Raw genomic sequence first — 533,849 nt, 5'->3', positions numbered from 1 at the left:
GAGAGAGCCGTTTTTAAACCGGTGAAAAGTTGGGTAAATTTTTAGGCGATCTGAAATGGCATGGAGCCGCCAGGGAAGCGTTGTTCCAAGAAGTTCTGCTTTCCCATCTGCGCTTGAACTCGCAGGTCCTATCCATTTTAATGGGAATTATCTCTAAGTAGGTCTCTTCAGGGTCGTCCAGAGTAATTTGGAAATGGGGAGAGAGAGGGGGCGTGAGGGTTGCCTTTCTTTAGAGCTCCACACCTTTAGTAGAAGAATTCAGTAGGTTAATTTCCCCCCATCTCTTCCTCAACCTGTCTGTGCCTTGCTGTTGAGCTCCTGGTCAGTCTCAGCCAGCACGGATAATGGTCAGGAATGATGCGAGTTGTGGTCCTCAACTCCCAGAGTCCAGGAAAGCAAATGAGCCTCAGCTTCTGTTTGCGTGCAGACAGTTGCATCGTGGTTACAGCTACAGAAGACCGTGCGCGCACGTGTGTCGGAGCTAGTAATTGCCCTTGAAAGTAAGGATACTCACGCAAACACGGATATAGGAGTTTTGCATAGGGGGAAGTCCCTAGACTGAATTTCGCCTAATATTTTCACATTAAAAGCTGTTCGAACGTGAGTGAGACGGGTTGTTTTGTTCTATTTTATAATATCCCCAATCATTTTTAGCCCAGTTTTCAGCAGAGGCTTCCTGAGCAGCTAATAAAACAGCTAATAAAGCAGTCATAAAACAGTTTCCCCCTGTCCGCAGGTATAGAATCTTTAGACACAGCACAAAAGGAAAAAGGGACGGGGAGAGAGGAGGAGGAGGGGAAAGCAAACTTGTTTCTTAATTATAGAGTTTCCGCAACGACCAGCTTTTTAGAGGGAAACAACAAAGGGGATCAGAAAGGGCAGGGATTACAATGCATTGTGTTCGTGCTTGAAATGTTTCTGAGGTTTATTTAATAGAAAACAAACCTATTCCCCCGTTTCTTCTGTTGCTTGCTCCGGTTCCTTCCCATCGCCTTAATCTCTTACATCAAAGGACGCGCGCACTAAATCAAGAAAGCGCGAGCTGAACGAGGCTATCCATTTCAATAATAAAAAATAATATTTTTTATACTCCGCCCATCTGGCTGGGTTTCCCCACCCGCTCTGGGCGGCTTCAGACAAGGGCCACCAAGCCTTGCTACTCCCCACTGAGCCATCCTTCAGGATTTGAACTTTTCTGCCTTCCTCGATTTGGCAAGCCGAGGTTTGAAAAATGTGCAAGGCTTTGTCGTCGTCGTCCCCCCCCCCCCCCCATTGCAACTCACTCAAAGGAAGCCGGACAACCCGGCAGAAACGAGTCCCTGAAGATCTGCCAACGTTTAAGACCTTTGAAGCCTGCGATCCCCCTGCGCACCTGGGAGTCAGCCCCACGGAAGCACGTGCGGCTTTACTTCCGAGTAAGCGTACTTGGAGTGGCGAGCTTAATATTTCCAGCGCCTAGCCAACATACCACATTGGACTCGTTGAAATCAACGAGGCGCCGGAATGCCCCCTTTTGCACTTTACAGGCCGATTAAACCAAATAGCTTAATCCTCATCCTCCTAGTCCTCAGCAGAAAAATCTGCGCCCCATTCTCAGACGGACACACCAGCAGCAGCGCCTTAGAAGCGCCTCCAGGGGACTGGGGGACTTTCCCCGCTAGAAAGTTGTTGGTTCGAGCCCCCTCAGGGATGGCTGCGGGCAGGATTCCTGCATCGCACGGGGCTGGACTAGATGACCCTCGTGGTCCCTTCCCATTCTACAATCCTATGATTCTGATTTCTGGAAAACCCTTCCAACCGCAGACTGCGATCTCCGAAGCCCCACTGTTTTTCATGGCAGGCCCTTGCAAGTAAGGGAGTTTAAGGACGGAGCCGGATTTTAATTTCCAGTTCAGGACTCCCGTTATAATTTGCAAGCCAAAATGCATCCCGGCACGCAACCACACCCGCCTCTGTAGCTCGACAAGACAAGACGCTCCCCGTAGCCACACCATCACCACACCATGGGACCTATGCTCAGAATAATAATAATAATAATAATAATAATAATAATAATAATAATATATTTATACCCCGCCCATCTGGCTGGGCTTCCCCAGCCACTCTGGGCGGCTTCCAAAAAAATATTAAAATACAGTAATGCATCAAGCATTAAAAGCTTCCCTAAACAGGGCTGCCTTCAGATGTCTTCTAAAAGTCTGGTAGTTGTTGTTCTCTTTGACATCTGGTGGGAGGGCGTTCCACAGGGAGGGCGCCACTAACGAGAAGGCTGTAAAACAATAAAATAAAGCAGCAGAATCCCCCCCACACACAAACACCGTCCTCCTATTTCCACACACCTCACATAATTCATATCAAGTCCCGTGCGTGCCCTTTAGTTTGCAAATCAAACTGAGAATTTAGGCAGGGTTGGGGGAGCCTTTGCATTTGGAAACCTTTCTTGCTTCCTCTCGCATTGCTGGGCAAGATCCAGCAAAGGCACGCGCCGTCGATTTCACTGGGAGGTACCCTTATCCCTTGTTCTCAGACTCCGAATCAACTCGGTGGAGTTTTGAAAGTGCTTCACGCCGGATCAGTCGCGCCTGGTGTGTGCCTCCTTCGTTCCTTGGCTAATATCAGCAAACGACCGATTAAATGGCAGGGAAAGACCGAATAATTTGCGACTGATGAGGCTGGAACCGGCGGAAGGCTGATTTGTTGGGCATCGAGACGCTTCTGCTATCCTTTCTTAAAGAAGCAGCGCCCAAACAGGAAAGTTGAACTGTTCTCGAAAGCAGCCCTCTGGCACCTTAATTCTTGGGGCAACTGTGTTCCATGGTGGTTAGTGTGCCATCTCAACTCTCCAGCGCATGGGTGTAGCCAAGGGGGAGCAGGGCAGCTGTCCCCCTCCAGATGAAGTAAATCAATAAAAATACTTAACTGAGGTTCTGTCCTCCCCACAACATAAATCCTGGCTACGTCCAAGCACCAACACCTGGATAAATTAGCAAGAACCAATAAATGCAAGTATTAAATGAATATAATTTTGTTTTATTTACGCAGTAAAAAAAAATTACATTTTTGGTTGCACTGCCAGCAGAGAAATAAAAAGGGAAGGTTGTTAGCTGTTTCAAGGTTATACAAACTCACACAAGCTTCTCAAACTGTACCTATTAAAAAGATGGAGGAAGGAGGAGGGGGAAGTTTGACTTATAAGGAGCATAGAGGGGTGCAACCAAACAGTGGTCGAAATTTGCCAGGCCACTTGCAACCAGGTGAAGATGCTCAGATGTCAGGAGAGCACCATCTGGAGGCACATGCCTGGGGATCCTCGGATCTGGACTGTTTTCACACACTTAGCAACACATCCTGTAGAATTCTATCTGTCATATTTTATCTGCACAATCAGAAGGACTTTCAGGAACCAAAAAGCTCTATTGAAAAAATACGACTTTCGAGCTGGCTGGCCCCAAAGTGGCAACAAGGCATTCCGTTTTGGCAACTCTAAACCTGCTTTAAGGAGCCATTTGCCTGCCCCTGCCCCCAGCTTATATTTCTAATACTGCTACCAAACCAAATATTTGTGGGGAGCTCAAATGTAGTTGATTGAGCGTTTGGATCATAGCCATTGGGTTGAAGGACAGCGAGAATATGGAAACAAGACAGTTAGGGATAATAGGAAGATGTGAGATTCTAATAATTATGTGTCCTGAGGAAAGGTGGGCAAAGAGAGCTGGTTTGTTGAGTTTCACTTTGAACTGCAGTGGCATGGCTGCAACTGAGCCCAGATTTCTGTCAATGGCTCAAAAACTGGGTGGGGAATCTAATGGACGAATAACTGTGTTTACTTGCATTTAAGATGGCAAAGCATCTGGGGACTAAAAAAGTTTGCACGTACGTTGTCGTGAATGCAAATATACAGTACCCTGCCCTGTTATTGCCATGGTGGGGACATTTGGTTTTAAGCTGATTCAGTTTATTTTCTGGTAAATATGCTACACAGTTCTGGCTTTTATTAGCTTTGGGAAGAATACAGCATTGAACTCTTCAGATGGAGGTTCTCCTGACACCCCCCCCCCCCCCAGGTCTGAACATCTTAAGATCCAAGCCCAATTTAAGGTGCCTCCCCCTCCCCCTCCCCCTCCCCCGCAGAAGCCCATATGTCCCATCCCACATTGCTTGGAGGGGTGTGTTCCCCAAACAGCCCTGGGGCCAGGGTCAGACCTCTGTTGATTAAAGTTTCCTCATTTTCCTTCTTGCCACATCCCAGCAGAGCTGCCATATTGGTTGACTACTGATGTGCTGTGGAACATTCCCAAAGATTCCATATTCCATGCTTCTCTTTCTTGTCTTTGAGATAGAGTAAGATGTGGGTCAACTTGTCTGAAATGGGCACTGCAGCTTAGTAGTCCCCAGGGATGGCCCAAGACTTGTTGGCACCTCAAGCAAACCACAAAATGGTGCCCCCTTCTCACCAGGGAAGAAGGGGTGCATGAAGAGCTACATCGGGAACAAGGAAGGATAAATATCTACATCGGGATCTGCTGCCTCTGTGGTGTTGCAGCCCAAGGCGGTTGCCTCACTTTGCCTCATGGTTGAGCTGGCACTTATAGCCCCTCTCTGAAACTCTCTCCCTGTTGAACACAGCTTCCCAAAGGGAGAAAGGAGAAAATGCTCCTCCTGCGATGGAATATCATTTGTTGAGTGGTGATCTTCAGCGAGAAGAACAAGATTGGTAGTAGTGGTACAGAAATAAAACCAATTTTAGCTTTAGAGGTGTGAATGCTATCAAGGGAGCTGGGAACAGTCCTTAATTTCTAGAAAGAGAGATATTGGGACTTGGGCCTAGGCAGAAACTTTGCCATTTATAGGAAGGGACCATCGTGTCTGTGGCTGAGCATCTCTTTTTCAAATAGAAAGTTTCGGGTTCGATCCTCTCCAGTTAAAAGGATAAAGTCGTAGGTGATGGCAAGGATCTTTGCTGGAGAGCATGGGTCAAAGTAGATGGTCAAAGTAGACTGTAGTTACTCAAACTGCAGTAACCCCAGCCTCATTTAAAAAGTCCTCTGCAGACAAGCAATTCAGAGCTCTGGCAAGAGGATCTGCCCCACTACTGGCATCCAGCTGGACAAGGAAGATGTAGAGAGGTACTGTAACTTCATGAGGGGCTGATTACAGTGCCCAGAATTCTTTGGGTGAAAGTCTGTGTATCTGTGGGTTATCCAGAAAGAGCAGTCCAACATTTCCTGTTTGCTAGAATGGCCACTCAGGAGAATGTGACTCCAACAGGGAGGACTTCCTGTCAAACCTGTGGGAGCCACTTCCTCCTGGGTGTGGCAGGTAGATGGGCATGACTCAGAGAAAAGGCTGGTCATGTAGCCATGTCCCTTCCCTTGCTCCTGCCTCTGCGTCTTGCTCTCCTACTCTCCATCATGTACTGCATCTCTACAGAGATGTAGGCCCATGTTCTAAGACTTAGCTCAGACTTCACTTTAATCTATACCTACCTGCATAACTGCAACCTAAGCTTGCCTTCAGATTGCTACTGCACGTGAACTGTGAGTTAACTCTATACAGTGGTACCTCGGGTTACAGATGCTTCAGGTTACAGACTCCGCTAACCCAGAAATAGTACCTTGGGTTTAGAACTTTGCTTCAGGATGAGAACAGAAATCATGCGGTGGCAGCAGGAGGCCCCATTAGCTAAAGTGGTACCTCAGGTTAAAAACAATTTCAGGTTAAGACCGGACCTCCGGAACAAATTAAGTTCTTAACCCAAGGTACCACTGTATTTTTATTCTAAGAAGACTGTTTTTGTGTGGTTATTGTTTTAAGGGAGGATAAAAGGAGAAAATACCAGGAAGAGCTTGCAGGGCAGCAGCTGAAGAAGGAGCAAAAAGGGTTTTCTTGTGTGTGTGTTTCTTTGTGGCTGATTAGCTGCTCTCCCTGTGCAAAGGTCAGAGGGGGCAGGGTTTCTGTTGAGGCAGGTGATTAGCTGTGGGAGGAGCTTATCAGAGCTTGCAGGGCAGCGGTGCGCGCCTAGCGGCGCGTGCAGTTTGATCCATCTTTTAGATTTAGGGGAGCTAGTCTCAAACGTTTGTTGGGGGAGACCTAGGTTTTTTTGGGGGGGGGTTATTTGTCCTGTCTTCACGCTTTTTATGATGGAGGACCGCTGTAGTCACCCCCAACGACACGTTCTCAAGATGGAGGGGGAGGGAACAGCTGCAGTCGCCTGTGGTTCCTGCGCAATGTTTGCCATCTTGCCAAAGGTTGCAGGCAGCTTTACCTGCAGCAATTGCATGTTGATTGCCCTCTTAGAAGACAAAGTCCAGCAACTGGAGGAACGTGTAGCTACGTTCCAAAGAATTAGAGAGCTGGAGCTCTTCTTGGAAGCAACAGAGCACACCGTCTCCACCAAGGAGGAGACAGGGGACTCCCCTGAGAAGGAGGCTAGTTCACCAACACAGGAGCCAGATATATGGAGAAACGTGACTCAAAGAAGTAGGAGGTTAGAACCCAAAACCAAGATTTTGTCAAAGATGTATAACTTGCTGTTGAAATGGAATACTCAGGATGAAACGGTGAAATCTGCTATGATTAAATGGGCACAAGATGTTGGACATAACATAATGATGGCTGACTGGGAACAGTTATGGACCACAGGTATGAAGTTTACGGCATGTAATGCCTTAAGAGAGAATATTATGAAAATGATATACAGGTGGTACATGACACCAGTCAAGCTTGCAAAAATCTATCATTTGCCCGATAATAAATGTTGGAAATGTAAAGAAACTGAAGGTACATTCTTTCACCTTTGGTGGACGTGCCCAAGGATTAAGGCTTTCTGGGAGATGATCTATAATGAAATGAAAAAGGTACTTAAATATACCTTTCTGAAGAAACCAGAGGCCTTTCTCCTGGGCATGGTTGGCCAATTGGTGTTAAAGAAGGATAGAACTTTCTTTATGTATGCCACAACAGCAGCAAGAATACTTATCGTAAAACACTGGAAGACACAAGATTTACCCACTCTGGAAGAATGGCAGACGAAGGTGATGGACTATATGGAACTGGCGGAAATGACTGGCAGAATCCGAGACCAGGGAGAAGAGTCGGTGGAAGAAGATTGGAAGAAATTTAAAAACTATTTACAGAAACACTGCAAAATTAATGAATGTTAGAATGATGTTGGATTGAAGTTAAGTGGTTTTTAGTAGCAATGTTATAAAAGAATATGTAAAAAGGGATTGTTAATAGGTGATAATTTAAAGTTATAATATATTAAGGTGGAAGATTAAGATAAAACCAAAGAGGGAAAGGAATTGCTGAATTAACTAATTGAACTGGAATACAAAAAAGGGAGGTGTGAGGAGGTCAGGGAAACAAGCAAATGAAAGATAAGATATGGAAAGACTGATTTGTTTTTAACTGTTTTTACTTTGTATTTTCATTTTAGTTTCTTTTTTCCTTTTTCCCCCTTTTTTCTCTTATTTTTGTAATATCTCGAAACTTTAATAAATATTATTAAAAAAAACAAAGAAGTAGGAGGCCCAGGGTTCGCTCTGATTGTTTAGAAATACACAATCACTTTGAGGTCCTCTCCCCTAGCATGGACGAAGAGCAGACTCCATTTGAGGATCTCTCCCTCATTACAGTCGATCAGGTATATGAAGACGAGCAAACTGACTAATGTGGGGGAGGGAGACAGTGCTCCTGAAGGTAGGAGTCTATCAATTGATGAAGATGATCATCCAAATGTCATAGACCAAATGGAGCAAACAGCACGCAGACCTAGTGGTGGGAGGAAAAAATCCTTAAATAAGAGACACGGGGGAATGATTAATGGACTTCAATGTCTGTACACTAATGCGCAAAGCATGGGAAATAAACAAGATGAGCTTGAGCTCTTGGTACAGCAAACTAAATATGACATAATAGGCATCACTGAAACCTGGTGGGATAAGTCCCACAATTGGAATGTAATAATGGAGGGATACAATCTATTTCAGAGAAACAGACCAGACAAGAAAGGAGGAGGAGTGGCGTTGTATGTCAGGGATGTGTATACCTGTGAAGAGATCCAAGATTTAGAACCTCAAAGCCAAAGTGAGAGCATTTGGGTCAAAATTAAGGGAGAGAAGAATAACAGTGACCTCATTGTGGGAGTTTACTATAGATCCCCAAGCCAAACGGAGGACATAGATGATGCCTTCCTGGAACAGATGGCCAAGCATGCAAAAGGAAGGGAGATAGTAGTAATGGGGGACTTCAATTACCCGGATATTTGTTGGATGTCAAACTCAGCCAAGAGCATAAGGTCTCACTGGCCTTGCAGACAACTTCATTGTCCAGAAAGTGGGAGAAGCAACAAGAGGAACAGCCATTTTAGATCTGGTCCTAACCAATGTTGATGACCTGGTTAGTGGGGTAGAAGTGGAAGGATCATTAGGCGCGAGTGATCATGCTCTTCTGAAGTTTACTATACAGCGGAAAGGAGCAGCCAAGCATACTAGGACTCAATTTCTTGACTTTAAGAAAGCTGACTTCATAAAACTTAGGGAAGTGCTGGGTGAGATCCCATGGACAGTAATACTAAAAGGAAAGGGAGTTCAGGATGGCTGGGAGTTTGTTAAGAGGGAGATAGTAAAAGCACAACGTCAGGCAATACCAATGAGACGGAAACATGGAAGGTGCCTAAAGAAGCCAGGGTGGCTACCTAAAGAACTTTTAACTGAGTTAAGATTAAAAAAGGATGTGTACAAAAAATGGAAAAGGGGGGAAACCACCAAAGAGGAATTCAAACAAATAGCCAGCACATGTAGACACAAAGTCAGAAAAGCTAAAGCACAGAATGAACTCAGGCTTGCTAGAGAGGTTAAAAGCAACAAAAAAGGCTTTTATGGGTATGTTTGTAGCAAAAGGAAGAACAAAGAAACAGTGGGGTCACTCAGAGGAGAAGATGGTGAAATGCAAACAGGGGACACAGAAAGGGCTGAACTCCTCAATGCCTTCTTTGCCTCAGTCTTCTCCGATAAAGAAAACAATGCCCGACCTGAAGAATTTGGAGCAAATGATTCAGCAGAGGAAACACAGCCCAGAATAACTAAGGAGATAGTACAAGAATACTTGGCTAGTTTAGATGTATTCAAGTCTCCAGGGCCAGATGAACTGCATCCAAGAGTATTAAAAGAACTGGCAGGTGTGATCTCAGAACCACTGGCAGTCATCTTTGAGAATTCCTGGAGAACAGGCGAAGTCCTGGCAGACTGGAGGAGGTCAAATGTTGTCCCTATTTTCAAAAAGGGGAAAAGAGAGGACCCAAATAATTACCGCCCAGTCAGTCTGACATCAATACCAGGGAAGATTCTGGAGCAGATCATTAAGTAAACAGTCTGTTAGCACCTAGAAAGGAATGCTGTGATCACCAATAGTCAGCATGGATTTCTGAAAAATAAGTCATGTCAGACTAACCTGATCTCGTTTTTTGACAGAATTACAAGCTTGGTAGATGAAGGGAACGCAGTGGATGTAGCCTACCTTGATTTCAGCAAGGTATTTGACAAGGTGCCCCATGATATTCTTGTAAAGAAGCTGGTAAAATGCGGTCTTGACTATGCTACCACTCAGTGGATTTGTAACTGGCTGATTGACCGAACCCAAAGGGTGCTCATCAATGGTTCCTCTTCATCCTGGAGAAGAGTGACTAGTGGGGTGCCACAGGGTTCTGTCTTGGGCCCGGTCTTATTCAACATCTTTATCAACGACTTGGATGATGGACTCAAGGGCATCCTGATCAAATTTGCAGATGACACCAAACTGGGAGGGGTGGCTAACACCCCAGAGGACAGGATCACACTTCAAAACGACCTTGACAGATTAGAGAACTGGGCAAAAACAAACAAGATGAATTTTAAGGGAGAAATGTAAAGTATTGCACTTGGGCAAAAAAATTGAGAGGCACAAATACAAAATGGGTGACACCTGGCTTGAGAGCAGTACATGTGAAAAGGATCTAGGAGTCTTGGTTGGCCACAAACTTGACATGAGCCAACAGTGTGACGCGGCAGCTAAAAAAGCCAATGCAATTCTGGGCTGCATCAATAGGAGTATAGCATCTAGATCAAGGGAAGTAATAGTGCCACTGTATTCTGCTCTGGTCAGACCTCACTTGGAGTACTGTGTCCAGTTCTGGGCACCACAGTTCAAGAAGGACACTGACAAACTGGAACGTGTCCAGAGGAGGGCAACCAAAATGGTCAAAGGCCTGGAAACGATGCCTAATGAGGAACGGCTAAGGGAACTGGGCATGTTTAGCCTGGAGAAGAGGAGGTTAAGGGGTGATATGATAGCCATGTTCAAATATATAAAAGGATGTCACATAGAGGAGGGAGAAAGGTTGTTTTCTGCTGCTCCAGAGAAGCGGACACGGAGCAATGGATCCAAACTACAAGAAAGAAGATTCCACCTAAACATTAGGAAGAACTTCCTGACAGTAAGAGCTGTTCGACAGTGGAATTTGCTGCCAAGGAGTGTGGTGGAGTCTCCTTCTTTGGAGGTCTTTAAGCAGAGGCTTGACAACCATATGTCAGGAGTGCTCTGATGGTGTTTCCTGCTTGGCAGGGGGTTGGACTCGATGGCCCTTGTGGTCTCTTCCAACTCTATGATTCTATGATTCTATGAATCCAAGCTGCACCAAGGCTTCTTGGATTGTGTCATCAAAAGGCTGAAACCAGCTAATGAACAGTTTCCTATTTTGCTGCAAAACGATGTGCTCTGCTGTACTCACAAATGTGAGTAAGGAAGGATAATATCTAAGTAATATATCCTTTACTGCCTTCAATTCACATTCCTACCGTATCCAATGCGGCTTTAATTGCATGAAACATCCTTGGGAATAAGGCAGGTTCCTCTCTGCGGGAGGAAGAAACCCTGTTCTCTTTTACGCTGCGTCAGATAGGCTGCAGTTGCTCTGCAGGAAGAGAAAGCCACTTGGGCACATGCTCAGAGGTTCGTTGCATAATACTGCCCCCACTCCATTTTTAGAAAAGGGCATGGCCAGAGGTGTGAAACACTTATAAACACCATCTCCAACTCCTCGAAAGATTCCATCAATGGTGTCTCCGAAATTTTTTACACATCACTTGGGAAGACAGGCGAACTAATACCAGTGTACTGGAAGAAGCAAAGATCACAGTGTTGAAGCAATGATTCTTCAACATCAACTTCGTTGGACTGGTCATGTTGTGCGGATGCCTGATGATCGTCTTTCAAAGCAACTGCTCTATTCCGAACTTAAGAATGGAAAGAGGTTTAAAAACTGCCTCAAGGCCAATTTAAAAAATTGTTTTATAAACACCAACAGTTGGGAAACGTTTGCCTGCAAGTGCTCCAATTGGAGAACAGCCTTTACCAAAGGTGTCATGGGCTTTGAAGATGCTCAAACTCAGGATGCAAGGGAGAAACGTGCTAAGAGGAAGGCACGCTTGGCAAACCCTCACCGTGATCAACTCCCACCCGGAAACCACTGTCCCCACTGCGGAAGGATGTGTGGATCCAGAATTGGCCTCCACAGTCACTTACGGACTCATTGTTAAAACAGTGTTTATGGAAGACAATCTTACTCAGCTACGAGTGATCACCAAAGAAGAAGAAGAAGAAGTAAATGGCCATGACTAGAAGAGGTGGCGAGGCTCCAAGAAGAAAGCACATGCAAGAGATGTCCCCTACCTCAATTACATCAGAGGGTAGAGCGGGGAGTTTGCTAGCTCACACCTAGCCAGGCCACGGCTGTGTTTTCTGGGGATTATTCCAGTGATCAACCAGATACTGATGGATTGCCTCTCTCTTTCTGGCTGATGTGCCAGCAGCCTCTGTGTCTATCTGCGTGTATCTGTCTTGAGTGTAATGGTGGCAGATCAAAGGATCGCCCCGTGTCCCTGCAGAGCCAGAGAACAATCCCGCCGCTTTTGTGTGCTGTTGCTAGGAGCCCGGAAAACTAAAGGAAAGTGTGGGGAGCATGTTAATCAGACTCGTTACAGTACAACAATAATGTCTCTCTCCAGCGACAAGTCTCCTAGAGTGGAGCGCTGGGCACTTGGGCAGGTTAGTAGATAGACAGTCTCCAGCCCAACAGCACCAGGAGCTAAGCAAACACACACACACACACACACACACACACACACACACACGGTATGTGCAACTAGGTAAGATATATATACTCACTCATCAGATTAGCAAAGAACAACAACAAAAAAGATGCACTGTATGCTGTATCGACCACCCACTGCACCGTAACACAAACATGGTAATTTATTTCTGGAACTGGCATCTAGTGGGAAGAGAAGTACCATATTTTTTGCACCATAACACTCACTTTTTTCCTCCTAGAAAGTAAGGGGAAATGTCTGTGCGTGTTATGGAGTGAATGCCTGCGGGTGGCGGGGGGGATCTGCTGCAGTCGTGAGCAGAGGATCCATGGTTCCCCTTCCTTCCCTCCTCCGTGGTTACAAAGCATGGATCCACATGGATCCTCAGGATTTTTGCACTGGGTTACTCGAAACTCACTGTCAGATCACATGTCTGTGGCCACAGCATGAACCACAAGAATCATATATCCACTATTTCGTTTAGAATATTTTTTTCTTTTCCTCCTCTAAAAACTACATGCGTGTTATGGTCTGGTGCGTGTTATAGAGCGAAAAATACGGTAAATGAGCTAAATCCTCTATACAACCATTCCTATTTCTATCTTTATTGGGATACGTCAGTGCCTGCTATCCACATATCTGCTGGTTGGCATCTGCTAGAATCTAAATTATGTAAAGGCTTTCTTCATTTCCTTGTGCAATTCCTCTCAATTGAAAACAAACCACAACCCCGGTCAAATGTGAAATTAAGACACCCAGAAGGGCACCTGTTGATGATCTTAATACTCATATGTTCTAAACCCCCCCCCCCCCCATCTCTAAATTGAGATTTCCTTCATGTTCCATTTGTCAGGCTTGGTCTCTTTTGACTTAATATGATGAACAACCAAGTTGTAATTTTCCTTACTTAAGTTTAGGCAAAATGCTTGTAGCACATGACAAAGTAAAGATAAATCAACCAAGTTACGGTTCTTTACAAGACAGGCCCTGCCCTAATCTAATCTTCTGGAAATCCTCAGTGCAAAATGTGAGCCAGTATGGTGTGGTTGATTGTGTGGGATGTTTGATGCAGTCAAACCAACAATTCATGTTTTGCCAGATGGGCGCATGAAGGGGCTGGGGCTCACAGAGCTTTCCTGTAATCCTACTAGAGAGAACTCTGGGAGATCACTTCTCTTTTTGCCCTGACAGGAAGAGAGTACAGTGGTACCTTGGGTTACATACACTTCAGGTTACATACGCTTCAGGTTACAGACTCCGCTAACCCAGAAATAGTACCTCGGGTTAAGAACTTTGCTTCAGGATGAGAACAGAAATTGTGCTCCAGCAGCGCGGCGGCAGCAGCAGGCCCCATTAGCTAAAGTGGTGCTTCAGGTTAAGAACATTTCTGTACTGTGTAAGTGTTATTTTTACCTTTTCTAAGACTGTAAAGAGCTCCCAGCAGAGTATTAAAATCACAGAATTATGCAGCACAGTGAAGCATGAGGAATATAGCTTTCTAGACCCTTTAAATATCTCATTTAATCTGCTTACAGTGCTTCCCCTCTATACCCCTCTCTCACAATGAACAGACCACACTGTTAGTATTTTTAAATGCTATACTTACAAACTCTGAAGGTAAGATTCATGTGTTATTCCATGCAGCAGCAAGAAGAACACAGGTAGAAAATCATTGGAAACCAATGGTAGAAAACCATTGGATACAGTGGTACCTCTAGTTGTGGACACGATCTGTTCCAGGGTGCCGTTCACACCCAAAAAAGTCCACAACTAGAGCGGCGCTTCTGTGCAAGCGTGGAATGTGACAGAGTGCTTCTGCACATGTGCGAAGCGTGCAGAACGCTTATGTGCAAAGCACGCAGAATGCTTCTAAACTTCCAGGTTTGCCACGTTTGCAAGCTGAAAAGACGCAACATGAACCTAATGCAACACAAGTTATGACTGTACAGAAAAACATTTCTGAGCACGCAGTCTGGGCTTGAATTGGCCAGGCCCAGATTTGTTGTCTGGTTAGCTTCACATGGTGGAAGACAATGAACAAAGGGAACGTCATTTCCTCCTTCCCTGGAGGTGAGGAGGTATGACCTAACTGAGTCTAGCAAGACAGTTCTATGGTCTTAACCCCTTCATGCATTAACTAGCCCTAAGATTGCTAGCTATATTTGACTGCAATTTCTCACTGTTAATTCCATGGTATCTATAGCTTTATCAACTGGTCAGTTTAAAATATTGACAGTCAGGCACCAGTAAAAATAACAGAATATGCTTTTAGCTGCAAATGAAGAGAGGAAAAGGTTAGGGTAGCTGTGTACAAATGCATTTGTCCAGATCTGCTTTTATAAGAGGGAAAATGTTGTTTAGGGATGAGACCACAGATTTCGCTTCCTCATAAGACTCCCTCCAATCCTTTCTGCTGGTCTTGGACAAAGTATACACATTTGTGAAGGAAACTGCAGAAACTTATTGCAACCTTGTCATTTTCCAATTCATCATCTGGGAATTTGTACAGTACAAGACTGCAGACTAGTGGGGATTGACCTTAATTCATTCCGGAGGTCCGTTCTTAACCCGAAACTGTTCTTAACCAGAGGTACCACTTTAGCTAATGGGGCCTCCTGCTGCCGTCGCGCTACCGAAGCACAATTTCTGTTCTCATCCTGAAGCAAAGTTCTTAACCCGAGGTACTATTTCTGGGTTAGCGGAGTCTGTAACCTGAAGCGTCTGTAACCTGGAGAGTTTGTAACCCAAGGTACCACTGTACTGTAATGTTCCAATTGACAAGGCAATACCTCTGATATTACCAAAGAAATCACCCTAGTATGGAATCAGAGTCCTTCTTTTGGTCTGCCTGGATATGAATGACTCATCCTACCAACATCAGCTGCAGTGCCATGAATTTTTAAAGCCTCTCTCAAATACAGCAATTATGTTCACCTAATGGTTTAGATTGCCGTTATTTTCTGTCTACTTCCACTTTGTCAAGCTAGAAAAACTTGATTAACTTGGATATATTCAAGTGTTAACATTCAGCCAGTTTCAGTCTAAACTCAATATAAAACTCACTCATGCGATAAAATCATCAACATATTTATTTATCTTGGTGAAATTGTAATTCTGAGTTTTTATTTTCTATATATATGTCAGGCTTTTATTTTGACCACAGCAAAACTGTGCTGAGTGCTTCCGTAGTAGGTTGGCTTGAGCAGAAAAGTACATGTCAAGTTCATTTTCTTCAGAGCAGAGGCCAGTAGCGAGTGGCACTTTTCACCCCGGACAAACTGTGAATTGTATTTGGAATTGTATTTGTGATCAAAATCTGCATTGCCGAGGTTCCTGCTGGCGGCTACCGTTTTTTGCTGGAAACTGATATTTCTAGCACCGCTCCTAGGAACAGGGGAGATTTGTGGTGGAGGCTCTCAATCAAATTTGCCCCATCCTGCTCTTTAGAAATCAGAACCTCGCTGCAAAACAATCAGGAGTCGGTTCCTGCATTCTTTCAAAACCAGCTGGTGCTAGAAATGCTTTAAATACACACACAGACACGCAAAACTACAAGATAGTGTATCTTTTGAAAAGGATATCTGGGACCAAGGCTGCGGAGACCAAAAGGGGGTATCCAACTAAACAGCACTGCTAGTGAAAGCGCTTTTGACTGTACAATGGATCATCCCATCCCTCTCCTCTCCCTATGTGCCACCCCTACCCTTCAATCTGCTCCAGAGGTTTTGGGGAGAACCCAGAACATATTTAAGGGGCACACGGGGGAGAGTTGTTAGCATAGGATCCAACTCCTAGGAGCTGCCATCCCTTCGGAGACCCCAATAAAACATTTGAGGGGGCCACACACACACACCCAAATAGTTGATGGGCATTGCCATTCAAGGGATGCAGGTGGCGCTGTGGGTTAAACCACAGAGCCTAGGACTTGCCGATCAGAAGTTGGCGGTTCGAATCCCCGCGATGGGGTGAGCTCCCGTTGCTCGGTCCCTGTTCCTGCCAACCTAGCAGTTTGAAAGCACATCAAAGTGCAAGTAGATAAATAGGTACCACTCCGGGGGGAAGGTAAACGGCGTTTCCGTGTGCTGCTCAGGTTCGCCAGAAGCGGCTTAGTCATGCTGGCCACATGACCCAGAAGCTGCACGCCGGCTCACTCAGCCAATAAAGCGAGATGAGCGCCGCAACCCCAGAGTCGGTCACAACTGGACCTAATGGTCAGGGGTCCCTTTACCTTTACCTTTACTGCCATTCAAATGGTGTGTGTACACTGCATATTGTGATCATTTATGAGGGACAGGGCTTACTTGCCCACACCCCAATATTTTATCCAAGTTGGCACCCCTGGTTAATAGAAAGGAAGTTCCATTGGCGAGACAAAAGTGCTTGCACTAGCAGAACTGTTGGCTTTTCTCAAACTTGTGTCCCCAGATGTTGCTGGACTACAACTCCCATCATCCCTGACCACTGGTCCTGGTAGCTGTGGATGATGGAAGCTGTAGTCCAACAATACCTGGAGACCCAAGTTTGAGAAAAGCTCATTTCAGTGCATAATAGAAATCTAGATAATGATAATGGACAGGTGAGGATGTGACCACATGTACATTATATACAGTGGTACCTCAGGTTACAGACGCTTCAGGTTACAGATGCTTCAAGTTCCAGACTCGGCTAACCCAGAAATAGTACCTCGGGTTAAGAACTTTGCTTCAGGATGAGAACAGAAATCACGTGGTGGCAGTGGGGAGTCCCATTAGCTAAAGTGGTACCTCAGATTAAGAACAGTTTCAGGTTAAGAACGGACCTCCAGAACGAATTAAGTTCTTAAACCAAGGTACCACTGTATATGGCAGGGAGAGTGTTGTGTGTCAAGTGTCTGTGACAATGAAAGGAGATAGAGGTACATGCATTTTTCTTCTTCTTGGGTGGGGATGGGGGTGGTTTGCCCCATCCACTTTGGCCCTGCTTACCATTCATACGTGGCCCCTGGAAGATTGGGCAAGTTCCAGTCTGGCCCTCTGGCCGAAATAGGTTTCTCACCGTTGTTATATATGCTGAAAACCTAATTTTAATCTTCTTTTCTGCTGATAATCTGTTGGGTTTTCTTGGATTCATTATTTTAGTATTTTAATATTGCATTTTATGGTTTTGTGCTTGTGATCCACCCAGGGAACAATGTTACTGGGTGGCCATACAAAGGCCACAAACAAATCCGTGAACCTTTCTGCCACATGGAACCCGGTGTTACCATTTCTGATAGGAGAAAGAAGTAATCTGTATTGGGGCAGCTCCCGGTTGTTTAAGGGTTGAGAAACTCACAACCAATTTAAAAAGGATGCTCTGCTTATATGGTGCCTGTGAGGATGCAGACTGAAGCTCGGGTGACCTTAAAACGCTGATCACTGTGTTATATGTGAGCAGGAGAGAAGCGGTAACCCTGCCAAAATCCTAGAGTTCCTGGTGTTTACAGACTCCTGTCACCCCAAGCAAAAACCACAAGCTCATAAAGAAACCTTTTCAGCAGAACCTTTTGCAATTAACTCGCAGCCGACACATTAATGTTCCTTTTCTTTTGAGGAATTCGTTTTGAGTTTAAAGATGCCTTTCCCCCCTCATAATCCAGGTACGCTCTATAAAATGCTGACTCCTGCACTATTTCCTAAGATATATTCCAACTGAGATCTAACATAGTAATGATTAATTATGAACCCTGGTTGTTGTGTGGCTCCTATTTGCGGTTTCAGGGAGGCTTTAAGCAGTTGGCATCATCTGATGGGTGGTTTGGAGCCTGCCTTGCTCCAGCAAAGGAACAATTGGGAAGCCATTTTAAGCACCCAATTGTTCCTCTGGGGCCCTGCCTTAAGTTGCCCCATGCCTGGTAATCAGGTATAGGATGGGTGGTCATAGCATCTCCATAAATGGCCTGGTGGGCCAAGCATGGTCTGCAGGCCACAGGATCCCACCTGTGCTTTAACTAGATATATATTTTGAATAGGAAAAGTGCAGTCATTCAGTCCTCCTTTGATGGACTCCAGAACAGGGGCGTCTTGCCCATAGAGGCTAGTGGCGCGGGGTGCTGGGTCCCCAAGTTCTGGAGGGCGCCAGGGAAGAGGCGGAGGCTGGGCACGGCACCTCCAGGCATCAGCTCGCTGCCCTTGCCCTCCTCGCTGAAGCAGCGCCACACCAGGAGCCTCTGTCTCTTCCCCGCTGGAGGAGCCACCCTCCAGCCGCTGCCCGCCTCCTCCAGCTCCAAACAGCTGCCATCAGTGCCGTAAAAAGGTCAGCAACTCTGGGGAAACGGGGGGGGGGGCACCAGAGGGATCTTTGCACCACAGCGCCAGATATACTTAAGATGGCCGTGCTCCAGAATTAGTGACTTCCTGCATGAAAACATGAACTCTACCACAATCTCTGGCTCCAGTGTCAAATTGCATCTGACATGTGCAAATGGGGAAAGAATCACATTTCTTTGATTTAAATATAATAAAAAAATAAAAAATTGTCCAGTAGCACCTTATAGACCAACCAAGTTTGTTCTGATAAAAGTTTTCGTGTGCATGCACACTTCTTCAGATACACTGATCGTTAGCATTGTTATAGATTTGAGGAGGGAACCCCCCTAAACACTGGAAATTAATAACTGGTAGGGTTTTGATTAATTGAGATAAGTACAAGCTGCATAGCTGTGCCAGACAAGGAATCCCTGAGCTGGCTTATTCAAACCAGCCTGACTGTTCTAGCAAAGAGCAAATCTGTTAACATGGTAAAAGGGATTGATGGGCCATCTGAGAGGAATCCTTTGGCCTGGGGAGACAGATGTTGCCGAGGTGATGGGGTGTGAGTTCAAAGTGACAGGAAAAGAGAGCTTTTAGCAAGGTGTACTGGAAAGAAGTGGGGAGGAAGAAAGACTGGGATCCATCTTGGGCAGGCTGGCTGAAGATTGGCTGGGAGGGACTCCTGCCTTGGACTACAGGGTTGCACTGTTGTGGGGGACAAACCCCTCTTGAAATGACCATGTTGTAAGATCTCGACTCCCTCCATGCAGACTGAAAGTGTAATTAGGTGAATAAACAATGTTTCTTAAAGCGACTACAGTCCCTGCCATTTCTCAATTCTCCAAAGGATCACAGACCCTAGGGGAATGCCTGGGACCTCATGGACTCTTTCTGCCATTCAGCAGAGAGAGGAGGAGGCACCCATCTTTTGTAACAATATTTTGAATGGGAAGGGTGCAGTCATTCAGTCCTCCTTTGATGGACTCTAGAATTAGTGACTTCCTGCATGCAGAATATGTACTCTACCACAATCTCTGGCCCCAATGTCAAGTTGCATCTGACATATGAAAATGGGGAAAGAATTGCATTTCTTTGAGTGTTAGTCTATTGTGGTTTGAGTGCTGCAAAAGAAGGAGGAACGCCTTTACAAATTACACCTGTATCACAACTGCCTTCTCTGTACATCTCAGCTGAGTTGCCTGGAAAGACTCTCACAGGCATTTTACCTTTTGCTTTTAGGTTAGTTAGCCTTATTTTCAATATAATTATGGATAAAATACATTGCATTTATTGCCTTGTCAGGTGAGAAGATCTTTAAAGAGCCATAGACCACCTTTATCCTTAGGAATACAGTCTTAATGTTCTGTACCTGGGGCAGTGTATGTATATGACATTTTACTATTTGTGCCAATGTCTCTTTTGTACAATTTTGTGTTACCCAGATTGGTAGCCAGCACTACTATGAATATAACCGCAGGACCAAAGTGCAAAATAACTTGCTTGTTACCCATTTTTATCTGCCTTTTTAAAAACATGGTTTTTTAAATTTTATTTTAGCAGCCCTTCGGTGAAATTTTAATATGTACTTTGGTTTCCATTTGAGGTATTCATTGATATGTCAATGTACAGGAAATAGATCGGGGGAACATAATGGGTGACTGTGCACTCAGCATGTACCCTGATGGGAGTGTTCCAAAGCCTGCATACAGCAAAAGGATCAAGGGTACTCTTAAAAACCTCAGACAACAGGTTGCAACCTCAAGCTCCAATTTATTCAGCAGGAGCAGAACAGGATTTGCCAATTGCTAAGCGCCGATTTTCTCAGTCAAAGGCAGAAATATCTCAGAATTACATTTCTATTTAAACCTCAAGGAAGTTAACATAGCTGAAGAAAATCCCGGTTACTACCTCAATAAGAGCTAATCTCAACAAGAGAAAAGCAGATGAAAAAAGAAAGAAATCAATGAAATACAGCACTGTAACATAGAAGTTAAAAGATGTGATAATCGAAGGGATCTTGTTATGTATAGTGTAGAGTGGAGGGGGTGTTAGGGGAGGGGTAGTAAAAGGTAAAGGACCCCTGGATGTTTAAGTCCAGTCAAAGGCAACTTTTGGGTTGCGGGGCTCATCTTGCTTCAGGCCAAGGGAGCCGGCGTTTGTCCACAAACAGCTCTTCGGGTCATGTGTCCAGCATGACTAAACTGCTTCTAGTGCAACAGAAAACCATGACAGAAATCAAAGTGCGCAGAAACACTGTTTACCTTCCCGCCGCAGCAGTACCTATTTATCTGCTTACATTGGTGTGCTTTCGAACTGCTAGGTTGGCAGAAGCTGGGACAGAGCAATGGGAGCTCACTCTGTTGCACAAATTTGAACCGTCAACCTTCCGATCAGCAAGCCCAAGAGGCTCAGTGGCTTAGACCACAGCGCCACCCACTTGTCGTGCTCCTTCTTTGTCCATCCTTGGTCCCCACCCTGCACTCAGCTCTCACCTGTGGCTCCTAGAAGCTGTCAGCATGCAACAGCGGCCACCCCCCAGGAAACAGTTTCAACTAGCCAGCTAAACCAGGTGAGGGTAGCTGATGGATCTTAAACCCTCCATGAGTCAGGGACTTCCCCCTGCATACAAAGACAGGCTCCGGCAGATTGAGCAGATGAGACCCAACAGTCAAGAAGAAGGTTTCTGCACAAGCTGTAGAAGGAAGTGAGGTGCAGATTCGGCTTGTCAACCTGGGAACGTAGACCATCTAGGAGAAGGACAACTCTCTGATCCTAAACCTCCGCTGCCTTGCAGGATATATTTGGGAGAAGAGAAGGCTAAGGAGTAAACCCTACACAAATCCAGAGTGGAGTCCCTAAGATGGTTGGATGGCGCCTGGTATACCTCCTTCCAGCAACTCCTGCAGCCAAACTGGTGCCAAAGGTATTTCCTTTGGACCACATCAGGTGAGGCCGAGAGGGAGGTCTTGTTATCTCCATACACACTGCCTAGGTTTGTACCCTGGGAATGTCACTTTGGTGCATCTAATCCAGTGGTTTGACTTCACCCCCAGAGCAGAGGTCACTTTGGAGCAGAGGAACATGGCCCCACTCAACACGAGTGATTAGGAGGGCTCTCAAATGTAGCCGGGCTACTTCCCTACCTTCTGAAGTAATATACATTCCTTCTAAACAGGAGCATTTTCATAAACCCATTAAGTCCATTGCTCCTTCAGGCCCTGTATAACTGAAGGAGCGTCTCCACCCCCATCGTTCAGCCTAAACACTGAAATCCAGCTCCAAGGGCTTTCTGGCAGTTCCCTCATTGCAAGAAGTGAAATTACAGGGAACCAGGCAGAGGGACTTCTTGGTAGTGGCACCCACCCTCTGGAACACCCTCCCGGCAGATGTCAAAGAGTTAAACAACTATACAACTGTTCATAGAAATCTGAAGGCAGTCCTGTTTTGAGAAGCCTTTGATATTTGATAAGGGTCCCCCCCCCCCGACATTTTGTTGGAAGCCACCCAGAGTGCCTAGGGTAACCCAGTCAGATGGGTGGGGTATATGGTTAAGAGCGCAATGGTTACGAGTGTTGGACTAGGACCTGGGAGACTCAGCCGTGAAGCTTGGGCCAGTCACCATTTCTTAGCCTAACCTACCCCACAAGGTTGTTGTGAGAATGAAATGGGGAGGAGAACCATGTACAGCACCTTGAGATCCTTGGAATATAAAGGTGGTAATAAATGTAAATGTAATGTTATAAGAAATGTTGTTGTCGCTGTCTAATACAGTAGTACCTCTGGTTATGAACTTCATTCGTTGCGGAGGTCCATTCTTAACCTGAGGTACCACTTTAGCTAATGGGGCCTCCCACTGCTGCCGCCGCTCAGTTTCTGTTCTCATCCTGAGGTAAAGTTCTTAACCCAAGGTGCTACTTCCGGGTTAGCAGAGTCTGTAACCCAAAGTGTTTGTAACCCGAGGTACCACTGTATTACGTAACAGCACCACTGTACTTCACTTTATCTGGAATCCATGCTGAGAGTGCGCAATGTTGCTGCATCTAAATCTCACTCTTCTGTAGTGACTACAGAAACCTCCCCACATCCCCTTGGCAACCCTTCTCCAACGTCATGTTGGTTGTTTTTTTGCTTGTTTTCTTTTTTTTAGCGGGGAAATTGCTTTCTTCTTTGCTTGCTTTCTCTCCTTAATTTATTATTTCCTCCATCCAATTTGTTTCCCTTTTCTCTTGACACCATAGCAGACAGATGCATCTTAACAGAGGCCAGCCAATCATTTGTGGCTACATCACCCAACTGGGTTGCATTTACAATACAAATGATGCTTAAAGCCCATGCTGCACGTTTCCTGTGCTACTGCTCTTGGCACAACACCATTGTGAAGTTGCCTTTCTAACATCTGGTCCAAAAAAATAAAAATCGTTACCAGATGCAGAATATGTGGTTTCCCACACATATAGCTCGAGCCACAATTTATTTATGTTTAAAGGTATTTCTTTTGAACAACTGCTAATGCTTCAAGGCTGGTTCACAAGTCAGACTGACAAGTCGGAAACTGCAGGGGATCTAAGATCAGACAAGAGGTGATGGTGCATTTTTCTTAATTATTTCTGAAACTTGGGGAGGTGGGGGCAACAGCAAATGCTAGCCGTTCTCCCCACAGTGCATGGGAAATGAAAGAGATTAGCTTGCAAAACCAGGGTGGGGGGGGATGATTCCCAAATGGGCTGCTTTTCTGCCCCGCTTTCATCCCAACTAGGAATACATAGAAGACCCACTGACTAATTTAAGTTTTGAGTGTAGATGTGTGCATGCATGGAGACATGTGATGTGCAAGCTAAGCCGCCCTGATTGCAGAAGCATTGTAAGTGCCCATGTGGCAGCACTTTAAGGGGCGGGGGGCAAAGCAAGCAGTGTGCCATCTGGTAGCTGCTCCGCAAAAACCGCAGAGGAAGCTGGATACAACTTTCCAACAGGCTTCACACAGCAATGTTGTGACCTGAGACTTCCTTTCCCCCCAGTCCCTGTAACATTACAGAAGATCCTATTGGATCTTGCGCAGCAATGTAGCAACCCCCACATCCCACAGATCAGCTGCCCCACCCACAGATCAAGTAAAACAATAGAAATATAACTAACTGACCAATCCCATCTGTTCTGCATCCCCCCCCCAAAAAAAAATTCCTGGCTAGGCTCATGATTGGGGCCCAGGGCTGAGATTCTCCCTCCCTGGTGGGAAGATTTGTCCTTTCTCCCATGCACACAAAAGCACGGCTTGGTTTATTTCTTAGCACTATGAATTCCCAGCCTTTCTCCCATGTATGCAGTTGCATCCTCTCATGTTCTTCTGTGCATGGCCTTCCCTGTAGCCTAGATCCAAATAGCAGAGATATACTTTGTTGGGGGCATAGTGCGTTGGATGCCGCAGTCGCAGGCGAAGCACAATTCAATCCTTGCACACTCTCGCATCTCCATAGGAAGCTGTGTGCATCATGTTGGACACAATCCTTAATAACATCCAGGTCCAATATTGCTATGCCTTGAGTCCTCTCCCAATATCTTTTTTCGTTCATCTTATAGCTAAACTGTAAGGAAAGTGACACACCTGAATTCCCCAGTTTTAATCTGTTCTGGATCCAATGCACATGACAAACACTGTCTCTGACGCTGCTGAATAAGAACAACAACAACGGCTCACGTTGTATCCACTAGGCTTGATATACTCAGCGTGGTTTCATATAGCTGCCCTCAAACCCAGGTTTAGATGGGAGGCTGTGAAATGTATGGCTAAGGCAGCCAGGTTGGAAGCTATGGCCCACTTTCCCTTTCGATTCATCTCCCCTCATTATATTTGAACCAAAAGTTTCAGTGCTTTGTTTTAGATGGGAGGAGGAGGGGCTGGGGAGGAATCAAAGGGTCCTTTTCTCTTGTTAGCTCCCTGACATAGTTCTGAAAGGCTCTTTGAGGAAGAGGAAAATGCACTTTCAAGTGCTGTTTAGGGTCTTCCCACCAGTCTCTCTTCTTCATGCACCAGCCCACTGGGTGCTGAGTGAAAGCACCTGAAATAGCTGCTTTGGGGTTTCTGTTGACGTTTCTGCATTTTGACACCAGGCAGCCTCCTGCCATTAAGAGTCCTTGGGCAGCCACTGCCAGCCCGACAGATGCTTTATAGCAGAGGTCGCAACAAATGTTCACACAGTTGTTCAAAAATAATTCTACACCATTTATCAAATATGTGAGAAAGAGACAATTACTTACAAAGTGCCATGAAAACTTACAAACTACCTAAAATAAAGTGAACTTGCAATATCAGATTTAACTAGGTTCTTACAAATTATTGGCTCGGTTTTCGTTTTTTCTTGTTTTTTGAATAAGTTCAAGGAGATTCAAGAAAAGGGTAAGTTCAGTGTTGTTCCTAGTAGCTGTGAGGTGCTGATGAAGCAGTGTATGAAGTAATAAAGAAGAGAGGGTGTCAGCGTTCTATCCCCGTTTCACCCTAGCAGTCCATTCAGTTGAGAGGCTGTTATTATAGGAGAGGTCTGCAACCTAAGGCCCATGGGCCGAAAGCGGCCCATGAGGGTCGCTTAACCGGCCCATGAACTGCCCCCGAACTGAGCTGCCCACTCACCGTGTCCCCGCACGCTGCGCTAAACCAGCACAGTGCAGCGCAGGGACTCTCTTCCACGGCTCCGGAAATCGCTTCTGTGCATGCCCAGACGCCAAAAATCGCTTCTGCACAGGTGTGATTTCCAGCGGGGCATGCGCAGAAGTGATTTCCGGCACCGTGGACATGTGCAGATGCGTATTTCTGGCATTGCGCTGCGCCAGCCCAGCCCACGGAGGGTCTCCATGGGAGTGATCCGGCCCATGCCTGGTAAGACTTGCCGACCCCTGCTTTATAGTGCGGCATCTTTGTCTGCTCTGGAACGTCCCTGCTGCATTCTCTGCCAGGTTAAATGATACGTAGCGCTGCAGAACCCAAAGCCAGCCAGCCTTCCAGGGAAACAGCAGTGCACTAGCGCAGCCTTGGGCAAGGTTGCTAACCAAGATGTCAGGTGGTTTGAGCCACTTTCCTTTCCAGGATTGCTGTTGTGGTCATCCCCACTGGAAATCATTGCAGAAAACAAAAGATGACTTCCACGTTACTTTTCGGGACCCTCCGCTATTGCTCCATCCCCACCCCAATAATATAATGTTAAAAAGAAAAAAAAGGGGGGGAGCAGCCACCATCTTTGGACAAGAATGTTGACGGTTGGCTGAAAGAGCATCACTGGCAAAAAAAAATTCCAAACTTTTTTTATTCAAAATTAAAACAAAACATATTATCCAGAAACATATCATCCTTATTTTTTCCCCATTTTTCCACCCTCCCTCCCCCCACCCTTCCCCACAAAACCCACCTGCCCCACCCACCCCCCGGCTTCCCTCAGTTCCAGTCTTTGATTTCTCTAAGAATGCTGTTTTCTGCATGTTACACAGTTGTATAGATCCTCAAACTACTTAGCTGATTATCATCAATAGAAAAGTTTGTGAATGTTTATTCAAAGCCAGCCAAGGAGTCCAGTTTGCTTTGTTGCGTCTTCAAATACTTTGTAAAGGGTTCCCATTCATCTTTAAAGTCACAGTTATCCTTGTCCCGTAGCTTATATGTCAATTTTGCCAGTTCTGCATAGTCCATCAATTTTTCTTGCCATGATTCTTTAGTTGGGGTTTCTTCAGTCTTCCATCCTTGTGCTATTAGAACTCTCGTGGCCGTTGTCGCATACATGAATATGTTTTTCAGCTTTTGGGGCAGATCTTTCCCTACAATCGCTAACAAACTGGCAAATTGAATGGCACACTATCATCAGTCACTCTTGAGAGAGCACTGCAAATATCTGCTAGCCTGCACTCCACATTGGGCAAAAGATTCCTGCACTGTATTAGATGATCCTCAGGGTCCCTTCCAACTCTACAGTTCTATGATTCTATGAAGGAACTCTGTTAGGAAAATATTACAAGGCTCGTGTGGATCAAAGTTATGCCTTGATTTTTTTTTACCTCCTCATTTTACACCTGGTGAAAGTTTAGCTCTGACTATTTGGCTCCTGGAATGTTTTGACACAATTCAGTATTAAGAACTTATGGCTCTTGTGCATTTATAGACATCTTGTTTCTATCCCATCCTTTCTCTAAGGGAATTTACGGCATTTGCTAAAAGAATCGTGCATAGCAATGTCTCCTATAAAACTGACTGATAAAACTCAGCCGTAACCACAGTGTGTGCCTGATAGCAGCTTGACAAACTGCCACAGTGAGCCTATGCTTCTGCTGCCCTGGTGCAACAATCAGACATTGCAGAGAGAGCTGTGTAGGAAGCAACTTCTTGGAGTAACCGGCTTCAGGCTGCGTATTCAAATGCTAACGCATCTCAATGCTCTTTGGGTAGGTAAGAGGACTACATCAATGAAAAAGCTAGGCTAAACAATTACACTCCATTTGCTAATTTTGAACCTCATTGAGATTATTCCCACCCCCCTCACCCCGTTTTCTGAGGGAACATGAGCTCCTACCATGTGCCTATCTAGCAAAACATGAATTGTTGGTTTGACTGCATTTTAAATATCTCACAGCCTGAACAGCTTCTTCCTCTTGCTTTGGATTGTCCTGCACCCCCACCTCCATATCTGACCTCTCGGACCCTTCTTCTAAGTAACTCCCAGTGAAGAGAGGGGCCCCACCCCCACTCATTTGTTATCTGGCCCAAAGCCTTTGTTCTCTTAATGACCCATCTCCCAAGCAATTACCTGGACATAGGAAGCTGGGTCCAGGGATTACAAGTCTGGCATCCAGTTTAACTCCCCAAGCCATGATTAAATTTTAACACCTACTGGATCCAGGAATTTAGGGGAGCCTGACACCCACAAACTCATAACATTATATATATTTAATACAGAATCTCTATAATCCATAGAGAGCTGTATGTATGTGTAGCCAGAAGGAAGTCGGTGGGTCTTACTCCCAAGTAAGCATGCATACTACAGGATGATAGCCTAACAGTATGATCCAAATGAAGGTCTACTCAGAACTAAGTCCTATTGAGTTCAATGGGACCTACTCCTGGATAAAAGTATGTGCACATAACATACACATTTGGAAGTCAATCACACTGTAATAAAAAGAATTCAACCTTACTAAAAATGATTGTTTTAAGCAGAGGTTGAATGGCCAGCTGTTATGGATGCTTTCGTTGAGATTTCTGCATTGTAGGGGGTTGGACTAGATGACCCTTATGGTCTCTTCCAACTCTACAATGCTATGATTCTATGATTCTACATGAAAAACAAATTCCTTTCCCTCCCCCTCCCCCGGCCCAGTATGAGGTTTACATTAACTGACAAAAATAAAACATTGAACATAGTCAAAATTCAGCATGTTTTGCCAACTTGGAATTTGAGCAAGAATTTCTTCCTTAAATTTGTTTCACTGCTACTTTGAAAACAGAGAACACAGCAGATGTCACTGAAAAAGCATTGGCATCCCTGCCTTCCTGATCAGGAAGAATAATATTTTAGAAGCTTCTGGGGGATAACTGATGTTCAAGAGCAGAGAGATGTTGATGTTTTGAGACTGAAAATTATTTGTTGTTGTTTTTTAAGGCTATTCTTGAAATCCCAATCACCAAAATGTGAGCACTGAAAGTACACACTCAGCAAAAGCTGGAATCTACTTATGCTGTTGTTTAGTCGTTTAGTCATGTCCGACCCCATGGACCAGAGCACGCCAGGCACTCCTGTCTTCCACTGCCTCCCACATCTTGGTCAAACTCATGTTTGTAGCTTCGAGAACACTGTCCAACCATCTCGTCCTCTGTTGTCCCCTTCTCCTTGTGCCCTCAATCTTTTCCAGCATCAGGGTCTTTTCCAGGGAGTCTTCTCTTCTCATGAGGTGGCCAAAGTATTGGAGCCTCAGCTTCAGGATCTGTCCTTCCAGTGAGCACTTGGGGGTGATTTCCTTAAGAATGGACTCTACTTAAAGATTTAATAACTCACTCAGAAGTTAAAACTCATATGTAAAAATTCAAATCTGGAGATTGAGGGCTTCAGGTTATTCGTTTTTTTTCTACAACCACATGCTGGTCTTCCTAAAAAAAGATTCTCTCCAATTTCTGCAAACTCTTTGCTCCAGGCATGTTTCCACCTCCTTATCCAGCCAGCCTATTCACCTACTGCTAATCATGTTTCTAGCATTTTTCCTATTATAATTGATGGAGTGATTATTAACTTATTATTTATATATCTTCATAACAACCCTGTGAGGCAGGTTAGGCTGAGAGAACACAAATGGACCAAGGCTATCCAGTAAGACTACAGCTCAGTCCAAGTCCAGCATTCAGATGGGCTCCCATCATTCACCTTGCTGTGCTAGCTTTCCAAGGGCAGAAAACCTTGAAGTGGTACCATACCAACAAAACTGTAACATATGATTTCTCTAAATGCAAAGATTAACACTCAAGGCAAACAGATCACCTCTCTTCGGCAAGTACACACAGCACCTGTATCATGATTTAACTGAGAAGGCACAAGGTGAAAATCATGAAGGAATATAGAGATAAGCAGAGGAAGTAAACTACATTTCCTTACCTAAATCCAGAAGATGTAACATTTATTCCAGCACTAGATTCTCCATGCCATGGAATCATTTTGCATGATGTAGAAGCTCTAGTAACTCCTTGTAAAACAATTTGTTGCATTTGCCTGCCAGGGCACTTCCAGGCTATTGGTATTTTGGGGATAGGATTTAGTCACAAACTGGCAAATTTGGGTTGTGCAGTTAAAGCCGATTTAGAGGTCTTATGTAGCAAACCAGCTTCCCTCAAAGATCAGGCTGTTTGCAAGAAGGAAAGTGATGAATAAATTCACTTAAAAGTGTGGGACTGAAGGAACTGCCATCCAACCTCCCCACAGAGTGGACGCTCATCAAGTAGCTAATGTTGGCTACTCTCCCAGCAAAGGTATCGTGAACATTGTTTGATAAACAGGCCATGACATCACATATACACCTTGATCTCTTTCAGAACTTCTAGATTCTCAAGGATGTTCTCCCCTACCCTTCACTCTTGCCATTCCACAGTGTCCTATATATGGCAACAATAAGGAAGGAACTTGTTGACATTTCATTAGAACTCGAGAAGCAGACAGTACAAGAGAATGGTTGACAATCTGAGAGTCTGGTGGGAGCGTGGTGCTAAAGCCCCACAAGACACAATGGAAGGACATGCAGACCTCCCACCTAGATTTCATTCAAAATGGCAGAGCCATGATACAAGTCCGGGGAGGCACTCTGTGTGCCCTCACCGCTCTATGAGGCAAACCCTTGTCACATGACATGGTTGCCTCTCCAACAGTTATGTTCAACTGGAATCAAGAAGCACCAATCAAACTACATTAAGGCCCTAAGGGAGGGCCCTACTTTTTTGGCCACATCCCCTTTGGGGACCATGCTGACAATTGAAATGTGGTTCCGGGAAGACTTGGAATGGGGTGGCCATTAATCACCCCTGCCTTAAGCACAACCAGAATTTGGCAAGAAATAGAATGCACAAATGATGATGAAGATGAAGGTGAAGATTTATATTCCTTCCCCCACCCATTCAGCTACTGCCCCACACAACCAGGTGGTCTCCTCAATCCCTCCTTTAACTGTTAGTGGTAATCTGTCAATGGTGCATACAGTAGAATGTTAAGATAATGAGTTATTATTATTAATGAATTATTAGGCCCTTTCCCATTCTCCAGCCCCATTCTCAGCCTCAGGAAATTACTAGAACTCCGTACTAATGAAGTGGGGGCAGGGAGAGAGAGATTTGGCCACAAAGCCATGCCTCCCAGCCAAGCAAGACTTCAAAGCAATGAGGAACAGACCTTGGGCCTCTGGATCACAAACACTATATTCCTCCCAAAGAGCCTTTGCTAAGAATACCCCAAGGTCTGGAGGCAATAATTTGTCTGTCTGGACATGAGGCTGGAAGCAAGACGCGACTCTCACGTTGCCTTGGTACAACCACATAGACTTGTCCCGATTACAGACAGCGTTTATTTCGGTAAAACCGTACGTAGCCCGGGAGAGCTAAGCAGTGTGTATGTCTGTATGTGTTGCTAGGAAAAGCCAGCTTCTATTATGTCTTCCCTCACTCCTTTCCCTGTGGTAGTTAGTTAGTTAGTTAGCTAGTTAGTTAGTTAGTTAAAAAACTCTGCCTTGCCATCCATTTCTTTGCTTTGAGCTTTACAACTGCTGTTTGAAGTCTCCTTTATTTTTATTTTTTAAGGGGGAGGAGAAACCTCTCTTTTTGTTTCCCCCTCCCTTTTTCTAGCCAGATCAAAGAAGCTTCCATTGTAAAAACATTTACTTCTCTTGCGGCAATTAAGTCATTGTGTGTGAGGAAGAAGGGGGAGGGGGTGTAGGGGAAAGGTGAAGAGAAGATGCCCTGAACTAGGGATTGACTCGCTTTGCTGAACAGCAGAGCAATAAAGCTAACTCTCGAGGCCCAGCCGATTGAGGGACAACAGTTGTGCATCTGCTCTTAAAGCGATGTTTCCCTGCAAGGCTTGCTGGGCCTTTGCTGGACCTTTTCAGTGGCATTCCAGGGAGGAATCATCTCTTGGGCTCAGCCATGGGGATAATATTGATGGATGCTGACAAAATAGCCTCAGTTCATTCTCTTTAATGTATCTTCTTGTTGGAACTGCAGCCACGGTTCCGCATCTCTAATGAATCTGATCCCGAGGATATTTGGATCACATTTGACCCATCTGGTGTTTGAGATGGGGAATGTTTCACGTAAAAGGTTATGAGGCAAAGCTTAGTGGAATCTGGCAATTCTCTTTGGTTGTTGTTTTTTATCGCAGTGTAAGAAGAACAGAAGAAGGCGGGCTTGTTCTTGCCGCTATCACCACTACCACTGTTATGACTGCACTGCAACTATTCCTGCTGACTCCTTTTGCCAGGAGGTCCTATGTTAAGAAAATGCAGTGAAGTATTTTGTTTCCCAACGTTGTCAAGTACACCACCAGGGCATGAGTGCTCAACCAGGAATGTCTCAGAAGCACATACCCTCCAACATTTCTCCAATGAAACGTCCTATTCAATAATAAGAATAAGAATACCCTGCCCATCTGGCTGGGCAGCTTCCAAAATATATAAAAATATAATAAAACATTACACATTAAAAAACTTCCACTATACAGGGCTGCCTTCAGATGGTTGGGGGTTGGATAACTCCATACCCTCCAACATTTCTCCAATGAAAATAGGGACATCCTAAGGAAAAGCGGGACATTTTGGGATCAAATCAGAAACCAGGACAGCTTCTGTAAATCCTGGAAAATGCATGCAGTGACAGATTTAGGGTGTTTCAGGTGGTTCTCCTGCACAGGGCGCAGAGCTGAGGGGGCACAAAACAACAACAATAATAATAATGAAACCTATATTTATACAGTCACCCACAAGAAGAACCATAAAAAAGCAACAGTACCAAAGGGAACTGATGTGAAAATAAGAAATATTTAAGGGGGGTTCCACATTTTGTCCTTACTCAGGGCACGATAATACCAAAGTCTGCCCCTGAATAGATGCTGTGCTGAACGCGCCTCTGAGCTTCTCTTTTGCTATTCATGCACAAGTAAGACTGCAGTTAAAGGTAAAGGTAAAAGGACCCCTGACTGTTAAGTCCAGTCACGGACGATTCTGGGGTTGCGGTGCTCATCTCGCTTTACTGGCCAAGGGAGCCGGCTTTTGTTCGCAGACAACTTTGCGGATCATGTGGCCAGCATGACTAAGCCGCTTCTGGCGAACCAGAGCAGCGCATGGAAACGCCGTTTACCTTCCCACCAGAGCGGTACCTATTTATCTACTTGCACTTTGACGTGCTTTCGAACTGCTAGGTTGGCAGGAGCAGGGACCGAGCAACGGGAGCTCACCCCCACGCGGGGATTTAAACCGCTGACCTTCTGATCGACAAGCCCTAGGCTCTGTGGTTTAGACCACAGCACCACCTGCATCCTGCAGTTAATGGGGGGGGATAAACTTTAAAAGTTAAAGGAGTAAGTTTTAAAATCAAATGTACTCTGTAGGCAATGCTGGTATTGCGTTTATATTAGAGACATGGGAAACGCAGAAAGAAAACAAAGGCAGACATGGATCAATAAGAAAACTTATAAGAAAAAAAACTATAATGGGGCAATACTTTTATTAGTCAACCAAAATGACTCTTAATAGTAAGACAGCTTCTGGGGCTCTCTCAAATTTTAAACAGCATTTATTGCCTGATTTTCTTCCATCGTGGAAGTCAAAGTAGCAGCCAGTGGTCCTCCATCCAGACACTGACCTGATTTAAACCTGCTTAACTTCAGCAAGGTAACAATGCCACGCACCCTCAGACCATGCTCTGAGATTTATGCCCTATCGTCACCATGCTTAGTGCATACCTAACACATCTCAATGTTCCAGTGCCTTCACAGACACTCTTTCAGAGGCTCTCTCAGAAATAATAAAACATAAGAAGAGTCCTGCTGGCCGAAGGACCATCTAATACAGCACTCTGTTCTCATGGTGGACAACCAGGAAGCTCAGGAGCAGGTCATGAGGACAACAGCATTCTCACCACCTGCTATTCCCAGAACCTTCAAAACAGGCCTGGAAAGTCAATGAGTCTTTGGGTTAACCCAGAGATGATTCAAAATATTTTGATGCCTGAAAGAAAGAGTCCAGATGGCTCTACCCCACATTCCACTAGCATTCAGGTGAATGCTGGATCAGCTGTCAATCTTGCTCTCCCCCTATTACTTAATGTGGGCTGTACAACATTGGGAATAGGGTGGGATTAAGGCAATGCTTAGGGACGCAGGTGGCGCTGTGGGTTAAACCACAGAGCCTAGGACTTGCGGATCAGAAGGTTGGCGGTTCGAATCCTGCGACGACGGGGTGAGCTCCTGTTGTTCGGTCCCTGCTCCTGCCAACCTAGCAGTTCGAAAGCACGTCAAAGTACAAGTAGATAAATAGGTACCGCTCCGGCAGGTAGGTAGATGGCGTTTCCGTGCGCCGCTCTGGTTCACCAGAAACAGTTTAGTCATGCTGGCCACATGACCCAGAAGCTGTACGCCGGCTCCCTCGGCCAATAAAGCGAGATGAGCGCTGCAACCCCAGAGTCGGCCACGACTGGACCTAATGGTCAGGGGTCCCTTTACCTTTAAAGGCAATGCTTGCACATTTATGCAATTAAAAATCCATGTGCTGTTATACAGATAGATGATGATAATGATAGGTAGGCAGGTAGATACATCAACCAGCTTTTTACAAACTGGGCTGAATTAAAACTGGGATAGCTCAGTCGGTAGAGCATGAGACTCATAATCTCAGTGTTGTGGATTTAAGCCCCACATTGGGCAAAAGATTCTTGCATTTAAGGGGGTTGAACTTAGATGACCCTCATGGTCCCTTTCAACTCTACAGTTCTACGAAAGGTGAACTATGGTGTGAAATTTTCAACTAACCAGCATTATGTTTGCTATACACAGAGCAGGACCCCAGAGAGAAATTTATTTGCACAGGAAGTGATGGGTGGGCTCTTTGTGAAGGAGCCCCAGCATTCAAATAATTTTTTAAAAAATGTCTATAGCCTAAGTGAACTTGTGCCTGATGCAAACTCTGGACATGTATTCTTATGCAGCATGCTATGCAATCTATCGTGCATGAGAACAGCTTGAGAACGGTGTCTGCATTTGCAAAATGATCCACATGTTTCCATTTTAGAGAGACAGTCTTCCACTATTATATTGTGTTTACATCACTCAGAAGTGATGCATTTTGGTAAAAATGGCATTTCAAATGTCAGGTTTGTAAAGGTCCTTTCTGCCTTCCATTTTTCGGATAAACCACATCTTTTTTCCTGTTTCCTCTAAATACGCCTGTTTCAGAAGGATCATCATAATATAAACCTCTATCAAGGCTTTTTGGCAGGGGTGGGTTTAGGGGGTTGAGGAAAGGAAAGGAGGATGCTTTGGATTTTGGAGGATTCAAAGTGCCAAGTTACCCGATGCCTGGAGTGGCAATTAAGGAAAAGCTGGGATTCACTCTGAAAACGGATCATTTTTTAGATTTATCCACAGACTCTGCAGGACGTAAGAAATAACAAATGTATCTGACACAATAATGGTGCCTGCCTTGTCCAGAGAGATTTGAGCACTGACCAGAGTAAACAGGAATGAAAGAGGTTCCTTGCTTTGAGAGCAGTGGAACTGTATTTAAAAAAATAGGCCACAGTCTTCAGTGATTGGCTGATGAAAAAGAGAGCAAGAGAAAGGAGCAGGAAGGCAGAGGGAGGCCCAAAGCCAGAGATATTGTGCTCCTGGGAAGTCCGAGTACATTGAAAGGAACCCAAAAGCTGCTTGGATAGCTCAGTTGGTTAATCTGCCTGGATAGCACAGTTGGTTAAAGCGTGGTGCTGATAATGCCAAGGTTGCAGGTTTGATCCCCATATGGGGCAGCTGCATATTCCTGCATTGCAGGGGATTAGATGATCCTCAGGACCCCTTCCAACTCTACAATTCTATGCAATTCCAAGGTCACATTCCTGAGGCTGGGCCACCCTTTGGTCTCCAGGCTGGGTCATGCCAAGGCCAGTACTCTCGCTGAATGGCCGCCCAGCCAGCGCTCCCTCACTCAGCACAATGCACTCCCCAGACAGCGGCAGGAGCAGCCCATTAAGGGAGGTGGGCAAGGGGCATCCCCAGTACAGCACAGTGCTCCTCTCTGCGGGTGCCAGGGGGGATCACCCATCAAGGGCCGTGTCCGTCAGCCAAGTTAATATTTGCACACACAGCCCTGCTTGGCTCTGGTGGAGGGGTCGCTCTAGCAGTATTGGCAGCTTGCCCACCCCGGGCACCAGCAACCCACGCTACACCACTGCTGACTGGCAACACGTCTGCAGGATTTCAGGCCAGATTCTCTCCCAGCCATACCTAGAGATGCCAGGGATTGAACCTGAGCCATCACACCTGTTCGCTTGCCATGAGCACAACATTTGTGGCTGTGAATAAATGTTGCCTCTACGCTCCTCTTCAATCTCTTTGGATTCAACTAAGTTTTACTCACAGCAGGCCCACTGAAGTTAATCAACCTAATGTTAGGTTAATCAACCAGCGCTTTTAAACTGCCATAGCTGATGTTGCCTCCTCCTTTGAGGCCAAGAAAAATATGATTGCCATCCCTTCAGCCCCAGACAGCATAAATGGTGGCTTATCTGCCACAGAATCCCACCACCACGACCTTTATGCAATAAAACTACCAAATCAGTATCTCACCTAAGTTCTTACCAATATTGAATTATGCTTTTCCAATTTACTTGCAAGCATTTGAGTTTGGAAGGGCAGAGCAGGCACAATCAATCTCAGCGTATTTTTCCTAATCACGTCCTCATTGGCCACCAGTTTCCGGATGACCTCATCTTTCCTTTTCTTCTCAATATTCCTAATGCAATTCGTTCACTGGGCAGCATCCTGGAAACTAGGAGCAAGCTCTGACTTCTTAAGAGAACAACTGGACCTAGTTCTGCAGCAAGCCTGTTTCTGTTTATTCCTCTGTAATCAAAAGGGCCAGAGCCTGGGATGTCCTTTTGGTCCTCTGCCTCTCCCCCACCTGTAACTATGCCCACAGGGGAGAGGAGAAGAGGCTTTTTATGGCGGAATGAAGAGAGAGAAACAAAATAAAATGGCCTTTCCCCTCCCACTCTCAAAATTATGCTGGCATTTGCAGTACAGCAGAAAACAACGTCTGGGTTTCTAGTCTGGCTCAGCCACCCCCCTCCGCAACACACACATTCACAATACTTGCTTTAGGTTCATGCTCCTTAGTCCCATAAAATAAACAGTAGCCCTCCGGGGATGCGAAAGGCTTTCCAAAAAAAAGAAAGAAAGAAAGAAATTCTCCTTATGTTTTTGTTTTTAAAGACTAGAGACTTTAAAGACCAGCCCTTTTAGGTCTGGCCCTGGCTCGGTTGTTATTGTTTTCGTTCCTGATTTTTAAAAGGGAACTTTTATTTCACCGTGGAGAGTCTGCAATTTTTCTTTTTTCTTTTGTGGGATTCCAATATTCCTTAATTAGACACTGTCCCTTGGTGGAGAGCAAAAGATGGCTTTTAATTCGTTTTCCTCTGCCATTTCCATGCCTTTCGCATTTAATAACAAGGCAAGGAAATGTTAAGCAGCTGCTGAGATGCAGGTTAGATGCTGAACGTTCAGCCAGGAAACCTCATAGCACAAACTTTCTAGGCTTCTGTCTCACCAAACGAAGATTTTAAAAAATGAAAACAAAGGTGGAATGGAACATCCAAAAGAAAATGGGGGTCTCAGCAGCGTATTTGGGGAAAAGGAGGAGGACTAGTGCTTTAATTACAGTGGGACTAAAAGGGAAACAGCCCCCTTCTCTGCTAGCTCCCTTAGCTACTGTTTTTGAAAGCTACCAGCAGGGACATAATATGGCTAAAATTGTGGGGAGAGAGGATGGCGCTTGTTGATTTCATTAAGGCCCCTACCTCCCCCCCCCCCAATTCAAGCACTTAATCTAAACCTTTTCTTAGTATGGGTAGCATGAGCTATAAACCATAAGCTTATATAGTACACACTATAAGCTTGGAGAGACACCACTTCAAATCTGTGCTCAGACTCATTGGGTGGTCTTAGGTATGCCACTGTTAGTTAACCTCCCCCCCCCCCCCATTCAATAATATGAGGCAAAGAATACTGGCCTACCTTACAGAGCCATTGTTAAAGATTACTGGGAGAAGCTCTCTGAACAAGTTCAATGAATGCTAAGGGTTTATTCAGAGCAAGAGAATGAGAAAGAAACTCTCTTAAATGGTTCTAAAATCCTCTGTCAAACAAGACAAGTGCCTTAATAATATACAGTGGTACCTCAGGTTAAGTACTTAATTCGTTCCAGAGGTCCGTTCTTAACCTGAAACTGTTCTTAACCTGAAGCACCACTTTAGCTAATGGGGCCTCCCGCTGCTGCCGTGCCACCGCAGCACGATTTCTGTTCTCATCCTGAAGCAAAGTTCTTAACCTGAAGCACTATTTCTGGGTTTGCGGAGTCTGTAACCTGAAGCGTATGTAACCCGAGGTACCACTGTATCTTAATTAAACAGCATCTGTTTATATACGTACGTTGAGATACAGCTGGCTAGATTATACATTAGAGAACTAGACAGAGAATAGTCAGGGGTGAGCAGTGTGTTAAGAACAAGAAAATACATTGGAAATAGAACCAGACTTTATATAGCTGATCTACAATTAACTTCATAGATCTAATTATTTTACTAGTTAAGAAAATGTGTCTTTAATATACCTAATGCACTGTTGATTTGGGACATGCCAGGATATCTGTGGGTGGGGTGAAGGTGTCTTTCTGTTTGTTTGCTTTTTCAACGTTAAACCAAGTCTCTTGATTTGTAATGAGACTGAATCGTTATGCATCCTCTCTCACTATTGAAACCTATTAGTTAAGGACCGAGTGCATATTAAGGTATTTGGAGAGACGTGATAAGAAGGGGGGGGGAGAGATAGTTGAAAGCACCGCGAGGGGGGGCAGGGAAATCCGTGCATTTTACCCCAATCCCAGTTAAAAACCAATTTGTTAGCAAAGGGTCAATGAGCTGGATCCAGCCCATTAACGCCGCCTTTAGAATTTGAGCCGCAATTTGTTTACACAAGGCACAAAAGCGATATAGAAAGTGGGGGGTCTCGAGTGGCTGCAAGCGCGCGCTTGCGCGTTCGCGCGCGCGTCCTGGGCACAGATCCCCGGTCTTTTTGGCAAAAGCGTTGCACCATTAAAAAAAGGGAATATTGTCTTGTCAGGTAAACAGTCCCTTTTTAATATGCATTTTTAAAAGAGTAAAAGAAATATGCTCCAAGTAGCTTTGAATACCCCGCCTTTAAACCAGTTTCGTTCCATTCCAAAGATAAAAACGAGCGGCTTAAATCCAAGATATCGCGTAGAACAGTGTAAAGCTGGGCAAACCTTGAGCTGCTCAAGAATTAATACCGACGAATCTGCTGGATGCAGAAGCCGAAGAATGCCAAATACAGTAGTGAATGCCAGACGCCTAAACGCCGACGAATCTGCGGGATGCATTTCAGCTTCCCACGTTTTACTTCCCTCACCTCTTAAAAAAAGGACCCAGGCCAAGGAAGCCAATTTAAGCGCCATTGATTCCAGCTAGAGAAGGGACAAGGTGCTTAAATTCTCCCCACGGAAATGAATGGGACTTCCGTGCGTTTAATTTGGACGAGAATGTCCCCCCCCTTCTTGTGCGCTGATGGAATTACAAAACAAATGTATTAATAACAACAGTAACAAGCCTGATGGCATCGGCCTCAAAGACTGACCCGTTTTTTTCATGGTACACTTCTTCAGATGCAAGTCCACGGAAGTGCAGGGCGCAATAAATTTCTTAGGCTTTAAGATGCAACAGGACTGTTGCTTTTGTTGCAGGAGAGTAACACGGGTACCCTTCTGGAAGGTACTGATGCTAACGCTAATCCAAATGCTAATAATAACGATGATAATAATAGGAGGAGAAGGAGAAGACGACGTGTCAAGAAGCCTTTGAAAGCAGGGACTTCGGTCCCACCCACTCCATACGTTGAAAGCGCTCTGACACCACTTTAACCGTCATGGCTTCCCCGCAAAGAATCCTGGGAACTGTAGTTTGCTATGGGAATTGTAGCTCGATGTGGGGATCTCTATAAGAAACCTGATACCCTTAGCGCGGGGTTGGAGCAGATTCGCCACCGTCTTTCGTTTACATTTATTTCGCCCCCTCCTTCCCTCTATCAAAGGGCAAGAACTGGTGGGGGAGGGGGGGCCTAAAAAGTGAAAGTTTGGGGCCGGGGAGGCGATGGAAGAGGAAGAAGATTCTTTAGGGACTAAATTACCCAGAGGATAGAATGGCCGGCTTGTAAATCTGTCCCGGGCTCAAGAGTTTAGGAAGATGAAGGAGATGCAACAGGTTATCCCGGGGCTCCGTCCCAGTTACTGGGGAGGGGGATGAGAGAAAAAGAAGAGACACAGAGAGGGAGGGAGGGAGAGAGGGAGGAACACACCAGCCCAGAGACCCAGAGACCAGCCTCACCAAATTTGCCTCGCGGTTTCTGCTGTGGCAGAATGAGGGGAAGCCCCCCCAAACCACAATCGCATCCCCGCCCTAGTCCATACAGTATGTGGGTCGTTCTGCGCCAGCTCCGCTTTGCGCATCTTTATATTTTTTCAACCACAATTTTGTTCCTCGGGGAGCACTTTTCATAACGATAGTGGGACCCTCTCGCTCCCTGCCCCCACTTTATTATTTTGTTCCAAGGAGTTTATTTGGTCGAAGGGGGGAGTCGCTTCCTCCTAAAGAGATGGAGACGTAAAATGAAGCGACCTCCCTTGTCTCGTTTATCCTCTTTGCGCCCCCGAGAGCGCACGAGGTTTGGCCCGAGAGCGCACGAGGTTCAGGGACTGGTAGGTAAGCAAAGCGAGGTGCTTAGGATCCTATCCTTTTTTCCATATTTCTTGTATTATTATTTTGAAATATCCGTCTCTTCCTTCTTTTTTTCCGTACCGTTTGAATCCTTACCCTTTGGGGAAGGGCCAGAAATTATTTTTTTAATTATCTCTATTTTTATGTTGCCCCTCACTGGGATCCCTTAAGAGCACCGGGAGAGAAATGGCTACCGAGTAAAGGCGCTTAGGATCGAAGAAGCAGCGTTTCCAGATTCATTTTGGCCTGGCGAGGGGGGAATTTCAGAAGAGGTCGTGTCATTCCCACGAAGTTCCCCATACCGCTTTCGACCTCGCCTCTTCTCTCTCCAGCCCCCAGCTCATTTTAACCGGTTTTTGTTTTGAAAGCGCGTTTAAAAAGAAAAAAGGCGAAGAAAAAAAGGGGGGAGGAATGTCGTCTCTCCTCCCTCCTACTTTCCCCAAATTCTTGTTCAGCATGTGCGCGACTTTTGATCTCCCTCTGTTTATTTGGAAGCCCGAGAGACACGTGACTCGGCTTAGGACAGATCCTGCCAAGCTGGTCTCGCTCCGTTTTGATGCCTCTCGCTAGTGGAGAGGGGGAAATAAGTGAACGGGGCAAGCTGCAGCAGAAAATGCCACCGATTTTAAGAGTCTAGATTTGCCTCCTCTGAAATATCCCATGTATTACCCATCAAACGGTACAGACTTGTTAACAAGATCCCGCGTTTCCCCATCAAGCATTTATGAAAACGGTTTCATAAACTCCGTGCTAATTATCCTAACATCACCTATATAGATTTCTTTGTTTTCCCTGCGCTCAAAATTCTGCCTTTTTCTTCTTGGGACCGGTAAACGTGAAGAACTCGCTCCAGTTCGAACATAAATATATATAGGAAACGTTCTCTGAAGAGGGAGAGGGTTTTTTTTAATTTAAATGCGTGTAATTTTAAATAGGTTATTTTATCCCCGTCCACGATCCACCCACCAAAAAACGTGGCCAATCGCATGAGATGACACTCATATATCCTGGCTTTAACTAGAACAGGTGAATGTCATTTTTACACAAGTAGACCAATGGATTTGCTCGGTTGCTTTCCCCGCAGCCAGATTCCAGATTCTGTGGTTGTTACCGGTTTACATTATCCTCCTATTAAAACCGATCGGTAGCCAAACGCTCAATGCGCCGCACTTGGACACGGAGCGTCTTGGTTCGCGCCTTTCAACGGAACGTCGGAGCGCAATGAACCCATTAAATGCTACTCCCGGATAACTCGGTTGTGGGAAAGAACACTTTAGATGCCCCGAGCAGGAAACGAACTGGAAAGCACACTATTTCACAGCTTTTCTTTAAGGAAAAACCGGGAACTTGGTGGGGAGGGGAATTATTTCCTTCCCACCAGTGTTGCGTTATTAAACAGAATTAGCTCCTAAACGCAGACAACGACGCGTGTCTCAGACTTACACAAGGCCGACCCTAAACGAGACCCCAAGGCAGCCCCAAATTAAAACTTTACACCCCACCCACCCATCCACACACCTTGAGCTGGGTGCGAGAGGGAGCTGAGAAGGGTCTCCGCTTTCACAGGGATATGGGTGGTCAATGAAGGGGCACCGTATTGCTCCTGGAAGTGAATCTCGTCGGTTTTCAAGGGGGGGCGGTGATTCCCCAAGGTGTTTTGACTGTGCCACCCTAGTCATCAAACAAATCATGATGGTGATGACAGGAAGACTGACTCCTCTACTCCACGAACTAAGGAGGCAAATAAAACCCTGCACAATAGCCAACTCCTAGGGGCCGAGATCCATTCCAACCCCCCCCCCAAATATATTTGAGCCCCTCCTAAGTTGATGCCTTGCCACTCAAATGCTGCGCGTGCTCATCATCTTGTGATCGATTAGGCGGGGCGGGGCTTACCAATCCACCCTCCCAATTTTTTATTCAAGTCGGCACCCCTGCTGAACCCCATCTGACTTAAGTGGTTGGGAGCAAGTCCCAGTGAAATCAGTAGGATATTTTTATTGAGCAAACATGCGCCCGACCTGGATGATCCATCTTTTTTAGACTTTAAAACGTCACAAGGCACGGAGTCCGAGCCAGTTTGCAACAGAAAGGTGTGTAGAGGATCCTTGCGTTGCGTGTGAAATGGTTCCGAGTTCTGTTGGCGTGCGCGTGCTCGCTCCAGACAGGATGCGCGCACCACGCCAGCTACTTCCCTGATCCAGGGAATATTTATCCCATAAGCAGATGGCATAAAAGAAGAGTTTGTTTGGGTCGTCTCAGATTTGGAAGGGGGGGGACTCTTTCTTTGCGCCTACGCACCTAAACGCTTAATTTCTCCTTCTTAAGCGCCTTCCCTTATGTTTTTCAGGTGTTGCGCAGAAAAAAATGTTCCCAGGGATGGGGCCCGATGAGGTCCAAATTGGTGCATCTAAAAATCCGATGGGAATAAATGAAACTGGAAAGTAAATGAAAACTGGAAACACTGCCTGCGCATGGAGTACAACTTTCTCCGGGTATTTCCCCCGTTCTCAATAGCCCCCCACCCGGACATCCAGTTCAGAGTGACCTGTCTCTCTCATCCCAGAGAGAGAGAGAAGCAAACTCTCGCCTTCCTCCGCTTCTTGGGTTTAAACCAGTGACTCTCCCACGAAGCCAAGGAGGGCTTCCAGAGACAAGTCCCCCCTGGGGGCTCCAGGTTCGTCTCCAGGACCTGCCCCCCAGAAATACTTCCGAGGGCTCCAGTGAAGGGGAAGAAGGACTGGACTGGACTGGACTTAACTTCCAGCTGCGCTCCGCTGGACTGTTTCGCTACGACCAGCGCGGATCTGGCTGCAACGAGGCGCTCGCCCTTCCGGATGGGACCCCCTCTTCGAAGGAGGTGCCCCATTTCAAACCGCGCCCAGCCTTGGGCTGCTTTCAAATGGAGAAAAGCCAAGCGCAGTCTCAACAATTCCTCTGGAGCAATTTCTACCCGCTGAAGCCTTTACAAACTGGAAATCCTGATTACACAATGTCATTGGCAAAAGCCGAACTAATAAAAAGATTACCTGGTGGCCAGGTCTGTTGTATTTTATTTTTTTTTAATCAATTTCTTATTAATGGTACCTGAACTTTCTCTCGGTCAAGAACTTTCTCTTGCATGTCCCTTCTCCCCCTTCCAGCTGTGTGTGTGTATGTGTGACACACACACAAAGAGACACAGAGGGTTTAAACTCAAACAATTTCCCGCCCGTTTCCCTCTCCCCCTACGGCTGGCACACGCCCCTCTTTTTAATATCGATCGCTCCAGAGTCACTCCGGTTGCACGCTCGTGCCAGGGGAGCGCTCTCCGAAGGCGTGTCTGTCGGGTCAGATTTTGGAGGAGGACTGAAGAGCAATATAGCAAACACCGCGCGCATACACCCGAGTGAGATCGGATTCACGCGAGGCAGCAGATGTGACCCGCAGCCACACCGGGGCGTCAAATCAAGGGCGGGGCTCTGCTCCGGCAGGGTAGCGCGCGCGGAAAGTCCGCAGAAACGCGCGCACCGACAGCTTGACCCAGTTGAAACGAGCTGCCGGATTGGTTCGCGTTCTCGTTCGCTTCCTCAGGGCTTCCGCAGGGCTTCCTCAGTGTCCCCTCCTACCCAAAGCACACACTGGAACCGGGCCGAGAAATCACCTTGGCGCAACAGCGCTCCTAGCAATCCCCCCCCCCTTTTCATCTTGATTTAACAGCTTACAATCTCTTTCCATCTTTGTTAAAAACCTAAACACTTTCCATAACCACCACCATAGTGTAGTACAGTAGTAGGAGTAACAGAACTATCATTAGTACTACTAGAAAGCACTTGTAGCACCACTAATTACTTTCCTATTAGTTACCGGAAGTACTACTAGGAGTAGTTTTAGGGGCAATTTGTAACTGGAGATCTTTCCTCTCACCCTGAGCACTTTTACTCAGAAAGAAGGTCTAAGGAGACTTACTTAAGAGTAGTACATGTCTTATCCAGTCCACAAACGGGGTGTGTGTGTCTGTCTGTCTTCGCAACAAAAGGGCAGCTGTCTACTTTCTGTCCAGGCGGGGAGACGAGAGGCCTAAAGAGTTGTTCTGTGTTTTTGAGAGCTAATAAGGGGAAGCGAATCGAGGCACGTGCGATTGACTGCCTGGCTCAAGTTCTCCTCTTCCGGTTAAGGGACCGGTTACGGGTTTTCTCTCTCTCTCCTCCTAAGGCGAACGGAAGGTATGTCTCCGTAGTTTCCATGGAATTTGCCTCCCAGCGAATGTGCGCTCAGGCTGGCTGGCGCGCACAGCCCTTGCCCATCCCTGGTGCTGCCACACAAGAAGGCTGGCTCGGTTCCCTGATGGGTTGGCTGTCGATGGCGCTCTTCAAGCACTGCCAGACTTTGCGCGCTAGAGGACCACTTAATGCAGACACCGCCACCCCTCCTAGCACCCTGGCTTGGAAAGAAAGGCCAGGGCGTTGGCATCCAAATCTGAACGGATGCCTTGGAGTCTGGGTACTATTTCTTCTCTCTGCGCGCCTTACATTCGTTCTCGGTTTCGACCCAGCAATACTCTTTTATTTTTTCCCCTGCTCCACCTTTTCCTCTTTGCCTCCTTCTCCTGCCCTCTTCCAAAAACTACACAGGTGACAGCTGTACCTGGAAGAAAACCTGGCAGATGTAAATGGCTCTTGTTAATCGTGTCCTTTTTTGGAGGAAGGGGTATTTTTATAATTATTATATGTTAAATTTGTTAGTCGCTTTATCTTGTCCAAAGCGACTTGCAATCAATTAAAACTGAGATTACAAAATCCCTATTGCGTTTTATTTATTTCTTTAAAAAATTAACAGTAGTAATGCTCGCCCTCTTTTTTCCTTGAGTCTATCCAATTTATTAGCTTTCAAATAGCGAGGGGGAGGGGGGACGATTTTTAAGACTACTAGTAGTATAGCGCTTTGCATATCCTTAACCGCCTAGGTCAGTAGCTCCTGCTCTTTACGACACCAGTTTGGCTCCCTTTAGAGCAACTGGATGAAGTTAGGCAAAAACATCCAGTCCCTTAGAATGGGCGTGGCTTGTTTGTCACGAGTTTTCCCTAGCTTATTTCTGCAGAAAGTAGACTGAGGGAATGATACCTGTATATACACGAGATGTTACATACGCGCGTGGGTTGAGGGATACTGGAATTTACAGTGCGGGGAACAAATCAGCCTTGTTTCCTTCTCCCAAATTTTTTTTTGGCCAACTTTCCTCTAAATTCAGCTGGAGGCGGGGAGGAAGGACACGTGTCTGTGCTTGTTTGTGTGAATAGAAAAAACGGCGGGGTCGGTGCATAACAGCCCCCAGCCCTAGTTTTTCCTTTGTTTCCATTCCTCCCACCCTTCCCCCCACAGCTTCAAAGGCTCGATTAAGACGTGAATATTCCCCATTGTCCGTCTCAATCAGGGAACGGGCTGCCAGTTCACCGCCTGTCCCGCTGGGTCCCGAGTTCACGCAACCCTCTTCCCCACGCCGCCATTCCTCTGTGATAAGTACCTCCAACTCAGCTTTGGATGGACTCCCCAAGCTCCTTTGGGGATTTGCAGAGTGAGAGTCTCAGCAAGAATGCAGCGCCATAAAACATTGCAAACCTTCCCCCCAACAAGGCCTTGGCTTGAGCTAGATAGAGCTCAGCCCAGGAACCTGTTGCCAATAGCACGAGTCAGCTTGGCAGCCTGTGGCGAAACTAGGCTGGCCTGGGTGCCTCTGATCGTGTGCAAAGCGACTTCCCGTCCCAAACAAGGTCTAGAATTAGAGCTTTCGGGTCAGCTGTTCTAGACCGTACCAGGATTAATCCAAGGCAGACCTTTTCCCAGCCCCAGGAATGGTGTCGGGGGTGGAGGTGGGGTTGAGGAACTTTGCCCAGCTCCCTCCCATCCCTGTGCCGGCGCAACCCCGCTCACTCACTCCGCATCCCCGCCGCATTCCCACGAGCGCTGCTCCCCTGTCTCCTCTGGAGAACCCTCCTGAAAATTGCTACTAAGGTTTGCAACGCGGCGGCCAGCCCTCCTTCCCTCTCTCCCAACCCACCCACCAAACGCCATCCGATCTACTCTCCTCACCATCTCCAGAAGGAAGGGTGATGATGGCCTGAGACTTTGGCAGAGTGCCCGGGGAGGAGAGAGAGGGAGGGAAGACCCCCCCCCCTTTGCTGGGACAGTCTTCAAAGAGGGAGGAGAGAGGCTCACAGCGAATCTAGCTTTGCAGCACACAAAAGTTTTGCAGCCGGATAAAGTCACCGAGAGCCAGTTTCTCCTGCAAACTTCCCCGGAGGGCACTGTCTGGAAATTAGCGCACTCTTTCTTTCTTTCTTTCTTTCGTGCGTGTGCGCGTGCTTGTGGCCAAAGTTACTTGGGGAACGGAAATCTTCTCCTGTCTACTCCTTAAGCAAATTGGGGGAGCCCTTCCTGGGAGAGAGAACCCGTGCTTTCTCTACACAAGCCCAGGCCGGGGCTCTGCCTTCCCGCATCTCCATTCCTACGTCCAGGCACCCTCCTCCTCCTCCTCCTCCTCCTCCTTTCTCTGCCCTGCGAATCCGAGGCCCTGGGAGAGACAGAAAGACCCTGCCGTGCCCTTTCTCTTGACAATCAATATCTCTCTCCTTTGTGGGGGCGAAAAGGAGAGTCAGAGAGGAAGAAAGGAAAGTCCTCGAGATTTACCATCATCTGTTTGTATTTGTTTAGCTCACGGAGAGCGCTGATTGACATGTGCCTTTCATCCTCTAGTACTTACCCCGAGGAGTGATCAAACCCTGCCCTTTGCCCTCTGCTGACCCGCCCCCTCCCTTGCGCTCCTCGGACACTTTTTTTTTACATGGGCCACCGGGATCCCGCGCCTTTTTTCTTTCCCCTCTAGACAAAATCAAGCGGGTTTCTCTTCTCCTCAGCAGCCACATTGCTTTCAATGGGACAATTGCAGAGCAAGCCTAGGCATGTTTACTTGGAAGTAAGGCCCCCTGTGTTCACTGGGAGACTAACTCCCTAGTTAAGGGTCTTTAAAACGTCAGCGTTCCTTCTCTTTTCCCCGCCCCCAAATCAGTGATACTTGATAAACTTGGGCTGCAATCCTAACTATGGCTACTTAGAAGTAAGTCCCATTGAATTCAGTAGGGCTCTCGCATAGGAGCCAAATCATAGGTGCTGCGGGTCTTCAACCCCCCAATAAAATATTTGAGGGGACTCCCCCCCCCCAAGTCGATGGGCATTGCTGTTTAAATGGTGTGTGTGCACCGCATTATGTGATCGATTACGTGGGCGGGACTTACCTGCCCCCCCCCCAATATTTTATTCAGCTCACTCGGGTAAATTGACTTAGGATCATAGCTGTCAACTTTTTCCTTTTTTTTAAGGGAAATTTCCTAATTCCGAATAGGGTTCCTCGCAACAAAAATTGACAGCTATGCTTAGGATCAGAGCCTAAGCCTGATCCAACACCATATTTGCTCAGAGGTAAATCCCAGGGAACCCACTGGCCCTTATTTGCGGTAGTTTATGCATCCATTGAGACATTGTCTCAGGCCCTCTTAAGAGGCAATAAGTGAGTACTTAAGGATCGGTCTGCCTTTCATGAAATACATCCTTTTGAGATTACGCTTAGACATTTGTGTCAATGCCTTGATACCAAACATGGTTGTGAGTTTGGCAAGTTTGACCTGACGCGATCCTAAACTGCAATCCAGAATTCCAACACAAACATACTGGGAAGTAAGTCTCACTGGGTTCAATGAAACTGGCTTGTGTGCTAAGTGCCCATAGTATTTCAGCCTTGGTTTCCTGGCTCTTCTGTGACCTTGCTTCCAAGTAAATCGCTCAGGATAATGGTGTGATAAATATCAGTTTATGCAAAGTAAATTACATTAGATTAAATGCAATTGGCTTTATTTGTTTATTTATTGCATTTTTATCTCGCCATTTTCTCCAAGGAGCTCATGGTGGCATGCAATTCTCCCCCTCCTCATTTAATCCCCACCACAACCCTGTGAGGTAGGTTGGGTTGAGAGGCAGTGACTGGCCCAAGGTCACCCAATGAGCTTCCTGGCTGAGCAGGGATTCGAATCCTGATCTCCCAGCTCATAGCCCAACACACCAACAACTACATTTCACATGGTAACATCATTCATCTAAAAATTGTCTTCCTATACCTGCAGTACTTATGCTTATGAAATAAACAGATTTTTGAAATGGATCTTTTTAAACTTTTCAGTCTTAAATATAAACCAGTCAGCTCCCAGACATAAAGAGCGGTTAATAGTTCACCTCCTCTTTTAACTGTGCAGTGACTCAAGGAAGCTTCTGTGGGTCTTGAAAGTTTGCTTTACCAGCTCCACCAAGTCTCAAAACTCTTTCGGATCTAAATATGTTTGGAACCCACCCTTATACGCACTGTAATTAAACCTGGAGCAGCTAATTCACCTAGTCATTCCTCCTGCATATTCAGAATCCAACTGCATTGGTGGACACTTACCCCTATGTAATGTGTGCATGTCTCTGGCTGAAACCTGTCGGTGCACCATTTGCAAGAGGAGGGCAAGAATACTTATACCTTGATATACTATACTTCTCACCATGATTTATTCCTGTCTTAGAGGGGAGGTGGGCAGCTAACCCTCTACCTTATTTTACAAGAGGGGTGTAGGAACAGGATAGTGTGTTGAACCTCCTTGAATGACACCTCATATGTGTTAAGTGTTATTGCTGCTACTGCTGTTATGATTACTGCAGCTGCTGCTGCTGCTACAGATAGTACTATCACTCAGGGCCGGATTTAGATTTGATGAGGCCCTAAGCTACTGAAGGTAATGGGGCCCTTTATATGTCCAGCTGTCCTTTGTCAACAACAAATTGTCGCTGTTTTTTGTGTTGAATTTACGCTGTATGTAATTGATGAACCTAATAGGTATCTAAAGCCATTTGCACATAACAAAATATGTATTTTATCAAAGTAACTGTTGAACTGAAATACAATTAAGAAGTATATTAATAGTGAAATAATTGTTAAGCTCTAACTTTAAATTTTTTTATTCATAACAAACTTAATAATGCAAACACATTGGCATTTGGCAATAACAAAAGTTCCTTTGGAAACACAATTTACAATGACTCATAATTTTGGGGGGACCCCCAAGAGAGCGGGGCCCTAAGGTATAGCTTGTTTAGCTTATATATAAATCCGGCACTGCTACCACTAGATTTACATCTTCATTTTGTTGGACTTTCTTCCTTTTCTGAAACCCCTTACTTCCGGAAAGCGCTCTGAACAGCCATTATGGCGAAAGCTCCATTCATGGGCTTAGCCAGGATTTATGTAAGGGGGGCAGGCTTTATGTTGTGTGGGGAGGCAGAACCTCCATTACTTAAGTACTTTTATTGTCTCTGAGTGCTACCGACCCGTCCTTCAAGCGCCACCACCTCTCCACCCCACTTTCCGAGCTAGCTACTATTCACACTTAAGACACCATTTTTACTACCTTCGCCGCGTTCACACAATAACAAGTTTATGGAGACCACCTGCCTAGCCTACACCTGGGCAGAACTTCTACGTGTGTGTGTGTGTGTGTGTGTGTGTGTGTTTAGCTAGCGCGCGCGCACACAAACACACAGCACATCTGGGCAGAGAGGCTTCCATCCGAGGCGAGGAAGTGCGCATCCATTGGTGGCTGGCTGCGTAAGGAGTGCGCCTTCTTAATTTCCTGGACTCCAAACGAAGCCCGCGTGCCTGTTGTTTGCACAACACAAGGCTCTCCAGAAAGTGCAAACACTCAGCCGTGTGTGAGTCTGTGTGTGTATTGGGCTTGTGGCTGCGTCCTTGAGGGCCCCTTCCCACAAACTCCCCCCTTCCTTCCCTCCCACCCGTATCCGTCGCTTAAATGGCGTTTGATCGCTATATTTACTTCGCCTGGAAGGTCCCGCTTGAAGATGCTAAGTGACACTTCTGCTGCGCCCGCTTTCTTTCTCCCCTCGCCTGTCCCCCTTTTACGACTGTGGGGAGAGCGCCTGCTTTGCCGAGAGAACCAGGGAGCGAAGACAAAGGACGGCGAGAGCAGCCTTCATTAAGCGCCTCTTGCAAGAGAAAAAAAAGTTGGAGAGACGGAGACGAACTTTCCTGCCGGGTGTCAGTCAGTCTTTATAAGGCTCTGGCGCTGCGCGAAGGCCCAACTGGTGCTCCTTTCTCCGAGAGCCCATTCTTCTTCCACGGTGCCCACGACCAGAGAGAGCGGCCTTTTGAGGCGACGGCAGCCCCCGAGGTGCCTTGTCTGGCGGGGGAGCAGGAGGCAGAGCCTGCTGCGGGGAGAGAGGCTTATAACTCTTGTGGAACAGGGGCGCATGTCAAGACGCGGGCAGCATGCGCAGCCGGCAAAGCAAACAACGAAGGCAGCTTAGGAGAGGCGGGGTGTTCCTAGGGATTTCTCAAAATGGGTGGTTCATGCGGGAGACCCTGGAGGGTGGGGGGCAAGGGGCGCTTCAGGGCCCCTAAAGGCATTTTCCCCTCCTGCATCTTTCCTTGCCCCCTTCCAGAACCGCCATCTCAAGCCATGGGCGTAGTCGAATAGGGATGGGGCGGCAGCTACCCCCCTAAATCAAGTAAATCAATAAAAAATACTTAAGTAACCGAGGTTCTGCCTCCCCTAACATAAAGCCTGCCCCCCAATCATAAATCCTGGCTATGCCCATGTCTCTAGCCATTATTTCAATGTCACATCATCTTCACAAATGTAGCCTCTGGCTAGCAAAACTTGACTGACAAGGAGAATATCCTTGATCAACAATCTACAAGGCTGCAATCTTCTTTTCTGTGACCAGGACAAGTGCAGAAGCCAGACGACTCTGCTTGTGTGGCAGGAGATGTTGTTGCTGCTGTTGTTGTTGTTGTTGTTGTTGTACCCTGCCCAACTGACTGGGTTGCCCTAGCCACTCTGAGTGGCTTCCAGCATAAATAAAAACCATAATATGACATCAAACATTAAAAGTCTTCCCTATGTAGGGTTGCTTTCAGATGTTATAAAGTTTAGTTACTCAACTCCTGGACATCTGATGGGAGGGTGTTTCACAGGGTCAGCACCACTGCTGAGAAAGCCCTCCACCTGAATCCCTGTAACTTCTTGCAGTGAGAGAACCCACAGAAGGCCCTCAGAGCTGGATCTAAGTGTCCAGACTGAAGGATGGGGCTGGAGATGCTCCTTCAGGTATACAGAGCCATGGCCATTTAGGGCTTTAAAGGTCAGCACCAACACTTTGAATTGTGTTTGGAAACATGCTGGGAGCCAATGTAGGTCTTTCGGGTCTCACAATCATACTCCTCTCTGGGCTGTTGAGCATCAGAAACTGCAGTTTCACTGAATTTTATTTGCCCTGATGTGAACCCGCTGCATTTGTGGGTGAGTGGGTGGGTCTTTCCAGTAGACAAGCTGCAGCCAACAAGGGGTGAACCCTGCACATGAGATCACATGGGCTTGGAGCAAGCGGGTGTTTGTGTGAGAAGGCTCCACATGTCCTTGTCTGCTGCTTGGTGGTCTACTCCACATCCAGCGGTTGTGAAGATACACAACTCAGCCTTTACCAACCAGGATCCTCCTCCCAGATGTTTTGGACTGTGGCTCGCATGTGCCGTGCTGGCTAGGGCTGATGCAAAATGTCTGGTGAAGGATGGCAGGATCCATCTGGATGGGACTTTGGGGCAGAAGTGCGCTCAGCTGAATGAGCAGAAGGACCCCAAAGGCAGCAGCATTGGCTTGTCACAGGTTGAAGACAGTGAAGTAATGCACTGCCCTTCCCCCACAATAAGTCCAGCATCCAAAATCACCTAACTGCACCAGTGAGAGTATGTGTTAACAGAGTATGAGCTGGATGTGTGAGGAGAGAGAATATGAATGTTTCTATATGTGTATAATAGAAGTGACGATGCCTGACTATACAAAGAAAGGGAACAGGAATATGTGTCTCTGAATAGGTTTGCCTCTGAGTTTACTAATCCACAAGTTATTTACTTCAGAAATAAATAAGTAAATAAATCAATCTGGTGCCACAAACTCAGTTCACTGTCCCCATTGTTAGCAAATAAATAATATGCCCAGAAGTGTTGATTATGTGTGTGTGCATGCAGATTAGGTTATATATTCTAGAACACTTTTCAGTACTTTAGTATTTACAGAACAGGTAAAATGGTAAAGGTAAAGGACCCGTGGACTGGTTAGATCCAGTCAAAGGTAACTATGGAGTGCGGTGCTCATCTTGCTTTTCAGGCCGAAGGAGCCGGCATTTGTCCATAGACAGCTTTCTGGGTCATGTGGCCAGCTTGACTAAACTGCTTCTGCCGCAATGTGACACTGTGATGAGTGCCAGAGTGCACGGAAATGTCATTTACCTTCCCACTGCAGTGGTACCTATTTATCTACAGAGCACTGGTATGTTTTTGAACTGATAGGTTGGCAATACTAAAAGCTTAGTCTGGCAAAGGTTGCATCTGGATATATATTGAACAGTATAGTGAAAGACTTGCCAAGGCAGGAGGTCATAATAATACAAAAGAAATAATACGGAAGGAAGGAAGGAAGGAAGGAAGGAAGGAAGGGTTTGGAGGATGTGATACAAGAGAGTATCTGTGGAATTTATCTGAGGGCATGGAGAGTGTTTCAGCTTGCATGATAAAACACAAGTAATTGGAAAGTATCCATAGCATAAGAGATGTAGAAGGGTGTACCCAGCTAGTAGGGACTGTAAGTGGAAGAGAGAACAACTTTGCTGGGTTGGGCCACAGGTCCACCTAGCCCAGCCTCTTGTTCTCATAATGGTCAGCCAAATGAGTATGGGAAGTGCCAAGCAGGGTCCCATAGCCCTGTGGCCCTAAGATAAGGACACAGATGAGCATGACCATTATTAATAGCGATTCGTAATTAGTGACAATATACCTCTGAGGGTCAGGTGATGTGGATCAGATGCCGGTGCATTCACGCCTGGCTGTTGAGCTTCCTAGAAGTGGGAAACACACACATTCAGTGACAGAGCCAACCCTTTGCGCGCAGAATGACCCTCCCTCTCTCATCCAGCAAAGCGACATTGGTGTTATGAATTTGTGGCCGCGGGGTGGGGTGGGGGAGACTGCCCTGCGATCTTCTGGGTTTCCGTGGCCTGCTCCACCCCAAAAGAGAGAAGCAGCTTGAGGGGAGGGGTGCTCTCCTGCTCTCCTCCTCCGATTCCCTCCCCCCTTCCCGCCTCCCTTTCTGTCCTCAGGAGAGCGGCGCCTGCAAGTCTGAGTTGGAAGTTGGTGCTTTGCGGGCTGCACCTCGTAGGCAGCCCCCGCGCCCGTCATTTCAGCGGGCAACCCAGCAAAGGAGAACAAATCGCGGACAAAGGCGAGCGCTTTCCTTTCAGCCGCGTCGTTAGGGCAACCCCCAAGTATGCCGGCCATAATAAGGCCCACTTCAAAGGCTTTTTCTCCTTGAGCGCTGCGCCCGGCCGCCTCCTCCTCCTCCTGCTCCGTGTGTGTGTGTTGTGTGTGTTTTATGAAGTCCGGCTTTCCCCCCTTTCCTTCCCCCCTTCCCCTCCTCGCCAAGCGGAATCATCTGTTTGGTTATTTTTCATCATGTTTATTTTGCACCATTCACGCCGCCTTGGCTTTAAATAAACAAAGGACAATCGCTCGCCAATAAAAGTGCCAAGGTTGTGGAGTGGGGTGGGGGGTGGGCGGGAGACAGATCGGGGAAGAGGGGTGTTTTAGAAAGTGGCAGGGGATCCTCTCTTATTTTCGTTATTCTTTTTTATTCGGGGGAGGAAGAGGTGTTTTAGGGGGTATCCAAAAGGGCAAGAGAAAGCGCACTGGAGATCGACGGGTCCCCTTATTTTTCTTGATGATTATCCCCCCCCCCCCCATATATATATCCCAGATATATAAGTTTGGGAAGGAGCCCCCCCCCGTTCCCTCTGGGCGCACCCCCTCGGCGAGCTTGTGACGAAGCGCCAATTGACGTAGCTAACAGGCCATGAAACGCGAGGTCAGCGCAACTGTATCTTAATGGGGTGTCGCGAATCGGCGCTTCGTCGGAGCGCGGCGAGCGCTTTCCACGCCCGACGAGCCTGCCTTTGAACTTCCCCCGGCCGCCAGAGGCTCCGGCACCCGAGGCGGAGGCGGAGGCGACGCGGGCAGAAGAGGAGGAGGAGGGTACTTCACGCGCGGGAAGGATCGCGGTGCGCACAGTCGAGAGTCGCCTGGGGGTCCACAGCGGGGAAGCATCAGCAGGGGAATCGCTGCTCTGGCTGAGGGAGACGCAGAGGCTGCTGGAGTCCTATTGCGGTGTGTGTGTGTGTGTGTGTGTGTGTGTGTGTGTGTGTGTAAGTAAATAAGTAACTGTAAGTGGTGGAAAAGAATCAGGGCCCCTGAACAGGATGGATGATTAAGTTAGTAAGTAAGTATACCGCCCTATACCCGCAGGTGTCAGGGAGGTTGTTACCACATAAAATCACAATATAAAAACACAAAATATATAACAAAAATCAAAAAATAACAACCCAATAACCTACCCACCCCACTCCCCAACACATTTTTAAAGCGCCTTGGATGTTGCAGAAGGATATACACAGGTTTCCAGAAAGACAGGAGCACTCTGCGACAATCTGTGTCACCTCCGTGCGCCTAGAATGGATGGATCGATGGATGGATGGACGACACGCGCAAATTTGCACAGATGCGTCGGTCCAGCAAGCTGGAGATCCGCCGCTCTGTGCTTGCAGCATAGACACACAGAAACCGGAGCAAGCGAGCGCGCAGACACAACGTTAAAGTGCAGGAGCCATCAGGCACACCTCTCATCCCGGGGCAACAGGTCTATATTGCCCCATCTCTGAATCCTTTTCTCCATCCAAGTCCCTTAAGTGTGACTGTAATTCTGAACATACCTACTGGCAGATTTGTTTCGAATTGCAATGGAGTAGATTCAGTGTGGTACCCAGTGGTGTAGCGTGGGTTGTCAGCACCCGGGGCAAGGCAAGTAATTTGCGCCCCCTAACCCGTGGATTTGCGCCCCCTAACCCTAACCCCCAGATGTTGCGCCCGGTGCGGCCGGCCCCCCCGCACCCCCCACGCTACGCCACTGGTGGTACCGTCAAGAGCCGGATTTAGGGACAGATGTTCGGGGCCCCACTCAAGAGAATGGATAGGATGGTCCACCAACGCAACAGTGCTGGCTTACTAAAGTAATAGGCAGCGCCATCTCAAGATCCACCTCCACCACCACCATTAAACCAGAGTCTACAATGATCTAATTCAGGGTTTCCCAAACTTGGGTCTCCAGCTGTTTTTGGACTACATTTCGCATCTTCCCTAGCTAGCAGGACCCGGTGGTCAGGGATGATGGGAGTTGTAGTCCCAAAACAGCCGGAGACCCAAGTTTGTGAAACCCTGATCTAACTAAACCACTGGGTGGAGGTAGGAGCGCAGAGAGAGAAAGTGTTTTCCCTGTCTCCTCTTTAACACACACACACACACACACACACACACGTTATTCCTGCTTGTTTGCAATAGCCTTTGTTCCTTGTAAGGTTGTGTGCACGCTGCACATCTTTTATATTTAATGACCAGGACATCGTGGTCAATGCAGGCCAGTGCCTGGCCAGGAGACACCCAGAAGCGCAGAGAAAACTCACCCTATATTCGATCGCTCAAATGCCATGCCTGGGTAGACACGTGAGAACACCGTACACGTGGCAGAGGGACTCCCTGTTATTTCGTGCATGAGCTAGTGCATTGTGCCCGTAAAACTATATAGCTCCTCGTTTGCTCTTGGGGATTCCCTCGCACGTATACAGTTCAAAATATCAACCCTCGTCCCATTTTTCAGTCAAATGTACACCTCTAGCTGTCTGTACACTCCAAGTCTATTGTTCTTCCCTTCTTCTGTAACATGTGTGTCACCTCTTTTCTTTTGAGTTCATCGTCTGAACAACAGCGAGACACTGTGATGTAAGCCCAGGGATGGGCAGAGTTCAGGTTTGTCAGATCTACTTTGCTCCCCACCCCCGCTTCTTCTAGGAGCCCAAGATCTACCAAGGCAGAGTCACAGACTATAAGGAAAGTGAGCATATTCTGAGCCCAAGGATTTGTTTTCGGTCCCAAGATCTCAGCTCACGGTTCTTTCACACAAAAGCCCCCTCCTGGTTCCTTCATTTCCGCAGCCTACTTTCAGGTAGGAAAAGCCGTTTTGTTCTTGCTGTTGTTGAGCAATCGGGAGTTAAAAGCCTTCGCCCAAATACTGCAAATCACCGAGAGATCGACCAGCCGATGCTGGTGTACCTCCTCCTACCGACCCCTGAGGCAGGCATTCAGAGTAAATAATTCTTAAAAGGAAACAAACCCACAGGTAGAGGTTTCATATTACCTACATCACAATTATTTGCCGTGGAGTCCCTTCAGACATTCAGCGGTAAGTCAACAAGTATTGAGAAATAGCGTTGTGAACCTGTCCTCCCTAATACCTAGGTGCGTAAAGTGTCTCTGATGTGGACGTGGAAAAGGTTACCTAAATTCAGGGCTGCTTCCTGAAGGGTGAGTTTTTCTGCATCCGAAAGAACACACTCGGTTTAAAAACATTGCATGTCGGTAGGTAGGAAATTCATGCGGTGGCAAAACTGCGACAGAGTGTTCACACGTGCAAGGCGGTCGTTGCTGCAGTTAACCTGCGGTAAAAATGAACGTGTGAAGCTGGGCTGAATGGCTGGCAGCTAAATGTCAATCGACTTCACTGACAAACTCTGCCTTGGAAGTGCTGTAAGACGCGACGGCTCTTTCTGTCACGCTGTATCTTTTCATGGCCCCCTTCACACGTGCAAGTAATCAAGCAAGCAACCAGCTCGTGTCAAGAAACCCTTCATCTGAATGGCACAAGTCTACACGTGTGCATCTTTATTCGCCTGCCTTATAGCCATATTGAGAAATCACAAATCCCATAGAAGTCAATGGGATTCATTTCAAGGAAAAGAGCTTAGCCGAGTTGGGGCGTTACTTGGAAGTAAGCGAGATCAATGGAGCTTAAGTAAATAAACGCGCTCAAGTCAGCGTGGGTGAAATGCAAAACCGCCAATTTACTCCAGCTCCAATAACTTTTTTCCTCCTATGGGCGTGGTTTGTCGGTCGTTGCTACTTTAAAAATAAAATTTGGCAAGAAGATGAAGAATGAGCTGGGGGTTAAAAAAAAAAAAAAAGCCCAAAACAAATCAACTCAAAATGAATTCAGACTCCGGAGATCATAACCTTCGAGCGCGATGCTTCCCTCCGTCTTCCACCCCCACCGGTAACTAAGACAAAAGTGGATCACGGCTGATTTAAAGCCTTGTTTGTGTGAGAGCACATTTTCCCCCTGCTTAGAAGAGATGAAGTCTTTGAAGATGGCCAACTTCGTGTCAATAAGTGCCTTTTCTTTGAGCCATATTCAGATGGGAAAAGTCTTGCTTGCCAATTGCCATAGAAATCTTAACGCACCATGAAGATTGCCCAAGCGCCGAGCCTTCCGTTCTGGCGCAAATTACTTTGAAGTGGCGCAAGACGTGCAGTGGTCAATTTCAGCTCTATAGACCGAGGGGAGAGGGAGAGATGGGGCGTTGGAAGGCAGAAAACAAGAAGGGGAAAACTTGTTTTAGGCTCCTCATTGTCAGATATCTTTTATCTCTGATATATTTCCCATGAATGATTCATGCCTTGGAGTAGGGTGCGGGGTGGGCTTTGTGTGCTGCCCTCCTTTTCACCAGAAACTCCGTTAGTCCACCCTTTCCCCAATCCGAAAGGTCCTCATTCTTCATGGCATCTAAGCAACTCTTTGCAACCGGTTGCACCTTCGCCACCTGAGGCCAAAATCAACCACGTTGGCTGTGGGAAATCGTATTGAGGAACTCAACACGCGAACAGTAATGTGGACATGGTTAAGATACAAACTTAAAGGATAGTTGTATTAAGGTTCAGCAGAACTTCATTCCTGTTCACTCCTTGTCTAGCATTTTGCAGCTCCCACATGCTATCTTGTCCCATCTACATTACTTTGATTTCATCAGCACTATTTCCAATTGGTTTTAATAGCACTTTTGTTGAGAGTGGCACACTGTCCACTGTTTGAACGTTTAGATTTAAGGTAAGTACGTAGGCCACATTGACGAAGCGTCCACAGTGCTTAAGAGACACCTCCGTAATACTAACTTCCCTCTTCTATTGTGTGTCAATATTTAAGACAGAAGTCTGTTCTCCATCCACCCAAACTGTTATGATCCCTATTAAAATCCAAAGCTTCCCCCCCCCAACTTCCTGCACCTCTTAGGTGAACGCCATTTTCATTCTAAGAGAACAAGGGTTCATGGCAAGTCCCAGCACCATTTTTTCTAGAACAATAGCACTGTTTAAATCCACATACAAATGTATCAATTCACATGAATGAACTTTGCCACACCCTCATGTATGTGGTTTAACCATGTCCTTTAATTTATCAATGAGATAGGCCTTCAGATTCTGGTGGATTTCTTTAGACTGCTTACAAGCAAGACCAACTTCCACTAAACATGATTTGGATGAGCCAAACCATTTGTACCAAATTTCTCATGGCAATGTATAAGCACACCTATAAAATAAGTGAGAAGGTTGTTTTGTACTTAATGATTTCCCTTACAATTATTTTTCTTTCAAGGATGGGGCAATCACTGAATTCCTAACTTGAGTACTCTGTAAGCCACTCTGTTATCATAATCTGTCCCCCAACAATAAAGCACAAGTAAAAAATAAGATTTTTTTTTTAATTTTACTTTTAACCATTCTTGCTTTCTTATGACCAGGTTTACAGATATGAAGGAGGTATTGCATGTTTTAAAAATATGAGGAAAAGCAGTGGCACAGCAGACAAACAGTATGTTGCTCCTGGTACCCCAAAATGAAAATCCCATTTACATGGAAGTAAGTCTATTGAAACCAAATACTTACTTCCCAGCAAATGTATTTCCGTGAAGGCATTAATTTCACATTAAACAAAACATGAAGGTGTAGTAATGGATAGTGCAATCTATTTGGTAGGAGGGGAACATAGTGTATAAATTAAACATTTTTTTTTAATTCAGGAAATTTTCTAAAAAAGCTCACCAAAACATAAATTATCCTTTAAAAGTCCATGTCTTACTTCATGATAGTTTTTCCTTATTAATCAAATGGGTTTTGAAGGAGAAAAGGAATGCAATTCAAATAAACAATTTTAAGAAGTGGTTTGTATTCAAGTTCTCATTTATATATTTATAGATATAGATATTAAAATGAATGTCCTTTTTCTGTTCATGTAACAATATGATCAGGACATTTAAAGGCTTCCAGATGGACAGCACCATGCACTGTACTAAGAAACAAATATCTCTATAAACTATATTGAATCACCAACACACTGCACAGGAGACATGCAGGAAGGACCTGTTTTCACATTACATTGTTCATTCAAGTAACTTGAAAAATTTAAGGACTTTCCCCCGCCCCCCAGAAAAACAACCACAGAATCATAGACAACCTATCACCAAAATTAATAATATTCTTCTTTGGTGTGCTCTGTACTCTTTAAAAAGAAATAAGAAAGAAGTTGATATCTAAAAATAAAAAAATAAATTAATTCCGCTGTACAAAATAGATCACTTCCACATACAAGTTATAACAATGACAAGACTATGTATCACAGCACACAAGACACAAAAAAATCCCCACACATTTCTACAAGCCCTGGTAATGGGTTGGTGACTGGTTACTTATTCAGTGGTCTCAGAGGATAAATTAGTGCTCTTTAGATTATCTGTCGGGTGTTTATGATGAACCAGCATTTTACACGTGAAATATGTCGTACCAACTGCATCAGAAATTGTCAGCATTCCATGACCTCACTCTATAATAGCTTGGCAGCTAGGCCAAAGGTAATCTACTCAGCATCCCCCTCCCTCCATTTTTACATTTATGTCAGTTTGCTTTCCCCAGTGCACTTTGGTCAATGGCACACGGCATAAGAAACAGGATCGCAGATGCTGAAAAAAATAGAGATAGAAGTAATTTATGAAACCTTTTGTGCATGCAAGGGTGTTAAGCTGGATCAGTAAAATATAGTATCTTCCAGAAAGTCATGTGCCACTCTTAGCATCATAACTCTTTCAACAGGGAGACTTTGACATAGTAACAGCTGTGAAGTTCACAGCACTTTTGACCTAACACTATAGGCTGGGCTTCATTCCCAAATATGCTTACTCATAAATCCAATTTACTCTGATTCAATGTGACTAGCTTGCAAGGAAGCGTGTTTAGACTCATGGCCTCTGCTATATCGCATATAAAGATAGATCTCATTTAGCGACACTCCTATGACAAGGAAAAACCATTAAGCAGTCCTGCTAAGACACGTACTAATGAGTAACACTGAAACCAGTGGGACAAATGTCTTTAGAGCACAATTCATTGAATGTGTTAAACAACAATAATCATAGCAACTGATTTAATTCCCTCCCCTTTCAGGGTTAGAGCTTAGAAAGACATTTAAAAAAAGAAAAGGAAAGGAAAATTAAAATAATTGAGACATTAACAGTGCAATCATATGGAGGTCTACTCAGAAGTAAGTCCTATTGAATTCAATGGGACTTACAGTCACACCAGTGTGTATAAGGTACTGCCTAACAGTACTGTTCTTAAGTATTCTTATTGGAAGTAAGCCCCTTCAGTGCAACTTTCTTCCGAGTAAGCATGTTTAGGATCAGATGGCTAAAGAAATAAAATGAAACAAAACCCAACCCCCCTTGCTCAATAGCGTTTGTGAAATCCTACACAACTAGGATTGTGACTGCTCTCCCTCCCACCCACCCAGCATATTTACTTGGAAGCGAGTTCCATTTAAAACAATGGACTGATCTTCCATATAAGCAAATTTAGCACTGCTCTATAAAGGTGCCACCTTGAATCTTGTGGTGGTGAATTTCAACATTGGTTTTAGTGCGATGCAAACTGCAACCCAAGGTCTACGTTTCAGCATTCCTTTTTGAGATTTTGAGGACTTAAGATTTCAGAGGCAGTGAACTGTACCTATACATTATCGTACACGTACATATACAGTACTTGGATGCAAGAAACTAGTTGGCAGTTTCACAGGTGATGGCTGTGGGATAGAGGCCTAGATGAAAGAACGTGCCTTTTCAAAAATAGGTGGACAAGCTTAAGGAATCCACTCCTGGCACAGAGAAAGCCCATTAGCTTCCCAGTTACATTCATAAGCCACATTCCTCCTGCTTTTATTTTGGGAAAACTATTACACCGAATTGTCAACCTGGCAGTGCACACACTGAAGATCAAGCAACACAAAGGTGAACTCCCTCTGACGTCTTCCATAAACATAGGGTAGGGTAGGGAATATGCACAATGGATTACTGTTACAGTCTGGCTTGGTGGTTTGCTTTTGTAAAAAAGATTATTCTTTTTAATTAAAAAAGAGAGAGACACACAAGTCCAATGTCTTAATTAAATTAGTTACATGTTACAAACACCATAGGGTTTCATAATACTGAATAAATAGCCCAAATTAACCAAGATGGCATGATCGTGCCATCTTCAAAGTTCTGCCTCCCTCCCAGTTCTAATGAATAGTTCTTGTCTCAGAGTTCCTATAAATGTCTTCCTCGTTCTCTTCCTCCTCAGAAGATGTGGCATTACTGGATGGCGTATGGAGGTGGTTCGGGGCCCCAGTGGCCTGGCACACATACCATTCATTGAGATTGGTGACCTGAGGAGAAAGGTTGACAGGGCGGCCCCTGCCAGAGTCCTGGAGAGGGGACAGAGGGGCACCCAGTGGTGTCCCCGTGGGTTGGTAGCCATGAGATCCTGGGGTAGGAGAAGGCGGCGGGGATTTGCAATGGATCTTCATGTGCTTGCGCAAGGAGCTCGGATGTGTGTAAGACTTGTCACAGCCTCTGACTTTGCAGAAATATGGCTTGTCACTGGTGTGGACATGAGAGTGTTTCTTTCTGTCACTGCTATTGGCAAACTTCCTGTCGCAGCCATCAAATTCACATTTAAAAGGCTTCTCTCCTGAAAGAGAAAAACATCCATAATGGACCTCTTTGTGAAAGGAAAGAAAGAAATCCCAAAACTTTGAATTTACATGTCAAACCAAACACAGGAACAGGGGAGACAGAGACTAGAGAGGATTGCAAAACAAAGACTCAGCAGATAAAATTGACTCCAGTCTTTAACATCCCTCCAATAGCTTAACTTTTCAATCATTATTATTATTATTACACAGAGAGAGTGAGCAGGTTTACATTTGCTCCAAAATGTAGTCCACAATGTTAAAGAATATTTTCTAAACTGTGATCATGACATTCAGATAAACATATCCAGGACAATGGGAATGTCTCTCCTTATTCCATGCCCATATTTCTCTTGCAAATGAAAAATTTAAATGATGGATTAAAGTAGGGGCTTACACGTCCATACACGGATATGGCTTTATCTCCAGACAAACCCATATTGTCCTAATCCCTTCCCTTGTGGTTTGCAAGAGGAGATTCTCCTTTTTCTAAAATAAAAGTAGCACCTGTTTAAACACATTGCTCTCCCTCTTTTCCTTTTTTTAAACCATTGTCAACAGATCAGGCTCTCAAAGAGGGGCACCCTCTCTTCCCCTCCCTTCTCTGACATTCTTAGCTTTTTACAGCTTGCTCATTATTGAGAAAGCTACCCACTCCATGAGCAGTGAGCTGGCCAAGATCTCTTTACCTAGGACTAGTTTATGCTTCGAAATAAGATGGTGAATCTGTTTAAATAGGTTTAATGTGTACCTTGAGGGTGATTGTGAAAGCCACCCTCAGGGCCTTTACTTCTGGCATATCACTGGCTCCATGGTATAATGCAATTCTACAATTATTTTCCAAGGTTCTGGAAGCAAAAAGGCAGGAATAATTTCTGCTGCCACAAGTGGACATGGGTTTAGCGTTACTTTATTTCAAAAAGGGATTTTTTAAAAAAATTAATCCCATCCATACATGGAGGCAAAAATATGCTAAAATATGAATTTTATTTATAGACACCCAAATAAGACATCAGGATTGCACCCCAATATTAATACGTGTTTCCTAGTCAACAAGGTAATTCAGTATTTTCATTCAACTCAATCTTGAGCATGTTTACTCAGAAATACTACATAGTTCCACTTGGCTTCCAGGTTAAGCACAAGTAGGATTGCGACCTTTGTTGTTTTACTGGTGAAAACAGCATCTATCTACTCCTTTTTGGGAAAGGCAGAAGGTTTAATTTATGGCATTCCTTTTCCTGTGTAAATACAGGCAGATCCCAACTTACCAATTCTACTTCAATCACAAATGCATTATTTCAACCAGAAAATGTCTCCTGGTGATATGTGGCAATTGAACAGAAATTATACAGCCTTTCAGAAGTCTCAAAAGTATTTCCAACGAAATGTCATTGCTATAAAATGGGATAAAGATTCTACATGAAAAAGGTAAAAGATCCAAACCTCAGTGCCAAGCCTATTCACTTGGCAGCAAGTAAGGCCACTGAGCTCAGTTACTTCCAAGTAACTGTGTTTCGGATCATTCTGGTCAACATAGCCTAGTGTTGTCCTTTCAGCTGAAATATCCTGAGACAGAAGGTTGGTGTTTTGCTATTTATTTAAGGAAAGCATTTTAGGGTTACTATATGTCCTTTTTTTCCAGGACACATTCTCTTTTAAAAAATGATAGTGGCCATAGGTGCCCATAGTTAAATGTAGAAGCCAGAAAATGTGTCTTATTTCTTGCTCTTCAAAATATGGCATAATTGGGTTTGCATGTGCGTTTGTCTGTCTAGAACCTGTTTCAGCAATCGCTAATCAGATTTGTCTGCTTTTAACTTCGGTCGACTCTATTTTTTAATATATATATATATATTTAATTAAGGCCATATATACTTAATTAAGGCCAGCAGCACTAGGTTTTGGGAAGAGAACCGACTTTCAAGGGATGCCTTGGTTGCTATGCTCATACATCCCGAAGCGAGATGCCCATGCCATCCTGATGTTTATTTTGGTCTTGTCTCTGACGAAAGGTTCACGTCAGAGTTTAACCATTTGCAGATTATCTCGGTTTTAAGCCGAGAGATGCGCAGTCGAAAAGCAACGGTTCTCGCTGAGGAAAAGGCTGCTCGCTCCCTTCTGCGCGCCGAGAAAGGAAACTTCACCGCCTACTAATTCGAAGCGAGGTCGGCGGCCCGTTTCCACAAACCGCGCGAGCGGTTCAGGGCTCAGGGAGGCAACAACTTGCGGCATCGATCAAGAGACAAGCCGCCGGCTATCTTTAAAAACAAAACCAACCACACGAAAGCCAAGCGCAGGGCGATTTCCCCCCACCACCATTGGGAGCTCAACTCGTTCTCAACCAAACAGAACAAAAAAAAGGGGGGAAGAGGAAAACTCATTTGCTGCTTAAACCCAAACATACGATCCTTGATCTTGAAACTCAAATTTCTTACGTTAACACGAACCTATTCTGGTCTTAGGGGAGAAACCTGTAGGAGAGCGAGAAGAAACCAAGAAGGGCGCGAGATTGCAAAATTACGCACAGAAATGCCGAGGTTGCTTCGGACAATCTTAAACTCCCGTTTGGCTGCGCCAAATGAAGCGGGAGGCGGAGCATTTTGACTCCCTGGCCTGGGAATCAGGGACCCCTCGGTTGGGCAGGAGGAACCTCCTGGAGAGAAGGGGAAAGGGCGCCTGAAGCCGCTCTCCTCGGCTTCCGGGGAGTCGTTTTGCCCTCGCCCGCAAGAGGAGAAAGTGGAGCTGTTAACGGGCAATAGAGCTGCTTATGCTACAGTCAACTCGAGCTCCCTGGCCAGGGCTTCCGTGCCAGCACGTGGCCGTGGAAAGAGTTCCCTGCCAGCACCGGATCTTGCAAACCGTGCAGAAGCGTTTTGCAACCGTGTGCCCCTGCAACACTGTTGCAGAAAAAACACCGAGCAGCTTTCTGCGGCGCTCCTCGGCCCCTCCGGATCTTCAGTCGTGGGTCTTTTGTCTGCAACAGGCGGTGGGGATCGGGCCGGCTTCAGATCCCCACCCAACCCTACCCGATCGACGAGCACCGGTCAGGAGGAGCGGCGGGGCTCCAGCTATTCCCCCACCTGCAAGAGCCTCGGCCCGAAGGAACCAGACTCGGATCTTCTTCCCAGCGGCAGTAGCAAGGGCACTGTGTGGGCAGCCTCAAGCGGGCGAGGGCGAGATGAGCCGAACATCGGAGTTCTCCAGCTGGAAAAGGAGCTGTGTGAATGGAAGGACGAGCTGGAAAGCCCTTGCGAGGCTTTCTTCCTGCCCCTCCTCCCAGAGCACCAGCAGGGTTTTCCCCGGGCGAGAGCCCTACGATTACTGCACAGAAACCAGCCCTTGCAAGTTGCAAGCATCTTCTTTAGGAGAGTCTGCAAAACTCCCAGTAAGGCCCTTCCGGAGCAGACTCGGCCTCCAAGGCCTAAAAGCACCGCGCTCCTCTTCGCTTGCAGTACAGATCCACCCCCCCCCACTCCCCGCTCCATGGGGCTGCGTGGGAGGGGGGTGCTCAGTGCTCGCACAGATGGGCTCAACCCTGAGGATTCACCATCTAAAAATCGATAGCTTTTGCCGCCAGGGGCTATTTGCATGGGAGTTTGAACAGCGCGTTGCACCTTGTCCGCCTCGCCACCCCCCTTTCCTTTTTTTTTTTTTTTGCAACAACACACAATAAATCATGAAAACAATTAGGTGGAGCCCCCTCCGGCCTTTGCCCCCCCTTCCCTATAAGCAGCCTCCGGTGGATAATATCTGTCTACACGCAACTATAAATCCCAACCGCCTTTTAAGTGAAGCCAAAAGGCCAGGGGCAAATCAAAACCAAGCTGTAAAAGATACAGCGCCATAAACGGAACTTCATTGAAATAGCTAGTCTGGCGGAGACACGCACAAAGGCACACCCGCGTCGCCTTCCCTTCCCATTTGTTCTCAAAAGCACTATTCCGAATCGCTATAGCAGCGCTCCCTCCATCGAAACACACCTTTAAACCAACAACATATCTTTTAAAAGCCCTTGCCTATCACTTCCCCAAAAACAACTAAGGGAGAAAAACTCCCCCCGGGAAAGGTAAAATATTGGTGGTCTCATTTGAAAAGTACCCCCTCTTGAGAGGCAACATGATCAAATCCCCTGACTCTCTCCTTCATATATAAAAAAGAAAACAAAACCCAAACAAATAAAAGCATAGGAGAAACTTTTTGAAAAGTGAATTGACCAGAATAAAGTTTGGGGTTTGCCCTTTCTTTCCACTATCTAAGAGGAGTACTGGACACCATAGGTGCCGGCTCCCTGGGCCCCTGGTGCCCGAGGACCCACAAAATTCACCATGAAGGGACCTGGCCTGGCACCCACAAATTTCGTCGCCAGGACCATGTACGCTGCATAGCACCCACAGCCCCGGGCACCCACGGTCGCGGGGCCAAACTGGCACTCCTGCTGGGCACACCGCAGGCCTTCGTGGGACTCCTCCGTTCTTCCCACTTTCGTGGGAGCTCCTAGCTATCCACAGCGCTCTTAGTTTGCCTGCTGAGGAATTCTGTGGCGCCGGGAAGCCTTCCTCGCTCTCACCAAAACCGCAGCGGGTACAACGCATAAGACCCGCGAGCCATTCCCAAACCACGCATACACAGACAACGCAGACATATCAAGGAAGACTCACTCTCCCGCTGCAGCCCCAAAGAGCTGGTGAAATTACTTATTCATGACAAACGTCACACGTCTGAGGGTACGTAGGAGATAGAGGAAGGAGGGAGGAGGGGGTAGAGAAAAGAAGCCGGAGACGCGGCCAGAGAAAGGCGCGCGCTCCTGTCGTGCCACCCACCTGTGTGCGTCCTTTTGTGGATCTTGAGGTTCTCGGAGCGCGCGAAGACCTTCCCGCAGCCGGGGAAGGGGCACGGGAAGGGCTTCTCGCCAGTGTGCACGCGGATGTGGTTGATGAGCTTGTACTTGGCCTTGAAGGGCTTCCCTTCGCGGGGACACTCCTCCCAGAAGCACACGTGGCTGCTCTGCTCGGGCCCGCCGACGTGCTCCACCGTGACGTGATTGACCAGCTCGTGCATGGTGCTGTAGGTCTGCGAGCAGGGCGGCGCGGCCGCCTCGGCCTCGATCCACTTGCAGATCAGCTCTTGCTTGATGGGCTGCCGCATGTAGCGCAGGAAGGCTGCGGCGGAGGAGGCGCCCGCCGGGTGGTGATGGTGGGGAGGCGCGTGGTGCGCATGTGCGGGAGGCGCTGGCGCCTGTTGCAGGACGGCCGCCGCCAAGTTGACCGGGTAGCCTTGCGGCGCGGCGCCGTAGGACGCTTCGGAGGCGGCGGCGGCGGCCGCCACGGACGAAGGGCGGAAGGGCTCCACGCGCCCGTAGAACTCGGCAGCCGCCGCGGCAGCCGCAGCCACGGCCAGCCCCAGCCGCATCTGCCCGTTGAGCGGGTGGTGGCCTCCGGACGGGCCCGCCGGGTGGTCGTGCAGCCCCGGGAAGGCGGCGGCGTGAGGCTGCTCGCCGCCGGCGCCGTAGGTGCCCGCCGACGAGATGAACATGGGCGAGCTGGCCGGGTGTTGCTGCAGAGGCCGCTCGGCCCGCCGCGGCGCCGCGTATGAGGGGCTGCCGGCCGCGCCGTTGGCGCCCGCCTGCGACGACGAGGCGAAGGCGGCCTCGGCGCCGGCCGGGCTCAACTTGAGCGCCCCGGACGCCACGTGCTCCGGCCCGAAGGGAGCCGCGGCAGCCGGGTCCGAGGAGCCCAGGTCCCCCGGGTGCAAGGGCTGGAAGCCGCCACCGCTGGTGGCGCTGCTGCCTCCTCCGACGCCGACGCCATGCAATGCGGCCAGGTCGGCCAAGCGCAGGCTGGGGCTCCTCTTGCAACTCAGCGCGGGCTCCATGGCGCCGCAGCCCCGGGGCCCATCCAGGCGCGAGGGGGTCGCCTGGGCCGGCCCCGAGGGGGCGGTGGCCTTCCTCCCCCTGCCTGCCGCCGCCGAGGCTGTTGCTGCCGCCGTGGCCAGCGCCGCCGCCTTGCCAAACATGGAGCGATTAAGCGGCTCTTTAACTTCTTTTGTCTGCTCCGTTTCCCAACTCGGCTGCTGCTGCCATCCTCTCCCCGCTCTGGCCTCCAGCGATTGGCAGAGCGCTCGGCACATTTGAGCGGCGCGGTTGGGAACCAGAGTTTGGAAATGTGCGCGGGTGGGATTGGAGGGAGGCCGGTGATTGGCAGAGGCCAGGCCAGCGCGATTGGCTCCCATTCAGGCCGGGCGCTCAGCGGGGAACCGCCCTCGCGCTCTTGTCTGCTTTCGCGCTCTCGCTCGCTCTCCCCACCCCCCCGACGCCCCTTTTCTCGCTCTCGCGCGCGTTTCTCCCTCCCCCCCCCAAAAAAAGTTGCACTTGCTGAAAGGAAGGAAGAAGGAAAAAAAGTTAGCGCCCAGCCGCAGAGGGAGTGCCAAGCGAGCGGCGTGCCAGGGGGAAACACGCGGCGGCACGCTTGCTTGGGAACTGTCAGGGAAGGCAGCCCGGATCTCGCTCCAGGCGCGCAGAGGAAAGTTGCTGCTTCCCAGTTACCTGGGATAGAATTGTAGAATTGGAAGGGACCCCAGGGTCATCTAGTCCAACCCCCCTGAAACGCAGGAATCTTTCGCCCAGCGTGGGACTCGAACTCACCACCCAGAGATTAAAAGTGAGCTGTTCAGTGAGGAGCTGCCGCAACTTTTTGCCCCAGCCTGAAACCGCTTTGCGAAACGAGGTTTCCACTGCCTACTGTGAGTCGGCATAATGTTCTTGCGGGCACATCAGCTACAAGTTTTAAAGAGTGTTTGCGCCCGAACTTAAAAACACATTTGCTCGTGTGAAAAAGGATCCTTGGTACAACAACCCATGATAATTGGTAACGACATACTTTACACCTCGGTGAAAACGACATAAGGCACTTGGGAGGGTTTTAAGCAGAGGTTGGATGGCCATCTGCCATGTATAATCGAGTTGACATTCCTGTATTGCCGAGGGTTGGACTAGATGACCCTGGGGGTCCCTTCCAACGCTATGATTCTATGTGTCTATGTTTAGGACTTGGAGCCTAGGGCTGCGATGGCACCCACCAGACTGTAAGCTTGTTTGTAACTATAGGTAGACTCAGTATGCAAGGCGAGCGTCCTAAACGCCCTAAAATAAATGCGCCCTAAATGAATTGTATGGAAATAAATCGCACAAATAAATACAAACTCAACAAGTGGATGGGGAGCTTTGTAATTCGTATACAAGCGCATATGAAAGTCCCGTTGCTTTCATTGACTCTTCCTCTCCAGCACATGTGCTTAGGACCGAAGCGTCGATTGGAAGGAGATATTTTGGTGCAGTTACAATTATTACTGGCTTCAGAATAGATGTGAAAATAAGCTGTTGCCTTAAACGCCGAGACACGACTGCGGTAGTCAAGATACGCAACAAATGCTTCATGAGAGTTTCTTCGTGACTGTGTAGAAAGAACCACAACGATTCATTTCCCTAAGTAATGGAGATAACTGCTCCCATAAGCTGGTGTAAAAAGAATTAGTTTTGAGGGCGGGGTGGGGGGGTTCATCTCAAACGGCTGAGTCTCGCAGGAGACGTCAGATCCGCTTCTCCATCTCAATGAAGCCTAAAAATAGATCAGTCAGTTCGTGCTCTTTTTAAAAACGTGGCTGATAGAATGAATCCTCAGGATGCGCCATCCTTACATTTGTACGATTCTTCTCTCTCCTTCCAACACTCCCGCCTCCACCGTTTTCCTGAACTTTCCGTCCTGTTTACACAGGAAAACCCTAAATCCCCGTGTACGCTCCTGCACGCCAGCGCTCTGGGAGGAAAGCCTGCCTTTGAGCTGCTGGGACTTATTTGAGGAACAGGTGTACAGTCCTCGGGGGAAATTTCGCGTGGAAGTTTCCTGCGAGGATGCCGGTAGGATGCTGAGAAATGTACGCTTGCGGATCGAACCGGAGCAAGCGTACAGGTTGGCGCCCCGATCCGAATCCGTGCGTTTTCCCCACCCCTCCTCATTTCGTACAAGTCCATTAATTTAAATAGATGTGTGGATTCTGTTGAAAACTTGGGAGACCTATTACAAATTAACTGAATTTACGAATGGAGCGGCAAACAGCTGCACATTTCCTTTAAAAAAAGAATCAAATGCGCCAGAAAAGCGGGGTGTGGGTGGGACTGAGCTTTCAGCTCTGAAAATAAAGGAGGAGGGACGTCGCCTTCCTTCTTTTCGCGACCGGCAAAGCTGAACAAAACTTAGTCGCCGCAGCGGGAGCAAGTCCTGGAACAGAAATAGGCAGTAGTATTTCCATAATGCAAAGTAGCAGCGCCTGAAATAGCACCGAAAAGCTCTTGGGGCGGCGCTAGCACTTGGTTCAACACGCCGCACTGCATGGTAAAGGCTGACTTTTTGGCAACGCGTCTTTCCAGTAGTTCTGCGCCTAATTTGAAACAGGCGGAGACGAGGTGAGCCAATTTCAGCCCTCGGAGTACATGCAGTCAGACGCATTCCCCATTTTTAAGTTAAAAGAGAGAGAGATAGAGAATATGAGAGAGGGAGAAAATCTTTCTGTTAGGGACCACGTGAAAATCGCCAACAGCTCTCCAGCTAGCCCTTAGGTCGCCGAGTTAGCGCATCGCGCAGTCGGCCAGGCGTTTGATACATTCATTTCAGGGGTTTCCATAAAGAGATCTTGCAACCCAACTATTAACATGCGAGCTTCACGTCCTCTTTTCGCCTCGTGCAACCTCGCGCCTGTTTTCTCTGAAGTAAGACCCACTGCCTCCAATGGGTCTTATTCCCTAGTGTGTTTAGGATTGCAGCTTTACAGACACCGTACAAAGTTAAAAGACACACACATAAGCATACCGGTGTGATGCAACTCACTATTATTATTATTTTGCCCCCAAAGCCGGCTCCGCAGGGCATCAACGTGTTTCCAAATTCATTTTGAAGCTTGATTGCTCATCAATTTTGATTTTTTTTGGGGGGGGGGAAGGCTACAGTATGGGGGTCTTTTAAAAAAGAGGGGGCTGGGTTGCCTGATAGATAGTTTTCGAATGAAATGAAAGCTTCTTTCGAAACAGGAATTTCTTGTTTTTTTAAGTATGAAAAATATATTGAGTTATACTTGAATTTCCGATATGTAATGGTTTAAACGGGGCGCGGGGAGGGGGAGTTCCAAACCTGAATAATAGTTTGGAAGTTATGTCCTGGCCTCCGTGTACAACTCTTGTTAAACGCAGCGTGATATGGATCTGTCATCGATTTAGTGCGTCTTAATTCAAATATATGTCGCTGATCAATTCCCTTGTTTGTGGGGACTATAAACAGCGGAGAGATGGCTGGGTGGACAGACAAACATGGATGGCAGGTAGCGAATAAGGCTTTTTAATCGTGAAAGTTGTAGTGGACTTGCAGGCAGATTAATTCAAACCTATGATTTTCCCCAGCTGCTATCAGTGAAAGGGTTATCTTTGCGATAAGGCAACTTCTGAAGAAGCATGCTGTTTCTTGCATTAAATTTGCATACTGTCAGCTGCACTGCGAGGGCACGCACGGGAGAAACCGTGCACGTTACAAACAAGAGGCACGGTCCAGCAAAACTTAAGCACTTCGTTCAGCAATCTTCCCATTGAAGCCAATGGGGCTTATGAGCAATTCGCGCTGGCTGGGTGGTGCCGCAAATGTTCCATACAGATAGAAAGGGCACTGTGGACCATTCTAGCCTCTGAATAAGGGACACGGCCTTATACCGAGCCAGGCCATTGGTCTATCTATCTCAGTATTGCCTACACTGACTGGCAGGCTCTCCAGGATTTCAGACAGGGGTCTCTCCTGGCCCTTCCTGGAGATGCCAGGGATTTTAAGATTGCTGTAAGTCTCTTCCTGGTCAAGGCAGAGATGTGCACCGTAATTCCGAAATGTATGTTATTCCAAGTAAGCGAACAAACACACTATTTGATTCTAAACCGTCAATCTATTAAATCTGGAATCTCTTCTCCTCCTCACGTTTTTTTGCTGTCCGCCCTTCCTCCCCCGCTTCTTTACTTCCCTTCTTTTCTTTTCTTTTCTTTTCTTTTCTTTCTTTATTAATTTCAGTCCACGGCACGTTTAGCAAATCAGCTCTCCAGAGTTCGTGTTTTTGTTTGCTTGCTGCTTACGGCATTTGTTTGACGGCGGCATTATGCAAATATATGCTAATGATCACGAAGCCCATTTGCAAGTAGTTGTCTTTAGTGCACACATGTTATTGATATTTAGCGGGAGGGGGGGGGACGATATTCCAGAAGAGGGAAAATGCCTTCTGGGGAACAATTAAAACGAGAGAGCAATTAACAGCTCTTCTCAAGAAGATCTTTTTTAAAAAAAAGAAAGAAAAGGAAAAAACAGCCGTGCAGGCAGTAGAGGCACGGGATTCTTCAGGCAGACAAAACAAACAGACACACACACTCTTGAAAAATCCTGCGCGCACACTTGCACGGAAGTAAGTCCTGTTGTACGCGGATTCTCCTCGGGACGCGCGGCTTGGATTCCTACCCACGAGACGACGCAGAGGTCAGCTCTGCGTTGTACTTACTTAGACGTAGCGTTCATGGAAGCCAGCACAGCTTTGTTTAGGAAAGGCAGGTCTCGTCGAGGGTAGCTGGAGGGGAGGGCGCCACCCATTTTCCTCCCCAGCCAGCACCCTCGGAGTCTGCTGGCTGCGCTTGGATCCTCTCTCCTCTTAACCGCCACCACCACCCTCGCCCCGTCCTTGATGGCGCTGCGCGTAAAGGAAAAGCTGGACACCCCTCGCCCCAACCAGCTACCCAACATCCCTAAATGAAACCAGTAATACACTCAGGGAGCTGAGTCACGGACTCTTCGTGGCTTGTCTAACCACTCTGGTTGTTCGGTTCTTCTGTTCCCCTGAACGCAGGCTCCCTCTCTCTCTCCCTCTCTCCACCTCTGCCACTTAACATGACCCGACCTGTCAGGTGTGCCTGGTGGCTGCCAAGCTGGCTTTCGGCGACAGGCCCAAGCACTTGCACAAAGCGCTCTGGAGAAGGGCAGCAGAAAGAGGGGGAGGAAAGCGCACCATTGGAGAGGAGGCAGGAACGGGTTAAAAGTGTTCCTTCTCCAGTAGGGCTCTTGCCTCGTCAAGGGACTAGTTCAAGGCTTCCTACAGGGCCCGCGGGCCCTTCTGCCTTGCTCAGAAGTGGGGTCTCGGGGGCGCAGCCTGATATGCGAGTGGGTTTTTCTCAGAAGTGATTTCCACGGGAAAGTGGGTGATAAGCAACTTGCCAAGGGAATGCGTTTTTCCATATGAAAATTTACTGGCGCACGGAAGCAAAACTGCCCAAATATGTTGTTTAATTCCTAGATCGATTAAACTACCTTGGAAACAAATCATTTTTAAAGGGTGGGGGAGAGTGGTTTCCTTTCAATGAACCCTCTCTCTCCCTGTGACATATTAAGGGGTTTGCTTACAACACCCACACACCCCTTCACCCCCTCCACACATACACAATTGCTGTCTGTGCCTCTTACCATTGCATATTTGTGCCTAGCCTGGCAAAACATAGCTGGTTGTTTCAGTGCCAGAGGTGACTTGTTCTGCCTGGCTAAAGAGAAGCTCCACAGATCCAGTGGCACTCCTCTTCCTTCGCCAGTGCATAGATCCACACCAAACAAATGACTCTAACTCATGTCTTTTATCGACAATTTTAATATTCCTTTTTATTTTTTGGAAACCGCTTAGAGGTCCTCTTACAACCAAGCGGTGTGAATTTTGTTAAATAAAAACAAAGCAACATCACCAACAAGAGTGCAAGCCTATACATGTCCACAACTCTGCTCAGAAGGACGTGCTATTCCGTTCAATGGGGCTTACTCCCAGGTAAGTGGGTGTAGGATTGCATACTAAAATGACCCATGTATGTTGTGGGGAATGTCCTGCTTTAGTCTGGCGGGCATACGCAGCCAAGTTTCAAGATCAAGGCTGCAATCCTGCATGCACTTACTTAGAAGTAAGCCCCATTTAAACCCGCGAGACTTCCAAGTAAACATGCATAGGCTTGTGATCTTCCTTACATACTTGGGAAGTGGGATGACATAAAGGAGGGCATATAATAAGTATTTCTGGTGGTTGGTAAATGTATATATAAAATGTCCTATGACAGATATCAACCATCTGGATGATTTACCCGTGGGGAACGTCATCCCGCTCCTTTCCTTTTGTCCCCCAAGATTGCCTCCGAATGCTGACGTGGAACCAAAGATCTGAGGACATTTTATGGAGTATAGAAATGCGAAGGCTTTTAGAGAAATCACAAGCACACCAACTTAAACAGAAGAAGTTGCCTTACACAGGGTCAGATAATCGGTTCATGTAACTCTATATTGCCTAAAACACGAACCAGCAGGTGCTCTCCAGGGTTTCAGATAGGGAGTCTTTCGGAGCCCTGTCATGGGAGATGTTGGAGGCTGGACTATGGACATTTGGCCCTTCCTGCAGGTCCCGAGTACTTTAGTGGTTTTCTGTTTCTATGTTATTTGATTAATAACGATTTTTCCTTTGGCTGGGGAAATTACAACACTGAGACTGCAAACGTTTGTAAACATATCATAACTTCCACTGAACCCGATGGAATTTAATTCTGTGTAAATGTGCTTGGAAGCTTGCTCGGTTTGGAAACTATTTTAGAAGATCCTCGGGCAGCACAACTCCTATGCACGTTTGCCTGGAAGTAAGTTGCACTGGCATGGTGGACTTACCCAGTTAACAGTCCTACACAGCCTCTACTCACGACGGGTGGAATGGAGTTCAACGGGGCTTACTCTCAGGTAAAGGGAGATAAAGTGGGAGACTAAAAGCTGAGATTCCTTAAACTGCATCTTCCAAAATTAGCAGCCAAACTGCAGTGCCATCATTCTCAGCTACTGGAAGGAACTGCGCCATATTGATCAGCTTTTAATCACTTTTTTTTTTTAAGTGCATTATAAAGCTGATGCGATCATAGAGCAACAACTACTTCACGTTCACTGAGAAATAATTCCCCCTCTATTCAGTGGGTCTTGCTCATCATCGGCAAGTGTCTAAAGGACTGCAGCCTTAGAGAACCGAAACAAAGCTGTCACGCTCAAGGGGGTACAGGAGGGCCATTGATGAGTTGATAATGCTATTTCTGATAGTCTCGCTATCCCATAATTCCTCCCTCCCCCCCCCCTTTTAAAATAATGCGTAGTGTGCACATCTACTTTTAGGAGGGAAAACGAGGGAGAAATTCAATACGTGTGTGCGGATACACATGTGTACCTATAAGCCTATATAGGCGCATCCTTCCGGTTCCCTCTATTCCCCCCCCCCCCCCACGATCAACGATTGGAAGAAGCTGTTCCGATAAATCAAACGGTGACACTTTGACGGCTGGCCTTGTATAAGCAATATGGTTCCCATATGGCCCCGTTATTTATGAATGACAGCAGAAAGTGTATTACATATTCGCTCGAGAGCGGGAAAGGAGAGCGCTTTACTTACGGACAACTTGCCCTGCTTCCCCTAACCCGCAGCGGCAGCCTCCCATTGAAAGGGAGAGGAGCCGAAAAAGGATAGGGCAAGGTAAATAGAGCAAAGTCCTCAGTGAAGCGTCCTTTAAAAAAGAAAAAGAAAATAATAAATCCAAAACTAGCGACCAAAAGACAAGCAAACAAAAACAAGCAAACAAAAAACAAAGAACTCCCTAACCTCGATTTTTCAAAAATGGAGCATTCATTCCACATGTCTTCTATTTCAAAGGCGGAGTTCAGCACTGATTCAACTCTCTCCCATTGAAATGAATGGCTACTTTTGCCGGGATCGTGGCCCGCGGTTAAAACACACACGCACCAGGCAGAGAGGTTTGTCTTGCGGATTATGCGGGTCTTAGCAAAACCAACACAAAGCAGGCCTTATCTTCCTTGAGACTCCTCTCTCCCCAAAACCCACCGCTGCTGCATAACACTGAAACCGCCGGCCAAGGCGGAGAATAATAAATTTTAATAGTGGGAGGGCATTTCGCTGTATTTCTCTGTGGACACCCTAGGCGTTGTAGTGAGCCTGGGCTTAAAAAAAAAAAAAAACCAAAACCAAAAAAACTCAGGCATTTAAAAGTTACAACTTTGGCTGAGACTTTCATTGACTTCCCACTTTGCTTGTATATTTGGCTTCTTGTAGACTAAAACCTGACAAAGCGTTTACAAAAAAAGAAAATAAAAAACTTATTCCAACATGTCCTTTTACAGAAGGAGGCTCTCTGCCCCCTGCTCTTCCCGCTCCAGCAGCACATGCCGTCTTCAGAGGTCAGAGGTCGAATGGCCTAGAAGTGGCTGAGCGAGGGGATATCAAAGGTGACCTGCAACTTAATATCCTGTTGATGAGCCTGTTGAATTTACGAGTGTCTGTGATACAGACAACAATCGTGGGCAAGTGAGGAGCCACCGAAGAGAGCTTGTCCACCTCCCAGTCTTTTCGGGTGAAGCGGAGGAGGCTGGGCCTCGACAGGATTTCTCAAATCAGGATTTGGATTTTACAGGAGAAATCAGACACCTCTTCTGCACACATTTCTGTCTTGTACAATTTAACAACAACAGCAACAACACCACCAGAAGCCAGTACCATATTTGCTAGGAAACAAATCTAACTGATTTCAGTAAGAAGTAAAGGAAGCATAGAAACCTAACAACCTATTGGATCAGATCCAGCCAAAGTTTGATTTCAATAGGGGTGAAAAACCATTCATAGCTTGAAATCAAGGGACGGAACAACCTGACCCTATGCATACTTACTCGGGAGTAAGATGCTAAATCACTTGCATATTAACTCCTAAGTCAGGGTGCATGCAGTTTCAGAACTCATTGCGCTTGGTTGGCTTCTGCCTGTTTGCTTGGGAGTAAATCCCATTGACTTCGCATGAAAGTATTTTCGACTCAGGCTGAATCAGAGGTGCATAATTTTGGCAGTAAATTTGATTGAGCACGGTGGGACCTCTGAAGTAAACGTGCATAGGATCGGGCTACAAGGGGAGGCTGGATTCTAGACGCTTTTTGGGTGGGGGAGCTGGGGGAGCTGAAGTCAATGGGATTTGTTTGGAAGCAAGCTTTCCTTTGCAAATATAATTCTTATACAGTCACCTACACAGAGACAGCCCTGTCCTCGGGTCAAAGGAAAGCCAAGCCACAGCTAAATAAGCTCCATCAAGGGGACCCAGCAAAGGCGCAGCCCTAGAGATAAACGGATACCGTGGAGTTCCCCACCCCACACACCCCCAGATGCCAGTTGCAGGGGAACGGTAACTCAGAAGCGGCAGATCATTGCAAAATAACGAAGACAGCGAGAGACACTGAGCGAAGCTGCCTTTCCTTCGTTCTAGGCTTGGAGAAAGCAAAAAGCAAAAAGCAGAAGCGTGGAAGGAAACTTACAGACCGGGGGGGCCATGTTTCCCCAAGAGCTGGTGGCGATGGTGACAGACCGGTCACGTATCTAGCAGGCTGTAGGCCGGGCCCCCCAAGAAAGCTACTCTGGCTGAGGAGGAATCCGATCCCTTCTCTCCTTCCCTTCGCCCTGCTAACCCACTTCCCGAAGGGATTTTGACTGCTGGCCGCTTTCTTCCCTCGCAAAGAATGAGCTTTAAAGGCTGTACTCCGGCCAATGGCCCATGAAAGGGACGGCAGGTTTCTTTCTTGGCTCCTCTTCTCCCCCCACTCCCTTCCTTTCCTTCTCACCCCCGTGACATTGGTTGGGGGGGGGAAGAAAAGGAGGCTTTTTTTTTGCTGTTTGGAGAGAAATAAAGCACTTCTGGGGAGGGGGTGGAAGGACGGCGATCTAGCTTTGAACTTGGATCAGCTCCTCTGTTTCCTACCGGGAGGGGAGAAATGGGAAAGTTTGAAAGAAAAGCGGCGTCCAGCCTGCGGGGGACTCCGGCCAGAATTTACGAATTTACCTCCCAAAAGTGTCCTGAACAAGCCGCCGAGGCCGTTAGACAGCGGGGGAGGGATCTGAGAGAAAGGAAAGGAGAGAGAAAGAAACGTGTGGGTGGGTGGATGTGTGAATGAGACTTGAGGCTACATTCAAAAACTGTTTTAGCCATGGATTTTGTGTGTGTGTGTGTGTGTGTGTGTGTGTGAGAGAGAGAGAGAGAGAGAGAGAGAGAGATTTCCCCCTTCTGTCGAAAAATATTCTAGGAGCCTTGTCACAGTTCCTTGAAAGTGTTCCACTATAAAGCCGATGGGATTTACCTACAGGCGGACGCGCCTTAGACCAGGGCCTAAAGGAACTGCGCGCAAGGCTCCGTGGTGTTTATCTTGCTCCTCCAAGGTCTCTAGATGTCGGAAGGTGCGGGGGGACCTTTTTAGCTCTGCTTCTCTTTGCCAGCGCTCAAACCCTGGAGAGAAATAGGTAGGTGGGTGGGTGTGTTGGGAAGTCAGGCCCAGATAAACGCAGGCTGGTTGGGTCCATAGAAGGGCGGGGGGGGGGAGAGAAGCGCCCCACCACCTCCATCCTGCAAGCTGGCAAGGGGCACTGAGGGAGCTGGCCGAGGGCTGCGGACAAGGAAGGGATGGAGGCAGTTTGCGATTTGGAGGAAGGAAGAGCCACGCAGCCGTGAGGTGTGCAAGGCTCACGCTCGTCCTGAGAACAGCGAAAAACGGCTCTTTCAGCGCCTAGATCCACGCCTAAAGCTATACCAGGAAGCTAGAAAGAACAGAGTCCGTTCATGCAGCGTTTTCAATGGACTAAAATGCATCTTCGTGCCAAAATAAAAATGTAATTTAATCAAGGAAGGAAATCATGGATGACGTACTATTTATATGTGCGCATTATGTATGTGCGTGGTACAGCTCTCTGTACCTGCATCTTCTTCCTTCCTTCCTTCCCCCTACAAGGACGCAAAATCGGTTTGAAAATGGGCCTGTGCAGGTGCAAAAGAATACAGCAGAAAGTGTAAAAAGCTTTTGTCTTATGCTAATATAGCCTAAGGGGGGGGGGGGGAATAGAACACCCCCCCAACCCAGGAGCAACCTCATTTCCTTTTCTAGTTTCCATTCTCATAAGACCACAGAGATCATTTGTATTCCTAAATGGGAAAAAGAAAGGCCGCCGTTATTTTCCCTAAAAAGACGGGCAAATATTTCTGGATACTGCCCTTTTTATTTCCTCAGCAAATTTGCTTTGGATTGCAGGTTTGGTGGTTTTTTAAAAACATTTAATCTAAACAAGCTCATTCAGGAAACAGATCTGTCCTGGCAGGAGTGTGTAATGTGTATTTTCAGTTAGCAATCTTAGAATCTAGTTTGCAAATTTCCGTTCGTGAGGCTTTGCGATGTGATTTGTTACAAACACACACAAACGCAGCGGCAAAAGGTTGCAATCACGGGTTGTTGCTTTTTTCAACACCCCTTCCCCGCTATGCAGCTCGCTCTCATGCCCCCTCCTGACAACCGCCCACTAACCCGCTCTTTTCTTTTACACTACTCCGAGACATCTCTATTTACACCCGTATCAGCAGCCTCCCAGCGAAGTCCATATCCTGTTGGAATCGATGGGAGGGAAACTCCCGTCGGTTTTTAGCGGATCTGAATGGCACCTTCGCTCGGAATCTTTCACAAAACACACACGCAGATATTCTCCATACCAGATATTCTCATCTGCTGTGGTTTCCCTCTCCTTTGACACCCCCTCGCCCAATCTCTCTCTTAAAAAACAAAACAAAAAAACCCACGCCTTGCTCGCTCTCTCTCTCGCGCCACCCCAAAGGGTCCTTTTGGTCCGGTTTCCCCGCGAGAAACGCACCCGAGAGGTAAACTGGATCTCGTCGGGAACCGATCCCGCCCCCCTCCCCACCGCGCCCCCCTCCCCCAACCCACCCTCTGGCTGCCCTATGATCCGAGCGCTGCCCCTCTCTCGCCTCTGCCCGGGGCGGGAGCGGAGGGGAGGGGGAGCGGAGGGGAGGCGGGTCGGACCAGGGGACGCGCGAGTGGCTATTAGCCCGCCTTGGGGGGAAGGCTTGGATTGATGGGGCCGGGCCGACCAATGAGACGGCGCCAGGAGATCGGCCTGGCTGCTGTTAAAGGGGGCGGTGGGAGAGGAGCTGCCAGTCCAGCCTAGGAACTAGCGGGAGAGGCTGGGAGGAGGAGGAGGAGGAGGAGAAGGGGGTGGCGAGGAGGGGGGGATAAAAAGCAGCCACAGCAGCGGCGCCCACCGCAACCAGCAGACGAAGGCGAGAGGCGAGCAGAGGGAGAAGCCGGCCAGCGCCCAGGGAGGAGGACCGACCCGCCCCCCCCCCGCCAAAAAAGAGGAGGAGGAGGAGGAAGGACCGCATCTCACGGCTGGAGCATCTCCATGGCGGGCGCTGGCGGCGGTGCCTGAGTGGGACCCGCGCCCGGGTTGAGGGACGGACCTTGGGCGCTCCACTCCCCCCTCCGCCTGTGTTATTGTTCTGGGCTGCCTCTCTCTCTCTCTTTTTTTTCTTTTACAAACCCGCATCTCTCCCCCTCCCCTCCTCTCCCCCCCTCAATCTCGTCCCCTCCTCCTCCTCCTCCCCAACTTAAAGCGAGCGAGGTTGTGGCGAGGGAAGAGGCGCCCGATTCCTCCCTCTCGTGAGGAGAACAGCGGCGGCGGCGGCGGCAACTTTGGAGCCCGTGAGGCGGAACCGAATGGCGGGCAGAGCGGGAGGCGGAGGAGGTGGCGGCAGCGGAGGAGAAGAAGAAGAAGAACGGGAATAATATATCTATATACACACACACATATGTGTTATATATATATATATTAAAAACAACAACAAGGGGTGGTTAGAAGAACGGGGGAGGGGGGACCCGAACATTTCAGAGGAGGGGCTGGAGAAGGCGGGGAGGGGGGCACCGGGGCGGGGTAGTAGCGCAGCCGAGAACCGTGTGTTTGTTTTCTGAGCGGAGAGTGTGCGTAGCGCGCGAGGGAGAGCCGGCCACTCGCGCGCGCCCCGGCGTGTGCGTGAGCGCGCGCGCGCGAGGGAGTGTGCCTATATATCTCCTCGCCTGTTTGTGAGAGAGAGAGAGAGAGAGGCTGTCGGTGTGGCTGTGGCGGTGTGACATCTCTTCGCCAGCGGGCTTGTGTGTGTGGTACTGTTGTTGTTGTTGTGGGTAGCTCTTTCCCCCCCATTTCTCCCCCCCCCCTTCTCAGGGAAAGGCGAGTCCCCTCTGCGTCCCTCCCTCTCCCCCCCCCACCGCCCCTCTCCTCTTCCCTCCCCCCTCGGCTCCCTCTCTCTCTCCCTCCCCTCCGCCCGCTCCCCTCTCTGTGCCTTCTTCCCTCAGAGCTGCCCGCCCGCCCTCGCCTCAGCTGCTTTAATACCCTTCGGCTGGCCGCCTGCGCCTGAACTCTCGTCGTCGGCGCGCGGCTCTTTCTCCCGCTCGCGCAGCAGCAGCAGCAGAAGAGGAAGAAGAAGAGGAAGAAGAAGACAGAGAGCCCGTCGCTCGGACCCTCGCCGGGGGCTCCTGGGCGGCATGCTTCTGGATGCGGGGCCGCAGTTCCCGGCGCTGGGCGTGGGCTCGTTCGCCCGGCACCCTCCTCCTCCGTCGGCGGCCGAGATGCAGGAGCGCGAGCTGAGCCTGCAGAACAGCTTCGTGGACTCGGCGGCGGCGGCGGCGGCGGCGCACCTGGGCGCCTTCAAGCTCAACGCGGCGGCGGCGGCGGCGGCGCACGAGCTGTCTCCGGGCCAGGGCTCGGCCTTCAGCTCGCAGGCGCCCGCTTACCCGCACGCGGCGCATGTGGGCTCCTACTCCGCGCCGCCCTTCAACTCCCCCAGGGACTTCTTGTTTCGGAGCCGGGGCTTCGGCGACGCGGCGGCGGCGGCCGGGGGCGGCCAGCACGGGCTCTTCGGGGCCGCGGCGGCGGCGGCGGCGGCCACGGGCAGCCTGCACCACCCGCACGCCGAGGCGCAGAGCCACCTGCTGTTCCCGGGCATCGGCGAGCAGCACGGCGCGCCGGGCTCGCCCAACGTGCTCAACGGGCAGATGCGCCTGGGCTTGCCCGGAGAAGTCTTCGGCCGCTCGGACCAGTACCGCCAAGTGTCCAGCCCGCGCGCGGACCCTTACTCGGCGGCGCAGCTGCACGGCCAGTACGGGCCCATGAACATGAACATGGGCATGAACATGGCGGCGCACCACGCGCACCACCCGCACCATGCCCACCCGCACCATGCCCACCCGCACCACCACCATCACCACCACCACCCGGGGGCCTTCTTCCGCTACATGCGCCAGCAGTGCATCAAGCAGGAGCTCATCTGCAAGTGGATCGACCCCGAGCAGCTGAGCAGCCCCAAGAAGAGCTGCAACAAAACTTTCAGCACCATGCACGAGCTGGTCACTCACGTCTCCGTGGAGCACGTCGGCGGGCCCGAGCAGAGCAATCACATCTGCTTCTGGGAGGAGTGTCCCCGCGAAGGGAAGCCCTTCAAGGCCAAGTACAAGCTGGTCAACCACATCCGCGTGCACACAGGCGAGAAGCCCTTCCCGTGCCCCTTCCCCGGCTGCGGGAAGGTCTTCGCGCGCTCCGAGAACCTCAAGATCCACAAAAGGACGCACACAGGTCAGTCCACGAGGGATTTCACGCTCTTTGCCGGCTCAGAAAGGGTGGTTGGTGGGTGTGAGATTGTGGGGAAGGGAAGGGGGCATTGCGACATAAATGCAAAGCAGGAGAATCCTTTCCCCCTAAACCTCCCCGTGCATGCTCCCGCACACGAATCTGCTTACTCGGAATGGTGTTTAATTTTGTCCAAACCCTTTAAAGGAAGTGATGCTTTATTTGATCGTAAAAAATAAACACGTAAAAAGTAAAATAAAATTGCTTCCAAATGTCTGTCTTCTCTTAAGGCTCCCTGAACTGGGCCGGGCTCCTCGGAATACTTAGGGGAGATGCAGTGGGATCAGATACTTAGGGGAAAGTAAGATACACTGGCATCAGTCAGTTGCCAAGGGAGTCTCTCCTTCAGAGTGGGACGGCTCCCTTCAAAGAAGCAAAAACCGCCCGAGCAGATAACTGGAAATATACGAAAGGGATCTTACAGGTTAATCCTGAAGAGAAGCGAGCGTTGTTCCTGTCGGTATGGTCTACTTTTAAGGAAATCTGTAAAGCTGAGCAGCTGACTAGGAAGTCTCTTCCTTTGAAATCCACCGGCTTCATTTCCAAATATATTCAGGTCTGAGGTGCTCCTGCAATGAACGCTGCGTTTCCAGAAAATGGGTAGTTTAAAAAGGCATAGTTGTGCCGTTTTATAAATGTGATGGTAGGAATCTAAAACAGAGCTGAATTTTACATTTTGTATTTTAGACCTATATTCTAGAAAAACTACCCTTAAGAGGGGGGGGGGAGCTCTTTTCCTTTCTCCGCCCCCCTGGTCATTTCACCGCGCTTTTCAGGGACTGCTTTCCATTAAATTGAAATGGAGTGAGGCGGGACCATAAAATTTTCTCATTTGCAAAAGTGTTTTGAAAGTCTGACTTGGGGCGCTGGAAGGCGGTTTTCCACTAGTTTATTATTTTTGTTAAAGCAACATGTAATAAACAACAGAGGATTTAAGGTTGATAAACTTCCGGGGGTAGGATTCCGCCCCCTCCTAACGCTGCCACCCCAAAATGAGGACTAATGGGTGAGAAAGGAGGCCGCGTTTCTGGGTGATAGAAATCGTGTGAGTCCAGGTAGTGGAATCAAACAACTGCATTTCCCAGGCTCCTAGATAATTCTACTTCAGCCGGCCAGATTTCTACTGGAGCATTTTTATTTTTATTTTTGGGGTCCGCACCCTACCCCGCCCCGGGGGAAAAAGAAGACCAGCAAATATTTGAGCGATTTCCGGGCATCAGTATTGACTGAGAGAAAGGAGCAAAACTCTGTGAGCCTTTCTGGTTGTGTTGCTGAAGTGCTAAGAACGGGTTTAGGTGCGAGACGGGCTTTAACAAGGTTTAGCAAATCCGAGACGTTGATTTGCATGGAGATGGCCGCGTTTTGCGGGGGGGGGGGCTCTGAGCGGATGTCTTTAAGGAACAATTTAGGTGCTAATGGAATTTCGCGTTAAATTGCGCGTCTCTCCCACCTCCGATTTCAAGGGCGGGGGAAGGATCCGGCGGTGGCTGTGTTTGAGTTCTCACACCTACAAATTGCTCGGAAATCTGGCGAAGGGGCGAAGAAGCTCTAGGAAAATTCCAAGGGAGGGTTGTGCATGTGTTTTTTGCTTCGGTTTCTCTCGCCCTCTTCGCCCCCCATCATCCCCAGCGGATATTTTGAGAACTGACTTCCAATGTCCTTGCATGAAAGGGGAGAAAAATACTACAGAAGCCTGCTCAGATGTGGAGTCGTTTGCGGCTTGACGCGGTTTAAACAGGGGGGTGGGGGGTTGGTTCTGGTCCGGTGGCTGTTTTTAAATGCACGAACTGGAAAAGGCTCCTTGGCCTGGCTTTTAAATGCAACACCAGTGGGAATGAAAACAAAATAAATACGTATCCCGAAAGAGACACACAAATATCTTTATTGGGTTCCTTGGGGAATCGCGCTTTTAAAAACAATGACCACAGACCCGAGGACTTTCTTGATTTCCCCCGTTTTCCCGTTTAGCTGGGACCCTGGCCCGGTATTTCTTTCCGAAGCTGCGTAATCCCCTGCACAACTCACTCAACTCATTTCCCCCACATCCTAAATTCGACTGAGCCCCTGCGGAATTCTCAGACGAACATTTAAAGATCAGATGCCAATGAAAAGAGGCACATACGAAAAGGAGGTCGCTTTCCTTTAGCTGACCAAAAAAACCCCGAGGATGTTCAAGTTTCTTCCAAGATCTCACAGCCACTAAATGTTTGTTTTATAGTTCTTGGTAAAAGGTCGCTTTTTAGCTGCTAAGTGGGTTGGAACAGAAGCCAGCCGAGCGACTCGTTCGCACGCGCTTACGCCGAATTGGCCTTTCCCCCTTCTCCTCCTTTGCAGGCGAGAAGCCGTTCCAGTGCGAATTCGAGGGCTGCGACCGACGCTTCGCCAACAGCAGCGACCGAAAGAAGCACATGCACGTCCACACTTCGGACAAGCCCTATCTCTGCAAGATGTGCGACAAATCCTACACCCACCCCAGCTCCCTGCGGAAACACATGAAGGTAAGCCGGAGAAGCGCGACAGGGCCTGGGAAGGGGGTGCCGAGGACGGGGCCACACACAGGACGGCGGGGGAGGGTTTCACTGCTCCTGTAGCCCCAGGCTGCGGAGTTATTGGGAAGCAAGTCCCGCTCAAACCGGAGTGGTTTCCCAATAAACCTGCTTCAAACCAAATTCCAAAGAAAATGTTGTGTATAGCCGGAAGAGAGGGACCTTTTGGGCTCCAACCCAGCTTCCTGATCTGTTACTAACTCAGGGGGATTTATGCGACCTTACTAAATGTAGGATTTCAGCACTGGGGAAGGGTCGGCGGCGGTGCTGAGCCTATTGAGCGTCTTGAAGGAAAGGAAACGGGTGGGAGAGATCTGGGAACCTTTTCTGTGTCCTTTCAAGCAAGTTGCTTAGTTTGCTTTCTCGCTGTTGGCCTGGCAGGTCCACGAATCCTCCCCGCAAGGCTCCGAGTCGTCGCCCGCGGCCAGCTCCGGCTACGAGTCGTCCACTCCGCCGGGCTTGGTGTCCCCCAGCGCAGAGACCCAAAGCACAGCCGCCAGCAACCTGTCCTCTGCAGCGGCCGCCGCGGCTGCTGCTGCCGCCGCCGCCGCTGCGGCCGCAGTCTCGGCGGTGCACCGGAGCAGCAACGGCGGAGCGGGAGGAGGAGGCGGCGGCGGGGGGAGCTCGGGCGGCGGCGGAGGGGGCAGCGGCGGCGGCGGAGGAGCGGGCAGCGGCGGAGCCAGCGCCAGCCACGGCGGCCTCACGTCCAACTTCAACGAGTGGTACGTCTGAAGAGGCCTCCTGGCCCCGCCGCCGCCGCTCCAGCCAGATGCCTCGAAAATGAAGGAAGGAAAGCAGGAAGGAAGGAAGGAAGCCGCCGTCGAAGTCGCTCTCCGCCTTCGCTCTCTCTCTTTCTCCACCCCGCCGCCCCCTTTTGTTTGGACTGGGACATCTTGAAGTAGCAGAAGGGAGAGAAAGAGAGAGAGAAAATAAAATCTTTTGAAAGAAAGAAAGAAAGAAAGAAAGAAAGAAAGAAAAGGAAGGATTAAAAGCAGCCCAAGCGGTTCTACCCGCCACGGGACACCCGCTGCCTCCTGAGCCTTGCGGACATTCAGTTCTGCCGGCGAGGGGGGACCCCTGCCGCCCCTCCTGCCTCCAGCGCCTTGGGAACAAAAGATCAGACACAAGGAGGGAGGACCCGTCGGTCCTGGGACCAGCCGGCCCCCAACCACCGCCTCCATCCCCCTCGGACTCTCTGTGTACATAGAGGAGTCTTCGCTCCTTCCGCCAAGGAGGTGGTAATCATAAAGTTTTCTCGGTGTATAGAAATTGGTCCACTTTGTGAACTATGGATTTGGTTCTTCCCCCCGCCCCGCGCTTTCTCTCTCTCTCTCTCTCTCTCTCTCTCTCTCCCTCCCAGAAGTGATGCTCTCTCGCTCGCTCTCTGCCTCCTGTCCTCTCTCTCTTGTTAGCTCCCCCCACCTTCTCTTTCTCTTTCCTTCTCTCTTTTTTAAATTCACCCATTTTTAAAGGGAAAGGGGGGGGAAGTAAAGTGGAAGCAAAATGGTTTCTTTTGTAATTGTGGTATTGAATATTGTGTTCCTTTTTTTAAAAAAAGAGGCAACTTTGATTGTAAACTTCATTCAGCTATAGACTGGAAAGATTTTAAAACAAACAAACAAACAAAAACACACGTGCCAAAGTCTCCATGCCGTTCTTCGAAACAAACCCAGATTGATTCCTCCTCCTCTTCCAATGCTTGTGAATGTATTTTCTGTTAGCTGGATTTACATGTGATGTTTTAGTGCATTTTGCAAGTTCTATTTGTTAGTTCCTGTTTGGAAGTTTGTGGGGAGGGGGAAATAAACGTAGTGCCGTTAGGGATTTTTTTCCGTAATAACACCCTTCCTTGTGTAAATAGCTGTTGCCATATTTATCCATTTGTAATTAAATTATGGTATTAACTTGCTACAGAGGAAACAGTATTTATAAAGAATGTTTCTTAACTATAAATATGTACAATTGTGAGCATAAACTGTTTCAGAATTTTTTTATTTGAAGGTCCATGTGGTTTCATCATTTCTTGTGATATGTTTTTTTTTTTTTTTTGAGAGTAATGCATACAGAAATATAATAAAATGTGTTGAAACTGCAGTGACTGACATTCCCCTCCCTCTTTCTTTCCTTTCCTTTCTTTCTTGGTATGTCAAAGGTTTTCTTATGTTGATTAGAGTGTGCCTTAAGAAAGGCCAAATTCGCTATACGCTGCAAAATGTTTTAGATATGTGATTAAAATCACATGAGGGCACAACTTATACAAAAACTAAGTTTTATTAGTTTAACTAAGTATTTAAAACAAATCTACATCCTATCTTAATATACTGGGTTTGCAAAGGCAATATCATACCAAGAATGATGCTCCTAGGCTGCACTCCTGTGCATTTTTACCTTGGAGTAAATTTAATTGAAGACATTACTGGGTAAATATGTGTGGAATTTAACTACACAGGGCTTTGCAACTCTAGGGCTGGATCTTGTCAAAGATTAGTAGTTTTAAGGGCCATTTCAGTGGAAGAATTAAGCATGTGTTTCACCTTTTTCCCTGTGAAAATCAAAAGTCTTCCAAGTTCTGCCAGTCTCCTATATTTCAAGTCAATTTTATACCCTTATAGACTGTCAAAACCTTTATTGCTTGTAGTTTGCCCTTATCTTCTTTTTTACTTTTATGAAAGGTCCCATTTTTAATCTGGATTTTTTTGGTACTTATGTTAAGTTTATTTTTTAAGCACTGTTCACATGCTTTACAATTTATTTGTTTTTAAATCTAGGAGTAGATCCCAAATCCTTCTCCATAAAATCTGAATTCCTTAAAAGTTGGAAACACTTCTTCCCTTGTTTAGAATAGTTCTTATGCTTTTTTATTTTGCACATTTATCTGTACTAATATATATTTTTCCCCCTCCACCAAAGATGAGGAAAAAAGAGATGAATCAGATAGGCTTTAAAAAAGCAGTATTCCCCCCCCCCCTTTTCTTTGAAGTGCTGGGGAACAGTACAACCATGACTTTGGTGTGACAGTATGTGTTAAAGATGCAATGCTTAAGAAAACAAAAATTTTAGGGGCTGTGTAATTTGCTGGATATGGCTTTAACAAAATTATTCTCCCCACCCCAAATTTACCAGTGTGTGTGTGTGTTTGTTTGTGTATGTGTGTATAATTTAAAATAATATTCTACGTGAGTAAATAGGTATATAATTAAGAATGATGACCTAAATTAACTTTTGCTTGTCTGCAAGATTGTAGATTCTCCTCCATCCTCTTGACTTCAACCCAGAATCAGTGCTTTGGACATGCTTTGATTTTATGAGCCACTTTCTAGTAACCAGGACGTGGAATTGAACTGTGAAGCCTTCAAAAAAACCTTCGAAAGCCTGGCATTTGCCCAAAATCCAGTGCCAGCCACCTGGGCACCCAAAAGAGGCACGCATCCTTCCCCCCTTTTTCCAAGCCCCGTGCAAGTGTGCTCCTGGCACTCCTCTCACAAAACTCCGCAGCGCCAGCCAAAAACCGCTCAAACGATACATTTGCCTCTCCAGCCCAGTCGCTTGTTTTCATTGCATTCCATCCAAACCCCCCACCCTGTTTGGAATTTATGTTAGCAACACTATCCCTCTTTGGCAGGGATAGTCCTAGGCCCACCTCCTCGAGAGCAAGTCCCGCTAAGCACAGTAGGACCTATTTCCGAGTAAATTTCATTTTTGGGGCAAGCTTTTCGCCTGATGTTTGGTGCGGGGGGAACAGGGACGATAGATTCGCGCTTGGTCCTGGAAGAGGATGCCCTTGAGGGAGCAATTTAAATTTTTTTTTTTTTTTTTTTTGCTGCTGTCCAAAAAACACAACCTGGCACGCTTTCTTTTCTCCCCAACTTGGAGCGGTCTCTTCCTTCGTAGTCATTCATTCATTCAGTCATTCTCTGCTGCATAATGTAAAAGCCCCGAAGTAATCAAATGGCTGTTAAAATCTCATTTTCCTCCCTTAATAATATTAGGCCAGAGAGAGAGAGAGAGAGAGAAACCCAGCCCAATTTTATTAAAGGAATTAGCATATGGCGCTGATCCCTGGGAGAGAGAGATCTCGCTGGCTGGGAAACTACAGCAGGGCACGGTCGGAAGAATGGCAAGAGAGGCCCCAAAGAGCGCTGGATTGAAATTGGCTGCGTGTGTGTGTGTGTGTGTGTGTGTGAGAGAGAGAGAGAGAGAGAGAGAGAGAGAGAGAGAGAGAGAGAGAGGAATCCGTTGTTCAGCGCCCGCTCCCTCCCGCCATTCAATGGCCTCCACCAGATTAAGTCTGATTTAAAGTTGAACGCAGGGGAAAGACTGGGAACGTCTCTGCTCCCTCCTTTTCTGTTTCTGACCACGGCTTTGTTCCTGGTTTTTTGTGTCTCCCAGAACCTGGAGAAAGGGGGACTCCTGGATCCCCGGCTGAAGGGTCAGCAAGAAAGATCCCTTCGATCCCTCCGGAAGAGGCTCGGGCCAGAGACGGCGGTGCTGCTGGCCTTAGGCTTGTGGGTTCCTCGGCTCTCCTTTCCCCAGAGGAAGCAAGCGCCGTCCGTCCGAGTCGCCCTCCATCACGGCCAACCCACATCAACAAATGACACGCCGCAGTTCTGTGGTCCTCGCCCGTTCCCCAGCCTCCCCAATGTCCCTCGGGTCCCACCGCGGCACCCACCCACACCTGCAGGCAATGCTGGGTTGAGAAAACAGAAGCCTCGGGCGCGCCCGGGCACTGCGCTCTCCACCAAGTGGTCCGGGTCCCTGCCTGTCATCAGCAGCCTTCTCTTCCTTTCAGGCCCCTGGGCAGGGCAGGGAGAGGGACTGTTCTCTCCCCACCCTCACCCCCTTCCCCCTAGGCTAGCCTTGAACTTGAACTTGAGCTGGCCTTGGCTGCCACCATCGCCCGTCCTGCCAGCCAACACCCACGAAGACTCGGCATCTTGGACGGGGAGGGAACCCAGGCAGCTTTAGAAACGGATGGCGAGGCGAAATAGAGACCTGCCCAGGAGATGGAGGTTTACAGATACAGATACATGGCGGACGCCCGTATGAATCACGCAAAAGTGAGCTACAATACTCATCTCTCCTGTATAATGCATGAGAGAACATACGTCTAAGATGTATGTAACAGAACGCACTATAAATAATACAAGGCAGCTGCGTAAAAACGCCGGTGGAGGGAGAGAGGCAACCCGCCCTCCACCGTGTCCGGCTGGAAGCCCCGAAAGTTGCCCATCCCTTCAGACTCCTGCGAAATGGTCTCCTTGGATTCAACGAGACTTACTTTCGAGTATACATCGGTAGAAATCAGGGCTAAGTCCTTACAAAAATTGCAGACCCGGAGTCGTCAAACGGATATGCATATCCAGAAATGACTAGAAAACTAGAATACACTACTATTATGTATTATTATTATTATTATTATTATTACATTTCCTCCTTTTCCCCTTCTGTTCCAGCTCTCCCCAATCGCCCAGGTTTGAGTCTGCCTTTCAGCTTTGATTCTGCCAAGATTTCCCCCGCCTTTGGTTTCGTTTATGTTTCCTAATTATGATTTGTGATGATTGCAACAACATTTAACTAGACTAGCAGCCGCCGTGTTCTGTTACCGAGCAGTGCTACAACTAGTACGATGTGCTCTTGCGTGCTAGGAGTAAATATGCGGCAGTATCAAAATATGTAAGTTGTAAGTATGCAATACCAACTTAAGTAGTTGAATGAGGACTAGTAGAGGCATTTTGCGCTCTCATCTTTAAAAGGGAACCTGAAGAACCGGCGCGCGCGTAACCGATGCAGTGGCAACCGGTTGCTAAACCACAGCAGCCCCAAAGAACTGTGTGTGGAAAGGCAGCTCGATTAAAAACAGTGAGGGGTGTGTGGTTTGTGTGAGTGTTTGTGTATGTGAACTTCTCAGGAAGGTACGAAGGATAGAGGACTTTACCCGCCTTGCCAGACCTGAACTGGCGAGGAGGCACAGTGATAACTTAAACCGATTTGCGGAATCCCAGTTTTAAATGGCCTGATTTGAAACAATCTAGTTTAACATTTTCTCTTCCAGCGCAATCCCGCGTGCGTTTCCTCGGGAGGGAGTGCCTTTGTGTCCATCGGGGACCGTTCCCTCACCAGCAAGTGTGTAGAGGGTGGCAGGCTTCGAAAATCTTAAAGACAAACTCGTCGAAGGGGGTCCAAGCCAGCCTCCTTTTCAATAAGGCGGAAGGAGAATTTATCAGTTGCGGGAAATCCATTTCTGCTACTGAGTACACTGACTTGGGAAGGTGGATTTCGGTGGGACCGAGTTCCACCAAAGAAGCACCCTCGACCTCTCTCCTTTCAAACCAGTCGAAGGAAACCTCCTCTTGCTTTTTGGAGGGGAAATGCTGTTTGGGACTGCTCGCTTGGGCGTTCCTGGGCTGTCCTGCTCAGCTGCGCTGCCAACACAGAAGCTTTCCCTCTGGAAGTTGGGCACGATCCAGCCGAATATCGGGACACTTTGCAACACGCGCCTCACTGTTACCAATGGGACTTGAAAGTGCTTAGCTTTGTATGGACGGGGCCCCGCCGGGGACACCTTACTTAATGGTCGGTTCCCCGCTGGTGCTCGGGACGGAGGTTGCCCCCTGCCCAGCCACGGAGAGGCGAAGGATAAATGGAGGTCAAGGTCAGCCAGAGTAGACACAGCAACCCTATCCTCAGCATTGAAAGGGGTTGATTCCCAAGTAAGTGGACGTCGGCGAACAGCTTAAACGCAGCTTCTCTCTTAAGGCTTCCTTCGCTCGGTTAAAGGCTGCAATCCTCGGCACGCCTACCTACGAGCAAATCCCACTGATATTAAACACTGAAGGGGATAGGATGCATAGGATCGGGCTGTTACTCAGTGGTTCTTTGGAGGAAAGTGCTTTCCTTCCTACTACAACGTCAAGGAACGAAAACCCGCTCCAGCCACTTTTCCCAGCGGGACTTGCTTCCGAGGAGACGCGCCTCGAATCGCGCTGCCCAGGCATTGCTCCAGAGAGCGAACCCTCCAGGACGTTCTCCTCCGCAAGCCCCTCTGGAAAGACTCGCAAGGGCTTGCGCACAAGACGTTCGGAGAGGAGGCTGAACTGGAAGATACTTGCCAAGGGATTTCCAAAAACTCCGCTTCATTAAAAGTATACTTCAGCCTGCAACCTGAGACTTAACTGGAAAGAAAACTCCCCTGGAAACCAGAGGGGCTTTTTAGCAAGTGGGTTGCAAAGGAACACCCCCCCCCCCAGGTATGGAGGGAGGGAGCTTAGCCAAGGTGCTGCACAAACGGAAGATGCAACGTATCTGGTGGGAAGGGGAGAGGGGCGTTTGGCTTTACAGGGCTGGGCCAGTGGGATATGGAGGGCCAGTGGGATGGGGGAGAGGGAAGACAGTGGAGCAACTTGCTCCGTTTCGATTCTAGGGCGCCAGTTCTACCCGCACTTGGGAGTCGGTTTTCTTTAAAATAATAGCATTTGCTTCTCAGTAAATATGCTTTTAACGCTTCATACGCAAGCCGAAGGCTATATCCCAAAAGACAGGGTCGGTTTCCCCCGCCCACAGCAGGAAAGGGCTGGAGAAGGAAGACAGGGGTGGGTGGGTGGGTGTGTGTGTGTGTGTGAGAGAGAGAGAGAGAGAGAGAGAGAGAGAGAGAGAGAGAGTCACTTCAAAGGCCTCACAAGTCTAGAGAGGAAAAGCCAAAACAAAACGCCTTGGCCCCGGTTATTTCCTTTGGAGGTGCTCCTGCCTGGGAACCGGGCCGACTCCGATTCTCCCTGCCACCCCTACTCCAAGCAGAAAACCTGTGACTGGCGAGACCTTTCTCCATCACCGACTGAGTGCATTGGTAGCATTGGTAGATACGACAATTTATGGCTCTCAGAAGCGACAAGGAATCGGTCTCATGCACACACATGAGCACACAGGAGATAAGTAAATAAAAATTTTATATACTATATAGGGTGATCTGTTCATCCGTCTACAGTGAGATAAGAAATATCTCCCTATAAATTTATCAATAAAATATATAGATTGTTTCCTGGGTTGAAGATTAGGGGAGGTGTCTTTCGGTTACCAAGGTGCGGTGGGCATATTTAAAATGTGCAGTGTTTGATCAGGGAGTCGAATTTCAATCCGCCACCCATGGTAAGACACCGGGGTCCACTACCAACCCGATCCTAAACACGCGACCTCCTAGAAGCCAAGACATTGAGGTTGGCGCTGTCCCCGCTTCGACGACGTCTTGCAAAATGGTCTATAATTATAAACTCCATAATTAAATGGAGCTGGTGTTCCAAGGCAGCAAAACGCCGATAGATGTGAGGGAACAGGAGTCGAGGCAGCTCAAAGTCGTGTTCAGAGTAAGCTGTTTCGGTACGTATACAAGATCCTACCCTCCCTCAAGTAAGTCAGGACAGCGTACAGTAGGAGTGCCCCCCCCCCCAACAACCCTGTGAGGAACGACTGGCTTATGAGGTCATCCCAAGAACAGCCGCCAACTCGGCGAGGATGGCTCCCTGCATTTTTCAGAGCGCTACAACTATAATTCAGCAACATAATTCTCTCTCTCTCCACGGCTCCTCTTCCCACAAGGAATCTCCTCCGCTTTCTCCTGCCGGCTCTTGGGGGAAGGCCGCCTCCCTCCAACCCAGACATCTTGTCCTGGGGTGCAAAACTCCAGGGTCCCCTCCACTTGCCCCGTGGAAAATGAGGATTTCCAGCAGCACCCAGGGCACCCTGGCAAGAGAAGCAAGGGCCTTGGGGAGGTGGCTTGCCTTGTGGGCCCAGGCGGTTCCCTTTCAGATCCCAAGGGAATTCGCCCCTTCGGAGCGCACGTGCTCGGGATCTGGGCGTGCCAGATGGCTGTTGCGTGCGGGGTGGTTTGCGGGGCGCTCTGGCAAGGATGACACCTGCTCAGAGCTGTTCTTCCTCTTGCACCTCCTTCCTCTCTCGCTTGATTTTGTTGCCCATTCCCTTCTCCACCCGAGAAGTCGTGGGGCTGAAGCGGGATTGTGGCGGTGGTGGGGAGATGAGGACCCCAGAGGGGGTGGCACTGGGGCCAGCTGGGCGACAGGAGGGCGAGAGGGAAAGGTCACCCCCAGGCGACACCCCCCCATTTATGCTGCGGGGGTATTGATCCGCCCAGAAAGATCAACGTGAAAGCCGGTGTGTCAGGCATACTAATGAGAGCCGTTTGCAGAATTTAATTAGCCTTGACTTTCCCCCACTTCGTTCTCCTTCTCCTCCTCTCGGCGATATTTTACGCGCGTCTTGCCCAGGCGAGACTGCCTGCTGGCCGCGTGGCGACGCCTCCTGCCAAAGAGGATCGGCCTGACTTGCTACTACTCCGGGCCAGGAGCGGACGATCACCTAGGAAACAGGCGTCCTTCCAGGCCCCGCCCTCTTCTGAAAACAAACAAATAGGATCGTGGGTTCGAGTCCCACGTTGGGCAAAAGAGTCAGGAGGTTGGACTGGATGACCCTCGGGATCCCTTCCAACTCTACCGTTCTATGATTCTACGAAACAACAAACCTTTCCTTGGACAATAGACGCCTTCCACATTTCAACTTTTAGGCCCAAATTACAGTCAGAGAGGAAAGGAGTACCAATGAGAGGCTTCAGGGCTTACTTCCGTTGTTTACTTCGGAGTAAGCCCGCTTCGGGTTCAGGTATACAAGCCCACAGTGGTGATACGCAGCTTGCCTGCCCCGATCCAAAGGTTCCTTAAGAAAAGCGACGCCCGCTTACTCATAAACTGCACTGCAAGCAATAGGCTTCTAAGTGTGGACTTCCGCATCTATTATTTACGGCAGGAGATCTCACTTGCTCAAGGCTGCTTATTCCCCAGATAAAGGAAGCACCGGATCGCAGCTTTCCCTAGAAGTTTGTCTACTTCTGATCTTAAATGGGTCTACTCGAAATTAAGGCCCGTGAACAGAACTTTCTTTCAGGTAAGTGCGACTGGACTCGCAGCCTCTGGAGAACCCAATCCTCCAGACGCGGTATTAAGGCTGTAATCCTGTGCATTGTCCCATGGGGGAAAAGCCCCATCGACTAGAGTGGCACTTCCTCCTCAGTAAACATGCTCTTGTAAAGCTACCATCTTCAATCCCATTCAACTAATCCAGATTTACTCCTAAATAAACATTTAGTAGACTGCCAGCTTAATTGATTTAGCCGCTACACTCACTTCCATATACACGTGTTTAGGCTCGCTCTGGATCCTCAAAGTATTCACAGCGCCCATCGCAGCGACGGAGAAAACCACTTTACTCAAGGGAGAAGCCCCCACTGGCACGTGATTAACTTCTGGGGTTGCAGCAGCTAAACTGTCCCAAGACACCTTCCTTCCAAGTACGCGTTGCCGCTTTCCCAGCCGCCAGCTGTTCCGTTTCCTTGCCTCTGGTCAACAGAGCTCTTTACGCGTTTAGGTTGCAGGGTTGCTCTGTGGAGGGTGGAGAGGAAGGGTGGTACCATGGGGCAGAATTTGATGGACGGATGTTCAGGGGCCCCACTTAGGGCTCCTCGATGCAGCAGGGCGCGCTTACCACGTATTAGACTAAGTGTGGCAATTCACACGGCCATCATTCTAAACGGCGGGGGGTGGGGAGTAATAAAACCATTGTCCCAGGTCTAAAATTACCAGAGTGCACCACTGGGAGTCGGGGGGGGGGGGTAGAAGAAAACGAAAGTAAGTCCTCGCCTGCCTTTTTCTCCCTCTGCCCATTTCTGCCTGGCATAGATGGCAGCGAGCGGGGAGGCGAGCCAGGACTTTCCCATTCTCCCAGCTGCTCTCGCCTAGCCTCGTGCAGCGACGCACCATTCTCGCTCCAAACCCATTTCCAACAACTTCTTTGTTAATCCGGAATCCTCGAGGAAGGCGATGGCTGGGAGAGGGAGGGGGGAGCCGTCTGGGAGTAGAAAACACACACACACACACACACACACAGAGAGAGAGAGAGAGAGAGAGAGAGAGAGAGAGAGAGAGAAACTCCACACCCACGTGGTTCTCAGCAGGTCTCCAGCCCCAAGTCTTTGCGCTCGCTCGCCATTTGCCCACTGATTTATGATGGAAGTAATTTAAACGGGGAGAGTTTACGGCTGGAGTTATTAGACGGAACACCTCCGCCTGACACCGCCGCTCTTCCTTCTCTCTCTTTCTCTCTCTCTCTCTCTCTCTCTCTCTCCCCACCGCGCAACCCGTTTCCCAAGCCTGCAGCTGCGAGGCGCGGCTAGCGCCAAGTTCAGGCCGAGCCGCCGCCGCCGCACATTCCTCCACCGCGCGCGCTTCCTTCTCCTCCGGGATCAAAGGCGCAGCGAGGAAGCGCGACGGATTTGAGAAGGCGGGGACGTGTCCACTCATACTAGACCTTGAGGGGTGGGGGTAGTGGGGGGGAGGGAGGGAGGGAGCACAACACCCCAAACAATCACGGAACCTATACCAACGAAGCTGGCACTTCGTGCCCCCCTCATCTCCAGCAATTAAACAAAAATTAACCCGGCACTTTTGGGGCGTCTCCAGTAAACAAAATTGAAATAACCAGCTATGATGGCGGCAAAATGACCGACTATGATGGCGGCGGCAAAATCAGAGACTGTTTAGTCTGGCATCTCTTCTCCCAAGCCGACTCCCTGGAAACTGAAGTCAGGCATGGGGGAGGGCGAGGGAGATCTTTTAAAAGAAAGGGGGGGGGGAGAGAGAAAAGAAATGTTCAGGGAAGTGTGTGAGAGAGACAGAGAGAGAAATAATCCTGTACAATTAAATAGAATACAACGTGTGAACTGTGAAAGGAGACACACACGCAGAGAGAGAGTATATACATTAGGCTAGAAAATGCACAAAGTGTTTGATGGAATGAAACAGCTTAGGATATATACCATAAAACAACTGGCACAACAGGTTCGATCCAGGGCAAGTGAAGCACGTTTGTAGAGTTTATGTCCTTGCGAGAGAGGGCAAAAGGGTTGCTCACTCGCTCAACAGCAGATTTCAGCGGGAAGCTGTGCCCGGACGGTGCCCAATGTAATAAAAAAACAGGGAAACTGGGAGGCAGGCCGCAAAAAAATAAAGAACGAAAGGAAGAAAGTATGTTATTTAAGTCGGGCTCATAAGGAACAAGAATGCATCTCCAGAAGGCCCCTACAGGACTCTTTTCAATAGAGAGGTCTCAGCAGGTGAGATGTTTTGTTCCTTGCTGGTGCCAGAGCCTATTCCATAGGTGAAACCCCTTCAGGTCATCAGTGGATCAAACCTTTTGGAATATCAAGGGCTGTCGAGGAATATCCAAGGTGTTGGCCACACTTTCAGCTCTCAATCCTGCAAAGTTTTGCGGCATCAAAACACCAACACATCACTTTTACCAGGGAGGCAAAGTAACTGTCCCACAATTTCAGGAGAAACCAGGAGTTCTGGTTTCAATAAAAGTATGAATCCACGTGGGTCCCTCCGTCGCAACCCCACCCTGATTTCATATGCCCTGAAGTGCTTCATTCCTCTTTCCACCCATTCTTATTCGATCATAGCTTTATAGAAGCATGATACTTAAGTAATCCGGAACAGAACAGTTCTTTAACTTATTAACCTTTTCTGCCCCTTCAAGTTGAAGAGGAAGGCGAGAATGGGGGGACGGGAGGAGGAGATAAATTCCCTTAGAAAGAGGCTTCAAATATTTGAGTTCTGGGGAGCAGAGCAGTCACCGAACTGGGATCTGGAGCGAGCTGAATACAACTTAATTTTAAAACACCATTCCAGGGTTTTTATTTCTCTAGATAAATGCTGGGGAGGGTTTATGGTCTTGTAAACTGGATACCCGGTGTTGCTATAAATGGCTGACTGTAGACTCCTGTGATCCGTATTTGGAAAAATTGAACTAATTTTTTCATTCCAAAGACCAGCTTCTAAGGACTCTTTCCCTGTCTTATTCGTTGTTGAGAATTCTACTATCAAGTGCGTATATTTGGGGGATATGTCCGCCAGACCAGTCCGCCTTTTGGAACGGTTTCGAATTCTCCCTAAACCTCCCCCAAAAAACCATAGCGAGGCGTGGATTTCGATTTATGACAGGTGGGTCCGCCTTAAGAATTCGTGGTTATTCTGGCAGGTTTGACGTCCTTAAATACAAACAGTTCGATTTCCAGGCAATCCATTTCCAAGCAACTAAATCTGTTTACCTGCTAGTAAGTCCCTCTTTTTAAAGGGACTGTGTCTCAATCAACCAGGGGCCTCGTCTGGCTTCTAGCATTTTGTGTTGGCAAGGAGGCCTGAGGACATGAACCAGAGCGGAATTGCCAGAACGGAAATACAGGAAGTCGAAGATGCTTACTTAAATGTGCCAAGAATTAACAACACACAGTGAAACTATATAAAATTGCAAGCACGTGTCTAGTCCTTATCAGTTATTCCTTTTCACTCATTGTCTAAAATACTGGAAGGCTAGAAATGTACCTCTGACCAACGAGGTACAATACTGTCTACAGACTTCCCTTACATCCCCGCAAGAAAAAGGGATAGTGAACTAAAAAAAACAAAAGAAAAGAGTGGGGAGGAAATCTTAAAGAAAGGAGAAATAAAGCACAGCTCTGAACTCAGGGAAGCGGGAGATCGGCCTTGCTGATTCCAGACAACACGTGATTATTCCTGAGACGCACCTAAGTCTCTCCAGCCAACTAACTGACCGAACTACATATTATAAAAACTTGAAATGAATGTATGCCTCGAAGACACATTTGCTTGATAAAGGATGACAATTTAGCCTGTGGGTTCGTTTTTAAATCCATGTTATGGTTACAGTATTATGAGGCATAAAAAACGATCACAGCAAAAGACCGAGGAGCTATTTGCGAGTATCGGAACAATTTAACAGAATCGTACAATTACATGCAAATATATGCAGTACACGCGTGTTCTCAGTTAGTGCTCATGTCGCTAGTATGTCTATAGCTGTCTGTCCATCTCTCAATTCATTTCACTGACCTTTTCATTTCCTTTATTTTAATTCTGAAAAGTTTTGCCCTAAACCTTGCTGGCCGCTGCTGACCTGCCCTTTGCCCATTCCCATCTTTGCTGACATCTCAAAGGGTGCTTTCTGGTCATTCCCTCCAAATAATATACACATTGAAACACTCTCTCTCTCCTTCCCCGCCCACAAATCATTTCCAAAGCCCTCCATTTCCTACTTGCTAAAGAAGATTTGGAATAGAAAACTGGGGTTTAACCAAAGTGACGCCTCAGATTCCTGGTGAAATGCGCCTAGGCAGTTTTCCTTAGATGTAGAGAAATATTCAGTGTTTCCTTCGCTTAGTGTCACTACACTGAACGTGACCTACGCACCAAGTAAGGTTGCAGTCCTATTCCCACTTATCTGGGAGGTCAAGGCCCATTTTATTCAATGGGACTTACTTCTGAGTAGACTTGTATAGGATTGCGCTGTAAGTGTACTTAGGACTACAACCGTAGAGACAAGTCGAGAGATGTCCCTTTCTAGACAACATAGAATTTATTTGACCCGAGCGCCGCTTTCCCACGTTTTAAAAGCAGGTCAGTGCAGGGTTAGGGCTTATTATAGTTCGCCCTGCTGTGTCTCTTTCCTCCCTCCCCGCTTTGACTCAGGATCGAGGCTCTGTGCGGCTGAAATCGACGTTACACTCCACTTGCTCCAAACGCTTATCCTTGGAAGTGGGTAGCCGAATTGACTCAGGATCAAAAAGTGGGCACGTGGTAAAAATTACGACCTCGACGTCTGGCACACGTTAAAGAGGCGTCAAGAAACTTTAGACAAAGTGCATTCATCATACTTCGGGAGGAAAAGCGATACCCTGAACTCAACGAGAAAGTAAATACTCTTCCAAGTCAAGGGAGCTGGTTTACTCACGCCTAAACGCCTCGTTTGGAAGCGATCGTCGCTGAAACCAATAGCACTGGCTTGCAAGTACATAGATTTCAGACCCCTGTGGCAATGTGCTTATTTTCTGCCTATGGTATGGCCCTCCATACTTCACATGGGAGTATAGATAGACCCCATATTCTAGGGATTTTTATCTGGAGGTATGTCCCCATTTCTTTCAGTGGCGTTTACTTCCAGGTAAGCGTGCCACTTCGAAATAGTACGAACGCCGCAGATCGTCGGCTTTTGCCCTGCGAAACATCAACTCCTGCCGATTGTTATATTTTATTTTTAAGCCCGCCTTCTCAGGCCAGATCATGCTACCTGGATCATCAAGGCGGAGGTGAACTGAAGCTCATCTGAGATCAAGCTGCAAATGATCCCGTTTAGGACTGGAGCGGAGAGGCGAGACTTTAAAGCACGCCTGCTTGGAAGTCGAGTCCAGTCAAAGTAATGGTGAAACAGACCACTTCCGAGCAAGAAGAAAGATCTTAGACAGAGAGAGACCCACTGCCTTCAGCAGGCCCAACAAGCATTCACAAGAGGACTTGGCATCCGTTTAGCCCACAAGCTGCAATGCTATCTGGGTTGTGTAAAACCCGGTGATGCACTCCGAAGTAAGCATCTAGGGGGTCGCAGTCTCACACCAGCAGAGAAAGGCTCACCTGGAGCAGGGCTTGGTCAAGTGAAGCACTTTTAGGTGAAATAACCCTGTGCAAACTTTCCCACGAGCAAGCCTTCTTGTAGACAGAGGGCCTTGCTTCCCAGTGCCTGTAATGGGATCGCGCCAAGACTCTTTTAGTTGAATTCAGGGATCATACGCTGTAAAGTCTAGATCCGGAGCGACGGTGGAGAAATTTACTTAAGTAATTTACAGCCCCATTCCACACGCAAAGAGCCTTCTTATGGATTATAGAAACGCCTTCCGGTCAGATGTCAAGGAGATAAGTAACTATACAACCTTTAGAAGACATCTGAAGGCAGAAGTATTTAATGTTTTGTTACGTTTTTATATATGTTGAAAGTGGCTGGGGCAGCCCAGGCTGATGGGCGGCACACTATCATCATCATCATCATCATCATCATCCACTAAGTTCCACTCAGAGTTGACCCACTGAATTGGGTTTATTAACTGCAATGGGTCTACTCTGAGCAGGACTAGCATTGGCTATGTCTGCTAAACATACGTCTCGACTCAAAAAACAAAAGGAAGAAAGTCTATTGGCATCAGTGAGACATCTTGCCATGTGGATTGTGTTGAGGGCAAACGCGAAAAGCCGGGGCTGGTACTAATAATGCTTCGATGAGAGGCAGAAACGGTTTCCACGGGCTGCGGTTTGGACGGCTCAGAGTCTGGTTAAGTTGGCCAGTATTCTTCCATCATTTTTCTTTTTCTTTTTTTTTAATTATTGGCGGAGGTTTCCTAACAGAAATATTCTTCTAGCGTTCCGCCCCACCTACAGAGAGACGTTTCTTTTCCTTTTAAAATTTTGTGCAACTGACCTGACTCCAGCCAAAAGGGGATGTGGCCACCGGGAGTGAGGCAACGCCGGCAATAAATTAGCCTTCTCTCGGTAGCTCTGAGGTCTCTCCAAGGGTCCCTGCACTGTTGATGTAATTCATTCAAGCGGCGGCCTCTTGGCCGCGCTTTCCATTCCGATCCTAAACCATTGTCATCTTAGTGACTCCAAGGGCGCGGCGGCTTCTAGCTAAACGCGGTTAGGATCGCGTGTTGCTCGAGAGAAAATCCCGTGGAAATCTAGGTATAGTACCCTCCCCGTCAAAAAAACCACCCGGCAGAGACCTTTGTGGCGAGTTCGAATCCATCTGTTAGTATTGGATACCCACGTATGTACGTGTGTGTGTGTGTGTGTAGGGGTGGAATGGGTGGAAAAGGCAAAGCGATATTCGAGGCGTGGAATTTGGGCACCCTCTTTTCCAAGGGAAAGTACAGAGAACGGAACTCAAGCAAGACCAAACCCGGGAAAGATTTAACTGCGTAAAATGAGCGGCGCCTTCAGAAACCGGATTCCAGCGCTGCATCGGAGGCTTTTCGATTTAACTGGGGAAACAAGCAGCGCACGCAAATATTTGCACTTCTGGTGCCGCACTCCCGGCCCGCTTTCCTCTCCTGCCTTTAATTTCTTTCTAAACTTATATTCTCCAAAAGTTAAGATTCAGGTTAAAAAACAACAGGAACCACGGTCACCTCCCGCTTTCGTTTGTCCCCATTAACAACATTCACAAGTGAAGGCGGGCATCTCATAGTCACTTGTGAAAACCGCCCCTATATTGGTTTATCAAATGAGACCCGCGCCTTGATCCTACATGGCCTGGGTCAGGAAAGGTTACTTTTTCCCGGATCTTGTACGATTTTCTTCTCTAGTTAGAAATAAAGTTTATGATATTGTATGGTGTTTTTCGCGGTTAATATTATCAATAACATGAATTATTAGGACGATAGTGCCATTTATGCTTTTTGTACCTCATTTGGGAAACATCCTCCCTGAAATTAAGACCCGGCGTTTAAATTTATTACCTAGGAAGTTACACGGCTTGGAACTTATTTTCAGAGAAGCTGTCCCCCTTTTCACCCCGCAGCCCTATACGTTTTTACTAGGACGCAAGTCCTATAGCGTTCAGTAAGGCTTACTCCCAATAACACGCCCCCAGGTTGCACCCAAACAGATCTCTGTGTCTATATGTCTATTCACAAGTCAGTCCCATTAAGTTTATCGGATCTGTGGAAGTGAAAAGCTTATTTCGTAATAAATGCAGCACGCCACGGAGAGTGGGAAAGGCTCATTGAGTTTTGGCACTTTCTGCTTGGGATAGAGGTGCGTCCAAGGCGTGGGGCCAGGATCCAAAGCTTCACGTTACTTGGCAGGGCTTTTTCCAGGGGACTCCTTTGCGGAGGAAGCGCGCTGGAGAGCTGCCGCCTTCCTTGGAAGTCAGTTCCCTCTGGAAAACAAAGAAACTTCCTTCCCAAGTTTCTGGGCTTGGGAGGCTGCGCGCGGGTCGCTCCATCTCGGAGGATGGCGAAGGACGTCCCCTCTCCCCTCCCAGCCCGCCTCTTCTCTTTCCCCTGCAGCGCCTTTGGCCACGGCTCCCTCGGCCGCCCTGCACTCGGCTTGTTTCCTTTCCAAGGTGCCTTCATTGTCCCGACAGGTCTATTAAGGCTGCGTGGAGCTATTTCTCGGGCCGCTCTTGAACAGTCCGTTGCTCAAACACAACAGCCAACAAGCGCCAGCTGCCAGGACAACTAAAAAAAAAGAACAAGAAGAAGAGAGAGGGAGAGGGAACCAAACCTATTATGGGGATATTTTCTGAGCAGAAAAGGGGGAGAGCTGTGTTTAATTAAAAACATTCAGGATCCCCCGAAACAATGGAGTCTCAAGTTCAAGTGGTGTCCCGTTGAAGGAAGACTTTGGCGAGGGGAGGGGAGAGAGGCGACTCCATGTAGCCCCCCACCCTATCTGGAGGGAGGAGGGGGCTTAATTAGCTAAAGGAAAAGCTGTTTTGATTAGGAAATGCACCCACTCCCTCTCTCCGTTTTAGCCGCTGGGTTTTTCTTCGCCTGCAGAAGCCTCTTGCGGCAAGTTGCAAAGGGAACTTGCATGGCTGCTTTTTAAAAGGCTTTGTTGCCTTGTCAAGGCAAGTTAGTGGGGGCGCATGCCCGGAATACTAAAGGGCCTTTTCACACGTGACGCCCCGAAGCGTCTTTGACCCACTGTCTCGCGTTCTTTTTTTGTACACGCGTGTGAATCCCGTCCGCGAGGCCGGGGTGGGGGAGAGAAATATTTGAAAATGGAATGCGCATCCGGGACAATGGGCATTTTATTCGCGCCCTCATTAGGACCCCCTGAAGCAAGAAACTGCATTCAGCTGCACGTGTGAAAGCGCGCCGCTGATTTTCCAAAGAAGGTGACTCCGGAGTCGTTTCCAAGCTGCACGTCGATCTAAAAACCATTTTGTTCGAAAGAATCTTGAACGACGATTGGAATGGGAAGTGGTTACACTTACAAATAAACCCATTCTTCCAGTCCTAGGAGCTAACGGGGAAAAGTGAATGGTGTGCGCGTGAGAACGCTCTCGCCACAACTTGAACTGGTTTAATACCTTGGTTTGGAGGGATTGTCAGTTTACAACCCGATTCCAAGCACCTTTAAGCGGAAGGTTCGCCACATTAATTTAAAAAGAATCTTATTTCGAAGGAATACATGTTAGCTTGCCAAAAATAAATATCATATTAACGGACAGTTGGACACGGGCAATTTAAGTTCGCAAGTCTTGCCTCAAGCCTGAACATGTTTAGGAGACGGGGTGACAGTGGGCTCTAATTTAAAGATTCAGGTTTAACTGGCTTGTGGACCGAGCAGTTGAAAAGGCTTGGGGTAGTTCTGTACTAATATATTTTTTAAGCCCGGCACTCCGATCCTAAGCAGTTTGGGAGCAATCCAGACCCAATCCAGACCACCCTTCGAACTTAAAGGGGTCTAAATGCCCCTCCCCGCCGTATTTAAAACTGCCCCGCTGAAATTCAAACCTTCTATCGACCCGGGGACGTGAAATAAGCGCGTTGCGTTCAGAACACATTTTTTGTTCGTTTATTCTCTTGTAAGCAGCAAATTATTATTATTATTTTTAATCAGCACAGGCAGTTTAGAAGCATAGCTGGAGCAGCGCGCGAGTACGCGCGGGCGCGGAGTTAAGGGCAGTTTGCAGACAGCTCGCTGCCTCCCCAGGTTTGGGATTTGCCGTTGGCCTTCTTAGGGCAAAGCGTGTTCTTTGCGCCTTACCCTGGAAAGACGCCAATAAGCCAGGAAAGACTTTACTCACAAGCATCGGAAAGGGTATAGAACGAGCAGCCATTCACCCTGTGAGCACTTTCTGGGCTCTGGGCTCTACAGGTGTTAGAGTCCTAGGTCCCCCCCATGGTCATGGGATGTGTGGGGTGGCATGGAAGTACAGCCAAAATAATTATTTTTTACCTTGTCCCCACCCCATGGTAGTTTGGCACACATAGTGCCCTTTTGTGCCCTTAGGAAAGGATATCCCTAGTTCCTCCCAGGTTGCATCGTTCCTGCCACCAACCAGCATGTATGCACCTTGACTGTGCGAGGCACAGTTCCATTTGTCTTCAGAAATGCACACTCTCATCATGTGCTCCGTTTAAAAAAGCCATTTCAGATTATATTTTCAAATAATTTGCTCATTTAGTGGAGAGAGACAATTGACTTCACCGACGGAGAAGGTTCAATTAGTGGGACTGGGGATTAAGGGTGCAGGTTTATTTTTCCTAATTATGGGGTGTTATTGTAATAGAGGCACATTTCCACAAAAGCAGTGATTGGCAGCTTTTGTTGAATTACATTGTGAGTTGCCTTACACAACTGTCTCAGAAAGGCATATATGTGTTGAGGTTTTGGTATTGTGCAAATCAGCATTTATGTATTCATGAACTGATAATCTATAACAGGAACAATTTTATGCGCAAGAAGCAAGCCAGTGTTGTTAAGCTGGTGTAAAGTCACACCAGATCCAAACTCTGTTCAGGAGTGGGGCTTCTGAGCCAGGCTAAGCCTGGCAGAGGGAAAACAAGCCACTGAAATAGTGTTTGAGTTACACCATCCTTTTTGCTGGCTTAATTTATACCAGGATAGGATCCAGTCTGTCTCCCCTCTCTGATCCTGCCCCAACCACAAACAGGAATGTCCCCTTGATCATCTCTTTTTCAGGGTTTACACCATTTTACACCAACTGGGCTTGGTGGAGATATGCTAGTGTAGCTCTGGTTGAGCTGAGGAGGAGGAAGTTAACCTACTGGATCAGCTGGAGATCCACTAGATCCTAACTTACTCATCCCAGCAGATTTTGCTGGAGGGTTGTTCCCTCAGGATGCCATCCTGTATCTACTTTCCTAGGAGTACACAATGTGCACGTAATTCTGAGTAGACACTTGCATAAAATTGCAGCACACGAAGGAAACAATCAATATAACATCCATTGACAACCCTAGTTATTTTGTTTTCCTGTCCATTTCCTTTTCTTTGGATTATATTGTTTAAGCTGTAGGTAAACATTAATGAATTAACCAATAAATAGCAGGGATATATATACAGCTTCTCATATATTCTTGTAACTTCACATCCATGTTCCTTAAAAACACATTGAACTACTACTACTAACATTAATAGGGCATGTCCGTGAGGAGGGGAGAGTTCACTCATCTGACATCCCCTTCAAGAAGTAGGAATCACCTTATGGCTGTGTACACACTATAAATTGGGTTCCCCAAAAGAATTCTGGGAACTGTAGTTTGTTAAGGGTATTGGGGATTGTAGCTCTGTAAGAGTAAATGATAGGGGACACGGGTGGCACTGTGGGTTAAACCACAGAGCCTAGTGCTTGCCGATCAGAAGGTCGGCGGTTCGAATTCCCGCAAGGGGGTGGGCTCCCGTTGCTCGGTCCCTGCTCCTGCCAACCTAGCACATCAAAGTGCAAGTAGATAAATAGGTACCGCTCTGGTGGGAAGGTAAACGGCGTTTCTGTGCGCTGCTCTGGTTCGCCAGAAGTGGCTTAGCTCCCTCGGCCAATAAAGCGAGATGAGCGCCACAACCTGCGAGTTGTCCGCAACTGAACCTAATGGTCAGGGGTCCCTTTACCTTTACCTTTAAGAGTAAACGATAGCTCCCAGGACTCTTGGTGGGTGAATGTGCTTTAGAGGTATGGTGTGTGTGCAGCCTAAGTCAGTCCATAATCATTTGGTGAAAGGTGTGTTATAAATACCATAGAGATAGATAGATAAGAACTTAATAACAGGCTGCTATATCAGACCAAATGTGAGCAGATAATTCTGTTTTCAGATTAATGCTTGTGGGAAACCCTTAAACAGAGCCACAACCCTCCCCGAGTACCTCCTGCATTTTAAGTCAACTCTCACTGCCTTAAGATCAGAGCAGCCTGAGGAATCAACCCCAGAAAGACGAGTGCTATTTACAAATCATAGTTGATGCAGAACTCAAGCTATGTAATTCAGCATGGTTCCAGTGAAATCACTGGCATTGTTTTGGAGCATGCGGCTTTGCAGCTACATTCTACACCACCAGACCTAAACCCAATAGCTATGCTCAAGTCCACATAACTAACTGGTCATACCAGCTTCAATGTTCTTTGCTGCTAGGACTGACAAGGTTTTTAGGAAAAAGGGGAAATATCACTTGTGAAACCAATGGATCCAAAGTTTAAACTTGAGAGTGCCCATATGCACCGTGGAGATTCTTAACCTCCAAGAGGGACATGTGAGAAAATATGGCAGCATAGAGTGATTTTGTTCAGGGTTCCAGTCAGCTCTCCCTATTCCAGACAGCTCTGCCAAAACCAAGCTACTCAGTTTCATTCCCCTTCCTCAATAGGCACTCATCATTATGTGGCTACACAGCATGCTGAGTCCTCCTCATGGGGGTATTTTGGGTTCCCTTCCCTTTAGGCTTCCCCCCTCCAAATATCTGTTGTACTTCTGCAAACCTTGTCCCCAATCCTGCTGATGAGTACCTTTTCTGTAGGGTGGCCACATGTCCTGATTTACAGAGGACATTCTTCATTTTTCTATTTGAAGGGCTATTTCATGTCTGGTTTATACATAAAGAGCCACCACCAGAAGCAAGAATGGGGACCTTGAAGTTGCCCATCTAAACAGTAAGTACCTGGACAGGAGAATAAGCAGGCACACCGATTACTTTGAACTCAAGTCTTCCCCAGTATGGTGTAAAGTACTGTATTTCTAATTAAATTTATAGACTAGTCTTCAATTTGCATCATATGTATAAATTAGCACATGCAAATATCACACAAATCTGTGTGTGTCCCCCTGCTTTTGGATGTGATGCTTCCATTTTGGCTACAGAAGGATCCCCACTCAGAGAATGAGTTCACTAGGAACTGTCACTTGAATTCTTCACATGCTTTTTCTCTTTGAGCATCACAATGATTTCTGTGCTTCCTTTTCAGGAAAGCTGTCTCACTAAACTATGCTGCGGTACTGTAGGGATAAGAAGATCGCCAAATGCTGAGGTGATGGCCAAGCACAGGGGAGGGACACCACTTTCACACCCTGCTTCTAAGCTGCCAGTGACACCTGGGTGGCTGCTGCTGGATACCAAATGCTGGACCAGATGGGCCTTAAGAGTGATCTAGCAAGGCTGTTATTGGGTTTGGACCTCCTGCATGCTAAATAATGGGGGAGGGCGGGGAAGAAGTCTTAACATCTCCTGGTGTACTCAAACCAATGCAGAACAATGACTTAATGTCAGGACTGGCTCAAGACATTTTCCTGTGCGAGTAATGGATAAGTTGGTGGCCTCCACTCCATTACACATAAAGAATCTGATTGGACTGGCACCATCAAAAAGATAGAAATGGCTTACGGAAAGTAGCTGTGGGGAATGGCTGCATCTCCAGTAGCTGTCTCATTCTGCCTAATGGTAGGGCCAGACCTGCTTGATTGGTGGTCAGATAAAAAATAATACAGGGCTTCTGCACCTTGAATAGTTGTGCAGAAAAGGTCACCCAGGCTTTAATATGCATACTTCTTGTTTTGCTTATTCACTTGTTTTTATCCTGTATTTTATTCTGTGAACCGCCCTTAGGTCTTATGATGAAGGGCGGTACAGAAATCTGATAACAAACAAACAAATAAAATAAAGATTCTTATATGGCTATCAGGGACAGGAACAGCCACTGGTTTTTGTTGCATTGTGCCTAAGGCACAACAAAGGAAGCTGCCTTAAACTAGTATTTGTCCATCTAAGGCTGCATACAGACTATACTTTAAAGCACATTCTATGCTCATTTCCCTCCTCGGTACTGTAATTTGTAAAGGGTTGCTAGGAATGGTAACTTTTAAGAAGCAGAGAAATAATGTGTTTCCAATGTGCTTTAAAGGTGTAGTGTGCATGCCAACTAGGCTACTGTTTGCTCTGGCAAAGGATCTCCAGGGCTTCAGACAGAGGTCTATCCTACCACCTAGTCTGGGAGGGGGGAATTCTAACCCTTACCCTTGGTCCTCCAGATGTTGCTGAACTACAGCTCCCATTATCCCTGGCCACTGGCCATGCTTGCCGGGGCTGATGGGAATTGTAGTTCAGCAACATCTGGAGGACCAAAGTTTCCCCATGCCTGGTTTATGGCTTCAGCTTCCACCCCATATGCCTTATTCTATGCACTACCGGGCCTGCACAGCAGATCCTGGAATCAGATCATTAGTCCCATTGACTTAAGCAATATTACACAGGTTTGTACTCTATTACATAGTATGACTGGTTTGTAGATCAGGCTGGTTGTTAGTTCCCATGGGAACTTCCCATTTTCTACTTGCAAGTTGATTTTGTTTCAATGACTGGGAAAGTTGGCCTTGATTTGACAAAAAAAGAAAAGGGGGAAAACAAGAAAAGGTAAACAAGCAAATAATAGTAGTATCCTTGTTCCAATGTTTATGTTCAACCTCCAGGGCTTAGTAATATTAAGGAGTCCTCATACTTCAATTTTCTTTAATTTTTGTTTACCCGGATTATGTTTTCTAAGGCACTGGGAAAACTCCCACACAGGAAACAGCCCTTAGAAGAGTAAATATCTCTGCTGAGTGTTCCACAAAGACGCTGTTGTATAGTCTCTCTGCGAAGCCAATGATACTAACAACAGTAATAAAAACATTCTTTTTCAGAGAATTGGCGTCCAGTACACCCAGCTATGCATGTACTAAAATATTGTATTTGAACCAATACCTGTGGAAGGATTAAGCTTGCTGGCTAAATACCTGTGTAGAGTGAAGTATAATATCACCAAAGGGGTAGCGATGTGAGTCTGCTGCTGCAAAAACAGCACTTCTTGTGGCGAAGAGACTAACAGACTGATTTACAGTATTATAGCAAGAACATTTGTGCAACTTCATCAGATCCATGACACATTATTCTCACTTGGTGATGAAGCCTATCACCCCAGGCCAAGTTGTAGATCAGCAACATCTGAGGTGGCAGTTGGGGTGGGGTAGGATATGAAGAATGGTTCTCGACTCTTGATATATATGTATATGTACTTATTCACATAGGCATTTGATTCCCTGACAATAAGAAATATGTGAAGAGGCTGGGAAGAATACATGGGCCAACCCCATTCTCAGCTGCCAATGCATATATCAAGCATGTTCCCCAATCACTGTATGTTCAGTATCAGTTTGTAGAGAGATGCATGCACATGTATAAGCTTTCCTCCATGAGGATGGAAACCCTGATTGACCAGGATTCCCATTCTCACGGAAGAAGCCCTATGCGTGTTAACACATGGCCACCTTTAGACGGACGCTGAACACAGGTTTTCATTAACCCCTTCATGTGTTTGGTGCCCACAGATATTGGACACCTGAACAGAGCTACATACACCTGGTACAGAGACAGTTCTACCTGTGGAGCAACTGCTCAATTCTGCTTGGAAAGAATCCAAAACTCTGATTAAATCTGAATTAATCAACCAGGAATGCCAACAGGATTTCCTGGGCCCAGTATACTGATAATGGATTGAGCCCCCCACATAGACCCACCCACAATCTATTGGCAAGATCTAGCTTTACCTCAGGAAAGGCTGAACCTAGGGACCTGGCGCAATTTTCATACTTGTTTCTGGTGGTTAAATAAAGTTAACCTAGCCTACCTCACAGGGCTGTTGCAAATATAAAAAGAGGAGGGGGATTTAAGATGCACAATTTTGAGCTCCTGGATGGAAAGGCAGGATACAAATCTACTATATCACAAATCACGTGAAATAAAATAGACATGCACAAAGCCAGAAAAGCAGCTCCACCTTGCTTTTACTGCAATGTTTCATAGTCAAATTTACTACAAAATACCCCCCCAAGTCTGTCAACTTTGATGAACAAGCAAGCAAGCAAGCAAACAAACAAACAAACAAACTAAACCAACTCTAAGTATGTGCACATTTACAACTTTGGCATCAGAAATACCAACTATGAGCCTAGTCTACATCACTGGGCTGTTGTGAAGATGAAAAAAGCGGGAAGGGGAAGGCAACATACACAGCTTTGAGATTTTGTGGAGCGGGGGCAGCAAAATATAATTATACAACAACAGGTGATAAATACTCTAAGAGTGTGCAGTTTCACAACCCTTAGCAAAATACAAACGCACAACATTTTGCTCTCTTTGTTGAATAAAAAAGCATCACTGCTTTAAAGTTGGCTTATGGGGCACTTATGGTAACTTGTTGCAGTAGTAAGGTGCTTTTTAATTTTTTTGGCTGTATTTGCTTATTCATTTTGCATTTTATATTTTTGCTTTACTGTATATTAATAAATAACAGCCTGGTGATGGCAAGCAAATAAGTAGTGAGGGGGGTGGGACATGGAAAATCGGAGCGGGGCGGCGGCGGCGCGGAACAGGTCATTGAAATGTCACCATTTTTTCTCAGTAGGAAGGAAGCACCATTCATTTCAAGGAAGTTACTTCCAAGTAAAGCATACCAAGCAGCACATTTGGGGAGTGAATGAAATAATGTGGACAAGGTGGAAAGTGCTTAAGCAAACATACCGCAAGGCAGACTCTCCTCCATCCAGCATCATGCTAGCAGCAACAAGATTCTATGGTTTCTTCCTGCTTCTCTAAGAGGCCTCCCTTCTGAGAGGTGGTCAGCATTCCTTCCTCTGATTGCTTAGCAACACTGATTAAGCATCCTTAGCAACAGCAGCTTCTCCGTATCTGCCATCTTGGAACTGTGCTTCCATGTTTTGTTTTCTAATTTTCTTTAGAAATGCTCGATTTACCTTCATTTTTTTTTTTTAAATGAAAGCTCAGAGTCTGGGGGCCCTGCTTGCTTGGGGCCTAGTACATGTGTACCCCATTGGAAACTCTGAATAATTCAAAAATGAATTCTGCTTCAGCCGTTTCACTCTGGAGCTCCTCTCTGAAGCCTTTTTTTTATTGAAGGACAATGTCTCTGAGATCATCAGCGGAATATCCTGGGAGACTGAAATGTTCTCCCACTGGCTTCTGAATGTGGTCATTATTGTTAGATTTCTGTCCATTTACTGTCTTGCTTGGAGACTGACCGGTTTCTTGCTTGCAGATGGCAGAAGGTCATTACTGGCCTTCGATGGCAAACAGAATATTTCATGATGAGGTAGTTAATGAGTCCCCAGTGTTATCAAGGTCACAGTCTTTAACCTGGAAATAAGCTCTGTGGAACTCAAGAGACCACTTTCTGAGCAGACATGCAGAAGACGGTGCTGCCGAGTCCTGTAACAGAGATGGAGATCTAGGAAAATAATGGTTTCATTTTAGGGCCTAGCCCTTGAGTTCGGCCCTCTCCTAGATAAGCCTTTGTAGCTTTGTGAGAGCCATTTTATAAAAAGAAACTGACTGTGAGGATGGGCCTACTGTCCAAGGTGTTTTCAAAGGCCCTGACTTGCCATTTCTGTCTCTCCTCCTGTTCTCTTTCCTCTTGGTTATTAAAATTTTGTAACAATATCGGGCGGTAGATCAGGAACCTTGGAAAAATCTTCAGTTATTGAAAGCAGACTTAAAACAAACATCCAGGCCTCCTCCAAACTCCTGTGAAAAAGGCCCTCTTCCAGACTGACTTCTGGAATTTTCCTAGAGGCACAGGCTACTAAGCATGTGGCATTAGTGAGGAAGAGAGGCTCAGTCAATATGCCCTTTGTTTGTTTTGCAATGTATTCTCCTGCTCCTAATACAGTGGTACCTCGGGTTAAGTACTTAATTCGTTCCAGAGGTCTGTTTTTAACCTGAAACTGTTCTTAACCTGAAGCACCACTTTAGCTAATGGGGCCTCCTGCTGCTGCCGCGCCGCCGGAGCCCAATTTGTGTTCTCATCCTGAAGCAAAGTTCTTAACCTGAAGCACTATTTCTGGGTTAGCGGAGTCTGTAACCTGAAGCGTATGTAACCTGAAGCGTATGTAACCCGAGGTACCACTGTAACACTGACAGCATGGGTTACATATGTGTGCAAGCTTAGAATAAACCCTAGGTCTCGCCCATCCATTTTGTAGTTTTAAGAAACACACTATGGAATTCCTTCAGGTAGCGATCCCTATTCAAGGGAACGGAGCAAATGTATTTGCATTGAAAAGTTTTTGGCTGTAAAATATAGATCTCGGGATGTGTTCTGAGAGGAACCTTGAAGCATGTAGACCAGTGGTTCCCAACTTTTTTGGCTATGCCCCACCTAAGCATCTCTAAAATAGTGACATATAATTATTATTCAAAAAGTGAACTCCTATTCACATGGAGGAAGCCTAAAAGGTCTTTGACTTGGTCTAAACAAGCTTCCAAATTGCCCCCCTTAAAAATCAAAATGTCTCCTGTGAGGCATGTGCCCCAAGTTGGGAACAATGGGTGTAGATATATGTGACAGTCAGCAGTGCCGAATTCAACTTTGTGGAAGCCCCATGGCAGTTTAAATCTTGGGGAGTGGGGGGAGGCTCGCAAATTATCTCCTAATAAGTTTTTGTAATTTTCTTTCAAAATCAAATCAATATTATTTTGATCTGTTGTTGTGGGGCCCCTAAAAGGCCCATAGGCCGGTGCCTAGACTATTTGATAAATCCAGTTTCTGGAGTGAAGCGGTGTGAAGTCTGTTGCCCAGCTGTGCCACAGAGATGGCGAGTGAATCTGTTTTGGGGACTGGCCTCGCCTCTGATTGTTGCTGTTGGTGGGGAAGTTGTTAAAAACGTTTTAATGGGGTTTTCCACAGGCCTCCTTTCCTGTGGGTCCTGATGATGACAGTGCAATCTGTGTCTCTCAGATAAAGGGAGGGGGAAGGCTTTAGAAACCAGAACTGCGGAAGCGTTATCTTATCAGTCATGTTCACTGTGGATTTCCTACACACTGTGAGGCCCTGAAATATATCCCTGGCAAGGCAACTGAGCTGAAGAGTCAATGGGTCTCCAAAACTGCAATAACTGTGGGTGATAAAGGATCGCCGTCCTGACAAAGAAGCCAAAGGTCGGGGGAAAGCCACAAGACCAGCCACTGCTGAGCCTCTTCGGCTTCTACAGCCCAGCAAACCCCAAAGTTGTTCTGGCAATGGTAAGAGCATCTCAGCCAGAAGCAGCTGGGCAGGGATGCAGGGAGGAAAGGCGAAGGGGATACTACAGGCCTTGCTGCCTCATGGAAGTTATGAGGTGGATGAGGCCTTTGCTGTTTCTGTGAAGAGGCAATTAAACACAGAGCAGGGGAAAGGCTATGAGAGTTGTGTGCTATTTTTCTAGTGCCCACAGAGAATGAGAACTAGTGTGGTATTGCAGAGAACTATAGGTAAAGAACCCCCTTTGTCTGAGGTGGAGTGAATACTGGCCAGAGGGGGTGAAGGCCTTGACCTGCTACCATGTCTATCACCCACAGGGTGAAATCTTCCTCAGTATCTAGTTAGGTTATTTGGTTTATACTTTACTTTGCCCTGGAAAAGGTGACGAAGCATCCATTTGATTAGAGCAGGGGTAGGCAACCTAAGGTCTGTGGGCCGGATGCAGACCAATCGCCTTCTCAATCCAGCCCACTGACGGTCTGGGAATCAGCATGTTTTTACATGAATAGAATGTGCTATTTTATTTAAAATGCATCTCTGGGTTATTTGTGGGGCCTGCCTGGTGTTTTTACATGAGTAGAATATGTGCTTTTATTTAAAATGCATCTCTGGGTTATTTGTGGGGCATAAGAATTCGTTCATTCCCCCCCCAAAAAAAATATTCCGGCCCACCACATGGTCTGAGGGACAGTGGACCGGCCCATGACTGAAAAAGGTTGCTGACCCCTGGATTAGAGTATGGTGACTGTATATTATAATGAGATATTCTGACAGGGTCTACCCTGCAGTTATTAAAGTAGTGAATGTATAGACCAAGAAAATTTGATCTGAACCACAACATTCAAGCTCTCAGACAGCTACCATTCAACACAATTCATGTCCTTGTTTAATACTGTAGCTGTCCATGGAGTATGTAGAAATGACAAAACTTACTGGAAAAACAAAAAATCAAGACAACAAACTTTTTAGAAAGGAATGGAAATGGTTTATGGAGCATTTAGAAACAAACTGTAAACAGATCAAGACATTGGCAGGATTATTGTAAAAGCCTGCAATATATATATATATATATATATATATATATGTGTGTGTGGAAAGGACGAAAATAAATGTACGGAACCGCAGAAAGAGGGGGAAGGGAGTCAAAGTTGAAAATGTTAAAATTATGGTTAAATAATTGTTGTAATGTAGATAAATGAAATAATAATAATAATGATGATGATGATGATGATGATGATGTAACTGCCATCTCCAGTGTATAACTATAAAAATATGTAATGGTTTTAACAAAAGCAATGGACTTTGTGTGGACTGAAAATAATACGTAGGAAACTGGTATAGCTTGCAGGCTAAGAGTGATTTAAGAAGTTCCAGGTTTCTGTACAAACTTATTCAGAAGAAGGAAACCCTTGAGTTCAGTGGGGCTTTGTCCCATGTGGGTAATTATGGGATTGCAACCTTTTTAGTCAAACCATTACCTCTCGGATTCTCCCTCTATCTATAATATAGCTGATCTTACAAGGCATTCGTTTGTTAATGTTTGTGAAGTGGTTGGAACATCTGAAGCACATTACTGTATCTAAAATCTGGAAATAAATTCAGTCCATTCTGAAACAGCAAAGTTGTCACCATTTATTGAATTCTGTATCTTCAGTGCTGTCAGAGAAATGTAATGCTTTCCAGTTGCATCTATAGTAACAATTGAGACAGCAAAAATTCTCATGCTGGTCATATATAATTGAGGGTGCTTGGTGACACATAAAGTTCAATCCTGATGTGGCACTCCCAGCCACCCTTAAAAAAAATCTGTCTGCTTTGGAGCAGGGCAAACAAAATGGACACCCATAATACAAAATGGACACCCATAATACAAAATGGACACCCATAATACAAAATGGACACCCATAGTCTAGTCAAGCAGCAGCAAAAATCCAATAGCTCTGTTTTTACTTTTAAAATATAATGTAATCATTTATATTAATTTAAGTAACTATGTAAGTATAGTTCTATAGAACGTATGCTCACTTGTGGATCAGTGGTTATGGAAGTGATAGCAGTGCTAGCAGTGATCCACTTCACCCTTTCAGTACTCAACCCTTTCGCACAGCTTCACACATTGCATTTGGGTTACACATAGGCATCTGGTTGGCTACCATGAGAACAGGATGCTGGACTAGGTAGGCCAACAGGATCTTGTTACATCCTTATTGAGATGAAGCCTTTGCATTGGCCAACATACTGAAATCTTTGCCTTCTGTCCAGGGCCAACCCATGACATTTTGCTGCCTGAGACAAAGTACAAGATGGTGTTCTCCCCTCCCACAGCTCTACCAATGTACAGAAACTGACTGGACTGGCAGCTGAATTTGGTGATGGGATAGTGCCCATCCATGCACCTGAGAGCAGCAGTCTGGTGTAGGAGGTGAACAACAAGCACTGAAATAATCTTTCTTTCAATGTAGTGGAACAGCCAGGCACCTATACAGCTCTTGCTGTACAGCAAAGTTAGCCATGGTGGTATCCTCCAGATGCTCCTGGACTCCAACTCCCATCAGTCCCAGCCAGCATGTCCAATGATCATTGATAATGGTTGTAGTCCAGCAAAATATGGAGGGCATCATGTTGGCTTTTCCTGCCCTAGAGCTTCTGCTGTATGTCTAATGGTAAGGCTGCTCCTGCTTTTCTCTTTGCTTTGTTAATTAAATAGTACACCCCTACTTCAGCCATTTGACTTGGGAGATCCTGTGCTAAAGAACATCCCCTCTGTTAAAGTCATATGTTTAATATGCATAAAATATTATGCTTGTACGCATTGAAGTTAACATGCTATGCAGAGAGGTTTGCATTAGGCAAGTGAGGTTTGTCTTTAGTAAATGTGGCAATAAAAGGCTTGATGTTTCTGTTTCAGTCTTTAGGCTAATCAATGATTGCAGGGGAAACCCAAGGGATCTCTCACAGCAGGAAGGTGAAACTTGAGAACTTAGCGTTTTAGTTAGTCCTTACAGCCAGCAGCAGTAGAAGCTCAGCTCAGTGATCCTGAGCAATCAAGATGCTTGAATAGGATCTCTCTCTCTGAGACCAGAGAGAGGAGAGTTTTTGGACTGTAATAAGGACTAAAAAGAAGACTGGGCCACATTGCTAGTTTGTTAAATTGCAATGTATTACTTTGTATTTTTGCAATGTTTTATTTTGTAACTAGCCTAAGACAGTTTTGCAGTAAAACTTTTGAAACTCGTTCATTTCTACACTGCATAAGGTACAGAGCAGTCATTCCACTTGTAACAACTTTTAACGCCCTTTAAAATAGATTCAGTTATGGTTGCCCTCAATCCCGGCATTACCTGGAGTGCAAGATTGCAGTTTTGAGGTGGATGGATGGGGAAAACACACTCTGGGTTTTTATGGAGCAAACGTCACTCCCCCCATTTTCATTATACGGCACAAATATTTAATAAGGTATTTGCTCTGATTAAACTTATAAGGCAGAGCACAGCACATTGGTTTCTGATTCCCTTTCCTAATTGTTATTCAAGAGTGTATGGACATATGTCTTGGCTGACCCTTCTTGATTCTGCCTGTAGGCATCCCAGATCGCTGTGTTTCTACATTCTCCAGGGTCATTTCTTTCACTTCTTTGGAACATCATTTCTGGAGCAGATTGGGGAATAGAGATCTATTAAGTTTCTAGCAGTTCTTTCACCTGGTTGGAACAGCCTGCTTGGCTACACACTAAAGGATAAAAAGCCTGATGGCCATAAGGTCAAACTTTCAGAGAGAATAAAGCAGGCTTGTGGTATAAGCTGAATATTAATGTCTAGACTGCTGCCTATATTGCAAGCAGAATGCTACAGATACTTAACTAACAGGGGCTGCTTGAAGTCCCACTGCTGAAATTACCCTTGAAAAATGGCAAGGAATATCAGAGTTAAAGGATTCATTTGCATTCCTTGCCCTACTGTTTTGTTCTTAACATCATTGCTTTTTTGTTTTATACTTAATATTGAATTATTATTGCTGTTTATTTTTATATCGTCTTTTTTGCTCCAAGGAGCCCCAAGTATACCTCCAAACAGGTTTTTAAAAAACCTTGCTGAGAATTTCCCTTCCACAACCATACCATCATCTGAAATGGTACTTCTGAGCACAAGCTCTGCGCAGAAGGACCTCCCTTTTCTCTAATTGTGTGACTTTTAAATGGACCAAAACACAGTTTTCTAGGAAACACCTTTATGCTACAGATAATCACCATAACACAACATTTTTCAGAGAGGTAGCTGTGTTAATCTGATGCACCAAAAACAAAGAAGAATCTTGTGGTACCAATGTAGACTAACCAATTTTATTACAACATAAGGTTTTGTGGACTAGAGCTCACTTCACTGTATGCCTTTTATTTCAGAACCACCACAGTTCCACAGATGTTGGTGAAAGATGTCATCAGTCCCCAGAGCCCTTGTTTTCCTAAAAAAAATGATAATAGTAATCTCTCATCCTTTGTAACACAAGAGGTTTAAGGGAAGTGTGAGGACCATAGCAGGAGGCTGCTGTCTCATATTTCTTACCTGTTGCAATACATTTGTTTTTTTCACCAGATTGTGTACCAGCAGACATGAAAATCGATAAGGCTACCATCTGGTGTGCAAGGCAATGTAAAACATGCTTACCTGACGAACTTTGACCACCTGCACCCACTAGAAAATATTTCTATTCATTAGTGTTTAATATTTTTCGGTTCTTCACAAATATAGATCAGCGACACTGATGTTTGCAAATCTACAGCAGTCTTTTTAAAGTTTCAGTTCACTTATAGAGCATTTTGTTCTGGTGCTTGCAGAAGTGGGGAACATATTAATGGGTTGTTGTGTGTGAATGAAGAAAACATGGTACAAAATTGACCTGAAATTCGAGAAAGAACAAACAGGATATTTTTGGTTTGGTCTTTTTATTTATACACATAGTATAATCTGAGTGAGATTTGAAAACGTGTATGCTAGAGTAAGTATATATTTTTTTCTTTGGCAGATTCATAATGCTGCTTTAGTATCCCGCAGAGGGATTTGACTAGCTTGATTAGTTTTTAATTTTTTAAAGCTGAGTAAGAGATTGGAATACTTCAGAGATGCCATGTGGCTTTGTAAAAATCCTACTAAAATTTGAAATGCATGAACCGAGACAGCAGAACATCACACCGTTAGTGTAATATTTCTGTTGTAAAGAATATAATTTTGATTTAATTGTAACTCGTGGAACTCCTGGAGCATTGTGAAGGGGGCAGTCATTTGTGAGTTGAATTGCAAGTCTGCATTGCAGACAATAGTGCAAAAAAAAAACAACAACCCAAAATCAGGTCTAGGAGTATATAGCAGACATTCTCTGTGGTGCTATTAAGAGTATATGTGCAATTAGCAATGCACCTATGAAAAGAGATGCATAGCTAGGGGCTAGGGAGGCCAATCAATGCCAGTTGATTGGTGCCTCACCTACTCCTCTGTAATGTCACTTTCGAACCTACTCTTCCTTGATAGGGAAGGGGTGGAGGCAGTCCAGTGTATGCCTTAACATCTTTGACTCAGGACAAGTGAACTACATTGGAGGTCTGTTTTCCCCTGTAGTACAATGGAGGTCAGGAAGGAGTCAGGTCATGACCCAGTTTAAAGAGCATCTGTGGCTGAGTGGACAGAGACAAGAGTGCTCCAATGTGAACTTGAGACTGTTTAGACAAGAGTCAGCTATGGTTGGAATAGGAAAATGAAAGAAGGACGCCTTAGTTCCATCCCTATATTTCAGAGCCGTAACCTTTTGCTAGAGTGCCAGTTCTCTAAAACGGCGAGAATACTAATTTAGACAAGTAGCTATATACGCCTGTAAGAACATAAAACTCAAGTGGCACCACAGAGGGAAGCAGGTTTATTTGGTTTGAACTGGAAATGTCAACATCCTGCAATACAAGATGCCTGGCGTTGACTGTGATTTGAAAGGGTATGTTCCCAGAGGTGCACTAGACAGGGGATAAGCACAAGTTCAGATACATTTGCTGGAGCGTTATTATTAACAAGAGCTTATAATTAATTAAATAATATTACACAATTAATGTGATTTTTACTAATTAATCAAGCTATAAATTGAGCCATGGGCCTACGCAGCTAAGAAGAGGGGGATCTAACAATGTAACTGATTAATTATAATTGATTAATCAACTACAGTTGTACAGTGGTACCTCAGGTTACAGACGCTTCAGGTTGCAGACTCTGCTAACCCAGAAATAGTACCTTGGGTTAAGAACTTTGCTTCAGGATGAGAACAGAAATCGGGTGGTGGCAGCGTGCCAGCAGTGGGAGGCCCCATTAGCTAAAGTGGTACCTCAGGTTAAGAACAGTTTCAGCTTAAGAACGGACCTCCAGAACGAATTGAGTTCTTAACCTGAGGTACCACTGTGGTTGATTAATCTGCCAGTCAAAAGCTGTAACCCTTATGTTTGCAATTACTGAAGCACTAGGTAAAATACAAAAAATGGCAAGCACTTACAAGCAATGACAGGAAGGGCAGACAGACATCTTTTATGCCAACAGTTGAATGAAGAAGACTCCTTTTGTGCATTTATGATTCTAGGATGGTTTGTGCTTGTAGGTTTCACAGAAGTGGGGAAATGGTTCCTATGGTTATGCAAGTCTTAGGACAATAAGAAGAGCAGTGGCATTTAAGACTCAGAGAAGACAGGGCACTGTAGCTATATGAGATCAGAAAGTTATACCAAATCAGACCATTGGTCCATCCAGCCCAATGCTCTTATCATTAACTGGCAGTGGCTGCCCAGGGTTCTGATAGAAGTCTTTCCCAACCTTACTTGGATAAATTGGGGATTGGTTTGTGGCCCATATAACATTTCCTTAATGCTCCACCTGACAGAATACAGATGGAGCATCTTTGAGGAAACTGCAGATGTTAATTGCTATTCATGGGTGTAGTCAGGATTCATTTTAGGGGGGGCAAGCTTTATGTTGGGGGGGCAGAACCAATATATCTGTGATACAATTGGTCAGTTAGTTAAGTATTTATATTTATTTACTTGATTTAGGGAGGGCATGTGCCCCTCAGCTACGCCCATGTTGCTATTGGCTTAAAAGTCCCATATTATTTAGAGTAGGTAAATGTCAGAAGGAATCATAGGAAAATGTGTTTCATACGGGTTGAAATTAAAGGGATTGGGGGAGAATATGTATGTATGGTGTTTCTGTCCTGCCATGTTGTATTTTTATTCTTACTTTTGTCATTGGGTATTACTGTTGTGTCCAACTTTCAAAGTGGATTGAACAGGCTAACCTTTTCAGTTGCTTGTCCCCAGGCAAAACTTTGAGGCCTATGAGATGTGGATGCTCAACAAATAACTTCATTTTGCAGGGCTAGATGTAGCTATCTGTGTGGTAGTTGTTTACATTTAACCACCAGGAGGAATACGCACAGAGACATGGTTAAGCTTGGCATTATAATAGCGACCATGGTCACTACTAATCAGTAAAACCCTTATAGCCAGAATTTCAAGCCAATGTATGAAGTGCGTATATAAACCCTGGGAAGATGGGAATTTGAATAGTATTAACTATGCTTAGCACCAATGCACTTGTGATGGGGGGGGGGACAGTCTTACAAGAGAATTTTCATTGAGGGGAAGAGGGAAGGGGAGGTAGCGAATGATTCTGAGTTTGACTTGGAACCAGCATTAAAGTCTACACCGGACTAATGTGCCTGCAAATTTGGTGTTAAAAGTATAGGCACCTATGGAGAATTTAGCTTTTATTGGTATGCTTTCATCATCAGGCTTCTTAGTATGCCTGCATCATAATTCTGCCACCTATAACAGGTACCTTTCCTTTCATTCATCTCACACAGTGTTTCAGTCTGGTCCCTAAGGTACTGGGTTTGAGACATGTTTTATTAACATTCTAGAGTTGTTCTCTCCTGACTAACCGACCATTAGCTGGCTCACTGATCCTTAACTGCAGATCACTCTCTTATTTAGGCTACATTTCCCTTAGGTTCCAAAATAATTAGTCTCACGGCTATGGATGGGATTTCCTGTCAAGTGATGTGAATATAGATGGAGTACCTCATTCAATGGCAGTAAGCAACTTTATTCATGTTGTATATTCCTTTTATTTTTAGAATTGCAGACTCCCATAATTCCGATTCAACTTTCATACTTAAAAAACACAAAACAAACCAACGCCCAAAGCAGAGAAGTGGGTTTATATTTGCCTCCCAGCACAATTTCTGGTAAAGTAAAGCAATAATTACATATAGCTAAATGCTTTGAGGAATACTTTCAAAATTAACTGGAATTTGTCTATTGAATATTGCAAAGACAGTTTAAGCTGTTAAAATATTAAATGTTTTTATTGTTTTGAATTTGAAAATGTGTCATTCTATAAGGCTTTATTATGAAAACCAGGCTATGAAAATATGTTTTAGAAGCATAAAAACAGTAATAATGATATCAGATGCTATATCATCCATAATTGTTCACATATTTACTCTCTCTCCCTCCTTCGCACACCCTTTTCCCAGCAAGCAAATACAGTGCTGGCCACTGAATCAGAAACTGGTCAACTTTACATTTCCTTGCTTTTTTTGGTTTTTAGTTATTCCTAACCTACAGCCTTGATACAGTAGTCATAAGAATCAATATAATTTATTTGTGGTTTTGATACAATTGGCACATAAGTATACTATGGTTACACTTTGAGGTGTACTCTTTGCACTCTCCAGTACCCTTTCCATAATTCTTATTTCCTTCCTACTTTTTTGCCCTTACCACTTTCATTACTTCTCACTACCAGGAAACCTTCTTTCATGCTGTCCTCTGCAAACGTCTGCTGACCAGCTATACAATCCCTGTTCACTGCAGAGGATTCTGGGGCAGCTTGGCCTGTTGACTCTAGTTACAACTCTCTGCAATCTATTTTCTACTTCATACTTACATGGCAAAAGCAATTGCTGTGGGTCGGTCACTCCTTGATGCATCTTCCCAAGATACAGGTATGTCATCTAAAACACGTCTTCCATAGGAAGTGATGTTGATGTCTATTCGCTGCTTAGAGTGTGGAGCCAACCCTGGGAATGTCTCTGCCTCTACCCAGTGCTTCCCATGAGGGCTCCATGTTATCTATCTATCTATCTATCTATCTATCTATCTATCTATCATCTATCATTACATTTATGTCACCCTTTCCTCCCAGGTGGTTCTCCTTGATCCATAACATCCCTGTGAGGTAGGTTACTGAGAGACAATGACTGGCTCAGGGTCACACTGTGAATGTCATGTCTGAATGGGGACCTGAACCCTGCTCTTTCAGGCCCTTGTTTGGCACTCTAATGCTGCGCTGGTTCTTATGCTGTAAGAGAAGAGCAAGAATACTTGCTTTATCACAGCTCTTACTTCACTTCTATCTTAATGGTTCCTCTACCTCCGTGCAAATCTGTAGGAAGTGGGTTTGTACTAGGTTTCCTGGCCAGCTTTACGGATCCCAGTTGGAGCCCCTAACAGTGTATTGGAAGGCAACTCCACCATTTCCATCTACAGTGGGCCACTTACTAGTTCTTCTTTCTTCCTTTACACATCCCTACTTGGAAAAGCTTTCTCTGCCATTTTTCTCCTTTTTGGTGAGTTTCCACTTGGCTGCATAGAATGTCTGTTCAGCAATTGCAAATGTATTTTTCTGACAAAAAGATTGGTTTCAAATTAACCCTTTCATTATACATGGCAGTTAAGTTCTACTGGCAGTAACACTGCCCACAACATTTCTACTTCTCTGTCACTCTGATAGTCTAGATCAGGGTTTCCCAAACTTGGCTCTCCATCTGTTTTTGGACTCCACATGCAGCTGCAGGATGACCTTGGGCTAGTCATACTTCTCTCTGAGCCTCACTTACCTCACAGAGTGTTTGTTGTGGAGGAGGAAGGGAATGGAGATTGTTAGCCGCTTTGAGACTGTTTAGGGTAGTGATAAAGCAGGATATCAAATCCAAACTCCTCCTCCTCTTCTTCTTCTTCTTCGTCTTCTTCTTCTTCTTCTTCTTCTACAACTCCCAACACCCCTAGCTAGCAGGACCAGTGGTCAGGGGTGATGTGCGGGGGAGCTGTAGTCAAAAAACAGATGGCGACCCAAGTTTGGCAAACCCTGGTCTGGATGCTGCAACTGGCATGGGCAACAGAAGCTTTTGGTACTGACTCTGATTAAGGTGGGATGCAGGTGGCCCTATGGGTTAAACCACAGAGCCTAGGATTTGCCGATCAGAAGGTCGGTGGTTCGAATCCCCGCGATGGGGTGAGCTCCCGTTGTTCGGTCCCAGCTCCTGCCAACCTAGCAGTTCAAAAGCACGTCAAAGTGCAAGTAGTTAAATAGGTACCACTCCGGCAGGAAGGTAAACGGCGTTTCCGTGCGCTGCTCTGGTTCGCCAGAAGCAGCTTAGTCATGCTGGCCACATGACCCGGAAGCTGTACGCCAGCTCCCTCGGCCAATAAAGCAAGATGAGCGCTGCAACCCCAGAGTTGGCCACAACTGGACCTAATGGTCAGGGGTTCCTTTACCTTTACCTGATTAAGGTGAATAGCCAATAAGCTGGGTCTACACTCTTGCCTGCTTCTCCAGTTCTGCACTTTGGACCACTCTGTCTCAGTTAACTAGACTTCAAACCATTCCCCCAAGGCATGGTTGCCTGCCTATGTATGGTCATGTGCACTGGAGCAAGCAGCTCTTTGCCACCCTTTGAATTTAAATAGTGGCACACTTCCCAAAAAGGCTGGCCACCACTGATCTAAAAAGTGTTCAAACATGGCATTTGCAGGATCCAAAACAAATGCGCCACCTCACTTCTACCACTTAGTAGCATTGTTACTGAACGACACACGCCTTTTCAGCTTCCACCCCTCCCAGATTTTCTTCGGTATGATTGCTTATTTCCTAACATTTGATTTTCAGTTCTTCTTTGATATATAGTACTACAGTCTCTTTAGTTCATCCTACTCCATCTTTTTTGAAGGTTTTTGTATGCAGACCTGACAGTATCCTATTGATTTCCATTGTTCCAGCAGGTGTCTGATATGTTTATATCTACATTCTCTTTTAATACTAGGCATTCTAATCCACCCTTCTTGGCTCTAGGCTGCTAGCATTTGCATATAAACACTGTATATCCTGTCACCCTTTGAATGTCCTTTTTGTGTGTGTCTTTCATCTGACACTTTAATTGCTTATATTGCTTTTCACTGGTTTTATGTGTATGTTGTCAGATTCTAGCAAATTCTTGTTTTGAGTGCCTGAGATTTTAAAAAAATGGGATTGAAGCAGCCCATCTATGCTCAGGATTGCAGCCTTTGTGTTTATGTCATCTTCTGTAATGAACGAATCATCCCAAAGTGGAAGCTCCGTTGCACCAATCAACTTTCCCCCAAATATTTGTTTAAAACACATTTTGCAAGCTTTGGAATATGATGCACATGTAGCTGGGAGCAACTCCCATTGAACTCAGTCAGGCGTGCACAGGATCAACCTGTTAGTGAGTCTATGCGGTGAAGTGGTTATACTAGGACCTGTGAGACTAGGGTTTAAATCCCCACTCAGCCACACATTTGGGTCCATATATTTACAGTGGTACCTCTGGTTACGTACTTAATTCATTCCGGAGGTCTATTCTTAACCTGAAACTGTTCTTAACCTGAAGCACCACTTTATCTAATGGGGCCTCCCGCTGCCGCCACGCCGCCACTGCACGATTTCTGTTCTCATCCTGAAGCAAAGTTCTTAACCCGAGGTACTATTTCTGGGTTAGCGGAGTCTGTAACCTGAAGCGTATGTAACCTGAGGTACCACTGTAATTCCCCACATACTGTTGACACCTGAAATAAGTTAGAAAAAGAGAGCACAGACACAATGCATAGAGTGCTGCTAAGTTTATCATGCAGTTTGAGCCTCGTGCAGTTGCAAGCAAACAAGTATAGAATAACCGAGCTAAATACATGCATGTGTGAACTTGCTCTGGGTTAAAAAAAAAAGAAGAGACTCTTGAAATCCCAACACTTGGCTGTTTTTTGGTGGGACTGGGAATGTTTTCAAGTGCATTTTGATGAAGTTATTGATATTTTTATGTCCACGATTGTTATTTGGTGGGTGTGTTTGGAGCCTGTTGAAAACGTGTTTCAGTAGTGCTTTTGGGTAGTTTTAGGCTGCAATCGAAGGATTTGGCTGGATGTTTTGTGGAGCAGCGTAGTCACCACATGTCTAGAAGCATATTAGATGAAAGAAAACTGCTCTCTTGTCTCTGTCCCTTTCAGGGTACATTTGCCCAGCCTAACCACCCTGTTTCTTTTTCTTGGTGTAGAGGGGGAATATGTAGCAAAAAGAGTCTTTTCATCTCTCTAGGTGGGTAGGTGAGGGGAAGCCAAAACCATTTTCATATTTACTTTTTATTAAACTACATCCACCTTGATAATTTGTTATAAATATGCCAGTTTCAAATATGTGCTTTGATCTGGTTCCTTGGCAATTAAATTGCTTTCCTTTTAAATTTCCCTCATTTAAAATAATGCTTATTAAAAACAATTTTGCCCTTAAACTTCAAATATTGATTTAAAAATTATCTAGCGAGAGGAAAATAATTTACAATTCTGAACATATTTGCTTAAATACAGCCTGGTTATTCCAGGAAATTGATTTTCTTGCCTTTCAAATTAACTGACAGTTTAATGCAGCACTTATTTATTTATTTAGTTTAGAATCCAACATGAATAGGTTTAACTTAACATATAGACTCATTAAATTAATCTGGCCATGCCCAGACATTTATAATTGTGGGACTTGGCTATACTGGTTCACTTCATCTTATTCTTACAGTTAAGGCAGGCATCCCCAAACTCAGCCCTCCAGCTGTTTTGGGACTACAGTTCCCATCATCCCTGACCACTGGTCCTGTTAGCTAGGGATGATGGGAGTTGTAGTCCCAAAACAGCTGGAGGGCTGAGTTTGGGGATGCCTGAGTTAAGGCATACTTGGCAGTTTAGGCTGTACTGGCCTTTGATGGACCATTAGGCTGAGAAGGAATTCTATCATCTATCTATCTAACATTTTAACCCCAAGGAGCTCAGAGAGTAGAAGATTATTCTTCTGTCTATTTTACCCTAATAACTTGTGGAGTTTGGAGTTAACATGCAACTTGGAAGTTTAACTGAACACTGAATCACTGTTGGAGGAGCACATTTTACCTTGCATACAATCACACTGAGTCTCTGAGTTTGGATAATAAGAAAGCTTAGTTTATTAAAGGAATTATATGCTTGATGGGGGAAAAATCCTAGTTCTATATAAGGGAGAGAGATTAAGAGCCATGCATGGTCTTTGTCTTCAACGGGAGGGGCACAAAAATATGTCTCCTCTCTCCCAAGGTACAGATGAAGGAACAAAGTAGGGAAATAAGATCAGGTCCTTCTTATAATTAAAAAAAAAGGGGGGGAGAGATCAAGAACCCTAAAGAATCAGCCTAACATTGAAAGAAGATCAATAGGACAACACAAGGAGGACAGTCTAGGAAAGTTGGAGATTCCTGTCTATCCTTCCTGTACAGTTATGTGAGCCTACAGTGCAACCTGAGTTGCACCTGAACAACCACCCTGACAGATAGGTTAGGCTGAGAGATTAGACCAAGGTCACTCACTGAAGAATTTGATATTGGTCTTAGTCTACCCTCTAATCACCTGATCATTATTGGCTTTATTCAGCGGGCCACTTTGGATGTCATACCAAGCCAAATTGTGGTTTAGTGTGAATTAGCTAGTTTCCAAACAAATATCATGGCTGCAGTGCTATTCCCACAGTCCTGCCGTTTTACCAAGGGCTAGGTTATGGTTTGGCTTAGGATAATGTCTAAACTAAGGTTACCAGACATCCCCGTTTCCTGGGCACAGTCCCCGGATTTACAAATCAGTCCCCTGACAAAATCCATTCCAGCTGAAGTTGAAAAGGGTCCCCAGATTCATTGAAAAAAATATGGTAACCTTAGTCTAAACCCAGTCTAATGGTTTGTCTTGCTCCAGACAAAGCAAAATCTGTAGCCAAGGTTGTTCTTGGTTTACAGCTAGTGGTTTGTTTGTAGTGAGACAAACCATGATTCTGAGTTCAGACATTATGCTAAGCCAACCCATAGCTTAGCCCCAGGTATCAGAGCAGCAGCAGAGCTGGGAAAGGAGCACTGCAGCTGCAATCTTTGCTTCAGGAACCCACATGGTTCCTCATTCATGTCTGAACAGAATCAGTGAGTGCAGGGTATCTTATTGGGGCAAGCACCTGCTCTTTCCCAGGACCCTTCACACACTTCCAGTGTCGCATTGCTTTTTTCAGATGGTAGCCCAGGAACCTACAGCCCAGGTATAAAAGGTAAAGGTAAAGGGACCCCTGACCATTAGGTCCAGTTGTGACCTACTCTGGGGTTGCGGTGCTCATCTTGCTTTATTCGCCGAGGGAGCCAGCGTACAGCTTCCAGGTCATGTGGCCGGCATGGCTAAGCCGCTTCTGGCGAACCAGAGCAGCACACGGAAACACCGTTTACCTTCCCGTTGGAGCGGTACCTATTTATCTACTTGCACTTTGTGTTTTTTTTTTTAAATAATATTTATTGATTTTCCAACCATTTAAACACAATAAAACAGAAGAAACAAAAAAGGAAAAGAAAAAGCAAAGAAAAGAAGAGAAAAAACATAAGATTAACAAAGCAAGATGCAAACCATTTAAAACACAAAACAATTTCAATATCTTAACTTTCCTTCCCTTATTTCCACGACCTCCTCACACCTCCCTTTTTGTATTCCACTTCTATTAATTGTTTCAGCAATTCCTTTCCATCTTCCTCTGTTTTCTATCCTATAATTATCTTAACATATTCTAATCTTATTTTTCCCTTTAATACTCTATTAGTCTATTTATACTTAATTCCTTATAGCATTTCTACTAAAGCCATATAACTTCATTCCAACATTTTTCTAACATGCATTATTTTTACAATATTTCTATAAATAGTCTTAAACTTTTTCCAGTCTTCTTCCACTGACTCTTCTCCCTGGTCTCGGATTTCTGCCAGTCGTTTCCGCCAATTCCATATAGTCCATCAACTTCATCTGCCATTCTTCCCGGATAGATAAGTCTTGTGTCTTCCAGTACTTCACAATGAGTATTCTTGCTGCTATTGTTGCATACGTGAAAAGAGTTCTATCCTTCTTTAACACCAATTGGCCGACCATGCCCAGGAGAAAGGCCTCTGGTTTCTTCAGAAAGGTATATTTAAATACCTTTTTAATTTCATTATGAATCATCTCCCAAAGTGTCTTAATCCTTGGGCATGTCCACCAAAGGTGAACTCTAATCCTCAAATTCGTCTGTTTTTCTTTCGGTTCAGTCATAGCAAGCGTCAACTTATATTCATCAAGTTGCTTCTGTAGGGCTGGGGCTCTCTTTCTCTTTCTCTCCAGTTGTGTTTCTTTACATTCAGCAACAACAGCTTTTTCCCTGGCCTCCTCCACAGTTTGCCGTATTGAAATAGGTTCTTGTGTCAATTTCTGGGTAGTTTCTATATTAGTATTATTTATACTTTCTATATTTAAGTTAGTTTTAATGATTGAAACATCCACTTTCGCATTTATCGTGTCCATTTTCCTGTGAAGCTGATCCAATGAGTCATTTATCTTAAATAATGCAGCCACTAGAGCCTCTTCTGTCAACATTTCTCTTGGTTTTACATATACTGGTACAAAGGCTGCAACAGAAAAAGCAGGGGGCCTGATGATGGACCTCTCCTGGATTGTTGCCAAGTCCTCCCAGACCTTAATGTTTTGTCAGCAGTTGACTGGTCTGTTTTTCCTCTTCCATTAACCATAACACTTGAAAGATTCAAGGTCAGTCCCAGAGTCTCACGGTTTTTAACTTGCAGCTGGAAATTTCCCTAACCCAACTCTTGTAAAGCAACCGGTTTCAAAGGTTTCCACTAGGGGGAAACAGTTTCTATTTGTAATAGTCAATAGTATCCTCTTTTAAACAATCCAAAAATTAGTTTCAAGTTAGTTTCAATTTTCAGTTACTTTTACTCCTTTTTAAAGCAGCCGGAAACAGTAGAAACAATGTATTTCTCTTGTTTAACTAGCTGTCAATGAACGTTCTAAACGCTGTCAATGAAAATTCCAAAATACGTCAGTCCTACTAGCAGCCCGTTTCCCGGGTCAGAGTGGTGGTGTTTTAGATCTCTTCGCTCTCTCCTGCAGGCATACTCAGTCCACAACTTCCCCCCCTCTTCTCCTGCCTCCAAAGGGGGGTTTTGTTCTTTACCAATGGAACTTTAATCTTTTACAAAAGACTTTCCAGGACTCCAGCTTACAACTTCATTGCCTAAGTCTATTTACAAAAGGGGAAGGCGGACTTCCTGTTTTGAACCTCCCCGCTTCGATACCAAATTATACTTTTAGAAATCCAATTCTCCCGTTTCAGCTCTACTCACGGGTAATTACTTTGAAGTCAAATTGTCCAAAGGAAAAAGTCAGCGCTCTCCAGCAACAGCTGTGCGGCTTCGCTCCGTGGAAGAAGCAGACGATTCTAAGCACCGCGCCACTCACCCCACATCGCTCCGGAGCCCCGAAAACGGGTTTTCCCGTGAGTAGGGGAGGCGCAGAAGGTGCCCGCTGAAGGCTTCTCCCACCTGTGATTTTTTGCGGGTCTCCACCTTCGCCGTGGCGGCCAGACCCAATTTCCCACGGGGCAAATTCCTCCCGGTCAGAGGAATTCCGCCATTGCCGGTGGCGCCAACCCGGAAGTCTATCTACTTGCACTTTGATGTGCTTTCGAACTGCTAGGTTGGCAGGAGCAGGGACCGAGCAGCGGGAGCTCACCCCGTCACAGGGATTCGAACCAGCGACCTCCTGATCGACAAGCCCTAAGCTCTGTGGTTTAACCCACAGCGCCACCCGTGTCCCTTACAGCCCAGGTATATTCAGAAGCAATTAAGCTTGCCATTTGTGGCTCAGGAATTTCAAATCCAGATCACCCCACAGTACACAACTGACCTTCAGAAGAGAGTCCAAGCTCAACATTAATGTTGGCTGGAAGCTGCCGTCATAATTTCAGGGGGCTCTCAGTGCAAAATTGCAATTATAGCAGTTCAGATTCAAACAAAAAATAGCTACCACAATGTTATGGAACATGCTGATGTTCCATAGAGGTCTTTGGAACTGTTCCATGAGTGCAGGAGCGCTTTCCATGTTATTTGTTTCCAAACAGAAAACATCCAATTTAGGAAGCTGTGGGATTCCTTTGTGTTTGTCACTATGCTTACGCATACGAAGGACATAGGAACATGCTGGGAAGGGCCTTAGCTGTGTGGTAGAGCATCTGCTTTGCATGAAGAAGTTCCCACTTTCAATCTCTGGCATCTTCAGGTGGGACTGGGAATGTTGTTGCCAGTCAGTGTAGACAATACCAAGCTAGATGGATCAGTGGTCTGACTCTGTGCAAGACAGCTTCATATGCCCATTCCTGCACATCAGAGCTGATACGATGTTGTTGAGACCTGCCTTAGTGCAGCAGCTTATTTCAATGTTCAAATCTCAGCTGAGCCAGAAGCTTCGTGGGTGGCCTCAGTCAAGCCAGTCCCTCTCAGCTCCACCCATTAGGGTAGGTCATAACACCGACCACCTTACAGGACTGTTGTAAGAAATAGATGTGTGTAGAATGCATTCTTGCAGGTTAACGCTTTCTACATGGGGATGATTCCAAAAGTACAGAATTTCTAAGTGGCTAATGAATTGCGGTAATACACACCATCTATCACAAGAAATGGGGCACTCCAATTTCAGTGTGGGTCTCACTTAAGCCCCTGAGTGAGCCCCACTGAAAATGGGTGCCTATTTCTATGGCAGCTTTGCACAGAGGCTTTTAGGTATACAGTGGTACCTCAGGTTAAGTACTTAATTCGTTCCAGAGGTCCGTACTTAACCTGAAACTGTTCTTAACCTGAAGCACCACTTTAGCTAATGGGGCCTCCTGCTGCTGCCGCACCACCGGAGCACGATTTCTGTTCTCATCCTGAAGCAAAGTTCTTAACCTGAAGCACTATTTCTGGGTTAGCAGAGTCTGTAACCTGAAGCGTATGTAACCTAAAGCGTATGTAACCTGAGGTACCACTGTAAACTACACTAAGGGAAATAACTGGATGGGGTTTGCAGCTGCAAACCTGAAGGCAAAAGCACATAGAGTAGTAGTCATTTCCTACTGCAAAAGCTTTGGCATGCAGAAAGCCAAGTAATATCTAAATAATATTTTTCTTAAGTAGAAGTCTTTTATTTGCAGCAAAGCGTGCATATAGCTTGTGCATCTGCATGTCCAACTCCAGTAGTGACGCTCTTCCACTCAACCCCCCCGGCTGCCTCATGCCTTTGGCTTGCAGCCCTCTAGATTGTGGTCCAAAGCTCTTTGATGTAATGCAATATAAAGAGCTTTCTGCATTTTATTACACATTACACAACTGACACTTTAAAATGTCAATTCCTGCCTATACTCGTGTACACATTTGCATCTGTGTTAATTGTTTAAATGATGAAGGGTCTTTTTAAGGAAGAAAACCCCCTTACTTTACCATACAATTAAAAAACGACAGATTAACAGGCTTTTTGATGAGATGGAAATATGGAAAATACCATGTTGTTTAAGTGGGATTTTATATTCGTCTACTGAAGTGATGAAGGAGCTTTTGTAAAGAAAGCCTTTCATCTTAAACATGCAGTGCTCCATCACAACATAATTACCCTAATTTGTATTCCGCTGTAGAAATAGGCTTTTTCTGCTTAAACAAATTAAGTAACGATCACTAAGCCTACATGCCCAGCATTTTTTCCAGGTATACTATTATCTGTCTAGTGACAGTCTACTTATTCTTTAAAAACTTGTTTTCCATATTTTTATCTGGTTAGGCTGACTTTGGGAAACAAGATATGCAAATAGATATAATTTAATTGATTGCTTTGGATTCTTTGCTCTAAATATTTTTGTCCTGTTTGGGTAGCAAGTATGATGTACATTTTGTTAGCTTCCATAAAAGCATTTACATTCTGCCTTCCATTAAAATGAATGCTCAAAGCAACTTCCAATCTAAACAGTGTTAAAATTGACAATAAAATATTTTCTTTTACTTCTAGAGTTAGTTTCATCAATGTTTTGATGGATCTAATGCGGTAAGAACAGACCACGTAGAACAGGGGTAGCCAACATTGTGTCCTCCAGATGATGAACTACAAGTCCCATCATCCCTATCAGCCATGCTGGGTGGAGCTGATGGGAGCTGGAGCCCAATGACATCTGGAGGGTGCCATGTTGCTAGAACAATGCACATTGATTTTCCATGCTCAAACAACATGGGCTTCCATCAGGTTCAGTAGTTCAGCATAGGCCCTTGCAAAGCAGTGCATGATAAATTTTGCAACTTTTTTGCTAAGTTATCCCACAGGGAAGACTGCTTATTTACTTGTTCTCTTGGCTCCAGAGTATAAACATTCCTATTAGAGCATGACCTTAGAATTTGTTGAGCAAGCAAATAAATGTTTAGAACTGAGCACATTGACTGGGAAAGCAGTGCAACCCATGACCTGTGGCATTGTGAGCTGACGCAAGATTTACCATGTTCAGAGACATGGAACGCGATACAACTCTGCTCATAGTTTCTAAAGCCCATAGAAGTCACCATGTCTTTCCGGGTACACAAGCTTTAGAATATGCAATACAACTCTGCTCATAGTTTCTAAAGCCCATAGAAGTCACCATGTCTTTGCAGGTACACAAGCTTTAGAATATGCAATCTGTTGCTGCAGGTGTTCTTGATGTCTTCTCTCAGAACAATGGTTCTGTTTCAGAATGGCTGCCTTTCCAAAGCAATAAAGCAAAATACTTTGGCCCATGGCTAGAGCTGCATTTCATTCATAAAAACTGTGTGGACTGTGGCTCTTCAAGTGATGCGGAGACCTATTGGATAGTGTCTGTGTCTTCACTGATAGCATGTAACAAACTTTTCCCTCACTATGCTACCACCATTTTGTGTTCATTTCAGATTTATTGTATTAACTGACAAATATTTAGAAGCTAGATTATTCAAGTCCTTTAGATGAAAGAAAAAGTAGTTAGAGTAAGCAAATATGTACCTTATATCTGTAGACATGTCTCATCATTTCAGGTACAATTTTTCTTTCTTTTTTAAACATTTTAAAGGCTGTGTACTACATTCCCCCAGTAAAACAGTATACACCTTCCCTAAATGTAAAAGCAAACAAACATGTTAAAATCCTGGTGGATGTTGATGCTTTTCTCCATTATTATACAAACAAAACCCTTGCTGCTTTTGAGATGGCAAATGCTCCCTTGACACTGCCCTAATCATGCCATATAACACAACATTATTTCCTTTGGCTGCAAGCTTCCTTAAATCCTATTGATTTCAATGGCATTTAGGGGCCCGTAACTGGGAACCGGATTGTGCCCTACAAGACTGTACAGTCTATAGTTGTATGGGAAGGCTGGGGTGTAATATCTTTTCCTCCTCATCCCTCCAGCCTTAATGAACTCCTTCCATGCGTAAAGTGTCTCTGTTCCTTTGCAAGGAAGGAAACATGACTTGGGTCAGGCAGTTTCCGTCTGCATCAAGCTCTTTACTCTCCCATCCAGCTGGTTGCAGACATTCTGCTTGCAGCCTTCTCTCTCTGTCTCTGTAATCCTAGTCAGTTTCCCGTGGCTGCAGTGGGGTGCTTCCTTTGATGTCTCCCTGCAGGTGGTTGCCTATGTATGAAATGGGGCCTGCAAACAGAAACCCTTCTGCGGAGCAAATGAAAACACAGCAATAATGCCATTGTGCCTCTGTGTCTTATATACATGGGAAGGACTGACGTCAACGCCTAAGGATTTTGTTGTGTAATGTAATAACCCTGTACAAAGGGGGCAAAGATATATCATTCGGATGCTATTCTTTCTTCTCTGCCAACAGTTAGGCTATATCAATGTTTAGCAGGAAGTGGAAAGGTTGGAGGCAGAATACGTGTGGGATTCTTTATCAGCTGATTGGTTTTGACGTGAATGAATTACAGTACGAGTTGCCTTTGGAGGATAAATATTTCTTTTGGCTTGAGTTACCCTTACAGGCACAGGCTCCTGCAGTTGGGACATTATTGGGGTTTTTTTAAAAAAAAAAAAAACTCATGAAATTGAGAAAAAACGTAATTTTCAGCCACGTGAAATAAAAATGGACCACAAAAATATCTGTAGCTGGCCCTTGAAATTCAGGGAGCGAATTAGACTTTGAGGTTTTTCAGACCTCTAAACCATAATGTCAAGCACTCCCATCTGACTGCATTTACCCACAAACGTAGCATAAATATGCATACACATAGGCAGAGATGAAGGTGCATTGCATGTGTTAGTCAAATTCCTATTACATTTTACCATAACCTCAGTGTTGAATATGGATGATCGCCAACCCTTTGAACTCCTTAGTACGTTAAGCTGTCCACTTCACAGAAATACCTAGAACGTAGACCATATTGTGGCCTTTGCCCCTCTTAAGATCCATTTTAGACTTACCCTGGAATTTATAGGTATATTGGAGAATAGTAGAGGTAGCTTGTCCCTGGTACACACTAATGGTGACAAAGCTCTAAGCAGGATGTGTTCCACATAGCAGGGGGGAAATGTTCATTTTGCTGCCCAGTCTTCTTCCAGCAAGCCATAACCTGGCCCTTAAACAACTCTCAGCGCATGATAATATTTCCCATTATGCCAAGAGCCCTGTAAACTATTTAACATCCAGGGCTAGCCATATGGCCTTTTTCAAATGCGTCTGCTCAAGCCAAGTGGAACTGCAGTTTAGAGAGAGCATTTGTGACTTTGTGGGAAATGATTGCCTACAGTTGAAACTCATTTATAGTAGGGATTTTGGTCTCTCTGTGTGTGAGATAAATCTGTATTTATTTTAAACCAACTATACCAATGAAAACCATTTGACATTTTCAAATGCCCTAAATTTTCATTTTTATTTATTTTCATTTTCATTTTAGCAATAATCGTGCCTCGGATTAACCTCATTGGCTATGATACTGCCACTGCGCAAAGCTTTTTTCTTTCTCTAAATTTCCATTTTAAGGAATTCCGAGTGTGTCCACAAATTACAAAGAGATCTTAAGGTTGTTGTGGTATGCAGAATGCAAAATTAGGGCAAATTAGGGCAAATTGCATTTTTATATTTTGTTGGAAGCCGCCCAGAGTGGCTTGGGAAACCCAACCAGATGGGCGGAGTATAAAATATATTATTATTATTATTATTATTATTATTATTATTATTATTAATGTATAATACAGTATAGTACATTTATATCCCCCCTTTCCTCCATGATAGAATTTAAGGTAGTACATATAGGTTTCCCAGGCTGTAGCCATACCCTCACTTCATGTGCCTTCAGATCATATCTGGGGACCAAATCATCCCCCACCCCCAGCAAAATGAAGTGAATTGCTAGCAATTGCTTTAAAGGATCACAGGGCAGTTTACAATATAAAAACACAACCACACCATAGTAACCAACTTACCCTCCCACACACACACAGTTTAATAGGCCATAGATTGTTTAATTAGCCAAAGGTGTAGGAGTATTTGCATGGCGCCTAAAGATATGCAACGAAGGTGTTAGACAAGGCTTCCTGGGGAGAGCATTCCACAAGTGGGGAGCCACCGCAGAAAAGGCCCGTTATCGTACTGCTGCCCTCTGGACCTTCTGAGCAGAAGGCACGCGAATAAACACCTCAGATGATGTTCGCAGGGTTCATACAGGAGAGGCCGTCTTTAAGGAGTATAGTATAGAATAGTGTAGAATGCTGCTGCAAGATAGCATTCTTGGAGCACCTGCATGAAGTCATATATAACATATTTTGCAGAAATTGTGCTGGCTGCCCATGTGTTATTGGGTCTAGTAGCTACTATGAACTTTTAAAGCTGCCTACAGTCTGGGACCCAGTTCCTTGTCAAAGCACCTTCTTCCACATTAATCACCCTGTGGTCAATAGAGGGGGCCTTCTTTGTCCTCCTACTGGTGGGCTTGGCATAATGTGCAGTGAGGCAACCGAGATAAAAGTTTCCTTTATTGTTGTGGGCCCCTAACTGCCTTCCCATGAAGGTATGGATGGTAGAAACTGATGAGATCAGTTTCACCACCAAGTGAGAACATTTAAAATATTATCTCTGACATTCAGGATAAATGGGTGATTAATGTTGATTTTTATATTTTCTTGTGCTGCTGTGTTAAATTTTTTTAAAAATGTATATTTTATTTGATTGTAAATTTTGTAATTTATTAGAAAATGCCCTGGAATCACTATATGAAGGGCGGTCTACAACTTAGATAAATAAAATAAAAATACATCAGTGTTTCTATATTTCAGTCACTCTATTCTATTCCCCTCGGTCAGGTTGTCTGGTTTCCCCCTACTCCAGTATTTCAATATTCTGTGCCATTAAGCTATTATGAAACTGTTTGGGGGGCCGTTTCTTTTCCTAAGTCCCCACCCACTTTTGTACATATACATACCTTGGGGTTACCGCAAGTCTGCTGGTACTTCTGCCTTGTGCATGGGTGGTGTGGTTTGGCTAAGAACAAGCATAGGAAGACACAAATCGGCATTAATATAGAATTTCTGTTGGCTGAATGATAGCTCAGAGCGTGCCACTTTGACCCAATTGTCCTCATTAGTCACATCTGAAAGGTGAATGAAATCAAGAACGTTCTTCTTTTAGATTCCCCCCCCCCCTTTGAGTCTTTCATCCACCTTCCTATTGGTTTGTCCTTGATTTCCCTGATAGCAGGCGAGCTGGCCTATAGTTACACAGGGACAGTCTGTTTGCCCTTTTAAAAATATTGACACAACATCAGCTCAGGATACCACGTGCTGAGAAAGTGGCTTACTGCTTGAATGCTGTTTGCATGGCAGGCATTAACCTTTAAGGAGTGAGTGAGTCTGAAACCTATTTACTATGGAAAAAGCACTTTGCTTTCACTGTAAATTAAAGATCAGAGCTTGTGCAGACATAAATTATTTCCTTTGTTATTTCTCCTTAGTAGTTGACCCACTGCTTTCCCATTTAGTACACAGATATTCAGATGAAGGCATGACGGTTAAAAAACTAGTCTGGCAGGTGGTGAAATTCCATCAACAGCAACCATGTGAAATATTCAGAGTTTTTTTATCCGCAAGTTCTCTAATAGAAGCTCTAGCTTTTCCTTGTGGTTTATTATTATTATCATCATCATTGGTTTTTAATAGGGTAGCCACTGAATGCATTGCCAGATAAAGAGGCCAAAAGGTATGTGAATCACAATCAAAATAATTTCATTTTGCATTGCAGGTTTTGTAATTTTAAGGATGCATAAACAGTTTGACATTCTTTTCCACACAAGTTTTACTTTGAGACTAAAGATGGTTTGGTCTCCTTCCCCCACCCTACCCTACTGAAATGCATGTTGTCCTTTCTTTCCCCCCCAAAATTTATCTGGTCCCATCACTGATATAATGGAAGCCAAGAAAGAGGAAGCAAAGCTGGAAAATACAGGAAGAAAATCAAGTATCTGTAAAATAAGGATTGGTGAGGTATCTATCAACAAGTCATGTCACTATTAAATCAGCCAGATATGTTGGTCAGAATGAACACTCTCCAGTAGAATTTATTTGTAATAATGTCAGAGTTGCAGCTGAACCATAGTTTAGTTCTTAGACACCTACCATGCAGGGTTGCTCTGAGGATGGATGAGATATGTGTTGCTAGAAACCTAAATAAATAATATATTGACAGGCTTAGGGTACCCATGGACTGGCTGCCTCTAGGTTATGCAACGGCTGGTTTTACCAACCAGCAACTGATTCAGATAATAATATGCTTCTCTATTTATAGATTGGGGTCACAAATGTCAGAGCCAGAGGGCCATCCTCTGCTGAGAACTTCCATTATACGCACTGGGTGGTGGTCAACTAGGTTTTACTTAGAGTAGACACACTAAAATGAATGAACATGACTAAGTTAGGTCCATTAATTTCAATGGGTCTGCAATGAATAAAATATAGTTGAATACCATCCATTACCTATATAGGCAAGGTGCCTTGTGAGACCAGCCAGCAGTATTGACAAGGACTAGGTAGTCCAGTCTAGATGTTCTGTTGTGTGGTGGAAAAGAAGGGTGGGGAGAGGAACATATAGGCCTTCTCCTTTCTGTCTTCCATGTATGAATGCTGGACACTGTCACTGACTGTATAGCCACTGTTCCAGTGAACTTTTGAAGCAAACAGAAAGCTGATAAGGAAAACCTACACTGCCACCTTTTAGTATTCTGGCTGAGAACTGCCCTATGACTTTCCCCCTCTGTTCACATTGCAAGTGAGGTGATTGTCCTGCAGGGTTAATCTTTAATTTCTGGGGGATTTCAGAGCAATCTTGGCTGCCAATGCATGTTGGCTGGGAAGGAAAAACCTTATCTGAACTGGAATCATACCGGACAAGAGGTGTTCTCTTTCATTGTTAGATGTTTGGAGGATGCAGGGAACGTCTATGGCTGTAAGCTCCCCAAAAGGGCATATTTGTAATGTACTTACTTTTTAATAAGCTTTAGTAGGTCATCTGTGGAAACACTCTGGAGCAGGTGTGAGTAATCTAGACTTCAGATATTCAACCTAAATGTACAGTGGTACCTCGGGTTACATACGCTTCAGGTTACAGACTCCGCTAACCCAGAAATAGTACCTCGGGTTCAGAACTTTGCTTCAGGATGATAACATAAATCGTGCTTTGGCAGTGCGGCGGCAGCAGGAGGTCCCATTAGCTAAAGTGGTGCTTCAGGTTAAGAACAGTTTCAGGTTAAGAATGGACCTACGGAACGAATTAAGTTCTTAACCCGAGGTACCACTGTATTGGGCCTAGGGTCATTAGAATAATAAGGTCATCTAGTCCAAACTCCTGCAATGCTTCCTGCTATTTGAACCTCTCTGCATTATAGGAATTATGGGGTAGCACTCCTGATGCCATGATACCATAAAAAAACAAGAAGTGAGCTACTCTGGTTGAGAACGGCAGGCAAGTTTCTCTGTAATTCGACGTAAGGCTCTGTGATCATTGACTATGATATAGCCGGGATAGCAAATAAGGACTGGAATCATGGGCATAGCCAGGATTTAGGGGGGGGGGAGAGGGCAGGCAGGACAGACACCCACCTGTCATCATCCTTTGTCTGGTTATGCCTAGCAGATTTGGAATGAAATGTGTCAACAACAGCTGCTTTAAATTAACTTTCGTTTGACCCCAGGTGCTCAGAAAAATCTGTCAAAACGATCTCCACTTTTAGTTAAGCATTTTTATTTATTTACTTGATTTAGGGGGAGGCAGCTGCGCCCCCATGGGTGCAGCAAATCAATAAAAATCAATAAAAATACATAGCTAACAGAGGTTCTGCTCCCCCCCCCAACAAAAGGCCTGTCCCCTCAACAAAAATCCAGGCTACGCCCATGGCTTGAGGTGGTGGGAGTGCGTTGGTGAAGCGCGAGAAAGCAGATTGCGCGGTGCTGACCACGCTCCCCCGCCCAAGTATACAGGTGCTGCTGCTGCTGCGTCCAAACGAGTCCTCCTCTCTTAGCTACTGCGCTTATTCACAAATCGCCCGCGAGCCCCTCCGCCGCGTTCTGTCTGCGGCCCGGGCCCCGCCCCCCGCCGCCGCGCACCCCTCCCCTCCCTCTCCGCTGGGAAGCGGTCGCCCCGCCTCATTGGAGGAGAGGCGCGCGAGCCGAGGCAGGACCGGAGGAGGCGTGTGCCTTTTCGCTCGCCGGAGCGGCTCCTGATTGGTCGGGACGCGGCGAGGTGAAAGGGCGGCCCGTAGGCCGCTTGAGGTAGAGCTCCGGTTGCTGAGCCAACGATGATGGCGGCGGCCTCTCTGCGCCGGGTGGGCGCTTGGCAGCAGCGGCAGCAGCAGCAGCGCGGAGCTCTGGAGCGGCTGTTCGGGGCGCGAGCGGTGAGGCGCCCGAGCGGGACCCCCTCAGGCGGGCGGTGGGAGGGACGGGCGAGTCCGCAGCTGCAGCCAACCTGAGGGGGCGAGGCGTTCGTCCCCACGAACCGGCTCCAGCGTCCCTGCCCGAGGAGGGCTCCCTCTGCCCCGGCGTCCCGGCATGCGCTGGCTGAAGCGCCCACGAACTGGGCCTGGGACGTTTGCGCGCCCGCGGAGGGTTAAGTGCAACGGCGCAGCTCCCCCTCCGGGTTTGCAAGCGTGTCTCTCTCGTCAGCATGGAGGTTGCGGGCGCCGCGCAAATGCCCGTGTCACGCCTGCCTTGTCATGTTGCAGCTGCGCACCTATGGGCTTGAAATGCGCGGCGGGGGTCTCAGGTGTCTGCGGGTAAAGGGGTTTGCAAGCGAAGGCGCTGGACGTCGTCTCCTCTCCACCTACCCGCGTTTGGGAAGCGCCTTCGCTAAGAGCACGGCGAAAGAGGGTCCTTTGTGATGCTCCTGTGTGGTGATGCGTGTCAAACGCGGAGACAATCCTGTGCAAGAGGCCGCGCGTGGAGTAGCATAGGCGTCCTTGTGAATGGTGTCACCTTCCTCCGAGAGGATGTTTGCCTTACCTTATGGCTTGACTGCACGTGTCTGTTTAAGAGCATATGAACTAATGCTTAGGCTGAGGAATGTTATAATATGGTTCCAAAAGTTATTGTGGGTTCCAGTGTCAGGCATCACACCCTTGAAGGTTAATATACTAATTTCTCTTTTGCTCTGGCTAACTGTGTTGTGCAGAGGTAGTGAAGGGCACAGCACATATTGCAGTCAGGTAGGCAGGCACTGCAATTTGTGACCCGGATTTTGAATTTGTCATAATCACTTGCACCTTTGGCTACTCTGAAGTCCATATAATCAACAAAGACCTGTGTTGTATTGAAGCCCTGTCCTAATGAATTTTTGACTAACATAGGTGGAAAGTGATATTGAAATGAACTAAGTACTATAGCATCATGCTTGCCCTAAATGACTTTTTCTTTGCTCAGAGAAAATTCAAGAGTGAAGGATCCAGAGGCACTTGTTGCACCATCCTATGTAAGGTGGACTTAAAAAAAAAAAGACAGGATATTCATAATTTAGTATAATTGATTTTTATAGAGAAACCCCATATTGTTCATCCATACACTCAAAGTTTGCTTTGGCATGGCACTTCTTCAGTTCAGGTGTTACATCATACTTTGAGTTTTCATGCTTTCTACAAGTGTTTTTATGTCCCATTCTAACAGTACTATCCAAATACATTTTAATGAGAATTATAAAGCAGGTGCAGGAATAATACTGAGGGCCAGTTATTGAAAAATTATTCACTTGTATGCACAGTATGTATGTATGTACTTGTATGCACAGAATTTCTCTTAACAATAATTTGTCTATATTCATGTATATTATAATATGTATGGTATATACAGTTATTGGCTGTTCTTTAAAGAGTAAGAACAACCCTCAATCTTTAATGCAGTGTCTGATCTGGAGGAGGAGAATGAGATGGCCATTACTTCTTTTGCTAGTAAGCTTATGCCGTGATGTGATGATGTCACATGGATGTGTGGACAATACTGCAACTACTTTGCCACCATTGCCATTCAGTATGGCTGAGATATATATGTTTTTATTGACTGAGTACTTCATTACTTGGCATGGTTATTCGATTTTAAAAATATCCGAGTTGCTAAGGAGAGTTAAAAAACAATGACTATCTGACTGTTCTAATAGAAAGGGCAGTCCTCTTTGTCTCTCCCCTCCAAATACAGGTGTGACATCCCTTGTAATTGAGTCTAAGTTAACTTGTTTGCCTTAAATAGTCTCAAGAAGTTCTGCCACAATAGCTAACATGCTTATGAAGTGTTTTGGAAGCCTGTCTTCTGTTAAAATTAAACCTTAAATTACAGGTTAGGTAGGTAAATGTTTAATTTCTGTTAGAGTTAAAAATTAAAGTTCACAGTGAAGCAGTTGAAAGGGTACATTTATCCCCATAAATCTCAAATTGCCTGCTTTGCATAAATCTGAATTAAGCTACCACTGTCACCTAACATAACTAGCTGTAAATGTTTTAACATATGTAAATGTTTTGTAGTTGAATGTAAATGTTTTGTAGTTGAAGTTCAGTTAGAGGCTTATCAGAGGCCAATACAACACTGACTGTACAATATAAAACACAGTTAGCATTAACCACCCATTTAACCTGTAGCAGTTTGGTAGTTGCAAGCAAGTTAAGGCTAGTAACTATGAAAAGGTAATGTATAAAACTACAGGGATGTGATAGGCCTGCTTAGCCCAGTCCTGTTCTTACAGGTTTGTGCTGCCACACCATACCTGTAGAGGCCAAACTGGACAAGAAGCTGCAAGATCTGTGACTGAATTTTGTTTTAGTCCAAAAAAATCATGGGGGTATAAGCCCATACTGAGTCCCCTACCTTGCACCTTTCTCATGGTCTAATGCAGGGTTTACCAAACTTGGGTCTCCAGCTGTTTTTGGACTACAGCTCCCATTATTCCTAGCTAGCAGAACCAGTGGTCAGGGATGATGGGAATTGTAGTCTAAAAAAACCCCAAGTTTCGTAAACTCTGGTCTAATGGGTTCTACTGTTGCAGTTATTTTTGCTGTGTGGAAAACATACCTTTGCATGTGTATTTTCCGCTGCAGCATCTTGGGAGATTCTCAGTTCTCCGTTCTCAATCTGATTTGCTGACCTGCCCCTACTTTGGACACTTCATTAATGAGTTCTGATAATGCTCACTCATGTTGGTCTCATGTACTGTACTTGCCATGTTAGGAACTGCTGAGAGGCAGTATTATGTTCCTATCACTAGCTCAGTGAGGGATCTGGGAGCACCCAGTGATTTAGTATTGTTGAAGATGTGATTGGGAGACTATCGAGAGCCTCTGTAAGCTAGTCTAATCTTTACAAGAAAGACTATTACTGTGCAGTGTTTATGGCAAAATGACAGTTACTGTCACCCAATTCCTAACTACATTGTGTAGCGTAATGGTGCCATTGCATGTGACTGTGGATTGACAAGAAAACAGGTTCAGTATGCTCTGATCATCTAGTTAAGGAACAAGTCATGTACCAAGTCTCCCTGGTAGTTAGCCACTTTTACTTGTGAAAAGCAACAGGGGCGGACTTGGGTAATATGGCTCCCTGAGCAAGGACAAAATTTGGTGCTGCCCCAGATACCCCCTTCACCTTCTGTTATGCACATGCCTCAAGTACACTCTGTCATAGTTGCAACAACTCAGTTGCACATGTGACCAGGACCTAACTTTGAGTAGCTACCCATATAAATATAGGTTTTATATTACTACTACTACTACTATTATCACTACTACTATTATTATTTTGTATGCCCTCAGCTCACTTCCCTGTGCAGGGGAACCACCCACACCACACTAAATTTGGTGCTGGTTGCAAACTGTGTTTTCTGCAGTTGATGAATTCATAGACATGTTAAGTTTGGAAAAATACAGCTGTTTGTCAAAATTATAATGTGTGATGCAGATTGGATTCCTGGGCAAGAAATAAGTGATCTCAATTTTTGATGTTTGTGTGAGTGAGCCACACTTAGCTAGCTAATATGGCACCATCCATTCACAGTAGAGAGGTTTTGGCAGGTTTGCAGAAGTACAGATATTCTGCAGAGAAATACAAAACCCCTCCTCAATTTGTCCCCCTTTCTAAGAGCCCAGTGAATACAGAGTGTGCTTAGCAGGTATGTAATGTTGGTTGACTGTTTCAGTGTAAGGGTAGTGGAATGCAAAACTAGGGGAGAGGAAGAATGGAGTATAATGGTCACTGTTTGAAATTCCCCAGGTACCAGGTCAGTTTTGTGACTGCAAATGGTCCACTTGCAACCAAATGCAGATGTCCTGTCACTGGCTTGGCGCCCGACATCTCCACCATCTGACTGGTGTGCAGCAAAGTTTGCTGCTGCTATGCCACCAGTGTGGCAGCAAAATTCGTGAGAGGATTACTTTTCAGGGTGGTGCATCCTTCCTGGTGTTAGCGCTAACAATAACTGGCTTTGATAAGACTTTGGGCCTAGGTAGGGCTCGGCTGCAATGGCCAATTTTTCTTCTTTTCTGCCAAGGGCAGGGAGTTCAGGTTGAATGCTTAAGTCTCAGTGGAATGAGGCCAACGAACCAACTCCAGTTATGAAGTAGCAGCATGAGAAATTAGCCAGGCGCCAGGCACAATTTGCAACTGGGGATTGTCAGAATGCAAGCACTTTGAGAAGTCTTGTCACCATGTATGGGGACTGAGACTCAAGAATAAAATTTCTGCCACTGGCGTTGAGGGCACGGGAGGAGAAATACTTCCTCCACTGTAGCGCAAGTTCATCAGGCTGGAGCTGAGGGCGCAGGAGGAGAAATGCCTCCCTGCCCATCTCCAAAGTAGGATCGCTGCTGTGGAGTGAACTGCCGCTTCCCCTACCACATCATGGGTCATCTTTGTAAAAAGGACAAAATGGCAACCCAACCGTCTGTTTTTGCGCCCATAATCAAGGTTCCATGAGCCAAGTGGCAGATAGTTTTTCTTTCCTAGTTTCCGGCACTGGGCAGTAGGTTGCAAAATTGCTCACATTTCAAGGGTTCAGACCAGAGTTTTCCAAACTGTGTGTCATGACACATTAGTGTGTTGGCTGCAATGTGTAGGTATGTCGCACAAATGCTCCCTGTGCTCCTCCCAGGACTGGAAAGGGGTTAGTTTAACCTCTGATTTGCTAGTAAAACTGAATTACTGTCATGAAATGATGCATGCCTAAAAAGGGTGTCCCCAACATGAGAAGTTTGGAAAGCTTTGATCCAGACCCTCATCCACCTTACATTCAGTGTTACATTCGCTGTTTCATTGGATGTTTAAATGTGTTGTAAGCTGCTTTGAGATTTTTCCATTAAAATATAAAGTGGTATAGAAAAGAAATTAATAACAGCAATAGCAATAGTAGTAGTAGTAGTAGTAATCCACTGGAAAAAAATATGACCAGACATTCTGTTGAGGCGACAGCAACCTAGGTTTAAGGTGCCATTTGGCGATTAGCTTATATATCCGAGTTTCTAACACTGAAATTCATGGAGGAAGGCAAGGTTGACTGACTAGAACAGTGAATAGGAACACTCCACATTGCAACATTTTGTTGCAAGCACCACTGCTTTAGAAGATTTTAGAAAAGTATTTTTGTTTAATTTCCCCTATGTAAACCAAATAACAAACTGGAATTCCTGACACACATAAAAACTAAATCTAACCAAGGCTGGCATGGGATGTCACATTCACAAGAAGAAGTTGTAAAGCATGTTATCTGGATATTTGCAATAAGATACAGGCAGGCAAGTCTGTTGTAAGAAATGAGAGAACATTTATTGAGATGGCTCATCAACTGTTGGGCTTATCTGTATTATCCATTTAGGTAACAATTACAACTTGACTGATGGTAGGTTTGCTAGTGTCTTGAACATATTAAGCTTAAAAATGCATTATCCCCATGAGAATACAGTCATATGTGCCAGGACATTTCTGATAACATGCTGTAAGGTTGCTTTCTGTGTTGGAAATGAACGGTTCATATGTGTACTTGTATTTTTTGGAAACTTGAAGACTGTAGTGAAAATTAATGTATAAATCTATCATTATTCTTTAGTTTCTTACATTGATAGAATAGATACTGCCTTGGTATTTCTTCTTGAAAATTAGACCTGGTATATAAATTATTTTAATAATATATACATTAAAAAATCAAGGGGAAGACAAGAGAACCAACATGGGAAACTGGCTGAGAAGATTTTGAGAATTGCTTTGGTAATTTGAGCTGTTTATACTACAGTCCAGAGAAGTCTGTGCAGGGTTATTAGAATGTTAGCAAGATTCTTGCACAGACATCCATACTTTCTGGAAGAAAAAGCTGCTCAAATTACCAAATATTAAGCTTTTAAATTTGACCCAGATTCTGCACAGATGTATGTGCCTGCTAATATAAACAACTGCCGTAATTTGAGAATGAAATATTTTTAAATTTTATAAACTAGGGATTGCTAATCTGTGGCTGCCTAAATGTTTTTGTACTGCAAGTCTCTTCATCCTTGACCGTTGGCAGTCCTGGCTGGGGATAATGGGAGCTGGAGTGCAACAACATCTGGAGAGCCACAGGTTAGACACACCTATTATAAGCCAAGCAGCTTGCATCAAGTCCCACATGTATTAAGGTTGCACTTCTCTTCTGATTCTTGAATATATATATTTTTATATTTAGAAAGGGAAGTTGCCATGGGTGAAAAACATCTCTGGAGTCAATTATATATATTTTTTCCTGGAGAAAAGAAAAAAAAAGCAAGCAAGCAAAGTAAAACTACTTATAAATGAAACATGTGACTTCTGATATCAATGTAAACTTAACTGTAGATTTGGTACTTTTCCTTTCCTGGTTGTAAGGCCGGAAGGTCATTGTTATACCAATATTATCTTCATAAATCTCTGCATTTGGTTGCCAATATCCATTCGTTACGATTCCCCAGGACTGCAGATGTTACAGGAGTAGAAATATTTGTTCAACACTGAGGCTGCTATGACATACACCTTTAAAATTTTTCTCTACAGCAGCTGGTTGGGTTTGAGACAATCTGTGTACCACTTTGGCTCTGCTATTTAATTTCCTCTTTTCCAGTTCCATTCAGTCTGAATGTAAGAATGGAGTCAGATCTGGATCAGAGTTTCCTGGGAAGAAGGTAGTTTCCTGTTAAACAACTCTGGGAATTGTAGCTCTCTGCAGGGAATAGGAGATTCCTATCAACTCTCAGCAGCCTTAAACTAAAGTTCCCAGGATTCTTTGGGGGAAGCAGTGACTGTTTAAAGTGGCATGATGCAGCTTTTAATGTATAGTGTAGATGGGGGCATGAGGCTGGCTTCATACCCCTACCTGGCCATGAAGCTCACTGGGTTACCTTTGGCCAGTCACTATCTCTCAGCCTAAACTACCTTACAGGTTTGTTAGGATAAAATCGAAGGAGCAGACAGAACAAGACAAATAGTAGGTCCCAGTGGCCCAGTGTCCTGAACCCTGGTATACCGGATGGCAAGTCTTGCTGGTTTAAACAGTCACTCTAAGTGACATCTTGCTTTCTCCATATTATTTACCTACTTAATTGATATAGTTGCCCCAAATAGAAGTACTCTAGGAAGTCAGTGTGGTGCAGTGTTAGAGTGTTAGACTAGGACCTGAAGATCAGAGTTCAAATCCCTTCTCAGTCACGAAGCTCCCTGAATTACCTTGGGCCAATCCCAGCCTCTTAACCTACCTCACAGGGTTGTTGTAAGGATTATCTGAAGAGGGGTGTGAACCATGTCTTTCTTGGAGAAAAAGTTGGGATATAAATGCAACAAAAAGCTTACCTTTCGCTTACCTGCCTAAGAAAGCTGGAGGGACCAGCCAGATGGAGATGTCAGTCGCCAACCTGGCAACCAAAGATCTCTATGTGTTCGCAATTGGATCTTGTACCAGTAGCAAAATATGCCTGGCGCCTAGCTAATTTCTAACACTGGCAAGAATGCAGCAAGAGTCTGCATAATGCAAATTTGAATAGCGGTACTTACAGCCAGGACTATAATGGTTTTTAAATAAAACATTTTCTGTTTTGTTGTTTAGTTGGTTAGCATGTTATTGTAGCTATAGACTACAATCTGCATAATTCCTGATCGTGGGCTATACTGCTTGGAACTGATGGGAGCAGAGTCCAACAACTGAAGGGCTATAGGTTCCTCACCCCTGCTTAAAAAATAGTTTATCCTGAGGCATGTTGTTCATTTACATTAGTTGCACCATTTTTTCAGTGTTGGCCTGAATAATTGCTTTTGTGTTAAAGTCACACGCTCTCTGTCTGAATGTTGCCTGGCTGATACTCTATTATATGAATGTATAAAATGATCTTAACAAATTAGAGAACTGGTATAAACCCAAATATATAAAGTATTATTAATCACAATAAAAATATGATCAGATTAAGATGATATAAATGGAAAAACTGGCTAATCTTTAGACATGGTCTTGGAATGGTGATAATAATTGGTGGTTTATCGTAGTAGTTTTCAACCTGAATAATAAACTTTTTGCCTGCCTTTTTCTTTAACCAAATTAAAATAGGAATTTATACAGCCTCTGTGTCTTGTGCTGCTAGCCCTCATATCTAGTGGAAGAAAGACTTCCCTACAGTGGCTTGTGCTTTAACTTCTGCCATCAAAGAAGCTTATTTCCTTTCATTCTTTCTGCTGTCCTGTGTCTTTCAAAGGATAACACTTTTTTTACCTGTTTGTGTAAACCATCCTTTGGTCTTATTATTTAATCATGTGGTAAATGCATTGTAACCTTTTCTCTGGGAAGGGTATGCAAGCTTCCTCACAGGCCTGGTGAGAAATGGTTTTATATTTTCTCTGAAGAATTTTAGAGTAGGTGAAACATTGGAGTTCGGAAAGAGTGCAAGGGGAATGCCTAATAGGGTTCTCTCTGTGTGTGCCATTTTATCTTTACCCATTGTTCTTCGTGGCTAAGTGACAGGCCTTTAATTTGTCCTGTTTCTTGGTCTTAAAGTGGCACAACTGTTAGAAGTGACGTTCGGTAGTTATCTAGGGAAACCATCCCACTAGATGTGTTGCCCTCCAGATGTTATGGACTAGGGCTGCCATCAGCCCCAGCCAGCATGTCACTGGTCAGGAATTACAGATGTTGTCCACTACATCTGAAAGGCATCGCATTGGCTACCCCTGATCTAGAAAGATGGTTTCCCTGACTGCTTGCACAGCAAGAAATTTAGAACCTTGATTGATAAATGCAGCACAGAACATACGTTAAAGAGTACAGTGGTACCTCGGTTTAAGAACCGTCGGGTGTAAGAACGATTTGGTTTACAAACTCCACAAAACCGGAAATAGTGTCTTGGTTTGAGAACTTTACCTTGGTCTAAGAATGGAATCCGAATGGTGGAAGGGCACCGGCGGCGGGAGGCCTCATTAGGGAAAGCATGCCTCGGTTTAAGAACAGTTTTGGTTTAAGAACGGACTTCTGGAACGGATTAAGTTCCTAAACCGAGGTACCACTGTATTTGACAAGGAACACCATAATAAAGATGCTTGCTGCATTGCTAATACAGTTTCGAAAGCCTTATTGGAACCGCAACTGTTGGCATCTGTCTGTCTGTCTGTCTGTCTGTGGCACTGAAGTGACCTCCCTGGGCAGTGTGTATAGAGCTCCTGGGCCACCCTGATGATAAAGACCCCTCCTCCTTCTCGACCTCTCTGATGTGGTCCAAAGGAAAGCAGAGTATATATCATTTGTATTTCAAGCTTCTTTCTCATTTCTTTTCTCTTTTGCCAGACCTAGTTTGCTACTGCTATAAATGTGCCTAGTAGCGGTTAGGATGCTTACATGTCAGTGGCCACTATGGCTTAGATCTGGATTTCCATGAGTGGAATGGAGCTATCCCACTCCTGCAGCCCCTGTGTCCCCCTGGAAAACTACTACTGATGGCTTGAGAAACTGCTGGAATGGCATGGGATTTGGTATGGGAAGCTGCAGTGGGAATTGCTGAAAACCCAAATGGATGCCATATTGTTATTTCATTGTTGCATAATGCTGGTAATTTGCTTTAAATGCCTTAATAATCTGTACTTGTTGTCTTTCTTATTTCATAGTGTATTGCACAACTTTCAAAATGGAGATGGTACCTTATCACTTCTCGTGGGCTGCACTCAACAGCGTATGATCCAAATGAAAAGGTAAGTCTTGAAAGTCCTGAGTATCAACTGTAGCAAAGCTTGAGCATTCTTGATTCGACAATATAGTTGTGGATGATACTATTTTTTTTACTTTTTCTCCACTGTCATCTTGGGACTAAGCTGTGTTTGCTACTGGCAAGCTGTCCACTTCCATTCCCCACCCCAAAAACCGATACCTTGTAGTGGGATTATCTAGTATTTTACTGAGTCAGTATCTCCACCTATTTAAAGAGCCTAAAATTCAAAACCTTTTTATGGCTGCAGACTGTGAACTGATGCCTTCCAGCAAACATTATCAACACGGTGGCTTATTTTGAACGTGCGTCTGAAACTCACCAGGTTCTCTCTAGACATAATTTGTTTGGTGGCAATGAGTCAGGATCATAAATAATAGTTCAGAGTTGATTTGTGGCCTGTGCTTGCCTTCATTGTGATTTGCCATTGCACAGGGGTGCCATCTCTGTGGGGCTTTGGGTGCTGAGGCCCCCCCCCCAATTTTCAATGAGGGGGCTGGGCCCCCTCAGTATTCTGTAGGCCACATGGCAGGAGGAGGCCTGATAGGGCCCGTCATGCCCTCCAAAAGGTTGCCAGTTTTACACACAGCTTAATTAAATAATTAAATTAATAATTATTAATTAAATTAAATTAAATCATTAAATTAAATTAATTAAATTAAATTAAATCATTAAATTAAATTAATTAAATTAAATCAAATCATTAAATTAAATTAATTAAATTAAATTAAATCAAAATTATTTGCATATACTGAATTACTTGGAGTGAACTTCTTGAGGAATCTATAGCATATTTCTGCAGGAAAAGAAAAAGCTTAAAAGTGAACACAATTCAGAAGTCAGGTGCTTCTGTTGCTTGTGTTAAGTAATGTAACTTCAGCCGCCTTTTCTTACAGCTTGATTGTGTATACACAAAGAAAGAGGCAGCAAAGTGCACCAATAAAACTTTCAGCAAAGAAAAATGTAGCCAAACTGGCTGGACTGTAGTGCCACTGTTTTACTGCTAGCTGGGAACCAGTGCATGCATAATGAGGCTGAAACCTTGATAATATTTAAGAGCTCAAAAGAAGATAATGGGATCATGTGCATGCTCTTCCTACCAGCGGTGAATTCCCTATGACAGTTTTACCGTGCAATCCTAGACATGTCTACTCAGAGGTAAACCCCCTTGAGTGCAACAAGCCTTACTCCAGGTAAATGTGTATAGGATTGTAACTTTGATTGTTGCTAAATGATGCATCTGCAACAACATTAACCATGGACATTGCTAATTGGGGTTTTAAGATGAATAAGATAAATGTTGGTGCCAGTGTATTTCTTAACCAAGGTCTTGCTGGAAGGGGACACATGAGCACATGGCCTATTCCTAAGTAACAGCCAAGAGATTAGTCCTGTTACATATGCCTTGGCAATTTGAATGTATGTGAAGAAGCAGCAAATCAAATAAAAGCCATTTTAATTTGATTAGCAACTCCATTGTTAAGTTCTTCATTTCCTCAAGTGAAGCTAAATAATAATAATAATAATAATAATAATAATAATTTATTATTTGTACCCCGCCCATCTGGCTGGGTTTCCCCAGCCACTCTGGGCGGCTTCCATAGAAACAAAAAATACAGTAAAATATCACAGATTAAAAACTTCCCTGAACAGGGCTGCCTTAAGATGTCTTCTAAATGTCAGGTAGTTATTTATCGCTTTGACATCTGATGGGAGGGCGTTCCACAGGGCGGGCGCCACTACCGAGAAGGCCCTCTGCCTAGTTCCCTGTAGCTTTGCTTCTCGCAATGAGGGAACCGCCAGAAGGCCCTCGGCGCTGGACCTCAGCATCCAGGCAGAACGATGGGGGTGGAGACGCTCCTTCAGTTATACTGGGCCGAGGCCGTTTAGGGCTTTAAAGGTCAACACCAGCACTTTGAATTGTGCTCGGAAACATACTGGGAGCCAATGTAGGTCTTTCAAGACCGGTGTTATGTGGTCTCGGCGGCCGCCCCCAGTCACCAGTCTAGCTGCCGCATTCTGGATTAATTGTAGTTTCCGGGTCACCTTCAAAGGTAGCCCCACGTAGAGCGCATTGCAGTAGTCCAAGCGGACTTTGTACATTGTACAGAATGTGCAAATGCTGATATAGTCATAGGACTTAGCTGTATCTTTTCTCCCTCCTTCAGACATTTGAGAAGCTTCTTATTGCCAACAGAGGAGAAATTGCCTGTAGAGTAAGTATAACTTCCAAAATTGCAATTATTCTATTTTATGACTTTAGTTATCCGTTTATTTTAAAACAGCTTTGTCTCTTTCCTCCTCCCATGTCTAGGTAATTAAAACATGCAAGAAGATGGGTATTAAAACGGTTGCTATACACAGTGATGTTGATTCCAGTGCGGTAAGTACTTGTCATGCAAATTATTTTGCTGGATTTCCATTGCTGGCTCCTCAAATGCAAACACCAAAGTAATAAGCTTTCCATCATTATATTAGGGTACAGTTTAATACAGTGGTGCCTCGCAAGACAAAATTAATCCGTTCCGCGAGTGTCTTCGTCTAGCGGTTTTTTCGTCTTGCGAAGCAACCCTATTAGCGGATTAGCGCTATTAGCGGTTTAGCGGCTATTAAAGGCTTATCGGCTTAGCGGCTTAGCCGCTAAAAGGCTGTTAGCAGCTTAGCGGCTTAGAAAAAGGGGGGGGAAAGCGAAAAAAAATCTCAAGACTCGCAAGACATTTTCGTCTTGCGAAGCAAGCCCATAGGGAAATTCGTCCTGCGAAGCAACTCAAAAACGGAAAACCCTTTCGTCTAGCGGGTTTTCCGTCTTGCGAGGCATTCGTCTTGCGGGGCACCACTGTAACGTGTTACTAAGTGACACCCAAAATGTAACTTGGTGACACTTTTTAATAAAATCAAATAGCAGTCCCAGGCATTGTGGCCAGTAGTCAGGGGTAGTGGGAACTGCAGTTCATCAGTGGGCAACCTCCAACCCCTGGTCCCATCCACCTGTCATAATTGGCCTGGCAGATGCTTGGGAGGTGAGTAAGAATCCAGCCTACTGCCTGTATTCAATTCCTCACTCCTCCTGCAGTCCAGTGACATCTGGAAGGCACCACATTGGCTGTTCCTATCATCGTGTCCCTGGTCACAATGCATCCTAAGCACATGCACAATATGCTGTGTTCCTTTTATAAACTAATAACTTGACAACAGGGGTGGTGTATTGGCTGTAAGCTGGAAGTTGTCGTTGGAAGTCTTGTTTCCATCATAAATTTATTTAGGTGCCTGAGGAGAAAGCTCTCTCAGCTTCATTCTCCATCTGCAAAAATATTACCTTGACCTACCTTATAGCGTTGTTATAAGAATTGCTGAAATAATATATGTGAAAGATGGATTAAAATGTTAAGTGTGAGAAGAAGTTGTTAAGGAATGTTAATGTCTTTCATTAGCAATGGTTCAAATTCCTTTTTTTTGCTATGCTGCAACTGAAGGTTAATTTGACTATAAAAATAAAAGTATTTAAAGCTTCGTAAAGTATTTGTATAGTGCTCTTCATCAGAAAAGATTGCAAGTTGTCATGCTTGAATCATTTAGGTGCAATTTGGGTGTAATCCTTGACGCCTCCCTTTCCATGGAGGCGCAAGTTACAGCAACAGCCAAGGCGACATTTTTCCACCTTTGCCGCATCAAGCAGTTGGTCCCTTACCTTTCCCGCCCCGACCTGGCCACAGTGATCCATGCGACGGTCATCTCCAGGCTTGACTACTGTAATTCGCTCTACGCGGGGCTGCCCTCGAAGCTGACCCAGAAACTCCAGAGGGTGCAGAATGCTGCAGTGAGGCTCCTCACGGGGTCTCTGCCACGGGAGCATATTCACCCAGTGCTTTTTAAACTGCACTGGCTCCCGGTAGAGTACAGGGTCAGATTTAAGGTTCTGCTTTTGACCTTTAAAGCCCTTCACGGCCTAGGAGCCTCGTACCTACGGGACCGCCTCTCCCGGTATGCCCCACGAAGAGCCTCAAGGTCCATAAATAGCAACACCTTAGTGGTCCCGGGCCCTAAGGAAGTTAGATTGGCTTCAACCAGAGCCAGGGCCTTTTCAACCCTGGCTCCGGCCTGGTGGAACGCTCTGCCTCATGAGACCCTGCAGGATCTGATTTCTTTCCACAGGGCCTGTAAGACAGAGTTGTTCCGCCTGCCCTTTGGCTTGGAGCCAATTTGATTCCCTCCCTCCCTTTCTTTCTTGTTTCCTTTCCTTCTCCTCCTGCGATGAGGCTACGTTTTAATGTTTTAATGTTTCCATATTTTAATGTTGTATTTTAATTTTGTTTTTAAGTTGTAATCATTCAATTTGTTTTTATTATTGCTTGTAAGCCGCTCTGAGCCCGGCCTTGGCTGGGGAGGGCGGGGTATAAATAAAAATTATTATTATTATTATTATTATTATTATTATTATTATTTAATGTAGGCAATGCATTTTCTGCTTTTTTTGTAGACTGCGGAAGGGTAGGCACTTCAGTCTGAAGTTTTGCCTTCCATTAAAAACAGTGTTTTTGGGATGCAAGTTCTTCCTCTGCCATGAGTATGGTGTTGGTGGTATTACTATGTACAATAGACCTCTAGCATTTCTTTTATGTTTTACATACGTGTAGTTAAAATTTTTATGATACATAAAGAACAGGGTAACACTAATTGGATGGGAAGAAAAGAAGTTATAGCATAAAGCAGTGAATGAGGGATAATTTTATTTGGCATTTTTAACACAGCAGGGACTCCATATCCTTAAAATGTAATAAACTATAAATGACTTGAAAATCCCATGGGAAAGTAATTACAGGAATTTTGGTTGAGTAAAAGATTATTAGTGTTTACTTCAGTGAAGGTTGACTTTAGCCTCGTAGGTCTTCTTAGTGAGGACTTCAGGTACTACAGAATTTTTAAAAATCCAAATACGTTTAGGATTGCAGATTATGTCATCTTGACGAAACAATTATCCCCATCACACAGTAAGATTGTTTAGCCTTTTCTCATTGAAATCTGTGGGACTTAAGGTTTTTAACTTTGGCTGGAAAATAAACATGAGTATGGAGTATTGTGTAAATGGTGAGCAGCAGAATAGATAGAATAGGTCTTCTCCATATCTGGGAGTAGTTGTGTAACTCAATAGAAATCGAGTGCAGAATTGAAAATATGTGTTTTAAATACACATGAAACCAGTTGTCCTCAAATGCAGATAGAAGCATAATCAGATGTGATTATTCCTTCCCCGCTCTCCTTTTATTTTGGGAGTGGGGGTGGGAGAGTAATTGTGTTATTTGATATGAGTGTTTGCTTAGGAAAAGTCAGGAGTGATCACCCAGAATTAATGGTGTATAGAAACTTGTGTTTATTAAGTGGAAATGACAGTTGTTTCGTTCAGACGTCATCCCAGTGAGTTTGATTTTAAGTAGGGTAGTACCTTCTATATTGTTCCTACGTCTTCATAGGTTCTTTGTTGTTTAAAATAAAAACAGTCCCCTGTAGACCCCCAATAGGTCCTGTGATAATAGGAGCACGCCATCCATCTTCCTCACCCATGCATAGTAGCATAGCAGCATTCCTTGGATGTTATGGTTGATTTGGAGAAACCCTATTTGACTCCTGTTCAGTCCATTCAATTCATTACCTTTGTTTATTTCCAAGCCCAGGATCCAGGAGAGCAGCTCACAGCTCTTTGCTCCTCCCTGATCATTCTTATTGCCACATTGCATTGAGCTAAGCCAAGTTTTGACTAAGTGTGGTTCAGCTCTTTCCTCTCTAAACACATGGCCAAGGTTTGTTAAGTTTCTTTGAGGATTGGCAAATATGATACCTCATCACTTGCTGTATAGTCCCCAATGAGATGTTTATTGTATTTGCTTCCCTGATAGAGAAAAAACTTTTTGAGTCTCTGATCTCTGTTATACGAAATCATTCTTCTAGTGCTCTTCATTTCAGCTCATTGTGTCAATGAATTAATGGTTCATATGGACCAGCCTGATTTACAGTTCTTGAAGGATCAGGTTGTTCTGTTACCATGTTCTCATTGGAAATATAAAGCTGTTTCATTAATTTCAGGCTTCTCGAAGCAGGTGGTCTTGACCATGTAGTTTTCCTTTACTTCCTGAACTGGCATATAACTTTTTGGACCTTTTATTGTGTACTGGCCATCAGTGTGAACAGAATTCAATCTTTTTTGAAAATAACTTCTCTTTTATTGCTTATGATTGCCTTATGAAGGGAAATTCAATATTACTTTTATTGGCTTATGAAGATGATTTCTCAGTGTTGAGATGTGAGGTGCTGTCTATGTACATGCATATTCCACCACCTCTATGACCACTTCTGCTGTATTTGTCAGATGAGCTACCTAGTTGATGCCTTTCATGTTTCTTGAGCACATCTTGGACATATAAAATAAGATGTGAAGTCAGCACCAACAGAGTGGTCTTAATATGCTTTTCCATCTATTTCCTCCATATGTGTGTCCCCAGACTTTGAATGTCTGCTTTGCCATAAAGCTCACTAGAGGACAGTGGGTCACTCACCATCTCTCGGCCGAATTCTACCACAGAGGATTGTTGTGAAGATAAAACGGGACAAGCTCCATGTACGCCATTATCCTTCTTGAAGGAAAAATATATAAATAAAATCAACTTGGGTTTTATTCAGTTTAGCAGTGTTTTGGATTATTCATGCTTATCAACTTGTCCTTCATAGCAGCTGCTGGTGGAAACTCTTTTAGTTCCTTCCAAGTCCTATTTGTTGGCTTCTGGTGCAGTTTTAAAAAGGGAAGCTTAAATAGCTAATGTTTTGACAACGAGCTCTGGCAAGAGCTAGAATGTTGAAGTGGAAGCAGAATGTACTGTCTGGACTAGACTGAGGCATGCAATCTTATTTACAAATTTCCCTGAAACGGAGGCCTTTTTTCATCTTCATGTGTCCAGTTTTTATTTATGTTAGGGGAAAGAGAAAATAAATATTATTTATATATCTGAAATTATCATATCAATATGATGGCAAGCCCCACTTTACCTCTTCATGATATTTTAATATAAAATATTATTTAATATAAAATATTTTTCTATAAAAATACTCTTCTTCTTCACAATATTTTTATATAAAGCAGCCATAGTAATTCCTTTTGTAGTACAAATATATACCGTATTCCTTGATAAGCTCTTCCTCTAGCTGTAACTCTATCATTAATTTGCCCTAAATAGTGTGACTAGCTGTCATAGACTAGAAGTTTATAGCTCTTAAAATGATCACTAGATAATACAACACTTTGGGCTTGTTCAGGTGCTGTTTCTTTTTGCTCACTGGTGTCCTTGGGGAAAGTTAAGGAACTAGCTTGCATTGACTTCTGCATAAGACAATATTATCGGACAGGGTATTTTGCTCTCTAAGGCTACCTAAGTTATTCTGATTTTAATCTCTGCCATCTGAAACACCTTGATATATAATTTTTAATTTCTAAGTTTTGTTAGATACTTGATTTACAATTTGCCATGGAGTGCAACTTTGAACCCACACAGCTAACATGGAGAAGCCTTTAGTGGTGGTGCCCCAGTTATGGAATACTCTTCCCAGAGAGGTCCACATAGTGCCTACTTTGTTGTTCTTGTGGCTCCAGGCAAAGGAGGATATATTTTATCAGTCTTTTAGATAAAATTGTTGCCAAGTTGTTTGATTTTTATATGGCTTTAAAGACCTTGCTGCTTTTATTTATGATTAACTTTCCTTACGTTTTAAAAAATTCTGTTACCGTGGGATTTTTTGCTGAAGTGGTAGAAAAATCTCTTAAAGATTTAATATTTGTCTATGTCAGGAGCTAGAAATGAAATTCCAACTACTTCTCTTTTTAAAAGGGACAGACTGTATTGAGGTGGGCTCACAAAATGAGTGTGTCTATTTTGCCTGTTATTAGTGTTGCGACCCCTGTTGTGTAATGTCAATGTTGAAAATGATTACCATACTTTTCATTTTTGATGGGTAACGCGTTTCACTATTGTAGAAGGATATCAGAGCAAACAGGTCAGGAAGCAGTGAAGGTTGCTACTAACTTCTTACCTATTATATTAGGATATGTTGAAGAGAGTGTAGTGTTGGGATACTGCCGGGGAGACGGGGGCATCAGGCAGGCCCCCAGCTGGCTCCAGCCACCGGCCGGCAGCTGGGTGATCACCGGTCTCCCTTGGAACAGCATCAAATATCGACATGAGCCTCAGATACGTTTAGAGACTCGGCACGCTCTATCAGCAGAGTGAATAAATCTTCTCACAACGGAAGAGGCGGAAAGAGCCATGTGTAAGCAGTGTTTACAGCATTTTATTCGGCATAATTCAGGAACAAAGGAAAACATGTCTGCTTCCCTTCGACTCCAGCAAAAACAGCAGCAAAGCAAAAGCAATATATAAACGGAGGTTCCCAGCAGACTGTGCTAGGAGTAAACAGGCATGTGACACACAACAGTACCCTTTTAAGGTGGAACGGAAGGAACTATATCCTAATATCCTCCCCCTTTCTGTGTAACCTGTAGTACCTGTAGTTCAACCCAATTGCAACCTCTGTACATAAACCTTAAGTTGTTCTCTGTTAACAACCCTAGACAACAGATCTGCAGGAATTTCGTTTCCTGGCATGTAGGACACCTGAATGAGTCCTTTCTGAATACACTCTCTTGCACGATGTAACTTAATCTGCAAGTATTTGGTTCTTTGCTTGCAACTCTCTGAGTTCAGCAAACCCAAACAGGATCTATTGTCTTGATACACCTGTATAGGACATTTCACAGAAACCTTGATGTCCTGAAACAGTTGCATCAACTATTCAAAATCCATGAGTGAAAATGACAGGGCATTGAGTTCTGCCTCACAGGAACTTAGGCTTACTGTTGTCTGCTTTTTGCACAGCCAGTCAAACAGACAATGGTTGTACATGTAGCACACTCCAGAAGTGATGGTACCATGCGTGGTGTCACTTCTGAAACTAGCATCTGCAAAGATTTCAAGACCTCCAGTCTTCTGACTTGTGAACCTCAGTCTGTAGTTCAAAGTCCCCTTCAAAAAGCGGGCTATGCGCTTCAGAGCTTTCCAATCCTGAACAGTAGGATTGTTGGCATGTCTGCTAAGCAGGTTAGTGCTTACTGCTATGTCAGGTCTTGAACATCTAGCAATGAAATTCAGCTTGCCTAGAATGCATCTCTAAAGTGTGGTGTCAGAAAATGCTTCAGCAGTACTATCTACCTGGTAACCTGTCACCATCGGTGTGTCTGCTGGGTTTGCAGAAGTGTACCAGAAATGGCAACGGAAGAAACAATTTTTTCTTAATTCCCACCAATTTTTTGGGGTGTGTGCGTTTGTGAGAAAAAGGTACATATGACACATCACTAGCCCAATGACCTGATGCGATTTACCCCTTTCTTGATCATCAGATCTGTCAATTGTTGATGGTTGGCCCACTGTGAAAATGCCTATCAGACAAAAAAGATTAGCCATCCCTGCTTAGACTGTGGGTTCAGTGAGAATATTTTATGCAACGGCTTGGTTACGGGTCATTTTAATGACGCATTAAAAGATGGGTGTGTTGCATTAAGGCATAACACATTCTTGGCTCAAAGAAGCTGAGGGATACACTCTGTATGGGTTCTACTTTTTAAATCGTAACTTGGGGAATAAATAAGGAGTGTAATTATGCAACAACATGGCCTCTGGCTGTTCTCCTCCTTTTAAAAATAGATACCTAACGATCTAGGTCAAGGTCAGTGGCTTTCCAACTGTTCTCCAAGGAACCTTGTCAGGGGTTTTTTAATGGAAAGATGACTAATAATGGGTAGGCATTCATGAAAGACAGCTTGCCCACCCCTATTAATCATCCCCTATAATGTACAGGCACTATAAAGTATCCAGTATGTTCTAAGTCACATTCTTAGTCCATGTGGGCAAGCCAAAAGCTCTGGTGAAGCCCAATGGGCCTCACCAGTGTCGCAAACAAACTGTCCATGCCCCATAACCTGTGTGGAGTTCCTTGGTAGATGAGTTAAGTGAAAATGGTTCTTCAAAGGCAGAAAGTATGGAAACTGTTCAGTTTATGTCTGTTCTGAGTTTTTATTTTCTGGATGTTCAGGAAGGAGATTTCTAGTTATGACAGCACTAAGTCTTGATGCTTGCCTTTCAAAATTGTATATATATTTTTTTAAATGTAAGCTTTGTTGTAATTTGAAGTGATGCTTTTGTACTTCTTTTCTTTTCTTTTTAAAAGAAGAATATTACGTGCATATTTTCCCAAGGAATAATCAGTAGCTTTAACCATGCACTTTCGCCTTTTGTGTCTGCATAGTACTTAGCATCAGAAGTATTTGACAGTTATGTTAAAACAAAAAGCCAATGGGAATTTATCAACCATCTACTGAGTTGCATCTTATCATGGTGGCCTGCTGTTTGAAATATGACTCCTGGTGTGTATTGTCTTCCTAGCCCTAGGATACAGTAATGAGATTGAGTGGTATCATGTGTGAGCCCTCATGGATGATTGACAAAAGAGGTGATGTGACTCATCATTTATCAAGATATTATCATGGCTACCCTTTATAATTTATCCCTGCTGTCTGGGGAGATGGTGAGGACAGCTCTGACTTTGTGATGTCAAAGTAATTAGTGTTTGTTTTTGGTTTCCAGCTGAACAAACTGGAAGCTAATGATCAGGTAAATTAAGATGGGAATGCATCAGTGTAGACAAAGGTGAGAGGACCTCTGGGAAGAGCTTATCAAAATTTCATCTTTTTAAAAAACCATTGTGTTTTCTAATTGTTCTCTTCTACTCATTTGCCATTAATAGATAGACTCTAAGGTTAGCTTTGCTATCCACGTTTACTCAGTAAATAGTGAGACCTTGCATCATTAGCTACTTTTTGCCTGTGACCCTTGTATTTAGCTAAACTGTTAGAACTATCAAATTACAAACACATTCTAAGACTCAAAAATTGTATACTGGTTGCGTATGTGGCATATTTATGATTTTAGATAAATGTGTGTGTTACAAGTTGGGTCTCCATATTTGGTTCATGCTGGTTTCAGGAGAAGGGGATAGAATACCTTCCCCTGAAGCATTATGGTGGAAAAATTGTGTTCACCAGGCAACCCAGCTTACATAGCTAATTTTAATTGGGTTATTTAACTTTGTTCTTACTTCAAGGTGTGCTTTAACGCCACACTATCGTATAATTCCATGCAAGTGGGAATGGCAAATAAAACCTTGTGGTGTACCCTTGCCTCCTTATATTAGTGCTCTTGTTTAGGCTTCCTCAAGCAGGTAAGATCCTTCGTTTCCCCCCCTCACTGGCAGTCCTCACTGTTGTGGTTTTTTTGGTTTGTAATTGGGTTTTGCTCCCTTAGGTTTAAATAACTTTTCTTTTCTGTACTTCTGGAGACCTCACAGTTTTTGTGAATAATACTGATACCCACTTCTTATTTCTTAGAGGCTTCATTTTTGCGCTGATCCCATGGACACTTGTGATCTGAGTTTGCTAATAGAGTAGACAGAATGATATAGATGCCCTTATTTTAGAAAACTATTGTTTATCTTGCCTAGACAGCAAGGGATGTGCAAGGAGCCCCCCCCCCATTTTTCAATATAAAATGACTAAATCCTACTTTGTCTATAGCTCTGGTTAGTGGTTATAGAAGTTTCAGTGTGATAAGTTCTTGAATGTAGAGAATTGAGCATTGGTTAGTGAGTGATTACCTAGACTGGATGGATGGATTGGAGGTTGCCCCCATCTGATGGAGTGGGTACACATCTTGGGGGTCCTTTTGGATCCATTGCTGACTCCTGATGCTCATGCAGTTTCAGTGGTTTGGAGTGTCTTCCATCAGCTTCAGCCGTGCCCCTATCCGGTTAGGAATAGCCTGACTTCTGTTGTCCAGGCTCTGGTAACCACTTGGGTAGATGACTGCAACGCATTATATATGACACCGTCTCTGAAGATGTTTGGAAACTTCAGCTGGTGCAGAATTCAGTCGCCAGGTTGCTAACAGGGGCAAGATAGTTTGAGCATATAGTGCTAGTCCTGGCTTGACTGCACTGGCTGCCATTTAGCTTCCAGGCCCAATTCAGAGTGCTGGTTTTGACCTATATAAAGCCTTAAAAGGCTCAGTACCGCAATAACTCAAGGACCATCCCTCTCCATATGAGCCAACCTGGACCTTGCTCTCATCATCTGAGATGAGATGTGCATACTCTGCAAGAGGTCCGGAGGGTGGCAACACGAGAATGGGCATTTTCTGTGGTGGCTCCCTTCTTGAGAAATGCTCTCCCTAGGGAGGCTTGCCTGGTACTTTCACTACATATATGTTTAGGTGCCAGGAAAAAACATTTCCTCTATAACCAGGCCTTTTGGTCTTTTAACAATCTGTAGCTTTTTAGAAGTTGGTGGGATGTTTTTAATGTGTCCCCACCCCCATGGTTTTAATGTATATCTGTAGGATTTGTTTGTTTGGTTTTAAGTTGCTTTGGGTTGCCCTGGGCAAGGTAAAGTGATGGACAAATTTAATAAAATAATAAAATAAATTGGTAATTATAATGTAACTAATTAGAACAATGCTTAGTGGTTGGACTTTGTCTCATGTCAAAAAACCTTGCTACTTAATGTTTTCTATAAAGAAGGTTAAGAAGTCTGTATGGTCAATGTAGTAAACAGAGAGAACACGTTAAGTGGTTGCTGAATCAGCATTGCCCTAAAATGGTTTACAGTGTAATTCTTTATATGTCTGCTTGGAAATAAGGACCAGATAGTTCAGTGGGACTTACCGTATTTTTCGCCCCATAGGACGCACCTAGTTGTTTTGGGGGGAAATAAAGGGAAAAAAAATTATTTCCCCCCCCAGGTGCGGGGCTGGGGCGGGGGAAGCCCGAGCTTCCCCCGACCCCAGCCCCCAGAACAGGCTGCTATCTGCAAGCCGTGGGAGAGCTGTGAGCAGCTCTCCCACGGCTAGCGGAGGACTGCGCGAAGCCCTAAGCTTGGGGCGTGCTGAGCTCAGCGCGCCCCAAGCTTCTGGGTGCCGGCAAGCTCTCCGCTAGCCGTGGGAGAGCCGCGTCTCCCATGGCTAGCGGATAGCTTCCTGAAGCCTGGAGAGCGAGAGGGGTCGGTGTACACCGACCCCCCTCGCTCTCCAGGCTTCAGCAAGAGCCTGCATTTGCCCCATAGGACGCACACACATTTCCCTTTCATTTTTGGAGGGAAAAAAGTGTGTCCTATAGGGCGAAAAATACGGTACTTCCAAGTAAGTTTGAATAGGATTGCAGCCCTACTCCCGTAGAAGGTTTTGATAATGATGAGGAAAAGAACAAAAAGAAGAGGTGTTCTCTGGCTAGGAGTATAGTTAATGTTTTTGCTTGGCCATTGATTTCTTCACTCGGGTTTCTTTTAAAATAAGTACTTAAGCATATATATATACACCCACACACCCACACACACACACACCAAGGAAGCACAATAATCAGATTATTTGACTTGGAGGAGTTTTTTTTTTTGCATGAGATGAATCACTGGAAAAGTGAGTACATGTGTTACAGGTCCAATCGTTTTATATCTGCGCTGGTTTAGTGTGCTAAACCAACTAATAGTAATTAAACTTGGTGTTTTTAGTTGATGAGGCTTTATCAACAGCAAATTTATAAATAAACGTGACGATTTAAACAGAAATTGAAAATTGTTTTTAAGAAGAAGAGAGCTTTATTTCTTCCAATGTCATGTTATCATTATTTTGTATCAATGTCAAATCCTTATACTGACTTTGATTTTAAATAAACCACCTTATTGTGGTTTTTTCTTTTCTTACTGTTACCTTCCATGGTCTCCCCCCCTTTTTTGGGGGTGGTGGTGGGAGTGAAGGCTTTGCTGAAAATAAGTAGAGTAGAATCCTTGGCAGAAATTTGTCTGGACTAATATGGCTAATCAGCGACATTATGTTTAATTGGGAGCCTGAGGTATAGTAGCTGGAGACTGAAGGGAGTTATTTAGCATTAGCAGTAGCTCGTCTGGGAGTTGTGTACTAATCAAGGAGCTTGTGTGCTAGCTGTGGGGATGATGGGAATTATGACGATTATGACATGTTAGTACATGTCTGTGGGAGAAGTGGACAGGCAACGAGTTAATCAAGAAGTATATTAAATAGCTCCCATGCTGGTTTCTTACTACCCTCTGTACTGCCTATCAAGGTTTAAGATTGTAAGGAAAAAATACCTTCCCTATTTCTGAGTGTATCCTTGCAGGTAAAGTACTCAGCCAAAAGGAATGTAATTTTTTTAGTACGTACATTCTCTGAAAGTACACTGTCCAAGGAAAAATGTGACAATATGAGGCTTGCTTTAAAATCAAGTCAGCCAACTAAATGTAACAAATGGCTGCCTTTCAAATACATGAATTAGTTATTTAAAATAGAAAGTAGTAGTTTGGGTTCTGTTCTTGCATTTCTGCAAAGCTGTTTAATATTAAACACTTGGCATCTGAAGTCAAGCTGAAGCATTAATCTCATGCACCTTGCAGGAAATTTTTTTTCTTCCCCTCTGCGGTGGAAGGTGGTCTATTTTGTGCACCAGGTAAACCCATTCTGCACCCAGCATGGCAGAATCATACATTTCATATCTGTCACGAAACTTTCTGTTAGAAATGTGCATATTTCTAGGAAGCAGAAGTAATAGTTTACTTTTTAAAAGGAATTGAAGCATTCCATAAGTCCACAAGCAGATCGGATTATATCTGTAGGTAAACTTATCTTGGAGTTACTGTACAGATGAGCCACACATTTTTTTTTATTATTGTAAGCGCTGCCAAATTTATTAAAAACTTCCTACCAAACTGCGACCTTCATGTATTAACTTAATTAAAGCAGTATCATGGATGCTACTCAAAAGTGTTAACCTGTAGGAGGTTGTTATTGAAATCCATTATCTATGGAGTCAGTATTAGTGGTCAGCAGCATCAGAAAGTAAAACTGCAAGTAAGGCCCTCCCATGGGTGCTGTGAGCCCAGCAGGTTAAACTGTCAAAGCTTCTTAAAGGGACTGATAGCTAAACCCCCTGGAGTTGTAGGTAAACCAATCATTTGCCATCAGCAGGGAATATGAGTTTATTTAGCAGGCAGGGAAAAAAATTAATTGCTAACAGGAAAGAGGATTTAGCTAGAACCATCATGTGTGCGGTACTAAAAATATGTTCATATCTATAACACACACACATACCTTTCTGTGTTCATACCTTTGCAAGTCTTCCCCTCAGATTTTATGCTTTTTGGAGGGCTTGTTTTCTGGGAAATGAGGTTTCCACAAGGAAGACATGCGCAGTCCCATAAGCATGCTTATGCTTGCATGGGTAACAGCTTGTGAATGGGGCAGCCTGATTTGGATGGTAGCAATTTCTGCCAGTGCCGTGGCCGAAAAAGTGTTTCTGTGATTGCAGTAAATGCTTCTTGGATGTACAGTATTCATGATTTTTTGGGGGTCACATTTTTACCCACATGAGCACCGTCCAAGAACTATGGGACTACTCACCCTTGAAGGAAACTACTTGTATGAACATGCCCTGAACAAAAAGAGAATGAGCTAGAGTAAATTGTTTGCTTTGTAGATGGTATGCCTCTGCACGCTTGCTAAGGGGGCATAATAATGTACCTTTCATATAAATGAACTCTGCACATCATATACAAAACTGCAGTGAAAATGCCATTTTTATTAACCAGCACACAAGTTTCATCAGTCCAAATAAATAATGTCAAAGATGACCTTGTGGCTCTCACTTCTAAATATATGGGAACCTGGCAACTGCAGAAAAGACAACCAAAGGTGACCCATAATATAAAGGTTTCTAAAGGCTCAGAAGACCCAGAACATGTTTATACTGTATGTTGGGACTTTATCATTTATACCAATACAACTATTTCCAGGACTCCTTGGGAGAGCCAGTTCAGGAAATATGGATATCTTCATGCTTCTACTAACAGGTATTTCCTGACATCTTCTGATGTTGTTAACAAATTAATACACAGTGGATACATTTGTTGTTTTAATTTGTGTTTATATTTAATAAAAAAGGACAAACTTAAAAAGATGACTAAAATATTATATATGTGTACTTACTGGTTTCTATTGGCTACAGTTAAGTTTAAAAGGGGCACACATCTGACATTGAAATTGAAGAGAACATGACTAATAGGATAGAAACACTTGGCAGGGGAAGATGCAGAAGTACTGAACTTGGATGGATTCAGTAATAGACTGGATGAGAGCAATAAAGTTAAACTTAATCCTGGTAACATGGAGCTCCTGCATGGAGATGGTTCTGTGGTTCAGGGAAATGGTGTTTAGCCAGTTCTTGGTCAAGTCCTACTTCCTCTGAAGGAACAAGTTTGCAACTTTTGGGATACTTCTTGATCCAGTCGTTTTTTGTCTGTCTCCTGCTGAGGTTCATAATGTCAGACATGAGTATAAGTAGCACCCTATAGGATCAAGCCAAAGCCCTATCTAGTTCAGCATCCTGTACTCACAGTGGCGTATGGGAAGCCTATATGTCCTGTACGCATTAACACTCTTAACACTCTGAGAATCCCATCAACTGGTATTCTGTGGCACACTGTTTCTGATAGTAGAGGGCAGAACATAGCTGTTAGGATTGGGCAACAGGCTACATGCCACTTCAGCTATGGGCACACCTTAAACCCAATGCTGCCACTCTCTCAGCTGACATATTTGTTTAGGTCACAGTGGCCCAGCTTTTCATGCCAAGTGGGCCGCAAGAGTACTCTGACATGGAAGCCAAGGGCCACAAACTGTCTTGTCACACGTTAAAGTGGGGAGGGGGAAAGCAAGGCCAAAATCTGAGCACTGCCCACCTCCCCAGACTTTGTGCTGCCTTCCCAAAATTGGTAAGGTAAGGTAATGGGTTTTGGAAAGGAGCACAAGGCTCTGGCAGGTGTCCTAGAGTCCTCCCACCTCATTCCCAAAGCTGGAAGGACTCTAGGACCCTATCAAAGCCCTCACGCCTCCTTCCCAAAGCCCAGGGTCTCTCTTATCAGGCTTTGGGAGGGCTGGGGTGTTTATCAGATGCTGCCAGCGCCCTGCCTTGGACCACCCTGGTCTAGTTATTTTGATTTCAAACTTCTACAGTGCTGTGCGCTTTACGCCTAAATATATTTTGATTTCGATCTGTCTGCCTCTGCAAAGCTTGGCAATCATACCTCCTTCCTTGGTTAACAGCTGAAACAGTGGATTCAAAGATAATTTGCATTCAATTGATTTTTAATTCAGGACTTTGTTATGCCTTTGTATGTGAGAGAGTGAGAAGCAACATTACAAAGGATTTACTCATTACCCTCATTTTATGGGACAAGCTAATTGTGGTTTGTCTTGCTGAGACGTATTATGCTGTTTGGGTCAATTGAGTGAATCCACTTTACACTGCAACATCATTCCTTGCTCTGTAATATTGATTTGAGCTGGGGGGAAAACCCAGAGGATTACTAGTTTGATGAGGTTTCTTTGTGTAAATTCTTAAAATCCCAGCTAATGTTCAAAACAGGCTGACTGTATAATTCATAAAGCACCGATGCACTTGATTTTTGGAGGGTGAGGGGTTTTTATTGGAGGGATCAGTTCCTTAAGACCTCAAGATATAAAAGGTTGACGTACTCTGCATAACTGGGACAGTGGGTGATCTTAGGCACTCTTGAGGGATTTGTGAGCTGTGTTGTGTGTTTACTTTTAATTAGGCATTTGCATTTAAGTTAGTGGTAACTGCAGAATGGAAAGCGTCTTCAGCTGTTTACAGTTATAGAGAGGGCTATATGAAAACAGTGCAGGTGGGTGGCTCCGCGAGGGCGAAGAATGCAGCTGATCAGATTTTATTTCTTCTGCAGCAAGAAGGTAAGTAGAAGTATGCATGTGAATGCAGGGGTAATAAAAAGGCATACCCAGTTCTGTAAACATGTTGATGCTGACCTGAATTGACAGTCCTGAGTGGCAGTGGTTGTCCTGGTTTCCTTATGCTATGATCAACATATGATTTGCATGGTTTTGTGGCCTTTCTGGGCACTAGAATACTCATGGACTTGCTTATGAGTATCATGTTTTCCAACACATTAAAGGTAAAGGGACCCCTGACCATTAGGTCCAGTCGTGGCCGACTCTGGGGTTGCGGCGCTCATCTCGCTTTATTGGCCAAGGGAGCCGGCGTACAGCTTCCGGGTCATGTGGCCATCATGAGTAAACCGCTTCTGGCAAACCAGAGCAGCACACGGAAACACTGTTTACCTTCCCGCTGGAGTGGTACCTAGTTATCTACTTGCACTTTGACATGCTTTCGAACTGCTAGGTGGGCAGGAGCAGGGACGGAGCAACAGGAGCTCACCCCGTTGCGGGGATTCGAACCACTGACCTTCTGATCGGCAAGTCCTAGGCTCTGTGGTTTAACCCACAGCGCCACCCACATCCCTTCCCACACATTAGGGCAGCCTTAATGGCCTGACTTTCTGGGTTTATTTGCTGTTGCTCTTTGCTGTGTTGGATGAGGGTGGATATTTTTGTGATTAAGAGACAGATGCCAACCACCACCAAGTGACTCTTAATGTACACTCTTTAGTATTTTGATATTGTCTCAGTGGATCTGTGGTACTGAATTGTATTTTAGTGTTCTATCTTTTCTACAAGCTACTTTGGGATTTCCTTTGCTTTAGGAAGCAATGCATAAATCTAATTAACTAAAGTTCACTGGCTACCTTGCAGCACCAAAATGCTGCCTGCTCAGTAGACTAGAGGGGAGACCATTTCAAGGGAGCTGCATGTGAACTGTAGCAAACACCACTAGATTGGCCTTGGCTTCTGTTTTGATTTGGCAAGTGTGCCAAAAGGAAAAAAAGTGCCTTATTCTTTTCACTTTCCTTTTCCAAGCGTAGGTTTTTAAAATTAAACTCATTACTTGGTTCCATTCCAGTTTGGTTTCTGATCTGACTATGAGACTGAGCCTGCCTTGGTCACTTTGTACTAGGGGAGGGAGTGTAGAGTACATCTTAGTAGATTCCAATTGAAACAATCAGCCATGGTGTACTTCTGGCCAACTTGTTGGAGATGGATGGTTGAGTGACTGCTTACAGTGGTTCTGATCAGTGGAGAGCAGCTCCTAGAAGGTGGCGCTGGAGTTTCCTGATCTGTGACCTTTGACTGATGGGATTCTGAAGAGTCTGCTCTGTCCCCTATATGCTCTTTAACAGCTACATAAAACTGCTGAGTGAGGTTATCTGGATATTTTGGCATATGTTACCAAACTCTGTCTCTCGTTCCCTTCATCGAAACCCAGAAAGGCAGCAGGTAGCTGTTTTGGAATCAATGTTGGTGAATGAAGTAAAACATAATAATCTTGGAAGTGAAGATCACCCTTGGGTGGAGAGGTGGTACTCCTTTTGAAGCAACAGGTTCACAGTTTGGGAGACTTAGAATCATAGAATTATAAAGTTGGAAGGGACTCTGAGGATCATTTTGTCCAGTCCCCTGCAGTACAGGAATATGCAGCTGTCCCATACAGGGATTAAGTCTGCAACCTTGGCGTTATCAGCACCACTCTCTAACCAACTGAGCTATCAAGGCTGATTCTTGATATACATGTGACCATGTATATCAACCAACTTCATTTAGTACACTAATTGTATTTTTCTTGGGAGTAGTAGAACCAGTCATTTCTAGATTGGCTTCCTGTAATGAGCTCAATGTGGGGCTTCCTTGGAAGATGTTCTGGAAACTTCAGTTGATTCAGAATGCTGTGGCCTCAGCTGTTGTCTGAGTTTACTAAGACAGGTCATATTGTGCCAGTTTCGTACCAGCTCTGCTGGCTGCCAATTTGTTCCTGGGTTCTATTCAAGGTGATGGTTTTGGACTTTCAGTCCCTAAATGATTTAAAGCTGGAATATTCCAGGAATTGCTTCTTACCACATGAACTTGCTTGCATGTCACTCAGCTTCTTGCTGTACCTCCACCTATAGAAATTCAGTTAGTGGAGATGAGACACAGTTTCTCTTTAAATTACGGCGCTCAGATTATAGAATGACTTACAGTCTAGTGTGTCTTGCCCCTTCATTGCCCACTTTTAAGTGTGCCCTGGAAGTCAGTTTTATTCAGCAGGCTTTTAAAAAAATGAAATCAATTTGAGTGGTTTGTGCTTTTGCTGTTTGTGTTTTACTGCTGTTTTTATTGTTCTTATTATTGGTATCTGATTTTGTCCATATTTTAGTGTTAAGTTTTCCTTCATTGTATAGAATGATGGAATGTTAACATAAATAAAATAATACATGAAACTATTTGGTATAAATGCTATTCTGCTTTTTGTCTGATGTATGGAAGGAACAACCTGGCCAAAGATGTTCATACAAATGGAGTATGTGGGAAGAATGGTCCTCTGAAAACTGTTGATGAGAGAGAGTTTGGTGAGGAGTCCAAGACTTATGACACTCCTGCTTACTGTGCACTCACTGTGTTTTCAGTGCTGTATTTTTTATCTCTGTTTTCACAATCTTATCCAAGATGCATAAGTATCTTGTACTTTGTTAATAAAATCCTGCTGTTTGATGCATTCTTTCTCAAACCAGAAGCTTCAGTTGGTTCCTTTCTAGCCAAGGTGTGAACACCTTTGTACAGGGCAAAAACATTACCACCCGTCATCGCCCCCTGGTGTGTATAGAAATAGAATTGAATCTGATGCTAATGAAGCCGTGCTGATGTGAACAGTTGGGTTAGTGGAGGTGGGGAAGAGCTGTGAAACATACCAGGAAAAAAAAATTCACTGCACTTTCAAGTTGATAAGTGAACATCTCTTAAGTATTCAGGAAAATCGCCTCAAAACAGTCATGGAAGCAAACAGACATCTGCGGTGTCTGTTAAAAGTGTGACTGATATAGCAGAGTTATAGCAAAGTTGACTTAATGTTGATAGTGCTTGCAGGAATCCATCACTGCTTAGTTTGCTTTTACATTTGTACATTGGCTTTTTTGATGACAACATCTTCAGTAGGACTAGTTTATAGAGCTAGTTCATAAGTTATCTTTGTATAATTGAGGAAGTGAAAATAGTATACCTTTTTGGGCAGCTTATGTTTTGCTTAAAACCGTGTACGTATTACCCAAATTCCCCAAATACTACTTCTACAATTAGCTAACTAGTGGTGGTGTGTGTGTGTGTGTGTGTGAGAGAGAGAGAGAAAGAGAGAGAGAGAGAGAGAGAGAGAGAGATTGAATTGGTTTAGAAACTATGAATGCAACTTCAGGAGCGTCTTAGTTAAAATGACATTGCAGCACCTTTTGAATTCCAGATGAGAGGGAAATTATAGAAACATCATTTGAATTTAGGTATGCCTCTGGGTGTAAAATAATCATAATATTTACAGTAAGCCTGCAACTTACATGGGGGTTATGTTCCAGGGATTGCACCTAAAGCCCAATTGTGTAAAGTCAGAACACTGGGTACAGTGGTGAGTGGGATTGCCAAAGTCCTTTTCCTCCAGACACCCACCTGAATTCTGCCCTCTTTTAAAATTTATTTACTTATTTATTTATTTTAACAAGCACGTAAAGCTGAATGCGTTTAACTTAAATGTGTGTAAGCTGCAGGCTTACTGTAGATACCCTCAAAGCACATACCTGCTTAGCTGGCACTCATTTTCAGGGGAGTCAAGAAATATCACCTTGTGGCATGTTCCATGTTCCATGTATCTCCAATTAAAACTGCAACATTGTAATTAATCTTGGTATGCATGTTCAAGACAACGTTCTGCACCTGAGGTTTGGAAATCAGATTGACTTGTACATCCATTTTTTCCTAAACTCCGGAAGCCCAATAGATTCTATTGTGGCATCTGAAATGAGGCCTCTTGAACACAGTTCTTTAGTGTATTTGGATTTAATGAGAGTAGCTGATAATTTTCCAACTAAGCCATGGTGTCAGTTCATTGAAATCAGTGGGCATGGGAAATGCGTCTATTCTGACTAAAATTGATGTACTTTAATGTGTTAGGGTTTTAGAATTGTTTCACATGCACAGTATTTTGAGTGTGCTTAATATATGTCTAAAATCAGAATGGATAGATGTATTGCATTCTACCATCTAAATTCTCTGGCTATATTTCTTCCTAATTTTAAAGGTTTGAGCATATTACTTTAGAAGTATTTAAGTCTTCTGCCCCTCCTTAAATACCTTCTTGATCTTTGAGAATTGATCCTATTTCTACCTGAGACTCGCAATTATTTTTAGTCTCACCTAAAGAACATGCTGTTAAATGTCATCTTAACTTCTTCATTAGTAGTTTGTTCCTCTAGTCTGTCTCAGACAACTGCTATGAGGGGAAAACATCTATGATGCAGATGCCTGATTGTATATAACCGTATAAATATTATTAAATATTATGCATTTAATAAAATAAATAGAATACCAGCCCCCTTTTCATTGCTAATTATTAAAAATGGCAGATGCTTCCTGAGCAATTTTTTTTGTCCTTTTAAAAGATTAGCTAAGTATCCTTAAACTATGCCAAAGTCTAACTCTTTGAGATACTTCCTCTAGAACATGTACTCCAAAAATAATTCTAAATTGTAGGCAAACTTTCTTTGGCCATTAGCTGTAGCCCCCACCTTTGACAGAAAATCTGTTTGACAATTGTTCCTGTGAATACGATAAGAATGAATTAGGGAATCTAAGCCTGCTTAAATAATTCTCAAGATTTTCTGGTTCACGTGTAGTGATATTGAACTCTTTAGTCATAGGCTTTAATTTGTTCATGGTGCTGACCTGATGCTGTGCAGGGACACTCACTGCATCCCTTCATTCAATTCAGTCTAATTATCACCAACTTCCTGGGGAGCCTGCTTAGATGGAACTGGCCGTGAATGTTTGTTGTTAAGTAGTACGATATTAAGCTACCCTGGTTACATTTAACAAAGTAGTTTTAGGCTTTGAATTTACATATAGATTATCAGCGTAGCCACATTCAGGTTTGCATTTCTTTGTATTATTTGTCAAAAGCCAAACCACACTTGGCATAAAATGAAATTTAACTTCACGAGCCCTTGAATGTACCAACGAGCCCTTGTGTTCATTATACAGTATATATCCTCCTTCCCCTCCCTTTTCTCTTTTGTTTTGTGTGTGTCTGTGTTTATACTGTGTGCGATATATTTGAACATACCTGTCTGCACGATGTGAATTATCTTTTTCATTTCCTAAAACAATAGTTAAAGGAGGTGGTGGTAAATGTATTTGCTGGCGCGTATGTGTTAAAATGTGGACATTTTGTCTTTCCAGGTCCATGTGAAAATGGCGGATGAAGCAGTCTGTGTTGGCCCAGCTCCCACTAGTAAAAGCTACCTCAACATGGATGCTATCATGGAAGCCATTAAAAAAACCCGGGCCCAAGCTGTGAGTCTGAATGAGTCTCTCCTCTGCAGCTGTTTCATATATAGAAAGCAGAGAAGCTAGAGTTTGTATTTAAAGATAAAAAAAAAGAAGCGAGGGGGAGAATGATTGAATATGCTATTCCAGTTTAGTTCATGTCACATGAGTTAAATGTGGCCGAAATCGCTACTGGAAATCAAAGGCTTTTGTAGCATCTGGCAGTGCCGGTTGCTGATCCTGCAGGTGGCTGCTGGATTCAGCTTTCACACCAGGGAGCAGCTTCAGTTCATTTCCAAATTTGCTGGGGGTGGGGGTGGGAATCCCAATTAGTTTAGAGCACTAACCCTTTCTGTGCCATAGCCTCTCTTTCTGGATGTCTTTTTTTTTATAAGACAGCAGTAATCTTGCTTAGTTTTATTTTATTATTTGGCCTGTGTGAGAATTTGTATCCACATGGTAAATATGATAAATGGTACACTGAGTAATTATTTTCCAGTGTTTCATGTTGCTGACAAAACATGATCGACTAGGTGTGCAGCCTGTTTTCTTCTCTTTCCTCTGCCCCTCTATCCTTCAATAAGGTCAAAGAGTCAAAGTTTAACAAGAATGGTTGGCATTTAAAAAAAATGATGACAATAATACTTTTTCCCTTGTTGCATCGGTGAATGCAAATGTGGTCTTCAGAACCGCTGAATGCGAAAGCATCTTTAAATAAAATTCGCTGGATGGGAGTCGGACAACACCAGCAATTACCCTGGAGTGTCTCAATTAGCATTATCATTTCTTTTGAAATGAATGTTTCAGTATGGTGCATTTGGAAAGGGGGAGGGAGGAGAAAAATGGCAAACAACATTAATTAGCTAACAGACACTGCAGATGTTTACATTGTTAGTTAAGAAGATTTAATAGAGACAGAAATAGTTCAGGCTTTCATCTTTAGCCTGCCACCTAGATTTCCTTAGCTACGAATTTACGTAAGATTACAAATTATGAAACTGAAGGTTTTCCCACTTTAATGTGTTCTGTAATTACTCTATGTACCATGTGGTTGCATTATTTTGATACTGAGGCATTTTGTAAAAAATTGTTTTTACAACTCATTTGTGGTCTACTGGTTGTTATTTTTTTTTTTTTAAATACTATATTCTGTGTTTGAAGTGGGATTTGTAGCAGAGCTGCTAACATTGAATACTGGCACTGTGGTTTAACTTGAAGGCCAGAAAAATGTTTTTGAGAGAAGAGCTTGGAAGGTTAGAGAAATGTGAAAGGGTATGGAGAGAGGCGCTTACACAGAGAGAAATGTATTAAGGAAGAGCTTCTAGAATCATCTGGTGGGAATAGAAATGAAAATAAGTCAAAATGACCATATCTGTGTTTCTCACCCAGGTTGACGACTGTTAGATACTTTGGAAGGTGGTGCATAGATACCATGTTTTTAGCACTTGCATGTGAAATGTTAGCATGCCAGAAAATTGTGGCCTGGGAGCATATGATACTCGCCCGGTAACATTGCAGCCACCAGTGATCTAGTTTATATGTGATTGTGAACATAGGGAACCCTGAATTGATAAACCATTATTTTTTCTTTGTCTTGTTTAAAGACAAATATGCTGTACATTTAAATTAGGACTGAGAGTTGAGGAGTGCATGAATTCCACAGGGGACGCGGGTGGCGCTGTGGGTAAAAGCCTCAGCGCCTAGGACTTGCCGATCGAAAGGTCAGCGGTTCAAATCCCCGCGGCGGGGTGCGCTCCCGTCGCTCGGTCCCAGCGCCTGCCAACCTAGCAGTTCGAAAGCACTCCCAGGTGCAAGTAGATAAATAGGGACCGCTTACTAGCGGGAAGGTAAACGGCGTTCCGTGTGCTGCGCTGGCTCGCCAGATGCAGCTTTGTCACACTGGCCACGTGACCCGGAAGTATCTGCAGACAGCGCTGGCTCCCGGCCTCTAGAGTGAGATGAGCGCACAACCCTAGAGTCTGTCAAGACTGGCCTGTACGGGCAGGGGTACCTTTACCTTTACTGTTGATTTCCACAGAGTTTGTCATATGATGGAGAATGGACGGAAAGCTTATTCTAGCTCAAAAACTTTATTTCCTCACTAGCAAAACTGGTTCCAACAAAATGACTGCCATAAGGGGTGTTTTCTGCTGTATCTACTCATCTAGTATAAAGTACAAGTAAACTTGCTGCTTTAAATTGTAATTACTGATGAGATGCTGTCATCATCAAGCTTTTGGTTGTCTAGAGCAATGAAACCTACTCTTGGCTTTTATTTTTAAAAGGTCCATCCAGGATATGGATTCCTATCTGAAAACAAAGAATTTTCTGGCCGTCTGGTAAGTTTTTAAATGATGCTTCTCTCTGAGCATGATGTGGTGTATTGCTGTATATTGCTGCAGCCTTTGAAATTATTAATCAGTGTGGTTAATGTATTAAAGTTTTAATCACAGATTAAAATTAAAGCCATCAATGAAAACTCCCTTTCCCCATCTTGAAGACCCTGATCCTTTGTAGGCTACCATCTCTGCCTTCCATTTTCCTTATTTGATAGAAAGAAGCTTAGATTTTTTTCCTTGCGGTGTATCTGAAACTGTGCTTGGATAACTTGACATTTGGGATGAAACATTTGTAGCATACTCTCTAACAATGAAAACCAATGGAAACATGCATCAGTTAATCCTTTTAACCTTTTCATTCAGTACTCATGGGCTGGTCTTGTTTGTTTATTTGAAGCCACTTTGCCCCTTGTGGGAACTCCATATTTCTGTAAGGCAACTGTTCTGAAATGTAAGCTACGAAATATGGACATCAGTGAATGACATTTATTTATTCACTTCGTTTCCTATTTGAAAAAGTGAAGAGAGAGTTTCCCTTAAAGAGCCCCATGGTAATACCCTCTATGGGCTTCTGGCTTCTGTTGTGTCTTAAATTTTATCACTTGCCTGTGTATTAATTGTGGTTTTCAGTTATTCCTATCTGCCTTGAAGAATTTTGTTCAGAAGCAACCCACAAATATTAAATGAATCTTGTACTTTGTACACATTGAATATTGTACACATTGATAGATTACTTAAGAGCCATAAATTACTTAATTTTTCAGCAGGCAATCCTTTTAGGGAGCCGTTTCTTTAAAAAATAATCATTGTTGTAGCATGTATTGTATTAAATCACACTGTAATATCTGCAGATTACCAAAGATGTGTAATGTCTGCAAGTAGATCAAATTATCAAAATTCCACTGGTCTCGCTAATTATGCTGAGATCCAATAGGCCTTTTTTTGGTTTCCCTTCTCACTGTAGCGCCTTCTCACCTATCACCTCTTACCTCAACTGCACTTGAAGGAAGGTCTTGTAGTGGGATTTGATGATCTACTAAGGACTACAGTTGACAAGTTGAGTCCTGTCAGGGGAAAAAAGTGGGATATAAATATATAATAAGAGTAAGTGAAAATTACTACCCCTCACTCCATATGCAGAAGAGTTTTGTGCTTGCATGGAGGAACTATTTGAATTCCAGCTGGTAACTGATGTGTGGAGATGTTGTAACGTGGAAAGGGCTAGAAGATACTTGTACCGTGGTACCTCAGGTTACATATGCTTCAGGTTACAGACTCCGCTAACCCAGAAATAGTGCTTCAGGTTAAGAACTTTGCTTCAGGATGAGAACAGAAATCGTGCTCCGGCAGCGCAGTGGCAGCAGGAGGTCCCATTAGCTAAAGTGGTGCTTCAGGTTAAGAACAGTTTCAGGTTAAGAACTCACCTCCGGAACGAATTAAGTACTTAACCCGAGGTACCACTGTATAGAAATGAAAAGTCACATAGCCCATTTTGGAAGCATTGATTTTAAATCAGGTTTCCAGTTTCGCAATTCATGCTTTTCTTGTACAAGTGTGCCTACTAGTCAGTTGTTCTAACAAGGAAAGCATATTTGTTTGTAACTAAATAAAGCATTTGCAGCACTATTATTTGGGAGTGTAATTCAGAACCTCTTGTCGTGAAGCCCACATGCCTTCTGTAGTTTACAGTCGCTTACCCTTGTCTCTAAGAGATAACGGAATAGCAACAACAACAAAATAAGCTAAGCACTCGTAAGTTCATGCACACACCCTCCATGCCCCCGTGACTCATAATTTTTTACTCTAATTCAGTTCATTCAAATGCGCATAAAATACACATCGTGTCTGTTGTTAAACCAGCACAGCCAGATGCTCCACTGGTTGCGGTCCATGGTGGAGACGGTGGGGCTCTCAGGCCTATCGGCAGTGATATGTTGACTGCTGACTCTGGGTAGGCTGCCCAAGTGCCCTTGATGAGGAACTTGCCCATGTCACTCTTGATGATCAAGAGGTCCATTTCCACTTGAGGAAGCCTGAGATTAGCCTGGCCCTCTGGAGTGGCGAGTCGTGACTGCACTTGGTGTAGAGGCCGAGCAGGCGTTCCAGCAGCACCGCCACACTCAGGCCTCTTTCACTGCGGCGGTTCGGCTAAAAGCAGCTGCTCCAGGTTCTTCAGCTGCACTTTGGCTGGCATGGTGGCAGAGGAGGAGCAAGTGGGGTGGCTAGTTGAGTCCACCAGGGAGAAGGGAGAGGCCGTGATAAAGATGGTGAGGGAGCAGAATCCCTGCGGGCCTGGATGACTTGGAGCTGCACCTCTCGGCATGCAGGCCATTGCCAATGTGTGAAGCATGAGTAGAAAATCAAGTAGAATTTCATTAGGTTCTGTAAAGGTAAAGGGACCCCTGACCATTAGGTCCAGTCGTGGCCGACTCTGGGGTTGCGGCGCTCATCTCGCTTTATTGGCCCGAGGGAGCCGGCGTACAGCTCCCAGTCATGTGGCCAGCATGACTAAGCCGCTTCTGGTGAACCAGAGCAGCGCACGGAAACGCCGTTTACCTTCCCGCTGGAGCGGTACCTATTTATCTACTTGCACTTTGACGTGCTTTTGAACTGCTAGGTTGGCAGGAGCAGGGACCGAGCAATGGGAGCTCACCCCGTTGCGGGGATTCGAACCGCTGACCTTCTGATCGGCAAGTCCTAGGCTCTGTGGTTTAACCCACAGTGCCACCCATGCCCCTATTAGGTTCTATAGGGGTGTATATATTATAAATGATAAATTTTAAAAAGATCAGTGTCATTTTAACATGCCTGTCATGTTGAAATGGGAGGTGCCGTGTACTGAGTATGGTTATTTCTTTCTGTGTTGTGGCACTCTCTTAGGCATGTGTTTTTCACACACACACAGAGAGAGAGAGAGAGAGAGAGAGAGAGAGAGAGACTCTTGTGCTGTGTCATGTGACATTCAGTGCAGAGGCATTTTGCAGTAGCTCTGCTTGTACCTCCTGGGAGAATAATTGTTCATTTCCTAGTGACAAAATGCTGTGTTTCTGGTAACTGGGAAAATGCAGTATCTTTACAACAGCGGCACCAGCCTATCTGAATCCTGTGCAAGAGAGAAAGAGAGAACTGCACATCTATTGTGTGGAAAGGCTGTAAAATAGACTTTTTAAAAATGTTGTGCAAAGGTAGCTTAAAAAAATGTATGGTTAGACCCAGCGTATGTGTTAGCATGTATGATTAGCTATACTGAGCTGTTACCTGTTGACTTCAGGTTTTTCAGGGCACAGCTGGTGAAGGGTATGACACTAGATGTAGATTTTCCAGCCTAAAAAATCCCCCAAACATTTGTGTGTCTTTATTATCTTTTGTCCTGTCCTGTAGTATTGTACTGTTTTTGCTTTCTTTTCAAAACCTTTCTGTTCCCTTGATCTTACAGTTTTCTTGCCACTTCCCTCTCCTGTCCTAGGTTCCAGTATTTCCCTCCTGTTTTCCTGTTCCACTAATCTCAACATTTATCTCCCATGCTCCACTTCTATTTCTTTCCTCTGAGCCTGCCTTGATGTGACTTCATCTTGGGGGTGTTCTTTCCATCTCTTTACAAAGGTTACCTCCAACTCCAGTTTGTGGTTTTGCTCTAATTTCCTGGTTATCCTGCCCATTTCTTTCAACAAGATGGCTGTGAAAGTTGAGGGGGGAATTCCAGATGGCAGACAAGCTGCTTACCCCTCCTATCCCTCACTGAAGAGGACCACAACACTCTGTTGTGGCCTCACTTCATAGTCTTTTGAAAGTCCACGCAATAGTACTTTGCAAATTATGAATAATAAAAAGGTAAAGGTAAAGGACTCCTGGATGATTAAGTCCAGTCAAAGATGACTGGGGTTGAAAAATTTATTGTTGTAGGTATGTTTATATCGCTATTGAATTATATTCCCAGTGTGTCTTGCAAAAAAGGAATTAAAAAAATTAAACTGTAAATACACACAGTAATCTAAAAGCCTCTAAATAATAAAAGCAGTCAGCAGAAGTGAAATTTATTTTGAAAACTGGAGAAAATAAAGTATTTGCCTGATATATAAAGGCATGTTTGTCTTTTGAGACAGACGGATGCTAACAACTGAGTAAATTTGGACCCAAGTACCAAGTACCTGTTTATGGAGATCCATCCTGAGTGAAATCTCTCCTAGGTGAACCCCAGCTGTCCCCCACACTACTATAGTGTTGAGGTCCAATCTGATTATTTGCTCAGGATTCTGGCATATAGGGTGTATAATCACTATTATGCTGTCCTGTGTTCACAATGTGGATAACATGTTAAAAAATGTTTTATGGTTGAATTCATGTTTTACGATGTTAGCTCACCTTCTGGTGGAAAGGCAGGCTATACAGCTATTGAAATAAATGTGCCAATACAACAATAAAGTAGGCATCCAATGAACCTCTTTGAGGAGACCATTCCATAACTGGCTAGCCATCCACCTCACCTCAGATGGTAAGTATGACTTCCAATGAATATGTTAATTTATGGGTGGGTACGGATGGAGCTGGTTGTTCTTTTAACTTTCCGGATTGTAAGATGTGAAGGGCTTTAATAATGAAAACCAGCACTTTGTGTTGGGCCCAGAAATGGATTGGAAGCCAGTGCAGTATGCATACTATCATTGCATACTAACTACTGATTTTACTGACTGCAATTTCCAGTCTTCAAAAACATTCCCATGTGTAGTGCATTAGAGTAGCCTAACCTGGAGGTTACTAGAACATGATGACCTAAGCCAGACTATCTGGAAACATAAATTCACTGTCTCTACCACCCTTTGCTTACACTTCTGGTGTGCATGTGCCCCCAAAATACAGGAGGGTGCATTGTGTCAGAGGCAGAATATTAAGGAATAAAAACCCCTGGTTACCTTGGATATTAGCTGTAAAGTGCTGTTTAAATTGGCACAACTTGGGGCCTGATATGTAAAGGCTTTCATATTTGTACCTGTGATTAGTTTTGGAGGACATTATAGAGAACTTGCAAATCATTAAGAGAGCTTGAATTGCCTTGCAGATGCCTAATATTGGACCATCCAGGTGGCTTAAAGATAATTTTGCTGCACATGAGCAGCTGCTTTAGTCTGAAGGCTTCACCTGCCACAGTAATATTTGAGGTTGGGAGAGCAGAGAGTAGACAGTATTCTAGTCCAGCAAATGACCATGCTGTGCTGCTTACGTGAGTAGAGGTCCAGTGTACCTCTTAGCAAGGCTAATTTTGTCATGTGATCAGTCCAGCATAGGGCCTTTGGATCTATGTTTCATAACGTGAAATGGCTTAGAGACTGAAATTGCTATTTAAAAGTAGCAGTGAAAATGCTGCAGAAAAATGAGGAATTAACACGTCAGCACATATTCTTGTATTTAATGTGTTGGTAAATCATGCTCCAGATCACATTTATTGTTTGAAAATGTGCTCCAGGCAAGCGAAAGTTACTTGATAATAGGCTGTGTTTTTACTTCTCTGCTGGTTTGCTACATTTGAAAATGGACCGTATTTTGGATTCTTAAGTTCGTTGTTGATATTGTTACTTACTGAATTTTGTATCACTTGCACCAAAGTTTCTATGTGTCTTACAGCATACAAAATAGGAAACCCAATTAAAAATCCCTAAGTGCAATTGCATGAGAATGCCAATAGCCTACTCTTCCATTATGCATATGAAAAAAGGAACTTCCCCATCCAAATTAACAAAAATGAAAACCCCAATAAACAGTATTAAAAGCTGTTGTCAAGAGGAAGAAGTTAACTCTAAACCTCTAAAAACTGTGCCACTGCTAAAATGTACAAAACAATGCCTGGGAAGAAAGAATTTTTTTTTTCCTGTTGCTGAAAAGATTGCACAAAAGACACCAGGCAAGCTTCCCTGGGGTGGACCGTTTCATAGGCTGGAGGCCAGATATAGTCAGGTTTTGCTGCTTCAAAACATAATTTCAAAATAGATTTCTTTCTTGGGACTTATGTTGGCAAAACAGATATAATGAACATATTTGAAGAAAGAGTGACAATTTCTCAGGGTGCACTTGGTTGGATTCACCTATCTGTTCAGGATTCTGGAAGGTAATATGCAGAAGTTGTGTACTGGTTTGCTTACCTGTCTTTGTTAGTTCAGCCCTTATTAACTTATCGCTAATGTCAGTTTTTCATTTAAAAAGAAAATTCTGCTTGCTAATGAAATAAGAAAAGTTATTTATGTAGGGTGCAACTTGACCAAATGATAACCTAATTCTAATGGGTCTGTCGTTGCATGATGCTGAGCTTTGTTTCTTTCTAAAGTTAGTGGGAAATTGGAAAGGATACACCCAGTTGCCTTTTAGCAGAGTTTGCAATTTGCAAGAATTTTCTGACAACAACAACAACAACAACAACTTGTTTGACTTACTAATCACTTACTACAAAAAAAATATCTTCAGCGACATACAAAAAGCTTCCAAGCCCAAATAAGTAAATTAGAATAAAAAAGTGAATCTTAATGGAAAAAAGGAGGTGTGAAGTTGAATGCTTTGATCTTTAACAGAAGATAGATTTTACTCCCAAGCAAATGGTTTTCCCACTAGGCTGTCCCAGAGCTGGCATTAGCTGGCAATTTCCCTAAATATAAAACAATGAAACAAAAGCATTTGTTCATGTTGTCGTGAAGCTATTATGTTGCGGTTTGGCTGCCAAACTTGGCAATTTTGCAATCATTATTCCACTCTGGGCTCACTTCCTAGCAATCTGGTGGGTTTTCGGGGTTTGGATTACAAGATTGGTGACAATATCCATGGCCAAATTTATTGTAATGCAGACGGGATTAGTTTTATTCTTGGATATTCATTTGTATGTCGTAAGGTGAATATTGTGTCAAGTAACATTATATGTTAGTAAGATTTTTTATTTCTGTAGGAAAAAATGACAGCTTTCATGTGTTTACTTTTTAGCTTTCAGTATTAGGACTATGTAAGATGAATTTCTTGCATGCAAATCACTTTTCTGTGCGGGCCAAATGTGTAAATTGTATGTCAAGAACGCACAAACATGTTTGTTTCCCTGTTTTGTGTATCTAATTGAAACCTAATTTGGAACAGATGCAGAGGGCGCAAATGGGAACTCATGCGCCTTTTAAACTGTACATTGGCAAAGTAGATAAGGTCTTATATTTTTAAATGGTGAAGTTCATGCATGTTGCTTCTTCACTTCCGATTGAAATAACTGTAAAGAATGGTTATATATCACATAGCTGGATTTTCCTTGCTCTTTTTCATTATAATCCTGAACCTCATGTGGATTTTATGATTCACAACTTTGTCTTACGCATGTGGTTTAGAAGGTGTATTGCTAGATCCAAGAGGAGGGAGCAGAAATAAATAATTTGGAATGTTCTTTACTAATTGATCTCAATAGATGAGCATTGTAGAGTTGAAAGCAAAGCTTAGTTTAACACAGAGAGGTTAAGTTCATGTGAATGATACACACATAAACATGTCACTTTTTCATTATTAAATGATTCATAGAACAACACATGCTGGAAACAGTTGCCAGTTAAGCATACTAATTTTAGTAACTACTAATGTTCTGATCAATTTTTAAATATTGAACTATTGCAGGGTGGAAAATGTCAGTACAGCTGAGCTGGCTGCCCCTCCCCCAAAAACACTTTTCACTCCATTGAAGCTTTGTAAATTAAAGTGTATACCTAAAAAAGTGACTGAAGAATATGTTGATATATCCAGTGAGGTTCATCCAGTTGTCTCGGTTTATCCAGTTATCTCAGAGGACGAAATTGAAATCCTTTCCTTTCCTTTGTTTGTTTTCTAACTGGAAATGTGCTTTGGTTCCTTGGTACACAGGATCACCGAAAAAGGCCTGTGTGTCCTTGGGCTGAACAAGAGATGGGGAGGTGATATGTATTTTCCCTTTCTCTTCAGGAATATTGCCTCTTTTGTACATCATAACCCGTGGGCCATATATCCCCACCCGACATTTTCAGTGGGCTGTAGAGAGCCCTTGACAGTTGACACTTTTTAAAACTGACTTTTAAAAATCCCATATTTTTACCTCATGTGGGCTTGTAGTCTTGCCCCTATGTCTCTGGGCTACTTTTGAGTTATTTTTTGCCCTCAAATCTGCTCAGCTTCCAATCAGTAGCCTTCAATGCTCACACGGCTTCAATCAGTAGCCTTCAATGCTCACACGACAAATGGCGGGACTAGAAAATTTAATGTGGCTGTTTCTGGGAGCTACAGTGCTTTGGCTACCAATAGGAGCCATCATGACTAGTCATTCACAAACTACTGAAAGTATCACTGTGTTAGCTCTCCTTCTCTGCTTATCTGATACAGAGTCCCCCCCCCCCCAAAGTACCAAAATATCAAAATGATGCTGTTTTCAGGGGACATCTCTGTTTTTAATTGTATTTTAAAAATGAATATGAATATTTAATGTGGACATACTGCAGGCCACCTAAATGTAGCTCACATAGACCACTGGGCTGTCTGAATTCTTAGTACTCATTCCTTCTCTTTCTTTCCAGCACTGTAGTTTATGTCACTTTCAAGAAAATATGTGGCTCAATCCAAAGTATAAAATTTTTTAAGCCAGTGATCCTTGAGCTGAGAAAGCATAGCTGCCCATGAAGTAAATGCTGTGTCATCACTTGTTTTGAAACTTCTGTATATTTTCTGAAGTATTTTTCTTTGTAGCATGGAGGAGGGCTCTTAAATTGTTAGCTTTGTTCATTGTGACCTTTGAATAGAAATTTTAAACTAAAAAAAAAAAGGTATATGGAAATAAGCACAGAACATACTATAAACTGGACAATGCCGTAAACATTGGGCAAATGTTATTTCAGGTTCTGAGAAGCATTCCTAGGTGTAATAGTCATAGTTTATACAGCCAGGTGATAATCTGGTGCTGCTATTAAATGCTGTTGAGTTGCTCAGCCTAATTAATAACTGCTCTGTTATATTTTACCTATTTTGGCTTTTTAAAATGTGGACATTTCTATAGAAAAAAAAAAGGTAGTTAAACGTAAGATATGGAATTATTAGTTAATGGAGATTAGTGACAGAAACATGAGTACAATGTATTCATTAATGTAAATGTCATAAAATCAAGAAGATGTGGCCATATGGCCATAAAACAGATTAGAGGAACGGCTGGATATTTCTATTATTCCTTACTAGTAAAATTCCTTGCTTGCATGTAAAAAAGGGTGTTGCCTGTTCTTTATTGAAAGATAGTGTGCTGAGTTAGATGGACAGTTGACATGACCTAGCATGGCTGGTCTTAAATAGAAGCTCTCTTAAAACTTAATTATGTGGTTTACATGAGAAGTGTCATTGGATCTGAACCTCCACTTTAATCAGTACCCAACAGTTCTCTTATGCTTTTTAGGTTAACCTTGAGCTTGACGAAAAGCTGCTGTGTAGCACTTCTATTATGCAGGCTCTTTGATATGGTGCTGAATTGTGGCTTTCAGTACACACAGGGTTAAGTGAAAAGGTTATAGTAAACTAGTGTGCATTTTCCCTTTTTTTTTTTAATGTGCTCATTAGCAGTGACAAGTCCAAGTTTTAGCCCATGTCAGTAATTTACATTTCATTGCTAAGTGACTGCTCTTGTTCAAGGGCTCTTTCTAAGGCTGTTGAACATACTTGTATTGGGAATAAACAGAGTAGAAGAATCGAAAGCCAAATATCCTGCCAGGCTTTTCAGTAGGTTCTGAAGTTTCCAGTAGATCACTGATTAGCAGTGCGTGGAGCCATACGAAAATAAAAAGATAATGCCTATAAAAATTATCGCAGGTAGGCTGTCGTATTTTAAAACTCCTTTTGTTGCTACCTTTACTGTCATCCTCCCTAAATTCCTCTCTCCTGCCAGGCCTTCTCTCAATGTGAAACTACAGCATATTTGAGACAAAGCAAGAGAACAATGCCCTGTGCACCAGGCTCCTTGGTTTCTCTCTCTCTCTTTCTCTTACTCTCTCTCTCTCATACACCTCCCCAACTATTAAGCAAAGTCTGATTGTTATGAGGACTAAGGAAACAAAGGACTTGATGGGTTTTGCAGTGCTCTGGGATCAAATTATAAAGCTTTGAGATCCTGTGAATTCCTGCCTTGGGACTCACATTTCCCATTCTTTGCAATGTGCACCAGCTTGTTGCAGCATTCTTAATTTGAAGGGATGCACGCGATGTAGAAGACAAATGGCGGGACTAGAGGGGCAACATGGTGTAGTAATGGTGCTCTGAGCATGTCAGTTGCCAATCTCTATATAGACATTGCCATCTGTGGCAAACATTCACACAGTTTTGTCTGATAAGGGCTGCTGTGAAGCTGAACAACAGAGAAAGTGTGTGTGTGTGTGTGTGTGTGTGTGTGTCTGTGTGTAAAACTATCATCATTCTAATATAGACATGCCTTTCACCTTAGTTCAGATATTTTACATTAAGTTAAGTTTCCTTTCTTGCAAAACCAGGATCCAGGCTATGGCTACTATAGTATATTGTCTGAACATGGAAAATATTCAAAGAGGAAAACCAGATTTAAGTTTAAAGAGAGCCAAGCAGGGATACTTTCACATCTTGAAATTAGGCACCAAAAACGTATGGCAACATTGTATGGCAAATGTATGGCAAGGAGATTGAAGTTAGGTACCAAAAATGTATGGCAACTTTGTATGGCAAGTGTATGGCAAGGAGATTGAGCCTCCTCTTTGGGCAAAACATATACATCAAAAGGTCAGTAAGGTGACAGCAATGAATTGTTTCATTCCAGGTGGTTGTTAAAAGAACCATCACTTTAAGAACTGGTGCATGAACTTACTTTTTTCCTCATCCCTCCCCACTCCTTTTTCCTTCTGTCATGTTTTTAAGAATGTAAGTTATCAGGGGCTATCTTACTACTGATCTTTGTAAGCTGGGACCTTTTCAGCTAAAAAACAAGGTGACATACTTTGAACAAACTGATTTGTGTGTGTGTTAATCTAATTAAAAATTATGGTCATGATCGTTTTCATTGCATAAATTACAGCATTTGACATAGGTACTAATTTGGTGGCTTATTCCCAATAATAGATAATATACAAAGTAAGGCAGGCTAATATTTTTTGGACCATTTTTTTTGGGGGGGGGAAGAAATATTTTAGCTTTCAAGTTGTACAGAGTGTTGCTTCTGCCTATGGCTGAGTTCAGTTTAGTTTGAATACAAGTGGTTACTTTACCTGCTTTACTGAAAGTCACAAATCCTCTTAAATGAATGGGAACAGGAATGAGAACACTTATTATTAACTTTGTTACTGGCAGCTACACATTCCTCATATGACATTGGGAACTAAACTTCCTGGCAAGACAGGAATTTGAACTTGGATCTACCAGTTGCAAAACCAATGTTTTAACCATTTCAAGCACATAAATTAGCAGTTAGAAAGTCTGGTATAAAGTGTTGTTTCAGAAGTTGATATTTATCCTCCTGGCAACACATCACCAAGGTCTGAAGACAGAGGTCTTTGCCAGCTGATCTGTTTTAACTGGAGATGCCTGAGACTGAGCCAGGGACCTTCTCCATTCATCTTCCTTCTATTCATGTGGTTAATCTTGCCACTCTCAGACTTCGATTTGCTCTGTCTTCAGAACCATGATCTACAGCAGGGTTACCTACCATCTTCTTCTAGGAACAAGTAGATGCCTTGTTGAATTCCGAGTGCCATAATTAGAAGTGTATCCTGAGCACAAGGTAATTCATGCATATCAAACGGCATGTGAGAATCATGTGGGTCCTTTCACATGTGAGTTGATGCCAAAATAAATTGGTTAGTTTTTAAAATAGGAACATAGGAAGCTCAGTATTGTCTTTAGTGACTAGAAGTGGTTCACCAGGATTTCAGACAGGGATCTTTCCCAGCCCTACGAAGAGTGGCGGGATTGAATCTGGGGCTTTTTGAATATAAAGTACACGCTCTACTACTCAGTTACGGCCTCTTTTCCCATTGTGTTAGCTTTGAAATTGTTAAACTTGAAGCACAAAAAACGTCAAGACTTTCTCTTAGAAAGCATATTGAGTTTTAAGACATAATAATGTTAACTTTTTACATGCATGAGGATATTTAGTTCATTATAATCTTTCACCATTGCTTGTGCCTGCAGCTGCAGGTGTGCAACATTTTTTAAATTTGCAAACAAAATGTTGTTGTTCAGAACAGGTTCCTTTACTGTGGTAGTACTCTGCTTTCGGCCACTGGCCAGTCAGAAGCCTTCAGAAGTTCACAAGCTTGGGCTTGAAGATGGTGGCTTCAGAAGGGCCTTCCTCACTCAAAGGACCAAGCCGTAAAACGTGAACCATAGCTAACAGCTGTTAATAGATATGTTGTCTGCTGTTTTTGCCTAGCTGTCATGCACTTTGTAAATGTATGTCTGGCCAATACCATTTCAGACTGCAGCTCATATGACTGAATGATTCTCCAAACAAAAATCTCCTACATAAAGTAGTACCTCGGGTTAAGTACTTAATTCGTTCCAGAGGTCCGTTCTTAACCTGAAACTGTTCTTAACCTGAAGCACCACTTTAGCTAATGGGGCCTCCTCCTGCTGCTGCTGCCGTGCTGCCGGAGCACAATTTATGTTCTCATCCTGAAGCAAAGTTCTTAACCCGAGGTACTATTTCTGGGTTAGCGGAGTCTGTAACCTGAAGCGTATGTAACCCGAGGTACCGCTGTATTTGAAAAAACAAGCTGTTACATGGAGACATCGAATCCTTAGTTAGCCTTCTCCTTTGCATTCTTGTTTGTTATGTCAAGGGCCCCCCCTTTCCCTGTATGGAACAGCATCATGATGTGAGCCCCCCTCACTGGTGGTCTGGAGTGATGCAGCCCAGACACTGCTATACTTCTTCAGTGATAACTATATCTTGGTTCAATCCTCCCTTCTTTTAAAAAACAAGTCACCGACCCTGACTTGTTTTTGAAAAGAACAAGTAATATACAAGTCACGCATGTATATTAGGATCCATCTGTATATTGAGGCAAAATCCACCAAGCAATAGATTTACAAATGTTGCGTTGCTCAGATTTGAAGAGCAGAACATAATTTCTTTGAAACTTAATATGGTACAAAGCATGAAGTTGGTTTGGATTTTCCGACCTTCCTCTCTCTTTCCTTCTCCTGCCATCGGCCTTGCCTGACATAAAAAGTTAAATGTTTACCTGGAGTTATTTACCACCACGCTGGTGTCTTTATTTTATATTCCTTTATTTTTAGTATTCTTAAGCTGTGGTGCTGTACTTTTTGGTGAGGTGGGAATGTACTGGTATATAAGCAGCAGTGAAGCAGAAAACTGTTACAGAGGTAGTTACCTACAATGTTGGCAGACAAGGGTGTAATCCTGTTGAATAAAGCAGGACCTGCTGCCAAGTAAACATTCATAGGACCAAGGTTGAAAACTCTAAACATAAACTGAGGTAAAATTATGAATTAACTTGTGATATGCAGTCAACTTTTGCTATTAATTTAGTGGCATCTCACAGAAGATGTTTAGTTATTGTGCTTTGTAAAGAGCTGAGCTTTGATAATAGCGCACTCAATACCTGCATTAGTAAATGATAATTCCTGATATGAATTGAAGCAAACAAATGTTCTTGGCAACTAATGAATTGTAGGTTTTACTGAGGCTTACATGCTAAATTTCAAATTCTAGTGTTGAAATTTAGGCTGTTGGTTATGACTGTTCATCTTCAGACTGGCATCATTTTGGCTTTATTTTGTTACTTAGAGCTAGACAAAACACTTCTTAATAGTCATTTCAGTGCTTGATAAACTTCAAGGTTCATTGCTTCTGTACATTTTTCAAATTATTAGCTTCTTAATGCATATGGCTTTAATTTACCCCCTACTGATATTCTTAAATGGGTTTTCAAGAATTTTGAAAGTGGACTACTATAGTTATGCGTCCACTCTTGGCCCTGATTGCTGACACAGAATTTCTTAAGTAGTCTCCACAATTAACAGGATGGAAGTTCAAACAGTTCTACTGCAAAAGCTCAAGATTCCCTTGAAAACAGATTTGTATTTGGTTTCCTGTAGTGTGTTTGCTCCATTTATTTCTAATGAGTTGCCAGAAGCTTCTGAGAGTGCTTCCTCTTCTGCAAAAAGACATTTAAGTGTGATTATCTACTAATGTCACAACATTTTTTCCCTGTTCTTAAAAGATGAATTCTGTATAAAATGTGGGAAGTGTGTGTTATTTGAAAGGGGATTTATAGTTTAAAAATCTATTTCTATGATACAAGCAACACAAGACTTTCTCCCCACCCCCTCCATTGAAAACAAACAAACCACAGTTCATTTTTAACAATCTTTTGCCAGTGTTTGTCAGAGATATTCCTGGTTTTACGTGCGCTGGAAATTTAAAAGGAACCCTTTTCAATTATGAGCAGTTTTGCATATGTAATATGTAGATCCACAGCTGATTGAGCAACTTTATCCAATGAGTGCCCATTAACCTTGAGGGAGGTCCCCAATGAAGTGCCACAAGACGGTCTTGCGCCCTCTACTGTTTAGCATCTTTATAAATGTCTTGGATGGAGGAGAGGGGGTGCTTATCAGATGTGCAGATGAAGCTGCAAGGAGTAGCTTGCACTATGAAAGACAGAATGAGGATTGAAAATGAACTTGACTTGTTGGAAATACTGACTTGGCAGTATTGAAACTACAAGACAAAATTCAGTTGAGATAAATGTGCAAAATCCTGCTTTTAGCTATTTGTAAACGGCGTTTCCGTGTGCTGCTCTGGTTTTGCCAGAAGTGGCTTAGACATGCTGGCCACATGACCCGAAAGAACTGTCTGTGGACAAACACCGGCTCCCTCAGCCAGTAAAGCGAGATGAGCGCCGCAACCCCAGAGTCGTTTGTGATTGGACTGTCAGGGGTCCTTTACCTTTTTTTAACCAAAGGACACAAATGTGGAAGACCAGGTTTGGCAGAAACACATGAGAATAGGATATATTTGTCTTAGCTGATTGTGAGCTGAACATGAGCTAGCAGTCTAATGTCACTAACCCCCCCCCCCCCCCCGCAATCCACATTTTAAGGAAAGCAACAGGGGATATGTATTCAGGGAGTGGCAACCAGGATGGTGAAAGGTCTGAAAAATCATGTCCCATGAATAACAGGGGTGTGTTTAGCTTGGAAAAGAGAGTATTAAAGGAGAGACAAACAAGTGATACTCAAATTGCAGAAGGGGTGTCATATGGAATAGGCTTGTACTTTATTGTTCCAGAAGGCAAAGCCAGTGCGTAGAAATCTCAAGGAAGAAGATTTCAGCTAAACATTAGGACAGATGTGCCAATGGTAAGAATTGTTTGATGATGGAGCAAACAGGTCATAGGAGGTATTTAAGTAGAAATGCTGTAGCTTCATCATGCATTGCAGATCATGCCCTGAGCATGGGTTGAACCGAATGATCTTAAAGGTGCCTCCCAGCCCTATAATTTGGTGGTTCTATATTGTGGAAATAACCATTTTTGTGAAAACATCCATTCTAAGAGCCCTGCTGGAACAGGCCAATGGCCCATCTAGTCTAGCATCCTGTTCTCACAGTGGCCAACCGGAGGCCTGTGGCAAACCAGCAAGCAGGATTTGAGCACAAGAGCACTCTCTCCCCTCCTGTGGTTTCTAGCAACTGGTATTCAGAAGCCAATTCCTGAGCCACAAGAGGACCTCTGCTCAGGCTCCAGTCACCTGTCTGTGAACTTTGCGAGAGAATCTCAAGTGTTCAAGTGGTGTTGCTGCTCTAGGGATGCCTTTTCTGGACAGTGACCAATGTGAGAAAGCGCCTGTGATTCCCTCCTGCAGAAAGATGCAAGTGATGCACCAGGGAATGCCAGTTGATTGAACATGGCATCCATCAAGAGTGCCTGTGTACATGTTTTTTCTCCTAGGTTTCCTTGACCTGTTAGTTGAACTACTGACCAGCTGTTCACCCGCGTCTTTTTCACTTGCCAGAGGTTCATTGTCTTTAAAACCTTGTCATCTTTCTCTTTTTCTTCTTCTGACATTTTATTAATGATGACCCTTAATAGTAGCTTCTTGTACTGTTTATGCCCCAAAGTATTTATTATTATTATTATTACTGAATTAATCAATTGCATTTATTTTCTGCCAAGGAGCTCATTGGAAGTAATCACTTCCAAAATATCACTGAGCAAAATACTAAATCATATTTCAAATGAAAGTTCTACTTCATAGAGCTAGGGGAACACGTCCCAGAATCACCAGAAAAGTTTTCTTCCTGTACCTCCCATTACACTTTTGATAAAAGCTTAACCACAAGTTGACAAAGATTTATTTGCAATTTTTTATCTGAAGCATATGGGCGAAGCTTCTGAAGAGGAGATTGCAGGGCAGTCTCCATATATCTTTGCCAGGGCTTTTCTCAAGGTTGACATGTCATCTTCTGATGCTTGAGCTAATGAAGTATTCACTGGGCTGTGTTCTTACAAGCTCATTTTTCTTTCTTTCTAATTATTTTCTCTTGGTTGTCCTTGAGTTGGGCGCCTTCTACTTCACATAATTTAGCTCCCAGACCAGCAGATTAGGTGCTGTCTGCCTCACTGCCACTCAACCTACTGCTTTTACTTTTCATATGAGATGGCTGAGACTCCAATACTTTGGCCACCTCATGAGAAGAGAAGACTCCCTGGAAAAGACCCTGATGCTGGGAAAGATGGAGGACACAAAGAGAAGGGGACGACAGAGGACGGGATGGCTGGACAGTGTTCTTGAAGCTACAAACATGAGTCTGACCAAACTGCGGGAGGCAGTGGAAGACAGGAGTGCATGGCGTGCTTTGGTCCATGGGGTCACGAAGAGTCGGACACGACTAAACGACTAAACAACAACAACAACAATGAGATGGCTAAGGGTTGCCCTCTGTTACTCCTTGTCCTCTCCTCTCCTCACCCACCTACTTAATTCAACATTGATTTTGCTACTAATCTCTGCCCCTCTCTCTGAGGAAAGGGGTCCTTCCTTAGAGTAAGGTTGCCTAGGTACTGCCACTGGTTTGCCACCTCGGTGTGTCATGCATTTTACATCCATATGAGTATTTGTGTATTCCTAGGCTAAGTGTGATAGAAGCCATTTTTGCCTGTGACTCACAGTACAGCTTTTTCCTGAAGGTCAGCTTGACTGGGATGCTTTCATTGGACTGTTGGAGTTGTTCTCTCTCTCCTTCCCCAATTAAAAACTGGGGGTTGCTACATTTTTAAGATAATGTACTTGTTCAGTGGAAGAATTGTTGGCCTCTGTCTATCTCAAGAGACTATGGAGCGCACCTCTGGGGGTGAAGTCAAACTGCTGCATTAGTAGCACCAAAGTGACCTGCCCGGGGTGCAAGCCTAGGCAGTGTGTATGGAGGTATTGGGCTGCCCAGATGACAAGACCTCTTTCTTGGCCTTGCGGATGTGGTCCAAAAGAAGGCAGAGCAATACATTTGGCACTAGCTTGGCTGCAGGAGTTGCCAAAAGGAGGTGTACAAGACGCCATCCAACCTTCTTACAGACTCTACTCCAGATTTGTGTAGGGTTTACTCCTTAGCCCTTTCTCCTCCTGAATGTAGCCTGCAAGGCAACAGAGGTTTCAGATCCAAGTTTTTCACCTCCTAGGTGGGCTACCTTCCTTGGGGGACGAGCCCCATCTGTCCCTCACTTCCCTCTACAACATGTGCAGAAACCACCTTTTTGACAATTGGACCCACTTTTGGTCTTGTTTGCTCAATCCGCCAGAGCCTGTCTTCACATGCAGGGCAAGGCTTTGAGACCCATCAGCTGCTGCCTTCTGGTTTAGCCAGCCAGTCAAAGCCATTCCCAGGGTGCGGCTGCTGTTGCATGCTGACGGGTTTATGGAGTATTATGGGATGGGTAGTACCTCTGGGGGGGGGGCATGTGGTGCTCCTTCTGGGGTAGTTTGTCAACCTTTGGTCCCCCCCTTGCACTTAGCTCTCAGTGGAAAAATAGCTTCTTATGAAATGGGAAAAGCCAGTTGCTCTGCAGAAAAGAATTGTATTTGGCTTAATTATAGCCTTTGTCTTGAGATGTACCAACAAAAATGTTCAGGAAGGGCTATGTCATGGGCACCACCATTGCAGCAGAAAGTAATGATCTGAGCCAGACCTCAGAACTGAATCACTTGAGGTCGCTATATTGCCACAAAATGAAAACTGAATGTAGAATATCTGGCTTTAGCCATTCATAATGGAATTCCAATGACAAACAGCATAGCAGGACAAAGTCATTAACCAAATGTTACCCCAGCAGTTACTGATGTAGAAGCTGCTTTGTGTGCATTTGTACCTGCTGCTATCTTTGCAGACAGGATCCAAGTTCCCTGAAGTTTTATGGAACGTACAATTTTTTGTACAAGTATTGTAATATCAAACAATATTATCTACCACCGTGAATATTGTAAAAGAAGTCTGATCTAACCTTGCCTTAGTTCTTCATCCACAGAAATGAAAGTTGACTGCTCAAGACTAGAAGGAGAAAAAACTGGAAGATGGCATTGGTTAATATTTCCCATTTCCTTGGTGCATACCTGATTTCTTCTTTTTGTTCCTGTAATCAGGAGCTGTATCCATTTATTGAATACAATGGGACATTATGAAGAAGGAGATCAGAGCGGTTAAGCCTCTGCATTCTTGTCTCTTTCTAGTGATCAGTGGCCCTAAAAAGAGATGAGTTAACATAAACCTGAGTGGACTGTTTAACCTTTCTCTCTCTCAACCCCCCTCTTTCTGGAAATGTAGATGCAATAACATTTACAGCTGAAAAGGTTCATTCTCAGTTTCTAATGTTTAAGGATGCAAATGAAGCATTTTGTCTCCTCTGTCGCCTGGAGGTGTTATGCACAGAAAACAGAAAGAGGTTTCTAGGATTAGTTCCACAGATTTCTTTTATCATGTAAAAGCTTTGACTGATTTCAGTGCCAGGAACTGTAAGAAATGGTATATGGAAAACATCTATAGAAAATTCTTTACATGTTTCACTTTGTTTCTACCTAAACCACTAAGAAACCTATTACTTAACGAGTTCTTCTGAGGTCTGTAGTTTTTCCATACTAATTTAGAAGGACTCATGTCTTGCATTTTTAAATCTGTCCTGGGAAAGAACAGTGCTCAGAATGCCGCATGCAACGTACTGTATTTTTTAATCTCTCTTTTTGTTTCATGTTTTCATATCCTTTGTGGCTGCTTGTATATTCCACAGTCTGGAAAACTGCACAGCGGTATTTTTTTACACTGCAAAATATTTACCTGCTGACTCTGGTAACCCAGGAACCTCTCCAGAGTTTCAGACAGTAGTCCTCCCCGGCCCTATCTGCAGCCACCAAGGCTTGAAGCTGGGATCTTTTGTTGTTTGCTTGTTTATTTTATATATTTGCTGTACTCTACCTTTTAGGTTAACTTCTTAAAACAAATAGGCAGTACCACTGCTCCTGCTTCAGTTTTGTGGTATTCATCAGTGAAGTTGCCATTGTTGTTGTTTAGTCGTTTAGTCGTGTCCGACTCTTCGTGACCCCATGGACCAGAGCACGCCAGGCACTCCTGTCATTCACTGCCTCCCGCAGTTTGGTCAAACTCATGTTTGTAGTTTCGAGAACACTGTCCAACCATCTCGTCCTCTGTCGTCCCCTTCTCCTGGTGCCCTCCATCTTTCCCAACATCAGGGTCTTTTCCAGGGAGTCTTCTCTTCTCATGAGGTGGCCAAAGTATTGGAGCCTCAGCTTCACGATCTGTCCTTCTGGTGAGCACTCAGGGCTAATTTCCTTAAGAATGGATGTGTTTGATCTTCCTGCAGTCCATGGGACTCTCAAGAGTCTCCTCCAGCACCATAATTCAAAAGCATCAATTGTTCGGCGATCAACCTTCTTTATGGTCCAGCTCTCACTTCCATACATCACTACCATTGCCATAGATGTATATTTAAGCATATTCTTTTCTACTAGTGAGGCAAACCTGGTTCCCACCCCTCTTTGGGTATGGAAGCTTTATTATCTGTCTGTACACAGTGTTGATTGGCTGGCAATTGTGGTAATGCCTCCCTCCTTTTTTGCCTAAACAGTTCTACAAATAGATACAGTCATAACTCGTGTTGCGTTTGCTTCAGGTTGAATGTTTTCAGGTTGTGTCCCGCTGCGACCCGGAAGTACCGGAAAGGGTTACTTCCGGATTTTGCTGCTCGCGCATGCGCAGAAGCAGCAAATCGCGACCCGCGCACGCGCAGATGCGGGTTGCGTTCTGCTCATGTTGCGAACAGGGCTCCAGAACGGATCCCGTTTGCAACCAGAGGTACCACTGTAGTTTTCTCTGTGTGTGTTTATTTTCTGTGTTTATCCAGTCACTTGGCATCTTATTTTTATAAAATCACTATTTGCAAAATGTTTTAACAGCAGTTTTAGAGTGCAGGGGAGGAAAGACTACAGGTTGGCAAAATGTCTGCGTATGTATGTTTGCTGAGATTTATGAAGTTGCACATATTTGTTGCTGTTGTAGATTTGTATCCAGGAGCTCAAAGCTATGTATATTGTATTCCCCTTTCCTTTATATCTACACAACAGGCCTTGGAGGTAGCACCTTCCCCTCTTTTGGTTCCAAGCAAGTAGTACAGTGGAACCTTGGTTCTCAGATGCCTTGGTACTCAAACATTTCGGCTCCCAAACACTGAAAACCTGGAAGTAAGTGTTCCGGTTTTCAAACCTTTTTTGGAACTCAAATGTCCGATGTGGTTGTCGGCTATTGTTTCCAGGGCGCTTGGTTTTTGAACGTTTCGGAAGTCAAACGGACTTCCGGAACGGATTACATTCGAGAACCAAGGTTCCGCTGTATTCAGATGCATATTGCCTCCACCTTTGGAGACACAATAGTGGTTAGCAGCTGCTGAGCCTTATCCTCCATGATTTCCCCCCCCCAATTCTCTTTTATAACCATCCAAGTTGGTGGTCGTCATTGTCTCCTGTGGGAGTGTATTTCATAGTTCAACTATCTGCTGTGTGGCATATATTTGTATCTTGCTTTTCCACAAAGGAGCTCAAAGTTGTGTATGTTTTCCTTTCCCCACCTGCGTTTATATTTGCAGCAGCCCTGTTAGGTAGGCTAGGTTAAGTTGCTATATGTAGCAGGTCTTGTTAACAGATTGGGTGGCGAGGGCTTCAGAGGGCCCAGTCAACACCCAATGTACCAGGCCCAGGAAATCGCATTTGCATCCCTGTCCTAAAACATTTCCCAGAAACTTGCCTTGGCGTACATGCTGGTGCAGAAAGCTAGAAGGATTGGAAACATATGTTTTCACTGCATGTAGGACTATGGTTTTGATAGATCTCTACCAAAAGGGGTTTACAATATAAAGACACACAAAGAGACAAATGAGGGTGGTGGAGGAATTGACACCATGTTAAACGGGGGAAGAATATGTAATTTTTAAAGTCACACCAAATTTGGTATTATTACAGTATAAGGTGGATTCCAAACCAGGGGTAGCATACTTTTTAACCATGTGGGTTATATCTTTATCACCCCCCCTACCCTTCAGGCCAACTTTGACTGGTGGGAAGGAGGGGCCACATAGGAAAACCTGCTGGCAAAGCCGCAGACGACAGGATTGAACTCTCCGCTTACCAGCAGATGAGCAGAGAGTTCAATCCTTCTCTTGGCAGGATTCTCTCTTGTCCCCATCGCTGCCATTTGAAAAGATCCCCATTTCTGGATTGGGGTTTTTGTGTGCACCTTACACATTTTCATCATTCTTCTACAAGTTCCTTAGTTGTTGTTTAGTCGATTACTCATGTCTGACTCTTCGTGACCCCATGGACCAGAGCACGCCAGGCACTCCTGTCTTCCAATGCCTCCTGGAGTTTCGTCAAATTCATGTTGGTCGCTTCTATAACACTGTCTAACCATCTCATCTTCTGTTGTCCCCTTCTCCTTGTGCCATCAATCTTTCCCAACATCAGAGTTTTTTCACAAGTTCCTTACCTGTGGTTAGTTCAGCATCCCATATAAGAAACCTGTTTCATGTATGTTTTGCCTGCCCTACCGCCATCACCATGGAACATTGTATGAACATTCACATTCATTGCTGGATGGAAGGCTTCAGTATCAAGCATATCCCACCTTTCTTTCATCATGGAATCTGGGAGGCTTCCAGGTAGTGACCAGTTCAGAAACTGACCCATACCCAGGCCTGCTTAGCTTCAATGAGTTTGTGGTCTCATGCACTTTTAGACCATACTCTAGAACCTTGTTTTAGATGTGTGAGAATGAGCTATCATTTGAGTGGACCTTATATAACTTCAGATGCAATGCTTCTCAGCATTTCATTTCACAAATTCAGTACTGAGTAATCAAGTTAAGAGATACGATGAGTTAAGACCAAGGAATATGCATGAATTTGTGAAATGCCCAAAAGGCATGAATGTTGTGACTCCTGGCAGCTTTCATATGCTTGCCTGTGGATGTTCTGTCTGGGACAGAGCAGATCAATAAACAGGATGTTGTTAATGTGGTCAGTGATTTTACTGTCTAACTAGTCAGCTGATTTTTGTTTTTTAAAAAGCTGCACAATTTATAAAAGAGCCTGACTGACATTATCTCACACAAACTATCCAACTCATAAGGTCTTGAATATATATATAATAGCAGTGCTTTTCAAGCACAAAACAAAAACTCAAGATCTCTGGAAAAAGAGAAAAGTGTGTGTTTGAGAGAGACTAAAAACAAATACAACGAAAGAGTGTTATGAGAAATGATAGTTTATAGTACTGGGGTAATCTGGACATAAAGAATACCTCACTTTAAGACATTAGGCTGTTCTGAAGTGCAGTCTGTATGAGTATGTTACTGTGATTCCCTAGCCTACAAAGATAATATCCATTTATGGCTTTTATTATATATGCAGTACCTAAATATTTTAAATGTCCATCCTGTGCGTCGTGAACACTTACAAAGAGTAAATTCATTTCCGTTTTGTGTGAGGCTTATGTTTTAAAGAATGCAGAATGAAATCCTGAAGTTAGTATACATTATTGAACATATCTTTGTAAGCCACTTGTGGCTCCTTGACTCATGAGTTAACTGTTTTTTCTTACTCAGGGGATCTTGCAAATGTTCAGGCTGGAATACTTTATGGCTCTCCGCTATTTTTCTTTGGTCTGGCTTTGATTTATGCAAACAGTAATTATAGGAGCTTTGTGCCTGTGTTCCATATAGGCTCAACAAGCTCATACACATTTTAATGTACTGACTCAAGCTAGGTTGCTTACATAAATTTAGGGTTTTCCCTAAAAAATCTCAGCATAGTAAATATATATATATGCGAGTAAAAAACCCTTTGCTTTCCTTCTCTCTTCAGGCATCAGAAGGTGTTGCTTTCATTGGACCAGACATGCATGCTATTCAAGCAATGGGGGACAAGATAGAAAGCAAACTCTTAGCCAAGAATGCAAAGGTCAACACTATACCTGGTTTTGATGGGGTGGTCAAGGTAAGAAACATTTCAAAGATGTTTTTCATTTTAAAAGAATGCTTTCTGAGGCTTATTGTAAAATAGCAAAATCGCCATCAAGATCACCCTTGGGGTTGGTGCAGTGATTGCTGGGTGTGCAGTGCCATTTTGGTTCATTCTTATCGCACCCTGATGGAATCAGTGTTGTTAAGTCACTCAGTCAATGACGGGCAGTTTTTGCCTTTGCCTCAACTCTGTGTCCCCAAGTGCAGTGGTTTGTTTCTCCTTCATGTAAATGGCCGCCATTCCCTAATATAAGAGAAAGTAACAGAGGCAGTGGGATGCCTTGGGGGTTGGGGGTTAAACCACAGAGCCTAGGACTTGCCGATCAGAAGGTCGGCGGTTCAAATCCCCGCGACGGGGTGAGCTCCCATTGCTCGGTCCCAGCTCCTGCCAACCTAGCAGTTCGAAAGCACATCCAAGTGCAAGTAGATAAATAGGTACCGCTCCGGCGGGAAGGTAAACGGTGTTTCCATGCGCTGCTCTGGTTTGCCAGAAGCGGCTTAGTCATGCTGGCCACATTGACCTGGAAGCTGTACGCCGGCTCCCTCGGCCAATAAAACGAGATGAGCACCACAACCCCAGAGTCGGTCACGACTGAACCTAATGGTCAGGGGTCCCTTTACCTTTACCTTTAACAGAGGCAGTCAGAACACCACTAGGCCAGACTAGAGGAGTTAAACCTTCTCCTTGCCCTTAAGAATTTAGCCTTCCCCTATCTGAGTCTCACTGCCTTTGGTTCTGTTTCTTGCTTGGCTAAAATGTGGTGGGTTGTTGGAAGACTCATATGCCAGCCTGGCACAGGAGTATTGTTAGAATAAAGTTATAAACTCAAACGAAAAAGCAGCTGGTCCCTGGCGCCACACCCTTCCCTCAGCCAGCTTAGTCCTCTGAGGCCTTGGGCAAGTGTACACGGCTGCCCACCACTCTGCATGGGCCTGCTCAGATGGGCTGCCTGTGAGTTGATCCAGGAATCAAAATGTATTGCCCAGGCTTGTGTAATAATATCCTCTTCACCATAAAGTTGCTCCAAACTGAAAGCCTGCTACCGTTTCCTTCTCAGGAGCTGGATTTTGGCAAAGGAAAAAAAATGTTTTCAAGGCTATCTCTACTATTTCCCAGTATATCGTTGCAGTAATAATGTGAATAGACCACTGCTGCTGAAGAGGCTTTTTATATTTCTTGGGAGACAATCAAATAGATCATGAGCACCTTTCCTTTTATTTGGTGCAATATTGGTTTGCCACGTTCTGATGGCAATATGTGTCTCGTTCCCCAATGTCTTTGGTCTGTCACCATCTCTCAGCTTAACCCACCTTTATAGAATTGCGCGAATAAAAAGAGGTCAGTTGTTGGATATGGTCCAGAGCTGCTTTGAAGAATGCTGTAAATATGTGGTTTAAACTCTTGCAAGCAAAGCCTTAATGGTTTTTTGGATCATAGACACATGCTGAAATATAATATAATTTTTTAATTTTACAAAATGAGAACAATGTTTGGTTTTAAGAGTAATATGCTAGTTATTTGTAGTTTTCACGCATGAGTACCAGATTTGGTTTACCAAATTATTGAAATGTCAGTGAATACATACTTGGGCTAGGATCCAAAGAGCCACACAACTTTGGGCTTCTTTTTCCTGGAACCACAGTTATCTATGCTGCATATCAAACCAGTCTTTGAATGTGAAGTTTCTTAAACAGCATATACTTAACTACATAGGGGCAGTATTTGAGGAGTGGGGGGCATGGGAAGTCGATCATTCCACTAATGGAATGCAAGTCTTTGAGTCTGCATCTTGAATCCCAAAGAAGTTGAATATTTTATGGAAGGTTTATGCTTAATTGTTTTAGCATTCTGAGTAGGTGCTTGAAAACTTTTAAGGGTCAGAAATATACTGGAAAAAATGCAAAAAAATTTTTTTTATTGCTACCCCCCCCCAATATACACATATAATAATAATAATAATAATAATTTATTATTTATACCCCGCCCATCTGGCTGGGTTTCCCCAGCCACTCTGGGCGGCTTCCAAAAGAATATTAAAATACTATGATACATCAAACATTAAAAGCTTCCCTAAACAGGGCTGCCTTCAGATGTCTTCTAAAAGTCTGGTAGTTGTTGTTCTCTTTGACATCTGGTGGGAGGGCGTTCCACAGGGAGGGCGCCACTACCGAGAAGGCCCTCTGCCTGGTTCCCTGTAACTTGGCTTCTCGCAGTGAGGGAACCGCCAGAAGGCCCTCGGTGCTGGACCTCAGTGTCCGGGTAGAACGATGGAGGTGGAGACGCTCCTTCAGGTATACTGGACCGAGGCCGTTTAGGGCTTTAAAGGTCAGCACCAACACTTTGAATTGTGCTCGGAAACGTACTGGGAGCCAATGTAGGTCTTTCAAGACCGGTGTTATATGGTCTCGGCGGCTGTTCCCAGTCACCAGTCTGGCTGCTGCATTCTGGATTAGTTGTAGTTTCCGGGTCACCTTCAAAGGTAGCCCCACGTAGAGCGCATTGCAGTAGTCCAAGCGGGAGATAACCAGAGCATGCACCACTCTGGCGAGGCAGTCCGCGGGCAGATAGGGTCTCAACCTACGTACCAGATGGAGCTGGTACACAGCTGCCCTGGACACGGATTTAACCTGTGCCTCCATGGACAGCTGTGAGTCCAAAATGACTCCCAGGCTGCGCACCTGGTCCTTCAGGGGCACGGTTACCCCATTCAGGACCAGGGAATCCCCCACACCTGCCCGCCTCCTGTCCCCCAGAAACAGTACTTCTGTCTTGTCAGGATTCAACCTCAATCTGTTTGCCGCCATCCATCCTCCAACCGCCTCCAGACACTCACACAGGACCTTCACCACCTTCACTGGTTCTGATTTAAAGGAGAGGTAGAGCTGGGTGTCATCTGCATACTGATGAACACCCAGTCCAAACCCCCTGATGATCTCTCCCAGCGGCTTCATATAGATATTAAAAAGCATGGGGGAGAGGACAGAACCCTGAGGCACCCCACAAGTGAGAGCCCAAGGGTCTGAACACTCATCCCCCACCACCACTTTCTGAACACGGCCCAGGAGGAAGGAGCGGAACCACTGTATGACAGTGCCCCCAGCTCCCAGCCCCCCAAGACGGTCCAGAAGGATGTTATGGTCGATGGTATCAAACGCCGCTGAGAGATCCAGCAGAACTAGGAAACAGCTCTCACCTTTGTCCCTAGCCCGCTGGAGATCATCAACCAGTGCGACCAAGGCAGTTTCAGTCCCGTGATGAGGCCTGAATCCCGATTGGAAGGGATCCAAATGGTCCGCTTCTTCCAGGCGTGCCTGGAGTTGTTCAGCAACCACTCGCTCAATCACCTTGCCCAAGAATGGAAGATTTGAGACTGGGCGATAGTTGGCCATCGTGGCCGCATCTAAAGATGGTTTTTTAAGAAGCGGTTTAATAACCGCCTCTTTCAGCGGGTCTGGGAAGGCTCCCTCACGGAGGGAAGCATTCACCACCCCACGAAGCCCATCGCCCAGCCCTTCCCGGCTAGCTTTTATAAGCCAGGATGGGCAAGGATCAAGGAGACAGGTGGTTGGTTTCACTCGTCCAAGCAGCCTGTCCACATCCTCGGAGGTAACAGATTGGAATTGATCCCACACAATTTGACTAGACAGGACTCTAGCACTCCCCCGCCCCGGCCCTGCTCCCACGGTGGCGTCTACCTCTTCCTGAATCTGAGCGACTTTATCTGCAAAAAACTTTGCAAAATCATTGCAGGAGATCATGTGGCCCGTATTGGGCCCCGATGTAGCAGGTGGTTCCGCTAAATTGCGGACCACCTGAAAAAGTCTCCTGCTGCTGTTTTCTGCAGATGCAATAGAGGCGGCGAAGAAAGCCTTCTTCGCCGTCGCTACCGCCACTTGGTAGGCTCGACACTGAGCTCTAACCTGTGTCCGGTCAGCTTCAGAATGGGTCATCCACCACCGGCGCTCTGTTTTAATGAATATACGAATAACTTGGAATTAAAATAAACAAAATTTGTGACTTACAGCACAGTCCTGCACATGCTTACTGAGAAGTAAGCCCCACTGACTTCAGTGGGACTTACTCACAAGTAAGTGTGCAAAAGAAAGTGTTATGCTCTTTCTATCTGTGCTGCTTTCTCACCCTGGTGGAGTGTGGCTAGTTATTGAAACAGCATCCTAAAAAGACTTCTTATGGTCAGAGTAGGCAGTGGTACTGCTTGGTGACATGTGCTTTTGGACAAGGAGAGTTATAGTATTTGTTACTATTCTACAAAAGTGTGTATGGCCTAAATACAGTGGTACCTCGGGTTACATACGCTTCAGGTTACATACGCTTCAGGTTACAGACTCCGCTAACCCAGAAATAGTACCTCGGGTTAAGAACTTTGCTTCAGGATGAGAACAGAAATCGTGCAGCAGCAGCGGGAGGCCCCATTAGCTAAAGTGGTGCTTCAGGTTAAGAACAGTTTCAGGTTAAGAACGGACCTCCGGAATGAATTAAGTTCTTAACTCGAGGTACCACTGTACAGTAAAAGGGTTTGCTTAGTAGTTCCCCCTTTGCTTTGATGTTTTTGAAGGCAGCAAAATTGTAGGTCCTATGTTCTTTAAAAGTATTGTGACTTGGGAGGTGGGGAAGGAGGGGTTGCATCTAACATAGTTGTGTCAGTTGTCCTGGGATAATTTGCAGATTGCCTTCTTATGGGCCTGTAGCATGTACCAGTTACCCACTTGTTTGCAGGTAACTAAATGGGGTGGGGGTGGGGAAATGACCTGCTTTTGTTACTTTTATTTTAAAATTCTGTTTAGCAAATATGTGCCTGAATTTGCAAGAGAAAAGAAATGTAAAGTTTCCTCCTTGGCTCTAATCGAGGCACTTCATCAGTCATCACTCTTCTTGCATTTTATTCAAGAGGCTCTAATTGTCTGCATTTGGCAGGTTTAACACTTCCTGACAGAGAGACTATTAAGGGGAAGTATTCTCACATAACTGTCACAGACAGGAACAAAGAACCTTCTGACTCAATGTGTGGAAACCACTAACATTCTTAAATGACCCTTTTCATACATTTTTTTATCCCTCTAAGCTAAAACTTGGAGCGTGTGGAGGTTGCAGGGTTGTGGAAAACAACAAGGTGTAATAAAACACTAAACGTTAATTTTATTCCCTTTTTTTGGTATGTGGACTTATCTTTGGCTTAAAAACAATTGTTTGGAAAATCTCATTAACAGATGTGCCTGCTTGAAGGAAAAAAAAAAAGACTTAAAACTGATGTTGCTTTCAGGGCCGCTTTGAACTTAACAAGCACCGATTTGTGGAGCAGACTAGCTAATGAAAGGAAATTAAATTTTCTGACAACTTCCTGTACCAGCTTCCTTATTCTTCATTGGGCTCTTAGTAGGTACTATGAAGATTTTTGTTTTATTGTTTGGCAAAAAATGAGCCAGGTACGAACCCTCCAAAGCAATTTCTTTTCCCTTTTTGGGGAGAGGGAGCTCTTGTCTAGTATTTTTCTTTAGAAAAAGAAAAAAGGGGGGGAAGGCTTTGAATGCTTTAAAATATCAGTTTTCATTTTAATGTTCAGAGGTTAGCCCCCATGGATTCAGCCTCACACAGCAGCTGGGGGTTTCCAGACATACAATCTACTTAAACCTTTTAAATGTATGTTACAGAGGAGTGCAAATATTAGCAAATTTGAATGGACTTTGAATTCCTGTAACAACTTCCAATGCTTAACATCTCATATAGTAATGCATAATGGAAAGACATTATTTGGGTGATGGGAAAGTTTACCAAATATATGGCATTCATTTTCTGAATGTCTTTTCTTTACTTGCTGCTGAGAAACTGAACTGTAACTGAGGATGTTTTTCACTTATCCCTTACCTGGCTGCTTAAAAGAAGATAACATTGCATATCCCAAAGAGTGTGTGTTTGTGTGTATATGCATACACACGCACACACGCTACTGTGGTAGGTAGCATATCTCTGAGGTCTGAATCAGCGGCTTTTTCTAGCCTTGCTATGTGATTCTTATTTTTTAAACTGGAAATGTCAGGGATTAGGAAGTTCCACATGAAAAATATGTTGTGTGTCTATTCAACGAATTAACCAGTGAGTGATTTCAAAGAAATGTGCCATCCCAACGGCATAAGATGCTTTTGCTTATTCCATTTATGTGTACACATTTATATACCACTATATCATAGATATCGCTGTTTATCCTTCATCATTATTTAGGCCATGCACACTGTTTGTATTGATACATAATACTCGCCATCCACATGTCAAAATCCAGTGTTTGAATAATTGTAAAGTATAATGTTAAAGTTACCAGAAAAAACTTTTGAGTTTCTATCACTTAAAAATGCAAAATTTATTGGCCTCTGTAATGAGGTGATTGTGTGTTTGAAGTACTCTTCTGGAGTCTTAATATATGTTAAAAATTTCCGCTTCTGAAATTTTAAAAAAGGGTGGGAACTCAGCAAACACCTGTGTATACTGTGCTTTATTTGAATATTTCAGTGAATTTTTAGAAGACTTGTGTTTGACTGTGAAGCTTAGCCAAACAATAGAGAATCAACTCCCCCTGCTGACTGTATCCAGGAAAACATGACACACGTGTACCTGAAAAGACAGGAATAAGCTGACAGATGATATGTTACAATGCTATGATATTGACTTCTCTGTGGAACCATCTAAATTCTATAATTTAAATTCTGGCAACTTGAGAAATCCTTCTGTAGTCCTGCTGACTTTTCCTGTCAGCTGATTCTTCGCTACTTAGAGCCTGAGTATTATGCAGCGATGAGGTAAAATTTACATTCCACTTATGGTATTAATTTTGCATTCCTCTGAATGAAGCGGGTCAGAAGGTTGTAAAATCAAACATTAAATGAATCGGAGGAGACAGTAGTGCAATATACGACTGCCCTAGAGACACAGTGCAGTAGCTGATGGGATTAATGTTGGGTCTAATTTCCTGCTTTTACAGGATGCAGATGAAGCTGTCAGAATTGCAAGGGAAATTGGTAAGTTCTTAAATTGGCTATGGTGAGATTTGTATGCCTTTCAGAAGATGCTGTTGACTAAATTAACTGTGTAATAAGTAGTCCCTGTGGGGAAAAAAATGATTTAAGTTTTAAAATTCTCAGTTGCCTTCAGGACTGGAAGAATCTGAGCATTAATGGTCTCTTTAATTCTTAATATTTTTGTGATATAGGCAGCATTTTAGAGGCTTAAATTGCAGACAGGATGCAAGCTTTCGTAATCATAAATCTGATTAAATGAAGGGTAGCATTTTGTGAGTTTATATGAAGGGGAAAGAGTAACTTTGTGCATAAGGTGCTAAGACATGGCTAATCTTTTATCAGGAGACTGATAGAATTGTGTTTATGCTGTTTGTTTTTGTAAATTAGGCTTTGACCAGCAACCAATGAACCATACAATGTTTCACTCCCCAAACAGTAGAAGACCCCTCTGCCTCATATTATGCCCCTTCCAATCTTATTTGAGAAACCACTTTTGAGACCAGGACATTTTAAAAATGGTGCAGTTATAGGTGCAGCTGTTCAAGAGGTGTGAAATATTTCACTTTGGAGTTCCTGAAATAGTTCTTTGGATTATAGCCTATAATTTGGGAAATTTCATAATTTATGCACATTTTATTTTGTGAAATTGTAAGGTGGCCTGCGGAGTATGAACCTAATCAAACTTTGTCTTACTCTTGGCCAGTGTTTTGTGTGGTGGACAGTGTGCTGGAAAGTAGACCAGGGAGGCTGGGTGAAACTGATCTTTCAGTTTAGAAGCTTGTTTGAGCCTTGTGTGGTTAAGGATGAATGGTCAGTATTTAAAAGAATGTATTTTCGGACTGGAGTGTAATATAGGTCCGATTCAAACAAGTGACTGTCATGTGAAGGCTTGTTTCAAATAGCAAATAATCCAAACCATTCTAGCAAAGAACTACAACACCCTATGCCATTGCACCCCGTCGCCTTAGTCTGCTACTATAAGACCCAATATAATGGCCTGAAATTGCTGCAGCCCTTATATGGTTGCATTTCATATAGCCAACCATGTAAGAGGTGCAAATCAAGCCAGTGCTTTTTGGAGAAGGAAATAATGTGACAGTGAATTGAATATAGTGGACTGCTTCCCTTTTTCATATGCAGCAAGTTGTACCTTTCTCCCTTTTGTGTCTAGAAAAAGCCATTTCTGAGGGTTGCATTCTGATAAAGGGCAAGAGCTTGAAAGTCACCCAAGTTACCTTTTGTTAATTTCATTTATATTCCACTTTTCCTGAAGCAGCTCACAAGGAACTTTAGCATCATCAAAATACATAAGTTTTTAAAAATGTTAAAAAGTAACTCCCTCTTCCATTGAATTCCAGTTCATTTTGGGGCTCCAGTTCTAAGTTCTGGACTCAGTCTCTAAGGCCCTAAAATGTCACTGGAACCACAGTATTTTTAAAGCCTCCTTTACAGTACGAAGCTTCCTTCTCCTCTTCCTCCTTTTTAAAAACAATAATCGTAAATAATTATTAGTAGTATTGTTATGCTGTCTTCCTACCACCTTTTTAGGATTACATAGCATTCCAAGGTGGTTTACAAGTAAAAAAATAATTAAAAAAATGAAACCACACTAAAACATTATCAAAACCTAAGCCTACAAGATCTTTCCCACACTGCTGCTGCTGGTCAGCTCTGTGGTTGAAGCAGAGGGAACAGTCCTGCCAAAGCCGGTTCTGAGGTCTTCTGTGGGATCTACTGAGCAACTAAAGTCTCTTTGATCTGTCTTTTCACCATCTGGGCTTTGGATCTTGGGGATCTGGGACAAGACTTTCCTAGGTATAGCTATGGAACATCGTTCCCAAGGAGGCCTGCCTGACTAGTTTACCAATTGCTTTTTGATGAGGAGCAAAGGTGTGGCTTTTGGATTAAGTTAGTTGAAACAGTGCTACTGATTCTTTTCTTGGCTAGTTGCCCCTGTCATGTTCAGCTGTTCATTATATTTTTTATTTTTTTGAGATTGTGGAAAAAAAATTATTCCCCCCAAAATACAGCTTTCTTTAGGACTTTTTGACTGGAAGGCGACATATCCATACTTTAAAGAATGTGCAGTATTACCATTGTAGCTTTGATTTGCTGTTTATATCCACTTTTATTAATTTAATTTGATATACTCAAATTCAGAAGCTAGTTACCGTTAATGATAGTGTACTGGCAGTACCCTTCCCAATTAAGAGCTTTTTAATAAACCTATTGTTTTCTTCCCTGTTATTGGACATGTGGTCAGTTGTCATGTCTGTATGACTTACTGATCAAAGTCTGAACTCCTTTCTAATTGTTCCCCGCTGCTAGGCTACCCCGTCATGATCAAGGCTTCAGCAGGCGGTGGTGGGAAAGGCATGAGAATTGCGTGGGATGATGAAGAGACCAGGTGAGATGCTGTCCAAAATCTAGTTTTGATGAATGCTGCTGTTTCCAAAACCCCATTAAACCACTGTGAGCTGACAGTCAAACAGATATCAAACAGCAGATTGAAATGCAACAGTTTCTGCTCTTGTCCCCTGGCATGTCTTAGCGGTTTTTTTAAACATTGGGGTTATACACGTATTTGTTTTGAATGTAAGTTGAATTAAAATAATGTCTTATAAGGGAAAAAAAAGAGCCCAGTGATTTGTCTGATTTTTGATTGCTAATATTTGAAGCATGTTCTCTCTCCTCTCTCCCACTGTCCCATTCATACCCTGAAAATCTGCTCCAGAGGCTTGGGGGCCCCTCTGTAGCAGATTTGGGGAGGGTATGCGGGGGAAGGAATGGGAAGTTTGGTTGTGTGAGCAGGATAATAATAATAATAATAATAATAATAATAATAATAATATTTATTTATACCCCGCTCTCCCCAGCCAAGGCTGGACTCAGGGCGGCTAACAAGCAATAATAAAAACAAGTTGAATGAATACAACTTAAAAACAAGATTAAAATACAACTATTAAAATATTGAAACATTAAAATATTAAAATGCAGTCTCATCACAGGAGGAAAAAGGAAAAAGAAAAAAGAAAGAGGGGTTAGGGAATCAAATTGGCTCCAAGCCAAAGGCCAGGCGGAACAACTCTGTCTTACAGGCCCTGCGGAAAGAAATCAGATCCTGCAGGGCCCTGGTCTCATGAGGCAGAGCATTGCACCAGGCCGGAGCCAGTGTTGAAAAGGCCCTGGCTCTGGTTGAAGCTAATCTAACTTCCTTAGGGCCCGGGACCACTAGGGTGTTGCTGTTTATGGACCTTGAGGCTCTCCGTGGGGCATACCGGGAGAGGCGGTCCCGTAGGTACGAGGCTCCTAGGCCGTGAAGGGCTTTAAAGGTCAAAAGCAGCACCTTAAATCTGACCCTGTACTCCACCGGGAGCCAGTGCAGCTGGAAAAGCACTGGGTGAATATGCTCCCATGGCAGAGACCCTGTGAGGAGCCTCGCTGCAGCATTCTGTACCCGCTGGAGTTTCTGGGACAGCTTCAAGGGCAGCCCCGCGTAGAGCAAATTACAGTAGTCAAGCCTGGAGGTGACCGTTGCATGGATCACTGTGGCCAGGTCGGGGTGGGAAAAGGTAAGGGTGCTTCTTGTTCAGTGTTGGATATACAACCCTTAGCCTTTAGCAGCTTCAATGTAAAAAAGTGTATTTAACATTTTTTTTAAGAGAGAGGGAGAGACATATAAATAGTGATAATCACATCTTGTGGTTGTGAATGCTGTAAATCAGTTATTCATAGGTATGATGTGATCCAGGTGCTCAGTGGTGCTTCTGAGTCCTGTCCTTCCCAAAGCTTCACGACCCCCAAAACAAGATTAGTCTGCAAAGTTTCTTATATAGCACATCAGGGTAAACAATACTTTAAAAAGTTCCGTGCACATGTTTGCAAGGCCATGCTTGTGGTTGGAGTTGCTGTCTGGTGTGCAAGCATAGCTTTAACATTCATGGGGTAAAGAACTCTTAAGTCAGCAGGGCAATATTTAAATACTTTAGTTACCCAATGTTGATCATGATCCCCAAGAACTTCAAAAGGCTAATCCTTCATCCTATGGCCTTGTTTGCATGCCACAGTAAACCTTAAACCATGTTTTATTGTGAATTTACCTTAAATTTGCTGTGGCTTCTTCCCCTGTGCCGTGTCAGTGCAGCTGAAACAAACCATAGTGTAGCTTGTTGTGTTGTCCAAACCTGAACTGTGGTTTGTTTGTTTGTTTCACCAACCCATGAGACTGAGATTAACCACTTCACCACATTGGCACTTTGTTCTTGGTTTAAGTGCTGTACTGTGACCTGGGAGATGAGAGTTCAAATTCCCAATCAGCCATGAAGCTTGTTAGCTGTTGATATGAATGTAACATACCGGTAATACTTTTACATGACCAAAGTTATTAAGTGGCTTTAAAATGCTGGAGGAAGGGGGCAGTGGATTGGGAATTCTCCAAATAAAGAGTACTGTAAACCAGGGTCAACAAATTTTAATTACACATGCTAATTTTCATTGACTGAAAGGCTCAGACACGCCCAAGATCAACAGCTAGGGATGTTTGCCTTGTTTGTAGAAAGCCCCAGAGTTCCTATTCACTGTTTATCTCTGTTTTGTGCCAGATGTTCATCTCACTGGTGCTTTAGTGGCTTTGCATTTGCATCATTTCCTCACTCGGCAGACCACACAGCACAGTAGGACAGAGCAATTTGGCATCTCAAGAAGGAAAAAGGGAGCCACTTTTAAATTGGTTCCTAAATAATTTAGTGGGATCTCCTCATTTTACGTATTCACAGGTTTTTTTAAAAAAATTTAATTTTATTTTGACAAAGTACTGATCATAAATAAATAAGAATAAAAATGTGTACCCCACCACCGAGACCATTCCATTGTAACTAATCCAACCTTCCAAAATTTCAACACCTACCTCTTGCAATGGTTTGACCCCTTTCCGTTTTAACAGTACAAATTCTACAAACACCCTCCATATCTCCTCAAAATCATTTCTCCTGCATATTCCCCGTCTTACCTTAATGACGCATGTTAATTTAGCATTACTAGCTATATCTCACACCTCTTTATACCATTCTTCCATTTTATATTCTGTTGCCCCTTCCACTTCCTAGTTTATAATAATCTAAGCAGCTGTCAATAAATTTGTGAGCAAGTCCTTCATAGCCTGTGAACCTTCCACCCCAATGCTACCTCAGGACTACATATTCATAGTTTTCGATGGTGTGCAGAAGCTTAAGTGTGTGTGTGTGTGTTGTGCTTTATCTGCTTGGCTTGTTACCTTTTTAATTACAGTGGTATTCGGGTTACAAACACTTTGGATTACAGACTCTGCTAACCTGGAAGTAGTACCTCGGGTTAAGAACTTTACCTCAGGATGAGAACAGAAATCGCGTGCCAGCGGCATGGCGGCAGTGGGAGGCCCCATTAGCTAAAGTGGTACCTCAGGTCAAGAATGGTTTCAGGTTAAGAACGGACCTCCGGAACGAATTAAGTTCGTAACCAGAGGTACCACTGTATGTTGTAATGTAAGCCATGTTGGACGTCAAAAAAGATGAAGTAAAAATATTTTCAATAAAGGTGTGGGATTTGTGATGGCGAGCTGTGTTCTGACAGAGACCCCGGCTTTGCCCAAGTAAGTGGAAAAACTTATCAGTGTCAGTAGCAAGTAGCAGAAAGCCCCCAAACAGGGATTTTGAGGTGGGGCTAAACAAAATCTGTTTTGGATTAACACTGCCCCTTAACACAGTTTATGCTTGAAGAGTTGCCATATTGGGTGGTTTATGCAGAGGGGCAGTCCCTGTCCCCAATGTCTTCATGCCTGTGTGTTGGTCTCAGACATTGGTGCTGGAGTTCTTAAGAAAAGGGTGTTTCTTCATCCTAGTTTTTTTTAATTACCATTTTTATTTTTGCCTGGCTTTAGATAAGATGCCTATCAGTTTCCATCATACAAATGTGGCAGTGTAACGTAGGCAAGAACACGAGCATTTAGTTGCACATATTTCTATTTTTCAGATGGTTAATCACATTCATTTAAACCTTTTGAGGAAAACTGCTGTAGGGTGTCAGAGTAGGCATAAGGCAAGCTACTTTCTCAATGCTACTATTCTTACTTGTTGTAATGCTGTGCCAAAATGAAAATAATATTTGTAGATCATTTTTCAGCCATCCATTCTTTTTTGCTTCCCAAGGGCATGGTGCAGTGGTCTCTTAACCTTTTCAAATTATAGACCTAACTTTAGCACTGACAGGCAACAATAGGATCCAATTATTATTTTTTCTTAACATAAATGCACATCTCTGTCTTTCTTCCTCTCTTCTTCTTCTCCCCCCCCCCAAAAAAAACTTTTTGGCTTCTGTTCTCTCGTATTTTCATCTTAAAATGTAAACAATGAGGAAGGTGGTGATGCAGCTGTTGCAACCCCTATATAGTACAAGACATGACCCCGATTTGGGTCATGCCACACTACTTGTAGACCAGTGCCTTAATGGAAATGTTAAACATCTTGATCCCATTGAGCAGCCATAACTGCCCTTGCCTTAGCTTACAGAAGCACCCTGTGCTCAGCAAGGCAGATGGAGTCATCTGGTTATTCTATTTGTGCTTGCACCCCTCCCTCCATCCCAAAAGCAGAGCTGGGCCAGTTTAAGACTTTGTGAGGACATAGAATGATGGAAGAATCACTGTGGGGCTGTTGCAAGCTGTATTCCCTCCCTTCCCTTGACAAGTGCAGGCCAAGTTTAAAGAGGCAAATGGAGACAAACAGAACTGAAAATAAGTATTAAGACTTAGTTTTGGTTAAGCGCATACATCTAGGCTTCAAAGATTTATGGATTATATAATTAAGCATATTGATTTTAACAAAACAACAAAGAAAGCACTGTAATCAATAGTTTTAATTAACTCATGCATCAATTAACTAAAGTCACTTATACATGTTATCTAACAAAATGCTTATATAGAAGAAAGCCAAAGAATTAAACCACTTTCATTCTCACAGTTTGGATCTAATGATGCCAAATGTTTGTAAATAGGTATGATAAAGAGTTTTAACAATTAAGTAACAGATAATTGGGTGATTGCCTCAGATGTTCCTAAATTGAAAATAAACTAAAGTACAAGAATTGCCTCTAACATGCTGATAAATTTTAAAATAAAAAAGTCATCTGAAATGTTGCTTTGTTACATACTTTCTTTTTTAAAAAACCCTTGTTATAGATTGGTAGGTTTCCAAAAAACTTTCTGTCCCAGGATGTTGCCTGCATCACTAAACTATGAGTTACTGCTATGTATATGAACTAGAATGAGCCCAAATGATGCTTTGGGCTTGTATCTTGTTCCCCTTTTCCTACACAGCTGGGAAAAGGACTTTAGCAAAGAGTTTAGTTTCACTTTCCTCTAATGCTGAATTGTCTTTACATACAAATGAGAGATCATGATTTAAAACAATCATGGTTTCTTGTTGTCAAATGAGCCTCCAGAACTCTGGGAATGACCAGTGACAATCAAACTGAGATATAATGGTTCAGGTGATCTCTGAGGTAGCCTGGAGTGGTAGTATAAGGTTAGTATAAACATGTTGGAGCAAAATCAGATCAGATCTCTACTCCAGCAAATTCAGATAGGTCTCGTAATCTGGGGAACCGGGTTCGCGTCTCCGCTCCTCCACATGCAGCTGCTGGGTGACTTTGGGCTAGTCACACTTCTTTCAAGTCTCTCAGCCCCACTCACCTCACAGAGTGTTTGTTGTGGGGGAGGAAGGGAAAGGAGAATGTTAGCCGCTTTGAGACTCCTGAAGGGGAGTGAAAGGCGGGATATCAAATCCAAACTCTTCTTCTTCTTCTTCTTCTTCTTCTTCTTCTTCTTCTTCTTCTTCTTCTATGACTAAAAAGAGATTTGGGGATTGTAGACAAGCTATGCAACACCAACTTGGTGCGATGGCAGTGAAGAAGGTCAGTTCTGTCCTAGGGTTGATTTGAAAACAGATTGAAAAGACAACGGGCTTAGGCAAATTTATGTTACGGGCACATTTGGAAAACAGTTCTAGTTTCCTGGCCTCAAAAAAAGAAAAGAAAAAGAAAAAAGGCGCAGAGCTGAAAAAGGTGCAAAAGAGAGCCATCAGTTTGATCAAGGGGTTGGTGCGCCTTCCCTCTGAGGAAAGGTTATGAAATTTGTCAGGTTTTGGAAGAAAATGGATGTGCAGAAGATTCAGAATGGACAAAGTACATCTTCACACAATGCAATTAATTTTATGGAATTGATTGTCACAGGATGTGGTGATAACCACTAGTTTAAATTACTTCAAAAGCGAATTCTGTAAGGAAGAGTGAACAATGGCTATTGGGTATGATAACTAAATGGGCTCTCCATAGATACTTCTGAATACCACCTTCAAAGGCAGAGGGAAAGAGACCCTTATACCCTTCATTTTTGCTTCAGGGAAGCATGTGGCTGCATGTGCCTAGAACAGGACTCTAGAGCAGATGGACCTTTGGTCTTATCTAATAGAACACTAGGTATGCCTACCAGGTATGCCTTTTGAACTTCTAAGACCTCCAGATATACACATATAGGTACAAAATTTGAATAAGATGGTGCAAACATAAGACCAAATTGTACTGTTAGTCATTATGTGGGATATTGATCATGACATGTCATTTTACAAGCATTTAATTGAATATGTGTACATTCCAACACTATACTCACATTATGTCTGTCTGGAGATCTTACAGGTTGGGTAAGCATGGCTGAATGAAAGAACGAAAGCCATTTAGATAATATTTTTGAGAGTGTCTCCAACTGTATGCCATCTCAGAGTTTTATCTTTGTCAGAGGCCAGACTAACACAAGGAGCACAGCCTTCTCTGTAGTGGCACCTCCACTGTGGTACTTACTATTGGTTTAAATTTTAGTAGCAAGTTAAAAAACACACTTCTTTTAACTGCCCTTTGAGGGAAGGTCAGGGCATGTTGATTTCGTGAGCTGGCATAGATTCCTTTCCCCCATCCTCCAGTCTGGTGGACATGTTTTCTTTTCCTGCACCTGTTTTTGTTTTTAAACTGGTATTTATTATGTTATGTTGTTAGTTGCTATGCATGCTCAGTGGCGCCATATTTGATAGGATACAGATCCTAAAACAAACTGTACAATAACCATTGGTAACCTTGGTACAATATGTCAGAAACTTTCTTTACAACATAAGGGCAAGAAGAAAAGCTAATTACCCACTTCCCTTCAGACACACAAACTGATTTTTGTAATTGGTATTGCACAGGGACAGATACAGAAGATAGTGCTGATTATTTTTCCTGTTTTACTTCCTGTAAATATTTCATGTGCAGCTTCAAATTCTGTGTCAGAGGCTACTGCTATGTTTTCCCTGATTTTGGGTGGGGTGGGTACTTGTTGGACAATACAGGAGGCTACCTTTGAAAACCTGCTGGACATGCAGTGCTCCTCATGCAGACTAAGCATTTGGCTAACAATAAAACAAATAAATTTGTTTTTGTATTTATAAGTGTTCCATTTGTTTGCCTTAAAGGGAAGGTTTTAGATTTTCATCCCAAGAAGCTGCTTCAAGTTTTGGTGATGATCGATTGTTAATAGAAAAGTTTATTGATAATCCACGTCACATAGAAATTCAGGTTTGTACCGCCTTTGAATTAAGGTGATTTGAAATTTCTGTTTCCTCTTGTATTTTTCTCTCTCACTAATTCAGTTGACATGATTTTGTATGATAAGAGACAAAGATTTAGCTGAAGAACCATCATTTGGTTTTGTCTCTATAAGCCTCAATATGTGAAACTTAATCTGTGGACAGTAATGAATTAATCTTCTCTGACGAGAAATCTATAATATGTGCCAATCTCCTAAAAGTTCTGTTTTTTCCCCAGTCTAAAATACAGAGTCTGTGCAATTTCTGTCATATGAATTTTGTTTTGATGCTTGGAATATAATTTGACAGTAGTTCAATAATTTCAAATAACAAAAAACCCACCCTGTAGTATGTATTGGCAGCTTAAAATAGATTAGAAAAAAATAGGTGAACCCACTAAGTGCTGACAAATACTACCATCGTAAGACATAACCTAAATGTTATTAGAACTGGGATATTACCGTGTTCTGCTGCAATGCCCAGAATCCAAAGAACTGGGCATCACACAGCTAGTGGGTCTTTCCTTCAATAGCAGGTGTCCATGGAACAATTTGTCCAGTTATAAAACAATGTGCTATAAAACATGAGAAAAGCTAAATACATTCATTGGAATGGGAAAAATAGAATTTTCGTTTTTCTGACCCTTTTCTGAACTAAAATTGTTTTCATTGATTGGTTAATTTTATTTGGAGGGGTTACAGATGTGTGTTTTAGCAGCCCCTCTCCCCTGATAACTTGACTATATAGGGTTGAAGGACCTCTCAGAGCATGGCATCTGTGTGTCTTTATGTCTGAGAAAAAATAAATAGGTGATTTCTTTCCTCACAAGTGGAAGTGCAATCTGCTTGTGCAGTGGGATATTCTGTTGAAAGGAAAGTGGGTTGCTTGGCTAATTTTGGCTTTTTAAATATATATGTTCAACAACCTTTTTAGGGTGAAAATGCTGGATGTAGCTATAATTTTACTAGAGATGTGAATCTTGCATAACTTTTTCTTGTTAGTAGTCATAGGATGCCCCAAGTGGAACAAGGTTGTAATGTTAGCACACCTTCTTTTAAATATGTTTTTATTTCTTTGGTCAGAATTGCTCAATAGTAAATCAGGATACTAGAATAATTGGATTCATGTGGTATTTATTGCTTTATCTTCAATGTGGATTTAAAAATATTTCCAAACCAGATTCACCCCCCCCCAATCCTTAGAAACTCCTAATATTTTGTTTTGTTTAGTGTTCTGTGTGCTGTGAACATGATCCAGCAACAACAGGGATCCTTTTCAGTCTTTATATTTGGGAAATAACTCTTAAATCCAGTATGAGCCCTAGAATGTTGTTTTCATCCTCTCCAATTTTCCTCCTCATTTAGAGAAGATGAGTGAACTGGGCTATGCCACATTTCCTTTGACTACCTGGTTGAAATCTCTAGTCTAGTCTTTCTCAAACTTGGGTCTCCAGCCAATGTTGAACCACAATTCCCATCATCCCTTACCACTGGCCCTGCTAGCTAGGGATGCTAGCTAGGGATGATGGGAGTTGTAGTCCAAAAAGATCTGGGGACCCAAGTTTGAGAAACACTGCAGTCTTTCAGTAGACAGATCAAGGATGAGCAACGCAATGACAGCATTTTCATATAATACTAAATAATAGTTTAGTGCAATGTGCATGAGCTGAAAGGAGCCTTGCATGTCCCCCTGCCCCACCCCTGTCTTTTCCTGTGTTGCTGGGAGGAAGAATAAAGCAGGATTCATTTGGGCTTTTAGTCTATTTTTGGCTTGTACAACCAGTAATTGTGGTATAACATATAAACTCTAGTGAGTTGTATCTGCTAAAGTGAAATTGAATTCTGACTTATTCCTTTTCCTGGTCATGAGGAGGGTGTGCCTAACACTATACTCTGGCTCACAGAAGCTTGTGCAAACACACTCAGTGTGTTCTGACAAATGCAGTGTGCCCCAATTAATTTGCTATGTGGTTTCTGAGGAGCCCAAGGCTTGTACAGATTTCTTCCTGGAACGCAACAATGGAACAGAGTGTGAGAAGCTCTGAATAATGTGTGTTTATTACTGATCTTTTGTTTAAAACATCTTTTCTATAATTTTATGAATGCAATGAATTATTTCCATTGATTATTTCCATTGAATTATTTCTATTGGTGGCATTGGGATGGAGAGAGAAAAGCAATGCATTTATTTATTAACAGTGACCTTCTACTAGGTATTGGCTGATAAACATGGCAACGCATTGTGGCTGAATGAAAGAGAGTGTTCTATTCAGAGGAGAAATCAGAAAGTTATTGAAGAAGCACCAAGGTAAGTGTGCACGTGCCTTAGGAGCATAAATTATTTTATTTACCGTATTTGTTGCTCTATAAGACGCACCAGACCACAAGACGCATCTAGCTTTTGGAGGAGGAAAACAAGAAAAAAATTATTCTGAATCTCAGAAGCCAGAACAGCAAGAGGGATCGCTGCGCAGTGAAAGCAGCTCCATAAGATGCGCACACATTTCCCCTTACTTTTTCGGAGGGAAAAAGTGAGTCTTATAGAGCAACAAATATGGTAATTCACAGAAGTTTTTATACACCACCCTGTAGCAAAACATCAGGGTGGTATAGAACAACAACAATAAATTTACAGGAGTACAAAGCAATTATTAAAATGACTAGCTACTCAGATAACTGTATAAAATGTCAGCATAAAAAAGTCTTCAAGGGATGCCTGGATGTAAAAAGTGAGAATGCCTGTGAATCTCTGCTGGAAGAGTCTTGTACAACATGGACCAGTGACACTAATTGTCTGACCTCTTGTGTAGGCCAATCAGGCCTCTGTAGATGCAAGACACCTAGCAATGCTCCTTCAGGTGATCTTGGTGATCGGGCTATGATAAAAGGACAGCTTAAAGTATCTTAGACCTAAGTTGTCCAGGCTTTGTATACTGACACAAAAACTTGGATATGGGCAGCCAGTACAAATGTTTCAACAGAGGTGTCAAATGTTGTTGGCTTTCTGCCCCACTCAGCAGTCTAGCAGCAACATTCTGCATCAGCTGGAGCTTCTATACCAGCCCAAAGGGCCATCTCACATAGTGTGTTGCAGTAATCCAATCTTGAAGTTGCCAGTGCATGGACTACAGTGGCAAAGTATTCCTATGCCTGGCATACCAGTCAAAGCTGATCAAAGGCTGTCTTCTAATCACAAAGATGTATCTAGGAGTAGCCTCAAGCTACATACCTGCTCCTTTAGAGGGAGTGTATCCCCATCCAGAACAGGCAACCAGTCTATCTTCTGAAGACAGGAACCACCTGCCTACAGAGCCTCTGTCTTCCTAAGATTCAAACTCACTTTACTGGCTCTCATCCAGTCTACCACTGCATTTCGACATTGGTACAGAGCTTGCACAGTCTCTCCTGGCTCAGATAAAGTAGAGCTGTGTGTCATCAGTCTACTGATGGCACTTTGTTCTAAAACACAGTGGGCACACATAGTGGCTTCATATAGATGTTAAAAAGCGTTGGGAGGCAAAATAGTGGCCTGTGGAACCCCATAGCACAGTTGCCAGCGATTTGAAGGGGACTCTTCCCAAAGCTTCTCTGTGAACTTGACTACTGTATTGGAGACTATTGGGAGTATCCAGTACACATCCCACACAGGCAATCCAAGAGGATACAATGGTCACTGGCATCAAAAGTCACTGTGAGATTGAGTAATACTAGCACGGTTGCACTTACCTGTTCCTTCCGATATGGGTCATCCATCAGGGCTACCAAGACCAGTTCAACTGCAAAACCAGGCCTCGACCTAGACTGAAATGGATCAAAATAATCAGTGTTGTCCAAGAACACGTACACTTGCTTTGCCAACTTTATGCAGCATTAGCTTTTCATTGTTTAAAATATTGCTTACTGCAGAAGTAGAAGGGAAAAGAATATCAGTGTATTAACTACTAGCTTGGGATTCTTTCCTATTTCTCACCACAGAGACTATTAAACAGTAATTTCTAATTTGTTGCAATATTAATTTGGAATGACTCTTTGTTCCATGCAAAGTTCTTTGCTGTGAGGGTCATGGATTTCTGAAATCTGTTTCATTCAGATTAAAAGGATTATGGTGTGGCATTTCAAATTTTGAAATGCTGGACCGCCTTCAGAAAATTAGAAGAAAGTTAATAGTATGTACAGAATGACTCCTAGCCGATAACAGTACATAATATCTGTGCCATAGCTTTACACACATTCTGTATTTTGTAAATAAATAAAATTGCCGGTTCAGATTTGCTAATTCCCTAGAAATATATGAGAATTCAGATTTCAAGCAGACAGTGAACTGGACGTTCAAGGAGACCCCCCCCTTTCTTAGTGAGCACTTTGTGTCCTAGTTCAAGCATAATTTTGTACTGCTTGGATCCAGAGAAGCAAAAAGTTTATTATGCTCAGCCCTAAACTTTACTTTCCAGCAACCTCAAACATCAAAGGAGGAGCTGATGAATGGCAAAATTGGCTGACCCTTATTGCATGTGCCTCTGTGTAGTGATAGAGAAGGAGGTTTGTGGATTAGAGGTCCATTCCATATGTCACCACAAGCCACAGTCATGAGAGCCTAACAAGTTTACTATAAAAGTTTTTTTGTTTTTGATTAGTGAGGGCTTCAGTGGGACAAAGGTATTGTGAAAACTGCAGATCCTCTTAAAATGTGTTCCGCTTCCTTATCCCACTGCTGTCTTCCTCCACTCATTCTCCCTCCACCTTCCCTAGTGTGTCTTATTTTCTTAGATGGTGAATTGGCACGCTGGTTTTATTTATCATTATTCCTGTACAGCACCCAGCTCCTTGTAGGAGCTTAATAATCACAGATTTTCATTACATTTTAAGCACAGGAAATGCCTTCTGTTGCACAGCTCTCTTCTTATTCTCTGGCTCCCTTGCCATTGAGATTATTACATTTCTTTGATTTACCACTCTAATATAAGAAGTATAATAAAATACTTGTGGTGTTTGCTTCAAAGTGGACTGGATGAGAATAGATGAAGGGGGGAAAAGTGAGAGATGTTGGCTTGATAGGAAAACCTTCATTTTGTGCCCAAAAAATGACACCAACAGAAATACACTGGGTGATTTATTTATTTTTGAAGCATTCTTAATATTTGATAAAATACTTGTTTTCAGTACTATGTTGAGACTTCTTTTGCTTCGTGGAGATGAGAATGGAGACAGGTTTCAGTTTTTCAAATTACAATTTTCACCACATTTGCAGTTTTTCAAATTACAATTTTCACCGTATTTTACTTTTTCAAAATTCTGCATGCTCTTGTGTGCTTGGATTACTTCACAGAGTGAAGGTGGGAGCAACCTATGCCATGCTTTGATAGGTAAAAGTAGTAAAAGGTAATATAAACTTTTACAGTTGAAATACCAAAACAGTACGAAGAAGCACTGCTAGAATATATATATTTTTCTGAATTGGCAAGCTTCTGGAAGATGATATATTTAGTACCCTGTAGTGAGGAAACTTGCTGGTTGGGGGAACAGTCTTAAGAGGGAATCCCAAGAGGGTTCGACAACTGCACTCGAGGGCAGAAGAAACAGCTGTGTCCACGAAGTGGAGGGAAGAGAGCCCTGCTGTGTGGAACAGATGAATCAAAGTAAGAAAAACAGAAAATTAAAACTTTCAGCTTTAGGGTAAAGTTGAGAGAATAATTTAAGATGCAAGCTGTTACTGTCATTGTATGTCATATTCAGAGTAACAGGCTAAAGTTGAAACGTTAACACAGTTCAGTTTGGAACGGCAAGGTTCTCATTTCAAGGTTTTCAGTCATCTATCCATCCAGCCCTCTGTCTATTGCCTCAGTTCTCTGAGAAAACACATATGTTGTGAACAAATGGATAACACCACTGCAATTTGGAGATGGTGTAGAATTGCATTAAAAAGTTGAATTCTTGTAATGGTATTGCTTCTCCACACACACACAAAACTTGAGGACCCTAGCAACTGTCCTTGCTGGCAAATCAGGGACTGGAGCTCTTTGTCTGAAATAGAACTGGAAGCAAGCCCCTCTTCTATCCAAAAAGTTGGCATTTAGAGTGTGAAAGAATAATTGCTGCCTGGCCTCAAGGGAATGCTCTGCGCGTATCTCCTCTGAGCACCTGAAATTCTCAGCAGTTCAAATCACACCAAATGCAGAGAAATAGCAGAATTAACTGTCCCCAGTGGACATTGACAGGAAGGAGACAAGGCCAGAGCAGTGAATTGTAGAGATGCAGCGGACAGCCCCCCTCTGGGCAGCATGTGGAATGTGGGAATGGCAATCTGAGAGAGGGCTTTCTCTGTAGCAGCCCCTAAATGGTGGAATTCCCCTGTAGACATGTCTCAACACCACCATTGTGTAATTATTTTAATACTGTACTTTTATATTGTTGTAACCTGCCTTTATAATAAAGGATGAGGAAGAAATAATAATAATAATAATAATAATAATAGGAATGAAGTACTCATGTAAAAGTTCATATTTCTCCTATACAGCATCACATTCTTTGATCTTAAGTTTGGGAACTTTTTGGGCCTCTCTGTATCAGGCCCAGTGAATTATATCTGTGAAGTTAAGCAAGTAGGAATCTGATGAGTTCTTGAATGGGAGACCCCTGTGAACCAAAATTTACCATTGTTTTATATATGTAAATTAAAGTAGATATAGTCAGTGTCAGGGCTGCAGCCATGCATATTGGTTAAGTAGACCAAAAAACCTAATATTTTCGTGATTGGTAGAAGTGTTCCATATTTTCTAAATGACCTTGAGAAATGTGGCTTATGTAAGGGGTATTCTTTCAGTATTTCAAAATAAGGGACAGCTGTGATCAGCTAGTGTTTAAATTACATTACCCACTTGGACACCGATTTTGAAATATGTGAACTTAGAATGTTTAATTTTAGCATTAATTTTGTTGGTTGATTATTAAAAGTCAGGGTTTTTTAAAACGTAATTCCCAAGCATGTAGTTACCAGTGTTTAATGGTTTGCTTTGGGCGGCAGTTACTTCACATTACATTTCCTCTTGATATTTGGGTGTCTTAAAGTATCAAAAATTCCTTTTGCTGAATTTAACCCCTCCAACACATTTTCTCTCTACTCGTGTAGCACTTTCCTGGATCCTGAGACACGCAGAGCTATGGGAGAACAAGCAGTGGCTCTTGCAAAAGCTGTAAAATACTCATCTGCTGGAACAGTGGAATTCCTTATAGACTCAAAAAAGAATTTCTTCTTCTTGGAAATGAACACTAGACTTCAGGTACTGGGGGAGTGAGAAGGAGGGGAGGTACACTATTTTTAGAATATGGGTGGATGAAAAATTGTATTTTTATGCTAAAAACCTTTCAAGTTTCTTCAAAACCATAGCAGAGCAACATGCTATGTATCTTAAACATTTAAAATGTTTAATGTATCTTAAACATTTTATTCCCAGTGCAGATTTCCTCCCTTGAGTTTGTGGTTGTGATATGTTGTGCTGGACAGGAGTAATTTTGCGTTAGACCTTGAACAGAGAAGTTTACTTGATCTGGTGAATGTGCACTCGTGCTTGCCAATCATCATACTGTTTATAGGGAAACAAGGCATGTAGTTTGACCTTGGCACCCCAGAAAACAAGGGATATATTTCAGCTAAAATCTTAAAACTCTTTGAACACGTAAAATGTGGACCGGAGTGGTGTTGCAGCAGAAATGTATGTAAGAAGTTACAGTGACCGAAGTGATGATTGGGGATATCATACATTAGCAAATTTACCCATGAAAATAATTTCCGTTGCCTCCAAATATCTGCAGCCTGCATAATGTAGAAACAACATGGCAGCACAGAACTCTACATTGCTTGTGGAAAACATTCAAAATACAGTGGTACCTCGGGTTACAGATGCTTCACGTTACGCGATTTCAGGTTGCGCACCGCGCTGAACCCAGAAGTACCAGAACAGGTTGCTTCCGGGTTTTGGTGCTCGCGCATGTGCAGAAGCGCTGAATTGCGACCCGCAACCCACGTCTGCACAGATGCGGCGCTGCGGGTTGCGAACGTGCCTCCCGCACGGATCACGTTTGAAACCCGAGGTTCCGCTGTAATTCTTACAACAAGATAGTATCAGCTCTTGTGATAAGAGAGCAGAATGCAAGACTGGGCACATGGATGCAGATGCTGGCTCATAGTTGCTCATTCATTCCTTTGTTCCAGGCAGAGTATGGCTCCTGTCGAAGACCTTTTTGTGTTGTGCCTTTGGAATTTCTCATCTTTCCCCCCGCCCCACCCACTGCAGCTAAATGGTCTTAACATTTTGTGATCATGAAAGCAGTGTAATCAAGGTAGCAAATGAGCAATGGAGAGACGCATAGAATAAAATATTGTCCTCTGAAGAGTGCCATGAGCTGAGCTGCCATTAAATAAAAAACTTTAAGATAGTCTAAAGTAGGTTTTAGAAAGGAGCCTCTAAATGCGGTCAAATACAGCCTTTCAAAACTCAGTTTGGTGGATGCAGATATTTCCAGGTATAGTGCAAAAGCAGCAAATGAACGAGCTGTCTAGCAATCTTGAGCTCCCCAGAGCTGCTGCTCCCCAACAGCAGCGTGTCATTTAAAAATTGACTGTAAACACAAACACATCTGCAGATTCTCCTGGCTCTAGAGTTAAATTTGGGGGGGAAAAAGCTTTATGAGAATTACTAAGTTTGGCTCTTAATTAAAAAGGGAGAAAAGCTTAGATGGCTAGTTACAAGTCTGCTAATAGGCATCAAAGTTTGAGGGTTGGGGAAAAGTGACAGATCAATTGGGAAAACTGTAGATGAGGCCAATAAAATTACTACTCACCAGCTTCAAACTGAAACACTAATTAGAGACAATACACAGCCAAGATAGAGGAATTAGAGAAATGCACCTAACAAACATTTTAATTAAAGCTTAGTGCATTTCCGATAAAGTTGGAAAGAACAGATCTGACTGAATAGTGTTTAAACAGGCTTTCTAAAGTTTCCAACGACAGGGTTTCTCCATCTGGAAAGTTTTTGCAGCACCCTCGGTGATTGCACATGGGAAAAAAAACAAATTGTAAGCAAGACACTGAGCTGAATATATCAGAGGACTCTGGTTGCATTTGCACAATGTGCTAAGCCAAACATTGGCTTATCAAGACCTGAAGAGGAGCTCTCGGACACTTTGCTCTTCCCTGATCTGTTTTGCTGCTGCTCTGCACTGAGCTCTGTATGTAAGACAGGGACACTGCAGTACAGTGGTACCTTGGGTTACATACGCTTCAGGTTACATACGCTTCAGGTTACATACGCTTCAGGTTACAGACTCCGCTAACCCAGAAATATTACCTCGGGTTAAGAACTTTTCTTCAGGATGAGAACAGAAATGGTGCTCCGGCGGCGCGGCAGCAGCAGGAGGCCCCATTATATAAAGTGGTGCTTCAGCTTAAGAACAGTTTCAGGTTAAGAACGGACTTCTGGAACGAATTAAGTACTTAACCTGAGGTACCACTGTACAGGACTTTGAGCAGTGGGATTGGTGGGGGCAGAAGGATCACAGTTGAACGTGAACACTATCATCATGAAGTAAATGAAGTAATTTATAGCTTTACATGCTCTGAAGAAATGGTTGAAGAGAGTGGTCTTGAATCTCTTGCTTGCATTTCTCTGCCTACCAGGGAGACTTGTTCCACACTTTTGCATTCAATCATACAGTAAATAAAATGTAGAATAGGTCAGCTGTAGAAATAATCATGCTGAATGCAGGAAGAACTTGTTGAACTTCAACTCCAGCATAAATATCACAATAGAGCCAAGCACAATTTCATACTTTGCGTTGCAAGTTTGTGTGTCCTATGTACACCATTGTATTCAACCTGATTCCCCACTATTATAAATTTTCAAATACTGTATTTCAGATCTTTTTCTCTAAAGTGCTCCCACATATGCACAGAGCCAACATCATTTAACCAATCTTTCTAAAACTTTCTCTGTTCCTATAAGGATTGAAGGTACAGAGTGAGATGCTGTCTCTGGCTTCTTGGGGCTTAAATGGCTAGCCAAAGGGATTGAGATACAGTGGTACCTCGGGTTAAGTACCTAATTTGTTCCGGAGGTCCATTCTTAACCTGAAACTGTTCTTAACCTGAAGCACCATTTTAGCTAATGGGGCCTCCTGCTGCCGCCGCGCCGCCGGAGCACAATTTCTGTTCTCATCCTGAAGCAAAGTTCTTAACCTGAGGTAATATTTCTGGATTATCGGAGTCTGTAACCTGAAGCGTATGTAACCTGAAGCATATGTAACCTGAGGTACCACTGTAGAGCCTAACTAGCTGATTAGAATGCTGTGGTATTTTCCTACCAAAAAATCACAGTAACGTGCTCTTATGGCATTAGCTTCCACATTCTGACTGTTTTAGGGGACAGAAAATAAAATAACCCAGTTGGGAAACACAAGAGAGTGCTATGGTGGCTGTGTTATACCAGGCTGTGTGTTTGTGTTTCTGGCTCCACCTTCAAATCACAAATAGCCAAGGAAGGAAGGAAAGAGGAGGAGAATGGAGAATGGAAAGAAGGATGTCGAAGTTATACACACAGCCTAAAGTCCAAACATTGTTACTCAGCCAGACAGCCACTTAGTGGGGGGATATGGAAAAAAGTGATGAAATTGAAATAAAGGAAAATGTGCCAGAAATAAATGGCAGAAAAGGCAACGTAGAATTGTTAATGCTGCCTGCTGCTGGTTAAATTAAAGGGAAATCTCAAACTCTGGACCATCTTCAACATTATTATTATTTATTAGTTGCTTTGCTCATGGAAATGACTTAAAGCAACTTACAGACACAATAGAAATACTAAAACCAGTTAAAATAAATATAGTCAGCAAAAACCTAACACCTCCCCCCCATCAATACAAATAAAAGATAGGTCCTGCAGATTCTGCTCCACTAAGAGTCAACAAGTACTTGAAAACCCTTCAAATTAATGGTCAGAAGCCCAGATAAAAAGGAAAGTATTTGCCTGATGCATGAAAAAAGGCTGCACCCTCCTAGTAAATGGGAAACCACCACTAAAAAAGCCTGTTCTCATGTACCCACCCTCTGAATCTTCCATGAAGGAGGCGCTTGGAGAAGGGCCTCAGATGATGATTACAGGGTCTGGGCTGGTTCATGTGGGGAGAGGTGGTCCTTGAGCTCTTGCTCAAGGTCTTGAACTGCATTAGGCTTTATAGGTCAAAACCTGCACTTTGAACTGAGCTCAGACACTGACTGGTGGCCAGTGCAGTCATGCCAGAAGTGTTGTTATATGTTTGGGCTGTCCTGTCCTGGTCATCAGTCTGGCTGCTAAATTCCGTAACAGCTGCAATTTCTGTACCAACTTCAAAGGTTGTCCTATGTATTGCACATTGCAGTAATCCAACCCAGAGGTTATCAGAACATAGACAACAGAAGCTAGACACAGATGGAGTGCACCTGAGCCATCAGTTGAAGCTGATAGAAAGCATTTGAAGCAAACCGAGGTCACTTGAGCTTCAAGCAACAGTATTAGATCTAGCAGTACCACCAAGCTACATACCTTCTCTTTCAGAGGGCGTGTAACCTGATCCAGTGCCAGCCACATCCCATCAATCTGGTCTAGAGAACCACCCACTAACTGTTCTTTAGTCTTGTCTGCATAAAGGTTCAGATTACTGGTTCTCATCAAGCACCCATTACCAAGACAAAACATTGCTCTAGCCCAGGCATCCCCAAACTCGGCCCTCCAGATGTTTTGGGACTACAACTCTCATCATCCCTAGCTAACAGGTCCAGTTGGTCAGGGATGGTGGGAGTTGTAGTCCCAAAACATCTGGAGGGCCAAGTTTGGGGATGCCTGCTCTAGCCCATCCGGTTTAGATGTAAATGAGAAGTGGAGCATGTGTTTCATCAGAATACTGTTGACAACCCCATTCAATGGTTTCATGTAGATGTTGAACAGCATGGGGGATGAAATCGTATCCTGTGGAATCCCACATTGAAGGCTCTACATGGCCAAACCACATTTCTCAAGTACCACTCTCTGAAAAAACCACCCAAGTATGACTGGAACCACCACAGCACTATGCCATCCAACCCCAACTTAGACAGTTGCTCTAGAACAATACCATGGTCAATATTATCAGAAGCTGCTGAGAAAAAATAGCAGTGATGCACTCCCTCTGTGTCTTGCCCAACAGAGGTAATCATAAACCTCAACCAAAGCCGTTTTTGTGCCCAAACTATGCCTAACTCCAGATTGAAAAGGGTCTTGAAAATTGCCCACTCCTCTTATATGATATATATTTAGATTGCATGCAATTTTTTGTCATTTACTAAAGAAGGAGGGTCATACTGGTATTGCATGGAGAACACGTTTTGAGAACACTTGATATGTGCAAAGTCAGGAGTTCCATTTTTCATTTTCTGTTAAAAGTCTATGTGTCTTTACTATGTAAATGCGAAACCTAGCTGAAGTAGATTGGAGTTCAGTACTTTTCTCCAGTAAAGGTGTTCTGTCAGTATTACAATAAAAACCGAACACATCAATAGGAACTAGTTGGCAAAGAACCTGAAGTTTGAAAGGCTTGTCTGGATAATAGTTTTTTTAGATTATGCCGACAAAATAGCAAGGGTGGTTCTTCCTAAACATCTGTTAGCATGGAGTTCCACAGAACAGTACCTGCAACGTTAAAGACTCAGTCTCTAGTAACGACCAGCTTAACCACAGGGGCATGTGGGACCATAGCTGTCAACTTACAGATTTGAAAATAAGGGACCAGCAGCCTTGAAAATAAGGGACCAGCAGCCAAAATAAGGGACCTGCAGCCTCACCTGTTCCAGGCACTCCAGTCTTCCTGTCCTCCTGCAGTCTGGTCAAACTCATGCTTGTAGCTTCGAGAACACTGTCCAACCAACTTTGTAACCAGAGGTTCAACTGAATAGAATCTGAATCACATGCACCACAAGGCCTATGCAGCCTCAACTTACGATGGCTCCCCAGCCTGGCTTTGCACTGCAAAGTTTGCAGCAGCACGTGCAACAAAATGGCGTCCAGCATTCAAAAACCCCCTCAGCTTGCATTAACTAGCCACACACAAGGCATGCAAGGTCCACCCCCCAGTCGTTCTTAGACTTCTTATTGGGTGAGCAACACAGCCAAGCAACACAGTTGGAGCCTCCCTCCTCCCTGGCCGGCAGGGAGGGAGGGAGAGGAGCTGCTTCCTTTGAAATTTAAGGGACATCATTTAAGGGACATTTAAGGGACATCTATCAATAAGGGACAGCAGCGGGGCATGGCGCTGGAATAAGGGACTGTCCCTTCATATAAGGGACACTTGACAGCTATGTGTGGGACCACCAGAGGTGCCCAACAGAAGACCCAGTACGTGTGTGTGGGGGGTACTAAATGGTATGCAGTACCAGCACCTCTAGTTTTTTGTTGTTTAAAAGTGTGGCAATTACTGTAACAACTTCATGGTGAGTAACAGCACCTTTTTTTCTAGAAATTAGGTACTGAGATGACCTCAGCAATCGAGGTAGAGCATCTAACTGCAATTTGCCCCTTTCCACTTGAGTTTCTCGTTGGATTAATGCTATCTATGTTTTAGGTATGCTTTATCTCCATAATGGACAGAGTTTCCTTGAGCAGGCCTCACATCAGTCACACTTTCAGATATTTTTGAGTGTCTTCTAAGTAGCTGTGGTTTTCTGACAGTTAGTCTGTCTTAAAGGACTCCAAACCACTTCCAACATCCCATTGAATATAGCAGTACCTTCTCAAACTAACTGCTTCTCTTCTGATGTTGCTGCTGTTGCCCAATGACTGCTAATCTGCCAAGGCTACTAACTTTTTCTAAGCCAGCATCCTTCTGACGGGGCCTATCATTTCTGCGTAGACTTGTTTTTCAAGTAGAGATGTAAAAGAAAAACACATAAAATAAATATATAAATTTGATTACATTATTGTAGAACAACAAGAGTGCTTAAATAGTTTCAGCAAAATGAATATGCCCAACTTTTTCCCATTCCCTGTCCCCTTCTCTCTCGTGCCTCCCCCAGCTTTGTACAAAGGAAGTATATTGACGCAATAGACAATAATGTTTATAGAGACAAAGATGCCTTTTGAAGAATTGATTAAATAAATATTTGTAAGTGTTTTGAGAATTAACTACACACATACTTTGCTTTCCGGAGAAGTTCCATCCTAGTTTGATCATTAACAATGAAACTTTACAATGGGTCTGTTTCATTTCACATTGGGATGATGATTCAAGGGAAAAGGAAGATAAAATTAAACAGTTAAAATGCCTTTACAAAGAATTCAGTTATTTTCCAAAACATGGTTTTGAGGATGTAGTTATCTCAAAGACACTTTTTAAAAAAACCTGAGAAAATAAACTATATCCGACCTAAAATGTTGATAATTTGTGAAGTTTTAATAGAACATGAATGGCGTCAGTTGAACACTATCGGCAGGGAAGGTACAGAATTATTTTGGGAGTCTCTTCAAGTACCATTACGTTTGACATACCTGAGGAGTGTCATGTGTTTGCCAAAAGTTTTAAGAATCCCAGTGGTAGCTTCCTAAGCTGCACATTCAAATTCCCGTTTCAGTCCAACATCTCTTCTTTTTTAAAAAAAATATAAGGTACTTATTTCAGTGATGTCATTAAAGTTGTCAGGCTGTCTTAAAATATGGTGCTGTAAACAAACTCAAAATGCACAGAGGACTAATTATGGGTGCCATCTGTTTATTTTACTATCTTTTTTTTTTTTTTCAAGACCCACTGCAAGGATATTACAATAGACAAAATGTTCTCCTTCAATTAATGTACTTGAAGGGGAAATACCTAGTTTGTTCAGTGACCTTTTCCTGTGTCACAAAATACATGTGGTATGACATCTCTGGATAGAGAAACACTTGTAAAATAGGGTTTCTTAAAGATACATGACTTGAGCTACAAAAAAGCATTTTACACTAAAAATGGCAGATCAGTTCATCCATCTCTCTCTCTCTCTGTCTCTCTCTCTCTCACCAGTGTTGCAAGTGCACTTATTAATTTTATAGAATTTGGCTACCAAGTTACTTAACTTGCTCCCTTTGCATGTGGCTATTTTATAATTCTTCCATGCCGATTAAGTTACATTTGGTAAGTTAAATACACATGTACGTAAATCCGTCTTAACAACAAGAGAGACTTGTGTACTCGCTCTCCTGCTTGGTTTCACTGTGAATGAGGGGTATTCCCATGACAGCATCATCCTGAGCCGTTAGCAGCTATTTGCTGAGAGCACACAGTGATTCTACTGGTCCAGCTCAGCTATTGTGTATGCTAAGCACTACACAGATAAGTCTGGAGGGGGAAAAAAAAACCTGAAGGATCCATCTGCTCATTTCTGCTACACTGCACTGATGTAAGATTACGCTAATCTGGTTGCTTGTCAGGACAGGTTAGTGAAAGCAGGCGTGTGGGTGAGACTTAGGCTAGTCTGGTTCTATGGAAGATTGTAGGCTGCTCCTGTACATGCCATGTTAAGTGTAGCAGAATGGGTTGATTATCAGCCAGCTACTTTGAGCTTTCAGTCAAAATACTTTGTGTGTTTCTAGATTATTATTTTTAAAAAAGAGACCAACTTCGAAAGTCCCATCTCTAAATGCTTCAAAAACAACTTCAGTCTTCATCATTAAATATCAAGGTGTTGTTTTTTTTAAAAAATCTATATATGAAAATTTCCCCCGTTGCCTGCAATTTTGTTTTGCTTTGCTTAGCTGTATTGCTCCTGTCTGATTTCTGCAATACATCTTGAATGCAGGACTTGCTGTCCTGAGTAGCTATATGACAAGAAGAATGGCCGTTATTGTAAATTACCCCCTTTTGAGTTTTCAGTATTTTTTGTTTTATTGGGTGGTGGGGAGAATTTAGTTGTTTTGTTATGTACTGACTGACAGTTCTTGACCTTGCAGGTTGAACATCCCATCACAGAATGCATTACCGGTCTGGACCTAGTCCAAGAAATGATCCGTGTTGCCAAGGGTTACCCTCTGAGGCACAAACAGGCTGATATTCCTATCAACGGCTGGGCGGTTGAATGTCGAGTATATGCTGAGGTAAAATAACTGTTAACGTCTGGGAGGGTGAACGGCTGTGTAAGAAGCTGTTAGTGCCAGGTGTAGCAAACCACCCAAGACTGTGTCTTTCAGCTTGATCCGTTTCATGTGACGTAATTGATTTAAGGTTTTTGGGTAGTGTTTCTTTTTTCTTTTTTTGCTTTCTTTATGCAAAGATTGGGGGCGGGAATTATATACCACATTTGGAAGAAGAGTATTTTGCAGTCATGCCATGTTTTAGCAGTTTCATACAATATTTCAACACGAGATATTTCAACATGAGCTTTCTTATGAACTCGTGCTAGCTTTGCTATTTTTCAAGTGGATCCTCTGGAAAGGTCAAGTGGCTGCCCCACATGTTCAGTATGACTAGATAGTATAGTGGCTGCCAATTACTTTTAAGAAAAACAAAAACCACACACAAAAACAATCCTCTTTATTTAGAACTAACCAACCAAACTTTTGCACACCGATCCGCTGAGATTTGAAACCAAGACTTTGCCTGAAATATTCTCAACTTTTGCTTCCTAATATGAATGTGAATGCTTTGGGCAGTTATCTTCAGTTTCTATAATGTGTGTGTGTTTTCATTCATTTCTTTACAGCCTTTCCCATGTTTGAACAGTGTTGTATGTCTCTCCCTGGCATTTAGGGGTGGGGGTGGTTGATTTTTTCCCCCTTAACGTTCACTACACATTACCTTGTGTGAATCCCAAAGTACAACTTGTTTACAAAGCGGTTAAAAATATTAACATTAAAATAACACAAGGTGATATTAATATTACTAGTGGTTTTGGTACTGCCATTAATTGATTCTGTGTCCAGTCTCTGTGTGTTCATCAAATAAAGACGAGCTGGGAGTTTGAACAGAGAATTTAACACTGTAATGGTGGACAGAAACTTTCCAACTCTCATACTGACCACCGCAGAATCATGCATTTATGCACTATGTTGTTCCTTAAATATATTAAGTGTTAGTGAATTATTTGGGTTGTGATCCTGAAAACATTGAAGCTTGAATGCTCGTCTGTGTTTTTTTTCGGATTTTCTTTTTGTGTTATGTGTTTTTGTTCTCTGTCTGTGCCCCTACTATTGTGCCTTCTCTTAGAAAGATTGCCCTTGGCTTAATAAAGGCACAGCAGGAAGGTTTTTAGCTTTAACAAACCTTCCATGACTTGAATGGAAGAAGCAAATTCATATCCCCCCAAAATAAGTCATTTTGAAAACAAAATATAGTTGGTTGAAAATTAAAGTGGAGGAAACCGTTGGCTTCCCAGTGACTTAACCTTGTTTCCTGTGCTTTGTCTTACAAAGTTAATACCTCCCTGTGTTTGAATTTCATTTTAGGATCCCTACAAATCTTTTGGTCTGCCATCTATTGGTAGATTGTCTCAGTACAAAGAGCCGCTGCATGTGCCCAATGTAAGTAATTCTTATGTTTCCTTGTTTCTCATTTTCACAGGCACTAAGAAACCACAGATCTCATTGAATTCACTAGAAGTCGTTCATGTTCAGTGCTGCTTAAAACAAGCCACCTTAAACTCGTTTATTAACTAAGGGAGACGGAGTTAGATTCTGTTAGCTTGTAGTAATTAGAAATACGATCCAGTCAAAAAGAAATAGGAATTGGCTTTTAAAAAGGGAGCTATTCTATCAACCCATTATTTATACTTTTGCGATATCTCTCCTATAATCCTGGTTTTTAGAGCAGCAGTAACTATAACTAGAAGATCAAGCTGCAAAATAAAATGTTCAATTGCCTGTCCCTGCAAAGTGCTAAATGCCCCAAAGAGGAGTGGTCCTATTTGTTTAGCTTTCAAGCTTTAGAGACCAAACGCAATTTACTACAGTTGATGAAAAGTGATTATTACACATTTCAGTGTTGTAGACTGTCTGTTTAGAGTGGTTGTTTAACAACCAGCACAAAAAAGACAAGGGCATCTCTTCTGTTCTGTATAATCAAGGTAGTCAAAGTAATAAGTGTGTATATATGGCATGGTGTCGGCTTTGTGAAATGACAAGCCGATACCATCTGTGAATATGATGATTTACCATGATTACTTGCATGGAAAAAATGGCATAAGATTACAGGCCGGATCCTAAATTTGGTGATGTTATTGGATATAGGATTTATTTCACTTCTTAAATTGTTTTTGCCCATATGCTTCCTAGAGAGGAGCTGACCCTTTCTTGGGCTTTAAGGCTCCATGCTGTGTTCAAAGCTTAAAAGGAGAAATACAAATTGTCAAGGTTTAGCAGGCACTATGTGATGTTGAATGGAAGATAAAAAAACCCCAGCTATTACAGAGGGAATGTATCTTAAGCATATTTAATGAAACCCAAATGAACTAAGAAATAATTTTCAGTAATTACTCTGGGGGCAGGTTGAGGTTTTTCACCATGTTGTAATAGCTAACAGGATGTCAAATATTTTGCCCTTGCAAGTTTTTGCAATTTGCAATTTTCTAAACATGAGACCTGTTGAAAGTACAAGTGATAATGGACAAACTGTACCCCCTACAGTCTTTGTCCCACCAAATCTTTCTTCAATTAATGCTGCAGCAGGAGTTTTATGTAATAACATTTGCACTTGTGAGCCATCCAGAGAAAGAAAAAAAAACAATTAAAATGCCTTAAATGTTCTGCTTACTGCTGTTATTTGCTTGTGCGAATGTTGCATGTCAGCTAAATGGACCACGGAATAGACAAAGTGATTGGGTGCAAGAGAGTGCATACTAAGCTTTGTCTATCATTATTGCTGGGAGCAATCAAATTGATGCCAGCAGGACAGTAGATGCGTTGACAGCTGTAATTATGTATCTCCATGGTGATCACTTTTGGCCTGTCATGGAGGCCCATGAGTCCTCTCCTTTGCAAGCATTTAATCAGATTGGGCTGTCACTTGTCAGGTAGACATGGCGGGTTGGGATTTGTGCTTGGGGGAGAGGTGAATTGAAAATGAAGGGTGGGAGATGCCTGATAGATTCACGTGGCCCATCGTGGTACTGAGGGAAGAAATTTTAATTATCCTGGAAGCCTAAGAGTAATGGTTTTGAGGATCTCATACAGTGTGGCTGGGCCTTTCCCTTTCTCTTTCTGTGTAGTGCCACCATTTTGTTAAAAACAGAGCAGTGATTCTCTCCCCCCCCCCCGTTTGCAAACTGTTTGCTTGTCTTTTTTTATGCTCAAAGAGAACTTTCGAAATGAAGACATTAATCTGACAACTGTGGGAAGCTATTTGATTCAGAAAGTTGAATTATATGGCAAAAGCCATAGCATTTTCTTTCTAATACACGATAATTCACTCTTATTTTTAATGTTCAGAAGTAAATGTGGATCTTTATGTGACCAAAACGACACCATCCACACACAAGAGGAGGTATCAGCTGGTCTGCGGGAACCTCAAGTGTTGCAGAAGAATAATAATTGAAATAAAATAAAATACAAGCCCTGAGTTGTGGATGGAGTCCCCAAAACTCCCCAACTTGAACTGAGTATGCCCTACAGCTATGGAGTGCTGATTGTTTATTGTGGGCAGGGATGGCAAGGCTGGTGGGAGGGAATAAGAAAGGAGTAGTGAGGAGGACTGAATGACTGTAACACTGAGCACGTGCTCCATGCGGCAACATTTTATTGTAAGCCCAGCTTCTCAGAGGAAGGTTTTGGGTGCGTGTATTGCTCTGTGAGTTTACCTTTGGCATAGGAGCATTGACATGGGATGTTTGTTTATGCTTTAAATTGAAGGTGTAGACTAGTGTTTCCCAAACTTGGGTCTCTAGCTGTTTTTGGACTACAACTCCCATCATCCCTAGCTAGCAGGACCAGTGGTCAGGGATGATGGGAATTGTAGTCCAAAAACACCTGGACACCCAAGTTTGAGAAACACTGATGTAGACAGTGCATGATGAAAGGAAGGCATGGAATAAGACACTACATTATGCCTTAACGTTGAATTCCATTATTGGCCATTCCTATAAATGATAGCTGTCATACCTTGTGCTTCTAGATATTTTTACTTAAGGAGGGTCTAAAGTAGCTTGTTTACTGCTGGATCTCAGCCCTGGCACACATGAAGTAATAAGAATGGGGAAGCGGAAGAGGGACGGCATGTACAAATTAGTTGAAATAGTTTTGGCTTACAATTTGACTACCAGCATTTCATTCCTACACATCTGGTATGAAACAGAGAACTTGAGTCCTGATGTGGTGTCATTGCTTGTGTGTGCATGATGCAAAACTCATCTATCTATCCATTTCTGTGGTGGTGTTGTAACCATCTCCATTATGTATGGACCTTGCCTCACACCTCATACTGTAGCTGTGGAGAGGCCAGCCCATCTGCTTTTATTTTAGCCGTAGTGTTGATCTTGATGCATTTGTGTTTTAAGTTCCTTGCCCCAAAGCATACAGAAACACACATTCTTTTTATCATTCTAACTGAATAACCGCATAGGCAGTGGCTGCTTTTATAACTCAAAATAGCCAGATTTACAAGTGCAACAAAAGGAGCTATTTTTTGTGAATAGAGCATACTACAGTGAACATGTTTGCCTGCAATTTGGACATAATTAATTGCTTTCTGGTGGTGTGCTGATATAACTGTCACCTTGCTCCATCATAAACGTGCATTTGTTTCCCCAATATGATTTTAAGCAGAATGCTCTAGATTTCTATCATCCTCCTAATTGTGGACAGTTCCTGTATTGAACAGACACCTAGGCATCCATATGGGACAGAATGAATTCAGTATTGGCTTGAGCTACATAAGAGGAATATTCTACACTGAGAATTAGGTAACACAGTGAAACACTGTTGTCAGATTGTGCATGGAGGCTGTGCGCAGTCAGATTGTTAACTGGCTTATTATTTCTTTTTAGTTATTGTCAGTTTTGACCCTCTCTAACCATTTATTTCCACATCTTGTGGCTAAAGAAAAGAAGCTACTGCTGTTGTGAGTCAGAAGAATTGAGAGGTTTAAAAAAAAAAATTCAAGGCCGGAGAGAGATGTCGCCAGGAATTTCACCCTGTTCTCTGTATATAAAGAACAGCTAAATGTCTAAAAGTACGTTGTACTAGTTTGCAACTTGTGTTAGAATAGTAGACAGCATAGATAGCATGGGAACCTAAAAAGACTGTGAATGTACAAACATGGTATGCAATATTTGGTGTTTCTGAAGAACTTAACTGACAATCTTGTTTATGAATAATGTATTCATGTTTATGAATAAGTTCTGATATGTTAAGCCTGAACAATAATTTTGCATTTTTGGAGCCCCAAACTCATGTAGATACCAAACTGTGGCCACTATTTTGCTGCAAGGCTTTTGAGTCTTAAATATAATGAGACGTTAATTCTGTATTTCTTGTGGAATTATGCCTTCTTCTCTCTGCAGTTTCTTGACCTGTTTCTGATAGTTCCTATTGTGGATATTTGGGGGAGGAAAGGTTGATGATTGCAAACATTACATTGCTGGTGATGGAAGGCTGAACTTTTCCCAACCTTAGCTTGTTTTGGTTAGGTTTCTATTTAGGTGATAATTTTTTTAAATTGACAATGATACAAAACACCTCACATAATCAGTTTCCTTCTCTACAACGATGCTCATGACCTTTCAATACTTCCTGTTTTTCTTTTCCTCCATGGCATGGGGATAGCTAAAACCATCATGCTGATTACTGAGTATCTTTGAGATATTTTGAGATTTTTCTGATGAAAGTGCTTGACAACTGCCATTACAGTTATGCAGCCTGCATTAATGAAGACGTACTCTTACTATGATAAAGGCACTGTTTATCTTTTTTTTTCTACCAGGAAAAAAATGTGATGCAGTTTTCATTGCAGAGAATAAAGCCTATTAGGACATGTCATTTGGATAATAAAGTCATCAGTGTGACCTCATGTGGATACTGTAGACAAGAGGTTCTACATCTGGCCCCTTGATAATTGCCTAAATTAAAATCTAAAAGCCTAACAGCCGTTGGGTTGACCTCTTTCTGCCTTGCTGCAGACAGATGAGCTGCTGTTTTATTACAAGGGTTTCTTCCCCCAGGTGAAGATTGAAGGGAGTTTCTAAGCCCCATTTCCCCCTCCCTGCCAAACCCAAGCAGAGTATTTCATATTAAACCTCTTCCACTGCAGCAAGTCTCATTTGGTGTTTCTTTTTAAGATTACCAGAATGGTCTTGAATTATCCTGTTGCTGTTGTGAGTAGTGTGCTATCCAGATTTCAAAAGCAACAATCTTAACAAATATTTATTCAGGAATTAGTCATTTTGAAACTTTTATATGGATAACCTCAGTGCCACTCTTGCAGAAATCAAACCAAGAGAAGAAAACAAAGATCAACAGTAATACTGAATTTTGTTGGCTGACTAACAGCTATCAGGTTCTTCAAAGACATATCTTGTCTCCCTGTGTGTGTTTTTCCCCTCCTCCCTCCACAAGAGTTGCAGAATCAGAACTTTAATTGCAGCTGTATCCTTATAAAGCAAAGCCATGGAAAAAGCTGTGTAAACATTAAATCCTCAGGGGAATGCTATCATCAGAAGAAAAATATGCTACAGATGAGAGTGAGGAAGAAAAAGAAAGTGTTGCAGACATGAAAGCTAGAGTATTGGTATTTCTATAGAGCTGATAAGCAGAACTTTAAAGTTTCTGCAGCAGCCCTTCTGGGGTGAGGCCCAGATGATGCATTTACGTAAAGTTTTGATGCAATATATCAGTTACATGGGCATTTTGGTGGGGCACTAGTTAAATTGGACAACGAAAATTCTAGATCTGAGAATTGCAAAACCCGGTCCTCTGTAAATGTCTTATTTTTAAAGTTGGACTTTGAAGAGAAAGAAGAGTGTCAGCATATAAATACTTCTAGGAAGGTTTGTAAACTGAAATAATGTTGGCCGATGGACTGCTAACAAAGATAACTTGCCCATGACTGTGTTTTTTTTGTGGAACATTCCCCCCTCACTTCTTCTTTACTTGTTGAATCTGCCTTATACAGCTCTCTCTCCTCATCAGAGCTCTGTCTCCTTGACCCCTACACCACTCTGTTCTTGTCTTTGCTCACTTTTACACTCTTACATTCTATACTCTTCCTCCAATCACTTTATTTATAAACACACACACTTATTACATCCGCATTAAGTCTCCATTTTACCCACTCATTGGGAAGGACACAACAGAAACTGTTTTGTACTCCTTTTAGCCCCATTGAGGATTAAAAATCCGCAGGAGAGTTATAGCATTGCTTTTTCCAGAAGTTCCTCCCAGCAGAAATGTGACCTTGCTGTCTCTCAGAGTTCTCTGAAACACACTTCATTTTCCTCTTGGAAGAGATATTTTGGGGCCATCATGATGTTGGGAGGCCAAGCCCCCCCTTTGGCTTCTTGGAGCATGAAGGATTCTTCCAAACTAGGAGATGTATGATTACATGGACCTCTGGAGGCAGGCATCCATTTCCCAGTTTACGAGATGCCAAGAAGGAGCTTTGCAGTAATTAACTTGTATTCCAAGGAGTACATTATTGTGCCCCTTTCTCCCAAGTCCCAACAAGAAACAAGATGTTTGCCCTAGAGGTTCAGCAATTGCTACAGGGGCTTTTGAGGCAATCTCTCATATCTTAGTGGGAGTGTGCTTAGAGGAGGCAGCAGAGTGTGAATTTGTGTGCATACTTTTTGCTGCAACTGGACACCTCTCCCATTGTGAAACAGGAAACTGGACCATCGTCTGAAGTCAGCCCTCTGCCAGTCTGTGGGCCCTGAGCTGTTGCCATACTATGCCGACTCTTGACACTGGCTCTTCTTTTGCCTGTGGTAATATTCTTTTGTCTCACTCTTTTGTAGGTACGTGTTGATAGTGGCATACAGCAAGGAAGTGAAATCAGCATTTATTATGATCCTATGATTTCAAAAGTGAGTTAACTACTTTTCCCTAGTTAAAAAAAATTATATATAATGTTTGGTGACATTATACTGTTTCAGGCAAAAATATGTGGCAGGTGTTTGGGTTAAAATAGCTTCAGGGATTTCAGTAGTAAAAGTGGTTTTAATAACAAAAAAACCTTTTTTTCTTATCAAGGTAAACATTCAAAAATGAAAGTGTATCTACCCCCTTAAACAGTTAAAAGATGGAAATTCTTAAATTCTTTGTCATACTGTGAAATCCAGGGAAAACACTGGCTGTGTCCAGGGGATCATTTCTCAGTTTAATAAGGCAAGATATAAACAAAGCAAGATATAAACAAAACTTTTGCCAGTGCATTGAGCCATTGCTCTGAGCCGCAATTAAACCAGAATCAAATTAACCATAGTTTCCTGATCCCCATGCTTCCTGGTTTTTGTAGTGTAGTAAGAGAGCTGAATAAAATTTCACATCCGACAAACAATTCATCCCTTGGTTTCACATGGGTGGATGAGTAAAAAAGCCTGGGACACAGGTTTACAGCCCTCTAGCAGCTATGGTGGCTCATTTACCAGAAGTAATGTATTTAGTGTTAACTCTGGAAGTGTGTACTCAGTCTGACCAAACTAAGCCTATTTGAGCACAATATACAACTAGGAGGCTTAGTTTGGGTAGGGGTTAAGAATACTTGTGGCAGGCTGAATCCCTTAAAGCCCATATCCATAGGCCACATCAGCTGAAACCAGTTGAAGGAACTAAGACTAGAGGAGGAACTGTACCAATATTGGCATCAAGGTCTGAACCAATAATAATTACTTGGGTTCTAATATCCAAGGGTTGTAGGGTCTTGTTGAAATCTTGTTACCACCTAGAAGGGCTTTGCTGGACAGCTTTTTTTTTTTTTTTTAATGCTAGAGAACGATTTCACTGCCATCACACAAATGGGTTCCTACTTTTGTTTTGTTGTATATACTTCACCACCTGTGTTCAAGTCAACTCCCTACTGGTTTCATTGGCTGAACTCCCTGATAAAGCAAGGAGTCCCATCTGAGGTTTGCTGTGCAGGAGAAACACTGGAGTTTGTAGACCGCCACTTTCAGTCTCAGTTTTTCACCAAGAAACGATCTCATTGTCGCTCACATCAAAAGTGCGAAATACACACAACTCAAAGGCATGTGCCATAGTGACCATTTGGCATGAAGGTAACTAAACATGTGGTGGATATGGTGATTTTGCGGCATCTTGCTTACCTTTAAAGAAAGCATTGGATAGTCTCAAAATGTTTATTTGCTAAATTTATATCTTGGCATTCCTCCCAAAGGTGCCTAGGATGGCCAACAAGAGATAAAACAATAAAAGTGTTAAAAACATTTTTAAATCGCATTAAAAACTGAAAATTATAAACCTCTACCACCAAATAATATTTTGATGGTCCTAAATTTTTATATATCATTTTTATATATCATTTTGTGTATGTGTGTTTTAGCTGATCACCTATGGATCCAATAGAGCTGAAGCTTTGCGAAGAATGGAAGAGGCCTTGGATAGTTACGTTATTAGAGGTAAATTCAATAATACGGGATTCTAATGCAATTGTCTATGAAAAAGCTTTGGAAATGTTAGTTTGACAAATTCAAGGAAAATTGTGTTAAATTAAGAAAAAAATATTTGGTTTGTTTGTTTTGTGGCACATCAGGCTGCTTTAATTTACACATTTTACTATTTTGCATTCTTAAAATTTTAATACTACACAAAGTGACACAGTTTTCTTACCAGATAAATAACTGTATATGTAAAATAGCTACACTAGATTATACCAGTGCCAGAAAATTGACTCTTTTCAATGCCTGCTCCAAACATTTTATCCAGGTAAGCTTATTCAGGCATGTGGGTGTGGATGTGTTTGAATCTTTCTACTGTCAATTTTACTTATTTTTTAAAGTTTTGAATAATTTAAATGTTTATGTTAAGCTGTATAGAGATTTTAGCACAATTAAATGATATATACGTTTTGCAAAATAAAAATAAAAGTAATTAGACCTCCTATTTCCCTATATCTGGCAGTTCTGATTATTTGGCCCACAGTTTCTTAGCTCCCAGAGTTCTGTTCCTCATTCTGTCCTGTTTGAGCCGTGGCATGTAGCCTTTGCTATATTGTAAGTAATATGAAAATTTCCCCCTCGCCTACTGTTTTTATTAGCTTGTCTTTTCCTTCAGCTTTGATTTATTTTTGATGTTGATGTTATCAAACTGCCACTAGGAAACGGTCACATGTGGAAAGAGCTATTGCTTCAAAGTTGGCATTTTAGCAGTAACCTGTAAGTTTGGAAGGTGTACTTTCTGATAAAAAATGTTTATGGAATGCAGGCCAGGGTATAACATGACATTTGCAGTCACATGCAAATAATGTATATTCCTTCCTTCTCCCAATTCTTTTTATGTGTATTTATTAGTGTTTGCCTACCAGTTGGTAAAGACGGTGATGGGATAATATTTAGAAACAGGATTTCGGTGGAGTAGTGTCATTTTCCTCATCTCTCAAAGCAAGTTGTCTCCTTCTGAGGTTTACTTTTCTCCATTAGAGATAACCGTGTAAATCCAACACTGCAGGATTTCCAGTTGCTTGATGTCTTTCCACATAACCCCCATTGCTAAACTCCAATAAATCAGTGCATTAAAAGAAAGAAATATAGAAAGCCCGCTCCCCTTTCCCACTTCTCCACTGCTTATGTGACCTTTTCACAGAAAGAAGAGACCAGTAACCTGAGAGCTTCAACAAGTCTCTTTCTGACTTTAATGAAATCCATCCAAATGCTGAAAAATCCTGGCGAAATTGTACTTCTTACCTTTTCTTGTTTTTCTAACGTGGTTCTTAGGTGTACAGCATTTTTTTTTGTCTGCTGTAAAAATGCGGCTCAATTGGACAGTTGTCATCTGAATCACAAAGATTCTCAGTTCCATACACAATCGGAACGCAGCATTTGGCCAAAGGCGCAAGAATAGCCAAAATAATATCTGGCTTTATTTTTAGTGCTAATATAAAACATACTTGCCCTGACCCTCATGCACATGGGAGCTAAGGTTTTTTGGCACATGTTGAGTTCCTAAATCACTACAATGTTGGTGTCAACTGCAGGTTTGTGTCTGATGTTGGAGTGAAAGGGAAGCCCATTGTTGCTTGGAACTCAGTGCACATATTAGAGCACGTTTGGAGCCTGGGATCAAACTTGTGTTCCCAAAAGTGCCTTAAGGATTTTCCTAACTGAAGAATATTCCATTGGGAGTATAAACTCTAAAATAGGATTGTATGTTTATATTGCGTGGAAATTTTAAAAAGAGTGGTTCAGTAACTGAACCAAAGTAAAGCTACATGTTCTGTTGACTGTTCCAGTTTGCAAAACATATTTCCGATTTTTCTAACTCTGATTGGCACTGGTTGGAATCCTGAATTCTGCAACAGCCCAAAGGCTCTGTTAAAGATCACTAATTTTTTAAAATGCAGATAGATTTGTGTTACAGACACAGCAGCATACCGTGCCAGTGATATTATTTTAAATATAAGAGGTTAGTGGCTATAATATTGGATGAAGGGGAGAATGCTGTACATTGTATTTTGCTAAATTTGACTAAAAAAGAAGCAAATTGCCTAGAGCAAAAAGTAAAGCAAAAATATTCAGGATAAGAATAGGATCTGCTTTTTTCCAAAATATATTTTACTATGGGTAGTATCCAACTATGTCACATTCACAACAGATCCATTGGGTTTTATTCAGCAAAGTCCCATTCAGAGTAGACCCATTAAAGTTAATGAATCTAAGTTATGTCCAGTAACTTCAGTGGGTCTGCTCTGAGTTGGACTAATGTTGAATGCCATTCATTGAAATAAATGGTGTTTGGCATGACTAGCCTGTCCATTTATTTCAGTGGGCCTACTTTTGCACATGACTTGGATGCAATACCTGTGATTTTTTTTAGTTAAATCTTTGAATTTGATTATATTTTATAGCACATGTCCATTCTGGATCAAATAACCAAAATATTTTAATAGTCAAGGAGAACCAAGTGCATGGGGGAAAGGGTTTGCATTCTTGAATCGATGTAGCCTGTAGCCTGTGTGGAAGGAATGCATCATGAATTAACATGAAAAGAGCCAGCTGGACCAGGCCAGTGGCCCATCTGGTACAGCATTCTGGCCACCCAGATGCCTGTGGGGGAAACCAGCAAGCAGGATCCGAGCACAGGAGCACTCTCCCCGCCTGTGACTTCCAGCAACTGGTACATTGGTGCCCCGCAAGACGAATGCCTCGCAAGACGAAAAACTCGCTAGACGAAAGGGTTTTTCGGTTTTGCGTTGCTTCGCTAGACGAATTTCCCTATGGGCTTGCTTCGCAAGACGGAAACGTCTTGCGCTTTTTTCTTAAAGCCGCTTGAAGAGGCGCAGTTGCGACGGACCGTGCTTCGCAAGACGAAAAGACTCGCGGAACGAATTATTTTCGTCTTGCGAGGCACCACTGCATTCAGATGCATTATTGCCTTCAAATTCAGAGGACAAGTTTCTTTTACATTGCCTTACATTGTTTTATTTAGGGTAATTAAAAATCTTCAAAGTGTTCAAGCCTGTGTAGTTTTTTTAATTGGCAATAGAAAAGCATACCCTTTACTGAAGATAAGTTATTCAGATGAACAAAATAGCACAATTGTGCTTAGTCAGCATGAATGTTACCGTTTTGCCTGCTTTATTCTGAACACGACACTTTACTGAATTTGTAGGAGATTTCACACACAGCGACAGGAGTGATGAGTAGGGCTTAATGTGTCCTGTAATCTTTACTTCATCCACAAATGAGTTGTGAATTTTTTCTTTAGAATCCTCAACGATATGGGAAAAAATGTGGATGGAACGAACATAGTCTGAGATCATGGTATCATTATGCATCAAAGACAGAATCTCCACCCTTCCTTTCTTTGGCATATAACATAAAAGTGTCAAATGTTGAAAACCAAAAATGCTCCTGTGGAAAATTCTGGATTTCTGGGCAAGGAATTCTGGGAGGTGTGCCAACTAGAGTCAGGTTTTCCTTAGCTAATCCCTTGGCTAGTGACACAGTAGAACCCTGCTAATATGGTGATAATTTTGCAAAAAGTGTCTGGCCTAGGTTTTGTGCTGCTGGGGGACTTGTGTTTGCTGCTGTTACTGTAAAGACTCAAAAGTCTATAGTAGCTCATACCTGCTCTCGATGAATGACATCAATGTAATGAAATCCTCCCAAATATATTCGTAGCCCTTGTAGAAAAGATCACTGATCTCCTGCCCCCCCCCCCTATCATGGCTGAGTATTGAGTCATGTTTCTCCTGCCAGTTATTCAAATTCCCCAGGAGAATGTCTGACAGGAACATGGGGGGGAACCAGGCTTAATTTACTGTAATTTATCTTGTATTTAATTTATCTTGTAATTTTAAGTTGTGAACCGCCGTGAGATCTGCTTATGCAGGGCAGTATACAAATGTAATAAATAATAATTATTATAATTTACCCCCGAAATGGCCCATCTTGGCTTTATCTGAGTCTGGTTTAATTTCATAACAAATGCCATTATTCCAGAAAATGAAGAGCATTTTATATTGTTAAGTACAAATACTATTATTTGTACTTAATCTATGCCAGGATACAAGTCTAGCTTTTAAGTTTTTCGTAAGATGGCTAACTTTGCCATCTTCATGTTTGGTTTCTAAAGTGTGCGGCTTTCCCTTAAACTTTCAAAAGCAAGTAGCTGTTTTATGTACACTTGTTAGAGATCTGGATGGCCAGTTGACTTAGATCTAATTGATGTCTACATTGCAATTAAGACTTTTCATGTATGGGACTCTTTGACTGATAAGTTAAGTATCCATTATTCAGGATTTTCTAGAATGTATCCATACATCAAGTCAGATCTTCAAAAAGCTATTTTGATGAAATTGCCGTAGCTCCTTAGTGGAACACCTTTACAGAATTAAGATTCAATGTAATGCCCTCTGGCCATAATAAAACAATAGCCTTGGAACAATATTACCCCACTTAGAGGTTTCATGTAGGTGTTAAAGAGCATATGGAATAAAATTGGTAAGGGTTCAGAGCGCAAGTGACTGATCCAAGCACCTTGTCCATATCCTCAGGCCTTACTGACTGAAATTCATCCAGTACAACAGGACTAGAGAGTGCTCTGGACACCCCTTGAGATTCACCTGCTATAATGGCGGAATCAAGATCCAAGTGGATGCAAGTGATTTTGTCCTCAAAATTATTTGCAACCAAGCCACAGCGAGATACATTACTTTAGCATTCCTGCTCTAGAAAGCCCCCTGATTCTGTATTTGGGGGACACCTCTAGAATATAGTGTTAGAGGAAAAGAAAAACCTTTCTCCGTAGATTGGAGGTAAATATACAACAAGACAATTTTTTTTTTGTTTGATCAGCCATAGAAAGTACAGACTGCATTACATTTTGTACTCTTTCTTTGTTTTTTATGCAAAATTTTGAGGTATCTTAAGAACAAATGTAGGGGGACACGAGTGGCGCTGCGTTCTAAACCACAGAGCCTAGGGCTTGCCGATCAGAAAGTCGGTGGTTCGAATCCCCGCAACAGGGTGAGCTCCCGTTGTTCGGTCCCAGCTCCTTCCAACCTAGCAGTTCGAAAGTACGTCAAAGTGCAAGTAGATAAATAGGTACCACTTTGGCGGGAAGGTAAATGGCATTTCAGTGCACTGCTCTGGTTCGCCAGAAGTGGCTTAGTCATGCTGGCCGCATAACCCGGAAGCTGTCTGTGGACAAACGCCAGCTCCCTTGGCCTATAGAGCGAGATGAGCGTGCAACCCCAGAGTTCGTCCGCGACTAGACCTAATGGTCAGGGGTAACTTTAACTTTACCTTAAGAACAAATGTGCGTTATTGATATAGGCCAGGTGTAGGGAACCATTTCCCTGCTGTGTTGGGAGCTGCAAACTAATGGTGGGCAGAGTTGCAACTGGTGGAAAGTGGGGCCGGACCAAAGGCAGGCAGGGCCACAATGATTGTTTACTTCTCCCATCCTCCTCCCTCTTCTTCCACCTTCTGCAGCCTACTGGAGAAGAGATAGATTGCTTTTGCCGGAGATACTGCCTGTTCAAAGTGCTCCGCCCCCTTCTCCAAGCTTCCCTCCCCTGCATAGAATTAGGCCAAGGGTTGAGGACCATTGTGCAAGTTAATCTATTAATTTCAAATAATAATAATAATAATAAAATGAATGGAAGCTATATCAAGAACTCAGACCCTGGCGGTGGTTCTTGTTCAATGCTCCACACACCTCTCCTTTCAGCAAACTCTCATCAAATATACTGTGGCACACATGCACATAGTTACTGTGGCACATAGGTAAACGGTAAAGGTGATCCCTGACCATTAGGTCCAGTCGTGGCCGACTCTGGGGTTGCGGCGCTCATCTCACTTTATTGGCTGAGGGAGCCGGTGTACAGCTTCCGGGTCATGTGGCCAGCATGACAAAATCGCTTCTGGCGAACCAGAGCAGCGCACAGAAACGCCGTTTACCTTCCCGCCGGAGCGGTACCTATTTATCTACTTGCACTTTGACGTGCTTTCGAACTGCTAGGTGGGCAGGAGCTGGGACTGAGCAACGGGAGCTCACCCCGTTGCGGGGATTCGAACCGCCGACCTTCTGATCGGCAAGTCCTAGGCTCTGTGGTTTAACCCACAGCACCCCCCCCCATCATAGGCACATAGGTACATGGATGCAATTGTGCACATACAGCATTTGAGATAAAATAATTGAAAACAGAAGCCTGCCCTTCTGAGATGATGAAGTGCACATGTAAGGAAACCTCGTGAATATTTGTACCAGGATAGTTAATAGACAGGGGTGGGGGGAGGAAAGGAAATTCTGTGACAGATACCATTGTAGACACAATTTGGTATCAGCCTGTAGTAAGAACATGACAAGTTACAATTGACCTTGAGTGCCTTTCCAAAGCATATAGTCCCATGGTATTGCACTTGTTGCTGGGAATGTAGCCTCAATTTCAGGCCATTTATACTTGGGTGTTTTAGAAGGGGTAGGACATGTTCATAGTTTCCACACCCATGACCCCTGCTCTGCACAGACATATATCTTCATTAAATCTGTTGGAATACAGACCCGGGGTAAATCAAAGCAAGCTTTCTTTCGTTGGTTGCAGATCATAGAATGGAAGCTGCGCTGAAAACAATTGGGGTGCAGATCAGGAATTATTACTACAGGGCACAGTGAAGAAAAGAAGAAGAGAAGACAAAAACAGAAATTTCAAAGAACAGAAGCTTTGGGGGCAGGAGAGGTTAACAGTAGGGAGAAAGAAAAGGAGATATGAAATAAGGCTGTACCTGACCCAGAGTAGATTAAATAGAAATAAAGTGTAGCTGTGGTAGTGGGAACAGTGTGGAAAGTATAAGAAAATAGTCTGGGGGGAAATGCCAGGAAAAGGAATTGAAGAAGAATTTATTTTGAGTACTTGCTTCTTGCCTCTGCACAAATTTCATGCTTCTTGTTTATGAAATAGTCTGAACTCTTCCTGGCAGTGGGTCGTAGCCAGTGAAACTAAATGAGGATGGGTGGGAACCCTCCCAGCCAAAGCCCTCTTAGCTCCACAAGGCAGAAATCACAAATACACTTACTGGAGCATAAGCTCCTGTATTGAAAACTGGGGTTACTTGTAATAAACATTCTTAGGATTGCACTGCACGTCCAGCTTCTGTACCTGAAAAAGCAATTTTGTTAGGCATATTGATACATATGTATATTGATGTATATGCAGAGGTACCATCAATTTATTTGTACTAGCTCAGTTAGCTTTTGATCTAGGGGCCTCAGTGGTGAACCCTCCTTGTGCAGCAAGGCTTCCGACTTTTTCAGGAAACAAATCCTCCAGTAACCTTAAAAAGAAAAAAGTTTCTAGAGAGCACAATGGGAACATTAAGAGCTGCAGCAAAGAAAGGGAGAATGATGGCGGGGGAGTTCCACAAGCTCTTGCATGTACCTAATAAACTTTTCCATTGTGGTACACCTCTTTATAATTGTCAAGGGCCACTGTAGATGCTGAATGCGTTAATCCATGGGTAGGCAAACTAAGGCCTGGGGGCCGAATCCGGCCCAATCACCTTCTAAATCCGGCCCGCAGATGGTCTGGGAATCAGCATGTTTTTACATGAGTAGAATGTGTTCTTTTATTTAAAATGCATCTCTGGGTTATTTGTGGGGCATAGGAATTCGTTCTTTTCCTCCCCCAAAATATAGTCCGGGCCCCCACAAGGTCTGAGGGACGGTGGACCGGCCCCCTGCTGAAAAAGTTTGCTGACCCCTGGTTAATCCGTTTCTGACTACTTGTGCATGTGCTAGCAGTAAAAGCAACTATTATTAAGAGCAGCACCTTGGCTTCTGGAGGGGGAAGGGGAGCACCGTGTGTTGGAAGAGGTTAATCCTTCTCCTATTGCTGATGCCCCAATGCAAATCCACCCCCCCGGCTGATCCCTCTCCTGCCTGTTCAAGCACTCCCTTAACACTGCATGCTAAGGAGCTGTTGCTAAAAGCCATAGAATTTTGTGGGACTGAGGTAATCTTTAACACATAATGCTGTAAAGAAAAATATTGCATAGGAACCTGGAATGTAAGAACCATGAACCTGGGTAAGTTGGATGTGGTCAAAAATGAGATGGCAAGAATAAATATTGACATCCTGGGCATCAGTGAACTAAAATGGACGGGAATGGGCGAATTCAGTTCGGATGACCATCATATCTACTACTGTGGACAAGAAACCCGCAAAAGAAATGGAGTGGCCCTCATAGTCAACAAAAGAGTGGCGAAAGCTGTAATGGGATGCAATCTCAAAAATGATAGAATGATCTCGATACGAATCCAAGGCAGACCTTTTAACATCACAGTAATCCAAGTTTATGCACCAACTACTGGTGCTGAAGCAACTGAAATTGATCAATTCTATGAAGACTTACAAGACCTTATAGAAATGACACCAAAGAAGGATGTTCTTCTCATTATAGGGGATTGGAATGCTAAAGTGGGGAATCAAGAGATAAAAGGAACAACTGGCAAGTTTGGCCTTGGAGATCAAAACGAAGCAGGGCAAAGGCTAATAGAGTTCTGTCAAGAGAACAAGCTGGTCATCACAAACACTCTTTTCCAGCAACACAAGAGACGACTCTACACATGGACATCACCAGATGGGCAGCATCGAAATCAGATTGATTATATTCTCTGCAGCCAAAGATGGAGAAGCTCTATACAGTCAGCAAAAACAAGACCTGGAGCTGACTGTGGCTCAGATCATCAGCTTCTTATAGCAAAATTCAAGCTTAAACTGAAGAAAGTATGAAAAACCACTGGGCTGGTAAGATACAATCTAAATCAAATCCCTTATGAAAATACAGTGGAAGTGAGGAACAGGTTTAAGGATTTAGATTTGTTGGACAGAGTGCCTGAAGAACTATGGGTGGAGGCTCGCAACATTATACAGGAGGCAGCAACGAAAACCATCCCAATGAAAAGGAAATGCAAGAAAGCAAAGTGGCTGTCTAACGAGGCCTTACAAATAGCGGGGGAGAGAAGGCAAGCAAAATGCGAGGGAGATAGTGAAAGATACAGGAAATTGAATGCAGATTTCCAAAAATAGCAAGGAGAGACAAGAAGGCCTTCTTAAACGAGCAATGCAAAGAAATAGAGGAAAACAACAGAATGGGAAGAACCAGAGATCTGTTCAAGAAAATTGGAGATATGAAAGGAACATTTCGTACAAAGATTACCATAATAAAGGACAAAAGTGGTAAGGACCTAACAGAAGCAGAAGAGATCAAGAAGAGGTGGCAAGAATACACAGATGAATTATACCAGAAAGATATGGATGGCTCGTACACCCCAGGTAGTGTGGTTGCTGACCTTGAGCCAGACATCCTGGAGAGTGAAGTCAAATGGGCCTTAGAAAGCACTGCAAATAACAAGGCCAGTGGAAGTGATGGTATTCCAGCTGAACTATTTAAAATTTTAAAAGATAATGCTGTTAAGGTGCTACACTCAATATGCCAGCAAGTTTGGAAAACTCAGCAGTGGCCAGAGGATTGGAGAAGATCAGTCTACATCCCAGTCCCAAAGAAGGGCCGTGCCAAAGAATGCTCCAACTACCGCACAATTGCACTCATTTCACACGCTAGCAAGGTTATGCTTAAAATTGTACAAGGAAGGCTCAAGCAGTATGTGGACCGAGAACTCCCAGAAGTGCAAGCTGGATTTAGAAGAGGCAGAGGAACCAGAGACCAAATTGCAAACATGCGCTGGATTATGGAGAAAGCTAGAGAGTTCCAGAAAGACATCTACTTCTGCTTCATTGACTATGCAAAAGCCTTTGACTGTGTTGACCACAGCAAACTATGGCAAGTTCTTAAAGAAATGGGAGTGCCTGATCACCTCATCTGTCTCCTGAGAAATCTCTATGTGGGACAAGAAGCTACAGTTAGAACTGGATATGGAACAACTGATTGGTTCAAAATTGGGAAAGGAGTACGGCAAGGCTGTATATTGTCTCCCTGCTTATTTAACTTATATGCAGAATTCATCATGCGAAAGGCTGGGCTGGATGAATCCCAAGCCGGAATTAAGATTGCCGGAAGAAATATCAACAACCTCAGATATGCAGATGACACAACCTTGATGGCAGAAAGCGAGGAGGAATTAAAGAACCTTTTAATGAGGGTGAAAGAGGAGAGCACAAAATATGATCTGAAGCTCGACATCAAAAAAACGAAGATCATGGCCACTGGTCCCATCACCTCCTGGCAAATAGAAGGGGAAGAAATGGAGGCAGTGAGAGATTTTACTTTTTTGGGCTCCATGATCACTGCAGATGGTGACAGCAGTCAAGAAATTAAAAGACGCCTGCTCCTTGGGAGAAAGGCGATGGCAAACCTAGACAGCATCTTAAAAAGCAGAGACATCACCTTGCCAACAAAGGTCCGTATAGTTAAAGCCATGGTTTTCCCAGTAGTGATGTATGGAAGTGAGAGCTGGACCATCAAGAAGGCTGATCGCCGAAGAATTGATGCTTTTGAATTATGGTGCTGGAGGAGACTCTTGAGAGTCCCATGGACTGCAAGAAGATCAAACCTATCCATTCTTAAGGAAATCAGTCCTGAGTGCTCACTGGAAGGACAGATTGTGAAGCTGAGGCTCCAGTACTTTGGCCACCTCATGAGAAGAGAAGACTCCCTGGAAAAGACCCTCATGTTGGGAAAGATGGAGGGCACAAGGAGAAGGGGATGACAGAGGACGAGATGGTTGGATAGTGTTCTCGAAGCTACCAGCATGAATTTGACCAAACTGCGGGAGGCAGTGGAAGACAGAAGTGCCTGGCGTGCTCTGGTCCAGGGGGACACGACTAAACGACTAAACAACAACAACTGTTGCAGCCACAGAGCCTAGGTCAGCGGTTCGAATCCCTGCTACGGGGTGAGCTCCCATTGCTCCATCCCAGCTCATGACCCGGGAAGCTGTACGGCGGCTCCCTCAGCCAATAAAGCGAGATGAGCACCGCAGCCCCAGAGTCGGCCATGACTGGACCTAATGGTCAGGGGTCCCTTTACCTTTACTGTTGCAGTCTTGAGAGTTAAGTGTAAGTTGTATTGAAATTTTAAAAGGATGTCAACCTGAATATAATTACAAAATCAAATGCATCTTCCATAAGCTTATTTCATAGAGGTCCAAGCGATATGGGCTGTATGTTTATATTTGACAAATGGCACATTGATTCAAGCACGACATTTTTGCAGTGAACATGGATTTACATTGTTGGCACTGAACGTTGTTTTTCCTTCACTTATTTTTCGTAATGATTTTCAAGAGGCTGAATGCAACAGATCTTAATTCTCTTGTCTTTTTCCCTTTAGTACTATTTGAATAAAATGGAATGCCTATTAAATGCTAACATGTACAGTTCATTTCTAAGATAGTCTTTCAAAGCAGCAAAGCTCAATTATCATTATGCAATTTAAATCTCTCATAAAAATGAATTTAATGCTTTTGCAACTAATAACTATGCAAATAAAGTTCTTTCCATTCCACTTAACACAATTAAAATTCTCAGCAAGTTAAATATATTGAATTGTTTATCTATGGAGAGACATGTAGGACACCAATTAAGTTTACATGGATAAATGCAGATTTGTGTTTTGTGAATGTCAAGTTGACAGAAGCTTAATATTGTAAAAAGGGCTAATCAACACAGAATATGTTTAGTGTCAGTAAATATTTACACTGAAGAATGTTTCCCATGAATGATGAGGTACAACAGTCAGGCTTATTCTGAATTTTACTAATTAAATTCTATGACTTGTAGATCACCACATTCATACCATTTATGTATAATTTTTTACAATGTGTATGATTCCATGATAAATATAAAGACTCCGGTGATAAAGGACATATGGGCAAATCTCTTCATTCCTCCCCCTCTTTCCCCCATTATTTAAAGTTGTTGATAAATTGTTGCTTCAGTTCTGTTTTGGAGATAAAATGTTTTGGTAGTTCGTACTGGCTGTTCATTCCAACAGCCTTCATTGTTTCACGGTCTGGTGCAGGATCAGCCAGAGGCCTTTTTTGGCAGCCCTCTGCAGCATTTATGTGATGCCGGTGGCGCTGTGGGTTAAACCACAGAGCCTAGGGCTTGCCAATCAGAAGGTCGGTGGTTCAAATCCTCGCGACGGGGTGAGCTCCTGTCGCTGTGTCCCAGCTCCTGCCAACCTAGCAGTTCGAAAGCACGTCAAAGTGCAAGTAGATAAATAGGTACCTCTCCGGCGGGAAGGTAAACGGCGTTTCTGTGCGCTGCTCTGGTTCATCAGAAGCGGCTTAGTCATGCTGGCCACATGACCCGGAAGCTGTACGCCGGCTCCCTCGGCCAATAAAGCGAGATGAGCGCCGCAACCCCAGAGTCATCCGCGACTGGACCTAATGGTCAGGGGTCCCTTTACCTTTACTGCAACATTTGATGCCCCCCATTGCCCTTGTGCTGCCTTCCCCAAGCTGGGTGAGGTGCTGGGCTTTGGGAAGAAGGTGTGAGGGCTCTGACAGGGTCCTTGAATCCTCCCACCTCCGTCCCAAAGCCTAGTTAGTGTTTTTCCAGCTTTGAGAAGGAGACGCCAGAGCCTCATGCATCCTTCCCCAAGCCCAGCGCCTTGCTTAGCTGGTTTTGGGAAGGCAGCATGACAAAACAGTGTGCTGCCCGCGGGTTCAGTGTTGAAGTATTCTTGCAGCCCACTTGATATGAAAAGTTGAGGCGCTCTGGTCTAGTGCATCAGAAGTGATTGGGGCTAGGGAAGTAGGGATGCCCTGCTTAAATCTTGTATTAGTGGTTACCAGCTGTGGCCACAGAACAGCTAGCGGGAAAATGCGTATTAAATTTTTGAAAGTTGGTGTCTACCTGGTCCCCTCACCAGCACTCCTTCTCCAACGAATCTATTTTCTTGGGAATTTGTTGGATTATGATTATTCTCCTGTCTATTGAGTGTGGGTTTTTTCTGTTTTGTTAGGGTTGTTTTATAGGTTATTGTGTGTCTCTTGTTGTGATGTATTGTTCTTTTGTACTGAATTTATGCCATGCTTCATGATTTTAAAACTTTTAAGTGCTTGGAAACTGTCAAATGACTAATAAATTGAATAAATGAGAGAGAGACTGACCTTATTATACTGTGTGGAATAAAAAAAGGAAGGGAATGTTTACCATGCAAATCCAAGCTTTTGTGTCCATCGTCCCCGTTACCCAGGCAAATCTTACCATTTGTGTGTGTCCCATCCGCTTCTTGGGACATAGAACAAATCTGCAACATCATTCTTATTTTCTGTGTGTCGTCCCCCCCCCCCCCCCGGTTTTTGGGCATTGTGAATGAACAGTACAGAAGTTACAGATTTCATTATGTTTCCAGTTTTTGTGGCTTTGGTCTCAGCTGCTTGGATTACCAAATGTGGTACAGAAGGAAATATCATTGCACGATGGATATAATATATAGTTCAATGCGCATGGAGACTGGCCTCTGTTTGATCCTGTGAGAATGTGGGGTTAATGTCTGGCTGGTGTTTTGGAAGCAGCAGGTAGCCAAGAGTAAACTCCTATAGGGGTCCAGATTTCTGTAGCCTCATAGTTATTCACACAGATGGGGGATACCTTGTGAACTTTCACTGAGGTCAAGCTAAACTGCAAATCATACTTTGAAATTTCTGAAGTCTTAGGAACGTTGTGATTGAGGCTAGAGCACCACGGCTTTCAAGTCGTTTGGTGAAGTAGGTTTGCTTAAGCCTCCCAAATTGGGTGTTAGAAATAGCTGAAGATAGACTTGTGAGCTCTTACGGAAAGGGAAAATTTCATGTTAAAGTGCTTATTTACATTTTCATGATACTAGGTCCTATGGATTGCAGGAGCTTCTGATTTCTCTCCACATAGTTTGGCATGAATAAAAGTAATATTTGATTTTAGTTCTTGGGGCAATCAATAGAAAAAGAGATCCCTGTCATTAGTCATCAGCTATCATATCACCAGGGATCTTACAGCAGTTTGGTCAAGAAATAAAAAAGTGGATTGTGTTTTTTAGCATTTACTCAGTCTCGGAACGTGTGGCATTATGTGCATAACTGCTGAATTTGCACTCAGGAAACAAATATGTATTGCAGTATTTTCATCGGTGGCTTTTCGTATTTACAAGTTGAATATCTATATATTACTTCCTTAATCTTACATGTTTGTCTGGGAATTTTTGTTACCCTGAATGTGGATTATGTTTGATTCAATGGTATTAAAAGTTATTTTGACTGCAGAGTCCAGTTACAAATATTTTACTGCAGTTGACATGGGAATGTGAGTTTCAAAGTTAACAGGTGGTTCATAGACTGACTTAGCTTAATCATATCCCCAGCATTTTACAAAATAACAAGTTTTGAAGTGTTCATTGTTTAAGAATTGGTTCTTAAGCTGTATCAGTAAAATGTATAGGCTGTGTCTCAGTGTTTAAGGGGGAAGAACAACATAAAATAACAATAACAATAATATCACAATATAGGAGAAAATGGCTTAGAAATGTTTCAGCCCAAAGTGAACACAGAAAGACTGTTCATAGTCCTCAAGTAGAGGAACAGAAAGCCTAAATATCCTTTTCTGTTCTGACCTGTAGAATTCTGTCCAGTGATATTGTTTCCTGTTGCAGAAAAAGCATAGGCAGATTTAACTTGGCTATGTGCACCACTTGAATATTTGTTGTGTGCAACTGTAAGTTGCAAGCTGAATGACAGTGCAATACTGTGAAATAACATTTATCCATACATTTTGCATCTGGAACTTTCATTATTGTTAGGGTGTTCTGAGTTGCCATTCTACTACAAACACCAGCACTCCAAATATCTCTGCAGAGCATGTCCATTCTATTCCAGGTACCCTTTGTTATTTCAGCATTCATTAATAATCTAAGATGTCTAAATATTATTGTGCTTCCAGGTGTGGCCCACAATATTGCATTACTACGGGAAGTGATCATCCATCCACGCTTTGTCCAGGGAGACATCAACACAAAATTTCTTCCAGACGTGTATCCTGATGGCTTTAAAGGTTGGTCCTTAATGGAAATGTTAAGCATTTGGTTGGGAGCAGGGATGGCTGGAGGTGGGGTCATGTGTGAAAATTTCCTCTGAAATGGTTTTCTAATTATTCTTTGAACTTGGTTTTTTGGTCTCCCTAATTTTACTTTTAAAAATAATAGTGTATTTGAAAATTAAGGCAATTGTTTCCTTCAACTTCCAAGGAGACGAAAATTCAAGTTGGGTTTTTGGAACCCAGTCGATGTTGCTTTGAAGCGAAACATTTTTTTTCCATAGCAAGATCTGTTGATTTAAGAGAGTGGCCTGGTTCCGAACCCATCCTCAGCTAGTAAAGTCTGGCATGCTGTTAATAAATGCTGGCATTTTGTGAAAGCATTGACTACATTGTGTTCCAGGAATCTATTTCTCATTGGAAGTCTGCATGATGGCAAGTTGGGTACTTATTCAGTCCCAAAGATTTACCAAGAGCTGGAAGAGCACTCTTAATTTATTTCATTTACACTAATAAACCATTTAATTAGTATAATATTGATCAAAAGTGGACTCAGGATATGGCTTTTGGAGAGACTTTGACTATGAGTTAGAAGAATATAGACAAGTAAGAAAAGGTCTTCTGAAAGAGAGAATTTACCCTGGCTGGGTTCCAAAAGATGTTAAATCTTCTAAGCAAGGAGAGATTTTATAAGATTCCCGTATATGCTTCACTTCTGTTACTGTGGTGATAATTAAATAGTAATAGTGAATATTTGTTTCACTGTTCAGCTGTTGAGACAGAGAATATATTTTTCTCTTCTTAAATTAGTGATTGACTGTTAGGGTGGCCATGTATCCTACTTTATAGTCCTCTATTTGAAGGGATGTCAGAAAGAGAGCAATCTTCTATTGAAGTCTTCCTCTGTTTGAGGGGCTGTCTAGTCTGGTTTAACAATAATGAACCATAAGAAGGCAGAGTAGAGGTCTTGAAGTTGCCCATAAACAGCGCCTGTACAGCAGACAGGTCACAGTCTTCCCCAATATGGTGGGATGTATTGTAATTCTATTTAAATGATAGCAATTATTCCTACATTTTCCTCTAAACGCGTTTGCAGGTCCCCCCTCCCATTTATATACTGTGTTTTGGTGATGCATTTTCTATATTTTGGCAATGTGTGAGTGCTGCACAGCTTGGGCTGTGTAACCGAAGCTTTTTACCAAGTCATGTGTTGTGAAGGAATGCATCTGTTCAACCATTTTGTTCTTAGCTTTTAAATGGCTGCTTTATGTTTAAAGGCTGTTTTTGCCATGGTGTTTAAGAGGTCACAGGAAGTTCAGAAGGGCAGCTCAGGGAAATGAAACTTAAAAGGGGGTGGGGGAGAAAATTATGGGAACTAGAAAGTTAAAACAAACTACCAGTATTCTGATTGACTAACAACTGTGGACAAGGGAGCAGTCGTGTATCTAAGTAAAGTGGGCAAGAGCAATGTTAGTGTTACCAAGTTGGGAAACTCGAGTGAGGGAAAAGCTAGAAATCCGAAGAAGTCAGGACTGAGAAGACTCGGATATGAAGGACGAAAGCCAAAAACAAGAAGACTGGATTCTGCACTGCTAACGCGTTGAGGTTTTATTACAATCAAGCGGTATATAAATCTTGTTAAATAAATAAAATTAAAAATTAAAAACGAGTTATAATGAGCTGAAATTGGGATCATAGCTAATGTATGGAAAGCCTAGATCAGGGCTATGTACATACCATACATTTAAAGCAAAGAATCCTGGGGGTTGTAATTTAGCCCTTCCAGACCTGCAGTTCCCAATTTCTACTGGAAATATCACAACAGGGTTAAAATGCTGCTTTTCAAAACCCTTAGTAAAATCTCAATTTGTTACTGGTTTAACCTATATCTGAGGCCTTCTTCTTTTCTCCCATTCCCAGCTTCTTTACCATACTACCCACAATACAGTGAGTTAACTGGTTCAGTAAGTAATGGGGCTGTGCATGGATTGCCCGATCCACCCTGTGGTCCCAAATTGTTACCCCCAGATCAGGCTGATCTGGGCCTCCATTGTCCCCATGACACGGATGCACCCCCAAAGTAATTTAGGGGGTGTGTGTTAAGGATTTTTAAAACTCTCTTTTAAAATAGGGTTGGGAGGGGGGTGGGTGCAGCATCAGAACTTCCTGCTTATCAGGAGGGTCTGATCCTGTGTGGTGCCTTTTCTTTACAAGTGGCTTCTTCTTTGCAGTTTCTCTGCCTTCTTCCCTCTCATGCCTAACAGTCCATCCCCTGACAACCCTGGATGACTCTGGGCTGCTCAACCTGACCTGTTACAACCTGGATCTGTCTTGTAGAAACATAGAATTGTAGAGTAGGAAGGGATCCTCATGGCCATCTAGCCCCAACCCCCAACAATACAGGAATCTCAACTAAAGCATCCATGACAGATGGCCACCTCAACCCGAATAAGGCCCAGATCCAGTGAAAGCACACTGGATGAAGAGGAAATGGGAGCATGTGCACAGCCAAAGTTTCAGAGGTTATAGGGCTATTTAGTTGAGACAGCCAGAAAATAAATACTTCCACTTGTTAGGCAAAAGTGAGTACTACAGATCGGGCTATGTTAGCTGGTTTCCTCAACCACCCCTCTCATGGTGAAGGCTACAGCCTATGGCATCATAAATAGCAGATCATAACATTTTGTAGAACAACAAATTATGATGATCTTCTCTTAACTTCCCAAATATATCGTTTCTATTTTCTCCCATGAGATAGGGTCCTATTCTTAACCCAATAATGTTCCCCTCATGAATTTGTAGAGTACTAATTACCAGTTTACTCATTCTGCTCTTTGTATCAACAGATTTGGTAGCAATTAATTTAGTAAATTGAAGGTACTGGGTGACCCAAATTCATAGTACTGTTAATGAAATGGAAGAAGCGTCCAAAATTATGTCTTAGAAGCCACTAATTTTGAATCATGGGTGTTGTTTTTTTAGGTTATTGGGTTTACAGTTTTGAGTTTATATTTTGTATGGCTGCATAACATCTTTATGAAAATCTTCCATTGCACTATAGCATAAGCCAAAAAGGTGTATAAACTTTAAAGAGAGTTCCTCTCTCAAAACTGATTTATATAATGTTTACTAAGTACTGAATAACAGCTAGGTGCTGTTGAAGATGATCATCCAAATGTCATAGACCAAATGGAGCAAACAGCACGCAGACCTAGTGGTGGGAGGAAAAAATCCTTAAATAAGAGACACGGGGGAATGATTAATGGACTTCAATGTCTGTACACTAATGCGCAAAGCATGGGAAATAAACAAGATGAGCTTGAGCTCTTGGTACAGCAAACTAAATATGACATAATAGGCATCACTGAAACCTGGTGGGATAAGTCCCACAATTGGAATGTAATAATGGAGGGATACAATCTATTTCAGAGAAACAGACCAGACAAGAAAGGAGGAGGAGTGGCGTTATATGTCAGGGATGTGTATACCTGTGAAGAGACCCAAGATTTAGAACCTCAAAGCCAAAGTGAGAGCATTTGGGTCAAAATTAAGGGAGAGAAGAATAACAGTGACCTCATTGTGGGAGTCTTCTATAGTTCCCAAGCCAAACGGAGGACATAGATGATGCCTTCCTGGAACAGATGGCCAAGCATGCAAAAGGAAGGGAGATAGTAGTAATGGGGAACTTCAATTACCCGGATATTTGTTGGATGTCAAACTCAGCCAAGAGCATAAGGTCAAACAGATTCCTCACTGGCCTTGCAGACAACTTCATTGTCCAGAAAGTGGGAGAAGCAACAAGAGGAATAGCCATTTTAGATCTGGTCCTAACCAATGTTGATAACCTGGTTAGTGGGGTAGAAGTGGAAGGATCATTAGGCGCGAGTGATCATGCTCTTCTGAAGTTTACTATACAGCGGAAAGGAGCAGCCAAGCATACTAGGACTCAATTTCTTGACTTTAAGAAAGCCGACTTCATAAAACTTAGGGAAGTGCTGGGTGAGATCCCATGGACAGTAATACTAAAAGGAAAGGGAGTTCATGATGGCTGGGAGTTTGTTAAGAGGGAGATAGTAAAAGCACAACTTCAGGCAATACCAATGAGACGGAAACATGGAAGGTGCCTAAAGAAGCCAGGGTGGCTATCTAGAGAACTTTTAACTGAGTTAAGATTAAAAAAGGATGTGTACAAAAAAATGGAAAAGGGGGGAAACCACCAAAGAGGAATTCAAACAAATAGCCAGCACGTGTAGACACAAAGTCAGAAAAGCTAAAGCACAGAATGAACTCAGGCTTGCTAGAGAGGTTAAAAGCAACAAAAAAGGCTTTTATAGGTATGTTTGTAGCAAAAGGAAGAACAAAGAAACAGTGGGGTCACTCAGAGGAGAAGATGGTGAAATGCAAACAGGGGACACAGAAAGGGCTGAACTCCTCAATGCCTTCTTTGCCTCAGTCTTCTCCGATAAAGAAAACAATGCCCGACCTGAAGAATTTGGAGCAAATGATTCAGCAGAGGAAACACAGCCCAGAATAACTAAGGAGATAGTACAAGAATACTTGGCTAGTTTAGATGTATTCAAGTCTCCAGGGCCAGATGAACTGCATCCAAGAGTATTAAAAGAACTGGCAGATGTGATCTCAGAACCACTGGCAGTCATCTTTGAGAATTCCTGGAGAACAGGCGAAGTCCCGGCAGACTGGAGGAGGGCAAATGTTGTCCCTATTTTCAAAAAGGGGAAAAGAGAGGACCCAAATAATTACCGCCCAGTCAGTCTGACATCAATACCAGGGAAGATTCTGGAGCAGATCATTAAGCAAACAGTCTGTGAGCACCTAGAAAGGAATGCTGTGATCACCAATAGTCAGCATGGATTTCTGAAAAATAAGTCATGTCAGACTAACCTGATCTCGTTTTTTGACAGAATTACAAGCCTGGTAGATGAAGGGAACGCAGTGGATGTAGCCTACCTTGATTTCAGCAAGGCATTTGACAAGGTTCCCCATGATATTCTTGTTAAAGAAGCTGGTAAAATGCGGTCTTGACTATGCTACCACTCAGTGGATTTGTAACTGGCTGACTGACCAAACCCAAAGGGTGCTCATCAATGGTTCCTCTTCATCCTGGAGAAGAGTGACTAGTGGGGTGCCACAGGGTTCTGTCTTGGGCCCGGTCTTATTCAACATCTTTATCAACGACTTGGATGATGGACTCAAGGGCATCCTGATCAAATTTGCAGATGACACCAAACTGGGAGGGGTGGCTAACACCCCAGAGGACAGGATCACACTTCAAAACGACCTGACAGATTAGAGAACTGGGCAAAAAAAACCAAGATGAATTTTAACAGGGAGAAATGTAAAGTATTGCACGGGCAAAAAAATGAGAGGCACAAATACAAGATGGGTGACACCTGGCTTGAGAGCAGTACATGTGAAAAGGATCTAGGAGTCTTGGTTGACCACAAACTTGACATGAGCCAACAGTGTGACACGGCAGCTAAAAAAGCCAATGCAATTCTGGGCTGCATCAATAGGAGTATAGCATCTAGATCAAGGGAAGTAATAGTGCCACTGTATTCTGGTCTGGTCAGACCTCACCTGGAGTACTGTGTCCAGTTCTGGGCACCACAGTTCAAGAAGGACACTGACAAACTGGAACGTGTCCAGAGGAGGGCAACCAAAATGGTCAAAGGCCTGGAAACGATGCCTTATGAGGAACGGCTAAGGGAGCTGGGCATGTTTAGCCTGGAGAAGAGGAGGTTAAGGGGTGATATGATAGCCATGTTCAACTATATAAAAGGATGTCACATAGAGGAGGGAGAAAGGTTGTTTTCTGCTGCTCCAGAGAAGCGGACACGGAGCAATGGATCCAAACTACAAGAAAGGAGATTCCACCTAAACATTAGGAAGAACTTCCTGACAGTAAGAGCTGTTCGACAGTGGAATTTGCTGCCAAGGAGTGTGGTGGGAGTCTCCTTTGGAGGTCTTTAAGCAGAGGCTTGACAACCATATGTCAGGAGTGCTCTGATGGTGTTTCCTGCTTGGCAGGGGGTTGGACTCGATGACCCTTGTGGTCTCTTCCAACTCTATGATTCTGTGATTCTATGAATACATTGTATTAATTAAAGATAAAGGTCCTACCTGTATATGTACATTTTATCACCGTGATTGTCTTCAGGCAAAAATATACATATAACTGGTGTAAACTGGTGGTGAAAGAATGTCGTGATTTCTGTGATTACTACAGTAATATTCAGTGCCATTAGACTTGGGGAAATAATAATAATAATAATAATAATAATAATAATAATAATAGTAATAATATCTTTATTGTCATTGCCCCCTTCGGGGCAATCACTATAAAAGTATGTGAACTTCTACTCATGGTATTTTCTGCATGTGATTCAGTATAAAATGAGGTCAACTAGAGAAAAGCCACCTGGTAATGGACCCATGAAATTGGAGTGGAAATCCTTCAAATATTAGCAATACTACCCAATGAAATAGGAAAATTGGGTGGGCGGAGGTTGGGGGGGGAGTAGCAGGGTACTGCACCCTCCCAGTTCTGGGTGTGTGAAATCCTGTACCCATTTGTATAAATGGAGCTGTCAGTTTCAGGAATACATTTCTACTGTGCCTTGCTTCTCACTGAGATCAACCATTCCTTTTATGTTCAAAAATATGGTGTCTGATTATGATGCTTTTACTAATAGGCTTGTATAACGCAAAGTACCCATGTGTTAGAAAACCCCCCAAGATTTTTTAAAATTCAAGGATCAATAAAATAAACATTTTTTTTTTTACAACTTCTTTTAATTCTATGAAATATCTTGACAGCTTTCCTATTAACCTCAGCTGGCAACTTTTAATTAAATTTTTACTTGGAGTGGAGTACTTGACACATGTTCAGGCTAATTTTCAAGTGTATATGTTCCTCATGTGTCAGCTTTCATCAACACAAAGCAGCTTTTTAAAAAAGGCATTATTTCTTTTACTTTGCATGCTGCAGTGACGGATTTTCGATAGGCTTCTATATAATAAAGTATTGCAAATCCTGTAACCAGTAAGATCCCAAGCTTTAAATAGGTGAAGGTTAAAATGTTTCTACTTCTCTCCATTCAAAGAAAATACTATTGCAACCTTTTGGTTTGGAAGAAGATCTAAAAAGATAATAGTATATTGTGAAACAAGTGTTCTATTAGCTATTAATGAACCCCCCTCCTCAGTTTACACAGAGGATATTTCATGCAGGATCTTCCATGTACACATCTGTATCTTCAAAGCCCAGGACATTTTGTGGCGAGCAGCTGCCATAGCTCTAAAGGGGAGCTCTAGGTGTGCCTTATTCTCAAGCAGGGATGGTCAGGTGGCAGAATCATGCTCACCAGATTCCTTTCCTCCCTCCTATAGTCCTCTTTCATGTATCTTCTAGGCTGGAGAAGAGGCCAAAATCTCTGAGGCAGCAAACAGATTTTTCTTACCAGTGGGTTTCACACTTTCTTCTCCATGGACCATCTGAAAATAGCCGAGAGTCTTGTTGGGCCACTTTATGAATTTTCTGCCTGTTGTAGGAATTGTAATGGGCTAAGCTAGATGTTGGGACGCGGGTGGCGCTGTGGGTTAAACCACAGAGCCTAGGACTTGCCGATCAGAAGGTCGGCGTTTTGAATCCCCGCGACGGGGCGAGCTCCCGTTGCTCGGTCCCTGCTCCTGCCAACCTAGCAGTTCGGAAGCACGTCGAAGTGCAAGTAGATAAATAGGTACCGCTCCAGCGGGAAAGTAAACGGCGTTTCTGTGTCCTGCTCTGGTTCGCCAGAAGCGGCTTTGTCATGCTGGCCACATGACGTGGAAGCTGTATGCCGGCTCCCTCGGCCAATAAAGTGAGATGAGCACCGCAACCCCAGAGTCGGTCACGACTGGACCTAATGGTCAGGGGTCCCTTTACCTTTACCTTTAAGCTAGATGTTGTATGGATTTTAATGCAATTTTCATTGCTTCTTTTATTTCTTGTACCATGCTTTAGTATGTTATAGCACCCAGAGTAAGTTTGCTCAAGGGCTGATGCCCTGGGTAACCATGGCAAAAGCAACACAAGAGCAATTTGGATGCTGCTTATGACCTGGCTCATACTTCTCTCCGAATAACACCCAGAAGCTCCGTAACAGCACAGATGCCTCTTTACATTACCCACAATCCTGTGATTAGGCCCTGAGACATGTGGCTTCCTACTAGGAACTGTCTTTGCTTTATCAAGTCTTTGCTTTATCAAGTAAAGAACTGAAACCTATGCTGTTTCAAGTGGTTTAGATACCCACCCAAATTTATTACCAGCTGCAGAATTGAGTCACAGTATGCTTTTCAATGCTGTAGTGGCAATCCAGTTCTTCCATTGTAGGAATGTGCTTGACATTTATTGTTGGTATTGGTTCATTAGTAAAGTGCTGGAATTTGGTGCTGAAGATGCTTTGTTGCAGAGTCCTTCTGAATTTGGATCATATGTAGATGGTGTTTTTTCTGGGAATGTCCACTGGGCTAATGGGGGAAATTTCTAAGTGGGGTGTGAGAGTAAGGTAAACGGGAGACTGCCTACTCCTAATCAAACCTGCTTGACAGATGAAGACCTACTTAGAGGCACATTTTAAGTTCTCTTGCCTTCTGAGGTGAGGTGGTAATCACTGTGGACACAGACCTCTTAGTGGTAGCGCCCAACATTTGGAGTTCTGTCCTCAGGGAGGAATGTCAAGTGTCAGGCAAATACCTATTTATTTTTTTAGGCTTCTAAAACATTTAAATATGATTGCTACTGGTTTTTACACCTTTTTTTCTTTGCTGTAATTTACGTTTTATCCATTTTTTAAGCTGCCCTGAGAATTATTGCTGAACTGAAGGGCAGGGTATGAAATCTTGTAAAAATGGTTCTGATGCATATTACAGTTTTGAAAATTGATTTTGAAATCTTAGGACACACGTTGAAGGACTCTGAAAAAAGGGAGCTACTGGTAACAGCGGCGTCTTTGTATGTGCTTGAACGACTTAGATCACAGAGATTTCTGGGAACTCCAAGGTAAGTTTGTTTGTAGAAAGTCATGTATACTGACTCACTTTATTAATGGTTCAGGTAGGTAGCTGTGTTGGTCTGACGCAGTCAAAATAAATTTAAAAAATAAAAATTTGTCCAGTAGCACCTTAGAGACCAACTAAGTTTGTTCTGGGTATAAGCTTTTGTGTGCATGCACACTTCTTCAGATTTACATTTATTAATGGTGTTTTTGCATAGACAGAGGAACTGATCAGAATTTGCAAGATTTCATGACCCCCCCCCCCTGAATTCTACTGATGCAATAACTTTTTCTTTTTTTTTAAATAAAAAGTGTACCTAACCCTGTACTACCAGTTACCAAATTATTTTAAATAGGCGACCATTTCCTGCTTGAAATGATTTTGGCGTTAAAGGTAGCATAGACGTAGACCAGGATACAGAAGATCATGCAACAAGTTCCACTTGTCCAACTAGCTTGTGCTTCCCAGACAGCAGTCATCTCTGACAATCTGCTGCCGAAATTCAAAATTTCAGGGACAGTTTGTGATGATGTCATGTGAGCCTGCTTTTCAAAGAAAAAAGTTTTGAGATTTTACTAGATGTGTGCAAAACCTTGAACGTGTGTAAATTAACTGTTTCAACCCTAATCATAGTGACATGGTGAGTTGTGCTCATGAAAAGATCCCTTTGGTTAGTGGGAAATGAAAAAGTCACCTGAAACTTCCCTTTATTCATGGAAAGAAAGGTTATTGACCATGCCATAGGCTATACTGACATATAATGCTAAGCCGTAGTTTATGGAGAAGTCTGAATGAATGTGAGTAAAGTGTTGGGCTCATGTGCCTCCCCTCCTGTCTCCTTATCTAGCACGGCAGAGCTTAGTTTCGTTTTTGTAGAAACCTGGCCTGGTTTTTCATTCGAACCAAAGACCCTGGTTTAAAACCAAATCTGATTCCATTAACCATCGGTCATGAAGCTGGCTCGTTAAACAAAGCAGCTTTGTTTTTGTTTTTAAAATAACAGCATCCCTAACTCAAACACAGCACTTGTGATTTAACAGAATACCCTATAAAGGGGGGGGAGCCCCCCCCCCAAATTCCAAAGTACAAGTATTGCTATATAATAAATATACAGTATTTTGTAATGCAAACTCTCTAGGCATATAGGAAAATATAGCCTCTCTTATTATCTTATTTCAGTTATTATTTCCTGTGGGAAGAAAGCATGACCTCTCTAGCTATAGGAGCATTAGCCACCTCGGTTGGACATCATGAAAGGGTTTACTTAAGTCGATATTGTGTCAGATACGCTTACCTTCTTCACCTTGCTCTCTTAGTTGTGCTTTGCAACTTTTGTCTTGAGTCAAGTGCGATAAGTATTGGAGAACTGGCAGTTCTTGTTTGTGTTCCAGGCCAAATATCAAGCTTTTCCGATATAGTGAATTTTGAACGATTTGTTTACTTTTTTTTTGAGCAAGCTATGCTCTCAGTTTGCTTTGTTGATAATAGCTATAACATTTCCTAATGAATGCAGACTAGCAGACAAAACCTTAGGATTGCCAGGCCTATCATTTGGACTCATCTGTCAGGAAGAAAATCCACTTACATTCAAGTTGTTTGTGTTGCATGCACAACAGGGAAAAAAAAATCCGGTGATGGAGATCTCTGACCCCCTTTTTTGTGATTATATTCCATTGTCTGCCTCCTCTTATGTCAGAAAATCTTGTTGATAATGAACCTAAACCTATCTCGGTGCAATTTAAACCCATTTACCTTTCGGTCTGTCCTCAGTGATTATGACAACTAATAACGTTTTCCTGTTTTTTTACTAAAAGGGTTCTTAATAAATACTGACTGCAGTAAAAAGTAAATTGCAGATAAATGGCTGCAACTTTTTGCAGAAAAAGAAAAGAAAAACCTGCTAAGGTATACTTCATCAACCCTTAACATGTGCTTGTACCATCTTACATATCTGATTCTGCATTGGAGAAGGTGTCTGTTTGTCTAACCAATGGAGGACTAAAGGGCATAGTTAGCAATAGTTACTGTAAGTCTGCTTTGCACAGAAATCTCTACATGTCAGAGGGGTTGTGCTTCAGAATACCAGTTGCTGGAAACTGCACTCGGGTCCTGCTAGTGGGCATCTCGTAAGCATCTAGTTAGCCATTGTGAGAACAGGATGCTGTACTTGATGGACCACTTTCTGATCAGGCAGGATCTTCTTCTGTCCTTATTAATGATTTGTAATGTATATTGCTTTTATAACCATTTTTGTGTATGTAAACCTTGGGGAACTGTAACAATAACCCAATTGCAGAATTTATCTTGGCCAGTGAAGCTGATTTATCAACAAAAACAATACACAATTGATTATCTCAGAAAAATAAGTGGAGTTAAAAACAACATCAGGCTTTATAACTGCTGCTGACTTTTGCTCTACCTGATCGTTATTGGCTTGTGGGGCATTGTGCACTGTGATTTGGGTGACTTATTGGAATGGGTGGTAGCCATAGGGGCGATTGTCCCTTTCTTGTTTTTAACTACTTCTCTGCTACCTCACATTCTTTTACTACCTCCACCCCTTGGCCCAACTGTACAGTAACATCAGTGGTGGAGCTGGGAAGGGTCAGCGGAGGACCATGCTGGATGTGCAGTTGATTGGGGTGAGGGCAGTATGTAAAAGTGGCTCTGTTGCAATTATAGCAAGAGAAGTGTGTATTTTTGCTTCCTATTAATTCAGTTCAGAACTTTTTTTTTTTTTAAAAAAATGTTTTTATTTGATCAGTTTTAAAGGTAGCTTTTCAAGCATTCTTTTTCTTAGGAAAAATCGCAGCAGATTTCTCTTTTCTAAGTAATTATCTAAATGCTTGATATCACGTGGGTCAATGTGATAATAGGCTTCTTGGATAACAGGGACACAGATTTCTTACAGGAAGTAGCTGTGAATATATATTGCACTGTTTTGAACCATTATATGTAGCATTTATCTTATTTTTTAAATAGGTTGGTTTATTGTCAAGTGGGTGCCACCCATTGCTTCAAGTCATTTTTACATTAGGCGATAAAACAACAATCCTGCAGTTATCATGATGTCAGATTATGATACAGTTTCCAGTGGACATAGTTTGGCTTGAGAGAATCTAGCTTGTTTGGCGTAGCCAAGATCTCTCAAACGAAAAGTGATGTTCAACTAATGGGAGTCTTTATTTTCATTAGCAGTTTGGATGGGGGAATAGGAGAGCAAGTGCTCCAGGTGTGGTCCTCTCTTGGGTCTGCTAATGTAATGTTTACACTTCTAAAGCCGATTGCCTACAGCACTTCCTATGTGTTGCTTGTGTTGGCTGCAAAGCTTATTTTCCTAATTTCTCTATTGGTTTTGGCCTCCCATCATTCATAGCTTGGAAAAATCCACGGTTTGCTGCATGCCTGTATTACCCGATGTAGCATGCTTGAGGAAAAATTGGCTCTGTGTTTAAAACGAGGACATTTTAAACCTTTGTCCTTTTAAAGACAAAGGAACTTGCCATTGAGAGGTCTTGCCTGCGTTGTCTGCTCCCACACCCCTCTGGCATGCTTTGTAATGTTGGATTTATTTATTTTTGAATTGTAAAATGGAGCTAATAGATGCCTCTCTTAAAGTATCTTCAGAATATATTTTTTAAAGATTGTAAATTGTATTCAGCACTTCAAACAGAGATCACTGAAATGAAAAATATTAAATGTAAATACATAATGTATTTGAAATAGCCACAGTTATATTGTTATCCCCATGAGCATTTGCATTTCTGCGCCCATAACACTTTCACAATAGTTTATCTGAATATTTTTAGGTTCATCATTACCGTTATGTGAACAGTTGTGATACGGTTTCAAATTAGCTTTAAGTGAATGGTGATTATAATATATATTTCTTGGGGCAAAGAGAATGGGAAGGAACACAAATTTTTGGAATGTAATTTTAATAGAATAAAAACAGGCTAACAGAACAAATGATGCAAAATTCAGGAAGTGTCATTTAATAATAATAATATATTAGGATTTATGTACAAAGGCTTCACGCCATCACAGTAATTCTTTCGTAACATTCCTGTGTGGTTGGGTCAGTGTGGTGGAGACATAAGAGTATAGCCTGTTACGTTTATTGAAATATCATGTAAGCCTGTGCTTAGTCTCTATCTCTATTGGCCAACCTGCCTGCATCTCTAAGCAGCGGCTGAGCAAGCTGATCGGGCACCTGGGGTGGTGCATGTGCCCTGCGCCCAGGGGTGGGACCAGCTGGGGCAGGACGCTCCGTGGGACATCTGAGGAGTCTGCCTACCTCCTCCCACTCAGCCGCCCTATAGGTGAGGGGAGAGCGGTGGGTGGACCATTTGGGGCAGCGCGGAGCATGCGGGCACTCAAGCCACCGTGTCACTCCCAGGAGAGACGTGTGGCTTGGGCGCACTGCAGGCCCGTGGTGAGTGCCGCCCGGCATTTTGTCACCCCCCTCAGTGGTGATACCCAGGGCGGCCCACACCCACCGCACCCCCTTTCCTCTGCCCCTGTCTCTAATGATATGGTTGCAAGCAGCTATCATTTCTGGTCTGCTCATTCCATCCAAGACACCAAATGTGCATTGGCCAGTACAAACCTAGAGTTGTTCTGACCTTAATCCTTTGAACTGTTCCTAAACAAGGATATGCCATTTTATTTCTCAACCAGATCAAATATTAGAAGCTAGAAGGGGTAAGGACTGTCCAAAGGAACTAGATATTTCTCAGGAAGGTCAAATGTGTGACTCACCTATGGTATTCTATTTGGTTTATGGATGAAGTGAGATGTTAATCAAGGATTTCCCACTTATACTTTTACACTACTTTAGTGTGTTGCATTTGATAATTAGTGTATTCAAAGCAGAGGTCTGTAAATTTTTATTCAAGTTAGGGAAAATGCACAGGACACTAGGCTCTCAAGCTGTACCTGGTAGTTCCCCTTCTTTACATGTTACAAAGGTACGGTTTAATCCAGGGGTGGGCAACCAGTGACTATTACGACGTTGGATTTCTGCTTCTATCATTTGGAGCCATCATGAGAAATAGTCAGGGAAGACAGGAGTTGCAGTCTAGCAACATCTGAAGGAACACAATTTCCCAGTCTCTAATTTAAGGGGTCCTAAGTTTTGGGCCTTGTACCTCTACAGGGCCCAAACCCTTGTCTCTATGGCCCAAGATTTATCTTTCATGAATTTTTTTGCTACTGTTAAACTGAAAACTCTATAAACACATTGCTAATGCAATGGCTGTCTTGCATGCAGTAGTTTTCTATGGTGCTATCACTAACTGCAATGTTTACATTATGGTTCTCTTGGGATGAGAGAAAGGTGAGTATTGAGCTCTAGTCTTTGCTACAAGTACAGCTAAATGTCCCATTCTTCATCAGATCCACTGATGGCTTACATCTTATCACTCTATAAAACCATACAATAAAATGTTAATTAACTAAAACATCAACCAAACTACAGCAAAAAAATATAACAATGAGAATACAGCAGACCGCCACTAGCTGAGCATTTACTCAGCTGTTCACATGTTCAGTGGTTGAGCATTTTTTTACTGCAGAGCCTCTTGGACCTTTGAAACACATCAGAGATAAGGACCAGTTATCTCATCACATGCTGTCGCCTAAGCAGGCCATTTTGTGTTGGGTTGGGAGAAATAGTTGGCTCCTCATAATCTCTAGGTGCACATACTGTTTTCAGATCTCTAGTATGTTTGCTTCATTTGGCCAGGATACTTTCCTTGCCCAAGGACTGGAGCATGGGTAAAGGATTTTTTTTTTAAAAAAAACCTTTTGTTTGGTCTGGACAGTTGACCCCATGTGATGTCATACTGTAAAGTGTTTTTGAAGCTTTCAGTTATTATTTTTTGAAGCTTTCAAAAATGTGGCATCTGGTTTGAAAGAAAGGGAAGCCTTAAGAGTCCTTTGGCTCATGGAACTAGCTCTGTGGCATTTTGGATCCTGGTTGCTAAGGAAGTGAGTTTTGTATACGAGTTTTCATATGCATATTTGTAGGTGGGGGGTTGCAATTCTGAAGATGAATCTTTCCTTTGATTCTGCTGCAGGAGCTGGATGGGACATTATTGTTAGAGTACTCCTCTGCTCCCTGCAACGATTCCTAAAGCTCTTGCACACTTCATCAGTATTATTGTAGTTCTTTGGCTGCAGGATATTTGGCAGCTGTTGCACCCCACTGGCAAATCCTATTCATACTTCTTTTCTATTCACCATTGCCATTGGAGAATTGATTTCTCCCTCCTCTGCTCTAACCTTTCCCAATTCATTTTGGATTGTTCAATGTGAAACATTTTAATTTCATATCATACAGCCATTCAGCTTGCAGTCTTTTTCCTTTCCTTTTTTTTTTTAACTTGTCACTAGGGTAACAGCATAGCATGCTTCCTAAGCAATCAAGTTTTTATTTCACATGCTTAATGTTGCATTAAGCGTTTGCATTTTTGTTTAACCCCCTTAAATACTTTAAACGGTGGGTATGTTTTGCAAACTAATGTAATTTCAGTACCACGACTTTTAAAAAATGTTACCTTTTAAAATGTCAGAAGGTCAAGAGATTCATCAGCAAAATCAGAAATCGTCAACATGAATAATATTCTTCCTGTAAAATAAACAACAATTTCTAGATAGTGTATTTTACATTTCGTGTTTAAAATTAACAGTGCAATCCTATACATGTCTGCTCATACGCAAGCACCACTAGTGGACTAACTCACAAGTAAATGTGTATAGAAATGTAGCCTAAATTTGTTTAGATGGGCCACATAGCCATCAGTGCAGACTAATGTTGAGTATGTAGCTTGGAAATCTGAAACAAAAAATATTATACATCAGCTCATTAGTGGATACCTTATATGTAAAAATGTCATCCGTTCACATTTATTATATTTGTAAAAATAAGTTTTATAATTCACAGATGTTCAACTTCTTCCTTCCACTTTACCACAATCACTCCTAGTTTCCTTTAAAAATACATATTTCAAAATGGTCTTTTTGTGTAAAAATGTTAAAGTTAGCTGCTTTATGTCTTGCAGGCAAGATTATAATATTTCTTTTTTGCTAATCTGGGTAAAATAATGTTGCTACAATGCAAGAAAACTATAGTGTCATTCACAAAGTTTGAACTTGTAACATTGTTACACTAATTCTTTTGAAAAAACCTTCTGCCATGAAAAATGATATATCTGATATTGCAGTGCTAGTTTGCTTTAAATACTTGCTCTTTTTCTGTATTAATTTAAGAGAAGAATTGTCTTTCGATGATCCAGTTGCTTTATTGATACAGCCGAATGCATTTACTGGCTTTGTTTAAATAATTTTCTACGCACTATTCTGTCAATAATAGGCTTTAAAAGCCGTTTCTTCTGTTAATTTCCAAGCTCTCTTTCATTTGCTCCTAGTTTAAGTTAGAGTGAAAGCTACTTTAGGCGATTGTCTGCCAAAATGTGGTTTGGCAAGGGTTTATGACTGAATTTGGCCCAAAAGAGTCAAACATATGGTAACAGTTAATTTACTGGTACTCCTATCCTCCCGAGAACTCCTCCCGAGAGCTTACTACATTTTTATCTAACCTGTTCTAACTGAACAAGCTATTGGTCTGAAAGGTGATACGCCAGTATAGAAAGAGACCCTTAGGTAAAACTTATGTTCAGGACAGTCGTCCATATTAATTAAAGAGGCACATGACTAAATTCATGCACACCCCTTTAAAACAAACAAACCAAGGCAGGTCATCCCGGTGTTATTACCTATTGCCTGGAGACTTTGCAAACTTAATTTTAGCTTTAAGCGTAAAACTAAATACAGAGCTAAGCAAGCACCCCTCTTTATGTGTGTTTGTCTGTAAATGCTTACACACACAGATTCTTTCTGTCAAGGATGATCTCAAGTCACCTGTTGTTCTGCCAGTTACTTTCTGCAGGTGCTTGTGGTCACATATACTGCTTTTCACACGGAAACTGTCTCCTGAAGCAGTTCATCTCAGTTACAGTTTTGTACGTGGCAGGTACTTTCCGTGTATGAAAGTAAGACCCAAGCTTTCCAATGAAAAGAAAGACAAGTCACATAAGGGAAGGGAAAGGAAGGGAAGGGAAGGGGAGTGGAGGGGGGAGATAAATTTGAGAATGCCAGAATGGAGTGCTGAGTTTTTAGCAAGAACTTGCCTCCACTAGGGGATGTGCTGATCTTGTTGGTGCTCCTTGGTTTTCCTTGTTGAGAATGCATCTCAAAATCATTTCAGAAGCTCTCTTTCTAGAACTGATACTACTGAGCATGCATCTGACGGTATGGCAAGGCTAAGTGTGGTAAGATGGGGTGTAATTAGTGTTCCAGTCCCTCCTCATTAAGGTAACGGTAGGGGTAACCCTTGTTTCTTTTCGTCGTCTTTTGTTGTGTATCAGTCCAAGCTAAGCTTGTGTGTGTTTGAAGGGGATGCACTCCTAACTTTTTGATCCATAGTCTTTAAATCACATTTTAGCCTGTTCCAGATGCATTGAAAATATCCTCTGCACCACAGTGCCTCTTATTAATCAATCTCCGGCATCCTGCTTTTCCTCCTGCTCGTTGGTTTCTTTCTTTCTTTCTTTTTTTTTAAAATGATATTTATTAAAGTTTCACAGAAAAGGAATCTTGTCTATTTTATAAAAAGTAATGTTTATTTCTGTCAGCCATTTTTTTGAAAAAAATTATATATATATATATATATAGTCCCAGCACAAAGCCAAAATGGACCCTCAGGGTTGTTCATGAAATTAAATAATAACGAAACAATTAAAATCAATTTTAAAGCAGTTTCATAATATTAATAAATCCTTAGCAATTAATTTAAAATACTAACTTGATCCTGGACTACCATTGAGGAAGTCATTCATCAGTGCAAGCCTGGGCTCTTTTGGAGGGACTTAAATGGGTCTAATTACACATGCTGAGTATAGCTAATGTTGTATTGGGGTGTTCTTTTTTTAAAAAAACAACAACAACCGAAAAACTACCAATTTCCCCCTCTGAGAATATAATCTACTGTGAGAGAAGACAGGGCTCCAGCAGCCTCCCCAATTACTCAGAGTGACTTGATGGGATGTAGATTTGTTACAAACAATTAACCCCAGTGCAAAGCTTTTCTTTATCTGAAAAAAGGATGAATGCCCCCCTTCTTTATTTCAACATGAATGTTCACTTATGCAGTTCATTAATATTTGCTCTATTAGAAGATTTTGAAAATTGCTCTTTTGTCTAAAGCAGTAATTTCCAAACTTCTACCTTGGAGTAACATACACTCTCCATCAACATGCCTGTGGAGGGAACACCCATAGAACTCTCCCATCATCACTCTCCATTAGCTGAGGGTTGGCCCTAGAATACACTCAGCTCCTCCTCCTGACTGCATAATGCAGGGCAACATGCCATCTCGTGAAAAAAGATTGTCCCTGCTGCTGCTCTTCTCCTGAAGGAAATTCAGGTTCCCTCAGAAAGCAGTTTGAGGAAAAAGATCTTCTTTTTTTTTTAATTAATATTTATTAAAGTTTCAGAAAGAATAAAATCACATTATTAAACACAAAAATTTTAACAAAAACAAAGAAAAATACAAAATACAAAGTACAGAATAGAAAAAAGTAAAAAGGAAAGAAAAAAAAGAGAGAAAACAGTTTAAAATAGTTCCGTCCTTTCATAACCTCTTTTGAATTTACTTGTTTCCCGGACTTCCTCATACCTCCCTCTTTTGTATTCCAATTCAGTTTGTAAACCCAGCAATTTCTTACCCTCCTTTTTAATTCCAATTCTAAATCTTGATATATTATGCCATTAGATTTTTACCTATTTGAACCTATTTTTCCATTTCACTTAGTCTTTTTGGTCCTAGTCCTTAATCTTGATACATTTATAACTTTAAAATCTGCTCAGCTAGAAGCCACTTAACTTCAATCCAACATCACTCTAAAAGATCTTCCCCTTCTCTGTCCAGTCCTGAGCATTGGGGGCCAAGGAAATTTTAGGTAAAAGAGGCAGAGTACAGGGAAGTAGATAGAGCTTGAACAATGCCAGAGACCTTGGAGCGAAATAGCAGGCAATGCTACAGAACTGGAACTTCCTACTTGAGAATTGCATGTGCTTCCTTCATCTCACCTATATGGCTTAGGGCAGTGGTGTTCAAACTTTTCTCAAAGAGGGCCAGATTTGATGAAGTGAAGGGCCGTGGGGGCCGACCAAAGTTGTTGAGCTTCTTTCAGGATTGAAGTTGTTGAGGTTTTTTTTAGGATTTTATCCCAGGAAATAAACCGCCACAGGGGCCGGATAAAACCAACCAGCAGGCCGGATTAGGCCCCCGAAATGGATTTTGCCTGGCTTAGGGAGTAGGGAATGCTTGACTTAAGCCCTGTGGCACTCTATATCAGTTAAACGTGCTTGTGTGCGACCAGTGTTACTTATGGGTACTATATATGTTTTAAATATGATACAGTGGTACCTCAGGTTACATACGCTTCAGGTTACAGACTCCACTAACCCAGAAACAGTACCTCGGGTTAAGAACTTTGCTTCAAGATGAGAACAGAAATTGTGCTCCGGCGGCACGGGAGCAGTGGGAGGCCCCATTAGCTAAAGTGGTGCTTCAGGTTAAGAACGGACCTCCGGAACGAATTACGTTCTTAACCCGAGGTACCACTGTAATACAATTGATGCTGAGATTTCATTATACAAAATGCCTACATTTACGATAGTCCTGATTTAATAATGTATAATTCGTATAAATTTATAATACAGTGGTACCTTGGGTTAAGAACTTAATTCGTTCTGGAGGTCTGTTCTTAACCTGAAACTGTTCTTAACCTGAAGCACAACTTTAGCTAATGGGGCCTCCCGCTGCTGCCACGCCACTGCTGCACGATTTCTGTCCTCATCCTGAAACAAAGTTCTTAACCCAAGATACTATTTCTGGGTTAGCGGAGTCTGTAACCTGAAGCGTCTGGAACCCGAGGTACCACTTTGATTGTATCTAATGATACACCAGTGGGCTTCTGCTGGTGAAATGGGGCTTTTGTTTCCTCTTCTCTGTACCAAGAAATCTTGGTACAGATATCTGTTCCAGAGGGTCCCTCAACCCTCCAAAACTTGATTGTGCAGGAAGCTGGAAGGGACTGGGCAGGAAGTTCTGTTGGACGTATGGAAAACCCCTTGTGCCGCCAGAGCTTTATCACTGGGTGCAGCCAGTTAAGTTTAATGATGCAGTTGTGTGCAGGCTAAGGATTTGATCCAAAGCACTTTGAAATTCAGCATATAATATGAAAGATTTCAGTATATCTTTGGTATGAACTACTGAAACTTATTCCAGTAGAACAAAGCCTCCAAGCCTTACAGTGCTTACTTTATCCTGAAAAAAAAAAATATTTTGCCTAACTTTGTGCAAATGGAAAAAAAGGAAAATAGTTTCAAACATGCTTATTTTTAAGATTGTATAGGCTTTCACTTATGACCCAAGGCATAGGTTTTTTACATCTTTGTAAATTCAGATAGACTTGGCTGAAGTAAGCAAGTCATTGTTCGTATTCCCCATTAATATCAATAATTTCCTGTACTTCACCCCATCCTATCTTCCTTTTGTCCTTCTATTTCTTTTTAAAATCTAGCTTGAAAGCTTCTTGAAACAAGGACTATCTTTTCCAAAACTTAATTCCTTTGTGAAGCACACAGGTTGGACCCTGACTCCCACTTCTGTGAATGGAATAGTTCTTTCCGTTTATGTAAGCGACTGAGATCCAGTAGAGACCTCCTTCTGGAGCAGACCCCTGTACCACTTCTCATGGCTCTGCACCCCTCCAAAGGGGGTTTCCCGGGAGCTACAGGGAAAAGGAGGAATTGGCAAAATCCACCCCCTTTGTTTTTTCCTGCTCTTCTGAGCATAAGTCTGAATACAACCATTTATGTACAGTGGTACCTTGAACGGCTTGACTCCCAAACGCTGCAAACCTGGAAGTGAGTGTTCCTGTTTGTGAATGTTTTTCAGAAGCCAAACATCCGACACGGCTTCTGATTGAGTGCAGGAAGCTCCTGCAGCCAATTGGAATCTGCGCCTTGGTTTTCGAATGATTCCAGGAGTCGAATGGACTCCTGGAATGGATTAAGTTCGACAACCAAGGTACCACTGTATTGACATGGTCATTATGTAAATAATGGCATATTTCTCCATAGAGCAATTGCCATAACTGTTTATTAGTTGTTGTAAACCATAGTTAGCAGAAATTGTTGCTTGCAAACCAACCTCAAATGGGCACTGACACAGATTTGGACATTAAAAATATATATATTTTGACCTGAAGTCTGAATGGAACCAAAGGTGCACACTTCTTGTGGTAAATGCAGATTCATTTATGTCACATGAATGTTCGGCGTGAAGGAATTTGCATTTCCTACAAAAGTGTGCACCATTCCGTATTATTAAGTCAATTTCTGGACAGTTGTTATTTGGCCATGTTCTTCCAGTTTTAGTGTCCCTTACTATCCTGAGGAGGGTTTGGCTTTCTTGCATTTAGGTTTAAAGAGAGAGAAAAAACAGTGAGAAATCAGCCCCCTGTCCTCCATGAATAGCTGTTGGTGTGGGATAGCTACTGTTCCCATTGACTTCTGCATCAAAAAATCAAAGACTATCTTTTATATGGGCAGAAATTTAGCTAGTTTTATATAAAAGCATCTTTAAAAACTCATTCTGCAAATACTGTTGAGTAGTGGCTTTGTAAAGGTAATCTGAGGTAGCAAACCGTGGATGGTGTGCCCCATGGTTTAGTCAATTAAATATGTTGCAATCTAATTTTCTTTTTTAATGTACAGATACACTTAGTGTATTTTCTATAAGAGTGAGGAGCATATTGGGTGTGCCTGCATGTATTTATATATGATAAATAAGTGAGTAGAATATTTTCCATATTTTAGTTCTCAAAAATATGAAAGCCCTGCTTTTATCTTTTTTGTGTGTGCTGTTGAGAATCTTTATGCTGGAAAATCTTGAAAGCACTGGAGTAGTAAAAGCTACGATTTTTGTTTTGTTTGGCAGTCGGCTTCTGTTTAAAATTCCTTTAATCTATCTATTGCATGCTTTTATATTCCTCTTGATAACCGAAGGCACGATGAAGGATCCTTCTTTATATGAACTCATTCAACAAACAATGCTGAAAAATGCTTTGTCTTTTTATGCCATAAAATGGACTGTTGTGTGAACTGTTAAATTTCTATTTGCCTTTCTTGATTTCCTCCCCCTCCCCACCCCACCCCTCCTTCCTTTTGGAAGAAAACCACAATTTCTATTCTAGATCTAAAGTTTCATTAAAATTGCTTATGCCCTGTCCCAGGCATTTTAAGTGGGCCATCTGTCTAAACATCTCTCTATTTTTTTCTGATCATTTCCTCGACTTATTCATGAGCCATGGGAGGGCTTCTTTGTAGTCTCCATGTAGCTGGTTCAGCCTACCCCCACTGAATACATCTATGTGCTTGCATAACATATCTTTTCACAGTGCTGGAAATTCTCTGAACTTGGTTCAGATGAATGGCCCACTTTCTGAAGGGTTTTTCTTCCCCCCACTTCTGCTGTAAAGATTTGTATGCAGGAATTGACCTCAGTGCCTAAAGAATACAGCACATTATTCTTGATCGTTTATAGGCCTCCCGCTGAGAAAGTTATGATGAAGGATTTCTTAATTATTCTTTGACCATTAATATTGTTTTAAGTCAATATATCACTTTTATTTAGCCGCTGAAATACGTAATTGTGCAACAGGAAAAAATAGCCGCATGTATTTGCGGTGTGTCATGTAACATAGTTTTGCAATGTTGGGGTTGCTCAGATTCTTACCTGAGAGTCTGAAGACAAATTGCACTTTAATGTAGATTCCCCCACCTTAAGCTCCATACACCTGATAGTTTGAATTTTATTAAATAAATCTATACTTTTATTTTCATAACCCTTTGTGACATTAATTCATATCCCATTACGTCATCTGCAGCAGTTGCAAATGGGGGGGGGACCTCTTTGTAGCAAACTGGATATTGAGCCCCTACATGCTGATTGGCCGGTGACAATCTAAGCCTGAGTAGAGCAGCTATTTATTCTAGATTATGTGAATGAAACTTTACATTGCTGCTTTTGGTTTTTATATTGTTTAGTTTAACTACGGGTGATGTCCATCTCTTTTTTAGGCATCCTGTTTTTTCTGATGTTCTGCAGGTTCTCTAGCTGAGAATCCATTGCAGCAAGGCAAATACAAGCTGTGAACGCTGATGCTTCATACAGAAACAACCAAACCATTTGGCAGGGAGGCAAGAATGGAAGTAGCAGCATATTGTAGTTCTTTGTGCATATAAGTTCCAAGCTATGCCTATTCCAGCTAATATTTTGTATGGTTTCTCCCCACCTTTGATAAATCCCAGTGGTGTCTTGCTCAGTTAGCACCTAAAGCTGTGTCTACACCTGACTTTTGCTCCACTTCTGGATTTTAAGTGATGAACTTAGTGTTTCAGAAAATGGGCGTTATCTCACTGTCAGGATGGCCTTTTCTTCTAATAGCAGTAGTATTAGAAAATGTTTTACAACTCCTTTAATCATCGCCAACACCTTTCTGCCATTTTCCATTTCATGCTATAACTGCAGCTGTCCCTTTTTGTCTCACAAGGGGAATGAGTGCACCATCAGACCAACTTTTCCACTTTAAGCCCAGATTCTGTCAAACTATTAGTCCTAAAATTGAAGACTCTCAATTCTTCCTCCCACCACTATTAGAATATTCTGACTTTTACTGTCACCTGTTACACAGGGCAATGGGTTCTGTTTTAAAACCCTGTAAGTAGTTGACAGGGATTTTTTTTTTTACGTTGTTGTGTGTGATACTTATGATATTTTAGTTTTAATTGTAGTTACTCTTCTGATTTTGGAATCCACTTTGAAAGAAAATATTTTTTAAAAGAGGATGCAAATAAGTTAAGAAAAAAACAATACCCAACAATTTGACTCTGCATACTTTTTTTCTTTAGCAGTGTTGTGCTAGCTATGAAAAATTTTAGGGGGTTCTGTTAGTGATAGGCATAAATGGTAAGCAGGTGAGAAGACCGGCCTGTATCTACCCAAAAATCATTTAGGAATCATTTGTGAAAGTTCTGTTGACAATGAAAATGAATCAGTAATCAGAAAATTAGTGATGATTTTAAATGAGATTGTATGTATATGGCATCTCCAAAGTAAACCAACTCCAGAATCTATCAGGGAAACGTGGATTCTGATGCTACCATGGTAGCTCTATCTAAGTGAGCAAGAGTTGCAAATGCTTTGAATGGGCAGCTGACTCATTTGCTTGGCATGTCCATGTTGTTGCTCAGCTCTATTGCCTGATTAACAGTTCACAATGATTTGGCAAGTTGTTATTTGAATCATTCAACATCTGTCATGTGACATAGTAGCTATGGCTGGGGTTGTGTCTTTTTCCAACAGTGGAAAGGTTGTTCTGCTAATACTGCACATATTGTGGTAAACGTAGTGAACCAGAACTCTGGTAATAAGAAAACGAAAAATGCAACTCTCATAAACTAATGCTAGAATTGTAAAAACACACAAAGCACTGGAAATACAAAAGGCTGGTGGCAGACCCAATACAAAATGTATACCTAGTGAACTGTGCTTCATAAAAAAATAAGGATGCAGATTAATCTGTTGATGTCAGCACTAAGTTGCACAAAACACTCTTTGAGCAGATGCTGTTTCAGTGTGCTAGTAAACAAGAGTGGAAGCGAAAAAAGTTGCATAAACTTTGGTCTGAGTAGACATTCCTTCAAGCTTTCGCTGTTTAAACAAAAGGTGATTAAGGGTGATGAAAAGCATTCTTTTGTTGTCTCATAATCTAATAGTGCTAAAGAACCCAGTCTTTGAGAAATAATAAAAAAATATTTGATCGATGGATTGTAGAAACTCAAAATTGCTGGTCCTTCCCTCCATCTCAGTATTATTAATTTGCATCAGAATTCATGCAACGGAAGAGAACACAGTCAAAAAGTAAATAAATATGTTATTGACTAGGCAACACTCTCTCTGTTGGTCAAATACACACACTTTTTTCATAAGCTTGCTGTGATAAACATTGGGGAATCTTCAAAAGGACACAGGAGTCTTCACAAATGACCCCTTCTCACCCAATATTACCTGCTCTGACGAGTAGTGGCCCTCCAAAGACTCATTCAGTGGCCCTCCAAAGACTCATTCCTGCCACCTGACATAAACTGGAGATCATGTGAATTGAACCTGGAACTGCCTACACACAGAGCTTGAAATGTACCACTGAGCTATAGGCTCTATCTTCACTGCTGCATTCCCCAAAAGGTAGATTCTACATGCTTTAATTTTAGAATGGCCTTTTGTACATATGATTTGGTATTTCAGAGGAGATCACAAACGGATCGTTCTGCTCCATTCTGGTCTTGGTAAGATATAAGGTGCTCAACCTGCCATTTAACTCGTGTGAGATAGTTGTGGGCAGGTTTATCCTGATACCATTTTTTGCTTTTTACCTAAGAATCCTGAGAATAACTTTCTTTCTTTTTTCTACAAAAGTAATTAAGAATAGTAGTGTACTCTCTGGGATTATTTGAAGTATATGTCGAGAGCAGGAAACCAATAGGCTTCTGTCATAATCAAATCACCAAGCATATGTTGAGTGATAACAGGGGCATACAATCACAGGGGAAGAACTCAAGGAGAAAAGTGGCCCAATTATGGTAATGAACAGGTAGCCAAATGAAAAGGATAGGAGAGAGCACAGGGTAACAATGTGAAATTATGATTAGCGCAGTAAGCAGCTGGCACAGCCTAAGTATTGTTGTCAAATGTCTGGAACATCACGGCAGAACGCAGCTTAAGGACAGTGTGAAAGGACAAACTGCTTAGTCTGTGCATTTCTACAGGGAGTTCTTGAAATGTGTAAAGGTTGCATTGGGAGACCAGCAACTGTCTAAAACTTTCTCTTTGACAGCTTGTGATATTCCTGATTTGTATTGTGGGCTGCACCTCACTTCTTGGCTTCATCTTACTTGGTGTTGTGTGCTCTAAGAATTTATTCAGAGTTCGATTCTGTCCCCTGAAGCCTGCAGTTTCATTTACTCTCAAAGCCATTTCCCCCATCAGATATAGTTAGTGGGGCTGGATATGTTACAAACCTGCAACAAATAAATACACAAGAAACAAAGGCATTTGAAAGTGGCTTTCTACCTCCTTACCTGGTAAAATTGGAATTCCACTTTATCTGAAAACTAGTGTTTTCATACAAATCCTCAGTCAGTTTAAGATTGGTTTTTTTTTAAAAAAAATTAAACCCATCTTAATGCTAAAATATCAGCATTGCTGGATGAGGCCAAAGGCCCATTTAGTCCAGCATTCTGTTCTCACAGTGGCCAAAGGTCTATGGGAAGTCCACAAGCAGGAACTAATACTCAATATTTTTGTAATTACTTAGCGTGTTTATTTATTAGATCCCTTTCCATGGGTATGCTCAACAGCTAACAAGATTAAAACATACCTAAAGTATCTACAACAGGTCAGTACAAAATCATCTTTCATATGATGATTCTTAAACTTTCACTGAGAGCTTCATTTGTCTTTTTATGCTGTCAGTTAAGTCTTCTAGTGATGGCATCAGTGATGAATAAAGAAGGGCTGGTTTTTTAAATAATGTCCTTCCTTGACTGTTAAAACATCTTCAAGATCTGAGCAGAGATCTTGCTACCTGCAATACTTTAAACTGGTGATCTGGTATTATTGTGGATGCAAAGCATGTGCTCTATCACTTATGCCTTTCCTTATGATGTTCTTGCAGCTAAGGTTACATGTGGCTATAAATCAAATTTTCATCATACTTCAGCTACATGACTCCCTCCAAAGTTGTAATCTGAAATGTCGGGGTTCTAACATTTGTAAAAGGCTGTTACTAAATGCAAGCTATATTGCCAGGAAGCCATGTGTAGAGCGCAGAGACCTGTCTGCCTCAGGAAAATAACATGTTTGGAAGTCGGCTGCAAAAATTTTGGGGGTTGTTTTGTGTCTATGGGATATTTTTACAATATTGTTTTGCTAGGTGTTGTAAGCTGCCTTATGGGAGAGGCGGAATAAATAAACCAAGTCATCTGAAAAACTTATATGCATATAGTATATGATCCAAATCATAGTTATTATTATTTTTAAATCTTGTGATAAAAACCATGGAGAGAGCCAGTGATGAAACATGGGTTGAGGATGTTTAAAGTACTCTTATTCATCTTTCTGTTGCTTTAGGGTTTCTATTGTTCCACCTGATGCTAACAACTGGGAGCTATCAATCCAGCTGGGGGAAACAACTCACTCAGTAATAGCTTCATGTCAAGGGTCTACATTCTTGGTAAGCCGTTGTTCTCTTTTCACAAGCAGTCAAGATTTTATTATTGTTGTTTTATTGTTATTTGCCCCAAAACTAGAAGCTGAAATCCTTATTTATTTGCACACACTTCATAATGATGATAAGATGATTCTTAGCAATATGATGGTAATAAAAATGGGAAATTACTATCAGAACTGTCTAAAAATTATTACTGAATTATTGCCACATAATAAAAGCAGTCCATACACCAAGTTATTCTGTTTCAAACACTGGAATCCTTGTTTGGTGAAGACCAGTGCCTGATGTTAGATTTGGTAACACTGCAGTAGCATTTTTTTAAAGAAGATTTTGAAACTGACGTCATGAAAACAAGGTAAGTATGCACTCCAAGAAAGATGCACAAGCGGTCAGTCTCTGAGCTGTGTGCTAACACTGCATATTATTCAACAGGCTTAAGGCTACAATATGGCACAATGGAGAAAGTGTGTGTTTGTGTGTCTTTTTGCCTGGAAATGTCTGAGAACTGAAATTTCCTACTGATGAATTTTCACAGCCCGTTTGGGTGACCTTTCTATTCTAACTAGCTATTTTATGTAAGGGCAGGTCAGATTTTATGCTGTTCTTTCACACTGTATGTTATGATAAAAGCCCATTTTGAATGCAACACTAAGCCAAACTAGCATAAACAAGCAAATTTGTGGGTTCCCAGAGACAAGATTTTGATCACTTTGCTTTTACGCCCGTCTTCCTGCTGCCACGTTGCTGTAATCTAAGCCATGGTTTGGCTCATCGTTACATCTGAACCCAGGCTCATAGCTTATCTCCCCCAGAAAGACCATGAGCAGCAAGACGTAGAACAAACCTTGGCTACCAGTTTTGTGTGGAGAAAGATAAATCATGAGCGCAGTTTGAACATAATGCTGAACCAAACCATGGCTTTGCTTTGCTTGCTTTGCAGTAGGATGGGCGGCTGAGGAAAGTGAACGCAATCTCTCTGGGAAGCTGCACATTTGCACCTTCATGCTAAGCCATGGCTTGGTTTCGCATTATGTGTGAACCAGATCATAGTTTCAGGAGGGCCTTCCTCTGGTCCAAGAGGCAGGGCCTAATCTTTGCTGATTTTTTTTTAAGACACTAGACTCTTCATGTCTTCAGATCAGTCCTTCCCAGCATGCGATCAATTAGGTTTAAGCAAGAAGCTTGGGGCAAGGCAAGGCAAGCTGGCTTCTTCCTTCTCTCCTTTTCCTTGTAGTGTCTGCAGCAGTCCCATTTGGTCTGCCCTCCCCATTTCTTTTCTTCTCTTGGCCACGTACAGTATTGTACTGGTTTCAATATACAAAAGAAGAAGAGAGAAATTACAAAAGGACTTGGCTGTAAATCCCCTAGTGTTGGTGCTGACCTTTAAAGCCCTAAACGGCCTCAGTCCAGTATACCTGAAGGAGCGTCTCCACCTCCATCGTTCTGCCCGGACACTGAGGTCCAGCGCCAAGGGCCTTCTGGCGGTTCCCTTGCTACGAGAAGACAAGTTACAGGGAACCAGGCAGAGGGCCTTCTTGGTGGTGGCACCCGCCCTGTGGAACGCCCTCCCACCAGATGTCAAAGAGAACAACAATTACCAGACTTTTAGAAGACATCTGAAGGCAGCCCTGTTTAGGGAAGCTTTTAATGTTTAATAGGTTATTGTATTTTAGTGTTTTGATGGAAGCTGCCCAGAGTGGCTGGGGAAACCCAGCCAGATGGGCAGGGTATAAATAATAAATTATTATTATTATTATTATTATTATTATTATTATTATTATTATTCCTCTTGACGTGGAAGGGCACTTAACTGTTCCATATGGGGAGGTGCTCCACCTTGTTGCTTCTAAGCTACAAGTGGTGTTTTTTTTACCCACACTAATGTTTCTGGAGAAAACCTTGCAGAGAACAATGGAACTCATGTTGTCTAGACACCTTAAAAGAATAACAGTACCATAAAGATCTTAGCAGTGACCATATTTCTCCATAGTGGAATGCTTTTGTGGAGCTAAATAGTGTTAAATTTATTGTAAAGCTAATAGAGGCTAGAAGAATTTAGAAGTATAAAGAATGGCGAATCTACATACAATAGCCCAGTATTGTAAAATGTTGAATCTATCTAATTCACAGCTCTGTAATTTTCCTGCCACCAAGAGGTGGAATGTTCAGCGAGGAATAAAGGAGTAAAAGATAATTGTGCTATATTTCCATAGATGCATCCTTTTCTCTTTCTCAGTATTGATTTGGTTTACTTCTCTCTCTGCTGTGAATGTCTGAATTGGGAAACTGGAAAGCATGCTCATTTTGGTATCCTCCTGATATTTAACGTCTTGGTGATAAAGGGTTAGAGATGGCTAGCTCCAGACATCCTGTTTCCAGCCACTTGAATGTCAAGTATTCTTAACTCAGGCTACTTCTTTTAAACTGGGGCCGTTGTCTTTCTCAGAGCTGGCAAACACACCAGATGTGTTCTGAAATGGAATTAAGAACGAGTTCTCCAATGAGTTCACTTCCACAAAAGCTCACTTTTACAAAATAAACTTGAAAAATAAACACTAATAAACATTAGAAAATAATTCCATGGGCTTTCTTGACATGCATGTTAACAATTCTCTGTATATTTTAATGAACACTTAAAAGTTGTTAATGATGTCTTGAAATAGTTTTGTAATTAAGCTGAACACCTCTTCCTTACTTGGCACCTGTATTTTCCCTATTTACATAAGTCTGTTCATGGCTCCAGCAATACTCAGTGCTTTGCAGAATTTGCTTTGCATAAATATTTATAGTGTTGTGGAATATTTTCTATTTAATCAACTTCCTGTCCCTTCTCATCTTTCATGCTTACCATTTTGTTTTGGAATCTTATGTCCTCTTGTGTTGGGGTGATGACCTTTTTTGACCAGTATACATTCCAGCCATATTCTTGGTTCCCCTCCCCCTACTCTCCTGCTGTCCTTTTAAAAATGAATGGAAACCTAACCTCTTTGATCTAGGTCTCCCTGTTCACATTAAGGAGACACATGGATGCAAGAAGCAGATTCTACTGAGCTGTGTAGAAAGCTAAGGCTATAGGTGGAGCCAACCCTGTCTGTATGCAAAGCTTTGTATTTTCAGCAGCCGCTATCCTTGAGAATCCTTGCCAGTATTGCCACCGCCTCAATCTTTCCTGCGTACCTGAATGGAGGCACACAAAAATGTGGTGGAGGAGAGGCATTTGGTGTAGGAAGCTGCTATATATTATACAACAGATGATTGGCATTGCACAGGAATGCTATATTTGGAATACTGCATACAGTTCTGGTTGCCCCATCTCGTAAAAGAATACTGTAGAGCTAGAAAAGATGCAGGAAATGGAAATTAGAACCATGAAAGGACCGGGGCACAATGTCTACAGTAAAAGGATAAAGCATTGGGGGGTTTTAAGGTTTGGTGGAGGGAAGGTAAATTAGTGGGGCATGACAGAGGTTTCCATAGTTAGAATGTTTTGGATAAAGCAATTAGAGACTTGCTTCCCTCTCTTAGACCTTTTAAGCCTGGGATAGTATGGGATCATTGCCTTAAAGAAGTAGTGGCTAACCTGTGGCCCTTGAGTTTTTGCTGATAGGAGTTGTAGTCCAGCAACATCTGGAGAGTGGCAGTGATTGCCCACCCCAAAGAGTCTAGCTTCAGCATACCCAAAAGACTGCCCACTTACGTAAGGAACCCACCTGGTAGCTGAGATGAAAGCCCTTCTCCAGGTGTATTGCCAGCACAAAGCAGGCAGATAGTGATGGCAGAACATTCTTCTATGTTTCATTCCCAACTATGGAGCTTCCCAAGGGAGATTACCCTGACACCTTTGCTGTTATCTTTTATGTGTCAAGCAAAATCTTCCCTGTTCATTCAGACCTAGAATAAATTAACCACCCCACTTTATTTTCTTTGGATCCCCATACCTCAAATATATATTTTTAAATGTTTCCTCATGAGGTCTTTTCCTGCTCCTTCTGGCTGTAAAATTGTTTACCTGCCCTATAAGAGATCCCGCGTATTTCAATTGCTCAGTGTTTCTCAGAGATACGCTAACATAGCTTGAAATTTGGATGTGTACACTTTTATATTAATGACATATAAAATAACATTCAAAATACATTTCCACAAATTAAAGTCACCTTTCAAATGAAACATGCATTTTCTTCATGCATGATGACATCAGCACAGACAGATAATGGCCATTGCGCAGCTTATACATCAAACATTGCATGTAGAGCTGAAGTTATCCCTAACTCAGTGCTTTTCAGTTGAGGCTTTAGACATTCAGCAACAAATGAGTGATAAATCATGATGGGACAAGACTGCATGAGGAACATGTTTGGGTCAGGTTTTAGAAATATAGAAATTTTCAGCTGTACCAATGTTTCAGCTAACTTGGGAATTTGGTCAAATGACCAATTATACAAATGAACCCATTTCTTTCTTGCTGGATTCACTCATGCTGGCCTTCTGTTCATAGCTTTGAAACTACATGTGTGTGCAAGTGAGTGAGTATGTGTGGCCACATTGTGGGTTTTTTTGTGGTACAGGGATCTGCTTTCAAGTTACTGAACAGCAACAGCGTCAGTGTGTGTGTGTGTGTGTGTGTGTGTGTGAGAGAGAGAGAGAGAGAGAGAGAGAGAGAAATCAATATTGTGTGATCTCCATAATCGGGATCAGCAAGACAAATGTAGTTGACTTCCCTTGATTGTCTGGAAGTGAGATGGCAGAGGGCAGCAATGGCTACCATGCTTTCTCTAATTTTGTGTTATTCCACACTCCTATAGCAGCCACTTTGTGACTGGTATCCACAGTACTTTCTCAAAACGTGTCTGCTGGTCAAAAAAGGAATGCTTTGTGCTAGCTTCTGACTACAATGTGATTTATAATAACCCCATAGCATGCTGCTGCAGAGGTTTCTTCTTTCCTCTTCTGCGTGCAGTCCTGGAACACCATCTGACGATGGGGAACAGGGAATAATGCAGGTACCTATTAGGCAAAGCGACATTAAGGTCCTGTTTGCACATCACGTAAAGGAGAAACGTTTGTGTTTGAACCAAGGATTGTGATTTGATTTGTTCCACTCCAAACAAGCTATGATCTGTAACCTAGGTTCGTTTTTGGTTTAGTGATTGTGGTTGGTTTGAAGAAAAGAAGCCAGAGTCCCCACTTTGGATGTAATGTCAGACTAGGCGCATAGTTTGTTTCTTTGGCACACTAGCAGGGAGGAGCAAAGCGGCCAAGATCAACAGGTTTACCGAAAATCCATTAACTATTGTTTACCATAGTGAACTGGACCACTGTCTGGTGAATAGAAAGAATCGCAGTTGCCAGGGTGTGGCTGGGAGCGGCGGTGAGTGGAGGCTGGGATACAAAATGAACGCTCTAGGCACAATCCATTTAGAAAACATTCTGCACAAGCTTTGCTGAAATTAATGGGAGCAGCACATAGGCGTATGAGGTGGATTGAGACCATTTATTTTTAAGACCGACAAGATAACTGTGAGCTCCTTTTGCTGGCATAGCAGCAGTAGTTATCTTTATCAGCATGTTGAGTGCTGTATGGAGAGGCTAGACATGAATCAACAGAAATAGTAGTTAGCTCTGTGTGTCCTGTTTGCTGCCACTTCATTTTTAGCTGATTTATTTGATTTGAGCACATGCGATGTGCTGGATTACTTCCTTTTGCATCAGCACCTCTGAAATTCAGGCTTAGTGGGAAGATTTCTAGGAGCAACGCTGCCCAGGCTTGCTTTCTTCGCTCCAAATTTCATTGCCTTTCTCAGGGCAAGACAGGCTTATTAACATGACTTTAATATGGCTCTTAATGCTCTATAAGGAAAAAGAAAAGAAAATAACGCCGCTGTAGTGGCTAGATGTGACTAACTGTTTTGATGTAGTCTTTTCAAAAGACTAGACCAGAGCTTCCCTTTTTGAAATGTGTAAAGCAGTATAGACGCAGCTTCTCAGATGGATCTAATTAGTCCTTCATAGGGGCTGGATGTCCGTTTGTTGCAGCTGAATTCTCATTTCACTCACCCATAACTAGAAACACCTCGCTTCAAACACATTTCTTCAAAGAAAGAAGGGTTTAGGGTTCCATGTTTTACTGCTTTTTGATGTCTGTTTCCCTTTAACAGAGAAGACCTTATGTTTATACAACTGTTGTTATTAAGGAAACATAGCTTTGTTCAGAAGAATTCATTTTGTATCCGTATTTGACTGTTTCTAAGAGTGGAAGATCTTGCTACTCTAGACTGTGCGGGTAAGCTTACATGTCCCTCATACAATAAGCTCATTTACTAGAAAGACAAGTCTTCGTACAGTATCTGGATGAGAAGAAAGATTAAACAGTGCAGATTTTAGGGCTTATAAAACTTGAAGAAACAGTATTTTTAAATGTGATTTTAGTATCGCTATTCATTAAAGGTGAGATCTCTACCCAGTAGGCAATATGAACATTTGAAACTAACTTGTGCCTAGTCCGATCTAATCTAATACTATAGCTGCAGATCTCTAGAGCTTCTAACAGAAGTCTTTCCCACCCTGTCTCGTAGAAGTCACTGAGGATTGTACCTGGGACCTTCTGAATACTAAGCATGTGCTCTCACACGATGATCTATAGCCCCCTTTCTCATAGTTTTAAGTTTTGTGTTGGTGGAGCTTTTAAGATCCAAAGTGTATGTGATGGAGGCAAACTGGTGTTGTTGAACATCGATCTACCTTGTTCATGGGCAAAGGAAGGTGACGTGGGGTGGAATGTAAATGAAAGGAGAAAAGAGGATCCATGGCCTGGAGGTACTGAAACTTCCCACCTCTCAACTTCCGTGGACTATCTCCCAATGTCTTCTAACCTCAGCTGGGCAGGTGCAAACATGGGGGAAGGGTCAGATTCCCTGTCCCTTGTGGTTCCTCAGTTGCTCCTTGCTCATCAACACTTTCCGTGCAAGTGTGGAAAATCTGCATTTAAAGTTTTTCTGGTCTAGTACCATAGCATAGTTTGGCTTGAATGTCAGGATGTGTATCAAGATTTGTGCCCATTTTTATCCCAGGATTCCTTGGTTTCCCAGCAGAAGCTCGCCCGTTTTCCACTACAGTGGTACCTCGGGTTAAGTACTTAATTCGTTCCGAAGGTCTGTTCTTAACCTGAAACTGTTCTTAACCTGAAGCACCACTTTAGCTAATGGGGCCTCCTGCTGCCGCCGCGCCGCCGGAGCACGATTTGTGTTCTCATCCTGAAGCAAAGTTCTTTACCTGAGGTACTATTTCTGGGTTAGCGGAGTCTGTAACCTGAAGTGTATGTAACCTGAAGCGTACCACAAGGTACCACTGTAATTGAAGTGTAATGCTTCTGGGTACTAAATGTAAGAAGAAGAAAAATCCTGAAAATTACAGAAAATCTGGTATTCCATAATCTAATATTTGGTATGACATTGTCCCTCCTTGTTTTTCATTAGGCACAATGTAAAATAAAATGAAATGATTTTACAAGAGTATTTCTGAAATTCTCTTTTTAGTCTTTTTCAGTACTAGAAACATCACTTTTCTTTGGGACATCAAAGCTCATTCTCTTAAAATAATATTCACTTCATGAGTAGAACACCTTATGGTTCAAGAACTGCAAAGCTAAAATACAGTCAAGTGTCCACACTTTGTTTTAAAAGAAGCCTTCCTTTAGCAGAAGCATTCTTCAACCTTGCTAACTCATATAGCTAATGTGAGAGAACAGGAAATGGTGCAGCAACCGCATTCACTTGATAAATATAAAGGAGCATAAGGAGAGGCCTTGGAAGAGCTCTACTGGATCCGATTAATGGTGCATCTAATCTTCAACATGACCTCGTCAGCCAGATGTTTCCAGGAACACAATGAAGACACCCCCATTGTTTCCCCCGAGCAACCAGTAATTTTCAAGCATCTCTCTAATAATTTTATTCATGTTTTTGTACACAGCCCTGGACTCTTCTGAGAAACATTTTAAATAAAATAAGAACGATGCATCAATTTGAAAGGTTAAGTAGTTCTTTAGGACTGAAGCCTTGGTCTTGCCTTCTTTCTGCCTCATCCAAGGAGAAAGAATGGCGCTTTGTGGATGTTAAAAGAGTGGTCAGTTCTCTATTTTGGAGAAGAAAACAAACTTGAATCTTGTTAAGAGCAGAAGAAGAGCACTGCTAGATTATGCCGACGGCCCAACTAGAGCAGCATCCTGTCCTCACAATAGCCAACAGGTTGCCCATGTGAAGCCTGTAAGCAGGAGCTGAGTTCAACATCACACTTTTTGCTTCTGATTCCTAGCAACCGGCGTTTAGAGGCATAGTGCTTCTGACAGTGGAGAGAGAACATAACCATCATGCCTAATAGCCACTGATTGCATATCTGATGGCCAGCTTTCTTGGAGTTCCAGGGTTTCTACTTCCACAGTGATTAATTGGATGAGTGATTGGATTAGTTTGGCTTATTAGTACCAGGGTCATTTCCCACCAAAAGACATTACAATTCATTCCTCAAGGAGTTCTGCTGCTTCCACAGCTTTAGGACAAGCAGTTCTCTGAAGATCTGCACATACATTCATTAGCACCATTGTCTTCTCTAATGCAGCCTTTGGTTAATGTGTTTTCCAAAAAGTAAAGACCACACCGGGCTGGAATCATTGGGGAAAGGAAATTGAACTTAGCATAGTATTTTAATTCTGAAGGACTGTGGATGGGGAAAGTCTTTCCATCTCACTCATACACACAAAACAGACAGCAGCTACACACCCGAAGACACACATACATAAACCCACATGCCTGCCCCCTGCGCGCGCATGCGCGCGCGCACACACACAGGTTGCAGATAATGAACAAGGGACGGGACAGCTATCCTGGTACTAGGATACAGGTTCTCACTCTTCCCACGCACAAATCATCACCTGGTGAGCCACGCAAGGCTCTGTACCCTGATCTTGGTGCCGGGATGGGCAGAGAGGCTTCAACATTGCGGCCCCACCCCAATGATAAAGATGATCTGATGAGTGGGCGCAAGCAGCGGTCTCTGTCCCAATCCTGTATGTGTCCGTCCCTCCCTCCCGAAAGTTATTGCCAAGCACTGTGAAAGTGCTCCCACAGTGAGGAAGCAGCATTGAATAGTATTGGTAAAAATTTAAACTTGCCACTGCCAAATTGCCAAGGGGGTGGGGTCTTGAATAGGTCACAAAAATGTCTTGAAGGGCTAAATATGTCCCACAGGTCAGATACCCCAGACATATACCATTGGGTGTTTTTTTTAATTATTTATACTTCTATTAAAGCTAGGGAGCTTTCTTCCAGGCTGTAATTGGGATGCCTTTTTGCCTTGTTACAAACTAATCTATTTACTCTGATTAATCATGTAAAAGATGTATCCTTATTTGATTTTTGATTATGTTCTGCCCAGCTGCATGTCACATACAGAGTGGCCAAGTTTCTTAGCTGCACAGAAGCTTAAGAAGGCACATTGATGAAAACGGGGCAAACCGTAAAGTGATTTATGTGAACTAATTATTGCAGTATTACAGCTTCCCTGTATATAGTTATTCAGCAAATAGCAGTTGTGAGTTATTTCATGATAGCTTTGTATGTTCGCTGCTGATTGCACAGTAAAACTTGATTTTCTGTGAAAGAAGTGAATGTATGCAGCCTAGCTATACTATGCATGTTAAAGTCAGTCTGTGATAACTGTGGAGTTTAAGAAGGGGGTCTGAACCCTGAAACCTGCTATAGCTGTTTCTTTATGTACGCAACAACAGCAGCAAGAATACTCATCGCAAAGTATTGGGAAGACACAAGAGCTTCCCACACTGGAGGAATGGCAGATGAAACTGATGGACTATATGGAACTGGCGGAAATGACTGGTAGAATCCGTGACCAGGGAGAAGAGTCGGTGGAAGAAGATTGGAAGAAATTTAAAGATTATCTACAGAAACATTGCAAAATTAAAGAATGTTAGAGTGATGATGGATTGAAATTAAGTGGTTTCTAGCTGCACAGGCGTTAAAGTTATATATAGACTAAGATTAAGGATTAGGCATAAAAAGGTTAAAAGAACGGAAAACTGGCTATTAATAGATAAGAATTTAATGTTATATCATATTAAGATTAAGGATTGGGATTAAAAAAGAGGGAAAGAAATTGCTGGACAAACAAATTGAACTGGAATACAAAAGAGGGAGGTATGAGGAGGTCCAGAAAATAAGTAAATTCAAAAGTGGTGATGAAAAGGTGGTATTGTTTTTAACTGTTTTTTTTTTCTTTTTCTTTTTTTTGTATTTTGTATTGTGTATTTTTGTATTGTGTTTTTTTTTATTTTTACTTTTAATTCTTTTTTACTGATGTGTCCTTTTTTTATCGGAAACTTTAATAAATATTATTAAAAAAAAAGAAAAGAAACCTGCTATTGCTGATATAAGCACATACTCTCACCTGAGAAAAAGTTTTATGTTTTCACTTTTTAAGAGCAGCATATACTGCGCCAAATTTGTGCTGCACCCATGGTCTTCTGCATCTTAGGCAATCTTTTTTAGGATTGTCAACCTTAGTGAAAATTGCAAGTGAGCATTGCCGATCAGATCTAGCACTCAAAGCAATTTCATCTGGCCCCAGCATATGTAGCAGAATTTTCTTTAAGGTATGGTCAAATAAATTGCTTTTAATGTTATTTCTCTCTGGATTTTGTATGTAATGGCCCAGCTGTTTCATAAATGTAAAGTCCTTAAATGTGATGGGCGACATGTCTATTACAGAGTCTAACAATCCATGAGCAATTTGGTTGTGTGGCAGAAATGTTCTTTTAGCTCTCAGACTATTGTTGGAACAATAGAATAACTTCTAGAACTACAAGAGTTGTCCCTTTATCTATATTGGTCTCAAATGTCATTTGGCAATGAGAAACTTGATCAGTTCTTCGTGAGCAAAATAAATGTTTCACTTTTTTCTACAAATCACCAGCGGTTCAATGCAGTTTTCCATTTAAAAAGAAGAAATAAGTAGTGAAAATAGCATACCCTTGACTTACCAGAGAGCATTACTATTACAAAGAAAATAATAATGAGTTGTCAGCAGCCAGTGTGATTGCATTTGCTGTTTTGGAGAAATATTAAATGAGAAGTATTACCTACAAACGAAGCATTTTAAGACAGCTTCAGCTACATCAATGTAGAAACAAAACAAAAACAGGATATACCGTAGTTTGTAGATGGTTTCACCCTGTGATATACCCTGAATATTCATCATTATCCAGAAGCAGGTAGGAAGAGAGTAGTGAGTCAATAAAATATTGCTCTGAAACATTAAATATAACATTATAGCTGGCAATTCTTTATCGGGATGAATTGATAGCAAAAAAGTAACTAATAGGCTAGATCAAAAGAAGTGTCAGGAATTAATGTAGAGAAGAAGAAAGCAAAAGAGACAAATAATAGAGTAGGTAGTAAGTGGAGGATTAGCATAAGTATAAGGAGTAATTTTTTCTGGGTCAGATGAAAAGAAATAGAGAATAAGTGTTATACGAGGTGTAGGGAGTAGCTTCAGGATTAAAATGACACCTATTTAAGGGTCATACAAAATCCAGGAGATGGGCATGATTTGTGTTATCTGTCATTATCCGTAGACCTTCATAATAGTTCTACTGAAATAGTAGCACTAAAATTTGCCTAATGGGCTCTTAAAACATATTTCAGCACTGTTTGTTAGGAATGATTCAACTTCTTTTTTCTTGTGGTAACCCTGTAAAGTTTGCTATAATTTCTATTTAACCAATGGAGGCTTAAGAATCACATTGACCATTGTCACCAAGAGTCTGTTTTTTGATGGCAGACATTTGAACTGGAGTGTCCTGTGTTCGTATTCTTCATTTTGTTTGCATAATGCTTTCTGTGTACTTGTTGTTTAGTTGTTTAGTCATTTAGTCGTGTCCGACTCTTCGTGACCCCATGGACCAGAGCACGCCAGGCACTCCTGTCTTCCACCGCCTCCCGCAGTTTGGTCAAACTCATGCGGGTAGCCTTGAGAACACTATCCAACCATCTCGTCCTCTGTCGTCCCCTTCTCCTTGTGCCCTCCATCTTTCCCAGCATCAGGGTCTTTTCCAGGGAGTCTTCTCTTCTCATGAGCTGGCCAAAGTATTGGAGCCTCAGCTTCACAATCTGTCCTTCCAGTGAGCACTCAGGGCTGGTTTCCTTCAGAATGGAGAGGTTTGATCTTCTTGCAGTCTCAAGAGTCTCCTCCAGCACCATAATTCAAAAGCATCAATTCTTCGGCAGTCAGCCTTCTTTATGGTCCAGCTCTCACTTCCATACATCACTACTGGGAAAACCATAGTTTTAACTATACGGACCTTTGTTAGCAATGTGATGTCTCTGCTTTTTAAGATGTTAGCAATGTGATGTCTCTGCTTTTTAAGATGCTGTCTAGGTTTATTATTGCTTCTGTGTACTTACTAGAATTAAATGCATTGTGCCTATTGACTCTGTTTGGTTGCAAGTCTCCTTGGTGAGATAGAGTGGTGGAGGGGGGGAAATTCAAACTGAAAGTACATTAAAAGCAGAGGAATACTTCTCATTTAGTAACTAGCTTCATCTGGAAACATTAATCTCTAAGCAAAAAGCAGCATTCAGTTTAGAGCTGTGACATATGGTTTAGAAAATGTAAAGTAGCAAAACCAAAGAAATGCAAGTGAGCAATTCCTGGGATCTGTTGCCAGAACAGTAGTCTTATTTTTGTGCTTACGCATGATGCACTGAAAGGAACTGAGATTTTTGCAAAAGTGAGAGGGCACCATAAGCGTGAGAGGCCAAAAGTGAGAGGGCACCAGCCTAGAAACATGGAAATAAAGCAGATGTGCTTATTTTGAAGTTCTGGAAATGGGATCCTACAAAATTATTGCTACACTTTATATCAGAGAATTGTTCTGTGATAGGGATTGTCTGGAAGTGCTACATTTGCCACCGTCAGTTACTTGGGTAAATGAGTGGTATATAAGTATGAATATGACGGAGATCCGAAGAGCTTCTCGGGATATATAAAGGCTTCTAAAGTCTAGTGAAGTTTTTGACTTCTGGCAGTCAGTGTGGGAGGGATAGTGGGTAGGTGCCGTTGGTTGAGAAAAATCAGAATAAAACCTCCTTGGGCTCATGGGCTGTCCCCTTCTTCTCTTCAGCTACTCATCAACTTTAATCATTAATTAGACCTCTTAACGAGTCACTGCCAATGCCCGTGTTGGGAGCAGAAATTACTTTTGTTACTTGGCTACTTTTTCCATTTAATTTGCAGGATTTGTAGAATTTTAAATACATGGAACAGACTGTATCATTTCTTTCTGCATTATCCAAACAGTCTTTCCTACAATTGTTTCAGGGATTATGTTCCAAAAACTCTGGGTAGAGGCATGAAAAATTGACCCATCACCTCCCTACTTCCTATATCAAAGCTTTTGGAAGTGAATATGAACAAGACATGAATACAATAGTATTAACTTATTTCTTTGTCACTTAATTTTAATAGTGTATTTTGTGAACATTCTCATTATCACTTTTAATAGTTGACCCGTATAATAGTCTCAAACCACAAGTTCCAATTTGCAATCGAGCGTCTGCAATTTATTACCTGAAATTCCTAGTTGATGCCATGATGATTTTCTGAATTTCAGAGTTCTGTCAGTTCCAAGTTAAGGACTGATCTGTCAGTTGTTTCTTGCATAAACTATATTGAGGCTATAATCCTATGCATACTTTTATTTTTAAGTAAAAATCTTCACCTTTATATACAGCTATGGGCAGAAACAGGAATTACTTAGCACGGGATGATTCAGCGTCTTGCCTAAACCTTCTTGCAAACACTCCAGAAACTCAGATCCTTTTTCTTTCTCTAGGAGACGGTACAGACTGTGATACCTGTTTCTGGATGCCAGAGTGGCTATCCCTTAAACATACGCCATGGGAACAAGTAGCTACTGCTGAGTTTCCAAGCTGTCAGCTGAATCCTTATTTATTCTGTCTTCTGCCTATGAAATGGTAACCAAGAATAGTTTACGGGAAGGAACAACAGGATATACAGGAAGAAAGTTCAGAAGTCACAATACAATCGACTTGTCAATCAGAACACCTACATTGCAGGAAACAGATCAAACCTGAAATTCCTCTTCTATATGTCACATGACTATTTTTTAACCTATCTGTACACATGCATGCTTTATTTATTCTAAAGGTCTGATCTGGGCTCTTTATAGCCATAGTTGGAGTGAACATTTCACAGCCAGGGACTACTACTGGGAAAGATTTGCTGTTTGCAGTGGAAAATTCTAACTTAAGCAGAGAGCAAGCAACACACTTCTCCTTAGATCTTAATGGGTGAGAGCAGGAATATGAAATCTGTTGCTCTCCAGATGTTGCTAAATACAACTCCCACCATCCCGGCTGGGACTAATAGGAGTTGGAGTTCAGCAGCATCCTGGAAAGCCACAGGTTCCCCACCTGTGGGTTCAGTACTTTTCACAGCACTAGACTGTGTTGTCAGACCCACGACAGACTGCTATGCATCAGGTTTGTAGCTAGCCTTGTGCCATGTTTGAAGCATTTTGCCTGAGTCTTCTTAATAACCGTTTTGCCCTGGCATCTAGTACATACTAAAGACTGAGCCACATGAGATACCCTTATGCCAGTTCAGCTTGATGCTTACTTTGGCAGTAAAAAGACCATTTCACAGTTCATAAAAGTAGCATTGACTTTGTTTTAGCACCTTGATGCAGAACCTTCTTCCCCTGTGTAAAGCATATCTCTTTCTCTGTCTCCCTCTCTCCCTCTTGCCTCCCCTCCCCTCTTCTCTCTCTTTTTTTAGTAATACATTGTGTGTGGAATGTTTTGTAATGAATAGATGACCCTTAGTCAGCTTCTTTCATGTCTTCAACAATGAAAGATTAACTAGATTTTAGTCATTTGCCATTGATGTTTTGCCCTTTCATATCAGATAAAACCAGTCAGCAATGAATAGTTTTTATAAAATATTTCCCCCCACATTGATTCATGCTAGGTACTTTGATGTGTTTAACCTTCAATAGATTTAATTATATTAGTAGCAGATAAAGCGCTAATGTGGAAATATTTTCATAAGCTCTTTGGAACATTGAGTTTTCCTACTTACGTAAATGCAGAGGAAAAGGTGTGCACACCCTGGAAGTGTTTGGCACCAGAGTAGGATTACCTACTTCCTTTCCCATTAAGCAAATACAGTTTCCTAATTGGGACCACATTGATAATATGCCCATGATGACATTGCTTACTATGAAATTGCTGTTGGCACCTGTTTAAAGACCTTAAAAAATAGTCAGCCAAAAATATTCAAAATTCTTTCACTAACAAGACAATAGTCATCATGAACTTTGACACCCTTAATAAACCCTGCAGAATAGCATGCATCAGTTTGGATCCAGACTTCCCTCGTGTTGGTGGGAGAATTCCTGGAGCAGAGTTCCATGGAGATGATGGGACACTCCTGCCAGCAGAAGGGGGAGAGGTAACATTTGCCAATTTCCACTCCCCCCTGCAGTCCCCCTCACCACCTCCCACAGTGTTTCAGAAGGCTCCCAAACATTCAGAAAGGAGGACATTGGGCCTGCAGGGAGAGAGGGTAATTGTCATGGCTCAGCCAGAGGATTCCTTATGAGTAGATGGCTAAGCCCCCACTACTTAGCAGAGTCCAGGACCCAACTAGATCTGGGAATTCTTGGGACTCTCAGACAAGATGGCCAGGGGATCATCTGTGCAGCAGGAGAGCTCATCCTCAGAAGCTGAGGTGCAACAGGCCCTGGATCCATGTGAGCAATGGTGCCTTAAATGGCAGATAGAAACACCACCCCATAACATGATCATTTTAAACAGTCAGCGAGAAGAGCACGGGAAGAATTGTATCACTTGTCTTAAAATCAAGATGGCCAACTTAATTGTCAGGCAAAGTAGTCTTGTCAGCATTGATGTGCTGTTCTAAATCTCTAATACATTTGCAGCTGATTGGAGTCCAAAGAACAGCTACAGTTTTGATTCAGCTAAATAAGAGACTATCCAGCTGAATCCAAAAGTAACAATAGGTATTACCCTTATTTGGACCAACAAAAACATCACAGAGTAAGCAAGCTGACTACTTCAGGGGTTTTCTTCGAACGGATGAACAAGACCATCTACATTTTTTGACTTTCAGGTGCACTTTGAATGTTTGTAGGTGAAATATTCATGTTTCGATTTCAATTCTGCTGAACAGACAATATTATTTCCCCTTTCTAACGTTAGGAAATATTTGAGTTGTGCAGAACCACTGCAGATATTTGCATGCATCTCTGTCACGTAAAGAAACTGCAATGATGACAATGTGAACGTCTGCTTTATGTATACTATCATAGTTATTGGCTGCCTATTCTTTACTTGCAAAAAGCTTTCAAAAAATTGAAAGCGATGCTGGTACGGCGTATAGTGTTATGTATATGAAAAAAGCGCATTTGAAGCAGAAGTCTAGCAATTCAAAACATCTTCTGGTTTCATTCATGGCAGGTAAAAGGCTGCCTTGATGACACTTGGAGCAAATGACTTTCTCTCTTGCAGTCATGTACTGAATAAAGCACTTGATCTAGTTTGGTAGAAAAGGACAAGATCTATAAATAGGAAACCGAGCTTTCCTCAGGATATGTAATTCATGGACTGGGTCTCACTCTTGGGGTCTTTTTTTAGAAGTAAGTGCAAATATGAACAAAAGGAAAGTTTTCCCAAAAAAAGAGAGAAAAAGAATGATCTTTTAATGAGACTGAAACCCCAGGTACTTGAACTTCCTTTTGAGGTTGTACCAATAATCGCTTTCAAGCTATTTAAAACTGACCTTACATTTATCTGCAAGAGAGAAATGCGTGACCTTTTTTCGTGAAAGTGGTACCATTTTTCTGTCAACAAATGAAAGCAAATAATGCATTTTGCCATTGTAGCTAGGTTTTATATCAATATTCCCTTCATATAAACTTTTATCATTTCCTGCTTGGCAGGCTCAACTTGCAGTCCTTTCTTCCTTTTTATTGCCTTTGCCATTCTATTCTAGTGTAACCCAGCATGCTACTGCTTCAGACTTTTTCTCTTTCCCAACTTCTAATGCACCATTTATACTTCTCCAGTAATGCAAATTGATGTCAGGCATACTGTAGTCAGCGTTACATTGAGAAGGACACTCCAAATGCATGCATGCATACATACATACATACATACATACATACATAGAACTGGAACTGGATTGGGTCACCTGGCTGGACTGTGGGCCATTTTAGAATCATAGAATTGTAGAGTTGGAAGAGACCTTGAGGGTCATCTAGTCCAATCCCCTGCAACGAAGGAATCTTAGCTAAAGCATGTATGACAGATGGCCATAAAACTTCTGCTTAGAAACCTCCAAGAAAGGAGAGTCCACTACTTCCTGAGGGAGTCTGTTCCACTGTCGAACAGCTGTCAGAATGTTTTCCTGATGTTTAGTTGGAACCTTCTTTTTCTTACTTGAAGTCATTGGTTTGTGTCCTACCCTCCAGAGCAGGAGAAAACAGGCTGGTCCCGTCTTCCATGCGACACCCCTTGAGATATTTGAAGGTGGCTATCATATCTCCTCTCAGTCTCCTCTTTTCCAGCCTAAACATACCCAGCTCCTTCAACTGCTTCTCATAAGGCTTGGTTTCCAGACTCTTTTTCTTTCTTTCTTTTTTAAAAAATGATATTTATTAAAATTTCAAAAAAAAAGAAAAAGATTACATTGATAAGAAAAATAACAATAGAAAAAAGAAAAATACAAAGTACAAAAAAAACCAATTAAAAACAATTCCATCTTTTCATCACTTCTCTTACATTTACTTGTTTCCCGGACCTCCTCATACCTCCCTTTTTTGTATTCCAATTCAATTTGTTAGTCCAGCAATTCCTTTCCCTCCTTTTTAATCCTGATCTTTAATCTTAATATATTATAGCATTAGGTTTTTACGTATTGAAAACCAATTTTTCCATATTCTTTTATACCATTACAGCTAGAAACCACTTAACTTCAATCCAACATCATTCTAACATTCATTAATTTTACAATATTTCTGTAAGTAGTCTTTAAATTTCTTCCAATCTTCTTCCACCGACTCTTCTCCCTGGTCTCGGATTCTGCCAGTCATTTCTGCCAATTCCATGTAGTCCATCATTTTCATCTGCCATTCCTCCAGTGTGGGTAGATCTTGTGTCTTCCAATGCTTTGCAATAAGTATTCTTGCTGCTGTTGTAGCATACATAAAGAAAGTTCTGTCCTTCTTTAACACCGATTGGCCGACTATGCCCAGGAGGAAGGCCTCTGGTTTCTTCAAGAAGGTATATTTAAATACCTTTTTAAATTCATTATAAATCATCTCCCAGAAAACCTTAATCCTTGGGCACGTCCACCAAAGGTGAAAGAATGTACCTTCAGTTTCTTTACATTTCCAACATTTATTATCGGGCAAATGGTAGATTTTTGCAAGCTTGATTGGGGTTATATACCACCTGTATATCATTTTCATAATATTCTCTCTTAAGGCATTACATGCCGTAAACTTCATACCTGTGGTCCACAACTGTTCCCAGTCAGCCATCATTATGTTATGTCCAACGTCTTGTGCCCATTTAATCATAGCAGATTTCACCGTTTCATCCTGAGTATTCCATTTCAGCAGCAAGTTATACATCTTTGACAAAATCTTAGTTTTGGGTTCTAACAATTCTGTTTCTAATTTTTATTTTTCCACCTGGAAGCCGATTTTCTTATCTGAATTGTCAGACTCTTTTTCTTAAAAGGAAGATTTTGGTTTTATGGTATTACCCTGAGATTCGCTGCTTCACAGCTGGAATGCCTAATTCAATTACTGCATCAAATAAGTTTCATAAGAGCCTGCAGAAGCAGGTCAATGGCTTAGTAGTCCAGCATCCTATGGCCCGCCAGATGCCTGTGGGAAGGCAGGAAATCAGGACAACCACATACAACTGGTATTCAGAGGCATAATGCCTCTGACCGTGGAGGTAGAACATAGCCATTGTGGCTAGTGGCCGTTGATAGCCTATTCCTCCAAGAATTTGTCTGATACTCTTTTAAAGCCACCCAGGTGTCTTAGTATTTATATTTAGTATTTAAGATCACACTCTCAAGTAGCAAACTCAGTGCATCTATGCCAACAGAATCAGGAACACTGAGAAAGAAGCTGGTCCATGCAGATCTTGTATGAGAATAAAGATCTTGTCTTGTTAGAATAAAGTTATAAACTGAAAAATAAAATTAAAAAACTTAGCCCTCCGGGACCTAGGGCAAGTGTATCTGGATGCCCCTTTGTCCCACATAGGCCTGCAAGGAAGGGAGGTATTGGCGTATTCAGGTGAGCTCTTAAGTTTTATGAATCATATCTGTCTATCTGATTATGATGCAGCCTATACAGAAAACAACCACCAGGTTGTTCATTGGATGAAAAATAAAAAAAGAGGAAACACTGTGGATGCGCAGGTTACATTCTAGTAGGCTATTGACGGTCCACTAATAAGTATTTGATAAGATCTAAAGCTTTGGACCCAGTTATTGAGGCTTCATTGGTAACATTAAGTAAATGGTCCAAAGTGCTTAATCCGGGTTTATCATTGTTGACACCCCCCCCCCATTTTTAATGATTATTTCACATTTGGAGGAGATTGTAGAAAGCAGATCAGGCCTAGCGTAGCTTTTTTCAAATATGTGATAAGAGATGGGAGGTGCTTAACTTTTAGGGAGAATCCCCCTATCATTAGGAGGAGATGAACTTCTCTGATTTCATTTTTATCATTCTGAATTTAAGGATAGGTGCTATGCCTACTAAATTTCCATAGCTGGAAAAGTTGGTATACAAGGGAAAAGTATTGAAAGTATTTCTGCCTTAAGTAATACCCCATACTGTATCTTACAATGAATTTAATGATAAATTGAGATGCTATCTTTCTTCATGAATGATAGTTCCCAGTTGGCACCCATGTGCCTGCCCTGAACTGCTTATGGACGTGCAGCATTGAAGTTTGCAAATTTTTATTTTGTTAGTTTTGTCCAGTATGTGCTTTTCTTAATCTGAATTTTTTAAAATAAGTATTTCCAGATCATACAGGCTGGGGGAGGAAGTGGATGGATCCTGGTTTAAAAAAAAAAAAAAAGAAAAGAAAAAAGAAAAGAAAAGAGTTTTTGAGTTGAATCTTAGAAAACTAAATGGATTTTCCATTTTCTTTGAATTTATAGTGAAAGGAAATATTGCTGAAGTTTAACACTTGTACCCTGTGCTGTATAAAATAACAGCTTGTTCAAACACAAATCGTAATTTCAATTGCTGTGATATTTTAATTCTGTGATCCTATATTTTTTGTATTTCCAGTTGTTTAAAATATGAGTTTCTTGGGTGGGTGAGGAGAGAATGGGGTACTGACAGTCTTCCAGTTTTTTTGCAGGGAGCTTGCTTTCTGTATAAAAGTTATTTCTTTACATGTTATTAAAGAAATAGCTTTGTGAGTCTTTTCATAGGAACGTATGTGGTTCTGCAGGTAAGTAGTTACTAAAGGAGGAACACAACAGAAATAAAAAAGTTTGAATGGACGTTGAGATAAGTACTGGCTTATTTTAAGAAAAGCATGTGAACGGCCTTCATTAAATTGTAGAAAAAAAGTTCTTGTTTGGTCCTTGGAGAGCATATTATATGCAAGGCCTCTCATGTGGGTTGCCAAGTGTCAGTAGAATTCATACGTGTTGCTTGTCTAATTACTGTAAATGTAGCATGTCCAGATATGGTTTAAAAGTTGGATGGGCGTTTGCTACTTCGTGAAAATTACTTACAGCCCTCCACAGGCAGCTGTTCACAGGTCCTTCACCTCTTCCCCAGAGATGCCAAGAAGACTCTGTTGTTAGACCTTGTCTTTTGTGGCAGGAGCAGTAAACATGACAGGTTGCTTGGGAGCCATCTGTTTTAATATGGTTGCTCCTTTGTATGCAGTAATGAACTTGAGATCTGTTTCTTGTCTGGCTTTATCGTAACAGTTTTCTTTGGTGTCACAACAGGTGGACGTCGACGGGATAAAACTTAGTGTGACTGGGGAGTGGAACTTGGCTTCAGCCCTGCTGTCTGTCAATGTAAATGGTGTTCAGAGGACTATACAGGTAAACATTCTTCTGCTACTGCTTTTTAAATACCTTTTATAGATCTGGAAATTTGGCTGCATTCCAGAATATATTTGCACATTCTTAACTTGCATTGAAGGCAGTGTGGGGAATCTTGCACTGTTGCTATTTAGTTTGTATTTGCTGAGATCCATATGCACGTAGGAGGAGTATTTCCATGCACCATGTCACATTTTGTCTGATGGTTAAATCTTTTTGGATAATTTTTGAAGTTCTAGTAATTTATAAATTGAAATCCTGAGATTCTTATGATGGTAGACTTATGATTCACCTTTTAGGAAGCAGCTATCTTTCCCCAGAGGACTGACTCACACCCACGCTCTCTTGAGACTCAGTACATGTTCTGCCCACCTAATTAATGCTCCATTAAGCAATAATTAAGAAAGATCTCCCATGATGGATTGCTTTTGTTAGGCCTTTCCTACCCACCATAGTGATGGGTGAGATCTCCTCAGCTTGTTTTCAGATAGGGTCTACAATTACCGGTGTCATCGGAGAATCCTTGTCCTGGAGGCGGGAGGACTTATTTGGGAATAAAATGTTAAACTGACTCACTGTTATATCCTAATGTTAAATAGTGGCGATTGGGGTAATCCAAGTTACAGGGCACAAGTTTACACTATTAGCAGCAGTATGGCTTAAGATCGTCCATATTTATATGAATTCATGTAATTGATATGTATGTCTGTCATCACTAAATATGCAAAGGAGCGTTATTGCCATAAGAACCAATCTACCATATTCACTTTATTAAAATACAGTAACTTGGTCTAATAGGTAAAGTGTGTAAGCAGCTTAAGATGCTTCTCATTGCTCTGTCGGCCTGAAGATGCTTCCCTGTTAGTGAATATTCTGGTTCTAATAGTGGGAGAGCAAGGACTGATTTATATGTTGGAAATAACCAATAGTCTGATGAGAACAAATGCTATGGAACCCTACTAAAGCATCCTCCTCTAAAGCACGTAAAGGTAAAGGAACCCCTGACCATTAGGTCCAGTTGTGGCCGATTCTGGGGTTGCGGCGCTCATCTCGCTTTATTGGCCAAGGGAGCTGGCATACAGCTTCCGGGTCATGTGGCCAGCATGACTAAGCCGCTTCTGGCGAACCAGAGCATTGCACGGAAACGCCGTTTACCTTCCCGCCGGAGTGGTACCTATTTATCTACTTGCACTTTGACGTGCTTTTGAACTGCTAGGTTGGCAGGAGCAGGGACCGAGCAACGGGAGCTCACCCCGTCGCGGGGATTTGAACCGCCGACCTTCTGATCGGCAAGCTCTAGGCTCTGTGGTTTAACCAACAGCACCACCCGCGCCCAAAGCACCTCTTAGCTGTCCCTTATTTATTTTATTGTGTTAGTTATTGCATATTATTATGATCTTTCCTGCTCATGGAGATATCCCTATAGAACTTGACAAAACTGTGCTCCCCTCTTCAGTGTGGTGGTGTGTGCACCCAGCAGTACAGCTGGATGCGAGAGAATGAGAGGACTGTGTGCATATCTCCATATTCCCCATCCGTCGCTTCTACTCTACCCAGGCAAGCTATATGAGCTCCACGGTTTGCCTGATTTGCCTAAGTAGAGAGGAAGAGCTGTCTGAGAATATAGGAGGAGTGCCAGGGTGGGCATCTTTTGTGCCCACCGGGGAATATGACAGAGCTCTCTTCAAGCTTAAGGGACGTTCTTGCACGTTGGCACTGTGCCTGCTGGGGGAAGGGCCAGGCCAAAGTTTGGGAGAGTCCTGGACAAAGTGATCTCTGGTGAGACCCCTCTTCTGTTTTTGGACTCTCTCCTTGTTTGTAACCACCAAGTAAGCCAAACACTCTAAGTGCCATGTATAAGAACCAGCAAGTGACTGAGTCTAGCAGCAATTTAATGTCCCATAATATTGTGGAGTGATGCTGCATCAAGGGCATTGTGGGAATATGGTAGCTAGACCCAGCTGTCCAATTCTGCTCAGGCTTTTTTTAATGGGGGCCCAGGGCAGACCTCAGCTGTGGGCCCTGCTGGGACACGTGGTCCCTGACAGCTGCCCAAGGATGCCAGGTGCTGGTTCTTGCCCTGTCGGGCCTAATCAGTTTTAGTAATATACATGTTTTTTTTAGGCACTGGAAAAAATGTTGGGCATAACCCTGCCAAAGTTAATCACTTCTGCAAAGTTAATACTTAAAAAATCCTTGGCTGAATTGTGCTCATTGTTTGAAGCGAAAACATTTGCAACATTGTTAGTCACTGTCACTCTCATCTGACTGCCCCGAAATAATGTTTTCATTGTTCTCTTCAGTTGTAAAAATATGATCATATCGTTGTCATCTGGGTATTCCCATTCCTCATTCTAGATAATTACCAGGCTGATTATTACTGCCTACTTTCCAGCTCCGATGAGATGTAGAAAAGCCCATTGACTGAGTCTTTGGGTCATTTCCCCACATCACTGTAATGTAGTTATTCCTCTTTTAAATGACGCTTCTGTAATTTGCTGCTGCACTCTTCAGAGGAGTGGGATTTGAAAATAGTTTTTTTCAGAAGAGAATGATAGGATAATTCATTCTTGCATAGGTCAAGAATCATGTACAAGTGTTTCTTGTTGAGGCTCTCTAAATCTAGAAGAAATTGGTTCGAATTTCAGATGAAAACCTATGAGAACAAGCACTGCAAGAAGGGTTTACATCTAACCATTTAACCTCACTTGTATATCAATTAAAGAAAAACCTGCACTGGGGTATAGGTTTACTAAATAAAATTTTATGTTCATTGTATTCTTTAGCATAATTGTTGCATGGAATTATGAATGAACATATTTCTGCTTTCAGTTTCCTTAGGCTGTCAGTGTCAGTTCTGTGCCTTTTGAAATTGGGGCAGCATCTTCTTATCTACTTGCCCATCCAGACATATCCTGGCAGAATCATCTGAAATCACTGTGTGCAGCTGGGCCACAATATAATAAATTAAGGCCCAGTAGAAGAGGTGCAGGGATGCGGGTGGCGCTGTGGGTTAAATCACAGAGCCTAGGGCTTGCCAATCAGAAGGTCAGCAGTTTGAATCCCTGAGACGGGCTGAGCTCCCGTTGCTTGGTCCCTGCTCCTGCCAACCTAGCAGTTTGAAAGCATGTCAAAGTGCAAGTAGATAAATAGGTACCGCTCCGGCGGAAAGGTAAACGGCGTTTCCGTGTGCTGCTCTGGTTCGCCAGAAGCGGCTTAGTCAGGCTGGCCACATGACCCGGAAGCTGTAGGCCAGCTCCCTCGGCCAATAAAGCGAGATGAGCGCCGCAACCCCAGAGTTGGTCACGACTGGACCTAATGGTCAGGGGTCCCTTAACCTAAAAGAGGTACATCCCATGCTGTTCTGTGGAAGACAGTAATACTGCTACAACACTCCTCCTTCTATTACCACCAAAGCAAACTTTCCCTCTCTCAGGTTCTCACCCTGAGTGTCATAGGTCTTCCTTCCTTCCTTCCTTCCTTCCTTCCTTCCTTCCTTCCTTCCTTTCTGCCCTACTGTACAAATTCGGATGCTGTGTCGCAAATTATACTAAACAAAATTTACCAAGAGCAAAGATGGAAAGGTCAACATTGCTTGTATAGCAAGAGCTGCCAAATAATTGGCACTTTGCAGCTGCTCCATAATCAGCATTTCTTGTATGCTCATTAAGTGCATCATACTTTTCCATTCACACCTTGAAGTGTTCTGATTTTTGTATTTCAGATAATGTGTGTTGATTAGGGCACTCAACAAGTTTAGAGGAGTCATAAATCCTGTTGAAATAGGCCTATGCTAGCTGTTACAAATATCTGGATTCTTTTCAACAACTGCAGTGTTTTCCAGACAAGAATCTATTAGCGGAATCTGATGCCAAGGTTTCTAAGCCACACAATGTAGCCTCAGCTCCAAAAGAGCCTTAAAAAACATTGAATGAATTAAAGTATGCATCTGAATGTGAAACTGCCCCTGAAATCAAAAGCATTGTTCCTGGGTAGGCTTATTTGGGCGCTTGCCAAAGGCCACAACCTGCAGGGGCCCTGCTGTCAATCTCCAGAGCCTTCTGGTCCTGCTGCAACACCTCCTTGTTGTCCCTGCCTATTCATAGAATCATAGAGTTGGAAGGGATCTTGGAAGGGAATTCATAGAGTTGGAAGGGATCTTGAGGGTCTTCTGATCCAGCCTCCTGCAATGCAGGAATATGCAGGTGGCCCATATGGGAATCAAATATGCAACCTTGGCATTATTAGCATCATGCTCTAACCAACTGAACTAACCAGTAGTGCACTTTCTCTCTCGCTCTATTTTTAATAATAATATTTTTAATTGCCCAAACAAAACTAACAGCAGCAGCAACAAAATAACATCTAATAAAAGCAGGGGGTGGGTGGTAGGCAGTTTAAAAAACAAACAAAAAAACTTGTGTACCACAATACATTGAATTTTACCTTCAGTTACAGGTAGTGAGCGCTAAAGTCCTGACACGGTCTTCCAGGTGATTTGGAGGATGTTTCTGCTTCCTGTTCAGTATTAGAAACTCCCATTGTTCTAGGCACATTTTGCAACAGGGAATCTCATTAGTGCGAGCTCTGGGCGCAGTACTGCGCCTAAGATTTCAGATTAAAACTGCAGAGTGGAAGGAAAGGAGGATCTTTTTCTGCCTCCCCCACTTCCAGCCACTCTTGGAAGACTGGAGAAGAGACCCTCTTAAGAATATTAGGGGGGTGGGCAGGGGAAGGACTAGACCATGTGAAAAATGAACATAATATTTTAGCTGCAGTCCATTCTTTTCAGCTTTGTATTCTTGTTATATAAAAAAAAATGTGCCTAGACATTCTGTTGTTGTGCCCATAACCTAGGTTTAAGGTGCCATGTAGGTCCTAGATTTCATATCTCTGTTTCTAACACTGTTCCTGTTCACTCACCCTCTCTGAGTATGCAAGCAGTAACAAGTACAAGGAGATGGAGCAGCAGTGTCTGCTTCCCTTGAGCTTTCCCTCTGGAGCCAGCATTGTATGAACTGGTTCATCAGGGGACCATATTTGCAATGCAGTGTCTCGGGTTTGCATGGGAGACATCGGCTTATTGGGTTCTATCCCTTTCGAGCACCCAGGACAGGGATATGTGGCTGGTTGACTTGCATGTCTCTTCTCTCTCCTTCATCCTTCAGTTTAGTCCCTGCCTCCACTAAAGCACATATTGTTTCCCTCTTTGTTTTTCTTTCTCTCCTTCCTTAGCTTCTTATATTTCTCTTTTCCCCATCTCTCATTTATTCATTTTTTAAATAGCAAGGACCTGTTGCCTTATCTCCCCCCCCCTTCTTTCTCCTACTCCCAACCCACCCTGACTGGAAAATGGCTCCTACTAGTAAGTAGTTCGCAAAACCAGAAGAAAAAACCCCAGTCAGTGCTGCTGACTAGTTTGCAAAACCTGGGATGGTGGTGGTGGTGAAATCAATGACAAGATGTTTAATGTGGGAGAAGGTCATTCCATTAAAAAAATTAGATTCAATTTTGACAGCTTATCAAGTATTCTGTACCTGTTTGTTTTGGCATACGGTTGCTTCATTGTAAGCAGCTGGTACTTTGTTCTCCTTTGCTGTTTCCAAAACTTGATTGTGTTTCTCCCAGTCTGTGGGGAAAAGTGTATATTCCTGTTTCCCTTATAAACATAAATGTCAGGATTTTTGTATGAAATTTTGTTTCCCATATTTTCCACTCCATTAATCATTTTAGTTGAAATATGTCAAGACTTGGCACATTCTCCTATGTTTCCTGTGGTTGTAAAGATTGGAGTGCCACTAAATGACCCATCAGCTGAGAAAAAGAGATTTCGAAGAAGGTGTTGCTTCATAAAGTGTTGCTATAGATCATGGATAGGCAAACTAAGGCCCGGGGGCCAGATCCGGCCCAATTGCCTTCTAAATCCGGCCCGCAGACGGTCCGGGAATCAGCATATTTTTACATGAGTAGAATGTGCCCTTTTATTTAAAATGCATCTCTGGGTTATTTGTGGGGCCTGCCTGGTGTTTTTACATGACTAGAATGTGTGTTTTTATTTAAAATGCATCTCTGGGTTATTTGTGGGGCATAGGAATTGGTTCTTTTTTCAAAATATAGTCCGGCCCCACACAAGGTTTGAGGGACAGTGGACCGGCCCCTGCTGAAAAGGTTTGCTGATCCCTGCTATAGAGGATGTCTAGAAGGAAGACTTGCTGCCAGTAAACATTGCTTTGTACAGAGCAGATTGTCTGTGCTGCAGATCTTTAAAATATTTTAGATAACATACATAGCTTTGCAATTATTCTATTTTCCTGTGTGTTTAGAACTTCATAGATGTAACGGATACCTGTTCCTCCACCTTACTTTATCTAAATAGCTTTAAGCACCTGTGCTTTTCAAATTTTTCACTGCTACCAATTCACAGATTATTTTTGAGACCTCCTAATAGCTCGTGATGTAGGCTTAGGCATGAGATGGACACCAAGTAGAGTCAAGATTCGCTATTATGTATATAAGGGAATATACATTTACCCTGGGAGCTTGAAGGTGCTCGTTGACAGTTTGTGGAGACTCAAGATACACTGGCACTGACAGCAGCTTCTAAGTGGCTTTTATTTACCTGAGGCCAAATTCCTTAAACCTCCACCCCAGCCAAATTTTCCCACATCCCAGTCCAGCGGCTAGGGACAAACTGCCTCCGGATTGTACTTCTGGCTGCTTGGTTGATTTGGCTGACTTAAAAACCCTACATGTCTAACCTTCCTCTGCTAAGACTTTTCAGAGGCAGCCTCTCAGACTAACACCAGCTTCCATCTTATGATCTTTACCAGACAAGTATTAATATGACACTAGGTATTAATATTCTCTGGGGAGTTCTCTACACACCCTTCATCAACTCCTTTTATTACCGCTCCTCAGCTGACCAATGTCAACTGTGTTCCTCACTGTCAGTTAACTCCCAACTGAGTAGGGCCTCCAGCCAGTCTGCTGTCACCCAGACCTATTAGACTGAATCTGCCTGTTCCAGGTAATAAATTGCCAAAGTGACGGTCTCTTTCTCCACTCTGAACTTTTCACCAAGCAGTTATGGCCAGTGGTATAGTAGGCCTCAGACATGGACAAACACACAGGTCACATACTATTTTTTGCTTCAAACGTGAACATAAACAGACATTTATATAACATTTCCCTACAAGGCTTTATGCTTTTTCGGGTTAATTACATAAAGTGATGTTCCTGTAATTTTAAATATTAAATTTGGCATGGGTGAATTCAGATTCAAATCCTTGGAAAGTTGTGAAACTCGTTGCTATCTCTCTGCATAATCTACCTTGCAGGGTTATGGTGAGACTAAAATACCATGTGGAAAATAAGGAACTAACAATTAAAATACCATATGTCAAAACTTCTCAAAGAACATTTGCCGTTCATGACTTTTGTAGTCCAATTTACTGTTAATATATTCTACGCTAGTCTCTGCCCTCTTAATGGTTTATTGTGTGAAAACAGAAGGATCAGGCTTCTTGCTTTGAATATGAGCGATTTTTCATCTTTGTTTCAAAGTGGAGGTGAACCTACTTTTTAATAAGAATGTTAATATTGTAGGGGAAGTGTAAATGAGGATCTTCAGAATTACTACTGCTACTGCATCACCCTGCCCAGGCATGCTGGCTTGCCCCCTCAATTGAGCGGGCTGGTGCGTGCATCCTTGAAAATTGGGGGGCCCCTCTGCCCCTCTTAGATCACACCCCCTGCCCCTCCCCCAAGTAGTTCAGGGTGGCATGCATAGTTGCCCCCTGCCCCTATCCTTGCATCAGTCCTGAGTCTTATGCCTGATTGGAGATTTGGACTTGCATCTCTTCAGTTTTAATACTCTAACCGCTAATCTGTATTGGCTCAAGTAGAATCCTGGGTCAGTTTGCACAAAAGGCAAAACCAAACCTAGAGCCACTTCCCTCTTTGCTGCTGTCCTGCAACCCATTATAGTCAAACCTGAGCTTATGGTTTGCCTTGCTCCAGAGATAATCATGAGCTGTAGCCAAGGTTTGTTCTATGACTTACTTCTCCTAGTTTGTCTGCAAAATGCGAACCACACGCCTGGGTGCGGACACAGCACTAAGCCAAATTGTGGCTTAACTGGTTAGCACGACAGTAGCAGGACCAGGTGAGGAGCAAAGTGGCTGCAGTGTTTAGCATGAATACGGTCACACTTACCTGTTCATGTTAAGCCATGGTTAGGCTTAGCATTGCACGCAAACTCAGCCTATTCCTGAAGTAAATAACTTTTTGTATATGTATCCTTGTCTCACAAAATGTAACTTTGCTAGCACTCTGGAATGGGGGCAACTATCGCTTCTGTTTATAGAACATAATGTAATTGCTGTTCATTGGTTTCTTCTAGTGCCTTTCCCGTGATGCAGGTGGAAATCTTAGCATTCAGTTCCTTGGCACAGTGGTGAGTACTAATATCTGCTCTGTGTGTGTGTGTGTGTGTGTGTGTGTGTGTGTTTGTATGTGGACTTTTTGTAATCAGTTTTATGCTTGTGAAGTGCTTAGAACCCAACTTGGCAATTCAGCAGCGTATAAATTAAGAAATAACAGCAACACTAGGTTATTCTGAACCACCATGAGACCTGTGGGTATAGGGCAGTATAATAATAATAATAAAATAATAATAATATGCATTTCTGAACCAATTAATGTTTTAAATATCTCCAAGCAGTATACACTATGTACAGTATAAAAACAATATCCATTATAACGAAAATCCAACCTAAATTCAACCTTGTCATTCTGTGAATAAAATAGAAATTTACATTTAATGCTACACACACACACACAAACTCATTGCGTGTTGGGCTTCCCTAACACAGCTCAACTGTTTATGCAGCTTGTTTGTTTTGAAACTGGAACCAACATGCTCAAAACATTATATCTGCAGAGTTGCATATTACATGCAAATGTATGTAACAAAATCCTGAAGGATGCTTCTGTGGAAAAGCAACTTTGGAAAGAGGAAGTTCAGAGCCAGAGTTGAGGAGGATCAGCTTTAGTGGGGTTTGAAGTTCAAGGAAAGAAAATATTAGATTATATTAAGAAACCTGTTAAAGAGGATGAAACTTGATATGTGGGAACTTTAAAATGCAGTTTGTTTGTAATTACATTTATAAACATTGAAGATGGGTGAGTGGGAAGTCATTAGTATTTTAAACAGGATTATAATTATTTAGTATTAAGATGTCATTTTGAATCTTGAAACCAAATAAAATATTAATATCAAAGCTTTAGGCTTTACTCACCTGCTACTTTCCCCTTGCTGCCCTCCTCAAGGAAATCTTGAAGGTTGTTTGACGGGGAACATCTGGAATTATGCTGGAAGAAAATCAACTTTAGGGCAGATTCAGAGGGAAAGCAGCATGCAGGGAAAATATTAACCTCCCCTTTCCTTTTTCTCTGCACCCACATGATTGATTGTTGCTAAACTAACCATACACTTGTAAGTGTATATGTGCAACACAACTTTGTTGTATATACATTACAAAAACATACAAGTGCAGCTGCATATAATAAATGAGTTTGCACTATAATACTGTCAAAGTGCAGAAGCAAATATTCATATAGAGTCGAGAATACTTGGAAATGCTCTGTTCACAGCAAAAATTTGCAAGTTGTTCAGAATTGTGTGTGCATTGATCATGAACTATTTATCTTGTTAAGGATTACATAAAACACATACAGTGGTACCTCGCAAGACGAATGCCTCGCAAGACAAAAAACTCGCTAGATGGAAGGGTTTTTTGTTTTTTGAGCTGCTTCGCAAGACGATTTTCCCTATGGGCTTGCTTCGCAAGACGGAAACGTCTTGCAAGTTTGTTTCCTTTTTCTTAACACCGTTAATACAGTTGCGACTTGACTTCGAGGAGCAACTCATAGAACGCGGTGTGGTAGCCTTTTTTGAGGTTTTTAAAGACTTTGGTGATTTTTGAAGCTTTTCCAAAACTTTTCCGACACCGTGCTTCGCAAGACGAAAAAAATCGCAAGACGACAAAACTCGCAGAACGAATTAATTTCGTCTTGCGAGGCACCACTGTAGTAGTCAGGTCCTCTTCTGGACTGCTGGGCATGCATAGTCGCCCTCTACCCCTATCCTTGCATCAGCCCTGAGCCTTATGCCTGATTGGAGATTTGGACTTGCATCTATTCAGTTTTAGTCCTCTTCTGGACGGCTGGGCCCTGGTAATTTGTACTAGCTTCCCCCCACCCTCGTTGGCCCTGCAGCTATTCTCTAGTCGTAGCCATCAGATGATTGCTCACATATTCACACATTCATATATAGTTCTGCCCAAAGACAGATTGGTTGGGAAGGAATTAAAAACATATCGTATGGTTTTAAAACTGTTGCGTTCTGCCATACTTAGGCATGTGGTATAATTTGAACCTCTCCAGACAGTGGAGGAGAAATGAATACCCCTGCCTCTTTTAAACAGGATTGTCACCACTGCAGCTTGACTTGTAGAAGAATATTCCTTTATATGGTTATGAAGCTTAACCAGGGAGCTTAATGAAACAAAATAAAAATGAAATAGATAAACCTAATTTAAATCTCACAAAGTACATTTTAAATTAAGTTTTTATTGATAATAAATATACTTCATTTCTCATTATTCTTTTAAGCTTCAGTGATATCAGTAAAATAAACATGTTTTTACAAAGCTTTAGCATGAAGAATGCTATTAATATGACCCTTGGCACACCACCACAATTAGATTTCAAAGCAAGCATTTAAGATGTAACAGCGATTAATGACAACCATCGAAAACAATTTTGAACTCCATCAGTTTAACTCAGGAGGGTAAACTTAATATGATAATTTATCTAGTTGAATTGTATCAGCTTAGCAGGAAAGTATGCAAATGTGTGACCCTTACCTAGCATCTAAATGGCTGCTGTGCTGGTAAATTTATCAGTTCCATTAATGAACTTTGGGGAACTTTGGAATTTTCAGCATTTGTACCCTTGGAGGCTGAAAACCAAACCTGATCTCATACTGGGACCATTCTGGTCTGCATATTTCCATAATTTGCTGCTGCTACTAATATGACAGCAAGACGCAAATAACTGTTTCTAATAATATCAGATGGAGTTGTAGAGGACAGCATTTTAATGTAGTAAAAGACCTCCCTGTGGGGTTGTTATTGCCACTATAGAACAGCAGTTACACAGTTGCAACAATAGTCTCTTAATTGATTCGTTTAATTAGCAAGAGATGAAGCTTGTGCTGCATCGTCATCTGAGATCATGGGGGATGATACACAAAGACTGTTTTTTGACACACGTTTCTGTACACTTACCATGTATAGTGAATGAAAAGTTCCTAGCCCAATAGAGCAGTTGCTTTAAGACGTGCATAAGACCTTACAAAGTATTCACCCTGGATAAATTGTCATTAAGACTATTAGACATCTTCAAAATCCTTGATAGAAATTCCAAATGGATCTGGTATTTATCTTAAATATGCAAATCTAAGATTTGTAGGGTTTGTGGATTATTTTGAAGCATCAGTGCATTTAGCAGTTCTCTTGATCTGGTCTTGGACAAATAAGGTCAGATTAATAAAACTGGCCATCTGCCTTGTGACTCTGTTCTAGTTGTATTTCTTCCTTCTCCCCCCTCCTTTCCTCCCTCTGGATATGAAACGCGTTTGACCACATTGTCCAGTGTGTGGCATGGGCCTAGTCAGAGATTGCTTTTGTACTTGAGTTTCCCTAGGGGCTCCTTATGAATTTAGTAATATATGATGTTTGCAACTGTAAAAGGAAGTAGATTTTTGCATGTAGAAAATATATGCAACTTTCATATTACTCTGTTTTTAGTGTTTAAGATTGAAGCCCCTTTTTTTAGGATAGACCAATGTTGCTAAATGCACACTACCCTCAAATTATACCTGGTTCTATTTTTATTTTTTAAATGTTTGCGAAGTGTTAATAATTATTCCTATTGCATCTGAAATGCCATTTTATTTTGGGAGACATTTTATTTCTATTTTTTTCGGAAATGCTTTCACACATATGATCTGAGCGTGGAATATTTTTAATTGTGGAAACTTAGCATTTGTAAAAATGTGATCTCTGTGGTTCATTTCACCTGAACTGTGATGATGATGATAGGAAGGAGGATAGGTCAGACCCATCTCTTTGCTGAATACTGGTCAGTGAAATTAGTAAAATTGGGTGTAATAATTCATTCTGGAAGTAATGGAAAGGTAATTTCAGTAGTATTTTGACTATTTTTCTGAACTTTGCAATGCATACATATTTTCCCCTCTGTGTTTGAAATGGCCCTAAGATCATTAGCTGAATGCCAGTTCAGTTTACCAGTTCAGTACTATGGTGAAGGAAATTTCAAGAAACAGACCATACATAATTATGGTTGAAGGGAAGAAATGGTCACGTTTGCCCACTTATTTCCTAAGTAAATGAAGCAGCAGATGCAAGGTTGGGGAATATTACAGAGCAGCAGATACTCAATTTCCTTTGCCATAGCAATGAAAGGGTAACTTTTATTAGCATTTAGCAAAGGCCAATTTATGAGGTTTTAATAGAGAGCCAAGAGGTAGTTAAAATATGTTAAATAAATTAAAAATAAGATTATTCATCTCTTCAGCTTGGCCAAGTTTATCCTTGCCATTTTATATTTATTGAGTATCATGCAGTGCTATCCAGTGTTTTTTTTCTCCAGAGGAAGTAACAAAGCAGAGCTTTTGTGGTAGGTCTTGATTAGCATAGGAAATATCATGCACGTGTGGTCCATCTCCTGAATATCAGTCCAAAGCTCAGTAAACATTAGCATAGCAAATTGTAATGTGAGTAGCACATTCATACAGGTTCCTTCCTGTGTCTCTTGCTTATCTGGGGGGGGGGGGAGGCTAAGAAGCGGTAATGGGGATGTAACAAAGAAATTCAGTAATAACAAAGTTGGAATACAAATAGTGCTTTAGTGCCCTAGAACTGGAGTATATAAGGACATTGTGCAGGAGCAAATTTCAGCAAGATACTTAACCCCTTCTAGTGATTGTTCCTATATTATAACTTACGGTAAGTCCCTTTGTGATACACCCGGGGAGACAAAAATTACTAGTAATACTTTAAACACCTCTGTTCAAATTGTGTGATCTCTGGGTGTTTTTTAAGCACATACACATTTGGAGACAATGCAAGACAAAATATAAAGTGAAATTTGGTGTAAGTATTTATAGGGATCGTCTTGACTAGCATTAAACAGAGGCACAGGAATATTGGATGGATTCTTTTTCTAAGCACTTCGAACTGTCAATCCTGAATTAAAGGAGGGAATGGAATTACTGGTTCTTCTCTGAGAAGGGATGGAATAAAACTGCACACACTGTTCAGAATGAAGAGTTGTGACAGGCTGATACTTCTTAACCTGTCAAAATCCAGCTGGAAGGGGTGGAAGCTGTAGAGAAGGTTAAGCACAGATTAGCATCAGACATGAGTGGATTCTGTTGTGTATGTATTCTATCGGCTTTTCCTAAAGAAATAAGGAACTGTAGAGCCAAGGGACTGATTAAATAGGATCCATATCCCAAATGTCAAGCATGTTTTCCCAAGCACCAATTTGGAATCCTGACCTCCTTGACCCTTAGGGTCAGGTGATCTTCCAGTTGGGTGATAATATAATTTCAGAAAATAAATGAAGAGATGCCTGCCAGGCTCCCAGCCTCTCCCACATACAGGTGAAACTCAGAAAATTAGAATATCGTGGAAAAGTTCATTTATTTCAGTAATTCAACTTAAAAGGTGAAACTAATATATGAGATAGACTCATGACATGCAAAGCAAGATATGTTAAGCCTTTATTTGTTATAATTGTGATGATCATGGCGTACAGCACACTAGCTGATGACATGGCTCCCCAAATCTCTTTTCTGATGAGAGCAGCTTTTGCATCTCATTTGGAAACCAAGGACCCAGAGTCTGGAGGAAGAATGGGGAGGCACACAATGCCAGATGCTTGAAGTCCAGTGTGAAGTTTCCACAGTCTGTGTTGATTTGGGGAGCCATGTCATCAGCTGGTGTTGGTCCACTGTGCTTCATTAAGTCCAGGGTCAACGCAGCCGTCTACCAGGAGATTTTGGAGCACTTCATGCTTCCTTCCGCAGACGAGCTTTATGGAGATGCTGACTTCATTTTCCAGCAGGACTTTGGCACCTGCCCACACTGCCAAAAGTACCAAAACCTGGTTCAATGCCCATGGGATTACTGTGCTTGATTGGCCAGCAAACGTGCCTGACCTGAACCCCATAGAGAATCTATGGGGCATTGCCAAGAGAAAGATGAGAGACATAAGACTGAGCAATGCAGAAGAGCTGAAGGCTGCTATTGAAGCATCCTGGTCTTCCATAACACCTCAGCGGTGCCACAGGCTGATAGCATCCATGCCACGCCGCATTGAGGTAGTAATTGATGCAAAAGGGGCCCAAACCAAGTACTGAGTACATGTGCATGCCTCTACTTCTCAGAGGTCCAATATTGCTCTATTTGCAGTCCTTGTTGTGCTGATTTCATTTAATATTCTAATTTTCTGAGATTGTTATTTTGGGGTTTTCATCAGCTGTACACCATGATCATCACAATTATAACAAATAAAGGCTTGACATATCTTGCTTTGCATGTCATGAGTCTATCTCATATATTAGTTTCACCTTTTAAGTTGAATTACTGAAATAAATGAACTTTTCCACGATATTCTAATTTTCTGAGTTTCACCTGTATATAGCCTATCAGTTGTGCACCATGACCAACCAGATGCAGCATAAACTTTCTGCTTTTGCAATCATGTGATGGCCATATAAGTCCTGGGGACTGTCCAGTTGATGGACCTGCAGCAATATCAACAGTAATTTAAATGCTTCAGCAGCGTATAAGTGCAGAAAGGAAAGGTTGGTATCATTCATTGATTGCCAAATGATAGCATAGTTGGGCAGTCATTCTGGCAAGTAACCAGTAATGTAACTCCCTTTCTCTTCTTGTACAAGGTAACAAAAGACCTTGCAGGTTTTCCACAGTGCAGGATTACTAGTGGATTCAGCCCAAATTTGGGTAGATTAAGTATTTGAGGCATGGAACTCAAATATCCAATGGCAAAGTGTCTTCACAATTAGAGAGACAAAACACCACCTTTATCTTACAAAATGTTGTTGGTACTTACTAGATTTCAAGCCAGGTTCTATGAGCAGTTGTTTTGTGGTAAAATCCCAATACAAGGATGCATCTGACAGCCTCACCCTGGAGATGGTAGTCTGCATGTACTATGAAAAAGCACTTCTGCAGCAAAGGAAGAAGAAGAAGAAGAGTTTGGACTTGATATCCCACCTTTCACTCCCTTTAAGGAGTCTCAAAGCGGCTAACATTCTCCTTTCCCTTCCTCCCCCACAACAAACACTCTGTGAGGTGAGTGGGGCTGAGAGACTTCAAGAAATGTGACTGGCCCAAGGTCACCCAGCAGCTGCATGTGGAGGAGCGGAGACGCGAACCCGGTTCCCCAGATTACAAGACTACCGCTCTTAACCACTACACCACACTGGCTCAGAAGGAAACTTCTGAGCTTCCCCTAGTTTTCCTTTCCTTTCCTTTCCTTTCCTTTCCTTTCCTTTCCTTTCCTTTCCTTTCCTTAATGAACATGCTTCATGAATGAAGCAAGACTGGTAGCAACATCCACAACCCACACTATAAGTATTCTTTCAATCCCTACAACTGTCTGTCTTTTGAGAAAACTAAGTGCATTCTCTATGAGAGCAAGTGTGTGCCCACTGGTGAGTTTCATTTGCAATGACAGCACCTTTCTTTGACATATGCATTGCAATAAAAGGTAAAGGGACCCCTGACCATTAGGTCCAGTCGTGGCTGACTCTGGGGTTGCGGCGCTCATCTCGCTTTATTGGCCGAGGGAGCCGGCATCCGGATCATGTGGCCAGCATGACTAAGCCGCTTCTGGTGAACCAGAACAGTGCATGGAAACGCCGTTTACCTTCCCGCCAGAGCGGTACCTATTTATCTATTTGCACTTTGACATGCTTTCGAACTGCTAGGTTGGCAGGAGCAGGGACTGAGCAACGGGAGCTCACCCCATCACGGGGATTCGAACCGCTGACCTTTTGATTGGCAAGTCCTAGGCTCTGTGGTTTAACCCACAGCGCCACCCGCGTCCCTTATGCATTGCAATAGGTTGCTGCAATTTTTTCGTAGTCACACCGTTGGGGGGGGGGAGTGTGCTAGTTGTCGTACAGTGTCTTCCCTATAGCCTCTGCTTTTTCAACTTTCATCCTCTCTCCTCACTTCATTATCCTACCAGAGATATTTACCCAGCCTTTCTGGCTGGGGTCCAGGAACGGGGAGGAAGACGACAGTCAGTGATGCTTATTGTGAGGCTCTGTGGGTGTCTATGAGTGTACCTGTTGTCTGCTGTGAAGTGTAGGAGGGGGACGTATGTGCCTTTTGGAGCTAAGAAAGCTAATGCAGTCCTTCACCATCTCGTCACAAGAAGCATGGAACTGTGTATATTTGTGTCTTGCCTGCCCGGTTAGAATGCCTCAGTAGATTCAGTGGCAAAAGCTACTGTTTTCACCAGTGTGGGTGAACAGGATCGAAGTGCCAAGTTTATTTTGGGATTAATATTTCCAACCCATTACCTAGATTCTAGTTCACAACAGCAAGTGCTGAGTAATACAAGAACAGCATGTGTGTCATAAGTCTTGAAGAAAACGTAATGAGAGAATTCAAAGGAACTTCGTATTGGCAACTTGAGATTTCCACAGGAACATGACTAGATAATATTTATCCGCATCTAGAGTAAATGCCTTTTACTCTTAAGGAACACTAATAACAAACTGATTACAAAAGACCTTGGCTTGTATTCAACATAGCACTAAGGCTACGGTTCCATCAGCACAAGGATTTTTGTTGCAGGCTGGAACCATCTCCTCTCTTCCCTACACCCCCTAAATCTGTTCTGGGAGTTTCCTCAACCATCCAGACTGAATAGGGGGAACTGTGAAGAGCACATGTGGAGGGAACTCCCACTGTGCCAAAGGGAATCCTTGGGTTGGCTTCCACCAGCAGGATGGGGTACTGGAATGCATCCCCTAAAGTTTAATGTTCCTCCTTTGCAATGCAAGTTTGTTACGGAATATAGTTTAATTGATCTGCATTTGCTTCAAGACCCTTTTATCACTGAGATACTGCTGCAAAACGATGCAGGGATGGTTTTTTGCTTACTGCAGTTTTCTAATAATTGAATCTTCGAAGATTAGAGGATCAGGTACAATTGAAAGCAGCAGAAGAGTGAAGGTCAGGTGGGGAAATGGGGTGCAGCCAGTACACATGACCCCCCCCGGTAGTATTTGTCCTCATGTGTTCTACTGAGTTGTAATTGTTAACCTCTGTGTTCATCAGCCAAATTACCCAGTAAAGGGAAGGATCACACTCAAGTTCCTTTCTTTGCATGTAGGCGATGTGAGGGAGTTAGAGGGAGACTGTAGGTTGTAGTGCTGGCCTGCATAGTTGAGACCCACAGAATGGAAAGCTGAGCACTCACTGTGTAATGTGCAGATTGCCCAGTGCTGGACACCTTCAGAGTTATTATAGGTTCATTGGCACCGCAAAACTAGTAGGGTTGGTGGCAGCCATGCACGGCTGATGGATAGTTTAACTCAGTGTATCAGAAATTGTACAGGTGCTTTTTAAGGAGGGTCTTCTATAATAAAAGCTACACATGCCTCTCACCGCAGATTTGAACTATGTAATGGTGTGCCATTTCCTACAATTTGGTTTGATGGACTTTTACACCGGATCACTGAGCTGCTGTTTAGCTTGGCAGATCTCATAGCCTTGTTAGCTGAGCAAACAGGTAGTGGGAAAGCCAATGTATTGTTTGTTTTGAGTTGGCGTGGAACCAGGAAAACATAGAAAAGCTGTATGGCATGGTTCCTGGACTAATTTTCTGATGTCACACAATTAGTGTTGCAGTTTCAGAGCTTTTCTATAGCCAATTACCTAGAGGGGTAGAATGTATTGTACGCTGCGCAAGAACGGCACCTTTCAACTCCAACAAAACTGCAGGAGTTGATCAGCAGTGTTAAATACCTGATTTTACATTTGCGTGGAAATTGAACCAGTATGTTAATTTCTGTAGCTTTAAATACAGTAGAATGGACTCATTAGTAAGCCAAGGGAATTTCTCCCTTTCATCAATTGCTCTTATTGCTCCCTGATTTTTTTTTAAGGGCTCTGGAGCAAAATATTTGTGAATCTGTGCATGCACACTCTGTTCTCATTTATGAAGTATTAAACTTGGAAGGGTTAGCTCAGAACTGTTTTTGTTTGGTGAGGTGTGGAGATTTTCTCTTGTGATGTGTATAAAATTCTGAATTTCAAGCAATTTTTGGTTTAGAAGTGGTCGTCTTCCCTCCCCCTCCCCACAACTTATTATTTTATAGTGAGTTAAAGGCTCCATAGCAGCTCAGGACTGACACAGATGGTAAACATTTTTACTGCAGAACACCAGCGGTGAGCAGCATATCACAGAGTTAGAGCTCTCAGCACTATGCTTGCTCAGCTGTGCATAATCACGCTTGTTCCCTTCTCCCGGGTTTCTAGCCAACTCAGAGAAACTCAGCTAAGCGATTCAATCCAATTCTACCGACATCACAAAGCTGTCGTTTAGTTCATAGATGATTTTTACAGCATTGTGTGACTGCTTGAAAAATACTTCCTCGCCCTCTCTGTAGCCCACTCAGAAGGTCAAAGGCCTTCACAGATTTGTAGAGTTGGAAGGGACCACAGGGGTTATCCAACCCCTGCAATGTAGGAATCTTTCACCCAGCATGGGACTCGAACCCACGCCCCTGAGATTAAGAGTCACATGCATGACCCATGCATGCAGCTACCCTTGGCTCCTTTGAGAGGAAGAGCAGGATATAAATCTAATTAATAATTAATTAGTAAGTCTGCAGCATTAATATCTGGAACTTCTGGCATGTGAATGAATTATAGAAGTGTCACCATGTCTGACTATCCTCTGCCGTGAAATAAGATGACCAGATATTCATTTATCAGTGGCTGAACTAGAGAACGCCAATTAATTTGGAGAATGATGAAGCCACATCTTTTGGGGCTGAAATTAAGTACCCTTAATGCCTTTGTCCTGGGCCTATGATTTCCCCATGTTCATTAAGATTAGTTTTCTGTGGAGCAAGTAGTGAAAGTTTTGAACACCTTTAAGTCTTCCCAGAAATTTCCCATTGCCATCATACGGTCACCAGGTTGGGTTTTATGGTTCCACCTGGTGGATGAGGGCAGAAGTAGACTTTTGGGATATAGGTGTCTCTCTACTCAGTTGAACCAGTCACACAAGCACCCACTTTTCTTTGTTTTGGGCTTGTTAAAATTTCCTTTATGCTCTGTTCTTTGCCCTTTCTCACTTCCCTCTTTAGCGGTCGCCTTCCTCTAACCCTTTCCCACCCTTCACAGATCCTTCTGACTTTTCTTTTCCCCTTCCTTAACTCAGTTTTTAAAAAAACCTTCAAACATACAAACTTTTAAGTCTTCCCTCTTCCCTTCTCCTTTCCCTCTCCCTATTGACACCTCAGGAAGAAGGTGCTTGAATTGACGCAGCCCACCTGTGGTCATTTGGAATGTGTCTGAGCGCTGCTGTGACTAATTGAGTCCCTGACTTGTGGCCTTCGTTAAGGCCTGTCCTCCCGTGTGCCCCTTGGTAGCTTGCAAGGCCCTGCGGAAGAGAAAGTGCCTGAAGCAAGTCACTCCACATACCCACATTTGCACTCCCCCTTCTCCTGCATAGCAAGCCTAGCCCAGGGACCTAACTGCACCTCTCCTCACAACTGATCAGATTTGGGGGTGGGGTGAGGACCCTGCCTCTCAGACCCCTGGAGCCTTCATTCTTCAGTATCTTCTGAAGAGGATGAATTTATGGGGGCTCCCCTCCCACTTTGTCTTCTCCACCAGCGCTCCATACCCTTTGCGATGATGCCTGCCCTGGGGGGCTTCCAACTAACAGAGGACATCCTGAGGCAGGAGGCCTTCCTGGGCTCCATTTCCTTAGAAGCAGCCTGATTCCCAACAGGATGGAATATAACAGGTTTAATAGGCCACATTAAACCTACTTCACATAGCCAGAAGAAGCTATGCCCTCTTAATCCTTTCATATTGGCTACCATTGATCCTGGGGACCTGGGCAGCTCTCAGGCCTTACCTTCACCAGGGACTGACCCCTTTTCCATTCCTGAACTGGATGTAGGGGAATGGAGCCATGGATCTGTGGCAGAGTAGCAACCATCCCATCTACTCCTCCTGGATGACCACTTTTTGCCATTACTGCCTTGGTCTGTAGTCTCCCTAGAGGTGAATACTGTCCCATCAGAAACCGCTCCAGCACCATTTAAGGGGGCAGCAGTGCGCCCAGAACCACAGACCTCCAGCAAATTCATACCAACTCCAGGCTGAATGAACCAACCCTATGCAATATAAGAAACTGCTAGCCCTGGTTAATAAATACTACACCCTGGATGCAGCATTTTTGAATCTCTTGAAGGACACCCGTTTCTATACCAGTTTTGAGATCTCTCCTGCCTAAGGATGGGGACGGCCAGCTAAACAACACCATAGAAAGGCACCAGGATTTCACTGTGCGATGAGTACATGAGACATTTGCCCTTGCCATCTGTGCAGCATGAACAGCTTCTGTCTTTACCAGGGAATCTCTTACTTGAATCAAGAGGTCCTAGTCACACACTGTGAAAAGAAGTGTTGCTGCAGATGGTAGCAACAGAACCAGTCATTTCAGAACTGCGGCCCTCAAGGCAGGTACCACAACTACCACCCAAACAAATATGGAACAAACCTCGTTATCTCTCCCCCCCAATCCAACACACACAACAGCAGCAAGGCAACAAATGCTCCATAGCCGAACCAATGACACCAGAAAGTGGGGGTAGGCTTCAGTCCTTTCTCAGCACCTGGCAGGGGATGGTGACAGACCTCTGGATCCTCAAAACAATATTAGAGGTCAGCTGTTGGCCACTTGAGCATCGCCTAACTCCTATAATATGCCTTCTCATATTTTGTTGCAGCATTTGGCTGGAGGGTCATTCAATAGGTTCTCCTGTGTTACCTCTGACAGTTGCAGTTGGGATGTCCCAACTCAGTGACCCTATGGTACTCACCTGCAGGGTGGATTTCTCTTGCCATCATAGGGTCATTGGGGCCTCACTCTAATTTGGACTGCAGTGCTGCAGTAGGTTGTATTGTTGGCTTTTTCCTTACGTATTGTGTTGAGACTCTGTGGACTGTTTGAGCTTGGCAAGTCCACAAAACTGAGCAGGGAGACGGCTGTGTCCCAAAAGCCGACTTTTGCCTTCATTCACCAGGTGGAACCATACAGGCTAACCTAATGAGTGCAAGAGAAATCTATCCTTCAGGTGAGTACCAGTTGTATTTTCTAGTGTATTCAGTTAGTGGGTGTTTGTTAACTTCTTGAAGCAGTGTTATATACCTGCTGTTATGGTGGAAGCTGCTGCATTTGATACAGAAGGTGGGATTTCTAACCCACCTTTCATTGCAACAGTAGTCAAGCTATGAATTAAGACTATTTCTGTTTTCATTAACTTAAATAAGACTTTTCTTTCAATAAACATTTTGATACAAGTAGTAAGCTAAGGGGATTTCCATTTTAACACAAGCCTATGACAACAGCGGGTGGGATGCGGGTGGCGCTATGGGTAAAACCTCAGCACCTAGAACTTGCCGATCGCATGGTCGGCAGTTCGAATCCCCGCGGCGGGGTGCGCTCCCGCTGCTCGGTCCCAGCGCCTGCCAACCTAGCAGTTCGAAAGCACCTCCGGGTGCAAGTAGATAAATATGTACCGCTTTATAGCAGGAAGGTAAACGGCGTTTCCGTGTGCGGCTCTGGCTCGCCAGAGTAGCTTCGTCACGCTGGCCACATGACCCGGAACTGTCTGCGGACAGCGCTGGCTCCCGGCCTCTAGAGTGAGATGAGCGCACAACCCTAGAGTCTGTCAAGACTGGCCCGTACGGGCAGGGGTACCTTTACCTTTTATGACAACAGCAATAACATTCAGTTGTGTCATCAATCTCATTCTGATAGATTATTATAGTCCATTGAACGTAAGTGAGAATCCTGAGTCACATCCCCCCTTTAATATTTTCTGTAAAATGCAGCCCTTTCTTCTGGCACAATTAATTTTGCCATCTGCCTGGTGATGAGCTATGTTCTACCATTTTCTGTTTTGGTTTACAATGCTGCTCAGGCTTTGTCTTAATATCTCATTGCAGTTCTTGTGCAAAAGTACTGAAATGCTCCCCCCCCCCTTTTGTAACATGGAGAAGATCAAAAAATGTCATGCAGTTCCAACCTTATACTGTCAAATGTTTTCTGGGCTAACATTCTTACATTCTCTGTAAGGTATAACTAAAGCCTGACCGGGTTTATTTGAACAATGTAAAGTCAAAGAATCAGCAGCAAAAACAAATACTTCTAATTCATGTACCTTTTCTTTGGTGTTTACCTTGGAGTTGGTGTCTTCCTTAGATAAAACAGTTTGATATTAAACAGTTCCTCTAATTTTACAGGGCTCTGTTTCTTTTTATGGCAACACACACTGTGCAGGAAGGTCATTATGCCGAGGGTAGGAGAAGAAAAGCTGTCAGCATAAAAGAGAAAGTTAACATTGCACATGTTGTCTTTGTTTATGGGGTTCCTGGAATGTGTTGAGATTCATTCCAAATGGGGGTTCGAAATAATTTGTTGCAAAGTGCTGGACAGCTACCTCACAGATTCCTTTACTATGAAAAGGCATTTCTCTTTGAAAGTATGGCTAGTATACATATTTGCCAAAAGGGTGTAGAATATTGATCTCCTTTTTTTGTTTTTTAAGGAAAAAGTACTTCACAATTGCATCTGTTTATATTTGTTCAACTGACTTGTTTCATACAGTTTAAGGGGTATAGTAGTATTACATGTAACAAGGCCCAGCTGTAAAAACACAGGGGGTGAGAGGAAGATTCCAGGCCACTAATTCCTACCCTGTGAGGTTAGTTCTGTAAAAAGTGTTGCAAGGTAATGCTCCGGTCTGTGCACAATGTACTGATAATTTTTCTTATTTCCTGTTGGAACCTGTGACTGTTCTACAACTGGAGGTTGAGCTGATTTTCATTATGGGGTGGGGTGGTGATAGCCAAGCCGCCAGACATTTGTTGGGTGACATTTCACCTACCAAAACATAAACATGTGGAACTAATTGAACATTGATGGATCCTAAGTATTCTTACTAGAATGTTTCTGCACAGGGACAAGGTGTTGGACTTAATGAGTTCAGTGTTTGGCAATTAAAAGGTAAATGGCAAGTAGAAGGAAGGTGACTAGCCAGGAAGTATTAGCCCGAGCCATGAAAAACAGATTCTTCAAACAACTGAAGCACCTGTTTAAGTCTATAACCGGGATGGGGAAATTTTGGCCCTCCAGCTGTTGTTGAACTCTGACACCCATCAGCCCCTGTCAGCATGTCCAATGATCGGGAATGATGTAAGTTGTAGTCCTGCAACATCTGGAGGGCCACAGGTTCCCCATTCCTGGTCTTTTGGAAGTTTTTCATGTGTGTGAATCTGGAAATGGTTCCACCTTAGTGACAGAGAATGTCTGTTTGAAAGTAGACAGCCTTCAAGGAATCTTCAGCTGTTTCTGACTGAGGTGGTACATGATTTGCAATTTAATGTAGCGTACAATGGGCAAGACAGTCTTACATTCCTGCCATATCAGCTCCAGCTCACATGGCCTTAAAGTCAGCACATCTTTGGGTTGTATGTGCTCTTGAGCATGAAAAGGAAATGAAAGAAGTACAAAAACCAAAGACTATACAGTGGTACCTCGGGATGCGAACGGGATCCGTTCCGGAGCCCTGTTCGCATCCTGAACAGAACGTAAGACGCGACAGCGCGTCTGCGTGTGTGCGGGTCGCATTTCGCCACTTCCACGCATGCGCGTGACGTCATTTTGACTGCGCATCCATGAGCGGTAAAACCCGGAAGTAACGCTCTCCGTTACTTCCGGGTCGCCGCACAGCGCAACCCGAAAGCGCTCAACCTGAAGCGTATTTATCCCGAGGTATGACTGTATATTGCAACCCAGCTTCTGTTCCTCCAGCATCCAAGGTAACATAACCAACTCCTTGGCATGGGTAGAGCCAGTCCAGGCAGGCAGGCAGGTTAGATTGATGTTGTGCATTGCACTGAACCTGGAGTGCAGCCTATAGAGAGACAAGAGAAACAGAGGGACAGGAATGAATAATATTTGGCAGCTGCAGAACAATCTCTGACCTTGGGTATTTGAGAGCAAATAACTGAGTGAGGGTGTTACTAGCAAGGCACTCCTCAACTGCCCTTGCTTTATTGGAGGGAAGCATACAACAAATGAGTAAATACTTACAATCCCCAGGTATAATTCTGTATGATGTTCCATGTGGCCAGGCTGGGATTCTGCAAGGCCAGGCCAAGGCAAAGCAATTCCTTATGAGTTTATTGATGAGGATTGTTATACTGATAGGTGGGTGAAGAATTTTATGCAAGAGACAAGGGGGGTGGGAAGAGAAAAGAAGAGAGAAATGTTTTTAATCAGCAGAATAAACAAATAAAATGTGACTACTAGTAAATTAAAGGTGTTAATAGTCACTTTTTAATTAAAATATGAAAAACGAAGTCATATTGAAATGATCTCACTGTGCTGCTATGTTATAGATGCTACCTTTTCAATGAAGGCAATATTTATTTATAGCAGTTATATCCCAGTTGCTGGAAAAGCAGCACAATTGCTATTGTCGCCATGCTTCTGAAATAGTTAAACCTGACACACACACACACAGAGGGAGAGAGAGAGAGAGAGAGAGAGAGAGAGAGAGAGAGAGAGAGCTTGGATCGATTATTCTTGTTAACATCAGAAGGAGCAGCTCACACAAGTTGCTCAGGAAAATAATTTGGGTGTCAGTGTCACAAATGAAAAAAACCCAAAAAGGAAAAGGAAGCAATTCTCTCGCAACGGGACGTGGTGTAGAGAAGGATAACCTGCCTTCAAAGATTTTGTTTCGACTATTATGATGTTTAATAAATTGTTTGCTTCAAAGGCCTTTGCTACAACAAAATAAGCAGCCTTCCTGCTATTCTTGTTCACTGGCTGCTATAAGTAGCTCATATCCTGTCCTCTCTGGTCTCAGGTGGTTTGCTTTTGTTTGTAAAACTGGAGCTGCTGTTTTAAAGAGCCCTTCCATGTCTTTAAATTATTAGCAAGTTCACAATGTGTTTCAAGAATCAATTGAACTTCTCATATAGAGGCTTGACATTTTGACTCATTATAAAGAACGGTGAACAGGATCTGCCCAGCAAATAGGGCCATCTCATCTAATCTAAAAATGGGGGGGGGGGAAGAATGATTGATTTTCCTGTAATATAAATGAGTTCCTCTTTCTGAGGGATTGTGAGCATGTGATAATAGAGGACACAAAGGTAAGCCAGTAGTTTTCAGTATGCTTTCAGACACCGCGTCGTGTTTAGAAAGTTAAAAACCCAGTTGGTTGGATCCAGACAGAGTAGTCACATTTATGTCCCATAGAAATCACTTCACACATAAGTTGAATCACATTATTCATTTTAGCGTCCATTCACCCAGATTGGCAAGATCCTTCTTGAGCTACTCACAATTCCATTCTCTTCTTATCACTCTGAACAGTTTGGTGTCAACTGGAGGAAACACGATCCAAAACCATCCCTCAGCATGAGGAATTACCGTATTTTTCGCTCTATAAGACGCACCAGACCACAAGACGCACCTAGTTTTTGGAGGAGGAAAACAAGAAGAAAAAAAATTCTGAATCTCAGAAGCCAGAACAGCAAGAGGGATCGCTACGCAGTGAAAGCAGCAATCCCTCTTGCTGTTCTGGCTTCTGGGATAGCTGTGCAACCTGCATTCGCTTCATAACACACACACACATTTCCCCTTACTTTTTAGGAGGGAAAAAGTGAGTCTTATAGAGCAAAAAATACGGTATTTTCTATGGTTTGGTTCCCAATGAGTGTGATTATGCAAATCTTGGTCATAACTAGATAAAAATATTCATTTATATAGTAGTATCCAGATCCATTCAATAAATGATCAGTAGCATAGGATTACAAACTGTTGACAATAACATTTTTGTTAATTCTCTACTATTGATCTTTGGCTTCACATGGATACAGTCCTATAAACATTCCTATATACTATTGCTAAATTTTGTGTAAACTTAGAAGTTGGAAAATCTATGGTCATCCATATGTTACTGAACTACAACTCCCATCATCCCTGACCATTGCTCATTCTTGCTGAGGCTGATGGGACTTGGAGTTGAACAACTTTGTGAGTGTATAAACAAACACTAATAGGCTTCCTGATCCTGTTGTGTTGTGATTATGTTTGGTGTGACAAAAGGCTGCAAGTGTGTTGGGGTTTTCTTGTGCTTCACCGCCTGTACAGTGGTACCTCGGGTTACAGATGCTTCAGGTTATAGACACTTCAGGTTACAGACTCCGCTAACCCAGAAATGGTACCTTGGGTTAAGAACTTTGCTTCAGGATGAGAACAGAAATTGTGTGGCGGTGGCGCAGTGGCAGCAGGAGGCCCCATTAGCTAAAATGGTGCTTCAGGTTAAGAACAGTTTCAGGTTAAAAACGGACCTCCGGATCGAATTAAGTACTTAACCCGAGATACCACTGTACTAGAATAGTTCCAGCAGAACCAGATTGTTCCCCACCCCGGAACGATGTGTAGAAGGCAAATAGACAAGAAGGTATCACTGTAATCCTATTATCTTTATCTTTAGCGGAAATGCTGCAATGCAAAGGGTCAATGAACTTCATAGAAGGAGATTTTTGAGTGAAACTCAGTACTCACTTCAGTAACCATTCCTATTCTGCAAAGCATGTGTTTTTTGAATATTGATTGTGTTCATTTTCTGCTGCAAAATACATTAATTGATAACTACCTGCTGGTGTTGAATCAATTTTGTGTGAAGCCTGGAGACAGGTTTGTCAGGTAGGGTAAATAATATTGATCCCATCTTTAAACTAAGTGGAGCAGAGGATAAATTAATTGAGTTTGAGTAGTTATTTAATTATACTCTACTGATTATTTAAACGTCAGGAATTATTTGATATCATGAGGCAAGTTCAATCCACAAACAAAGTGTTTCAAGTTAGCTTTTTAAAACTCAGAGTAAACTTACTCTTTCTTGATAAGAACAGTTTTCCACATCTGATAGGATTTTGTGGCATTGCCAGCGCTGCTCCTGAGAGATGCAGTTCCTATGTGGGTCTCCTCTCCTTAAGAGGACTCTTAAGAGGTAATTAAACTGCTGCTTTGTCTTTTTAGGATTTTAGTGTATTATATGGTACTATTGCGTTTTAGTGTTGTTATATGGATATGGCAGGAATGGTTATCTTTTGTAAATCACTTAAAATTATTCTGGTATTACGTGGTATATAAATGTAAGAAATAAATAAGCAAAATATTCCTTGCATGCACATAGCCTATAATGATTTATCGGGTTGTCATGACTTGCTTAAAGATCCTCTCCTAAACTGTGCAAGTAGCATGTGTTCATATGATAATAACTCCTAGCCTGCTCAACACTAAGATGATGGGTGTCAGGCCTCAAATTGTTATTGCTTCCTAGACTTATCAGTCAGCTGAACTGTGAAGGATGTGAAAATTGATAGCATTTCATTTATGTAAAATATTAAAAAATATGCAGACAAATACATGTTAAAATGCCATACAGTAAAACAAATAATAAATGCATTAGAAAAGCATTAATGCATAAATCAGAACTGATTCTTGGCCTTATATTTTTGTTTGTTGGTTCAGAATACATAAACATATCTCATATTCAATTAAATACTGAAATGCCAGCCTTTTCCTTACTGCCCAACCTCCCAGACATTTCCAGTTTTGGTTGACCAAATCAATATCAGATGATCAGATGTAATTTTCTAATTACCTGGAGCAGGGAGGGGAAGATGACTCCCTGAAAATAGGTTGCTGCTCTGTGCACTGTGTTTGTAGCTGTGTTATACACTAAAATTAAGTCTAATTGGAAAACAAAAACAAAAATCTGACTCACTTCAAACAACAGCTGCAAAATATTGCCCTGAGGATGGAGGTTAACTCACTTGTGAAATAACGGCCAAAGCTCACACTCTTAATAACTGTTTTCTTTAGCCCTTGAGAAAACTCCATAATTTAATGTGAAATGCTTGGCAGAAAGAGCTTCAATTTAGAGACTGGCTCAGCAGGGAAGAAAAGAGTTGAAAACTCTCTTGTTACAAATGCACTTATATTTGCAACTTTATGTAATCTTCCCCCAAAAGTAAAAATTTTAAATGTTTGAGTTTGGTTCATAAATAATTGTGAGTATATATAAACATATACCGTATTTTTCGCTCCATAAGATGCACTTTTTTCTTCCAAAAAAGTAAGGGGAAATGTCTGTGCGTCTTATGAAGCGAATGCTGCACGGAGGAGGGACAGACAGGAGCATGGCTCCCATCCGTCCCTCCTCCGTGGCTCACTTTAAAGCAGCAAAGCGGGAAAGGAGCCGCTTACACGGGTGTAAAGCAAGCACAGCAGGAGCTGTATAATCTCTCCGCCCCCGCGCTTGGCTGCCCCATTGGGATGATGCTCGTGTGGGTGGAGGGATTCTACATTCTACATACAAGGATGATAAAGCAGAAAAGACTAGCATATAAGATTCCTTTTAAACCAGAGGTAGTAAAATATGCTAAGGAGCATGGAAACAGAGCTGCGGAGAGACATTTTGGGCCACCTCCAACTGGAAAAAATGGTGCGAGTGGAGGAAACAGGAGGATCAGCTGCAAAAAGCAGATAAAAGTAAGCACACTTTTTGTGGAAATGCTGCAAAGTGGTCACAGTTGGACGTGGCCATGAAAGAATGGATCACAAACCACCAGAATAATGGCTTCTCAGTCTCTACTAAAATGATAATATATTACTGTAGAGAAAGGCATTCATTATTTTATTGGATCACCATCGTAGTGCTACAGGTTTATGAGGAGATGTGGCCTTGCTATGCGCACCAAAACTAGAATTGCACAAAAAAATGCCAGAAGACTATGAATCTAAGATTCTGTCTTTTCATAAATTTGTAATTTATGCTAGGAAGAGAAATGGGTTTGAAATTGGCCAGATTGGGAATATGGATGAAGCCCCTTTGATGTGCCATCTAATAGGACTGTTGATCTGAAAGGTGCCAAAACTATCGCCGTGAAAACCTCTGGACATGAGAAAACCCATTACATGGTTGTGTTGTCTTGCTGTGCAGACCACACCAAATTGCCACCCATGTTAATTTTCAAAAGGAAAACATTTCCAAAAGAAGTGATTCCAAGAGGAGTTGTACATGTTCATGAGAAAGGATGGATGGACGAAAATGGAATGAGAGTATGGGTTGAAAAAGTGTGGTCCTGGAGGGTTTTTGGAAAAAAAACCTGCCTTATTAGTACTTGACCAGTTTAGAGCACATATTAGCGAAACTACAAAAAAGTGCTTTAAAGAAGTTAAGACTCATCTAGCTGTAATTCCTGGAGGTCTTACCAGCCAGTTGCACCCTCTAGATGTTTCCATCAACAAGCCATTTAAGGTCTTTTTTGCGAGAAGAGTGGAACAAATGGATGGCTGCTGGTAATCATGATCTGACACCTACTGGACGAATGAAGAGGCCCACTATCACTCAAGTTTGTGAATGGGTGAAAGCATCATGGCACTCGGTGAAGGAGGAAATCGTTGTACAGTCATTCAAAAAATGTGGCATTTTGCTTTGGATGGAAACAACGATGGTATCTTATATGAAGATAGCGAAAAAAGTGATGTCAGTGATTGTGAGCAACTGAGCTTCATAAATTCTCACTCTAGCACTGATGAGTTCTTGGGGTTCACAGAAGACTAGAAGACTACTCGAACCTTAAAGTCTCTCTTCATTTGTTAATGACAGTGAGGATGGTTCTTAGTGCCAGTGTTGACTGCTGTTCACTTTACATGGTTGAAATATTTTTATATACCAGTTTTTTATTAAATAGTTTAGTACAACATTTGATTCAGAATTTTTTTCCCCTTGTTTTCCTCCTCTAAAAACTAAGTGCGTCTTATGGTCAGGTGCACCTTATGGAGCAAAAAATACGGTAGATTAAGCAAGGAACAACATGCAGTAGCCAAACTATGTAAAGTTCAACAGAAATTTCTCCCATGTTGCATATGCATCTTTGATGATCCAACTATGAAAGCTCTGCCTATTCAAGAGTTTAGGTTCACTGGTTCATTTCAAGCAAAACATCTGAATTCTCTAATATATTCCTGTGTAATTGGCTGTTATTGCTATTGCTTCGTGTAAAACCATTGTGCAGCAATGATATTCAAAAGTATATAGCAAATTCTCACTTTTTTGATAATTAGAAATGGAAGCAAAAACCCCCATCTTGCTGCTAAAGTACTAAAGAGATTGCTAACCAGATTCAAGCTGAGACTCAAGTTTTGCCTGTACATTTTGTCTTTATTGGCAGGGTGCAGCCTATTTTCCTGTGCTACATAAAGGCTCGGCACACTGAACTCTCATCTGACCTACCCCGTGCATCATTTTTTGTAATGCCATTTTAAATCTGCCAAAGTGTTTTACAGGCTTTTATCAACTTTTATCCAATGTCTCATAGTACATTTTATATTCCATAGCCAAGTGATTTGTACAGTACATTTTTTGTGGTGTTGTTGGGGGGGTTGTTTTTTTGCAGAATTGAGTCTGTATTATCTGGTCATAGCCAATTCACATGATCTTGGACATAAGGTTTGTTGGAGGTGGTGCATTGACATATCGCCATGAGTTATCTGAGGCAAATTCATTATATCTGTTCACTTGTGCATTCCATGGCAGCTAGTCTTCATCTTCCTTCCAGAGGGGTATGGTGTCCTGCCCTCCCCCAACCAGGAATTACTGCAAGAGCAGACTTTAGTCTTTCAAATTCCAGTGGTGCCCTATGCGAGGCCAAAATTTGGTGCCCATCCCGCCTCTCACCTTCCATTCTGCTCGGTTTACACATCATGGTTGCGATGCCCTGTGGTGCCCCCTAGGCTCGGCACCCAGTGTGGTGGAACCAGTCGCACTGCCCTAAATCCGCCTCTGATTCCTGGCATCTGACAGGTAGTTTAGTACAGCCCTGGTATATTTGTATATGCACTGTACTATATGCCTTGCTTGCACAATTAATTCGTCTTGAAAAGGGGGTGAGTGGCTCACACAAGCTGGACCTGCACAATTTGCATTGGAAGGTTGTGTTGCCCAGGGTGTGTGTGGGAGGAGTGAAGGATGTACAAGCCTCCGGGTCACCCTCTCGTACCCCACAGTGTGTGTAACCTGTGTCAGGGTCCTGCATGAGTCAGTCCTTCCGAATTTGCCCTCCGATTAACTAATATATTTAGAATAAAACCTGTTAGAAGTTGGAATGTCTAATATTACTAATTACATTGGCAGGCTTATTTTGTGAAAAAGTTGTCCTCGTTGACATTTTCTTTTATCAAACTAGAAAGAGAAACCTAGGTGTTCCATTCACAACCACTCTCCTCCATGCATAGGCCCAGGAGCGATTAAAGTGATGAATTGTCTCAGCATAACATATTGACACTATCAATTGGATGTTATCAAACAGCTTAAACTAATGGAATGATTTACTTCATGTTTAACTGCCTTTTTCAATTAAAGGTAGCAAATGCTGTGGGACTTGAGCCTAAGTGAACAAACCATATATTTTCTCCTGTTAACACCAGCATCGCTGACATGCAAGTGATGGGAGTGTTACCCTATTGCTGCAGGCTGTAATGGGCTAGTTTAAATGGTCATGAGGGAAAAAAAGTGATTAATGATTAGGAACAGGGCTGTTACACAGCTTCACAGCTCTTTTTCCTCCACGCATTTCCATTCGTGTCAACTAGCTGCACACTTGGGAGGTGTTATTTCCAAGTAGTCAACATAGTTTATTTCTGCTGCTATTTGTTTCCATTTCATGAGTCCCTTTGGTTGTGCAGCTATAGCTTACGTTTCTTTGGAGTCGTCAGCTTTGCTAATGATAAAAGTGGATTATGTACCACTCTTTATTAGCATGGTGAACAAAACCTCAACCATTGCACTTGAGTGTCATGGTAGACACAGGAGGATTCCTTTCTTTATTGCATGTCGACCCTGGGACAGTGGGATACGTCTGGGAGGAGCTACTGAAATTAGTTGGGTATTAAACTGTTGTCTTGCAATAACAATAATTGCTACGCATCCAGAAATTGCATGTTCAGCATGTACAGCAATGCCCATTAGTGCTCTTTTGTTAATAAACTTCATATCTCTATCCTTCATTGGGCTGCTTCTAGACCTTTTAAAATTCTTTGAGGGTGCAAATAATGTGGTAGACTGTGGTGATCTGACAGACACAAATTACAGTTTCCAAAAAAAGCTTCCAGTTAAATCCTTCACCAAAGACAAACAATGAAACCTAACTAGTCAAGTCCTTTAATGGCTTGGTAACTACTTACAGAATAAGAAGCAGAGCACTGGAGCAAATACATACTTTTCACAATGGAGAAAACATAGGAACCTGCTTCATCCCAAGTCAGAGCATTGATCCAGTCTGTTTTGTGTATACAGAATGGCTGTAGTTTCAGGCATGAGTCTGTCCCAGTCCGACCTGGAGATACCAGGAATCACACTTGGGTCATTGTATATACAAAATGCGTGCCAGACCACCGAGCAGCAGCAGATTCCTAAAAGCATGTGTATTAGGTCTCCTAAGTATTTTAGAATCAGTGCTATTGAAACCTAGAGGCAAAGAGGTGGCCACATTTTCAGATGATATTTAAGGTGGTGGAAACTGAAGCAGAGAGCAAAGCTCTCCAAAAGATTTCTCTAAACTGAATGAATAGTCAACAGATGGGCAAATGAGATTTAGTGAAACTAAGTGCTACGTTATTCACATTTTTTAAAAAAAGAAATCCTACAACTTCAATCCTGAAGTTAGCTCGATGTGCAAGAAAATGAAACCGCCAGTATCGTAAATTTTGTATAAATTGTATAAATCTGTGGCAGGGTCATTTGGAACACTCAGTATGGTCATCCTAACTCAAAATAGAGCTAGAAAAGTGCAGAGAAGACTAGAAATACGATCTAGAAGTTGGAGCATGCTCTCCATAAGTAAAAGACCAGGTCTTTGTGATCTGTATGGGAGGTCCTTCTTATGGTTCTGCAAATGGGTGTGGCCCCTCCTGCAGTGACTCAAGTTAGGGTCTTCTCTGTGGTGTCATCTTGTTTGTGGAACTCCCTCTTCGGAGTTGCATCAGTCAGTCTTTCTTCATCAGGTCAAGACATACCGGTTCATTCAGGCCTTTGTGATCCTATTTGAATAAAGTAAATCATTTGTGACTTTTTAGTTTAGACAAAAGATAACAAAGTAAACATGATACAGGTATAAAAACAGATGAATGGTGTGGGAAAAGTAGATGGGGAGAAATTTCAGTACCAAGGGAAGGTATTCTAATTACCGTATTTTTTGTACCATAACACTCACTTTTCCCCCCCTAGAAAGTAAGGGGAAATGTCTGTGCGTGTTATGGAGCGAATGCCTATGGATGGCGGGGGGATCTGCTGCAGTCGTGAGCAGAGGATCCATGGTTCCCCTTCCTTCCCTCCTCCGTGGCTCGCTTTGAAACAGCAAAGCGGGAGAAGAGCCGCTGAGTGGGGAGGAGAGAGGGACAGAGAGCCTGCTTGCTTTAAAGGAGCAAAGCAGGAGAGGAGAGGAGCCGCTTACACGAGTGTAAGCGGCTCCTGTCCAGTTGGCTCCTTTAAAGCAAGCAGGCTCTCTATCCCTCTCTCCTCCCCACTCAGCTGGCTAAATAGCAGCAAAGTTTTTCAGCGAGCCGGGGAGGAGGGAGAGAAGCAGAGCCTGCTTGCTTCTCCTCTTATACCCCTCTTCTGCATTATTAACAGCATCCTTCTCCACCCACCCCACGCGTGTTCCTTGTCCCTTGAGTGCTTTTCCATTCCTCCCCACTTAAAACGTGGTTACAAAGCACGGATCCACATGGATCCTCAGGATTTTTGCACTGGGTCACCCCAAATTCACCATCAGATCACATAGCATGTCCATGGCTACAGCTTGCACCAAAAAAATCACGCACCCACTGTTGCCTGGGACTGCAGTGGTGCAAAAATGTGGTTACAAAGCATGGATCCACATGGATTCTCAGGATTTTTGCATTGGGCTACCTCAAACTCACCGTCAGATCACATGCCTGTGGCCACAGCATGAACCACAAAAATCATACATCCACTGTTTCGTTTAGAATATTTTTTTCTTGTTTTCCTCCTCTAAAAACTATGTGCGTGTTATGGTTGGGTGCGTGTTATAGAGCGAAAAATACGGTAAATTAATTGGTAGTCAATTCAGCCCAAATGCAACAACACATAAACCCCCTTGATAGAATGTATTTATTTGTGGAATTCACTGCAACAAGATGTGATGGTGGCCCTTGGGAACAAACAAAGGAGAGATGTTGCTTGTGTGCCACACTTTAGGGATTCCCTGAAATATTTGGCTGGTCCCTATTCCAAAGAGGCTGTGGTTGATGAGTACTTGATCTGATGTCGCAGGGCTCTTTTTATGTGGTACAAAAGGGACATTGTGTAGGAATTTTCCAATATTTTCATCAGGTTTTTTACTATCTCTGTGTTCATAAGACATAAGGGAGGAAAACAGTGTCGCCATGATGTCATAATCCATGTAATGTACCTTTGAGAGGAAGGGTGTTGCTGCCTAAAAAAACACATTCACTTTTCCCTTCTAAAGCTAACTGAAATCGGATGCTGGAGGCTATTTGGGTTAGAAAATACGCCTGACAGATGAAGTAGTCTATTCTTGTGACCACAGTATTGAATTTGCTCTTTTGAAGTATTGTACAGCAATGCTCTTGTTTGCTCAGTGTGCTTCCCTGTAGTGGGGGCCAGAAATATTATTGTGCAACTCTAGGCACATCATTTAAAACAGTGGCTTTCCATTGTTCCAGATGTGGGCCCCAGCCTACAGCATGAGGTTCAGTTAATTTGTTTAATACCTTATCTTCGGTTGCCTTTTTTTTTTTTTTTTTTTACTAAGTTGAATGTCAGATATGTGACAACCCACCCCCCATTTTCATTTTTACAACCCCACACAGGCAGCAGAACTAGACGATTACAGAGTGGCTTTGGCAACCCAGCCAGATGTGCAGGCTATAAAAAAATAAAATTGTTATTGTTATTATTATTAGTAGTAGTAATAATAATAATAATAAATTTTATTTATATCCCGCCCTCCCCAGCCGAAGCCGGGCTCAGGGCGGCTAACAACACTAAAATAGTGCAACATTATAAAAACATTATAAAAATTAATTAAAATCAAAATTGATGGCAACCATAAACTAAAGTTTTGTAAAGATTGCCAAAGGAGGGAGTCAGGCTGCGCCCTGACCAAAGGCCTGGTGGAACAGCTCTGTCTTGCAGGCCCTGCGGAAAGATGTCAAGTCCTGCAGGGCCCTTGTCTCTTGTGACAGAGCGTTCCACCAGGTTGGAGCCGCAGCCGAAAAAGCCCTGGCTCTAGTTGAGGCCAGCCTAACCTCTCTGTGGCCTGGGACCTTCAAGATGTTTTTATTTGAAGACCGTAAGTTCCTCTGTGGGGCATACCAGGAGAGGCGGTCCCGTAGGTACGAGGGTCCTAGGCCGTATAGGGCTTTGAAGGTTAAAACCAGCACCTTAAACCTGATCCTGTACTCCACCGGGAGCCAGTGCAGCTGGTATAGCACCAGATGAATGTGATCTCGCAGCGAAGACCCCGTAAGGAGTCTCGCTGCGGCATTCTGCACCCGCTGGAGTTTCTGGGTCAGTCTCAAGGGCAGCCCAACGTAGAGCGTAGAGAGTTACAATAATCCAGTCTGGAGGTGACCGTCGCGTGGATCACAGTGGCTAGGTCAGGGCGAGAGAGGTAAGGAGCCAGCTGCTTAGCTTGGCGGAGATGAAAAAATGCCACCTTTGTTATAGCTGCAATCTGCACCTCCACGGAGAGGGAGGTATCGAAGATTACACCCAAACTCTTAACGGACGGTGCTGGCACTAATTGCACCCTCGCAAGAGATGGGAGTTGCCCCCTCAATCCCATATCGTCCCGTCCCAGCCAGAGGACCTCTGTCTTCGAAGGATTTAACTTCAACCGGCTCCCACGTAACCATCCAGCCACAGCTTCCAAGCATCTGATCAGTGTGTCTGGGGCTGAGTCAGGATGGCCCATCCATCAACAGATAGAGTTGGGTGTCATCAGCATACTGATGGCAGCCCAGCCCAAAACTCCGGACAAGCTGGGCGAGGGGGCGCATAAAGATGTTAAAAAGCATTGGGGAGAGTATATCGCACCCTGGGGCACTCCACACACCAAGGAGTGGCGGGATGACAATTCCCCCCCAAGCGCCACCCTCTGTCCCCGACCAGAGAGAAACGAGCGCAGCCATTGAAGGACTGTGCCCCGGATCCCCACGTCGGCAAGGCGGTGGTCCAGGAGTTCGTGATCGACCATGTCGAAGGCTGCTGACAGGTCTAGAAGAATCAGCAGCCCCGACCCGCTTCGATCTAGCTGCCTGCAGAGATCATCTGTTAGGGCGACCTGAGCCGTCTCGGTCCCATGACCGGTGCGGAAGCTGGACTGGAATGGATCCGGAGCCGATGTTTCATCCAGAAACCTACCAAGCTGTTCAGCAACCACTCTCTCAATCACCTTACCCAGGAATGGAAGATTCGAAACCGGGCGGTAATTGGATAGATCTAAGGGATCTAATGATGTTTTCTTTAAAAGCGGGCGCACCACTGCCTCCTTCAGTTCCCCTGGGAATGTCCCGGTGCCAAGGGACAAATTGATGATATCCCCCAGGGGGGCCCGCACCTCGTCTGGACACACTCTAATCAGCCAGAACGGGCACGGGTTGAGAGGACAAGTGGTGGGCTTTCCAGCTCGGAGGAGTCTGTCCACATCGGCTGGGGACATCCGGTCAAAGTGGTCCAATACTGGACCCGAGGACAGTCGAGGGGCCTCCAGTTCCTTTATTGTATCCAAATTGGCAGGGAGGTCATGGCGGAGCAACAGGACCTTCTCCGCAAAAAAGCTCGCAAATGCCTCACAGCTGTGTGTCAAATTGTTATTTAAATTTGGCTGTCCTTCGAGGGACGTTAAAGACCGAATTATACTAAATAATTGCGCTGGGCGAGAGCTAGCGGATGCAATGGAGGCTGAGAAGTAGGACTTCTTAGCGGCCTTCACTGCCAACTCGTAGGTTTTCATAAAAGCCCTATAAGATGTTCTTGAGGCTCCGTCACGGGCACCCCGCCATACTCACTCTAGCCGTCTGAGGTCCCGCTTCATTTTCCGGAGCTCCTCGGTAAACCAGGGAGCCCGGTTTCTGCGGGGTCGCAGAGGGCGCTTAGGTGCGATCTCATTGATGGCTGCCAGGAGCTGGGTATTCCAGCCCTCAACAAGCTCAGTCAATGAGTCGCCAGGGGGAGAAAGGTCCCGCAAGGCTTGACAGAATCTATCAGGGTCCATCAGCCTCTGCGGGCGAGCCCAAATCGGTTCGCCACCTAAGCAGGGTGGGGGTGGAACGTCAATCCTGGCTTTCAGAGCGTAGTGATCAGACCATGGCACCTTCATCGAAGGAAACATGATCACATCTATACCGACGCCAAAGATCAAATCCAGCGTGTGGCCTGCTTGATGTGTGGGGCCCGAAACAAACTGGGAGAGCCCTAGTGTCGCCATGGAAGACACCAGGTCCAGAGCCTGTGAGGAGGGAGTGGCATCAGCATGGATGTTGAAGTCCCCCAATACCAATAGGTTAGGGAACTCCAAGGCCCAGCTGGCCACCGCCTCCAGCAGGCCTGACAGGGTGGCTGCTGGTGCGCTAGGTGGCCGATACACCAGCCAGACAGCCAAGCTCACCTCGGAGCCCCACACTAGGCCAACACATTCAATGCCGGGGATCGATGGCGATGGTAGAGCCCTGAAAGAACAATCTTCCCGGATTAATAATGCCACCCCTCCCCCCCGGCCCACAGTCCGCGACTGGTGGAGGACGGAGAAACCTGGGGGCGCCATCTCTCGTAAGGTAACAGTATCCCTTCGCGCACCCAGGTCTCCGTCACACAAGCCAGGTCGACCCCCTGCGAGATGAAGAAATCTCGCAGGGTGGCGGTTTTGTTGCCTATAGACCTGGCATTGCACAACACCAGTGACGGAGGTGAGTAATCCTTGCTCACCCTACCCTCATCTCTCGGGATGGGGCGCAGATTGGAAGGGGTACGAGCATATCTGTATCTTGATCCCCTTCGCCTATGACATCTGCCCCCACCGCCATACCTCCCTCGCCCCTCCACAGTAGGAGCCCCAAGCCTCATACTCGCCTCCATTTACAAAATATAAAAGCAAACAAACAAACAAAAAACAATTACACCAAAACAAACCAATCCCCACCCCACTCAACAACCATCCCACCCCAACCCAAAATAAAACAAAACAGAATAAAAATACATGGATAAAAACCACCGTTTATGGTGGTACAACAAAGTAAAAAGTAAAAACACTTTTAGAACACTTTAAAATATATAAAAAAATTTTAAACATTTGCTGCAGCAGCACCAGTGTCCTTAAAGTTGTGGCGGTGGTGAGTGTGGGCCCCGCCCCCTGGCCTGGTGAAGTGGGTTTGCAGGGGGAAGAGCCCTCCCCACAAACTCACGGTGAAGCGGCAGCAACAATGTCCCGAGGCCTCCTTGGAGCCTTATATGCTGAGGTGGAGTATGGGGCCCGCCCCCAGGCCCAAGGTGGAAAATGGGCTTGCAGGGGGAGCGGTCCTCCCCAAGACTCATCGGCAAAGCGGCAGCAGCAATGTCCCGAGGCCTCCTTGGAGCCTTATATGCTGAGGTGGAGTAATGGGCCCGCCCCCAGGCCCAAGGTGGAAAATGGGCTTGCAGGGGGAGCGGTCCTCCCTAAGACTCACTGGCAAAGCGGCAGCAGCAATGTCCCGAGGCCTCCTTGGAGCCTTATATGCTGGGGTGGAGTATGGGGCCCGTCCCCAGGCCCAAGATGGAGAATGGGCTTGCAGGGGGAAGAGCCCTCCCCACAAACTCACGGCGAAGCGGCAGCAGCAAAGTAGTAGTTGTAGTAAACCTAGACACATAGCTAGCACACTCCATTTACTTTACTAGGTTACTAGTTGCCCATACCTGATCTGGAATGCTCCTCTCGTTCTCTTTCTTCAGCCATACTTAGGCTACAAACTTTTGAAATGGCCATTCCTGAGTTTCCGCCAAAGATCCTTAGAATGAAAAGACGCTTAATCTCTTTCAAACTCAGACCTGCCGAAAACTACAATTTCTTGGGAATTTTCTTGATAGCTACAGTGGTTTTAAATCACTTTACACAAATAGTGTGTTCCCTGCTCCCCTTTGCAGTGCTGACAGTACTTGTGTGGCCCAACCTAGGTCAGGTGTTTACCTGGCTGGCTATGCCATGCCAGCACCAGCTGAAGACCAAGGGTTAACATTTGAAGCTATGATATCATTATGTAATTGGTTCACGTATGCTGTTTCTGCTACTTTATTATTTGAGGTGTTTTCCCCTGCTAACATAATGCATTTAACAATGAAGCGAATCCTATCTCTTGTTTAAACCAAAATATGGATTTGAAGTTGGAGAAAGAATCAAGGAATTTATTTTAGATGTCCAAATGCTATCACACGATTAAGCTCAACGTTTCATTTAGTTTTACATGTATTTCCCCCCTCTTTACATGTCCTTACAGTCTTGAAGTAGGAAATTTTGTTTGGCAAATGTTGTAAAGTCGTGTGTGTTCTACTACAAACATATATATTGGGCAGGCAAAATATATGAGGAAACACCCCTCCCACCAGACATTATGATAATCAATCATTCTTCTACAGTCTACTGACATGAAATCAAAGTGTAATGTGTGAAACTTCAACTTCAACAACACGTTTTGCTGGAAGGTTGTTGACAGTCTGTAGGTGATACCACTGAGATGTGGTATACCAAACTCCTGGTGTATTGCTTCCCCTTAATCTCCCCACACTATATTATCCTATTTACAAATAATATTTTTGCTTTGAGCTGTTAGTATTTTAACAGTCCGGTTTGTTTCTGCCCAGGTTGAGAGTTTTGTAGATGCTGGGACATCCTTAATTCTAGTCAACACAGGAATTTGTCCTATCTGTAACAGGAATTTGTATTTCTGTTTGGGGAAACACTTACATTTCTTAACTTTGTGAGCATTGCTTTAAAGTTTACCTATTACTTTTATTTTTATTTTTTAATTTCCTAACCCAAGCTCAGTTTTGCCTACAATATTCTACCCGCGGTGGCTTAAAGAAGAAACATTTTTCGTAGGCAGCAGCCTTCTTCGTGCACCTGATAAAGTGGGCTATAGTCCATGAAAGCTTATACCACAATAAAACCATTAGCCTTTAATGTGCCACAGGATTCTTTGTTGGTTTTGCTACAACAGACTAGCACGTCCACTCTGCCAGAAATCATTGAACACATGTCTTAATTTAGTTCTCTGTGGAAGTCCACCCCCCTCCCTTTAAAGATACTGCTTCTAAGCCATGAGGTAAACTCTTTCTCAACACATCAGTGTGGCACTTTTTTGTAGTTTTTCAAGAAGTCTTCAGCTCATGAGCAGGTTTCAAAGGAACCTCATCTCCATGTAGTTTTGCCGGATAATCCTTTATCCACCATCTTCAGCTCTCATTCCCTTGATTTCTTGCCTGTGGCTACGTTTCTATCTCTGCATCAATTAGCCCAGTGATTTATACAACAAGCAAGCAGTTTAGAGGTAAATGGTACACAATTAACATCTCATTCCACCATAAAGGGTATGCTAAATACCCCAGTCACTGCTTTCTCTGCCTGGAATTGAAATAAGTGTTTGTCCTAATTCATATGCTATCTGATGTGAAGTGGGCCTGCTTTGTGCTGTACTACACCATTAATCTAATTATAGATAGCTGCAAATGAAGTGCTGTCTGAGCACAGAGGCTGAAGAAAAATAGAGCTTTTGTCATTTAGCATGACTCTGTGAAGCAAGATCACACTTTGCATGGCAGCCTGGCAAAGTGGAGATCCAAATAATATTGCGGCCTGTTGCATGCTTTCTAATTACGAGAGCCTTGTAAACAGAAGTAGACGCCCGGTGTAAATAGAGCTGTAGTTACGCTGTCATGTGGTTTATAGGAGGAAAATCCTCCGAGTGCGGTTGTATTAAATGATGCATCCTGATTGACAGCTACCTTGAGACTGCGCTGATGGAGTTGTCAAAGCATTATGCTAACAGGCTGCTCCAGTGACTGCAGATGTACAGAGCTCTGCTATTCAGACAGCTTTCTAACTGTTATCTGTTCATTTTACCTTGTCCGGCTGTGTTGTAACTCCACACAAGGAGGACAGCTACAAGCTTTATTTCTGTATGCTTTTGACTCTGACTGCTCAACCTTAACCTAAAGTGGAAGGAATCTGTTTTGTGAGGCTTTAATCTTTATTGGGGAGTTTTTTCCCACTAGAGTGTTATATATTACATGGTGGATTTAAAGGTGGGAAGTGTGAGCAACATTAATTGCTATTTTAATTACGTTTGTGTTGCTAGGACCTGTACTAGAGAAGTGGTGACATTCTCCTTTCTATCCCTCATCCATTAAATATTCAATTTTTAGGAATCCCTTTTGTATTGCCACGGGATGTTTTTTATTATTATTATTATTACATAAGGGATTTGTTTCTCCCACTTAAACCAGGGATTATTGTGGCACAACTGCACTACAACTCATTTGTCTACCAGAGACATGCTAATAATGTAGGAACTGGGAACTCCAATATAAAAGTCAAACTCTAATTTATTGACTAAGCAGTACATTTTTTAAACTGCCATGATCATAGAAATTTCCCCCAAAAAACATTTCCGGAGTCCATAATGCTGAGGGATGGGAGACAATTGACTGTTTTTAACCCAATATATGAGGAGAACTTTGATGTATAAAGAGATCTCATGCTCTATGAGAATTTAAACTTTAGACATAAGCAAGCACCCTTATTAAAGATGCACTTATTAAGTTGCACTGAATTTAGAGGAACTTCTGAGTAACGATGTCGAAGATTACAGAGTTAATGCACTAATTTCAGTGCCCAGGTGGCAGTGAACCAATATATTTATGATGCCTATGAGTATTTTGAGCCAGTAAGAATGGGTGTCACTTGGAATGATATGGCTTTCCTGAAAGTTTTGAATTGGAATTTTTTTCTTTGCAAATTAGGATCTTTTGCATAGGGATAATTTTCAATTTTCACCTAGAGCAGGGGTAGCTAACATGGTGCCCTTCAGGTTTTCCTGGACTCCTCTCCCAGCAGCCCCAGCTAGCATAGCCATCAGGAGAGCACCATGTTGTTTGCTTCTACCCAAGTGAATGATCTAATTTGTAATGCTTCTTTTGCATGTTGTTAGTAAACAAAACAAGCCATGCTTGCCTTAATGTACTTGCAATTGTCATCCATTTGTTGTTACTTAAAGAGCTTATGAAATAGAAAAATAAATAAATCTAAGGATCCACAAAAGATCTTCCACTTTATACTGCAAGATGAATGCAACTTGGGACTTTAAACACTGACCACTCGAAAAAACTTGTTTTTAAAACATTAAAAAAATTATCAAGGTGGAGTTATCTTTGGACTTACATTGCTTAAGGTTAAACAGTCATAACACAAAGAATCTTGTTACACATTAAAAACATTGTGGGCTAACATATTCATTATTGCATAACATTTTATGGACTAGATACATTTATTGTTATCCTCAGGTCGCAGGTAAAGGAATTTCAAAAAGAGACGCAAGCCTGGAGCAGTTGCATCGGAACTAATAAAGAGGTTCTACTCTATTGCTTTAGGCTTAAGAGGAACATGAATCTCTTGAAGAAGACTCTTGCCTATGAAAGATTATGCTACAATAAAATACGTTAGGGCTGTATCCAACAAAGCCATTGCACAGGTGGAACAACATCTGCTCATGCAACAGAATGAGCCCTTCCATCTCTTCCTCTTGTACCTTCAAATCTGTTCTGAAGGTTTCCCCAGCCTTCCAGAACAGACTGGGGACTCACAGATCATTCCACATGTACAATCACTTCATTCAGCCCTTATGCCAGGCATAGGCAAACTCAGCCCTCCAGATGTTTTGGGACTACAACTCCCATCATCCCTGACCACTGGTCCTGTTAGCTAGGGATGATGGAAGTTGTAGTCCCAAAACATCTGGAGGGCCGAGTTTGCCTATGCCTCCCTTATGCTAACCCTAATCCCAACCCTTAGTCTTAATGTGCTAGCTGACTTTTAAAAATTATTCTTATTTTTAGTGCAATAGAATAATACAACCACCCCAAGAAGCATAGACAATAGTTTTAGCAGGAAGCTGCTAAAACTACTGTCTATGGTCTTATGCATATAATGTATAATTGTGATATAGAGCAGATAGTTTTCTTACAAAAGGTGTCTGGTACAGTCCCTGGCACCCAAAGTTGGGCTGGAAAATATTTTTGTTTAAAACCATGGGGACCTGCGAGTCTCAGATCCATTTTTTTTTTTTATCAAGTGGATTGTGACTGGCAAATTTGGCCTCTGCAATAATATAGGATGTGCCTCATTTAAGGTTTTGAGAGGTAGTCTGCTTTTGGCAGACCTTACTGGTCTTACCTTCTGCAATTGCTTTGATAGCTCAGTTGGTTAGAGCGTGGTGCTGATCACAGCAAGGTTGCAGGTTCACTCCCCATATTCCTGCATTGCAAGGGGGTTTGACTAGATGATCCTCAGGGTCCCTTCTAACTCTGTGATTCCTTACACAGCTACTCACCTTCACAAATAAAAAAGCCTCCATTTTATTTATGTAAAGCTTTGTCACTTTCCAGTTATAGTCAAAATGGAATGATGTCAATTTGGTGATATTTGTAAGCTTCCAGTCATCTTTGTTTCGGAGCCAGGCATTGTTCAGTTGTTTTGGTCTTCCAAAGTGCTCTGCGCTTCTCATCAAACCAGTCCACATGTTAACATCCTTGGTGTGTGTTCTGCAGCTCACAGGCACCCCTTGGTCAGGCTGTTTCTCAATGTTGAGAAACTATTTTACAAAGGAATGTTTTTGGGAGGGGGGAAGCTTCCATCAGAACTTATAAAAAGGGATCCCTTTTCTGTATTACTTTGCCATCCTATGTTCACAGGGGTCATTTGTTCTCAACTGTGCTCCCAAAGGACCTTTCCGGAGAAGTTTGCTTTTTTTTTTTTTAACTTTTTGATTACAATAGCTCAGTTCTCCCCCCCTCCAAACAGACTAAAGAACAATAAACAAATACAAAAGGAAAGGGAACAGCTCATCAATAACAAAGGCTTGCATTTGAAAGCATTTGCCTTACTGACTCTCACATCTCATTCCAAGCAAAGCAGGAGTCCTGCAGAGAAAGGAATCTAGAAGATAGGAAAATATTAAAATAGTAAAAGTGGAATGCTTGGAACGGCCTGTGATGGGTGATGAAGAGAAGAAAGCTTTTATTGCACAACGATTGGGACAGTTTACTCGCTAATACTCCTTCTACCTGTAGAGACTCCTCTTGATTGTAGATTAATTTGGAAAACTAGAACTATTCACATGGCCTCAAGTTTGACTGTTTTGAAAAGACATGAAATTTGATTCTGAACCTGGGCAATGTAAAAACATAAATCTCTCTGAATCTAAGCAGAAGCTAATTGTACCATTCACACTACATAGCCAAAAAAAAAAAAAAAGAAATATCTATTGTCAATCTGGAGAAGGACCGTTATTTGTTTCCTCCTAAGATTCAAGTTTTTATTTAATTTTATTTTCAAAGTATGTGTAGAAGGTATTTGCTATGAATACTGAAACTGTGCAATTTGATGTAATTATATTCCCCCATAGGTTTAATTAAGGACTTTTAACTATAATTTATCTTTTGATAAATAGACCCTCTGCACAGAATGTTTATTAGATTGACAGCAGAATGTGTACCCAGATAGCTTTTTCTGCCTTGCCATGTGACTCAGATGAATTTTAATAGGAGCAAAAGCTTTTATTTGCCCTGTAATTTCACTGAAGGATCATATCCTTTAAAAACCAGCAGACACTTGTACGTCTTGATGGCAGAACACACAGACAAGAGCAAAGAAACATGCAAAAGATGTTGCTATTTGGCCTGTCACTGGTTATAGCAATTCTTCTGGCAACATTTGCCATCAAAACACATCAAAATACTTAGTTGCAAACATATAACAAGGCTGTTGTCTTTTTTTGTCTGAAAGAAAGATTCCAGAGTGTAGCCATTTATAATAGGAACCCAATAACCCTTTTAAAAAAACCATAAACCACAGCTTACAGAACAATGTCTGTTGTGAGCCTGAAGATGGGAATAGTTAAAATACCATTGGAAAACAATATGGTGGGCTACTTGAGCCAAATTTTGATAGCAGTCTAGGTAGTTCAGGCCCCTTTGGTTTTCACTAGTACTGGACACACCCCAAATAGGTTTCTGGGGCTAGGGTGTTTATTGTAGGATCAGTGGTCCTCATGCATGCAATTTTTTTTGCAGCATCAACACAACATTGTAGCTATCAAAATCCCCACCCATATCCCCATCACAACCTTATCTGCATTTACCCTTTCCAGGGAAAACCCAGACAGCTTTAAAAAAGAAAAGAAAATAAAACTTGCTGCTTACATTAAGCTCCCATCTGGAAGCACCCTAGCTGTCTGTCTTGGGAGATCCTAGTGTACAACTTTTTTCAAAGCTACCTTGGGGCAGGAAAGGAGGCATCACTGCACTAATTTTAAACTAGCCCAACCACTAGTTGTTTGGTTTGGGGTGTGGGGAGGGGGTGAGCAAAATGTTTCTTTCCCTGCAAGTCAGTGATCATTTTACAACGTTCAAACAGTTTTAATAAATTTTCATGCAGGCTCGAGCAGTGACCATCTCGTCTTCCAAATGACAGCAATCGTATATGAGGAAAGCACATATTGACACTTAATTATGATGTATGATGTGGTATCAGTAAACTCTGTTGGAAAGGCTTTGTCCATTTCTTTGGATCATCATCATCATCATCATCATCATCATAATTTATTATTTATACCCTGCCCATCTGGCTGGGTTTCCCCAGCCACTCTGGGCAGCTCCCAACGAAATATTAAAAACATGATAAAACATCAGACCCAACATGCTTGCAGCCACCTGGTTGCTCAGCTTAGTGTAGTCACATATTATTTCTGTGTAAAGCTATTGTTGCTTGACGGGATATAAATAAAATTTGTTATTATTATTATTATTACCCAGAAGAGCCTATACTAGGGGTGTCCAACCTTTTTCCAAAGAGGGCCAGGTTTGATGAAGTGAACATACGTGAGGGCCGACCAAAGTTGTTGCCCTTTTAGGATTGAAGTTGCTGAGCTCCCCCCCGCCCCCGGATTTGACCCCAGGAAATAACCTGCCACAGGGGCCGGATTAAACCGACTGGCGGGCCGGATTAGGCCCCCGAAACAGACTTTGGACACACCTGGCCTTTACTATGGGGTATATATCAACATTGCACTATTACAAATGTTCCATCTGCACAACCACACTACCTTGCCAGATGGAGTGTTCTCTCCTGCCTTCCCCTGCATGGTATGGGGTGTGTGTGGTTTGTCTCCTGACCCACAGAGGAAATTTGGGGAGAACAAAGGGAGGGGAGGAGGAAAAGCTCCATTGCGCAAGGGAACGTCCTTGTGCAGGGCTTCCGCTGATGGGGTTTGTTAGGTGTATCTTGTCCTGCATTCTCAGTAAGAAGCTGTGTTTTCTGGATTGGTTCTAGAGCCTTGCAGCCCCGGGTGTTAACTTTTTCTCTCTCCTTGTGAATGCAATATATAGCCTTGATCAGATTAGAAAAGCAATGTATCATTGATTTAGGAAGATGTGTAGAAGCTTCGCTGGAATGAACAGGAACCAATTGAGAGCATGGATCTACAGCTACCATTTAATTTAAGTAGGTCTGATCCCAGGCAAGTTCCTGGTTGATTGTGTTCAAAATGGCTAGGATACTTGACCTCTCATTATTAACTCCCATTTACCTTCACACTGGATATTCTAATATTTAGGCAATCAAAAAGTGAATGAGACTTCAGTCCATTCGGTTGAAGAACAATAACTTGGTGGTTGTTTTTTTAACTAAACTCTTCAGAACCCCTGTGTTCTGTATTGAGTAAATTGGGGAAAAGATGGACATGTTGTCTTAAAGATGGTTTGCCCCTTTCCCCTCTTGTATCATAGAATTATAGAGTTGGAAAGTACCCCAAGGGTCATCTAGTCCAGCCCCCTGCAACGCAGGAACCGCAACTTGTACTTGATGATTGTGCAGCTTCTAGGGTATACTGTGTTTACACTGCTACGCTTTAGTATTTAGTATTTGAAAGAGGCAGTATCTTAAAGTCGGGCAGAAAAATGCACATGATAGTTACACATATTGATATACTTACACATGTACAAAAAGTCAGTTTGATTTGATTTGATCATGTGCACTAAAGCCCATCCCAGAACCATCGCCAACGTGCAGGAATTCCACAGCAGATGGATCAGTGTAGAAAACTCCCTGAAGATCCTATGTTTAAACTACACTGCCATAGGTTACCAAAGCTGGTAACATGATTTGACAGTATTTGCACGATAAGCTGCAAAGTGCTAAGAATTCTGCTTTAATAGTGAAAGTTCAATTTTAAAAGATCCAAAAGCTGACATACTGCTGCTGGCTGATCTCGATGCAAATTAGATTATCATAAGTGCAATTCTAACTGTAACATTTATTATCAACACAGCTGGTTAAACTAGTGATAGGAGCATGTTTGTTCCTCTTTTGTCCATTGATGGTCAAAGAGGAACAAATTTCTCACAGAGACCTGCTGCCATCTGCTGGATTTCCGAGTGCAGTGTCTCCGCTCTTGGGTAAGCCTTATGCCAAACCAAAGAAAACTGATGTGGCTGCAGAGCATGAACAATATTTTTTGATTAAAACAAAACCAAAGAAACCTGATGTGAAAAAGCATTTGTTGATATGCTGAGTAAAAATAGCTTCTAAAAGCTAATAATAATTTTAACCACCCCCCTCCACTTTTAAAATAGTGTTTTGCTGATAGTTTGGTGGTAAATTAGCATAAAAACCCCCAGAAACAAACAACTTTGCAAATTACACTGTGTTGTTCCCCCCCCCGACTGCTACTTATTCAAGATACTGTCTACTTTTGCTATTTTTCGGTGCTTCTTTTTAAAATGGAAGCTTGGATTCTCAGAATCCTGCGGACTTCATAGAAAAAAAGCTGGACTGGAAAGTGGGGGAGGGGGGACTGTGTGGCCCTTCTGCTGTTGTTGCCACTCGTGTGTAGAGAAAGATCAAACCCATAATTCATTGTGTTCAATGTTTTCAAGTGCGGCTATTTACCTGGTTGAGTTTTGCTCTCTTACTGCGGTATTTATTTGGAATTGATTCCATCAATTTATCCCCACGTTTTACATCGCTATAGTTTCAAAGCATGATAGGCAGCAGGTGGAGAGATTTGTTTCCAAGCCGCTTTCAAAAAGTCAGCCACAATGTGTATAATTGGTATTATTAAAATCTCACATCCATTTTAGATAGTAAGTTATGCATTGTAGAGGGGAGAAGTGAAGGGTGTGGGCAGGTAGAGAAATTACAAAATATTTCCAGTTGGTGAACATCTGTAAAAATATAGTTTGCGATGTGCCAATTCAAGGTTGCAAACAAATGCTGGATTGTACTTCATAAGATCTTTAATAAAATATAAATATTAAAGCATTAGGATTTAAACATAGTGTTCTCCTTTTAGATGTGTATGCCTTATTTTTCACAGCAGTGCTTTCAACTGATTTTTTTTTTAACAAAATAGGTTAATTTCCTCCACACATAATGTTTTCAATACATAGTAAAAAGAAAGTCCTGTCCATTTCCAAACCACATATACAGCATATGCTAGATAGAAACATGTCCCTATAAACGACTATATATATTTTGTACCTCTTTGATTAGTTAATAAATTTACGGTTTGACACTTGTTTGATACTACCTTGTGAACCGCCCTGATAGCTTTTGATGAAGGGTGGTATATAAATCTAATAAATAAAAAAAAAAAAAAATTATTTGCTTTTGTGACATTTATCTTCATTCTGTTCTCTCCTGCCCCAAGTACAAGTTACGTATCCTGACCAAGCTTGCTGCGGAACTCAGCAAGCACATGCCAGAGAAAGTGGTGGAGGATACCTCCAGCATCCTGAGATCGCCCATGCCTGGAGCAGTGGTGGCAGTTTCCGTAAAGCCTGGAGACATGGTAAGATAATTCCTTGCCCTTTGTATCTGTTCCAGTTAAGAATATTCCTCACTGGAGAATCAGGGACAATTTGCACACTTCTTTTTTGGTCTTGCCTGAAGATGTTTCGGTATGTGCACTTGTGAATGTGGCAAGTACATGTTTACAAACACGAGTATCCTACATCTATACTCGTACGGGAGCCACGCTGGTTTTGGTTTCCTGTCATGCGGCTACTCGTTTGCAAACTTAGCTCGCTGCAATGTAATATATCAAGTTTCCCACGCTCTGGTTACTCTTGAAAAAACAGGTCAACTTACTTTAGGGATACTGCTGTATATAGGGAATGTGCATGGAACTTAATTTGGATGTGGGGGAACTCAGCTGAAATCACTACAGGGATGAAGGCAACCTTTATGATCAATTCATTCCGAAGGCATATTGTCCTAGAAATTGACAAAAAAAAATTACATTCATCATGATAAACACGTACTTTTTTTCTGTCTGACTTGACTCCAAGCCTTTCAGTTGCTAGCTGCTGCTAGTCATAATAAAAACACATGCATCCTCTTGACTTTAATTTTAATATTATGCTATAATTTTATGTTAGCACAAGAAAGGTCATCTTTAATTATTCATTCAGTTTTATAGAAATACACCAGAACCAAAAGAGTTGAAATAAAAATGAAGGTGTGTTGCTTAATTCTCAGTTGCACTGATTACAGTTGGCCCCTGCTTGCCTAATCAGTGAAGTAAAAATTGGAGCCTTAATATTTACATCTATGGGCAGAAAGAGTAAGTAAAGTTGCTGGAGAAAGACTGTAGAAAGGTGCGTTGAGGTAGGTCTGTATAATACTTGTCAGATGATGGATCTGTTTCTTAATATGCCCTAATATCCAAAGGATCGATATGAGACCTATGAACTGAGAGATTATTTTATATGCTCTATGCATCATGGATGTCATGCTTAATATTATCTTTCTAATTTAATATTCTGTTTCCATATTCCATGTTTTTGCTGTGCTTTAAGAAAAAACACTTTGTGTCTGTGTGCATACATACGTACCTATTTATCTATGCATTTAGAAAACACGGACAGTTCTTTTTGAGCTATTAAAAATGGGATAAATTATGAATAGATAATGCTATTTAGCATTGAACTAATTCCGATTCTCCAAAAATGTAGCCAGTAAACTACCTTGGCCTCTTTTTGAGATGTACTCGCTGCTGTAGCTTTTTTTAAAAAAATAAAAAGGAGAAAAGGTTCCACTGGGATGCCATTTTAAACGTATTTTACATTTAAACAAACGACGAAGCTGAGCTTACTAAAAACAAGCAAACATAAATTGCACTCAAGACTGGAAAATGTTTACCTTGAAATTGCAAACCATCAACATTGTTAAACTACTTCTGAAGGGGGGGGGACAGGATTTTTTACTCATGAGCTTAGCTGAGTGAGTCATCTGTGAAACATTTTGCCTGTTTAAATCTTTAGATGCCCTTTCTCATGCTATGTGGAAGAGTTTTATAAGAAGTGTCATATCAAACAACATAGTCAATCACATACAACGACCAGGTATGGTCACTGACAATTCCTGATTTTCAGATCGACTGAGTGGCAGGTTAGAAAACTGTCTGCTTACTGCCATTTTGTTCTTGTCACAAGGAGTATGAATTCTGTCATTCCTCCGTGCAGTACAATGGAAAAGAGTGACACTGTGTGTGTGTGTGTGTTTGCGTGTGGTGCCAGGATATTTTTCAGGACAAAATCTCCCAACCATTTTTATCCAAAATGCCTTGTTCTGCTGACATTAAAGTGAGTCGGGGAAAAATAGGATGCTCTGAAGTATCCTTTTATGTATCTGTCTTGTGTATATTTTGTGTACATGAAGAAGCAAAACCATGAGAGGATGGGCCTCCAGCCAGGAAATTGAAATGGGGAAAACATTCTTCCCATACAATCAAACATTCCCAAAGAAGTGCGGTGCAATACCAAACAAGTTGTTAAATAATGAGGAGAGATTTCTTTCTTGCTTCTCCCTCCCCTTTCCCTGCCGCCCCTTCTCCCTGCCTGTGGGTTTTTGCTGGAGGCGCCGAGAGGCAGAGCATTTGAACAGCACAGTCCTTATGTTCTGCCGACTTGGACTTGTCAATGGTAATTGGGCAGCTTTAATTGCAAAAACACGTTTGTGGAGCTGAAAGGGAGTTTAGCGTAAATCCTTCCTTTCCAGGACTGGTGTCAAAAAGTTTTTTTGAAAGGAGATGAGGTTGTATCAGCTATCCAGACTGAATAAGCGGCGAGATGGCGCGATTCAGCTTACATGTTTTGGCTGTCCATCAGGACAAGGATCATTCATTGTAGCTGTTCAAAGCCTCGGAGAACAACGGATGGGAACTCTTATATACTAGTCTTTTTTGTTCCACTGTTTGAATGTGTCCTGAATTTGTGTTTCCCCCCCTCTACTTTTCAGACAGACTAAGGAGTACTTAAGTACCCTTTTTATATTCTAGAGTATTTACCAGCTAATAATATAATGAGGCGTGAAACAATATTACTGGGAAATGACAAAAAAAGTTTGCAGCTGAATGTTATGCTAAAACTAATGAGTAGCTCTTCCATAAATTTTCTGTTTGTGACCATTGGTAAATGTTATTTCATGGTAATATTTTGGGAGTTAGCGCATTACTATAGAGTGTCTTACAAGGAGGCTTGTTTACTAAAATGCACTAAAATAATGAAACACTGCCATTATAAGATGATACCAGGGTAGGGATGCAGAGGTTGAGTAGTTATTTTTGTTTGAATCCATCCAGGTTTTTAGGCCGTTGGGAGGTATAGTGTGCTTGCATTTGCTTTCTGATGGCTTCCATTTTTTTATTGCCTTTTGTGGTGTTGGTCTGAAATGTGCATGAGAATTGTTCTTTATTTTGCCAAATTCTGTGTATACGCTTTTGTTATTATTTTCTTCATTTTTCCAAGTTCCATTAAAAATTGCTTGCTTAGCAACAATGAAAAAGCTTCCAAAGACGGGTCAGTTGTGAGGAACTTCACAGCTCAGCCCTTTTGGGGAGAGGGTTCTTCAAGTTTATTTCTGAGAAGAAATTTGGGGGCCATACATGGGGGCCACAAACTAACTTGAGAAATTTGTTTATTTGAAGGACCATAATTCTGCCCAAAATTATACATGGGTAAGTCTTACTAAGATCATTTCAACTTAGGTACCCATAGTTTACAGACAGCATGTAGACATTACATACATTTTACTGAAAAAAAGTGGAATTTGCTGCCACATAAAGATTGGGATCAATAAAGCTACTTTGGGTGTACTCAGAAGAACGTTTAAATTTCGCTCCCTTCACACATGAATCAGGAGGCATTATGTGATTACCAAAGAGTGAGACCACATTGCTGACTCTGCCCCTTGCCATCCACACATCTATTTATTTCATTTTTATTTTTTCATTGAATTTGTATGCCACTTTTTAGGGCAGTTCACAACATATTCATACATTCACATGGACTATCTACAGCAGGGATGGGCAATATGTGGTCCTCCAGATATTGCTGGATTGTAAATTTCATTATACCTGACCATTGGTCATTTTGGCTGTGGCTAGTGGGATTCGTAGTACAACAATACCCAGAGGTCACATGCTTCTGAACTGCTCTCCCCATACACCTTGAGGTGCCAGGCGAAAACAATCTTCTTCAACCAGGCCTTGGGCTGATTGACATCCAGTGTTGTTGGAGGGGGGGATTATTGGTTTGTTGTTGTTCTTATTTTTACTATGTTTTCCGTGGTTTTTGCATTTTAATTTTATGTTGTGAACTGCCCTGTGGGTGAAGGGCGTTATACAGATTTAATAAAATGAATGAATGAATGAGCAGCTACTGGAGAATAGGCTTCTTCACTGAAGTTATGGAAATGATGGGTGGCTAAGCAGCGTGGACCCAAATCCAGGAGTCACAGGATGTCCTCTTCTGGCGTCACCTCAATGCTGCCCCCCAACCCCACTGAATTTCAAAGTTTTTGAACATCCCCTTCCAATATGGTTTGCAAAAAAACATTCAAAAGATTCCTTGATACCTAGTTCTTTGAATCGTGGCTATTGCATTTAGGATTGTGGTGTCGGACTAAATTTATAAACTTCATTACTATTTCAGAGTAGCAGGATACAATATTACAGCCATATTCAGTCCAAGTTTATGGCAAGGTGCGCCTGCACTGGACTTCCCCCAACCTTGAGGCCTTCCCTCTTCATTGCAGGTGGCTTTGAAAATATTCTCAAGTTTCAAAAGCTGCTTTGTAATATGTCATGGCGGCAGGGAGGGGCGAAAGCAAAAGGTCAGGCAAAAGCCCCTTTGCACATGTGCAAATAGAATGCTTGGGAGCTTTGAATGAAATGTCAGGAGTGAAACGGAAGTGCGGATTGCTGCTTTCCACCTAATTCAGCTTAATTTCTTTGTATATTTCAGTAAAGCATCTCAATGGCTTTCTGGAAATACAGATAGGTTTTTCTGGATCAAAATTTGCTTTTCTTCAGTAAGCAAACTGTAATCGATAATTGCACAGTGTTAGTAATTTTGCAGAACTACTGTAAAAATAAATGAAATCCAAAACTTTTTAAACTGATTTGATCTTCCAAATGTATTTTTATATATGTGCTAGAAAAATAATTTAGAATGTGAACTTGAAAGAACTCTTGAATGTAGTGTTTTTATTTTATTTAATTCTAATTTGCATTTGAAAAGTCTGCCTCGGTGCACTTATTTATTTAAACGTGTATGAAAACACTTCAGTATTATCAAGAGGGTGTGATATACGACATGAGGTTTCAAAATAAGAATTGCACTATTTCACAGATAAATTTTAATTCCGAAAAGGCTTGAATAAAGTGTTTAGCAAGCTTGAACAGTGTGTAGTAGCAGCCTCTTATACAAAATAGGACATGGAAATTTGTTCTGTTACGTCAAAGAAGAAATGAAATACTTTACTCGTCAAATAGTAGGTTTATGGTTTCAGACATATTTAATTTTAGACCAACACAATTCTGCTCCATAACACTCAATTTAAAAAGACTAGGAAAAATGTCTTGCTGAGATTACAGATAAATGTCCAGCCATTGTTTTGTCTTTCAAAATGCTCAGACGCAGCAAACTGAAAAGCACCTTACAATCCTCTCTTTTCCCCTCACTTCACTAAGCACACCACAGGCAGCTGATTTCTTGTAAAATGTAAGGTTATATTTTTAATATACTACTTGTTGCTTGTAACCTCCTCCCTTTTTCTTTTAATGCCTTGCTGGCTGTTCAGCTCTTAAAATTCTGAAATAAATTTTCGTGGCCTTTGGTAATTAGCAGTGCTTTGTAAAACAATGAAAGCAAGGGAAGGCATAGGAATGGAACGGTTAATTAAGCTGCACTTTAAAAAAAATGCCTTATACATAGTTTTATGATATAATTTAATGGACACCAAATATTGATTAGAGGCACTTGTCATTTTCATGTAAGTAACCCAGAAGTTTCCCTTTGACTCTGACGTAGTTCTTTGCTCTGGAAGAGCTAGCAGTTCAAATGAAATTCCAGTCAGCTGGTGTTAACTTTATGCAGAATTAAAAAACACAAAACCACCTAGACACCTGGCCACCCTGACACTTAAAAAAAAAAAAAAGGTGGAGAGTGATGCTTATGCGAAAAAAATGGAATGAGGTATTCAGTCCTGTGTGGAACTGCCTATTTTGACACCTATGGGGGGGTCATATATATATATATATATATATATATATATATATATATATATGACTTCAGACAGTTTAGACTTCAGACAGTTCATTTATTTATGCTTATTTTTTTATCCATAGCTGAGGTGTGTGGTGGTGAAAGAAATATTATCATTATAAATTATTACTGGTAGTAGTAGTAGTAGTAGTAGCAGCAGCATTTAATATAACTTATATCTGAATACATAAGGGCGTAGTTTGATACAAGTAGGTCTTCGCTACCCCCACAAAACTGATCAACATTCCTCAGTAGTCAGTGATGACTCGCAATATTCCTAAAACAGGACTGTCAAGCTAATCCATCACTGTGAAGGGAAATCTAGACATTTCTAGAACTTCTGTGTTTTGGATAAGTGGGGGTACAATGATTGGTTCTTATTGCTGTCAGGGGAACGTCACTGACCTTTGATTAATCAAGGGTCAGAAAATCTAGGATGCGCTCTACCGAAATTCATTCTTTGAAGGAGTGTGGCGTAAAAAGTTTAATAATCGTCTGTCAAGCACTGTTAATTGCTGCTAATTATATTTTCAACTCTGTAGCTCCTGTTTCAGAATTTAATTTGGATGGAAGGGGGAAATGGCACTAATTATTTTACACAGATTTGGACAATGTCAAGGAATTCAGTCACGGCTGAATCCTCTTGATTTTGTTTTCTACATAGGTGTCTGATGCCAACAAGTCAGAGAGATAGGGAGAACCTTGAAGGACACCAGTAAGACAAAACAGCTGAGCTGCTTGGAGGGAGGATGGGGATATAAATGTATAGAATGCACAATGCTTAATGCGTAGGGTTGAGACTTTTAAAACTGTGTGTTATCTTCAACCCCCACCCTCTTTTCCTTGTCTAGCTCAGGGTGTATAGTGTGGGCATGTTTGACACAGTTGCAATGACCTTGTCTGTCTTAATTTTTGCAAGAATTATGCCTTATCAGTAGTTGAGTATTGACAGTCTATTGTCACTGCTCGCAACACAACCAAGTACAAGTGTATATGGATATTGGGGGCTTTCCTTTCAGTGCAACTTTCCTTTGAGTTCAAAAAGAGGGTGGTGCTAAAATAAGATTCTAACTGTGCTTTTTACTGGCTCAGAGACGCAAGGTCTCGTCCAATTGTTGCCCCCATTGTTTTGGCTCTCCCCCCCCACCATAAAGTTGTGTGTGATACTTCTCCCTCGTCTTCATCTCCGTGAGTCTTTCAAATACAGTGGTGCCTCGCAAGACGAAATTAATTTGTTCTGCGAGTTTTTTCGTCTTGCGAATTTTTCGTCTTGCAAAGCACGGTTTCCCAAAGTCTTCAAAATCACCAAAGTCTTCAAAAACCTCAAAAAAGGCTACCACACCACGTGCTATGAGTTGCTCCTCGAAGTCACCCTGGGTATTAATGGTTTTAAGAAAAAGGAAACAAACTTGCAAGACGTTTTCGTTTTTCATCTTGCAAAGCAAGCCCATAGGGAAATTCGTCTTGCGAAGCAACTCAAAAAACGAAAAACTCTTTCGTCTTGCGAGTATTTCGTCTTGCGAGGTACCACTGTATATCCTTTTCAAGCACCTGTGTTCGAAAATAATAAAGGTCTCTTAAAAAAAATGTAATGGAAGGGTTTTCACTTTTGCAGACGAGTCAGCAGGGCTGATATTGATCCAGCTTTTTAGGGAGCCCCAGTGCACCAGAAGGTGATACAGTAGAGGGCCTTGCAAGTCCTGGGAGCCTTCTGTCTAATTTGGCAGAAAAACACAATGTAGGGCAACAAAAGAAGGATCCTATACCGTAAGAAATCTCCATGCTCCCCCTTCCTCCTCCTCCCCCCACCATAAAAAGAGGCTTAATTTTTTCAGCTGCACACAATGATTTGATGCTCACTCTTGCATTGAAACAGTTGCTGTCGGAACAGGCAGGAAACAGTTTTCTTTTAATTGCTGAAATCATTCGGAAGTGCTTCGTGCGCTGCTTCTGTGCAGCAGATGCTGTGCATTAATTGGCCTGTGTAGGACTGACCCAGGGTTCCTTGCAGCGGGCCCAATGTTAGGCACGGGGTTTAAATAGCTTATTTATTATTTTGGATAAGCTGGCAAACATGGTATGTTCTTGCACGTGCTGTATTTCATGGTCTGCCGTTCCAATGTCATGTGGGTTTCCAGCCCTGGTAATGTATTAGCAGCAGGTAAGCTCTAAATAACATCCATCAGGAGCTAATTTTTTATTTTTTTTTACCCAGATACGCCAATGACTGATGAACCTGTCTTTTGTATGAATGTTTAGCACAGTAGAAAGCCATATGCCACTGGCACAGTTTCCTGTGCATTCTTTATAGCGGCTAGAGAGTAGTAGGGGGAAAATTTCTCTTGCATTTGCATCCTGTCATTTATGAACAGTTTGCACTTTCTAAAATAGCTCCAGGTTTTGTGTGTGTATGTGTGTGTCTTGGAAGGAACAAAATGTAGGGTTTAGGGTTTCTTAAAGGCAATCTGACTATTGCTCTTGTGTTCTTTATCCAGGGATATTAGAGCTCATCCTTAATAGGGAACCTTGTTTTGTAACTCCCCGTCTGTTCAAAACAGACCTTACCCCATTAGAAGGTCTTCCCTTGTGTGGGAGGACCACAGCTGTTACCGTAAATCTCATCCAGTAACTGTATAACCCCCCATTTTGTGGTTCTGAAGGATGAAATTGAGAAATGGAATACGGTGCACTCATCCTTTACCTCTCCAATTTTAGGCCCTTGCACATCATTTTCATGCTTTTATTCCAAATCAAACGACATTAGCGAGCAACACCACCCTCTGCTAAATGTCTAGCATCAAAGGCCCCTTTTCACAAGGCCGGCATTTTATTTCTTTTCTAAGGAGTGGGTGAATCAATCTCCTTCTCTCAAAATCTTGGCCATTTCTTCAAGGTTGTTGCAGGAAAGAGGCAGCATTTGGAAATGGAGTTTCCACAAAGCAAACAAGGTCCCAACTTAAAAAGAAAGGAGGTGGGGCAGGGAGCAAATGACCTTAAGAGGTTTCTGTTTCTTTAAATCTTTGTGAAATAAGTGGTTCTAACTTCTTATGGTGGGATATTGAGGCTTTAACAGAAATAAGAAGTGGTTGAAATCATTAGCACAACAAAGCAAACTATAAGCTTGAAGATAAAAGTCCCTGGGGGAAAAGTCCTCTGAAAATAAATGGGACTTGATAGATTTCCATATCATTTATAACTTCCCTTAATTACACTTGGAAGACTTGCCAGTAAAACTGGAAAATTGGCAGCCTATATCCATTATAGTAATTTTGCCGACCATGGCAAGCAGCTGGCTTTACTGGATTTTATTTCCCATCACTCACAATTAATCATCAGCTGGAGATGTCTGAAACTCTTCAGAAGGTAGCAATACTGTGTGACATTTGGGCCTCCTTAAAATGCTAAAATCTGCTGAGTAAATGGGCAGAGCTTTCTTTTCCTTCAAGCAAACTCATTTTGGTGCAAGGCAGGCTGCTTGCTTAATGACTGCCACTTTGATAATCGGATGCGAATGTGAACCTTGACCCGGTGTCAAAGGAGAGGACGCAGCAAGCTGGGTGAAAGATATGAGACTCAGATCTGCAAACTTTACACCAATTAGACAGAGTGGAGAAATACATCAGTGCCGATTGGGTTTATCAGAAAGACTTGCAGGGCTTGTGACTGTTTTGTAAGCCTAACATTGAAGACATCCTGTCACAATCATTAAGTCTTTATCAGTTGATTCACAAAAGTCTTAAGGGAGTGGACTGGACCCACAAAGATCTCTTCTTAGGCCCTGCCCTCAGATTGGAGCTCTCTTTATTGTACCTCTGAATATAAACAGGCAAACAATTAATATTCCTGTTACTCTCTTGTGCATAGTGAAATTAGATTTAAAAGTTCCTCCAAGGAGCCCTGACATGACATTCATTAGTACGTTGCCTATAACTTTCGAGACTGTACAAGTTCTAAAGTTTGTTATCTAAACAGATTGTTACCACCAACTCCAATTTTTGTTCTCTAATTCCTATTTTTATTTAAACAGGTAGATAAACAGTTGAAATAATTTTCAAATGGAAATCTTGAGAATTTTGATGCAGGAAGCTATTGTGTACTTGGTGTGTTACACTTTGTTTTTGGAATGAAATGCAGTTTCGTTCCTAGTCAATGAACAATGAAATTAAATATTATTTATTTTCGTATTAATTTTAATCCCAGCAGTTTCAATTTTCTTTCTTCTGAAAAGCCGTTTTAATGAACCTCTGCATTTTGTTTTGTGTTTTTAGAGAATTTAAGGATGAAATCGATTACAATGGCCTCAGATGAGTAAGAATTCTGTGGATTTTATTTGATTTTCCCATGCCCCCATTTGAGGTCACCACTGAAGCCATGATTAAAAGTATAAAGAGAATTTAAAATAGTAACTATTTTTGATTACTGCAAACTGTCCTGTACAGTGTGATTTTTCTGCTTTTTTCCAGTTTTCCATCTTTAGAAGTGTAGAAAAGTTATTGAAATTTTTGTTTAAAGCCTAACTTAATTCTTAAATGAGGAAAGAGGATATTTTAGAGATCTCAAAGATATTCATTTTCCGGCTTAAATAATACAGGCAGGCAAAAAGATACACACAATTATGCAGTGAAAGAAACCAAACAAAGCCCAAGAGAATGAATGAAAGAGGAAAGGGAGATATATTGGTGACTAATTTTAGGATTTGCTGTTTTGCAACACAGTGGGGGAGGAGACATTAAAGATTGACATAAAGAACAATTATTAATGTGGGTGCTTAAGTGACACTTTCTCTTAAAGCCGTTTTAAATAAATTGGCTATTATTAGACATAATGCCACAGTATTTAAACATTGAGTATCTATGGAAATAAAAGTTTTCACCTAAGACAGAGAACTAGCATAAGTTAGTTTTTTTGTAAGGGTTTGTTGGGTAAGTTTTCACTAAATAATACTATTCCCAGTTACCTTTGGGGAGTACGTGTTTGGATAGAGAAGCGGTACATAGGGAACGAAGTTAGAGGTTCATAGAAGGAATCCATCAGACAACCCTCTGTGTAATTTTTTTAAAAATGTGGGGTTGTTGAATCTTTAGGAAATTGTTGCTGTGGGTGGGGGCAGGAGGTTGAGTATATGTTTTTTAACAGGCCCAGAAAATTATGTTGTTGGCCCCTTTATATGTAAAATGTATTACGTTTGCATCAAGCATGCACACAGTTTGCAGTTTAGAACATGCCTATAGATTTGAAGCACTTAACATAGATGGTTTAGAATTTGGCAACTAGAGGCTTTTCTCACTTAGGAAACCTTCACCAGTGACGAGATAAATCAAACTCATCTTGCAAAGCCCACTTCTAGAGCAGGGAATATTTCTGAGAGTGGGAGGCAAAGGGAGACCTCTGACAGCAAAGGCTGGGAAGGATGTAAGATAGATAGGGAGATCCCCTTGGTCCAGTGTTTTGAAGCTTTTGGAGAACTTAGCGGAACTCTTGAGCTTTCTGACAGTTCTCTGAGAAAGTTTGGGTACAGTAGGCCTACTCCAAATAGTGATAGGGCAGTATTTGCACATTAATGGAATTTTTATGCCGGAATGCTTCTCTTGTCCATCGGTTAACCTAGTACCACTAATGCTATATGCACAAGTCATGTATCAGTGCAGTGTTAAGCCTGATACGACACATTTGCTCTAATGTACTTGCACGTATCTCTTGTTGTGTAGCTCAGGATGCAAGTAAACTACAGTGGTACCTCGGGTTACAGAAGCTTCAAGTTACAGACGCTTCAGGATACAGACTCCGCTAACCCAGAAATAGTACCTCGGCTTAAGAACTTTGCTTCAGGATAAGAACAGAAATCGTGCTCTGGCAGCGCGGCGGCAGTGGGAGGCCCCATTAGCTAAAGTGGTGTCTCAGGTTAAGAACTGTTTCAGGTTAAGAACAGACCTCCAGAATGAATTAAGTTCCTAACCCGAGGTACCACTGTACTCAAATCTTAGCTCCCTTTTGTAATGGAGGAAATTCACTTTCCTATGATTGTTCCTGACATGTTTTTGTCATCTGAACTGTGTGGCATCCCCTTAAGGAAAAAAGTACCTATGTTACCCTAGGAGATGGGAACAGTGACGTGCTTTCATATTGTACCTGGGTTAAGTCAACATGTTGAATGGGACTATTCTATGGTGTCTCCATTTTGCACGACAAATTTCGTACTCAACATTGTCCTATCCATTTAGGACTGTCTCTCATAACATGCCATGAACTTCTTTATGCAGCACATAGCGCTGGCCACCACCATGGATGGCTTTTATAGATTATTGGACGACAGCCACTAGCCACAATGGCTATGTTCTGCCTCCACAGTCAGAGGCATAATGCCTCTGAATACCAGAGTGTGTATGACTGATGTTGTGTTCATGTTCATCTTGCCAGCTTCCCACAGTTTCCCACCTAGTCCTGTGAGAACAGGATGCTGAACTAGATAGGTCATTGGCCTGATCCAGCAAGTTCCTCCTGGTTCTTATGAAGACAAGGAGGCGAAAAGTGTGTGGCGCTTCCTATTTAATGTACATGCAATGAAAAAACTGGTGGTGGTATGTGTGCACATCACACGTGACAGCAGAGCTGACTTGAGGAGGCCAGGGGCAGCATGAGATTAACTGCAGTTTTATTTGGGGTTTGAGATGTGAGCTAAGATGTGCAGCCAAAAGCTGCGCAAAGAAAATGGGCTTTGAGGAATGAGTTTCAGCCATCAGTATTCTGCGAGGGTGCCCAGACATAAGGGAAAGCAAGTGAGGATGTAAAATAGGAGACTTGAGTGGTTGAGGGTGCTGGAATTGGGATGTGGCAAGGGTCACAGGCATGAATGTAAAGGAAGTGTGTGTGGAAATCTTGTTATATGTGAAGAGGGCACTGCTCTCTTACAGTGTCCCAGTTTAGTTCCAACAGCTGAGGGTGGTTCATTCCAGGTCAACAAAGAAGCAATGTGATTCAGTCTATTGTGCTCTTGCTGATGTGGAACAAGCACTTTTGAGCAACAGCCTTGAGAAACAAGCTGCATTCCTTTAAATAACTTTACATCTTACTTTTCAATAAAATTGCAGTGTGTGTTTTCCGTAGGAAGGCTGTGGATTGTGGCTCCTCCCTGCACAGTTTATTTCATGTACACACAGTGCAACGCATGGATTGCCAGTGTGGCACCTTTGCCCACAGAGAGACCTTCCTTGGTGCCCACAGGGTCCCATCCTCTTGCTCAGATTAGGCTTAAAAGAAGCCTTCTTTGGGTGTTACCCCATGGGGAGCGGAGAGCTACCACACACATGTGATGCCCACCACAGTCTCTCTCTTTTGAAATCGTGGCCATCGCCTTAGCAAGGTTGTTGACTCCTGATGTAATTGATGCTTATTACATGGAGGTGGTAATGTATGTAGGTGTCAAGACAGGATGAAAGAAATGAGGTTCTATTGGAGGGGCAACATAGAAGAAGTACTTGAACACTTAGCAGATGTTTTATGGGAGATATGAAGTCTGGTGGTGATAAGAATTAGTGTGACAAATACACTTATGCATGCAGTAGATCTGTTCAACTTTTGTTATTTAATATGGTGTTTCCAGTGACAAAATTGCATATGTGGGTAGTATAATCTTGAAAGTTAGTATTAGTTCATGTAACTAGTATTTCAGACCATGTATAGGAAGAATCTCAAATTGCTCCCATCGCTGGTTTGGAAATAGTATAGTCTCTAGTGGAAATGATGTTTCATTGTGGGCTCTGAAGCATGTAGTTAATTTCAGATATGAAGTAAGGAAAGTCACACTTAAATTGTGAGGTTTGAGGGGAAAATGACCCAAGGAAACAGCTGCTTCATGCAGTGCAAACTGGCTAGTTTTTTGGTTGTAAGTTTCTCTTTAGTTGCCTTGGGTAAGATAAAGCAACTAATAAATGTAATAAATAATAATAATTTCCCAACTTCCTATAAAGCTGCGTATTAATCAGACAGAGGTAGTTTGCCTAATTGGCATAGGATGTGCTTATCTCACATGATCAACTTTTTTGGGCTTAAAAAAAATAATCCATGGAGGTACACAATGGATCCACTGGTTACCTTGAGCATGTGAACAGTTTTTTAAGAGTTCAACTAGGCAGAAACAGAAAGTGAGAGTGCTACTCTGAATGAATATGAGACTGGGTGGTGGTAGTTTGATTCCATAAGACTTGCATCTGGTCTGCAAATGTCTGCTTTTCTTAATAATGAAGAGACAAGGAATTCCACAGGGCACTAAAGCTCTTTGAGGACAAGTAATCCAAGCAAGCCCTTCTCTTTAGAAGTTTCACCAGGCCTTGTGCATGCAATTGCTGATCCTTTCTTTACAAGGACTAAAACATGTATTTTGTTTTGCTTTGCTTTGACTGGTAAGCTGAGATTCTTGGGAAGGTGAATTCTCTAGCCAGCCTCAAAAAATGCACATTTTTCCTGTGTTTGCAGTTTTCTGTACTGCATGCACAGCCTTAATGAGTCAGAATCCATATTCTTTATACAGTGGGAATTAGATGGTTAAAGTCTTTTCAAGAATTGAGTACCTGTAGGATCTGAACTCAAGTTTCTATCAGACCAGAGTACATCATATGGTGCATATCAGCATTAGAGTCTGAAGGTGACTAAAGAAAGGAACTACACATGGGATAAAAATTGTCTTTTTTCTTTGTTTAAAGACGTTTCTGTGTTAATTTTCCTGTTGATTTTAAGGTTATAATGTTAGCATTTTAATGTCATCTTTTTTGCTTTTACCAGGTTGCAGAAGGTCAGGAGGTCTGTGTGATTGAAGCCATGAAAATGCAGAACAGTTTGGTTGCTGCTAAAACTGGCAAGGTATGTCCAGTCAGACTACTAGATGTTTTATGTCACTTGTCAAGTTGAGCACAAGCTTTATTTTTGAAAATAGATTTTATTATCGGCATCAATCTTGAACCTTATTGCACTGTTCTGTAACTGTATGGTGACGCACACACTTGATTTCACAAATGTTTATCAAATGTTCAGAATTATTTGTCTTGGCTGCAGCCTTTCTGTTCAGATTTGGCCTAGGCTACAATCCAATAGAGTTACAGTAGATGCACTTTGAGTCAAGTGTGCTTGTGCTGGATTGTGGCCCTAGAAATCAGAATTTGTGCCTTTGTAATTTCACTACCGTATTTTTCGGACTATAGGACGCACCGGCCCATAGGACGCACCTAGTTTTCAGGGGGGGAAATCAAGGAAAAAAATATGATTTCCCCCCCGCAGCTTTGGGAGCAGCGGACAGGCTGCACGCAGCCTGTCCGCTACTCCAAGACCTTCTCCCTGCTTTTGCGGGAGGTGGCGGAATTCCCCAACCTCCCGCAAAAGCCCACAGGAGCCCCGCGCGACTCCTGCGGGCTTTTCGACCAGGAGGGAGAAGGGACTGAAACGGCCAGTCAGTCCCTTCTCCCTCCTCGGGGAAAAGCCCCCAAGAGCGACGCGCTCTTTAAAGGGTGCGCGGCTCCTGCAGGCTTTTCTAGGAGGTGGGGGAATTCCCCCACCTCCTAGAAAAGCCAGCAGAAGCCGCGGAGCCCCTTTAAAGAGCACGAGGCTTTTGCGGGCTTTTGCGGGAGGTGGGGGAATTCCCCCATCTCCCCCAAAAGCCCGCAGGAGGGAGAAGGGACTGACTCGGCCAGTCAGTCCCTTCTCCCTCCTTGGGGAAAAGCCCCCAAGAGCCGCTCGCTCTTTAAAGGGTGCGTGGCTCCTGCGGGCTTTTCTAGGAGGTGGGGGAATTCCCCCACCTCCTAGAAAAGCCGCGGAGCCCCTTTAAAGAGCGCGCGGCTTTTGCCTGCTTTTGCGGGAGGTGGGGGAATTCCCCCATCTCCCGCAAAAGCCCGCAGGAGGGTTGGAGAGTAGCGGGAGGGCCTTCCCGCTGCCCCCCATCCTCTGGGGCTGGCGATGGGGGAAGCGCTGCTTTCCCCACCGCCAGCCTCGAAGCCGGGTTGGAGGGTAGCGGCAAGGCGTCGCGCGCCTTCCCGCTGCCCCCCATCCTCTGGGGCTGGCGATGGGGGAAGCGCTGCTTTCCCCACCGCCAGCCTCGAAGCCGGGTTGGAGGGTAGCGGCAAGGCGTCGCGCGCCTTCCCGCTGCCCCCCATCCTCTGGGGCTGGCGATGGGGGAAGCGCTGCTTTCCCCACCGCCAGCCTCGAAGCCGGGTTGGAGGGTAGCGGCAAGGCGTCGCGCGCCTTCCCGCTGCCCCCCATCCTCTGGGGCTGGCGATGGGGGAAGCGCTGCTTTCCCCACCGCCAGCCTCGAAGCCGGGTTGGAGGGTAGCGGCAAGGCGTCGCGCGCCTTCCCGCTGCCCCCCATCCTCTGGGGCTGGCGATGGGGGAAGCGCTGCTTTCCCCACCGCCAGCCTCGAAGCCGGGTTGGAGGGTAGCGGCAAGGCGTCGCGCGCCTTCTCGCTGCCCCCCATCCTCTGGGGCTGGCGATGGGGGAAGCGCTGCTTTCCCCACCGCCAGCCTCGAAGCCGGGTTGGAGGGTAGCGGCAAGGCGTCGCGCGCCTTCTCGCTGCCCCCCATCCTCTGGGGCTGGCGATGGGGGAAGCGCTGCTTTCCCCCACCGCCAGCCTCAAAGAGCAGACTCTCCTGGCTTCAGCGGAAGCAACGCGAAGCCTCCGGAGCGCAGGCTTCGGAGGCTTCGCATTGCTGTCGCTGAAGCCGAGGAGTCTGCATTCGCTCCATAGGACGCACACACATTTCCCCTTCATTTTTGGAGGGGAAAAAGTGCGTCCTATGGTCCGAAAAATACGGTAATTGTTCAGCTAGGCCAGAGGAAGGCAACCTAAGGCCTGGGGGCCAGATGTGGCCCAACCACCTTCTCAATCCGGCCTGCGGACGGTCTGGGAATCAGCGTGTTTTTACATGAGTAGAATGTGTCCTTTTATTTAAAATGCATCTCTGGGTTATGAACTGGCATAGGAATTCGTTCATATTTTCCCCCAAAATATAGTCCGGCCCACCACATGGTCTGAGGGACGGTGGACCGTTCCACGGCTGAAAAAGGTTGCTGACCCCTGAGCTAGGCAGTCCCAAAACATGTCATGCACAAACAGACTTTAGGACCACAATGCAGAGCATATGGCCAAAACTTTACACACAAGCAGTGCTTCTTTTTAAAACAAACAGTTCACTGCCCCTTCACGAGCTAAGCTTTTAAAAGTGCTTCATCCCAGTGGGTATGTGGAGGTAGTCACAAGGTTCTTTAGGTTGTTAGGATATTGCAAAATACTTAGGAGGTGTCATCTCTGCTTTTGCTTTTCCTAAATTACCAGGCACAGTGCAAGTCCCATTTTTAAGCCCTATTGAGGCATTCAATGCCTATTTGTAATCAGGATTCTAAACAACACAAGGAGCCTCCCTAAGTACAGGAGGCAGCCCACTTCAGCACTTGATTCTTCAACTCATGGAGGGATGAAAAAAGCAGATGAGGATGTGCCAGAAGGAATAGGGCTTGGCAGTGTGCCCCTGCTGTTCCTCACATGACTGTGATTGTGCATAGACACTGAATACTCAGACAGGGCGATACTCACGTATAGATAAATGTCAGACACATTTGTGTGTCTGCACAGATGGTAACTGGAAACAACTGTAGTTACAGTTAAGCAACCTTTAAAAAAATCATTTCAATGGAATTAATGTGTTAGTAGTTCTTGTTTACAGAACCTTTGTGAAAATACATTATTTGGTTCAAAACAGTTCCTGGTAGGCAATTTATAAGTGGCCTGGGTTTGTTTTTGTCTAGTGCGTGTATTAGGGCTGGGTGATACCAGCTTTTCAACATTGTGGTGTATCGCCAGTAAAACCTCATGGTTTGGTGATATACCGTAATGCTGAAAAAACAAGCTGCATTGGTCTCTGCCCACGAGGCACCGGCTGAAACTGCCCCAGCTCTCACCATGAGAGCTGAGGTGGTTTCACCCAGGCGCTTGTGGGCTCAGCTGGGAATCAGGAAGGCTTCCCCTTCCCAAATGAGACAGCCCCGGTGTGAGCAGGCAGAGCGTTGGGGCTCCTTTAACTGCTTGCTGTGGGGAGCGGCACCTGCACAGTTTCATGGAGCCACCAGCTCACAAGAGCCAGCCCGGGGCTTGGTGCTCCTTTAACTGCTTGGCTGAGGCAAGGGCAACTGCACAGTCCAGCAGTCTAAAGATGCACCTCACTGATACAGCTTGTTTCTCCCTCTGTGCCGTATGAGGGCAGTGTTTGGATGGTGGCTTCACTTAGCGATATATCGCTGGTGAAACCACCTCCTCTCCCAAGTCCCTCTTCTAGCAGCACCCGCTGGAGGAAGGCACTCTTTACTCCCTCCAGCAGACGGACTCGGTGGTGGTCTGCTTCTCATACTGGTCCTGGGTGATATATCGCCCAGGCCTAGTGTGTATTTGAATTTTAAAGCCCATTTCTACAGAAATGGTTATATGACATTTACAGTTGGGGGCGGGGGGACCAACCAAACCTCTTGTGCTCCAAAATGCATAGTTTGTAGATTTACCGTATTTTTTGCTCTATAAGAATCACTTCTTCCCTCCTAAAAAGTGAGGGGAAATGTGTGTGCGTCTTATGGAGCGAATGCAGGCTGCGCAGCTATCCCAGAAGCCAGAACAGCAAGAGGGATTGCTGCTTTCACTGCGCAGTGATCCCTTTGCTGTTCTGGCTTCTGAGATTCAGAATCCCCCCCCCCTTGTTTTCCTCCTCCAAAAACTAGGTGCGTCTTGTGGTCTGGTGCATCTTATAGAGCGAAAAATACGGTACTTTGGCACAAGCACCAAACGTGATTGACGATAAAAATTCTAAACAACTGCAGCAATGAAAAGCAACAAACAAAACCAGCATCAAGCACAGTGCTATTTTAAAATAGTGTAAAAATTGTCTGATATTTACCAAAATCACCTTTAAAAAATCCAGATGTTAAAACACAGAGAAAAACAAACTTCTTAAAGTGTTTTGGATAGAATGGAAGCACAATTAAAAACTTGGGCAATGTGTTTGATTATGTTCCAGGACATGCTTTTTAGATTTCTGTTTCATGTTTTATAAGGTCTTTAAAATGGAAATCTACCACTTATTTTCTTTGCACAGCCAACTGCAATTAAAAAAAGATTCTTGGCCTTGTTTTCAGAATCAAATTGATTTTTTTCTTCCTTTGCGCTGCAGGTGAAAGCTGTACATTGCAAAGCTGGTGAAACTGTCGGGGAAGGAGATGAGCTTGTGGAACTGGAATGAAACTATTTATTTCATATGTTGCCACAATTGACTAGCACCTTCTATGTTCCTCCACAAATTCAAATGAACATTAAGGTAGCAAGCAAATTATGTAAACTAAAATGATGCGATGGTATTTTTTTAAACTATCTTAAACAAGAGGCAAGGGTCCATATGGTTTACCTTGCTGAGACTGAACTTAAAATTGCCTCTGGATCTCATATCACTCCTTTTATAAATACCTGTACATAAGGGATTTGTAATTCTCTTCTGCAGTTCTACTGCTATTAAACAAATTAATAAAAGCATTTTTGCATATAAACTGTGTCATTTAAAGCCTTCACAACTTTGGTACTTTAACCTAAAACTGGGTCTCCACATGTAACAACAGAAATAACTTTGTACTGACTCCCCTACCTGTATACCAGTTTCATAAAAAATAAGCAAAGGGTGAGTTTTAATTGGCCAGTAGGCATGGGGATCCTCTACCTCATGGGCTAAACTAAACCTGACAATGATCCTGACATTATATATGACCTCAGGCGTGGGGCAGGAAAAGATATGACTGCAAAGCAACAATCAGGAGTCTTAAGGAAGTTCCCACTTCTTCATTGGCAAGTGACACTTGTATTCAGTACCGTTTAAATCTGGTGTGAAATGCAAGCCCCACGGGGATTGGTTTTACTCAGGAGCCTCCAGCTGGGAACTCCTGAGTGCAGCTGCTCCCTACTGAAAGTAGGGCTGGAAGCTCATCATGAGAACAAACAGACCCTAGCCTGATCCTGTTTATCACCCCACACCAGGTGCATGCACTGTCATAACTCTTGTGACTATAGTAGTGTCCTACACAGCAAGTCCCCACATCTAGATTTAATTTACTATAATAATGACAAATGTTTTAAGTAAATCATACTAAGCAGTTTTTTAAGTAATACAAATGTACACAATTTTAAAAATATCTATTACAAATTTTCTCATTATTTACAGTCAAAGATTAATAAACTGAATTTTGTCAAAATTTATACCACTATCACTCTACAATTAAAGCAATCTGCCATCACCTTATTTTTACTTGGAAGCCTAACATTAAAGCAAAAGAATGAATGGACTGTATAAGAGAGAAAGCTGAAACAAAGACATGAACACAAGTGAGCAATTGTATGTGTACAACCTTAAATAGTAGGATAATTAATACAATAGTAGGAGTAGCATTGTGTGTCTAATTAATATCAGGAACTGCTCTGCCCTTCAGTTGTACAGCAAGGTCACATTGGGTACTTAAGGAATATAACCAACCTTAAAAACTGCTTTCTTGCAGTTTTCTTGAGAATCTGCCTTCTTCCCTGCTGGCATATTTCAAAATTCTGAGCTATAAATGAAGAGAGGTTGATTCTGTTCAGTAGTCTGTGGTCATTTATGGAGCTGAAACAGGCAGGAGGAGAATGTAAATATACTAAAACCTAATGAATAGAACTCCTGCCAACCTAGCAGTGTGAAAGCACGTCAAAGTGCAAGTAGATAAATAGGTACCACTCCAGCGGGAAGGTAAACGGCGTTTCCATGTGCTGCTCTGGTTTGCCAGAAGCGGCTTAGCTGTATGCCGGCTCCCTCGGCCAATAAAGCGAGATGAGCACCGCAACCCCAGAGTCGATCACGACTGGACCTAATGGTTAGGGGTCCCTTTACCTTTTTAATGAATAGAAACTATGATGTCCAGAAAGGTGGACAAATAAATGAAGATGCAGAGGACTCCACATCACTTGGACTTCACTTTGTGAGTCAGTATTCTTAGTTCTTTCCAATTCCTGAACCATAACTTTCTCTGGAGCTCTTAAGGCCCATTTGACAAATCTGGCTCCTAGCAGCACTACGATGTCAACTCATTTCCATTCACGGATTTTGTAGTCATGCTAGTGATATACTGCCTGCAGGATCAGAGGTAACATGCCTCTAATATCACTTGCTGGGAACAGCAGCAGGAGAGGTACATGGCCTTTCTGATCTGCTTGTAGGTCTCACATAGGCATCCGCCTGGCCCGTGTGAGCAAAAGGATGCTGGCCTAAGTAGGCCTTTTTTCTCATCCAGCAAGGCTGTTCTTAAGTTTTTAACTTGTTGTTCCAGAGCAATGCCACTCCAGAACAATGCCACGTATAATGAGAGCCTGATGCTCTCATCATTTTTGCCCTCCATGCCCACTTAGAGCACCTGAAAGCCAGAGGACTGGACTTTGAGGGCATCAGCAAAGAGAATTCCCTTAGCGAACTCATTTGTCTCACAGTGCTTGATTAATGAATCTCTTACAAGGGCCATTTCCTTGCTTATGTGAAGGTTGTACAGTAATGCAAAAAGTTTGTTGTAAGCTGGAGGTTCTTTATCCCCCGGTACATTGCTAGAAATACTGCAGTATTTTATCTTTGCTTTGCAAAACAGTATTCCCCCCTCCACCTCTTGATCAAGTTTTAAACAGAGAACTACAGAATTAAAGACCGCATCTTGCATGACTAGGCAAGTTTAGTCTGAAAACCTGACTGGACCCCAAAATATTGGCTTGAAGGCAACTATATTATGGTCTGAAACATTAGTGCTTACTTTCTGTAAAAATGCTAGAGATTTTACTCAACTTCTTGATAATATGTCCATATCAGCTTTTACCTTCCAGTTTCAATCTCTGCTTTCCCTTAGTACATATGGAAGCCCGTGTTTCCCAAAGGAATCATAGTTGTCATAGTAAGGGAGATGTATCCATTCTGGCTGGTAAGTGGTGGTGCTATACACATAGCATTCCAGGATGCTGTTAACAGCTGGCGTCCCTTCAGGTGGACTACTTTCATCTTCCTGCTCAACTACTTCAATTCTCACTGGGGTTCGCTGATACATGTCTGGACAACTTTCAAACTCATCAAGGAATTGCAACATCTGGTCATTGACAGCATAAATCTCTCCAGTGACACGGTGTCCCGTTCCTGGGATGTTCAGCAAATAAGGAACGTTGTATTTCCCGGCAATCACTAGGGGGTATTTCTCCACTGTGAGCCCCCTGCCCTGGAATCTGGCTGTCCCATTAGCACCATTTATCATGTACGGGTAGTTGGGCTGGCCTTTCTTAAGGGTCCCGTAGACAAAGACACGAACCATGCCTCTGACGAAAGGAACTGAAATAAACAAAAATAAGCTTTGATACATTATCGCACTTTGAGTAAACATTGTTCCTTAAAAGCTTGTTATTACAGCAATATTTAGCAAATACGGTTGCTTTAAAACAATCCAAGGAATACAAGCTGGCTATTTTTCTAACTCCAGTTATAATTTACAATACAAGTGTCAAAAGGAAGAAAGCAAAGATCATAGCAAAAATAAGAAACAGTTGCTTGTTGTTCGACAGCAAGCACTCCAGTTATCAGTTCACACTGTCCAATTCCTTCATGTAATAGTGTATGCGGTCACAAGATTCGTTATGAACAGGGCCATCTAATCTAAGCAACCATTTTCAGGATCCCGTTGTTTTCAGCATGTATGTACAACCCAACTCTTTCTGCAAGTGAGCATGTATGTGGTTGGTTTGGTTACTGTATACGAATTCCAGTTGACATACTCATTACCAAAAGTTATGACAGGCCTTCATGTACATGATGTAGCCATTATGTACAGTACCTGCCCTGCAATCTGTGTATTAAATATGTCTCAGAAGCAATCTGTTAAAAAAAAAGTCATTTTTTAAATAAAGTCTATGAATGATCAATAATTCTAAAATGCAATTATTACAATCCCTGTGAATGCAAAGGTGGTATGTTATTTTAACAATGCTACCTCCTTGGGTTCAACAGATATTAAAACAAATTCACAGGAGGGGTGTGTGCAAGTTTGGAATATTCCGCAAAATACTGGACCAGCTCTGGAAATCCATAAGCCACCAAAGGATTGTATGTGAAATACACCACCACTTTTGAAAGTAGAGAAAAGGATACAAAGTCAGTGTCACTTAAATATTGCTCCCAAAAAATCCTCACCCCGTTGGGGTTAGTGCATTTAATTCTTATTATTTCCATTTATAGACCACTTACAGTCTGAAAGAGACAAAGAAACACACAAAACATTTTTCATTGCTCTTAGTTCCAAGGTATACCAAAGAGTAGAACAGGCTCCACAATGCCAACCAAGACACTTGGGGGTGACAGTGTCAAGAGCTCTACACACACTCTGGGAAGGCCAGCCTTTAGTCAATTACAACCTTCAGGTCAGTGGCATCAATCTCACCATGTAAGGGGGACTGGGTTTTTATACCCCAACCCAGCTAGGAGCTGATGCAAGAGGTTGAAAAAAGCCTCATTCCAAGGGCAGCCATTTTCTCGGCTCTTGGTCAGACAAGCCCCTAATTCTTACTCCAGCTTTAAAGCAGAGGTTGAATTTCAGCTTCCTCAAAAGTCAAATTTGCAAGGCTTACACAGTGGTCACTGCTCATATCCTGCCAAAGACCTAGCCTTCATTGCATTACACCGTTTCCAAAAATGTTTGATGTTTCTCACCAGGAGATGTCTGTCACAGATTGTGACTCTAGCTTTTGGCATGAGTGTGGCGCTAGTGTTTTGCAATACACCTGGCTGACTAGTTTGATGTTCTATTTTGGGAACAGCTTTCCCAGTGTAGGGCAAAAGAGCCTCCAATTTACTAAAGTAATGAAAAGGTTTCCATTTTATTCCTTGGCTACTGTTCAAAGTATTCTGCCTCCCAGATGAACCTTTCTCCCTCCCTTCATGATGTTTCTGTCCAACTAAAGCCCAGAACATCTGATGCTTCCCCAAATTTTGCTATCAGTCATGAACTGCTAGGAGAGACAGTCTCTCCCCCCCCCCCAACACAGCAGTTTGGTCCTTAATTGCCAGATGCAGAAAATCTTCAGAAGGTGAGCAGGACACCTGGCCCTCACTTTACACAGAGGGTCATTATGAGGCATATTCAATTTTTTCCTATTCTTTCATAACAGTTCATTTATTTATTAAGGAAGGATGTAGTGCATATTTTTCTGAATAAAAAGCAGAGCAACGTTTCATCATTGTGGTTCAAGAGGTTTACTTTCAGAGAATGTTAAGATTAAGAGAGCCAGGGTGACAGAATAGAGAAGAGACTGTGCTTCCAGTCTAGTCATTTTGTGTGGAATGGCCATGCTCCATTCGCTCCCTAATTACAGGGCATTCACAAAATACTATCTGAGAAGACATCCAATTATTGTGTTCCTGTTTTTCCCCTGCAATTTTTCTGTCTTCTTGGACAGTCTTTTCTCATGCCCACTCCCTCAAAATTCAGAAGAACAGAAGGGTTGCTCAGCCTCCCCCGTACAGATGTCTTTAGCACTATTCTTGTTAAAAGGGTGTGGCTTTGATGTGGGCCATGACCTATCAGGAAAGTGAACCTATCGCCACTTAGCACATATTAGAACATTTGTGATGGGTGTCACTTAATGACCCAATTTGGGTGTCCCCCCTCAGTCAGTTGAGGAAAAGCATGATTATAACACCATAATGCTATCATGCTCTAATTATGATGTTGTAACATCATAAATATCTCACTTTTATGTAATAAAAAACTGGGAAAAACTGGGAAATTATTTTAGCTCAATTTAAAAAGTTAGAATGGGCTCATAAAACAGTAACCCTCACAAGAGTTAGCAGTGAATATGTGCTGGGCAGCACGTGGCCCAACCCACAGCAATGATGTCACATGCACTGGTGTGGATACAGCATAGATGTAGAAACAAAAAAGTGCACTACTCCCAACAGTGTGCAAAGTCAATTAAAATTCAATTCAAACATTATAAACAGAAGACCTGGCTAGCACAAGGAGGTCTGTCTGGAAGCAACCTAAGACTAAAAAAATTAAGATGGCTTCTCCAAAGATACGTCCTGATTTCCTTACCTTTTTAAGATTTCTCAGATAGTATCTACAAGCTAGTATTTTAAGATTTCTCAGATAGTATCTACTGGGGTGATCCAGTAGGCATTATATACTTGTGAAACCTGCATACCCTCCAACATTTCTCCAATGAAAATAGAGATGTCCTATTTCTTCATAATAATCATAATCCAACATATATAAAAAAAAATTTTAAATCCCTATATAGGGCTGTCTTCAGATGTCTTCTAAAGGTTGTATAATTACTTATCTCCTTGGGTTGGGGTCACATAACTCCATACCTTCCAACATTTATCATATGGAAAGAGGGACATCCTAAGGAAAAGGAGGACACTCCAGGATCAAATCTGAAACCAGGACGGCTTCTGTAAATCTGGGACTGTCCCTGGAAAATAAGGACACTTGGAGGGTCTGAACCTGCAGAGTCCCAGCAACTGCCTCTACCAGGGAGTACGTAGGCCTCACAAAAGCCTTTAACAATTCATTTCACATGCATTTCACAAGCCATTCTCTCTTGACACACAATCTGGAAATTACCAGTGTAGCACCTACAAACATGACCCTAGCAGTGATAGAATCATAGAATCATAGAGTTGGAAGAGACCACAAGGGCCATCGAGTCCAACCCCCTGCCAAGCAGGAAACACCATCAGAGCACTCCTGACATATGGTTGTCAAGCCTCTGCTTAAAGACCTCCAAAGAAGGAGACTCCACCACACTCCTTGGCAGCAAATTCCACTGTCGAACAGCTCTTACTGTCAGGAAGTTCTTCCTAATGTTTAGGTGGAATCTTCTTTCTTGTAGTTTGGATCCATTGCTCCGTGTCCGCTTCTCTGGAGCAGCAGAAAACAACCTTTCTCCCTCCTCTATGTGACATCCTTTTATATATTTGAACATGGCTATCATATCACCCCTTAACCTCCTCTTCTCCAGGCTAAACATGCCCAGCTCCCTTAGCCGTTCCTCATAAGGCATCGTTTCCAGGCCTTTGACCATTTTGGTTGCCCTCCTCTGGACACCTTCCAGTTTGTCAGTGTCCTTCTTGAACTGTGGTGCCCAGAACTGAACACAGTACTCCAGGTGAGGTCTGACCAGAGCAGAATACAGTGGCACTATTACTTCCCTTGATCTAGATACTATACTCCTATTGATGCGGCCCAGAATGGCATTGGCTTTTTTAGCTGCCGCGTCACACTGTTGGCTCATGTCAAGTTTGTGGTCAACCAAGACTCCTAGATCCTTTTCACATGTACTGCTCTCAAGCCAGGTGTCCCCCATCTTGTATTTGTGCCTCTCATTTTTTTTGCCCAAGTGCAATACTTTACATTTCTCCCTGTTAAAATTCATCTTGTTTGTTTTGGCCCAGTTCTCTAATCTGTCAAGGTCGTTTTGAAGTGTGATCCTGTCCTCTGGGGTGTTAGCCACCCCTCCCAGTTTCGTGTCACCTTGGTTCCATTCCCATCTCCCTAGTTGAGAGTCAGTGTGGACTCATGATCAGAGTTTTAGTCTATAGCTAGGGAGGCATATTCAAATTCTCCATTAGCTAACCAAGGGAATTTTGGGCCAGTCGCTGGCTCCACTGGCGGAGGAAGAGGAGTGCGGGGGGAGCGCACCGCTCCCAGCAGCGTAAACCTGGCAGGGTGCCATTGCGGCTCCCCCCCACCTGTGCTAGGAACCCTGCCCTCGCAGGCTGCACACCCCGCCCCCCAGGACGTGTGCCAGCCCTGTCCCCACCTGCTCTCTGCCTCCCCCCCCCCCCCGGTGCTGGAGCATGAAGCTATGCCACTGGCTGGCTCTAGCCTAGCCTACTTCACAGGTTGTTGGGAGGGTAACAAGGGGAAGAAGAGTAACATATATACTGTCTTCAGATTCCTGGAGGAACAGAGATAGAAATAAAACACAGTAAAATAAGGTTGGCAGGGAAAATTTATCAGGCTCAGCTCCTCATACACTATGGAAATTGACAGCGTTTCTGTGAAACCCTTTACACACTCAAAAAGCACTGCTGAAAAATTCCCAGAGAAAATTAAGCTTACTGGGTCAAAGGGTTGCCTTTTAAAAAAAATACATCCCCTTTGACCACCAGGAATTAACATTGTTCTTATACACCTCAGTGCTGTAGAAATGAATACTATTTTACGAAAACACAAGGCTCTTCTCTCAAAACCACGGTGCTGTCTTTCCAAAATGCCACCCTGTTTTGCCCTGATATTTCATCCACTTTCAGCATTGTATGTTTACCCTTCATGACATCAAATGGGTTAAGAGGCTACAGCTTGTTCTCCTACAAAGGAAAGAACATTAATATTGGGTTGCTCCAGTTCCTCTTTGGGAGGAAAAAAAAATCATTATCTTTCAGATTGTGTTTTGAATAACAAACACAGACCCTTTAGGAAGAAACTTGTCCCAGTGGGAATTGAGAGAGGATCAGAGTTAAGCACTGAAACATGCAATTAATTCCCATTAGGGGATTAGGGCACTCATGTTCACTTTGAATCAGAAAAAGTGAATTGTGAATTAAATTGTTCACAACCAAGAGGTTACTTGTCAGAGTTAATAAGTTAAAATATAAAAAGGGGAAATGAAAATGCACATTAAAATCTCCATAGTAAGTACAGCATCTGCCCACAAAAGATATGCTTCATTTACATTAAGCAATTTCTTTACTGTGCATATGAAGCTATACTTTTTGTGGGGGGAGGGATAAGTTTCTTAAAGGAAGAATTTTCATGACTGAAATCAGAAATAGTTCCTCGCATCTGCAAAGGTTCTGCTAAACATTCTGTGTTCTTATTTTGTTCTATGTCTTGGATTCTATTCTTATTTGTCTCTTGTAGGTTAGTGTTAAAGTCTGTAGCAAAAGCATGGCAAAATTGAATTGGCATTCCTTCATATATACAGCAAACAAGTTCCACTTTGCACAGTAGCCCATAACCTTTGCCAACTTTATGTTAAATGTCAGTTTCATTGCCTGGTTCTTTGCCATAGCCTTTACAACCAGGTACCTAATGTGAAACGTTTTCCAATTTTTAATCAATTCCATCCATGCTGCAACTAACATGAAACATATCTAGGGCTTATGCAGGGTATTTTTGTTCTTTCCATCCCAAATATTTAGGAGCATCATCAATGGGCATAATGTTACCTCCTGTTTATTTATTTATTACACCCCTACAGGTCATATCACAGTAGGTCACTACTTGCAGACAATCTCACCACATATAGAGATGAGAACCTCTTTGACCATATTTTCTCCAGCAGTTACAACCAGTGTTAGAAACTTTTCATCAAATGGCACCTTAAACCAAGGATAAAGTTGCCACAATGGAATGTCTAGACACCTTTTTTTGCAGTGAAATCTGTTCCAATTTTTTGTTGCTGTTGTTGATACCAAACAACAAAGGGATCTAACAAAAAAACTGGTAAGTGCAATAACATCATAAAAACTAACACTCTTTTACACACAAGGAAAAAAGGTAAATGACCCCTGTACAATTAATTCCAGTCAAAGGTGCATATGGGGTGCGGCACTCATCTCGCTTCAGGTCGAGGGAGCTGGCATTTGTGCATAGATAGCTTTCCGGGTCATGCAGTCAGCATGATTAAACCGCTTCTGGCACAACGGGACACTGTGACGAGTGCCAGAGCACATAGAAACACTGTTTATCTTCCCGCCGCAGCACCTATTTATCTACTTACACAGGTATGCTTTCGAACTGCTAGGTTGGCAACAGCTGGGACAAAGCAATAGAAGCTCATCCAGTTGCGTGGATTCGAACCGCCGACCTTTCAATTAGCAAGTTTAGACCACAGCGCCACCCGCGTTCCACTTTTACACGTACCCTATGTCCACACCCAGATTGTCAGTTTATCGCACCCCAACCTCTTTTTAACATTCACTTCTTCCTCCTAGAACATCTTCCCTCTCTATTCCTAGATCATTATTACTTTTGGAGCTGCTGGCACATCCGTCCAACCAAAAACCTACTGCATGGCCACGGGATGGATGGCAGTTCAGAGACCCACTGGTGATCCCCAACCCAGTTCGAGAATAGCTGTGCAGGGAACATAAAAACTTGATAACTGTTTTGTGCTATTTTAGGTGGTCCTAACAACAGAGCCTAGGCTTGCCTATCAGAAGGTCGACGGTTCAAATCCCCGCGACGGGGTGAGCTCCCGTTGCTTGGTCCCAGCTCCTGCCAACCTAGCAGTTCGAAAGCACGTCAAAGTGCAAGTAGATAAATAGGTACCGCTCCAGCGGGAAGGTAAACAGCATTTCCGTACACTGCTCTGGTTCGCCAGAAGCTGCTTAGTCATGCTGGCCACATGACCAGTACGCCGGCTCCCTCAGCTAATAAAGCGAGATGAGCGCCGCAACCCCAGAGTTGTTCGCAACTGGACCTAATGGTCAGGGGTACCTTTACCTTTACCTTAACAACAGTGAAGCTTTTTGGATTTTTTGCTAATGGCTATGCAAATATTTCATATGTTATTCAAAAGTTAACAGACTGATTTCAAAAGAAATCAGACTAACCTTGAAACCTTCATTTTCTTCAGTCATTTGTATAAAACAACCCTTTCACTAGCATTCAAAGGTTATTTAGCCACCTTGTGGCAAAAATAAAGAATAGTATTTAATACTGAGTTTCATATGAGCTGTCAAAAAACAAAACAACTCTCCACCCCCCAACATCAGGCTTCACAATGGCTGAAATAAAATGTGCTTTTCCTTGTAATCAAAGATCGAAAGTTGATGTTCCAACACTTCACCAATTTCGCCTAGAGAGAAATCAGGCTTTATAATGTACAATATCCTCCAGGACAAAACAACCTATTCAAAAAGATACTGTCATGAAATATTCATAGTGCAGTCATTAAAGTTTAATATCATGGGAAAATGAGTGAAATCTGTATGTCATCTCTTCAAGCGATTTCTTTTAACTACGACTGACAGCCTATCCAATTGTTGGTACGACTGATTTGCTTAGGACTATATTTTAAAAAGGGGATGCAAAAAATGACAGAACGTAAAGGCATATTGTGCGACTTGAGAACACCCTTGGCAAACACAACAAGGATCCCCCAGCCAGGCCAACTGTACATTTCAGACTGTACATTTATTTTAACTAGCTAGTTTAATCGTTAATTTCTATTAGTGATTTCTTTTTGGAGGGGCTGGCTAAATATATATATATGTAATATGAGAAGTGGTACAGTACCCAAGACTGCACAGTGTGAAGACTGTTTCAGTCTAACCTGTCTCAACCTCTTAGGCAGCTTTAAGCAAACCACTACCTTCAAACCCCACCTGCCACAATAAGATGATAATAAAAGCTTATCTAACCTTACAGGATTGTTGTTAAGATTTACATTTACAGAACTAGTGGGAGTGTAATCCTATGAACACATATTATCAAGTAAATGTAATGAAAAGTGGGATTTTCTTCCATATATATATATATATATATGATTTTGTTTTAAAAACACTAATTTGAATGCCCTTTACTTATTTTTCAGTTAGCAGAGGGCAGCAGTATGACGCAGTATATGTGGAGGAGAATGTCTATATACAGTCCTGTACATGTGGCAGCGACTCACATACACTAGAGAAAATAAATGGCTACACTCCACTGGTGGCAGATCCCTGTGTCTTCAGAAAAGTAGGTTCTCTCTCTTTGTTCCAGTTTAGTATATTTATACTGTCCCATAGAGCTGGATATGACTGTAGCTCAGTGGCAGAACATCTGCTTTGCATGCAGAAGGTCCCAGGTACTATTCCTGGCATCTGGCAGGACTGGAAATATACTGTCTGAAACCCTGAAGAACCACTGCCAGCCAGTGTGGACAATATTGACCTGGATGGACCTGTGGTTTGCCTTGGTTTAGGGTAGATTACTGTGTTCTTATGTTCCTAACTTAAAGAAAGCCACTGACATACAAGCCAGCTCTCCATTGCCTAGCTCTGCCTTGGGTTTCCATTTTGTGGCCCTCATGTACAGTACACTTGCAACATACGTGCATTTAACTTGTACACATTCAGCTTTATGTGCTTGGCATAAAATAAAAGGGGGTGGATGTCGTGGGGGGGCCTTGCAAAAAGTTGCAGCCTTACTGTACACTAAAACACATATCTGTTCTCAGTATTCTAAAGAATTCAGGATGGTGCTAACTAGACAGACAGAGGCAGGTTCAGTGTACTCCCCAGGGATGTCTCTGGGTAGATCCTCTCTCCTTAAGCAAATGTTGCCGTTCACTTCTCTAGGACAAGTAAGGAGTTGCATTTGGGGACAGATTAAGGCAAAATCTTCTCTCTCCGCACAGTGAGTGGTCTGGGCTTACTGAGTGAGAACTCCTGTGGGGTGTGTGATGCTGTGTAGAGGGTGCCACAGCCACACTGCACTCCACAAGGGTCTTTGCAACATATAAACACTTTCTTGGTTTGCACTCCACTTTTGCTGGCTCATCTGTATCAGCCACTTCTCAGGAGACTGGGCCAGGATTTTTCTTAGAGGATGGGGAGGCTTTTCGGGGGGGGCAGGCCCTCATATTTGTATTAATTTGTATTGGTTTTGATTGATTGGGGGGACAGCTGCGCCCCCCCCCAGGCTACACCCATGGATGCCTTCATTTTGGCCTAGTCACATTAAATGTCTCAAAAGGATAGTGTTACATTGTACTCAAAATCATTTGACAAATCATTCCAATTCATGTAGATCCTATGTGCATTATTCTGGTGGTTCCAGACATGTTAGAACTGAAAGGTTCGTACAATACAATATAGCATCCTATTTTCCCTTGGCAAAAAAAAAAAAAAAAGAGTCCTCACTGTTGGCTCAGGGACCAGATATAGTTACACATTAATTCTTCAGAAGTTTCTGAAAACTGTAGGAAACAGGTGAAAAAACAAAATGTCTTGAACTTTAAACCTGAGCTTAGTCTGTTTGAATAAAGTGAGTTTTAAGGTCACTCTTCACTCAGTACAAACTTTCAAGGAGGACCCACATGCCAGAAGAGACTCCTGGGACTGCATCCTGTTGGTTCTTTGATGCTTTCATTTTGTAACTTGCTATTTTCTTTACAGGGCAGACAACGGGCTTCCTGCTTAGGCCGACCTCTCTCCAACCTCACCAAATACCTCAGAACCGTTTATGGCAAAACACCTTTCTTACATTAGCCAGGGAGGCACCAGTGGAAGCCACGGCCCCTTTGAAATCAAGAGGTTAGAGTCTCCTCTCAGCGGTCGTCCACTCCAAAACGATGAAGTTCTGGTTTGTGAAAACAAACAGCATTGCAACTACTGGGGTGATAACACTGGGCAATACCTGTAAGACTGGCCTAAATTGTACTTAACAGACTGGTTAACAACCCCTACCCCTGCAACTGTCCAACATCAGATGGCTTATTTGATACATTGAATCTGAAACAGGATCATTATTTACTTCATTTCTAGCTTGCCTTATAGGTCAAGGAACCCAGAAGGAGCTAACAGTGTCAAATCATTTCTGAAGACATGCATATCAATAACAGAAAGGTACATTTAAAATGTGTACAAAATCCTAAAGGCAACTTCATCACATCTCCATTATCCCTGAGACCCCATATTGCACAAAAAAATCCATGCTATGTCCAGTCTTCCAAGAACCAGAAGTGAAATCTATTAGAACAGATACATGTTCCTCCCTAGCATACAACTCAAATATGGGGATTCTGTTGTAAAGAAGACGGTCTTTCTGAAGTTCAATTCACCACAAGATTTCTGTTGGTTTTATATCCACTAGTAAGGTCTTTAAATAATGTAATCTGGGTTAAATAAAAGAATTTGGATTAGAGCACCTGCCTTTTGGGGGACTTCCTCCCAAATCAATGTGAAACACACTACAAATGAGAACATTATCTCAATACTATCTGTGCATCGTGTCTAAACATCAAGTACAGTGGTACCTCGGGTTACATACGCTTCAGGTTACATACGCTTCAGATTACACACTCCGCTAACCTAGAAATAGTGCTTCAGGTTAAGAACTTTGCTTCAGGATAAGAACAGAAATCGGGCTCCGGCGGTGCGGCGGCAGCAGGAGGCCCCATTAGCTAAAGTCGTGCTTCAGGTTAAGAACAGTTTCAGGTTAAGTACGGACCTCCAGAACGAATTAAGTACTTAACCCAAGGTACCACTGTACAGAGGTTTTTTCAGTGGCTACCTATCAGCTGTGAACTTCCTTGTAGTTCTCTAGAGTCTACACTTCAGCAGTATTCTGATGCCGTGACATACATTTCTGTTGAGACTAGCTTTTGATAGCTGGCGGTTAACCTAGAGGAGAGCTTATTTTAAGCAACTATGTTTTCTCTCTCTTTCAAAAAAGATGCATCTGGATCCAGATGCTGGATCCAGATAAAAGAGTTGGAGAGGGACTCAGCAGAGCTTTAAACAGATAAGCCATACACTCATGGCTGTGGAAGCAAATATAGTGTTGTTTGGGTAAAGGGTCTTCATTCAAGAGTGTCTTCCTCTGGGCAAAATGCATTCACTGCTAAAGGGCACAGCAGTCATAGCCCTGCAAGATCACCACAGATAATGTATTTTGCTTCATCACTATGTTATGTCCTGTCCACAGAAAAATTCTCAAAACTAAAGTAATGTTTTAGGCTTCTTATTCTGTTTCATTGACTCTTCTATCACAAGCTCACTGTATCAATAACCCTGTTTACCAAGCCCAAATACTGGACTTTGCCCAGTGGCAGCTGAAATCGGTTGCAACTCTAGGCTATTTCTTTACTTCCCAACATCCTCTGTTAGCTAGTCACCTTAATAATTCTGAAACTCCCATATTTTCCCTTATCTTCATGTCTGGACCTAAAAAGATGTTTTTAGCCCAATTTCATCTTTGAAACATAGTTCACATAAATAATATAATGTTCAGTTAACATTCTACTTCTTCCATGGCTTCCCCATTATGTTTGGCCGACTGCAAGTCTTTGGGATATGTGTCCGGCTTGCTCCCACCCCCACCACATTTTTGTCCATTGCTTGCTGTGAGATGTGGGGACAGGTCAAGCCACAACTCCTAAGAAAATAAATTATCTGTCCCATGGTTTTCCTACCAAATGGATTAAGATGGTACAGTGCCATCTTATAAAACAACTGCTCCCTATTATCACAACTTCTTATTACGACAGAGAGGTTAGTAACAATTAATTCATTACTAACTTTTGTTTAAATGTGGATGTTCAAGTTTATTTCTTTACAAAACCATGTTTTATAGTACATCTATTCCTGTATAGTTGAACTTTGCACCATAATCCAGTAGCTACCATGCAGTACAGTATTTCAGCTTTATTCTCAATACTAAGCAATACTAAGCAACTGCATATGCTTGCTTGGAGATAGAAATTTAAGATTATTTAAGGTTTATTTGCTTCTTTATATAGCTATATAGTTAGTGCCAAATGTAGAACAAACTGGATAAAAGCCTTTCTTTTTAATCCACTCACCCTTTGGGGTACAAGGGAATAGCATCTTACACATGGGTTAGGTTCCAAGGTTTATGAAGTAGGCTTGTTTCAAATGTAAAAATTAACCACAATTTAGGATTCAGTTTACATACTAAGCTGTGGTTAATCTGAAAAGAACACTTCTGATGTTCTTCCTGGGTATACCAAAGAGAAAGGAAGTGTGTGTGTGTGTGTGTGTGTGTGCGCGTGCGCGCGTAGAAGCCTGTGGTTCACTCTCATAACACTAAACAATGGTTAGCATTACATCCAAATACAGCCTTTGTGAAGCATATCAGCATCCAGCAACCATAAAAAGTATGAAAAATCAAACAGACTAGCTATAGAATAAGGACAAGATATATAGCCAAACAGTTGAATAAGCTCTCAGTTACCAATGTAATCTTGTTAGACCTGTCAGAGCACATACACTTGTTAATATACAGCTGCAACAGCAATGTGATGGGTTGCTGCCAGAAAAATATTTCAGTATCCAAGAATGTGGAAGAACCATAGCTCAGTATTACAGTAACTGCTTGCCAAGCAGAAGGCCACAGCTTCAATCCCCAGCATCTCCAAGTAGGACTAGGAAAAACTCCTATCTGAAACCCTGGAGAGCAGCTGTCACTAGTATATAGCAATACTGAGCTAGATGGACCAGTCTGACTGGACATGATACAAGTTCTCATGTTCCTAGTGACATGGCTATGCATGTCACACACCTACGCCTTTAAGATAACCTTGCAGTTAGGTCAGTCACTTGCCAAGGACGAAACAGGTATTCCTGCTAGACAAGTTACTTCCAGATGCTCAAGCTGCCCTGTGACATACAGGTATATAGACTCCATATAAACATACACACACAAAAATTGTCCTTCTCTGCAAGGAAATAATTCATTCACAGAAATTCTGTATTTAAAAAACTCAGGGAGTAATGGGTGCAAGAAGTTTGAAGTACTGCATAGGCTTCTGTGCAGTACACCCTTGATGATCCCCAAGGAATGCTAAGGGATTAGCAAGAGGCACATCAGAATTCTCTAAAATTCTAAAATACAGGCAAGGTCTTGAGATATGCAGTATTACAATTTGCAAGCCAATACATGCTTGAAACCAGATGTATTACCAATGTGGTGCCCTCCAGATGCTGCTGGACTGCAACTCCTATAGTCTCTGACCATCAGCCATGTTGTCTGGGGCTAGGAGCTGTAGGCCAACCATAGGCTTAGGAATTTTGTTAGGGGGGGCAGGCCTTTTGTTAGGGGAGGTAGAACCTCCGTTAGCTATGCATTTATATTGATTTTTATAGATTTAGGAGGACAGCTGCCTCTCCCTGCCCCCCGGCTATGCTCTTGAGTCCAACAACACCTGGAGGGTACCACTCGGCATTATCCTGCAAGTGGCAACACATCACACTCATCATTTAATTAGCTGTCCAGAGCACCCCACTGAGAATGTAGGTTCTCCACCACATATTAGAAAAGGCAAAAGGCCATCTTACTCCACAAATTGGTATCCAATCACCAAAAGACCAAATACCAGATTCAGTAGTCTACCACACCTTGGTTTTAAGGTCTGTTAAAAGCTAAACAGAGGAAGAAGGCCCAACTAAAGGAGGATGATCAAATCCAAACCAGATACAAATATAAAATTTCTGCAATAAATACACAAACCATATAACACTGCTAGGATCAAAAACGAAAATCTATGGATGTGCTTCCCAGGGGGAAAGAATTGCAATAATGAAAAAAAATTTTTTTCCAGACAACTTGAAACAATAAATTCAAGTAAATTCTGTTCCAACTGTAGTTGTGGCTGGCAGTTATACAAAAGACAAAAAACAGTTACTGTTGTGATATAAACCGATCAGGTTCACAGCTGAAAGTGCTTGCTTATGTTACAACTACCTGAGTTGATCTTGAAGTTTGTATTACAAGACTAATGCTGACAGATGGAGCCATAAATATTGTGCTTACTGCAAATGTTCAGTCACTACAACTCCCCAAACATTCCCCTCTACCCGTTTGTTGTCAAAATATAAAAATAAGACATTTTAGAAAATAACTCTGCATCCCTACCCACAACTTATTTGATTCTGAGCCATATTTTTCATTGTCTCTATAAGGGCTAATAACTTTTTAAAACAACAACATCTAGAATTAAACTTTGTACAATGTTATGATAGCTTTCTCCTGAAAATATATACAGTGGTACCTCGGGTTACAGACGCTTCAGGTTACAGACTCCTCTAACCCAGAAATAGTACCTCGGGTTAAGTACTTTGCTTCAGGATGAGAAGAGAAATAGTGTGGCGGCTGCGCAGGAGGCCTCATTAGCTGAAGTGGTACCTCAGGTTAAGAACAGTTTTGGGTTAAGAATGGACCTCCGGAACGAATTAAGTTCTTAACCCAAGGTACCACTGTAGCACTACAAGTCCCTTTGTGGTGTAGCGATGGCAATTATGGCAAACTATCACAAGTCCTGCTGCCTTTTACGTTTTCAGCCTGACTAAAGTGTAAGGTTGGGGAGGAACCTTCCCTTTTGGGTGGGGTGTGTGTTTGACATTCTGTTCAACGCTCAGTTAATGCTACTTGCTAAAAATCTAGCTAGTAAGGCACTTCATGGTCTCCTTAAACCAGGGGTCAGCAACTTTTCTCAGCCGTGTCCCTCAGACCATGTGGTGGGCTGGACTATATTTTGGAAAAAAATATGAACGAATTCATATGCCCCACAAATAACCCAGAGATACATTTTAAATAAATACATAAATAATTTTTATTTAAAATACATTTTAAATAAAAGGACACATTCACGGCCTAAGACCCTCGTACCTACGGGACCGCCTCTCCCGGTATGCCCCACAGAGAGCCTCAAGGTCCATAAATAGCAACACCCTAAGGAAGTTAGATTGGCTTCAACCAGAGCCAGGGCCTTTTCAACTCTGGCTCCGGCCTGGTGGAATGCTCTGCCTCATGAGCCCAGGGCCCTGCAGGATCTGATTTCTTTCCGCAGGGCTTGTAAGACAGAGTTGTTCCACCTGGCCTTTGGCTCGGAGCCAATTTGATTCCCTCCCTCTCTTTCTTTTTTCCTTTCCTTCTCCTCCTGCGATGAGGCTACATTTTAATATTTTAATGTTTCAATATTTTAATGTTGTATTTTAACTTTGTTTTTAAGTTGTAATCATTCAACTTGTTTATATTATTGCTTGTAAGTTGCTCTGAGCCCGGCCTTGGCTGGGGTGGGTGGGGTATAAATAAAAATTATTATTATTACTCATGTAAAAACATGCTGATTCCCAGACTGTCTGCAGGCCGGATTGAGAAGGCGATTGGGCCACATCTGGCCCCCAGGCCTTAGGTTGCCTACCCCTGCCTTGAACTTTCACCGGAGAAAATGAAGCACGTTTTAATTCCCCTCCCCACCCCACCCCACCCCCGCCCAAACAAACACACCTATTAAAAAAAGCCCCTTGCAAATAATTCAGTGGTTTTATATATTCATAGTCAAAAGCCAAGGGACGTAAAGCATCAGAAAGCTAATATCATAGGAAATAGGAAAAAAATACTTGTTAGTCATAGCGCCCTTGCAGCAGTGAATAAGCGTGCAAAAAGAAGGCCTCGACACGCATCCAATTATATCGCGAATAACAGTTTTAACAGGAAACTGTGCATGCAAAGCACGTCGATATCGTAACTCGGGCGCTTCTAATGCAGTGGGACGTGTGCGGGTGTATCCGCGTCTAAAACGATGGTCTCCTCTCTGCGCAACTGCGAGCCGGTTGAGGCAAACAAGCGACTCTCTATCTTCTACAACCCTCGAGCGAATCCGACGCTCGCCCCACGACAGGTTCCATGAGGCGCCAACCAATCCGGCTTTCCTCCTCCTCTCACGTGATTTCCCCCCACCCGCGCACCCCAGCTGGCGCGCGCCGATTTAAAAGCCAACGCCTGAAAGAAAACGGTTGACTAAAAGAGTTGGGGGGGGGGAGTGAGAGGAGAGAAACTGCGCGCGCCTTCCTTTCCTCTCCCGAGCCCACCCACCCTCTCCAACATCACATGACCTCGCTTTTAACCAATAACCTTTTAAAATAACCTATAAGCGACCAGCTCGGGTCTCCCCTCGCGCTCGCATTTTAAAAAAGGCGGCAAGCCCGTTTGAAGAAAGAAGCTCACCTGCCAGTTTGAACAGCCGTGTTTAGAGCCCGGGTCCTAGTGCGCTTGCCAATCACACAAACTTGCTCCGGCCGCTTCCGGAGTGCGCCGTTGCCCTTTAGAACCTGAGGGAGTGGGCGGGGCTGCTCGGCGTTCTCCACAGAGAGTTAGTTTAGAGTTGCCATTTCACGTGCTGAAGACGGGGTCGATGCTCATTCTGTGAGGGGGGGGGGGAACGGTCTTTGACTTTTTAAACCTTTATAAAACTGCAGCCACTATCACCCCAACATTTCACGAGGAGGAAAGGGAGCCGAAGCCGAGGGAGAATTGATTTACGACACTCCTATTTATGACAGTAGGAGCTGTCACCCCAAGTCCCAATGAAGTCAACGGAGCTGAGACTGCGCCATCTAGCGCAGGTTATTTCAGGCTGCTGGAAATTAGGGCTAAATCGAGCCGGAAGCTGGGAAGTTCGTTGTCACTCTTCAACTTGTCCAGCTCTGTGGGCGCCTTCGGCGAGCTCTTACTCCCGCCTTTTCCAAGAGGTGATTGACGTCACGTTTCGTCAACGTGACAGAATCAGCGGAAGGAGGAACGACCGGAGGAAAGAAGGCGGCGAGGAAAGCCGCCGTTGTCTAGGCAACCGCGCGCCTGCGCAGTGCGGCGGGAAAAGCAGGCGAAGGAAAGGCCGAAAGGTGCGATAACTTTCTCCAGTGAAGGGCAGCGGGCAGGAGCCGGTCGTTTCACCTAACATATGTAGCAACCCCGTTCCTATGTCTGCTCACTTGGAAGGTAAGTTCACTGACTTCTGTGAAGCTTGCATGGTACGTGTTAAGATTTTTTATGAATTAAAAAAAATATATATAAACTGCTTTAAAAAAATATCTCTTAAGCTACTCACTAAGTAGTTTTCCACAGGACCTATTGCATTGCTGCCAGAAATGCTTACTCAGAAACTCCACAATCGCTATGTTGGAAAGGCTGCTGCGCCTGTTGGATTTCTGCCTGCTGTGCACCTTCTTACAGATTTGCCACTTTTCCTTCTGACCAGGGACCCTCTGGCTTTAATTCTCGTAGGATTGGAGACTTCCAAACTACGGTCCATCGTGGAGATGCAGGGCTGAGCAGCTAACTACACCTGTTGAATTTCTTCACATTACAAGAAGAAGGTGGAAACCGCAGCTTTCTAGTTAGCGCTAGCCTTAGGAAGAGAGAGGGTTGGAAGGCTAGGACTGAGCAGGGTGGAATTGCCACTTTATAACTAATTTTTCACTTGGGGTTGCAGTATCAAAATACCACCTATCTTAAAACAAAACAGAACAGCAGGTTCTTAAAGATTCTCACCAACCAAATGCACGCTTGATATATTGGGGTGAGAATAGTATCTTCCCGCAGATTTCGAGATACACTCTCTCCATGTAGGATGTTCAACAGACACTTAGAAACTATAGTAACATATAGAGGGCCTTGATGCTTCCTTGCTGCCTTTGGGCCATATCTATACGTACTTAATATAAGATGAATTGGGAGAGAATCGGAGCTAAGTTTTATGAAATGTAGATCTCAAATCTCTTATCAAAAACTATTGTATATATAAGCTAATTTAAGCTTCACACCCAAGTGATTTTCATCCTTGTCAAGTTTGTGAAAAAAATTCTCTCTAAGTTTGGGTAGTGGCAATCTGACAAATTTTCACCCAGACTTATTTTATCCAAATATCCATCAACTGAACTACCTAACGTCAGCTGGAGGGCACAGGCTCTGGCCTACCCCAATCTTTTTTATGTGTAGACATCACGAGAGCCATTGGGCAGGCCAGATACAGAGTTACTTTTACACTAAAAAGCAGACCATAAACAAGTATTGTGCTAGAGAGGATCAAACAAAGTGAGGGGACAATATATATACCCCCCCCCACTTGGTGTAGGAAAGCTGCTGCAGGGGAGAAGCCAAATTTGAGCACCAAAACTTCATGTAGATAAAGATTTTAGCATACACCCCCCCAGCTCTGCTCAAAGCAGGTGCTCCCCCCCTCAGTTGTATTAATGTTTCAAAGTTAAACAACAAAACAACCACAGCTATTTAGAAAAAAATTGCTTTTCCCCTTTTCCATTTGATGCATTGCCACTGCCCTTTCTGAAACATTACTTTTATCGTTGTTATTGAGCAGGTTTTATTTTTACTCTTATAAAATCCACAACAGCCAAAGAACAGATGAGGTTTTATTACAAATGTTGTCTTATAAAAGAAACTGGAATGTATTCATTAAAATTCAATGTCATTATCAAGAACTAATCCAACTATAACATCAGTTGCTACCCATTGTCTTCAAAATCCTCACTTTTTATTATTATCTAGCCATACAGTTTAATAGGCCCCAAAGAAATTTATAATACATCAGAGGCTGACATTCATTGGACATATCACCAAATTGGCTACAAATCTTTTGTTGCATTCTAAAACAATTATTTCAGTATAAAGCCCATACTTGTTTGTACTTACAAAAGTGTAGATTCTTATGACAAACCTTGTATCACAGAAATGAAACATTCTTCTGTACACTCCGCTTTTTAGTAAGTAGATTTAATAGGCAGCAGTCACTGCTTATTCACTATTTTCAAAAGAGCTTTAACCTCAGAATTTGCACTACAATTTCAAAAGATTCGGTTCCAGCTTTCCAAACAACTAATATTCCCACAGCCCCATTCTACATCTGTTTACTCAGAAGGAAGTTCTACTGGACTTACTCCTAGACAAGTATGTCTAGGATTGCCACCTTACATGTAATCCTAAATACTGTGGTGACCTGCAGTTGAGTTGAATTGAACTGGGATGCAGAGGATCAAACTATGTTGGATATATCAGCCCAGCAGCCTAAAACGGCACATAGCTCACTTTTGCCTTCATGGCTTTTGAATGTTAAGAGACATGTATGCATTTGCTAAGCGTATAGCAGGGGTGGTAGGAAGAGACTGGGATTTTCTTCTTATGGGTGGTATCTGACTAGTTAGAATAGTACCATTAAAATCAATGGATTTGTAGTCATAACTACCGTAACTAACCACCTTAATTACAGTGGGTTTACTCTTTGTGTGACTTAGCCATTTACTACTGTATATTTTTTAAAGCGGTATTACTGTATATTTTTAAAGCCTTTTTATAATGTTTCTAAATTTAAAATAAATTTCTAAAACTGAATTATAGCAATCTGTATGACATTTAATTATCATTTTTAAAAGTAGGATCACTTCACATATCACCATTCTGCCCTCCCAAAAATATACACACAATATGCCATAAGCATACACGGAAAAATGCCACATATGAATGTAACAACATACTACATTTGTCAGAGTTGGTTGCAGCTCCATGTCAAGTTTAGGCTTGGTTGTATAGCTAAGGTTGCCTACTGCATAATATGTGAAGTAGCCTTTAGGACACTATTAAAAAAGTTTGCCTAGGCAATGTTTTGTAGTTACATTCACATGACAGAGCTGACAGCTAGGAGACACAGTAATTTCAAGTATTATTATACCAACAAAAGTCTAGAAAATGCTGATCTACTTTACATATGCTTTCAAATCAGGAGATCCAAACATTTCCAGGCTGTTAACAAAAAAAGTAAATTTAAAGAAATGTTTCATGCTCTACATAAAATATTAATTCACTATGTTCATACCGAACAAACAGTGCAGGCCAACAGGGATAAGTATCATATGTAAACTGCAGGCAATAGTAATGAATCAGACAATTAATTACATCAGACATCAACAATATTCAAACATAGAACTATTATTAAAATCTTATCCCATCTGAGAAAATGGCCTGTAAGCACTGCATGTTAGAGGAAATGGCTGAATCATTAAAAAACAAAACATAAAACAACCAGTGGAAATGATTTCTATTTATAGTTTGTACACTTTTTTCTTGTGTATGTATAAATAAATACATCAACACCAGGTTCTTATTGGGGTCATTCACATTATTTTATAATATTCCATATAGCAAGACCGTCAGCATCCTGTGTATTACAACAATTAAAACTATTTTATTCAAGGGACTGATACATTTAGAACATATTGGGAGCAGTTGCAAATCCTAATCAGTTCAGGATGTGCATGCTGTCCAATGGTTGGATCTTTGTCTCCAGCTCTAAGGGCTAGATTGGGTCCATGTGCATCCGTGTTTTAGTTGTGGTACTAAATCCATAACAAGATAGCTGCCAAAGCCAAGTGCACCAACTGGTACATATATTGTATGAAAAGTTTTCTATTTTGAAACTCAATTCTGATCTTTCCATTCTGAGAAATATGCTCTATATGGGAAGGATTCTAATGCAGCAGTATCTGTCTTGCACAATATACATAGTAGGACAAAAAAGGACAACATTTGATTTTGACTTTGCTCCTGGAAAATCCAATCTGCAGCAAGAATAAATTGAAGTATGGAAGAACAGATGTTTTTCTGATATGCTATCATTGATTTTTAGGTGAACTGCACCTGTCTGTAAGTGGTCTTTAGGCAACCCCTAAAGCTGGAAAACAATAGTTTATCTGGGACTGTCAAGATTACACAGGTGGATATCTCAATATTGCATCTAGAGTGCAATGTTGACATAAATCCTTTCTTTGCCAATAAAGACGTCGCAACCACATCTCTTTACTACTTTAGGCTACAATGGCCCAGATCAGACATTTCTTCCTGCCCTTGGCTGCACCCTTAGGGGTGTTCCATGTGAAGGATTTTAGAACATGTTAAACATGTTGGGCTGTCACTTCTTTAAGGAACTATTAACCCACAGAGAAAAATTAAGTCTGCTATCATCCCCAGAGAAGACTGAAGAACCCTTCATATGCCACTTGGATTTCAGCTACTGATACCCTAATGAAAGCTGCTACCAACAAGACAGCAGATTAAAACCTAATCAAACATCTAAAAATGTAATAACCACTGCCCAGCTGAAGCATTACAAGATTCTGGGCAAACTACCAAACATGAAAGGCTTTACAGTTTAAAGTACTCTTGACAGTTATTTTGGGATGCTTGACCATTCAAGTCACTACCTTTAAGCTGTACAACAGCAACTAAGGATAGATTCTGAATCTAATAACAATTTGAATTCAACTTCAATCCTCAATTCACCATAAATTGTTGAAAATAGTTCATTCTATCCTGTTCTTACCAAGTATATTAGCAGGGTATTGTGCAAACCCTGCCAGAAGAACACCCTCTCCCATGTTTCTGAAGCATGGCCTCCCCAAAGATTAATGAACCAACATTTGTGCTCTCGGTAATTCACTGGGCCACGTTTCATACCAACGCTGCATCAGAATTCCTGCATCAGTAAGATGTATGCACAGGCAAAATAAATTATATTTCTTTTCCACATAATTGTACTGTGGTACATTCACACTCCACTGCTACATACATTTTGAATATGTCCTTTTTATTTGAATAAGTTGCCCCTACCAGCACAAGTGCTCAGAGTATAAGAATGTAAATATTCAACAGGTTTTGAAATTGGGTCAAAAAGCTGAAAGCATAAATACAAACCTTTCAGTTCTCCAAATGAAAATTTCAAAACCAGCGTTGCTTTTTATTTTTTGTAAAGAAATTTACTTCTGCCACTAGACTTCATGAAACATTTTGAGTATTTGTTGCTGGTGCTATAATTATTGGGTTATTGTTGTGGTTTTTTAAATGACAGTATGACTGAATGCTTCTCCCTGGTGATTAGTAGCCATGTTGCCAATAAATGGTATGCAATACGCATTCAAAGCCTGAGAAGAAACCTCAGACATCGCCTTTTTTTTTCAGTTGGTCCAGTTTCCTTTTTAAAAGACTATAGTTTTCCCTGGTCCCAGCTGCTGTGGGGTCAAGCTTCAGAGAGATTTCATAGTGTTTCTTGGCTAAGTCAAGATTTCCCCAGCGATGGTACAGCACAGCTGAAACAGCAAAGAGGAGTTTTTGTTAGCAACATCGTTGAAGGACAGACAATCTTGCCAATTACTTAGAAAACATTAAAACATTTGGTTGGCTGCCGGCATGGTGGCAGCCTGCTCTGTTGCCAGCTGGAGGGGACACGTTTGGGAGCTGAGCAGGCCAGGGAATGACAAGAGTGGATTGTGCTAGAGCCATAAATTGCTGTTTTTATCAGGAGAGCTCATGGCGGTTTGCAAGCATGGCACAAAAGAGCCAATTTGCCACCACTGACATGCAGCCACCTCTGGGCTGTAGTGTGCTGCCTGGTTGGTCTATTATACAATGCATCAAGCTTTGCATTTTTGGAACTCCTTTCTCTAGCTGGCAATTTGTTTAGCAAGTAGGCAGAATAGAAATCTAGGCAGCAGAATAATGCCTTAAAAACAGTAGTTTTTAAGACAATTAACATGAAAAGAAGTACAAGCAGTGTGTCTGATTTTTTAAAAGTTTGCACTAGGGGAGCTGTAAAATGTCTTACCCAAATTACCATGGTAACTGGCTGCAGTTGGATTGGCTTTAATTGCCTTGTGGAACAAAGCTTCAGATTCCTGAATAATTCAGAAAAAGAGATCAACAGGACAAGCTATTTCTGTAGTGCATACAATGTCAAGTACAACCAAACACTACCAATTACCTCATGCTCTGTGGTCTATTAATGTGATTATGTCACCATATTTTTTTCATGTGCATTCACACTTCTACTTCTCTCTAATGGATATACATACAATATAATTCACAGCCTGATCCAGCTGTTGTCTGGTAGTTGCTGTCAATTAAACATTAATTACTTCTGTGCGAGTAAGAACACAAAAACACTTGCGGACTGCATTATACAAATCACCACTTAAAACCTGCATATTTGTGTTAAAATGAAGTTAATCCCAATAAAATCAATGAGATGAATCTACTTTTATTACAGCCAACGATTTTTTAAGGCTCATCTGCTTTGTTTTGGAGACAATACTTCTAGAAAGAAAAAATGCTCCACAAAACTTTTCACTTGTTTTTCGAACTGACTTGCTTCAAAGATTCTGACCACTGAATATTTTCATTATTCATTTTCAGTTTTGCTAGGCTCACACATCCCTCTTGCATGACATCATTAAACTCTGAACAACACATACAAAATATATATTACTCAAGAAAAACAATTATTTAAACAGATAAGAGATTAAAAATACTTTTAAAGATGTTCCTATGCAGCGGATGCAGACTTAATTACAGGGCTACTTAACACAGCTTTATGTCTGTTTATAATCCAAGGGTAAGTGCTGATTCTGATTTAAATGTTTTTTTCAGGAAAAGCCTTGGCTTATTTCTATATCAATTTGAATGATGATTTTTAGATGTGCTGCATATAAGATAAAAAAAAAATTTATGTGGTTTCTGAACTGTTCTGCAAAACACGCTTTCTTGCCTCCCTAAATTAAACTCATGAACTTGTTCACAGTAAGGAATCTAGTGTTTTCTGTTTAGGCAGGAATGAGTAAAAGTCAGCTGAATAATACCCAGAGTGTGTGTTCCAATCTCATGTGATTGTGGGGACCCCTGAGAACCTCAGCTAGGGATGAATCAAGTAAATTAGTTTAGCACCCAGGAGTTGATCAGACCAGGGCCCTAAAGGCTATCTTACTTCCTAGAACATATCTGAAAAAGGAGGATTTGGCTTATAAAAACCTCAGATTACTGGGGAATCCATGTTCAACTGAACCTTTCTTTTCTATAACTACTTTGCTTTGATGTTTTACCTATTTCCCTCTGAATTATCAATGAAATTATTTTCCTATGTTCATGAAATCTAGGGTTGGTAACTCTGCAGGTTCAGAAAACCCAGCCACATGCCCAGCTCTTTGACAACATTACTGTGTCTCTACAGATCAAGGCAGTATATTTTATTCAACACAGGTGACCTTGCATAAAAGGTGGTAAACCCCATACACGAGTAGTTTGCCATGACAACATGTACATGCCACCACATTACGAATGTGCACATGTCTATTTTGCCACATGTACCTACAGAACAACACTTCAACTCATCTCTAATGTGAGTTGTAAATTTTTTTGAGAACCTATTCAGTCTATGAACAATGGAGAAACAATTAAGATAATTATTTCATTCAAAAGTTATGATTGGAAATATTTTACTACCTTATATTTCTGTGATTTCCCCAATACATTTGCCAGTGAAAACATAAGAGAATGATCATTGGGTATTAACTCCAAAGCCTCTCTTCCAACAGCTTCAGCTTGTGCTAAGTTACCTAGGAACGTAAGAAAAGAGAGGAAAGGGTGCTGAATAGTACACTAGTTTTTATTCCACAAAACCGTAAGCAGGGCAAAAACTGAATAAATGCATCACTTATTTAAACAATGCTGGGTAATTCTTATACTGTACCTGTATTATCAAGCAATATAATCATGTTGTTCCAAGCCAAACTGTGTTGTGGTTTCAGAACAGTGGCATTTCTCCATGCATTCAATGCATCTATGTGGCGATTGAGGTCAGCATACTGAAACACGGACGACAATATGACAGCAAATACAGTAACGGTAGTCCTGAATAAATTAGATCAATGCTCAAGTTCCTCCCCTGTTCTTGTCCCATTCCTGCTTATATTACTTTATGCAAAAAACAACAACCATGTATATATTAAAAAAAAATAGTGAGTAGTGCTATATTTTGGGGACAAGCTCTTGAAAACAATTTATAATGGTCAAAGCCACGAAAGGCAATCTGCAGTGAAAGTTCTCGCCCACTGATACTGTAGGAACAACACACAGGAACATAGGAAACTGCCTTATACGGAGTTGGTCCATCTTGCTCAGTATTGCACACACTGATCGGCAGAGGCTTTCTGGGTTGCAAGCAGGAGTCTCTCCCACCCCAACTTGGGGATTGAACCTGGGACCTTTTGCATGCAAAGCAGATGGTCTGCTATGGGCTGGAGTGCAGGGCTGAGGATGTGCCCTTCACCTACTGCATTCTGAATATTATTAGGAAGCTGCATGAAACATGCCAAAGTACTGCTGTTTAACCACACTGTTAACATCTAGGAAGTATGCTTAAGTTCGCCACCGAGGCGACATTTCATCTTAGTCTCTTGCTGTGATTAGCACACATGTAATGCAGTACACTTACCAAACGTCCTAAATTATAGTAACAATCTGGGTATTTTTTTCGGTGTCTAATTGCAGTCCAGTAGCTTTGCTCTGCTTCTCCATACCTTCTTAAGCTATTCTGCACTATTCCCAGATTCATCCATGCCGCTGCAAAATCAGGCCTAGGCAGAATTGTTGGATACATTTAGTATATAGGACAGGACACAGCACTCCTTTTATATGCTCTGCAACAACAACTGGAATTGTGTATTTAAAAACGTACTGTATTTGTACAGCTAATGACAGCAGCTCTTCAGCTTCATGGAGTTCATTCCTTTCTTTCAAGATATTTCCCAGGTTGTTCATAGCGTGCACATATTTAGGATTCAATCTGGGTATGTAAAAGGGGGGAAATAATTACTCATTGGAAAAAAGCAGCTTGACTCATTTTTTTTCATTTACACTACAGTAAATGAAATCTGCTGGATTGATTGCTTCTGTCGACAGGTGTCTTTTGTACAGGTACTGTAACGAGCTGGGATTACAGGTAAGACCTCTCCCTTACAGCAGGTGCTTCTAATCTCAGCTTGTTACATACAGTGAAGATACCAGGTAGCTTGACATCTGGCTGGTTGATAGGGGATCAAATACTTATTTCACTCATTATAATGCACATCAATCTCTGACTTTTTTCTTCTGGGTTTCTGGGGCTTTTCCTGTTGTTATTCTGTCTCTCACAGCTACAATAAACCTACCATTAAAATTATGGACTGGTCATTTCTTCGTCAGAGGGCAAACGGGCAAATTTAGCAGGCGATCAAATACTTTCCCCCCTCACTGTATATAGCCACCAACTCATGAGACTCCACCTATTATTTGAATCTCAACCTGACCAAAAATAGGAAATTTACCCCTTAATCATATATTAAATCACCATCACCAATCTTATCTAGACTACAGTGATTTATTTAAAAGGAGAGACAGGAAATGGTGCCCTTTCTAGAACGTGATGCAGAAAGAAACAACTATATTGTAGCTTCATTGCTAGGATGGCTTTGCTATCAGTGGTGCTTGCCTGCAGAACATGTTGAGCACATGCAGAGGATAGTGCTATTACCCAGGCATCATTATCTTGCTTTAAATTTAAAAACAACAACAACAACAACAGGAATACATGTCTCCTTTATTCATTTTTCTACAAACACATGTCATCCCTTTTATTGCCTTCATTCATGTGCCCATACTTAATTTTGTTAGGTTTGTACTACCTAATTTTCTTTTGGCTTGCTAATTCTGGAATTTCACATGACTTCCAATACACAGTAGTCATACTTGCCACTATGATCGGATTGCACCCCTTAATCTGTGTATTTAGGATACGAGATATATGATATATGAGTGTATCTGTGTGCACACACTGTAGTATGTATCTCCTAACAACAAAAATATTGGATTGAAATTTAATAACCTATCGTATTTTCTACTTTTTCAGCAACTACCCAAATCTGGATTGGGATGGGACCACTTCACAATTGTTTCTTGTGTTACATCGCCAACATTTTTACTCACACTGTGTACATTTTCCTAACCATAGTGTTCTAAGCTACATTCATTCCCCGCCCCCCATGGATTAAATTCTCTTTTGAATAATTCAAATAAAATTAATTTATTTTAAACAGTGCCAATAAATGCTATATTGTGAATATTTTTTCCCTGTTCCTCTTTTAATTCAGTTTTTATTAAAGATTTTCTTGTGTAACAAACAAATGAAAAAAAGGAAAAGTGCATATAGTGTCTCCACTTTCAGTTCATAGAGCCTTTTTCACAGTTTGTTTGCATTCATTGTGGGACACTTCCCTGTTCCTCTTTTAAACAGTAAACTGGCACATACCTGACAGCTTCCCTGTAATAGTTGATTGCAGCTGTTTGGTTGCCTTTATCAGCCAGGTTTTTGCCAACGTTATAATGAACCTGAAAGTAAAGGCCAGAAATGTATTAATTGTTCCATACATTTATTACTCTTAGATACTAATAATGCAGCATTTATCTCTGCAACTGCAATTTTGAAAATAGATTTATGGTTTAACAAAGCATCTTTCTTTTGTTTATAAATATATATACCACAGGTCAAGGTAAGTGCAACCTTCTTTGAATAATATGCATAATTTACAGTGATGTGTCAAGCTTCAAGAAGGGGATGGCTTGAAATAAAAACTACATTTGTGCTTTGACCCCTTTTCCCAAAGCTGATGCTGAGTCAAGCCTCTGAAGTTCAGGGCCAGGCTCAACATTGTTTGTGTGGGCCTACAATGTTATCTCTTTCCTTACACAGTGATAGTATGAGGTAGGATATATAGCAGGGACTCCATTAGGCTTTTAACACAGTCATGGTATGTTCAAATAGCATCAACAGCTGCCAGGAAAAATAAAAAATGTAGCTGAAGAGAATATGACACAAGAATTAGAGAGAAGAAAATAATAATCAGAGAACAAACATCCCAGTGAAAATGCAAGTCTTCAAAAACATTTATCCAACTGAAAATTCATGCCTATTGGTTCTGCTATGTTTTGGTTGAATGTGTTTTTTAAATTTCCAACACAAATATTTACAGAAAGTTGTAGGTCAGCAAAGAACATATTTGAACTACTTGATCTTCTGCTGACTCTGCAAATTTCAGCCCTGCAGGTTTCTGGAAGAACTCTTTTAGATTGGGGGGGGGCATGCAATTGAGTCCACAGCAGGCCCAAAATGACGTAGAAACCTGCCTCTCCTTGTACTGGGCCTATGCCTACTTCAGCATCATAGGTTAATGGTATTAACCAGTGTTGGTGCCTATGCCTTCGCTTAGCATGCTGACATTAGCCACAGAAGAGGGAAGGAGTATACTTTTGTTGGTTGTGGCAGCAGCATTCCGAGCCAAGTAGTCTAGGCATCCCAACATGTTTGTATACCAGCTAAGGCCAGATCAATCTATTTTTGTTGTTGTTGTTTAGTTGTGTCCGACTCTTTGTGACCCCATGGACCAGAGCACGCCAGGCACTCCTGTCTTCCACTGCCTCCCGCAGTTTGGTCAGGCTCATGTTTGTAGCTTTGAGAACACTGTCCAACCATCTCGTCCTCTGTCGTCCCCTTCTCCTTGTGCCCTCCATCTTTCCCAACATCAGGGTCTTTTCCAGGGAGTCTTCTCTTCTCATGAGGGGGCCAAAGTACTGGAACCTCAGCTTCAGGATCTGTCCTTCCAGTGAGCACTCAGGGCTGATTTCCTTAAGAATGGACATGTTTGATCTTCTTGCAGTCCGTGGGACACTCAAGAGTCTCCTCCAACACCATAATCTATTTTTACTCACCAGCAAATACCATTCCCACTGCCAAACAAGTGTAACAAAGCCATTGGTTACACGATGGCAACTAATGAATCACTTTTCCCTGCCAAGAGCACCTTGAAACACAATGTGAAAGAAGGGTATACTTTTATTTTATTTGTATACAGCCCTCCATCTGTTTATCTCAGAGCAGTTCACAACATAAAAATATAAAATTAAAAAACCCCAAAATGCATAATAAAAGAACAAAAACAAACCAATAATAAATTCAATAAATAAATAAACTGCTGATCTCCTCTCACAACATGTTTGAAAGGGTATCAGATACAACAAGCCAAAGGCCTGGTTGAAGAAAAATGTTTTTGCTTGGCGCCTAAAGGTGTATAATGAAGGCGCCTGCTGAACCTCCCAGGGACATCATTCCACAAACATGCACGCCACCATACAGTATATCCAACTCCAAATAGACCTTATGTTTTCAGAATTAAAACAAAAAGGAAACTGCCATATTCACAATTGAGGAAACAGAAGCCAGAGGTCTAGTTACATCTTTTACAAGCATTCTACAATAAGGATGTGTAAAACACTGTGTACCACAGAGTGCGGGAGAGGTATAGCTGCATTTTGTTGTGTGACAAAAAGGAATGGTTCAACCATGGGGTGGAGCTGCAGCAGTGCTGTTCTGTCTGCATGGGCAGTGACAGAGCCAATACAGTGCTCCTGTCTGCATGCCCTTATTCCTCCTGAATAAGTGGGCTAGACAGCTCCTGCCCACTCCCAAACCAATCAGGGGCAATGTGTTCCCTAGATCCACAAAGATTACCGCTCTTGGAAAACAAATGCTATACACAACAGCAATATATTGAACTATTATAGTTCCTCCGTTGTGTCTCCCTAAGGAACCCTAGGGAAATCAGTTTATAAGAGAGATGGAAATCTGTAGCATGCAATCCCAATTCTTTGTAAGTGCCCTACAGGTTTTTCAAAATTGGCTGCAAATACTGGTGATACTGAACATTTTGTTTGCTTTGGGTCTTAAACTTCAGATTTTGTGTACTTTTTTTGGCTCACCAAACACAGTAAACTGCCTTTTGCTAACTTTCAGTAGGAAATGTGGGACATAAATTCAATGAATCATCACCACCACCTTTTAGAATAAAGCATAGGCTAGAAAATTTCTAGTTCAGGTGTTTTAACTTTTCTGCATAAGCTAAGCCCTGAGAAACAGATTCGGACTGAGAAAAGGATATGGATTGCCAAGCTCATTCATGAACCAATACAACTTTGATGCTAGGCAGATGTGATACACTGTTGCTTACTATTTTATATCCCACAACTGCTTTTAATAATGCATAAAAGCAGGGATTGACCTGATTTCCAGAGCAGCATTATGCATGCAAAGAACAATACAGATCTTGAATTGTCTGTGATCCTCTTATGCTCATTCCTGCCATTAAACGCCACAGTAAAAGAAATCCTCTGTGCGGGATAACTTTTAAGGTTGCATCTTTACTGGGACTGATAGTTTTGCTTGGGAGTTAAGCAAAGCAGTGTGATTTCTTCAATTGCCATTCCTTTAAGCCCAGCTTGGAAACCTGGGCTGCAAACCAGCATATGACCACTTAAATTAAGACCAGGTAACCTGGCACTCAACACTGAATCAGGGATCTGAATCAGCGGCGGAGGAAGCCGCTCAGGCACCTGGGGTAGCGCGCCCATAGGGGTGGGGCGAGGGCAGGGCACACCGCGAGGCTCCTGAATCTGCCTGCCTCCTCCCACTCAGCCACCCTACAGCTAGTGGGGGGGAGGCAGCCTGCCTGTGTGGCTTGGACATACTGCAGGCCCCGCAGTGAATTCCGCCCAGCATTTTGTCACCTCCCTCAGTGGTGACACCTGGGATGGCCCACACCGACTGCACCCCCTTCCTCCGCCCCTGATCTGAATTAGTATTCACCAGCCTTTTCGGACCCAGGACCCACCTTTAACTAAAGATTGTTTGGGGACCTGTTTATCTTTCTTTCTTTCTTTCTTTCTTTCTTTCTTTCTTTCTTTCTTACGTTTGCATGGCGGTAGTGTTGCGGTTGCAACCTACCTTGCATCAGGCTGCAACCTGGTAGTAGCTCCCGACACACCAGTTGAAGACCAATGCTCTAAAGGATGGGAAAGGCACACAGAAATGTACCACAGGGATGTAGCTACATTTTAGATCCAAATGACAGAGGAACAAAAAATAGTTTTTGAACTTACTTGGTGGTGTGGGGAATGACTTAAATGAAAACACTTTCAGATTTTTAATTTCCTTTACATTTGTTCAAATTTTTACTTCAAAATAGGGATTTGCCTTTACAGAGTGCAATGCATATGGCTAATGCATATTACTCCAAAACTTACTTTTGCATTCAGTGGACACACAGACAAAGCACTCCTAAAAAGTTGTTCTTCAGATCTCCACTGGTTACTGCGGATAACGCAACGCCACACATTTACCAACAAGAGGCCCAGCAGAGCAGCAACAAGAAATTTCTTGGAGAGAAGAAACACATGTTAGGAACCACATTTAAAGCTCTGTGTGTGTGTGTGTGTGTGTGTGTGTGTGTGTGTACCTTTTGTCAGTTATATGGATCCTTTTGTTAGTACCTTTTTTTTAGCTTGTCTGCTCAATAGACTGAATCCGTATGTAATCAGCATGCAATAGCCAATACTCGGGAGGTAGGTTACTCTTTCTGCAACAACAAATCCAACTCGAAAGAACAGATTACTTGCAGGAAGGAAAGGGATGATGAGAAACCCCAAACCCAATGTCAGGATTCTGGAAGGCAGAAAGTAAGTTACAGGATGAACAACGCAATCATGACTTCTTATGATATTTTTATGCTACAACTTAGTATCTGCATGTAAAAAGCTGGGGTTTCAAAGAATCTAATTGAATTCTGTCTTTTTAGCATGGAATCTTTAGAATCCATGCCAAATTCCATTCAGTGACATCAGAAATACGGTATCATATGGGAAAAATTCATGCCATGGCTCTTTTCTATACCAATATCTTCCCAGGAATGGTAATGCTGTTGCATGAAGGAACTGCTGCATGGGCTCCTCTGTGGGGAAACCTGGAGATTTCTGATGCTACTAAGCAGGGTGGGAAGGAACTACTCAGTGGAAGATCTCGTATCATTAAAGGTCATGTTGGAAAAGACTCCAAGCAATCAGTTGTGTTAATGATGTCCGTGTGCTTGCCATGCCATGTAATAGTTTGGTGATCCAAAGTTTAACATAATGTACTCAATCTAGACATTCTAAATATGTATGGGAAGCCCTTGTTTTGAAGGGGTTACCTAAATGGGAAGGGGAGTATTTAGTAGGGGTGTATAGCAGCTCTTTGCTGGGGCTCAATAATGAGGTGAACTGGGGTGATTTCACCACTCCCTGAGCTGGACCACAGGGTCACCAAAGCACCCAGTCACTCTCCCCACAAGACCTCATGTTGCTCTTCTGCTCTATAGTTTTTGTACTATACTTTGTGTAAACTATATTTCTATGTTTCCCTCCATACCCATATGTTTCCCTAGGTCCATGGGCTTTGCAAAAAAGCAAGATGTTCAGAATGCTATCTGTGAAGCACTAAAGTGCTCGGGTGATTTTGTTGTTGTTGGAAGCAGAGCAGCTGAAGATTTTTATTTTTTTAAGTAAGATGCTTCATTTATCTTTTTTTTTTTAGGACCACTGTTTTGCTTGGGCGAGGGGTGGGAATCCTCTCGAGTGCTTCAGCGCTCCACAGGCACTATTCTGAACACTTGCACCTTGTAATGTCTATCTATAGGAGGACACAAGCACAAGAAAGTTAAGCCAGCTGCTATGAAGCTGCTAATAAAAGTTATTTTAAGGTAATCAAGAGAGGCAACCCCCCACTCCCTCCTCAAAATTATGAAGCCAATATGGATTTGCTGGTTTTAGTCCATTTCTGGGGGAAAAAATGAAAGTGTTATTGACCTTTTCTTTGTTTAAAATGTCACATTTTAAAAAGTTTTCTTGCACAAGACCCCCTGGAACTACCCGCCTGCGATTTGGTAGGTTTAATGCACTCTAGAGAAGCCCCCATGCCTGTAGATTTAATCCCCACTTCTGTCATAAGGGCAACAAGTTACAGCTGTTTTTTAGATTCTCCTGATATTTAGTATGTATAATGAGAAACACTAACAGACACAAAGTATTTCCTTGTGGCATCAGGGTCTAGTTTTTAGCAAAATGTCTCTATAATATAATTACTTTTTTACCACTGGTATCACTGGGCCCAAGAGTTCTTCCTACTTTATGGTTTACCACAGATCATGTGTATTTGCTTTGCTTTCCCCCCACTATACACAAGCACAAATGATTAACTGCAAAAATCCCTGTTTATGTCAGGTCTCCTTTCTGTGATTCCAGGATACGGTTGTGTTTGTGCGTTCTGGATATCATCCAGGAACACATGTATGGAAGAAAATATTTTGATAGCTTATCATCCAAATATTAGCATACAAACAAAAAGAAACTTTTAAGGATCTGCCAAGGAAAATGGGGGCAGGGGATCCAAAGTATCTTAAGTGAAAAATTCCTGAAGCAAAAATGCAAAATGTAATCACATCTATGTGTTGTACGCAAACCAAAAAGATGGCAGCCGGCCCAGGGGTTAAGAGCGCAAGCTGTGACACTGCTGGTTCAAAGCTCACACCTTAGGCAAGCCACTATTTCGCAGGAATGAATACTACCTTGCAGGACTATTGTAAAAGTATGGAAATAATGCACATGAACTGCTATTAAGACTCAAAAGCACTATTAGGTCATTTGTTTTTATTTATTTTTAAAGGGAAAAGCTGGATCAAGATTAGCAAGAATCCTTGTGAAGGAATAAAAGGCCAATTTGAACAAGGTGCAGTTTTGCCAATTAAAAGGATTAAATGTTTGGTTCAAGAACACCAGAACAACACCTGTAATATCTTCTCAAAAAATATTGTTTCATCCTCTTAAAGCAACTTTCATTTCTGTAAAACGACAGGGGTTCCCCTAGCCCACCCCATATTATTTTCTCTCTGACTGTTTACTGATGAAGAGTAATCACTCTGGGACAGCATTTTATTTTTTTAATCAACAACCAGAACCATTTTTTTTCTAAAAGTTTTTTTCTTAAGGCTTTTATTATTATTATTATTAACAAAAGAAACATTGTGGAAAGAGGCGAAGGAAAACAACATACTTCAATTACACTTTATTCTGACCACAAATTACTTTTTACCCCCTACAGAGTTAAGGATCTGAAAATGCCATTTCAGAAAGAACATAAAGCAGCCATCCGTACCTCCCTTTTACAAGTTTGCCTCCCCATAGTCAGTGTAAAAAAATGATGGAGCCAAATTGGGAAGAGAATGCAAGTTGGAGCTATAAATATTTATTTGAACTGGGTTTGCCAAGGTATATTGATTCCACTGATTTGTTGTTATTTTTTAAAAAAAAGGAAGAGGAGGAAGATGAAGAGTGTTGGAAATAAGAAAACCCAATTAGAAATTTAAAATTCAATAATGTCGTTTACCTTCTCTTCTGGCTGTCTTCAGAGCACAAGGCTTGGCACATCAGAGCAATTAGGCAGAACCAAAGAACTGCTAGTGCAATTATTCTCCAGTCACTGACTGATTTAATAAGGGGCACGCAGCCCATTGACCAATCAAAACACAGCCACCAGGGACACAGCAGCAACCATGCATTCAACGAATAGTAGTAATTATAGTTTATAGCCTGTCAGTCAAAGGAAAAACAAACATTTACTTCATACTGAACTTTAAGAGGCTGTTAGGAAGGGGGGAAGGGGGTAAAATCACTACTACTTTTTCAGATCGTCTAGTTTTTATTTAAGCCTCCTCTTTAACAAAACTGTTTATCAGATAAAACACCTATTGGCTCCAAGACTCTAGCCTAATCAAATGTAAGTTAATTAACGTTATCTCAGTGTAATTGCATGTTCTGCTGTCCCCTGTTCTCCACTCTACAAATTTGGCTGCCCAAAAGAATCTTCTTTTCTAGGAAGGCTTGTATGGTTACAATCCAGTGTGTGCCACTGGCAATATCCCACTTCTGGCTTTTGCTCAAAGTTCTTTGGCTTCTGCACCTAACAGTGGGCTCTGCCTTACGCAGCTCCAGAGGTCAAAGCATAGAGAACATATGTGACTGAAAAACTACGGCTACTCAGATCAAGACAGTTCCGTATCATTAATCTAACCAGAGTGTGGTAGATCCAGCAGAGCCATTAGACATTTCCAAAACAAAAAAAATCCCCTGATCCATAGGTGAGCATTAATTTTTTTTAAAAGAAAAAGGAGTGGGGAGACCTTGGTAATATGCCCCCCTTGTGGTGCCGGCTTAAGCTGGGCTTTGGGCAAGAGGCACGAGGCTCTGACAGGGTCCCACAGCCCTCCTACCTTCTTTTCGAAGCCCAGTAAACACTTGTCTGGCTTGGGAAGGAGGCTGGAGGATTCTAGGACCAGTGGCGTGCAGCCAGTGGCTTCAGGGGACTAGGCTAGTCCCTTAAATGTTCCCCTGGCACCTCTGGCCCCAGGAAGCTTCTGCCTGGCTTAGGCAGGAAGGAACGATGCTCACACGCACAACGTCGCAACATACCACACACAATCACCTTCACAAGCTAGTCCTCTGGTCCTAACTTTTCCCCTATGAAAAATTTCACCGCACATCACTATCTAGGACCCTGTCAGAGACCTCACACCTCCTTCCCAAAGCCAGGTTAGCACTCACTGGGCTTTGAGAAGGCCACTCCTTGGCTGTGTGCCCAGTGTGACCACACTACTTGCACTACCCAAAATCTGCCTCTGACCCTGGAGAGAGGGTGACACCCTCCTTGGGTGCTTTTGCCTTGCTGGAATGAGAGCACCTTGAACTGGGGTAATGCCTCATGAGCTTGGAAGGGAGATGGACGTGTGTGTGTGTGTGTGTGTGTAAACCTCTGCATTTTGCATGGCTGGAATGTAACCCACTGTACAAAGCTCAAGAGTCATGTTCGTTCCTCCACCCCTTTCTGCCCCCAGCCCTGTCCACAACTGGTGTGTAGCTGTCAGAAGTTGCCCATAAGAAATGTGGACATTGGACACACCCGATTTTAAACATTCACATTCTAAAAGCATCATTCATTCAGCACCCTCAAGGAATGACGCTTTTACCACTTTGATGGTTCAACTCTTATAAGCTATGTAAGAACACACAAAGCTGCCTGATGACAAATCAGACTGCTGGTTCATCTAGTCCAATACTGTCTACTCTGACTGGCAGCAGTCCACAAAAGCCTTTTTGCAAGCCTACCCTTGGGAGTTGCCAGGAACTGAATGGGAGAACTTGCTACGTACAAAGCAGTTGTTCTGGAAATGACACATGGCTCCTCTGCTTTATTTTTTAGTCCTTAATTTGTTAGCTCACTGAAAAGCAATGCCTTTGCCACTTACCCTCACAAATATACTGTCTGCAAATGAAGCTGGGTTATCCACTTCAGTAAACGCCGGTGGTCCTGTGCCCATAATCCTCCAGCGCACATACAGCATGGTGGCTCCTCCAGATAACAGAAGAGTCATCCTGAACAGAAGTCCTTTTCTAAACACCACTAGGCTCTAGAGAGGAAGAGCAGAAGAAAAGGAAAAGCTCAGGTCATCACAACTTTTCCCTTTTAAAAACTGCAAATTCAGACAGATGGGTGTAACAGAGAATGTGTAGTGGGGGAGAGGGGAGGTAGTACTAATGCTTCTCTAACTTTGCCATCTACTGACCCAATTAATGATAATGATGATAGTAATAATAAGGGCTCCTGCGCTTGTAACAGACACATGGTAGAAAAAAGTTTGGTTGCTGTATTGTACTACAGTGATTTAATGGTGAGTGAAGCCATCCCACTATTAAAGACATCATATCCCCATACAGGCGAGACAGAGTACAGACAATACAACGCTGCCAACAAAGACTCTGCCAAGCATGGAGCGAATTGTACAAGCAGCCCTGCGCTGCATTTATATTCCATTTTCCACAGAAGTGCAGAAAATCCACAGCAGTCAGTGTGGTGCAGTGGTTAAGAGTGTTGGACACAAGTTCAAAGACCTATGCTGCCCTGAAGCTCACTGGGTCACCACCTCAGGCCAGTCTCTTAGTCTAACTTACCTCATAAAGTGGTTTTGGGGTGTGTGGAGAAAACCACACGCAGCTCCTTGGAAGAAAGGTGGGATATACAGTACATGGACTTAGGTGCTGCCTGGTGGCGCTTAATGGGGTAGAAGCAGGAGGAGGCAAATTGATGCAGTAGCCTGGAGCTGGTGTAATAATCAAGCCCAATTCCGCCACCGCCCCTCTATTCTCTTTTATGAGGCTGCTGCTAACGGGGATCCCACCAGTTACATTTCTGCCTACTGGCACATTCAGTGAGTAGAACATGTGGGATGTAAACACAGGAGCAGTCAATGACAACATTCCTAGAGTGTACATGTTAGAACATGGGGAGGGATGTCTGTCCAGCAAGCAGGTAAACTTCCTGGGGATGGACTTCCTCCGCATGTGACCAGAGGTGGGTGTGGCCTCACCTGTGCAGGTAATGACAAAAGCACAGGGCAGGCAGCCATCTCTCTCTCTCTGCCATTTTCTTTCGATGAGGAAACATCTAAGGGTGCTCTCTTGGCTCCCAGCCAAGAGAGGAGATAAGGACTATCTTGCTACAAGATAGATTCTGAATGTATGTAACCTTTTTAAGCTGTCTGCCTTCTGGGATCATATTGTGAACAGAACATGAGTAAACTCTTTTATAAAGACTGTGTCGTGTCTTGTATTTTAAGAGGGAACAAAAGGGGAAATTACCAGAGTAATTATTATAGAGGTTCTAGCGAACCTGTGCACACGTTACCGTTGCGAACTTAAAGGGGAATGTTTATAAACTCTGCTGATATTTTGGGAACTTGTTAGCACAAGTTGGATAAGGATATAATTAGTCAATATATCCTCTCCTGCACCCCAGAACATTCCCACAGAACATGGTAACTTTTGTGCCACCAGAAACGGCACTGGTGTCACTTGGCATGCAGAGGCTAGAGGGCTGGGTGAAGAGGTACCTCCATCCAATTCATGACCCCATCCCATCTGGCTCAAAGGGTTTTAGTAAGTATCCTGGCTTTTAAAGATAAAGTAAATCTTGAGTCCCACTTGCTGCGAAAGAAGGGTAAAACCAATGTGGGCAATCTCAGAAGCCAGCTTTCCCCTGTTGCCATTCTGCCACCCTTACCCAGTGGACTAAGATTTAAGACTTTGATGCGCCTATCCAGGATCGTGAGAAGACAGACAGTTTATGCCAGCAGTGGAAATAGATGAACCAAGAAGAAAAACAACATTCTGTGCCCAAGTAATCCAGGATTTCTGAAGAAAATAGATAGGTCTCAAAGCCTCTCCTCAGCTTCATATTTATTTTTATTCATGTTTGGAAAACTGCAGGAAGAAGCCTGCATATGAGAATCAATGGTGGTCCCATTTGAATCCTGGCCCAAATTAAGTTCAACAACTGTGAGCCACATGATAGCGACATAAAAGTTTGTGAGGCAACTGTCGTTATAGCAACACTGCCAGTTACTAGTATAGGGTACAGATATGAAATTCTTCAGCATATCCTCATATTATTAGTATCCTACCTTGCAGTATTACAGACACAACAGGGAACTGCAAGAACATGAAAGTCTAATAAATAAACTTGCTGTTTGCTCTGGTTCATCTACACCATAAAGATTTACAATAAAACATAGGCACCAATCTTCAGCATACTGACTTGGAAATATGCCCCACTGAAATCAATGGGGTTTGCTTCCAAGTAGGCACGTTTGGAGTTGGTTGCAAAGGGAAAGAAGATGCATAGTATTATCAAAGCTTTTGATCAGGCATGCGAAACAGCAAGTTTCTAAAAAGAATCTGTATATATTTTATTTGTTACATCAGGCACAAGAGTACTCTCACTGCTTTAACCACCCTGAATTTATAAAATTTAGAATTTATCATGGTGGCAATACTTATTTAAAGTATGGAACAGCCACGATGACATAGCATTTCTTACTCAAAAACCACATGTAACTGTATTTAGCATTTCACTGTATTTGACAGATGACATGCAACACTTTAAAGCATTCGACTAACAAATAAATAACCGACACCCTGTTTTATTTTGTACAGTGGATACGCAATGTAATATGAGATTTGGCAGCAGCTCACAGCAGTTGACAATTGCTAAACACCAAAAACAATCAAAGGAGACTGCTAACACTAGAGTTTCAAATTCTGCGGTAAAATGTCAAATGAACGCTTTAATTTTCAGCAAAGTTTTTTTTAATTAAAAAAAAACATTTAGCTTAATGAGCTACATTGCAGGGGGTTGGACTAGATGATCCTTGGAGTCCCTTTTGGCTGGGGAAAGCTCTCACAGAAGCCATTAGAGAGAAAGAGCTACATTAGGAGGCTGAGGTTTGGAAATTTGAATAGTCATTTGGCTAAAAAATTGAGCCCCCCCCCCCAAAAAAAAAGGAGGGAGAAAAAAAGGAGAGAAGGCAGGAGAGATGCTAACAAGAATGGGCATCAGGAAGAAAAATCTAAGGGACTTAAAGAGATGCATGTTGTAGCCTGGAAGAGGTTTAGGAAGAGAGAAGCAAGTGTTGGTCGGTCAACTTGGGGCCAGTCAAAAGCAGGATAAAATGGAATGAAAAGTATGGACTTACAAGAACAGAAGACAGTAAAGATATGAAGCTAAACAAAGGAGACCATAGGAGCCAACTCAGCTTCCCCAATAAAATATTTGAGGGGCATTGCCATTCAAATGGTGTGCATGCACTGTTTCTTATGCGGGGCAGGGCTTACCTTAACCCCCCCCCCGGCCAATATTTTATTCAAGTTTGGACCCCTGAAAGTAAGCCTGGAACAAAGGTTCCCATAAGGCAGGCATAGGCAAACTCGGCCCTCCAGATGTTTTGGGACTACAACTCCCATCATCCCTGACCACTGGTCCTGTTAGCTAGGGATGATGGGAGTTGTAGTCCCAAAACATCTGGAGGGTCAAGTTTGCCTATGCCTGCCGTAAGGCCTAAACTACATAGGGTGAGGACTGAGGAAATTCTGTACGCTACTGTTACAGGAAGGAAGTGAGCAAGCCAGGAGACTTTAAAAGTTCAGGAAGGCGATTTTTAAAATATATATATTTGCATTATATTTTTTTAAAAACCCCACACACAAAACAGGGACACAAATCTACATATCACTTATTCATCTTAAGGTGGCACAAAGCACAATGTATATTCATTGTTAAAAAAAAAATCCAAAACAAAAAACAGAATTGTGATCGGAAGACAAGAGTTGCTAGGTCTGCCCTATTGGAAAATGAGATTTTAAAGGATGTAATTTTGTTATTCTAAGAAGAGTTAATCTGATCCACATGATTAACTAGTTTTAGTAGCATTCCCTCTGATATTCAGAGCAGTGCTCCACAGAACAGTTGCAGTAAGTCATGTTAAAGGATCTGCAATATTGAGGCTTATTGGGGCTGAAATCATGAACACTCACATTTTGAAGGCAATGTTCTGTCATAGTGTTTGACCTCCAAATAATCTCACTTACTAGATCAAAGAACAGCTTGCTCTTTCATGCTGCTGTAGATGTATTGACGCTAACACTTAAATGCTAACTGTATGAAGTTAAAGCGGCAGCTCTTTTAAATATATAAATGGAATCACCTCCAGCGACTTGTCCTTGCGCAGTATCTTCAAAAGAACTTCCAAAATATTGAGCTTGTTAATCATCACAGCATCAAAAAGAGCGTTCAAACCCTAAGAAGACAGGGATGAAAACAAAACAGGGAGAAGGTGAAAGAAGGTTAAGAAAGAGAAAGGAGAGATTTGTCTCGTTTAAATTTTGGTATGTATTTACACTATCTCCACTGCCTTGCAGGATATCGTCAAGAAGGGAAAAGCTAAGGATTAAACACTATACATATCCAGAGTGGAATCCCTAAGATGGTTGGATGGTGCCTTATATGCCTCCTTCTGGCAACTCCTGCAGCCAAACTGGTGCCAAATGTATTGCTCTGCTTTCCTTTGGGCTGTATCAGTGAGCTCGAAAGGAGGGACGTCATCTGGACAGCCCAGGACCTCCATACATACTGCCCAGGATTGTGCCCTGCGAAGGTCACTTCCTAATGCAGCAGTTTCCCTTCACCGCCAGAGGCACAATCCACCGTCTCTTGAGACAGATGGATACCAACAAGAGTTACACCATGCAGTTCAATAATTACTCTGGATCTGTGTAGGTCTCTTAAGCCTCAGTTCAATTACTTAAAACAAGCCTTTCCCAGCCTGTTTTGGACTACATGCTGGCTGGGGTTGACGGAAGTTGTAGTCCAAAATGTGTGGAGAGCACCAGATTGGAGAAGACTGGCCTAATCCACTTCATTTAACTATTTATTTGTTTAAACAGAATTTCTATAACTGACATGAAAGTTTTTTTGTTTTAAAAATCCGTATATACATTTTATGAAATAAATATATACATTTTTTGAAATAAATAAATAAAAACAGCTGCTTAATTTCTGAAAACCTCTAAGCGGTTTACCATAGGTCATCCTGAATGAACTGTGACAAGCCCAGTGTGCTTCTCCTCCACGTGCAAGAGAAGCAGGGAAAACACTTTGGAACAAAGCTCAGATCAATGTTAATATACAAAAACACCTGAGAAACAAACCAGGAAGTTAATCCAGAGTTTTGACATCTCGGTTTGTTTAAACTAACTTTGGTTAAAATAAGCCAGTGTCCCCAAATTTTTAATGTGGCCCCCAAGTGAAACTGTGGTTTATTCTACAATGAAAGGGGAAGATTTATCTCTCCTTATTTTGTCTGAAAAGGAGGAGGGAGCAGTGCCTCAGCCTACAGTTCACTGCAACTCATTCATGAGGGCCTTCTCGGTAGTGGCACCCGCCCTGTGGAACGCCCTCCCATCAGATGTCAAGGAAATAAGCAACTATCTGACTTTTAGAAGACATCTGAAGGCAGCCCTGTTTAAGGAAGTTTTTAATGTTTGATGTTTCATCGTGTTTTTAATGTTCTGTTGGGAGCCGCCCAGAGTGGCTAGGGAAATCCAGCCAGATGGGGGGGGGGTATAAATAATAAATTATTAATTATTATTATATGTTCATCCACACCATTCTTTAGGAGTTGATGGAACTGGACTAAAGCTTGAGTGACTTCCATGTAACCAATAACTTCCTACTGTCATTACATGAATGCTTGTATAGCATTGCTATGAAAAGTCTTCCACACTATGCCTTCCTTGCATGTGGTGCAGAGTTGGGTCTCACACCAAGAGTCCTAAATTATCAATCTCATAGAAAGAAATGGGAACAACGAGGCAATAAGACACTCTTGCAAGTCTTAACCAAGTATAATGCAGACAGACTTGGGAGATTATTCATGGAACCATTGGTGTACATTCTTCAGTAACACCAACAATAACTCATGTAGTGAAATCAGCACTCAGCACACCTTCAGACTTGGCGAACACTAAATCTGAAAGCATTTGCAATAGAAATCAGAAAACAAAAACAGGAAAAGAGGAAAGATTGTAACGATTATCGTTGCTGAATTTACCACGTTTTCTGTAAGACAGCCTAAGCGATGCACAAACCATAAGGGACACATATTTTGCCATATGAAGAGAGTTTATTTAACAGTGAGCTGCTTTTGGCTGATAAGAAACGTCAATGTTTAACTGTTAAGAGAAGACTTACCAGTATTGTGATTCCTTGTTCTTTACACAGCATGGCTAGAGCTCCTAGGAGGACGCTAAGTAAGACCCAGGCAGTAGAAAATTGGGCTCCTTCTTTACCTATCAGTTTAAAAACAGGGCATAAAGAAAAGAAACTGACAACATATAGAAGCATTGACATTGGCCCTAGGTGGAAAGCTGTTTTGGAATAAGTTCTGTCATTCAAGGATATGCTCTTTGTTAATTACTTTAAAAATGTTTAAGATAAGAGAAAATGTGGTCTGCTTTTCATGGTTGAAATTTTTCAGTAAGACAGATAGAATGTAGACACACATGTTCATTCCATTAGCAAGTTACTGCCTGACATTAATATACAATAAATTCTGTTAGCAAATTTTAGGCTTCTGCTACAGATTAAGAGTACAGCACCAAGCTTTTTAAAAAGCAATAATTTGCACATAGATCTACCAAGCAAGTCAAAAATATCCCTCTGAACAAAAATACTGTGATTAAAATTGGCTGCTTTCCCAATACCAAATGGGAATTTTCTGAAGCCTTTCCACAAAATGTTATTTCGCACACCCTTCCCCCCACAACAGTGACTTCAGAAAACCCTTCCATTTGCCAACTCCGTAATGCTACTGATTTCAAAGTCACAAACAGAGGACCTGTTCTCACTTTGCATTCTGTGCTCCAATATGGATACCCACCTAAAGTGCAAAATAAATGTCTCTTGGTTCGTCGGAAAGGAACATTAATAATTAATTAATTAACGTTACTTATAATTCAACAGTCAGGGTCAAACGAGACAAAATAATGGAGATCAATGAGTGGGCCTCCTTTCTTTTTTCATTTATTTTCAAAGCAGTCTTCGAGTTCTGAACGGGATGAGGATCACTGCATTGGATGATGGGATTTAAACCTTCCCCCTGCACCATTCACGCAGTCTGAACACATACTCCCCACAATCTGCTAGTTGTCCGGTTTACCTGTATGTTTGCGTACCTGTATGTTTTCCTGAATAAGGAAAATAGTGCTTACATTATAGGTGCTGGTTTTGACCTTTAAAGCCCTTCACGGCCTAGGACCCTCATACCTACAGGACCGCCTCTCCCTGTATGGCCCACGGAGAGCCTCAAGGTCCATAAATAGCAACACCCTAGTGGTCCCGGGCCCTAAGGAATTTAGATTAGCGTCAGCCAGAGCCAGAGCCTTTACAACACTGGCTCTGACCTGGTGCAACGCTCTGCCTCATGAGACCACGGCCCTGCAGGATCTGATTTCTTTCTGCAGGGCCTGTAAGACAGAGTTGTTCCGCCTGGCCTTTGGCTTGGGGCCAATTTGATTCCCTCCCCCTCTTTCTTTTTTCTTTTCCTTTCTCCTCCTGCGATGAGGCTACATTTTAATATTTTAATGTTGTATTTTAATTTTGTTTTTAAGTTGTATTCATTCAACTTATTTTTATTATTGCTTGTTAGCCGCCCTGAGCCCGGCCTTGGCTGGGGAGGGCGGGATATAAATAAAAATTATTATTATTATTATTATTATTATGCTCCCAAACAAGATTTGTGGTAAGGCTCAATACATGTATGAGAGTCAAAGTACTGGACTAGGACAACCCAACTTTCAATCCCCATTCAGCCATGAAACTCACTGGATGACCTTGGTCCAGTCACGCTGTCCCAGCCTAACCTACTTCACAGGGATGTTGAGAGGATAAGATGGGGGTAGCTGTGTGTATGTGCCACACTGACCTTCTTGGAGGAAAAGTGAGATATAAATGTAATCATAAAATAAATAATAATAAATGCATGCAGATCCCTATACTACATATGACAAAAGCAACATCTAGACCAGTTCACTATGGGAATCTTTTCAACTCATCTTAAACCTTTAGAAAGCGATGGGCAAAAAGTAAATGCATTTCATTTCTAAGATTCTTGGGCCAGCATCAATCTTCGCTCTGAACGGGAATACAGATCTATGCTAAAAAAGCACACTGATGTTCAAGGTTTGAAAATTCTATATATTTGTATATTCATTTGTGTGTGTGTATGCGCATTTTTGCATGCACAATCTTCATTCTCATCCCTAAAATGGGCATTATACAAACTTATTTTTAAAAAAAACTTATAAAAAACCCCCCAGAATATAAAGTCCAACAGATCCAAATAGTCAATTTAAGTTTTGATTCTCACTCAATAGCACCGAAAATGTAAAGCAATGAACAAGTGCCAGCTATTACTCTGGCTGCACACATGCCAAGTGTGCTAATCAGCTTAACGAAGCACACTCCCTACAACAATGCTGCTTTCTCCCACCACGATCTCCTTTCAGAGAATGGAACTCATTCCTGGTTGGCACCTGAACCGAGTTTAAACTGGTGCACCATATTGTGAGAAGGCACTCTGCCACCCTCACCAGATGGCCACAAGTGTAATCCGTGCCAAAGATTTGCGGAAAGCATTTGATTCCTGTTCCAGAAAGCTAAATGCCCACAAGTGTTTCTGTCATTTTATATAAGAGAATCTAGTTTACAGAAATAGATTAAATTCATACTGCGAGGCCATGCAACTTGTACATTCATTTTATGCTCCAATGAAGTCATTGTGGGACTGAGGTCTATTTGGGTCGAAGGCTTGGCTGAACATTTACATTTAAAGCCTGGGTTCTCCCTCTAGCAATTAATAGGCAGCTTTGATTCCAAAGGTTAATGTGTAAGAGCAGAGACGGCTCTGGATTTGTACCATAGCACTACCCAGTATCTGACACAAATCATATGAATTGATGAAGCAGTGGCCATACATAAACAAAAATGGGGCTTGACATGGAATGTTGCAGTGTATCCCTGGGAGGGGAAACTGAGGGCCACATTGCCTTATAGGAAAACATCTGGGGGCCACATGCCAGTGGTAGTTGCGAACCACGGGAGAAAGAAGGCAGAGCAATGGACTTTGTTACAGTAGGTTACATTCCAGCAATACAAAAGTTAAGAGGATTCTGGATATAGACCACACAAACATCTCCATCCTTTATTCGGGCAGGAAGCATTATCACAGTTCAATGACACATTCCAGGCAAGCTAAAGCACACAGGGGAGTTGCCTGGAGCAGGGCTGGAGGGAGGTTTGGCCTGGGGAGAGATCCATGGGCCTGAGATTCTCCTCACCTCACAAGTATTCACTGAGGAGAGGCATGTAGAAAGGAAAAGGCTGCATGGTGTTAGAGAGCTCAGGTTTGAGACTGTCTCCTAGTCTTCAACCAGGAAATTTTACAGAGCAGGTTTTTCCTTTCCCCCCTCCTTATTAAACATCCCCATATAGCACAGGGAGAATTATTTTTAAACCTTTCCTATAAGCTGTTTGGAGCCTGAGCAAGCCAGGGTCTTCTCGCCCCCTAACCTCCATTTTTCTTTTTCTCGTCTCAAGTGCCACCCTAACATTCCATATCTCAAATCCTCTCAACCACCATCTAAATTCATAGATTGAAATGAGCCTCCTTGGGGTGTTTTCTGGTCCCATGCTGCTGAAGACGGCAGCAAGCAGTGGGGCTACGTAAAAAGTGGGTAAGGTTAAAAAAAAAAAGGAAAACGTAAATGACCCCTGGACGGTTAGGTCCAGTCAAAGGCGACTATGGGGTGCGGTGCACATCTCACTTCAGGCTGAGAGAGCTGGCGTTTGTCCAGACAGCTTTCCGGGTCATGACTAAACTGCTTCTGGCACAATGGAACACCGTGACGGAACCCAGAGTGCACGGAAACACCATTTACCTTCCCGCCATAGCGGTTCCTATTTAACTACTTGCACTGGTACGTTTTTGAATTGCTAGGTTGGCAGAAGCTGGGACAGAGCAATGGCAGCTCACCCCATTGCACTGACTCGAACCACTGACCTTCCGATCAGCAAGCCCAAGAGGCTCAGTGGTTTAGACCACAGCGCTACCCACGTCCCCTGCTATGCCAGGTAACACCACCCTCAAATGTTGCACGCTCCGATCCAGCTCTTTCTGCTCCCCACCCCAAGATCCACACATACACAAAGTGTTCTAAGGAATTTGTAATGCTGAGGGAGCTAATAGTATCTACAGGGGGCCTACAGTCTGCCCTCTTTCTGGCTCCCTTAGACTGTTTCCCCCACCTCCATGATTTTAGAGGAGCTATGATTTGTCAGCAGCGTACACCCCCCCTTCTTTCAAAACAGGGAGAAGCAATGGTGGGAGGTCCTTTCTTTGGAATTCAATGTGAATCCAGAAGTTTTCTCTCTCTAGACAATGAGATGCATTAGCATTTTCTTATCTCTCTGCCACTAACTGTAAAAACTCACACAACCAGAAAACCCTACATGAAGCTTAAGTATTGTTGAGAAGTGTAGAGGTCATTAAAATACAGCATAGCAGAGGTATACATAAAATATATACCACAGATCAGACAAGCGCAAAGACAAATCCAAATGATGGCATATAAATATTTAAAGAATTAAGGAGGTTTCCCTTAAAAAGCAGAAGCTAGCCCAAGTGAGTTAATATTTAAAAACAATGTAACTGTATAATGAAGCAAAAGAATAATAATATTGATGAGTAAATTGGCAAAGTCATAATAAATCATTGTTCTGATTAATGGCACAAATGTTAAGATGAAAAAAGCATGAAATAAGCACAAGGAAGGTACTGCAAGGAAACTGAGGAAGATTTTATAGCCATTGGGCTGCTCTTCAATATGGTGGTGGGGTACCTGGATCTGAAACATTTTGTTTGAACAGTGCATCTGAAGAAGTGAGCGAAACAGAGGTAACAAAGGAGACACAGTAAGCCTGCAACTTAATGTGCATTTAACTTGTGCACATTAAGCTTTACACGCATGGCAAAAAATAAAAATAGGATGGAAAGGGGACAGAATGGGATCCTGGGAAAAACTGACTTTGTTTCGACTATATATGATTTTGGCTTTAGGCACGATGCCTGGAACGCAATCAGTGTTTTTTTCTAAAATTAGGGGGCTGGTACTCACAATTAAGTTACATTAAGTGCCACACTTTTAACATTTTGGGGGGAGGTGCCAGTACTGCGTACCCTTGAGTGCCCCCAGAGAAAAAACACGGACCATAATCCTGACACAATCCTCTTTCCATCCTGGTACCAGTCTATGAATTACTAGCCTCCATGTGGTTTTTCAGTCAACTGTGTATCATCTGGAAAGGTTTCTTCTCATTCATAATTCTTCTAACCATATATCGCATCTCTTTTAGGCCTGCTTCATATATGTAGAAGCATTTTATGTGAAGTAGGACTTGCATAGAGCTATACACACATGTATCTTACTTATAAGCCGACCAATTCATGAAGTATAAGGGTATCAGTGACCATTAATTATTATGGCTGCATACTTCCTCCAGGATCAGCAGCAACATGACTCTGATTATCAGCTGTTGGAAAACAAAAATATCCTGCTAGGAGGCTTCCCCTGAGGCATCTGGTTCATCCCTGTAGGAAAGAGTCTGCTGGACTAGATTAGTCTTTGCTCTCATCTATCAGAGCTCTTTTTAGGATGCTGGCCATCATGCACTTAGGCCATCAAAAATATTCATTAAAATTCTGTCCTGTGTTTCAACCCACACAGAGGTCCCTAAGGAGGCTGGCAACAAAATGCAATTAAAAACACATGTGTATAGTCCATAAATTTCACATATATGTGCACTATACCCTTTCCCCCTCCAATTCCAATGATTCTTCCAGTTACAGAAAAGGCAGATATACGTGCAAGCACTTAATTCATACACTACTTCCTACATGCAACATTAGAGAGATGGGGGACTGGTGACACAAACTGGGAGCACTTTGATCTCTCAGCACCATATTATTAATTAGGTACCAATTTTCGTTGTTTTGGTGGTGCTCTAACGGACTGATCTGCTCAGAAACCGATGGTGTGTGTTCAAGTACTTACTTTCTCTAAACGCCTTGCAGTAGCCAAGGAAAGACAATAAAAAGAACAGGGCGCACAGCAGGTCTGCTCTGCCAACAATCCCAGCGATCTTGAAAAAGAAAAGAAAAGGGATTTAATTACCAAAATAGAAGTTTCCCCTCAAGTGAAGTAGTGTGGAAGGCTAATTGCTTTTTTAAAAACCGTTGCATCAACGCCACCAGGGATTTGTGAACAGTGGCCACAATACAGCCCAAGTGAAGCATGCTGAAGTCCCCTTGATCTCAATATGAGAGAATTAACCAAAGGCTTCATCAGCTCTTGTTGGAATCAATGAGCCTTTAAGAGCAGTTAACTTTAGCTGGGTTGAACCCATTCTCATTAAGTGGGAGCCCTTTCCCATGCTGGAAGTCAAAATAGAGAGTTCCTGCACGTACAAAGAGCCCTTGGATAAGACATTTACATACCACGCAAATTCTAGATATGCGAGTTTGAATGGGGGTATGTAAGATAGGAGACGGCACTTACAGAACCCCCCTACTCTGGCAGGAAAATACCAGGGAGGTCAAAACAACTCATCCTTGTTCAAATATGTTCAAAACCGGCTTCATTGATCAATGGCACAGGTCCCTTCTCAAGGCTAATGTTTTCATGCTAGTCCCTGCAGATACTGCTGGTGGAACCAAGAAGTCAACTGTGCTGGCTGGCTGTGCTCAGTCTAAACAAGAGTCTACAAAACTCTCCTTTCAACAGTCACCTTTGGATAACAGGATAGCTATCATCTTTTTATCTCCAGGGAGCAGGTAGAACGAAGAGAGCTCAAAGAAGAAGTGGATTCTCCTTTGGGCTGTACGGCATTCCCTCTCTGAGCATTCCTCTCTACCCTGCCATTGGTCACCTGAGCCTTCTCCTCTCTCCTAAGTGACCTTTGAGGACCACCAAGATCCATATCCCAACACTCACCATAGGGACAAAGAGAGGCTTGACAAAGGGGGCGGGGCAGGAGACAGTGGCTGTAGACAAGGACAAGGATGGAGGGGAATGTGCAAAATACTGGAAAGAAGGGGTTCTTGTGGAATTTTTTGTGCCCTCCAAAGCAACAGCTTTTGCAAGAAAAATAAAACCTCACAAAAATGGTTTCTACAGCTTCAACCCACTGTTTAGTGAATGGGTATTTTGGAGCGATATCTCCTTAGCCCAAGCCAAATATATTACCTATTGAACCAAACCCAAGACTCGCTGGGAAGTGAAAACACTATGAAGAACAAGTGTTTCTACAACCATTTTATATATGAAAAGTCTTAAGATTCCTTCCATTTATATCCACCAGCACAAAAGAAACTAGACAACTCCCCTGGAAACAGATTCTAATAATAATTTGTCAAAATATGTCATTTATGTGGAAAATCAATACAGTTGCTATTTCAAAAACATCTGGCTTTTCATCATCTCCAGATTTTGCATGTTTTTACACTCTGATATTATTGTACCACGATAGCTGCCATTAAATGCCTCAGGTGTTAAAAAAAACCCCCAACCTATCAGCTTCTGCAAAATTAAGAATTCTCAACAGAAATTCACTTTCCTTTAGCAAAGACCTACAATGTGAAAAGTGAGGTGCATGAACTTATGAAGTAGCAGCAAAGTTAACTATTAAAGAGCAGATATCTAGTGAGTAGTCTGAACACCAGATTCGAAAATCCAGGGGGAGTCAATGTGATGCAACTGAGATGTTGTTGGACTCCAATTCATTTTCATTCCAGCCAACATGACCAATGGTCATAGATGTAGGAAGATGTAGTCCAGCAAAATCTGGAGGACATCACATTGGCAATCGTGGCTATAACCTTACTGAAACTAAAAGGTAAAAAGGTAAAGGTACCCCTGCCCGTACGGGCCAGTCGTGACCGACTCTGGGGTTGCGCGCCCATCTCGCTTAAGAGGCCGGGGGCCAGCGCTGTCCGAAGACACTTCCGGGTCACGTGGCCAGCGTGACAAAGCTGCTCTGGCGAGCCTGCACCAGCGCAGCACACGGAAACGCCATTTACCTTCCCACTATAAAGCGGTACCTATTTATCTACTTGCACTTAAGGGTGCTTTGAACTGCTAGGTGGGCAGGAGCTGGGATCGAATGACGGGAGCTCACCCCGCCGCAGGGATTCGAACCGCCAACCATACGATCGGCAAGTCGTAGGCGCTGAGGTTTTACCCACAGCGCCACCCGCGTCCCTACTGAAACTAAGCAGGTGCTTAAATGGGGGGAGATGGGAGACTATTGGGAACTCCATGTAAGAGCAGGAGATATATAAATATAAATCTAAAGAACAAAACTAAAAACCAGACCCACAAAACATAAGAGAGTTGCCAGATTGAACTATCTCCCCTCTCATTCCCCCACGTGCTGTTATGAGGGTTCTCCCAGCTCTCTGGAGCAGATCTAGGGAGGGTGCTCAGGGACATGTAGTGGGGGGGAGTTCCACTGCATTAGCAGAAATCCTAGCAATGGCTTCTCCTAGCGCAAGTTAGGATTAGTCATGTGCAACAAACCAACAAACCCCAAAAGAACAAAAAAGCACGGTTGCATCAATACAAAGCACATGCAAATGTACACAATGTATACATTCACACCCACCCCACACCTATGGATTGCATAATACATGTATTTGAAAGGATAAGGAAGATTAAATATTGTTAATGGACTCTGGGTTTTTGAGCTTTTAATACTTAAATCGTGAAGTACTTACACATTCAGTGTGCACTGGATGTACAGCAAACAGCAAAGCCGCGAGCAGGGATGATTTGGGGACACAGTTTAGCCGTCTTCCTTTACTGGTGTACTGCAGCCCACCCAATAATATTGAGAAGACATCAACAATTAAGACAGAGATAGCACAATGGAGTATTATATTGACGACATGAAAGCCCAATGGGTAGAAGCCTCCAGCTAAAAGGTAGTTAATCCTACACAAGGGGGGAAAAACATTGATGTTAGAAATGACAACAAATGAATGGATTAAAATGCACAAATATTTTTTAAAAAATAAATTCTGAATAAATCTGGATGTATTCATCAAGACAGCAGTGTCAAACTACTTACTATGGATGCACAGTGGAAACAAGTTATGAAGAGAGCAGGAGCAGCTCTTCTGTTGGGGTGGAGCCACAAGGGAAGGGAGTCATTGTTGCTTATCGGGAGAGAGGGGAGAGAAGGCAAAAGTCGGCACACCAGTGAGAGCATTTGATTGGTTCCGCTGGTGCACCTGCATTCTGCTGACTTTCCTGTTGCCTTGTCCACCTCTCCCAGTAAGCAGCTGTGGAGCACCGGCTGGGAAGGTATCATTTGGCTCTGCTTCTGGAAGAGGGGCACACACAGGTAGGCACCTTAACATTGGGCCTAGCAACAAGAACATGTCGCTGAAGAGGATAGGAAGCCAACTCTCTCCCCCTCCTAAATGTGCTCTTCTCCATTCAGTCACTCCTTTTCAGTTCATTTTCTTTCCCTCTTGCTCAACTCCTCCTTTTTTTATGCACTCATTTTTCCCTTCTCTGCAATATCTCAAAAGGAGCGCTGGTTTTGAGCCAGAGCTTTCAAGGTCACAGGGTAGTATTCAACTATGTTTTACTCCAGAGCAGACCACTGAAATTAATGATCAAGTTAGGTATGTTAATTTCAACAGGTCTACTCCCAAGTAAAACTTAGTTGAATACCACCTGCAGTTCCAGAACTTCTTCCAGTGCTAGAGCAATGTGTGAATAGTAGGAAGATGTCTTTGCTATAAGGCAGCTTTCAATGTTCCCAGCAACTAAGTACTCCTTGATAAGAAGACTGTGGGCGAGAGGAGGAAAAGATTGAATGCACTAGTGCAAACAGGGACTCCCCTTTCAATGGCACACAGATTTTCCTGGCTAAGGTGCCCCTTAGAAAATACGTTTATAAATCCAGTTATCCCCTCTTCTCCATCAGCAGCCCCAGATGCTCAGTGCTGTGTTTCATATGCAAGATTGAGTCAGAGAGGGATAAAGTAAGGTGTCTGCGTGATGCTTTTTTATTTTTTTAGGAGGCGGGGAAGAGAAGGAGAATTGGATACACCTTTGCAACACACCTGCTCCCTGTCAGAGACACATGCTTTGGGGTTGTTCTGTGCTGGTCTTCCATCTGTTGACACAGGAGACTGGAATAATAGATGGGCCTGTGCAAAAAGTGTATGCAGTTCTGCCGGCCACGATTCCTGCTTTTTCTCTCCCCACCTCCAGGGCATTCTGCCATTCATTCATAAAGAAAGTTATACGCTAAAGGAAAGAAGAGTAGAAAACGTGTGCCAAAGCAGTAAGGGTGTTGTGTTTGAAAACCACTGACTAGAGTTTGCTTCTTCAGCACAACGTATCATTTATTATATTATGTGTGATGGCAAGTATCTTTCCTCAATCATCACACTCTCATCATATGACTTCCCATTTCACTTAAGTGGTTATACATTTTCAGAGGACCTACAAAGTTGTGTCAATTAAAAAAAACCCTTCATTAAAAATATTGGAAAATATGCATGGTGACGTGTGGGTGTGTCGAGATGTGTGACGTGTGGTTGTTAAGAACTAGCTTGATGCACCTCCATGGTCCTCTGTAACCAAGAAGTGACCTTTGATGTCTATGTGATACTCCTCCTGTCCCTACCAGGAAGAAAAAGCATGGCAGGATATTTTCTTTGCGAGAGATTTGGGACTGCTACGTATGTTGTGATCCTAAATAGTTATAAGAGTTTGCTTACAGAAAGCTGGCTTCAGGGGTAGAGTAGCAGCACATAAGAGCACTAATGAAACTTTCCTCCATGTTAAAGGTAGCATCTCAGTAAATTCTACTTCCTTTTAATGCCCCCCCCTCCCCATTTAAATGTCTTAAGTGGAGCCCGACAGCATCTCACCTGAAAGTTAATACAGTAAGCGGTCGATAAGATTTATGGCTGGTATTGCTACTGAGTTTGCTCCCCCAAAAGTCATGATGCCACAGTTCACCAAGTGGGGTTTCTGCCCTGAGGTCCTGAAACAACACAAGTTTATAACATTGTCAAAATCTTAATCTTTAACAGAGGTAAACCAAGAACAGTTCTGCATTAAGTAAACCCAGAGATTTGTCTACTACATTGGCATGCCACATTTCCCCTCAAGGAGCTCAAAGCAACTTACAATGTTCCCCGCCTACCCATTCATTTTGCCCTCAAACCAACCCAATGAGGTAGGTAAGGCTAAGAAATGGCGACTGCCACAAGACCATCTACTGAGATTCATTGCTGGAGGGGTGGGGGTTGAACCTGGATTTCCTAGAACCACTCTATCATGCCAGAGATATTATTTTTAAAGAAGTTATTGTCCTTTTGAAGAATATTTACAGTTTAAAGCAGCGTTTCCCAAACTTTGGTCTTCCCACTGTTTTTGGACTACAACTCCCATCATCCCTAGCTAGCAAGGCCAGTGGTCAGAGATGATAGGAATTGTAGTCCGAAAAACAGCTGGAGACCCAAGTTTGGGAAACACTGTTCTAAAGCATAGAGATAAAATGGAAATCGTTCCATTTTATCGTTCTAACCATCATTCTGACTAGTAAACCACAGTAGCATTTAAGCTCTTATGCTCCATGCTTACCATGGAGAAAATGGGTGGGAGGAGTTATTTATTTAAATTTTTTTATAGCACACCATTTCCATCTCAAAAAAGTGGCCAATGTTTTGTATTAAGTTTCTTATAACCCAGCCAACCTATTAAACGGAATTCATAACATTAAGCCAACTTTAATGAGCGGATAGCTGTCTTGAGAATTACAATACATCATATACTGGAAGTTAGCCTACAGTTCTTGATTCAGTGCCATTTTTACTTTGTGCTCTGTCTTGAATATCAGGGCCGTGTGCTGCACAACTCCATATCCTCCATTCTCGTCACCAGCAAACCACGACAGAAAGCACAATGCAAACACTACAGATGGCAAGTAGTGATCAACTGCTATTTGAATACCCTGCTGAGATGCTTTCTTAATTTTCACACAACACTACTAAACTATCATTCTTCATTTTATTTCTGACACATCAAAACTTATAGGTCAGCCCAATTGTGGCACACTCATGAATAAGAAAAATTGATGGGGCACAAGGGAAAAAATCATTATGCACCATCATGATGGAAGGGAGGGCATTTGTTGCCAAGACGGAGGATGAAAATTAGAAATGGAGATGGCTGTCGAGAATGTGCACAATGTTTTCAGGAGTGCATCTGTGCGTGGCTCTTTCTGAGTTCAGATGTGCTAACTCAGCAGATCACAACCCCCCAGCCCACATGCTTGGGGATCTTCCACCTGCACTGATATCCTGGCCATCTGTAGACCAGATGCAGACAAGAGCCAGTGCTGTCTGCTGACTATGGTGTCAGGCATATAGATCTCAGTATCCCAGATATTGTTTTGGATACGAATTTCATTGGGTGGCCTTGGGTAAATGCACCCAGTCACCGCAGCAACACGGTGGCCACTGAAAAACTGCTCCCGTGGTACACATTATACAGAGCCAGTGTGATCACTTCGTTTCTTTCCATGCTAGAACGGCCCCTGTAGACACTGGTGGGAGAAGCAATACAGTGGTACCTTGGGTTACATACGCTTCAGGTTACATACGCTTCAGGTTAAGAACTTTGCTTCAGGATGAGAACAGAAATCATGCTCCGGCAGCACGGCAGCAGCAGGAGGCCCCATTAGTTAAAGTGGTGCTTCAGGTTAAGAATAGTTTCAGGTTAAGTACGGACCTCCAGAACGAATTAAGTACTTAACCCGAGGTACCACTGTACAGGCAACCCCGGGCAATCCAAGATTTCATCCACTACTGTGGTCACGTGAAATCAGACTGCGAGAACAGCAATGCTTGCAGTTCCCTCTGCAGATTTCTATAAAAACTAGATTTCTATTGAACCTTCGTTCACATGCTTGTGAGAATACAATGTCACTCTGTGCTGCTTGGAGGAAGAGTTATAGGGCTAACAATAAATCGACGTTGGGATTTGCTTGGGCTGCCTGAAATTCCACCACCACACTGGGAGACTGCACATGAGGAAGGAGGCATCATGAACTGGGCAGATGGAAGCACCTGAAACGGCATCACAATTTCAGCTAAGATGCTTTCAGGGTTGGTGGAGCTGGAAAGGCCAGCTGGTAGACAGAGTCCTGCCACCCCTCCAAATTCTGCATTCACTCCAGCAGGCGACAGCCTCCCTGCATTGCTCTCACCTGCAGGACTTGGGAAATGAGAGCAAAGTCCGAGCCTTGGCTCAGGCACCATCAGAACTGCCCCTTGCTGAAGCAAAGAAGCCCAGCACAGGATTTTGCAATTAGCAACAAAATATTTTGCTAGCTGCCTTTGGGTTTCCCCACAAGTCAACAGCTCACAGCTTATTCTAGAGAAAGCATGAGATCCTGCCTGTCATCTACCACGCAGCCCGTGCTTCACTAGTCAGTAGCTAGGTAAAGGTAAAGGTAAAGGGACCCCTGATCATTAGGTCCAGTCGTGGCCAACTCTGGGGTTGCGGCGCTCATCTTGCTTTAATGGCCGAGGGAGCCGGCGTACAGCTTCCGGGTCATGTGGCCAGCATGACTAAGCCGCTTCTGGAGAACCAGAGCAGCGCACGGAAACACCGTTTACCTTCCCGCCGGAGCGGTACCTATTTATCTACTTGCACTTTGACGTGCTTTCGAACTGCTAGGTTGGCAGGAGCAGGGACCGAGCAACGGGAGCTCACCCTGTCGCGGGGATTCGAACTGCCAACCTTCTGATCGGCAAGTCCTAGGCTTTGTGGTTTAACCCACAGCGCCACCCGCGTCCCTAGTCAGTAGCTACCATGGGGTAATTAGGTATCCATCATTTGTTGTGCCCGAGAGTCACCCTCACAGTAGGAAGTGGACACACAAAAATTCCCCACCACAAATCCATTGCAAATCTTATACCTTAGATCAGAGGTGGGGAACCTATGGCCCTCCAGATGTTGTTGAGCTATAGTTCACATCATCCTTGGCCCCTGGCCATGCTGCCCTGGGCTGATGGGCATGGAGTCCAACCACATCCATCTGGAAGGTCACAAGTTCCCCATCCCTGACTTAAATATTACAAAGAAAAACAGTGAAATAAATTTATTGGGGGCCACACTTCCTATATTTCACAAAGCCTGGGACTGAGTAGTTATACAGCTTGATCCTATGCATATTTGCTCAAAAGAACGTCCCACTCTGTTCAACAGGGTTTCTTGAGAGGTAAATGTACACAGCATTGTAGATTTAAGGGTTCTTTCTTCCCACCAAATTCCTCTGCAAGAGTAGGAGTAAATCAATATATTTGTTCTCCCTAATAGAAATTTTAGCCATGATGGAAAACTGCAGGCAGCCTCATTACATTCACAAAACAGAATGCAAATAATAAAAAAATTTTCCTACACGGTGCCTCAAGTATTATAACAGAGAAATAATTTGCACAGCTTAGATCCACAGCCTTTAAAAAAAAACTTCAGCAAATAAAAAATAAAGCAAAGCAAACAGAAGGTTCAAAAACACTTGGAAATTAAATTCTAGCCTCTTGGCAGCTAGCACTGCATCTTTTATTTGTTTAAATAACTCAGCAATTCTATGATTCTATGAAATGGAGGAAGGATTTGCCCTGGACAAATGAGCCAATGACCACCTAGGCTAATAACACTCCACTGAGCTGAACAGATGTCAATGGAGCTAAGTCAGCAAATGCAGTCCCCAAATCAGCCTATTTGAATCCACCCTCTTTACACAGTACCTAAATAAGAGCCAACTCTCCCGATGTCCTGTATTACCTTAAAAGACCGACAACATTCATTGTAGTGTAAGCATTTATGGGCTGAAGCCCACTCCTGACAGCACAATACTATGTGTGTTTATTCCAAAGTAAGTCCCACTGTATACAAGGAGGCTTACACCCTAGTAAGTGTGATTAGGATGCAGTCTGAGGGGACAAAGCCTGCTCTGGTGGTAGGAGGAGGCCCCAGGGCAGCACATCTCAGAAACAGGCATTCTAGAGCAGCAGGAGGGTAGGTGCAAAGATGGATGCAGGAGATGGCCATGAAAATGGGGTGTACTTCTCTGCAGCCTGTGCATGACCACAACAGCTGTACTGGGAGGCTGGGAGAGACGCTTTGCCGCTTAGCCCAAGCACTAGCAGAAGGAAGAGGAGGTAGGAAAGCAGGTTTTAAAAGTAGAACACTCTGCAGCACACATGACAGCCCAGACCATTGTTCACCCTTGCAAGCCAACCCCACGACATGGAACTATATGCTGCTTGCTTGTTTGGCACAGGATAAAAGTGGGTGGGAGGCTGTGGGAAAGATGTCTAGGGCTTGCCTACATCTCTTAGTTGCTGTGTCTGTAATACATTTGCTGAATCCTTCTTCTTATTGTTGCAGTGGAGTTGGATTTTACATTGGGGGGGGGGGGATGACACACAAGAAAACAAGCCCAGCCACCATTTGTGGACTGTAGCTGCCACTGTACTTGCTTCTGGGTGGGTATGCCCCAGATCAGATTGTTAGAAGCCTTTGCAGTGATGTAGTAAATTGGCATATGGTCCACTGTGAACCACCGAGATGACAGCTTCATCACCTCCTCATTCAATCTGGGCTGACAATTTTTTATATATAATCACAACAGTTGGAACATATGCCCTGGGAACAGTTGTGTGAATCAGCCCTAACTAAAAGCAAACAAGTCGCAACAGCCTTCGCAGGAGGCTAGGAATATGAGGGAAGCGTCTTTTGAAAAATAGACTTTTATTATAGGGCTGTAGTAAGGAAAGGGGGAGGCGGGGAGAAAATATTGATTCCGCTTCCCTCTCAAATCTAAGCAGCATACATTGATTTGAAAAGTCAGGTGCATTCTCCTCTGGCAGCTCTGAAAACATTTGATTTTAAATAGCCCTCTTTGCTTCGCTGGGTGTCACATTTTATGCAAGAACCATTGTTCTAATGAATGCTTGTAACGGAGATGCATTCCGCCTCAAATGCTTTACTTGTTCAAATGTTTACCTTCCTATACACACAGAAGGCAGATTGCTGCAGTACACAGGTTTTCTTTCATTTCTTTTTTCTTTTTGCAAAGCACAGAGCTGCTTACAATGGCAAGAAAGCATCTGGAGAAGATTCTTGAACACCAGCAAAATCCAATAACAGACTGCTCCATGCCAGGGTAGGCATGGGGCCAACTGGAAGAGGATCTTTCATTGGAACCATAAAGGGGAGAAAAGAGCACAGGAAGTTCACAAAAGTATCACAGTGTGGTATCCAATGCTGGCTTAGCCGTAATCGATAGATCTACAAAATGGTTTTAGCTGTTGGAGCTCCCAGCGAAAGCGAATCAAATATGTTACAATGTTGAATAAAGTGAACATTTGTTCTACCTCAGCTCCTTCCCTTGCAAGCTGGCAGCCAACCAATCCTACATTTTCCACAAAAGAAGTTGCTCTAATATGGGTGAGAGAAATGCTGTTTAGTTTAAAGAGGAATGTGAAGACCCAGAGTCTTCTTCCGTGTAAAAGGTAAAGGTAAAGGGACCCCTGACCATTAGGTCCAGTCATGACCGACTCTGGGGTTGCAGCGCTCATCTCGCTTTATTGGCCAAGGGAGCCGGCATACAGCTTCCGGGTCATGTGGCCAGCATGACTAAGCCGCTTCTGGCGAACCAGAGCAGCGCACGGAAACGCCGTTTACCTTCCCGCTGGAGCGGTACCTATTTATCTACTTGCACTTTGACGTGCTTTTGAACTGCTAGGTTGGCAGGAGCAGGGACCGAGCAACAGGAGCTCACCCCATCGCGGGGATTCGAACCGCCGACCTTCTGATCGGCAAGTCCTAGGCTCTGTGGTTTAACCCACGGCGCCACCCGTGTCCCTCCTTCTTCCGTGTAGCGCCACTGAAATTAGTCATGTCCATTAATTTCTACGGATGTGCTCTGAGTAAGGCTAGCATTTGCTAAAGCCCATCTCTCTATATATGATAAAAATGTAAGAATGTCATCATGCAGCCCCCACTGCAGAACTTCCACTGCCACATCACAATCCTGGGTTTGCATGATAGCTGCATGCAACCTTCAGGTTTAGAGGCCACTTGTACAGGTTGCTAAGGAGAAAAAACATGTTGCCTTCATGTTCTGCTTATAGAAACAGGATGATGGGACAGAACCTTGGTCTGATCCAGCAGGGCTTTTCTTATGTCCCTTATAATGGTTTAGCTTTCAATTTATTAACCACCAAGGTGTTTTGGAGGTGGTAGTAGTTAAGCAAAAAATATTATGAAATACTAAAACGAGTATCCTGTGCTGCTATGGAATGTTATTCAAATGGACTACATTTAACAGTGAGGAAGGGGTGTGGCTCAGTGTTAGTGCATAAACTTTGCTTTCAAAAGGTTCTAGGCTCAATCCTGCACAACTCCAAACTGCTTTGTACCAGGTCAGCTGGTCTGACCTGGTACAAAGCAGATTTCTGTCATCTTTCCTTTTGAAAAGGCAATGATTGCTTGTTCTTCCCCTCCTCAAAAGCATTCCGGGTAATTAGAAGTGCATTAAGAAGATTGTTAGCTGATTTTCCCTCTCAGTCCCACCCCCAGCTTCGAGAATATAATTGAGTTACTCAGGTAACTGCTAAAAGAAGATTAAGTGAAGTGACAGTGCATGTCAACCTCAAGACTGCTCTATATCCAAACGGCACATTTACCATTGCATGTACATGAAGCAGGATGTCTAGCCAATAAGGTACATCTATGAAATATCTTTCTGGCGAGCTCTGAAACTCTGCAAGCAGAGACTCAAACCTCTACAAATTTGCTGGGTTCAACTCCAGCTCAGGGCTATCACTTTTTCTTTCTTTTCCCTTCTTTAGATAAGAACGTGATGAACAAAATTATTCCTCTCATTTCAAAGAGTTTTCTCTTTGTTCAGAAAGTTTGGTTTTTCTTTTTTGTTAAAAAGTCCCCCCCCCCCAAAAAAAACCCCCATCATATCAATATGCTTTCCTTGCTAGTGGTCAGATTTTACTCATAAATATAAATTGGGACTAAATACAGAGTTATATTTTCAGGGCTTGGTACTCTGTTACCCTCATGGCTAGTATTTCAAAAAGAATGCTAATTTTGGGAATGCATTTTGTGAATATTCTAACACCGTTTCCTTGCCCTTTAGAGCGACAGTGTTCAGTTAATTAATGAGTTAAATTAACTGAATAAAAATGTTTTGATCAACTAAAGAGGTGACCCAGCACTGGTTTATTTATCCATTTAAGGAGATTATTTTAATAGTTAGAATGTGGAAAAATCTGTGTGTAGCTGTGCCATATTTGAAAAGGCATCCCACTTTACCCTCACACAGAAGGGAATGCCTATATACATAAGCTGAGAACTGACAGCCTGGATTGCACATCACATTAAACCACAGATTAAAATAAACTATTGTTTAATGTGATCAAGCAGAATGTTGGTGGATGATGCTCAAAAGTTCCTGCAGCGCTTTTCCTCCTCGCCCTCCTGCTGCTGTTGCATTGTGGATGAAGCAAGTCAGATTTTGGTTTGTCATGCTGTTGAAACCCAAGTGCGCGGTTTGTTTCCCCCAAACAAACCACAAGCAGGGACCAAGGTTTGCTCTTGGCTTACCACCTGTCATTTGTTTTTGGGGAAAGAAACCGCACCAGCTCAGATTCATACAACATGACAAGCCAGACTCTGGCTTGTATTGTCTGTGGCTCAGTAGCAGCAAGGACTCAGGCAAGAGTGCCATGAGAACTTCTGAACAGTGTGAAGCAACACGCTCCTCCTTCCTATTAAAATCTAGTTTGTTTTATAATACAGTTTAATGTGATGTGCAAACTGGGCTAATATATGCTGTTTTTCTTCAGAAGTATTGTTTTATTCATATGCCTTCTGTTCCAATTGTAGCAATTCATTAATCAAGTGACTGGTTAAAATCCACATGATTAGTTAAATGTGACTAAGAGGTCTTTAGTGCAGTGACTGCCCTGTAGAAGACCACTGCTCACAGAATGTCCTTTCCTTGCAAATATAAGGTGGAGAACAGCAATTGATCTTTTTTTTCTTCTTTACTAAATTATAGCTAATCAATTAAAGCTTTAAAACAGTGTACAACTTACTAAGTCCACAAGTCTTAGAAACACACAAAGAGTTGTATTAATTTACCTCACTATGGGTTTTGTAGGAAATACACAGACACACAATTGTCACACTTAAAAAGGTAAAGGGACCCCTGACCATTAGGTCCAGTCGTGACCGACTCTGGGGTTGCGGCGCTCATCTCGCTTTATTGGCCAAGGGAGCCGGCGTACAGCTTCCAGGTCATGTGGCCAGCATGACTAAGCCACTTCTGACAAACCAGAGCAGTGCACGGAAACGCTGTTTACCTTCCCACCTATTTATCTACTTGCACTTTGACGTGCTTTCGAACTGCTAGGTGGGCAGGAGCAGGGACCAAACAATGGGAGCTCACACTGTCGCGGGGATTCGAACCGCTGACCTTCTGATCGGCAAGCCCAAGGCTCTGTGGTTTAACCCACAGCGCCACCCGCGTCCCACTTACCTGGGTGTTAAGTCTCGTTTAACTCAATGGGCCTTATTTCTGAGTAGACATGCACAGGGTAAAGCTTTAACATGGGTTGCGGACACATGGGAGTCTGAAGTGGATTTGATGCATCCCATATGTGCATGATTTATATATCGTTCATGCGATGTTGTCCTCATCCAATTAAATTTGAATTTCCCCACTCTGCAGATAATGCAGATGTACTGAAGTGCAATGTGTGGGTGAGGTTTTTTCACATGCATGGTGAAGTTTTTCTGGGCGCATCTATCCTATTGCCATTGGGGGAACGTATCTCAGTGGGTTGCTGGTGGGTCAAGGTGTCACAGATGGGATTTTTTTGGTTTTGAACTTGCTGTTTTGTGCAAGTCTGATAATTCAAGTGTTTTTTTTTAAAAGGATAACATGTGCACAAATAAACAAATACCTGTGCACATGCCCAAAATGGACCTCAGATTTCTGGGACATGGGGAAGGCTGGGAAGTGCAAATTGAACGAAGGCACAAGCAACACCCAGGGCTAACGCTTCCCATTAAGCTCCAACCACCTGTGTGTATGGGAAACTCTGAGATACTGTTCAATTGAAAATGCTCGCGTGCAAAATCTACAAAAGTGGATGGGGAGGAAAAATCAGATCTGTGTGACCTATGTGTGCCTCAACACTCTGCTGTGTGCACAGTCACAATATATATTATTTGGTCCACAGAGATTACTATTCCACAAAGAGTTTTACTAACCTACCTCCCCATGTGTTTTGTGGCCAAAACAACAACAAACGTTCCTGTAATCCCTAGAAGTTAGGGCTGCCAAGCATTTTTTTAAAAGCTGATTAACTAAATCAGTTTTAATTGACCACACCTGCATAAATCACAAGAAAAAGCATACTTCTTGGCTTTTTTAAACTGTGCATGTATACATATCACAGCAGGGGAGACAGCTTTTTGAGGCTGGTGCTTGCCACCTGCAGGTAGCAACCCTAGTAAAACTTTCCCTACCTCTTTGCTGCAGGAGATTCTTACTCAAGACAGATTGTTAGGCGAATGGCTATTTACAAGCCCTGATCTTGTAAGGCCCACAACTGGTAAAACACCAACCTTATTATTGATTATAGCTTCGGAGTCATCAAAGACAAAGTCCCCATTGTAGCTGTTTGCAAAGCAGATGAAGGAAAGGAGTCCCACAACACTTTTGGCCCAGTGTGCTGGAAGGGGCAGTAGTGGTATGTCATGGTCCAGGTTACTGTCTGCCTGTGCCATTCTGTACGATACTTGTCCAAAATTTGGAGTGCCAACATTATGCTGGTTGCAAATCTGAAAGAAATAGAATGTATATATTTATAAACAGCTAGCTCAGCCTTTTTACAAAAAAAAACCTGCACCGTTTGTAGCCTGCCTACACCTAGGGGTGGGTGTTATTTATGGTGAACTAGTAGTCTGGGGAGGAGGGGGAGAAGAAGCAAACTTTCTTTCAGCATTCAAAGCAGCCATTCCTAAGCTGGTGCCCTACAGATGTTTGGAACTACAACTTTCAGCCAGGATTGTCAATGCTCAGGGTTAATGGGAACAGGGACTCTCAAGCCCCATCCCCAGGAGGAACCAGGTTGGGAAAAGCTGACCCCAAGGCTTCCCTGCTGGCTACGGATGTGTGGTTTTTATATCATTGCTTGGCAGGACCATGCCATTAAATGCATTCTGTGGTTATGTTACCACTTGGCAAATGACTGCTCATATCCACTCAGGTTATGGAACATCTGGATCCAAAAGGCATGCTGGAAATTAGTCTATTTATTCTAGAGTGGATTTGGAGTGGATTTGGAAGTACAGTGGTGCCCCGCAAGACGAATGCCTCGCAAGACGAAAAACTCGCTAGACGAAAAAGTTTTCCGTTTTTTGAGTCGTTCCGCAAGACGAATTTCCCTATGGGCTTGCTTCGCAAGACGAAACGTCTTGCGAGTTCTTGCGAGTTTGTTTCCTTTTTCTTAAAGCCGCTAAGCCGTTAATAGCCGCTAATAGCCGTGCTTCTCAAGACGAAAAAACCGCAAGACGAACAGACTCGCAGAACGGATTAATTTCGTCTTGCGAGGCACCACTGTATGGGTCTACCCACCCCTAATTAAGACGACGAGCAAAGCAAAACTAAATATGTTCAAAGCACTTCCACATGGTTTTCAGGCAGCATCTTCCAATGGCAGCATCCAGAAACTGTTACCCACAAGATACCTGTGCATATCATGTCCAGTCTCCTGCAATGTCAAGTTCATTGAGAAATGGGTGTGCCAAAGCCGTTGAGAGTGGGGAAGCCCACAGTGCAAGAAGCTATTGTTACGTTAGGATTTCTACATCTTACAGTTATAACAGATAACAAGCAGAAAATCACTTGGACTTGTGCTTTCTCAACACGGGACAAGTGGAAGACTGGAAGAGCCTTTAGCCTGACTGCAGAATATTTTCTAAGGTTCACCTTCCTTCCTGTATCTCCATTACCCTCTGGCCTAGCATCTCCAAAACCAACAAGTTTAACCAGATCTATCCCCCCCCCCAACTTTGAAATTTTAGGGTGCAGAATTTAGACCCTCTATCCTCACCTCCCTGTTTATCATACTACATAAGTGGTTTGTTTTCCTCTTCTTTTTTACCTTTGAAGTCATTATGCACCATAATGTGGTGGTGTTTTTCATATTTTGTTTTCCAGCATGGAATTTTTTTTTATGTTGCTCACTACTGGACTTGCAAAAGATGCCCACTAAAAACAAAGTGCTTGCTGGAAAGACCAACTGGACCTACTTGTTGTGCGCAGCTATTAATGCAGTCCAGAACTGAGCCCTTGTTACTATAGCAATGTCCCCTACAGAAGTACCTATAAAAAATACATGAAGTGGCATACAATAGCTAACAGCAACCTTCCTCCCAGTATGCTAATATTCCAATTCCCTGGGCTTTTAAACCAACCTATTGGCCCCAAAAATAAATAGCTAGATGTGTTGTGGGAAAGGGGAGGCTGTTAAAACAGAATTGTAGTTCTTTTAAAGGAAGAAAGAAAGCAGTTTCCAACATTGCTATAATGGACCTGGTTGCAGAAGTTGTTTTTAGTGCCACCGGCACTAAATGAGTATAATCTCTTCTGAAAACAAGGGTGAGAAACCTATTTATACATAAGTATATAGTGCATCTTGCCCTCTTTCCTTGCTGAGTTCTGAAGGTCTCCAGAGTGGAACACACACACACCATCAGTGTGGTAAATTTGTTGGAACAAATTATGACACTGTGCCCAACACAGGTGTGCAATCCTATGGCTGCTGTTTCCTCAGAAGCAAGTCCTACCAAATTCTATGTGACTTATTCCCAAGTAAGCATACACAGGGTTGCATGCTTCAGCCTGTCTGCTGGTTTCTGTTGTCTTTGTTCTGTAGCTCTTGCAGGGCATGGGGTAATGCGTGCCACTTTCTGGCATGTCATCAAAAACTCTAAAACGATCATGTAAATGTTCTTTCCTCCCCCTTCCACAATTTGGGAAGAAAGATGGAAGACCCACAGTAAAGACTCTGTCAATCAGAAGTTTCCACTTAAATGGCAGAGTTTCAAAATAATAATAATCCACAACTAGGCTGAACAGCAGACCTTAATAAACACAGGCCATTCTTTAAAATAAAAACCCATGGAACTTGTGCTTTCCCCAAGGAAGAATCCAAACTCGTGTGTTTAAAAAAGAGCCAAGCACTGTGACTGCAGACAAAAGACGAGGTGAAGATCCCAGTTCCCCCTCTGGATCTGTTATCGAAAGTGGTTCAGCACAGTGCTGCGAAGAACATCATTGTCTAATAGCAATCTTGTGGAAAGGCAACGCGCAGCTGATCCGATACGCGCCTACTCAGAAGCCAGTCTCGCTAAGTTTAATAGGGCTGCTTTTCCTCGCAAGATGTTTTAAGGACTGCATTTCCCCAAACCCACAGTGTAGCAAAGGCAGGTAACGCGCTCCTCGGAACCGAGATGGGGCTGGAACGACTCCAGAGGATCGTGGTCGTGGCGGGGGGGGGGGGAGAGGTGAGGCGGGGAGGCGATCCTAACAACTCTAGCAAGAGAGAAAGAAAAGAGCGAGGGAGTTGTGGTTGTTATGAGGAAGTGCCTGAAAAAGTGACCTTGGTGGGATCCGTCCCTCGCCAGAGAGCCACCTTTTGTTTGCGTCTCGTGTGCTTCCTTTTGTCTTGGGAGTGCGCTCTGGAGGTGGGTGCGGAACCGGGCGCTTCCCCTGCCGCATAGAGCGCCCAGGGGCGCTTCCCACGCAGAGGGACCCCTTCCCATCTGCCGCCAGCCCTTGCGCCCTCCTCGGGGCCCCTCCAGACCCAGACACGCGCGCATGCTCCCCGCCCCGCCCTGGCTTTACCTGCAGCTAGAAGGAGCCCGAGCGGCATCTCCCACCCGAGCGCGCAACTCTGATCCGCGCTCTCCTGCTGAAGCCGCGGGGCCGCGGGATGGGCCGGGCCGGGGGAGGAGCCGCCGTGCCTCTCCGCTCCCGAAAGATCCCTCCGAGCCCATTGGCTCTCCGGACTTCCTTCTCCTCCCAGCCCCGCTGTAGTAGCAGCACTCGCTCATTGGCGAGGCGAGGTTGACGTCTGCAAGGCGGAGCGCAGCCAGCACCGGGGTGGGGCGCAGGGGAGGCGAAGCGAAGGGGAGCGGAGCCCGAGCGTGGGAATCTTGCTTGCCCGAGGTCTGAACTGGAGGTGTGAGGGCGACGGTGGAGATGTCCACGCAGGCACTGAATACGGAACTGTCCTTCCCGCGCGCTGTACAAATCTATAGTGCGTTTTTGGAGTGCTGCGTACAGAGTTCTGGGCGCCTCGCGTCAAAAAGGATATTGAAGAGTTGGGAAAGGGATCAAGGTGGATGGAACGACTCCCCGATGAAGAAAGGTTACAGCATTTGGGGGGGAAAGGCGAGGAAGTGGCGGCATGTTACAAGTTTATAAAATTATGCACTGCGTGGAGTAAGCAGCTAAAGAAAAATGTTTCTTCCTCTCTCATTTGTTGTTTAGTCGTTTAGTCGTGTCTGACTCTTCGTGACCCCATGGACCAGAGCACGCCAGGCACTCCTGTCTTCCACTGCCTCCCGCAGTTTGGTCAAACTCCTGCTGGTAGCTTCAAGAACACTGTCCAACCATCTCATCCTCTGTCGTCCCCTTCTCCTTGTGCCCTCCATCTTTCCCAACATCAGGGTCTTTTCCAGGGAGTCTTCTCTTCTCATGAGGTGGCCAGAGTCTCAGCTTCAGGATCTGTCCTTCCAGTGAGCACTCAGGGCTGATTTCCTTAAGAATGGAGAGGTTTGATCTTCTTGCAGTCCATGGGACTCTCAAGAGTCTCCTCCAGCACCATAATTCAAAAGCATCAATTCTTTGGGTATCAGCCTTCTTTATGGTCCAGCTCTCACTTCCATACATTACTACTGGGAAAACCATAGCACTATAGAAATCATGGGAAATTGGACAAAGCTGGATGTTGGAAGGTTTAGGACACATTTAATGTGCAGCACATAGTCAAAACTATGGGAACTTGCTCCCTCAGGAGGGGGTGATAGCAACAAGCTTGGATGGCTTCAGAGGACGATTGGACAAAATCATGGAGAAGAGAGCTAACAGGGTCTACTAGCCGTGACGACTGTGCTCTGCCTCCACAGCTGGAAGCAGCAGTGCTTCTGAACAAGCCTAAGTCATAATCAGAACTTACAAAGAGTCCTGTAGCACCCTGAAGGACAACCCATTTATTAGGGTATAAACTTTAGTGGACTATACCTCATTTTATCCAGTAACGTGAACTGTTATCTTAAGTCTGCAGATATATATATGGGGAAGGTGTGAGATGTAAAACCATGAGATGAGAAGGAAAGGAAATGCAAATATATATTCATACATCTAAAATCAGAATTCTCTTCTGACTTAACATGGCATGCCAATGCTGGGAAAGAGCTGCAGACACAGCGGTCTGCCATGAAAAAAAGGTGATGACTGTTCCTACTACCTCTAGGTAAAGGTAAAGGGACCCCTGACCGCAAGGTACAGTCACGGACGACTCTGGGGTTGCGGCGCTCATCTCGCTTTACTGGTTGAGGGAGCCGGCATACAGCTTCCGGGTCATGTGGCCAGCATGACTAAGCCACTTCTGGCGAACCAGAGCAGCGCACGGAAACGTCTACCTATTTATCTACTTTCGAACTGCTAGGTTGGCAGGAGCAGGGACCGAGCAATGGGAGCTCATCTCATTGTGGGGATTTGAACCGCCAACCTTCTGATCAGCAAGCCCTAGGCTCAGTGGTTTAGACCACAGCTATGGTTTAGACCACACTACCTCTATGTTACCACAATTTAGAAGCTGTGCATTCCCCATCACTTTAAATGTTGGGGAGAAAAGGAAGATTATTGCTATTGCTATTCTTTAACCCAGCTTTGAGACAAGAAAGTGGTTAAGAGTCATTCAAATCCAGCTGACCTTAAAGATGGGCTGAGGCATGGAGAGCCCAAATCACTTTTTAAAAAAGTAATAATAATAATAATAATAATAATATGAAAGAGCTGTGGTTACTTTCTGTTATGCTTCACTGATTCTTTTCCTCCAGAGAGCAGCAGTTTCTTATTTCCACTTCCTAGTTCAATGCAAGGGTGCAAACACAATCTGAATAACAGACAAGTGTTTGAAGAGCTCTGCACCACAAAATATGCTTTGGTCACCACCCCATATTGGAGGTCCATACCGCAAGGAGACTACAGCCTGAAGCTTTATTTGGCAAAGAGTGCTCTCAAACATTTGCTTCCTTGGGTAACTCACCTGTGAGTTATTTATTTAGTATGCACACACATTATTTTCAGAGTATGGCATAACTGCTCAAAAGCAACATTGAATGGATTTACTTTTAACAAATAAATGAATGTAAAATTCAAGATCTATTCATTCATTCTGGCAAACTGGAAGAAGTCATTGAATTTTAGACGGTATGATCCTCTATTATTACATACTAATCTGCATGGCGCTTTCCCTATGCTCTTTTAACCACAGGTCAAATATGTAAGAAAACACCTGCTTTTAAAAACCTAACCCAAACAGATTAAGGTAACTAGGGAACCAACCCAAAGCAGTAATGCTTTCTTCTTCTTCTAGAATACAATTATCTTCCTAACTTTGCAACATAGGGGTCAATAACTGTGTTCTGATTTCAGTTAAAATATCCTTTCAGTGGCCATTCGTTTTGCATTGCAGTCTCCATACTGCTGTCATTAAGACCAATGATCCAGATATAGCAGGGTATTCACGACATATTAACCAGTAGCCTTCAAATACGGTAAAGTTACTACAGTGCGGTATAATATCTTTATTTGAAGTGGAACTATTGCTTTCCCTAACTCTTCTGCCATTAGCTCTCTGGTCTATAGAACAGCAACCCTGAGAAGTTTATGGGAAATAGAGATAATGGGTTTGTAGGCTGATATTCAACAAAGTTTTACTCTTAAGTAGCTGCCCAGAGTGGCTGGGGCAACCTAGTCAGATGGGTGGAGTACAAATCATAAATTATTATTATTATTACTCAGAGTAGACTCATTGAAATAAATGTAGCCCCAATTTAGGCATGTTCATTAACTGCAATGGGTCTACTCTGTGTAAAACCTAATTGAGTACCACTTGTAGTGTTTGATTAATCTCTAGTCCTGCAAACTAAACAGTCTGAACTCTTCCCTTCCCCCCAGTTAACCTCAATGCTCTTTCCAGAAAGAAAATTTATTCATGTATAACAATGGATCATTGTTGTAAATCACACATTTAAGCATAAATTAACTTACCTGAACTTGAGTAGTTGTAACCATCTATGGTTGCCATCAAAAAACTCTTTCTTATGTGGGATTGTATTCTATCAGACAAAACGGGGGTGGGGAGAGACTGATTAGAAGATTTAGTGAAATATGGAACACTGGAATCATTTTTCAAAACTGTAGGTTTTCTTCCGAACTTGCATCCAGCAATAAATAAGATATTTATCAGAGATAAGAACTGGGGAATGGATTCAACTTGCATTAGATACAGCTACAAGTCTCCTACCATCTTCAGTGGGGGCTGGACAAAAGTCCCAAGATGCCCAGTGTATAAAATATATTCCAACACATTCTACATCTCTCAAACATTATTTTGGAAATGTTTCCTATGAAGACTAAAAGCATATTTAAGGGTAATAAAACTGCCATAGTATGTTACTTTTATTCCATTAGTCTCTCTGAAGATGTGGTTTTAAGACTACTCTGTTTTAATACATTAGATAGATGGAAATGTGAGCTCAGAGGAGCAGAGCAAATGATATTCCACCAAGTGTTTAGTGTATATGGAGCAAGAGAAGGCAAGTTGACCCCCTGCTGAGGAGGCCATGGCTGTTGGGTGGGTGGTCTGTATATTTTATGAAGGGCAGGGAAAGCAATCTAGAAGCAAGTAGGAGATGCTACCACAAGAAACTTACCCTTACTTGGTCCTATAGGCAGACCATGGCTTTTGAGGCCTAAGATCCATGTAGCTCCTCCACACCTGGGATTAGGGACCAGGCCTTGCAACAATTCTGCCATTTCCTTGAAAAAGGGAGACAACTGTAAGGGTGACTTAAGAGAAGCAAGAGGAAAGCAGGGCCCATATAAAAGGATTCTGTTTAGTGATGACAATTAACTGAGGAAACTGTCATCCGTGGCCTACACCCACATTTATTTATTTGTTTGCTTGTTCCTTATTTACTGAATAATTAGGCTCCGTAGTTATCGCTGTCTGGGCATTGCACAAAGAAGAAGAAGAAGAGTCCAAACCACAGCCAACAACCAATATGGAAACTGCATTAGACCCACTACAAAAGGGTACTAAAAAATAAATAAATTTCAAATCACAATGCCAGCCATTAAATAAAAAGAAAGTAGAAAGACATCGGGTGCTATGCAACTAAAGCTATGTACACACTACACCTTTAAAGCACATCCAAAGCGCATTCGTTCCCTCAAATAATCCTTCTTCATTGCCTGTAGGGGGCAGTTATATTTGTTTCCTTCAGACACGGCCTACTGTCTCGCCACCAATTTATCTTGACTAGACGTCTCAGCACCACACACATGGCCTTGTGCTTAGTTTCCCCCTGGAGTAATTTCTCTCAGCAACTTCACAGGCCTCTGTAAACACCACACACACACACAAAAGATTCACTGCCACAGGGAGGAATATCCAGGAACTGGGAGCAGCAAATATTACTTTTCTCCACAAAGATCAGCTCTACTCCCATCTCTCTTGTCAGAATCAATTGTCATCCCCAAAGGCACTAAAATAAATTTGGTGCTTGTACAGGCATTCGCCGGAGGAGAGGAAGGAACACAGTGCTGCTTCCCTTTCCACTTCAGGAGTGTTATCCCTGAACCTGCATTGGCAGATGTGATGGGGAAGGCAAGGGTGGGGGGAAGCAGCCCCCATACATGCTAGCTTGCTGTTCTCCACACCTAGTATTTTTTAAAGTGTCTTTCAGACATCTAACATGTGGAACAAAGCTTTCCCCTGAAATGCATTCTTGCCTATTGTGAGCACATCCGTGTGTTTTTTCTCTTTTTCCTGTCACTGTAACCTGACAATAGTAGCATGTGCAAATACACGAGGGAAGGGCAACAAAGCTTTGCTGTAGCAAGAGTAGCCCTCGCAGCAAGCGAAAAATGTGTTCGCTTTAACCGAAACAAACAACATTTCCAGGCAGGTGCTAGCATGTATGTGTCGAATGTCTCAAGTTACAGGCAGGGCAGAGAATTCTTTGTTATTGGCCCTATTTTTATTTATATATTGCATTTCTATCCTGCCTTTTTCTCCAAGGACCTCAAGGTGGCATACATGGTTCTCCCCCTTCTCATTTAATCCCCACAACAACTCTGTGAGGTAGGTTAGGTGGAGAGGCAGTCACTGGCCCAAGGTCACCCAGCGAGCTTCATGGCTGAGTGGTGGTTCGAACCCTTGTCCCCCAGGTCCTAGTCCAACCCTTTAACCAACTGGCTCTCACTAGTATTCACACATGTTTACATACACTGTGCACAAGTAGATGACTCCTATGAGCAAGCAATGCTGAGCTGGCGAGATCTGCACTGGTAGCTACTGGTCTACTTCAAAAGCATGGGAGCATAAAATTGTTTTTACTTGTTGGTAAGTTCCACTGCCCAGACTTCCTGGGGAAGGGAACTCCAGAATCAGGAGAAAAAGCCTTTCACATGGGTCAGATTCCCAGAAGGGACAACAAGAAGAGTCCCCACCTCCTCTGGGTTAACCACAAGATCGGGGGCAAATTATATTTGACAAGGTGTGTTGCAGAGGTGCCATCTTCTCTGAATGTTGAGGGGCCCTGGATCCCTCAGAAAAAAAACATTGGGGGCTGGTGCGAAAGTGCCTTGGCCCCTAGGAGCTGGTGTGTATGGTATGTTGATAAATACCTGAGTCCCAGGCTGTGAAGGGGTTTAGATACCTAAAACCTTAAAGTGGGGCCAGTAGCTTATAGGCAGCCAGGACTAGGGTGGCATCACCCCCTTTTGTATGTATATCCATGTATAGCCGTCTCACCTGTAAGTGCAGAAATCCTCAGTTGTAGACACAGTCTGCAGGAGGCAAGAAGGCACACAAAGAGATGCTGCCTTTTCCTTACTTGAGGAAAAGAGAATGGCAGTAATTAGATCATACAAATCCTACACTGCTAAGTCTACTCCTGTAAAAATATACATTGTGCTGTGTCAGGGGGAGAGACGCATTAATTAAAGCCTGCGAGTGAAACCACCATGACTACCTGAAGAATTTTCAAGTCTGTCCGCATAATGTATTTTCGTCCTCAATTTCTCTTCCCGGCTCTTGATTTCCTGTGGTATGCCATAATATGCTTTTGTTGTTTCTGCACCGACAATGCAACACAGCAACATTTCTGGAATTGAATATATAGTGTATTTTCGTCCAAGATTGCAAACCTTCTGATTCCTCATTGTTCTGCTTCACTGATATATCCTTCAGCAATGATAGAACAGAAACATCCCTCAGTTTTCCCCATTTCGCTGAGAAAAACAGGTGTTCTGTTTTCTAAGAAGTGAGCTAGGAACACATTAGGGAACGAGGCAAATAAGTGAGCTTCCATGGGATTTGGACACAGGCCCTTGCAAAGAACTTTGGCGTTAATTTCAAAATAATGAATTTCTATGCAAACAGAACATACCTTTTTGCATTCCAATGTCACACAATACCCAACACACAGTATGGTATTCCCATCCCCCACCCAGTTACTAATATTTCCAGGGCCACCCCAATACCTTTTTCTGTCTGAGGCAAAGGACAAGGCACACACTCAATTCCACATACAGAACTTGATTAGGCTGTCAGTTGAATCTTATTACAACACCAAAAACAAGACAGCAACCTCTGATGCACCTGAGGGCAGAAGAGTGGTTTACTGGGTACATGAGATGCACATACAGTCCTGATGTGGCACACACCGTTCTGTTTCTCAGCAGATGGGAATGGCCAAGGGGCTCAGGAGGAATTGCCTCACTTTGCCTAATGGTAGGGCCGTCCCTGTCTACTTCCGGCTCTTCCAGTTTTGTCTTTTTACTATGCACCCCTATTCTCTACTCAAGTGCTTACTGTAAAGACCGCTTAAGTCACTGCAAATCCTTTGTTTGCATTCAGTAGGCTCTGTGTTGTTTTTCTGTACAAGGAGTCAAACCCAGGAAGAAAATATTTTGCTAATTTACCATTATGTTTTAAACAATCTCTCTCCCTCTCTTTTTTCCTGTGGGGAGCAGATAAAAGGCTACTTCCGTGAGTAATAAAAACAATTTCAAAATATCTCATAAGCCAGGTTGCTGTTAGCAGCTGCAGCCTGCATTGATACATTATGCATGATTCGCGACGCTCAGAGGCAAAGAGGAGGGGAGAAACCCACCCTCTGCAGGGTCTTCCATCAGTGAATTCCAGTGCTAGGCGAAGTTCCATCATTTCCTATAATTATGGTAACACAGAGCTGTTTACATATTCAAAATGTGTGTTGTTAATAACGGCACAATGTTCTCGTAATATACACAATTCAAAATTAATTTTAATGCAGCAAGAGAGATTGTTTCCTCCCGCATCTGTTGACAAATAGGTTGCGTGTTATTAAGCAGTAAAGTCACAAGGCATAAATTGCAGACTGTTCGGCGGCCACATTTCTCTAAATAATTTTACAACCTTCTCTCCCCTTTCCATAGGTGATATGAACACTGTGTTTTACTCAGCCTACATGCACTTTTTATGTGCAATATGTTTTCACTCCAATAGGCAGCTCAGATTTTCATATCAAGCTTGAGGAAATGATGCAAGGATGTTGGGGTTATAATGTGACATGTCCACCATTCTGACCTTTCCCTTTTCCCCACTGCATGGTGTGGATCTGACCTTACTTGCAAGTTCTGTTGAAGTGACTGGGCTTTGCATCCAAATAAATGTGTTTTGGTCCAACCTACCAATATGCAAAGGGACGCGGGTGGCGCTGTAGTTAAACCACTGAGCCTAGGGCTTGCCGATCAGAAGGTCGGCGGTTCGAATCCCCGCGACGGGGTGAGCTCCTGTTGCTCAGTCCCTGCTCCTGCCAACCTAGCAGTTCGAAAGCACGTCAAAGTGCAAGTAGATAAATAGGTACCGCTCCGGCAGGAAGGTAAACGGCGTTTCCGTGCGCTGCTCTGGTTCGCCAGAAGCGGCTTAGTCATGCTGGCCACATGACTCGGAAGCTGTACGCCGGCTCCCTCGGCCAATAAAGCGAGATGAGCGCCGCAACCCCAGAGTTGGCCACGACTGGACCTAATGGTCAGGGGTCCCTTTTCCTTTACCTTTACCAATATGCAATGGAAGCTTTCTTCGCGTTATAAAAGAGCAGATGTGGTAGAGGAATTCCAACTGGGACCATAGATGGAGAAAGGGAAGAAGCTTCCTCCATTGCATGAGACAATCTTGACCCACCTTGCCCCCAACACACTATTTGTTAAAGAAAAATCAACCATGCAAGGGCAAAGTAACAAACATCATGTCTAGTTTGGGCCTTTGTTGGCAAATCACAGATGGCCACATGGTGCTCCTCAGAGGCTGGTGGGAAATCTCTGGCCCATGGGCTGAATGTGGCCCCCTAGGCTTCTCTACCCGGCCCTCAGGGCTGTCCTGAGGCCACAGGTTCTCTCTGGCCCAGCTCTATGCCACGCAACCTTGAATTGTGATTCAGAGGGTTGCACATGTGTGCGTGTGTCCATGGAAACTTTGGGCTTTTGTGTGGCTGGAATGCAACCTGCTGTACAAAGCTAAAAGTCACTTCCATTGCTCCTTTCAGCTTTTGTCTCTGATTCAGCACCCCATAAAGGCAAATGAGGTGATGCCCTCAACCAGCTCCCACTTGCCTGCCTTCTAAATGGCAACCAGCCCAGTGGGTGCCCCCGGCTGTCAAATTCCTCCTCCTTAAACTCAGCTTTGCTCTTGTAGAACACAGCAGGGAGGAAGATGGGGGCAAAACTAGAGCGAATGACCTCCCCCTGTCATTGGCTCTGGCTCCACCAACCATTGACTTTCCTGCTTTCTGCCCTTCCAGTCCCAATGTACAGACGCCACCACAGCCCTGGTTCCATCCGTTACTGGCATGTGGCTCCTTGAAGGTTTCCCATAAGGGAATGTGGCCCTCAGGTGGGGGCGGGGAACTTCTCTACACTGTGTCTATGGTAGGGTTATATTTCTGATTGCCAGTAGACTAGTGGCTTTTATGAAATACTGAACTGCGTTAGGATTCTTCTTCCCCTCTTACTCCTGCAGCTCTCTCAATTTGTTTCTGCCCTTTCTTTGCTGTACAGTGGTACCTTGGGTTACATACTCTTCAGGTTACATACGCTTCAGGTTACAGGCTCTGCTAACCCAGAAATATTACCTCAGGTTAAGAACTTTGCTTCAGGATGAGAACAGAAATCGTGCTTCGGCGGCACAGCAGCAGCGGGAAGCCCCATTAGCTAAAGTGGTGCTTCAGGTTAAGAACAGTTTCAGGTTAAGAATGGACCTCCTGAACGAATTAAGTACTTAACCCAAGGTACCACTGTATTGTGAATTGCTGTCCTAGAAATGTGTTCTATCTCCTTTTCCATTGTTTCTCCCTTTACTCTGCTAAATTACCCATCAAAAAGAGCTTAATATCGCTTTTACAACTCATGTCACATACTTCACTGGGCTCATATGTCCTGTAACTGTTTTGCAGTCTTGGAAGCTTTCCAGGAAAATGGACGGAGGTTTGGAGGAGGTCAGGCCAACACAATTTTTCATTTTACTTTTGCTACACTGACTAGATTTGCTGTGCCCTTTACCTTCTCCTGCTCGGCCTCATGTCTGGACCTCAAGCTGTTGTAGAGAGCTGAACTTTTCCAGAAGGTGAAGGCAAGAGCGATCTGATGCTGTTATCACATTGAGGCCCAGGTATGCGCCGTCTCTGGCCTTGCACAGCAGATGCTTGTGATGAGACTGCCAAAAGGATACAATAATACATATGTTGTGTGCATGTGCCACCGGGCATCAGAAAATGAAAGAAAACCAATAGGTTGTCCGCCTCCTCACTTAACAAAGTGACATACAGCGAAGTGAAATATGGGAATGCGCGTCCCAGACCCATACAGGGAACGCAGATATGAAAGTGTCCTCTGAGATATATCAGTATGACAGACTTGGCTGAGACGCATGTAAATGCCTCCACAACAAAAATGTTCTTAGGAAGCAACACCGTGCACTTTATTCAAAACACAAGTAGCCAGTCTTCTTGTCATGTATCATTCAATGGTGAGTGGTTGTGACTTCCTGAGTCATTACATACCCTCCAACATTTCTCCAACGAAAATATGGATACCCTATTTAATAGTAGTAGTAATAGTAGTAGTAGTAATAATAATAATAATAATAATAATAATAATAATAATAATATACTATTTATACCCTACCCATCTGAATGGGTTGCCCCAGTCACTCTGGGTGGCTTCCAACATATATAAAAACATAATAAAACACTAAACAGAAACCTTCCCTATGGCCTTCAGATGGTTTGGGGGTCTTTACCCTCCAGCAGTTCTCCAATGAAAATAGGGACATCCTGGTGGTTTCCAAAAGAGCTCAGGCAGAGGGGCTAGTAAGTACAAGTTCTGCTACTCGGCTTTTTCCAAAGGTGTCTCCAAGCAGCGGCTATCACTCCTGTTCTTGTTCTCCTCCAGTAGACTTACACCTGACACCTGGCAAATCTGTACCCAGCTGAAACCAGAAGTGACTGTGGAAACATACTTTTGGACATAGAGCCAATGTCTCACGAAAACAATGCCACCACACACAAAGCCCCTCTCTAAACGGCTGCCGGTTGGTTGGAAGAAGCACTCAGGCCAGATGCTATGCAGAGCAGCAAGGGACACCCTGCTATGAGTCTTGGCTGCGCTCACCAAAAGTTGATCTAAATTTAAAATGGCTTAAAATGGTTTAATCTTTGTGGGCTGCTGTAATGAGCAACCATTTCATTGGCAGAGACAACGGGGAGAGGAAAATGGCTTTAGTTTTCCTCCATTACGTTTTTAGTACCGCAAACACTTTGTGTTCACCTTTTGATGTGCAATGTAGCAAGAGGGATCATTTCCGCCCCATTATCCTACGCACTGAGGGCTGGCGACAACACCTTTGCATCCCGTTGCAACTATCACTCAGATTGCTTCCTTGTGATCAAATTTGGGCATTAAAACCACTTGCTTTGGAAGTGCCTGCTAGATAAATGCCTTCCACTGGGTTAGTTGGCAGTACTTAGGATTTATTTTCTCTCAGTCGTTATTGATTTCCTGCCATATTCATCTTCTAGTGTGCTGGAAACAGGACCAGACCACAAAGCCTTTGTAGAAAAGAAGCACTGATTCTCATGACACACAGACACCATCTTTTACTGGGTAGAGTGGGTCGGATTCTGGTGACTGATTTCCATGAGGCAAACTCACACCATCACCTTGATGAGAAACCTCAATGAGTTGCCATTTTCTAATGGGAACTCACATTGAGACTGTGGTTGATCATCAGGGCTCTGTGTATTGCAAGTGAAAAACTTCGATTCTGCGCTGAATTATGCAAGATCATAAATTATGCAAATCAAACCTACTTTGCTTAAATTATTCTACTTCAGATGGGGGCAGGAGAAGGAACTAGGGCACAGAAACGACACCCCTCAAGTGCTAGAACCCAGGTGCCCCTTTGCCTTGTGGCATTGCATTCTGACTCTCGTATTTATCCTGGCAGCCTTAAGGACTAGAAACCTGCTGATTATATTCAAACAGAAGAAACTCTGCTGAGAACCTAGCTGCCTTTGGCTGTTCATTTTCATCACCTCTCACCTAGCAGCAGCTATTCCATTCAGGGCTGAACCATTCATTTGGCAGAGTGAGGTGAGTTCTCCACATTTCCACATCAACTTGTATTTTATTTATTTATATTTTTTTAAAGTCCTCATGAAAATTCATCATAATTTTAGCATGAATTTCTCCTGATATGCACATTTCTGTATGCAAATTTACCTATTATACACATTTTTGCAAAGCAATTTCACCCAGTAGAATACAATATATTATGGATATATGCATTTTAATGCATGCTTTCCCCATGCATATGCATGTTTGCATATATCGTTTGGCTGGCAAAATGAATTTCTAAATTTGGAGAGGTTTGAAATTGTGAAGAATGGCTGTGTTTTCACTTTGAAAAGTGCAAGTGGGGTAAGTCCGCCTTTAAACTGAATCAAATTTCTCCCTCACCCTTAGATTTACATACACATGCATATGCCCCATTCTCCTCATTAGGAAGCTTTTAAAAAGATTTAATAAAAATCATTTTTTAAAAAAAAATCTCAATTTTCAGCAATTTTAAAGTCTACACATTCAACAGCAACAAACAATAAATAAACATACATCACTTCATTCGAGAACTCAAAAGACAAGGTTCATTAATACAGGCAAAGATGAGAACCTTACAATTCTATTAATGAGATTCATTTAAACAGAGGATCCACTAAGGAAATTTAGCATGTGGGAGGGTTGTTGGGGTAGGTTTTTGATTGTTATTTCTTTGGTTACCCAACTGATGTCTTGGCAGGGGTTTATGGGTCAAAATAAGGCTGTATCAGAGACCTACCAATTATGCTCCTGACAATGTAGCCTAGTATCTTCACTAATCTATTCTCATATAGAAAGGGTGTAATTATTTCAGGCAGCAAAGGATAAACAATATTTGGGGGCATGACACATATTGAGGCCAGTAGGGCACCTCACACATTGTTTTCAGACCAGTAGGCAAGTCAAAACAGAGACATCATGTTAGCATGATCCCCCAACCCCACCCTGGGAAATTAAACAGGCATGAAGTAGTCAAGTACTTCCTGCCCACCTAGCAGTTCAAAAGCACCCTTAATTGCAAGTAGATAAATAGGTACAACTTTATAGCGGGAAGGTAAACGGCGTTTCCGTGTGCTGCTCTGGTGCTGGTTCGCCAGAGCAGCTTCGTCACGCTGGCCATGTGACCCGGAAGTGTCTGCGGACAGCGCTTGCTCCCGGCCTCTAGAGTGAGATGAGCGCCCAACCCTAGAGTCTGTCAAGACTGGCCCGTACAGGCAGGGGTACCTTTACCTTTACCTTTAGTCAAGTACTATGCAACCTGCTTCCAATAATCATAAGGAAAGAAACAGAGGGAGGGTAGTAAACGGAGGCCAGTTTGATCTTCCTGTCTACCTCTTTGACAATATTTCATTTAGTTAATGCTGGGTGCATGCAAATACACTGTCCAGATAGATTCTATTTTTTGCGTTTTTTATTTTGTGCACGGGGGTGGGTGAACTTTTGTGCATTCTGCATGTTCTGCTGCCATTTTAAAATTGTACTCCTTTTATTAGCATTTTATGGTCCTTTAAAATCAGGTTTGCTGAAATACATGATGTTGGGTGTCGCACAGAATCGTGCCCTGCAAACTGCATCACAATATTTCCAAGAATTACAGCGATTATACAGCGTTATCAGGAAACTTATAAACAGGATGTGAAAGCAAGGGTGTCCCTTTGCTCAGTCAATAAATATTAATAGATTTGGACCCAGTTTTCCTGGACTCCCTGTGTGGCTTTTGTCCAGCCGTTCTCATGTGAATTCATGTGATCTCTTTCCACCCCCCCCCAAAGTAACCTGTTACACTAGTGCTACATGTATGCAGCCTTATGCACAAGGAGATTGGTATCTGAGAAAGATAATTTTTAAGTTTTCATGCCCTGCCCTTTTCAGATTAAGGGGACCTACAGAGAGTGCTGTGCCCACGCAGCCTCCAAATCAGCATTTCCAACCCCTTGTTGTGTGTTGTGATACTAGTGTATAATCTCTTGGGGCTGGTTTTTGGGCTGCAGTGACCTGATGATGGCCTCACTTGCTAGATCTTTGGAGCTGGATACGTCAGCTGCCTGGCTTGGATATGTTTCCAGTCTATTTGATTGTACAGCAACTTACCTGGCAAACTGAAGACTAGAGTCTGAGCTTGGCTGTCTTCAACCGGTTTAATCTTTCCCCTCCTTTTGGCCTCTATCCATTTGGGCTACAAGTTAGCAGCAGAAAAGGATGGCCTTAATAGCTTGTGAGGTGGTAAATCCCGGAGTCCTCTACAATATTTTCAAAGCATCAACTCCTGCTGATCTAGAACTGGTCTCCTGAGATTCTGGAAGAAATGCAGTGCAACTTAATTCAAGGGATGCTGAACTCATTGTGCTATAGAGATCCCTGTTTGCCACAAACAGATAATTGTAGTTTGCTTCCTTAGTAATTTGACTGCAACGCTGAAGACTTTGTCTCAGCCTCAGACACCTGTTTGAGACTTTTAATCTTTTTGTCTCTTTAAATATCAATGCAGTATTGCTAGGAAAGAATGATTAACGGGCGGCAATGCATACCATCTTGTTCTTCTATGGCTCATATTTATCTGGTGATCTACATAAAGAGGTTGTTAGTGCTGCTCAAGTTATTAAATTTTCACAGAACAAAGCGTACGGCTCCTTTTCACAGTTCTTGGCATTTCCCCTCGCTTAAAATATGTGAGATGCGTATGATTGATTTTCCCATTAGAACACATCACAGAAGTCAAGCGCCGAAACAACTTCTCTGCACCATTTTACTAAAAAAAGTGAAGCACGGTTTCTATGCAGATTATTTCTTTCTGCCCAGGAGAGGCATATTTTCTGTGCTTTTTGTTTATGCCGCTCTGATCCATGTTTTTCTGGATGTGTCATACGAGAACAGATGGTGGATTAAGGTCTGAGGTAGAGATAAAAAGGAAACTCACAGAGAATCATTAAAATCTGGAATCAGGGTGGTAGTGAGTTCTGGTGGCATCAAAGAAAATGACTTAAGCAGCCTGGGCCGCCCTACATCATAATGTGGATGTAGTGTTTTAGCAAGACATTGGATAAGGGCCGGTCCTACCATGACAGAGACTGAAGTAGCTGTTTCAGGTGGCAAGCATGGGGCACTGTTTAAAAAGCAAAAACAAATTGACTGCTGTTTATTTATTTATTTTTATCGTAGGAGCATGAGGCGTCATCCATCTGGATTTTTTTAAATCCATGCCAAAATTTTCGGAGGGGGTGGGGCTGAGGAGGGAGGGGCATACTGAACCAATCACCAACATCTCTTTATATAGCAAATAAAAGACAAAGTAATATCCTCCAACAAAATCCAGTTTTAGTAATGAAACTTCAATGATTTCGGAGGCAGAAGACCTGCAAGCAACCCAGGCCTCACAACACCCTGTACTAATTTGATGAATGAGGAAACAAGCTGCATAGACAGCACTGCAGTTTTGTGACTTGCCAGTGTGCCACGGGACACCTCCTTGAGTAGGGAGAGCAACAAAGGAGGAACCTTCATTCAGATCAGTGGCGTAGTGTGGGGGGTGCAGGGGGGGCCGGCCGCACCGGCCGCAACATCTGGGGGTTAGGGGGCGCAAATCCACGGGTTAGGGGGCGCAAATCCACGGGTTAGGGGGGCGCAAATCCACGGGTTAGGGGGGCGCAAATTACTTGCTTTGCCCCGGGTGCTGACAACCCACGCTACGCCACTGATTCAGATGGATCTTCTACATGGATTTTTCGTGGCGTTGCCAGTGGAAGGATCAGTATGTCCTGTTCCAAATATGTTCTTGCTGGCAGAGCAAGAATTTGGAAAGAAAGGGAGGGAGGGGAGCCCACTGTAAGCAGCTCATGGCAGCACTTTCCCTTTCCATCCTGCTCCTCCCAAGGTGACCCATTCAGGCTCTGATGTGGATTCCTGCAAGGGCTGACTTCCACATCTTGGCTCAGTCACTGTGCCTCTTGTGCCCTCTAATGGCTTAGACTGTCATCACAGCATGACAAAAGACCAGTGCATATATTGTATAGCAAGAAATATGTCTTTTTGAAAACCAGGCTCCACCCACACCAGCCAGTATCTAAATCCCCCCCTGAATGTGAGGCAGATGCATCTCTCAGGGTGAAGAGTTTGTAGCCTTCCACATGTTGCTGGAATCTAATTCCCATCAGTCCCGGTCAGAATGGCAAATGGTCAGGCATAGTGGGAGCTATAGTTTAGCAACATCTGGAGAGCTGCAGTTTCCTCACTCCTCATCTATATGCATATGAATGATCTCTAAGGCACTATCATTTTACATGGGTCATGTGGTGAGGCTACTTTGGAACACCAGTGGACTGCTTGTCCTGCCCACCCCAATAACCACCTATTATATAAATCTGTAGCTATTATATAAATCTGCATAAGTATACACTATCTCTAAGTCATTTATGGGATTAAAGATTCTACTGCATTTTCCTTAAGTTTAAGAAAAGGAAATGGTCAGTTTACTTATAAAACCTTCTTCATCCATCTATTGTGGATTAAATGAATGGACCTTTTTTTAAGAATGTCCCTGTTTTCATCTCTGTATTGTTGGAAGGTATGCATTTTAATAAGAATCATATGAATATTTTAATCTAATAATATCCCTTGGGGGCAGGGACCTGTTCTTTTGTACTATATAAAGCACCGTAGCTATAGAGGGCAGCTGTTAATTAATATATTTTAACATGACTAAAGAAATAATTAGAAGCAGTGCAACCTCACTGAAATAAGTGCTTTTATGTGATACCATATCATTGTAGCAATTTGGAGAGGAGTAGCTGTGCAGAATATACAACGAAGAGTCTTGTGGCACCCATATTATTCCGTGAACTTTTTTTTTTTATGTCCTGGGGAATTATTCAGACCATTGCATTATAATGCATATTTCTCATTTTGCAGTGTTACCAGAAGAAAGAGAATAAGCAAAACTCACCCCTGCTTTGCATGGACCCAATCTCATGAAGCTGACCTCTGGTAGACCTCTGATGCTGCACACCTGGTAGGAAGATGCAGTGTAAATGTCCCACATCTTGATTCTGTTTTGCCATGCACCAACTCCTGCCCCTCACTCATCTCACTATAGGATGCAAAACTGTGCATCTTGGGCACTCCTAGCAAGCGTAAAATAGATGACACTTCAGTGTCCCTGTTTTTTCTGGGAGCATGCCACAAACGATCATTCAGCCCCAATAAGTTAAATATCCTTTTCCGTTATGTGTAGAAGAGGCTTCTCGGCTTGAGCCCTTGAGGAGCACTGAAGTGTAATATGAAAGCCATGTTTTTGATAGACTTGTTTTGTGTTAGCATTTGGCATGGTGACTCCAAAGACAAGGCTTTGAAATGTAGATGTGAATTGTGTAACTGTACCCAGGACAGTGCTGTGCTCTTTGCTCCAGGCTCTCTGCCACAAAAACATGAATGACTCCACTGTCCTATACTCTGGGCAAGAGTGTGATCATCTGTAAATTTCTTGACAATGGTGGAATGCACAGCCAGCTGCAGTGCAGCTGTGGTTTTCTCACTACTGACTACTTGCCCCAAACTTGGATCTTGGCATCCAGGAATTGTCCTTTTATACCTGTCCCCCCCCCCCTTTGACATCAACAGATTGGTGATTATGTGTCAGGAGCTGGTCTGGATTTGAAGATTGGGGAATGCAATTGCAGCAAGATCAGTTCCTTACAGAAGAGGAGGGGGAATATTCGCCCTCCCTGTTTCCAACATTTCCAGAAGCAGGGAGTCAGGCAGACACAGAAGCTGCACAGTTGAGAGAGGAGCTACCCAGCTCTGAGATAGTAGCTAAGCAACCAGAAGGGAGGGAGCAGCTGAGTGATATATCAATTGAGAGTGGGAGGGAACCCCCTCCCTCCCCCTGAACTCAGAGGTCCGAGTGCGTCAGAAAATAATGGAGACGTAGGGGGGAAGGAACTTTCCATTCACGCGCTTCTTGCTGCGGAAGTGTGGTAGACTCAGAGTAGGCAACTGATATCATTGTGGAATGTTGCCTGTTCGTGCTTGTAAGAGAATGCTGTAATAAATTCTCATTAATTCTTATTGTTGAGCCACCGGAAGGGAGAGGGGAACTCCTGTACTTGACAGCATGTGAACAATAATATATAGCGCAAGATTTATATCCTATAAGAAATGCCGCACATGCATTAGCTTATATTATATTAATTATTATATTATATTATAGGGACGCGGGTGGCGTTGTGGGTTAAACCACAGAGCCTAGGACTTGCTGATCAGAAGGTCGGCGGTTCGAATCCCCGCAAGGGGGTGAGCTCCCATTGCTCGGTCCCTGCTCCTGCCAACCTAGCAGTTCAAAAGCATGTCAAAGTGCAAGTAGATAAATAGGTACTGCTCCGGCAGGAAGGTAAACGGCATTTCCGTGCGCTGCTCTGGTTCGCCAGAAGCAGCTTAGTCATGCTGGCCACATGACCCGGAAGCTGTACGCTGGCTCCCTCGGCCAATAAAGCAAGATGAGCGCCGCAACCCCAGAGTCGGTCACGACTGGACCTAATGGTCAGGGGTCCCTTTACCTTTTTATATTATATTATATTATAATACAACAACCCGCAGAGTAGATCTGTATAATTATCCCCATATTGCAGATGGAATAGGTAAAGGTTGAGGCTAAGAGAGAATGGAAATTCATATGGCAGAAGCAAGACTGAATGGAACTGGGAATTGGGCCATCTAGAAAATATGAATGGCCCATAGCAGATACAGTGGTACTTCGGTTTACGAACTTAATCCATTCCAGAAGTCTGTTCTTAAACCAAAACAGTTCTTAAACCAAGGTGTGCTTTCCCTAATGAGGCCTCCCACCGCCGGTGCCCTTCCACTGTTCGGATCCCGTTCTTAGATCAAGGTAAAGTTCTCAAACCAAGACACTATTTCCGGTTTTGCAGAGTTTGTAAACCAAATCATTCTTAAACCGGACTGTTCTTAAACCGAGGTACCACTGTAATAATATATGCTTTAAATACTCAGGTTCAAGTGCAAAGGACTCTACCAAATCATACATGATGGTGTCCTCTGCTGAAATTTTTACTTGCAGACGGATTTGCATGCTCATTAGTTGTCTATCTCAAACCATGCTATAGTAGCAGTAGCAGTAGCAGCAGCAAACAATGTAAAATTTAAAATCACAATTCGAGGGAGTATTTAACAGGTTCCTTAGCTGAATCCAAGAAATTAATAAAGGGAAACCAATGTTGCATATAGGTCACAGAAGAAAAGATATAAGGACTTGCATAATGATACTATAACATTTTATAAGGTACCAAATATTTGCATGACAATACTTGGATAGAAGACCATTTTGATTTCTACTGCATGGCAATTTGGGACTTTGCTGCAAAGAGAACAATACTAATGAGGTCCCTGCGCAATTTGAAGATACTGAAGTGTTAAAAATGAATTAATAACAAATGGATCATGTGGGGCTACAGAACCTGTAATGTTGAAAAGTCTTGATCAAAAGCCCTGAATATTATGACAGGGCCCCCATTAGTGGGGGGGGGGGGAGGAGGGAGGGAAGACTAGATATTTTCCTAGCAAAGGTGTGAACAAGACTTTGTCATCTGCTTGAGCCTTAAAGTCATAACAGTGCCAACTGCTCAGTAACTTAAATGTTTGTTCATGTATCATACAGGTACATTTTGCTAGGGAACTGTGAGTGGCTGCTATTATGTTCCCCACTGAGTGATTGGCTGTTATTTGGTTCCCTATTGAGTGTACAGCCATTGGCATAATCCACTGAGTGTGTATCCACTGGCAAAGTTCTACATGGCTACTTTGCATGTTTTTGGGCCTGCCAGGTAGCAACCCGGATAACAAGCGTTTACCTTCGAATGCAACAATCATCAAGCAGGAGACGAAGTAATTACAGCAACTTCCATCTATTCCTCTTGCTGATGTAGGGAAAACACTCGTTCCTGATGGTGTCAGATGAAGGGTCTAGACAACAGGCCAGAAAGGGATGGGTGGGGATTTGCCCCCCTGCTTGATGTGCATTTTAAAAGTCGTCTTCATAAATCCTTATCATTGTGGAACCTCAGGGTGAAGGGTACATAATAAATTAAAATATTCATCATCAGCATCATGAAATCATGGAAGGAGCAAAGTCACACCTAATTCACCTTTTTCATCATCCGCATAAAAGCATGCAGTTGTGTGGAAGACCTGTGCATGTACAGCTGGTGGCTCCCAGTGCACACCTTTCACCTATCAAGGGGTACCAGGTTTGGGAAGATGCACAGAGGTTAGGGGATGATGACAGAGACAGCAATTTGGGGAAGTGGGAGGGGAAGTGGGCGTGATCCTTGTGAGGTATTTACAGTGCAGTCAAACCAACGATGCATATTTGCTAGATAGGCACATCATAGGAGCTGAAGCTCATGGAGTTTTCCTGTAAGTTTGCTAGAGTGAACTCTGAGAGCCACTCCCACTATAGCTATCTATAACCTCCTCACCTAACTAGGCACTTCCTCTTTGCTCTTCATCTCATCACCAAGCCAGAAATGCAAGAACATATGCTAAGTCCACTGTTCAGACACCATCTTAAGCTAGGCTTAAGCATGTCTTTGCTATTTTAAGCCTGCCTGAACAAAGTGGCTGTATCTTCAGCTAGTATTTTGAGTGAGCAAATGTTACCTTTATCTTTTACAAGACTGTTTGTGTGATTATTATTTTAAGGGGAAGAAAAGTCTGCCTTAAAGCATCCTGGATTACTTAAAACTAAAAAGCTAAAACTAGCCTGTCTAAGCTTCCCTTTTAAGCTGCAAAGGTATGCACTCTGCTGAACATACAGAAGGATATTTAACAGATATATCCTCTCCTAGCATCTACTGTATTTTTCCGTGCATAAGACACCCCATGTATAAGACGCGCCCTATTTTGGGGGACCCCAAAACACCTCTCAGCACTACTTGTGTATAAGACGAGACCCAATTTTAAACCAATTTTTTTTGGTAAAAAAAACCTAGTCTTATACACGGAAAAATACGGTATTCACATCCCTACAATCCTGACTAGATTGCCAGATTTACACATATCAGGATTCCTTTGCTTTATAAACCTTCACAAAATGAGGCTGTTTAGGATATACATGGCAGCAGTTTGAAGGGGCAGCGTATATCTAGCCATCAGATCAAATTTGTTTGTGGCTGTCTGAAATCTGTTTGGGAAAATTACACATGCTCAGTTCAGAAAAGGCACATCTGCACAGGGAACAAGAATTGCTTTCTCCCTTCTCACACTCCTTTGTGAAGGAGAGCTGCAGTGTGCCAAACCACAACACTATTGAGGAATTGAATCAATAGCATTAGTATTCCTTTTCCTAATGAGAAAATGTGGAGAAGGTCATGACTCTCTCCAGTACAGCTATTAAAGCTGGAAGTGTTGATATGTGCGTCTGCTGTCTATCCACTACAAAGCGTGGCATTTCCTTACAAAATTTTGTGTACTTTATAAATGGGCTTGCCAGTAACCTCACGAGCTGAACCTCAAACATAAGGGCCTCTTTGATTATTAAGTATTTCGTTCTAACCCTCAGGCCAATTATAACATCCCATAAACAGCAGCAAATGTTGTTCGTCTCTGTTCAGTAGCTTTTTTGCTAGAATGCTTTGAACCTGATGTGTCTTAATAAAAGGTAATTTGGAGTGTGCTATGACTTATCGGCAATATATACAGTATTACTTGAGCAAACGTTGCTCATAAACCTTGAGAATCCAATTAAAGTCATCCTACTAGGGATGCAAGAAGGCATCATTTTCCGTTCCAAGGTGTATTTGCCATATGTTTCCGTTCTGCTGCAGTTCATCTTCCACCAAAAACTACATTATTCATCTTGCTGTCCACCATGGCAAAATTATGGTGCCATAATGTTATTTCATCCCATTCATGTCAATGCACAGGTAACACAAGGCAAGGTGAGGGGGGGCAGACATAATCAACTGCATATTGCTTGCTGACTGAAAGCAGTAACAGCAGCGAATCGCAGCTGGAGGAGGAGGTAAGGACAGAGAGTGAAGAGCTGTGAGTGATGGTGGTGGGACCGTTTCCCCATCCTCCGGACCCCCTGGGAAACTCAACAGCTAGGTATGGAGGGTGCAGCTGAATGGGACACAGCTGTGGACAGAATGAGCAAGTACCATCTACCATGGGCCCGCCCCAAATAACCAAGTCTAGAGTTAGAGACTAGGGTGATGTCTGCTGTTTCCAGGAACTCTTCTCATTGTGAGATTTTTGTGCATGAGCCGAGTTTGTTGGACCCTGGGTCAGAACTCAGAGACTGAGAGGGAGGATGTGTCAGAAGGAAAACAATTTGTTATTGCTTTATATATATTAGTAACCTTGTATTAATGGAACATTTTTATCTGTAACACTGTATTTTTGTAATATTTTGTTGTTGCTTCAGGTTTTTTTCTGTCCTGGGCATGAATAAGCAGAGGCAGGCAATTTCCTCTCCCGTTTTAATTTCTATCAATTCTTGGACTTCTCTATTCCAAACTCTCACTTAGCACTCAGCTGTCTAGCCCTGAGGGATGAGAGCAGGTAAACCAAGTACAAGGCTTATGTCTCCTGTTTGCAACCCCTCTGGGATTTAGGAGGGGATCAAATCACTTAACGGATTACATTAAAGCCTCATGGGTTGATATTGACTAGTTATAGGTATGGTAAAGGTTATAATTTGTTTTATTAGTGAACAATGTCGAATTGTACAAAGTTGCCTTATCCAACTGAAGCTGAGAGGAGGGAGAAAGGAAGCTGTATGCAAGATCCTTCGAACCCTTGGATCCTGCAACTGTTAAAAGTATAAACCAAGTGTCCTGTGTTGAGCTGATAGTCTGGGTGATGGGCCATTAAGGGAAACAAAGGAAAGGGACTCTGTGTGAGATGGCAATAGGTGGGGCCCTCTATCCCAGCTTGTGGTTAGTTAGAAGGACGAAGCCAGAGTTTGGTATGGATGTAGCCCATAAGAAAAAGCAGCAGCTGGAGAGAAAGTTTGAGCAATATTTCTGCTTGAATCCAAGGCTGCGACTATAGGAGAAAAAAGACACTTTTGGAGTGTTAATGCTGCAAACCCCTCCATCGTAGGCTCAGGTTGTATATACAGTAAATGCAAATAAACCATATATCCTAAAGACACCACAGTCTCCACTGTGCCTCATTCCAAAAGGAAACACAACCTCTGGGCAAGCGACTGGAACCCCTGGAATCTTGCACGGCAGTATATTGTTGCACTCTCCTCCTAGAAGGGAATATTGAGTTGCAACCGATTATTTGAGGGCTGCTAACATGGAAGCACATTCTACAGAGTGGTCAAGTTCACTGTGATGAGAGCCAAGCTAAGCTGTGTGTTTGAGAAAATTGGATATTGATATTGATTTATGCACTGGACTGACATTTAAAAATTTTTTTTAGTGTTGTTATTATATTCAACCCAGTGGTGCTAATTCTAGGTTTCACACATTCTTGGAAGATTGCAGCACTTACCACCACATTACTGAAGTTCAGAACACCAGATGTGTGATCCTTGGGATTCTATCCTTCGGATAATGGTGTGAAAACTGTGATTAAGCAAAGCAAAATGGTTTTTTCCCCAAACTGTATTTTGTTCTCATCCCCCACCATGTCATTCCCTATTCCACTGGACCGTCTTACCTACTTTATACTGCATTTCATAGTACCAAATTAGAATACTGTTTTATAAAATCATGTGTTAAATTGTTATTTATGTAAGTACTTTAAATGCAATTATTTCCTCCTCCCTAGGTAAAAAGGTAAAGGACCCCTGGATGGTTAAGTCCAGTCAAAGGCGACTATGGGGCTGAGGCGCTCATCTCGCTTTCAGGCTGAGGGAGCCGGCGTTTGTCCACAGACAGCTTTCCGGGTCATGTGGCCAGCATGATTAAACCACTTCTGGCACAATAGAACCAGAGCACATGGAAATGCCATTTACCTTCCCGCCGCAGAGGTACCTATTTATCTACTTGTACTGGTGTGCTTTCAAACTGCTAGGTTGGCAGGAGCTGGGACAGAGCAACGGGTCGAACTGCCGACCTTCCAACTGGCAAGCCCAAGAGGCTCAGTAGTTTAGACCACCCATGTCCCATACTCCCCCCCAATCAACATTTCAAAAAGTACAGGATAACCTTATGAGCAAAATAAGGAAATTTTGTTTCATACCACACCATCTGTTTCTTTTACATATGACTAAAAAGAAAACGCTTCCATAACAATTATTGGATCCCCACCCCCTTTTATTCAAATAAACAGTCAACATGGGCATCTATGTACAAAATATTTGCAAACAGCTACACATGATGTGACTTTGCAGGCAGCAAAAGCATTTATCAAATAAGGGAGAAGAAAAATATCTCTCAGGATATTGGTGTGTGCCACCCCAATCTCTGACTGGGGTTCCAGGCACTTACCCAGGGTTCGTTTTTGGTTTATTTAAAACAGAAGCTCAGACAAATATGGTTCAATGGATAACTTATTAAAGCTACAATCCTTTACACATTTACATAGAAGAAAGCTCAATGGGACTCAGTGGGACATACTTCTGAGTTGATATGCATATTATTACACTGTAAATGAATGGTATTAAAATTAATACTTATATATGACTGCTTATAAAAAAACAAATGATTATGGCTATAAAATCAATCGTGAGCTAACACTATTTTTTATAAGGACATAACCATGCCTTACATTAATTTCATGGATTGCAGCCATGGCAGGGGATTTAAAAAACTTACTCCTAGATCCAGGGCTCTCCAATTTCCAAGGTGTATGAAGAAGGGAGATTTAACCCAAGCTTTCCTTGACCCATAAGACTGGACCCTGTTATTACTGAATTCCTGTTTTTATCTGTTTATCTAATACAGTTTTAATGGTTTTAACATTGTGTTTTCATTTTTGTGATACTACATTTATGTTGCATTATTATGTTGCATTTCTGTACACTTAAGAGATTTTTAAATATTAAGTGGTTTTGGAATGCATATAACACTGGTCATGAAAGACCTACACTGGCTCACAGTACATTTCCGAGCAGAATTCAAAGTGTTGGTGCTGACCTTTAAAGCCCTAAACGGCCTCGGCCCAGTATACCTGAAGGAGCGTCTCCACCCCCATCGTTCAGCCCGGACACTGAGGTCCAGCTCTGAGGGCCTTCTTGCGGTTCCCTCACTGCGAGAAGTAAGGTTGCAGGGAACCAGGCAGAGGGCCTTCTTGGTAGTGGCGCCCGCCCTGTGGAACGCGCTCCCATCAGATTTCAAGGAAATAAACAACTATCCGACTTTTAGAAGACACTTGAAGGCAACCCTGTTTAAGGAAGTTTTAAATGTTTGATGTTTCATTGTGTTTTTAATATTGTGTTGGGAGCCGCCCAGAGTGGCTGGGGAAACCCAGCCAGATGGGCAGGGTAGAAATATTATTGTTGTTGTTGTTGTTGTTATTGTTATTATTATTATTATTATTATTATTATTATTATTATTATTAAAACAAATAAATCCTTCCCTCCCCATCCATAATCCTGATAGAAATCATACCCTGGTGACTGGGGGAGAACAAAAATATCCCATTGGCATCAATGGAAGTCTCCCCATTGGTATGTCAAGTTGAGAGGAATGGGATCTGTCAGAATCAAAGCTGGGGAGGGTTGAGTTAAACCTTCCTTCCCTATGTGCTGCAGTCCTGATGGGAGTCCACACACACACATACACAAAATAAACACTTTTTAAAAAACCCACTGGCATAACTACAAGCCATGCAATTTTAACACAATGTGCAGATTAGCTTTTCAGAAAGAAATGGGTGATGTAACCCAATAGTTTGAAAACATCAGAAAACACACACACACACACACACACACACACACACACACACTGTTGCTGAAATAGTTTGCTTTAACAAAACACACAATGTGTAGTTAGTTTCAAAGCCTGGGTTGTAATGGGATGTTACAGGTATCCTGCAAGTGTGTTAATAAGTGTTAAAGGAGATTTAGCAGGTTAGGAGTCCTCATCAGTTGTTTGCTGGCGGCACGGTGGAGGCAGAACCTGTCCCAGAAACCAAGGTTCATACTGTAATTACCTTGATTTTAAGGCAAGAGTAGTCTAGCTTCTACCTCTGTAACATGCCAGCATCCGTTTGGTGTCATTTATTGACTGAAAACAGATGTTCCTGCCTGCGGATTCTGACGGGTTTTCCTCTTTTGCTGCTGTCACAAAGAGTGTAATGAAATATTCTTGATCAGGCCTACAAAGGCCTACCATTTTATTTTCATGCAGAAGTAACTTTTTTTTTTTGCTTAGTTTTTCACAAGGGCCACAAATAAGTTTACTTATGTGCTCTGGGGCACGCTTCAGTTCTAAATTTCCAAATTCCACTAATTTTAGTGGGTTTACTGTAAGCATGATTAAATCTGAATCCAGTTAGAAGGGGGCTTGTAAGACCATTGCTGCTCTAGACAGGAAATTGACAACAGGTGGGGGTATCTCTAACCAAGGCATCATGACTAGCCGTGTGCTGTTCACTCATCTGACTCCCATCACTATTCTTGGGCTTCCAAACCTGCCACACCTCTTGACCAAAGGCAACAAGACAAAATAAACAAGAGTTTATGCTGCGGGCAATGATGGGTTTATCAGGCTGTTATTAAGAAATACTGTGTGTATCAAAATTATGTGCATGTTTTGGAACAGGGATAACTACGTCAGGACAAAGTAGTAGTAAGACTTAAAGTAGTAAGACTGTTCTGTGTGCTACTACTTGCCCTGAAATTCAGCATAAAGGAGTGGGGTGATCTGTTCATTCACCCTGAAAATGGACTGATGGTTTATGTCATACCGACTTGTTAAGTTACAATGAAATTAGCTGTCTTGAATACAAGCCCTGCTAAATGCTGCAGGAAACCTCAGAGTGTGCTCCTGTCTGAATCGTGGTGGTAATATTTTATCTTTTTTAAAAAATAAGGGAGCAATATTCAAGGTGATTGGTTTTTTGGGGTTGTTTTTTTTTTAAGGAATGCACTATGTATAAACAAAACACCACAAGGCATACTGGAAATCTTTTTTGCATTGGCAAAATTTCAGCATCAAGCCTCCCGGTATAATTGATTGTCCAACATCTCTCGAACACATCATTCAGCAGCTACAGAGGCATAGCCATACAAGATGCCTGTTAATTAATTCCCTTGCTACCTAGCGCTCTCTCTCTCTCTCTCTCTCTCTCTCTCTCTCTCTCTCTCTCCCCCTCTCCCTAGCACACACTCTGCCTGAAGGCAATTACTAAAAGAGAGCAAGGGAGAAAAGGGGGGGGGGGGATGCTGAGGCTCAGAAGAGAAAAAGGAAGGAACAAAGAAGAATACTTTAAAGCAGTTTCACCAACCTGTTGTCTTCCAGATGTTTTGGACTATAACTTTCATCAGCTCCAGTCACTTTAAATTGCACGTGGGGAAAATGTGTGCTAGCATGTTTAAAGCACTGGTGACAAAAGCAAATGTATTTATAACAAGAAACACAAGGCATGTTTACTTCCACTCATGTATGCTTATACGGAGAAATCTGATCCAGATTGCATTAAAGGAGAATTTACCACATCTGCACCTTTCGAAACAATCCATGAATCGAAACATAGCTATTCTTCAAAATTCACACTTCTCCAAATTCTGGTAATACAGTTCTCCAGCCAGGTAATATGTATAAAGATTCATATACTGTATTAGAGAAAATAAGACGCAGAAATGCATTATATTGGGGGGATGGCTTTGCAAAAACGTGCATACTGGCAGGAATTTACCCACAAAAATTCGTATTTCAAGAGAAATTTGTACTAAAATGCTAATGAATCTTCATGAGGAATTTAAAAATGACAACAGCAAGCTGACGTGGAAATGTGGAGAACTGGTGATTGGAAAAACGAGAAACCGAAACTTTTTGCACTAGTGCAAGTATTAGTGTTAGCACAAGAGAACTTCCCCTTCTCCTCCCCCTGCACTTTTCCCAAAACTGTCTCAGAGGGTTGGTGAAACCCATAGAACAGATTTTAGGGGCATGTGGAGAGGAGAGGGGGAAGAATGTTCCTTTGCTCAAGGAGAACGTTCAGCTTAGCTGCACAATGAATACAACCCCTGTTTATTGTTTTCAGACACACCATGTTTCTCATTTGACAGTCAGTCTTTCCTACATTTTGAACATTGTCTGCAACAGGTAACCAGGTTAAATGTGCTCAATTATATACAGACTTCTGCTTTGATAAGGTCAACTGATGTCTCTCTGCATGTTGTTTATGCTGTGCGGCTTGTTAGGATAGATTCCAAGCTGATTCTGCAGGCAAAGAAGCTCAAAGAGTTGCTGACATACACCCATTATTATGTTTGAGAAATGTAAGTGGATATCTGCCAGAGGGCAGAGAGGCTATAATTGACATTGCCGGTGGACATTGGAGACTAAGACTAAGTTAATTTTGTCAATGGTTAAAATAAATATTTGCAAAGCCTTAATGCAAAAAGACTGTGCTATTCAGATCACGTACATACTACAAATTGCCACCCTGGTTGCTAAAAATGTAATCTGTTTATTACTTTGCCATTTCATATCCATTAAGCATGCTTCTTGAATACTGCTTCACATATAACGTTTAAACAAACTGTTACTATGGTGATTTATCTATTTATTTTATTTATTTAAAAAACACACCATAAAATATGCATGTTTCCATGGAGCGTACTTTGGTTAAATCCTGACAATTCTTTTTTAAAAACCCAAGCTTTTTAAAAAAATAAATATCGAAAACAATCATTTTTTAAAACATGAACACAGCCCAAAAAGCAGACCCTAGAGAGGTCCTGTCTATTTCACAGCTTATGGTTTCTGTTGGCAGAGGCAATCCCAATCCACTGCTATACAGTGGTACCTGGGGTTACAGACGCTTCAGGTTACAGACTCCTCTAACCCAGAAACAGTACCTTGGGTTAAGAACTTTGCTTCAGGATGAGAACAGAAATCGCGCGGCAGCGGCAGGCCCCATTAGCTAAAGTGGCACCTCAGGTTAAGAACAGTTTCAGGCTCAGAACGGCCCTCCAGAATGAACTAAGTTCTTAACCCGAGGTACCACTGTACTTGTATGTAGCAGAAAGCAAAAGTGTTTACTTGGAAACACTCTGGAGATGGGTGTCCCAGTTTCAGGATAGTAGAGTTTGCCCTTCCACTCATAAAGTGTTTATATTAGGAGAAAGTCATACTATGCTGATGAGTTTTTATGAGGTTTTTTTTAACTGGCAAACTGATGTAGAAATGTGGAGAACTGAACTTAAGAACTGAACTGATCAACCAGTTAGTTCACTTTTTGTTGTTCATTCTTGGCCTACTACATGATGTACACATTTCTATGAAGCCTTATTGTTTCACATTGTTGTACACCACCTTGACACATTTTTTTTGAAAAGCAGTATAGAAAAATTTAAATAAAACAAAAACAAGTAAGAGTGGAAAAAAGAAACAAGAAACAGAAGCTGAAATGGACACAGTCACCCATTCCATCATTGGACTCTGTTGGTTGCTTTGCATATAGAAAAATAGGTTAAAGACAGATATTCAAGCAAACAAAATAAATAAATACCATATTGTCACTCTTTTACCTGTGTCTTTTTTCTCCCGCCATGCTGATTCTATCAAATAATGGCAAGTTCTGCAAAATATGCTTCAGAATAAGGCATGTAATATTTGCATGCAGAATGTGACATTTCTTGGAACGAAGTCAAGAAAAGTAAGTAACAGTCCATGCCATTGCCATCTCTGGCAAATGGTTGCCAGGTTTTTCCCCCTGCATGTAGGTTGTAAATATATACTGCGATCAGTGGAGCATACTGGACTTTTGAAAATCATTTGGAGATTAAAGTACTGTGAATAATATTGCCTGCAAGATGACACACAGCAGCTTGACAACTTTGTATTTATGAGGCAAATGGAAAGCTTGTTAGGAAATGTTAGAAGCAGCAGTGCAAACTTTCTGTTCTGCCTTGTGCACTCTGGACAGCTAACAAATCAGTTAACAAGCAAAGTGAATATGCTAGTAACTTCCTCTCTGAATAGATCGGGCCCCATAATTATTGCAAGACATCAGTCATTTGTGTTGCTCCAGAGAACACATGCCGGGTGAATTGTTCCAGCAATTGTTAATTTCCTTTCCACTTCACAGATAAATATACCACTTGACACATTGTCCTTGGTGATGTATAATGGCAAATCTGCCTCTGACCCTAAAGCCTCACTTAGTTTTCTTGTTTGTTCCCGAACAGATACTGCAAGCGGTTCATTCTGCTTATTAACAAGGTGCCAGGGCAGTCAAGAAATCTTTTTGATAGTTAACTGTTTCTTCTTCCGGAGAGCCAGTGCTTTCAAACGGAGTAAGGAGTGGCAAACTGCATATTATATTAAAATGTAATGATGTGTAATGATGTTCTTAAAAAAAAAAAAAGTAAATAAATAAATTAAAGCCTTGGAAAGCTGAGAGAGGAAGGGGTGCTCAATTTGCTCCATCCTAATAGTTTTTACATGCAATCACTACCCCCCTTCTTTGCAGGATTTCAGATGCATACTTTGTAAATAATGCATTTGGAAATCTGCAAGGTGAGGGAGAAAGAAGCTGATTGCAATTTTGATCAGAAAAATTATCACTGGAAATAAAGCTAAAGCATCTCAGTTCCACACGCACCCACCCACACCCTGCAGTCCTAAGATATCCTACTGCCTGAGTTGAAGGCTAACATGGCGCTGCAGCCCTACAGATGAAGCCAACTGAACTGGCTGTTTGATCTTACTTTCAGGATAGCTTCTTCCACCTCACCAGAGGTCTGCCAGTTTGTTTAGGACAAAGGAGAGGAAACTTTTTCAACATGAGGACTGCATTTTATTGTGGGAAACCTTCGGTGGTGGTGGTGGTGGGGGGACACAAACATGGCAGTGGTGAGTGGGACCAAAGGCAAAAGTAGATGGAGCGATGATGATAAATGTTACCTCTGTACACACAATGGTGCAGAGGTGCTGGGTTCCGCCCAACTTTGGAGGGGCCCGACACACGTGTGTGCCATCACACACATGAGGTGCATGTCTGACATCACGCATCGGGAGGAGGCCATGAGGCCTGCTGCAGGCCGCAGATTATTGAGAAGGCCTGGGTGGCTTCTTGAAACTTGGGGGGCCCTTGGCCCCTCCTAGATGGCACCCCTGCAATGGTGTATATACACACACTCACACGTTCCTCTCTAGTCCTCATTCAGGCAAGCAAGAGGCATTAGCAGAATTCAAGAAGAAGAAGAAGAGTTTGGATTTGATATCCCGCCTTTCACTCCCCTTCAGGAGTCTCAAGGAGGCTGACATTCTCCTTTCCCTTCCTCCCCCACAACAAACACTCTGTGAGGTGAGTGGGGCTGAGAGACTTCAAAGAAGTGTGACTGGCCCAAGGTCACCCAGCAGTTGCATGTGGAGGAGCGGAGACGCGAACCCGGTTCCCCAGATCACGAGACTACCGCTCTTAACCACTAGACCACACTGGCTCTCAAGGGCACTTTCAAGGCAGGTAAAGACATTCCGGGAAAGTCTGAAGCAGGGTATGGCTGGGAAGAGAGTGTAGTCTGGAGGATGTCCCAATGGCCTGAGAGAGAGACCTGGATGGCCACATCAAGCCGCCCTGGGCCTGAGGTTCCCCATCCCTGGTTTAAGGGGCACAGGACTGTCTGCATGGCACACACAATTCTGTCTGTGCACTTATAATATTAATAGTACCAATAATTTTATAATTTGTACCCCACCCATCTGCCTGGGTTGCCCCAGCCACTCTGGGTGGTTTCCAGCATATACAGAAACATAATAAAACATCAGACCCCAACTGCTGTTTCCTGTCCCTTCATCATCTGCCTAATGGTAGGGCTGGTTCTGGGCATGTTTGCACACCTACCCCTCTGTTCAAAATTAAAAGCTCCCAAGTCTGCTTCACATTTTAAAATGCTAAGGCTGCATAATGGTCATATGACATTTTCCCTTTGAATAACAGATCTTTCCAGAGGTCCATGAACATTCAAAACTCAGTTGTGAGTTCCCTCTCCCTCTCCCTGCCATATTTTGTTAAGCCTATTATGTTGTCCCTTAAATATTCCTAGTAATGGCTGCTTCATATTTTTGAACTGAATGAGCAGATACTTGAATCAATGGGAGTGCAGGCAGCTGTGGGCAGCAAGCAAGCTGCTGGAAGGAGGTTTCATACACTTCCATCTTAAGGAGGGTTTTGATTACTGCCTGGAAGACACTCTGCATTTACATTAAGATAATGCCAAAGGAAGGACATCGAATGATCCACCTCTCCTTAAGAAAGCTACTTTCCTATCCAATTCTAGCAGCAAAAACTACCTAACCTCAGAGAGGAACGCCACAATAAGACTTCACCGTGAAATTTCATACAGTGCTCTTTATTCAGATGGATATTAACTTCAGATACAGGCGTCAAATACAAGATCTGTAAAGCAGAAAGGTCAGCAAGAAAAGGAATCATCATTAACATTTCAATAGGTGATGCAGTACACACCTTTCGACCTCATAACTATTGGTCCAGGTGGGATTCTCTGAGATAGGCATGGCCAAACTTGGCCCTCCAGCTGATTTGGGACTACAACTCCCATCATCCCTAGCTAACAGGACCCTTGGTCAGGGATGATGGGAATTGTAGTCCCAAAACAGCTGGAGGGCCAAATTTGGCCATGCCTGCGTGAGACCAAAGTGCATAATGACAAAACAAAATAAAACTACTAGTCTTGTGCCAAACCAGACACGGGGGCGGGGGAGGTTATATGTGTCTGCCCCATTTACATATAAAATGTGGGATGGGGGCTGACAAGAGTCTACCATGAGGCAGAGTGAGGAGTCTGTGCTGACTGGGGGTGTCATTAAATGGGAGTAGATATTTATCATCTCATATTTTTACTGCTGGGGGTGAGGAGAGACATTTGTGGATTTTTTTTTGCCACATATACCAAAATAGTATGGATGGCCTTAGGTACAACATGACGGGATGGGATGAGGCATGGAGAGCCTTTCATACTCTGTCTTAGATCAGTCTTGCTTACTTCACTTTAGTGGACCAGTCCTGCTTACTTTCCTACTAAAAGGAGCGCATAGAACTCTCCTCCTCCTATACGTTACAATACAATACAGTCATACCTCGGGTTGAAGTAGCTTCAGGATAAGTATTTTCGGGTTGCGCGCTGCGGCAACCCGGAAGTAATGGAGCGCTTTACTTCCAGGTTTTGCCGCTCGCGCATTTGCTGATGGTCAAAATGACATCACGCGCATGCGCAGAAGCAGCGAATCGCGACTCGCGCAGACGTGGGTTGCGTTCGCTTCTGGATGCGAACGGGACTCTGGAACGGATCCCGTTCGCATCCAGAGGTACCACTGTAATTCGGTCTGCCAGTCACTTTTCTACGTTCCTGCTTCTCATATTGGGGGAAATAAGGTATGGGGTGGGGAGGTTTTTGGGATCAGTGTGCTTTTTTATGCATCACCCCTGCGTGCAGGACAAATTCTACCCCAGCTTTCGAGATAGCCAAGAAGAGTACTTCCTTATACAGCACATAGTTAAATTGTGGAATCTGCTACCATAAGAGGTATCATTATTATTATTTATTAAATTTGTATACCCGCCCTTCAGCCGTAGATCTCAGGGCGGTTCACAACATAAAATTGCAATATAAAAGACACAAAAAACAAGAACAGGAACAAACCAAAATCCCACCATGATTCAAAGGCAAAGGTAGGGATGGCCACAAACTTGAATGGCTTTGAAAGAGGATTAGATAAATTCATAGAGGCTGAGACTATTATGGGTTACTAGCCATGGCTTACTAGTTCCTTCACTGCCAGACTGTAGGGTACAGATAAATTGTTCGTAGGGGAACAGTTAGGGCTAGAGTCGCCAGCTTGCAAGGAGGATGGGGGGACGGGACGGTGCACACTTGACATCATAATTTCCCGACATGGCGTGTGTGAGCACCACATCTTCCTCCCTAAGCTGGGCAGAAGCTTCCCGGGCTTTGGGAAAGAGGCACCAGGCGGGCTTTAGGAAGGTGGTGGGAGGACTCTTGGACCCTGTTGAGAGCATCGTGCCTCCCTCCCCAAGCCGGGCAGAAACTTCCCAGGCTTTGGGAAGGAAGCGCCAGGGGGACATTTAGGGGACTGTATGCCACTATTGCCAGGGGAATGTATGCCACTGAATACCAGGTGGTGGAAATTGAAGGTGGGAAAGAGTGGTGTTGCACCCAGGTCCTGCTTGTGGACTTCCTATAGGCATCTGTTTGACCACTGAGGTCACACCCACACCAAACATTAGAGGAACGTCTAAAGCACAAGTCTCCCCTGAAATAATACTGGGAACTGTAGTTTTGTTGTTGTTGTTTAGTCATTTGGTCGTGTCCGACTCTTCGTGACCCCATGGACCAGAGCATGCCAGGCACCCCTGTCCTCCATCGCCTCCCGCAGCTTGGTCAAACTCGTGCTGGTAGCCTCGAGAACACCGTCCAACCATCTCATCCTCTGTCATCCCCTTCTCCTTGCGCCCTCAATCTTTCCCAATCTTTTCCAGGGAGTCTTCTCTTCTCATGAGGTGGCCAAAGTATTGGAGCCTCAGCTTCAGGATCTGTCCTTCCAGTGAGCACTCAGGGCTGGTTTCCTCCAGAATGGATAGGTTTGATCTTCTTGCAGTCCATGGGACTCTCAAGAGTCTCCTCCAGCACCATAATTCAAAAGCATCAATTATTCGGCGATCAGCCTTCTTTATGATCCCCTTCATGGATCACTGCCTTGCCGTGGCAGTGAATAACTCAGAGAAACTATGAGCTATGCTGTGCAGGACCACCCAAGATGCACAGGTCATAGTTGAGAGTTTTGACCAAACATAATCCACCTGGAGCAGGAACCGGCAAGCCACTCCAGTATCCCTGCCAAGAAAACTCCATGGACAAAGACAACAGGGAACTGTAGTTTACCCCTCACAAAGCTATGATTCCCAGCACCTTGAACAAATGACAGTTCTCAGGATTCTTTGGGGGACACCATGTTCATTAAATGTATGGTGTGGATGTGACTTTTGAGAATAGGATGCTGGGCGAGATGTTGGCTTAATTCAGGAGGGCTCTTCTTAAGGCATGTTAAGCTCTTCTATACAAACAGGGTGGATGTGTGAAAAGACATCGCCACCATGTCTACTGTCATCCTTAGTAGCAAAAAATGCTCTGCAGCCTATTTTCACCCCCACTGCTCAGGAATATTTAGCCCTCTTGTTTTCATTCTTGTCCTGTAATTATGGTAGCTTTTAAAAAAATCTATTAATGCTTAATTTTCACCGTACAACCTGAAAGAAAACGTACCTTGGGAAATAGCGGGAACATCTGAACAGGTCTGCGCAGTACCTGCGTACTTTTTCTGGTTCTGGAACAACCGGGACAGGGCGCTGTGCTTCTGATGGGAAAGAGCTGAAAGCTGAAACAAAGAGGAAAGGGCAGATCAACGACTTGACATGGGAATGACCTAGTTCTCCTCCCTGTCAAATATACCAGCTGCTTTGGGCAAGGCTGGGTTAACAAAGAAGCGTTCTATGCCTTAGCATACCATGGAGTAGAGAAAGAAGAAATACTGTAATGCTAAACAGTGTATGCCGTACACATGAGCGAGTGAGAGGGATTGTTTTGTTTGTGCATCTGTGAAAGCTTTTCATGACAAAGGTGGGAATGAAAAGCGGTGAAATTAATTTTGCAATGAATGAAGAAACGCAAGAGAGCTGGTGGGTTGTAGTGATTAGAGGGTTAGAGGCTAGGAGCCAGGAGAAGCTTCCAGATTGTCACTGTTTTGTGGGTGGGATACAATTACATACCGGTCATTTCCGGTGGATTTTGCACTCTTGCACCCATCCCCACAACGCCAAACTTTGTTCAGGAAAAGGAAGTGATAGGAAAACATGTGCTAGAAAGTATAGGATACAAAATCGCTTGATGTGGTGCACAACTTTTGTGCAAACAAATCAGAATGAATACTCAGTAAATAGCAGACATTGCATAACCTCTGTACACACTCTGAAAACAAATCAGGACGAATACTCGCTAGACAAGCCTCCTGGAAGAGTCGCAGTGTTCAAATCTCCACTCAGCCATGAAGTCCCCTTGGTAGCTTTGGACTAATCACTATTTCTCAATCTAACCTGTCTCAAAGGGTTGTTTGGAGGATAAAACCTGGGAGAATGTATGTATGCCTCCCTGATCTAAATATACAAAACAAGTCCCGCAGACTCTCTGATATGAAAGAGAGTGTATCACCTTGACCAGGAGGCAGGGGTGGGGAAGATATTCAGTTCAGTTTGCATTTATAGCCATCTTTAAAGAAAAACCTACCTAATTTGCATGTTCCAAAGCAAACAAGATTTCATTGGAAATCTGCACGTCTCTGAATTTTGCATTGCACCCCCTAGCCAGGTGTGCAAAAACGCATATCCTAAGGTGAAGTGTGCACAAAATGCACATTTCAGTGGAAATTACGAATCTACATTCTACTGGAGATAATGCGCTTTGCAGAAATGTGCATATTAGGAGAAATTCATACTAAATTGCTGATGGATTTTCATAAGAAAATGTTCTTTTAAAAGAAAATTTTCAAAGCAATGTGGAAATGTGGAAAACTGAATTTAAGATTGGAAAAAAGAACAGATTTGCTAGTCCCTACAAGGAAATAGGTATGTGATATCTATCTATCTATCTATTTTTCTATTCATGAATGACAAAGAGTGCTGTGCTTAACAGCAAGAAAGATGTACAGAAAGGGTACAGATACAGTTTCCTCTACAGGTATGCATATTTTATTTCTGTTATTAGTGCAGACAACAATAAGCAGCTGAATCCAGTAGCAATACAAGAAAATGCAGGTCTCTTACTATTGGATGATATTATGATATTTACCTTGCCTCAGGAAGTCCACTTCTGACTTTTGTAGAGGACTGGAATCTAAGTGCTCCAAGATAGAATCTAGAGATATGCCATACTCAGTGTAAATAAAAAGGGCTATTTACTTTACTTTCAGTTATATTCTCTGTAGACAAAGGGTAGCATTTGTTACCAACTTCTTCAATAACACAGATTACTATCTGCAGATAGAGCCCAAACTATATTGCTTTCATTGGTTTTTAAAATATCTGCCATACAGGTCAGTTGATCCCTTAAGGTGGCTCTCTCAAAAAATAACATTAAAATCAACAGCAGAAATATAAACAAAATGAAACAGAAGAGTATATAAACATGCACATACACAAAAATCAATCTGGTTAAGAAAAGAACAGAATGATAAAAGCCATCCCGAGGTTAAAGACCCACTCACAACACACCAGGACAACTGCCATCACTGAACGCCTTGCAGAATATGAACATCTTTATAATCATTCAGTGTATAGACTAGACAGGCATATCTGTGGTATATGGAGTTTCAGAGTTTGGGTCTCACCACTGAAAATCTGGGGCTAGGAACAGGTTCCTAGGCATCACAGCGGTAGAAAGTAAGAATTCTAGAGCAGAAGCTTTCAGAATTACCCTCAGGAAACTTTTTCTGCATAGATTTGCAGCGGTTTACACAGAACATCAGCCAGGCTGGTCTGGCTTGCTATTGGCCAACTGAAATGAAAGGACCTCCTGCCTTCCTAGCACTTTCCCTACAAGTATACATTGCAGGGGAAGATTGGTGATGATGGACATTGGTCAGGCTCCCTCCTCAGATAAGCTTCTCTGCTCCTGATAAGCTTTCAATGAATTTCATGGCTTCTTGGAAACACCATTTGACAAGCCACTGACATAGAGGGAGAAAAATGAACACTAGGGAGAGACAGACCACATGCCTGTCATGTTTTATTAAGTTGTTTATGAATGCAGACCCAGATAACAGTGAAATTCTGCATGAGTTTACTTGGAAGTAAGCAAGTCACATTAAATTGAGTGGGACTTCCTAGGTAAATGTGCTCAGAACTGTAAATTGAGCCTGCAATCCTATACACATTTTCCTGGGAGTAAATCCCCACTGAACTGAGTGGGGATTTACTTCTTAGTAGATAAGAATTCAAAGAAGTTTCTCCTCCTAAGCAGAATAGTCTTACGAGCTGTGACAGAACTGGGATGGCAAATAAAGATGAAAGCATTCTGTTTATATACCTATAAACATGGTGGCTGCATTTCTTGTATACATTTGTGGGCTTTGAGTATAGTCTTGCGCCTGGTCCAGAAAGTTCCGTAGTTTTCCTGGATGTTCCTTAACCTAGAAAATGAACACTTTGATAAACACACTGTAATGGCTGCATAGGCAGGGTATATTTGCCAGTTAGGAATGGATCCTTTTGAAACAAAAGTGAAACTTGTAGAGTCATGGGGCCGGATTGGCCAATACTGCTCCCCCTCCAGGATCCAGCCTATCACATGGTCTGCTGTCCCTGCCTCTAGCATCCCTGGCCATCCACCTGGGAATGGCACATTCAAGTACACCCTGTGCAAGTAAAATCCAATGCATGGAGGCCAAAATTATGGAATCAACTTCCTTGGGGGGGAAATCCAATAATGGCTATGTGATTGTTGAATGACATGCATCAGGTTTTCTTGTTTTGGGGGTATTTTAATGCAGAGTTCCCCAAACTCGGGTCCCCAGCTGTCGTTGGACTACAACTCCCATCATCCCTAGCTAGCAGGACCAGTGTTCAAGGATGATGGGAGTTGTAGTCCAAAAACAGCTGGAGACCCAAGTTTGGGAAACTGTTCTAATGCAACATTTCCGCAGGATGGCCAGGGATTATCAAAATACATATGGTAGGGGCATATACATTCCTTCAGTGTGCCTGAAGGAAGCCTATTTCTCTGCCACACACACTTTCACTGGTTCATTTGAAATCAACAGATATGAAGTCTACGGATAATATTGAAAAGATCCCAGTGTGCACAAAGGGCCTCACAAGGTGCTTGCAAATCATGCTCCAAGAGTCCTGGTTGTCATTTGCAGTCCATCCCAAGAAGACTTTGCATTCTTTTAAGCTGTCTCTACGACTCTGTAAAACAAGAGAGACAAGAAGCCTTCCCCAGAATTAGTGGGAAAAAAAGATTATTGGAAAAAAAGTCGAATAAAGACAAATAAATTATAGAAGGGCCAAATGCAATTGCCTCAATCATCTAAAGAAATTGTGTGCAATCTGCTTCCGGTTAAGCCCTTTTGTGCAGTTTGCTGGATCTTTTAAGAATTGTTATTAGGATCAGAACTTTTATTTAGAGAAGGAAGTTTTTAGCTCTCTTGAGTGCAGAGCTAAATGAAATAATGATGAAAGTCACCGAAACCCAACGTATAAAGAAACCTTAATATATCATTATGGCTTTCGAAGCTCACAATTTCTTCCAAACCAGTATTTCCCAAACTTGGGTCTCTTGCTGTTTTCGGACTACAATTCCCACAATCCCTGACCACTGGTCCTGCTAGCTACGGATGATGGGAGTTGTAGTCCAAAAGCAGCTGGAAACCCAAGTTTGGGAAACACTGCTCTAAACCCATCAACAAGCCCAAGTTTTCACCCACCCCCAGTTTGGTTCTAACAATTCCGGAACGTTCTGCTCCTTATTCATTAATGAATTCATATCTGTTGATTTCAAACTGTTGTTCTGGAAAAATCAGCATCCAATTAATTTAAGCGCAGTATACTGAAAAAGAAGAATGAAGTGTATATCAGCAGCTATTCTGTCTGTGCTTCCAGTTTGGTCCTTGGAGGTCTACCAGTTAATAATTTCCTCATAGGAATTCTTCACACCACCTATTTCCCAAGCTTTTAGGAATTGCTTCCTCGGGGACTGGGCTATGTCTTCAAAGCACGGTTCACTCAGTAGAGGCTGTGCCGTTAGTGTGAATAGACCACTGTAACACCAACCTCAATCTGCTTTCAGTCGCCACCTGCCTACCTTCTTTCTTAAAACCAGTTGGCTTGGGGTTAGCTTGGGCTCCAACTATAGTTGGTCTCCCTGCCTTCTACCCCACTAGTTGAAATGGGCACCAGCCACTACTGCTTACACTTGTAATATCATGAGTTCTGGAAGGTTGGTCAACATTATCGTTATCGCATTATATTCCAGACAGGGAGTAGGGGCTGAAATTAGGAGACTGTAGTTTGCTTAAGCGGCCCAAGAATGTCATGGCTAAGGTGAGATTTGAACTCAGGACTGGCAACTCCACATTCTTGGAGCCACTATACCAATCCAGCCCTCAACTGGCCTGTTCTCAACTGTATCCCCAGTTGTATTGTGTCACTGCAACAAAATATGCAGGTGCTGCCTTGTCTTCTGATCCAAAGTAATCATATTTTTAGCACTGCATTTATTCGGAGTTTGTTATTTTATTGGTCAGCCTCAAAAACTGAACTGTTGGTATATGTATTTTAAAGTCGCACACTATTTTGGATACTGTACTTCAATTATAAAAGCAGTGAGCAAGTGCAATAAATCATTAGAACAAATCCATGCAAAGATAAATAGGTGTGCTCTGGTGCAAAACAGAAGATTGCTCTTCTGCTGTTCAAGCAACTTTCTGTTTTTGGAACCATGAGCAGTACATCTTGCCAGGAAAGGCCCTTCTAGCCTTGGACTATAGAGCTGCACTTTTTGGCTGTGGCCATTATCATAGGTGGAAGGGTGCCCCGAGAAGCCCCATTGGCCTCACCAGAACTGGTGCCACCATGTGGCATCTTTGGGCAGCTTCTAGAGTTCCGGCACTGTAGCAGGGCACACTGCTGATGTTTCCTAGGCCTGTGAGCTTCCATTTAAATTTCCCACAATGTCCCTCAGCCTAGAAATTTAACTGGTTGTTTCCAGCTGCCCAGCACTGATTGAAAGGTCTGTTATGGATGCCTCTTGTAGTTGCCAGGACTGCCAGGTAAATGCACAACATCCCATCGGTGTAGGAAGAGGCCAACCAGAGAGAACTTGGTTGATGTCTCCCTCAGGCATAGCTGTCAAGTTACAGATTTGAAAATGAGGGACCAGCAGCCTCAAAAATAAGGGATCAGCAGCCAAAATAAGGGATTTTCAGGGCACAGGTATGTTCAACTTCTGAGCCCCTCCGAGACAAAGGCAGAAAGCCCAGCCAGCAGCCACACGAAGCCTCAAGTGGTGGTTCCCACAGCGCAGCAACCCGGCAAAGGGGATGCAGCAAGGAAAACCACCGTCATCTCTCCGCTGGGAAGCGCTGAGCAAAGGTGAGTCCCCAGGCAACGCGACCGATTTGATCGGCACAAGGCATGCAAGCTCCACCCCCTAGTCGTTCTTAGGCTCCTTACTGGGTGAGCAACACAGCCAAGCAACACAGTTGGAGCCTCCTTCCTCCCTGGCCGGCAGGGAGGGAGGGAGAGGAGCTGCTTCCTTTGAAACCCGGGAAATTTAAGGGACATCATCAATAAGGGACAGCAGTGGGACACAGCGCTGGGATAAGGGACTTTCCCGCCAAATAAGGGACGGTTGACAGCTATGCCCTTAGGGCGTCCTTATCAAGGCTTTGCAAAAAGGCACAATATCATTTACCTTAGCCGCAGTCAGATGTGGATCTTGGAGGTTCAGTAGCAATGTGACAATACTGTTGAGAACCTGGTCCTGCAAAGCGGCTTTTTCTTTCACGTCCAGGTTCTTAATCATGTCTTGAAACAGCCTGTTTGCCGCACAGGTTATTTTGGGTCTCCCCTGGGAATGAAAGAGAAAGGAAAAAGTTTGACTTGATAACCTTCCTGAGACACTTTGAGGCTATGTAGATAGATACTCCTGTTTACACCTTATCCAGGGCACTCTCACCACTGGTTTGGGAAGAGGTGTTTGCACAATGTTAGCCACAATCCCTATTATCTATCCTGTATCTATCCTGTTGTTTCTCGTGAAATATTGCCTTTTGATGCATTTCCCTCAAATCAGCTTCAATCCGAGCTGTGAGAAAGAACAACCTGGCTTACATTTTAAGCCTTAGATACCATGGCCTGATTCCGTGCCTGGAGAATGGACTGCAGGTAATTTTCTAAGATCTGTGCACCCCCCCCCCAATAAATGCACCATGACCCAAATATGTTTAAGACTGCAATCCTAAGCATAATTGTTCACTGCCGGCTCCAGGGTTTTTTGGAGGGGGCACTTGGGCAAGACATCCTCAATGGTTGCAGTCACTGCCACTTGAAAAGAGCATACAGGAGACATATCCAGGGCTTTTTTTCAGCCTGAATTCGTCAAAACTCAGTTCTGGCACTTCTCAGGTGGGCGCCATTGCCATTATAAGAGAACAAGGGAAGCATTCATGGTGAGTTCTGGCTCCTCTTTTTCTCCCCTTACACCTGGAAAAGCCCGCCTCACATAGATGAACAATTCTTCTGAAACTTACGTCGGCCAAGAAAGGCTGAAGCTGTTTGACGATCTTCACAAATATGTTCATGTTTATATTGTTTTTGTGGAGTGTTACGATCTTGTTTGTGACCTCCATAGCTGTCAAAATCACCTTCTCGTCAGTGTCGTTAAAACTTGGAAGTATACCCAGGAGCAGGTTGGAGAGCTCTTTCTTCTGAAAGGACACCGAAATCCTTTTACTGTTAGACTACAGTAGCAATTTCACATTATGTGACTGGGATCCTTAGTTTAGTCTTGCTGTTGTCCCCTGACCAGAGCTGTGCACACGTGGTACTCCCACCAGTGGAAAGGAGTGGGGGAACACTTCCCATACTCTTCCTCCCTGGAGAACTTTGTGCCCTCCCAAAAATCTGCTCTGGAGGGTTGGGGGAACCTACCAGAACAATATGAGAGGTGATTTAAGTGGGAAGGAGGGAATCAGGAGAAATAGCCTCCCCTCCATTCCACTAGTGGCATCCTCCACCGGATCTCGGTCTCATCCGTGAAGGAAAGGGACCCAAATGTTCAGAGTTGCACAAAATTGTGTCTGAGCCTGGTCAGCAATATCACTAGCTGCAGATAAGCTTCACTCCATTCCTAAAATGAAAAGCTTAAGCCTCACCTGGCAGCCATACCTACTAGCCTAGAAACTGTTCCCCCAATGCAGGGCTTTTATACATAAAACATGAAAACATTCTCTGGTGTTTTAGGAGCAGAGGTGTAGCAGGGAAACTTAACAGAGCAGGGGGTGATAACATCCTCTGCCAGGGTGAGCTCAAGCTCTCTGGGTGAGGCCCTGTGAGGTAGGCTAGACCCTGTGAGGTAAGCTAGGCTCAGACGATGGTTGGCCCAAGTTCACACACTGAACGCCATGACTAGCCCCTCCACTACAGCATTTACCACCAGGAATCTCCAGTGTGACAAACCATTTTCAGACTCAGGAAACTGATGGCATTTATGTACCACAGCTGTTTCATTCATTGATGCTATTGAAACATATAATGGATGCAGACACAAGCCCAATTAAGAGGTAATAATCTCAGTCCAGCAAAACCAGATTTATTGGACTGAGAACAAGTACCGTGTTCACAACCCCCTCTCCTCCCATTTCTCATTTACTGTAATGCAAAGCATTGTTTTGGTGGTCACATGCTGCCACATAACCAGGAAACGTATCGCCCCATGACAGATTTGAATAAAATGTACATATGCTAATTTATAACTATAGATGCACATTTAGAAATTATTACTATACACTTCCACCATTGTAAGTAAGTCTGTGCCCAGTGACCAGGGTATCTGTTGGTTTGCTGTCCTAGGTTAACTTTAAGGCCCCTATTTTCCCTTCATATTGTTATGAATTGGGAGTGGAGGAAAGACTCTCCATCATCCTAAATGGGGCACATAGATGGGACACATTTGTTGAATACTGCCCAATAGTTCTTGCCCCTGAGCACTCACTCAGTTGAAAATATAATCTATTTATCCCGCTTCTGTCATAGTCTCGCCACGTTCACATCTAGCTGTGATTATTAAGTGGTGAGAAAAGGTACTCTGCACATGTCCTTATTATTCACATATTCCCATGCCTAGGCCCTGTCATCTGACACAGGTTCTGGAGCTCTGCCCCTGGATCAGTTTCTTAAGGATACTCCCCCCAACGTCTTGTTTCAGTATAGCATGTTTTGCTTCAGTACAGATCACCAGTTCAACACCTCCACCTTGTCCTTACCTAGAGTTTCCTTTAAGAAACAGCAACAACAAAAATGAAATCACTTACGTTTTGCAGGTGACGCGCCACATTGCCCATTCCATGGAGACTGAGCCAGCGGTAGGTTGGACACGAATCAGCCTGCCAGTTCTTCAACAGGCCCAGGATGTAATGTTTTTGTAGCACCGTGTAGGTGGATTCAGACGAGAGAAGCTGAACAACACAAAGCAGTAAATATGTGGCAGGAAATTCAGAGAACTTTGCCCATACGTTGCCAGCTATCGAAAGGTAATGATAGAATACTGGAGTCACTCTCAGCTGTTGCTGGTGTTTCAGTTAATGGATAATGATTTCCCTTCAAGCCCAAATACTGTTATTTTTTTATATGAAAAAGATATTGGTAAAGTGGTAGGATTTGGTTGGAATAGTATTGTTTTGCTTTTTGTGTTGCAGTCACGGTCTGTTTCAGACATCTCTAACTTTTCTGCTGGCTACAAATTCTGTTGGCAGGATGTGTTATCTGCACTTTTTGAGTTGTTTTTCACCGCATACCTATACTTATGCAATGCACCAGAAATTATTTACATTATACTATAATAATATATAATAATAATTTATTATTTATACCCTGCCCATCTGGCTGGGTTTCCCCAGCCACTCTGGGTGGCTTCCAACAGAACACTAAAATACAACAACCTATTAAACATTAAAAGCTTCCCTAAACCGGACTGCCTTCAGATGTCTTCTAAAAGTTTGGTAGTTATTTTTCTCTTTGACATCTGGTGGGAGGGCGTTCCACAGGGGGGGTGCCACTACCGAGAAGGCCCTCTGCCTGGTTCCCTGTAACTTGGCTTCTCGTAGCGAGGGAACCGCCAGAAGGCCCTCAGCGCTGGACCTCAGTGTCCGGGCAGAACGATGGAGGTGGAGACACTCCTTCAAGTATACTGGACCGAGGCCATTTATGGCTTTAAAGGTCAGCACCAACACTTTGAATTGTGCTCGGAAACATACTGGGAGCCAGTGTAGGTCTTTCAAGACCGGTGTTATATGGTCATATGGAATATGGAATGCTGTCATATGGAATATGGAATGTTATATGGAATGCTGCCGCATTCTGGATTAGTTGTAGTTTCCGGGTCACCTTCAAAGGTAGAGCGCATTGCAGTAGTCCAAGTGAGAGATAACCAGAACATGTACCACTCTGGCGAGACAGCCTGTGGGCAGGTAGGGTCTCAGCCTGCATACCAGATGGAGCTGATAAACAGCTGCCCAGGACACAGAATTGACCTGTGCTTCCATGGACAGCTGTGAGTCCAGAATGACTCCCAGGCTGCACACCTGGTCCTTCAGGGGCATAATTACCCCATTCAGGACCAGGGAGTCCTCCACACCCACCTGCCTCCTGTGTTCCAAAAACAGTACTTCTGTCTTGTCAGGATTCAACCTCAATCTGTTAGCCGCCATCCATCCCCCAACCGCCTCCAGACACTCACACAGTGGCAGAGAGAGAGAGAGAGAGGGGGGAGAAGAATGTGTACAGAAACCCTGCCATAAAGACAGGCTGGAACTGAGTGAATATACAAGGGCCCAACCTAACATTTGTTTTCCATTCCTAAGTGACTGGGGAAGGGCTTCTAGCTCAGTGACTAGAAAGCATCTGCTTTCCATGCAAAACACCCCAGATTCAATCCTGGCATCTCCAGACAAGGCTGTGAGAGATCTCCTCAAGCCATTGCCACTCAGTGTACGCCAGGGAGCCTTTTTTGTCCTGAGGGTCTCTCCAACCTCCCAAGGGCTGCATGCCAACAGTGGCCTTAGTCATATTCCTCACAACTAGGGAGATGTTTAATCTCAGGGTCGTGGGTTCAAACCCCACGTTGGGCAAAAGATTCCTGCGTTGCAGGGGGTTGGACTAGATGACCCTCGGTGGTCCCTTCCAGCTCTACAATTCTATTATTCTAAGTAGCTCGTAAGCATTTATGCAAATATAAACACATGCATATATGCAAATACATTCACATATACTCTCCACAGCTTTTTCTGCTTGGCCCGCCGAAAGCTTCCAAGCAACATTGACATAGGCTGTGTAATGGAGGGGTAAGAGCTAGGAGGTTTGTCAGTAGATATAAAGTACTGTATCTGTTGGTACAGCAATGGAATGTTTCCTCTTAACCATTGCCTGTTCCTCATGGTGTCTGAAGGCAAAAAGAAAAGGATGCAAACACAAACACATTTACAGTTTTGTGTTCTGCTAGGACCACACTTATACTCAGTGGCTATGTAATGTCATATTTCTCAAGATGCTACTCAGACAAGAAAATAGACATACTGCAGTGAAAAAGGCCATTGCCGTCAGCTTCTGTTGGTCATCCCCATGATGGAGAAGAGGAATCACCTTGGTAAATACCGCATAGTCAAGCCCATGATGATGTTTGACAAGGGCTCTGTAAGGATATAAACAATATTTTATTTTTGAATATGCAGAAGGCACACTGAAGAACACAATAATCAGCCTCAAATTCAGGTCCTCCACTACTTGCCTGGCCAGAAGGAGAACTCCTTCCAGGTAGTTCTCTGGTGAAGCCAAAAGGTCCCAGCTTCCTGTTAGACTCGTAAAACACGCCTGAGGAGCCTTCTGCCTTTTCACCAAGGCCTTTAAAGCATCCATGGCGCAGCTGAATTCAGGGAAAGAAAAAGCATATGACAGGGACAATTACCTTACTTAGAGCCCTATGGCACACACACCCCTTCATGAGTTTTGTTAGATGGCATTATTAAATCCTTTATAAATGATTGTGGTTTGGTTTACTAGGAGCTTGCATCTTGAAGGTTATGAAATGCATTATTACTGTAATTGGAACCTGAAACAATAAGGAAGGAAGTGGTGTAGACAGCTCAGTTCATTAGAACAAGCCAAGTTTGGAAAGGAACACAGCATGCATGTTGTTTATTATTAATTATTATTTATATGATGATGATGATAATGAAATTTCTTTTTGAATTTTTTAAAAAAAATATTTGTGTACATTTTGGGAAGGTATGGTCCAGGGCATCATAATCCCATGAATGCTCATGGAATCTTGCTCAATGTTCCCTTTCTTTGATGAGGGCATGGAATAGTGAACTGGTCAGAGGCAGAGACAACGCGGGTGGAGCGGAAACAAAACTGGGCAAAGCAACCGACTCCTACCTCTGCATAGGAGGCAATATCCTAACCACATAAAAGCCCAGTGGGACTTTACTGATAAAGCAAAATAAATTTCCCAGTAAAGCCATTTTGGAATGGACAATCTTTTTCAGATTAGAAAGCCTTTTTCTGCTAAGACATTTTAATGAGAATAGCTCCCCTGCTGCAGTGCAGGAAAGAGTAAGACCTCCAGAGCCTTTCCTTACAAGCCAAAGAAGAGAGAATTATGTTCTTATCAGACACTGATATTTACATGGTTAGTAGTACTCCATTAGCTGCCTGTTACCTTATGTAGTTTGATGTTCTGATTATGTCCTCCTGTCCAGGTTCGGAATCTGTACAGTTCATCAAGTAGTGCAGCTGAATAACCAGGAAGATGATCACAGATACGTAATAGCTGTTCATAGGGATTTTGCACTTTTTATCCCTAAATATTATGCATAGGGCCTTTGTTGCCTGAAACAGAATAAAAGAAAAACCAGACCTTAATTCTAGGAAGTTTGGTTGTTCTCCCACAAGCAGATATCACTTGTTATGTTTGTTCTTGGATCACTGCAGTCTTACCCTAAGACTGTGAGTTAGGGTTACTTTATGAGCAGAGGTAGCACCCTCTAGATGTTGTTGGACTACAACTCCCATCATCTCATACCATTGGCCCTGATGGGAGCTGGAGTCTAACAACCTCTGAGTTCTCGTTGGCCGCCCCTGTTGTATGGCTACAATGAGAGATTCTAGCAAAACCTGGGGACAAGCAACCTAGAATATTTTTCATGTCCTTTTTGTTCCTTTCCCTGTTTTGTCCCCTCTTCCCATAAAGCCCGACATCTTCTGTAACTGGTAGCTAAGCAATATTGCCAGATTGCATCTCCAAGCATAGAGATGGTTCAGTACTGGGGCATCAGAATACTATTAATTAATTAAATTTGTATATCGCCCTTCATCTGTAGATCGCAGGGCAGTTCACAACATCAAAATACAAGTTTAAAAAAACAAAATACATAATAAAAACAAGAACCAAAACACACACACAAACCAATAGCAGCCCTCCCTCAAACACATTTAAGATGTTATAGGGTGTTAATCAGCCTGGTTGAAGACAAACGTTTTCTCCTGATGCCTAAAGGTTTATAATGAAGGCGCCAGCTGAACCTCCATGGGGAGAGCATTCCACAAATGGGGAGCCACTGCAGAAAATGTGAAAGCTTGAGTCTGGTCATATCTTGGCCTAGTTCCACAGGTTCCAGAACATTCTATTGCTTGAAATGAATGATAAGATGGCAGCCTTCGATTGAACGTTACTTAAAGACTGGGAATGGGAGAGAATCCGCCACAGCACAGAAGGGCAGCAGGCTAGCATGGGAGGTGAAACAGAGCAGGCCTTGTGAGATACAGAGCTCTGCCCTCCAACACTTTGTTTGCTTCTGTGCTTAGCACCTGCTTGCTGCAGGGCATGAGCTGTGCAACTTATGCACATGTCCAACTCCTTCCAGAGTACATGGCCTGGGCTGGTTGTCTCTCTGCTTGCTTGCTTGCTTGCTTGCTTGCTTGCTCACTCAGTCAGGGCAGAGGCCTCTCCCAATGGCACTGTTGGTGATGTGCTGGGGGGAAGGCAACCAGGCAAAACAGCTAGTCAGCCAGTCCATGCCAAGAACAAGAAAGCATCCTCACCACCAGAGTGCGGGCCCCAGGAGGACTAAAAAGAAGAGAGGTGGGCTCAGAAGGTATAGCCAGGAGGGTCTGCTCCACCTGCACCCCCAGAATCAGCTGCTGAGGCAACCACCTCACTCTGCCCAATAACAGGGCCTGCCATGTTTTGTGCACCCTATATTTCAGGGTTTCCCAAACTTGGGTCTTCAGGGTTTTTTTGGACTACAACTCCCATCATCCCTAGCTAGCAGGACCAGTGGTCACGGATGATGGGAACTGTTGTCCAAAAACAGTTCCCAAACTTTGGTAAGCCCTGCTCTATTCGGTGGTGGCCTCCAAGTTGTTGTGCATCTTTCTAGATCCCAGTCTATGCTCTAGCACAGCACAGCTTGTTACAATTGGAGGTAAAGGAATAGCATATTTCTCTCACGGCTAGAGGTAGAAGGGAGGAGTTGTCTGTGAACTTTCCATCTGATCCCGGGCGTTCGCCGCTAAGGCAAGGTTTCCTTTTCAGCACTTCGAGAAGCTTGGCAAGAACCTGGAGTCTTACAGGTTGTTTAGCTTGGCCCAAGGCTTCCCAGATTTGAGTAATATGCCTAAAATTAAAACAAACAAATCTATATCAGTGTCTACACACCCACCCACTCACCCACCCACCCACCCTACTGCTGATCTCAATCTCTATCACATTTCTAGTGTTGTTTAAAGTGAAGTTATATGTATATACAGTGGTACCTTGGGTTACAAACTTAATTTGTTCCAGAGGTCCGTTCTTAACCTGAAACTATTCTTAACCTGAGGCGTGCTTTCGCTAATGGAGCCTCCCGCTGCCGCTGGTGCACGATTTCCATTCTCATCCTGGGGCAAAGTTCTCAAACCGAGGTACTACTTCCAGGTTAGCAGAGTTTGTAACCCGAAGTGTTTGTAACCCGAAGCGTTTGTAACCCGAGGTACCACTGTACATGAATTAAGATGGATAAAGGAGCCCAACAGAACTGAAAGCCTGTTTGCTGCAAATAATTATTGTTTGTTTACTACTAGAAGGCTAAAAGCATTTTACAGGATTTGATATTTTCATCGGTCTAGCCAGTGTTATGAAAAAGAGGTGCCGGAACTCACCATGAACACCTCCTTCTTTTAGAATGGCAATGGAGCCCACCTGAGAGGTGCTGGAACTGAGTTCTGGTGAGCTCCAGCTAAAATAAAAAGACCTGAGTCTAGCAACAACCCCCAGAACAGACAATGTAAGAAGAGAGAGCCCTGGCACAAAGCCCTGCTGGCTATCAGGCCTATGGCCCATCTAATTCTGCGTATTGTTCTCACAGTGGCCCACCAGATGCTTATGGGAAACCAGCAAGCATCTTTTCCTCACATTTTAAACGGTTGGTTGTTGTTGTTTTTTGTATGATTAGGTTTTTTTTGGAAATGCATGTGCAGGTATAAACAATAAACAAATTCAAAAATGCATTTTTCATGCGGTGTGGTATAATTTCTAAATAAGAGCTATGGAGTCAGTTTTGAATGAAAAGGATGCTTGGTCCCTGTTACATGGAATTTCTTATCTTGTCCATGGATATGCAGAGAATAATTGATATGTTGCTTTTTCAGACACACTTGCCTAAAAACTGCAAAATGTCACCAGCTGGAACTGCTCTGTCCCAACGCACCACTGGAATACAGCTCCCAAGATGGCTGCTCATGAGACAAAGGTTCCTTGCCCCCGGGGTACACAATATTGAGCTAGTTGGATAAATATTCTGACTTGCTACAAGGCAGCATTTTATGATATTCCTTGGTTTACCCTTAGATTTTATCTCATTGTTCACAGGAATAAAATGAAGTGAATGCTGTCACCTTGGAATAATTGGTGGCTATCGTCACACACTTTAGGTGCTGTATCAGGACAGCTGCTCAGACCTTTTGCTAGCTCAGTGTAATTGAATCACCAAGAATATTTACATTGGTTATATAAGTGACAAAGGTCACCTACAATATTCTGGTATAAGTTCTGAATATTTGAGTAGGTGGAGCGAGCGATATCGTTGCCAATTTAGCCCACAGATTTTTCCATCAGAGGCAACCAGAGGAACTCACACAGGTGAATCAATGTTATTTCCCTGTGTGGCATGGTGGTTGGAGCACAGAAACTGGGAGACCTGGGTTCAAATTCCCACTCAGCCATGAAACTCACCTGGTGGCCTTGGGCAAGTCAAAGCCTAACTTACCTCACAGGGAATCATGGATTCCTCACTCAGTTCCTCACCTGTCACAAAGCAATGAGAGTTTCAGAAGGCTTGAAACAGTTTCTTCTGTGTGTTTTTCAGCCAGGAGGCACACAGCCCCTATGGCAACTTCTCTTGCACTAGGTTCCTGGATAGCTCGCAGGTGGAAATAAATAATATCAATGATTTCTGGCACCTGGGATAAAACAAAACAAGGGTTTACATTGATTATTCTTTCACAGTTTCTGTTGCTTTTGCATTTTATTTGCTTTTACATTTTTGGTCCTCAGATATGAATGCTTGTAGCACTTCTTAGTGTCTAGGTGAGAATGGCTTGCAGTGCGACAGAAAAGATAGCAGTTTGGGTAAACGGCCGTGCTCTTGTCATAAAGAGGTTAGAATGAACTCAACAAATTGCATCACTGCACTACAATGGTTATATATGCAGCCCCTCCAACCAGTAGACCCTTGCTGTTCAGATACTGCTCTGACCTGAGAATAATTTGGATGCTTAGAACATGTCTAAACATGATTGCTACTAGGCCGACTTGCAGTGACTGAATCAGCTGAGAGTTTTTGAAACAGGCATTACAGATAGTGATTGGCTTGAATTCAGAATTGGGGGAGTGCGCACAGTAATATGAACTCTCATAGCTTAGAAAGCTGCACTGATATATATATGCATATGCAGCAGAGAGGGCTTGCTAGACAGAGATAAGAGAGGCCCACCATCCTTTACTAGGGATGGACAAAATGCTCTTAATGTTCATGTTCCTTGCATATGAGTAGACCGACATGTTCATTCCATTCTGTGCGGATTTGTTTGGCAAAATCCTTTAAATATTCTGCACGCTTTAAAAATGCATTTATCACCGATAAAGAACTTTCAAGGTAGCCTGAGGGCTTCCCTGAACGTCTCCTCCTCCTCTCTCTCTTTTTTCACTTCTTAAAAACATTTCTAGTTGCTCAGAGCAGTTAGAAAGTGCAGTGCTTGCCACAGCCATGGAAAACTTTTGATTAAAAAATGCATGGAAGCAGTATGGTGTTCCATCCCTGTCAGGTGATTTTTGGGAGAAAAAGATGGTTGAGCTCCGGCATCTCCTTATCTAGAAAAATAGCACAGTGTACACACATTACTATATTTGCATTCAGTCATTTTGTGCAAGTGTCAACCAACTAGATACCTGCTAGCACTTCAGAGTTTGATTTAATTTGCTGGAATCTGACCTACATATGGATGTTCGTAACAAGCAGACTGATCAGATACAGCAGCGCAGTTGCTTTGCTTCTAGAGAACTACAGATAGTTCATCCTGTCTTTGTTTTGGTATAGGAACAAAGGAAGCTGACTTATACTGAATCAGACCATTGGCTCAACAGCTCAATTTTACCTACACTGACCACTGATGGCCGTTCCAGTCTCTGCCCACTGGACAGGTATAGGCAGGGCTGAAAATAGTGTTATGAAAGGTTAATTCCTGTCATGCTCCTCAGTGTGGCAATGTCAGGATATAGCAGGTGCAATACTGATGTCATTGATCACTTAGCATGGTCACCTTGCAGCGTGAATAACCTTTAAATGACCTTTAAAGCCCTAAACGGCCTCGGTCCTGTATACCTGAAGGAGCGTCTCCACCCCCATCGTTCAGCCCGGACACTGAGATCCAGCGCCAAGGGCCTTCTGGCGGTTCCCTCAGTGCGAGAAGTGAGGTTACAGGGAACCAGACAGAGGGCCTTCTCGGTAGTGGCGCCCACCCTGTGGAACACCCTCCCTTCAGATGGGAAGGAAATAAGCAGTTATCCTATCTTTAAAAGACATCTGAAGGCAGCCCTGTTTAGGGAAGTTTTTAATATTTAATGCTGTACTGTTTTTAACATCTGATTGGGAGCCGCCCAGAGTGGCTGGGGAGACTCAGCCAGATGGGCGGGGTATAAATCATAAATAATAAATTATTATTATAATATTATTATTATTTTCAATTCCCTCTCTATACCATCGCTCAGTACAGTATTGCAGACAATCTCAGGTTCAAACCTTGCCTTCTCCAGGGAGGGCTGTGAGCTCCCCGGTCTGAAACCCATCTGCAAGCCCTGACGAGGCGAGGAAGGAGTTTACTGAGCAAAACCCAAAGGGATTAATCAATTAGTAATAGTTATCCAGACTAGTTCATGGATGTGAGCGAGGGCAATCTGCCTGTGACATCTGTCACCCCACTGATTGCTAGAGATGATCCGGCAGATCACTAACTGAATTTTCTCTGCCTCTCATACCCAGCTGAAGTTCTCCTTGCCTCTTGCGTTTGCGTGTACATCCTTCTAATTTTGCCACCGGTAACATTTCGCTGCCTGAGGCAGGTGTGCAGTTCACCTAACGGTTAAACCATCTCTGGAGGTACTGCTGCTCTTGTGGAGCCCCAAATGTTCCTGGCTGTGATGCAGTTCTAAGGTCAGGAAACAGGAGTGCAAAAAGAGCCAATGAACATCCAAGAAAATGGAGCCCAGCTGAGGGGGTGAAGCTGTGGCTCTCGTTTGTCTGGAAAGACTATGTGCACATGTGGAGCAGCAAAACACCTAAAGCGCAGGTAGCAAGGGGGAGAGAACTGAGGTGGCTGTCACAACACTGCTCTTGGGAAGAAACTACCTGACAGGCTAAACCTATAACTGGGCTAGCAGATCCTTTTCCTGGATCAGAACAATGCAAGCAGGCAACCAAATAAGCTGGCATACAAACAGCTAGTTGCTTCAGTACTTTTGTCTGTCTCTAGAATTCATTGCTAGAACCCACAAGGCACAACCACCTCAATTTTCTGAAACCCATAAGCATCTCTCTCTTTTTTTACCTTTCCCCTCAGTTTGTTCCTCTCTTTTTTCAAGATTGAATTCAGCATAGCTGAAGCTGCTTGGATGCTATTTTTTTCTGTGTCCCTCAGGCTAGCAATGGCTAAAAGTATCTGACCCGTCACGGTGGACTCTGCATCAGTTCCTTCAGGTATCTGAAATAAAACAGAGAAGAGTCAGTTGTGGGGGGGGGATACATCGGCAAAGGCGTCCATTATCCAAAAGATGAACACCCACAATAGACAAGCTAAAAGTATTGCTGAACTGGAGAAGTTCGATTTAATGGTTGGAGCGCTTGAGTCAGACTAGGGAGACCCAGAACCAACTCCCCACTCTGCCATGAAGTTCACTGGGTTGAACTTGGGCCAGTCACTATCTCTCAGCCTAACTCAGTGATCTTTCAGAGGTTTTGTGAGGATAAAAAGGTTGCCTTGAGCTCCTTGGAGGAGAGGCAAGAAAACAAACAAAATGAGCTGATTTCTAACATACACTCACATACATCCCAACATCACAATTACAGTATTCAAATGTAAAGCAGGGAGAAAAATACTCTGAAAGGTTTCCAAGATTATATGAGATGTCCAGGCAGAAAGAAGACCTAGGTCAGGGGTAGGGAACCTCTGGCCTTCCAGATGTTGCTCCCACCATCCCTGTACCCATTGGCTGCCCTGGCTGAGGCTGATGGTACTTGGTGCCCAGTAACATGTGGCGGGCCACAGGCCATCTGTCACCCAGACCAGTGTTTCCCAAACTTGGGTCTCCAGCCGCTTTTGGACTACAACTCCCATCATCCCTAGCTAGCAGGACCAGTGGTCAGGGATTATGGGAATTGTAGTCCGAAAACAGCTGGAGTTTGGGAAACACTGGCCTAGACCATCAAGGCAAGCGTGTGGAAACAGAGGTCTTCTCCCATAACAAGAGGGAGATGTAAAGATATAACTTCTAAATTTGCAAATGAGCGAGCCTTTTCACAAAAGTGGTGTAAAGTGGCTCTGGTTTGTAATACAAATGTGTATAAAACTCACACTGGCACAATGCTCATTCACTTTACAAATGTCTGCACTAGATGGTGTGTCATCAATATCATGTGAGGAAAGCACCTGGGCATCGCCCTAGAGCCAGTGCACCAACTGGACTCTTGCACCTCAACCCCGACTGGGCTAGGCGAGCTGGGTAGCACCGCCAGAGACCTCCTTCTCACAGGAAACGGTCACAGTGCTGTGGACTCACAGCTCAGAGCTGAGAGCACCGGATTCACTGTCTCAATAATACAGTCGTTGCGCAGCAGAGTTTTGCAGAGTCTTGCAGAGTATAAACCACTCGGAGAGCAGCTCTGTAGAATATCTTCCTTTTATTCTATAACTACAACTATGATACAAAACTATATACAGAGCTGAATATTCTAAGCATAAATCAATGCTACACTGAGAGTCTGCAGCTGCTCTAACAGCAATCTTATCTCTAGGATCTCCAACACTCTCACTCTCTCCGATACACTGACTGACTGACTCTCTCTCACACACACAGATATGTTGCTGGGCAGAATAAGTAGATAGGCAGGACACGCCTCCTTCTCTCTGGAGAGTCAGCAGAGACCATCAGGAGATGATCAGGAGATTCTTGTGTATGGGAGGGGTGAAATCTCCTCATCCTCCCCCATTTCATCCGACCATTTCAAGAATCTTTAACATAACTGCAATTTGCACATACACTCCAAAAGTTGTTCTCTGCTTACAACCTTGGTTAACATATCTGCAGGTATCTCTCTCCCGGCATATAAAACACTTTTACAATACCATTGAATAAGCAGCTTCTGGAAAAATCTTCACACACATTTCTTCCTTTCAAATACAAATTGACATTTCTAATTAGGCAGATTTGAACAAACCATTTTTCAGAACTCAAATACACGCTTTCCTTCAAATATCAGGTAAGGAAATAAATGAAGCGTTTTGTGCTACTACTCTCAGCACACTTCATGCTAGGTTTGAAAACCCCACCAGAGTTGCTTGTGACCGCAGTCTTTGCAAACTCTTCAGAAAACCTTTTCGGTGGTACACCCTTGGTTGTTCTCTTGGATCTGCGCAAAACTCTCTGATCCTCTTGTTCTGGTGCTTCCTCCTCTTTGGGAGAATGGGGAGCTAAAGTATATGAAGCTGCTAAGTCTGAGTCAGCGTCAGACTCACCTGAGGCTTTTGGGCTCTGATAATCTGTGCCATCATCTGGAACTACATTGGCATCAGGATTATCACCACCAACAACACTTGCCTCCCTCTTAACTTTCTTTGCCCCTTTTGCACCATCATCACAAATGGGATGGCACTGAAAAACGCCAACTCTGTCCCATTGTGGATTGTCATCAATACTCCTGGTGAGCCTTATGGTTTTCGTGTCTGTGATCAGAACACGATAAGACCCTTTCTCATATCCTAGGAAAACACCATGTTCTCCACGCTTGCTCAGTTTGTCACCCTGCGAGGTGTGCACCCAAACCTCCGAACCAAAAATTTTAAAATGCTTTACACATGGCTTTCTTCCATGAAGCATCTCATATGGGGTGCAATTTACACTAGACTGGTATCTCCTGTTATACACATGACAGAAAAACGAAAGAGCTTCGGCCCAAAAAGGATTGGGTAGCCCCGAATCATGTAACAGCGTTCTGATTCCTTGCTGCAGAGTCTGGTTTACTCTCTCACATAAACCATTCTGCCAGGGTGATCTGGGCGTGGCCGTCCTATGCTCAATGCCCTGTTCAGAAAGAAAACTCTCAAACTCTTCTGAACAAAACTCTCCACCCTTGTCTGTGAAAAGAAAACGTACATTCTCATTATGTACATTTCTGAGCCATTTACAAAACTGGCGAAACTTGGTAAAGGCTTCAGCCTTTTTCTGCAGCATATAGACCCAAACATATTTCGAATAGGAGTCTATCAGAACCATGAAAAACCTTGAATTGCCTCTAGAGAGCGCTAGAGGCCCCACTAAGTCTGCATGAATGACTTCATATGGTTTCTTGGCCTCTCTCCCAGACTCTGTACCTTTGGGAGCTTGCCTTGCCTTACTCTCTGCACAAGAAACACATTTCATGTGGTAGGGACATTCTTTCAACTTCATACCCTGAACCATATCAGGCATTTTTGCCACAGCCTGGAAATTCAAATGACCATAAACGCGATGGTAATAATGAATACATTGGTCATGCAACTTCTCATTCTTATCTACAGTTAAATTGCAACACTTTTTCTCAGTAGCTTCTGCAGTGCCTGTACCTGAAACAAAAGGCAATTGGTACAATCCATTTACACATTTTGCATACAGAATGAGCTTGCCATCTCTAAGAATTTCACAGCGAGATTTAGCAAACACCACCTTAAACCCTTGACGATCAAGCTGGGAAACACTCAACAAATTGTCCTGAATATCAGGTGCATACAGGACATTCTTAATAGTTGCATTCAGGCTCTTTAAGAACACAGTTCCCTGAGCCATACTCGTGAGAACTGTCCCATCTGCTTGATGAATTTCTTTCTCTTGCTTCTCAAGCTGAACAAAGAGATTCTTATCTTTGGCCACGTGGTTTGAACAGCCAGAGTCGACCACGAAGAAACTCCGCCCACGTTGACTGGAACACCGAGAGATCAAGGCCTTTGAAGTAGCAGGTGCATGGGGATTTCGTCCTCCTCCCCCTCTGCCTCTGAAGTTTCCCTTCTTCTTTGAAGACTTCTTACACTGGAAACTCAAATGGCCTTGTGCTCCACACGAAAAGCACCGCTTCAATTTCAAAGCTTTAACAGCAGCAGTTTCACTTTCATTTTCCCCTGCTGAAGACTCAGGCACATTTTCAAGCACATTTTTAACAGCACAGTCCCGGCTTTCTTTAACAGCCTGTCTGCGATCTCACTCATTCAAGAGCACGCTAGACACATAATCTTCTGTTAGCCGGTCAGAAGGCATTGTGGAAATCTGGGCAGCCACTCCATCATAAGACTCATCTAGGCTATTGATCATCAGCATTGCAAATACAGCCTCTGAAATAGCCAGGTCTCGCTGAACAAGGTCTTGTCTGAGACGCTTTAATTGAGATAGATGGCTAGGCAAATAACCACCTTTCTCCAACTGCAGCCTGCACAGCTTCTTAAAGAAAATCACACTGGAACCAGCATTTTGTCTAAGATGCATATCTCTCAACTTATGCCAAACAGCTTGTGCAGTCTCTTGACCCTCTAAGTTCACCAGCAAGTGGTCTGAAACACTCAAAATAATTGTCCCTCGGGCTTTCATATCTGCAGCATGCCACTCAGCCCAATCATCATCATCCTTATCTGGAGGGTCATCTTCTATCGTGTGAAATAGCTTTTCCCTCTCTAAAAGCGCTTTCATCTTTACTTGCCAAACTGCATAGGTTTCAGGCGTGAGGAGAGGAAAGGACAGAGCCATCTGGCCAGAATGTGCACAGGCCATGTCTGCTATTACTTAGAGCAAGACACTTCCCTCGTGCAACACAGATAAAGCCTTGACTCCCTCAGCCACTCTCTCTCCCACTCAGAGCGCAATTAACAGGCAAACAGGGATGCTATCTTCTTCCTTTGGCAGTCAGCAACATACCTCCATAAATCAAGCAGCAGCAAGAGCAACAGCGGCAGCTTGAACACTCTGCTCCAAAACAGCTCTGCTTCTGGGCACCGCAAATCAGTCCAGCATGCAGCGTCCGTTCCACCGTCCGGCAATCAGCAACAGAAACCTCTGGCGACTGGGACGCCTGGGATGACTGGAACAACGCCAGGTCAGACGACTGGAACAACGACTGGGCCCATAACCGATGTCAGCATCGCCCTAGAGCCAGTGCACCAACTGGACTCTTGCACCTCAACCCCGACTGGGCTAGGCGAGCTGGGTAGCACCGCCAGAGACCTCCTTCTCACAGGAAACGGTCACAGTGCTGTGGACTCACAGCTCAGAGCTGAGAGCACCGGATTCACTGTCTCAATAATACAGTCGTTGCGCAGCAGAGTTTTGCAGAGTCTTGCAGAGTATAAACCACTCGGAGAGCAGCTCTGTAGAATATCTTCCTTTTATTCTATAACTACAACTATGATACAAAACTATATACAGAGCTGAATATTCTAAGCATAAATCAATGCTACACTGAGAGTCTGCAGCTGCTCTAACAGCAATCTTATCTCTAGGATCTCCAACACTCTCACTCTCTCCGATACACTGACTGACTGACTCTCTCTCACACACACAGATATGTTGCTGGGCAGAATAAGTAGATAGGCAGGACACGCCTCCTTCTCTCTGGAGAGCCAGCAGAGACCATCAGGAGATGATCAGGAGATTCTTGTGTATGGGAGGGGTGAAATCTCCTCATTAATCTCATGTGTAAAAAAGTTTATGGCATGGAAAGAGCGAGAGTTTGGAGGCTGCAGGAGGAAGTGTAAAAAGGGAAGCCTCTTCACCCCTGAGGAGGATGCAAAAATGTGAACATAGACGGGATGGTCTGACAGAGTTAGGTGCATTGAAGATAAAATATGCCATAAAGGCTACAAACCTATAACTGCTTACCTGAGAGTAAGTCTCACTGAACTCCATTGCACCTACATCAGAGTAAACAGACATAGAATTGTGCTTTAAGGGGGTCTGTGTTGTATTGTTGTGGCCAATGATGTGTGAAGACTTGGTGCAAAAGGAGAAGATGATAGCTTGGAAAGAGAAATCCACAGAGTGATTGTACCTGATTAAGGTTTTCGTTTTCCGGCGGCGGCGAGATAACATGATGACCTTTCTTCTCTTTTTCCTTCACGAGAAAGTCCCCAGGCTCTGACACTGGCTTGGCAGCAGAGACTTTCTCTCGAATTTGTGTTTCTGTTTTCAGCACACAGTATTTTTTCTTGCTCGGCACAAACATCTGGGCTGTATATGGATTTGTTGCCTTTTCCTGGGTCATACCATCTCTCAGGCTATCAAAGTTGGTTTGTGTAGCCTTATCTTCACAGGTAAAGTCTGGTTCGCTGGCATATGCCGTGCTCATCCCAACATGTGGGCCATAGGTCTTTTTAATCTTTTCTTTTACAACCATGGTTGATCTAGAAGAAAACACACACACACACACACAAAAACTTTTGTCACAGTGTAACTTTATACATATCTTAAATTCTCCCAGGGAAGTGTGTATGAGATTGCAGCCTTATTCTTTTTTTTATTAAAGGTCTTCAACCAAATATACCATAAAATCCAAACTAATAAAAAGAATAATAAAAAACAATATATCAAACAGGAGAAAAAAAACAAAGAGAAAAAGATACATTGATAATAATCCTCATATGATCCTCATAAAATAAAAAATTATAAATATATCTGTGTAGCCCTCAGTCACCATTTTACCTTAATCTTCACACATAGAGTTTAATCCTCCCACCTCCCACCTGGGAGAGCTTCCCCTTCCTTGCCTCCCACCCTGAGAAAAACCACTCTGACCTGCCTCTCATAGAGGCCCCTTCCTCTTCTCTCTGTCAGCTCCCTGTATGTATCTTGATTTATCACAAATATAATTATTTAGCTGTCAAGACATACATCTAGTTAATATTACCAGAGAGCAACCAAAAATCAAAGATCACACAGGAAATCCAGACCAAAAGAAAAAGAAAAACTTGGTTTATGGGGTTGTTGCTGTTTTCAGTATGAGAGACACAAGTTTGCTACAGTGTCTGGAGTTGAATGCACGCCATACACCTGAAGAACCACTCCTCCCCCTCCAAGAATCTTGGGAACTATAGTTTGCTAAGGGTGTTGGGAATTGTAGCGCTCTCTCGGTGTAGGGTAAACTACAGTTCCCACAAATTGTGGGGATGGGGACATGCTTTAAATGTATGGTTTGTATGCAGTCCTCTCAATATGCGCTACAGGAGTGATAATTAAATAGTTAAAATATAAAGCAGATTTCATTTCTTCCTGGGTTTTATTTCATAGTGCTTTTGAAATCTCAAATTGAGACAAGGTGAAGTTTATTCTAAGTGCACCCAGGTATGTTTTAAAGAATCATTTCCCACCAGGATATAATTGAAGAGTCACTTCCAATTGTCATGAATTTTCAGTTACCTACAGAATCCATTGGGATTTATCCTGCGTACAAAGAAACAAATCCCAACACACACAAAATACTCTTAATACGTAGCCATCAAACGAAACACAATGAAAACCCATGCTGAGATTCAGAACGGCAAAAGCCAAGAAAGACTACTGGAATGTTTTGACAGCCAAAATCTCTGGAAGGACTGAAGGCCATTCAGAACAATTTTTTAAAAATGCTGGTTGCAGAAGACAAATACCAGTGGCTATGTCTGGCACCAGCAAGTCTCTGGTGAGTTAATGGAGGCACAGAGAAGCAACAGACCACGTGGAGCCATCTACTTACAACCTGCATGGTTGGAACCAGTCATATATTTCCCGTTCTGCTGCAGCAGTTTCTGCCTCACTGGAATGTAGCAATGAAAGGATCAGTGCTCACCAGGGCCCGGGTCACAATGGATCTTATCGCGTCAGAGCTTTTGTGGCTACCACGGTAACAACATCACCAAGGGCGCCCAGTGTTCCAGTGGTTGTCAAGGGTATCGCCAGGGCTACCAACTCAGGCAGTTTTGTTTTGTTTTCCTTTTTCAGATGCAGGAACTCAAGAGTCCAAGTATTTTTGTTATTATTATTGCTTTTCTATCCCACCTTTTCTCCAAAGAGCTCAAAGTGGCGTATACAGTTCTCTCCCTCATTTAGTCCCACAACAACCCTGTGAGGTAATTTAGGCTGAGAGACTAACCTAAGGACACCCAGCAAGCTTCATGGCTGACTGGGAATTTGACTCCTGGTCTCCTAGGTCCTAATCCAACACTCTTAACTACTATGCCACACTAGTAGGACTAGAATTATTGTTCTGAATTCCTTTTTTCATTGCAGAGAAGAAACTAGAATCGTATTGGCAATGGTTCACCCAGTGATGGGTGGGGTCAAAAACACCCATGTGTGCACATAGAGAGACACATCACAGAAACAGCGACCTTTGGTGTGGCCCTGGCCATCGCAATGCTCTTCTTCTTTCTACACTTGATCAGATTGCCACCACATCCCAAAAAGCATCTCATCTCTGCACAGAGGCCACAGAGGAAGGATATGCATCTCCTCCTTTTGATCTGCAGGTGGTTTCCAGGGCTGCTAAATGGAAAGGAGCCAGCTGACACCTGAACTTTGTGGCACCCCTTCTTTGAATCTATCTGATGCATGAGACAGTGCTGCTAACCACAGTCATGAATTCCTGTCAACTTCCATCAGCAAAACAAAATAAACGAAATTGCACATTTCTGCCAACACCGATCAAGAGCTTCTGAGCAGCACTTCCCTGTCAGCCTTCATAAATACCAGAAAGGACATTCCTACTTGATTTCCTAACAAGAGATGAGGCAGCAACAAATTATTAACATGTCAATTGTGATATAAGCCCTGGTATGATTCCTTCCTCTCTTACAAAGCTCTGTATTAGGTACAAAACATTATATTGTTTCATTATTTACTGTGTCCTATCTACTTATACTTGGTACTGCAGAATCGGGAATGAGAAGAAACACTATTAAAACAGGTTCATTCTGATGATTATTAGTTTTATGCGGTCCTTCACTAGAATTGGTTCTAGTTAGTTTGCACAACTGTTGATTGCATTCATTTTTTAATTGTTTAAATTCCTGGTTCTGATTGTGCATGCTTTTGTGCTACTGCTTTACTGGTGTGGATCACTGACAGGTCACAAGTTGTTGTCACCTCCTATTCTAATATTCATTTATATAAACATATATTGGCATAGCTGTTTATTCTAAACATCTTTCAGTACTCTTCATACTCAGTGGTTGATGTGCATATGTACAAATGTAAAGTATAAATGTGATACAGGAACACCATCAGGGAGTGGTGAGTCATTGAACTTTCTTGCTACGTGTAGGTTCAGGGGCAAACCTCACTTGACTCTGTATAAAATGGGCACAATGGCCCCGTCTCACAATCTGATGAAAGGTCAGTTCTGGGGAATGAAGTTTTCATTTGCCTGTACTTAGACAACAGCATTCAAGAGCAGCCTTAGCATTTGTGGAGGTGAAGCCAAAGGAGAGGGAGTCTTCCTGGAAAACATTTTGATCTGCCACATCCCCTATTACCTGTGCTGGGATGGTGGTGGAACCATTTGAAGTTCCATGTTGCTAGGCAAGAGACATAAACCAAAACTGGGGGGGGGGGGCAGGGCCGTTGGAATCCATAAGTATGAACAACTCTGACAGATAGTCATTGAGATGTTTGGAACTTCTGTATCTTGGCAAAATTGCTTTAAATAATTACCTGAGCTGGGGCAGGGGTCCAGAGAACACACATGGCATGACTGTCCTTAGTTGATCTCTAGTTAATCACAACTGGATCCCTTGAAGACGACCTTTGGAGAATACAGTCTTGTAAGTTGCATCCTTTGTGAGGATATCTACCTATGAGAGTATAGCGTTGATGGATGGGCCAGACAGATGATCCAACTGGAACTTAGAACAACATAGCTTGTAGTTTTCAGGGTGTGAGGCAAAATCCCCACTCCCTGAAATCCCCCCCCAGACTATTCATTAGATTTACTGTTTCTTTATACAATATTGTGTCCTCAATATTTCTGTCACCTGCCATAACTCTGGATACCTCTGCAATAATTAGCTGTCTTACAAGGCAAGTAACAAGACAAATACATGATCATCAAGCACTTTATGTTTTCTCTAGAGAAATCCCTGCTGCTACCTATCAGCGTTAGAAGTTGCATGTCAGCTACACATCTATAGCTGATTTTTGAGGACGATCCTTTAAGGCAGCTGGAGAAAAAAGTTTAGAACACTCTTTTTTTGCCATTCATTGATCTTTTATTTCTTCTTGTGTTTCTGGTTGTTCTGTCTTTCTTCTTTACTTATTCTAGGGGGATTGTTCTGAATACAAATGAGCTCGTATTCGGTGCACTCGAGAGGTAATTAATACTAACAGCAAACGCCCAATTTACACTGTATCTGATGTGTCCCAGTCTTGAGATTCCAAAAGGAGATCTATTTATCATGCTGTGGGACCCCACAAACAACATGTCAGTTTACGGCATAGTTTTAGCTTTGCTTTGTTCATTTCTGAAACATTTGTGGAACACAACTCTGCAGATTTACTCCCAGCAAATCAGCATGTGACAATGGCAGAACTGCTGGTGGATCAGGCCAGTGGTCCATCTAGCCCCACATCCTGTTCTTACAGTGGCCAACCAGATGTCCATGGGAAGCCTTCAAGCAGGACCTGAGCATAGGAGCATGCTCGCCCTACCCAGCGGTTTTCAGCAGCAGGCATACAGAAGCATACCATCTCCATTGGTGAAAGCAGAACAGTAGCATCCCGGTTTCTGATTTGATCCTGGAGTGTCTCGCTTTTCCTTAGGACATCCCTATTTGCATCGGACAAATGTTGGAGGGTATGGAGTAAAAGTTATGGTTTTCCCAGTAGTGATGTATGGAAGTGAAAGCTGAACCATAAAGAAGGCTGATCGCTGAAGAATTGATGCTTTTGAATTATGGTGCTGGAGGAGACTCTTGAGAGTCCCATGGACTGCAAGAAGATCAAACCTCTCCATTCTTAATGAAAACAGGCCTGAGTGCTCACTGGAAGGACAGATCCTGAAGCTGAGGCGCCAATACTTTGGCCACCTCATGAGAAGAGAAGCCTCCCTGGAAAAGACCCTGATGTTGGGAGAGATTGAGGGCACAAGGAGAAGGGGACGACAGAGGACGAGATGGTTGGACAGTGTTCTCGAAGCTACCAGCATGAGGTTGACCAAACTGCCGGAGGCAATGGAAGACACGAGTGCCTGGCGTGCTCTGGTCCATGGGGTCACGAAGAGTCGGACACGTCTAAACGACTAAACAACAACAACATGGAGTTAAGTGACTCCCAAGCCAAGCAGATAGCCACCTTTAGAAGACATCTGAAGGCAGCCCTGTACCCAGAAGCTTTTTAATGTTTAATGTTTCATGTTTTTTATATATGTTGGAAGCCGCCCAGAGTGGCTGGGGCAATGCAGTCAGATGGATGGGATATTATTATTATTATTATTAAACAGGATGTCCCTATTTACATTGTAGAAATGTTGACGGGTATGAGGTCCTCTCTTAATTATGCTAGTATTCAGGTAGGTTCATGCTGAAGGAGATGATCCCTCAGATTTCCAAGTGTCCGTCAATGTTAATTCATAACAACAGAGCTTGAGTTTGTGTGAAAGAGGGAGGATAATATGAGTAACGTTCTTCCAATAATAATAAAAAGACACCAATAGTGGCTTGGCAGAAACAGCAGGTGGATCAGGTACAAAAAATACGCAAAACAGTATAAGGCAGGTTCCCCACCACCACCACTAGAACAGCAGCTTCACATTTTAAAACCCGGACATCATTTGGCATAGTAATGCCAGTCTTGTGGAATAGACTGTCTCTTCTTGCACCTCCTCTTTTCCTTAATTTAATCACTCTGAAGTGCAAATCCAGGCAAACGTTAATATTATCTGGCATATTATAAACTTGCATGTGCCTGGTTCCTCACCACTGAAAAGTAAAATGAGAGAAAACCGCTCTTGGAAGCGAGTGAAGACTCCAAGCTGACTCTGACAAGCTGTTACTCCAAAGGAATTTGTTTTTCTTCTTTTGGTGGGTGTGATGGGATGATGAGCTGCTTGTGCGTAAAATCGTATCCCCTCAGAGTTTGTTCAAGTCCACAAACCTCTGTCTGTGACGGAGCCCCTCAGACATGGCTCCTCTAGTCACTAGCAGATTCCGACAGTGGTTGCTTTCGGAATCGCTTCCAACATAAAAGCTCCTTAACGGAAACACGTCTTCTGGACTCTCTGCGTGACAGTTTCCGGCGAGGAGTGGGTGTCCCTACAGGAGGTCCTGAAACCTCCCCACTGTTTTCGCTGGAAGTGTCTCTGAGCCATCCCTCCAGCTCACTTTCCCTCAGCTCACCTCCTCTCCCCCTACTGGTTCCCTCTTCAGCTGCTGAGTCTCTCCCAACCTGTGTGAGCCCCTTCACCTCCCTTCCTTCCGATGGCAGTTCCCTGACATCCACCTCCCCTCCAGGGCCCCCTTCACCTCCTCTCGCCCCCTCCTCTACGGGCGGTGAGGAGGCAAAACCCCGGAATGAACTTCCCTCATCTTCCGATGTCTCGAACACTTCTCTCCACCTGTTGCGGTTCCTGGTCTCGAAGTACTCCTTCTCCTCAGAGTCCATCTCCCCTTCCCCTTCCGAGTCCGGGAATCCTTCCAACTCCTCCTCCTCATCGGTGGTCCCAAAGTATTCCCTCCGGAACCTCTCCACAGGCTGAGGTTTCCTTGGGAACCTTTGATGGAACGTTTCTATCAATACCTCGTCATTGATATCTTCTGCCATTACCCAAGTGTTTTCTGACTCCGGTTCTCCTTCCCACGCTACCAAATACTCCACCTGATCCCCCTTCCACCTGGCGTCGAGGATTTCTGCCACGTGGCTGCTGCATTCTCTTTCTTCTATGACCGGTCCCCGAGTGGCCATCCCTTCTCGTCCCCCCTCATACGGTGACAGTAACGACCTGTGAAATACTGGGTGCAGTTTCATGTGGTTGGGTAACCGGAGCCTGAAAGCCACTGGGTTGACCTGTTGAATGACCTCAAAGGGACCCAATCTCCTGGGTCTTAATTTCTTACAACCTCCTTTGAACGGCAACCCTTGGGTTGACAGCCACACCCTATCTCCCACCCTTATGGTTTCACCTTCCCTTCGGTTCTTGTCTGCCTGCCTCTTGTATTCTTCCTTTGCCCTTTCTAAGTTGAGTTGGAGCTGACGATGGATTGCTTCCATTTCTTCTACAAAATGCTCGGCTGCCGGGACGCTCCATCTCTCCCCTTCTCCCCCTGGGAAAGCCCTGGGATGACACCCATAATTAGCCAAGAAGGGGCTCATCCCTGTGGACACATTCTCGGCATTGTTGTAGGCAAATTCCGCCAGCGCCAACTTTTCTACCCAGTCATTCTCTCTGTCATTGACATAACACCTCAGGTATTGCTGGAGGACACCGTTTGCTCTTTCCTCCTGCCCGTTGGTTTCAGGGTGCCGGGCAGTCGAAAAGTTGACCTCCACCTGCAGTAAGCTCATGAGCTTCCTCCAGAACCGGGAAGTAAATTGTTTTCCTCGGTCTGAGACCACCCTCAATGGCACCCCGTGCAACCTAAAAATGTGTTCTACAAATAACTTCGCTGTCTCTTCCGCCGTGACTGCATGCGAGCAGGCTACAAAGTGGCACATCTTTGTTAGTAGGTCTACCACCACCATGATGGCTGTTTTCCCCTTGGACTTCGGCAGATCAGTCATAAAATCTATCGACACTGCCTCCCAAGGTCGTTCTGGGGTTGGTAAGGGTTCTAATAGCCCCGCCGGCGCCCGCCTCTCCCCTTTGGCTCGCTGGCATTGCTCGCACCCTCTTACATACTCCCGTACATCTTCCCTCACCTTAGGCCACCAAAATTCCCTGGTGACCAACCACATGGTTTTGTGTTGTCCAAAATGCCCCGCCGTGGGGCTGTCGTGCAACTGCTTGAGTACCCTCCCCCTTAAGTCTCCTTCAGGGATATACAGTGCCCCTTTGTAATACAAAGCTCCATTTCTTTCCTCGAAACCCCCTGGTTCCTCTCCCTCACCCCTAAGACCTCTGAGCTTATTCTGGGCGTATTCATCATTCTCTGTTTCCTCTACCAGTTCTCTTTGTCCCACCAATGCCGCCCCACACACCCAGCGGTCCTCTGGAATGACATGTCTCTCTTCGGGTGCTCCCTCCCCCTCCAAATATTCAGGTTTGCGTGAGAGAGCGTCCGCCCTAATGTTCTCTGAGCCTGGCACGTAACAAATCTCAAAGTTAAATTTGGAGAACTCCTGGGCCCATCTCACTTGCCGTTGGTTGAGCACTCGTGCCGTCCTCCAATACTCTAGGTTCTTGTGGTCAGTGCACACTTGCACCTTATGTTGTGCGCCAATTAGCAGGTGCCTCCATCTCCGGAACGCCTCATGAATGGCTAGTAGTTCTCGGTCATACACCGTGTAGTTCCTCTCGGATTTGTTCAGCTTTCGCGAAAAAAAGGCACACGGTCTCCACTCTGACTCCTCCTTCCCTGGCTGCAGAAGCACCGCCCCAATAGCTCTGTCTGATGCGTCAGTTTCCACTCTCATCGGTTTTTGTAAATCCACATGCAGGAGTTGTTGTTCCGAGGCGAAGGCCCTTTTTAGTTCCTCAAATGCTCGCTCCGCCTCCTCAGTCCAAACGAACTTCTTCTTACTGCTGAGACAGTCCGTAATGGGCGCCGTCAGGTGGGCAAAGTTTCGGATGAACTTACGATAGAAGTTCCCAAATCCTAGGAACCTCTGCACATCCTTCCTTGTTTTGGGTGTTTTCCATTCCAGCACCGCCTGGACCTTGCCGGGATCCATGGCCAATCCCTTGTCTGACAGGCGATACCCCAGGAATTCCACCTCCTTGGTATGAAACTGACACTTCTCCAGTTTCACCCACAGCTGGTTGGCTTGCAGCCTGCTCAACACTTCTCTGACGTCTCTCACATGCTGCTCCTCATTCTCAGAATACACCAACACGTCGTCTAAGAAGGCCACACAATTCTTGTAAAGCAAAGGCCCCAGGACGTGGTTCATAAACGATTGAAAGCATGCGGAGCCTGCTTGTAGGCCGAAGGGCATAACTAAATATTCAAATGCCCCCAAAGGGGTGAACATGGTGGTTTTCCATTCATCCCCCTTCCTTATTCGTATCAGGTTGTACGCCCCCCTTAGGTCCAGCTTTGTGAAAATCTTTCCCTTCCGCACCCTTGTCAAAATGTCGTCAATCCTGGGCATAGGGAAGGCCACTGGTTCTGACACTGCATTTAAGGCCCTGAAGTCACACACCAGCCTCGGCTTGTTCGTGTTTTTTTTATCCACAAAAAACACTGGGCTGCTCCCCACCGCCCTGGACTCTCTGATGAACCCTCTCTTCAGGTTCTTGTCAATGAACTCTCTTAGCTCCTGCATCTCTCTGTCTGACATGGCGTACAGCTTGCCTACAGGGAGCTGTGCCCCAGGGAGTAAATTGATTTGACAGTCAAAGGGTCTATGCGGGGGTAGTTGGTCAGCTTCCCTTTCGCTGAAGACGTCGCGGAGATCTGCGTATTGTCGTGGTACCTTCACGTTCTCCGTTACTTCAGTCCCTGCTAGGGTGGCTTGGGCCCCTGCCAAACCCTTTCCCTCTTTGCAGTGTTCTAAGCAATGTGCTGAACCAAAAGAAACCACTCTCTGATGCCAGCCCACCAGCGGATCATGTAACGCTAGCCAGCTCATCCCCAATATAATGGGAGCTCCTCCCAAGGTGGCCACATTAAACGCTATCAGTTCGGTGTGCCTTGCCACCTTCATTATCATTGGGACGGTCTGCAAGCTGACTTCTCCTCCCAACAGCTCCCTGCCATCGATCGTGGTCACCTGCAGGGGGTTGCTTAAAGGGATCGTCTGTATCTGGTGTTCAGCTGCAAACTCTTTGCTCATGAAATTGCAGGAGCTGCCTGAGTCCAACAGCGCCTTTATCTTTAGAGGGTGTCCGTTTGGCAGCTCTAGCGCCACTTCTATCACTAGGGCGGGTTTAGGAGGTTCTGGCGTGGGCACTTTCACTGCTCTTTGGCCTGGCTGCTGTGCCCCGACGGTGGCAGCCAGGCGTTGGCTTTTACTTGCTCCGGTATTTCTTCCTCCCTTCCCTCCACAGCTCCCACCATCCCTTGCCATTCCTTCCTCTGGGGGCAGACTCTGGCAAAGTGACCTGGCTGTTGGCAGAGATAGCATTTCCTGGCGCCTTTTCCCTCCTTCTTTCCCCCCTCACTGGGCTTTGAAACTGCGCGCGCGCGCGCTGTTCCGATTTCCATCGGCTCTGCCGGCGGGAAAGTTGGCTCTGGAATGTCTGGAATGCGGAACTCCTTCCAACGTTCCCCCTTCCCTTCCCGCCTCTCCAATGCTCTCGCCTCCTGGCGCGCTCCTATGGTCAGCGCAGATTTGGTCAGCTGGTCCATAGAATCCGCCCTGGGGCCCCGGGAAAGTTCGTCTTTCACAGCCGAAGAAAGCCCTTCTTCAAATAGCATTTGAATGGGTTCCGCCGATAAGTCCCACCCCAATCTGTGAACCAGCATGGTGAACTCAGTCCAGTACTCACGGACAGATCGGCTCCCCTGTTTGCAAGCCATTAACTGTCTGCGCACCACTCCCTGTTCAATATCGCTGGAAAACATCAGATCCATGGCGCGAAAGAACTTCATCGTGTCCTTTAGGACGTCACTATTCTCTGCCATCAGGGGTCTAACCCAGTCTCTCGCCCCCTTTTCAAGATGCCCAATCACGAAAGCCACTCGTGATTCCTCGTCAGGGAATTCATCAAACTGCAGATTGAGGGCATATTGCATCTCTGTCCGAAAGCCATGATAGTCTTTGGGCTCCCCCCCAAACTTCTGCACCAATCCTGGTACCTTTCTGGCGAGCTGGGTGGCTTTCCCCTTTTTGTCTGCATCCTGAGCCCTCCTCTCCTCAAGCCTCGCCGTCTGCAGCGCTAGCTGGACCTCCAACACCCGGTACCTTTCTTCCAGGCTTGGACCCGCTCCAGCTCCTGCTTCTCCGGTTCCGGCTGGGTTGCTCATGATGCCTTCTCCTGCACAAGCTGCTTTCAAAGACTGTCGGAATGCTGTGATGGGATGATGAGCTGCTTGTGCGTAAAATCGTATCCCCTCAGAGTTTGTTCAAGTCCACAAACCTCTGTCTGTGACGGAGCCCCTCAGACATGGCTCCTCTAGTCACTAGCAGATTCCGACAGTGGTTGCTTTCGGAATCGCTTCCAACATAAAAGCTCCTTAACGGAAACACGTCTTCTGGACTCTCTGCGTGACAGTTTCCGGCGAGGAGTGGGTGTCCCTACAGGAGGTCCTGAAACCTCCCCACTGTTTTCGCTGGAAGTGTCTCTGAGCCATCCCTCCAGCTCACTTTCCCTCAGCTCACCTCCTCTCCCCCTACTGGTTCCCTCTTCAGCTGCTGAGTCTCTCCCAACCTGTGTGAGCCCCTTCACCTCCCTTCCTTCCGATGGCAGTTCCCTGACAGTGGGGTTTTCCCTCTTCTTCTCAAAACTAATGTAAAAACCCTACATAAGCCTCTTTTGGCAGGCACCATAATTGTGTGCCTGATCTTTGCTGCAGCACTTCGTCCTACAATTTAAATCCAACATGGAGCAGTTTCTGCTCATGTACGAGGAAACAAATGCATCTTCTGGCAGCCATTAACAGGAACAGGCAGTGCAGGGCAGTATTTATTCCTGGACGCAGACGGGCTTAAGCTGCATCTCTCTTTACAGTCACCTATTAACTGGGCCATATACTATATCAATAAACCACAATTACACTTAGGAAATTTGAAAAGTGAAGCTCAATAAAACCACACAGGCATATTAGAAATGTGTGGAACACTGACATCCATCTGGTATTTTTCAGCGATTTCTAGTCAATTACTACATTTCATCATCTGTAATCTTCTTTTATCTTTGATTCCTGCTGCTACGGTAATTCTCACTCTGCTACATCTATGGCTTTACTGTGAATTTTTATCACCTATGAGTAAGTGGATTCACATTTTTGTTTGCCAGCATCTTTTTTAAAAAAACTTGTAGAAGCTAAAAAATAAAAAAGCTTAATTGCAGAGGGAAATGAAACATATTCAAAGATGTTACGGTAAATACGTAAATCACATTGATAGCATTAAGAGAAGCAATCTAACATTGAAACAGCAATAAAATTAAACATCCAGTAAATTAGTATTAGCTAGGGAGGCAACCCCACCTTTTCTTTTTAAATAAAAAAGTCCTGTTCCCTTTTATAAGCATGTATGGAGCCAATTTAAATTTAGAAGATGCATGATAAAGCTTACATTATATAATTTTTCTGGGACAAAAAAACCACATTTTGGCAGCCATCTTATAAACACTTAACTGAGAGTAAGTTTCACTGAACTCGGTAGGGCTTACTCCTGAGTATAGGATCATGTTGTAAGAAATGTAGGCTAGGATCCAAAAAGCTATGCAGCTAGTTCCATATTCCTAAGGGACTTTGGGTATGTGTTTCTCTAGCAGCACACACCCATTTTACTGATTTTTTAATTGTTAATCACAGGATGTTTCATAGGAAGCAACTGACAAATGAAATGAGGTGTATATTGTTGGTGAAAGGTCAGAGGGAATATCTGCAATTTTGAAAAAGTGCTATGGCTGGGGAAACCCTGCCAGATGGGCAGGGTATTATCACCATCATCAACAGCAACAACAACATGGTCGCCAATGGAGTGTGCCACGTCACAAAAATGGCTGCCACATCTAACAGAGAAGAGAGAAATAGGACCACAAAATAGTGCAGTTGTGCCTCTATTGATGGGGGGAAATGCAACTACATTAGCCACTGCCATGCTCATTCACAGAGAGAAGCTGTTCAAAACAGAAGGAGGGGTGCCATGCTCAATTTGTGGAGGCTAAGCCAGTGTAAACAGAGCAGGAAGAGCAAGCAGTCTCTTGTACATTGTGCATTTTTGAGGATATATTTACTGAGAATTTTGTGGGCACCCTAAGAGGTACTGGTGGTCACAGTAGCACATGTGACCACTGCAATGGAATAAACATACGCATCACCCAAACTGTACTCCAGACGTTGTTTTGCATTTATTTAATATGCAATAAAATGGTGGGAAAGGGGGAGATAATGTGACTAGAACTTCTTCCACTGAACTGAAAGAGCAAGCTCTGCAGAAACGCTGCAGGGGTGAATTCAAGAACACATCTCACCCCATAAAAAATGTAGTGTAGACAAACCCTTGCATCTTGTTCCAACGGTTCTCATGCATAACACTGACCAAATTCTCCTGTAATGCCATGTTTTGGAACATTGCATTGGCATGAATGATGACATACACCATTGTAAGCACCCACATGCTGGTAAGTAAAGCAATACTTTGACTGGACTTAACTGTCCAGTGGTCATTTACCTTTTACTTTACCTTGGCCTGGATGTATCATTTCTGTTGAAGCAGCTCACTCCAACTCATTTGCCCTTTCCTCCCCCTTTTCCGTCATAATGCAGCAGTATTATTAATAATTCCATCTAGAGCTATCATCTGCAAGGAAAGAAAGCACAGCAAATAACTTTAATGCTTCCTTTGAATCATTCCAGGATAATAAAACAAGAAAGAGAGGCAGCACAGGGATTTCTTAATGGGGGAATTATTTTAAAGCAGCAAAATGTCTGTCATTATGATGGGCAGGGTATACATGGAGGGAGGGTCTGTAGATGAACCTCTGAGTACATGCAGTGCGACTCCCTGCATTTCTTTGTTATGTTCCAAAAGAGATTATGTAAACACCGTTTAGAGAATGCAAGCATTATCTTCTTTCTGTTTGCACTGTCAGTTACAACAAATTGTTTCTTAAGGCTGAGCCTGCATACGTTGACTATAATGCCCAAGACCACCCTCTATTATGCGTAATATTCTCAGTTTGGGTTTTCATCACAGCAAGGAGACTATAGTGATGCTGTTTGCTTAGCATGTTTTCACCTCATTTGTGTACAGAATTAAGGCATCAGTCCCAATGTCTGTCAACAGAATGTACCAAGTGGAACAGGAACATCGGAAGCTGTCAGACTTCAATACTGTCTACATTTGCAAGGCCTGAGAGTGTTATGCAGGTCCACCCCTGGTCAGCATTCTTCTTTCAGCAGTCTCAGCTAGCTGGAGAAAAGTCATTTTGTTTTTCCTGTTGAACAATTGGATCAGAAACCCTCAACAATCTGTACCAAGAAAACACGATCTATTTTCTGACCAGTGGCTATTGGTGAACTGGTCCTGGTGGGGCTGATAGGAAGGAGGTCACAGAGACAAGTTGTTATGGTTTTCTCCCCATTCTCCCTGCTCTCAACGATACTGTGGACACTTAATCATCACACCTAACTAAACTGAAAAATGTATTACTTTGGTTCAGAAGGGGTCCCTGCGGTCACAGTTGCTTCTCTGCTGGAAGAAATGTTGTGTGGCCTCCACCACCTATTCTGGTTCTCTCCCTATCCTCCTCTTTTGCAAAGAAACAGCGGACACTTAAACATTTTTATAGGGTTGCCATATTTCAAAAAGTGTAGATACAGACACAAAATTGCATTTTGGCTAATCTACTTTATTTACATATAAACACACACGGAGCACTGCAACATGGCTCCCTCTCTCTCTAGCATCAGACAGCAAAGAGAAAGAACAAAGGACAACAGTCCCACTTCATGTAACACAGTCTCTGTAACTTCCCACTCTGTGGAGTCAAAACATACACTGTCATGTGATAGACAACAATCTCAGGACTGCAATCATGGAGCAGGAATTCTAACAGGTTGCAGGCAAAGGCCATGATCACTGAGTCATTCTAAAATAAAATACAAAATGAATAAGTAGGTTCCTAATCAAATCCCAGAATAACTAAAACAATAGGAAAGGTGGCAGGCCAACAATTAAAGTGCTCAGAATGCAACTGGCACATAAATAGGCTTTAAGTTGGCACCAAAAAGACTACAGTGGCGGTGGAACCAGTCATACATCATACCTGAGAGGAAAGGTATAATCATAATCAGTGTTTTTTTCTGGGGGGATGCAGGGGTACGCATACCCCTAAACATTTTGTGAATCTATGTCAGGCCTCATTGAGAGGCAGTATTTTAATATGAGTAGGAAAATGAAAGTACCCCTAAACGTTTTTTAAAGAAAAAAGCACTAATAATAATAATAATAATAATAATAATAATAATAGGAATAGGAATTAAGATAACATACCAGCTGCATCTCTTGAAGGCATAGATGTGTTGGTGTAGAGAGAGGTGTTCCTTTAGGTATTTGGATCTCAAAACATTTAGGGCTTTACAGGTAAGCACTAGCACATTTAATTTTAAGGCAATCATATTAAGGATCTGCTGCCCAGTTTGAAATGAATCACTAGTTTTTCTCTAAAATTTCTCAATCCAACGGCGCCTATCATTGGGACTGTTGAGAAAACAAAAATATTTCATTCCTTTTGTAACCAGATCCAAGTTAGGAGAACTTGCTGGAAAATTCCACCCCTGCTCCCTCATTCATTTCAACAGTGCCATTTATCATATCTGAAGTTTTAAAAGGAACATCTGTGGCATAAAATTAGCTTTCAGGCATAGTTCTTCTCGATTAAGCACTGGGTTTTCTGGGCATTCCTAGTGTTTAGGAGTTCAGATGTTCACACTGTGATATGTTCCCAACTCTAATCTTTACCCTAGCTCAATGTTCTTTTTGCTGTGCTCTTTTTTTTATGATGTACAACATGCATTTAAAATAAAGGCTTGTCACTGCTGAAATAGTCTAAAGCATACCCCCTGCATTCCAACTGATCTCCAGATTACTAGCAAAATTGCTGCCTTTGTATACTTATGGGCTGATGTGATAACTGAAAATAACTTCCATTAGCACTACAGAAGCTCCAGCTGATACCAAATGAATTTCATTTGATACCAGCAGAGAAAAATATTGGCTACTGAGATATTTTCCCTTCATGGTCATTTACAGTTAGCTGGGATCCATGTACCATTCAGGAAGTCTCCAGATGTTTTCTTTTTCTTAAGATCCTGTTACCAAAGCTTCCCCACTCTCAGGTTGACTGGCAGTAATCACAAAGAGAACATTTTTATCTTATGTTCTGGAGGCTCCTTGGAGGTGGACCGTGAGAGATACTTGCGGATTGTTTGGAATCCTTGCTAAATCTTCGCCTTTTTGAATTGTCTCTGTTTTGAATAAAAAGGTAAAGGGACCCCTGACCATTAGGTGCAGTCGTGACCGACTCTGGGGTTGCAGCGCTCATCTCGCTTTATTGGCCGAGGGAGCCGGCGTACAGCTTCCGGGTCATGTGGCCAGCATGACTAAGCCACTTCTGGCAAATCAGAGCAGCACACGGAAACGCCGTTTACCTTCCTGCCAGAGCGGTATCTATTTATCTACTTGCACTTTGACGTGCTTTCGAACTGCTAGGTTGGCAGGAGCAGGGACCAAGCAACAGGAGCTCACCCCGTCACGGGGATTCGAACCGCCAACCTTCTGATCGGCAAGTCCTAGGCTCTGTGGTTTAACCCACAGTGCCACCGGCCCATTATCGTTTTCTTGACTATTCTTGAAAGAGGTAATGGTGAAGACAGTACCATTTCCCTCCCACTGTATAAAAGTCAAACAGGGTATTTCTTAGTGCACTAAAGCAGTGTTACCATCGTCAGCCTTAGCCCTGTCAGGCAGAATAGAATGGCACTCTGGCCCTACGCTTTGCCAAAATAAAGTCCCAGAACAATTGATTTTCATTCTGCTTCTCAGCATGGAAGTACCATCATGGCTATTCTCCTCATCCTCTGCAATTCTGCCTGATTACCAGGAGTTTAAAGAACACAAGGAGAGCCGTGCTGGACCAGTCCATCTATGTCCAACGTCTTGTTCTCACGGTGATCAATAAGATTCCTGTGGGAAACCTGCAAGTAGGATTTGAGCACAGGAGCCCTCTCCCCTTCCAGCAACTGGTATTCAGAAGTGTTGCTGTCTCCAATTGTGGAGGCAGACCATAACCATCACGGTTAGAAGCCGCTGAAAGCTTTATCCTCCATGAATCTGCCCACTAAGCTAGTGGTTATCACTAGCAGCAAGCAGTTTCCTTTATCGTTATCATTTGTATATTTGCAATGGCCTACAGTTTTGAGCAACAAACACAGAAAGGGCTGAACTCCTCAATGCCTTCTTTGCCTCAGTCTTCTCCGATAAAGAAAACAATGCCCGACCTGAGGAAACACAGCCCAGAGGAAACACAGCCCAGAATAACTAAGGAGATAGTACAAGAATACTTGGCTAGTTTAGATGTATTCAAGTCTCCAGGGCCAGATGAACTGCATCCAAGAGTATTAAAAGAACTCGCAGATGTGATCTCAGAACCACTGGCAGTCATCTTTGAGAATTCCTGGAGAACAGGCAAAGTCCCGGCAGACTGGAGGAGGGCAAATGTTGTCCCTATTTTCAAAAAGGGGAAAAGAGAGAACCCAAATAATTACCGCCCAGTCAGTCTGACATCAATACCAGGGAAGATTCTGGAGCAGATCATTAAGCAAACACCTAGAAAGGTGAGCACCTAGAAAGGAATGCTGTGATCACCAATAGTCAGCATGGATTTCTGAAAAATAAGTCATGTCAGACTAACCTGATCTCGTTTTTTGACAGAATTACAAGCCTGGTAGATGAAGGGAATGCAGTGGATGTAGCCTACCTTGATTTCAGCAAGGCATTTGACAAGGTGCCCCATGATATTCTTGTAAAGAAGCTGGTAAAATGCGGTCTTGACTATGCTACCACTCAGTGGATTTGTAACTGGTTGACTGACCGAACCCAAAGGGTGCTCATCAATGGTTCCTCTTCATCCTGGAGAAGAGTGACTAGTGGGGTGCCACAGGGTTCTGTCTTGGGCCCGGTCTTATTCAACATCTTTATCAACGACTTGGATGATGGACTCAAGGGCATCCTGATCAAATTTGCAGATGACACCAAACTGGGAGGGGTGGCTAACACCCCAGAGGACAGGATCACACTTCAAAACGACCTTGACAGATTAGAGAACTGGGCCAAAACAAACAAGATGAATTTTAACAGGGAGAAATGTAAAGTATTGCACTTGGGCAAAAAAAATGAGAGGCACAAATACAAGATGGGTGACACCTGGCTTGAGAGCAGTACATGTGAAAAGGATCTAGGAGTCTTGGTTGACCACAAACTTGACATAAGCCAACAGTGTGACGCGGCAGCTAAAAAAGGCAATGCAATTCTGGGCTGCATCAATAGGAGTATAGCATCTAGATCAAGGGAAGTAATAGTGCCACTGTATTCTGCTCTGGTCAGACCTCACCTGGAGTACTGTGTCCAGTTCTGGGCACTACAGTTCAAGAGGGACACTGACAAACTGGAAGGTGTCCAGAGGAGGGCAACCAAAATGGTCAAAGGCCTGGAAACGATGCCTTATGAGGAACGGCTAAGGGAGCTGGGCATGTTTAGCCTGGAGAAGAGGAGGTTAAGGGATGATATGATAGCCATGTTCAAATATATAAAAGGATATCACATAGAGGAGGGAGAAAGGTTGTTTTCTGCTGCTCCAGAGAAGCGGACACGGAGCAATGGATCCAAACTACAAGAAAGAAGATTCCACCTAAACATTAGGAAGAACTTCCTGACAGTAAGAGCTGTTCGACAGTGGAATTTGCTGCCAAGGAGTGTGGTGGAGTTTCCTTCTTTGGAGGTCTTTAAGCAGAGGCTTGACAACCATATGTCAGGAGTGCTCTGATGGTGTTTCCTGCTTGGCAGGGGGTTGGACTCGATGGCCCTTGTGGTATCTTCCAACTCTATGATTCTATGATTCTAACAGAGGCATTCTGTTGAATTCCAGAGGCAACTTAGATGTTGTATAAAGAAATCATTTATTGCCAATCAACTCCACTCTAGTTTGATGAGACAGAGAAGAGCTCCTATCCATTCACTTTCTTCATACCATTAATAATTGTGCAAAACCTCTGTCATGTCCCACCACAGTCACTTCACCCACCTGGGAAAAAACAATGTGTGCATAGCATGTATTCTACTGTTGAGCTATGGACGCTGTCACTTTCCCTGTAAGGAAGATATTCCAAACCCATTTTGTTTGCCCTACAACACTAATAATAGTATTTTGCAACTTGCCTGAATCACGACATGAAAGATTGTTTTCCCTGTTACATGTTTTGAAGTGATGGATCTAAATCAAAAATTTGATCCTTTCTCAATATTTATTGATCTCTTGGGCGTCAAATGTAGCAGCTGAGCAATTAACCCTCAAATTCATTTAATGGGGATGTGTCACAGGTATGTGGTATGTTGCAATGACCCTGACTGAAATTCTTCTTTTACATGGGTTAAGCTGTGACCTCCCATGGCTTTATTCTATAGATGTCCAAACTACTTTGTTATCCCCTTAGTAATTTCTGGCAATACGAGCCCTTGTTAAGTTCAAACAGCTATTTTATTATATTTTTAAATTGTCAGATTTTGAGGAAGCTAAATGCATTAGGATAAGCCCTTGTCCTCCTTAGTACAATTTTTGTAATGTCAGACGTTTTCGGCTTAGGATTTTGCAATATTACAGGGCAAATTAATTAATGCAGGCTGAAAAGTGGTATGTGACTTTTCAAATACTGAATACGACTAATTAGCAAATGTTGATGTCAGAAGCAAAAATGATAATATGTAGCAGCAGGACAGTCTTCTTCCACTGCATTTTCCTGCATGCTGGTTCCTCGGATATGCTTGTTCAAAAAATGGAAAAGAACTAAATGTGTAGCAGATCCATCATTTTCAAAATCTTTTGCATACAAAACATCATCTTTGGCAACTGCACATTTGTTGTGATTCAAATTTACATTAAAACTATGCTTGGTCAGGGTTGGCGCACTCAGCAAACTGTCTGCTAATTCGGGCAAGTAAACGACATCTCTCACTTCATTACAGTTTTTCTACTTGCAACACACTTGAGCGAACCCGCTCCTTTTCCTTGCACAGATATTTTGTTGCCATTTGCAACTCTAACTGTCTCTGATGAGTTTTCACTTAACTCTGACGTCATCCGATTCACTCCAAAGAAGAAGAAGAAGAAGAAGAAGAAGAAGAAGAAGAAGAGTTTGGATTTGATACCCCGCTTTATCACTACCCGAAGGAGTCTCAAAGCGGCTAACATTCTCCTTTCCCTTCCTCCCCCACAACAAACACTCTGTGAGGTGAGTGGGGCTGAGAGACTTCAAAGAAGTGTTACCATCCCAAGGTCACCCAGCAGCTGCATGTGGAGGAGCAGGGAATCGAACCCGGTTCTCAAGATTACGAGTCTACCGCTCTTAACCACTACACCACACTGGCTCTCTGCCAACGTCAGCACGAGTCCCACTGCGACATTTGGCGATTAAAACAACACGTTTCACAGTGCCCCACAAAATGATCACCTCGTTGCCCTAATCCGTGTTGTGAAGATTTAACCAAATAATACATCATCCGATTCACACGAAAGTGGATCCAAACTCCGGCACAAGCCTCCTCCAAGGTTTGTTCGTCAAAACTCCACTTTTCACAGCGCCCCGCAAAATGTCCCCTTGGCGCCCTAACTCGTGGGGTCAAGGTTTAGCCGACATTGCCAGATTCACTTCAAAGAGGCTCCAAATGCTGGGGCAAGACCTTCTTTGATATTTGGCGTTAAAATCCCTACGTTTCACAGAGTCCCAGAAAACGAGCCTTTGGTGCCCTAACCTGCGGGGTCAAGATTTCGCTGAAAACCCAACGCCGTCTGTCGTGTGGGTTAGGGCACTGAGACCTCATTTTTTTGGCATACCTGAAAACACGGTGTTTACACTGCCCAACGATGGAGGGGGACTATGTAGGTGTTTGGTACCGTATTCGAGTGAATCGGACATCAGAATCTTGGTGAAAACTGGGACGTAGGCGTGGCAAGGGCAGTCTTCCTGTTATATAGTGTGGGCTTTACGAGGCATCTCACCCTCACCTGAGCCTACTCCAGCTGAGGCATCACACACCTGCTTCCCAAGCTACCAAGTCCCACCAGGGCTGTTTCACTATTCAGGTCTACTTTACAAGGTTTCATTTCCTTTCCTCTCACCAAACGCCTTTTTTTTGGCAGGTCTGCTATAATCCTGATTCCGGAGCAAAGCACACAACCCGCCCCACAACAGAATGCAAGTCTATGTACTGCGATAGGCAAACCAGGGTTTTGCATATTTGGATGCTGAATAGTTGTTGCCTAATCTCTTGAAGGATTATTGCAATCAACCAAAGCCCAAGGAATACATTACTGTGGCTTTTGAGTGACTATCCTTTGTCTAGCTGATTGCTTGCTAAGAGTCAAAGCTGCTTAGCTGATATTTTGTCAGCGGGAGTTAATGCTTAGGCAATTGCCCCCCCCCCCCAATGAGCAATTTATCTGTAGGTTGAGGTCTGAGATCACTGCACTGCAACCGCTGAATCATAGAATCCTAGAGACTCTGGCAGGCATGAGCATTAATAACAGAAACACCTGTTTTCGCTGTGTCTTAATTGTACTTGGAGTAGCTCAGCCAATCTCATGACTCAGCTAAAGAGCTGCAAATAAGTGTGTTGTAAAATCTTGTTTGGCTCTTGCAGGTCAGAACATATAACTCTGATCTTAGGCCTGTCCCATTAGCTTCCTACTTGCTTCTGAGCTTGTTTTGATGCTTCCATCCATTAAAGGTCTGAATGAGTTGTGACTGGGTCACTCTACATAGTCTCCAACTGTCCACAAAATGCTGGGACTGTCACAAAAACCCTTAAGCCACCATGGCTTCTCACTTTCTCCTGCGGAGTCATGAAGTCATACCTCGGGTTGTGAAAGCTGCGGGTTACGCGTTTTTGGGTTGCGGACTACGCCGAACCCAGAAGTACTGGAATGGGTTACTTCTGGGTTTCGGCGCTCACACATGCACAGAAGTGCAAAATGATGTCACACGCATGCGCAGAAGCGTGTCACGCTGGTGCGCAGACGCAGTGCTGCAGGTTGCGAATGTGCCTCCCACATGGATCACGTTCGCAACCCGAGGTATGACTGTACTTGCTAGTTTTAATGTATGATGCCTTTAACTGCAGATGCTAAGTTGGTGAGTTTCACTTTTGAGTGTTGATTGCATTTTGTTATTGCTTTTAGAAATCGTTTGTTGTCGTTTCAGTTATATTGTTTCTATTGTGTGATTTCAGGATTATGTTGTATGCTGGGTACTTTCAGTATTACTACGGCTGTTGCTGTCATATTTCATATGAGTGATATTCAATTATATTTTACTTAGAGCAGACCCAGTGAAATTAATGAACTTGACTAAGTTAGGTTCCTAATTTGAATAGATCTTTTCTGAGTAAAGCTTAGTTGAATACAACCCAGTATATACAACTCTTAAGTATTAGAATTTATTTGCTAGTTCCATGCTGTCAGCACCACTAATGGAAAATGAATTTGGTGCAACTTGGAATATGGAAGTTAAAAGAGCTGCTTCTTCTAAAACCTTCATTGGAAAAACCAAAGGTCACTCAGAAATAATTATTGTAAAAAGCTCTTGGTCAGTCAAACAAGCCTGCCCTTTTGTTGACTTTCTGAATTCTATCCCTGGTGTGATTAGCACAATGAGCAGTTAACCTCTATTTCACTTCTTTGTGCACTTCTTTGATATGACTACACAAAGGCCCTAGTTTAACAATGTATAAAGGACAGCTTACACTTTCTTGTGCAGTGGTATGGGCAGAGTCCCAGTTTATGCATGACACTGGCAGCAGGTATATCGTATTAATGGCATGGTTATCACAACAAGCAGTTAACCTTTATTTCAGTTCTTTGATGAACCTATAAAAAGGTCTTAGTAAAACGGGGTATAAAATTCAGCTTATGCTTTCCTCTGCTGCTGCGTAGACTGAGGCCCAGTTTATACATGAGATGGACCACAGGTAATAGGCAAGACCTTACCTGTGCTCCCATCCTGCAATATTCAGACATACGACTTGCAGGCATCCATACACTTGTAGCATTAGCGTAGCTGCAAAGTGTCTGTCTGAGCTGCCAACTGCTCACCTGAGCTGCCTGTTGCACTGCACATATATGAGGTAAGTGGGTGTGGGAAGCATGACCTCTCGGGCCATACTTGCTGAACCCAAAGGCGCTTATGTGATGTGTGAACTGGGGTCTGAGAAATGCACATCTGGATTATGTGAATGATACCCTGCATGGATGCTTTAGAAATGCCTGTTTCTCCTGTTACAGAAATTCCTTTTGTGTGTGTCAGTGCAGGTAACATATGGTGCTGCTTCATCAGCCTTACCAAATTATGCGTGGAGTGAAAGACTAAACAAATTGTAGCGTACAGATTTTCCAGAGCAGTCACTCACAGGAAAAGGCACATTGTTGAGCGAGATTCATGCCATGGCAGAGCACATTCAACATCTGCTATTTCTCCTACAACTGAGTATGTTCATAAAACAGCCAGGCTGTTTGCGTTTGGCATTTATGTGATACGGCACAACGAATCCAAGCCTGGAGCTTAGTTTTTAACAGGAGATTATATATATATATATATATATATATATATATATGACAGAACCCCGCCACCCCAATGCAGTAAACAAACAAAGCAGAATTCTAGAAGCTGGGTGATAGCTGTAATAACATCAGCAGCAACTTGTATATATTGAAAAATCATTACTATACATACTATACACCCACATACTGATGCTGATTTGAGTCTTCCTACGCTTGAGCATATGTATCCAAAACTGTACCACCCAGAGAGAGAGAGAGAGAGAGAGAGAGAGAGAGAGAGAGAATGGGGGGGGGGGGATTGGCAGACTTGTGGTAACGCTTGTGGTTCTCCACAAGTACAAAAAAAATTGGAGGAGAAAAAGCTAAGTGGGAAAACACCTCAACAGAGACTCATAGGTGTGAGGGTGGAAAATAGATCTGATGGGTAATTAACAAAAGGGGACGCGGGTGGCGCTGTGGGTTAAACCACAGAGCCTAGGACTTGCCAATCCGAAGGTTGGCAGTTTGAATCCCCGCAACGGGGTGAGCTCCCGTTGCTCTGTCCCAGCTCCTGCCAACCTAGCAGTTCGAAAGCACGTCAAAGTGCAAGTAGATAAATAGGTACCGCTCTGGCGGGAAGGTAAACGGTGTTTCCGTGTGCTGCTCTGGTTCACCAGAAGCGGCTTAGTCATGCTGGCCACATGACCCGGAAGCTGTACGCCGGCTACCTCGGCCAATAAAGCGAGATGAGCGCCGCAACCCCAGAGTCGGTCACGACTGGACCTAATGGTCAGGGGTCCCTTTACCTTTACTAATTAACAAAAGAATCGGATGGGCACCTAGATTCAAAATGTGGGTCTCCAGCAGAAGACAGCTTGCCCAGCAGACTTAAAAACACCCTTAGAGTTTACCAGTAGCACAGTGTGGAATATAGGTTGTAAAACCCATTTTGCTTATCTGTTTAGTCTGCTTTAATGCTCTTGCCCTCTCTCTCCACACCTCTAGCAATGAACACTGTTAAATAAGTTTAAAAGCTTCACTTACTAAATCCAAAGGCCTGATTCATGCATTGTCCCATGCCAGCAGCAAGGAGAACATAGGTGGAATACTCCTGGGTGCAAAATACAGAATATAGTTTCAAACATGCAGTCTGAACTTGGAGCAAGTTCAAACATGTCCATTCTGGTTGGTTGCATGGTGTGAAGAGAGGTGAGGAATAGGAACAAGAAGCAGCTTCACATCGTCCCTCATGGAGGTAAGGGGGCATGACCCAGCAGTCTAGGAACAGACCTCTATGGTCTTAACTCCTTCTATAATACCACAATTCCATAAAATATTTAGGGAGTAAAGCCCTGTTCAGGTTTTAAATTTCATCATGTGAAGTCAGTAATGCTAGGAAGAATGGGGTGTCTGTGTGCTGGCAAATTACCTTCTTTACAGTGGTTCTATGTGATTCAGAACTCCTGACAGGGGATCACAAATGGGAGAATGTTATTGCACTCATGTCCTGCTTGTGGGCTTGCCATAGATATCTGATGGGACACTGTGAGTACAAGATGCTGGACTAGAAGGAGCTTTGGTCTGATCCAGCCTCTGAGGTGAGCATTATTATTATTTTTTGTAGTGACTGTCATTCGTCCCCCAGAACACCATAGAATGTGTCAATGTCGATGTCCAAAGCATTCTGGGAAAATAAAATGGCAGCCCCCCAAATCAGCACTCCTGCTGCTTGTGCCACAAGATGCAGGGGAAAAAAACAGGAGGAGGAAAAATGGGAAACGAATGTAACAAAACCAACATGAATTTAACAAATGAAGAAAGAAGCAAATGTGATTTTAGCAAATGAAGAGCAAAACACATGAGGTCTTAAATAGCAAAAATGAACACAATTATGAAATGACTTTTTTTCTTGCACATCCCTACTCCCAATCCGAGTTACATAAGATGCTGTTCTAGTCGCTCAGCAGTGAAGAAAGGAGAGAGTGTGTGCTTTGTTCAGAAACACTGTCCTTGTTGTTACGCCACATATTCCTAGTATCAGCCCTAGTTCAAATGACATAGGTAGCAGACTGAGGTGGTAGAATCACTGGCTATATAACTTTCATCGGCAGGTGCATTTGAACGAAAGAGCAAAAATAAAATCTCCACCATGTTAAAAATAGCATGTATGTAGTAAACCAGGAAAAAAGAGTACACTAAGCTCTTGTGCCACTGTCAACTGCCTCATACCACATAATGTGCGCAATATCTCTATTCCTTGAGTTACTCTCAGATGTACCTAAAAACGAAAGGTGGGGTCCAGCAAAAAGCAATTCACTTTTAAATGTCCTTGATCTCAGTTGGAGAAACGTAAGCACTCGCCTCTCACTGGAATCACCTGAGTTTCAAAAAATTTTCTGGATAATACTTTAAAAGTTTTCATTAATATATAACCCACATGATTTATAGGAAGATGATCTCATGAGCCATGTCTATCCAGAATAAATTCTGAGGGGGAAAAATCTCGAGCATCAAGAGTCTACATGAGTGATTGATTCACTGACTGATGGTTATGTCCTGCTTTTCCTCTGGGGAGTTCAAGGTCGCATACATAAGCTTCTCCATCTAAGTGATGGAGGCCATAAATAATAAATTTAATAAATAATAATAATAAGGCCTGCTTCTGCAGGATTTCAGTCCATTTTTCTTCTTCGCCTTTTCATTTCTTAGCCTCTCTTTCCCACACTGCCTCTTAATTCAATTGGCTGCGAAGATTCCATAACATCATTTCAGATGTAGGATTCTGACATCTTTAGCAGAATTACATGAAGTGCTACAGCCATAAGGATCAAATGGCCACATAGGGAAAACGAATCTAATGGTTGCAATGGCAAAGAACAGCAAGAACATCGAAACCATGCATCTGCAGCAAATGTAAGCGAAAACTACAGAAAGTTAGAAGTGACAGACAGTTGCAAAAAGGGTGCAGAATGAGGTAGTCCTAACTACCAGCAGTGAGGGGGGGGGGAGAAATACCTTCATGGCCACTGGAGCTTTCTTTCCTCAAAGATGCCTTATCTTCCCTTTTTTGCTTTTAAGCCAAATGGTAATCTTGCAAAGTATCATCTGCAGGTGGCTGTGTTGTGTTTGATGATAGAAAGCACATAAACTCCAAGCTTCTAATTGTGCCAGACAGAGTTCATGATGGTAGATTATCCCAAGCAATGTGAGAGAAAAATCCCAGGAGTGATGGGGAGAAATGAGGTTCCAATAGCAAATTCTACTCCAAAACAATTTGGTGGTGGTGGGGGGGGGAGGGCACGTTTTTGAAAATAGCATATTGTTTAAAACAAACAAACAAACAAACAAACAAACAAATTTTGTTATCTTGAGATCTCTTTTCTAGAGACAGCTTATTTTAGTTTTGTTCTCCCCCAACCTCCACAGGCATTAGGCACCCACAAAGGTGAAAGTCTCTTGATGAGTTACTAATGTTGTTTACAGAGGTATATTCCTATATTGCCAAGGAGACCAGACACCCTGTTAAGAAACATCTTAGCAACAGCAAAGCACTTTCATTTATGACATTCCTGCCTGAACATTTTCTGAAGGCATTCTCCGGAGCCATTTACAGGAAATGAGTCAATACTAGACATGGGTATTAGGCAGGAAAGTGGAATAAACTGCTATTTTGCTGTACCCTGACCTCAGAAATGATATCGGATTGACTATCACACTGCAAATCATCCACAGTGCAAACATGAGTGATTTATTCTGGCACACGTGTCCATTGGGTTCCTACTGATAACTGTGGAATTATTGCTGTTTCATTACAGGAAAGTGTGTGTCTCCCTAACCTCAAAGAAATTGAGACCAGATGGGAGAGAGAAATAATTGAAAGAGGAAGGTAAAAGGGGCTGGGGTATATGTATTATGATCTTCAGTGCGGTACAGCCTGTTCTAATCTCCTTAAAGGCACTGTTTATGGCTCTTCAGACAATGCCCGTGCCAGGATTTGAGAGGCCTTACAGTGGAATCCTGTGCATATTTACTCAGAAGTAAATACACTATATAAAGAGGGGCTTACACCATGCAACCACCTCCTTCTGCCTGGCTATGTGTGTTGGACTCAGTGGAACCCTGATCCAGGGTGGTATTGTACATGTGGCAGTCGCTCCCCAACTCTGCCAGACTCAGTGGCAACAGCATATTGTTCAGATCGCTCAGTTAGCATGTTTAGGATTGCAGCCGTACAGTGCAATCCAGGGGTGGTCCAAGACATTTTGCAGCCTGAGGCCAAGACAAGATGGCACCATCCCAGTCCATATATAGAACTAAAATGACAGCTGAATCTTACTTCCACATTGGCGACTGGCTAGCATCTTCCACCACTACACCTACAGGCAGCAGGCTAGTTTAGGCGGCATCGGACTCCTCACCATTCAGAGGCTGGGTCGTCACCTACCAAGGATGCAGTATAGTGGGCTTCCTAACTGGATGCACCTGATATTTGGGGTAGACCCTTAAGCTAGCTTGCCCTGTAGGTTTGAGACTATTTGAGTCCAAGGTTTCTGAGCATCATTCATATGATGTTGTCCTCAATCATCTCATAGCTTTTGTTAAGTGAATTCAGATTTTTCCAGAACCTGGGAAAATGAGAAAAGCTGTGGGCTGCTGCTGTTTGCATTCATTTGTGCAATCTGAGGGAAATGATGCTGGGGAGAATCTATAGTTTGTTTACAGAGTGGAAGGAAAAGGAGGAATTTTTTAATGTTTCTTCATCTCTGGCCACTCACTGAAGACTAAAGAAATATATTACTGGGGGGGTGGGGAGCAAAATGACAAAGCTGAGTGCCATCCACATGTTGGTGACACCTCAGACCACATTCCCAGGACCACCTTTTATGTAGATGTTAGAACAGCATGGAGGATCATTGGTTGTCCAAGAAAGAACAGAGTCGCTGTAACACGCAGGGCTTTTTTCCATCTGGAACTCACCAGAACTCAGTTCCAGCACCTCTCAGGTGGGCACCATTGAGGGAGGTGTTCATGGTGAGTTCCGACACTTCTTTTTCTAGAAAAATAGCACTAGTAACATGGGTACTTTCAGCACCCAACTCAGATAGCTTATCCAGAAGGATATCGCAGTCCAGTGATACCTCAGGTTACAGACGCTTCAGGTTACAGACTCCGCTAACCCAGAAATAGTACCTCGGGTTAAGAACTTTGCTTCAGGATGAGAACAGAAATCGCACAGTGGCGGTGTGGCGGCAGCAGGAGGCCCCATTAGCTAAAGTGGTACCTCAGGTTAAGAACAGTGTCAGGTTAAGAACGGACCTCCAGAACGAATTAAGTTCTTAATCTGAGGTACCACTGTAAACGCTTTTGAAATTTGCCGAGAAGTACCTGACTACTGACAGGATCACACTTTCCTTATCCGTCTCTTGGGAAAGGTCCCACAGGGTGAACATGAAAGTCCACACGGCTACCTATCTGTAAATGAAAGTTTCCATTACTAAACCAGGACTGAAGCGTAATTGAAGTGGATCTAGAAAAAGAGTTCAATCCAAAACTACTTGCTTGAGCACCTTGCCCAGGAGGGC

General features: G+C 43.1%; 6 protein-coding genes and 5 long non-coding RNA genes across 34 annotated transcripts; 6 read left to right on the top strand and 5 right to left on the bottom strand.

Annotated features, from left to right (window-relative positions):
• Positions 1-58,536: 58,536 nt before the first annotated feature.
• ZIC5 (Zic family member 5) lies at positions 58,537-68,111 on the bottom strand. Its single transcript, XM_081003178.1, is given in 3 exon segments — positions 58,537-62,013; positions 66,838-68,063; positions 68,065-68,111. Coding segments are annotated over 3 exon segments (1,710 nt in total). The 5' UTR covers positions 68,097-68,111; the 3' UTR covers positions 58,537-61,561.
• Positions 68,112-81,362: 13,251 nt separating this feature from the next.
• ZIC2 (Zic family member 2) lies at positions 81,363-87,293 on the top strand. Its single transcript, XM_081002855.1, has 3 exons — positions 81,363-82,591; positions 84,980-85,143; positions 85,573-87,293. The coding sequence occupies exons 1-3, from the start codon at positions 81,505-81,507 to the stop codon at positions 85,921-85,923; spliced, it is 1,602 nt and encodes a 533-aa protein (XP_080858981.1). The 5' UTR covers positions 81,363-81,504; the 3' UTR covers positions 85,924-87,293.
• Positions 87,294-141,125: 53,832 nt separating this feature from the next.
• PCCA (propionyl-CoA carboxylase subunit alpha) lies at positions 141,126-375,455 on the top strand. 2 transcript variants are annotated; one of them, XM_081003052.1, is made up of 24 exons: positions 141,126-141,283; positions 150,996-151,079; positions 153,262-153,309; positions 153,408-153,476; positions 174,427-174,540; positions 176,799-176,852; positions 200,270-200,401; positions 207,420-207,456; positions 209,785-209,863; positions 216,990-217,092; positions 219,316-219,410; positions 224,229-224,379; positions 233,083-233,226; positions 234,574-234,648; positions 241,068-241,136; positions 242,612-242,687; positions 257,672-257,782; positions 266,726-266,828; positions 285,150-285,252; positions 306,364-306,462; positions 314,864-314,917; positions 355,993-356,133; positions 370,670-370,747; positions 375,086-375,455. In XM_081003052.1, exons 1-24 carry the CDS (start codon positions 141,188-141,190, stop codon positions 375,152-375,154), a joined length of 2,184 nt encoding a protein of 727 aa, XP_080859178.1. In that variant the 5' UTR covers positions 141,126-141,187; the 3' UTR covers positions 375,155-375,455. The 2 variants fall into 2 exon arrangements, with proteins under 2 accessions (XP_080859178.1, XP_080859177.1); XM_081003051.1 differs by lacking the exon at positions 141,126-141,283 and adding an exon at positions 141,860-142,009.
• On the top strand, positions 248,437-249,582 carry LOC308476451. The gene is made up of 2 exons (XR_013985910.1): positions 248,437-248,516; positions 248,883-249,582. It is a non-coding gene; the product is annotated as an uncharacterized lncRNA (long non-coding RNA).
• GGACT (gamma-glutamylamine cyclotransferase) lies at positions 321,633-394,842 on the bottom strand. 16 transcript variants are annotated; one of them, XM_081003329.1, is made up of 7 exons: positions 335,200-335,241; positions 334,595-334,683; positions 331,000-331,109; positions 330,699-330,820; positions 329,084-329,218; positions 326,159-326,268; positions 321,633-321,806 (listed from the first exon to the last, which is right to left on the bottom strand). In XM_081003329.1, exons 3-6 carry the CDS (start codon positions 331,030-331,032, stop codon positions 326,196-326,198), a joined length of 363 nt encoding a protein of 120 aa, XP_080859455.1. In that variant the 5' UTR covers positions 331,033-331,109; positions 334,595-334,683; positions 335,200-335,241; the 3' UTR covers positions 321,633-321,806; positions 326,159-326,195. The 16 variants fall into 16 exon arrangements, 5 of the variants coding, with proteins under 5 accessions (XP_080859455.1, XP_080859454.1, XP_080859453.1 ...); XR_013985399.1 differs by lacking the exons at positions 321,633-321,806; positions 326,159-326,268; positions 329,084-329,218; ... (2 more) ...; positions 334,595-334,683; positions 335,200-335,241 and adding exons at positions 339,142-340,035; positions 350,460-350,616; positions 351,350-351,452; ... (2 more) ...; positions 377,787-378,286; positions 394,698-394,841; XM_081003328.1 differs by lacking the exons at positions 334,595-334,683; positions 335,200-335,241 and adding an exon at positions 376,430-376,554.
• A 182-nt stretch (positions 394,843-395,024) lies between these two features.
• On the top strand, positions 395,025-398,639 carry LOC308475891. Its single transcript, XR_013985491.1, has 2 exons — positions 395,025-395,468; positions 395,595-398,639. It is a non-coding gene; the product is annotated as an uncharacterized lncRNA (long non-coding RNA).
• On the bottom strand, positions 396,881-451,110 carry TMTC4 (transmembrane O-mannosyltransferase targeting cadherins 4). Of its 5 annotated transcripts, XM_081003030.1 has the most exons (20): positions 451,001-451,110; positions 448,896-449,001; positions 448,231-448,298; positions 441,507-441,722; positions 431,708-431,823; positions 429,533-429,749; positions 426,813-426,900; positions 420,895-420,992; positions 418,850-418,942; positions 414,560-414,721; positions 412,645-412,847; positions 409,719-409,890; positions 409,473-409,604; positions 405,649-405,728; positions 404,041-404,148; positions 403,798-403,939; positions 403,054-403,168; positions 402,807-402,919; positions 401,137-401,206; positions 396,881-400,621 (listed from the first exon to the last, which is right to left on the bottom strand). In XM_081003030.1, exons 3-20 carry the CDS (start codon positions 448,252-448,254, stop codon positions 400,470-400,472), a joined length of 2,301 nt encoding a protein of 766 aa, XP_080859156.1. In that variant the 5' UTR covers positions 448,255-448,298; positions 448,896-449,001; positions 451,001-451,110; the 3' UTR covers positions 396,881-400,469. The 5 variants fall into 5 exon arrangements, with proteins under 5 accessions (XP_080859156.1, XP_080859157.1, XP_080859158.1 ...); XM_081003031.1 differs by lacking the exon at positions 451,001-451,110 and having other exon boundaries at positions 448,896-449,260; XM_081003032.1 differs by lacking the exons at positions 448,231-448,298; positions 448,896-449,001; positions 451,001-451,110 and adding an exon at positions 444,793-444,941.
• A 3,684-nt stretch (positions 451,111-454,794) lies between these two features.
• Positions 454,795-461,869, top strand: LOC308475965. Its single transcript, XR_013985590.1, has 3 exons — positions 454,795-454,897; positions 456,734-456,879; positions 461,788-461,869. It is a non-coding gene; the product is annotated as an uncharacterized lncRNA (long non-coding RNA).
• Positions 454,811-461,916, bottom strand: LOC308475937. The gene is made up of 3 exons (XR_013985559.1): positions 461,822-461,916; positions 458,974-459,178; positions 454,811-454,942 (listed from the first exon to the last, which is right to left on the bottom strand). It is a non-coding gene; the product is annotated as an uncharacterized lncRNA (long non-coding RNA).
• Positions 461,917-477,356: 15,440 nt separating this feature from the next.
• LOC308475746 (maestro heat-like repeat-containing protein family member 6) lies at positions 477,357-506,511 on the bottom strand. Of its 4 annotated transcripts, none has more exons than XM_081003058.1 (16): positions 506,392-506,511; positions 504,712-505,063; positions 498,977-499,129; positions 496,179-496,333; positions 494,346-494,511; positions 492,555-492,724; positions 491,622-491,756; positions 491,411-491,525; positions 489,151-489,294; positions 487,369-487,542; positions 486,531-486,686; positions 483,932-484,024; positions 483,144-483,246; positions 481,908-481,973; positions 480,330-480,441; positions 477,357-477,424 (listed from the first exon to the last, which is right to left on the bottom strand). In XM_081003058.1, the coding sequence occupies exons 2-16, from the start codon at positions 505,054-505,056 to the stop codon at positions 477,412-477,414; spliced, it is 2,100 nt and encodes a 699-aa protein (XP_080859184.1). In that variant the 5' UTR covers positions 505,057-505,063; positions 506,392-506,511; the 3' UTR covers positions 477,357-477,411. The 4 variants fall into 4 exon arrangements, with proteins under 4 accessions (XP_080859184.1, XP_080859182.1, XP_080859183.1 ...); XM_081003056.1 differs by having other exon boundaries at positions 487,369-487,545; positions 506,392-506,510; XM_081003057.1 differs by having other exon boundaries at positions 487,369-487,545; positions 506,306-506,432.
• Positions 506,512-506,574: 63 nt separating this feature from the next.
• Positions 506,575-507,617, top strand: LOC308475935. Its single transcript, XR_013985557.1, has 2 exons — positions 506,575-506,764; positions 506,925-507,617. It is a non-coding gene; the product is annotated as an uncharacterized lncRNA (long non-coding RNA).
• The last annotated feature ends 26,232 nt before the right edge of the window (positions 507,618-533,849 follow it).

Source organism: Podarcis pityusensis (assembly GCF_964106645.2).
Source record: "Podarcis pityusensis genome assembly, chromosome: 4".
NCBI lineage: Eukaryota > Metazoa > Chordata > Lepidosauria > Squamata > Lacertidae > Podarcis > Podarcis pityusensis.
Note: the sequence above shows the minus strand (reverse complement) of the source record. Positions and strands in the feature narration are given on the sequence as shown.

Bases quoted from the DNA above. Each gene is read 5' to 3' on its own strand.
- PCCA (XM_081003051.1), top strand. From the start codon at position 141,875: ATGTTTGCCTTACCTTATGGCTTGACTGCACGTGTCTGTTTAAGAGCA. The intron at 200,402-207,419 runs GTAAGAAACATT...CTGCTTTTACAG, and splicing joins GTTTTGATGGGGTGGTCAAG to GATGCAGATGAAGCTGTCAG. The intron at 209,864-216,989 runs GTGAGATGCTGT...TTTGCCTTAAAG, and splicing joins TGGGATGATGAAGAGACCAG to GGAAGGTTTTAGATTTTCAT.
- TMTC4 (XM_081003030.1), bottom strand. From the start codon at position 448,254: ATGGTTACAACTACTCAAGTTCAG. The intron at 403,940-404,040 runs GTACGTTTTTAA...AATTCTGCCTAG, and splicing joins TCATTAGCTGTACAAATACA to GCCTGATTTTGCAGCGGCAT. The intron at 403,169-403,797 runs GTAAGTGTACTG...TCCGTGTTTCAG, and splicing joins ACTATAATTTAGGACGTTTG to TATGCTGACCTCAATCGCCA.
- LOC308475746 (XM_081003056.1), bottom strand. From the start codon at position 505,056: ATGGTTGTAAAAGAAAAGATTAAAAAGACCTATGGCCCACATGTTGGG. The intron at 491,526-491,621 runs GCAAGTAGTGGA...ATATCCTTACAG, and splicing joins GGAGTTCTCCTTCTGGCCAG to AGCCCTTGTCAAACATCATC. The intron at 487,546-489,150 runs GTAAGTGATTTC...GTGTCCTTTCAG, and splicing joins TGGCGCGTCACCTGCAAAAC to AAGAAAGAGCTCTCCAACCT.
- GGACT (XM_081003327.1), bottom strand. From the start codon at position 378,269: ATGGTTCGTGTCTTTGTCTACGGGACCCTTAAGAAAGGCCAGCCCAAC.
- ZIC2 (XM_081002855.1), top strand. From the start codon at position 81,505: ATGCTTCTGGATGCGGGGCCGCAGTTCCCGGCGCTGGGCGTGGGCTCG. The intron at 82,592-84,979 runs GTCAGTCCACGA...CCTCCTTTGCAG, and splicing joins CCACAAAAGGACGCACACAG to GCGAGAAGCCGTTCCAGTGC. The intron at 85,144-85,572 runs GTAAGCCGGAGA...TTGGCCTGGCAG, and splicing joins CCCTGCGGAAACACATGAAG to GTCCACGAATCCTCCCCGCA.